This window comes from Symphalangus syndactylus, chromosome 2 (genome assembly GCF_028878055.3).
Source record: "Symphalangus syndactylus isolate Jambi chromosome 2, NHGRI_mSymSyn1-v2.1_pri, whole genome shotgun sequence".
NCBI lineage: Eukaryota > Metazoa > Chordata > Mammalia > Primates > Hylobatidae > Symphalangus > Symphalangus syndactylus.
The window spans coordinates 117,370,256-117,825,786 of record NC_072424.2 but is presented as its reverse complement, the minus strand read 5'-3'; the positions used below and the strand labels follow the sequence as shown (position 1 = coordinate 117,825,786).

At 38.8% G+C, this 455,531-nt stretch overlaps 1 long non-coding RNA gene and 2 pseudogenes across 1 annotated transcript; 1 reads left to right on the top strand and 2 right to left on the bottom strand.

Moving 5' to 3' along the window:
- Nucleotides 1-32,945: 32,945 nt before the first annotated feature.
- On the bottom strand, nucleotides 32,946-287,847 carry LOC134735883 (uncharacterized). The gene is made up of 5 exons (XR_010119450.1): nucleotides 287,690-287,847; nucleotides 223,957-224,010; nucleotides 198,931-198,981; nucleotides 34,366-34,422; nucleotides 32,946-32,969 (listed from the first exon to the last, which is right to left on the bottom strand). It is a non-coding gene; the product is annotated as an uncharacterized lncRNA (long non-coding RNA).
- A 16,280-nt stretch (nucleotides 287,848-304,127) lies between these two features.
- Nucleotides 304,128-305,710, bottom strand: LOC129462370 (activating signal cointegrator 1-like; annotated as a pseudogene).
- A 58,517-nt stretch (nucleotides 305,711-364,227) lies between these two features.
- LOC129463448 (ATP synthase F(0) complex subunit B1, mitochondrial-like) lies at nucleotides 364,228-365,069 on the top strand (annotated as a pseudogene).
- The last annotated feature ends 90,462 nt before the right edge of the window (nucleotides 365,070-455,531 follow it).

Genomic DNA, 455,531 nt, shown 5'->3' with positions numbered 1-455,531 from the left:
AGTGGAGACCCTTTTGAAAGACCCTACCATAGCAGAGAAGAGCCAGTGCCCCCACCTGTTTACAGAGGGACAGTAAAGTGTTAACAAGCAATCAATGGGCTTGTTGCCCAATGTGCATAGAGACCAATGCCATGACACCAGCTTTCGAGAAAAGAAAAGCTTTACTATCAGTTAACTGGCAAGGAGACAGGAGAAGATGCTCAAATGTGTCTCCCTGAGCTGGGGTTTGAATCGACTTTTATAAGCATAAGGTAATGAAGTGCGATCTGATTGGATCTTACAATGAGGTGATGCTGGGAGGCATGATCTGACTGGATCCTGCCATGGAGTCATTTCACAACTCAGTCTCATTGGATGCTGTATCTTGCCATGGGGTGGCAGAATGGGGCTTCTTAATTCAGTCTCCCCTCCTTGGTCTGAGCACTTATGTTGCCCCTGTGGTTGCACACTTGGTTCATCTGGGCATGCTCAGGTTATGTGACCTTCAACCTGCGGGGTCCACGGCAACTGAAAAACAACTCACAACTTTGTTACATAAAAGTTGAACCAGATTGTTGTGATCTGGTTACAGAAGCAATCCTATTTAGAGTATAACAGCACTGCTTTAAGTAGTGGCCAAAACAAAAGTAACTAGAATGTGTCCTTGAATAGCTTGCCAAGTGATCACAGTGGCCCTAGGGAATAGTACAGCATCAGCCTAAAACAGTGACAAAGTGACAGCAATACCACTGGGAGCTGCTTACAAAGCAGACTAGACTGCAAGATATCAGAGAAACGAGGAAATTGTGATGGGTGGAGCTAGAGTCCTTGCAAACTGATGGTTGAGAAATAGCCAGATAGTAAAAGCCAGGTACGCATATCTACACCTCATTGTACCCGCAACCTAGAATATACTCTGGGAGTATTTGGAAAAAAGAGAAAGGAACCAATATGAGACATTGCAGAGACAGAATTGAAAAAAACTCAAAAAACAATAGAAGAACAATGATAAGAACTCCAAGATGACAGTGACGTCTTGAGTCAGAGTCTCTGATGGGAGATTGGGAAAATTGTTTTTAAAACATGTAATATTAAATATAAGGGTTTATTGATTCAATGTCATCTGGTTTTCTGATTAGTATACAATACAATCTGTCTCAAAACAAATCTCCTACTCTTCCATCTAAATGTATGTTTCCTTTGTGTTTCTCTGTATTCTCTTGGGCACTCAGATTCAGGACTTTACCATCATCCTGGACCAGTTCCTCCTCCATGTCACTCATATTCAGTATCTGAACTCCTTGATTCCACTTCAAAACTGTCTTATGTTTGTCCTCTTTTCTCCGTTCTTATTGTTCAGTTTACAGAACATGACATCAGGAGTGGCTTTAAAGTCAGTTATTTACTAATCATCCCCAAACTTAACTAAACACTCAAGCATTATTATCTCTGATTATCCAAAGCATATATTTTTTATGACCATTAGTGCTTTGTATTTATATTAATTTCTGTGGACTTTTCAGCTCCTCTATTAGACTATAAGTTTGTGGGAAGAATCTGTAATGAATCATTTTTAATGGGCTTGTACATGGTAGCCTAACATGAGTTAAATGAGGGCTGAAAAGATGAATAAATGACATTCTAATCATCTGTAAGGCTAAATATTAGGTAATGTGATAAAAAAGAATGTATACATTTTTAGGACATTATTTCTAATATTTGCACAGACTTTCATAAATTCTTCAAATAAACACTCATTGTCATCATTCTCCTACCTACAGATATCTAGGAGGGCTTATATGCATATACCCACACATACATATTATGCTAGGCTATGTTAACAAGACAGCATTTAATAGCATTAGACTTCATCAAAAGACTTGAGTGTTAATTCAGCTCTGTCAATTACTCGCCATATAATCTGGCTTAGTTATTTTACCTCTCTAAGCCTCCAGTTCTTCTTATGTAAGTGATTTAACTTCTAGAATTGTTTTGAGGCTAAAATGATTTGACGAGTAAGAAAGCATAGTCTGTTCCAAATAGATCTAATACTGCAAATGGAAATTTTTGTATATTATCCTTCTTCCTTTTATTTCTTCCTTTTATTGCCTTCTCCCTTCCTCTCACTCTCCCTCTGTCTCTCTATTTCTTCAAGCTACTGTTTAATGTACTAGAATAAACACAGGACTAGGAGCCAAAAGACTTGTGTTCTACAGTTTAATAGTTGAGTGACCTTGGGCAACGCACTTAGTGTTTACAAATCTGTTTCCTTTTCTATATAATTTTTTAAAAAATGGATGTGGAAATGCCACGAAAGCTATAAATCTTTATTAATCTATAAGGTTTTATTAGGTTTAAAAAAATAACATGAGGTCACTATTAGTGCCCCAGTTGTTTGTAATACCTTCTCTTGAGATCACGTTCTTGACCTTGGGTAAAACACAAACAGGATTTTTAACAGATTGCATTCCTTCAGGAAAATCTGAAACTGGGGTTTGGTTTACAATACAGAGACCTTCATATAAAGCAATTGAATTAATGGAGCATAGATTTGTGAGGCTAATGTACAATTCCTTCGAAGTAATTCTCATTTGCCTTTGAAATATTTTGGGTAACTATACCTAAACACTGATACATAAATACTGTGAGAAGTAACGAAAATTCACACCCTGAATAATGCAAGCACCCTGAGGCAGTATGACTAAGGAAAAACAAATGTTCCACATTATCCGTTTTATTCCATTGTTCAGAATCTTCCTCGTCCCTGAGTATTCTAGAGACAGGTGGACTTCCAAGACATATGGTAATAGAGCACCAGCCTGGTTGAGCCCTACTTTCATACTTTCTCAGAATTATAACAAATGCTTTCCTACTAGTTGCTGGAGCCATGAGAGAAAAAAAAAAATCAAGTGAAAATTAGAAAGAAAAAAAAAATCCAAAGTACTTTATTGTTTAGTGTACTTAATTTCATCAATAAAATCTGAAAATAGGAGCTGTCAGATATGCAAATATGCAAGAATTGGCCAGTATTTCACTTAGCTCTTCATAAAATTTTTGCATGTTCTGGCAAAGATTGTCAAATCATTCTAGCTGAAAGAAAACTAATTTCCACAAACTGCTATTTGCTATATTCTTCCAAAAGTCTGTCATTACCACCTGTACACAGTAGCTAATTATCTCCTGTCTGTTGTTTAAATAAATGTATTTTGTTTACATTCATCAGTACCACTAAGAGGTCTTTAAAAATAATTGATCACAAAAAACTTGAATTTGAAAAAAAACTTGTAGAAAGTAAGTATAATTTAAAGGAAGGATGGTAGCTTAAAGGACTGTGAGAGAAAAAGACGTAGGAGGAGAGGAAAGGAACAGATAAAGATACATTCATATATTACTTATATATTATTCATATCATATATGCAGCCATTTTGTAAAAGGTGAAAATAGGCTCACAGGGGAAAATAAAACATACTCTTTTGTTGTAAGTTGTGACTGTTAGGAGGTTTTTTTTTTTTTTTTTTGAGACGGAGTCTCGCTCTGTCTCCCAGGCTGGAGTGCAGTGGCGCAATCTCGGCTCACTGCAAGCTCCGCCTCCCGGGTTCACGCCATTCTCCTGTCTCAGCCTCCTGAGTAGCTGGGATTACAGGCGCCTGCCACCACGCCCGGCTAAGTTTTTGTATTTTTAGTACAGACGGGATTTCACCGTGTTAGCCAGGATGGTCTCGATCTCCTGACCTCGTGATCTGCCCTCCTCGGCCTCCCAAAGTGTTTTTGTTTGTTTTTTATTTTTTAGGTTTTTTTTTTTTTTTTGAGGCATAGTTTCACTCCTGTTGCCCAGGCTGCAGTGCAATGGCACTATCTCGGCTCACTGCAACCTCCACCTCCCAGCTCCAAGTGATTCTCCTGCCTTAGCCTCCCAAGTAGCTGGGATGACAGGCGCCGGCCATCACACCCGGCTAATTTTTGTATTTTAAGTAGAGATGGCGTTTCACCATGTTGGCCAGGCTGGTCTGGAACTCCTGACCTCAGGTGATCTGTCCGCCTCAGCCTCCCAAAGTGCTGGGATTACAGGCGTGAGCCACCACGCCCACCGTGGTTAGGAGTTCTTTGAGAATAATGCATGATACACTCATCACTTGAAGGAAGGTCCTAGATTTGCATTAAACTGTGACATGAGTGAGAAAGACAATTTTGTGTGAAGGCACTGAGATATTCTGGTTATTTTTTAACACAACCAAAATTAAGTACACTGAAATATATAACAAGTAAATGCTAACTCATAAAGTGAAAATCTTAACTGCTGTAGAAGTTTAAAGAAGATGGACATCTGTTAACATCTCAACATTATGAACTCGAGTACTCCATACAGACTTACTTTCTCACACTGTTTTTAAATGAGCTGCAGCAGTCAAGAGGAAAACATGGAAGAGAAAGAAATCAAGCTGGACATTGGAGGTAAACATGTTGTAAATAAGTGGTAACATTGGTATTGATCTAATTATACTGTTTTCCTTAGAAAGGAAAGAAGACTTAGACGAAATATTATGCCTTTAATTTGAAAGGCACGTACACAAATCTCAAAGCTGGGAACCACACTAAATCTTTTCATGTAGGAAAAAGGCAAGGATGTAGCAATAAAGAAGTTTGGTTAGATTAAGTCAATGGATGGGAATTAAACGTACAGCTTTTGGTAGACCCATAAGGCATTTCTCAAAAATACTATTCAAAATCATAGTCCTAGTAGCACAAGTTCTGGGCTACTATGGATGCCCAAAATCATGCAGAAAAAAATCATTGCTGGCAGCTCTCTGAAAATATCAACTTTCTATGATAACAAAATAATAATTTCCAACTTCGATCATCCTGTTCTGTGTGAGGATTTTTAAATGACTCTTCTACACAGGAAATCAATGTTAGTAGAAGTCTTTAGGATGATTTCTTTGGATTTCTGTCCACATTAATAATCTCATTCTCAAGCCCCTCTCCCTTCTCCTACCCAACTCTTAGATTCTTTATCCCCTTTAACATTTTGTGCATATATCTATCTTGGAAATTATATTTTTGTAAACTTTTTAATTGAAATGTAAGTATATAAATCTTAAATGCACAACCTGAAAAATTTTTATTAAGTGAATATCTCACTTAATAAAGTGTAACCAACACCTAAATGAAGCAATAGAATATTACCAGAATCAAAGAAATCTCCCTCATTCTGCCTTCCTAAGAAGTAACCACTATTCTGATGTTTATCACAAAGATGTAGGTCTGCTTTTAATCTTTATGTGAATGAAATCACACAATATGCATTTTGTGTGACTGACTTCATTTGTACAATATTATCCATTGAGATAAATCCATGTAGCATATTCCCATTGTATGACTATACCAAAAATTTTTCACTCACTCAACCGCTAAGTGGATATTGTTGCTAAGCCCGGTTTTCAGCTATTAGCAATAAAATAGCCATCAACATCATTGTACATATATTTTTGTGTATATATGGACACATTTATGTTAGAAATATATTGAGAAGTGAAAATGCTAAATTGTAGGATATAATTATAATTAACCTTGGTAAATAATTTCAAAGAGTTATCCAAAATAGTTGTACCAATTTAATCTCCAATCATGTATTAGAGTTTCAATTTCTCTATGTATTTGCTTATATTTGGTATTGTCAGGGCTTTTGTTTCTTTGTTAAATTTTAGTTGTTCCAGAGAGCAGGTATTGGATTCTCAGAATGGTTATTATTTGCATTTCTCTGATGACTGATGATGTTGAAGAGCTATTTATATGCTTCTTGGTCAACAGGGTGTCCTTTTATGTAAAACACTTCTTGAATTTTTTGGTGATTCTTAATTGAGTTGTCTGATTTTTTAATCTTTGTTATTTTAAATTTCTTAATATGTTCTGTATGCAAGTGCTTTATTGGAAATATCCATTGCAAATAGATTCTTTATGGTTTACCTTTTCATATTCCTAATGATTTGTTTGGATACACTTCTACTGCTCAATATTTCCTTTGTAATGTTTCAGGGGGGTCCTTTTTGTCCTCAATTGAAACTCATTGCCTCATCCTAAATTAAGAGGGTTTTAAAAAAATTTTTCTTCTAGGAGTTCTATTGATTTATGGTAAACAAATAGATCTACAACTGGTATGGAAGTAATTTTAGGGTATGAAATATTTCCCTATGTAGATATCTAGTTGATAACTACACCTCTTATTTAAAAGAACATCCTTTTTTGCATTGTATTGCCATGGAAAGTTTGTTATACATTAGGTAACTATGTGGAAGTCTTTTTCTTTGATCAATTCCACACCACACTGTACTGAGTATTTTAACTCTATAAAGCTTGATATCGAGTCATGTAAGCTCTCTAACTTTCATCTTACTCTTCCTCAAGACTAAGCTACTCTTCTTTTCCTCTTTGCATTTTATTGTGAATTTTATAATACATTTCTCAACTCCTCCAAAATTACCTGCTAAGGTTTTTATTGGAGCTGCAGTGAGTCCACAGATGCATTTGGAGAATATTGTTATCTTTACAATAGGAAGCCATCCAATTTCTGAATATAGAATATCCCTCCATTTATTAAGGCACTTTAGCTTTATAGATTTTAATGTAGAAATATTTCACTCCTTCAGTAAAATTTATTCCTAGATATTTGGTGTGTTTTAGAAGATATCATGAGCAATAAATTTTAAAATATCATTTTCAAATTGTTTACTGTTACCATATAAAAGCACGTTTTTTTTAGAGACGGAGGAGTCTCACTCTGTTGCCTAGGCTGGAGTGCAGTGGCACGATCTCGGCTCACTGCAACCTCTGCCTCCCAGTTTCAAGCAATTCTCCTGCCTCAGCCTCCTGAGTAGCTGTCACTACAGGCACACGCTGCCACGCCCAGCTAATTTTCTTTTAAATATTTTTAGTAGAGATGGGGTTTCACCGTGTTGCCCAGGCTGGTTTCGAACTCCTGAGCTCAGGCAATCTGCCCGCCTCGGCCTCCCAAATGGCTAGGATTACTGCACCCCGCCAAAAGCACCATTTTTAGTTACATTTTCAAAAATTAAAATCAACTTTATTAAGGTATTATTTATATAACATAAAGTGTATCAACTATATGTGTACAGTTTGAAAATGTTAACAAATATCTATATACATATAAACCTGACCACAATCAAGATTTTTCATTGCTTCAAGAAGTTCCCTACTGTACCTTTGCAACCAGTTCTGCTATTCTTTGCCCCAGATATTCACTGATCTGCTTTCTATCATAATAAATTATTTTTGTCTGTTCTTGAATTGTATGCAGATAAAATACACAGTATACTTTTTTGTGTCTGATTCCTTTCACTTATAAAAATGTTGTTGGATGTTTTATTGCTGGGTAATATTCCATTCAATGGAGTTACCAAGACTTGTTTATCTGCTCAAATGTGAATGGATATTTTGGCTGTTTCCATGTTTGAAAATTATGAATAAGGCTACTCTGAATCTGTGGACTTCCAGCTCCAGCTCTGACACACAAACAGACTGGATGTTGTCACTTACATTATTACAAAAAATAAGCTGAAAAAACTGAAAATAAATGACCTTTGATCACTGGAGAACTGAGATTGCAGGGCAAACAGGGATCACCTCAAAATCTGGGGCAATAGGTACATATAGAAATACACAGCTGAGATCTGTTTACCTGGAACATTTCCAGAGCCCAGAGCTTTATGTTTGCTTAGGGAAGGGAATTCCTCCCACTCCAGTTCTCATCAGTCTTCCTGGCTCACTTAAGGGGGTAAAAAACATAGTTAACAGGGGTGAGGGCTTCAAACAAATAGGCTGGGAATGCTATAGCCAGAAAAGTAAGCAGGTGATGTCAGGGGGAGAGGGTAGATATACCACTGGGGAAACATTTGTGAATATCACAGCACCAAGACACAAGCATTCTAAAAGACTGAGACTTAACCTTAAGGTAATCAGATGTTCCACCTTACCATCACACTAACAAGGCCTCAGTATGATAACAGCAGATTAAGGCTAGAAGAGTTGTAAGACACAAACTTTCTCTTATGGGGAGTACTTAGGACAGTCCAAAGTCAGCAGGAGACTAAAACAAGCATACTACGATAATTTGAAACTCTGGCAACAACAGCTATAGCAAACATTAAACACAGCCCAATGTCTCATACTTAACATAAATTAATACATTTCTTTTATTATTACCCAATATAAAATGTCTGGTTTTCAAAATAAATTGCAAGGTGCCCCAGAAGACAAGAAAAAAACATTCTGAAGAGACAAAACAAGCATCAGAACTAGACTCAAATGTGACACACAGATGGGAATTTAAAATAACTAGAATTAATATGTTAAGGGCTCCAGAAGATCTTGCAAGGCTAGATGAGTAATGAAAATTCAAAAAGAAATATAAGAATGAAAACACTAGAATAAAAATGAAGAATATGTTTGATAAGCTCATCAGTTGATTTGACATGGTTTAAGAAAGAATCAATGAGCTTGATGATAGGTCAAAATAACCTTCCCAAATTGCAACACAAAGAGAAAAAGAATGAAGGAAAACAAACATAAAAAATGCAAGAACTATGAGAATATATGAAAAAGTGAAACATTTTTAACTGGAATATATTTAAAAAAGAAAAAGCAGAATAAATATTTGAAGTAATATTGGCCAAGAATTTTCCAAAACTAATGACAGACATAAAACCACAAATTTAGGAAGCTGACAGAACAACAAGCAGGATAAGTAATAATAACAACGACAATAAAATCTCACACCTAGAGACATCATATTTAAAGCCAAAAAAAAAAATCATGAAGAACCCAGATGGTGAGTGAGGAACCTCACCTATATGGATACAAGAATTATAGTGAACTTCTTTACAAAAACCATCAATGCAAGAAGAGAGTAAAGTAAAATATTGTAAATGTTGAAAGAAAAATAACACCAACCTACAATTCTATATTCAGCAAAATTATCCTTCAAATGTAAAGGAAAAATAAAAATACTCTCAGATAAACAAAAATCTGAGAGAATTTGTTACCAGCAGACCTGCCCTGAAAGAAATTTAAAAGGAAATTCTTGAAACAAGAGGAAATTATACAGTTAGAAACTTGGATGTACATAAAGAAAGAAAAAACACTGGAAAAGGAATAAATAAAAGTAGACTAAAATATATTATTTACTTTTCTTATTTTAATTAATCTGAAAGATAACTGTTTAAATCAATAATGGTAACACTGCATTAGTGATTATAAAATGTGAACAAGTAAAACAAAAGATGACAATGCTGCAAGGGACAGGAGGCAGTAATTGGAAATACTCTTTTATAAGGTACTTGTTCTGCAGATGAAAAGGTATAGTGTTACTTGAAAATAAATTTACATTAGTTAAAGACGTATATTGTAAACTCCAGAGGAACCACTAATGTTTTTTGGAAAAAATTATAATTGTTCCACTGAAAGAGGAGACATAATGGAATCATTTTATATGTCAGTTAAAATCAGAGAAGATTAAAAAAAAAAAAACCTCTGGCCACAGATAGAGAATAGTTACAAACATCACTTATATAATAAAAATATATTGGCCAGGCGCAGCGACTCACACCTGTAATCCCAGCACTTTGGGAGGCCGAGGTGGACAGATCACGAGGGCAGGAGTTCAAGACAGGCCTGGCCAACATAGTGAAACACCATCTCTACTAAAAATACAAAAATTAGCCGGGCATGGTGGTGCATGCCTGTAGTCCCAGCTACTCGGAAGGCAGAGGCAGGAGAATCGCTTGAACCCGGGAGGTGGAAGTTGTAGTGAGCCCAGATCACACCACTGCACTCCAGCTTGGGCAACAGAGTGAGACTTCATCTCAAAAAGAAATAAATAAATATACATATATATATATATGTATACATATATATATATATATAATCACATTAAATGTGAATACTGTAAATATGCCAATTAAAACAAAGAGATTGTCAGAGAGGATTAAAAAAATCAAGACCTATGATATAGCTTGAATGTTTGTACCCTCCAAATCTCATGTTGAAATGTGCTTCACAATGTTAGAGGTGGGGCCCAGTGGGAAGTGACGGGATCATGGAGGCAGATCCCTCGTGAATGGCTTAATGCCATCGCTTTGGTGATGAGTGAGTTCTGGCTCTGAGTCCACATGAGATCTGGTTGTTTAAATGTCTTTGGCACCTCCTCCCCTCTCTCCTACTCCTGTTCTCACCTTGTGATGCACCTGAGGCCCTTACGAGTAGATGCCAGTGCCACATTCTTCCTGTACAGCCTGCAGAACTAGGAGCCAATTAAACCCCTTTCCTTTAAAAATTACTCAGCCTCAGGTGTTTCATTATAGCGACACAAGAACAGAGTGATACAACCCAGTTATATATTGTCTACAAGAAACCCATTTGAAATATAGTCAGATAGGTTAAAGGTAAAGAGATAGAAGGCATACCATCCTAACACTAATTGAAAGTAACCTTTTAGACAAAGTGTATTTCAAAACAAGAAAAATAATCAGGGATAAAGAGGGACATTACATAATGATAAAGGGGTTAATTCCCCCAAGAAAACACAGGAATACTAAATGTCTATGCAGCTAAAAATACAGCATCAAAATATGTGAGGAAAAAACGGATGGAACTGAAAGGAAAAATAGACAAGGCCACTATCATATTTGGAGACTTCAACAACCTTCTGTCAGTAATTGATAGATCAAGCAGGCAGAAAATCAGTAAGAATGTAGTTGACCTGAACACACCATCAATCAATTTGAATATTCCTTCCTACAGCAGCAGAATACACATTATTCTCAAGCTCACATGGAATATTCACAAAGATAAACCACATTTAGTCCAGAAAACACATATTAACACATTTAAAAGGATAGAAATAATACAAAGTATAGATTATCAGACAACCACGGAATTAAAGTAGAAATCAATAACAGAAAGATAGCTGGAAAATTCCCAAATATTGGACATTAAACAATACACTTTCAAATAACCCAGGGGTCAAAACAGAAGTCTCAAGAGGCATTAAAAATATTTTTAAATTAATGAAAACTTACCCAAATTTGTGGAATACAACTTAGAAAAGAAGAAAGCTCTAAGATCAATAACCTAAGCTTCCACCTTGGGAAACTAGAAAAAGGATAATTTGTTAGTCACTAAAGTAAGCATGAGAAAATGTATAATGATAATTAGAGGAGAAATCAATGAAATTGTAATCAGGAAAACAATAGAATAAATCAACACAACCAAAAGCTGCTTCCTCAAAAACATTAATAAAATTAATAAAACTTTACTTGGGCTAACGAAGAAAAAAATAGAGAGCACACAAATTACCAATATCTAAAATGAATAAAACTACTATAAACGTTTTTGTACAAGTTTTTATAAACACATATATTTTCATTTCTCTTGTGTATATAGCTTTGAACAGAACTGCTGGATTTTACTAACTGTTATGTTTAACTTATAAGAAACTGCCAGCCGGGCGCAGTGGCTCAAGCCTGTAATCCCAGCACTTTGGGAGGCCAAGGCGGGCGGATCACAAGGTCAGGAGATCGAGACCATCCTGGCTAACACGGTGAAACCCCGTCTCTACTAAAAACACAAAAAAATTAGCCGGGCGTGTTGGCGGGCGCCTGTATTCCCAGCTACTCGGGAGGCTGAGACAGGAGAATGGCGTGAACCCGGGAGATGGAGGTTGCGGTGAGCCGAGATCGCGCCACTGCACTCCAGCCTGGCGGACAGAGAAAGACTCTGTCTCAAAAAAAAAAAAAAAAAGAAACTGCCAAAAGTTTTCCAAAGTGTTTGTATCATTTTATACTCTCTGAAACAAAAGACAGTTTTAATCTTTGTCAGCACTTGGTATTGTTAGTCTTTTAAATTTTAGTCATTATAGTGAGTAAATAATGGTATTAGTTTGATTTTCATTTAAATTTCCGACATTAATATAGATGTTAAGTATCTTATGTGTATATCAATCATTTGTATATCTTCTGTTAGAAAGTGTCTAATTCTTGCTCATTGTTTTTTGGGTTGGGCAGAATTTAATTTGTCACACTCAGTTAGTTATATGTTACTTTACATAGCTTAGCTCTAAATACTTTATATAGTCATTGGTATTATTTTAAATAGTGCCCTATTTGCTCTTACATTTTTTTAATCTGCTTTTTTCACTTTTATTTTACATTTAGTGGTACCCATGCAGGTGTCATATAGGTAAATTGCATGTTGTGAGGGTTTGGTGTACAGATTATTTCATCAGCAACATAGTACCCAATAGGTGGTTTTTTGATCCTCACCCTCTTCCCACTCTCCACTAACAAGCAGGCCCTAGTATCTACTATCTATTGGTCCTTTCTTTGTATCCATATGTACTCAATGTTTAGCTCCCACTTATAGGTGAGAACATATGGCATTTGGTTTTCCATTCCTCTGTTAGTTTATTTAGGAGAATGACCTTCAGCTCCACCTGTGTTGCTGCAAAGGACATGATCTCATTCCTTTTTATGGCTGAGTAGTATTCCATGGTGTATGTGTACCACATTTTCTTTGTCCAGTCCACCAGTGATGGACATTTAGGTTGATTCTAGGTCTTTCTATTGTGAATATTGCTGCAATGAACATATCCATTTATTTGTCTTTATGGTAGAATGATTTACGTTCCTTTGGCTATATACCCAGTAATGGGATCATTGGATTGAATGGTAATTCTGTTTTTAAGTTCTTTGAGAAAGTGACAAACTGCTTTTCACAATGGTTGAACTAATTTACTTTCTCACCAGAAGTGAACTGTATAAGTGTTCCTTTTCTCTGCAACCTCACCAGCATCTGTTATTTTTTGACTTTTTAATAATAGCCATTTTGACTGGTGTGGGATGGTATCTCATTGTGGTTTTGATTTCCATTTCTGTAATGATTAGAGGTGTTGAGAATTTTTTCATATGCTTCTTGGCCATGTATATTTTCTTTTGAAAAGTGTACATTCATGTCCTTTGCCCACTTTTTAATGAGTTATTTGTTTTTGCTTATAAATTTGTTTAAATTCCTTATAGACTGTGGATATTAGACCTTTGTCAGATGTATATTTTGCAAATATTTTCTCCCATTCTGTAGGTTGTCTGTTTACTCTCGATAGTTTCTTTTGCTGTTCAGAAGCTCTTTAGTTTAATTAGGCCCCATCTGTCAACGTTTGCTCTTGTTAAGATTGCTTTTGTTGTCTTCATCACAAAATCTTGCCAGGTCCTATGTTCAAAGTGGTATTTCCTAGGTTATCTTCCAGGATTTTTGTAGTTTTCGGTTTTACATTTAAGTCTTTAAGCCATCTTGAGTTGATTTTTGCATATGGTGTATGGAAGGAGTATCATTTCAATTTTCTGCATATGGCTAGCCAGTTATCCCAGCAGCATTTATTGAATAGAGAGTCCTTTCCCCATTGCTTGTTTTTGTCAACTTTGTCAAAGATCAGATGGTTATAGGTATGTGTCTTTAATTCAGAGTTCTCTATTCTTTCCCATTAGTTTGTGTCTGTTTTGGTACCAATACTATGCTCTTTTGGTTACTGTAGCCTTGTAATATAGTTTGAAGTCAGGTTATGTGATGACTCCAGCTTTGTTCTTTTCCCTTAAGATTGCCTTGGTTTGGGCTCTTTTTTGGTTCCACATGATTATAAAGTAGTTTTTTTTTTCTAATTCTATGGAGAATATCATTGGTAGTTTGATAGGAATTGCACTGAATCTATAAATCTGTGAATCTATACATACTGCTTTCAGCAGTATGGCCATTTTAATGATATTGATTCTTCCTATCCATAAGCATGGAATGTTTTTGCATTTGTCTGTGTCATCTCTGATTTCTTTGAGCAGGTTTTTGTAATTCTTGCAGCGATCTTTCACTTTCCTGGTTACTTGTATTCCTAGGTATTTTATTCTTTTTGTGGCTATTGTGAATGGGATTGCATTCTTGATTTGGCTCTCAGCTTGGACATTCTTGATGCTTAGGAACGCATTCTTGATTTTTGTACATTGATTTTGTGTCCTGAAACATTGCTGAAGGTGCTTATGAATCTAGGAGAGCAGAGACAAGGGGGATTTCTAGGTATAGAATCATACAGTGTGCAAAAAGGATTAGCTTGACTTCCTCTCTTCCTATCTGGCTGCCTTTTCTTTCTTTCTCTTGAATGATTGCTCCAGCTAGGACATCCAGCACTATGTTGAATAGGAGTGGAGCAAGGGCATCCATGTCTGTACTTTTTTTTTTCTTGCCCCGTTGCACTGGCTAAGACTTCTAGCACATGGCTGAGCAAAAGCAGTGTCAATGTTCATCCTTCTCTTGTTAGAAAGAAAATATTCACTTTATTAGCATTAGGTATGATTTTAGTTGTAGGATTTTTATAATTCTAATTTGTTATATTCAACAAATTACTTTCTAGTCCTAGTTTGCTGATTGCTGAGAGGTTTTGTTTTGTTTGTTTTAAACAAGAGGGTTTTGGATTTCATCAAATACTTTGTTAATATCTACAGATGATCTAGAAGTATCTCCTTTATTCTTTTAATATAATTTAACTTTGAATTAAATTGAATTTCCATAATAAACTCCACCCTGGTGATAAAGTTTTATCCTTCTTATATATTGCTGACTTAACTTGCTAAAATTCTGTTAAGTATATTTGCATCTATATTCATGAGAGATATTGATCTCTATTTGTCCTTTCTTGTAATATGTATTCCTGGTTTTAGTAACAGAGCAATGCTGGTCTCACAAAATCATATGGGACATGTTGCCTCCTCTTTGATTTTCTGAAAAAGTTAGTGTATGATTAGTATAAAATATTTTGTGAAATAATTGATAGAATTCACTGCTGATGATCTTTGGACCTAGAGATTTTGTTACTGAACACTTTTTAGTTGCAAAAAATTTCGATATAGGGCTAGGTTTATTGGATTTTCTCTTTTTGTTTTGGATTATCTTGGATAATTTGTATTCTTCAAATAATTTTTTCATTTTGCTTCTTACTCTTATTTCTCAGTTGTCAAATGTATGGAGATAAATTTGTTGATAGCATTAGCCTATTCATGTACATAGGCTGTTTTTATAAATCCTCACTACAGGATTTATAGTGAGGTTCTGCTGTTTTATTCCTCTCACTGGTAACGTCTGTCTCCCCCTGAACTTTTTCTTCCTATAGCTACTAAGATTGAGATTAATCAATGTCATTGAGTTTATCAGAGAACTACAACTTTATTTTGTTAATTTTCTCTATTGTTTGTTTTCATTCTATTTCATTCATCTCTGCTCTTTGTTAATTCTTTCTTGCTACTTAGTTTGAATTTCCTTTGTTCATTTTCTAATTTATCTCAAGTGGAACCTTAGTTTTTTAAATTTTAAAATCCTTTTTTCCTTTCTAATATAAGGATTTAAAGCATAAATTTTCCTCTAAACCTTACTTTATCAATAGCTCATGAAATTTTATATATTTTGATTATCACTATTGATTAAAAATATCTTCTAACTTTTATTGCGATCCTTTTCTTTGTTCTATCAGTTATTTAGAAGTGTGTCATTTAATTCCAAATATTTGGAGTTTTCTAAGTGTTTTGTTATTGATTTTTGAAAATATTTTGTCACTTTCAAAAAATATTTTATATTATTTCAATTCTTCTAAGTTTTGGAGGACTTGTTCTATAGTCTACTATTTTGGTGAAGGTTCACTACGCAATTACAAAGGATGTATATTCTGTTGGTAGTGGTTCCCACAAATGTTAAAAAGGTCAAGTTGGTTCATAGTGTTGCTCATATTATTTCTATCCTTATTGATTTTCTGTTTATTTGTTCTATCTATACTGAAAGATGAAAGTAGAATCTCCTATTGTGATAATTGTCTATTTTTCTTCTATTTTATCAGGATATATCTTTCTAAATTTCATATACTTTGAAGCTCTTTTGAGGTGCATACACATATGGGATTGATGTATTTTATGATAAAATAGTCCACTTCATCTCTGGTAATTTTCTTGTCCAAAGTCCGTATTCTCTTATATTAAGATAGTCATTCTACTTTTCTTATAATTAGTGCAAAAATCATATATTTTTTACCAAATTTTAATCTATCTGAATCTTTATATTTAAAGAGTTGTTTCTATAGGCAGCATATAGTTGAGTCTTGCTTTTTATTCAGTCTGTCTATCTCTGCCTTTATCTTTTGTGCTTATCCTTTGCTTTTTTTTTTTTTTTTTTTTTTGGGACAGAGTCTCGCTCTGTGGCCCAGGCTGGAGTGCAGTGGTGTGGAAAATGCCAGCTCCGCCTCCCGGGTTCACGCCATTCTCCTGCCTCAGCCTCCCCAGTAGCTGGGACTACAGGCACCCGCTACCACACGCGGCTAATTTTTTTGTATTTTAGTAGAGACGGGGTTTCACCTTGTTCGCCAGGATGGTCTCGATCTCCTCACCTTGTGATCCGCCTGCCTTGGCTTCTGAAAGTGCTGGAATTACAGGCATGAGCCACCGCGCCCGGCCGTCTTTTGCATTTTGTATAAGTCACAGTATGGTGACTATTTTGTAAGGTTTTATCTATATATTCTATTTTTCTTCCTTCTTTTCTTGTGCCCTGCCGTTTGGATTGTATACTTTTTAATATTCCAGTTCATCTCCACTATTGATTGTTAGTTTACTTCTTTGAGTTTGTTGTTGTCATTGTTCTCATGATTCTTCTAAGATTTAAAGTATGCATCTTTTACTTCTCATCATTTACCTTCAAATAATATGTATCACTTCACTTACAATATAAGTATCCTCTTTATTTCTTTCCTCCCACTCTTTGTACTATTTTTAATACCATTCACTTGTACATATTTTACAAATCCCAAAATAGCTTGCTTTTATTTTCTGCTTTAAATAATTGATTATACTTTAACATTTTTAACATGAGAGGGAAATGTCTTTCATATTTTCCATTTATGACATTTTAAAATTAAATTTTCTGGCCCAAGTTTCCACCTGGCATTATTTTTATTCTTCCTGAAAAGCTAATGTTAACATTTTTTTGTAGCACAGGTTTATGGGAAATGAATTCTCTCAGTTCTTGCGTTCTATAACAATCTTTAAGTATCCTTAAATTTTGAAAAATATTTTCAAAATTCTGCATATAGATTTGTAGAGTTTTAAATGTCCTTCTATTGTCTCTTGCTCACATTGTTTCTGATAAGAATGGTTGGCTATTCTTATCTTTATTCCCCCTAAAGGTAATATGTCCCCTTCTCTTACTGTTTTCGAGATCTTCCCTTGATCACTATTTCTTTTGTTGTTATCACATTTATTATTATTCTGTGCATTATTCTGGACTTCCTATGTGCACAACCACGTAAAAATGACAGTTTTATGTCTTCCTTTACAGTCCTTGTTTATATTTTTCCTTGCCTTATTACACTGCATAGGATCTCCATTAGGATGTTGAATAACATGGTAACAGTTGACATCTTTGTCCGGTTTCTAATTTCTTGGGGAAAAATTGGATTGGGAGCCCACCCATCTAAACTTCATAATCAAAGAGAGTTAGTCATGTGGTAAAGACATGGTCAACTATTTATAAGAAGTGACCACGGACATCCTTCATCATTAAAAAAGTTCTATTATAATATTTTTCTAATAGACAGCAAGTAATGCAGACATCTCAATTTATCCATCACTTACAATTATTTGTATTACAATAGAAAATTCACAGAGTAATCATCTAGTCCAATATCCTCATAAAATGCTAGCATTTCTTGGCTGGGCATGGTGGCTCACGCCTGTAATCCCAGCACTTTGGGAGGCCGAGGCAGGCGGATCATGAGGTCAGGAGATCGAGACCATCCTGGCTAACATGGTGAAACCCTGTCTCTACTAAAAATACAAAAAAATCAGCCAGGCATGGTGGTGGGCACCTGTAGTCCCAGCTACTGGTGAGGCTGAGGCAGGAGAATGGAGTGAACCCCGGAGGTGGAGCTTGCAGTGAGCCGAGATAGTGCCACTGCACTCCAGCCTGGGCGACACAGTGAGACTCCGTCTCAAAAAAAAAAAAAAAAAAAAAAAAAAAAAAAAAAAAAAACTAGCATTTCTTCTCTAACATGACTCATCAGTTGACATGAAGTCTTTATTTGAGTACTTCCAGGGATGAGAAGATGCATTTTATTTTATTTTTCAATCTTTTTTGTTTAGGAATATCTTCATTAAATAACTCAAAATCTGTATGTGTCCTCTCTTATTCAAACATAGTGTTTCCTAGACAGTCCTTCAACCGCATATATTGCTTACAGTTAGGAGTGGGCACATGAAACAATCAGAGTAGAGGTAGGGGATAGGAGCAGTGATGTAAACAAAATAGAATTTTAGGACTCTCTCAAATAAATATCTTGACAGGTGGTCCAAAGCTGGTGTAATATTCCTCAGTGTAGGGAACTCACACTCCTTATTTCTTACCATCCAAATCAAGCATGGTCCAAATGGCAGTATCTACAATCTAGGTAGCTGGGCTAGGGAAAGACATAAGAAGAGACTAACACTCTAAACATGCTGTCTTATAAGGAAGCTCCCAGAGGTTGCCTTGTGACATTTCTGTTTAGATTCAACTGGCTAAAACGTATTCATCTGACCCATACCTCACTGCAAAGGAGCTTGAGAGATGTAGCAAGCATGTATCTTATAATACTTCCCATTGTTCTGTATTCCAATGATTCATTATTACACGGACTCATCTATTCTTTTCCTCCTACTTCTGTTTCTCCTCTTTCTGCCACAGCTGCCTAACCTCTCTCTGGTTAAAGAGAATATTCTGACCACTGAATACTTCTGTTGTCTTTTGCCCCGTGCCCTCTGCTGCCTACTCTTTCTGTAGCTCTCTGTCAACCTTTCTACCCACATCTTTGTAGACCTTAGACAGAAATCCTCTAAGAAAGTAGACTTTAATACCGTTACATAATTGGCCAGGCGCAGTGGCTCACACCTGTAATCCCAGCACTTTGGGAGGCCAAGGCAGGTGGATGACTGGAGGTCAGGAGTTCAAGACCAGCCTGGCCAACAGGTGAAATCCCATCTCTACTAAAAATACAAAAATTAGCTAGGTGTGGTGGTGCATGTCAGTAGTCCCAGCTAGTCGGGAGGCTGAGGCAGGAGGATCACTTGAACCCAGAAGGTGGAGGCTGCAGTGAGCCAAGATTGCACCACTGCGCTCCAGCCTGGGCAACAGAGAGAGAGACCGCATCTACTTAAAAAAAAAAAAAAAAAAAAAAAAAAAAAAATGCCCCTACTGGGCAGAGCTCCGGGATTAGTTCATAGCCCAGTATCCTGGCCAGCCTGGAGAGGGCTGCTTGCAGTTTGACATCCAAATTTTTTCAGGGCATAAAAATTGCCCTTATATTCCACATGTATTACAAAAGACATATTAAGAAGGACGTGTAGTATGGGTTTTGTTTAGTTTTTGAGACCACAGGCAATCTTCCTAATAGTTTTAGCACAGAAAATTGAAAAGAGAAAGACACTAATTTCAGCCTGTTAGAAATCACTAGCCAGATGTTGTAAAAAGAACCCCTAATGAAAGGACTCCCTGGAGAGTTTAAAAGTTTCTTTATATTCAACCTAATGCTCTTAAAAAGAATATCATGTTTCATTGACATAGAAGGCATTCGAGTTAAATTAAAAGGTTTGAAAAACACCCTTCTCTGAAATGAAGTCTAAGGGACTGGTTTTGAAGTTTACCTATTTTCCTAAGAGGGTTTTTACTTCCCTCTGCCATGAACTGAGTAATTTTTCCCAATTTGACTTGATGCCATTCAACCTTTTTAATTAGATCTATAGTTGGATGTTCGGTTCAGGTGAAGCTGAGTCAACAGTCACACTTTAAGTCTGTTAGGGCATTATGAAGCAAGCAGTTAAACTGGAAGTGAATTCAAAAGGCAAAATAAATATTATTTTTGTTCAGAAATAAGGGGGAGGAGTAAAACAAAGTAATTAAAGAATTTAATTGGTAGATTTCATAAAAATCAGTAGTCAGTTATTTTCTATGTACTGGATTCAAGAAATAATTTATGGATATAATCTGGAGAAAAACAAATTTATAAAAAAAGCAATTATTTTCAACTTGTTTTAAATAGACCTAACACAGTTACAACCTTATCTCTACAAGTAACTCAACATTTTCTTTTTTACATGTTTTTCTAAAACCAACTAATTTGCAGTTATAGTTTTCATCCTGAACTATTGCCTGCAAAAACGCACTTCCTGGTTATTCATAGCAAAATAATTCCTTTCCCCACCCCCTTCTGATTCTGATGTGATGAGGTAACTTTGAACAGTTGTGTGCATAACTCATTTTCCTCACTGCTGGAAAAACATGAGTTACTTGGGGAAGGGGGAAATTTTTTTTTTTTTTAAACTCAACACTCAGACTTGCTGCAGGTTCATTTGTTAATGGAAATAGAAGGGAAATTTTCATTTTTTTTTCTCCTTTACTTCAGCTCATTTAACAGAAAAGGGGATATTCACCTATAGCCATAGTAAACATCGCTTTAGAAGACTGCTTTATCTATATGGAAATTAAGGAGAAACAAATGATGGAGAAGCTATAAAGATTCAGAATATGATAAAGGCAGTGATGCTACCGAAAGTAGAGAACTTAAAGCCAAAATCAAAGAAACGGTAATTTGGTGAGAACTTGTAACAATGCATAAAGTATTGCTTGGGTGACTTTTACATATGGGCAGGCAGGTTCTGCCCACATGTTGAAAAAAAATCTTTACTGGTTTCCATATTGTTTTTCCTGGACCCTAAAGTGAGCCATGTATAAAATGACAGTAATTAGGATATTCAGTAGGAATTACCTGAGCTGACAACTCCCACAGGGAAGGTAGCAAATGCCAGGGCAAAAGCTAGGAAGTGACAGTGGCCTTTGCAAAGTAAATTGAAACCTTTGTGCCAGGCCTCTGCTGATCTCGCGGGGAGAAAAATCACTACAAAAACTCAGAAAACTCCTTTACACATTGAAGCCCACATTTGTCTCGGCAAACACTCATCTTCCTGTCTGTGAACCATTATCCCTCTCTGTCTGTCTTTCCTCACACTTTGTCCCCTTCGCATGCTTGCTAGTTTTACTTTGGCCTTTCTCTCCACTTCCCTGAGTGAATTTCTTCTCACCGTTTTATGGATCTCATCATCTTAGGTTTTTCATCGTCCCTCTGTCCTTTGTGCTCTATAAATGTTTCAATGCTTACAAGTCATATGAGGAAACGGAGAGTCCTTGGACCTATCAAGTAATCTAATTTGGTATCTCTCATCTCCTCTGCCCAAATGACTTGAGCTCTGTTCCCCTAAGATCAGCAGAATGTCTTCAAAGAATTAACTTGCCTCCCAAATCAGCAAGGGTGAGCCCAAACAGCTGTGTCTGAGGATTCCGCTTATGCAAGAATTCTGAAAAAATAAAGGCTGAAAGGGATTTTGTTTTAAATGTACGTCAAAAAAGACCAAGAGAAAATTAACTGTTGTTTTATCTTCTACTTTTTTAAAGCAGCAAAAAGCTATACATCCAAGGTCATTTCGTCTAAGGGTACAACTATTTCTCATCTGAACCTAGTAATTAACAACAACAACAACAACACATACACACACACAAGAAGCAGAATCTTTATAGGATGGTAAAATCCTATGTTATGGAAACAAAGCTATATTTATTCTCAATAAATTATAATACTTTGCAATTCCAAGTGTTCACATCTTGTTACATGCCCATAAACTTCCTACAAAATATTTCAACTTTAATCCTGTGTCATTGTATTAGCTTATTGTAACATTGTTATAATACACACAAAGTAGTCCTCCCTTATCTTGGGAGAATATGTTCCCAGAGCTCCAGTGGATGCTGGAGACTACAGAGAATACGCTGTCAATTAGAACATGTTTTCTGTTCTAACTGACATGTCTTCCATGCATGCCTTCCATGCACAAATTTAATTTTAATTCTTTTAATTCTTAACTAAGCATTTGGCACACCCCTTTTCCGGACCTTTCCAGTTTGAGGTGGGATAGCGAAACTAGTACAAATATTTTTCTTTTATTCTTCTTCATAATTTCACAGATAGAAGATATGTTCTCACTATAGATCTTAGCAACCTTGGCATGCCAGTTTTTTTTTTCCTAACTAGGTCAAAAAACTTTTGTCTTTTCACTTAAAAGAAGCACTTCTCTTTGGCATGTCTCAATGGCCAGTATCATTACTCTTTCACTTTGGGGCCATTATTAAAATAAAGGTGACAAACACAAGCACTGGGATGTTGCAACAGTCTGATAACCCAAATGACTACTAAGTGATGGTATCTATAGCTTCCTAGGCTTATCCTGTCCTATGAAGACTCTGCTGGTTGTGTGTGTGTGTGTGTGTGTGTGTGTGTGTGTGTGTGTGTGTTGTTGTTGTTGTTGTTGATTACTGGTTTAGACAAAGGGAAGATTCAATTCCCAGGAGGAAGCAAGGAGAATAGCAAGAGATTTCATCCCATGTCTCAGAATGACACACAATTTAAGACTTAGGCAATATTTTTGTAACTTTCCATGTAATATTTTCAGACTGCAGTTGACCGTGAGTAACTGAAACCATGGAAAGCAAAACTGCAGATAAGAGGGCACTACTCTATAAATGTATGTAAATTATTGCTCACTTCCTTTTTAAGAGGAATTTCCACAGCCTTGTACCCCTAATAGAACCTTCTATCTCTGTATAGTTTACTCTGCGCAGGAACAACACAGTAATTATAGCTCGAGATGCTGAAATAAAAATATGTTGGCCAAAATATCACCAAGCCTCTTTTTTATTTTTTCTTAACAAAACATTGTCACCACTTCTGCCAAGGAATTTGTTAAGAAAAAATGATGAAACGGGGTGGAAAGTGAGCATTCAGTGCTTCAGACCAGGGCACAGGCTCAGGGTAGACAACTTTCATTCACACTTGCAGCGTAAACATTCTCTAGCAGCCTGGTGATCAGCCTGGTGATCAGGCTTATGCATGTTCAGGGTGGGAACTAAATGTAAACAAAGATTACCAGAATCTGAGAAAATCAAAATCAGAGTCTTGACAATATCAGAATAATCCCTTCTATTAAAACCACGGTTCCCAGTTGTGTTTCCAAAATCACTAGCATGCCACAGATGTAATTAAATGTTTTCTGGGTGGTGGGTTTGGGGGATGGTGAGGATTCATGGTCAAAAGCCTTTGGAAACAGTGGGTTAAACAGATAGATCTCTTTACTATAGAACTTTTGTGTGTCGTTAATATGTAAACTCATTTTGAATCACCAAAAGGGTGATAAAATGCAATTTTTTCCAAACTAATTGGGTTATAAAACTCTTTGATGACAGAAAATATATTAACATTGCCCAAAACACAAGTGTCTCAAAAGACAGTTTGGAAAATGCTACATCTGAAGTTTAGTAGTCATTGATATTAATGTCTTTATTGAATGCTATAGCTATTCATCAAAATGATGAATTAATAGAAGGGTAGCTACATATATAAAACCAAATTTAGCTATCACTTTCCTAAAAGTGTAATCAAAAAGCAAACAACAAATGTACTGTTGTGCATCTGCACTCTGCAAAATAATATGAGCATCATTCAAAGTTCCTATCAACTTTAGAAACATATATTGTAATTTAAGAGAAAATTTTGTCTTCACTTTCCATGTGCTTGTTTTCATAGAAGAAATCTAGTATAAATAATTAATTCACTAATTGTAAAGCATTCGCATCTTAATCGTTCCATCTCTCTCTTGTAATGCTTACAAAATATTTTAGAGATTTGTCTCAGTTCCGTTTTATTAAAAGATGAATGAATGAGTAGAGGAGCCCTAAATGGAAAGATTGTTTTGTGTCCAAATGTTTATTAAAAGGTCACTCAATAAAAATTGCCTACACCATTTTTAAACTGGAGATGGAAAAATCATCTATGAGTAACAAGAAGCTTCTTTCCAATTATAGATTGCTAGGATCTTTCCTTTCTGCATTTTTCCTACTTTATTGGCTTCCAATCTGAAAACTCAGGATCTCTTTCAGATGTAGAGCTCCTTTATAAGCGATGAAATTGCTGAAGCAGCTTATTCTTACACAATAAAGCCTACATATAACATGTGTCATTCTATAACCCTCATGCTAATCCAAAATAAATAGAAATCATACATGAACTGAAATCTGACCTGCTCCTTGAAGCATAGCTCAATGGGAAAGCTGGGTTTTAAGACATTTACATTTAAAAGAAAGAAAATAATTCCTTTACCTTGAAGCTCATAGATAATTTTAGAAGTTTGGGAGACAGCTAAATTTTATCCAAAGTAAATTTTTTAATATCTTGATAGACGTATTAAAAATACTTTAAATTCAATAATCATGTGCTAATATCTGCAACTTTCTTTAAGGCTAAATAAATGGAGAAGCCATCTTGTTTTCCACATCACTGGCTCTAGCATGCTATAGAAGATCACCATGACAACAGGAGCTGGTTTGCCTGGTGTGAAGACAACAGTGTAGGCCTCATTTCCTAGATACATGTTCTACTAAAGTTGATTCACCAATTAAAAGACTTTTTTCTGTCCTTGGGGGCTTCAGAGATGCAAATAGTGTTGGAAAAGCTGGCTGGTCAGCTGCTACACCTAGTAACTCCTCTTGATTATCTAAAAATAAAATGACTCGTTTAATTTTTTTAAAAACTAGGTATTTCTGATTCACACTGAGCTGGGAGTTAATACTCAAATTGAGAAGACTTGCTTGAAATTGTGAACTACTGTCCTTGTTATAACTTGTGATTACTCTTTAAATCCTTTAAAAAAGATTATTCTGAATGTGATTTTAAGCATCCTATTACCACGTTATGAGATACACAGTAATTGCATTGTTAACTCTTCATGTCATTCATTATGTGAATAAGAAACATAGAATGTCATGATGAAAATTAATGTAGATTTTTTAAAAATATATAAAAAATGTGTGATGACACAAAAGAAAAATTTAAATGTTACTCTGAATATATTCCTACAGAATATGATTTAAAGCAAGAAAATATAAAGCAAGTATTTGTTAAAGACCTAGATTCACAAAGAATTTCCTTCACATTCAGGAGCTCAAATTACAAATGTCATTAATGAGATTTTATTTAAAATAAAGAATTGTGTGTCTAGTTTAGGGACAAATGAAGAAACTAAAAACTTTAACACAAGTATTTTAGAATAAATATACCAATTTTAAAACTATAGATTGGTATTATTTGTTGTATACAATGATAAATAATGTTTGACACCTACCTTTGTAATGTACACTACTCTATGAATTTCTCTTTTTTGTATCAACTTAATAAATCCATACTTCAGTTTTGACATTTTACTGTCCTTAATTAAAAATGCAATGCTAAAAATATCCAAATTATGTTACTCAATATATTTATGATTTTTTATTAAGAGAAGATAGAAGAAATACAACAAAATTAATTTTTAAGTAAAATTACACATGTCTATTAATAGGCATATGATAAAGACAAATGTTATTAAACAGTGCTATTTAGGAATTATGTGCACAAATTAACAATACACACTAGCCAATTTTCTGTAATGTGTGTTTGTATATTTAACTGTTTCTTTGTATAGCTAATTAAATGTTTGTTGCACAGTCTCATGGGATGCTCATTTGCATATACCTTTTTATAATGGCTAAACACATTCTCACTAAGTATTGCCTGATGAATAGATATTTCACAAATGCCTGCCATGGACACAACAACAAACTATGGACACGTGTCATTATTACTGTAGTTCATCAGCACAACACTCCATGGCTGTCTCTGAATAATTAGACTAATTTAAAAATCACTCATTAGCTTATGAGTGGTAGCCAGTGTAGCATTGCATTTTAATTTTAAAAGTTTAATTAAAATAAAATTGTGTCCAGTTTTTTGCCTACTTAAATTTATATAGATATTTTAATGTGAATTTACATGAAAGTTTGATTTTAGGAGAAAATTTCATATCAAATATCAGAAAATAAACTGTCAAATTCAGATATAAGCTGAAACAAAAATAACAGACGGCAGGGCGCGGTGGCTCACGCCTGTAATCCCAGCACTTTGGAAGGCCCAGGTGGGCGGATCACGAGGTCAGGAGATCAAGATCATCCTGGCTAACACGATGAAACCCTGTCTCTACTAAAAATACAAAAAATTAGCAGGGCATGGTGACGGGCGCCTGTAGTCCCAGCTACCAGGGAGGCTGAGGCAGGAGAATGGCGTGAACCCGGGAGGCGGAGCTTGCAGTGAGCTGAGATCGTGCCACTGCGCTCCAGCCTGGGCGACAGAGTGAGACCTCGTCTCAAAAAAAAAAACAACAACAGACAAAGATATGAACACTGAACCTTCTTCACACAGTTACATTGCAAATTATATGAGATTATCTATGTAAATGAAATGCCTGCCGATGGTAGGTTTACAGTAAGTATTCATTTCCTTCTAGCTTTTTCTCCACAATGAAAGAACTTAGAATGACCTTAAAAAAACAGTATTTAACTTATAAAATTAATTATTGTAAGAGAGTCACAACGCATACCAGCATATATAGGAGTAAAGATTGTTTAGTTTGGGTGTGATCTTAGTTTTGCAGTCATATCTCACTATAAAAGCAGAAGTCACTATTTCTTATAAGTAATTGGTGGGCTGATTAATAAGATTCAATTAAATTTTTGGCAATCTAAATATTGTTTTGCTGTTTCTTTTACATATTTCTAACTTCTTTGAATATCAGCCCTCACGGATGTTCTCAACGTCTCTCAATTTAGCATCACCTGTAAATTTAATTAAGTACTTTCTTCACCTTTTATTGTAGATAATTAAAACGCACGGGCCAGGCATAGTGGCTCACACCTATAATCCCAGCACTTTTGGGAGGCCAAAGGTGGGCAGATCACGATGTCAAGAGATCGAGACCATCCTGGCCAACATGGCGAAACCCCATCTCTACTAAAAATACAAAAATTAGCTGGGCGTGGTGGCACGAGCCTGTAGTTCCAGCTACTGGGGAGGCTGAGGCAGGAGAATGGAGTGAACCCTGGAGGTGGAGCTTGCAGTGAGCCGAGATCATGCCACTGCACTCCAGCCTGGTGACAGAGCGAGACTGTCTCAAGAAAAAAAAAAAGGTGACAAACTCCTCCGACCCTACACTGTCTTGTCATGCAAAGTATTTTACCTCACAAAACACCAAAATCATGAATGATGTTTAAAAAAATGCAGGAATTATGTAGACATTCCAGTTTTGTCAATGGAAAAAAAACCCCAAGTGTTTCTTGCTAGGGGATCACTAAAATTTGTAACAGTTACGGTGCCATAATTTTGATATATAAATAAGTTTTATTGAATCAACTGGACAAATGACTATAGACAACTAAATCAACAGTTTTCTATATGTGTGTGTAAAATTATGTTATATATGCATATATGAATCCAGTTGTATTTCAGTGCCAAATGTCAGTGCAGATTTCCTCAGTGGCCAAATGACTCTGGGGAATAAAATCAAGGAAAGAAATTAAAAAGGACTTTTTTTTTCTGTGTTTTTGTTTCCATTTTTACAATAAACATTACTTACTTGTGTATTTTTTAAAATTCAAGTTCATTTATAGATAACACAGAATTCACCTGCATGCTGTGCTTTCACCATGCCAATGAACGTCTGCCAAATGTGGCTCTTAGAATTGAGTCACTGAATGGGAGGCCAAGGCGGGCAGATCACAAGGTCAGGAGATCAAGACCATCCTGGCTAACAGGGTGAAAGCCCGTCTCTACTAAAAAATAGAAAAAAATAGCCTGGGGTGGTGGTGGGCGCCTGTAGTCCCAGCTGCTCGGGAGGCTGAGGCAGGAGAATGGTGTGAACCCGGGAGGCAGAGCTTGTAGTGAGCCTAGATCACACCACTGCACTCCAGCCTGGGCAACAGAGCGAGACTCCGTCTCAAAACAAAAACAAAAACAAAAAAAAGAATTAAGGCACTGAAGAAAGGAGGCAACTTTTACAAATTCAGGCAAATTATCATCTTAAAACATTAATTTATCTCACATATTAACAAATATACCTTGATAATGTATTTTATGCAAGACACTGCTGGGCAATGCATAGGATGCAGAGTTCGTTCATCAGGAGGCAGTGTGGCTTACAGGGTAAGATGAAATGCTATGGCTATGAGAGTTACTAGCTCTACAGCCTTAAGTAAATTAATTGACCTCTCTGAGCATCCGTTTCCTCAAGTGACAAATGGTTATGATAACGGGCCTATCTTATAGAATTGTTGTGAGGATTACAAGGTATTCTTTTGTAATTTTTGTAAAGCACTTAGAACAGATCCTGGCACTTAGAGCGCTCTAAATGTAGTATTTTATTTTAATTAATGAATTCAGTATGAAGTGATTGAGAGATGGTTCCAGCTGTCTTAAATCATTTTGGAACAAGGAGAGATAGAAGCAAGCCAATCAACAAATAAAATAATATAAACAAATAAATAAACCAGAGCTGCTGAATGAATTGTAATAAATGGTCTCTTGATATAGTTTACGTTCTAATTAAATACAGAAACAAACTACATATGTTTAATAATACAACATGTTGCATTACAATGATTCCCTGAATAAAACCATGAAGAAACAGAGGCAAGTGACCTATTCTACCTATGAAGGCAGAGAAAGTCCTAGAAAGGATATGACATTCTTGCTGAAGTCTAAAATAAGAGTATAAGACACAGGCCTTAAAAATCATGTTCAGCTAGGTCTCTTATGCACACTTTTGCTTATGTTTGTAGGTTCAAGTCCAAACTGACTAGCCTTGGAATAAAATATTCTATACAGTCTGGCCACAAATTATTTTTCCAGTTTTATCTGTTTTATTCCATCTTAACAGCCATTAGAATTTTTGTTGTTGTTGTTGTTGTTTGTTGTTTGTTTTGTGAGACAGCTTCACTCTTGTCTCCCAGGCTGGATTGCAATGGCATGATCTCGGCTCACTGCAAACTCTGCCTCCTGAGTTCAAGAGATTCTCCTGCCTCAGCCTCCTGAGTAGCTGAGATTACAGGCACGCACCAGCTTTCCCACATTCCCGAATCCAATGGTGCTAGAGATAGATGTGTTACAGAATTCAGAATTTTTCAGATTTTAGATGGTAACTTGGTATACAACTTAGATGATTTATCAGAAGTCTGGGGCAGCACCATATCAAATACATCAATATAGCTGGAATAAAACATAAAGTTACTAATTTCATGTCAGTTCAGTTGAGGTTTTCTGAGATAAGATGAGATCAATATTAACACCAAATGAGTTAAGAAAAAAATGTTTAGTTTTTGAAACTCTTTAGATTTGAGAGTGTGAATAAGAGATTGTTGATCTCTGTCAAACAATATCCCATGCTCTCTTCTTCTGTAAAACCTATTTCCTTTGTTACTAATGCCCCTTCCCCTCACAATTTATTCCTCAAGGCCCACTAAGACATCATCATCTTGATAAAGATAATCTATGACAACCATGATACTCTTCTGTATCTCATTAATAATTTGGGGATCTCTCTCTTATTTTGTTTTGATAACAGTGTATGTTAATTATTTGTTAAAATGCATGTCACTACCTCTTAACTGTAAGCTTTTAAGGTCAGGAATTGTATCTTACTCTTCTTAATATCCCCTGTTTATCATATAGTATCTGCTGTATGGTAGCTACTCAATATTGGTGGTAGAATAGAAAATCAACTTGTATACTTATACAAGTATGTGTAGGAAAGTTTAAACTTTCCCGCTGGAGGTTAGGTAATTGAGTCGCTGAAATAAACAGACAATAAACAGATTAACAGGAGAAAAGGCAAACAAGTTTATTAATGTGCACATGTACATGGCAGTCACACAAAATATGACGCTCAAGAAAGCCTAATGGTTGAATTATGAATACCTTCTTCATAGGGGAGCAAAAAGTGGAGAATGTAGGCAATTTTAAAGAAAGAATAAATACTTTTTAGAGAAAAATGAATGGGTCTGAGCAACACCGAGTAGTATCCTGGGACAAAGTTCCTCCGGGCTCGGGGGAGGTGGTGACAAGTTATGGGAAGATGAGGGGCAGAGCTGCACTGCAAACAAAGGTTGTCTTAGGATGCAGATAAAGTCTTTAAGGTTAAAAAAATTATTTTTCAGAGCAGCCTCCAGAAGAATAGGCCATAGCCTGTCTGGGTATGGTGATAACTTTTTAATCTCCTCTCTAGTAATTAATCTTCCCTGGTTGTTTGATGAGATTCCTAGGTAGGGAGTTTAAGACGACTGCATTCCTTTTGAAAGAACTTCCCTCAGTCAGATAAGGGAACTTCATAAAGAACACCTCCCTGCACTAGGGAAGGAAAGTCAGAGAGAGACCTTGGTGCTGAGGCTTATTTCTGAGGCCTTTCAATCTCCTTTGTTCAAAGCACTCAACATGCCAACATGTCATATTCTGAGGTATTGTTTTCTGAGCCCCAACATATGCAAAACTCTACCAACACGCTTTGAGTGGTAGAAATTATATAAGTGGTTGAGACCTTTAGTCTCAACCACTTATAGAAGAACAATTAGAAAAAGTTCACTTCCGTGAAATAGATTGAGGATAGGATTTAGGAGACGGTAATTGAAGAAGTATGTTTATGAAAGGTAATCCAAGCTTAAAGAGCATACTGAGGAAGTAATTCAGAGGAGCCAGATGGAATTCATGTCAGGGGGACAAACAGGAGATAAGGCCACAGAGGAAGGATGCTGCCAAATCGAAGAGAACCTGGACCTCTGTGGTAACAGAGTCTATTCTCCTTCTACAGCACATCAGACACCAGTATTTTTAGGCTTCTGTATTAGACAAGGGAAAATCTAGTAGAGTGAAATTGAGCAATAAATCTTTCCATGCTGATATGTTATGTTTTGGTAGGAAAACAATTTATACTGACTAATAAGCAAAACAATTTTTAGGTGGATGGTTGATGAAGGAAATCATTGCTCATTCCTGCACACCGAACCGTGAAGTTGATTTGACTATGAGGCAGTAAAATCAATGAACAAAAGGTTAATAGTTTTCTAAAGAAAAAAAGAGATAATTGATGGATGAGTTTTTAAGATGCTTTTAGTTATTTATTCCAACACCAGGAGGAAACAATATACTTGCCAACTTGTTAAAAAAAAATGAGGAAGGTGGTATAGAACTTACAAATATAAGGAGAGAGGAAATATGCAATTTTGGAAAATTTTAATTGGTGACCCTGGTTACGAAATATTTTTTAAAGAAAAATACTCAGTGTTTTGTGGGAGTACACTAATTATCAAAACTGATGTTATGTATTTTATCAGTTTTTTCCAAAATATATTGTCTCTAATGTTAATTATTTCCTGCTACCAGATTAAATGTTAGTAAAAATTTATATTTTAAGAATGACAGACTGAGAGTAGATCTGGATATTTCTGTAGTGTAATTTTGATGAGTCCATCATAGACGTCTCTCTCATTCCAGCATCAGCTTTCAGCCTACCATGAAGACCAAATATCAACCATGAGAGATTACTCCATTGAGTCTTGCAACGTGTTCACCTACATCTATGTAGATGTGTTTTCCTACTCAAATGCAACCTTCTCCTAAAAGTAGTCCTTTAAATCTTTATCAGCTGTTATTGTTCGTACCCACTTACTCATCACTAGCTGTAAAGTTCAAGGTAGTGAGAGAGGATGTTGGCTAGATTAAACAAAAGGTAGGAAGAGAGGTGTGTTGTGAGGAGGGATGGGAGACAGGCAGACTTCACTGTTGAAACTTCACTGTGTTTAATGACATTGCACACAAGTGAAAGTGCATTCCTCAAATGCCAGCCCCTCCTCCCTTGTAGGACCTCATTTCACAGCAGAGTTGACCCTCAGTTAATCATAAAATGGTATAAATAAGGAGCCTGAATCTCCCAATCATGTCTGTTAATTTAAGTATTACCCTGCCCAACCCTCTTGGCTCTTTTGAGTCGCCCCCTTTTAGAAACTATTTCAGATTCTTAGGCAACACTTTAAGAGATTGTATTGTGAAGCCACTAAGCAAAAATTATATGCCACATTTACAAAAAGAAAAAATATTTTCAACTAAAATGGTAACAAACATCTATAAGCAAATGTTTGCATTAAATTAGTGGAGGTGATTTCCTTTTGTAAGTAAAAGCACACAGCATTAAAAGTAGTAACACTGAGAAGTTAAAGATCCATTAAACTTTTAGCCCTATCCATGTTAACATGAACTTTATTGTAATTTAATTACATATATTTAGTTCCTATTTAGTTCCTATTATGATAACTGTCCCAAATCCTTTTTGAAACAAAGAGAAATGAAAATAAATAAATCTTGCTTTAACTGAAGGCACACTTAGAAAAATGAGACCCAATACAGAGTAACAGGCTGGTAGACCCTTTCAGTCACTTTCTTAGATAGCTAGTAAAAAGCCTTGAATTTGTAAGCAGAATTTGTGCAGTTTTGAGAGGAAATGTGTTCTCATGGCCTTTCATCTCACAAACTCAGTTTTTGTTATATTTTCTTCTGTATATATCTAGCACAATGTTATGCTCACCATGGAGTCTGAATAATTTGATGAAGATTATATGGTGAAAAGCAATAAAATAGACTTCGTGAATCTTAGAGAAATGTATGTCTCTCTCTTTCCCCAGCCTCGTATACAAACACAACTACAAACACATATACTTCTGTTAAGTCATTTGTACCCTAACCCTAATCCCAAAAAGGATAAGCGGTGACATATTTTTAAAATGCATAGATATAGCAACTGTTACAACAAAATAATTAATAAAAATAAATTCTAAAAGGAAAAACCAGTGAATGAACATACACAGGAAATCCTACCTGAGGAACGTTGCTGTGATTGGGCCAAGTTCTAGTTCATCATTTCCTAACAGCAGAAGCAGAGACAACATGATGGATTACAGAGCTATCATTTTCTATGAACAGAAAGCACACCAGTTCATCAACAAAGATAAACTTTCCTATCCCTGAGTTCAAAGAAGAATTTGTCAAAATGATCTTTATATAAGGGACAGGGAGCTCCATAATGTCCCCCATAGCAATTTTACAAGCAATATAGATACGTTCCACATGGCTATTCCTCATATTGCTCTGACACTGAAGCCAAGCACATTAAAAATTGTAGTTCTATAAAGGCAACGTGGGAAGTAAAGTTGGAAAATGAAGAGAGAAAGGAGAGGTTGGAAGAAAGAAAAGACACAGATCTGCATGTTTCTGCAACATGGCCTAATACAAGTTTATGCTTAAACAATATCTAAACTGAATAGACAATATTTTCAGAATATATTGTGGGAGTATCAGGGTCTCCTCTGAGCTTCTAATGAAAGTTAATTCGTAGATAATTCAGATATACTAGGTCGTTAATCATGCCACCAGACACACAGATAACAAAGTTGGTATATTATTATAATTGAATAAATTATCATGTTTGCCATATTGAATAGTCAAATCATATACACATGAAGTGGTCTGTAGACATGAGACAAAAGTGGTCTGTTTTATTTTGTTTTGTGTTTCTCGAGAAAAATAGCTTTGTATTTTGAATAAGTGCAAGGCAGAAGTGTCAAATTCTGCCCCATACAGTGGTGTACACTGATATGTGTGTAACTTAAACACTTCCTTGACTGATGTGTTTAACTGGCTTCATGGAGATCTTTAAAGCATTAAAATCGTATTCCAAAGCTCTATAATTTGCCAAGAAGAAAGACAAGTGTTAGCTGTGCAACCTGTAAAGGCGAGTTGGTTACCTATCACTTATCAAACTGTTAGCTTGAAATTTGAAACTATCCTTTAGAATATTAAATGAAGCTGGACATTGCAAGAGCTTTGTGGTTATCGTTGGGTTTGAATCTCAGCTCTGACAAATATTAAAGAAGTGAGCTTAGAAAAGTGCTTCAATCTTTGTTAGCTTCAGTTTCCTCATCTGTAAAATGGTGATAATAATACTTCCCTTGGAGGTTGTCTGGAGGTTGGGAGGTCATATGGTGAATGTACTGTGCCTGAAACTTTGTGTGCAAAATAGTCAATCAATCAACCAATAAGCCATAGCTATTAAGCATTTCAACTATTATAATCCAATCTTCAGAACTGGGTCCTCCTTTCTTTACAAGGAAGCAGACTCCAGTTCATTCCACAAACTGTTTGCTAAAGGGTTTGTGGTCTCTTAATACCAAAAACTATATGAAAATAAATGCATGCGCAAATAAGAGGAAAAACTAGGTAGCTTTGTTTGTTTTTATAAGTAGCTTAGGTTGCAAACATACCTCTTGCTTTGGCTAATATGTGAACCATATAAATCATGGGTTTTATTCTGTCCAAACCTGTAGAGGACCAAAAAAAATTTTTTTAGTAAGTTCAGATGAAGAGATTTCATGAAAACTATCTACAGCAATTTATGAAAGAAAAACTTAATATTTCCATGATAATTTTTGTGGAGTTAAATTTTTACATAAATGAAAACTTGGCAAATCAACTGATACAGGAGCTTCGGCAATGCGTGAAATCTATTGATTTCTCTATGGCACTGAATTAACAATAACTTCTTTTAATAGGCCACCATTTGACACAATTAGCTCACTTTTTGCCAGTGATAGAGCTTCAAAATGTAAAGAAAATCAAAGAAAGCTGAGGGCATCCTAGGAGAATCACACTTTGCAATGAACCGATAATGAAATTTTGCTGGTTTTGAGTGTGTGCATGTGTGTGTTTTAATATGGATAAAAAATGCATTTATCTCTCTCTCTCTCTCTGGTAATTGTATGAGTGGGAAGAGCTATAATTCTGCAAATCAACTATTAATTTTCTTTTGTTTATTATCTGCAAGAATGGGACTGTATTGACTCTCATATCTGTTTATCTCCTCTCATGTAAAGGTTGTGTTGTGTCACAGAAATAATTTGGGTTTCTGAATTAGACCAACTTGTATTTTAACTCTGTTTTCTCCTATCAATTAGTTGAGAATCTTGAGACACACATGCACACATAGAAACATCTTCAAACCTTGGTTTCTTCATATGTAAATAGGGTTGATAACAACTATCTCCTACTTTAAAGTCAAATTTTCTTTTTTAGTGGAAGCAAAAGAACTTTTTCTTCCCCTGTACATGAAAGTACCATTATACAGGGACTGACTAGAGTATGAATGAAAGCTCAAGCGAGTTTTAATGGCAACTTTTTCCTCCAACACTGAGGAGATAAGGAAAGGGAAAGAATTTCAGTTAGCCAGGGATGTTAAGGGGTGTACATCTCTACCACTTCAGGCATGAGACACATCAATGGCAGAGGAGGACTGGGGTGTTATCTTGACAGCCACTTACCCTTAGAAACCCCGTTCCCTTCTAGCAAGCCAGAAGAAAAACAGAACTATCAGGGATCCTCAGAGGGACATGGGACATGAACAGGCTGCCGGGCAAAATGTGTGTGCTGTGGTCCAGTATGTCCCAGAGAAAGGCTGTAAGTAAGCCCCAGCCAGCACTATAGGTCCAATGGGACTGAGTGCAGTCTGACTCCTCTGAGGCAAAGAGAGATAGGGGGGTGGGGGTGGGGCAGCCTCATCACATCTAGAGTGAGGGAGTGCTCAAGGGTGGGGTTTTTCAAGAGGTGCCAGCAAGACAGGGCAACCCCACCCAAAGAGATCTTTTAAAATGATAGATAAAATCCAATCCCACATTTACAGTGAATCTGAAATTAAACTGTGGCGGCATAGTCAATTGCCTCAGGTAATTCTATACCTAAAGCATACAGCTTTCAAATTCCTAAGGGGCTGATTGTGTGTCCAGATAAAAATCTCATTACAAAATGGCTTCTCCTTGGAAGAGTTTAGACCCCAGGAAGAGGGATTTGTCCCAGGGACCCCTTCCCAAGATGGGGGTGCAAATGAAACACTGTATGAAATATGTCTGGCCCATAGGAGGCACTCAATGCCTGCTAGTGCCTTAATGTAGTTCTATTCATTTCTCCATTCTTCCAGAAAATATAGATTTATTGAATGTCTCCTATGAGGCAAGTATTGGCCTTGGTCCTAGAACTAAGCAATGACTAAGAAAGGCAAATCCACATGCTCATGGAATAAAAAGAGCAGCTTTGACCTGTGCTTTAAATGAGTTCTTCCAGACATGGTCTTGGCAGTGCAGCTTGTTAGAAAGAGCACTTTACTAGGAGTTAAAAAGATTGGAATTCAACTTCTACCATTAATTAGTTATGATTTTGGAAAAGCCATTTAATGCCCTTGGATGTCAGTTTCTTTGGAAAAGAAAAAAAAACGAACTTTGGATGCATAAGCTCTAAAGCCTCTTTTGTCTGAGCATAGGTAACTACATGGTTATCAAACATGTGTCCTTGGGCTTGTTCGTGCCATGCCAAGTTCACTAGCCTTTTTGAAAGTGCTGTTTTTCTTGCCTGACCCTATTACCACTCTCTCTCTATGCCTAGCTGACTAATAAAGGCAGTGGAGTTCTTTCAGCCCACTTTTAGTCATGATCCTGTGGCAAAACAGTTTGCAGATCAAAGTGACTAGCAAGACTTAGAGTGCAACCATTGACAAACAGGTCTCGGTTACCCTCTCCAGCAGTGGACACTGCTCAGAAGCTGTCTACACCATGATTTAACACTGTGACCTTGTTTTGAAACAGTTCTTTTTGACACCAGATGTCCAACAATGGCTATGTTCGCAGACCTTGCACAGTACCTGCAATATTCATGGATGTCATTTTGCTCCAAAATGTGCTATATCAACAGCCTGTCTCAACACCATCTCCTATCTCAGGTTTCCTGAGAAATGGAAGGCACTGGGGTGAAATGAGGAGACTCCACTGGATTGATGGGTGAGCCTCAGCCTTATCTAGATTCCCCCATGTTTCAGGGTAGTTTTGTGCACTTTGGTGATGCTGAGAACAGATTGATGCCAATAAGCCATTTGAGATAAGAACTAATTGGAAACAGAAGGTTGAAGAATGATTATGTTGGGAATGAGCAAAGGGGACAGACAAGTAATTATTCAGGCAGAATTTCTTTACACAAAACGCAGATGGAAGAGGGAACAAAATTCCAAAGTCCGTGGCAGAAGTACGCAGCTGCACATTTCTTTTTTGCGGAAAAGCAAACAGAGTGATTCACTGGGTTGGTAATGGGCTTCGGGGATCCCTAGGGATTCACAATGTGCTGGCAGCCCACAGCATGTAAAATAACTCAGTGGCCTCTGTCTACTTCACCTCCTCAACTGGCTCTAACTGTGAAGCACATGGACGAGATGGAAGGGAAGGACTGAGGAGAAGTGGCCTCCTGTTTACACATGAATCACGGTGGTGGTGTGTTGCAAAGAAGGCAGAAACAGCAACGCATACATATTCCACATTTGTAATGAGCCATAGATCAGACTGGACTGCACATTTCCATTCATAAATATGAGCTCATAACAAATAGAAATCAGGAGAAAGTAGAATCTTACACAATATTCCTCAAAATTATTATAGAGTCATCAGGCTGCAGTTAAATCGAGCTCTGTGATTTCAAAACTATGATTTGATTTGAAAGGCAAAGACAATAATAATTAGTAATCAGGGTAGAAAACTGAGCATCCACCCCCACCCGCAAAGAAAAATCCATCAGCAGCAGCTTTACTCAGCGAGGCTAATTTAAAAGCTGTCTAACACTGTAATGCGTACAAAAATACAAAATAAAGACAGAAAACCTTCCCTAGTTTTGGTCTCAGACTTAAACTATATCTTCCTTTGGCTATCTGTGTGTGTATGTATATAAATATATATATATAGTCAACAGTGACTTAAGGACAAACACATTCAAAAAACATTCAAGGACATCCCTCCTAAGGCATGATATAGTCAAAAGGAAACTGGACTCCCCGCTAGATGGGAACATGAAGGACATTGCAGGCTTCACAGTGATGAGAGGAGTTATTAACATGTAGGAAATTATAGAGAAAAAGAAAAAAGTAAAGAGATATAAGACCTTGGCCAGGCGCAGTGACTCATGCCTGTAATCCCAGCACTTTGGGAGGCCGAGGCGGGTGGATCACTTGAGGTCAGGAGTTCGAGACCAGTCTGGTCAACAAACATGGGGAAACCTCGTCTCTACTATAAATACAAAAATTAGCTGGGTGAGGTGGCGCATGCCTGTAATCCCAGCTACTCGGGAGGCTGAGGCAGGAGAATCACTTGAATCCGGGAGATGAAGATTGCACTGAGCCGAGGTTTGCATCACTGCACTCCTGCCTGGGCAACAGAGCGAGACTCTGTCTCAAAAAAAAAAAAAAAAAAAAAAGAGATATAAGACCTCATATGAGGTAAGAGCCATAATTTGGAAATACAGATAAGAAAAAAGATAGGTACAGTTATTCAAAAAAGAAAAAGAGGCCAGGCGCGATGGCTTATGCCTGTAATACCAGCACTTTGGAAGGCCAAGACAGGTGGATCATGAGGTCAGGAGTTTAAGACCAGCCTGGCTAAGATGGTGAAATCCTGTCTCTACTAAAAATAAAAAATAAAAAAAAATAGCCAGGCATAGTGGTGGGTGCCTGTAATCCCAGCTACTCAGGAGGCTGAGGCAGAGAATTGCTTGAACCCAGGAGGCAGAGGTTGCCGTGAGGCGAGATTGTGCCATGCACTCCAGCCTGGGTGGCAGAGTGAGCCTAGGAAGGAAGGAAGGAAGGAAGGAAGGAAGGAAGGAAGGAAGGAAGGAAGGAGGGAGGGAGGGAGAGAGAGAGAGAGAGAGAGAGAGAGAGAGAGAGAGAAAGAAAGAAAGAAAGAAAGAAAGAAAGAAAGAAAGAAAGAAAGAAAGAAAGAAAGAAAGAAAAAGAAGGGAGGGAGGGAGGAAGGAAGGAAAGAAGGAAGGAAGGAAAGAAAGAAAGAGAAAAGAAGAAAGCAAGAAAAAGAGAGAGAGAAAGAAAGAGAGGGAGGGAGGAAGGGAGGAGGGAGATGGCAGTAATATATTTCAGAAGAAAAACAATAGCAGATTTCACAGTAATAGATTTTTGGTGAGATGAGGTATGGACTTTTACAATGCTTGATTGGTTTAGGGTTTTTAAAAATTGATGTCAAAGTACATCCAGTTGCAACCTCTTCCCTGCCCCAACTCCCTTTTTCCTCTTCCCTCAAGCGTCTAAACTCCTTTCTGCTGTAGGCCGACACAAAGAGTTATTCTGTTGGTCTGGCTCTTCTTGACTTTTCCCTCCAGCTGAATCACACTCAGTCTTCTGGCTTCATGGGTTTTTTTGCACATGATGCAATGAAATCTGTAGTTATATATTTATTTCTGTGTTGGCTTAATGTCAGTCTTCCCTGCTACACAGTAAGCTGCCTTAAGCCGAGACTTGTCTGTCTCGTTCACCACTGTTCAATCTGGTCCTCAGCCAAGAGACTGGCACAGAGTAAGTGCTCAATAAAAGCTTGTTTCTGAATTGATAAACATCACCCCAAAACCTCTCACAGACCTTTGTTAGTAGGAAAATGGTTAGAGGCAATAAAGCTAGATCAAGAGACTGATGTATGCAAACAAAATATTTAAATTTGAAAAAGTAATTTAAGCAGCATTTTGCTACTTACATCTGGCTAAAAGTGATAATAATAATAATAATATATAATTCACCCTAAACTGAAGTTATGTTTTTCTTCTGTGCTCTGTGCTGGCCAGAGATGCCTCCTGAATCATGAGATTAATATGGTTCTTCAGGAAATGACTTAGATGAACTGAAGCTATTACCACAGGCAGCGAATTGCCTTGGTTCACCAAATTTGCCTCTGTTTTGAGGGGCTTCGTCCAGAAAGACTTCTTAATTTACTCTAACTTTCTTGTATGGTGATGAGTAAGTACACTCAAGCACTCAATACAGGTGTGCGATAGGTAGATTTTTGCACAACAGTGAATGTGAAGGCAAGCTTGATGCAAAACTTCCTGTCCCTTCCTACCCAAAGAGGCCTCTAACTTCCAGGAGGAAAGGTCAAAAATGCTTTATCTTCAGCTTCGTTAATCCCAGTTTTAGTGTAGCTTGGGAGACTGCTAGTTAGGGAGATAGCAGTGGCTGCAGGCTGGGTTGCTAGAAAAGATGGTAGCCCAGTCTTGGTATTCAGGTGGAAAACTTAGAAAACCTGAATAGTACCTGTATCCAAACTGGATTGTGTTTTAATGGCTGATGGCTGTATTTTTCCCATGTTAGAAAGATACTAATGAATGCACCTGATTTTTAAGTTCCTAGGTGTCTGCTAGTTGTTCAGAATCCCCAAGGATAGAAACTTATTTCCCTATGGGAGTAGGACCTTAACCTCACTCAGTCACATTGTAGGAGCCAGGATAGCTGTGGAGTTTTCTTAAGAATTCAAGCTTCCAAAAACATCCATGTAGTCAAAGCTTAAGAAAAAGCAAATAAAAAGAATACAATTTATTTTTTATATTCATTAATGAATGTGGTTTGTGCTTGGAGATGATCACTCATATGATGTCTCAATTTTTGTTCTGTTTTGGTTTGGTTTTGCCAATTATTTTGTTATTTATATTTCAAAAAAATAAAATAAAAATCATTTTTATTTTTTAGTTTGAAAAAACATATATAGTTTAATTATGTATACAATCGTAACAAAAATGATATCTAAGACTTGTATAACAATTAACCATGTGTCAGGCACTATTCTAAAAATCTTATTTACATTAATTCACTTAATCCTCATGACACCCTTGTGATGTAGTTACCATTATAATTTCTATTTGTGGAAATGGAGACTTGAGACAGAGAATGTTGAATGACTTGCCCAAAGTAATACAGCTATTAAGTGATGAAAGTTGTATTAGTCAAGGTTCTCCAGAGAAACAGAACCAGAGAAAGGAAGATTTGTTTTAAGGAACTGGCTCACATGATTGTGGCAGCTGGAAAGTCCAAAATCTGCAGAGTGGGCTGGTGGGGTAAAGAGCTAGAAAAGAGTTGATATTGCAGTTCAAGTCCAAAGACAGTTTTCAGACAGAATTCCCTCTTCCTCGAGGGAGGGCAATGCTAGTCTTGTAAGACCTTCAACTGATTAGATGAGGCCCACCCACGCTACAGAGGGTAATCTGCTTTATTCAAAGTCCACAAATTTAGTCTATGGCCATATCACCCTGAATGCACCAGATCTCATATCAAAGTACACAGATTTAAATCTAACATATCCTCACATCAATGTGTAAACTGGTGTTTGATCAAAACTGGGTACCTTAGTATAGCCAAATTGACTCATAAAATTAGCCATCACAGAGCCAGGATACAAACTCAGTCTACTCTGACATCCAAATGCTTAGTGAATACATTATCCAGGCCTTTAGACGATAAGGATTAACTGAACCGTTTAATCTTAATTTTAGTGGCTGCATGAATTCACCCTTAATGTTTATTTTCCATATGTATGGTGTGTGTGTGTGTGTGTGTGTGTGTGTGTGTGTGTCTGTGTGTGTATAAAATACAGGGTCATTTTGCTTCAATAATTTCCACAGGTATCATGATAACTGCTAAATATGAAGGTGGCAAAAGATAAACTGCAGGAGCTATAATTTAAAAATAACATAGTGTTCATTATCAGTTTTCAAATGAGCTTCAGATGGCAGGGAAAGAGCTAAGCACTTCAAAGCATTCATACACTACTGTACTCCATGACAGCAGAGTCACTAAAGTACTGGTTATGTTTTCAGAGACCAACAGTGAAGAGAAGAGACAATCCCAGGGTTTCAGCTGTGATTCTACCATGAGTCAGAAAGTGGTCTCTCTGTGGAGCCCACCATGAGCCTTCAGAATGCCCATGCCTTCTCCATGGCAGCCTCTCCACCATCTTCCCTTCCAAGCTAATAGCCCATGCTTCATGCTTATTCCTTAGAGTAAGTTCCTGCCTCCAGAACACCTGGGTTAAATAAAAAATGTGTTGACCTGTGGCTAACACATTAGGTCATGGATATACACTCATACAGGCAAAACTGAGTTTATTATTTATAAGCCACCACAGCGGAGACCCAAGTCCTGTCTAAAAGGAACACAGATTCATTCTGCTTTACGTTTCACATCCATAAAAGAAGGATAGATATTACAATTATGAATGTTGACACATTATAGAATATTGGGAGAAGCAATTTCAGAAGCTCACTCCCTAGAGAATAGCTTTTTCTCTAAAGTGGAGCCTGGCTTTGCAGGAGATGCCCACTAGAGAATTGGGGTCAATATTTGCCAAGATTTTTTTGTTTTTGAGCTGAGGATAACAGAAGATATTTGCTGAGAATTTTTGTCCATCATTAAAATAGATACCCTGAAGCCTGGCAGGGAATCTGGTTCTACTCTTCCTCTGACCTACCCACTTTTTGGAATAAACCAGAGTAGAGGTGGTATATCAGCAGATCCCAGAGAAAAGTAAGACCCTACAGGTCAGTTCCGTCAGGGCAGCACCTCCTCACCGAATGATGGCTACATGATTCTTCAGACACGGACATCAGTTAATGTAATATACTCTAGTTACAGACTCTAAATTGAGGAATCAAAATTTTATGTATAACTAGAGGCATGATAATTGATGGTTTGGAACACCAAGAAGCAATGTTTACATTTCAAACACAGAGCGCTTGATTTTCCTGGCAGGAACATGAAAAAGACAAAAAGGATCTACACAGTTACACAGGAGGAAACATGTTTCAACCGTGAACATTTCACTGGAAATGACGAAAAGAGCTTCTGGGAAAACCTGGAGGACAGGGAATTGAGTGAACAAAACAGGGATTCACACACAGAGATGGTGTTAAAGAGGGTGGGACCAGGCTCTTTAAGACAAAAAGAGAGAGCACCACATTTCACAATGTTTCCCTGTGCCTGGTCCCCCGCCCCCGCCACCCCTGCCTTCTGATAATAAGGAGGAGAGAGTTTGATTGACTGCTATGTCCCCCACAAAACAATGCCATGATAACACAATTCTGTAGGGCTAGACACCAGAAGAAATGCAGATAAAGTCAAAGAGGATATTATGAAAAGGATGTGATAAATATATTGGGTCATGAGAGAACATTAGAGAGGAAGAGGTGAATTGTGAAGCTGGTCAGTGAAAAGGGGAAAAAAATAAACAAAAAGCATTTGCCAAGGGGCTGTGTAAACAGGGAGAAGCAGAAGTGAAATGCTCTCCCAAATTCTAAGTAAGATGCTGGAATAAAAAGAGTCACTGGCTCTCTGAACAGAAAAACTGGTAGGAGAGAGATGCTTTGGGAAGAAGTATCAACAATAAACTGTTTTATGAAGCACCCTCATGTCCGGGGCATATTGACCTCATTTGGTGTGCAGGTGGCCGCATCTGAGAAGCCGAGAAGTGTCAGGAGAAAGGCAGAAAAATGCAACAGGGCAGAGCCAGGAAGGGGGACGCTGGCGGGGTCATTAACATGCACAGCAGGTGACAGCTGAGCCCCAGTGAGTTAATAGAATCCCCCAGGTAAAAATAGCAGATGAAGAAGACCAAATGGGAAAGTAAAAAGGTGGGACAGGCACTGAAAGAAATGCTAAAGCTATAAAATAAGAATTGGATTATACAGTGAGTTAGAAAGAGGAAGTATTAAATTTAGTAGAAAGAGGAAGAATAAGCCTGCAAAATAAAATAGGAAACTGATGAGGAAAAGAGACCCAACACAAAATATAACACTTAACTGACTTCACAAAACTTCTACAAACTGGAGACAATTCAATTATCCCAGTCAACTGAGTGCCAAAAATGTTTATAGGATCAAATGAGAAGGTTGTCTCCCTCCCCTGGGCTCTAGCATTTTTACAAAGCAAACGGTACCTAGTTTTTCTACCCCTGAGCTGATAGGACATACTCTTCTAAGTCACAAGAGGAGTAAGAACACAGTTCAAGCCTCACATAGTTTGGAAAGCCAAGTCACACAACTTTCTAATCTACAATGGTCAGCATTTCTATGATCATTTGAGAGTTCTATCTACAAGTCAAAATGACAGAGCACTGAAATACTGAAGCCATGGGGGATGCCAGAGCTACTTTAAACCAATGTTCCTCTGGCTCACACCTATAATCTTGGCACTTTGGGAGGCCAAGGCGGGCAGATCACTTGAGGTCAGGAGTTCAAGATCAGCCTGGCCTATATTGCAAAACCCCATCTCTCTTCTAAAAGTACAAAAAAAACTGGTGGTGGTGCGTGCCTGTAGTCCCAGCTACACTGGAGGCTGAGCCATGAGAATCTCTTGAATCCGGGAGGGGGAGGTTGCAGTGAGCCAAGATGGCGCCACTGCACTCCAGCCTGGGCAGCAAAGCAAGACTCAGTCTCAATAAATAAATAATAAATAAACATAATGTTCCCCAATAAAATAGTAGTTGAAGCAGAGTTGGCTTCCTTGACTTTCAGTTTACATTCTCTTTTTCTTCTTTTCATTCTTGTTCTCATCTTAAGAGCTATAAGAATATCCCTGAACATGTTCCTGCCTTCCACCTTATTAGTATCTTGAAAAGACACATTGCCAGTTACCATACTGTTTGTTTAAATACTTCTGAGCCAAATGACCCATCTCTGAAGATTAAGAGACCTTCTTTTCAAAATTATAAAACACCTTTCTCTTAGTTTTGTGACTTTTCAACATACTAGCATATTCTCTGTCTTCCTAGGTTCTAAAAATGAATGGTTTGAAAAACTGTCATTCATAAGTCAGAAGCAGGTTCGAGGTGGAAGCATTTCTCCCTCTATCCTGTCCACTCCAATATTTTAAAAGTCCATTATTCTTCATGTTTGTGGAAAGGCAGAGAGCCACATTTCAATTTCCCCTGAATGCAATCTCTCATGACTAAAGATTTTCCAATAGTTTGTGGACGTGACAGCATGCAAGAATTTAGCTTTTGTGAGGTGCGTGAATGCATGTTGGGGTGTATGTTTGTGTGTGTGTGTTTGTGTCTGTGTGTGTGTCCCCTTCCAAAAATGAAGGTGTTCTTTTCACCTCTTTGGGGCTGAGGCAGAGAATGAAAGCCTCTACAGTTTACATTCGCTTTGTCAGCCCTGTAAGCAACCATCTGTTTCAGCTGTGGAGTGCGATCTGTCAGTTTTGTTTTAGGTTGTGATGCAGTGGCAGGAGCCTGCTCATTGTTGTCTTCTTAGAGAACCGCAAAGTAATTAACCATTCCAGTACTGGCTACAAAAGACATGGCCACTCTCAATGTTGGGCCAGATTTTTGCTTTCTCCAGTGCTGGAAATACTACAAAAAATTGAATAGCTATTCATTGTGTTTCATTGTTCCCTAAAGAGGCAACATGCTCTTTGTTATAAAGGCAACCTGGATTTTCCTACATACCATTTCATTTCAATGTCTGTGTGCCAAAGATGAAACAAAGTCTGGATGATGTAGACAAACAATCAAAACATGACAGTGACAAACACCCTGAGAGACCTCATTCACTAACACATGAACAGTGAAATATCTTTCACAGACGATGGAAGGTGTGAGCTGGGGGCTGGGAAGAAATAGGAAAGAAGAGGGGGCAGGGCTTGTTTGAATATGATTGGGGACGAAATACTCTCCTGATTGAGCTTAACTTCATGGAGGAGGGGCACAGTCCTAATAAATAAAAGACCTGTGGAAAGAGATAAGGGCCAACACGTTTTATATTTCATTTTGTTTTCCTCATTGCTTCTCTGTGTTTTTCTTTCTTTTTTTCTCTCCAATCTTGAATATGATCTTTTATCTCTTCTCATCATAAAATGAAATTAACAATCAAATTTTGAATTAACAAGATATTGAAAAATACCTCTAAAATGGATACGTAGAATAGGCTTTAAAAACTTTGGGAAATAGTTACCCTATAACGAGAAAAGTAAGGGAACAATGAATAATTTATTGTTTTGTCTCTCACATCAAGATTTCTAAGGAGTATGTAATATAAATGTATGAATTTAATAGAGCTAGTCAAGCATCAATTCTATCTCTATTTCCAACTGAATTAAGAAGTTTGATGAAACAGGTTGGCTATCATATCAGATAAGAAAATATTGCCAGTGATGTGGAGTATATATTCCACATCTGTAGCTATTCTAACCATGTATACAATAGCAGGATTTGAGTAATTAGGTTCTCATATTCTGAATATATCCTCTAAAAGTCATTTAACCACTTTCCCTGACAGCTTGCTAAATTTCTTGATTTTTCTAATTAACATTTATTATGCTTTAAATAATAATTTATAAAGATGTTTTCCTTTGCAATTAAAACTACTCCTTATTAATTAATGAGAGTAATTAATTCATGTCCTGTTCTTAATGTTCCTTTCATATCTTTAGTCAGATCTCTAGTCTTCCATTCTTCTTTTCTCAATATGGTACATGGAATATTTATTAATTTTACTTTTCCCTGTAGATGTTTAGTTATACAGTTTCGGGTCTGCTATGTTGATGGCTCCTCTTTTTAAAACTGTATACATAAGCAGTATCAAGGCATAACCAGTACCACGTGAGACAACATATGTTTCCATCCAACTTTTTAGAAATGAGGGTCTCAAAGTTAGGAAGGATATTGTTTTTCAAGTTTATGCACATCATTTTCCTAACACATATTTTATCTATGATTCTCCTTATGACTTCAAAACTTTCAAAGTATTTAGTATTTAATTATAATTAGAATCATGCAAATATTTTTGGTGCCTTGTTTAAATTTGTTTTTAAAGATTTGTTTTGCTCCTTGCAGAAAGAATATTCTGGATCTGTCCTCGGGATCTATATAGATCTATGTAGCCATGTCTGGTAGCCATAGCATTATGAGCACCTTTTTTTTTTTGAGACGGAGTCTCGCTCTGTTGCCCAGGCTGGAGTTCAGTGGCGCGATCTCGGCTCACTGCAAGCTCCGCCTCCTGGGTTCACGCCATTCTCCTGCCTCAGCCTCTCCGAGTAGCTGGGACTATAGGCGCCCGCCACCACGCCCGGATAATTTTTTGTATTTTTAGTAGAGACGGGGTTTCACCGTGGTCTCGATCTCCTGACCTCGTGATCCGCCCGCCTCGGCCTCCCAAAGTGCTGGGATTACAAGCGTGAACCACCACGCCCGGCCTCATTATGAGCATCTTAACTCAACAAATATCTTTATCCTGCTGTCTCCATCTAAAATAATACAGATGACCCTTATCAAGGCACAGTCTTCTAGAGAACACCGAAAGCCCAGCCAAAGAGCAAGCTCTTGGCAAAATTACAGAGTAAGTGATATTTTAAGTTGTACATCTCTGACCATCTCATTAGAATTCATATCCTAGAAGTCAGGCTCAATATTTTGTTTAAGTCTGCAATTCTTCAATCTTCCCTTTATCCTCAGCCTCAGTACTTCTAGTCTAATATAAGGCCTCTGTCTACAGAGCAGACATCTAGGAAGTGTCTAAGACACTTGCCTATACCACATACCTTATCTCTCACTCTTTCATTCTCTCTCTCTCTGTTTCTATCTCTTTATCTCTCCAAAATTCTCAAACAGAATCCCCATGCAGCCAATCAGACATATTCTCCTCAAGGATTTGGCATGCTCTTGCCTAGGGGTGATGGAGTGATCATCCACCCCATCAATAATCAGTAAGTATATTCTAAACATTAATATATATACAAATAGATTTTATTCATTAAAAAAAATTTTTTGGAGACAAAGTCTCACTTTGTTCCCCAAGATTGAAGTGGAGTGGCATGACTGACTCACTGCCGTTTCTACCTCCTGGGCTCAAGCAATCCTCACACCTCAGCCTCCCAAGTAGCTGAGACTTCAGGTCCACACCACCATGCCTGGCTAAATTTTGTATTTTTTGTAGAGACAGGGCCTTACTATGTTGCCCAGGCTGGACTTGAATTCCTTGGCTCAAGAGATCCTCCTGCCTTGACCTCCCAAACTGCTGGGATTACAGGCATGAGTATGCCCAGTCAATGATATTTTAGAATAATGGAATAAAGAAGAAATAAATATTCTTGAAATAATTTACATTTTGTTTGTTGATGGTACAAAAGATTTTGCTTTCAGAAAGTTCATTATCAATGATAATGCTTTAATGTTTACAGGAATACTAATTCAAATAGTAATTTCAATTTGTTTTAATTCTTGATTTTGAAGTTTGTCATGACTGAAAAAGATCTCTCTCAAAGATAATGATTATATGGAAGAAGTCTATTATTGTCTGTACTTATAAAAATCACAATACTAATTTTTTCAACCCTAATTTTTTAATACTAAATTCAACCTTGATTATTAATACTAATTTTTCATTTTTAAATTATGAAAAGAACTTTGTCAAAATGTGGCTACTAAATTTTCATATTCCCTGATGTCATTCAGTTGTCCTTGGGAATAAATTGGAGATTCAATTTTGTACTTACAGCCGATAGCACAATTGAAGTTCCTCAGTTAGGATATACAAAAACAGGTTTGATAATCCTTTTTCCAAAGCTTTTAAGTGTTCACATGTGAGAATTATAAATAGATGACATATTTGCATTGTTTTTAGCAATAAAATCACCCCAATTTTTCTTAACATTCATTTATAAAAACCTTTCTCCATAGCATAAATATATTTCAAAAGTCATTTCTTTCTCACTCCTTATTAAAAATGACATGTTTACAAATATATATGCCAGGTCACTTACCACTGAAAGCAATTTTCTGAGTTTGGAAGATAAAGAGCTTCTATTAGGGACAAAGTCTGAGGTGTGCCATTTTATTGTTTCCTTGTACCTGCCTTCTTAGTATTTTCTCAGCCAGAATTTCCTTAACGGGACTCTTATAAACACATTTAACTGTTTTGCGCATTACCTAAACTGGATAATGAATTAATCAAATTAATATGACTCTTTTCCCAAGAGAAGAACATATATTTCACAAGAAAAGACATAAAAATGGCAAATAAGCACATGAAAAGATGCTTAATGTCATTAGGCATTAAGAAAATGCAAATAAAACCACAATATAGTACACATACTTATTAGAATGACTAAAGCTAAAAATATTGACAATGCCAAATGCTGACATGGGTGTGGAGCAACTAGAAATGCTCGTGTATTGTTAGTGGAAATGCAAAATGGTACAATCACTCTGGAAAACATTTTGATGGTTTTTTATAAAGTTAAGCATATACTGAATGGCCTAGATAAATTAAAACTATGTTTATGCATATTTAAATAGCTCTATGTATAACTGCCTACACTGGAAACAACTCAAATGGACTTCAATAGGTCAACAGATAGATAAACTATAGTATAGTCACACAATGAAATACTATTCAGCAATGAATAGGAACATACTATTGATACATACAACAACATGAGTGAATTGCAAAAGAATTATGCTGACTGAAAGAAGCCAGTCTCCAAAGGTCACATATTTTATAATTCCATTTGTATTGCTTCCTTGAAAAGACAAATCTATCAAGTGGTTGCCAGAGATTATGAGTGGAGGGAGAGGAGACTATGAAGAGATAGCAAAAGGGAGTTTTTTATAGTGATGGAACTGTTTTGTATCCTAATATGGTGGTGGTTGTATGAAACACATGTATACATGAGTTATAATTTATGAAACTGTAAACCAAAAGAGAAAAAATCAAATTTACTGTATGATAATTTTAAAAATAGAATTAAAAGTAAAAAGCCAATGAAGCTACAGTCAACCCATCAGCATAATCACCATTTGACATAGGGACTAACTGAGAGTATAACACTTGATAGCAAAGCTAAATTTACTTATTTTAGGTGAGAGAGTAAATAGAAATAGAAACTTTATTATGTTTTCCTGTAACTCAGTGGATTTTCTAAAACACACTTGACTTTGCAGACTGCTGTCCTAGACCCCTGCTACTCAAAGTACGGTCCACGGACCAGTAGTATTTTTGCATTCCTTGGGGACATCTTAGAAATCTGGGTTTTAAAAGGCCTGCCAGATAATTGTGATGCATGCTAAATTTGGAGAAACACTGCCCTTGAGTACTTGTTAGGTCAGATTCCTGAGCCCCATCCCCAGAGATTCTAATTCGGTAGATCTGCTGTGAGAATCAAGGATTTTCATTTCTTGCAAGTCCCCAGTTAATGTTGATGCCACTGATCTGTGTACCACACCATGGGAATTCCTGCTCTAGCCCACTCGCTCAGCTACAGCAGCCGCTAGCCACATGTGGCTTTTAAATTTTGATTTATTACAATAAAATAAAAATTAAAACTTCAGTGTCTCATTTTCATTAGCCACATTTCAAATGCTCTAAGTCACGCTATTTGTTATGTGGCCCTTTAAGACACAGTTTCCTGACCGTGGATCTAGGGAAGCACTGCTCAGTAGACTTCAATGAAGTTGTTCCATGTCTGTGCTAATACAGTAGCCAATAGCGACAGGTGGCTATTTAAATTTAAATTTTAATTACAATGAGACAAGATGAAAATTTAATTCCTCATTCATAGTAGTCATATTTCAAGTACTTAATATCCACATGTGGCTAGTGGGTACCATATTAGCATAGATAAAAAATATTTCCATCATCATATCTATTTTTTTTTTTTTTTTTTGAGATGGAGTCTTGCTCTGTCACCCAGGCTGGAGTGCAGTAGCAGGATCTCGGCTCACTGCAAGCTCTGCCTCCCAGGTTCATGTCCTGCCTCAGCCTCCCGAGTAGCTGGGACTACAGGCGCCTGCCACCATGCCCGGCTAATTTTTTGTATTTTTTGGTAGAGACAGGGTTTCACCATGTTAACCAGGATGGTCTCGATCTCCTGACCTTGTGATCCAGCCGCCTCGGCCTTCCTATCATATCTATTTATGGGACAGTCCTTCTCTAAACTAGAGGCCAAGGAAGCTTTTCTTAAAATTTTCCTTAACAGTAAATAGTAAATCATTGAAGCTTCCAGACCCCATGACCTCTGTCACAAATGCTCAACTCTGCCTTTGTAGCTGGAAAACAGCCATACCTAGTAAGTAAGCAAATGAACATGACTGTTTTCTGATAAAAATGTACTTACAAAAAACGAGCAGCTAGCCTGAGGGCCACAAATTGTTGAACCCTTCTCTAGACCATTTCCATAACAGGTCTTCAAAGGCTCTGGGACCCTGCTTTCATACCTCAAAATTAACACTTCATATTTCAATATAGAAACTGAACTGGAAGAGTCTTCTAACAGCTCTTCTGGCTACTTTAACACTGATTATGTCAAGACAATGTCCAAATGTCATTGTAAAAATATTAAGTAAAGTAATACTCTTGGTAGTGGCTTTATTTTATGTCAAGTGAAAGGAAATGGTAATTTTGTGGCAAACCTAAAATAAAAATATTTTAGACTGAAACATTTTGGGAATGTGTTGCCTTTTGGCTTAGAATAGATTAATATCCACTAATATCCACTATGGGAAAATTTTTTTCGTTGTTTCAGTTACAGCAGTAAGTGAAACACACAAGGTGTATCTCCACATACTCTTCCATTATAACTTCATGAGTAGGTAGTTCTTTTAGCATGTGTGACAAACAGATAGATGAAAATCATTATTTTCTCATTCTTTACATCAGAAATCTATGTTCAAGAAGAAATAGTTAGCTATGTACCTAGTGTTTTAGGAAAAAAATTTACTAGTGTCTCCTTTCAACATAAGAAACTTTTCTTCAATATAATTTGGATTAGTAAATCTCTAAATACACATAATCTACTAGGCACTGGGAAGAAAAATATACAGTGTTGCCTTTACCAAGTGTTTAAATTAGTGGCAAAACTTAAAGGTTTCTAGAATCTTGAAGAAGAGATGTCTCAGTTATTTTTCCTCACTTGATCTTCTAACACAAGCTTGTCCAACCCATAGCCACATGCATCCCAGGATGGCTTTGAATGTGGCCCAACACAAATTCATAAACTTTCTTAAAACATGAGATTTGTTTGCAATTTTCTTTTAGCTCATCATCTATCGTTAGTGTTAGTGTATTTTATGTGTGGCCTAAGACAATTCTTCTTCCAGTGTGGCCCAGGAAAGCCAAAAGATTGGACACCCCTGTTCTAACAGGTCTAACTTCCTTAGAAGTCTCCAGGTTTCCAGGGGAGCACCTGAGAGAAAGAGGGGGCAGCCTGATCTGAGAGCTCCCTGCATGAGTGTGGGAGAGGGGAAGAGTTGATCTGAGCACTCATAAGGATCAAGCTCATTAGACAGAACTATTTTTCAATCATTTTATTTCTTCTTTTGGCTGCAATAATTTTCATTTTTATTTAGATCTTCATTAAAGTTTCAGAAGTTAAAAAAATTTCTGACTCAAACCATCCAAGGCCAATGAATGTCTGCTTTTATCCAGTACATGTCATTTCCAGGTAAATTAGGTTATGGTACTGTAATGATTTGAATGAGTCCCCCCAAAATTTCGAAACTCAATCCCGGATGCAACGCTGCTGAGAGATGGGACCATTAAGAGGTGAGTAGGTCATGAGGGCTCTGCCTCATGAATTGATTAATGCTATTGTGGGAGTAGGTTAGGGATCTTGATACTGGGTTCCTGATAAAAGGATGAATTTGGTCCCTTTCCTCATTTGATCTTGGTCTTGTTCTCTTGAGCTCTTCTGCCACTGGATGACACAGTAAGGAGGCCTTTACCAGATCCCAACACTTTCGTCTGGATTTCTCAACCCCCAGAACTGTGAGGAATCAATTTCTTTGCTTTAAAAATTACCCAGTCTGTGGTATTCTCTTACAGCAATACAGAATTGTTGGGACAGAGATGGGCACCCTGATCTAGAAGACAAGTATACTCTACTAGGAAAACAGATACTTAGTTCTGCTGCTTTTTGGAAAGGTTACTAAAATGCCTATACTGGTTAATTAGTTAGTTAGTTAGTTAGCTTGTTTAAGTGGACTTTTTTGTTGTTGGGAGTGGGGGCTCCTGTTTGCTCTCATTTAGAGTTGTGCTCAAATCTGTGAATCTTGCTATAGTCCAAACCCCCAAACCACTGGATCCTGGCAAAAGAACAGGTATCAAGAGAAAACGTTGAGACTACAAGTTAACAAATGAAAGGTGAGCAGTAAAGAATGGGACAGTCACCTATCATTGTACTAGAGTCAGGGTAGAAATCAAGATTGTGAGGTTTTACCTTTTCAGGGAAAAAAATATTCAAAATGAAAATATTACAGGGAAAAACTATACTTTGATAAATAATAGCTTTTCTGTTATTTTGATAAATATTTTACATTTTTCTATATATTAAATATTGTTAATCTATAGGAAAAGATTTTATTCAATTTTGAATCAATTCAGTGATTAGAAAAATGCTATATTAAGTGTGAAGTTCTGAGACAACTGTGTATCTTAAAGAAGATATGAAAGAGTTATAATACTTACAGTAATAGTAATTCTTACCAATGCATCAAGCACATAACAGATAGCTGGCAAGTGTTTATGAGATGAATATTGAATTAATTCTTAGTTTAAGAAGTGAAAATGAAAAAAATATGTGAGTCATTCTAGTTCATAGGTTTACAGAAGACAAATTATCACACTTAAACAGCATAGAGTTGATTAACCCACTGGACAAGAAAAATAAGGTGAATGTATCTAGCCAAGAGGAATAGATATTTTAATAAGAAGTTCATTAGAGTTTACAGACCAGTCACATCACCACTCTTCCGTACACTTCTTTAGAATCATGTTGTTTTCCAAATATTTTTTTCAATCTTTCTGCCAAAGGTTTTATGTCAGCTTTTGATTGGAAGCTGGTGAATCACACCTCCTACAGTCATATCCTGATTTATCTTGATCTTTATGTAAATAAATGAGGAAAGAGGAGGCATGCTTACCATGAAATCTTCCAGTAGAGTTTGAAAATGCTTGTTCTCATTGAGCAATGAATGACTTTGAAGATTAACAAAGCCAAGCACGTAAATGACATCAACACGAGAAACAAACATGAATTCAAAGAATCATGGGATTCTATCAAATTGCTGGTTTGTAGCTAAACTTACATAATTTAGGTAAGAGGAACAATATATACATGAAATATAAGACCAAAGAAGTTTACTTAGTTATTAATAAACCTAATATAGAAACATTACTCTAGAAACATTCGATGGAAACATATTTAAAATGATAAATTCATAGAAAGTGTTATTTATAGTCTGAAGTTGTTGAATAAATAAGCCTATTCTTGTTCTACTATGGATTTTCCTGGGAAATATATAAAAGGTAACAGATCCTGGCCAGGCGCGGGGGCTCAAGCCTGTAATCCCAGCACTTTGGGAGGCCGAGGCGGGCGGATCACGAGGTCAGGAGATCGAGAACATCCTGGCTAACACGGTGAAACCCCGTCTCTACTAAAAATACAAAAAATTAGCCAGGCGTGGTGGCGGGTGTCTGTAGTTCCAGCTACTTGGGAGGCTGAGGCAGGAGAATGGCATGAACCCGGGAGGTGGAGCTTGCAGTGAGCCGAGATCACACCACTGCACTCCAGCCTGGGTGACAGAGAAAGACTCTGTCTAAAAAAAAAAAAAAAGGAACAGATCCTTAGTTAGTGAATAAATTATTTGGAAATGCCATGTAAGATGGTTCTTTCAAAGAAATCCTCAACAATGTACATGAGACCTGAACAAAATTAAGTAAAGATGGATTTTAATTTAAGGCATAAACCAGCCAAATTTGGTAAAAACTTGAACCCAATTTTGTAGACATAGTCATAATGGCTACAAAAATAAACTATGCTTGGAATCAAATTTTAAAATTTTAACAACTAAAAATTATAGGCAAAACTATCAACATTTATGATATGTTCCATTATACCTTATGTGGCAGAAAATAGAATGATAAAAATAAACATTTCTTTGATTTAAACAACAAAAGTCCTGTTCAGTTGGCCCAATCCAAAGTCTCCTTCTTGTTAAAGTAGATTGCTGAACAAAACTTTCTCAGCAGGTTTGGAGATTTATGTTGGTTTTAAGTGACAGGATGTAAACAGATTATTAAAAGCAGAACTATTTAATAATGAGTAGAGAATCAATATGAGAGTATTTAACACAGTTTTTTTTTTTTTTACTATTTTCACTCTTTCCAGTTCTCCACAATAATATATTAACATGGACCTTTGTAAATATCTTTTAAAGTATAACACTGCTGTATTACTGTCTACATATTACTGTAGATTTGTTAAATATTACAAATATTGATACGTTTTCTCAGATGTCTAGTAATTGATTTCATTGAAAACTGTTGCAGTACATTTTGGTTCAATTGGTGTTTCTCTTTACCTACATTTACTCCCTCTATTTCACTGTTTTCTTATGGGAGAAATAGTATTTTTTTGCAACCTAGGAAAATGCAAATCCGTGTTTGGAAATTTTTAAGCAAAAGCTCACAGTCGGTAGTGAGCAGTCTATGTGTTATCAACAACCTAAGGGCACTTCATTGAAGTTTTCAGTCACAATATTTAGAGGCAATTTATCTTCTTTTAAAAATTTTTGGGGTATTTTAAAGTTGTATATTTAGATCCTTCTTAATAAAGCACATATTCCTATGATACTGAAATTATTAGAAAAATAGCTATTACTAAGTGTGTGCTATTTGAGAATTGAATTACAAAATTAATCCCATGAGATGTAGAATTAAAGAGCAACAACTATCTGTAACAAGTTGTAATTCCACTACGGGACTTGAAAATATTTTTTAAATATTGAAAATAAATCCAAAGTATATTTTTAAAACAAATAAACAACAGAAAATCGTAAAGGCCAGATTACAGAATTAAGTCATAAATGAAATCTTCACTTGATATAGTGATAAACATGTTTATTTAGAAATGTTTTTCTATCTTTTATTTTTGTTTCTTCTACTAGACTTTTGTGTCTACTACATTTTCATCTATTGATGCTTACTTGAGCCCTTTGTTGTATTTCTTACTCAAAAGATGATTACCTTCTTAAGAACTAAATGTCATTGAAAGCAAATTTATTCTGAGATCATATAACCAACCTGTCTTAGTCTGTTTAGTGTTGCTATAAAGGAATAACTGAGGCTGGGTAATTGATAAAGAAAAAAGGTTTATTTGGCTTACAATTCTGCTGTCTGAAAGACTGGGCATTTGGTGAAAGCTTCAGGCTGCTTCCACTCATGGCAGAAAGCAAAGAACAGTTGATATGTGCAGAAATCATATGGAAAGAGAAGAAGCGAGAGAGAGAACTAGGGAGTTGCCAGGCTCCCTTTTAAACAATCAGTCCTCATGGGAAGCAATAGAGTGAGAACTCACTCATTAGCTTGAGGATGACACCAAGCCATTCATGAGGGTTCAGTCCTCGTGACAAAAACACCTCCCATTACTCCCCACCTCCAATATCAGGATCAAATTTCAACATGACGTTTTGGGGAACAAATATTCAAACTACAGCACAACCACTACCCAATCTCCAGTGGTTGTGTGTGTATATACCCAGAAGATACATCACAATAGAGAGAAAGAAAAGATTCCAGTTCATCTGCCACTAATACATTTGTGATCTTGGTCAGCTTCTTAACATCTGAGTCTCAGTTTACTCATCTTTCAAAGGAGTTTGATACTCTAACTTTGCTTCCAAGTTCTGATATTCTGTGATCTTATCATGGTTGTTTAGCTTGCCGAAGTATTGATATTAGTGGTAGGCCAATACCAATGTTGAGAAATAACCTCACACAAAGTATCACAAACTTAATTATGGCTATGAAGATCATCTACCAATGGTAGGAATAACTGGAGATGTTTGCATGAAATAGAGCTTTGGTAAAATGAAATAAAAAATGTAATGAGCTGTGTAGTACGCCAGCACTGTCCATGCTGTTTAAGGCACACAATGCAATCTGATTCAAAGTTAATATAATTAACACTGTCATCAGTAACTGACGTTCTTAATTTCTTAAAAAGAAGACCATAACAATTTCTTTATGTTACATCAGAATCTAGAAGAGTTCTTTATACAGTAGGTGCTATGTAAGTATTTTTAATCAATTGGCAGAGGGCATCTAAATAGGCTGACAAATTTGCACAGATATTAAGCAACTGACAGGACAAACATAAGCAGTGATATGGTTGGGCTGTGTCCCCATCCAAATCTCATCTTGTATTGTAGCTCCCATAATCACCACTGTGTCATGGGAGGGACCTGTTGGGGGGTAATTGAATCACGGGGGCAGTTTCTTCCATGCTGTTCTCATGATAATGAGTGTTCTTACAAGATCTGATGGTTTTATTAGAAACTGTTCCCCCATTTGCTCAGCACTTCTTGCTGCCACCATGTGAAGAAAGATGTGTTTGCTTCCCCGTCCACCATGAGTATAAGTTTCCTGAGGCCTCCCCAGCCATGCTGAACTGTGAGTCAATTAAACCTCTTTCCTTTATAAATTACCCAGTCTCAGGTATGTCTTTATTAGCGGCATGTGAATGGACTAATATAGGCAGAAACCCACAAAACCCAACAGGCAACATCTGAGTCTTTAACATAAAATGTGTTGTACTTGCAAAGCGGTAGAAGCCATTGTGCAAAAATTAGCTTCTAGGTCAAAACCTAATGCTTAAGACATAGTCAGGAACAGAAGTTTGAGACATGAAAGACAGCAATAGTGTTGTACGTCTCTATTATTGTTGCAGAAGATGACTCTAAGTACCATTTGATAAACCTGTTAAAAACTATCAGGTCTCCCATGACATGTTATATTCTCATAAAACAACACAAATGCTAAATTAAGTTCGAATTTGAATTAGCAAAGAATAAGAAAATCAATTTAAGTGTTCCCAATGCACCCTCAACCCTTGCACCCTTGCTTTGCATCTGTGTATTTCATTAGTATATTTTGTTACATGATCATGTAATATTTATGCAGTAACATAATATGCTCTGTACATCTACGATTAGAGAAAAAGTGCAGTTCTTTTCCATTATTTTGTGCCGTTTATCTGCTGAACACTATGTAACATTACCCAGGGTTTGGTGATTATGTAATGAGGGCTCCTATTGTAATACACGCTGCACAGTTGGAGGATTGCTGTGGGAAACTTAACTCTGCAAATCCTGAGTTTGGGAACAATTAAAGCCTTGGTTTTAATGTTACAGTCACCTCATTTTTCCCAAAATATTTTTGCTTTTTTCTTCTTAAAACCTGTAAGTACTGCAGTAGAAGAAATGTAACAAGAATTATAGGAAAAAGTTCCACAGAAGATGAAATAACAACTGCCATCTGGTGCACAACAGATGTGTGTTCCACAAAGTTTTTTTTTCTTTCTTTTGAGTTCTCCTATCCAAGTCCTGGCCAGACCCAAGCACTGTGTCGAGCTTATGAGATCTGACAATTTTACAGCCCCAGGCTGGATGACTGCAGACTAGTGTTTTTCCCAGAATTCACTGAGGCCCCAGGGAATAAACTAACAGGTTCAAGAATGATACTGAAATGTTATTCTTCCCCCAAAAGCTGTGAAGAACTGCCACTAATTTCCTTCATAAGAAATAAAGTCCAAAAAAATTTCAATAGAGGGTCATTACAGATTTTGTGCCTTAGAAGAGAGATATTCAAGATTTGGTATCATCAGCAGATGCTCTCCCAGTCCCAGAGAAAGGAATCACCTGGAGGGCACATTGTATCTTTTATCCAAGTAAAGTTGGCCCAAACTGTTTACCCATTAACATTTGCACAAGTGCAACTTTACTGAAACTGATAAAACTACCTGCTCCCTAGCAGCCTTCACAGTTCCTGAAATTTCTAGGGCTGGTGATTTCTATTAGAAAGTACTGAAACACGTGAAAAGCAAGTAGAAGTTTATAGTGCCATTACCTTTGTGATTTTATAAATTGAGATGTAATTTTTTTAAGATTCAATTCCAAAATTAAAATTCAAATAAAGTCGTTTTTAATGACTTCATGGAAATTATACTTTCTTTATACATTTTGGTTTACTCCCACAGCTCAAGTGTTGCTTAAATCAGCTCTCAGATTTTGCCATGGTGCTCGTTCATGGGTCAGATAAGCCTGTTCTTAATGCATTGTGATCATAATGTGCTTGACATGCCTTAAGACTTACAACAGTCCAATTTTTTTTCTGTGAATGTGACCTCTGTCTCTCTGGTTTCCACCTACCTGGCACCAGTGAGCTCAAAGAACTATAGGTGACAATAATAGTAGTCTGTAGCTCTAGATAAAACAAATGTAATGGCTGAAATTCCCGGTTTACTAACATACCCTACGTTTTCCACTTCTTTGGATATGACCCTAGTCCTAGTTTCAACTGGTGGTCATTATTTCTTTTCTCTTTAAAGCCACTATTTTTAGAAACTCGCTTCCTTAGTGCCTCAATCATGGTGAAGTTCTAGATGCTGCATTGAGGAGATTCCAGATATTCTCATGCATTGTGAGTGATTTGTCTCCTTTCTTGATTTACCTTCTGCCTTGCTATTGTTTCTAATGATGTGGGTTCATGATACAGTGAGCGAGTTTAACATTTGCCACTTTGTCATTGAAGCCACATTCATTATGTCATCACCATCAACTCAATTCATCTTTTCTCCCCTGACAGCCTACAGTAATGGATCCCAGCCTGCATACTTAGTAGTTGGAAGAAACCTACAGCATTAATTCAAGATAACTTGCTATTTGGTCAGGTAGCTAATGTGTTCATAAAACACAAATGTCCATTAAAATCATCACTTATGGAAAATAGTCCATTATAATTACGTATGTATGTCAATCAATAAACACGTTTTTAAAGGCTAATTTAATAGGAAATCAGTAGGACAAGGCCTATTATTGGCCACTCAAATAGAGTGGCTTTGAGGTCTAAGTCCTTGCAACAGCCCTAGTTTCACAACACTTTTATTATACTAATCTAGCAGTCGGACTCTGAAAACCTGAAACAAGTTCCGTGGGGGGATGGAGAGGAAAGGGGAATGAAAACTGAAAGCAATATAATTTTCTGTACCTATTTGAAACAATACTGAGAGCAAAGCAAATTTAACTCAGACACTTGCTCCAGAAACTACTTGTTTCTTACAGATAAGACTGAACCAACTAAACAGGTTACTTATCAAGACTAATAGCTTGTTTATAATGAATAGTTTCAAGACTCTGGCTTCTCTGAGCCCATTTGTCTAAATCCATTCTCTAATAAATTCTCTTCAATCCCAACCAGTACTCTATCTTGCAAGATCTGACTTAAAAAGTCCCAGCCCAGGCCCTAAAAGCCTATTTGATATCTTACCTTGAAGTTCACCTTCTGAGACACTACTAAGATTTGTCATGGTGGTATTCTTTCTTTTTCATAAACAGGTATTTCCAATGAACTTTTAAGGAGTCAACAGTTGACAAACCAAAAGATCCTACCAAGACCCAGTCAAGATCCCTCCTTTACTGGGTACATGAAGATCTGGAGAAATACATTCCCCTGAGATTTCTTGATCCTCTAAATTGGGATCGAGGGAGTGTCTCTGACCTCAAGATTGAGGTATGACTTGAATTGGGTCTGAGCTCCAATTTTGTTTTGTCAATTCATAAACATTATTTTCCCAGGGAGGGGCAAAGAAGCATTTTAGGCATTTTTTTAAATAAAGAAACATTTTAGGAATTATTAACGTTTTAAAGAAGTATTTTAAATATTAGATAAAGATTTAGGTATCACATATTATATAAAGAAGACTTTTAGGAATTATTAAGTAGAAAATTGCCTATTTTTCTAACAACATGTCTTAGTGTGTTCTCACATTGCTATAAAGAGCTTCCCTGAGACTGGGTAATTGATAAAGGAAAGAGGTTTAATTGACTCACAGTTCTGCATGGCTGGAAAGGCCTCAGGAAACTTACAATCATGGCAGAAAGGGAAGCAGGCACCTCTTCACGGGTGGCAGGAGAAAGAGTACAAGCAGGGGAAATGCCAGACATTTATAAAACCATCAGATCTCATGAGAACTCACTATCATGAAAACAGCATGGAAGAAACTTCCCCCATAATCCAATGACTTCCCTCTCTCTACACAGAGGGATTACAATTCAAGATGAGATTTGGTTGGGGACACAAAGCCTATCCATGTCACAACATTTTGGATCATCTCTGTCTTTCTGTTACAAGTCTTTAAGAGGAAGCCTATAGAGAGAGGAGGAGCATAGGCTGAGTGCGTCCATCCCAAGTACTGAAGAATTTAAAAGATCATATCACAGTGGCATTATTTGGACATAATCTGCATTGGGTCAGTTTTCTAAAACCTTATACATATGCTCTGAGTGGATGTATTAATAGTTTATGTATACCTTAATAAAATTGATTTAAAGTAAGCATTTAAGGACTTTCCTGTGGCTTGTTTTTGTGTCCCTAGAATTGCTTTATTTAGTTTCGTCTGGCCTGAGTTGGAGGGTTCTTTGGGCCCTGTATTAGTCTGTTTTCATGCTGCTGATAAAGACATACCAGAGACCGGGGAATTTACAAAAGAAAGAGGTTTATCGGACTTACACTTCCACATGGCTGGGGAGGCCTCACAGTCATGATGGAAGGCAAGGAGAAGCAAGTCACATCTTATGGGATGGAAGCAGGCAAAGTGAGCTTGTGCAGGGGGACTTCTGTTTTTGTTTTTGTTTTTGTTTTTTTTGAGACAGAGTCTCGCTCTGTCGCCCAGGCTGGAGTGCAGTGGCGCCGAGGCTCACTGCAAGCTCCGCCTCCCGGGTTCACGCCATTCTCCTGCCTCAGCCTCTCCGAGTAGCTAGGACTACAGGCACCCGCCACCATGCCCAGCTAATTTTTTGTATTTTTAGTAGAGACGGGGTTTCACCACGTTAGCCAGGATGGTCTCAATCTCCTGACCTCGTGATCCACCCACCTCGGCTTCCCAAAGTGCTGGGATTACAGGCGTGAGCCACCGCGCCCGGCCAGGACTCCCGTTTTTAAAACCATCAGGTCTGTCTCATAAGACCCATTCAATATCAATCATTAATTGATCAAAAAAATAATCTTTTTGTCACTATGTACATACTCTAGGAATATGTAGCCCAGGTAAACAATAAAGAATTTTCCAAAATAAAAAAGACCCACCCCTATGATTCAATCATCTCCCACCATGTCCCTCCCACAGCATGTGGGAATTATTGGAGCTACAAGATGAGATTTGGGTGAGGACACACAGCCAAACCATATTACGCCCCCAGCTGTTATCAAGTCATCTTTGACCGGGGTCTAGAGACACAAAGTAGAACTATCTTTTTTGACTTTTACCATCTACACAGGATCTTTTTTCTTGCATTAACTCATGTGCATATCTCTCTAAAATAATTACACCAAGGAAGATCTAAAATTTCAGTGGTTACTTTGGGAAACTTTTACCATAAACAATAATGTTTATTTGAAAGAGGCATTAAAATAAAAAGAAACCCTTATAGAAAGATTGTCTAACTGACTCCTCTGTCTCAAAGTGAGGTCTCTTTCTTTGACAGAATAAACTCTTCCTCTTTCATGACCATGTGTCAAAGGTAGATGAACAATTAAAAAGCATACAACTTGATGAAATTGTAAAAAGCCAAGTGAAATTCTTCACTACTTGGGATGGACTTACTTGGCCTATGCACCTCCTCTCTGTCCAAATCAGCTATAATGATTTTCAATCCCTTTCTCTCTCTGTTGTGTGTGTATATGTGAATGGGTGCACACACGTGTATGCATGCCAAAATGAGTTTTCATGAATCTAAGCTATCTCCTCTCTTTGCAGAGGATAAGACAATTTGCCATCTGCATTAATAATTTAATACCTGTCTGAAACCTGCCGCCTCTCACTTTTTTCTCCCTTCCTCTTCTACTGTTTTGTTTTGTCTCCTGGGTAATTTTAGAAATTAATACAAAATAATCTTTTTGTCACTACATACATACTCTAGGAATATGTAGCCCAGGTAAACAATAAAGAATTTTCCAAAACAAAAACAAATTGTTCTAATGTCATATGTTTTTTCCTTGCCAAAACCGTAAATCAGAAGAAAAAATTTACTTATGAGTTTGGATAATGGTAAAAATTAAAGCTAGGCATATAAACCTTTTGACATGAATATATAAATCTTAATATATTTTTCTGATATACAAATACAAAGGTAAATTTATATTTTTAATGTTCATGCAGTATAGATTATTATTTACACAAATTAGAGTGATTAAGCTTAACAACAATTTCAGTCATCTCCCTAGTATTGTTAGTATAAAAAATAATGTGAGTACAATGGTTTCATTGTACCATTCAATGTCCGTTAAGACATGATATGGGTTTAGTTTCTCATATTTTAAACTTTAAATTTTTCCTTCATTAATTCTATGAGTCTATTAAATTATTATTATTTCTCTCAATAATTTAGGTTACAAACATATATTGAAAAGTGACTAAATAATACCAAATAATAGGTATCTTGTTAATATTGTATATTCTCATAATGCTATTAATATGCCATAAAATTTAGCATATCAATTTAACTCATAATTTCCAAATCTGTACTCAACTTTAAGAATTTAGCCTTATATTAAACTGAATTAACTAATAAATTGTTTTTGGATAGAGAGACATGTTCTAAACAGGAAAAAAAAGCTGCTCAAAGAAATCAGAGATGACACAAACACATGGAAAAACATTGCTTGCGCATAGATAGAAAGAATCAATGTAATTAAATGGTCACTGCCGAAAGTAATTTATAGATTCAGTGTTATTCCTATCAAGCTACCAATGACATTCTTCACGGAAGTAGCAAAAGCTATTTTAAAATTCATATGAAACAAAAAAAAGAGCCCAAATAGCCAAGGCAATACTAAGCAAAAAGAACAAACCTGGAGCCATCACGTTAACCTGACTTCAGGGTGACAATAACCAAAACAGTGTGGTACTAGTACAAAAACAGATACATAGACCAATGAAACAGAATAGAGAGCTCAGAAATAAGGCTGCATACTTATAATCATTTGATCTTTGACAAAGCAGATAAAAACAAGCAATGGGAAAAGACTCCCTAGTCAATAAACGGTACTGGGATAACTGGCTAGCCATATGCAGAAGATTGAAGCTGGACCCCTTCCTTACACCATGTACAAAAATCAACTCAAGATGGATTAAAGGCTTAAATGTAAAACCCACAATGATAAAAACCTTAGGCAATATCATTCTGGACATAGGAGCAAGCAAAGATTTCATGATGAAGATGCCATCATGATTGCTGTTGAAGATTTCAAAATTTGTCTTGAAAAGCAACATAAACAAGAGCAAAAATTGACAAATAGGACCTAATTAAACTAACGAGCTTCTACACAGCAAAATAAACTATCAACAAAGTACACAGACAACCTACAAAATGAGAGAACATTTTTGCAAACTATGCATCTGACAAAGGTCTAATTTCTGGCATCTACAAGGAACTTAAACAAATTTACAAGAAAAAACACCCCATTAAAAAGTAGGCAGAGGACATGAATAGTTTTAGAAAGAAAACCTGCATGCGTCCAACAAGCATATGAACAAAAGCTCAATATCACTGATCATTAGAGAAATGCAAATCAAAACCATAATCAGATACCATCTCACACCAGTCAGAATGGCTATTAAAAATTTTAAAAATAACAGATGCTGGTGAGGTTGCAGAGAAAAGGGTACACTTACACACTGTCGGTGGGAGTGTAAATTAGTTCAACTATTGTGCATAGCAATGTGAGCGTTCCTTAAAGAGCTAAAAACAGAACTAATTCAACCCAGTAATCCCATTACTGGGTATGTACCCAGAGGAATATAAATCATTCTACCATAAAGACACATGCACGCACATGAATGCTCATTGCAGCACTATTCACAATAGCAAAGACATGGATGTCAACTTAAAAGTCCATCAATGACAGATTAGATAAAGAAAATGTGGTACATATACACCATGGAATACTACTCAGCCATAAAAAGAACACAATCATATCTTCTATTGGAACACAGATGGAGCTGGAGGCCATTATCCTTAACAAACTAACACAGGAACAGAAACTTAAATACTGCATGTACTGATTTAAAGTGGGAGTTGATGATGAGAAATCATGGACACAAAGGGGAACAACAGACATTGGGGCCTACTTGAGGGTGGAGGGTGGGAGGAGAGAGAGGATCGGAAAAAGTAACCATTTGGTACTAGCTTAATACCTGGATGATGAGATAATCTGTACAACAAACTCCCATGACATGAGTTTACCTATATAGCAAACCTACACATGTACCTCTGAACCTAAAATAAAAGCTTTTTTTTTTTAAATTCACACATTAAAAAAAAATTTAATAGATAATCATCAAATAAAGGTTAACAAATTTGAATGTTTTTGAAAAGAAGATCAATGGTAAAAACATTGGTCATTAAACTTTCTTTAAATAACTCTTTTTTCTTACTTTTATATATGGAATTGGTTTATATTAAACAAGATATGCAAATCCCTTTATATTATATTTTACATACGCTTATCTTGTCATCTTAAAATGTGCTAATACTGTATAAAATAAGTGCTCATGAAAAAATAGCTAGATAATTTTTTATGTACTACCTTCTAGTTTTTTCAATTATCCACAAAACCAAAAGTGAGCTCCTTTAGTTACAGGTTACAGTTAATATAAATGATTACAGAGAAAGAGGAACATGCATGCAAGATAATAAATATGGTTTGAAAGTTCATTAAGGGAATTTTTTTCAGTTTATTAAAACGGTAATGTAAAAATAATACATACATACTGATAATGTATAAGCGATTAAGTTAACTACATTGAAAAGATAAGATTAAAAGCTTCAACTTTATCTTCTCTTTGCATAGATATATATGTCTTAGCAATACATAAAAATATATAAATACCTATATATTACACACACAAAAATATATTAACATTAATTCAAAGGCTTATACATAATTTTAAATGACAAATTTAACAGCATATTGTCAATGAAAAATATTCATGAGAAGAAAATGTATTTATCTGACAAAGGCATATCAGGTACTGTGAACAACTAACACAAAAGTAAAAGTCTAAGGTGTGGGTTCTTAGAGCCATCTTTCTCAATTAAAAAGGCAACCATCATCATTCATGATGAAACATCGTTAGGAATCTTCCAAAAGCGTATGACATTTGGGAAAAGAAAGCTTCCACTCAAAAATTTTGGATAAAGATTACTGTAAATAGCTTCTAGGCCAGACCCACCAACAAGACCCATGGCTGGTCACACTCTAATCTGCATGTCTTATTTTTAATTTTCTCAGCAATTTTCTTTCCTTTTAGCTGTTTTAAGGTTCTGGATTTTTACCTGCCACTTTCTATTTCTAAACTTTAATTTGATATTTAACTTTGACATTGGTGATTTCCCTATACTGCTGTAAGTCTAATAAATGGAGCTTTGCTTACTGGATGAGTTTATTTAGTGGTTATGTGGGGAGTTGGAAGTTGACAGGGCCAAGTCAGAAAACTACAATACCATGTTAACTTCCCTGCCTCTACAGGGAAATATTTAGAGGTTGAAGAAACATTTATTATTATTATTATTTTTTTTTTTAAGAACCACCTTCATCCGATCAGCCAGGAAATCTGTGTGAGGACCTATTGGCTTCCCATGCAAACTGAACCACTGTCAGTCATCCTTGACATGCCAGTGTTCCAGAGGGGATCTAAAATTAGGTTCCCAAAAGTGTAAAAGAAAATTGAAGGGAAGATTGATTTGAAATAATATTATCATATAACATCTCATATATTACATCCCATTTATGTATACTTAAATGTGTATATAATATTTTAAAACTTTATTTTTTATTTTTATCAGGTGCCAAAACTGAGAGTGATACTGCATATGATAAACTTTCTCTATTAAATCTAAAATATATGCAGCTAACACATATGGGATCAACCCAACTCCTCACAAAGAACCTGACTGTACTAAAATATGTATCAATATTTTTAGTACCTGTAAGAAAGGGCATGCTTGGCTTATCTACTTAGATATTAAAGCACTGTTAGTGGAATTTCAATGTCAAAAAGCCTCACTGGTTTATCAATTTTTACTGAGAATTTTTAGAATTATTATTATGAATCAGCTGGATATTTCATGCACATGCTATTGTACTGTATACATTCCCTCACATATGTTGGGTTCCATCATGACTAGTTCTAATAATGTTGATTATTACTCAACTAATCCAAAATTTAATTCCTCCAAGATATAAAATGGGCCTAGTTTATTCATGTTAAATAAGTCTCAAATGAATATCCTAAACTAGCATATAATTTGGAGATTAAGAAAATACACATGGTTTAAGTCCGGGGTGAACTATTAAATGTTCATAACCACTCAAAGCCATCTAATTCTAATTCAACACAGCAAATTAAGTCAAACTCAGAGATTGGAGTCAGAAGCATGTATCCCTTCTGATTTTTTCATATGAAGCCCACAAATTTCAACATTTTATTATTTTAATACAAAATTAAACAAAAACTTAGCTAAGAAAGCAATATTTGCATTAAAGAGCCCTAATCACAAAAGAATTTTTTTTTTTTTTTTTTTTTGAGACGGAGTCTCGCTCTGTCGCCCAGGCTGGAGTGCAGTGGCGCAATCTCGGCTCACTGCAAGCTCCGCCTCCCGGGTTCACGCCATTCTCCTGCCTCAGCCTCTCCGAGTAGCTGGGACTACAGGCGCCCGCCACCACGCCCAGCTAATTTTTTGTATTTTTAGTAGAGACGGGGTTTCACCGTGGTCTCGATCTCCTGACCTCGTGATCCACCTGCCTTGGCCTCCCAAAGTGCTGGGATTACAAGCGTGAGCCACCGCGCCCGGCCACAAAAGAATATTTTAACAAATAAAATTCTAAGTGTTTCCAACTTGAAACTCTCAAACACACTGTCCCATGTTGGCTATTTCATCCATGGAAAACATTTTTCTTTTTTTATTTTTTGAGATGGAGTCTCACTCTGTCGCCCAGGCTGGAGTGCAGTGGCGCGATCTTGGCTCACTGCAAGCCCTGCCTCCTGGGTTCACGCCATTCTCCTGCCTCAGCCTCCTGAGTGGCTGGGACTACAGGCACTCGCCACCACGCCTGGCTAATTTTTTTGTATTTTTAGTAGAGACGGGGTGTCAGCATGTTAGCCAGGATGGTCTCGATCTCCTGACCTCATGATCTGCCAGCCTCGGCCTCCCAGAGTGCTGGGATTATAGGTGTGAGCCACCACGCCCAGCCCATGCGAAAACATTTTAACTCAACATCTTGACTCAATGCAATTTGGGTTTATCCCATTGGCTTTTAATAAGTTATTTTCCTCCAATATGCCAATATAAGTCATCTCATTTCACATTCAAGTTAATCAATTTTTTAGCAAAGCTCACATTCAAGCTATAAAGGCTGTAAATTAAAAACAAAGCTTTCAGGTAAGGTCAGTCTGGGACAATCAAATCCATGGGTTCATTGATGTAGGACAAAAAGTAATGATGGAAAAGCAAATGCACAATGTATTTTAAACACTAGAGGGAGTGAAAAAGAAATGTGAGGGATGGAGTGTTTTGGGTTTGTAAAATCTACAAGCAGAACTTTCTTAGAACGCCAGTGAAAATTCAACAATTAAATCTGCCAATAAATGACCAAGCTTGTCATACAACATGAGTGATAGTGTTTCTCAGATTACTTAGCATTGGATATTCAAGCTATATAGGAACCTTGTACACTGTATTGCCTTGCTGTGTGACTTTGTACAAATCACTCAACCTCTCTGGGTCTCATCTCTCATGTATTAATTGAAAAGAATGCAGAAAATATAAGTAGTTGTAAAATTACTTGTAGATTTTAAAATAAATTACTAATGATAGAGGCAGGAGGCAGATAAATGCTAGGCAGACAGGGGCTGGTCCCTGGCAAAACTCCACCTTTGAGCTAAAAAGCCTGAAACCAATAGCCCTAAGTGACAACTTCTATCCCTGTTTGCCTGCTCTCTCCCAACTGATTCTTTCTGAATAATGTCTTTTTATCAATCAAATGTTGCCTTTTCCAAAACTACCTACAGCCTGCCCCACCCCCACCCCCATCCTGTGCCTATAAAGACCCCAGGCTCAGTTGGTAGAGAGAGAGAAGCAGCCTGACTGGAGAGAGGTAACTTGACTTTAGAAGGATGGCTGGACTTCAGAGGAGAGACAGATTAACTTTGGAGAAACAATGAATTCAAGGAAGAGCTGGCCAGAGACGGCCAGACTTTGGGGAAGATTACCTGCCCATCCCATCCCCTCACCATTCCCCTCCCCAGTGAGAACCATTTCCATCAGTTAATAAAATTCTCCGCCTTCACCATCTTTCAAGTGTCCAGGAGACCTCATTCTTCTTGGATGGTGGACAAGAGCTCGGGACCTACGGAGTGAGGGTACCCAAAAAAAGGCTGTCATACTGGCCCTTTGCCCTTGCTGGTGGAAGGCATCTACCCCATGCAATGAGGCAAAGGGCCCACTGAACTGATAACATACCACTGTTCATGGACGGTGGAACTAAGAGAGCATTGTAACATGCCCTCTGGAGCTTCAGGGGTCACAGTCACCTGCATCGGGTTGCTGCCGCTGGGCCCGCACAAAGCCTGCTCCTGCCAGCACCCGAAGCAGCCAGCTGGATCCCATACTTGCTTGCTCACATGCTCCCTCCTCAAGGAGTTGAGAGCAGCAGGCCAAGTACACAGGACAGCCCTGTTGCAAGTCCAATGAAGGGGTCAAGAAAAATCCTGCATCACTAATATTAATTAAAGTGGGAGAAGCTTTTAGAGCAAAGATGTGCTATAAAAGAAATTGCATAATTAACAGAATAGTTCTGAGAGTAAGAAAGAACTGGAATTAAATCCTAAAACTATCTAGATTCAAGTTTTACTTACTAAGTCTCTAACCTTGCAATACTTAAAACTTTTCTTGACCTCTTTCCTTAGCCTGAAGAATGAGCTGATCGCTGCCTCAAGAATTTTGTGAGAAATAAATATGGCAATGGCTTAAATTTAAGACAAGGCTTGCAAACAGTAGTCATTTAATACTTGGCAAATATTATGTTTGTTTTTATTTAGGTATGTTAGCCAGGAGATAGTCCCAAAAATTCTAAAGGTCACTCAAGGTTTTATATTTCTACCCTTCAATGATATTAATATAGTCACATTAATCTAAAGTGGATTCCTTCTGGCCTTTCCTTGATCAGAAATTGTCAAAAAAATTTTTTTGTACCACTCCGGAATGACTGCCACCTGACTTAGAGAAATTGAAAAATGTCAGAGATTGTAAAATACTGTAGGTTATTAATTGCATTACAGAGATGCTCCAATTTTAAAAACGTCTATCTTAGGATAAATGAAATAAGTATTCTTAACCATTCTTGATCCTTTGTGTCTGGGAATTTGGTCCCAATTCCTCTTTCCAGGCCTTTCTTCCACTAGCTCATTAACTTTCCTGCCTCCACATACTTTCCCACTCTTCAAATGCTCTCCTTAAAAGTCCTTCTCCTGAAGTCTTACTCCATCTTTCTCTCTTCAGAACATCGGTAATCCTTTATTGGTTGCTATGATGCGATGTGGTAGTTAACATTTCCTGCCTTGCATAATGTTTATGTTTCCTTTTATTTCATCTCCCATATTAGCATGCACACTTTGAAAGCACAGAAAGTTCTTAGTCATTTTTGTATCCCTCACAGAGCTTTGTATAGGACAGAAACTTTATATCATTTGATCAAATCAATGAAACTGTAGCAGAATTATTTACATTTCAGTGAATAAGTTATTTCCAAGAATTTCAAAGATAGCCCATTACATATAGCAAAACATTTAACCTAATTAACTCTCATTTTAGGTAACGTGAGCACAGAGCTGTTCATTCAATGAAGTAAAATGAAAACTAGAAATATTCTCCATACCACTGCTCTGTTCAAGTACTCTAATGCACCCTTTTGTTATATTTTATTGAATGCATTATCCTTAAACATGAAAAACAAGAGGGTATTTAATGATTGTTATCTTTGCATGAGGGTTCTGAACTATATTAACCAATAATTCTATGAAGACACCTGTGTAATACCATGATACCATGCAGAATGTTGTTCAAGAAATGTGAAGGGTCTGAGATTCTACTTTATTTGCAAGTCAACCTATTGGTCTGCCACAGTTTCATTAATGCTGGCAAGAGACATAAGACTCATGAATGAAAAACAACAGAAAGTTTATTACTCATAGCAACAGTAGTAGCCAGAGAAATGTTCTTTTTTTTTTTTCTTTTGAGATGGGGTCTTGCTCTGTCACCCAGCCTGGAGTGCAGTGGCACAATCTCAGCTCATTGCAAGCTCCACCTCCCAGGTTCACCCCATTCTACTGCCTCAGACTCCTGAGCAGCTGGGACTACAGGTGCCTGCCACCACGGCCGGCTAATTTTTTTTTGTATTTTTAGTAGAGACGGGGTTTCACCGTGTTAGCCAGGATGGTCTCCATCTCCTGACCTCATGATCCACCCGCCTCGGCCTCCCAAAATGCTGGGATTACAGGCATGAGCCACTACACCCGGACCCAGAAATGTCATTTTTTTTACTCATTCTCCAAGCCTTAGTTCCCATGGGGTGATACAAAGAGCATCAAGTGACACCTGAACACACCATGAGAAAAATCCTGAACTTGGAGAACTGAATGTTTTATACTGGACAGTAAGCATACTTGCTCATTGTTCTGGGGGAGAAATACTTCCTCATGCAAGGCTGTAAACAAATCTGCCCTTTATTCCAACAGGAGATACTGTCTCTAATTTCCAAAGCTATTTGCTGTACAAATATCCTTGAAAATATATTCTGGAAGAAAGCCACTTTTCTCATAAGATGGGCAGAAACATGAGAGACCTACTGATACTTCTCTTCAATAAATGCCATTCATTGACTCCCATCACAGCAGAGTGAAAAGCTCCAAAGTTTACTGGTCTGTTATGTACTGAGTACAATCAGTTCTACGATAATGCATATGTATTCCTTAAAAGTGCCATCCTATGTGAAATTGTGTAATAAAAGCCAGAGGTTCTGGAAAAAATGGTGTTAGGATACAATACTCAAAGAGTTTGTCAATGACAAATTAAACATAATATAGGAACCTAATAAAAACAGTAGCATCACTTTACATATATTAAACAATTAACTAATACGTACATACCTCAATAAATATAGCACTTGATTTTGAAAAAAAACTTGACATTTGCTTGTGAAAATGAATGTCAGGAGTTTTAGTTTTGAGTTATTGTGAAGTAGTAAAGGAAGGTTGTCTAGAATCAGATGAAAGCTGTAACAATAGATGTGGATGGATACAACTCATAATCCATGTGGTAAACTGATACAGATGGTAGATGATTGAGATGTGTGTGTAAATGTTGGGTTTTTCTTGTGACTCAACTGAGCTGGGTCCAGTTGTTTATACTTACCTAGTATTTCTCATGGATGAAGTCATAGATGAGGAACTACACATGGATGAAATCATACATAACACAACACTGTGTTATGCTGCACTTAATTACTAATATGTCAATCTTATTGACAAGCATTATAGCAGAACTACCTTTATATGATGATCTAGTCACAAGTAACACAATGTTCTCATTCATTCATTAAAGCTTGCTTCCTGCAGACCACTATTAGCAAACATTCCCTTTAGCTTAATTTGAATTAAGCTGTGCACTTGAAAGTACATTCTTTTCATTGATTTGTGTTACCAAAATAAAACGTAACTGTAAAAATCTAGAACAAGCTAGTAATTCCTTCATTTTATTATGCTGCAATCCAGTCTCTCCTCAGAGTTAACTGTGTGGCAGTTTGGTGTTACCTTCCCAGATATTTGTTTTACTTTTACACACAGGTATAGAGGTCTTTTTTGTTGTTTGCTTGTTTGTTTTTTCCTTTTCTTTTACATCTATGAGATTTTTTTGTTTTCTTGAGATGGAGTTTTGCTCTTGTTGCCCAGGCTGGAGTGCAATGGCACCATCTCGGCTCACCGCAACCTCCACTTCCCAGGTTTAAGTGATTCTCCTGTCTCAGCCTCCCAAGTAGCTGGGATTACAGGCATGTGCCACCACACCCAGCTAATTTTGTATTTTTAGTAGAGACAGGGTTTCTCCAAGTTGGTCAGGCTGGTCTTGAACTCCCGACCTCAGGTGATCTGCCTGCCTCGGCCTCCCAAAGTGCTGGGATTACATCACTGCACCCAGCCTGAGATCATTCAATGCATATTTTTCATTCTGAATTCAATATATGATATAGAACATTTCTACGTTAGGACATCATTCTCATTAACTGCTATATAGTATTCCATATTGTAAATGTAACATCACTTTCATTGGTTACTTTTTCTTTATAAATAATCTTGAAAGAGGAAAAAAAGATACTGAAAAGTTATTGATGCTCATATCTGAGTTTTCCATAGAATAAATTTTTGGAAAAGGCATTCACAGATGAAAAAGTATACGATTTTACATTTTAATAGATATTGTCAAGTTGATTAAAAATAAAGCACTAACAAAATTATACCATTACTCTGTTCTCCATGTTTTTGCCAACACTGGATATTATCCATCTTTTATAATTTTTGTCAATATGATGAGGATTTTATTTTCAATCTCCATTTAATACAGTTTATCAGTAAGAATGACTTTTTTCATATGTTTGTTACCTATTGCACTTCATCTCTGAATTATTTATTTATAGCCTTTGCCTCCTTTTGTCATTGGATTTTTGTAAATTTTTCTAAAATATTCATTTGTGAGAGTTCTTTATATATTATGGTTAATGATCTGCTCTCTCTTAAATGTGGTGCAAATAATTCTTTCCAAACTGTTTATATGTTAACAATGACATGGTTAACTGCAAAAAAGAGAAAAGAACAGGGGGAAAAAAAGAAAACTGTATTCCCAGAAAATAATCCGGTTTTTGAAAGTTTTTCTAATTTAGAGAAGAGTCTCCTGAATTAATCAGGTGTTCATAAGTACAAAAATAAAGCAAGTAAGAAGTAAGAAAGCGTTAGGCATTTAAAAAAATAAAAAGATAGAACAAAAGAGAAAGAGAAACTGCAAGCCAATAAGGTATAAAATGTCAATGAGGATTGAGAAAGACACATCAGCCTTATGGTGCTTTTCTTCTAGATGAATCCTGTTAAGAGCATTATGACTAAAGTAAAGCTCTTTTATCCAAAGAAAAAAGGCTTCTAATAAAGACTAACACAAATCTATAAATAACACTAAGATTATTTTTACATATGTAAAGAAAATGTAAAGGGGGGATGCTATTATTAGGTTTAATTATAATATCAACTAAATGGAGAGGCTGCGTTTGATGGGTACAGTAATATCACATAACGAGTTTCTTATGAAAATTTCTAGTATCTCAGAATTAATGCCAACCCAAGGTCATATTCTATTTCCTAGGTGCCCAAAACAAAGCTCCAAAAGGGGGTGATGGAATAAAAGCACTAAAGGTCTCTGAATTCATAATAAGAAAAGAGGTCAAGATAAAACAAATAATACACAGGCTTTGTCTGAAAAGTATTCACAGAAAAGATAAAAAGGAACTATTTTCCACTTTACTTCATAACTTCAAAATACTCAAATATAGTTATAACTGTTGACAGCAGTTCTTTATACAAGTAAATAATATAATGTGAGAGGCATTAATTTTTTTTTCAGATATGATTACCTGCGTTTGCAAGGTCAGTGTAAAAAAAGAGGCCAAGTTGTGACAATTCAATGATATCTGCCTTCTCAGATTAAGTGGAAAGAAATACACAACTCACAAGGGGCTGAAATATGCAGGGGTGTGATTATAAGACTGCTGTCTCTTGAGAACCTGGTAGAAATAAGATATATATCTCTGGAGGCCATTCCCGAGATGAGAGAAATTTAGTGAATACAAACAAATAGACACGTTGCCCACATTTCTCAGCTCTAAACATTATGTTGAGCATAGCTGGGTTCCATTATTGCCGTTAGGCTGTAGGGCAGTGATCTGACCGTCTTTGTTCTCCCTAGTAAGAACTGATGCATTTCAAGTCAGTAATCAGCATTGTCTGTGCATTTGCTCAGCTAATCTTCTGGCAATGCGTGATGAACAATCTGCCTATTGACTGTCTCAGCAGTTGCTAGCCCCTCCACCCTCACCCCATGTTGATCCTCATCTAGTTTCTGCTGGCTGCTCTTTTTTCCTATAAAAGAAAGGTATAAAAAGCTGTCCCTTCTCTTCCCCTCCCCCAAGATACAATTCTCACTCTCCTAGCTAGTTCTCTAGTCCCCCCCTTGCAGTGATTCCTTCTGGAATTTGAAAAATGCTGCCTACTACTTAGCAAGTACTTGGATAATTACTAAATTTCAAGCTACCTTGAGCTCCCTCCCAAATGAGAGAAGCATTTCTGCCATCTTTCACATCTGTGTGTTTGTGTGTTGTGTATGTGCACGCATGTGCCAACTAATTTATAACAATTTTTAGGGACATTTTGGTAACATCTGTCATCACTCCATTCAGAAAATATTGTGATTAACACTTTCTATTGGGAGTTAGAACAGGCAGTCAGAAATATATTGACCTCTGTATTACTGTGATAAATAAGTTGATTTGCCAGTGAATCCCTCCACAACACACCCTGGAGAAGAGAATATGAAAAATCTCTGGGTTTCCTATTTTAAAACTTTTCATTGTTTATCCTCTTGCAGGAATAAAACAAAAGAATTAATTTGCTGAGACTCAGTATGAATTTACATTTAACAGAAGGTGTAGAAGAAGCTGTAATGTGAAATGTACATAATTATAACTTTTAAACCTACTAGTACAACAGAAAATATTATTGCCCAACATTACAAAATTTGACTTCACCTGTTCATGTTAAGTGGCTCACAATCAGCTTCAACCAAACATGTATTCATTTGCCAAAGTAAGAAAGGAAATCAGATAATTACCTGTGTCTCTACTTAGCATCACATTCTGGTCTCAACTACAGATAACTACATATAATGAATACAGAATGTGTTCTGTACAGGCAGAACACATACCACAAAAGAGTATTTGCACTCCTTGAGTCCTTAGCTTCCCTCCCCCCATTTTCCTTTTCTTCCAAAAGGAAACAAACACAACTATCACTGTTGTAACTGAAATGTTTCAAAGATCAATATACTTCCCCTGTTAATAGCAGGATCTCAGGAGAAGAGTCATTGCTTAACCCAGGAATTCTGGGCATAGTCAATGCTCATACATAAGCTTAAAATCTTTGGAGACTGATTCTAGATCATGTGTGCTTCTGCCCTGTGGGGATTCAGAAAGACTAAAAATTGTCCCTGAATTTAGAAAATGTTGCAGGACGCTTTCCCTAGACAGATTATATACTGTGTTACTCCAAATTTTTTGCTTAGTCCAGGAACTTAAAACTCCTCTTGGGGCATGTAATAGAATCACATAAATTTTAAGGAATCGATGAAAGAAGCAACTCAAAGTTAACAGATTGTTAATAGAGTTACTATATCCACTATGTTCCCAAAGCTGTTTGCCCATCTCTTTGTAACAGCACTTACTCACATTGTATCGTCATTTTTCTATAGCTGTCTACCTTCTGATGGACTTTGATCCCTTAAAGGGATCAAAGGGCAGCCTGAAGGTAGTTTATATTCCTCTTACTTCAAATAATTTGTGCAACAATGATAATTATAAATAAACATAAATATAAATAAATAAAAGTTGCCTTTGCATCTCGAGGGAATACTACAACGCCTACCAAGTAGTAGACAGTCAGCTTCATTTAATTACAATAACTTTGTAAATAAGCATAAATGAAGAAATGAGACCTGGATCTTCTGATTAAAACTAGTTTTAACTTAAACCTTCCCTTAACCATAGTTTTCTTTCAAGCCACTCTCTGTTTTCCTTCTTCTGCCGAACATCTTCCAAGGAATACCTACATTTACTGTCTCTAAGCAGAAGTAACCAAGACAACTGAAAGTCTTAACAATTCATATGGTTCTAGGATGGAAAGCAGAAGATTGAAAATTAGTCACTCAGTTTTTTTTTCAATAATTTCATCATGAACTATTGATATTTTACCTAAAAGGGCAAACAAAATTGGAAAACCTAAAAGCCATCTACAGAAGACTCAAGTTCCCAGAAGTCCTGATTGAGATATTTACTACATTTCTTATTTTATTCTAGTTGTCTAATAAATTCCAGTAAGAGCATCTCTTCCTAACGATGGGTTTCAAAATGTTCTGCACTCTCTGGATAAAATGCTTTGGAGTACTCACTATCAATTCATCTTAGTTCATGGCATGTATGGCATTTTTAAAAGGTTTTGCTTGCTGAATTTTTATAAAACTTCCAAAATAAATTTGATTCCCAGTTATGTTCTGTTACTTGTCTAAAAGAAAACACTTTGCTCCAGGAAATAGAAGTAATCTAGAGCACAGTTGCTCAGGATGCACACTGACTCAACGCACTCCCTAGCATTCCAGGAAGTCCCTCTACCTGGTAGATGAGTTTTGAGTTTCAAATGAAGGGACCTGGGCAACTCTAACTTATGATCTCATTTAATGAGGTTTTTTATTTGTTTGTTGGGTTTTTTTTTGCTGGACATTTATTTTGAAATTATTGTTACTAGACTCAACGCCATCTTGTAAGGACTGATCAAGTTTTCGGTGTAGAAGAGAATTTAACGGAAGATTCCATATCAAAGGCCTGGCATCAGAAAAGACTGTGAGTGAGTGCTATGGACTGAATTGTGTCCCCCCAAAATTCATATGTTGATGCCCTAACTTCCACTGTCATATTTGTGAGGTAATTCAGGTTACTACCTTCCAATGTCATGATATTTATGAGGTAATTAGGTTTAGGTGAGGTCATAGAAGGGGAGATTCATGATAAGATTATTGCTTTTATGAGCATCAGAGAGCTTCCCTTCTATCTCTTTCTGCCATGTGAGGACACAGGGAGAAGGTAGCCATCTGCAAGTCAGGAAGAAAGCCATCATTGGGAAAACAAATCAGCCCTGCACCTTGACCCTGGACTTACCAGCCTCCAGAACTGTGAGAAATAAATTCTTGTTGTTTAAGCCACCCAGTCCATGGTATTTTGTTACAGAACCCCAAATTGACTAAAACAGTGCAGAAACAGGAAAAGTGTTGCAATGATACAAAAGCTTCAGACCTCCTGCCTTTTAGTTTTTGCCACCTATGCTCCACAAGAGCATCAATGTGCCAGCCTTTAAATTATTTTTAGCATTGAGCTGGAAATCTTTGAGAATAGAGTCAAATTCCCTAAGAGAAAATAGAACAAGAGCCCACTTGTGCACATATAAAATTCTGTCAGGACCTAAAGGAAGGATCCCCATAAACTGAACTTTCAACACATGTTCTTTTAAATATCAAAACTCCACTTTTAGTGTTTTATAAATGGTTAGGAAGTTCTTAAGTTACTTCCTGTTATTATCACAAACAATTCTGCTAATGCATGAATGGAGAACTAAAACATAAACATAATTCCCCAAATGAGGGGGAGAGGTAGTGGTGAAGAAGGGACACCCACATTAAAAAGACACCAATCCCTATGACCTCCAAAACACACAAAACATTAGACTACAGAGGAAAACACAGATATGACTATAAAATATTAAAATTATAATTTGAAAAATGTAAGACATACATTTTTATTTAGGACAGAAAAAAAGTGAAAACTAAATAGAGGACAGATTTACATTGGAAATAATTTTATAAACTTCTACAGCAGCAAAAAAGCAACTTATGAGCTAAGTTAAATTCTTACATATGGGTTCAAAGGCATTATAGATATAAACCATTGGAGAAATAGATAGCAAAAAATAATTAAAGAATGCCTAAAACTAGAGAATGGAAACATGACAATTCAGAAATTATTTTTGTACTAAAAGTTTTCAATGTATTAAATGTTCGTTTATTTATTATTTTAATAAAGAGAGGTGGTGGTGTAAGTCTAACAGTGAAGAGATGAACTCTAGAATCAGTCTACTAAAGTTCAAATCCCAGCTCTGATCTCCCCTAGCTGTGTGATCTTTGACTGGTGACTTAACTTCTCTGTACCATTTCCTCATCTGTGTAATGAAGTCTATCATAATACGCCAGCCAGAGGATAATTTGAGTTAACACCTATAACGCACTGTATCTGGCCCGCTGTGAATGTTTCATAAACTTTGGCTATGCTTAGCCTTGTATAACCATCTCAGTGGCCTCTTCAGTGGTATATAGTTCTCAGCTCAGGCCGGTGCTAGGCTTGATTGACTCAGAAGGGGCAGATACAGTAGAAAACTGAGGAACCATGCTCTCATTTATGTGTATCTCTCGAATAATGTTACACTTTATGGTATGGCCCAGTGTCCTTCAAATCAGATTTACGTCATAGGAATAAGGCCAAAGAACAATCCCATTTTCTTTATTTTTCAAAGAATAAACTCACAGAATTATATTTCACCAGTTTCAAATACAATTCTTTGAATTTTAAGATTTCTCTTCTTTTTTTAAGAGGGTATTTTATTGAATAAAACCAGGCCCATTTGTTCCCTGATTGCATTTCTGAAGCTGCTCTGCCAAGACAACATCATCAATCAATGAGAGAATGTGTCAGCAGGGGGCTTCTCTTCTTTTTCTGAGGGTCTATGATGTTTGTTTTTCAACAGAAACTGAGCTCTAAGTAAACACAAATTTTTATTTCAGGGTAAATGTTTTTGAGTTCTACAGCACCTTTGTTTTCTGAGAATGTCAATTTTATTTTGGCTCCCAAGTTGATAGAAAAAGAAATAAATCATTTAAAGTACCACATTTATTTCTTGCAACAAAATGGTCCAAGAAAATAGCCAAAATGTTCAATAAAACAAGGCATTTGCTAAATAAATAAAAACTCCACAGGCTAAATAGTAAATACATGTATGCATGAATGCCCACATGAGAAAAGGAGAATAAACAAATTCTGCCAGCCTTAAATAAAAAGTGCTATGGCATTATATATCTCTGTAAAGTTTATAAAACAAAAACAGAAACAGATTCAGTCTCTGTTTCCCCAAAACCTTGGTTCAAGTTTGTGTTCCGCCTTCTGAAAAAAAGGAACTTGAAATTAAACATGAAACATGGTTGTACTCAAATTCTTCAAAACATACTTGTTAGTGAAGTTCCAAAGTGTTGACATCAGTAGGATATTCACAAACATGTGGGAAACAACTCATGCACTTTTAGTTACTGATAGAGTATTTGTTTGCTGTTTTACATGTTAATTTAACAATGTCTTCTGAGAATCAGAGACATTCATGTCTCATATGGGCTATATCCTTTATATCAAAAACTGTCATTCATACATCCCTCCAAGTCTCTATAAAATTGTCTGCAAGTTGAAGTTTTAATGAACACAGTTTAAAGGGCCACAAAATCAAGTGGAAGGTTGGCAACCATCTGTTGAATTTGTGTTCCATAGATAGACAATCCCCACCATTTAGAAACTGGAGTGGATTGTTTTGCCCTGAATGGTGTGAATTTCCTCTCCAGGCAGTCCAAAAGCACAGATAATGACCACGTTGTACTGGAGAGGCCTGGCCTGCTAGCTTTGAGACCAGAAATAAAATCATACATTGTATTCCTTTTTGAGGAGGTCAACTTGCTTTATGCACACTATCTAATCAATTCTCAAAGCATTCCATTGAAATGAGCGAGAGGCAGCTACAATATTCACTTTACAGATGAATAACCTGAGGCTCCAAAAGGTTAAGCAGTTTTCCAAGGTCACATTAGGCCAATTCCACATAACTGCAATTACCTGAGCAGTGCAGGCAAAAAGCAACAGACACAGAGCACAGAAGGCTTTTGCTTAAACAGAGGTACAGTACCTGCATCACTAAAGAAAAACAAGGACTGGGTCAGATTTATCCAAATAATCTGGCCTATATGCCCAGATGATTGACAATTTTCTATGCTACTTGTAACTGGAAACAGCTAGGCAGAGAGAGAACAGGAATGAGGTCACAGATCTGCTATTTATAGGATATCAGCCACCACACTCAGCTGCCTTTCAGTTAAGGTGAATATTGAATGTAATTTTCTTTCTCCAGCTCCATACAGAGGAGCTACTTTCAGAAAAGAAAATTATAGAATTTAATAATATTTCTTGTGACATGGTGATTTGCTTTGTGACAGTCTGCACAACTTTTACCACATATTCATCTGGGCTTATTGACCATAAATAAAAATGCAGTCACATTCTTTCTCTTACTCCATGGATTTTTTTTAAAAATAAAGCAATAAAGATTTCATGGGCTTTTTCTTTCCCTCCCACCTACAAGCTATTCATTGAATTTGCAAAGTTATAACAAAACAGAACACCAATGTGGACAATGAAAGCACAACATAGCCATTTATGAGGTAAAGAATCTAAAGCCACCTGATTTGCCTGTTTGGCTGCAAGAGTTAATTCCTATGAAAAATACACTTCCTCCCATTTCCTTTGGCTGAGGCTTGTGAAGGCTTCAGACAGTGAGCGGGGGAGGGCCGGAAGCCTCTGGTCTTTTGATGTAGATTGATGCATGACACTAGCCCCTGCGCTAAATATCAAGTTTTCTTTCTCTTCAGCATTTCTCCTAAATGGTGAAAAGGGATTCCTTTAGCCCAAATGCGCAGAGTAGTCCTAGTTGCAGATAAAAATGGCTTGTGTTTTCTGTGACTCACCAACCATAACCAAAACTAAAACAGCAAGCTGACACAGAGAGGTTCAAGTGACGTTCGAGATTATAAAAGGCAAAGAAACAAGAGAGGAACCTGCCCATGGAGCGTCTCCAATCTTTTAATTCAGAAGGGACTGAGGAAGATGAGGGGCTGAGAACCCTCTACCTTTCCTCTAGGGAAAAGACTCTTTACCAACCACCCAGGAGCTCTGGGCTTCCCAGGCAGCCTGGTGCTGCTGCAGCTGAGGCTGATCTGGTCCCAGGGCCCTGTAGCTGGTGCCTATATTGACCAGATCAGGGATCTTTACCCTGGTGTGTGAGTAGCAATCCCCTAAAATAATCTCATACAGCATGCAGATGCCCAGGCGCTACCCAAACTGGCATTGATTTGGTCAGTTTGAAGTGGGTCTCTGATGAAATGAAGGAATCTGCATTTTAACCAGAACCTCAAATAGACCTAGGACCATACTTGGAGGCTGAAAAATTTATTGATAATGCCACCTGGAGGGCATTTCCAGAACTGCTTACACACCCAGCATGCCAGAGCACCACCTGAAACCTTGCATTTGATGGATTTACAGATTTTTTTACAGATAGTTACATATAAAGGCCTAAGAACAAATCTAAAAGATATCATTTAAAGACTTCTTTTTACTGGCAAAATGAGACAGAGGTTACATTTGCTTAAGCAGTCAGGGCTGCAGCTGTCAATTTGAAATTGACAATTGGTTTTATAGGGCAAGATTTGGCAAAAAAGATCAGAGACATTTTAACCCTACTATCCACTTTTTTTTTTAAACACATAAAAGCTACTTGTGGAGAAGCATGGTGTGTGCATGTGTGTGTTTCTTCCACTGACCGGTGTCTTCGTGCCTTGCCCCTCCCCCTCCACACCATATGCCAGTCTTTCTTCCTGTGCCCTCACTATTCCCTTTGTCTCATTTGACAGCCCTCTTTGTCCTCCTTTTGCCATCATTCAGCTTATTGCCAATACAAGAAAGCTCACAAAGAGGATTGCTCATTGGTGAGGGTGTTGACCACTTTATGAAGAAGAGAACAAGAATTATTAAAACCACAACTCAATGTTTGTTAACATTTGAAATATACAGAGTACATTCATATTGTGCCATTTGACTTTCAGAAAACAAACAAACAAAAAACCAAGGTAAATATAATTATGCCCAATGAAGGCTTGACATTGAGAGAGTGTTAGGGACTTGTTCAAGACCACATTTGAGTAAAGAGTAGAGTCCGAGCTTGGACCCACAAAAGTTACACTGCTCTTTATAGCTGTACCATTTAGGAGAAGGAGGACTCTTAGAACTACTCAGGTTTTTGACATGATTGAAGCATTTCTGTTTGAAACTCAGGTTTCAAAAAATTGATTACATAAAACTACTGGACTGTAAACAGGATTCAATTTATCCTGAAGTAATTTGTCCAATGGTGTAAAGAAAAGCACTTTTTGCATTTTCCTAGAAAGGGGGCAGGAAGTAAAAAAAAACAGCATAGACCCATCATCCTGTAAACGTGTCTAAGGCATAAATGCTTTTGTCTCAGTTATTTAGCCACTTCTGGGTAAATGCTTTTGTCCCAGTTATTTAGCCACTTCTGGGATTACTGGTGGTCTTCCAAGTCAATCCAGTGAATCTCTGTAAATTTTAAGGTTGGGCACTAATCTGCAAAAGAAAAATACTCAACCACCCATTCTGTTTTAGTTGGAAAATCTCAGAATTAACTGAAATATACAACAGAATTAAATGATGTTTTAACCCCTTTGTTAAATCAGTCAATGTGGTTAAAGCAACAGTTGAGAAGCTATTACGTGTGGGCAAGCACAGCAGACAAGTCACGTAAAGAATCGCTTGAAAAAGCCAATTTAAGGTAGTCAACTCTCAAGTGCAGTGCTGTCCTCCAGGTGTTGTAAAACATCCTGAACATCATTTGAAGCAAATATTCAAACTATTCAAAATAGTTTGTAATTGGTTTGAAGGGGGTGTTTTAAAAAATAGCTTTGTTATTTACAAACTATTTTGAAGTAACTTTGGAGAAGTCAAAAAGAACTTAGTGTAATTTTAATTTGTGTCCTTTATCACCAGATCAGGGAAAACTGAGTTTGCTAGGGCTATGATTCCCAGTAGTCCAAGGAAGGGACAGTGTGACCCTAAAAGCAAGTTGCAGAAACCTTCATTCAAAGATAGAGCTTTAGAGTCAGATTTCTATCTTACATTTCTCCAAAGAGAAACTGACATCTCACATACCTCACGTGGCTGTTTGTGTTTGGTTTGGTTTTCTGGTTCAAAGTATGCTCTACCCTTCTCTGAGACCAATGCTTAGGACGGAGACAATCATCTCATTTGATTGCTATGGGCAGCGAGGACTCTGAAAACTTGGCAGTACATGGACATTTCCTGTTTTATGGAGATCAAGAGAAGCAGTGGCTGCAAATCTGAGAGAAAAATTTGACCTAAAAGAGAGATTTAATGACAAAGTGGCAATACAGAAACTAAATGAATTTTACTTGGACTTTATATGCAAAGGATGCTAAGTAAGTATTCAAGTGGACTTAGAAAGAAATTAGGCTGTGTGACTTAGCCTGCCCCAGTGTTCTCCCAAGCCCACCTGCATCTTCTGGAAGGTGATAATACTCAAAGGCATGCTACCTAGATTTTTTTCTAACATACAATTGCATGATTGTATGTTAGAATTTGTTAGAAATGTCCAGATTTATCTGTTCTTATCTAATTGCACTTAATGGTCTACGAAAATGCCCATTCTTAGATTCTCTGGCACCCTACCTCAACCTGCCTCCTTCATAGGATACTCTTTCTTTGAAGACTCAGTAATACTGGTTTACAGGAATTGGGTAAGAAGTCACAGATAATGGCCAGGTGCGGTGGCGCACGCCTGCAATCCCAGCACTTTGGGAGGCTGAGGCGGGCAGATAACAAGGTCAAGAGATCGAGACCATCCTGGCCAACATGGTGAAACCCCATCTCTACTAAAAAATACAAAAATTAGCTGGGCGTGGTGGCACGTACCTGTAATCCCAGCTACTTAGGAGGCTGAAGCAGGAGAATCGCTTGAACCCGGGAGGCAGAGGTTGCAGTGAGCCAAGATCACACCACTGCACTCCAGCCTGGCAACAGAGCGAGACTCTGTCTCAAAAAAAAAAAAAAAGAAAAAAGAAAAGAAGTCAGAGATAGTGAAATCACCACAGAGGTTCAAAATTTTCAAAATTGTCTTTGCTCTTCATCCTGTCATTTCTTCAACACAGTCACTCTCCCAGTGTTCCTTCACTTTCCAAGTGCCCAAGACTTGATTGATCCAACATCCCTGCTTCAGAGAATATAATCTGCTTTGACAAAATGAATTCCCACTAGGTAATTTACGACTTAATATATTCCTTCAGGCAAGAATTTGCAGAAAGATTAGACCAACTAATGATGGAGTATAGGGCATTTGCCTGTGGGCTGTTGGAGATTTAGAAGAATTTTCTTGGAGCCTCTCAAATACTGCTAAGTAGATGGCCAGCATCATCATTGTCTAATAAGCCTTTGATACAGGCAGGAGTCAGAGAAATTCTAGACAGACAGGCATGGGTCCCCAGTGAAACACCACCTTCGAGCCAAAGTAGCCTGAAACCCACAGCCCAAAGTGAGAACTTCTATTCCTGTTTGCCCACTCTCCCAGTTGGTTCTTTCTGAATGCCTTTTTAGCAATCAAATGTTGCCTCTTCCAAAACTACCTGCAGTCTATCCCAACCCTCCATCCTATGCCTATGAAGATCCCAGGCTCAGTAGCTAGGAGAGAGAGAGATGGCTTGACTTCAGAAGGAAGACGGCCAGACTTTGGGGAAGAAGAGACAGCTTGACTTCAGGGAAGAGACAGCCAGACTTAAGGGAGAACTATCTGCCTTTCTCATCCCATCTCCAGCTCCCCTCTCTACTGAGAGCCATTCCCACCGCTCAATAAAAATCTTTACCTTCACCTTCCTTCAAGTGTCCACATGACCTCAGTCTTCTTGAACACCAGATAAGTGCTTGGGACCCACTCAATGCAGGTACCCAGAAAGGCTGTCACACTGGCCCTTTGCCCTTGCCAGTGGAGGGCAGGTGTTCCACAGGATGAGGCAGGGTCCAACTGAGTTGTTAACACACAGCCATCCATCAGACTGCATAACTAAGGGAGCACTGTACCACCACCTCCAGGGTTTCAGGGTTGTGGCACCCACACCTGGGCCTTGCATGGAGCTTGCTCCCACCAGTAGCTGGAGCAGCCAGCCAGGTCCCACACTAGCTCGCTCATACCTGGTCTGACTGTGGGCCCCGCATGGTGCTTGCTCCTCCTGGTGCCCAGTCCTACACTTGCTCGCTCATGTCCTACCTTCTGCCGGGGTTGAGCATGGTAAGCATTCACCCCTGACATGAGTCTGACGAAGGGACTGAGAAAATTCCTGCATCACCTTGACCAGGAATGTAGGTAGAATTCTGCTTGTGTAGCTCTATGATGCAAAATTAAGCTAGTAAAGAATGTCATCCCCTGCCCTTTTGGCTACAGAGGAAAATAACTTACCACGGGAATTGTTTTAGAGAAAAATAAAAATTATGTTTAACTAATGAAATATTCAAATAAATATAGAAGGTAGACATGACGATTAAGGTAATTCAGCTCCTTTGCCTAAATGGTTTCCATAATTTGAACAAAAGAGGATGAAATGCTTGAAAGTCAAAATCAAGTATCTTTAAATTGATCCAATAAATGTTTAACACTTCATTTCATCTTGTGGACACAACAAGGGAACATTTAGTAGACTGTGATTTGAGACAGTTGTTGAAAATTCCCTCCAGGTGGTCATGCTATATAAATGCCACATATACTTTTAGAGAATATTTAATGTACTGTATCTAGGTTTTAATTGTTCTTCTCTGGCAATTCCTTAGGGACCACACTTAACAAAAGGGAGCAAGAAGGCAGATAATGGCAATGAAAAATGTTTGTAGTTTACTGTGGAGGACCAAGTGAGTTTATACAGATGTGTATAAATACTTGCATATAACATACACAGAGATATGAGGGTGACCTAGTTTTTTTTGTTTGTTTTGTTTGTTTGTTTGTTTGTTTTTGAGAAGGAGTTGTTGCCCAGGCTGGAGTGCAATGGTGCGATCTCGGCTCACTGCAACTCCGCCTCCCGGGTTCATGCAATTCTCCTGCCTCAGCCTGCCAAGTAGCTGGGATTACAGGCATGCACCACCATGCCCAGCTAATTTTGTATTTTTAGTAGAGATGGGGTTTCTCCATGTTGAGGCTGGTCTCAAACTCCTGACCTCAGGTGATCCTCCCACCTCGGCCTCCCAAAGTGCTGGGATTACAGGCATGAGCCACTGCACCCGGCCGAGGGTGACCTAGTTATGACATCTGAGATCACCATGCTCACTGTGGAATCCCAGATTGATCAGATTAAGCTGGCCAACTTGGTGAGTGCTCCTTTTCGTATGAGATTCCTTAGAAATTCTGTGTTTGGTCAAAGAAGAGTTCTTAGGCCATAGAATGCATTGACTTACACACACAGGTAGCAAAAGGATAGGAATGCTTGGTGACATTCAAAAATGCTGCTTTGCTTTATGTATTTACAGATTGCAATGTTTTATTTTTAAACTTCAAAGCTACCCAAAGTACCCAAGATAAACCCAAAAGCATCTGAAATGGAAATGGCAAAAATGCCCACTTCTTTAAATTATCTTTGTGAATATATTTTATTGTTTACTATCACATTATGACACTGCTTTTCCTACTGAATACAAGAGGAAAAGAAAAAATGAATTTACCACTAAATGATCCAATTTGATAATATTTCCACACTGCACTTATGACAGATTTCACAAGAGTATTGCTGTATCCAGCTCATCAATATTTAAACATTCTAAATAAATCAATGAGAAGAATAAATAATGCTAAAATACTGCTTAAGAGAACATATTGCCATACCAAAAATTATTGCAAAGCGTAGAAAGAGGAGTTAAAAAAAAGACAAGGCTGAAATTAAAATATTGTCCACTTACTAAATAGTTGTCCTAAATGAACATGTATAAAGTGTTTATAAATTTAAAATTTTCCATTGATAATCAGCAAGTTTATATACTGTATTAGTCAGTTCTTGCACTGCTATAAAGAAATGCCTAAGACTGGGTAATTCATAAAGAAAAAAAGGTTTAATTGGCTTGTGATTCTGCAGACTGTGCAGGAAGCATGGTGGCATCTGCTCAGCTTCTGAGGAGGCCTCAGGAAACTTACAATCATGTGGAAGGCAAAGTGTAAGCAGCACCTCACATGGCTGGAGCAGGAGGTGCTACACACTTTTAAACAACCAGATCTTGTGATAACTCTATCACGGTAGCAGCACTAGGGGCATAATCTAAACCATTCATGAGAAACCGCCCACATGATCCAATCACCTCCCATCAGACCCCACCTTCAACAATGGGTATTAGAATTAGACATGAGATTTGGGCAGGGACACAGATCCAAACCATATCATACACAATGCAAATTTGATAGTTTTCTTTCATGGTTTGATTTTTTAATGGATATATTCTGTCTGTATTAGGAGATTCTTAGCACACTAACAAACTGTTAAACAAATTTCAATAATAAAATTAGTAGAAAACTAATGCAAGAGTGACTGTACTGGAAACTCTGAAATTCACTCATTGATAAAACGAATGTATACCAAAGATAAAAGATGAATGATATACACCAGGAAGCTTTGTTTGGAAAGCTAGAAAGCTAAAGCCAGATTTAATTGAAGCTCCCTAAAAATGCTAAAGCAAAAATATTAAGAATGGAATAAAATGGTTTAATGTTAATAGGTGGCTATCAAAAACCACTCAAATACAGCTCTCAAATATGCTAGAAGTTTAATGCTGGGAAGAATAGGAAGAAGATGAAAACTAACCAGGTTACATCCTGAGGGGGGACAATCATCATTGCTAAAATGATGGGATGCTCTGAGACACACCAGCTATTGAGATATCAAGTCCAAGGAGGTCAGTGGTTTTATGGAAGACAAAATGTGAGCTCTTTGATTTCAAGAAGTATGCCTTACTTATCTGTATAACCCCAGTAGCTGACGTAATTTCACATTCAATAAATACAGAAGAAAGAAGGAAGAAAGGAATGGAAAGAGGGAGAAAGGAAGAGGACCAGGTTATGAGACACAATATGTACATTTTATTATTTTAAATGATCTAAAATATCTAGACTCAAGAAAATCATGTTATAGCTTAAAGAGAGTTGTCCTAAGTCCCAGAAAAGGGAAATTACATCCTGAGATTTATACATAAGTAACATTGAAGTTGAATCTCCAGTCATTTTCTAGAACAACCTGTTAAACAGAGACAAGGTAGACTCTTAGAAAATAGCATAGTAAACACTAGGAACCTACACAATTCCCTAAAAAAAAACTTAGCCTCTGTTTTATTTTTAATTGTATCACTGGATTGTAAATTAATAGGGATGCTTCCAATACAGCTCATCTTCAAAAGGTACTTGGCCTCATGACACCTTTGCTTGTTTCTACAATTATGTAGACTATGCATTCCTTGGGCACTTATATCACAAAAATGATTATTAATAGGATTTTGTCAACAAGAAAGGCTTCTAATATTGTGTTTGCAGAATTATTTCACAACCCGGTCCTAATGTGTTTTAAATGGATAAGTTGGCTAAACCTGGAACGTATGTCCTAAAGCTAGGAGAAATAAGAATGGCTAAAGATGCAAAATTATCTTAATAAATTAAAATGATACTCAATAAAAAGATAAAAATGCAAAAGGATAAATGTTAAACTTTGCTTGTAGGATAACTAATAAATTCCATGGGGATATTGCTTGCATAAAAAAAACTTAGTAATTTTAGTTAACCAGAGCGTAAGGATGAGCTAACTTATTCACAGTTGTCCAAGCAGTTCATGAATAGAGTTCAGGGGGTACACAAATTTGAAACGGGAAAAAGCATTATTTTCACTAACTTTTGGCAGAAATTTAACATTTATTTTCATTATGAATGTAGGCAAAACACAACAGTAGTGTTGGCAGTACCTGTAACTATGTCAACAACAGTAGACACAGATATTTCCAATCACATTATAATTTCTGTGAAAATCTCAAAACGGTCATTATGCTTCACTACTTCAAAATTAAGATAATTATTGAGCCCACCACAAGATCTTGCTACTCATACATTCATAAAGACATATATGGCTGGGGGTGGTCGCTCACGCCTGTAATCCCAGCACTTTGGGAGGCCAAGGCAGGCAGATCACAAGGTGAGGAGATCGAGACCATCCTGGCCAACACAGTGAGACCCCGTCTCTACTAAAAATACAAAAATTAGCTGGACGTAATGGCTCATGCCTATAATCCCAGCTACTTGGGAGGCTGGGGCAGAAGAATCACTTGAACCCGTGAGGCAGAGATTGCAGTGAGCTGGGATTGCATCACTGCACTCCAGTCTGGCAACAGTAAGAGACTCCGTCACAAAAAAAAAAAAGAAAAAATATATATATACACACACACATACACATATATAGTACTAAATAATGAATTATATTTTGCTAGCTGTATTTTAATATAATTTATTGGGAAGTAAGTGCCATAGTAATGTTTCATGGAAAATCTGCTAGTCCAGTTCACACCTGCCCAGATCATGCTTGAACTTCCATTCATGTTTTATTGAAAATATTAACAATTGGAATAAATTAGGGGTGTATGGGGGAGAAGCAATGCCCAGCAAGATTCAAGCCTAGGAATTATATTATGAGAAACATAATTCTTCTAGAAGCAAATATTAATTAGCACAAGACACTGGAGAGAAACTATGACGTGATGAAAAAGATGATGTGCTTCAATTTAGACAGAACTAAAAGCATATCCCACCTCCACTGCTTATCGTCCTGTTATCTTAGGTGGCTATTTACCTCTCCGATTCTCAGTTTTGATGTCTATATTTTGAAGATAATACATACAGCAGTGCACAGTTGGAATAAGGAACAGAAAAAAATGTATTAAAGACTAACAACGGGGGGGTGGGGGGGGGTGGAGCCAAGATGGCCGAATAGGAACAGCTCCGGTCTACAGCTCCCAGCCTGAGCGACACAGAAGACGGGTGATTTCTGCATTTCTGTTTGAGGTACCGGTTTCATCTCACTAGGGAGTGCCAAACAGTGGGTGCAGGACAGTCGGTGATGCGCACTGTGCGCGAGCTGAAGCAGGGTGAGGCATTGCCTCACTCGGGAAGCGCAAGGGGTCAGGGAGTTCCCTTTCCTAGTCAAAGAGAGGGGTAACAGACGGCACCTGGAAAATCGGGTCAGTCCACCCTAATACTGTGCTTTTCCAACGGGCCTGGAAAACGGCACACTAGGAGATTGTGTCCCGCACCTGGCTTGGAGGGTCCTATGCCCACGGAGTCTCACTGATTGCTAGCACAGCAGTCTGAGATCAAACTGCAAGGCAGCAGAGAGGCTGGGGGAGGGGCGCCCACCATTGCCCAGGCTTGCTTAGGTAAACAAAACAGCCAGGAAGCTCCAACTGGGTGGAGCCCACCACAGCTCAAGGAGGCCTGCCTGCCTCTGTAGGCTCCATCTCTGGGGGCAGGGCACAGACAAACAAAAATTCAGCAGGAACCTCTGCAGACTTAAATGTCCCTGTCTGACTGACAGCTTTGAAGAGAGTAGTGGTTCTCCCAGCACGCAGCTGGAGATCTGAGAACGGACAGACTGCCTCCTAAAGTGGGTCCCTCACCCCCGAGCAGCCTAACTGGGGGGCACCCCCCCAGTAGGGACAGACTGACACCTCACTCAGCCGGGTACTCCTCTGAGACAAAATTTCCAGAGGAACTATCAGACAGCTGAATTTGTGGTCTCACGAAAATCCGCTGTTCTGCAGCCACCGCTGCTGACACCCAGCCAAACAGGGTCTGGAGTGGACCTCTAGTAAACTCCAACAGACCTGCAGCTGAGGGTCCTGTCTGGTAGAAGGAAAACTAACAAACAGAAAGGACATCCACACCAAAAACCCATCTGTACATCACCATCATCAAAGACCAAAAGTAGATAAAACCACAAAGATGGGGAAAAAACAGAGCAGAAAAACTGGAAACTCTAAAAAGCAGAGCACCTCTCCTCCTCCAAAGGAACGCAGTTCCTCACCAGCAACGGAACAAAGCTGGACGGAGGATGACTTTGACGAGTTGAGAGAAGAAGGCTTCAGACGATCAAACTACTCCGAGCTACGGGAGAAAATTCAAAACAATAGCAAAGAAGTTAAAAACTTTGAAAAAAAATTAGACGAATGGATAACTAGAATAACCAATGGAGAGAAGGGCTTAAAGGAGCTGATGGAGCTGAAAGCCAAGTTTCGAGAACTACGCGAAGATTACAGAAGCCTCGGAAGCAGATGCGATCAACTGGAAGAAAGGGTATCGCTGATGGAAGATGAAATGAAGCGAGAAGGGAAGTTTAGAGAAAAAAGAATAAAAAGAAATGAACAAAGCCTCCAAGAAATTTGGGACTATGTGGAAAGACCAAACCTACGTCTGATTGGTGTACCTGAAAATGACGGGGAGAATGGAACCAAGTTGGAAAACACTCTGCAAGATATTATCCAGGAGAACTTCCCCAATCTAGCAAGGCAGGCCAACATTCAGATTCAGCAAATACAGAGAATGCCACACAGATACTCCTCGAGAAGATCAACTCCAAGACACATAATTGTCAGATTCACCAAAGTTGAAATGAAGGAAAAAATGTTAAGGGCGGCCAGAGAGAAAGGTCGGGTTACCCACAAAGGGAAGCCCATCAGACTAACAGCTGATCTCTCAGCAGAAACTCTACAAGCCAGAAGAGAGTAGGGGCCGATATTCAACATTCTTAAAGAAAAGAATTTTCAACCCAGAATTTCATATCCAGCCAAACTAAGCTTCATAAGTGAAGGAGAAATAAAATACTTTACAGACAAGCAAATGCTGAGTGATTTTGTCACCACCAGGCCTGCCCTAAAAGAGCTCCTGAAGGAAGCACTAAACATGGAAAGGAACAACTGGTACCAGCCCCTGCAAAAACATGCCAAATTGTAAAGACCATCGAGGCTAGGAAGAAACTGCATCAACTAACGAGCAAAAAAAACAACTAACATCATAATGACAGGATCAGATTCACACATAACAATATTAACTTTAAATGTAAATGGGCTAAATGCTCCAATTAAAAGACACAGACTGGCAAATTGGATAAGGAGTCAGGACCCATCAGTGTGCTGTATTCAGGAAACCCATCTCACGTGCAGAGACACACATAGACTCAAAATAAAGGGATGGAGGAAGATCTATCAAGCAAATGGAAAATAAAAAAAGGCAGGGGTTGCAATCCTAGTCTCTGATAAAATAGACTTTAAACCAACAAAGATCAAAAGAGACAAAGAAGGCCATTACATAATGGTAAAGGGATCAATTCAACAAGAAGAGCTAACTATCCTAAATATATATGCACCCAACACAGGAGCACCCAGATTCATAAAGCAAGTCCTGAGTGACCTACAAAGGGACTTAAACTCCCACACAATAATAATGGGAGATTTTAACACCCCACTGTCAACATTAGACAGATCAACCAGACAGAAAGTTAACAAGGATATCCAGGAATTGAACTCAGCTCTGCACAAAGTGGACCTAATAGACATCTACAGAACTCTCCACCCCAAATCAACAGAATATACACTTTTTTCAGCACCACACCACACCTACTCCAAAATTGACCACATAGTTGGAAGTAAAGCTCTCCTCAGCAAATGTAAAAGAACAGAAATTATAACAAACTGTCTCTCAGACCACAGTGCAATCAAACTAGAACTCAGGATTAAGAAACTCACTCAAAACCGTTCAACTACATGGAAACTGAACAACCTGCTCCTGAATGACTATTGGGTACATAATGAAATGAAGGCAGAAATAAAGATGTCCTTTGAAACCAACGAGAACAAAGACACAACATACCAGAATCTCTGGGACACATTCAAAGCAGTGTGTAGAGGGAAATTTATAGCACTAAATGCCCACAAGAGAAAGCAGGAAAGATCCAAAATTGACACCCTAACATCACAATTAAAAGAACTAGAAAAGCAAGAGAAAACACATTCAAAAGCCAGCAGAAGGCTAGAAATAACTAAAATCAGAGCAGAACTGAAGGAAAAAGAGACACAAAAAACCCTTCAAAAAATTAATGAATCCAGGAGCTGGTTTTTTGAAAAGATCAACAAAATTGATAGACCGCTAGCAAGACTAATAAAGAAGAAACGAGAGAAGAATCAAATAGATGCAATAAAAAATGAAAAAGGGGATATCACCACCGATCCCACAGAAATACAATCTATCATCAGAGAATACCACAAACACCTCTATGCAAATAAACTAGAAAATCTAGAAGAAATGGATAAATTCCTCAACAAATACACCCTCCCAAGACTAAACCAGGAAGAAGTTGAATCTCTGAATAGACCAATAACAGGTTCTGAAATTGTGGCAATAATCAATAGCTTACCAACCAAAAAGAGTCCAGGACCTGATGGATTCACAGCCAAATTCTACCAGAGGTACAAGGAGAAACTGGTACCATTCCTTCTGAAACTATTGCAATCGATAGAAAAAGAAGGAATCCTCCCTAACTCATTTTATGAGGCCAGCATCGTCCTGATACCAAAGCCTGGCAGAGACATAACCAAAAAAGAGCATTTCAGACCAATATCCTTGATGAACATTGATGCAAAAATCCTCAATAAAATACTGGCAAACCGAATCCAGCAGCACATCAAAAAGCTTATACACCATGATCAAGTGGGCTTCATCCCTGGGATGCAAGGCTGGTTCAACATATGCAAATCAATAAATGTAATTCAGCATATAAACAGAACCAAAGACAAAAACCACATGATTATCTCAATAGATGCAGAAAAGGCCTTTGACAAAATTCAACAACACTTCATGCTAAAAACCCTCAATAAATTAGGTATTGATGGGACGTACCTCAAAATAATAAGAGCTATCTATGACAAACCCACAGCCAATATCATACTGAATGAGCAAAAACTGGAAGTATTCCCTTTGAAAACTGGCACAAGACAGGGATGCCCTCTCTCACCACTCCTATTCAACATAGTGCTGGAAGTTCGGGCCAGAGCAATCAGGCAGAAGAAGGAAATAAAGGGTATTCAATTAAGAAAAGAGGAAGTCAAATTGTCCCTGTTTGCAGATGACATGATTGTATATCTAGAAAACCCCATCATCTCAGCCCAAAATCTCCTTAAGCTGATTAGCAACTTCAGCAAAGTCTCAGGATACAAAATCAATGTACAAAAATCACAAGCATTCTTGTACACCAATCACAGACAAACAGAGAGCCAAATCATGAGTGAACTCCCATTCACGATTGCTTCAAAAAGAATAAAATACCTAGGAATCCAACTTACAAGGGATGTGAAGGACCTCTTCAAGGAGAACTACAAACCACTGCTCAATGAAATAAAAGAGGATACAAACAAATGGAAGAACATTCCATGCTCATGGGTTGGAAGAATCAATATCGTGAAAATGGCCATACTGCCCAAGGTAATTTATAGATTCAATGCCATCCCCATCAAGCTACCAATGACTTTCTTCACAGAATTGGAAAAAACTACTTTAAAGTTCATATGGAACCAAAAAAGAGCCCGCATCGCCAAGTCAATCCTAAGCCAAAAGAACAAAGCTGGAGGCATCACGCTACCTGACTTCAAACTCTACTACAAGGCTACAGTAACCAAAACAGCATGGTACTGGTACCACAACAGAGACATAGATCAATGGAACAGAACAGAGCCCTCAGAAATGATGCCGCATATCTACAACTATCTGATCTTTGACAAACCTGACAAAAACAAGAAATGGGGAAAGGATTCCCTATTTAATAAATGGTGCTGGGAAAACTGGCTAGCCATATGTAGAAAGCTGAAACTGGATCCCTTCCTTACACCTTATACAAAAATTAATTCAAGATGGATTAAAGACTTAAATGTTAGACCTAAAACCATTAAAATCCTACAAGAAAACCTAGGCAATACCATTCAGGACATAGGCATGGGCAAGGACTTCACGTCTAAAACACCAAAAGCAATGGCAACAAAAGCCAAAATTGACAAATGGGATCTAATTAAACTAAAGAGCTTCTGCACAGCAAAAGAAACCACCACCAGAGTGACAAGGCAACCTACAGAATGGGAGAAAATTTTTGCAACCTACTCATCTGACAAAGGGCTAATATCCAGAATCTACAATGAACTCCAACAAATTTACAAGAAAAAAACAACCCCATCAAAAAGTGGGCAAAGGACATGAACAAACACTTCTCAAAAGAAGACATTTATGCAGCCAAAAAACACATGAAAAAATGCTCATCATCACTGGCCATCAGAGAAATGCAAATCAAAACCACAGTGAGATACCATCTCACACCAGTTAGAATGGCCATCATTAAAAAGTCAGGAAACAACAGGTGCTGGAGAGGATGTGGAGAAATAGGAACACTTTTACACTGTTGGCGGGACTGTAAACTAGTTCAACCATTGTGGAAGTCAGTGTGGCAATTCCTCAGGGATCTAGAACTAGAAATACCATTTGACCCAGCCATCCCATTACTGGGTATATACCCAAAGGATTATAAATCATGCTGCTATAAAGACACATGCACACGTATGTTTATTGTGGCACTATTCACAATAGCAAAGAGTTGGAACCAACCCAAATGTCTAACAACGATAGACTGGATTAAGAAAATGTGGCATATATACACTATGGAATACTATGCAGCCATAAAAAATGATGAGTTCATGTCCTTTGTAGGGACATGGATGAAACTGGAAACCATCATTCTCAGTAAACTATCGCCAGGACAAAAAACCAAACATCGCATGTTCTCACTCATAGGTGGGAATTGAACAGTGAGAACTCATGGACACAGGAAGGGGAACATCACACTCTGGGGACTGTTGTGGGGTGGGGGAGGGGGGGAGGGACAGCATTGGGAGATGTGCCTGATGCTAAATGACTAGTTAATGGGTGCAGCAAAACAACATGGCACATGGATACATATGTGACAGACCTGCACATTGTGCACATGTACCCTAAAACCTAAAGTATAATAATAATAAAAAAAAAAGAAAAAAAAAAAAAGACTAACAATGCGTGGTACGTAATAGAATCTCAAAAGTTGTGTTGTGGTTGGCATGGTCTTATCAAGAAAACCAAGTCTTCACATTTATATGCCCAGGTCTGCCTCATCAGTGGTGGAAGATTTGGGTAGACCCCTCTACCTTCAGGACTGTTATATGAAAATTGAACAGCTCTGCTTTATTTTGCTCTAGGGGACAGAAACAGGACAAATGGTGCATGACAGCTTTTAGTTAACTGTCATAAAGAACTGCCTAGCAATCAAATTGTTCAATGATGGACTTTGATGCTCCATAAAATAATGAGACTCTTGCCTGTGTGTGTGTTTAAGGAAACAGTAGATTTCCCTGTACTCTGGATGGGGTGGGGAAAGAGCTTGCCAACATGGGAGGCTGCCTATGGGGCTCACAGGTTTCCGCCAACTGCAAGGCTCCAAGAGTCCCTATAGCCTCATCAGTAAGGCTGAACAGAAAGAATATATCAAGTTGTCAGATTCAACAAGTGTTGTTTTTCCTCTACTGCTGAGGACCATAGTCATCATTTAAACGATGAGATCACTAATTTGAGAATAGAATTTCCAGCCTCTGGTAAAATGGACATAATATTGGACAGGCAACATTTAAATTTCAAATAGGTAAAATGACAATCATAGCTACAGGATTCTACCATGAACTAAAGTTCAATTTTGTAATAATTAATGACTACATAAAATGACAGTAATGATAACAAAAAGGTACATGAGTATGCTATCATCAAATAAATGTTTAAATAGGCAACTGCTTTTTCTGGAAAATTATGATCCTAAAGTTTGTTCCAAACAATACCAGCAAGGCCTTTTTAGGAAAAAGTTCGTCTCCAAAAACAGTCTAGTAGCAGGTTGAGAATTTGAACAGCAGCAAAGGAATCATAAATATTTTCTTGCCAGATGTACTTCCCAGATGTAAGGACACTCAATGTTTCAGCAAGCAAGGAAAGGCAGAGAGAACCAGGACAGCTGGGAAACAATACACGACTTAACCATTTGTTTTCATCACTACTTAAATACACAAAATATTTATCATTGATTATATAGTTAACAAAAATAACATTTTTCTTTTTCCTTCTTTTTTCCCTCAGTGTTCTCCTCTCTCTCTCTCTCTTTACCTCCCCACCATCCCCCTCTGGTCATTTCCTCTCCCTTAAGGGGCCCCTTGAATTGCTTACAAACTCTGAAGTTTCCTCATGTTTCCACACTTTGAAGTGTCCCCTTCCCCCACTCTATCTCCATTCTGCAAAATCTATTCTTCAAAAAGAGAAATAACTTTTTCCAAAGAAAAGTACATCCTCATAGAACTACAGTTGATCAAGTCATTCACATTACTAAATAAGCTAACCACAGTTTTTTTTTAATGAGCAAATTCTCATACTATTTAGAGCTATTTGGATGCACACAAATATTTACTGTTATATTATAGTTATCTACATGTAGAAAAAAAAACTATAAGAAAGAGAGTTCAGGCTGGGCACAGTGGCTCATGCCTGTAATTCCAGTACTTTGAAAGGCTGAGGCGGGTGGATCACTTTGAGCTCAGGAGTTCAAGACCAGCCTGGGCAACTCAGAGAAACCCTGGCTCTACAAAAAATACAAAAATTAGCTGGGCATTGGTGGCTCGCACTTGTAGTCCCAGCTACACTGGAGGCCGAGGCTGGAAAATTGTTTGAGCCCAGGACGGGGAGGTTGCACTGGGCCGAGATAAGGTCACCGCACTCCAGCCTGGGCAACAGAGTGAGAACCTGTCTCAAAAAAACAGAGAGAAAGAGAGAGAGAGAGAAGGAAGGAAGGGAGGGAGGGAGGGAGGGAGGGAGGGAGGAAGGAAGGAAGGAAGGAAGGAAGGAAGGAAGGAAGGAAGGAAGGAAGGAAGGAAAGAAAGAGAAGGAGTTCAGTAAACATATCAGTATCTAAAGATTTTTCAAATAAAGTGTTTATACATTACATTCTGGCATACTACATAGATTCATGTTATATATTTGACTTAGGCAATAATTATTTTAATCCTTTTTATAAAGATACCACAATGTATATTAAGTTGTAACTCTGATATCTGAATCTGCATGATTAAATGTTGTGATGTCACTGCAAATGTTCCAGGAGGAAATGTCACTCTCAATACAACACTACCTTGGCATGTCCACTTAGCACACTGAAAGTACCTCTGAGAGTGAATCTTCTATTCAGAAGTACAGTCCCAGGACCTTGACCCATCCACACATTCATAGTGTAGTTTTTCCACAGAATGGTGTATAAACTCCATCCCAATTTATTCAAATGCTATGAGAAATATAACTGCTAAAGGGACCAGCTCATTCTCTTTGTAGAAGGGAATCAGAAAGAGTTCAAAAGATGAAGAGAATGTCTAATGGGACAGCCTGAGGTGGCTTATCAAGGTTGGGTTTATAATTGAGGCTGGACAGGCCAGTTTCCCAGACCAGATACTCACTCTCCTGGAGAGGGCTGGAATGGACACCACTATGAACAGCCTTCTTCTGTTTCTTCATAACTGACCACTATTCTGCTCATTATATTCTTCTTTAAATATCATTTAAAATAGTCAAAATTGATGACTTTTAAAATAGTCAAAATTGATGCTCTGGCTATATTTTTGTTTGTGTGTTTGTTTTTTGAGATGGAGTCTCGCTCTGTCGCCCAGGCTGGAGTGCAGTGGCGCGATCTCAGCTCACTGCAAGCTCCACCTCCTGGGTTCATGCCATTCTCCTGCCTCAGCCTCCTGAGTAGCTGGGACTACAGGAGACCACCACCACGCCTGGCCAATTTTTTGTATTTTTAGTAGAGACGGGGTTTCACCGTGTTAGCCAGGATGGTCTTGATCTCTTGACCTCGTGATCCGCCCGCCTCGGCCTCCCAAAGTGCTGGGATTACAGGTGTGAGCCACCGCGCCCGGCCTGCTCTGGCTATAATTTTATACTTTTAACATGATTTTTTACTTCTTTGCTCTAATCTACTAATCTGTTGATGTCAGTGTTTTACTCTAAGGTGATGGGGTAAGGAGATTTCTATTATAAATACAAATATAAGAAATGTTTCTACCTGTTGATAACCTGAAATGTAACCATGGAAATTTTTGTATAAACATACCAAAACTGATGCATTTAGAAGCTACTGCCTGTAGCTTCTAGTGCCAGACACACTATTGGTCCCACCATATGCCACTTGTATGAGCATTGGTCAAATTTTTCAATCTCTTATAGCCTCAATTTGATCATATATAAAGTGATAATAGCATCTCCCTCCCAAGTCATGTATGAAGACTTAATTGGTTGCATGACATGAAGAGTATGATACACTAAGGAGCTGTGTGGGACATTCCTCACTTGATTTATTTTCACTCATTATTTACTTATCTCCAAAAAAATGAACCTTTGCATCATTTCCCACTGTGTCTCTAACAAGTCAAATGACTTTATGTGAGACTGCTCATTTGCATGCCCACATCTCTTCCCTCCAATAACCTATGGTGATATCTCTCTGACAAGCATCAGCAAAGTCACCTTCAGGATTAACGTCTCCTCGTACATGCATTATCCCCTTACAGCATTCAGCGTTGCTTTCTCAATCTGTGCTATGTCAATTTGCACTTGAAGACACATTGCTCAGTTTCATTACTCCTTATGTGCCTCATTGCCTTAATATTTTAACTTCTTGAGGGTAAAGATTTTGCTTTCTTCTTCTTTTAAACTGGCCTGCTCAATCACCTAAACCCTCACCCCTACCCCTAGTTAATGTAACAGTGGCATTAATTTCATGTGGACTGTCGGGCTAATGAGAAATTATTTTAGCACTACAGAAGTGGGAAGTCTACAGAGAAGCTGTTAGGTATATCAAAGCAACAGAATAAAGAGAGAAACCAAAGAAGGTCAGAAAATTACTTACCCTTCTTTTCTTCTAAACGGTAAATGATTTATTTGCTTCAGTCTCTTAAGGGATACAGGTACCTTCCCTGTGGCTGCTTTCTACAAATTGTGGCAGCAAAGAAAGTCAGAAATGCAAGTCGCAAAGCAGAGATAACAGAAACACTGGAAGAAATAAGCTACAATAAATCAATAGGTACTTAGAGTTACAAAGAAATTAAGGAGTAAATGCAAACATTTTTCTCAAGTGTGTCCTAAGTCACCATCTAAAACGTCTGTTATAAAAAACTATGTTAAAAAATAGAGGTCCACAGTGGTACATATAATTGAATACAGGTAGACTGTAAATATAAATAGTTAAACATGTCCACAACTTCTGAGTAAGTTCTCTGTTAACAAAGTAAAAACAGATAATTTCAGAATGGATAAAAGGTAAGGTTCTGCACCAATTAAAACCAGAATAAAAAAGAAGAAACATGAAGCTAAATAGGTAGTTATTGTTTCTGTTTTTTTGTCCCATAAAAACCCCTGAAGAACTTTTTCCCTCCTACCATTTCCCAAAGGAGAGACATTTATTCCAGGAATGTGCTTTTAGCAGGATGGAGAACTGCATTTTTGTTACAAGTGAATGACACCTAGGAATGAGTGTTTAAATTGCGGAGCGATTTGGAGGTGAATTAGTAAATAGGATATAAATCAGAGCAAAATCAAGTCATAACAGACAAATGGGAAAACAAATCCCATCCTGATGTGTGTTAGTCAGATTTTTACTAAATAATAAAAATGTGAAAATAGCTTTGGAATTTAAATCTCATTTAAATGCAGGCCCATGAAGACTTTATAATTCTAAATGAATGTAACAACTTTAATACTGCATAACCTATATAAGATTTTGATTAGCATGACTTGATGAATGGGAATTTTCTCTTTAAAAATACTGCCGAATGTTTACAAAAAAATAGCTACTTCAGTTAGACATTGAAATTGTTTTTAAAATGTTTTATTATGATTTTTAAAAACCTTCTTGGGAATTACTTATTTAATTTTACAATACTTTCTAAAAAGCACCCTAGCAAACATTTCTTATTAACATTAAAGTGGATTTATGTTGATGTTTTTAAACTTTCACAGGACTTCAGGACATCCTGAGATAATTTTTGATACTTGGGAGTCACAAAACATAGATAGTAAATCTTTTATCTGAAAGAAGACCGCAATATAGGCATACCATGGAGATATTGCAGGTTCAATTACAGACCACTACAATAAAGTGAAAATCACAATAAAGGGAGTTACACAAATTTTTAGTTTCCCAGTGCATATAAAAGTTATGGTTACAGGCCAGGCACGGTGGCTCATGCCTGTAATCCCAGCACTTTGGGAGGCCGAGGTGGGTGGGTCACGAGGTCAGGAGATCCATACCATCCTGGCTAACTTGGTGAAACTCTGTCTCTACTAAAAAATACAAAAAAATTAGCCAGGTGTGGAGGCAGGCACCTGTAGTCCCAGCTACTCTGGAGGCTGAGGCAGGAGAATGACTTGAACCCGGGAGGTGGAGGTTGCAGTGAGCCAAGATCGCACCACCGCACTCCAGCCTGGGCGACAGAGCGAGACTCCTTCTCAAAAATAAATAAATAAATAACTAAAATAAATACCTGAGACCAAGTAATTTATTGACAAAAGAGGTTTAATTGGCTCATGGTTCTGCAGGCTGTTCAGGAAGTGTAATGCTGGCATCTGCTTAGCTTCTGAAGAAGCCTCAGGGAGATTTTACTCTAGCAGAAGGTGAAGCAGGAGTAGACACATCACGTTGCTTGCGTGGGAGCAAGAGAAAGAATAGCGGGGAGGTGTCACACACTTTTAAACAACTAGATCTCGTGAGAACTCCCTCGCTATTGTGAGGACAGCACCGAGCCATGAGGTATCCACCTCCATGACCCAAACACTTCCCACCAAGCCCCACATCCAACATTGGGAGATTACATTTCAACATGAGATTTAGAGGGACAATATCCAACCCATATCACCACCTTCATCAATTATCTTAGCCAGATCTTCTGGGTAACTTGTAGCTTTTACATCACCACTTGTGACTTATGGAGATACCATTAAACTTCATGAACCAAACTCAACTAGTTTCAAACTTCTCTCTGCAGCTTCCTCATCTCTCTTAACCTTCACAGAATTAAAGAGAGTTTGGGCCTTGTTCTGGATTAGGCTTTCGTTTAAGGGAATGTTGTGGCTGGTTTAGTCTTCTACCTAGACGTCTAAACCTTTCTCCATATCAGCAATAAGGCTGTTTCTCTTTCTTATTATTCATGTATTTATTGGAGCAGCAGTTTCAATTTCTCGAAGATTTTTTCTCTTACATTCACTGCTTGGCTAACTCTTTGGTACAAGAGGCCTAGCTTTTGGCCTATCTCAGCTTTCAACGTGCCTTCCTCATGAAGCTTAATCATTTCTAGCTTCTGATTTCAAGTGAGAGACCTGTGACTCTTCCTTTCACCCGACCACACAGAGGCCATTGTAGTGTTATTAACTGGCCTAATTTCAATATTGTTGTGTCTCAGCAAATACAGAAGCGTAAGCAGAGGGAGAGAAACGGGAATAACCAGTCAATGGAGCAGTCAGAACACACATTTACTGATGAAGTTCACCATCTTATATGGGCACAGTTTGTGGTGCCCCAAAACAATTACAATAGAAACATCAAAGATCACCATAATAGATATATCCATAATGAAAGCGTTTGAAATATTTAGAGAATTACCAAAATGTGACACAGATACACAAACTGAGCACAAGTTTTTGAATGATACCAATAGACTTGTTCAACTCAAGGTTACCAAAAACCATCAACTTGTAAAAAAAAAAAAAGCCACATCTGCAAAGCATAATAAAATGAAGTATGTTCACACTCATCAATTATGAGAAACTTAAAGTACAATGAATAAAGAAAAATCTGCAGCATGAAAAAGTAAGTACGTGTAACATATTTATCTAGAGGAAGTCTTTGGACTTGAAAAATGCATATGACTAAGTGTTCATAGCTCTTCAAAAAACAAACTCCAGTCAAAACTTAAAGAAGAACAGATGGATAGAAAAGAATGGCAGCAGGCTATGTGAGTTTTGGAAAGAGGTTTGTAGGGATAAAGTGGCTCAGAGAGATCATTGCCTTGGGGTTACTCCAAGATTAATGTGTAGGCACATTTGCGATAAATGGGGAAATTTTGATCAGAAGTTATTGGAAAAGGCAATCTATGCCAAAGTGAGTGTGTGTGTGTGATTTACATGTTTAAATAACAGGAGACATCTATTTTGAATCCAGTTGAATTATAATCCTTTTCTCTAGAAAGTAGATACAAGATATAAAATATGAATGGAGCTAGTTTTGTTTGTTTGTTTGTTTAGTTTTGTTTTTTTGAGACAGGGTCTCACTCTGTGACCCAGGCTGGAGTGCAGTGGTGTGACCACGGCTCACTGCAGTCTCAACCTCCAAGGCTCAGGTGATCCTCCTACCTCAGCCTCCGGAGTAGCTGGGACTACAGGTGTCCACCACCACGCCCAGCTGGTATTTTTGCATTTTTTGTAGTAATGGGGTCTCACCATGTTGCCCAGGCTGGTCTCAAACTCCTAGGCTCAACTGATCCTCCCAACTTGGCCTCCCAAAATGCTGACATTACAGGAATGAGCCACTGCACCTGGCCATGGATGAAACTAGTTGAGATCAGTCAAGGGAATGAAAAACAATAGATCTATGCTCTTATTTGGCATAGAATAAGAAAAGAAAATTAACAGAAGCCAAAGAATTGAGAAATAAAAAAGAAAGCAAGTTATATAAAAGGCAAGCACATTATAATCACTAGGATTATTGTATTATGGCTGTTAAATCATTTCCAGAACTCTTCATGCTGAGTGTAGGGAGAGGGGCAGGACGGGGAGGAAGAGGTAGAAAAGGAGTGGGAGGAAACAGACAGAGAGGGAAACAGAGAAGAGGAGAAAACTAATGGGAAAGATTGGTTTATTTAAAATACCACTTTCACGATTTCTTTTCCTTGCACAAGAACTCATATATCTTAGTTAAAAACCTATTTGTGTAGTACTGATTTTCAGCCTGCTTTAGTGATAGAAGCCATTTTTTAATGTACCCAGGATAACCAACTTCATCAACATGTGGTGGAAATCTAATCACCTTTGAAAAACAGTTTTGAGTAATTTCTTGGACTACCACATCCTTTGTAATAGAAAGTCCAATCTCTCTCTCCCCAAATACACATTTGCTATTAATATCAGGCCTTATTCAGTCCAAATAGGTTTTCTCTTTCTTTCCTTTTCTTTTCTTTTTTCTTTTTTTTTTTTTTGAGATGGGGTCTCACTGTGTCACCCAGGCTGGAGTGCAGTGTCGTAATCTCGGCTCACTGCAACCTCTGCCTCCTGGGTTCAAGAGATTCTCCTGCCTCAGTCTCCCCAGTAGCTGGGATTACAGGCCCGTGCCACCACACCTGGCTAATTTTTGTATTTTTAGTAGAGACAGGGTTTCACCATGTTGGCCAGGCTGATCTTGAACTCCTAGCCTCAGATGATCCACCCGCCTCGGCCTCCCAAAGTGCTGAGATTACAGGCATGAGCCACTGCGACCAGCCAGGCTTTTTTTTTTTTTTTTTTTTTGAGACGGAGTCTCGCTCTGTCCCCCAGGCTGGAGTGCAGTGGCGCGATCTCAGCTCACTGCAAGCTCCACCTCTTGAATTCACGCCATTCTCCAGCCTCAGCCTCCTAAGTAGCTGGGACTACAGGCGCCTGCCACCACACCCGGCTAACTTTTTTTTGTATTTTTAGTAGAGACAGGGTTTCACCGTGTTAGCCAGGATGGTCTCGATCTCCTGACCTTGTGATCCGCCTGCCTTGGCCTCCCAAAGTGCTGGGATTACAGGCGTGAGCCACCGTACCCGGCCCATCCCCCCCGCCCCCCCCAAATTTCCAGTGCAGAGAGGAATTGGAAGACACTAGACTGATACTGCTGATGCTTTTTGATACTACAATGGGCAGAAATACAAAACCGACTTTGCACAGACTCATGAACCTGTGATTCCCACAGTGATTATAAACCCTGCATGGGCCATACTAATCTATTCTGCCTTGCCACCAAATATGTCAGCCATCTTGATTTATACTCACATGTTCTACTGTAGCTACTCAAAGGACCATACCATTCCAAAATGGATGCTTACTAAGGTTCCAACCTTTCTTTGATTTATCTAGCTCTGTAAAAACTAGTACCTAGTCCTTTCTTTCCTTTGATGGTATCTGTTTTTGGAGAATCCTGGTATCCTGTTCTACTTTTGGACCTTAGTAGATGACATCATGATCCACTCAGAAAAGTTTTCTGGATTTCATGTGAGTATGTGTAGTCAATTGCATGTTAAATAACCATAGATGAAGATCATGTTTAGACATGGTTTCTAACCTGAAGATTCCAATCCTTAACTTGCTGGCATTGGCACCAATAGCTGGCATTTACCCGGAGACCCCTTGAAACATGAGTAGAAGTCAACATCTTCACTGGGATTTTTGTCGGTTGTCTGGATCCCAGGTTTTGGTAGAGAAATCTTAAAGGAAAGTAATTCAGCATGGTGTGTATGAGGGTAGTTTTGTTTTGTCAATCCTACTAGCCTTGAAATTACAGGCCTGTATGTCATACTTAGATTGTAGGCTGAAGGCAAACCGAGCGTCTCTGAATCCCTGCTTCCCATCTGTGATTTCTGATGGTTTTTTCTTAGTCTGAGTTTAGCTTTTTTGATGTAAAGAACAAAAGACAATTAAAATACACTGTTTCCTATCATTCATCCAACTATACATTACGAAACATGTGGTCTTCAAGATGTAGCAGGCAATAACTTGACTAAATGTTTTGCAACCACATAACATGGTCAACAGTTTTTCACCTCTTAATATCTTCCTCTCCACTCACTTCACTTAGCCGAAGTCATATTTTAGGTTCTGTTTTGCAGCAACCCAGTCATAGTCCTAAATTCATTATGACTTGGTTCAACTGCATGTAATGAAAATTCCACAAATAACAATGGCTTAAACAAGATAGTTTATTTTTCTTGCACATAAAAGGTGTCCACAAGGAGAGTATCCAAGGCAACTATGGCAGCTTTATGGTTCAATGAAGTACACAGTCCCTTGTCTGTAAGTATCATTCTGCACATGGCTTACATTCTCCAGACCACCATATTCTGGTCCAAGATGGCTGCTGGAGCTACAGACATAATACTCTTACTCTAAATAACAAGGACAAAAAGACAGCAAGGAAAAACCCTCATATTTTTAAGGAGACTTTTCAGAAAAATTATATCCAACACTTTTACTTAATTGTCTTTGGGCATAACCAAGTCATACGGCCACACTTAAACACAATGGAGTCTGGGAAATGTCATTGTTTAGCCGAGTAGCACTGTGTCAACCTAAAAACGTCAGGATTTTTTTACTAAGGAGAAAGGGAGAAATCAATGTGATACGATGTTTCTCATAGATGTTTAAGAGTTCTTACAGAAGAATTAAGTGTATTTTGTGTGTCTATATTTGGGATCAAGCACGTTTATCTATCAACGTACTAATAAGTGATTTCTTTCTGTTTGTCTTATGTTTTTCAATTATATACAATAGAGAAACATAAAAATTCAGACTGTTCTCGGAGATTAAGTGAAATATATATACACATGAGAGGTGACAGCGTACTGGCAGTCCTCACAGCCCTCGCTTCCTCTCGGCGCCTCCTCTGCCTGGGCTCCCACTTTGGCGGCACTTGAGGAGCCCACTGCTGCACTGTGGGAACCCTTTTCTGGGCTGGCCAAGGCGGGTGCCAGCTCCCTCAGCTTGCAGGGAGGTGTGGAGAGAGAGGCGCGAGTGGGAACCGGGGCTGCGCGCCACGCTTGCGGGCCAGCTGGAGTTCCAGGTGGGAGTGGGCTTGGCGGGCCCCTCACTCGGAGCAGCCGGCCGGCCCTGCCGGCCCCAGGGAATGAGGGGCTTAGCACCCAGGCCAGCGGCTGCGGAGGGTGTACTGACTTCCCCAGCAGTGCCAGCCCACCGGCGCTGTGCTCGATTTCTCACCGGGCCTTAGCTGCCTTCCCATGGGGCAGGGCTCGGGACCTGCAGCCCGCCATGCCTGAGCCTCCCACCCCCTCCATGGGCTCCTGTGCAGCCCGAGCCTCCTGGAGGAGCGCCACCCCCTGCTCCATGGTGCCCAGTCCCATAGGGAGTGCGAGCGCAGGGCGCGGGACTGGCAGGCAGCTCCACCTGCAGCCCCGGTGCAGGATCCACTGGGTGAAGCCAGCTGGGCTCCCGAGTCTGGTGGAGATGTGGAGAACCTTTATGTCTAGCTCAGGGATTATAAATACACCAATCAGCACCCTGTGTCTAGCTCAGGGTCTGTGAATGCACCAATCAACACTCTGTATCTAGCTACTCTGGTGGGGCCTTGGAGAACCGTTGTGTCTAGCTCAAGGATTGTAAATACACCAATCGGCATTCTGTATCTAGCTCAAGGTTTGTAAACACACCAATCAGCACCCTGTGTCTAGCTCGAGGTTTGTGAGTGCACCAATCGACACTCTGTATCTAGCTGCTCTGGTGGGGCCTTGGAAAACCTTTATGTCTAGCTCAAGGATTGTAAATACACCAATCGGCACTCTGTATCTAGCTCAAGGTTTGTAAACACACCAATCAGCACCCTGTGTCTAGCTCAGGGTTTGTGAGTGCACCAATCGACACTCTGTATCTAGCTGCTCTGGTGGGGCCTTGGAGAACCTTTGTGTCGATACTCTGTATCTAACTGATCTGATGGGGACGTGGAGAACCTTTATGTCTAGCTCAGGGATTGTAAACACACCAATCAGCACCCTGTCAAAACAGACCACTCGGCTCTACCAATCAGCAGGATGTGGGTGGGGCCAGATAAGAGAATAAAAGCAGGCTGCCCCGGCCAGCAGTGGCAACCCGCTCGGGTCCCCTTCCACACTGTGGAAGCTTTCTTCTTTCACTCTTTGCAATAAATCTTGCTACGGCTCACTCTTTGGGTCCGCACTGCCTTTATGAGCTGTAACACTCACCGCGAAGGTCTGCAGCTTCACTCCTGAAGCCAGCAAGACCACGAGCCCACCGGGAGGAACAAACAACTCCAGACGCACCGCCTTAAGAGCTGTAACACTCACTGCGAAGGTCTGCAGCTTCACTCCTGAGCCAGCGAGACCACGAACCCACCAGAAGAAAGAAACTTCGAACACATCTGAACATCAGAAGGAACAAACTCTGGACACGCCACCTTTAAGAACTGTAACACTCACCGCAAGGGTCCGCAGCTTCATTCTTGAAGTCAGTGAGACCAAGAACCCACCAATTCTGGACACACACACACATATACACACACATACACACAAACACGCATATAATTGACATGGAGCATAATAAATCCTTACCTATGATTTAAAGATTTTAAAAAATCTATCACTACAAGGAATTTGTTGCCATAATTTGTTGTATAAAATAATATTGTTTAAACAATATTTGCCACATTTATAACTAATAGCAAAGGATTATTCCAAAACATAGTCCTGAGATGAATTTTTGGTCAAAATTTAAACTGAAGCAAATTTGTAAGTTTGCAAAGAAATCAAGTTACTTTCCCCACACCCATAAACTTCTTGAATTCAGTTAGCACTAGACATAGCATATTACAAGAAAGGCTGTTTGTTTTGCTGTTTACAGCCCAAAAAGTACTGGATATCTCCCAGGAAATTCCAATTTTAGGAGGATTCCAACAAGCATGAAGAACTGAGTGGTTCAGATTTAAGCACAGATTGGAATCATAACGTGGACATTATTCCAAGTCCAACGTGTCTGATCTTTGAGATTCAGCTTTCATTCATGCAGGTTCCAACAGTGAGACATTTATAAATAAAACCTGGAGATAAAACAGGATTCCATATGTCAATATATAATCTTCATTACTGGCATAATAAAAATTAAAATGTACCACTTTCACATAGGCAAAAAGTGATAAATTTTAATTTTTGTTACTTTTTTCTAAGATAGATGGCAGTTACATATAGCTTTTTTTTTTAATTTATGCTGTCCCGTAATATGCAAAGATGCTATAAAAATGCTTAAAAACTTGAGTGAAACCAATGTTGTAAAATTACATATGTCCACCAAATATGCACTTTCATTCATGAAATTAGTTGTTCTTATGTATGTTTAAAATAGGCTTTTAGTAATCATTCATTTGTTATTTAACAAATTTTTCATTGTAATGTACAATAAATGCATTTATTTACTAAAGGTATTTATGACTCTCAAAGCAAGTAATGCACATTGAACCATATGTTAGTGGATTATATCTGTGATATAAAGTTTAGTGTTCATCTAAAATACATTGAACCATATATTAGCGGATTATTTCTGCGACATAAAGTTCAGTGTTCATCTAAAATAGATCTTTCTCTTTTTACTCTATGCCCTTAGTCCTCCTAATTTCTTTATCTAGTAAAATATCCTGCACATGGAAGATATTTAATAAATGAGGTTAAGTAATAGGTAGGTCAACAGTAATATTAGAATTACCTTTCTACAAAGAGATGCATTAAGAAGCAATGTAGGTCAGTCCGGCAGAGCCTGACTAACAGGTTCTGACACAGGCAAACAGTGCACTTTGGCTAATCCTCCAGATTGCTTATTACCAACACTTGCGATTTTAACTTATTGGAGTCAATATCAGAAATAAAGATGAGAAAATGATTCAATCCATATTGCTACACTTCAATCACTGAGTTGAGAGACAAGACGTTTTAAGATTTCCAGAAGTTACAAAACCTGTCTCTACCCAATAATTGGAACAACCTGTTAACAAGTAAAAGTTATCACCGACCCAGTTTTGTTATCCATTGATGGTGTGTGTGGGAAGGGAGATTTACTGGATTTATCGATTTTATTTGACAATTTATATGCATAATTCTAAAAAATCTTTTCTAGCATAAGAAAAATGAACTTGGGACCACTGAGAGTGAGTTCATTAATTTTCCAGTACATAATGTTTTTATCTTTTTCAATAATTTTTTAATTTTTTCCAACCTAGCAGGATATATTTTCCTCATCTTCAGTATTTAATAGGTATATTTCCAATTTCACTAGTACACTAACAAACAGAAGAAAAGAAAGAAAAAATCATAGGTATGTCAGATAAATATATATATTACATTTTATTATTTAATGTAAAAACATAAATAATTAGCCTGAAAGTAGCAAATATAGAAATGAGGAGAGCAAACTGTCATCCTAGCTTTGTCCTTACTTTCTGGGTGACCTTGAATAAGCCTCTTACTTTCCTGAGCAATAACTTTCTTGTCTGTAACACAATGATCATGCTCATTTCCTCTTTCATGGCATTGTCATAACAATCACATAACACAATTTATATCAAATACTTTTAAAGCATAAAGAATTATACAGTAAAATGTTAGCCTTGTTAAAAACCAATTCAAAATATGAAATGCAATCGTCTTTAAAAAGATAAATTAGAACCTTGGGACGTCATTATTGGCATTTCAAAATGATTATTTGCTTTTTAAACAAATTTACTGCAAGATTAGTATTTTCATTTAAGGGAGAGGATAAAAGAGAAGAAAGAGAAATTTAGAAAATTCTCTGAATCTCTGGGAATAAACGATTACTCAATTTCTTGGTTTCTGGCATAAAATGTTTAGTAGAAGACTTTCTTTGAGTTATTCAAATTATATTAGGAACTAAAGTCTGAATTTACTACCAATATGAATTTCACACCACTGTATTCAACCAAGAGGCATTTGAGTACCCTCTCACTGTGATTATTGTATTTCAAGCATTAGATAGTTCTAGGGGTCAAACTTTGCACTATCGTCTGTGTGAATGGTGACTCTAGAGTTCAGTTCTACTCAGCCTGCACAGCCATACGAGGCAGCTCTGAGCAAGGAAACTTGAGTCTGTTTCTATTACATTGGAACTGAGTCAATGATCCCAATAATGTAAGGATACATTACCAAGCTTCCCACAATATATGTGAAACTACAAATTCCAAATTCCAAATCTAAAAGAACAGAGTATTTTCTATCTTAAGGCTTTCTAACACACTTTTAAACAGAAGCCGCTCATTTAATTATGATAGGACTTGTCAGGAACATAATTACTACATAAAGCAAAGATTTCAAATGTTTCTTTCACTAATCTTCATATGTCTAATAACTGGGTATTTTCTAAATCATAACCTTAATTTTTGAATGCATTTCACATTCCCATCATTCTAAGCCCTCTGTAATATTAAAAATATGTTTTTATCAGCCATCTACTTTCAATCTTTTAAAATGTTGGTAGCTCTGGGGCAGATGGAAATAGGCATGATTACGTGTTGTAAAGATGTCTTGGGTTTATGTTCTAAGATCACAGACTACTCTGACTCACCTGTTTTAGTTACTTTCTTTTAGCTGTTTATCTCCTTTGGGATAATTTGCTGCTGGCTAGAATGAAAAGACAAACATTCCCTTCGAACAGTATGCCATCCAAACCAAATTCAGAATTTAGATTTTCCTACTGGCTTGTGTAATTTTTGTTTGTATGGGATAGAATCCGGTTCCATCTTTTATTCTCCTTCAGAATATCATTAACAAAGAAAACTTTGAACGTTAGCTGGTGGGATACACTGACACTGTTTACACAGCACTGTTTCCTACTCAGGCCTGCACACAAACATTCGCACACATTTTCATGTATGCACACTCCTGGGGAGGTCAATGAATATTACAATTCTTCTGGAAATAATCCTTAAGAATGAATGAGCAAAAGACACAGTTTTCAACCCTATTTTCTCTTCTCTTTCTCTCTTTTTCTTCCCTCTGTTCTTTCTCTCTCTCTCCCTCTCTCTCTCTCTCTCTTTCTCTTTCCTTCTTTTTATTTTTTTCTTCCTGGAGAAGTTTCTGAAGTTCAACAGTGATTTCTTTAATTAAGAGGAAAAAAAAAACCACACATACACACACTAGAGAACAAGAAGGAATAGTAAACAGTTCCCTCCACTGCTAGAGGGGTTAGTTACAAAATAAACATTTCACAAACTGGACCACATCTCCTATAATGAGACAGCTCTGGCTAGTGAGACTGCAACTAAAGTCCCCCCATTAAGGGCATTCACTCGAAAAATTAAGCGACCCACTTGTGTTGACTGAAAACATCCTTGCAGAGGGTTTTCGCAATCACCTACAGCATTTTTTGACAATCTGCCTTGTGCTTAACACTGCGTTTCCTGAAGGCTCTCTCTGCTGTGTTTTGTTTTAATGGTTCAGCCTCATCACTGGTGATTCAAAGTCTAAGCTCTTTCTGTTAAGCCTCTGTATAAAATAAAACTCCTTAAGTCAGAGAAAAGGAGAGGTGAGAAGGGCATTCAGTTTGATTTTTTAGGAGGACATACAGAGGCAGGAAATTAGTATTACATTTTTTTCCTTCTACAAACCAAAACACACTGACCAAAGAAGATTGTTCACATTTGCAAAATTTGCTTTGAGCTCCTCGAAGGAAAGATGTTATATAAAATCTAAAAATAAGCCATGAAAAAAATGCCTTAGAATAAAAAAAAAGAGCATTCTAGCAATAACCTCAGAAATGTCAGCATCAGTCCAAGAAATGCAGCAGGAAGTCACACTAGGATATTATTTACAATCCAGTGGCATGTCACATATCAAAATATATCATTATCTATCAAAATTAGGTCACTGTCTCTAAAGTACTAAATACATACAAACTATTAATGAACATGACATTATATTCCTGTTTGAGCAATGAGATGGAAGTAAAGAATTAACCTGGACAAAGTCATTGGAAAAACAACTGAATTTTAGCTCAGTATTGTCAAGCAAGAAAAACTCAACAGGGGTCATACTTCATAACATTACAGATGAAATGAGACTAAAAGTCTAAACCACCCATTTATTTGTCTTTCAAGCTACAATTAAGAGCTATTAATTTATGAAGGTGTTTGTTCACTTGTCAACCGACACAGCACTGCATACTGAAACCTGTAATTCACTTCCAAGTCTCTTCTATCATCTAGAGTTATTTCTTTGACCCACTCACAAAAGGCATTTTTCTAACATATTAAATAATTGATTTCTGCTCTCTATTGTATCCATTGTATTCAGAATTAAAGAAAAATACAGACAAATACATTTGTTTCTACAAAAGGTAAAAACATGTACATGTAAGAATAAATTGTTAGCTAAACACTTCAGGGAGTACCTTGGAAAGCTGGAGACATAGATCACCTTAATTTACTCCAGGCATGGCTGGGTCTTCACTGTTACTCGTTGACGTTTACTCACCTTTGCTTCTTTCAGCTTTAATAGCTCCTTTCTTCATCTCAACTATTCAAACCCAATCCAGATTTCACAATCCTGCATGAATAGCATTTTTTGTTCAGACTCTTCTTTGAAAAATGCTAGCTTTAAATTGTCCCCCTTCTCTGAATCCTTCTTGTAGCTAGGTTTCATATAACCCTATTAAAGACTTGGTTGTTTTGCTTTAATGTATGTTAGCTTTGTCATTCATTAATTCATTCCACAAATATTTATGGGATGCCTACTATGTGCCAGGTATAACTCTAGCTGCTGGGCATACAGCAGTAAACACAACAGACAAAAATCTGTGCTCTAATTTGTGTTTACATTTTATTGGAATTTGTAGCCAATATACACTATAAATAAGCTATAGCGTCAGGTAGTGATAATGCTAAGAAGAAAAGCTAAAGCACAGAAGGGTGATTAGAAATCTCATAATGGAGACATATGTGTGGAGAGGTGCATATGTGTGAATAGAGTTCTTATTTGTCTCATTTTGCTGAAAGTTTCCTTATAAAACTGGCATAAGAAAAAGCTTTTGCAAACCACTGCTATATGGTTCTTAACACAGTAATGGACATAATACAAGTATCAATAAATACTCAGTAATTAATTCTTTTAGCTCTCTGCTACTGCCTTGGCCTATAATTATAAATAAGCTATTTTTACATTTGACTGTTATTCTCTGATGAGGAAAGCAAAGGATCTTAACTCTGCTTAAAAAACAATGAAGTGTTTTGGATTCTGAAGTCTTGCATTCTGAATTCACCTTTATTATTCATTAACTGCTTGACCTTGGTCAAATCCATTTTTCTCAGCATCTCTTTTGTCATTTGTAAAACAGTAATAACTATATTTGCTTCGCAGAATAAGGACCAATGAGGTCAGGCATATGACAGTATTTGTAAGCTATTCCATGTTACACAAGTAGTCGTTATTTATATTATCAATGAGAAGTTGGGAGAAAAAAAATTTCCCTAATGTCCAGTTAGGAGACATGCATGTAAAAGGAATGTGGGGCTGTGGAGAGCTGAGTTAGGACACTAGCGCTTTAGGAATACACTCATCACATTTTACAAGGCAATATTTTAAAACGTGCCCAAGGGCTTCAACCAATAAAAAACTAAAGTTGCCATTTGCTAGAAGAAATAAACCTCCAGAAGCTATATAGTATCTGTTCCTTGTAGTTTATTCTTAAATGGAGAAAAGCAATTACACACACACAGAAATACCTAGTCAATCAGCCCTGAAGTAGTTACCAGGAACTTGAGACGAGCTACATACTTTTGTTTCAACAACTAACTGAACACGTGCTTCACTCAGGTCTGCTCCTAGATACTTTTATGGCTTATACTTAACTCTGCTGGGTAAAGGTCTTGCTGCTTCCCTGACCTTGGACCTTGATGCCATTGTGAAACTGCTGCATCCAATTCCAACTTCATTCTCAAGTCAGCCTTAACCACACTTACTGTTCTACCCAGCATTTGAGAAAGAGTGTGTCCCCGGAAGCTGTGGGAAAAGATCCAGAATGCCTGTGACCATTAACGAGTTGTTAATGGTCTTAACAACTTATATTCTCTTGTATTCAGAACCAAAGCTCTTTGTTTTATGTTTAATGAAGAATATAAAAATGCAAAAATGGCCACAGGACATCAAAAAGTATACTTGAATCCCTCATCCATTTCTGAAAAAGAAAAAGAAAAAAACAATGTTGAATTGTTTGGATTCCATTCAGAGGCATACAGAGAAATAAGAAGTTGAAACTAAGTTTTCGGATTAAAGAGTCTTTAAAGCGCACAATAAAAAAAATCTTTGCAATAAGGTCCAAAGGAAGGATGTATGTCTTTTCTCACGGCATTAGGAAAACAGGCTCTCACTAGAGCACAATCCACACAGACCAGCTGTGGAGTCAGAGGGACATTGCCATCACAAATCCTTTTGGTATTCTCAGTGATAACTACTCTGAATTAGATTTTTTTTTCCATGGCGGTCTCTTTTCAAGCCAAAATCCTTCTTCAGTGGACCACTGGAATGGTGAGTGTTCAGTGAACCGCACAATTGCCACAGAGATAAGTATTCCAGATGTTGGGAATCAGAGGTTAAACTAGGTTTTGTTTGCATTACTAACAGACACCTTTCTACTTAAATCAGAAAGACTCATGGGCCTACAGGAAGTGACACACAACCTCAGAGGTGTTTACTGTCCATAGTCTGTAACAGCATCTCACTCCATGCACAGTTGTAACTGCAGAGACGTTCTTGGACATGTGTTCCCAGCCCTAAGTAATCGCCATAAACTTAACCATAAATCTAACTACAGCTAAACGTGAGAGTTTCTGTTTTGTTATTATATATCTTAATCCTCCGTGTGGAACATCACTCATTCCACAAGAAAAAGGAGAAGAAAGGCTCTGAACAATAAAATCAGCAACGTGTCTCCCCAAATCATGAAACAGTTAAGAATGAGCCCCACTGAAAATACAACCAGAATGTGAAACAAAGCCCCTCTCAAGCCCATCATAAAACTGTGGTCTGGTCAAGCTGCCTTTGTTTAGTAGTCAGGTCTTTGCTAGTGAAAAGGTTGTAAATGCATAGGAATGTTTTATCCTTGGGTGTGACTGTTAGTAGCTTGCAAACAAGGAAGGAGAGGAGATGATAAAAATATATATTAACCTTTTTTGATATCACTATCTAAAAGTGTGTTTTTCTCTCTCTCTCTGTAAAACCATGTAGATAGATACCAAGCCCATAATCAATTTTTCTTATCCAGTGTTTGAATATGAAATCATTGTAGTAGCAGAAACTTATAATACTCAACCACCTTGACTTATATAAAAACTGATTAAGTCAGAAGAACATAGAAACAAAATTATTGACCAAAGCTGATAAAATTAAAATAATTGATTTTATTTTTAAGTCTAGCCTTGGTGTATATGGACATAGGCTGAATCAAATTAAGACAGAAAAGGAATTCCAGATCAACGTGGAGGAATGAACATGTATCATTTACCACGTTTTTCTTCCAAAATTGGCAGTAAAAATATTTTAAAAGAAGAAAAAAAGCACGTTTAAGAGATTAATGAAAAAGGGAGAGAACAGGATTTTTTTTTTTTAATCAGAAAATCAAGAGGCAGAAGAATAGTAGTAAATGACACAATAGAAACCCCAGTCTATTTTAAGAAAACCTTAAAATTGAGCCAAATAACACTAGGATTCTGGGGACCCTTGAAACATAAATCATCAAGTACTTATGGAAGTAGAGTATACAGCTAAAAGTCCATAGGTATTAGCTAAAATTCTGTTTAAGAAACAAATAGAGACCTACACCCCAGGTGCTCAGAGATAGCCCCTTCCCCATCCTTGATAGACTAAAATTTTAGTTTCTAACAATACAGAATAACAAAAACCCTGGATGCAAGAAAACCAGGCCCAGATAAGAGCTGTGATTCACTTCTTAAAAAAGGAAGGTTACGTGAAAGTCTATATTCTGAATATTATTCCAGTCTGCTTGTTTGGCAAAGTTCTAGAAAGAATGCTATCAGGCTTATGCCTGCAAGAAGAAGACGGGAGAATTACTAGGGGAGAAAAGCTCTATAAATTCTACCATTTGGGGACCTCCCCCAGTGAAGTTTCCCAACCCTGTAATTCTACTGGGAATTCTAGCATTTAACAAGCTCCACCCATAAATGCACAGTGTCCAGTTAGCTTCTTAGTGTGTCGTTAACAAATATGTACAGCAAGGTAAATATTTAAAGATATTTTATGAAGGACAGAGACAAAAATAAAGATAATTTAAAACCTTGGAAGACATAAAGGAAGAGAAAAATAGATTTATAAAATCTATTACCATATTTATAATTTAAAATTATATTAATGCAATAAAACAATGCTGTTAAAAAATCTGAGAACAAAAAGAGCTATTCAAAAATTTAAAATATAATATAAAAAATAAAAATTCTGTAGAGGATTAGAAGATAAATTTGATGAGGCACCATAAAATAGAAAAGAAAGAGAAAGATGGAGGACAGGAAATAAATTAATAATAATAATAGAGAATCAGCCAAAGAGGTCCAATATCTGAATAATAGGAGTTTTTGAAGAGAAATTGGAGTGAAAAATTACCTAAGAAATTATTCAAGTAGATTTTTCAAGAATGAAAGGCATGGATTTATAGATGAAAAGATCCCAACAATGACCCAGCACAATGAATAAAATAAAGAACTACATCAAGACAAGCTATGAAATTTTGGATCACCAGGGATACAGTAACAATTCTAAGAAGGTCTATATTTTTAAAAATTGTTCAATTTTACATGAACAACAAAAACCAATTTGGCAGAAAAAGAATCAGAAAATAGAGTAGCATCAGTTTTCTCAAATGTACTCTTGGAAGGTAAAAATGTCTTTAAAATTTTGAATAAAAACTCTTTTCAATCTAGAATTCTATACCCAGCAAACTATCAAACATGTATAAAAAGATGTTTTGAGATATGCAAAGTCTCAAAAAATGTAATTCCTATGTATCTTTTCTTAGTGAACTAATAGAAAAGGTATAGCAATCATATGTGTGTGTGAGCCAAGATAAGGAGCATTTGGGATTCAGAAAACAAGAGACCAACCAAAAAAGACCAGGAGCGTTCTCTTCAAAAGGATGAAGGGACATTACGGAATGATAATTGAGGTGTAGATAGCAAGAAACTGGTCCAGGTTGAAGCAACAGGATGGAAGATTCCAGAAGGATGCCTCCTGGGGGATGGGGGAGTGGAGTGGGGAGGTGGATGAAAGCTCACCTGATGCTTTGAATGCACTTTGGCAAAGAATTTTGGAAGAAATCAGTGGTAGGTACACCGATTTCTTATTAATTTCAGGTTAACAAAAAGCTGTATGAACAAGAAATGTAGTCATAGTACACTGTATAGTTAACCTATGGATGGTGGTTAACATAGCCATGACAATGTAAGTACTGAATATTAGTTTAACCTAACTGTTGATTGTATTGGGTGAATGGGGAAAACAGTGGAAGGAAGATGGTACTAAGGAAGTGTAAGAGAAATCACACCTGCATTATCCAGAATGGCGAATTAAGATCTAAAATGGAAAAATCAAGAAATAGTGTCACAAGCATACCATTTAGAAATACAGAGGTAACTAGAAGAAACTGTTGAGATCGTAGAAGGTGGCAGTTTTGAAGAAGTAGAAACAATGTAGACAAGAGTGAGACAAGGAGCTTGTTTTTGTTTAGCATTATAGGACCAGTTGATATGGAAAATTATGTGTGTACAGCTGATAAAAATAACTTTCAGGCCAGGCACAGTGTCTCACGCCTGTAATCCCAGCACTTTGGGAGGCTGAAGCGGGCAAATCACAAAGGCAAGAGATCGAGACCATCCTGGCCAACAAGGTGAAACTCCATCTTCTAAAACTACAAAAATTAGCTGGGCATGGTGGTGCATGCCTGTAGTCCCAGCTACTTGGGAGGCTGAGGAAGGAGAATTGCTTGAACCCAGGAGGCGGAGGTTGCAGTGAGCCAAGATCGCGCCACTACACTGCAGCTTGGTGACAAAGCAAGGCTCCGTCACAAAACAAAACAAACAACAACAACAACAAAATAACTTTTAACTTTAATTTTAAAAAGAGAATAGCTAGAGAACTAGTGCTATGAAACGGTTTGGTACATCAAGCTACTAACCAACTGGGGAGATTTATACAACAAAGTGTTGCTCAGTTGAATTTTTACAGAGAAGTAGTTTACCAACAAGAAATAATTAAGACAGACATTCCTGGCAGACAGTACAGCCCAATCAAATATATAGAGGCAGGACAGGGAGGACACACTCAACCTGAAAAAGTAATATGAAAGGGTCAGAGCAGGGGGGCACACAGGGTGATAGTGGTCTGAGTTGAAGTAGGTGAGGAATGTGTCCAAATGGACATTGGAATCGAAATTCAGTTCAGGAGTTTGAACTTTTTCCCATAGACAGTCGGGAGCTCTCTGCAGATTTAAGCCAGAGAAATAGCATAACAGATTTCCATTTGGAAAAGTATATATGACAGTTTTATGGAGAGTCAATACAGAGGCCTGAGACAGAAGGCAAAGAGTCGATGCAGGGGACTATTATGAAAGTCTAAGCAGAAACAAACAAGTGACTAAACCAAGGTATAGTAAAAGGGATGTAGAAGCAGAAGGATGTGGTAACTACAATGTAGGAAACTGGTGCTAAGAAGAGAGATGCAGAAAATCTTCCCAATTACCCGGAGACACATACCATTATCCCTGTTTAAGGGAAAACCATGCTGACTTGTCAAGTAACTTGAGGAGAGAACACAACTAGTAAATGATAAAATCAGAATTAAACCTAGGTCCCCATGAATGCAAATCTTGTTTTTTAGCTGGATCACACGGAGACAAACCTTTACTTCATACATAAAATGGGAATGATAATAGGATGTAACTCATGTGATCACTGGGAGGAGAAAATGAGAATGCACATAAATTTGTTTTTTAACCTAAAAAAACCGTTACATAATATTGGTAGTTAAAATAACTTTGCCTTAAGTCCAGCTGTTTCCAAACTTCTGTATTCATCATTTCTATTCACTTCTGTACACTTATACTAAGACGTGACAAATATTTGATTTTTATATGTACTATAATTTCATGCAGTTGTACATCTGTGATGTAATCCTGTCTTTTTGAAAAATTGCCCATTTGTTCCAACTGAATCTAAGTTCCCTGAAAACCAGGTGGGAACTTTAGACTCTTCACACAGAATCTACCTAATGCTTTCTATCTGCTTAAATATATACTGACCCTTTGAATTAAAATCCTTTTCTAATCTCTCCAAATTTCTATGCAGTATTAAAATACACCTTTGTTTCCCCACCCATAGGGAGGAGAGACTGAAACACAAAGACGAGAGTTATTTTTTGGTAATAATCATTTGCACTTGTGGGTTGGGTTAATAACAGTCAAGAGTGCAAAATCTGTCGGAAACAAAAACACAAAGGTCTTATCTTTGATATGCTCAGAGGTCTCCAAGTTTTTTATTATTTCTGTTTCAGTGTGACACACATTGTCTGAGGGGAGGAGAGGGAGGGGCTCTGCTGGCAGCTCCATTATCTATGCCTCGTTGTTAGCCTGGGGAGAAGATATCATTTACTCTGCCACCTTTGTGTCTCCTGGAAAATCAGATAACCTACTTAATGATTTCTAACCAGTTGAGCAATCTGGACCCTACATAGATGCTGTAACTCCTTGGCACTGATGTCTCAGGCTAAACTGTTTAGTCCCTGAGACTCTATACTATTTCACAAAAATACTGAAGAAAACAGCCTGGTGAAATAAGGTTTGCTATTTTGTATGGGGGTTGCTATGTTTGTGTTTCTAGGACTTCGTCAGTCTCTCTCTATTTAGGATCATTTGCCTTAATTTTCCTCCATGATTGCACTAGGTTTATTGCTCCAGTAAATTTCTGCAGGGGAAGGGAGGGCGGGGAGGTACCTGAATACCCAAGGGATTGCCAGCCTGCCTGATATCACCTGACTGCTCAGACCTTCTATCACAACAAGCGCATTCCTGAGGATTCAGTTGCATTGGTGGTGCTAATCCCAGGCTAGAGACATAAGAGGAAACTAAAAGTGAATGTGTATTTTCTGTAACTGCAAAGGTAAGGAGCAAAGACAGAAGTGGGAAGAGGGCAGAGCCACAGCTCAACCAGAAACATTCTTAGGGGAAATAAATGAAAAGCCATACTGTGCTTACACCTCTGCAGGAAACAGTCAAATCCAAGGACATGTCATCAAGCTAAACAGTCATATTATTACAAATAAAATTTCATTCTTCACTGGTTTTTTATTGTTATCCTGACTATATTATTATGCTTAATTATTCATTATCATTTTTCTCCATTATTGCTGTTATTGATGATACTGTGTTTTTAAAAACCCTGTAATAAAGCCACTTCCCTTAATCAGTCACTGTTTATTTTCTGTACTTCTGTCTCCATGGTGCAAGGGACATAACTGCTTTTCATTTTCAGCAGGCAGCAAGGGTGGAGAGAGAGGGAAGGTACTGGAAAAGGAAGGCTCTCCCCAAGTGCCTTGCACAGGGTACATGGCAAAGCTACTCTCACAGGCATTACACTTTCATCTGACTTTCTCAGCACATTTAAAGTGTGGCATGTGTTCCAGGAAGAGGAACTTAACCTGCAGGGGAAGTTAACCCAGCCAGTTACAAGTCTTAGAAAGCCTGTGCCCAATAGTGAGCCACAAAGCCTAAAAGATAAAGTTATTAAATATATATCACTGCCTTCGAAAAATTTCTGGCCTTCGATTCCTATCTAAACTTAGTTAGCTTGCTATCCCAGGAAAAAATTTATCTTATAATAACTACCTGGGCAATCTACTGAAAATGTAAAAACTAGAACAATCATGTGATTCAAAGTACTTATCCTACGGATGGAAATACTGAGGCTGACGAGAGGTCAAATGACCTCTTGCAAGGTCACACAGCAAATTAGGTGTAGACCCAGGAAAAGAAACCAAGGCTGCAGGATCCCAGTCAGGTTCTCTCTCTTCCTTAAACCACAGTCTTCCTCAATATGATTCCCCAGAACTGACAGTGATGAAAAATAACTTACAAGATGACTTATAAATGGTCGGTAAAGCCTATGCTTGCCAATGACCCAAAAAAAAAAAAAAAAAAAAAAAAAAAAAACACCACTTTAGTTGAATTGGCTTTTCTCCCCCCAAAAAATCTGATCATCAAATAGAATGTCTGTATATGGTTATAATTTACTGCCAGAAAATTGCATTTAACCTCATATTAGCTGTGGTAGCTCAGAAATTTATATAATTCTGATTCACATTCTACCATATACTGAAAACTGACTATGTGTAAGATATTGCATTAGATGCTGTGGGGACAAACAAAGCTCCCCCTTTGGAGTTCAAAATCAATGAGGCTGGGATTCAGCAGCTAACCTCTCTGCAAAGACTTTAGGTGGAAAGTTGGACATAGGAACCCTTGTAAACCTGTGAGCTTTGGAGCCTTGGGGGCCCACACAGTGATTGTGAAGAGTCTTTAAATCCATATATATATTTACTTGCTCCTTCAGTGAATGTCACAAATGTTGCTAACATTAAAAGTGGTCCTTATGTTGGAAGTTTTAGGAAGCAGTTAACTAGAAAAGCTTTTTTTTCCTTCATCTTTTAAGTTACAGGGTATATGTGCAGGAAGTGCATGTTTGTTACATCAGTAAACAAACAAAAAAAATGTGCCATGGTGGTTTGCTGCACAGATCAATCCATCACCTAGGTAATAAGCCCAGCATCCATTAGCTTTTCTTCTTGATGCTCTCCCTCCCTCAGTCCCCAACAGGCCCCAGTGTGTGTTGTTCCCTGCAATGTGTCCATCATCTTGATGGACGCCCTTATCATCCAGTTCCCACTTATAAGTGAGAACATTTGGTGTTTGATTTTCCTGTTTCTGCATTTGTTTGCTGAGAATAACAGCTTCCAGCTCCATCCATGTCCCTGCAAAGGACATGATCTCGTTCCTTTTTATGTTGCATAGTATTCCATGGTGTATATGTACCATATTTTCTTTATTCAGTCTATCATTGATGGGCATTTGGGTTGATTCCACATCTTTTCTATTGTGAATAGTGCTGTAATGAACATAACCACGCATGTATCTTTATAATAGAATGATTTATATTCCTTTGGGTATATACCCAGTAATAAGATTGCTGGGTCAAATGGTATTTCTGTCCCTAGATCTTTGAGGAATCTCCACATTGTCTTTCACAATCACTGAACTAATTGAACACTCCCACCAACAGTGTAAAAGTGTTCCTTTTTCTCCACAGCCTCGCCAGCATCTGTTGTTTCTGGACTTGTTAATAATTGCCATTTAGACTGGTGTGAGATGGTATCTCATTATCGTTTTGATTTACATTTCTCTAATGATCAGTGATGTTGAGCTTTTTTTTCATGTTTTTTGGCGACATATATGTCTTCTTTTGAGAAGTATCTGTTCATGTCCTTTTCTCACTTTTTAATGAAGTTGTTTTTCTCTTGTAAATTTGTTTAAATTTTTTGTAGTCCTTGGATATTAGACCCTTGTCAGATGGATAGATTGCAAAAATTTTCTCCCATTCTGTAGGTTGCCTGTTCACTCTGAAGGATAGTTTCCTTTTCTATGCAGAAGATCTTTAGTTTAATTAGATCCCATTTGTCAATTTTTGCTTTTGTTGCATTTTTTTTGGCATTTTCATCATGAAATCTTTGCCTGTGCCTATATACTGAATGGTATTGCTTAGATTTTCTTCTAGGGTTTTTATACTTTGGGGTTTTACATTTAAGTCTTTAAACCATGTTGAATTACTTTTTGCACATCATGCAAGGAAGGGGTCCAGTTTCAATTTTCTGCATATGGCTAGCCAGTTCTCTGAGAACTATTAAATAGAGAATCCTTTCCCCATTGCTCGTTTTTGTCAGGTTGTTGAAGATCAGATGGTTGTAGGTGTGTGGTCTTATTTCTGAGTTCTCTATTTTGTTCCATTGGTCTATGTGTCTGTTCTTGTACCCCAGTACCACGATGTTTTGTTACTGTAGCCTGGTAGTATAGTTTGAAGTCAGGCAGCATGATGTCTCTAGCTTTGTTCTTTTTGCTTAGGGTTGTCTTGGCTATTCGGGCTTAACGAAGAGTTTTGCTGTTGTTTATCTTTTTCTCTTTTGCTTTTTGATCTGGAAGATTAAGGATGGTACTACTTTATCACTTAATGGTTGTTTTCTTATTAACATAAAAGGCTATCAAATGTCCATCCTAGTAATGACTCTTTTAAGTTCTCACCACATGCTATTGGCTCCCAGTCTTTATTTAAGAAAAAAAGGAGGCCGGGCGCGGTGGCTCAAGCCTGTAATCCCAGCACTTTGGGAGGCCGAGGCGGGCGGATCACGAGGTCAGGAGATCGAGACCATCCTGGCTAACACGGTGAAACCCCGTCTCTACTAAAAATACAAAAAATTAGCCGGGCGAGGTGGCGGGCGCCTGTAGTCCCAGCTACGGGGGAGGCTGAGGCAGGAGAATGGCGTGAACCCCGGGGGGCGGAGCCTGCAGTGAGCTGAGATCGCACTACTGCACTCCAGCCTGGGTGAAAGAGTGAGACTCCGTCTCAAAAAAAAAAAAAAAAAAAAAAGGAGGCCGGGTGTGGTGGCTCACACCTGTAATCCCAGCACTTTGGGAGGCAGAGGCAGGAGGATAACAAGGTCAGGAGTTTGAGACCAGCCTGGCCAATATGGTGACACCTCATCTCTACTAAAAATACAAACATTAGCCAGGCATGGTGGTGCACACCTATAATCCCAGCTACTCAGGAGGCTGAGGCAGAAGAATCACTTGAACCTGGTAGGCGGAGGTTGCAGTGAGCCAACATCACGCCACTGCACTCCAGCCTGGGCGACAGAGCGAGAGACTGCATCTCAAAAAAAAGAAAAAAAGGATGCTATATTCTCATAGTTACAGGTTTTTCTGAGAACAATGAGTAGAGCATTATATTGGAATATAGCATTCCTGTGGGGAGAAAAGGTTCGTAGGAACTAAAATCATGCAGATTTTTAAGTGTCCAATCCAATCTGTCATGTGAGAGGTTATATCATTTATCCATTCTACAAATATGTAACAAGGGCACACTATCAAAAGAAAGATCTGGGAAAGAAGGAGACAGACTGGGTTGAAATTTTATCTTGGATAACTGGAAGGATAGGGAAGACAATAACAGAAATATTAAATTGAAAAAGTAAAGAAAATTAGCTGCCAAAAAATTTTGAAGAGGAAATGAGAAGGCTTAGGAAGAACCTTGAAGTACTGACATATTTAATAGTTTGATAGAGAAGAAGGAGCCTGCAAGGGCAACACAGATGGAAGAGAGAGATATGTATGAGGAAAATAGAGGAATTGTGGAATATAAGGAAAGAGAATAATTCAAAAGGCAAGAAGATACCAACATTGTCCAATGCTGCTGAGAGACCCAGTGAGATGAAAGGCACAGAAATATTCATTGAGGTTGCAGGTATCAAAATGTACTTACATGAGGGGATAAATAATCACTCTTTAAGAGGGAAGCTAATGCAATTAGAAATATAAAGAAATAAAGTGGAAATATATAAAGAAAAAAGATACGGTTTTATTGGGAAAGTAAATCATTGATCAATTTTATAAAGGGTAGGTATGAGCTTGTAATTTCTATACTACACAGCCTTTAGTAGAAATGAGAAAATGAAGATAAAGAAACTCAACAAAAAACAACTTGAGTGACCAGGATCGTGTTATTCAGTCATATTTTGTGTGTTCGAAAAGAGGGGGTACAACATTTCAAATTAGATAAAAAAGGTGACCCTGGAGAATCCACATAGAGAGAATCTTGCTTTCTCCATGGTTAAGGGATTATCCATTATGGATCAGATGCCTTTTTGGGTATTTTATACATGACTCCATTCAATGCTTATAATGATAGCTAACACATACTACTATGGGGTAAGCATGTTTCTATGGGCATTATGTGTAACACCTTACTGATAACTTCCATAATGTTGGTAATACTATTCACCTTTTTAAAATGAGAATAATGAAAGCATTCAGTATGATTAAGTAGTTTGCTGAGAGTCACAAACTAATAAACAGCACATCTGGATTCAAATCCCTGAGTTCAAAGTCCATGTTACTTTCATTGCATTTATCACTTGGCTCAAAAGAGGAAGAGAAGCGAAACAGAACAAGGAAGTGAAATCAGAGATACATGTCAAAATGTTTAAATTTAATTAACAAACCAGCTGCATTTTGGCTCAGATATGCCCATACGCTGCCTTGCAAATGCCTTTGTACTAATATTGGCTAAGAGGCAGTAGGTTCTGCTGAAGGCAATATGTAAGGAAAATGAAAGAGAAAGGCTGTGCCAATACAACCATGACCATAAGTGAGAAAAGCCTCCTTCAATTTGCTGAAGTGGTGGAGATTATTCAAAGCACTGGAAACACTGGTTCTTACTTTTTTTCTCATGTCTTTCTCCCAGTTCACTGAAACATGTCTGCTTAACTTTCACCCTTAGAAACACTCACTGAATATAAGCTTTTTGAATAAGGAAGAACAGTTGTATGGTCAAAAGACAACGTTAGGGTCTACCTTTTCCCAGTTATAATTCATTCACATGTATGTTTTTCTGTTCTGCAGCTAATTTCTACAATGGGCACCTCGCAGACTCATGGGGAAAATTCAATAAAACAATGTATATACATAGACTTTATGGGATTTAAAGTGCTATACAAATGGCATGCATCATTATTCTCTGAACATTCAGGTTCCAAAAGACCGCCCCATACACCTCAATTCCCTCTAACTTTCTTCTCAGCCTTCTCCATCCCATGTCCACTTCTCACTGTGTCCCAGAAAGGACAGACCGTATGCTCACCAGTGATCCTTGTTGATTGCCAAAGGTTAAGTGGCAAAGCATTGTGGCGATACATTATAGATGTTAAAACCCAGGGAATCCAAAAGACCTAGGATTCTATAATACTGCACTATCACATTCAGTCTAAGACGCACATATCTCTGCATTCTAACAGCTCTGAAATATGGATGCATCTTGTAATTAACATGATAAGAAAGCATAACGTCCTGTCGATCAAATCTAGCTGACCACCTGCATTTGTATGGCTCTAAGCTAAGACTGGTTTGTAATTTTTTAGTTACAAAAAAAGAAAAATAGTTTTATAACATGTAAAAAGGTTACATAAAATTCAAATTTCCATGTCCACAATTAAAGCTTTATTGGAACACAGCCATAGGCATTTGTTTACATATTGCCTACGGTTGCTTTCTTGCTGTGATGGCAGGATTCAGCCATTATAATAGAGACCTTGTGGACCTTAAAGCCTAAAATATTTACTATCATCATTTACAGATAAGGCTTGCCGATTCTTATCATACTTTAATTGACATCACTTTATGTTTTTTAGTGGTTGTTATTAGAGTTCTCCAGAGAAACAGAAGCAATATGATAGATAGATAGGTAGATAGATAGATAGATAGATAGATAGATAGATAGATAGATGATAGATGGTAGGTGGATGGGTAGATAGGTAGATGTTAGAGATATCTCCATCCATCTGCATCTATATCTATATCTATATCTATATCTATATCTATATCCATATCTATATCTATATCTATGGTTCCTGCAATTATAGAAGTTGAGAAGTCCCAGGATCTGCCATCTGCAAACTGGGGACTCAGCAAAGCCAGAGGTATAATTGGGTGCAAGTCTGAAGGCCAGAGAACCAGGGCAGGCAATGGTGTAAATCTCAGCCTGAGGACAAAAGACCCATGGCCCAATTCAAGCAGTCAGGCTTCTCTGGTACCTTTTTGAAAAAATTGCATTATACAAGTGGTTGGAAAATAGTCTTCACAAACTCCTAGAACAAAATTCCAGGTTAGCAGCTGGGAATCAAATGTACATGGGGCACATCTCTCAGATTTTTTAGAGCCTAAATGGTGATAGCGGGGCGCTGAGAGAAAAGAAATAAATCTGGCATGAGAAACTTATTTATGCAGTGGGTCCTGGAGTTTGGGAAAGAGTATAAATTACAAGATTAGTACATCTACTTAACACATACCAATGCAAGCTAGTTTCCCCTAGTTTACCAAAAGACCTAAAAATATGCTATTAATAAAAGAATTTTCTCATTAAATGAGGACTTAAGCCACCTTGCTTTTGGACACCACTCTTTGAGGATAGCTTCGGGGGCAGAAAGTATTTGCCTTTATTGATTGCAAAAATAGGAAAGCAGTCATGACCTCATGATGGACAGCTCAGAGGCTGGGCAGGACTCCTCATGGTTTAGCTCCTTATGTTTGGTTTCATTTTCTCAACTTTCTCTCCTCAAGCACTTCTTGAGGAGTCTTGGCATCCAAGTATTTCTCCCCTCTGGCTCAGATTAGGAAAATCTCATGGAAAGCCTCTGATTGCCTGGTTTAGGTCACGTTCTCACTTCCTGGGCCAATCTGCAAGTTAGTAGATGAGGTTCTACGTGACTGACTCTGCAGAGGTGCATACTTACTCTTCAACCAGTCACTGTCGCTAACCAGGCAGGTTGGGCAGAGGAAATCCCATCTGGCTCTCATGCTTGTGAAATGGAAAGCAGCTGAGGAAGAAAGAATGAAGCTCCTAAAAAGGGAAGGAAGCACAGACGTAGCCGTGGGGGAGCTCTGAGTCAGCTAGCCGCCCTGGTTCCTGTGTCCTGCCCTAGGTCTGATGTCAAGGCCAGCCAGCGTTCATGTCCACAACATGATATTTCAAGAATTTATGAAACAACTTCATCAGTGACATCATGGTAAAAATGGTAACTGTGAAATACCTACTATGAGAGAAAAAACGTAATCACCGACCATTAAAAAAGTATTTTTCACTAATGTAAATTTACAAATCACAGAAAAAAGATTTAATAGAAAACATAATTTGTTATTATTTGATTGTTGCTTATGACTCAGATTCTTTGATGTCCACCATGTTCTTTCATAGTCTGCAATTTCTGTTCATGAGACTTAAGGACTCTGCCTTGAATAAAGAGCAGATCACTTTAGTATGTGACACAAAGAAAAATGAAATGTCTTACGATCAGGCAGAGAAAGCTCAGGAGTGCCCCAGCTCTGTATATGTGAAGAAGACTTGATTTTTGGCATATCTGGCACAGTTTAAAGGAGTCTCTTTGGAGTTTGAGGTTCTAGCTGTATTAGTCTGTTCTCATACTGCTGCTAAAGACATTCCAGAGACTGGGTAATTTATAAAGAAAAAGACGTTTAATGGACTCACAGTTCCTCATGGCTGAGGAGGCCTCACAATCATAGAAGAAGGTGGAGGGCACATCTTATATGGCGGCAGACAAGAAAGAATGAGAACCAAGTAAAAGGGGAAACTCCTTATAAAATCATCAGATCTCATGAGACTTATTCACTACCATGAGAACAGTATGGGGAAAACTGCCCCCATGATTCAATAATCTCCCACCAAGTCCCTCTCACAACACATGGGAATTATGGGAGCTACAACTCAAGATGAGATATGGGTATGGACACAGCCAAACCATATCACTGGCCAAAGAGCAACTTATCCCTATATTCCCTTCCTCCTTGTGCACTTAACTCAAAAAGGATGTTGTCCCAATGTATCTACGTTTTAAATAAGACTCATTTCTTCTTAACATATTTTCCTCTAATCCTCTTTATTTTTAGTTTCAATGCCTTAATTTTTTTCCTACTTAGTGATTAATTCCCACTAATCCTTAGTTTTATCTATTTTTATATTGAAACTTTTATCTGATGGGTTTAAGTATTTTATCTTATTCTTTAATCATCTATAGTTTTATAATTTTAATGATCCACTTTTTATCTTTTAAATCTCATTTGTTTAATATTACTTTCAAACTCAACATTTTGTTCTACTGGAATTTTAATTCTCTTATACATATTTTTACTTTATTCTTGTTTCTTTTATTCTAAATTTTTATTTTAAATTTTTTCTCTAAACCTCTACTGCCTTGACTTTTCTTTTTCCTTTCCTCTCTTTTTAAGTTTTAAAAATTATGATTGACAAAAGGAGTGTGAAAGTGGTGAAAATGAGAATGATGATGGAACTGATAATAATAGTAGCAGAGGAGAGAGGTAGAAGTCCTTCTTCCTCTTAGGGCCTCTGTGTTTGCCCCCAGATGAATTCCTAACTTCCTTCCCCTCCACAAAACCCCTCACCTCACCTTAGGAAATTTGGGAAAATCTTTAATCAACACCCCCAAGATGACTATTTTCTCTACACACGAAGAACAACTGATTTATTGAAATGTTTTCACTTCTTGAAATCTCATACTATGTTGGTTTTGGCAGTTTGTAGGCTTGGCAGACAGGAGAGAATGGCCAGGGAGGCACCTTTCCTGAGGGGCATCCACTAGGCAATAATGCTGGCCTAAGCTCCTTACAGTTGACCAGCACGGAGACTTCCTATCACTAGACCCAAAAAGACATGCAGCGGATAATCCACAGCTGGGTTTCTGACTCTACTTGAACAACAGCCTGCCCTTAGAAATAGTAGTGTTTACCTCATAGACTTTCATAAGGATTCAATGAGTTGATGTTTATAAAACCCTTAGAACTATGCATGGCATACAGTAACTGCTATATGCTAATTCAATTTAAAATTTCTAAGTTGATTCCTCACATTTATTGGTGTCACGGAAGAATCCTCTTGTGGTTCAGTACACCCTCGTCCCATTTCCTCACTGGTAGAGCAAAGAAAAAGCTAATGAAAGTGAGATATATTCAAAAGAGGTTTGTTGTTGTTATTTATTTTACTTTTGTTATGGAATCATCTGGCATCTCTGGAAAACCTTCATAGATGCCAGAAACCATATTGTTCATATCAGAAAGTTGTCTGTTTTCCATCTTCTCTTGAGCGTAAGAAAGTAATAGAGATTGGTTTCTTTCAGGATCTTTCCATCTTCTTAAGGGACAGATAATTGGGGAAAGTTAGAAAGAACTAATGACCCATTGTATCTATTGCATAGGGATGGTAACCTGTAAGATGGAGCTGATTATATTCCTACTTCAAGAAATTTTCCCTCATCAGAGCTCCATGCTTGCAATGCTCCATGTAGAAGAATCTCCCTCCTTATGATGGCCCTTGTCACATTATTAATGCATGTCCTCCTGCTCAGCCTTTAGGAATTGATACCTCTACCTTTTTCTGCATTAAAGACTGGACCTTCGGGTCTTCTTCAACCATTGCCCAACACTCTCAGGCAACAAATAATCCTTCCTTGGTTGACTCACCAATAAACTCCACCTCAACACATTTTCCCATTTCCAGAAAGGCCTATCTTGTATACATGAATTGTCAGGTCTAGGTGAGCCTTCTCCAATTAGGACAGTGGTTTTTAACTGATGATAATTTACCTAGGAATCTTGACAATTATATTTCCTTAGATTTACTAAATTTGCCTGGAATTTTTCCTTCAAAAGCAAACTGAGCTTAAAAAAATCTTTTTTATTTCAATAAATTTAAGGGTACAAATGGTTTTTGGTTACATGGATGAATCATATAGTGGTACAGTCTGGGCTTTTAGAGTACCCATGACCCAAATAGTGTACATTGTGCCCAACAGGCAATTTTTCATCTCTCGCCCTCCTTCCCACTCTCCCACCTTCTGAGTCTCCAATGTCCAATGTCCATTATACTACTCTGCATGCCCTTACATACCCATATCTTAGTTTTCACTTGTAAGTAAGAACATGTAGTATTTGGTTTTTCATTCCTTAGTTACTTCACTTAGGATAACAGTCTCTAGTTCCATCCAAGTTGCTGCAAAAGACAGTATTTTGTTCTTTTTTATGGATAAGTAGTATTCCATAGTGTATATATATATATATATATATACATACACACACATACATGTGTATATATACACACACATACGTATGTATATATATACACATATGTATATATATACACATATATATACATATGTATATATATACACATATATATACATATATGTGTATATGTATATATACACATGTACATGTATATCTATATACACACACAAACACATATATGTGTGTGTATATACACACACACACACACACACACACATTTTCTTTATCCATTCATTGGTTGGGCACTTCGGTTGATTCCGTATCTTTGTAATTGTAATTGTGCTAAAAGCAAACTGTTTTGTTATTTTTGTTTTGATTTTCTCATCTCGGATCTCATAGATTTCTGTATTGTGGAAAACTATTTCTTTGACAGAGGATTAAATTTTAAAATATCTATCAAGTGATATCTACAGTTTTTAGACCATTTATTTTTCTGGTGTTTTTTTAAATATAATACTTACGTTTATTTTGGTACATACATTTCCTAATCAGGGCTCACTCTGTGTGGACATTGGGTTGCTGTTTGACATTCATTTATCCCACTGATCTATGACAAATTTACTCATTCTTGGATGTAAACACCAAAATTTCCGGTGGCTCACATGGTGAACTACCAGGGTCATTGGAAAGTAGATGGATTGCTTATTCATGGACCACCTTTTAAAGCCATTATATTTATGAAAATTTTTTTAAACTGCTAAAATTATTCATGAAGTGAATACTGATGGTGCTGAGTGGTAACACATGGAATGAAACACATGAAATGAAACCAGAGAGTATTTGACCCATATAGATAGCCTTGGTGTGAGGTTCATAGATAATACTCACAGAGAGTCTCTGTGGGCTGATCATCATCTCTCAGATCCCTGTTCTGAACACGGTAAAATGTAATCATTTCCCTACTGTAGTCCCTGGAAGGGCTCTTATGCAGTGTGCCTGCCATCCTGACTGGACTGGGGGAAGCAGTGAGACTCAAACATGAAAACTTTACAGATGAGCAGTTGATCTCCCAGTAATATTTAAAATTATGCATGGGTACCATAAGAGATTTCTTCTCCTGTTAATGAATATCTAACAACTTAAACTGTTTATATCCTACTAACAGAGATGATAAAAATATTTTTTCCCTTCTGACATATTCATAAGGAAGCAACTGTCTTAGATTAGGAAAATATTTCAGGCCGGGCACGGTGGCTCACACCTGTAATCCCAGCACTTTGGGAGGCCGAGGCAGGTGAATCACTTGAGGTCAGGAGTTCGAGACCAGCCTGGCCAACATGGCAAAACCCCATCTCTACAAAAAATAGAAAAATTAGCCAGGAATGGTGGCACATGCCTGTAATCCCAGTTACTCAGGAGCCTGAGGCAGAAGAATCGTTTGAACCGGGGAGGCGGAGGTTGCAGTGAGCTGAGATTGCGCCACTGCATTCCACTCTGAGCGACAGAGCAAGACCTTGTCTCAAAAAAAAAAAAAAAAAAAAAAAACAAAGAAAGAAAATATTTTAACACAGATAACCCTAGGGTATCACTTAGGGAACTTGAAAACCTGGGCTCAAGAGTCAATGCATCACATTAAGAGAAAATTGAGAGGACTTTATTTTTATTCCTGAAAAGTGACGGAACAGAAGAGAGAGAAAAAATTGGGGGAGACTAGAGCTGTCACAGAGGAGGCAGCCAGGGAAAACCTCTGGGGATATATGGTAGCTTGGTGCAAATATCTGCTATAATTTCATGTCCATGAGAGCAGGGATGTTTGTCAGTTTTTTTCACTGATAACTCCCAAGCACCATGAGCTGTGCCTGGCACAATGTAAGGATTTAATGTTTTTTATAGAAAAGAGTGAATGAATGAATGAATGAATGAATGAATGAATACACGAGTAGAAATTTTTAGTGTTCAATTTGAAATAGCTTGATCTTGGAATGTAAACTCCTCTCAAAAAAACATTGGCCGACTTGACTATTTTCAAAGTTCTTTGTGAGTTGGTGAATGTTCTGAGAAAACTGAGGCTGAATTTTACATCTGGTAAAATCATGCCAAACAGACAGCACAGGTGGGAGAACATGATGATCCTTCACCCCACCTAATCCAGTGAAGGCAGATAAAGCCCCAGTACATGTGCAGGGATAATTACGATATTTTTGGACTTCCATGAGGGCATAGAATAGGGCTTCAAGCTGATTTTCTCTAAATACTACATGACCTGAAGTTTCCACCTAATGTCCAGGTTTTGTCCATTCATGTACCACCACATGTGAGACTTTGCCTGCATGTACTAGATCAGGACTGTAAGGAACAACAGAATAACACACACACACACACACACACACACACACACACCAATTTAAAAAACCCTCTGATAATATTAGTATAGTACTAAAGGAAAGGTTTAGAAGTTGATTACCCCCCAAGAAAGCATTGCATTTAAGCTATACCAATCCAATGAGAATATACTGGGTCTTTTAAAAATCTTATTACAAAAGAGGCTGGGGGCTGAAGAATGAGATTGGAAGTGACGGATGAGGTGGGAGTAGCAGAGGGGAGCACCATCTCACATCTGGTTGCAGCTCTAAAGCTGTGGCTCAGGCTGACCCTTTGCTCACCTGTGTTGATGCTGCCACACACGTAGGCAGCACTATGCCGCGGGCACTATGTTTGCCCATAGGCTGCTGTCCACGCTGTTGCAAAATACTCCTGTTCCCATAAACTCTGCACAGATCATGCATCACTGCCTTATTTGTGGCACTAATTCACCCATGACCTCCAACCCCTTTCAGGATTTAGAGCACCAAGTCCCTCTGCTGCCACTGCCCATTGTTCCTGTTAGTTTTTCTCATTGTCTCTGATGTTTACCCCTCCAGATGGTGGGGAAATGTACTGTTCTTGGGTTTGCACTTTAGCAGAGGTACCACTAGATTGAGGGGCTCTTGAGCCCTAATAATACTGTTTTGATCTTCCACTCAGCAAACTGGATTGAAGTCTAATTTTACAAAGTTTTGATGTTTTCTCTAGCCCTTTCTTTCCCATAACATGCAAAACTTTCTTCCCAAGGCACACGGTTAAGGGAAACTGAGGCTATTTGTTTCCCTTTATACACAATTTATTTGTGAAGAGAGTATTTTCCAAACATCATTCACAGAAAACACAAACTGTACTTCATCCCAGGTTTCATCTCATTTTTATATCCTTACTTTCCTTGGGTCTTTTTCCCTAAAAACTTATTTTCCATTTATGTTATCTAGCTGTATTGAATATATTTGTACATGTTCTTATTTCTAGAACAAGATGAAGTAAAATTAAGCAAGCATACTACGTACAGGTATACACTCATGCCAAATGTGGCAAGACTTTTCATCGAGTCACTAGGGAGCTTGAGAGCAAGATGGTTGCTCCCATTGTACCACAGGTTCATCACACGATCTTGGCTGACTCTCTTCCCCCTCTGTTTTCATTTACTTTGGCATAAAGGAGTATCATAGCAGTTAACCTATCTCTGGGGTGTGTTCAGGTTTAATGAATAAATGTGTATAATGTCTTCGGAGCACCTCACATGAGATGTGCTGTAACTGCACATTATTAGAGCTGCTATTACAGCACCACCTCGGGACCCTTAGCCTTTAAGCTAGCTCGAGATGGGAGGTCTCTGAAATAATAACAGCCATTCTCCCAGTGTGCCTTTCTCCTGAAACCTCAGAGATCTTAAAGACATTACCTTATTAATGTAAAACTCAGCACGAGATGGATGGGAATGACTCCTGAGTATTTCCTGTTTCCAGGTGGGAGACATCAGGCAACACTTTTGCACTAACACACATTTCACCTGAAATGTGAGCACTTAACCGACGTTCATGTAAGAGAGAACCCCTAATTCATGGTTTCTCTGCAGAGACCTGGCGCTGGGTGATGCTGCTGCGTAGAGTGGCTCCAGTCTAGTATTACTTACGCCTCTCAAGACAGTAATAAAGGAATCAAGCCACATTCATATATTAATAATCATAATGGTGATCATATGTTTTTATCTAGCCATAATTTGGCAGAAGTTTGCTTAAGAAAGCATCCAATTTTTTTGATAGTAATATCAATGGAATGCACCAGAAGCCTCTATTTGTAGTTATTTGGGTTATTGATTACTTTTAAATGGCTGACACATTGGCTCTTATTTCAAATTATGACACACTTTTCATAGATAAGAAATCATTGGCTGAGAATCAGAGTGTATTTGCCTAGAACCTCATTATTTTGAAGGATGAAGAGGCCATTGGCTAAAACAATTACAGTATCAGCCTGCTTAAAAGTAATTCAACTACATTTCTTAAAACTATTCTATAAATCAGACAGCCCTTTCTTACAATTATTCTTAATTAGGAGGCAATAATTTTATGACATTCAGTCTCAGTATTATACTGTCCTTGATGCCTAGTATGATATGCCCTGATGAGTTAAACCTTTCTAATAACGCTCTTCGGGCTCTTTAGTAACAAAGTCTTTTTGAATTGAGCTCCAAATGGACCTGGTTATACTGAAGTCTTCAAGAGTATAATTACTATTACTCATGGTGCTTTCAATGTTGAACGTTTTTTACCTTAAATTTTCTCCAACATTTTTATAAGTGATTTTTAAAGTTAACTCCATAATTCCACTATGTAATACTGGCATTACATACCGAGATGATGGAGATTTCAGTGAGTTGTCTGCTCACACAAATATGTATTGGAAATAGAATGAGCCCCTGGGCTCTCTGTCACTTGGTTAAACCTCGGGCATTTGGCTGACATCATTCTTTGGCATTTGCCTCTCTGCTCTCACTCTTTTACCAACGGTAATGGAAATATGGTTTTCAGCCTCAAATTATCCACATGTGAGGAAAGTAACTCCTTATAACATTCTGCCTTTCCTATTCAAGCCCCACCGAACTCCACATGGCTCCAGCACCTCTATTCTTCAGCTAGTGGGAAAAGAGCCCAGACAAGCTCAATGTCAGACATTTAACTTAGTCTTAGGCCATTGCAGTCACCGATTCCTCATGCTTCATGTAAAGGCAGAAAAAAGACATCAATTTACCCAGGCTAGTTTATAATGATGTATGTTTTGAAAGCATTCCTCCTAGACACCTGCAGCACACAGCCTAGGCTTTGAAGCATGAGATTTGATTTCTCCATTTCAGCATGCAGGCATACAAATATTGTTATTGATCATAAAATTATCCCATCCTTTAAAAATACAGCTACACTATTTGATTAAAGTACTTTCCACTGCCATAAATTTCAGACTGACTCCCCTTCAGTGCAGAAATTCCTTTCCACTTGGTTTTTTAGAGTGTCTGCAATTAATTTCCTTGAGCAATTCTTTAGTCCCATGTCAGTGGATGGTTTAAAAAGGAGGAACTGGCAGGTTCATTTTACTGTCAGCTTAGCAGAATACTAAAGTGTCACCTCTAGTAAAATACAAAGTTTTGCTGCTTTCTAACTTTCTGGAGAAAAGTACATCATCCTCTCTACTGGACAAGAGACCTGAATTGGAGAAAAGCCTGTGGTGACACAGTCTCGGTCTCATCACTCACTCACTCATGTGCAGACATTATTCAGCTCTTCCTGAGTCCTTGTATTCTCTTCTCCCAAGGCAAAGAATCAATTCACCCAACTGGGCTACCAACTGTCCGCATTTAGCAAAAGGGCACCATCACTGTTTGGTGGGAGCCAATCCTAGTATTTGTGTTACAAATCAATTCAAGTTCTGATTCAGAGCTTTCTTAAAAGCCAAAGAAAAGTATTGGGGCCGGTGTATTATAGAATGAATTTTGAGTTTTCCCAGGAATTAAACTTGATTTACCACTAACCAAAACAGAACACTGCAAGCTATTTTTAACAACAGTTCTTTTATTGAAACAATTAGAACAATTTCCTAGTAATTTGAGTCCAAAGATAGGACTTTCCTGGGAATATTTTGAAAATTAGTTTTTAGCATCAATTATTAAGGATAAATTTATATATTTTCCTCTTCGCTACTTTAGATTTGGCCTTAGGAAATCCTTTGGAAGTTGCCCTAAAAAAAAAATCTCTTGGAGCCAGCAATCAATCACAATTTCAGAGTGCTTGATTACCAAAAAGACCAAGAAAGAAAAATCTTTCATCACTCTTCATGTTAGCGTGTGTCAACACTGACAGCAATTTCTACCTATGTTGTGGGTTGGTTGAAAAGATAGATTTGGTAGCAATATTTTTTTCCATGTTTTGAACACAAAAAAAATGGCCTTTGATTTCTGGCCATAGACCTTATTTGATGGACTTGATATTGCTTTCAGTGAAAAAGGAGTAGTTAGTAATAATCATTGTAATTTTAAACCCTAGTGTTTTTATTTATCCCACAGATCAATACCTCTATAGGAGCACTGCTTTCCATCAAAGACACTACGGAGAAACTCTGTTCATCAGCTTAACCATATCCATTTCTCAGCACCAATGATTAAATAATTTCAGCCTGTATGAATTTGTTTGGGGTGTCCTTAAAGTAGGCTAATTCTGTTCCAGTTGAATGTCCTTGATTATATGGTACTCAGAAGGAGATTACAAACACTAGAAACGATTCAAATGCCTTTGTGTTAATTAAATTGCCAGAAATTTTATCATGAGGTTGTAATGATTCCAAGGCCCTGGCAGGACATGGCTCCTTTAAAAGGAGCAACACGCTGGACCCACAGCCTCCCTTTGCTGACTTAGCAGGGCTGCAATCAGCCTGCATGCTAGAGCCCCTGGGAACTGGGCAAAGCAGCCCTTTAGTACTAAGTGGATGTACAGAGGTTTTGCAGGAAGATTTTAAAAATGCGTGCTGAATGTCAAATCTCAAACCTACTCAAATAGGACAAGGTTTTAGAAAACCTTTTTATTTCAAAGTCCAACACTGCTATTAGAACTTGGAAATGCAACTTTTCTCTTCACCTTCACAGCCTGCTAGAACTCATTTCATGAACAATATTTTAGGAATTGTCTATTGATTCTTATCATTGTACTTTCTTTTCCACTCTTTGGAACTTGATAGGAAATGTCCCATGCATTCTTCTCTCCAGTGTGAACTTTGAAAAACCTCTGGGAGAGTATTTTCCCCTGGCTTGGCTTTGAATGTGGGAACATTATGATACAATGTGATAATGAACAATGTGAAACTGTTGGTGCAGTGATAGCAGCCAGGTCCATTGAAAACTGCATGTTCTGAAAGAGGCTGGATGGGTTGCTATGAAATGGGTCTCCCTGGAGGTTTTATTCTTGGTGAACTGTCTCTTCCAATAAGTTATCCAAAGTAAGAAACTTGGATTTTTCTCAATTACAAGCAGCCCTCTTGCTTAGACTGTACATTTTACACTGGAAATTTGAAGCCAGGTAAAACTTTCATATTTCTTTTGGAATCTGACACTACCCAGTTTACCAAGAGATTTGCCAAGATTTGACGAACCTTTCTATGAACCTCGGGAAATTTCACGCTAGTGCTGAAACCGGAAACGAGGCACATTTCACCAGGTGTCAGATTTCCTTCTGACCAGCTAGCCGGGCTCTTCCCCCAGGTTGTATTAATTATTTCCTGCCTCAAGATGCGAGAGAAAGATTAACTGGCCTCACACACTACCAAATAAAATATTTCCATGGAAAAAGGATTCCTACCAAATATGTATCTGAAGAAGATGACTTCACAATATCACATCATTTTTATCTGGACTCATTATTTAACCAGTGGCTTTGTTACAACACGGATAGTGTTCTGTGAAAACGGAAGCACAAATGGGGATTAAAAGTATATTATGACGGTCTAATAATGATAATAACAAGACCCGCAGTAATAGCTTCAGAAGGAAAAGAAGGAAGGAGTGAAGAACTTTTGAAGATGTTCTTAGTAAATTTACCAGTGAATTCAGTGACCCAATAGAGTTCTTGATGTGGAAGAGGAATGCAAAAACAAGCATGCAACTTACAAAATTTTAAAATATTAGTACACCTAGGCAAGCCATTTTGTAATTCTTTCCTTCTTTTCAAATGAATGAGGTTTTTACGTGATATTTATTTCTTAGATGTTTGTGGAAACCAGGCTTCCTCAGCCTCGGCATTACTGGCATTTTGGGCTGGATGACTCTTTGTTGTGGAGGCTCTGTCCTGAGCATTGAAGGGTGTTTAGCAGCATTGCTGCCCTCTATTCACTAGATACCAGAAGCACCGCCCCCGCCACAAGTCATGGCAGTCAATACCCATCTCCAGACATTGCCAAATGTCCCCTGTGAGGCAAAATTGTCCCGGTTAGAACCATTTGTTTAAATCTTGTGTGCCCTATGTCTCCAAATGTTCCAAGTTCTGCAATTTATGTGTCAGTTTTGTTTGTCGTTTGTTTGTTGTCCCATGCATTCAGAGTACTTTATATATATCAAGACTATAATTGCTCAACGTTTCCAAGGAATATCTAGAAACAATGATAGAATCTATGAGTTTGAAGAGACCTTAGGAAAAAGAGGATCATAACAACAGTAGCAGCAGTAGCAACAAACTAAATTCTGAAGTTCAAACCTATCAATGAGGAAACAAAAAATGCCCTAAAAAGAAAGTACAAATATCAACAATCTCTTGAAATTTCTGAAGAGCCAGCATGTGAAAATGATCGCTAGCTTTTTCAGCAAACTACTATGGTTGTGTTGTCCAGTACAATAGTCACTAGCCTATTGTATTTTGTGATTATTTACATTGTATTATGTTGTGATTATTTATGTTGTATTGTGTGACTATTCACATTTAAATTTAAATTAAGTAAAATTAAATAAAATGAAAATTTCAGTTCCTCAAGTCACTAGTGCTGAAAGCCATATGCAGCTAGTGACTGCCCTATCACATGGTGCAGATAATGAATATTTCCATCATGGGGAAAAAGTTCCGGCCAATGCTACTGAGAGTGCAGATGCAACAGGTGGAAATTCCAGTAAGATAAGTTTCAATTTAACATATATTTTAAAGAAACATGTAAAAATTAGAGCTTTGCAACAGTTATTCTCTTCAATAAGGTTTGAGTAGATACCAAGAAAGAATTCTTGCTGAGTAGACTGGTGCAATGGATGAACCGAATCCTCTAGCCCAGACTCAAAAGGGCCTGGTACAAGTTTTTATAATGTTTTAATGTAATAAAATTTTCATAATTTCTAAATACAACCCAATGAAATTGAAAGAAACATTCATATTTTAAAATTGGGACATTTCAAATATTACATATCTTCTCGATTAAGACAATATTTACAAAATGAAGACTGCTTATTTAAAATTTTCCCCTGTGCTAAGACCTGTTCACACCTTATCTGCCTTCCAAAAGAAAGTATATATTATTATGCCAATATTCTCAAGTGAATTCCAGCCACTTATAAAATATGAACCTTGGTTGTATGCCATTTCAGTTCATACAATATCCAAACTCAAGATTTAGTTCTGTATTATGGGAAATGAAAAACAAGGACTCAGGATGCTCAGGGCATGAAAAGGTCATCAGAGTGAAAGTCAAATGCTACGCCAGCTTGAGAGGGAGGATACTGCTCTTATATGTAGCAAAACAACTTCCAGTTAAAGAAAGAAGTCCTCTGGAAGGCATTTGAAATTTAGGTGATAATTGAGGCTAAATTATCCTCTAAAAATACTCCCAAAAACAAAACAAAAATGCTACATATACAGTTGACCCTTGAAAAACATGCATTTGAACTACCTGGGTCCACTTCCACATGGATTTTTTTTTAATAAATATATTGGGAAAAATTTTGGAGATTTGTGTCAATTTGAAAAAACTTGTAGGTGAACCATGTGCATATCCTAGAAATAGCCGAGAAATTAAGAAAAAGTATGTCAGGAATGCATAAAATATATGCAGATACTAGTGTATTTTATCATTCACTGCCATAAAATATACACAAATCTGTTATAAAAAGTTAAAATTTATCAAAACACACACACAGACAATACATGGCATCATTCAAAGTTGAGAGAAATATAAACAAACATAAAGATGCAAAATTAAATCATAACTGCATAAAATTAGTTGTAGTACATACTGCACTACTGTAATAATTTCATAGCCATCCCTGTTGCTATTGCAGTGAGCTCATGTATCTGTTTAAAACATCATGTGATGCTAATGATCCCCACGTGAGCAGTTCCAATTCCATATTGCAGTAAAAAGTGATCTCTTGAAGTTCTCGCATATTTTCCATCATATTTAGTACAATAGCGTAAACTTTGAATAACACCATGTGATCCATAGGAAGCGCCAACAGCGAGGCTGGAAGTGCCCATAAGAAGCAGACTAAAAGTCATGATGTTGCAAAAAAGAGCTGAATTGGTTAACACGTATGGACTGTAGATTGAGGTCTGCAGCTGCAGTTACTGCCATCTTAGATGATTCATCTTGTAAACAGACAACGTAAACTTACAGTATGGAATACAGTACTGTAAATATATTTTCTCTTCCTCATGATTTCTTAATAACATTTTCTTTCTCTAGCTTATTTTATTGAAGGAATACAGTATAGAATAATCATACAAAATACGTGTTAATCAACTGTGTTATCAGTAAGGCATTCTGGTCAGTTAAGTTTTGTGAGTTAAAAGTTTTATGTGGGTTTTCGACTGCATGAGAGCTTGGCACTTCTAACTCCCAAGTTGTTCAAGAATCAATTGTACTACTCTCTTTATTTATGATCTTTTTTCCCCAAAATACAAAGTCCATTCATAAAGCATGCACACATGCACGTGCACAGTTTATAAATCTAATTCACTGAATTCCAGAGAACCAACTGGTACTTATTGAGGACTTTATTTTGTTTTTATGATTTTTATTTATTTTATCTTGTACTATTGGTAAGGCAAAAAGAAGACACAATTCCTGTCCTCTAGGAAGTTTAGTGGTTTAGGTGTATTTTAGTCACACACAAATACAATGAGAGAATATTTGTAGGTAATACAAACACACAGGGCAATTAGAGGTGACGCAGTAAAGAGATTGCTACAACTACAGCAGTCCATGGAGGCTTCGTGGAGGGCATGAGAGGAGTAGGGCTTAGATGCATGTCTGAAGAAGTGAAAACCAAACTCTGGATGAAAGGCAGAATGTGCAAAAGCAAAGCAATATCCCAATGCAAGCAAAGAGGAGATCTGCAAATCTGGGCTAGGATAGGGAAATGATGGTTGAAAAATGGAGCAGGGTCCAATAGTGTGTGGCCTTAAAAGCTAGGTAGAGGATCATACACCTGATGTGTTAGGAAACCGGATGTCTTTACACTCTTGTTTAATTAAGTGGTACAATGAAATAGAACCTAGGAATGTCACTGGGCATAGACCATAGAATTAACTTGAGGATGGGTGGAAGAGAGTGACTGCTAAAGGGTGCCTAGTCATAAGGCTATTACAGGGAATCGAGTCATGAGAAAATGAGTGCTGGGATTTATTTGTGGATGATGGCAAAGGCTGAGGAGGATCATTCTAGTAATGAAGAATATTAAATATTGGTATGGATTAGAGTCAGGAGCTTGACATATCTACTGGCTAAATTCACATATAGGCTTCTTTAAAAAGAAGATAGTAGGCTGCCCGTTTCTCAAAGAATCTTTCAGCCCCATGGTGCTCTGATCCTTAGCAAAGGAGAATCAGAGAGGAATTAGGTTCTTTCTTTTCTCCGTCTTTATTCTGCCATTCCTTGCTGAGCTGCTGGCATGCTGGAGCAGATCACATACTTTCTCTGTGCCTCAGTTTTAGCATCTATAAAATATAAATTGGTTTGTTACCCATCTCACAGCAATGCTGCTGAGCTTGTGAAATATTGGACCCTAGGAAATATTAGACATTGGGAGAAAAAAAAAAACTTGTCATAAATAGGAGACAGAGACCACCTAGAATTAGTACAGACTTTTACCTTTGAGAGCTGTGTATTTCTTATCCCGCAGGTACCCAGAATTCATCATGGACAAATATATTCATGCACACAAACTCAACAGTAGAGAATATTAAAGTCCACATACCTTCTAGCGTTCCAGGATTGCAATGAGTTATAAATGTGAACTTTAAAAAATATATGGTCAAGATAATTTTTCTATGCATTTACTACTCTAGAAAGGAATATGTGAAATGAATGTTAAGACAAAATGACAGATATTCATGAGCAGTTGTTAGAAAGTGAGAAGAAGTAAATCATTTCTTTATAACCAACACCACTAAAAACCAATTACCATCTCCTGGCCATCAAGCACAACACTCCCAACCTAGGAGAGGACTACTGTATTACTGTATGGCACTAAGAGGCCACACAGGAAATATTACACTCATGGTTGGAAGATACTGATGTCAAATAAAATTTCTCAGAGGACATCTAGTTCAACCCTTTCACTTTACGTGGGGAAGAATCTGATGCACTCGATGATTAAGTGGCAAGTCCAAGGTCCCAGGGTAATTAGTGTGAGGGGCAGAAGTGGAATCCTCAGTCCAGGGACACACTGCTCACTTTTTGTGGGTCAGAATTGGCCTGGGTGCCATATTGAGCAATCATGGACGTGCCATTCCTGAAAGTGATATGATTTCTTCCTCTGAGGTTCCAACCTTGCCAGAAGACCAAAACTGAACAATGGTAGCAAAGGGATGGAAAAGTAAGAGTAAGGCAAAGATACGGAACATTCAGATTAAAGGTCTCCTCGGAGGAGGTCTGGTTATCTCTACTGCTTGTCCTCATTACAAATATCTAGTCCTAGCGGCCTGCAGGAAGGAAAAGGAGGAGTTACATCATAATTTGTATTAGAGATAAAATATCTGCTAGAGCAAAACATAAAGAAACTTAAGGGGGAAATTTCTCTTTTTGATGTATTAGAAAATATGAAGGGTTGCTATTGAGAAGTCAGAAATAGGGACCAAAAAAATGAAACGAAGGGAGCAAACTTAATATCAAGACTTTGGAGAGTAGAATGTTGTGACAAAGAGGAGAAGAGAAACTGTATCATTGGATTCACATGTTGGGCATGAGAAGGAACCTTCCAAATAAGGTGAATCAAGATCTTCTGAAAAAAATAAATTGTTGGCTTCACAGAATACTAAGAAAGCTTCACAAGTTTTGGATACCCTTGAAGTGAGATAAGGGGCGTCCGTATTCTAACAGAGATAGTAACTCTCGGGAAAGGATGTATGAGCTTCTCACGTGTTGACTTGGCACGACAGTAGTGTAGCAGCACAGCAGTATGCAGTGTCTGAAGGAGAATTTGCTTATGTTTCTTAACCAACCAACTCTGCCACTTTTGCGTATTCACTTGAACCAATAATTAGAGAGATAAACAATAAAGCAAAAAAAAAAAAAAAAAAATTGAAAGAGAAACACAGAATCTCTACCTGGGGATTCTGATTCCCTGAGAAGGATTAAGAACATCCAGACACATGTACTATCTGAAAATTTTCTTTGAATTTATTCTCGTGGCATAGTAAGAAAAAGTATTTAGAGGTTGTTGAATAACCACTCTTTTTTTCAGAGGCATATCACGTAGTATATAAAATATAGTCAAAGGGTGCTTGGGGGAGTGTTATTGATATGCTTATTTATAGATTTGACAACATGATCAAAAAAGTATTAACTTGAAATTTGAAAAAGAGAGATAATTACTCAGATAAATTGATAAAGATGGAAATTATCAAAAGCAGCAGATAACACATATGAAAAGTATTAATTCAAGAGAAAAGTGACAGGGAATAACATTAAGCAATATTAAGCCTTGAATTCTTCTATTCTAACTTACAGAAAATGCTACGGTAAAGCAGGCTTCAAATTTTTATACAAGAGACCACCTAAGCCTTGTGTACTAATAAAATTTTAAACATAGCAATGAACATTGTGTTTACCAAATCAGACTTATCAGAAGTGGTAAGAGTATGGTACAGTAGAACGAGACACGCAGTTGTACAAAATTTCATTAGCTACCAAGGTAAACTGGAGAAAAGGCCATCTAGGTGAAAATTTGAAAGAGAGAGAGGGAAAGAAAGAATATAACAGTGTGAGGATGCTTTTGGTGTGGAATGACTACTTGTCCTTGGCTGTCTTAAATCTCATCTTAAATTTTTTTCCAAGTGTAATCGCTAATAGTGTATATTTCAGTCTCAAAAGTGTCCTGGTTTGAATAAAAAGCATGTGGTGTTCCTAGCTAATGGTAAATATAGACTGTAAATTTAGATTACATTTGTAAATGCATAGTATGCTGATTTTTTTAAAAAGTGCTGTGTTCAAACCTAGTTTTTATACATTTTTAAAAAGACTAACAAACTAGGGTAACCCATGCTAGTAAGAAGCTGTGAATTATGTCAGAAGAAAATCCACTTAAGAACTGAAACAAGAAAAGACTTCAGTCTAGCATGATATTATCTTTATTCTTTTAATAAGAGTTTCAAGAAATAATGATAATTCAGCTTCACCTTAAACATTGTAGTAGGGAGATCTTTGATTAATGGATACAATTTACGGAAAGGCAGATTTCAATGAATTGTAAACAAGTTCTTTCTAGTAGTTAGAGCTGTTGTTAAAAGGGATGAACTACTTTGACAACTTATGACAGCTCAATTGGAGGCTGGATTTCTGCCAGTCATGGATGATACAGAAGGAAATCTCATTTTCCTGGAAGTCTGGACTAAAGTACTCTCAAGATTTTATGTATCCACAACTTAACTCTTCAGCAAATGAATAGTGTGCCTGTTCTCTGAGATTTCTGTATCACAGCAAAGGCACATGGCCAATATCCACTTAGAGATATAGACTCATAAATAAATAATATTTATTGTTTATAAATTTGTAAGCAAATAATATTTATTAAGTACCCACTTTATACCAGAGTCTTGCACATATAGCACTATATTTAATCTTCATAATAAGCATGGGAAAGTCACTGTTAACCCTTCCTAACAGATAACGAAGATAAGGTTCCAAAGGCTTTTGATGTCACCAAAGTTACTCAGTTAAAAGTTGGGAGAACTGGAATTCCAATAAATATACTGTGAAATCAGTCTATTCAAGTCAACTTTCATTTTGTGCTCCTAACACCCTAGCAGTGTACCCTCCTGGGGGAAGTGCTAAAATGCTGTGTTGTTTCATTTTTCTGTATTTCCCTTAAAATTTCTACAGCTTAGCTGTGTGCTGCAGAAAATTAAATATCAAGTGATATCAGAGGAATGTGCTCTAGAGTGTCTTCCTCTCCCACTCTGTGTGTGTGACCTCTTTTGGTGATCCAACACCTTTCTCACTCCTACAACTAAAATTAAAACAGTGGAAAGTGTTTGCCTTAAAGTACACGTTCTCTTAATGAAACACAAGTGGGTTTAAAGGTCAATAGATTAACAAGGGAACACAGTGTTTCTTATCTGGTGGGCCGAGTGATGGTACTAGCACTGGCATTTGGGGAATAAGAAAAAAAGAAGTTTTGGGGTTATATGACAGAGAACAGGAATATTGTGTGAGATGAGAGAAAAATGAGGGGGTGGATGAATGAAGCAAGGGAAGTGTTTTAAAGTCACATTCAGGGCCGGGCGCGGTGGCTCACGCCTGTAATCCCAGCACTTTGGGAGACCGAGACGGGCTGATCACGAGGTCAGGAGATCGAGACCACCCTGGCTAACAGGGTGAAACCCCGCCTCTACTAAAAATACAAAAAATTAGCCGGGCGTGCTGGCGGGCGCCTATAGTACTAGCTACTCGGGAGGCTGAGGCAGGAGAACGGCCTGAACCTGGGAGGCAGAGCTTACAGTGAGCCAAGGTCATGCCACTGCACTCCAGCCTGGGCAACAGGGAGAGACTCCATCTCAAAAAAAAAAAAAAAAAAGAAAAGTCACATTCAGGCTAGTCGTAATCCACAGAACATCAATGCTATGATTAAGAAATCATTTGCCCTAGAATCACTGCAAAATAATAAATAATATCAAACTTCATAGGTATGCAGCATTTTTGCTTTATGGAACATGTTCACTTGTATTATCTTATTGGATTGTCATGATATTTATGGAAAATATACATAATTGTCTCCCATTTTACCAAAGAGGAAACTGGGCTCCAGGGACATGAATGACTCACCAATGTCCGTAAATCAGGAGCAGTCCAGTAATGTTTTTCCACTACATTCCTTTTATTCTACAAATACAGTATCTGCTCCTTTGAAGAGCACTTCTTCTGCCTGATATGAAATTGCATATAAAAATAAGAGTTTTCATTCTTTACAGAAATTCTAAGCCCAAACTTGTTTATAAAAGGACTTGGGTGTCATCTCTGTTTTTATACTGTACATAATTTTTAAGTTGATGTTTCTTTTTTCTGTGTATGATTATTCACAATGAATCATTCCATTTGGCGATTGCAGATTAAAATCTTAAGGACTCTATACTGAAAAAAAAATCGAAAGGAAGTAGAAGATTACCTTTCACTCAGGCTCGTGACCCACTCATTCCAAGGTGATCTATCTCTGGGCTGCCAAGCCAATCTTGGCCAGCTTTTATTTTTGCTATTGAACCAGGTCATCTGAAGTATTCCACACCAGGGATCAAAGAAAGTCACACTTTTTTTTGTCAAGATGAGCTTTATGGAGCAAACCGGCCATTGAACTGCTTTTACGACCAAGAAATCATTTGTCTGCCAGGCAATGTGATTTGCTGAGTTGAGCCATATGATTTCCAGTAATATTTTCTTTTCAAGATTTTCTTTTAGTCTTGAAACATCTTGTAAATATCAACACAGGTAGCAATATACACAGCAATATAGCACTATATTTAATCTTCATAATAAGCATGGGAAAGTCACTGTTAACCCTTCCTAACAGATAAGGAAGACGAGGTTCCAAAGGCTTTTGATGTCACCAAAGTTACTCAGTTAAAATCTGGGAGAACTGGGATTCTAATAAATATACTGTGAAATCAGTCTATTCAAATCGACTTTCATATTGTGCTCCTAACACCCTAGCAGTGTACCCTCCTTTGAGAAGTGCTGATAGTTATTTATACCTGTTCCTTTACAAAGGAAAAAAAAAATGGAGTCATTGGCCTACACATTGACTGAGACACAACACAAAGGACTTTGAGATAGTTCAGTTACCTTTCAAAATGAGATGAATGGAGTCAAATTAGAAGGTTTTCTGGTGTATTTTGATTTTTCTGAGTTTATTCTGTCATGTGTTGAGCCTTCTCGAGTTCTTCATATGGAATCATTTGAGAATCAGTGGGGCTTACCAAGCCGGGTTACATTGTTAGAACTGGAGAATTGGAAGAATTAATTTACTTTAGGAGAGATTTCAAGGTACACTGAAGATGAGGATAAGAGATGTAGCTTTATCTCGGCATAATCTTATAATGGCCTTTCCACATGCATGAATGTATTACAAGCAAACGCAAAAACACTCCTTTCCTTATATTGTATTGATTCGGAGATGACGGAGGGAACTGCAAATTGCCCACCAAAATATATACTTTCCTTCTTCCATAAAATTAGCCCATGGCTACATTGCTACACTGTTCTGCGGCCTCCCATGCAGTTAGATATGGCCATGAGATCCATTTCCCACAAATGGATGGCAGGGAAAGTGATGTCTGCCATTTCTAGATCTGAATTTTAAAAATATGTTGTGACTTCTCTACCCTCTCTTCCTCCTACCTGCTGGCTGGTACTCAGGATGTGATGGCACCTTTATTTGACCGTGCAAGCATGGAAAATGCCCAGATGATTGCACATCTGCCTCTACAGCTTAAACTGGTCACATTTTACTGGAAAGCACAATAGACTTCTATCTTCTTTACAACACTGAGTTTGGGGCCATTCTGTTATAGCAATGTGACCTTTACCCTAATTAAAACAGAGGCTGACTAAAAAGTCCATGAGCCAATGACTAATATCTCCATAAAGGAAAATATAACAGCTTACATAAAGTCCAAGATTCAGAGCAGCAGTAGTATTTCCAACTTACTATCAGGATTCAAACAGAACTCAGTCCTCAAAGCTAATACAGTGTATATAAAGAGGCACCCTGATTCTTTGCAGATTTTGCATTTCTTGTCTTTCCCTAGAACTGCATCCACTTTGAAACATACAGCTCATGGTTTGTAGAATCCTCCATTCCTGGGTGTGTCTTGGTCATCTGTTCTAAGACTATATGCTATACTTTGCCAGATGCTAGAAACAGCACAGTGACCCAGCCTTCAATGGAGACATTAACTAAATTGAAGGTGATGGCATAGAACATCATTTTATAATAAGGTTTCTTTAAATGAGTATGTGCCAGGTATTTTTTAGCTGAAGCAGAGGAAAGTCCTAGAGTTATGAAAGTGCTGAAGTCCTGTTACTTACATGTAAAACCTGACAAAATCACTTCTTGTGCCCTAAATTGCATGAGGCAAGTTAATTCAACAGTTTTCAGTCATCCACTCAGTGTTGGGCACTGTACTGGGTGTATATATAGGGATATGAAGATAAATAAAACACAGACTCTGTCTTGAAGAATTTATATATATATATATTACAACTTAGCCAGAGAAGAGCCACATGTCAATCACCACTTCCCAATTCTGGCATCAAAACCTGATCCTTGTTGCCCTACTCTACTTTCTTGTTCTCCATAGCACTTTTTATCTTTTGACATATTATATAATTTACTTATCATATTTATTGTTTTGTCTTCTCACCACCACCACTAGAATTTAACCTCCAGAAGGGAACACCTTTTGTTTTGTTCACTGTGCTATCTCAAGGAGCTAAAACAGTGTCAGACATGCAGTAGCCCTCCAATAACTATTTGTGAAATAAATGTCACCCAAAAGGGTGACAGATTCAAGCACTAGTGTCACATGACACAGACATAGGATGGATTGGGAGGAAAATTACAAACACAGAATAGAGTGCAAGCAGTCATATGAACTCTCTAATCCTGCAGCTTAGATCTGAGCCATCAACGGTCTTCATGTTTCACAGCTGACATTCCAATAGAGAGGGTTCCTCACTCTGCAATGCATTTATGTAGCAATGGAAGCTTCCTGGTTGAAGAATAAACCATGTTAGAAGGGGGTACCTGCTGAGCCTATGACTGATGTCCTGTTTTTTGGTAAATCTAACACAAACCTGCTGAGTTACCAAAAATGAGGAGGATATGAGCCTTCAGAGCGATTCTAATCTTCTTCTCATTAATGATTTACAAATAAATGATAAATCAAGAAAGAATTTAGTTTCCACAATCTACTAATACTTGAGCAATAGTTTTTAGTCTACTATAGGACCTGTTTGAGGGAAACAGAGAAAGAGTTAAGAAACATTAACTATATCCTGTTTCCTGACCCCATACTGAAAGCTACCATTTCTACCATCAAGGACTATCTGGCTATTTTTTGTGGGAAAAGACCCACTTCACTGCCAGGATACTGAGTGCCCCAAATTTAATGTTTGCATGAGAGAACTAGCAAAATGCTAATGGCGATGCTTCTTTTTTTATTTCATTCTAGAAATTTCAGTGATCTGCCAATATAACAAGAAAGGTAGGAGGGACTGTATTTGAAGATGTTAACAATATTAGATCAAAGAAAAATGGTGACCTGTGGAAAAATAACATCAAAAGGAATGAATTTCATTTTGATTTCCAGAAATCAAGGAATAAAATATATACTGAAGTCGATCAATGATTTTCAGTGAGTTTAGCACCAGTATTGGGTATATAGATAAAAAATAGTTTTCATCCTTTTTACTAATACCAAATCTTAATTTTATCTTTGCTCCCTTTTTCTTGGTTTCCCATTTCAATCTCCACTGTTACATTTTCCATTGTGACTACAGCAAGGAGGGCAAAGTGGCTGTATTACAAAAAGTTCTGGAGGTAGACATTTCACTTACAAGGGTAGAAAGGTATAATTTGCATGAGTAAGGAAGTTCTTAGGTTGTTTGGGTTTTTTTACCCAAAAAACAATTGAATCAACCTATTTGGGTGCAAAAAATAAACCCCCTCCCAAGCACATGATCTGGAAGAAGATTGTAAAATAATAAGATAATCAGGTTGGAAATTTAAGATCCTGTTGTCAGCACAGGAGAGAAAATAAGGGACACATGAACAATAAGAAGATGTGAGAAGATTGTGGAAAGAGATGAGTACCACCAGTATAATGAAAGTGATAGCCAATAAGAAATATGACCACTGAGAGTGTCCTCATGATGCGAGATGCTCAATGCATTGCTACAACACTAATTTTTGACATCAAATTTGAAATTAATGTATGCTTTATTGATTAAATAAACTCACTGATGTGGTTTGGCTGTGTCCCCACCCAAATCTCACCTTGAATTGTAGTTCCCATAATGCCCACGTGGGAGGGACCCGGTGGGAGGTAATTGCATCATGGGGGTGGTTACCCCCATGCTGCTGTTCTCATGATAGTGCTGAGTTCCTACGAGATCTGATGGTTTTATACGGGGCTTTTCCCCTTTTTTCCTGGCGCTTCTTGCTGTCTCCATGTGCAGAAAGACATGTTTGCTTCCCCTTCAACCACGATTGTAAGTTTCCAGAGGCCTCCCCAGCTATGCTGAACTGTGAGTCAATTAAACCTTGTTTCTTTATCAATTACCCAGTCTTAGGTATGCCTTTATTAGCAGTGTGAGAATGGACTAATATACTCACTAACCATAAATGTTTAGTAAAACAAATACTTTACAACAATAACTTTGTATTAGTGTTGAAATTATTTTCTTCTCTGTGTTATAGTAACTTTCTACTCTCTTCAAACTTTCAGAAAGGACTCTTCTAAATCCTACATCTTGAGTTAGTTGTATGTAACAGTCATGAAAGAAGAGGAGGGGTGAGTGAAGAAAGCAGCTGCTGAGAGGGATTAGCAATGTATGAAGCAGACTATGGGTTGGTCTGACCAGAAGAATATAGAAATTACTGAGCTTTCCCACAGAGATATGATCCATATTGGATATGAAAGTAAGGGGTAACCCCCGAGGATCAGAGAACATACGGATTTTCTGAGTTACAGCTGGGCCTCTCATCTGGAATTGCTATGAGCACTGGTGCATACTCACCAATATTCTGAACCAGTCAATACCTAAGCTCTGAGCCAGAAGTATATCCTTACCATGGGTGCAAAACAGTCACTGAATGAGCCATGGAGTTCTGTCACACAGCAATTTGGGGATGGTGGCAGCAACTCCCTTACCAGATCAATATTGGGATATAGTTTCGGGAATCTTTCCTGTTAGCTTATATCTTGTAATTCCAGTCTTGCCCATGATTCCATGAACAATATTTCTTGTATAACCAGGTGGAGTGAATTTTGCTCTTTACAGTTAGAAATCTTAACAAATATAACATCCTAACCCTGAACTTTTTGCATGAGATAAATCTCTTTTTGGTCATCAGGCATGATGGAGGCAGAAGCCCAGGTCATTGCATTTCTATTATAGGCAGAAACTGTGGAAACTGAGATTCACATATAACATTTTTTAAACTATGCACCAGGCTGAGACGGGGAGATCACTGGAGGTCAGGAGTTGAGACCAGCCTGGTCAACATGGCAAAGCCCTGTCTCTACCAAAAATACAAAAAAATTAGCTGGGTGTGGTGGCACATACCTCTAATCTCAGCTACTCGGGAGGCTGAAGAATGAGAATAGTTTGAACCTGGGAGGTGGAGGTGCCGTGAGCCAAGATCACACCACTGCACTCCAGCCTGGATGACAAAGAGAGACTCTGGCAAAAACAAAAAACAAACAAACAAAAAACACTCTGCAACAGAGGGAAGCCTTCCCAATATGCTAATATTAGAAGAAGTCCTGTCCCAGGCTTATTTTCCTCCACCAAGTTCACCATATTTACACAGTTCATTTTAAAAAACACTATAAAATATGACCTTCTCTAAGCCATTTCAACTACATATGCTACTTCCTACATTTTCTCACCCTTCTGCTTTTATTATAACATTTCTACAATTTCATGGTGTAAAATTGTTATATTTGGTTCCATAAGCATAATTCCCACAGTTGTTGTGCATTAGTTTAATGTTTAAATGTATTCGCTCCTCACCATGACCCCATTTATCTTCACTTCTAAATTCCTATTTTGTTTGGCTGAAGTCTGTCCTCTGGTAGTTTTTACAAGAATGTTTATGGAAACAATATTTCTTGATTTCTTGTATGTTCAAAAATATTTTTCCTTGTTTTTTGTTATCGCACAGTGGTATAGCTGGACATAAAATATGATGATGTTCCTTTCTATTAAAACTTTGTAGACATTGCTCCACAGTCGCTAGCATTGGATGCAGTTCTAAAGAAGTCTGAATCCAAACTTACTGTTTTTCTTCCTTAAACATCAGGTTATTTTTTTCTTTTCTTGCCTGATGGTTCACAGGAGTGTTCCGATATGATTATGTCCAATAAATGTTCTCAGGAAAGATCTGAAGTTGATCAATTAATGTCAGTTTTTTCTCTGACATGTTCTGCTCTCAATTGTTAGAACATCTTTCATTATTCTAAGAAAGATTTCTTTGAATTTACTGGTGGAAATTTTATCTTTTTAATGTGCATTAGTTTTACATCTATTGAGGCTTTATAATTTTTCACATTTTCCTACTAATCCTTTGAAACTTTCTTTTTTTCCTACTTAATTTTGCTCATTTTTGTCAAACGTCTGCTGTCTTAATTGTGTTCTTAGCTGCTTCCAAAAATACTATTTTTAAGGTGATTTTATTTTTCTCTTCAATTTTTGTTTTAGTGGTGGTGAAATTGGATATGATTTTTACATTTACTGAATAAATAACACATGAATAATGTTCAAAATTTAGGCAGCAAAAGGTCTATACCCTTAAGCCCCAATTCTAGTGCCTTTCCCTATAAACAACAAATGCTCTTCTATATCTTCCTCCATGTATAAGCAGCAAAAATATTATTTTTCTTTTTTACACAAATGGTGGCACACCCTATATATACTGTTCTGCATTTTGATTTTGTTTTATATTTAAATGTATCTTGAAGATCTTTCCATATTAATATATAAAGAGCTTAATTTCTTCTTTCTTTGTCACTTCTTTTCTTTCACACTTGTTGATATTCTTTTGTATTATTCAACCTCTTATAGACAAATATTCAAGTTATTTTTATTCCTTTGTCATTATAAACTATATTGTACTAAATAACTTTACAGGTATGTTATTTCACACATGTGATATGTTTATTGGATGAATTCTTAAAGGTGTAATTGCTGAACTAAAAGGTATTTGCATTAGTAATTTGCATAAATATTGCCAGGTTATGATCAGTAAGAGCTGTTCTAATTCACACTCCCACCAGTAGCATACCAGTTTTCTCACGCCCATGCTAACACTATGTATTATGAAACTTTTACTCTTTGCCAACTAGATAGGTAAAAGATATTATTTATTGTTGTGTGTATTTGCATTTCTCATGTTATGTGTGAGTCAGGCACATAGTTGCACATTTAAGATTTGTATTTTCTTTTCCTTTCATTCTTATTTATATCCCTAATCCATTTTTATTGAGTTATTGGTCTTTTACTTTCTGTATATATTATGGAAATTATACATAACAAAATTTTTTGAAAGTTTCTTGCTCATCTTTTAATGTGGTTAATAAAATTTTAAGTAGATTTTTATCCTGAATAATCTATCTTTTTATGATTATTGCAATTTATATCTTACTTAAAATTCTTGTCACTCTAATATTATTTATTTCCATGTGACTGTTTTTTTCAAATGCAATCTGTTCAGTAATGCATCTTTTCTCCAATGATTTGAGATGCTACTCAAGTGCACTGAACTGTTTCTGGACTTTTATTTCTGTTCCATTGAGTTATCCATCCATTTGTTTGCCATTACCACACTGGTTTGATTTATGTCACTGTATGATATGTAATTCTTCTTATTTAGAATTTTCTCTGCTTGTTTATTTTTTATATGAAATCAAAATTCAAGTTGTTTAGATCCCTCAAAATCATCTTAGCATCTCATTGCTATTATACAATAGCAATTAAAGTTAACACATTAACTTTAATAAAATTGTAACTTATGTTATATTGAATCTTTCAACCCAAAAATATTATGAAGTTTTCTTTGTTCAAGTCCTTGTGTCACTCAGGAGTGCCTTAAGTTTTCTTTTATAGAGATAGTGCTTATTTCTCAAATATATTCTTAGGTATAGAAATCTCTGTCCAATCATTAGAAGACCACTAAGGCAACCCAACACAGACTCTAGTAGCCACAGCCAACATAGAATACAGACTTTATGGAATTAGTTCATGAAAGTCATTCAGGAAACAAACAGCACCAACAACAAACCCTGAGGAGTGAGCAGAATCTTATTTTCATAATTAAACATAATATTATTTTAAATGTCCAGTTTTTAACAAAAATTTTAGTACACAGAGACATTGGCAAGTATGGTTTATAAACAGGAGAAGAAAAATATACCCAATAGAAACTATTCCTAAAGAAATTCAGATATTATATTTACTAGATTAAGATTTAAATTCAAGTATTTTAAATAAATTTGAAGAACTAAAATAAACCAGGTTTAAAGAACTAAAAGAAAAATATCAGAAGTATGTCTCATCAAATAAAGAATATTCATAAAGTGATAGAAATTTTTTTTAATGAACAAATAGAAAATCTGGAGCTCAAAAGTAGAGTAAATAAAATAAAAATTTACTACAGGGCCACAACAGTGGATTTTAGCTGGTAGAAGAAAGAATCAGCAAACTTGAAGATAGTTCAGTTGAAATTACCTTGCCTGAGAAACAGAAAAAGAATAAAGAAAAATGAATGGAGCCACAGAGATCTGCGGGACACCATCGGGCATACTAACATAATTGGAGTCTCAGAATGAGCAAAGATGAAGAAAGGGGTAGAAAGAATATTTAAAGAAATAATGGCAGAAAGATTCCCAAATTTAATAAAAAAGTAATTTTCACATCAGATAAATTCTTCATGAATTCAAGATAGGATAAATTCTATGAAATTTACACCTGAACACATCATAATCAAACTATTGAAAGACAAAGGTAGTGAATCTCAAAAGCAATAACAGAGAAATAATTCATCGCCTATAAGGGATTCCCAATAAGATATCAACTGATTTCTCATGTGAAACTATGGAGACCAGCAGGCTGTAGGATGACATATTCAAAGTGCTGAAAGAAAAAGACTGCCCACAAAGAATTCTACATCTGACAAAGGTATAATTTTAAAAACAAGGAGAAATTAAAATATTCTCAGATAAATAAAAACTGTTGCTAGCAAAACTTCCCGGTAGCATACTAGACAGTAAATTATATCTACATAAAGAAACGAGAGCCGGGCATGGTGGCTCATGCCTGTAATCCCAGTACTTTAGGAGGCCGAGATGTGCAGATCACGAGGTCAGGAGATCGAGACCATCCTGGCTAACATGGGGAAACCTCATCTCTACTAAAAATACAAAAGATTAGCTGGGCGTGGTGGCAGGCGCCTGTAGTCCCAGCTACTTGGGAGGCTGAGGCAGGAGAATGGCCTGAACCCAGGAGAGGCAGAGCTTGCAGTGAGCCAAGATAGCTCCACTGCACTCCAGCCCAGGCGACAGAGCAACATTCCATCTCAAAAAAAAAAAAAAGGAACAAGGGAAACCACACAGGTAAATATATAAAAGACAGTATGGGCTGGGAGTAGTGGCTCATGCTTATAATCCCAGCACTTTGGGAGGCCAAGGTGGCAGAATTGCTTGAAACTATGAGTTTGAGACCAGCTTGGGCAACAAAATGAGACTTTGTCTTTACAAAAAAGTACATAAGTAAATAAATAAGCCAGACATGGTAATGTGTGCCTGTAGTCTTAGCTACTTGGGAGGCCAAGGCAGGAGGATCACTTGAGGCCAGGAGTTTGAGGCTACAGTGAGCTATGATCTTTTTTTTTTTTTCTTTTTTTTTTTTTTTTTTTTATTATACTTTAGGGTTTTAGGGTACATGTGCACAATGTGCAGATTTGTTACATATGTATCCATGTGCCATGTTGATTTCCTGCACCCATTAACTCGTCATTTAGCATTAGGTGTATCTCCTAATGCTGTCCCTCCCCCCTCCCCCCACCCCACAACAGTCCCCGGAGTGTGATGTTCCCCTTCCTGTGTCCATGAGTTCTCATTGTTCAATTCCCACCTATGAGTGAGAACATGCGGTGTTTGGTTTTTTGTCCTTGCGATAGTTTACTGAGAATGATGTTTTCCAGTTTCATCCATGTCCCTACAAAGGACACGAACTCATCATTTTTTATGGCTGCATAGTATTCCATGGTGTATGATCTTGCCACTGTATTCCAGCCTGAATGACAGCGCAAGACCAGATCTCTAAAAAACTTTAAAAAATCAAAGACCGTATAAGTGTATTTTGTATGTATAACTCTTTTTTTTCTTATCTGACTTAAAAGACAACTTTTAAGAATAAAGAATAATTATAAATCTGTGTTGATGGATATACAATGTAATTATTTCACAATAATAGCAAAAAGGAGAAGGGAGGTAGGGATAAGGCTTTATATAAGCAGACGTATTGTATGCTATTAGACAAATAGAATTGTAATATATTAGATGTTAATTGTAATCTCTAGGACAACCTGTAAAAACAAGTCAAAATATGTAATAACAGAAATAACAAGGGAATTAAAATGGTACACTAGAAAGCATCTGTTTAAAACAAAAGAGATAGTAATGAAGGAAATGAGAAAGAAGACATATACAGTAAACAAAAAGTAAAATGGCATATATAAATTATTTTAGTAATTACATTAAATTTAAATGGATTAACTGCTCCAATAAAAAGGCAAAGATTCACAGAATGGATTAAAAATATGGGCCAACTCTACGCAGTATGCAGTAGACAAACTATTCTTTTTTTTTTTCTTTTCAACTTTTATTTTAGATTGAAGCAGTACATGTGCAGGTTTGTTCCATGGGTAAATTGTGTGTTGTGGGGGTTTAGTGTACAGATAATGTTGTCACCCGGGTAAACAGCATAATACCTGATAGGTAGCTTTTTGATCCTTACCCTTCTCCCACGCTTCACCTTTAAGTAGGCCCTGGTGCGTGTTAATCCCTTACTTGTGTCCATGTGTACTCAATGTTTAGTTCCCACTTATAAGTAAGAACATGAAGTATTTGGTTTTTTGTTCTGCAACAATTTGCTCTCTAGCTCCATCCATGTTGCTCCAAAGGACATGACCTTGTTCTTTTTCATGTCTGTGTACTATTCCAAAAACAGTATATTTTCTTTATCCAGTCCATCATTAATGGGTCCCTAGGTTGATTCCATGTCTTTGCTATTGTGACTAGTGCTGTAATAAACATATGTGTACATATATCTTTATGGCAGAATAATTTTTATTCCTTTGGGTATATACCTAATAATGGGACTGCTGAGTCAAATGGTAGTTCTATTTTAAGTTCTTTGAGAAATCTCCAGAATGCTTTCCATAGAGGCTGAACTAATTTACATTCCCATCAGCAGCATATAAGCATTCTGTTTTCTCTGCAACCTCACTAGTATCTGTTATTTTTTACTTTAGTAGTAGCCATTCTATTTAGTGTGAGATGGTATATCATTGTAGTTTTCATTCGCATTTCCTTAATGATTAGTGATATTGAGCATTTTTTCACATGCTTGTTGGCTACATGTATGTCTTCTTTTGGGAAGTGAAGAGCCAAACTTCAGATTCAACAACACAAGTTAATTGAAAGTAAAATGATGGAAACAGATAGAACATGCAAACTGTAACCACAAAACATCCAGAATGGTTATATACAAATCAGGCAAAATAAACTTTAAAACAAAAATTGTGGCAACAGACAAGGAAGGACATTTCATAATGATAAAAGGGTCAATACATCAAGAAATGACAATCGTAAACATATATTCACTTATTAACTGAGATCCAAAATAGATAAAGTAAAAATTGAAGTTGAAGGAAGAAGTAGAAAATTCAACAATAATGGCTGTAGCCTTCAGTAGCTTACTTTATTTATTTTATTTTATTTTATTTTTATTTTTTGAGATGGAGTCTTGCCCCTGTCACCAAGGCTGGGGTGCAATGGCATGATCTTGGCTCACTGCCTCCACCTCCTGGGTTCAAGCGATTGTCCTGCCTCAGCCCCCTGAGTAGCTGGGATTACAGGTGCCCACCACCCACGCCTGGCTAATTTTTGTATTTTTAGTAGAGACGGGGTTTCACCATGTTGGCCAGGCTGGTCTTGAACTCCTGACCTCGTGATCCTCCTGCCTAGGCCTCCCAAAATGCTGGGATTATGGGCGTGAGCCACCGCACCTGGCCCAGTAGCTTACTTTAAATAATGAATAGGACAACTAGACAGAAGATCAACAAGTAAGACTTGAACAACTAGACATAACTGGCATCAATAGAACACTCTACCCCAAAGCAGCAAAATACATATTCTTTTCAGGTATACATGAAACATTTTCCAGAATAAACCATGTTAGGCCATAAAATACATCTTAATGAATTGAAAAGAATTGAAATCATGCAAAGTGTGATCCTTAATCAAAATGTAGTAAAATTATGGATTAATAACAATACATTTTGGGAAATTTACATATGTGGAAATTAAATAACACACTCCTAAATAGCCAATGGCTCAAGGAAAAAAATCAAAGAGAAATTATAAAATACTTTGAGATGAATGAAAATAAAGACATAACAAACCAAACTGTATGGGATATAGCTAAACCAATTTTTAGAGGTATATTTGGAAAACAAACTAAATTCAAAGAAAGCAAAAGAAAAAATAAATATCAGAGGAGAACTAAATTAAATAGAGAATTTTAAAAATGAGAGAGAAAATTGATTTAAAAAGTTTGTTCTTTGAAAAGATCAATGAAAAAAATTGAAAACTTTTAGATAATTTTACCTACCAATTACAAAGATCAGGAATGAAAGAGGGGATATTACTACTGACTTTACCAAATTAACAAGCATTTAAAGTAATACTCTGAACAACTGTATACAAAACTTTTAGATAACATAGATGAAATAGACAAATTCTTAGAAAGATACAAACTACTGAAACTGAATCAAGTATAAATTAAAAATCTGAATAGAACTATAACAAGTAAAGAGATTGAATTGAATCAGTAATCAGAAACTCACACATGCACACAAAAACTCCTAGGACCAGATGGCTCCACCGGTGAATTTTACCAAATGTTTAAGGAAGAATTAACACTAATTCTTCACACATACAAAAGAATCCCTTCCAAAAAATACAAGAGAAGGGAATATTTCCCAGCTCATTTTATGAAACCAATATTATCCTGATACCAAAACCAGACAAACATGCTGCAAAAAATTAAAGACCAACATATCTTATTAATATAGACACAAAATCCTCAAAAAATACTAACGAGGTGAGTCCAAGAACATATAAAAGGATTAGACATCATGATCAAATATAATTTAACTCAAGAATGCAAAATTGTTTCAAAATACAAAAATTAGTCAATGTAATACACCATACTAACAGAAAAAGACAAAAAAACACATAGTTGATAAGATGACAATAATGCCCAATAGTAATTCAACACAATCAAAACTCCAGATGCCTTTTCCTTAGAAGTGGAAAAGCTCATTTTAAAATATATATGGAACTGCTGAATAACCAAAACAATCTTGAGAGAAGAACTAAGTTTGAGAATTCACATTTTCTGATTTCAAGACTCACTACAATGAAACAGTAATCAAGACAGTGTGGCACTGGCATATGAGACCATGGAATAGAATTGAGAGTCAAGAAACACACGTACACGCATACACAGGCATGCACCCCTTTACGTTGATGGTCAACTGATTTTTAACAAGGGCGATGAAATAACTGAATGGGGAAAACAACTGTCTTTTCAGCAAATAATGCTGAAAATAATGAATTTCCACAGGCAAAATAATAAAGTTGGACCCCTACCTTACACCATACACAGATATTAACTCCAAATTGATCAACAACTTAAATGTGTATAACTAAAACTATGTAGCTGAAAGTATACAGCCCTTAGAAAAAAAATGTAATCATAAATCTTTGTGATCTTGGATCAGGCAATGGTTACTTAGATATGACACCAAAGCACAAGCAACGAAAGAAAAATTTGATAAATTGCACTTCATGAAAGTTACAAACTTTTGTACCTTAGAAGGTACAATCAAGAAAGTAAAAAGATAACCCACAAAACAGGAGAAAATATTTGTAAATCATATATCTAGTAACTGAATACTATCTAAAATGTATGAAGAATTTGCACCCAACAATAAAAAGACTACGCAATTTTTTTAAATGGGCAAAGAACATGAACAGACAATTCTTCAAAGAATATATACAAATGTCCAATAAACAAATGAAAAGAAGGGAAAACAAATCAAAACTACAATATCATATGGGAGGGGGGATGTAAAGTAGCATTCCTGCTTTGGAAAACAGTTTTGCAGTTCCTCAGAAAGTTAAACATAGAGTTACAATGAGACTCAGAAATTCTGCTCTTAGGTGTATACACAATGTATACATGAATTAAAAATATGTGCATGTAAAAACTTGTATGCAAATGGTCATAACAGCATTATTCATAATAGCAAAATTGCAGAAATAACCTAAATGTCTACTGACTGATGAATGGGTAAACAAAATATGACATATCCATACACCAGAAGATCATTTGGCTATAAAAACAAATGAAGTTCTGATACTTGCTACAACATAGATGAACTCTGAAAATATGCCAAGTGAAATAATCCAGACACAAAAAGTCACATATTATATAATTTTATTTATATAGAATGTTCAGAATGGGTAAATCCATAGAGATAGAAAGTAGATTAATGATTGGGGGGAATGGGGAGTGACTGCTAATGGGTATGTGTTTCTTTTAGGTGACACGAATATTCTAGAATTAAATAGTGGACTGGTAGTATCTCTTTGAATATACTAAAAGTACCTGAATTGTACACTTTTAAAAGGTGAGTTTTATGGTATATGTATCATATCACAACAGGGGAAAAAAAAACTAGTGTGCTATCTATTAGAATTGTGTATTCTGTGTATTCTGTCATCTATGCCAAAAAGCCTTCAGCAGCTGCCATCTTGTTGATGGCAGTGGTGGCCCAACTGGAGCGGCCACTGCAAAGATGCCAGCTGCAACAGGAGAGGTGGCTAGGGCTACATGCTCCATGGAGCTCACAGGAGCCAGGAACAGGTGGGAGCCTTGCCCCCTTCCAAGTTGGTGGGGCAGGAGCCCTGCCCTCCCAGGCACAGCTGCAGTCACTCAGCTGTGGCTGCTGACCCGGGCATTCCTGTACTCTTGAGGGCCCAGGAAACCCCCCTGGGCCCCATCCCCACAGGCTTGGGAGTGCCTGCTCCCACTGCCTGGCCTCTCCCTATTCCCAGCATCCACTCCAATTTCAGAGCAAAATTGGAAGCTGAGCTTCAGCACTACCACAACCCAGCCAGTTGTGCATGCTCTGAGGGTGGCACTGACATGCCAACCCCTGCCACCTTGGCCACCTCCAGACTTTGGGCACCAATGAGCACAGGAAGGAAGCTGAGAGGGGGCTGAGGATGGCTTGGCACAGGCCTGCAGGCACCCCTTGTCACAAATAGCCTGGATGCCATAGACAACATGTTGATGGTGGCAGGAGGCAGGCTCCTGTGTGGAAAGGGGAGGGTGTCCAGTTAAACCCCACCTTCAAGCCTGGGAAGGCCTGAAGCACAGGAGCCTGGCTGTCAGTTCAGTAGAGTCCGTGCAAGAGTGAGAACTTAACAGTGCTTTTTCCAGGCCTGCCCATGGATGCCCACGGACCAATCAGCATGTACTTCCTTCCTTCTGAAGCCCACAAAAACTCCAGACTCAGCCAGACTCAGGATGATCTGCCTGTGGGTAGGAGATACCCACTTCAGGTCTCCTCTCTGCTGGGGGCTGCACAGTCATTGGGATGACATGCCTGCAGATAGGAGCTACCCACTCTGGGTCTTCTCTCCACTGAGAGCTGCACTCAATGGGATGACCTGCCTGTGGGAAGAGCTACCCACTTTGGGTTTCCTGAAAACTGTACTCTTGCTCAATAAAGCACCTCTTCGCCTTGCTCACCCTCCAGTTGTCCGCATACCTCATTCTTCCTGGATGCAGGACAAGAACTCGGGACTTGCCAAATGGTGGAGCTGAACAAGCTATAACACAAACAGGGCTGAAACATGCCCCTCCTTGCTCACCAAGTTGCAGGTGATGAGAAAGAGAGAAGAGCTGTGGCCCTTCTGGAGGCCCAGACCAAGAGGCTCCCTGAGCCAGGGCTGTGACACCCTCTTTGGGGCTCTGCAGTTTCTGGTGTCTCCAAGCTTCTGGGCACTAGCACATTCCCCTCATCCAGATGCAGGTGCCAGCAACGGAAGCTGCTTGCAGTGCATCTGATCTAGCCACAGGATCTCATAGAGCCAGCACCTGGAGCTGCCCACACAACTGCAGCAGCTGGCATGCCTGGCTGTGCACAGTGGCCAGACCCTGCACTCACTAGTTCACGCATCCTTTGCCACTCCATGTCTGGCTTGCCCTTGGCAAGCATGGGATCTGGGCCAGTAGCGTGAGCTGAGCACAGCCTACCAGGCCAAGTGGGCGGAACTAGCCCAGTGGGCTCGAGCAAAACTCGGGCGAAGGTGCCACCAGCCACAGACGTTTCCAGCTGGAAAAGTGACACCTGAAGAATCCTGCAACATTGTGACATCATTTTCTCTTCTTCTACATTAGTCCACATTTTATTACACTTAGCTGTCCCTCCTCATATGTTTTAGTTTGGAATTTTAGGTACTCCTTAATTGTGTTGAATATAGAACTTCCATTTGTGTTTCTCGCTTACTTTGTCATTTTCCAGTTGAATTTTGAGAAAAAGTGGAAAATAATTGATTTTTTTCCTCATGTCCTAACAAATGGCTAGACTTTGTTTTTCAAACATTCTAGAGCAGAAGTTCTCAAATTTTTATATCTCAGGACCTTTGTGCTCTTAAAAATTATTGAGGACCCCAATGTGTGTTATTAATATATGCTATGTCCATCATAGTGGAAATTAAAACTGAGAGTGTAAAAAATATTTGTATTACTGGCCAGGCTTGGTGGCTCACGCCTATAACACCAGCACTTGGGGAGGTCTAGGTGGGCCGATCACCTGAGGTCAGGAGTTTGAGACCAGCCTGGCCAACATGGTAAAACCCCATCTCTACAAAAAAAAAAATAAAAAATAAAATAAAAAATTAGCTGGGCTTGGTGGCTCACACTTGTAATCCTAGCTACTCAGGAGGCTGAGGCACAAGAATCGCTTGAACCAAGGAGGTGGAGGTTGCAGTGGGCCAAGATCGTGCCACTGCACTCCAGCCTGGGTGAAAGAGCAAGACTCCATGTTAAAAAAAGAAAATGTGTATATATGAAAAGTGACATTGTTTTATATTTCTACAAATATCGTAAATGTCTTGCATCATAGAAGATAGCTGGATTATCATATCTGATTCTGCGTATAGTCTGTTGTGATATCAAACATCTTGTCAAGTCATTGGAAAATTCTACCAATCATTTTTGAGAAGATGAGTGAAAGGGTAAAAAACATCCTAATAGTATTATGAAAATAGGTCATGAACCTCCAAAATGGTCTCAAGGGTCCTCAGGAGTCTTGAGACCACACTTTGGGAACTGCTGCTATAAGCTATATTTGTTACATAATACACTTGTTTTCAAGCCCATAAAATTCCATTCTCCAAATTCAATAAGTCTGTGTCTCCTTCTGATTCTCCATCTTATGTTTTCCCTGTCTCTGAGGGTACATCATAAAAGCAGGATAAATAATCTACCAAGAGTAAAATTCTCATTGCATAATCAATTCTGCTAGCAGAAGACATTTTGTCACCTGTGCAACTCCCATGTCAGAAACAATCTTGGCATAACAAGGACTTGAGTTATCTTAAGGAGTCTCCTGAAAGAAAGAGGCATTCTTTCACATTGCTTGGCTCAGGCATTCCCCACTCATCAGCTTCTGAGACAATATGCCAGACTGTCTGACATGCCTCCCTTACACAGCCTCCACAAAATGTTTGGAAATGAAGAACTCTAAAAGAAAATAACATCACCGCCACTTGATCTGCAGTCTGTATGTGGTTATTAAGTATCTTACACTGTTCTGGTCTCTTTCCACCTCACCATGAATATGACCACTACCTCATCATAGCTGCTGGAAAAAAAAGAATTTCCCTCTTTTTGAATCATAGCTCCTCATCTGTTCCAACTTGCACTTCACTCCCAGACCTTCCTTGCCTTCAAATCCTGCCTTGGCTCTTGACTAAAGTTTATCTTCCTACATAGCATCGATTTCAAATAATCAACATCTACAGCTTTTCTCAAATACATCTCCTGTTCTTATGTTTTGAGTCTACCCCGCCACTATTTGCAGCTCCCTGTCCTGAAACTTCCACTCTGCCCAAGTATATGGAGAAGAAAAATTTTTGAAAAAGCTTTTTCCAAACATGTCTTGCCTCCAGGCTCGTTTTTCTTTTTTCATTGCTCCTCCTCCCGGGTAAAATACATTTGATCCAAAATATTTTAGGCTTTCATATCTTGAAGACATCCTCTCAGAAAGCTTTTATGGTAGAGGAAGAGAGACTAGCATGAGCTGCTACCCTGCTATCATCACTAGCTGTGAGAATACAGGCTCATGGCTGGTGGTGCTGTCTCTCAGCACCTAGGACAGCATCTTGCATATGGAAGGTCCTCCACTGTATGTCTGTTGAATGGTTAAGTGAATGACTGATTGCCTTCCAGCACCAAAATTAGCCTTCCAATAAAATAATATAGCTTTCTGACTTTTCTCTCTACCTTCCCCTACATTAGTCCTATGTGTTCTGTCTTCTTTGCCAGTTATCACTAAAAGCAATCTGATAATCATCAATATAGAATACAGATTTCTGTGGAGGAAATATGGTAATTTTATGGAGTTTCATGGAGATAACACCTTCACTTTATGAAAACAAAGTCTAATGATGAGGATAGCAGTCGCTGCAAATGGCAAAGGTAATTCTGGACAGGGAAATTATTTCTTGTACCTCATAAATCATGGTGGAGAAAAAATACCTCATCCACCTCTAGATAAAACTGTCACAGCTTAATCCTGTGCCTGAGGAAATCTGATAGTTTACTTTTCAGTTCCATTTTCTCCTAACTCTTTTATGGGATTCAGGTCAAAGTTTCTTCTGTGACATTTCTCTTTAAACAATATCTCTCCCCATTTTAATTTTCTTATCAGAACATCCAGGCCAGACCAAGAGCCAGGTACTGATATTTACGATGCTAAGCTCAGTGCACATTAATAATGTATTTTTATAATTCAGAGATTTTTTATCTTGTCATGGAATATTTTAGGTGTTGTACAACTCAAAGTCTACTGGATTCTCTTTTGGTCTGTTTATTTACAGGAGGGAAATAAATAATGACAACTTAAATTTATATTTAGCACACATGGGCACACACAGGCTTGATTTTGATAACTGTTATGTTTACATTTGGAAGTAATGAAATGTAGTAGAAATAGTAAGGGGACCTTGAGTCAGAGACCTGAGCTTCATCTTGGGTTTATGTTACCAGCTCTGTAAACTTAGGCAATTTATTCAGCACCCCTGATACTCAATCTCCTCATTTGTAATATGAATGTAGTAATAGTAATACTATCTCACAGTAATAACGAGAGGTTTGAAGGAGACTTTAAAAATGTAGGCCGGGCGCGGTGGCTCACGCTTGTAATCCCAGCACTTTGGGAGGCTGAGGCGGGCGGATCACGAGGTCAGGAGATCGAGACCACGGTGAAACCCCGTCTCTACTAAAAATACAAAAAAAAAAAATTAGCCGGGCGTGGCGGCGGGCGCCTGTAGTCCCAGCTACTCGGAGAGGCTGAGGCATGAGAATGGCGTGAACCCGGAAGGCGGAGCTTGCAGTGAGCCGAGATTGCGCCACTGCAGTCCAGCCTGGGCGACAGAGCGAGACTCCATCTCAAAAAAAAAAAAATGTAAATACGCCATGTAAGCCCTGAAACTCCTTGTGAGTGCGTGCCGCAGCACATTCATTCTTGACTTTGTTTCTGCTGTACCATGAGAGAGGGAGGAGCCTTATATACGTAAGGAACTCCCATGTTCAGGTTTCAGGATTAGGCAGAACTACATCAGAATCCTTGCTAAGGTTTCATTTCCTCTAAAGCACGCAGAAAATAAAAACACTTAATTCATGTGTTTTAATGAAATAACGCATATAAACCATAGGGATTGTCACATAATAATAACCAATAGATATTTTGCTATGAATTTTTTTCCAAGCACACTACCTACAACTGCACCCATTCTCTCCTACTCACACACACAAAAAATCACCGGAAGAAATGTAGGAATAATAATTCTTTGATATACCACTGAATCCATCCTGATTTATTCTTTAATTGGGTCAGTCCAAAACTTGGCAATTTATTCTTTAAAAAGTATTACTTTCAGTACATCTTTTGATCAACTATTATACACCAGAGTGTCTGCCTGTGAGCCGTCAGTGGTCTCTACACTGTATGTCATCGACTGATTAAAAAGCTGTAGGATTATTATATGCCCCAAGTTTTATCTGTAGACTAAATAAATAAAAGTAAAACTCTGATTAAGTGTGATTTTACCACATTTTAATATTTAAAGTGGTTTAACATTAAAATATGAAAATGCTGGGTTGCAATAACCTTTCAAAAATTTTCCAAATGACTGAAACCATACCAATTAATTTATGTTATCAAAATCCTAACACAGCTGTAGGCAGAGGGAATCTTTAATCAGTATGGCTTGATGATGGTTTGATGGTACGAATGTGAGGTGAGAACAAAAATAGGAATATGAAAATTAGAGAAGATGAAATCTGACCGAGATATCTTTTCTGGTACACATTATGCTTCTCTAAAATTTTGAATTCTTGATTGAAACAGCTTCCACCTAAAGTCCTCCTGGTTAGAATTGTGATTATGTGGTCAAGGTGATTCTAGTGGATCAGTGGGCAGATGCTTAGTTGAATACTCACTTCCATGATAGGACATTATGATACACATGAGAGAATCAGAAGCCAATCTGAAGATAACATAAAACATTTCAAACAGGTGATAACAACATCTACGCAAACATGTTTGCTTGAATGCAGTGAAAAGTAAAAGGAGGAAAATCAAGCAGCGTGTTATAGGAGAATTTTTCTATGTGCCAAATAACTGTTCTGGTTAAATTATTTTCTTTCTTTTTCCAATCAATTATCTGTGTATCAATGAATGAGAGTCAAAACAAATTCTCTCTTCTCTTTCTTTCCATATATCTATGTATCCATATGAATGTATATGTATATATACATACATTGTGTGTGTGTGTGTGCGCGTGCACGTGTGTGTCTTTATGAGAGGCACACTGGGAATTTGAAATTTGCTGGAGTTTATGGGACTGGACAACTGATAAAATCATCCCAAGAGAAGTCAGAGAACAATGAGTGGGAAACAAAAAGAACAGAGGGGCAAAGCTGAGTCAAAAACTTGACTAAGTTATATAAACTAACTCTTAGTTACAGTGAATTTCTGATGCTTTACTCAGCTGTTACTTTCAAAAGTCAAAAATTTTGAATGGGGGCCAGAATTGGATCCTATTCTGAATCAACAAAACCAAGCTCTTTCCATCTCCATCAAAAAATTTTCATTTTGCCAAATAAGAACATATTGGAAATGTCACCAAAATGTAACGTTTTCCTTCCATCAGCCCACTTGACACAGGGATTATCTCACTTATGGCTCACAACAACTTTTAAAGTAGGGATTAATATTATCCCTATCTTAGACATAAAGAAGCCAAAGAACAAAGTGCCTACAATCACACACCTCATAAGCTTTGGAGCTGAGATTTGAACCTAGACAAGTTTGTGAACACACTTTAGCTCTTAATCACTATATCTATACATCTTCCAAGAAGAAAGAGCTGAACAATAGGCTCCTTGGGAGTATATATACGTATTCAAATCAGTACTATAGCCTAAGAAAGGCTTGAAATTCATTTTAAAATTTTATTCATAGTATTATACCAACTACATATATAAATATATATATAATCACATTACTTTCTTATTACAAGGAAATAAAAGTTCCCTTTTCTTCTATTTTCTTTCCTCTCTTTTTCAGGTTGATCTATTTACCTCCATAACAAATAAAGAGCCTAATTAAAAAGGTAAGAGTGAAAAGCAACATAGGATAAAGGGAAAAGTGAGGTTAACTCAAGGATAGAAGCTGGAAGATCAGGGCTTGGCCTCTGGTCTGCTGTACCTGCTGTTAGGTAGCAGCATGAATGTGACTGGTTAAGTATAATGACTGGGAATATATGGAAAATCATACCAAATCAATGACTAATATTCTAAATCATCATGTGATTGAATGTAGATTTCAGTAGTGAAAAAAGAGTCAGTCCAAATCTTAGAGAAAAATCAATACAGTCCTGTGCCACACAATAATGTTTCAGTCAGTGATGCACCGCATATATGATAGTAGTTTCACAAGATTATAATGCCATATTTTTACTGTGTATTTTCTATGTTTAGATATACAAATATCTATTATTGTGTCACAATTGCCTACAGTACTCAGTACAGTAACATGTTGTATGAGTCTGTAGCTTAGGAGCACTAGGCTATACTATATAGCCTAGGTGTATAGGAGGCTATATCATCTAGGTTTGTGTAAGTACATGCTAGATGTTTGCACAATGATAAAATCGCCTAGTGATTTATTTCTCAGAATGTATACCTGATATTAAGTGAAGCATGACTGTATAAGAATATTTCCATAATAAGTGGAAATTAAACTAAAATTTACAGTAATGGGAGAGATTAAGAGAAACAGAGAAAAATGGGTATTGAAACTCAAAGTAGTAAGGATACTATGAGAAAAGCTATGGAACCTAAATTAGTATGATATGTTCACAAGACAGAGAAACTATGCACTATAATATTGTGAGAATTGTGTTGGCTAGGAGTGGAATAGCGGTTATGAAAAGTTGGTCAGAGTTAGATTATTAATGTCAAATATTTCAATATAAGTATTTTGCACTTTCTTTTGTAAGCATATGGAGGCAATGACTGATATTTAATGCAAATTGAATTGGTGTAGGGAGAAACTAGAGTGGGGCTCCAGTTACAAAATACTTGCATAGTAAAGATATGAGACAGGAAAGATCTTGAATACAGTCGTGGCAATGTATATTGGGACGGCAAGGCAGATGTAAAATTTTAAAAGCATTTGCAGGACTTCTTAATGGATTAGATATGGACAAGGAAGAAATGTAAGGATTCAAAAATAACTTCAAAGCTAAAAGCCAAGTATCTGGTAAAATATAATAGTGCCATTGGCAGAAACAAGAAAGAAGAAAAGAGAATTGTATTGTGTCATAGTCCATGTTGTGTAGCTATAAAGAAATACCTGAATCTGGGTTATTTATAAAGAAAAGAGATTTATTTGGCTCACAGTTCTTCAGGCTGTACAAGAAGCATAATATCAGCATCTGTTTTGGTGAGAACCTTAGGAAGTTTGCAATCATGACAGAAGGTGAAGGGGGAGCAAGCATGTCACATGGTAAGAGAGGGAGGAAGAGCCAGGAGAGGGATGCCATGCTCTCTTAAACCACTAGCACTCTTGGCACGGTGCGGTGGCTCACACCTGTAATCCCAGCACTTTGAGACTCCATCTCAAAAAAAAAAAAAAAACAAAAACTAGCTCTCTCATGAACTAATTGAGTTAAAACCCACTCATTGCCATGGGGACAGCACCAAGCCATTAATTAAGGATCTACTTCCATGACCCAGACACCTTCCACTAGGCCCCATCTTCAACAATGTGGATCAAATTTCAACATGAGATTTGGAAGGAACAAATGTCCAAACTACATCTAGTTGAGAAGCATATCAAGTACTAGAAATATCAACATTGACATGAAAGAAATAAATTTATCTGGAATGGCAATATGCCTAATTTAGAGGTCATGGATTGAGATTCATCTTTGGGAAACAGCTTCATAAATGTAAATATTATATTTGTATGACTTGATGAGTCCTTCAAAGATAGTCATGAATTGTTTGTGACCATGACAGATTCACAGGGACCAGGTTTACCCTTCTATCTTCAATAAGCAAAAATTTTGAAATATTCCAGCACACATATCAAGACTATAATCACTCAGGAAAAGAAACAAGTTAAGTGAATTTTACATTTTACATCACTACCTATAGTTCAAAGAAGCCAAAATCATTGAAATTTATTGGGAAGAAAATCAGAGAGGAGGGACACAGATAAAGTGTCCCAAAGACCTGCAGAAGATCCCTTCAGAGAACTGTAAAGTGATACTCAACTAGGGAATGCTTCAAGTCTGAGTACTGATCCGCATATAAATGAGCAGAAACTACCCAAGTCTGAAGAAAAAACTATGGGAAAACAGCAACATTTAGGGCTCCCACAAAACTGGGCATATTTTGTATTTCCGCCATCCAAAGTAGAAAGTCACAAAGCACTGGGTAGAGTTCTTGGAAGGAGATTATCTTAGTAGTGGGACCATATCGACTTTAGATTAATGGCTATTCTAGATCGCACCTCACTCTTTCAAGAATCTTAAAAGGAAGGCTAAAGTTAGTTGATCCCAAGCAAATGTTCACCAGGATAAGTTCAAAACAAACAAAAAAAAATCATGCAACATCCATCAACATAATAATCACAAGGTTTGATAATCAATCAAAAATTATCAGACCTGAAAAAAAGGTAGGAAATGTAACCATAATCAGGAGGCAAAAAGTAAAAAAAAAAATCAACAAAAATATACATAGATGTGACATAGATAATAAAATTGATAGATCAGGAAGGGCCTGGTGTGGTGGCTCACGCCTGTAATCCCAGCACTTTGGGAGGCCGAGGTGGGCGGATCACAAGGTCAGGAGATAGATACCATCCTGGCTAACATGGTGAAACCCCGTCTCTACTGAAAATACAAAAAATTAGCAGAGCGTGGTGGCGGGCGCCTGTAGTCCCAGCTACTCAGGAGGCTGAGGCAGGAAAATGGCGTGAACCCGGGAGGCGGAGCTTGCAGTGAGCCGAGATTGCACCACTGCACTCCAGCCTGGGTGACAGAGTGAGACTCCGTCTCAAAAAAAAAAAAAATAGATCAGGAAGAACTGGGAAGTTAAAACACACACATGCACATATATATGTATATCCATCCATGTATGTTATTCCATATATTAAAGAAAGAGGAGGAAAGCATGAAAGTGATCAGGTGCAAAATGGAGATTTTTTAAAATAAAGCTAAAACTTCGACAGGTGAAAAAATACATTTCAAATTGTTAAGACACAAAATAGGATTAACCATAAATACTGTAAAAGAAATGTTTAGTAATTTGAAAGACGTAGCAATAGAAAGTATCTAAAATAAATAAAAAATTAAAAAGCCATTAAAAAGAGCTTTAATAATACGATCTTATGTTGGGAAAAGCCTAAAGATTCCATCTAAAAACTATTAGAACCGATAAATTTAATAAAGTTTCTGGATACAAAATCAAAATAAAAAATTATTAGCATTTCTATATGCCAACAGTGAACAATCTGAAAACGGTATCAAGAAAGTAATCCCATATACAATAGTTACAAATAAAAGTAAATACCTAGGAATTAACCAAAGAAATTAAGGATCTCTATAATGAAAACCATAAAACACTGATGAAAGAAATTGAAGATTATACCAAAAAAATGGAAAAATGTTCTATGTTCATGGATTGGAAGGATTAATATTGTTAAAATGTCCATACTACCCAAGGCTGAGCTGCCCAAAACCATGGGAACCCACCTCTTGCATCAGCATGACCTGGATATGAGACATGGAGTCAAAGGAGATCATTTTGGAGCTTGAAGATTTGACTGCCAGGTTGGATTGTGGACGTTCATGGGACCTGTAACCCCTTTGTTTTGGCCAATTTCACACATTTGAAATGACTATATTTACCCAATGCCTGTACCCCTACTGCATCTAGGAAGTAACTGACTTGCATTTGATTTTACAGGCTCAGAAGCAGAAAGGAATTGCCTTGTCTCAGATGGGACTCTGGAATGTAGACTTTTGAGTTAATGCTGAAATGAGTTAAGACTTTGAGGGCCTGTTGGGAAGGCATGATTGGTTTTGAAATATGAGGACATGAGATTTGGAGGAGCCAGGGGTGGAATGATATGATTTGGCTGTGTCCCCACCCAAATCTCACCTTGAATTCCCATATGTTGTGGGAGGGACCCAGTGGGAGGTAACTGAATCACGGGGCAGGTCTTTCCCATGCTGTTTGGTGATAGTGAATAAGTCTCACAAAACCTGATGGTTTTATAAGAAGGAGTTTCCCTGCACAAGCTTTCTATCTGCCACCATCCACATAAGATGAGATTTGCTCCTCCTTGCCTTCCGCCATGATTTTGAGGCCTCCCCAGCCATATGGAACTGTAAGTCCATTAAACTTCTTTTTTTGTAAGTTGCCCAGTCCCAGGTACGTGAAAATGGACTAATACAGGAACCCTTATACACTGTTGATGGGTATGTAAATTTGTACAGCCACTATGGGAAACAGTTTGGAGGTTCCTTAGAAAACTAAAAGTTGAGCTACCATATAATCCAGCAATTCCACTGCTAGATATGTACCCAAAAGAAAATAAATCAGTATATCAAAGAGATATCTGCACTCCCATGTTTGTTGCAGCACTGTTCACAGTAGCCAAGATTTGGAAGCAATCTAAGTGTCCATCAACAGATGAATGGATACAGAAAATGTGGCAGATATACAGGAGTACTGTTCAGCCATAAAAATCAGTGAGATCCAATTACTTGCAACAACATGGATGGAACTGGAGTTCACTATGTTAAGGGAAATAAGCCAGGCACAGAAAGACAAATATTGTATGTTCTCATTTATTTGTGAGATCTAAAAATCGAAACAATTGAACTTATGGACATAGAGAGTAGAAGGATGGTTACCAGAGGCTGGGAAAGGTTAGGTTAGGTGCCGTGTGGGGAGGTGGGGATGGTTCATGGATAGCAAAAAAATAGGAAGAATGAATAAAACTCACTCTTCGATAACATAACAGGGTGACTATAGTCAATAATAATTTAATTGTACATTTAAAATAACTAAAACAGTGTAATTGGATTGTTTGTAACACAAAGGATAAATGCTTGAAGGGATTCTTCATGATCTGATTATTAGGCCTTGCATGCCTGTAACAAAACATCTTATGGACCCCATAAATATATATATATATATATATATATATCTACAATGTATCAAAAAAAATTAAAAAATTTTTTTAAAGTGCTTTAGTAACTTAGGGACAATATCAAGCAGATGAACATACATATAAATAGTGTACTAGAAACAGAGGTGGAGTCTTGGAAAACTATTTTAAGAACTAATGACCAAAATTTTTTCAAAGTTGATAACTATAAATTATACAAATCCAAGAATCAACAAACACCAAGAAGAAATATGAAAATTACTATGCCAAAGAACTTAATAATCAAATTGCCAAAATAAAGAAAAAGTGATGAAGGGAACATAAGAGCAGCCAGAGAAGAAGAGACACATTATGTACAGAGGAACAAATGTAATAATGACAACAGACTTCTCACAAAAACAACACTGCAAAGGGCACAATGGAGTGATAATATTAAAATACTTAAAGGGGAAAAATAAGCTAGCAATATAGAATCCCATATCTAGCAAGTACATTATCCTAAAGTAATAACAAAAGTTTTTTGGCCAGTCGCAGTGGCTCACACCTGTAATTCCAGCACTTTGGGAGTCCAAGGCAGGCCGATCACTTGAGGTCAGGAGTTCAAGACCAGCCTGGCCAACATGGTAAAACCCCATAATCCCAGCACTTTGGGAGGCCTAGGTGGGTGGATCACCTGAGGTCATGAGTTCGAGACCAGCCTGGCCAATACGACAAAACCCCGTCTCTACTAAAAATACAAAAATTAGCCGGGCCTAGTGGCACGCACCTGTAATCCCAGCTACTCAAGAGGCTGAGGCAAGAGAATCGCTTGAATCCCAGAGGTGGAGGTTGCAGTGAGCCGAGATCATGCCACTGTACTCCACTCCAGCCTGGGTGACAAAGCGAGACTCTGTCTCAAAAAAATAAAAAGACTTTTTTTCTATACAAACAAAAATGGACATAATTAATTTCCAGAAGTACAGTAAAGATATATGTTTTAGTTATTCAGGCAGAAATATATCTAATGAGCCAAATCTGGATATTTACAAAATTCATAAAAATAATCAATCCAATAGAAGACAGCAAATGTAGAAAAAAGGACAAATGGTAAAATGGATTAAATCCAATTATCTTTATAAATGCATTAAATAATATGGTCCAAATATGCCAATTGAAAGGCAAATGTGTCAGATTGAATTTAAAGAGCAAGACTCAACCATATGCTGTTTATAAAAGCCTACTTTAGTATACATATATAAGTTAAAATTAAATGCAGGGGAAAAGGTATACTATACAATACAAACACTAATCAAAAGAAAATTGAATGGCTAAATTAGTATCAAACAAAAATTTCAGAACAAAGGAATCACTAGGAATAAAGAGAAATAATTTGTAATAATGAAGGGAACTGGATAATTTTGAACAGAGTTTCTAAACACAAAAAAAGAAGTAAATTTAAGGAAAAATAGGTAAATTCACAAATATCATTATGAGATCAACATTTTGCTCCCAATAATCAATAGAAGTAAACAAAAACTCAGTAATAATTGAAGAGACTAAAAAAGCATTATAGAACTACTTAGCTTACAGGGTATTTATACACATGCCACCAAACAGGAGAATACGTATGTGCAAATGGAAAATTCACAATATATATTTGGGTCCATGAGGCAATTATCAATACATTTAACATAATTGAAGTTATATAAATTACATTCTCTGACTACAATGGAATTACAAAAGTCAATAATAGAAATATAACTGGAAGAAATCTACAAATATGTGGTAATATAAAAATAAATGCTTCTAAATACCTCATGAGCCAATAAAAATATCATAAGATAAATGTGAATATATCTTGACCTCAATGCAAATTAAAAATACATGCAACATTTTGTGGGATGTAAAGCAACAGCATTCATTCTCAGCAGAGGGAAATTTATAGCATTAGAAGCTTATACTAGAAGAGATGAGATTTCTCAAATCAGCAAGTTTAGCTTCTATCATAAGAAACCAGAAAAAGAAAAATAAGTTTTTACAAAAGAAAGCAGAAGAAAGGAAATGAATAAAAATAAAAGAAAAAATTTAAAATATAGGAAAATGATAGAAAAAGTAAACAAAACCAAAGAAATAAAAAACTGGTTCTTTGAAATATCAATAAAATTAATAGCCCTTGAGCAATGCAAATCAGGGAAAAAAAATGACACAAACTACCATTATTGTAAAAGAAGGAAAAGATATTACTACAGATCCCACAAACATGGAAATGGTATTAAAAGAATAATATGAACAATATCAAACCAATCAATTTGATGAAAGTTCTTAAAAGACACAAACTACCAAAGCTCACTTGAGAAAATAATCAATAACTTGCGTAGCCCTATGTCTTTTAAAGAAATTGAATTGTTAGTTCATAACATTTCAGAAAGTAAAACATTGGACCCAGTTGATTTAACTGTGGAATTGTAGAAAACATTTAGAGAAGAATTAATACCAATTCTGTGCAAACTTCCAGAAAACAAAAGAAGACAGTTTCATTTGGTGAGGCCAGTATTATTCTGTCACCAATACAGTAATATGTTCAAAAACAGAAAACATCAGACTACTCTCCCTAATGAACATAGATGAAAAATCTTTAACAATATTTTATTAAATGTAATCCAAGGGCATATCTAAAGAATAAAACTATATAATCATCTCAATAGATGCAGAAAAAGCATTTGATAAAATTCAACATCCATTTATGATTTACAAACTATCTGTAAATTACTACTCAAGTTAATAAATGGCATCTACGAAAAACCTTCAGTTAAATCATACTCAACAGCAAAAAGATGAATGTTTTCTTCCTATTACCAGGAACAGGTCAAAAGTATTTGGTCTCACCACATCTGTTCAACATTCACTACTAGAAGTCTTAACCAATGAGACAAAGTCAGAAAATGAAATAAACAACCTACAAATTGGAAAGAAAGATGCAAGATTATCTTTATTCACAAAGGACCCGATTGTTTCTACAGAAAAACCCTCAAAATTTTATTTTTAAAAATCCCCTAGAACTGATAAGTAAATTTATTAAGGCTGTGTGATACAAAATCAACACACACAAATCACTTGTAATCCTATGTACTGACAACCAGCAATTAAAAAATGAAATTTTAAAAATTACTATTTACTACTATAGTACCCATCACTATGAATATTTAGAAATTTTATTTACCAAAATACATGCAAACATGTATGCTGAAACTTGTCATTGCTAAAGGAAAATTTTCAAGGCCTAAATAAATGCAGAGATATAATATACTCATGGATTGGAAAACTTGAGATTGTTTAGATGTCAGTTCTCTTCAAACTGTTCAGTAGAATCAATGCAGAATATTTTGTAGAAAATGGCAAGTCAATTCCAAAATTTATATAAAAGAATGAAATTGGAATACTCACACTACCTAACTTCAAGTCTTACTATAAGGCTACAGGAAGTAAGAGACTGTGGTGTTGACTAATGCTAGACACATAGACCAGTGGGACTAAATAAAGTCTGGAAGTAGATAAATATCTATAGGGTCAATAGATTTTTCACAAAAGTGCCGAGGTAACTCAATGTGAGAAAGAAGAATCTTTATGATAGTTGGCTATCCATACATGAACAGACATAAACACACACACAACAATTTCACTATTTAACCCATATCATTTAAAAAACCAACTCAAAAGGGATAATAAGCCTAAATATAAGAGCTAAAATGATAAAACTCCTAGAAAATATATAAGAAAAATCTTTGTGACCTTGTGGTAGACAAAAATTTCATGTAAGATACAAAAAGCATGAAGCATAAAAAGAAACAAATTGATAAATAGGATTTCATCAACATAAAAATATTTATTCCTTCAAAGATACCACTAAGGTACACACCAAGGGGATTTCAGCCATCATGGCCATCAAGACACAGCCAGGAGAAACATCTGCCACCAAGAGACCAGGACATTGGGATGACTGGAATGCTCCAAGCAGATCTTCAAAAGGAAGGCACTGAGAGTAGACAGAGGGAGGATGCAGATGCTAGACTGAAAAGGGAGGAAGCTGGGAACCCTGCATAGGGCTACCAAGCACCAGGACTCATTCTCAACCCCTATATAGTGACTCCTGGGAAGGGGTGAATTGAACAGGTGAGGTGTGTCCTGCTTTCACTGTGGACCTCCAGAATCCTGGAAGCAGGAGACCCTACAACCCCCATGGACACTTGAGCTGGCAGGGTGAGATCCTTAAAGCAGAAGTAGGGGCAGGACTCCAGCCTGTGCAGAGCCCAGAGTTATTGACGCAGGAATGTCTGCAGTGGAGCACAGTCAAGGATGCCTATCTCCCAAGGCTCACCATGCTCTTCTAGGAGACTTTAGCCTTGGCGTTACTGTTGGACTTGGGCAGAGCAAGGTGATCTTGCCTGTGAGATGAGGGCAGCCTCTAATCTGAGCACACCCCTCTCTGTTGGCCTCTTCTAGGGTCCCAGCGTGGCCATCCCAACTTGCAGTACAGCCTCAGATGCTGAACCAGGGTGCTTTCCTAGGAGCCCTCATCATAGCTCCTTCACCAGTAGACCATGCCTGACCATTGGAGAGGTACAGCAGAGTGGCCCCTGCCATGCACACAAACCTACCTGCACCCTCTCCCAAATGCAACTTCTCCTGCACCATTTTGCTGGTACACACTCGCCCATGGCCAATCCCCAGTGCTTTCCAAGTGTGTGCGTGCAGGGGGATTTTACCTACCCTCTCCTGCTGGTACACATGTGCATACACACCCCACAGTGCCACTGTCGCCAGCATGAGCACCCCCCACCACCCCCTCCCACTGACATGGAGGCACCCAGCTGAGTCTCCCATTGCCAGTGTAAATGTGTGCATATATACCAGCAACCCTGCTCCCCCATGCCATTATGGCCACTAGTGCAAACACACTCATGGATGCCAGCAACTCTGCCTGCCCCATGCTGACACCACCACTGCTGCCATCATGCACATGAACACTGTCAGCCCTGCCCCCTCCTGTAGCTACCACTGCTGATGTGAACACATGCACTGAAGCCAGCAGCCTCACATCTGCCAAAGCTCCACCCTACCATGCTGCCACCACCACCAGCATGAGTACATGCAGGAATGCCACAACCTCACTCCCACCGATACTCCACCTGAGCAGGTGCAGGTGAATTCTGCTGTGCTGCCACATCTGCTGATACATGAAAACAATTATGGATCCCACTCCCACTGCCCTGATGAAGCACTTTGGTTGGCACCACCCATCAGAGCGTTGTGGCAAGCTGAGAGTGAATACATTGGCCCCTCCAGCACAGCAGGTTCCTAATCTCGAGGGACCAGAGAACAAAGCTGAAAGTACTAGCCTCCTACCCAAGTTAGAATATGCAGCCCAAGAATGTTGGCCTGAGCCTTGGCCCCCCAAAGTCTTCCAGAAACAAATCTTGTTGACTGAACCCACATTATAACACAATCAGACCCCCAAGGGCATTAAAGAAGATAAAAGAAAAAAAAAACCATAGAAAGCATAGAAACTTCAAAGATTGCAGGAAAAATAGCCCACACAGATGAGAGAGAATCAGCAGAACTCTGGCAACTCAAAAAGTCAGCGTGTCTTTTCACCTCCAAATGACCACACTAGCTCTGCAGTAATGGTTCTTAACTAGCCTGAAATGGCTGAAATGACAGATATAGAATTCAGAATATGGATAGAAACAAAGATCATCGAGGTTCAGAAGAAAGTCAAAACCCAATCAAAGGAATCTAAGAAATATAATGAAATGGTACAGAAAATGGAAGATGAAATGGCCACTTTAAGAAAAACCCAAACTGATCTTACAGAGCTGAAAAACTCACTTCAAGAATTTCAGAATGCAATTACAAGTACTAACAGCCAAACTGACCAAGCTAACGAAAGAATTTTAGAGTTTGAAGACTAGTTCTCTGAAATAAGTCAGACAAAAATTTTTAAAAAAAGAATAAGGAAGAATGAGCAAGGCCTCCAAGAAATATGGGATTCTACCAAATCTACAACTCGCTGGTGTCCCTAAAAGAGATGACGAGAAAGCAAGCAACTTGGAAAACATATCTGAGGATGTTGTCCATGAAAGTTTCCCCTCCCTCACTAGAGGGGTCAACATTCAAATTCAGGAAAAGCAGAGAACCCCTGAAAGATACTATACAAGATGACCATCCTCAAGATATATAGTCATCAGGTTCTCCAAGGTCAAAATGAAAGAAAAACTGTTAAACGCAGCTAGAGAGAAGGGGCAGGTCACCTATAAAGAGATTCACATCAGGCTAATGGCAGAACTTTCAGCAGAAACCCTACAAGCCAGAAGAGATTGGGGGGCTGTATTCAGCATTCTTAAAGAAAAAACTGACAGTCAAGATTTCCATTTCCCACCAAACTAAGCTTCATAAGTGAAGGAGAAATAACCTCCTTTTCAGACAAGCAAATGCTCAGGGAATTTGTCACCACCAGACCTGCCTTACAAGAGGTACTTAAAGCAGTGCTAAACATGGAAAGGAAAGATTGTTACTGGCCACAAAAACACACTTAAGTACACAGACCACTGACACTACAAAGAAACCACACAATCAAGTCTGCATAATAATCAGGTAACAACACAATGACAGCACCAAATCTGCACATATCAATATTAACCTTGAATATAAATGGTCTCCATGCCTCAGTTAAAAGGCACAGAGTGGCAAGTTGAATAAAGAAGCAAAACCAATCGTATGCTGTCTTCAAGGAACCCATCTCACATGCAATGACACCCATAAGCTGAAAGTAAAGGGATGGAAAAAAAAAAATCTACCAAGCAAACAGAAGACAGAGTTTGCTATTCTAACTTCAAGAAAAATGGACTTTAAACCAACAATAATCAAATAGAATGAAGAAGGACACTACATAATGGTAAAGGATTCAATTCAACAAGAAGACCTAACTATGCTAAATATATATGCATCCAAGACAAGAGCACCTAGATTGATAAAACAAATTCTTAGAGATCTACAAAGAGTCTTAGATAATCACAAAATAATAGTATAAGACTTCAACAACCCACTGACAGTATTAAACACATCAATGAGGCAGAAAACTAACAAAGATATTCAGGATCTGAACTCAACACTTGATCTAATGGACTTGATAGACATCTACAGAATTCTCCACCCCAAAACAAAAGAATATACATTCTTCTTATCTGCACATGGTACATACTATAAAATCAGCCACACAATTGGCCATGGAACAATCCTCAGCAAATTCAAAAACCTGGATTTATATCAACTATTAATACATTCCTGAACCCTAGTACAATAAAAATAGAAATCAGTTTCTCAGTGAAAATCACAAACCATACAATTCAATGAAAATTTAAAAACCTGCCCATTAGCTTCAAAGAATTTCTTGATTTCTTCCTTAATTTTGTGTATGACCTTTTGGGTAAACAACAAAAACAAAAATTAACAAGCTAATATCACACCTAGAGGACACAAAAAACAAGAGCAAACCTAACCCAAAGCTAGCAGAAGAAAAGAAATAACTAAAAACAGATCGGAACTAAAAGAAATTGAGATATAAAAAAAAAAAAAAATAGGTGGCCAAGATGATCCACTAGAAGCAGCTAGTGTGCACAGCTCTCACAGAGAGGAATGGAAGGGCAAATAAATACAGCACCTTCAACTGAAACATCCAGATACACGCATTGGGACTAATCAAGGAAACAACTTTACCCTGGAAGAACAAAGAAAAGCAAGGCAGGACAATGGCCCACCCAGGAGCAACACAGAGCCAGGGGAACCTCCGCTGCCCAGGGAAGTGGTTAGTGAATGTGCAACACCAGGAACCCATACTTCTCCCACAGATCATTGCAACCCTTGGGTCAGGAGATCCCCTCATAAACTCACTCCACAAGGGCCTTCAGTCTAACACACAGAGCTATGTGAAGCCTTGGTAGCATTGCTATACACCAAGAATACCCAAGCTAAGAGCCAAATCAAGAATGCAATCTCTTCACAATAGCCACAAAAAGAATAAAATACCGAGGAATCCAGCTAACCAGGGAAGTGAAACATCTCTACAACAAGAATTACAAAACACTGCTCAAAGAAATCATAGATGACACAAACAAATGAAAAAACATTCCTTGTCCATGGATAGGAAGAATCAGTATCATTAAAATGCCCATATTGCCCAAAGCAATCTACAGATTCAATGCTATTTTTACCAAACTACCAATGACATTATTAAGAGAACTAGAAAAAAAACTATTTTAAAATTCATATGGAACAAAAACAACAAAAAAGGCCCAAATAGCCAAGGCAAACTTAAGCAAAAGGAACGAAACTGGAGGCATAACATTACCCAACTTCAAAGTACACTACAGGGCTACAGTAACCAAAACAGCATGATGCTGTACAAAAACAGGCACATAGACCAATGAAACAGAATAGAGATCCCAGAAATAAGGACACATATCTAAGACCATCTCATCTTTGACAAAGTTGACAAAAATAAGCAATGGGGAAAAGCTCCCTATTCAATAAATGGTGCTGAGATAACTGGCTAGCCTGTTGCAGAAGATTGAAACTGGACCCCTTTCTTATACTATATACAAAAATCAACTCAAGATGGATAATGACTTAAATGTAAAACCTAAAACTATAAAAATCCTGGAAGATAACCTAGGAGATACTATTCCGTACTTAGGCCTAGGCAAAGATTTTGTGACAAAAATGCCAAAAGCAATTGCAGCAAAAACAAAATTTGACAAAAAAAACTTAATTAAACTTAACAGCTTCTGCAAAGCAAAAGGAACTATTGCCAGAGTAAACAGACAATCTACAGAATGGGAGAAAATATTTGAAAACTATGCATCCCACAAAGATCTAATGTCCAGCATCTATAAGGAACTAAAACAGATGTACAAGCAAAAAAACAAAAACTCCATTAAAAACTGAGCAAAGGACATGAACATACACTTTTCGAAAGAAGACATACATGTGGCCAACAAGGATATGACAAAATACTCAACATCACTAATAATCCGAGAACTGAAAATCAAAACCACGATCAGATTCCATCTCACACAAGTTGGAATGGCTCTTATTAAAAAGTCAAAAAGTAATAGATTTTGGCAAGGTTGCAAAGAAAAAGGATGACTTATACACTGCTAGTGTGAATTGCAAATTAGTTCAGCCATTGTGGAATGCAATTTGTTGATTTTTCAAAGAACTTAAAACAGAATTACCATTCAACCCAGCAATCTCATTATTAGGTATATCCAAAGAAATATAAATAATTCTGTCATAAAAACATATACATGCATATGTCCAACACAGCACTATTCACAATAGCAAAGACATAGAGTCAACCTAGATGCCCATCAGTGGTAGACTGGATAAAGAAAATGTGGTACAAGGCTGGGCGCGGTGGCTCACGCCTGTAATCCCAGCACTTTGGGAGGCCAAGGCGGGTGGATCACGAGGTCAGGAGATCGAGAACATCCTGGCTAACACAGTGAAACCCCATCTCTACTAAAAATGCCAAAAACAAAAATTAGCCAGGTGTGGTGATGGGCGCCTGTAGTCCCAGCTACTCAGGAGGCTGAGGCAGAAGAATGGCATGAACCCGGGAGGTGGAGCTTGCCATGAGCCGAGATCATGCCACTGCACTCCAGCCTGGGTGACAGAGCAAGACTCCATCTCAAAAAAAAAAAAAAAAAAAAAAAAGAAAATGTGATACAAATACACCATGGAATACTACACAACCATGAAAAAGAATAAGATTATGTCCTTCGCAGCAACACAGATTGGAGGCCATTATCCTGGGCAAACTAACACAGGAACAGAAAACCAAATATCTCGTGTTCTCACTTATAAGTGGGAGCTAAACCTTGCATATACATGGACACAAAAAGGGAACAACAGACAGTGGGACCTACTTGAGCATAGAGGGTGGGAGAAGGGTGAAAATCAAAAAATTACCTATCAGGTATTATGCTGATTAACTGGGTGACAAAATTGTACACCAAACCCCCATGATATGCAATTTACCTATAAAACAAACCTGCTCACGTACCCCAGAACCTAAGTTAAAAATTAAAAAAAAAAAAAAGATATCATTAAGAATAGAAATGGACAAGTCACCACCTGGGAGAAAATATTTTCAAAACATGTACCTTACAAATGACATATCAAGCATATATTTAAAAATTATACAACTAAATAAGAAAAGAACAATCTACTTAGAAAATAGACAAAAGTTTGAACAGACACATCTCAAAAAATTATATAAATTGAAAATATGTGTATGAACTGATGCTCAACATCAGTAGCCATCAGAAAAATGCAGATTAAAGCTATCATGAAATACCACTAAGAACCCACAAGAATGACTAAAGTAGACTAACAAGTTGGTAAGGATGCAGAATAACTAAAGCTCAGATATTGCTGGTGTGAATGCAAAATGGTACACCCACTTTGGAAAATATTTTAGTCATTTCTTATGATATAAAGTATATGCTTATTATATATACCAACAGTACCTCTCCTGGGTACTGTTACCCAACAGAAATGAAAATATATTTCTTAGTTGTTTAGAATATCTTTATTTATTGTAGGCCAAACTACAAATACTCCAGTGTCCATCAGCAAGTGAATGGATAAACAAATTTGGTACCTCATACAATGGAATACTATTCATAAACAAATTACCACTCAGAAACATATTACTGCTGTATTCATGATGTGCATAAATATCTAAAACATTATGCTAAATTTAAAAAGCTAAACCTAAAACACTAAATGCTGTATGATTCCACTTATATGAAATTCTAGAACAGGCCAAACTCTAGACACAGATAAATGATAAGAGTTTATAAGGGGTTAGGTTTGCGGGGAGGAGATTGAGTGGAAAGAGGCAGAGGAAACAAAGGTGTTGGGAGTATTCTACATCATAACTGTGGTTGGTGAGGGTTAAATGTCTGCATGCATTGAAGTATGCTTTGTACACTTAAAAATGATAAATTGTAGGCTGGGCACGGCGGCTCACGCCTGTAATCCCAGCACTTTGGGAGGCCCAGGCGGGCGGATCACGAGGTCAGGAGATCGAGACCATCCTGGCTAACGTGGTGAAACCCCGTCTCTACTTAAAAAATACAAAAAAAAATTAGCCGGGCGTGGTGGCTGGCACCTGTAGTCCCAGCTACTCAGGAGGCTGAGGCAGGAGAATGGCGTGAACCCAGGAGGCGGAGCTTGCAGTGAGCTGAGATCGCACCACTGCACTCCAGCCTGGGCGATGGAGCGAGACTCTATCTCAAAAAAAAAAACATGGTAAATTGTATTGTATATACATCATGCCTCAATGAAACTGAAAGATAAAGAGAGTAATAGATGTCCAAGGAGCATGACTTGAAGAAGGTCTACAGTTAAAATTACCTAGGAGAAAGGGGACAAGAACTCACCAAAGGAAACAGATGGATCAGAAATGCAGGAATGAACAGAGGAATGCCACTTGGGCTAAAGATAAGCTAATACAGAATAGTAGCTTTCAAGAGGTACTTCACCACCACCCACTAAGAGGTATTTTAGAAATTTTTGGTTGACAGCAATACTGGAAGATGTTTTTACATTTCGTGTTGGGGGAGTAAGAAAGGATGCTAGACATCTTGCAGTATATCAGAGAGTCCTACATGTAGAAGAATTGTTTTGCATCAAAACAAACTTTTGAATGACTCACGGACATTCATACATGTAGAAATATCTGTTTAAAATGACTTTAGTCTAGGACCTAACTTATTCATAAAAATCCAAATATATTTACATGATATTAAATATACCAAATTTTCCAGAAATGCAACTATTATATAGTTCTTTAGTTTGCTTGGTTTGAATCCTTACCAAACATTGTTTAAAAGTCCAAAAATTGACATTTCTTATAATAGTGCTGTTCATAGTATTTGAATCATGTTTGTATCAATCTGCATTTGTATCATATTAATGATGATTCTATGCATTGATGCATATTATTTTATCATAAATTAATCTATTTGTATATAGTTAAAGCATTATGCTGAGTTATTAAAATTGTGTGAGTAGGACAATTATTCACCAATGCATTTTATTTCAACATGATAGGGCAGCATTCTAAGAATTAGTTTTAAAGTGGGGTGAGGGTTTGGTAGGATTAAGAATAATTATTCTAGAAGACGGGATTGTTAAAAGAGTTAAATTTTTAAGACATAGAGAAGAATAAGGACTTAGTAGATTTCCCCAAGTTTTGCTGATTTGAAGTTGGTCAAAGTTTTAAGGAATGAGCAGGTATTGAGAGATGGAGAAATAGGGTATTTAAAATATGCACTTCAAAGTGTGGACAGTAAAAGAGGAAATAAACAGAATTGTTAGAATATGCACCAGAATCAGATGAAGGATTATCAAGTTTTGTGAACCTATGCGTCCTTGAATTGAAGGCAAAGGGAAGTATTCATGTAGAGTGGAGAACTAGAGATTTTTTAAAAAGCCAGAGAAAGTGCCAGATAAAAATGAGAACACGTCTTTCCTGAGCTAAAAGGAATGGAAAAAGCTCTTCAGGTTGAAGATTTATCTCTGTGGTGATCATCAGGGCAGGCTGTCCATGTATATGTTGACAGAGGAGGTGACCTACTCTGTGAGATCATGTGCTTTGAGTACCATTGCCCCCCAAATATCTCAGTCATTTACAGTGGTGTCTGATGCCCCACAATCATAAATGTGTCTTGGTATATGGATTCTTTCTCCTATTAAAAAAAATTAAAAGCTCTTGTATTGAGAAAAATAACATACTGAGTCTTTTTAAAGATTTTTACAATCCTGTGTTTATCAGGTCTTCACTGAGTTCAGATTTTGAATAAGGATTGTAGCAGTGGTATACAGACCTAGAGCTTCAGAAATAGAGTGGGGGAAATCTTGAAGGCAAAAAAGGACACAAGCTCCAAAGCCAATCCTCAGTGATCCCACCATTTAGTGTAAAAAAGCCAGAGAGGGGCAGCTCTTCTGGCAAAGTCTAAATTATTGCCCTGCCTCTTATTAACTGTGTGACTCTGGGCAAGTTACTTAGCTCTCTGGGCAGGGTACCGAGGGAGTGCTGAGATGAGAGTTGGAAGTTGTTATTAAGGTGAAGATGAGGTATCACATGCCAGATGTTCTCATTAAGATATGAGATCATTTACCAGTTGCATTGAGGGCTTGAAAACAGAGAATGCCTGGAATGGCTCCTGGAAGTCTCAGAAAGAGATGACTAGCACAGTCAGCAAGCAGATGTGACCACTCAGGTGTAATTGAAGTCCTTGATGGTGTAGATGGCCAGGGCTACATGGCTCTCCCTCTTCCTTGAAGTGTTCCCCATAAAGCAAAAAGAAACACAGGTAATAGAGGTGTGATAGGCGCGGAAAACACAGTAAAAATTTGGTAGATCTTAGGAATCAATGGTGAAGGTCCGTGTGAAGGCGAGAAAGGCAGTGGGAACTGTCAGAAAGACACTGGACTGGGCCTCAAAGACAAATTGTAGTCTCATGTCTACAACTAATAATCTATTTGACCTTAGACAAGCCACCAGTAGAAATAACATTTTGCTCCTGATTTGATAAGGACCTGGAAGTTTCACTGAGGACAGATGGAGAATTCCCTTAGTAAGGAGGGGAGAGATGCCAGGTTGATTGCTCCTTCAGAGTCTCCCTTTCAGCCTTTTGCCAAGACAGCTGCAGATGTAGTTTAAGAGTTGTATTATAGTTTGGGGCTGGGCTTGGTGGTTCACGCCTGTAATCCCAGCACTTTGGGAAGTCGATGGGGGGCAGATTGCTTGAGCTCAGGAATTCAAGATCAACCTGGGCAATATGGTGAGACCCCATCTCTACAAAAAAATACAAAAATTAGCCTAGAGTGGTGGTGCATACCTCTAGTTCCAGCTATTTTTGGGGGCTAAGGCAGGAGGATCACCTGAGCCCAGGAGGTTGAGGCCACCATGAGCCAAGATCATGCCACTGCACTCCAGCTTGGATTACAGAGTGCAACCCTCTCTCTCTCTCTCTCTCAAAAAAACAAAAACAAAAAACAAAAAAACAAAACAAAACAGTAATAGGTTGTAAGTTTAAATTCCTGTTCTGCCTCTTATTAACTGCATGACTCTGGGGAAGTTACTTACCTCTCTGGGCTTCAGTTTCTTTACCTATTAAATGGAAATGATACAAATATAAATACACCATGCTCCATGACGTAGGAAATGTAAGATTCCAAAAATGGAAATGATACAAATATAAATACACCATGCTCCATGACGTAGGGCATGCAAGTACTGAGTACTGCAAACACTCTCTATTCTATTTTTTTTTTTTAGTTTCAGCTAAAAGTTCACTTCTTCTGATTTCTACAGCACTTTTCATCTTCCCATACTTAGTCATTTAACAAAATGGCCCACAGCCTTTGTTCCTGAAAGGGTGTGTATATGGTTATGTCTATCTTTCTGTCTGTCTATCTTATCTCTTTAAGAAGATTGCCAGCTTTTGGACAGTAGAAGAATATATATTAGATTCCTTGTATATCCCTTTCAGCTTCTAGAATGCACTTACCATAGCACTTGACAAATATGTATTAGATAAATGAGGTTTACAGTCCCAGATACAAAACTTCCCTATGCTCTGTATCAATTACACAGCTTAGGAAGACGCAGTTGTGGAATAATTTATCTAGGGTTTGGGTGTTTTTGTTTGTTTCCAGTTGGTCTGTGACTATACATAGATTCAATCATAATGAAGCTGACAAAGAAGAGATGACATTTTGGAAAAAGAAAAGGAATTTTGGATATTACAGCTCAACATTTGTCACCTCCCTGGCTGATAACAGTGCACGTTCTTTCCCTTTGGCTAAATTTGGATCCAACGCCAGCTAAGTGCACTAGGCAAGCCAGAACTGCATTGTACCTCTATTTTGTGACATATGAGCTCCCTGCTTTAATCTCCCCTCTACTGTATAAAAGAGGATCTGAGGCTGTTAGACTTCAATCCGGTGATTCATGCAGCTGGCACACAATAGATTCCATCTCTCTTCTCACTGCTGCACAATATCAAGCTAAACAAAATGTCTTAGAAAGCTTTGGTACATGTAGTTAGCCTGTCACAGATCCCTCCCCCCACCCCCAATGCCACCCCCACCCCCCACACACTCCTTTTTTTCTTCTACTAAGCAAAAGAGTCCGAATGCCCAGCACCTGCCTTTTTACTGACATTTCCACAAAGGTAAAGGAATGAACCTTTTGTCAATTCCTACCAAACGATCTGTTTTGAAACAATGAGATGAAAAGCCTGGGCCCCTCTCCTTGCTACTGGATTACAGTGCAGAGGATTAAAATAAAGGACATTTGATTTTATTGATTTAATGAGGGATGGAGGCTTTTGCCGGAGCATCCCTCGTGGCAAAGGAACAAGTCTTGTTGGCAGGTACCTCCACTGAGGCACTTCTTCTCCATTTGTTTGGTTTTTCAGTGGTGCTTGTTTATGGGTTTGCCTGTTAGAATGACCCACAGTGTTCCTTGCCATGCTGCATGAAGCAGTCAAATGCCTGCAGTGATTTCAGTGTGTGTCTCCAGACAGGGAGAAAGCAGGAGAGATGCGATGGGAGGATACACAGTTCTGCAGGATAAAGAGCTGCTGGAAGAGGTGACAGGGAAAGCATTTCTTTGAAAAAAGAAGGAGAGCCAAAGAAATCAGACTGGAAAAGAAATAGTACTTCTACCTGCAAAAGAGATCATCTGCAGAGCCTATTATTTCTCAGCTGCATCTACTTCAGCTAGGTTTCTAAAACCCCCTTTCTGTCCACACCATTCTGTTCCCATGTCCATCCTTGCCCCCTCCCCTTCCATTATCCAAGTTTGAATATTGAGAAAACTAAGGGGGTTCAGACACCATGTTTGCTGTGGATGGGGCTGGGCACAGCTAGATAATCTTTTTGCTTTTGTACTCTTCTTTGGGGTTTCTTGTGATATTATTATTGACATTTTCATATGGTAATTTTTGCATTATATGTTTCTTCTTTTATATTTGTCCTATTTTTTTCCATACAGCCTGACTTCATTGTCTACTGAGCCGTGTGAAAGGGACATTGCCAGTCACCTGCTGACCAAATCTAAGCAGTGATCTACTTTTAATACTGAAATGTACTGCATATTTCTTAATAGACATGTGTACAGTCAGGATTCCTGTTAATATGAGCATATGTCCCTATACACTGTGTACATTTATTGAAATGTATTTATGCAGTCCACCCATAGATTAAACACCCCCAATTCCCTCTGGTGATATTGTCTCTCTGATTGCTAGCTTAAAGAGAAACAGTTCCTAAGAGCATATGGTTTCCAAAACACAGCCCTTCCCCCTCCCTTTCAGTGTACACAAAATGAGCGGCCACCCCTCCCCCACAGCGTCTCTGCTCTCTGCTGCAAGAGCCTGAAACCAGGGGGCAAGATCATTAGTTCCCAATTACCTTAAACCATGCAAGATAACCTCTCTCAAGAGCTGTTGGTAAAATATGCACACAGTTGCACTGTCTAGACAGTTATGAAATATAGGTGTAGGGCTCGGCCACTGCAGAACACCAATGCATCTCAAATGAAGTGCTTTTATTAAAGGAGTATAATCACCAGGATAACTAATTACATCAATGCCACATAGTTAATTAAACCCATTATAGTTACTATTCCCATGGAGAGGAGGTCAAATGAAGCCACCATCTTTTTGATTCTACTATGCTAACAAAAGAAGAAATTAAGTAAAACACAACACAGACCTCTTCATTTTGTGCCTGTTTTTTAACATTTAATAACTACCTAGGGTGTCATCCAAGATCTTCAAGTATAATCCATAGCCAAAGACTGCTGGGCTGTTCAAAAGACCACCTTGCAACTTACCTGAACTTCCATTAAATGATCACCAACTGTTTGCTTGATTGGTGCAAGAAGTAATGACAAGTAAAATTGAAAGGCAGAATGAGCAGCCACTGTGTTTTTATTAATATCTTACAGAGAAACATGATGGAAGGTAGTGCTTATGTTTCAGTCTACTCTGGCTTCGTGGCTAATAAGGGGGAGGTAGCCCCGTGTACCCCTCTAGGCCCTACCAGGGACTATGAGAGTGACCCACCAAGGTTAGGTATTAAAGCTCATTAACCAGCCGAAGACACACAGATTGCATATCCTGCAGTTTCAGCAACAACAAAATCTTGCTCTGACACCGAAGTATAAAGGATAATTCAGATATAAACATGGAAAAGGAGAGAATTCAAGAACTCTATTGCATAATGACATTGTTTCCAGAGGAAGAATGTGGACACACAGACACACACACACACACACACATCTCTCAAATACTAATCTTTAGAAAATAAACCAAGAAATTTTGATCCTCCTTGTCTGAAAATTCACCAGGTCATTATATCACTGTCACACCTTCTTCTCAAAGCAGTTCATTGTACAGAGAGAGGATTTGCATTCACTTCTCCTGATTAACAAAGAAAACTTTGTATAAAAGGGCTATGCACTGAGACGTGCAAATGTGGCCAGTCTGACCCCCTGCAGGAGAAGGCAGACAAGCAGTAGGGAGAAGAGGTAGATGAGGAATGAGAAAGAATGCTTTGATCCCAGTACAGCACACACAATGTAGCAGGCGGCACACTCCCAGCAAGCTCTGACCCTAAGCAGGCTGAAGTTTGGCATGGAGTCAAAGAGTGGAAAGCAATATAATGAGTATAGTTTCGTGCAATTGTGAACAACAGAAGGCTGCAAAATCACTGTTCTTGCTGGGTTTGTTGTGACGGTGGTTGTTGTGATTGTTGCTCATGTTATTATTGTTATTGTCATTATTTTCCAACTCAGGAAATTATAATATTGCTTCAATTGCAAGATAAGCCCAATTATTTTAATATAGACTGTAAGCAAAAGGCAGCACAAAAAAAAAATCATACAGGCCCCATGAAAAACAAAGGGTCAGGTGTTAAATCCTTTATTTGTCTAGTGGTTTAAGCTGACATATGAAGCATTTAGTTTAGATGTAAAGAGATCTTTTCTTTACCATCCATAACCCTCACCTCCACCCCAAAAGCTGCTTCTCAGACTTCTTTGTTCTTCTCATGGAGCCACCATGCTACCAGTCACCCAGACAGAAACACCAGGGGGAGGTGTCATTTTTTTTAACTTTGTCTCCTTTTCCCCTTTTGTCAAATCAGTGGCCAAGTCCAGGAAATTCCTCGCCATCATCCACTTCCTTCCAAACCCTTTTCCATTACCACCCGCCTCTGATCTCCTTTCTCTGTCCTTCCTGCTTCCAGTTATCCTCCCCTTTCAATCCCTGTTACTCAACCCACCCAAGACATCTTTCTTTCTAAAGTATTGTCCCCATCTGGTTGCTCTTTGCCTCAAAAAAATGCATTGATTCCCCAGAATTGCCCTATAGAGTAATTTGCAAATTCCTCACTCTGGCGTTGAGGTTGTCTCCACTCTGCCTCTGCTATGTGTGCAGGTTTACCTCGCAGGGCTTCCCTAGCTGGGACCTGAGCTCCCATTCTGATCATGTCGCACACTCCAGTGACTCCAGACCTCTGCTTCTTACATACACTTCACTGCCAGTCCTTCCCTCCCTCACCCAGTCCTTCTTGAACTCCTACACATCCTTTGATGTTCACCTTTTATATATATATTTTTAGAGACAAGGTCTTGCTCCGTCACCCAGGCTGAAGTGCAGTGGCACGATCATAGCTCACTGCAACCCTGAACTCCTGGCCTCAAGTGATCCTCCCACCTCAGCCTCTCAAGATGCTGGGACTACAGGCATGAGCCATGGTGCCCTGCTCAATGTCATCTTAATGCCTTCTACCAGGAAGCCTTTTCTGATGTGCCTAAGCTACAGATGCCTTTATCACTTTGATTTCCCAGAACATGCTTTTTTACATGTACTTTATGACCGGTATCATAATATGCCTATAATAATCAAAAGTATTGATCATATTATTTCTTCAGATTTTAAACTATAAAAATTCAAAAATTGTATCTTACTGATCTTTGTATGAGGCTAATTAAATATCCATCTACTGGGATCAAATTAAAAGGTCATTTTACAAAATTATGGAGTCTTAAATATCGGGTAATTATCCATCTACTTGCATAGTTCGAGTGAAAGAAATGAACATTCTCAGACACTTCTGTCTCCATTGTTGTGTGATCTAAAGAAAGTGAGCTTCATTCTTACAGTTGATTTATAAGAGAAGTAGTGTGGACAAACCAACCCTATAAATTATCCAAAAAGTATTCTGACCCAATAAAGTGTGTTATAATTAGAAAATATTTGTTGATAAGTTATGTTATTATAAATTTTGTGATTTATACCTTGATGCCCAAGCAGGCACAAATACCTACCTTATAACTATAGAATGGTTAATGTTACTCACCTGCCCTGATCTGTGCCTTTGCAATGTTCATGGTGGACTAGATTTGACAACCTAAAATTATTTTACTTAACTTTTACAGACCAAGGCAATTAACTGGGTATACAGTAATCCCCCCTGAACCCTTATCTGCATTTTGCTTTTCATGGTTTTCAGTTACCTAAAGTACAAGAAGATATTCTGAGAGAGAGACCACATTCACATAACTTTTATTAGAATATATTGTTATAATTGTTGTGTTTTATTATTACTTATTGTTGTTAATCTCTTACTGTGCCTAATTTATAAATTATCATCATAGGTATATATGTATAAGAAAAAACATGCCTGGCACGGTGGCTCACGCCTGTAATCCCAGCACTTTGGGAGGCCAAGGCAGGTGGATCACCTGAGGTCAGGAGTTCAAGACTAGCCTGGCCAACATGGTGAAACCCCATCTCTACTAAAAATACAAAAAAATTAGCCAGGTGTGGTGGCATGCACCTGTAATCCCAGCTGCTTGGGAGGCTAAGGCAGGAGAATTGCTTGAACCCAAAAGGCAGAGGTTGCAGTGAGCTGAGATCCTGCTACTGCACTCTAGCCTCTAGCCTGGGCAACAGAGCAAAGCCCTGTCTCAAAAAAAAAAAAAAAAAAAAAGAAAGAAAGAAAAAACAGACTGTATACTATCCAAATACTCAGGTATACACTGAGGGTGCTAGGAAGTATCTCATGAGGCTAAGGATGGGACTAATGTATTAATTATGTGAAGGGCTGAATAGTAGAGGAAAGATAGAAAGATGTATTAGGACTCAAAAGATCTGAGTTCTAGTCCTGGTTCTACATACTCACAGGTTGGATGAATTACTTAATATCTAAATTAATAGCTAAAGGACTCCCCCATGAACACACACACGCACAAAGTCATACTGCTAGACTTTCTGAATTTTAAAGAGAAAATAGAAGAATAGCCTTAAATGTATTAAAGTAACCAAATTGAAACTGATTTAAGTATGATTATTCACAACTTTAAATTGTATAAAATTGTAATTATTTGGGAGAAGAATATTAATTTTCTACTCATTTGATGTTATAATGCAGTATGATCAATTCAAATAAAGTAGACAAAATAAAATTAGAAAGAAAGAACCACAATACAAACTTGGAATAATACAAAACAAAACAAAACAAAACACACAACATAAAATGTTATAAAACTCAGAACAATAACCAAGTCACCACTGTCACTTGAATAAAACTACAGAGGCACATGGAGTAATGACAAAATAAACCAGGGCTACCATTCTGGGTGATACATAATTATAGTAATGCAAATGCAAGCAATTCTGAGCCAACATGAAAAATCATTATTTCTCAACATTTTTGTGCCTGTGGAAAGTTTTTGTTTTAGTGCTTAAGAAAAGCAGTTTTGGGGCTGAAGTTTATTTCAGTTTATTTTATTCTTTAAAAACAGACTTTTATTCCCATTGAATAAACAGTGTATAAACTACTAAAATACAATAAACTCCAAGTCAAGAAGCTTAGAGGTTTGACTCTGTCTCAGGTTGAAATGAGCCCTGGCTAGTTCATGGTTTACCAGTAAACTCTTCTCCATGGATACAGAGCGTGAACTGCTATAACATCATCTTCATCCAAAAAGACTAACCAGAAAGAAAAAAATATATAGAATTTATGTTCTGTGTTGAAGGAACAAGGAAAAAAAAGAAAAGAAGGTAGAAGAAAGGGAAGGAGAGGGAGAAGGAAGGAGAGAGGGGAGAGAAAAAGAGAAAGGAAGGAAAGAGAGAGAGAAGAGAAGAAGAAAAGATAGACAAAAAAAAAATTTTTTTGAAATGGAGTCTAGCCCTGTCGCCCAGGCTGGAGTGCAGTGGTGCCGTCTCTGCTCACTACAAGCTCCGCCTCCCGGGTTCATGCCATTCTCCTGCCTCAGCCTCCTGAATAGCTGGGACTACAGGCTCCCACCACCACACCCAGCTGATTTTTTGTATTTTTAGTACAGACGGGGTTTCACCGTGTTAGCCAGGATGGTCTCGATCTCCTGACCTCATGATCTGCCTGCCTCAGTCTCCCAAAGTGCTGGGATTACAGGCATGAGCCACGGCACCCGGCCGACAAAAGAAAATTTTTGGAAGAAAGACGAGGAGTTAACAAGCCTGGAGAACATAAGTGATTTCTCTAATTTCTTTCAGGATCTTGACAAACTTTTTCTCTTCCATGCCTGAGTTCTCGGCATCTTACTTTTATTATAGCTTCACTAGGGACATGATTGTACAAGGATGAGGTATGATCATGAATAAAAAGAAGTTGGAACCCTAAGCTCAATAGTAATGAAAGGTTTCCTGTAAATGTCCGAACAAATGTACCAGGTCTATGCAGGAATACACCAATGATGTTTCAACATACTTAAGGCATCAATACTACAGACACATACCCGTTTCCCTGCCTAAGATGTTCCACTGGTTTTCCATTTTTTACAAGACACATGATCCATAAGGCTGTCCAAAAACCACTTAACTCTACAAAATCTTCTACAACAGCACACACAATATTCTAATGAAATACCAAAAGTCATACAGTTTCCTGTGTGTGTTCACCAGAGAATGGAGGAGAAAAGACCATTTCAAGTAAAGGATGCACTGTTGACTGAGAGGTGTCAGAGGGTGTGACCTGTCCTCTGCGAAGTCTCCCCTGACCTCCTGAAGAGTGAACACTCTCTCCACCAGAAAACCTCTGACCCATTGCTTTCTTATCTTCCGGCGCTTATGTAACAATCTTAGATCTCTCATTTATGTAGGTGCCTTCTCTACTAAACTGGAATCATTTCTGAAATAAGAAACTCTAACAATGTGTCTGATACATGTTCATAATAATAGTTAATACATGCATCAGGAATTCAGAAGAATTCTGCTATTGTGAAGATTGTACTGAGCTACAAAAATAATTCCTTCCATTTGTAAAACATTCATTGCTTAAGAGGCACATTCACAAATCTTATATTTTACCATTAGGTCTGTCAAGATATTTTTACCTTCAACTTCAGGTTAAGAAAAGTGTTAATAGACTAGATTAACTAATGTGATTGACTAATTAGATTAACTAGTTGAGAGTTTCATAAAAGTTAATTAACTTCTCTAGGCCTCAGCTTTTCTACTTATAAAACAAAAATATTTCATGTGAGTCTCTCTGAAGTCCCTCTAGCTGTATAGCAAGCAGCCAAATGGAAAAGTATAAGCAGCCAAAATTGCATTGTTGTATTAATAAAATGAAATAAGGATCAGATAAACTCACAGAATGAGAACTGTCATCATCTGTAGGAGTTGTTGGCTCTTTCTGCAAATCCTATGGATGACAACAAGAAAGAAAAACTATTAGAGAGTTTAGAGAGGAAAGCTGAACCACGAAGAAGGACCAAGTAGTTGCAAAGAATACCAAAAATAAAAAATAAAATAAAATTGAGAATGAATAAGCTTAATTTATACTACCTAGGAATCTCTCTTTTATTTTATTTTATTTTATTTTTTTCTGGAGACAGTTTCATCCTGTCACCCAGGCTGGAGTGTAGTAGCATGATCTCAGCTCACTGCAACCTCTGCCTCCCGGGTTCAAGCAATTCTCTTGCCTCAGCCTCCCAAGTAGCTGAGATTACAGGCATGCACCATCACGCCCAGCTAATTTTTGTATTTTTAGTAGAGACGAGGTTTTGCTGTGTTGGCCAGGCTGCTTTTGAACTCCTGACATCAAGTGATCCATCCACCTCTGCCTCCCAAAGTGCTGGGATTACAGGCGTGAGCCACTGCACCCAGCCTAGGAATCTTTTTTCACAAAAAACACACAGGACACTTTTTTTTTTTAATTATACTTTAAGTTCTATGGTACATGTGCACAACGTGCAGGTTTGTTACATATGTATACATGTGCCATGTTGGTGTGCTGCACCCATTAACTCATCATTTACATTAGGTATATCTCCCAATGCTATCCCTCCCCCCTCCCCCCACCCCACGACAGGCCCTGGTGTGTGATGTTCCCCTTCCTGTGTCCATGAGTTCTCATTGTTCACTTCCCACCTATGAGTGAGAATATGTGGTGTTTGGTTTTTTGTCCTTGTGATAGTTTGATGAGAATGATGGTTTCCAGCTTCATCCATGTCCCTACAAAGGACATGAACTCATCATTTTTTATGGCTGCATAGTATTCCATGGTGTACATGTGCCACATTTTCTTAATCCAGTCTATCATTGGTGGACATTTGGGTTGGTTCCAAGTCTTTGCTCTTGTGAATAGTGCTGCAATAAACATATGTGTGCAAGCGTCTTTATAGCAGCATGATTTATAATCCTTCGGGTATACATTCAGTAATGGGATGGCTGGGTCAAATGGTATTTCTAGTTCTAGATCCCTGAGGAATTGCCACACTGTCTTCCACAATAGTTGAACTAGTTTACAGTCCCACCAACAGTGTAAAAGTGTTTCTGTTTCTCCACATCCTCTCCAGCACCTGTTGTTTCCTGACTTTTTAATGATTGCCATTCTAACTGGTGTGAGATGGTATCTCATTGTGGTTTTGATTTGCATTTCTCTGATGGCCAGTGATGATGAGCATTTTTTCATGTGTCTGTTGGCTGCATAAATGTCTTCTTTTGAGAAGTGTCTGTTCATATCCTTTGCCCACTTTTTGATGGGGTTGTTTGTTTTTTTCTTGTAAATTTGTTTGAGTTCTTTGTAGATTCTGGATATTAGCCCTTTGTCAGATGAGTAGATTGCAAAAATTTTCTCCCATTCTGTAGGTTGCCTGTTCACTCTGATGGTAGTTTCTTTTGCTGTGCAGAAGCTCTTTAGTTTAATTAGATCCCATTTGTCAATTTTGGCTTTTGTTGCCATTGCTTTTGGTGTTTTAGACATGAAGTCCTTGCCCATGCCTATGTACACAGTACACTTTTTTATTCAAGCACATGAAATTAAAAAAAAATCTATCATGCAATAAGCCACAAAAAAAGCTTCAATACTGCCCCTAAAATCAGTATGATATAGACTTTTAGCTCTGATCACAACACAATAAAATCAGAAATCAAAACTAAGGGCTTCCTTTAGAAATTCCATGATCCGTGTTGCTGGAAACAATAAAACATATTATTAAAAAATGAGTCAAATTTTGGAAGTAAATTAGTACTAATGAAATTTTTAATTTTAGAGACATTTATCAGAAACTGAGATTTACATAAATAAAGTGACTGATTACTCAAAGCACCAATAAAACAGTAACCAAGTAAACCAAAGAAACAAGAAGCAAATAATAAAAGATAATAGAGGGATTTCCAGTTAAAAATGGGGGATTAGATGTGTGCCTTTGAATTCACCCCCCACAGAAACCCCATAAAACAATGGTAAAAAGATCTTTTGAAGCATAAACTTATAAGGACAAAGAGAACAGAGATTGGGAGAATAACAATAAAACTTTAGAAGATGAAAAAAAAGAATGAGTATTAAATGACTTCGTGAACTAAGAAAGTAAATCCTAAACTGGCAGCAGAAATCTGGGAAACTATTCTAACTCTTTAGCAAAACCTTCCCAAGGTCCAGATACTTTTAGCGCCATATGGCTCTGAAAGTGGGGATAAGGTGAAACCAAACAAAACCAAAGAGGAGTGGTTAAAACTGTTTATGAAATCTATCTCCAGATACCCTCCTCCAGTCTGTGTCACTTCTACTCCACACAACACAAGAACTGGAAGCTTATTCTCCAGACATAGGAAAACAGAGCCTCTCTGACCTGGGGGACATCAAGCCTAGTGGAAAAAAGAAATGCATACTCAGGATAGGGGGATTAAGTGAAAGTTTACATACGGAACTTTGAGATCCCTCAGTTACCAGAGTGCTAATAGCCAGCCTCATGCTATCTAGGCTGGAGATCAGAAGATCATTATCTGGCAATACTGATAAACCAGAGAGGGGAGGCCTGAAGATAACGGCATTACAGGCTCTGAGCAGCCTAGCCAGTAAAGGCCATAGGGGAGCCCACACATGGCGAGTCCCAACCATGAACACAGAACTTCTAATTCACTTTTCAGACCTCCACTCTAAAATATGACCAGGTACTGGGAATGGAAAATATACGAAGCAAGCTGGAGGAAAAGAGATAAAACTATGATTAATATTTTTGGAGAGATGAAAGAAAATATTACATCCATGAATCAAAAACAAGATGCTGTTACAAAGGAACAATCAGAAAACATGATAAAGACCTTGGATATTAAACTTACAATAGTTAACAATAAAAACGCAATGGAAGTTCTTAAATGTACTGTTGAGAAAATGGAAATGACAAAGAGCAAACAGACAAAGGGATGGAGAATAGGAGAGAAAGTATTTTGAAATTAGAAGATTAATTGCTAAAAATCAGCTAAATTTATTTCAACAACTGCAAAGACCCATAAATACCTAAAACAATATTGGCAGGGAAAGCAAAATCATTGCACCTCGTGATAAGAAAAGCGTACAGAACCCGGGAACAGCACCATGTTTGTAGGAACTAGCTATTTGATATAGGTGGCACCACTAATTTAGTCAGAAAAGGAAATATACAAATATTGTATATTTTTCAATTTTTGAATATTATAATTAATAAGAAATGGGAATTGAGAATGAAATTGCTGATATTTGACTGTTTTGACCTACATAATGTCTGTTTCATGAAGTTCAAATTAATGCATGAAACGATTAATGTTTGCAGATGAAAAAAGGAGAATAGATGCAGAAATGGATTAAGGTATATGATTAAACAAAAGAAAAGTCTTTTGTGGATGTACAATAAGCTCTGAACTGGGAAGAAGGATAATTCAGTTCTATGCACCAATAGGTGACAATGATGCAAGGTTTGCAGACAGGCTTACAAAGTCATAACAGATGGAAAAATTACCACGATGGAGCTCAAAGTTGTTATGTTAAGAAAATCAGCAAAAATCTAAAAGAAAGAAGACAGGCGAGATAAGATATGAGAAAGCTGTCTTGGAAGAGAAAGAAATATTTAAAAGATGAATACTTACAGCTATGAGAAAGTGTAAAATTAGGTTCAGAGAACAAAATAAATCAAAGCATAAGACTTTGAGGACACAATGAAAGTTAAAACCATTTTTAATAATTCTTTGGGATATTCCCAAAACAGAAGAAAAAGACAGACTGCCATCCTTTCCTCAGAGAAATAGTGCTAACAGTGAAAGTAAGGCACATGTCCAACACTTTTTTACACCTCCTACCACCACTGCCATTATACTCATCATCGTGTCAGACACATACTAAGTTCACAAAATGTGGTTAATGGAACCTAGTGGGAGGGGTGATCTTAAATGATTTAATTTTTCCCCTTGAAAGGGATTTTCCTTTGGATTGCACAGTTTCTTAAACTCCAGATTTAGAAAAGACACAGGCTTCACATATTTTTCTGGATAAGGGTCATTATTCTTGCCCTCTTCAATAGACACTAGCAACAGTGAGAATAAAGCCCATAAATTATATATATTAGACTTGACCATGACGTGATACATCTTCTACTTATAATTTAGGTGATCTTATATAATGTGCTAGACAGTAATGTTATCATTATTTACAGAACCTTGAATGCAGCAGTAATCATCAATCTAAATGCTTGTGCATTATTTTAAGGGAGAAGCACAGTGATCTATTAATATTTCAGGTTAATGCACATTGAGTGGGATGGAGGGTTTAAACCAGGAGATAGAAATAGAGATTTCTCTGCAGCTTCAACAGCTATCTCCTGAGCACTTTTCTACTCCCCACCCTTCCTTGGACCACTCTTTGGTGATCCAGTAAGCTAACTTCCTTAAATATCCATTCACAGTTAATCCTTTGAAATTTTCATGAATGAAGTAAAAGGTGTAGTAAATTATTGAAGACATTAATTATGCAAGCAGCATAAAATGTTTGCACATCATCTCGCAAATAAAGACTAAATAGTTGTTCTTGACATTATCCGCACCTAAACTTAACTTCTTTTTGTGTTTCAATAGGTTTTAATATTTAACTTGCTCAAATTATGACTTGTTGATATAAATAAGAAATTTGTTTACTCTCCCTAACTGAAAGAGGAAGCCCAAATACTCAATTATGTTCTATAGTAGGAATCTATGAATCATAGCATAATAATTGAGGCAAGTGTCTTCCATCAATCTCAGAGTTGCTGACCATTTGCAGCACGAGACCGAAATGAAAAAACTAGGTCTCTAGCAGCTCTCTGAGTCATCTTAGTGGGTAAACAGGGTTATCTTGATTGAACTCACAGAGTATCTGACCTACCCAAATGTTAACGTGTTGAAAACCACTCTCCAGCCATGACAGAAAATGCAGGTGCTTCATAAAACCTGTTGACTGAATCAAATGAGTCTACCGATTGATACTATTTACACCTATTTTGCTCTCCTTAACCGCATAGACTCTTCCATGCCCTTCCTAATCTTTCAGATAAATAATGATGCCCCAAAATAATGTGAATTCTCTGAATATCTGCCATAAACATATTACCTAAAATACAAATGAATTTATGGTTTCTTATTACTTGGGGATTTTCCTGTGCCATTTCTTCTTACATTTGTACAGGTTTTCTTTTCCGTATACAAATGAAATGATTAGGTTCCAGATCTACATCTCTGCAAATTACAAAATGGTTTTCTAGCTGCTTTCAGAGCAAGAAAAACAAGTTAGGGAACAAGGATTTAATAAGTAGAAAAAAATTAAATATATTTTTTAAAGGTTTTCAATTAAGCTGTCATTAATGAATGTTTAAGATACAATTTATGAGGTGAATACACACACACACACACACACACACACACACACACACAAATGCAGGATTTGCTAATTACTAGTTTTATGATCCTTATCCTTGGCTGTATACTTAATCTCTCTAAACCTTAGTTTCCTGGTTTATAAAATAAAGATAATAACAATTATTTTATGAGGTTGTAGTGAAGTTTAAACAGAAGAATGGACATAAAGGTAATTTTTCATTTTAAAGTCCTATATAAATGAAATTAGTGTTTGTATGCACTACCTACTCTGGGCCAAAGGCTAATCTTTGAGTTTGGAGAGAATATAAGAGGAATCTAAGGTATATTCTCTTTGCACAACAAACTTAATATCCATTTGGGGAAGAGGAAATAATTAGAAAAAGAGTTGAGATTGCAGAAAACTAAGTTGTGTGACCCAGGTTATGTGTGCAGTAACAATTCTAAGAAGGAAGAGTTTAAAATGGGCTGGAAATTATGACCATTTTCTTTCCAAATGGAACAGGCTGAGCTTTGCCTGAACAAAGAAGCAAAGATATCTAACAGCTGCTTGCCACTCTCTGTTGCTTAAAATATCGGAGGAGTATGAGGTTTAGGCAGCTCTGAGTCATCTTCCTCCTAACTTGGTATTTATTCAGGACATAGCTCTAACCCTGATGACAACAGCATTCCTGACCTATGAGCTGCTCAAAATGCTAAGATGGTCCTGAAGGTGAAATAGACACCTCCTCCCCGTGCGGTCAGCTGCCATTCCCACTTGTGCTTCTGCAGCCTCCTCATTTTGTCACAGTGTTTGTTCTAAATGAAAGAGGTCTGGACAGCTGAAGAAGAGGAACTGAAGCCAAATGAGAAATATCCTAGATTCTCTTCTTATGACAATGCTCAAGACTCACAGCTGAGGCAATTGTAGAAAGAACTGGAGCTTGGGCTTAGACCATGTGACTTTGGTAACTTGTATATCATGAATGAAGCCCAATAAATTCAATTCAGTTGTTCAAACTCTATGCAGGCCTATTTTGATCAAAGTCCTGTAACTGTTAAGATATGCAAAACTTATTAAGGGAGAATAATGAAAGATATGGAGGGATAAGACAATTTAACATATATTTTATGTGTTCTCATCTCATCCAGTGGTATCTGTAAATGGGCTCTGTAATCAATATTTTTGCAGATGAGGAGGATAAGGCCCAGATGGGTTGGATAACTTGTCCAAGGTCACACAATTTATAAGCTGTGGAGGGAAAATCCAGTCCCAAAAAATCCTGGCTCTAAAGCCTGTGCTCTTTACACTTACATTGTCAGAGGGAGAAATATGAACACACAGAGAAGCATTTTTTTAAGAGGAGCGCTCAGGGAACAGAATATTTTCACAATTCTAGATGATGGTTTTTTCGCAATAGGTGAATTGCGGAGGAGTAGGCTGGAAGGAGGTTGAGGCCATATGATGGAGAACTATGCTAAAGATCACCACTTCGGACTCAATTATGTAAACACTGAGGAGTCACCAGTGGCTGACCAAGTATGAGGGAGTTCTGGGTATGGACAATGACGGGGTATCCTATCTATAAAAAATTTTAAAGCTATAATAAAACCCAGTCATTCTGATTCTAATCATCACTTCCTGCCGACATTTCTAAACAATGAAGTGATAAAATACTCCTCCTCAAAAAAAAAAAAAAAAATCATTTCTGGTCTTAGTTTTAAACAATTGCTGCCATTAGCATTGAGTTTTAATAATACATTGCATGGTTTGAATTAGCACATTTTTATTATTTGTCCTTTATTAAATATTGTGTTCAACATAGAAGTTAACTCAGCAAATTCCCAGTTAAACAATTGTTCCCCAAACGTACCCCACTCAGCTACAATCATTCAGGATAAATTGGGAAACCTTGGCAATTGCCTTGGGCAGACATAACTGCGATTCTAAGTCAAAGAAACAACTTGAGTTACTATGGGATCACTTGGAGTTTCTTATTTTCGTTTAAATGCAAAATGCAAGTATAACATTTTTTATCTGATAGGTGCAAATTTTAGTTCATACATAAAACATCCCGAATTTGCACAATCTTTAGAATCAAAATCACTTCTTTTCATTTGTTGTTTTAAAACAGAAGATTTAAAAATTATATTGATTACTAATTACTACATGAAAATAATTTCATCACAAAGTGGGGGGTGTTATAAAAATGATCCAGCCAAGGTGTCAAAAATGCTAGGAATGCCACTGGAAGTCACTGAATGTTTTTGATGGCAGGAGTCACGAAAGAATGGTTAAGGTGAATCATAAAAGGCATCATCATTATACCAATCTGTGTTACGTATATGTCTAGTTACCAATATGTTTTCCTAGAGAAGGAAAAAACATGGAGTATAAGTTGTCAAAAGCAATAAAAAGTATTAAGTGGTGGAGAGTATTCTGACATGGGTCCTTTAGGCTGCTGCATTTTCATGGTAGAATATCAATCCTATCCCCAGCTGGTCTATCCTTGAAAGCAGACAGTTCTCATTTTAAACTGCCAGCAGAGAACACTACCACTTCAGGGAGTCAGTAGGGAATGATGCAACTTGGAAATTTTTGTCACCCAATATGTTGGGAAATGTCAATTGAGAAAATCATTATTTAGGTTTTTTTGTTAAGGACACATGGTTGTCATAACCTGTATTGTTATTTACAATATTCAGTGCACTTCTCTATGGGAGGATTGCACATCCCTTTCTATAGAAGACTGGCTTGGCCTGATGACTGATTTGCTTCAGTCAGCAGACGTGATGACTGTTCTAGGCCAAAGTTTTAAGAGCTACTGTGTGGTGTGCTGTGTCCTTTCCCCAAGTCTCTGTGATCATGAAAGCATGAAGCCTCTTTTCACCCCGGGTTCCTTAATAACTACAATGAGCAGAGCCCTTTTCTAACCCATTATGAACATGTTGCCTGAATAAAAATTAAATATTGTAGTTTTAAGCAACTGACATTTTCTGGCACAAAGTAGCCTTACCTAATTGATAGAGTAGTCCTTCCATTTGGGCAGATACTCTCAAATCTGTTCCCAAATTTAGACGGACTACAGGAAATTATTTCATAGAACCCCTGTATAAATATCAGTAGAATTGCTTTTACTGAACTACATTTGATGTGAAGATTGTTCATACTGAAAGACACTGTAAACACACCTCATGAAACTCAAGCTGGTCCACGCTTAAGAATGTTGTCATGAATGAGAGGCATTATGCAGTCATAACTTGATGAACATTCTCAAGACGTCTTTGCCTGTATTTTGCATTAAGAATCGTTACAGTTCTCCTGAACAGTGTGAACTATTTCTGTCACTTAAACGCTATCTATTGTGTACCTGATCACGTACCTAATCTATTTCAGGTTAGTTGCCAGGAAGCTTAGGCCCAAATTTTTGGCAAGTGTGCAAGTGTTCGCAGGATCTGTTTTCAATTTAGTCTTAATTTTAACTCTATTTTATGAATCTGGTTTCGTGTTCCTTTTTTAACAATTTTTAATTGACATGTTGTATTTAATCTCATTAATCTTTTCAAATCCTTTAAAAAACAAGGTGTGGATATAAATAAATATTATAGAGAATATCATTGCCATGTGACTGACTCTTTCTAAACATGTAAATGTCCTCAATCTACATCATGTCACCAAAATTGCTCCTAATAAATATCACAATTTAGAAGATGCTCCCTTAAACCTGAGCCCTGAATAGCTCATGGCCACGTCAAACTGAAGAGGTTTTTATTTGAGAAAAAAAGTTCTGCCAGCTGCATTTGCTTTAGTAGTTTTTGTTTGCTTGTTTGTTTCCAGAAAACCTTCAGGGTTCTAATTTTTTTAGCTAATTAATATAATTCTTATACTTAATTGAGTTCTCCTTCCTACTGAGTAAAACTAGGCACTGTTAAATCCCATAAAGGAATGGAAGACATATTCCTAAGCTTTTGAAACTTTTCATAGGCTAGCTGGGGAGTTCAGTAACTAAAGCAACAAACAAAAAAAACTCAGAATACAGAAAATTTTTCTGGGCCAACTATGGACCCAGGGGCTGGGGAAACTTGGAATAAAGGGGTGGAATAAAGGGATGGTTAGTGTAAGAATAGGATTAATTGGAGGAGGCTTTCTGGAGGAGGTAAAAGTTGAGCCATGTCTATTCATCACTATTCCCTCGAAGCTTCCCTTATCACTTTCCTCCCCCTCCTCCCTTAAACATTAAAAAAAAATCTAGCAATTAAAATGCCTGGCTCAGGGAGACTAAGAGCTCAGCCTTATCCCATACCAAGGAGCTATCTGAAGTTGGGCCTCAGGACCCCTAAGGCTTCATGCTGGCTTAGGTGCAGATCTGCCATTTGTTGACAGACTCTTTCCCAGCACCGAGTATGTTGGGGTCACTGGGAAAGAGGAAACTTATGAATAAATTTGAAAAGGGGTCTGAAAATTTAGATGAATGCCAAAGGAGTCCTTTGTGAATAAAATTAAGCAGTCATTGCCATAGAGGACAAATGTTTTAACTGAGTCTGGTCCACACAGCCTCCTAAGGTTTCCTCCAGGAGGCAGAGGCATGCGTCTGTACTAAATGGCTTAATTTTCTTAATCAACTATTTCATTGTGGGTTTTAAATTTTATTCCCATGCCTATTTTTTTTCCATTTTGCCATAATACAGCTCTAAGTACCGTGGCAAACATTTGACAGTTTGCTCAGCAGGTGCTGGGCTCTGCAGAGCTTGCGTAGCTCTACCTTTTATTAATTGGGTTTCAAAATGTGTTCTTGTGTGAACAGAAGCTAAGATGGGACTATTGTACCTGTCAACAGGAAGCTGGGCGAAATAAAATATTTGGAATGTGTTTTAAAATAACTCATTGTGTGCTTGATCGGTAGAGAGTTTAAAAGAGAAATATTCTTTAATGTTGAAATAAATCATCATACAATCAAAATTGCAATAAAATTAAAGAAATGATGGGGTTTGTTCAACATTCTTCAGTATTTGATTACAATGAGAACATTCTCTTTGTGCCCAATAGATTATGCAATGATGAGATATTTCTTAAAAAGCATTTTAATAAAAAATCTAGAGGCCTGGGGATGTAGTAACTACTTGGAAAACCAACAAATAGGCCTCTCTAAATACGTCTGGATGTTTCCAATTTAATTTTTTATCTCCATTTAAAAGTTTTTTTTTCTTATCAAGAAAAGCTCTAGATCCAAAATTTCACATTCCAGCTTTAAAAAGCTCTGCCTAGCCTTGACCATCTGAGGAATATATTTTTCTTTTGGTAAAGCAGAAGGATCTTTGTGATTCTCTTCCTTTTTTAATATGTGTGCTTCAAATGAAATGAACTTTAATGATTTACATTCTAACACTCTCATTTCGGGCAGAGGATCAGAGGGAGGTGAAGAGCGAGCAGTAAAAGTTGACGAAAAGCTCAGAAATGTGTCAGGCCCTCTCTTGTCATTATCATTGTCATTTCCATCATTAGCTCTACTCAGCTATAAAATGGTGAATGGTGTCTGTCTTCTCCTGAGGGGACTGGGTAGGCAGTTCCCCTAAAAAGGGTTGTGTTCTGAAGTTTAAGTATGGTGAAAACAGAGATGAAGCCATAACAATCTTAAGGTGAAAGGCTGAAGAGATAAAGAAATCTTTATGTTTGTTTCCAATTAATAACATAAGGTATTATTATTGTAAAAGTCTTGAAGAGTTGTGAAAATGAGGACGATGTAAAAAACAAAAAGCCCTTGAAATTCTACTCCAAGAAATGACCACTAATCGGTCTATTCCCTCATGAACTTTCTTACATGCATCCTACATACACACACACACCCCTACACAAACACACACATATACTTTTTTAAAAAATAAAGATGTAGTTATATCAAGCTGTGTGTTTCAGCTTGCTTTTGCATAATTGTCATTATAAACAAGGACAAGATTTGTGTTTGATGGATAAAACTGCCACATCCTTTTAATGTCTGCCCAATATTTCCCCAAAGGGATGGAAAATAACTTTTTAACCCAATTCTTATTGACAAACTTTCATGATATTTCTAATATATCACTATTACAATAACTTGGGTGAATATTTCTGGAGAATAAATTTCTAAAAACAGAACTATGGAGGGAGAAGTTTAAAACTTTGCTACATAGTTCCAAGTTACTGCCCAAAAAGTTGTAACAATTTATATCCCTGTCAGCAATATATGAGAAAATACCCTATTCCACATATGTTTAAGCTTTGCTAATCTGAAAGATAAAAATGTATCTCATTATTATTTAAATTTACATTTTTAGCTGCACTGAGGTAATTTATACATTTACTTGGAATTTTTCCAATACTAAGTCATCTCACCGAGGAATACAGCGCAGCTTTGTATTTATTAAGTCCTCCTTCATGATTGTCAGGAAAGTTATTTTATTTTTCTGGTAGACGTCTTTCAAATAGCTTATTAAATTTTGATGTATTATATACTTTCATTACTGATGAACTGGGATTGTTAAAAATTATATTACCAAGTAATTTTGCAAATATAAACCTATTGGCATTTAAATTTATTTTATATCTAGCCACTTTCCTGAATTCTATTAGTTTTAGTACTAAAAGTTTCAGTTACTTTTTTGTTTTATTCTTAGGTAGACTATCATAATACTGCAGGTAATAAATTTTGCCTTTATTTTCCAATAAATATCATGTAATCATAATGGTCATCCTCATCTAATTTTGGAATTCAGTGAGAAACTGTCTAGTTTTTCACTGCTTATGATAGTGTTTTATTTTATCATCTGTTTTGGGCCTTAGACCACTTTGAGAATCTAAACAAATCTTTCTTTCTCTGAAAGCACATGTGCTGCACAAACAAGCAAAATTTTCATATATTTTTAGTTGATTCATACACCCCTTGAGACCGATGAACACATTCACACAAAAACACATCACGGAACAGACTCAACTGACATAACTAAAGTTGCTTCAACAGGACTAGCCAAAAAGAACATTTCCAAGTAGGTGAAGGGTGTCAACTTAATGCAGCAAGCATTTGTCCAGTTCTCTTTCATTAGGGGTTCTAGTTACCCAACAGAAGGGTTAGTTTTCCAGTGCAATTAAAAACAGACATTCTGCAAGGCAATGGCTGTAAACTCTCCTTGAATTACTCTCAGTCTATCCAGAAAGAGAGGCAGATAAGTAAACAGAACAACATGAAAGTGATATTAAAGATGTGTGTGTTCTGGATGAGAGCATACCTGGATACTGCCTTTCATCAACTGCAAGATGTTTAACAGAGAATGTGTCTTTTGGAGTGAGACTAAAAAAATGATATTGAAGACACAAAGACGTTCAAAAAAAGCAAAGGTAGTTTGGGCTGATATATTTTTAGAATGATAGGTAGTCCCTTGAGCTTGGAACACAGAAAAAGTGCAAAGATTTTCAGTGCACTGTTGGAAATGACTTTGTTTTTATGGTATCCTCAGCCAAAATAACACAGTGTTACAAATCTTGCAAAATAAAGATTCCTCAGAAACCTCACACAAATTGCATAACTCTTCAACTATTTTGTTTCAGGGTAGGAACCTCATAGGGTGTGGCAGAGGGGTTTGTGGCAGACATCAGTACTTTTTAAAGGCTCCTCAAAAACGAATCTCATGAACAGCCACCATTGAGAATCACCAGAACCAACAGTATCCCTCATTAAATCCTCAATGTACCCCTCACTACGTAGTTCCCTCGTTCTGCCACTTGTTTCCAAATAGGCTTTGAGTCTCCCTTTTTCTAGTAAACAGTCAATAGCCGCATTCTGCTGTAGAAATGACCACCATTACACCAGATTTTCTTATAATTATGAATGCCCATGAGTTTTCACAATTAAGATGCTGAAAGCATATGTGAAAAAGAAAAACATCTTCAATGGAAATATAATTTCCCGTGATTATTTTTCCCCTCCTTTATCTCCCCAGTGTAAAATTACTGAGCTCTCTTTGTGCCTTGTCCATTCGTCATTTGTTACTTCACCCTAATTTATGAATTCATGTGATGGGCAACATATTTATATAGTATGATTACGATGGCACTGATACAGGAATTTTGATGCTCAAAGCATATTAAGAAAAGAAAAAAGTAACAATAATGCTGAGGAATTCCTAAAATAATTCCTTAGGGCTTTAGAAAATGCTTATGTGTAAAATATTTCCTAAAGTATTCCATCTTATAACTGCTAAGATACTCTACTGTGAATGCAAAGCACATCTATTTGATTATTTTCTTCTCCTCGTGTCCTTAGTTGTATCTGTATCCTTTAAATCAGTGTTGTTTTAGTAAACTCTTTGTTAGTATTTGCCAAATTATCCTTGGATTCAGCTACCTTCCATTGTGTTATTATTGTAGTCATATCCTCAAAGTGTATTTGTAATACATTTTTCACAGATGATCCTAAAACAAGCTGTAATTAAGTATATAACTATAGCATATATAGTAGAAGGATTATTTTTTAAAAAATGCCAAGTAGCTTGTAAGGCCTCTGGAGAATTCTGAAATACACAAAACAAAAGCCATCATAAACTTGCTCTTTTTTTTTTTTCAAGACTGACTCCTTTGAGTTCTACTGTCTCCTGATTCCTCATTCACGAAATGTCACACAGTAGATGATCACTGGATTCATGATACTTGTGATGGCAGAGTCGATCCTTTTTTTTTTTGGATTGTGTTTTGCTCTTGTTGCCCAGGCTGGAGTGCAATGGCACGATCTTGGCTCACCGCAACCTCTGCCTCCCGGGTTCAAGTGATTCTCCTGTCTCAGCCTCCCGAGTAGCTGGGATTACAGGCATGTGCCAACACGCCTGGCTAATCTTTTGTATTTTTAGTAGAGACGGGGTTTCTCCAGGTTGGTTAGGCTGTCTCGAGCTCTTGACATCAGGTGATCTGCCCACCTCGGCCTCCCAAAGTGCTGGGATTACAGGCGTGAGCCACTGCACCCAGCCTGAGTCAAACTTGTATGTGTTGACTTTATCAGGCTATATTTCTCTTAGTACATTAATAATTTCATTGAATAAGTTCCAGTTAAGTGATAGTGCTTTAAGGGCAATATGTTTCCCCAAACCCAAATGTCATATTTATACTTTAAAGTAATTTAAAACAATTAAATATTATAGTCAGTCAGAAACAATTTTTCTAATCTCAGTTGATATCATGCCTACAAATAGCATAAATTTATTTCCATGCAAAAGCTCTTCAATCCTATACTAAAAACTAAAACCTGAGCTCTATTTTTGGCTTAGCATTAATTTCCTGCTGTAAGTCTTTCAGTGTCCACATTTATGAAACCAGCAAACTAGAGAAAAATAAACGGTTGTGTCCTTGAAGCCTAAGGACCTCAGGAATTAACGAGTTAATAATTTACACACTGCACATGTTCCTTAGGGGGAAATTGCCTTCATAACACACCACAAGTATAAAGTTAAAATAACTAAGGATGATAGAAGCAGAGAACTCCATTTATTTTGTGATGTGTATGGTATTTTGATTCTACAAATTCTGCCTTAACATATGGTAGCATTTAGCCAATACTCCTAATAATATTTATAAGTAGATTGAGAATTAGCTCACAAATACAACTCAGGAAGTTTATTCTGGTGATTTGTTTTTCACGTTCTGTGAAATGAATTGCATTAGAGGTCAGAGTAAGGGCCTTTAAGGGGCACTTCTTTAATATTTACAGTGAAGTTGATCTAGTTGAACATTGTAATGAGATACACACAACTGGCATCTCTTCTGGGAGTCAAATGCTGTCACTTTCTGCCCCGTTAGCCAAATTGTTGCATAATACGCAAAGATGGAAAAGGTCAGAGCAAATGGTCTCTGTGTTTACTGTTTTTCATTTTTAGCCACGGAAAAGAGGTAAACAAACTACTGTATGTGAGGACAAAGCAGGAATCGGAACCTAACTCCATAGCTGGCCAAATCTGTTCTCAGAGATCATTGCAACACGAATGCAATTCCTACCAAGTATACTTAATTTGATCCTGCAAACCCTTAACCATTTTAGTGATTTAAAAAGAAGAGAAGAAAGAAAAATAACTGTTATCAGTCAAGCTGAAGGCAGTCAGCTCTCAAGGTTGATATCAACTCCCCAAATATATCACCAAATACCTTCATATCTCAATTTTCTCTTCCACAACTCACCCCTCATATCCCAGCCACATCAGCCATCAACACACACACACACACACACACACACACACACACAGAGAGAGAGAGAGAGTGAGAGAGAGAAGCAGATGGAACCACACAACTATCCCAACAATATTGGAGCAAATTAACAACTTAGAAAAGATGTAGAAAAGGTTAAAGAGGAACCATTTGGGCTGAATAATTTTTTTAAAAGAAATACAAATTCACATATACTTTTCTAGGACACTTTCCTAAGTCTTTGCAAAACTTCTATTTAAAAAAAGAATGAAAGTACTTCATATTAAGGGTTTTTAAAAGTTAGTAATCATTTGAACATGTTTTTAATTACAAAATGCAATTAAAGTTTATTTGTGACCTACTAAAGAAGCTTCCTGCATCAGAAAAAGAGAATGAAAATGCTTGTTAAGGAGTCTATGCCTTAGACATCAGAGCATTCTAGGATTTTAAGACGGAGAATTCTCTTACAAAGGAAAGACTGTTTATATTAGGTGTGACTATGTCAGAAAAACATTAAACTTTTCATTTGCTCCCGAAGGGGAAACATTTTAATTCAAGTGACTAAATTTTTTTTTTTCACTCAGCAAGAGAGTCTTCAATCCTCCCACACTTGTGAAGATTTTGAGATTTTTACTTCTCTCTCTATGGCAATAAGTTGTCTATTACTAATTTTCACCTAGCTTATTTTTTTTCTCTGCTGGTGAAGTTTGGCTTAACTCCCCTTTTTAGAATGTGTAAACAAATACATTGATGATTATCTAACCTATTTTAACTAAAAATAGCTAAGTTCATATTAAAATAAAACATATACGCCACAATACTTATGTGTCAATTCTTTGAGCATTCATTTTCCTGACAACTATACATTTTCTTTACACTATAAGCACCTGAGGATGTATGCTAGGATGTGCATTTTGCATGCCTAAAAGCACCTGTATTATTATGAGTGTGTTCATTCTACATTCCGCAGAGAATCAAAGCACCTAGAACATTAGTGGTGGAGTTATCAGATATCAAAGAATTTCCCCATGAAAAGAGTCTGGTGTCATCTGAAAGCAAATAATTTGTGTCCTTCCACTACATAAGCAAATAAGGTCTCTGGGCAAGAGAAACAGTTTTCCTGACATCCAGACGGTAAAGCTCATTCACTTCATAAAGCATGTTTCTCCTGTTTTCACAAAATTTTAAGAATGCTAGCTATGTGCTTCCCAGACCATAGCAGATTAGAAACTGCAAAAGGAAAAGAGATAGAACTGAGTAATAGAGTAGGCACCCCAAGAATGGCAAGGATTAATAGCTAACAGAAAAACTACTAAAAGCAGACAAATAAAATATAGTAATTTGAGATAACATAAAGATTTATTGAAAAGGTGAACTGCTTCAAACTTTTAATGGGCCATAAGTGCGTTGGTACATTTATATTTATAGTTATACCTGAGTCATAAAAATAGTTATGTTTAATATACCGTTTAAGGTGTTTAAGAAAGCAGAGAAATTTCAAGTATAATTATGTTTCCAATAAAAATAATTCAATTTTTTAAAGGTTTGAAGTTCAAAAATACAACTTTCAGATATTTAGGAAGTTTAGTTTTGCAGCACACCTTCTTTTCTTGCAATCATAGAATTAAACGAGGTATTGGCTTAATATAACTTTAAAGTTTGACTATTTTTGTTGAAGTAAAAAATTACCAAGAGTTCAAGTGAAAGACTAGGAGAAGTTTTATCTGGAAGAGACTAAGCCTGTTGTCACATTGAAAATGTTTTCCTGGTCACCAGATAAATGCAGTGAATAAGAACAGATTTTGTCAATTGTCCTGATTTCACTGTATTTTACTAAATTAACAATGTTCACACAGAGAGGATAACAGCTGAGTGAACCCCTAAGTTATGGGGGTTCTCAGATGAGAGGATGCCTTGCTACCACATTTATTCCCTCGTTTGTCGAGATCTTGCATTTTTCTAGTCTCAGGAGATTCTTAGTTTTAAAAGCCTATGACACTTTTTAGACAATTCACTCATACATAAATGCATGCATGCCCATATAGAAGTGTAAACCATTTCTGGTCTCATATTTTTGCAAGGGGCAGAGAAGGAGGAGATTGAGTTGGATAGTAGTGACCAAGTTAGCTATATTAGGAAGCATGCAAAACTGGTTAAATATGAGTTTTCTTAACCACAGCAATCTGAAAAAAAATTTAGCTAGCTCATGAACCCAATCCATAGTCAACCTTCACTAGCTGTTTAATTTGGCCGTGTTTCTCTCAGATGAGACACCTGGGCTGCTGATCACCATTATCCCATTATCTCACCATTATCCCATATTGCGTATGTTTAATCCCGTCATATTTCGTGGCAGAGTGGCAAACTAATATCACAAAATACCAGTAACACATTAACATGTAATGTCTATTGCTCAAATGAGGGGAATATTCAATGCAGGTTGGATCGCACTGGCCAAGCTGATGACTTAGATCTGATCCAGATGTCTGAAGTCATTTATAGCCAATTCTCTAGTCTGGCCAATTAGTCTTAACATTGAAGCAATTGACTTACCTGATGACAGTCTGAATCAACAGATAATTTATGACCTGAACTTCTGTAATTATTTTAATAGCTTTTTCATATCCTTTTTATTCTATTTATCGTAATGGGAACATTTAAAATGAGAACCTTCACTAAAGGAAAGAGATGTGAAGTTTTTAAAGAAATATTTTATTAAAGGAATCAGAGACTTGCCCTTTGAAGAAAGTCTATATTGAAAAATGCCCACATTCTTCCTTTTAGCGCATTAGTTTGGAAATATTTTGGACTCATTTTCACCATTTTGAAGTATTACTGTCTCCTAAATTACAACTTGTTTATTGCCTGTACTAAGAAAACCTTCGAACATCTCAAAGATTAATTTCCTCTTCATTATCTTACTATTACTAACAATGGGAACTGAAAGAGAAGTCGCTCCTATAATCCTGAATTTTTCCTCACTAATAGGCCAAGGATTCTTGACTTCGAGAGGCCAGTTCGCAGCCAAAATGGTGCCAGCCCGTGGGCACTCTGCGTTCATTCACCCCCTACTAAAGGAGGGTCTCTCAGAATCACCAACATTGATGACAGGCAAATGTCATGATCACACAGTGGTGGCCTAAGAAAAAACATGGGATAAGGCAAGTTTTTGTGAAGAAAATGGAATAAATAAGTTGTTTTAGTTCACTTAGCTCACTAAAGAAACTCTGACTCAATATTAAACTGCTATACTTTCAACATACCGTTGAGAATACCAAAGAAAATATTGCCTGGGGAGATACATGCTCAAACCTTCTCATCTGCAGCTGCTATCAATTATTCTGCCCCAATGTGACCAGAAATCTCAGTTTTCAATAGAGAAATATGAGTTGTAAAAGAATCCTTATTGGCCACCCCTACATTCCCCTCCCCACCCCCACCTCTTGATTCTGTTTTGCTTTTCAAACCTTTGAGTGTCCACGTACTTTGTATCCTAGCCCACTGGGAAGTTAGAAAAGCAAACTTAGTTAGTTTTAGGGCACAGGAGAGGTTTTGTGGCTTTCTGAGATTCTCCGTTGGATTACAAAAGCTCATAAAAGGGTACCTTCACCCTAAATGTTATATAAACAGAGTTCTGACGGTGTGTGTGATTTACACTCTTACTGAAGATCTTGAATCTTCCTTTTCTCCATGCCGGAAGATAAGTGAAGGACAAAAAAGCTATTTAGAAGAGTTAACCTGATCATTTTTTAAAAGATGTGTGCAAATCATTGAGGCTGGGATCCCGTTTGTCAACCAAATTGTCAGGAAATAATTTATTACTGACAAGAACAAAGTGTGCAGCTGGATACCCCAAACAACGGCATGCTAAATGAGCCAGAGACTTGTTATAAATATCTTCCCCAGGACTGCATTTCCTATAGTCTAAAATTATTCTAGAAGCAGCATGGTATAATGGAAAAAAGAATAGTCCTGGGCCTCGGGATGTTGGGTTTTCTTTTAGCTGTTCTAATAACTAGCTTTGTTATCAAGTTATTCCACCTCCTGCTTTTTGTAAAACAAAATAAAATTATGAATGTATATACTCGATGATCTCTGAATTTCCTTCAAGCTCTAAAATTCTATATTGACAACGTTGATATCTTACACGGGGAATGTTGCCACTCAAATGCTACACAAATTAATCTATGCTCACACAAAAGATAGGAAAACAGAATTTTTTTAAAAAAGGAAATAAAGGGCTGTTGTAAAATAGCCTTTTTGATTTCTGCATGAATTATATAATCAAGAAATTATTCTTTTGGTGCAGTTAGTACGGTAAATTCAAGAAGTGAAAAGAAGTTAATAACAAGAAGAGACAAAGTAATTAGGAATTAAGACTTCACTTTGGCCAGATGCAGTGGCTCACATCTGTAATCCCAGCACTTTGGGAAGCCGAGGCAGGCAGATCACCTGAGGTCAAGAGTTCGAGACCAGCCTGAGCAACATGGAGAAACCCATCTCTACTAAAAATACAAAAATTAGCTGGGCATGGTGGCACATGCCTGTAATCCCAGCTACCTGGGAGGCTGAGGCAGGAGAATCACTTGAACCCAGGAAGCAGAGGTTGTGGTGAGCCAAGATCGTGCCATTGTACTCCAACCTGGGCAATAAGAGCGAAACTCCATCTAAAAAAAAAAAAGACTTCACTTTACAAAACAGATTCTTAAAAATGAAATGGTAATAAACTAAATCTGTCTTCTTTAAATCTCCCAGCCTTTTGCTTTTGTTATATTCCCCCTTGTTTTACAGGTTTCTGCGTCTCTGTCTTCTCTTCTAGAACATAAGCTGCTGTATGGCAGAGGACCTACTTTATTCATGTTCAGACCTTCACAGTGCTTTGCCCAGAAAGGCATTCAATAAATATGTATTAAACTAAATTATATTTTTAATATATTGGATGAATGTGGTAAATACTTAGCTAAAGTAATCAATCCAACACAATTTAGCTTTTTGTAAATTCGAATTTAAGATAAATCCCTAAATTCCCTTCCCTTACAAATGACATGGAGGATTATGGTTTCATGTATAATCTGTGAAAAATCTAACCAATAAGAGAAGAGTGTTCTTATCTTGTAAGAAAGAAAACTATCAAATTGAAAGTATGTAGTTTTACTCTGATCTATTAGAATTTCTCTATCAGTCTTTCTTTTTTTTTTCAGTCTTTCATTTATTTAATCATTCATCATACATTTAATGGGTATCAGATATGCCAAACCTTTGTTTATACCACTATAAATAAAATATAGTTCCTTCTCTCAAGAGTAGAGTGTTTTCACAGTCTACAGAGAAAGAGCATCAATTACAGTACAGTGGAATAATTGTGGTGATACTGATATGCATTCAATACATTGTAGCATGTAAGAAGGACACCTGAATGAATGTTGAGGATCACTGGAAGCTTCTCAGAAGAGGAGCTGGCTAAGCTGAATAGCACAGGCCAAATTTAGGTCAGTCAGGGCAAGGGCCTAAAACCTGTAGAAAAAGCCAGTGGAATTTTACATTTATTTAAGAAACTTTATATATCACTTATAATATGCCAGGCATTCTTCTACTTAAAAATAGTAACTCCTCGAATACAACAATCACAAGAGGGAACGATTACTATTCCCATTTTACAGATTAGGAACCCAAAGCACAGAGAGGGTAAGTAACTTCAAAGATCAAATAGCTAACAGGTGGGCAGTACCAGGATTTGAACCCAGACATTCTCAGGTAAGAGTTTATGCTCTTAGCATTCCTGATTACATGCTGCTGCTCTAAGGCCAGCTAGAGAGCCTGGCTCCTCTCCCCTCACCTCTTCCCCATTTATTCCCTATCTCAGCATTCTACGTGTTTGATTTTGCAACACTTTGCTTATCTGTGTCCTTGCATGCTATCTCATGCTGTCTGTCTTCCTTATTACATTCCAAGCATTGCACGAGCAAGGACTCTGCGAACTCATTGAAGGGTTTTAAGCAGGAGAGTCATGCGGTCATATTTGTACTCTAGAAAGAGCACTCTGAAGTAGAGGAAAAGGATGTCATTTTCAGTATAATATCTATGATTTATCTGATGTTAAACTGGAGGTTTCAGCCCCAGCACATGCCAGAGTGTGTAGATAGACCAAGAAGCAAAAATGTTTCAAAGTGAGTGACTGAGGTCTTCTAGATGACACTTAAATGCCTCAACCACATCAAAGGTATAAAAGGGCCTATCATTGGAGATTAGAAGATAATTTTTGGAAAGGAGAGGATTTATTTGAAGAGGCCTTTGCTCTGAGTCACAACCACCCTATCTCTGCTCCAAGGGAGTGGGAGACACCCCTAATCTCCAGCCCATAAACTCAAGGAAGAATTTTCTGGAGAGAGCAATAGCAGGTGCTGGCCCCTCAACTCATGCCCGTGAATAACAACTTCAATAGGACTACTCCAAGAACTTAATGTTTGTCCTCTGCAGGTTTGTGTCTGAGTATCACCTGAAAACCTAGAAGGCACAAGATAGGCTGATTAACTTTTCTGACAGAACGCAAACAAAAAGGGCTATGCTGAGAAGGGGTAGCAGGTTTGGAGTCCCTGGAATCCAGAATTTGTGAGTGTAGAGCAAGGACCTGGATGATGAGGCTGTGCATAAGACGCTCACGCAGAGCTGAGCCAGCCAAGGCTGCCCTAGGTCCTTCTAAGAGGAGTGCCCAGGGAATCACTCACACCTTGACAGAAGCCGAAGGTTTTGCTGGCTGTACAGGGACTAAGGGATCAGCCTAAGCAGGAAAGCGCACTGATCTGGGGGCAGACAGGAGGAGGGGGTCTTCCAAGAATCCATGAAAGCACCCATGGTAGAATGAGCTTGCTTCACCTACCTGCCAAGTCCAGAGAGAGAGTGATGCCAATCACCAGGTGAGTGTCAGGCAAGTGAGAACTTCCCCACCACCCTTACAGATTCAAATGTGACAATGTCTTGAGACTTAAAGTAAAGGTAGTCTTCTTTATGATCTGAATGTGACCAGAGAATTTCATGGAGGCTGCCAATCGTTACAAAGGGAAGAATCCCAACTGAATCCATTTAAAGGGACAGTGAGGGACAAAAATAAAGATGCTTTATGATTACATTAGTTAATCATACTAGACATACACCCAAGGTATCCTGCCCCAACCCTGTCAAAAGCCAAAGCACGACCTATAAGAGCTTCAGAAGCTCCAGTCACCCCTCAAATTGCCCAGGAAATCCCAGGTGCCACTCTAAGGTATTCGTAAAGCATTTTAAGTCTGCAGGTTGCCTGCAGCAAATTGCCCCATTCACCCCTCGGCCTTGAAGCCTCAGTGTTCTCTCCTAGTCTCAGCCTGAGGGCCTGACACAGCCGCCTTCTCCAAGAGGTTACTACTGAGGGCTGAGGACACTCACGCCACTCTCTGGCCCATGCACAAGGACTAGGATTTAAGCCACACAGTGCTGGACCTGCAAAGCCACGCCAGGCCTGCTTGCATCTTCAGCCTCACCTCTTGCCACATTGTTTCCAACTTTGTTCCCGCAATACAACTACTAATATTACTCACAGTTGCTTCAACAATGGAGAATTTTAGCTCCTTTACACTTGAAACTCCTGTACCCTTGGCCATTTGCATTGCTGCTCCTACATCTAGAACCCTCCCTCTCTGCTCCAACTTGCCTTTTATCTGGAAGTGAGTGCGCAATTATGAGCATGACTCCTGCAAAACAGGCTGGCTCCAAATCAGACTATTAAGTATTTTTCTGACCTTGGGTAAGCGACTTAGTCTTTGTAACCTCAACTTCCTTATCTGTACAATGAGGATAGTAATATTATCCATTAGGTTGTGGTGAGGATTCAATGACATGAACAAAAAATATTTAGCCTATGGCCTGGCATGTTAAAGTACTCAACAAACATTTCTTGAACAAATTAAATAAGTGAGCAAGTTGGCCCTGGTCTATCCGGTTTCCTCATATTGGAAAGCTATTCCCACTACCATCTGCCTGGAAGATTCCTACTGACCTGCAAAACCTGGACCAAGTGACTAGGTTCATTACCGAAAATGCATAAACTCATCATATTGACATCTTGATTTCCAAGATGCATTAAGTGAGAAAACTGCAAATTGGCACCTTCGTGAAAGAAAATTATCACATTAACTTTTGTGTAGAAAGAAGGGGAAATAACATGTAATAAGTATGTGTGTGCATTTCTGCTAAGTGGAAACACTGAAAGAATAAACCAGAAACTGCTAATAGCGATGTTTGAATTCATCCTTCATAAAGGATAAGGTCCTCTTTAACCATGCATATAAGTGATATAGAGGTTTATACACTGGAATCATTTATTGTTTAAGACTGTAATTCAATGTGAACCAAACCACTAGGTGACTCAGTTAAATTTATTTAAAAATACACTTTTCAAGAAAGAGAGGAGGAGAAAGACAGGGAAAACAGAATTTGCTTTGTGCCAAGCACCAAGTTAAACACTTCATATCCATGAATTATTATGATCTTCACAGTCCTGCAAGGCAGTTACCATTTTGCAAGTGAGAAAACTGGAGGTCAAGGGCCAAGCAGCTAGTAAGTGTAGAAGTGGAATTCAAACTCCCCTAGGAGTTGCAAGCCCTTCATTCTTTCAGTCACAGAGTGTGGCCTCTGTATATTGCCAAGTTTGGTACTTGACACAGAACGGATATGCCCGACTTCTACTTCATCATTATATTTATTGATAAAAACATTCAACAGTTCCACCCCAGTACATAGTCTTGTTGCAAACCAGTAGAGACCTCCTGACACTGGACACAAATTGTTTTATGGTGGTTCTTGGATATAGGTCTTCAGCCAGTTATTAATTCACATAAACTCACCATATTTTATTTCCATGTATTTCTATATGTATAACCCAATACTCCATTAAATTCTGCACTGAAGACTATAAAAATGCAATGAATTTATTTTGGCATGAATTGTTTTAATAAGTCAATGCTGATTTCTAATTATCACTACTTTCTATGTTCAATACTCACAGTCATGAAAATAAGCTGATAAGCTTAATATAATTTTCTAGAAAGTTTTTAGGAAATTGTATTAAGGTCACTAGCTTCTTTTTTTCTTCCTGCAGTCTACTTAAAAAAAAAAAAAACTGGAGCAATATTAACTTATATCTATTTTTCTAGGGTAAGGGGGAGACATTCCCCATTTTCCATAGCTTTCCATATTTTGGAGAACAAAACAGATTTTGCAAACCAAATATACAAAGTTCCTATGTTATAAAAATGAAATTTTCTGTTTAGATACTACACGAATTAAAGAAAGTGAATGTTTTCCTACCATCACAGTACCAATCTTGGGCTTCAATTCCATCATACTGGTGACGTGAAGATCCTGGATAGAGAAGATATATAAATACAATCAATAATTATACATTCTCTGTGATATATTTTTAAGGTAACACTATCTGTGCCAGGACCAGGTCTCCATTACTGTACTTTCTCTGAATATTGCTTTTAAAATCATTTTTGTGTTAATCAGTATTTTTCACAAGACTCAGATCATTTCTAGCTTTATACTTGTTAAGAGCTTTGAGGTATTTTTGTTGTCATTGTTATTGGTCTGTGATAATGTGTCCCTCCTCCTGTCTTATTTATACACCCTTTTGAACTCTGGCATCAGGGATAAGTGAAGTCATACAAGTGAAAATATCTCTGGAAGCCAATGTTATTAGAGCCTTAAATTTAAGTGACATGGTCCGATTGGTAGAAGAACTTAGGGTTTGAAAATATTATAAAATATCGTAATATTAGCACATCCTTCTCTGCTTCCCTTCCTCCTGTTTTTCATTCCCTGTAATTCATGAATGATGACATTAAGAATTAATCTTCTAAACAGAGCCTATCAACAGAAATATTACAGTTGGAAGAGGGTATCTCTGTTTCTATAACCTAGACACTCACTCATCAGAGGTTTGCAGACAGGGTCACTTTTATAATTGTCAGTTGAAAAGTCGGCATGCCTTTTTCAGAGGTGGACTAATTCGTTTTGAAAATCAGATTTGGGAAGAGTCAAACTATAGGGCAGAAGCGAATCATTTGCAGGGCTGGGAAGCTTATTTGCTCCCCTGGGACCACTTTTATTTGCTTGTCCTACATCTTCTTGAGTGTCATATGGGATTCAGTTCATCTTTCTTCTCTTGTGAAGAATCTATGTTGAAATTTCAGTATAAAGGGAGATCAGTAGGAATTCAGTTGCTTTAAACCCAGAAAGCCATTGATTTGCTTATTTAATCTTGTTCAGATCAGTGTTTTTTTGAAAACAAAACTAATAGTAAAAGGAGTTTCAAGAGGATATTTTTCCTAGACCAGATTTAAATGAAAAAAAAACTTTTTTATTATTCTTAAGAGACAATCCTCTTTGCTATACTGCATCCAAGAAGCCACAATTTCTTCCTCAGCTAAGACATCATCATATCTGCTTTGACTTGTCTTACAGCGAAGCAAGTATTTGCAAAAGGATTAAGAGTATTCAAGACACTGTAAGAAGCATGAGCAGCTCTCCCATCACAGGCATTAACTTTGACACCCGGTTCCCTGGACTGTGCTATTATAAGTGGTGCCTTTTTCAAAGCCCTGTTCCATATCCATGCACAGGTGGAGAGGGAGTTAGTCTACTGTCGTTTCCATTTCCTGCTCCCTGTGAAGCCTCTCCTTCTATCCTTTAGTCTCAGATTAAAATAGAAGACTCCCAAGTAGTAAAAAGCTCATTAGCAGAGAAAATTTATATTTCCAAGACAGAATCTATTTATTTCATGAGAGAAGAAATTGATGGTAGTTAATGTCTAATGGAGGAAGTTGTCCTTTAGACTGGGCTACACCAAGGCTACTATAGGAATGAATCATACATTGGACTCCTACTTTTTTATATCTGCATACCTTTACAATGTGCTGCCTTTTCCTGACTAAGCAGATTGCTCAATGTTAACAATGTGAAGGAATGAAAACAGAAATCTATCCAAGGACAACAAGTGCCTTGTAGCAAGTTTGTATTACCAATGCCCAACAATGGGTACTGCATGGCTAGCACACAATATACTTGTGAAATTAATTCCTTTTTTGATTTATTTAGTTTCTACAGAAAAGAAACAAGGGGGCATTGACAAGGCCTCTTGAAAAGTAAAGCACCAAGAAAATAAGATTAACTTCTGCCACTTAAACTCAAAAATAAGCAAAATAGTTCAAAACAAACAAACTTGAATTCCCCAATGGCTCACAGCCTTGCAAATCTAGTGCTAGCTCTCTCACACATTATATAATTTTAAAGAATTTATATAACTTCCTTGAGACTTTCTTTTTCCATGTGTAAAATTAAGAGGTTAATCTAAAATATCTTTAAGCTCCTTCTCAATTCAAGCATACCATGTATCCAAAGCAGCTCCCATAAATGTCTTGACAAGTATTGTCCAACAGTAATTTTTCCGGGGAGTCTCTCCTTTGAAGAGAATACATATAGGAGGCCAACAATTTCAGGGTGTCATACATTTCAGGGTACTATACTTCCCACCTCATGGGCTCAATAATCTTTTCTACTATTCCATTTATATGCCTGCCTTCCCCTTCTTAGCATTTGGTTCTTTTTATGAATCAATTGAAGAGTTCAGAGGGGTAAAGTGACCTGTCCAAAGTCATACAAAGTACCTAGGGATGAGGTCTAGATTTTTGTTTTGTTTTCTTTCCCAAGTTTCTCTTTGTGTTAAATGTGACCTTATTAAATGGTGTCATATTTATCACCATGACAAGACTTTTTGGGTTCCTGCTGGGCACACAGTAAGTTACCAGACCCCATGGGAATTTATGTGGCTCACAAAAGGCATGACTCCCACACATGAGCTTTCAATCTAAAATAATCCCATCTGTTTGACCTTTTGAATACAGTATGTAAACATCTCTTTGTCCTTCACTAAGTAAATAATACCACTATCGTTCAATTTAAATAGTCTTTACAGATGAAGAAACAGAGTTTCAAAAGAAGTTAATTAATTTGTCCAAAACCATATGTCTAGAAATTACTAAGACTAGCACTAGAATGCAAGGTCTTCTTTCTTCTCGTTCAATTTATTTTGACCTAAACCATTTTACTTCTGAGCTGCATGGTACAGGAAAAAAAAAATCAAAATCCTGTACAACTCAAAACCTTTTCTCTTATACATTAAAAATAGACTTACCAAGTCTGAGATAATAACAGAGCCATTTTAAATCTAGCACAGTGAGTATCGCAATCTCTCCTGGATGAAACAAACAGTAGACTTCAATCATTAACTGAGCATCTTCTATGGTTAGGCAAAGAAAAAGCTAGGATCCCTGAGGATCACAAGACAGGGTAAGCCATGAGCCCTGCCCTCCATTTGAAGAGACAATGCAAATGGACTCTTAAAAAGACAACTTGTAGTGTAAGATAGTAAGTGGATAGAAAGTGACAATTCTCCAGATTCACTAACGCTCATATTTATTATGTTCTATATTTAAGTTACTGAGAGTAACAATGACCGCTAAACTTCTTTTAACAGTGTTAAGTAATCCCTAAGAGAAAACTGAAGAAAGAACCAAACCGAGGCGGGCGGATCACTTGAGGTCAGGAGCTTGAGACTAGCCTGGCCAACGTGGAGAAACCCTGTCTCTACTAAAAATAAAAAAATTAGCTGGGTGTAGTGGTGGACGCATCCCAGCTAGTCAGGAGGCTGAGGTAGGGGAATTGCTTGAGCCCAGCAGGTGGAGGTTGCAGTGAGCCAAGATCACACCACTGCACTCCAGCCTGGGCAACAGAACGAGCCTCCATCTCCAAAAAAAAAAAAAAAAAAAAGAAAAAAATTATTGACAAAGGAGCATTATATAGTGTTCCATGGGTCTGTGCATGCACATGTGCATTTGCTCCCTCTTCTCACTATCACTGCTGTTAATTAAATTACGTATCCTGTCAAGGATGCCAATATAGTAGCAGAATTGCCCAAACAGCACCTCATTATAGATGAGAAGGACCTTATTGGATTCTGCTGTGGTTTGAATGTGTCTTCCAAATTTTATACATTGGAAACTTAAGCCTGAAATTTACTATGCTGATTGGAGGTGGAGACTCTGGGACGTATTTAGGACCAGATGAGATCATCAGAGTGGGCCCCCCATGATGGGACTGGTGGCTTTATAAGAAGAAGAGAGACCTGAACTGACACACACGCTTTTGTTCTCTAGCCATGTGATGCCTTGATACAGCAAGAAGACCCTCACTAAATGTGGCCACCTGACCTTGGACTTCCTAGGCTCCAGAATCATCAGCTAAATAAACCTCTATTCTTTATAAATTACCCAGTCTGTGGTGTTCAGTTATAGCAACAGAAAATGGACTATGACAGATACTTAGTCCACACTTCTGCCTTTTCCTTCATACAGAATTATTTCCCTAACATCCCTCATATAGGTGCTGAGCCTCTGTTTGCATATTTCTATTGGAAGGAGGTTATTGTTTCTTGAGCTACCACATTCCACTTGAGAAGCTAACCCTAACTATTAAAACATTTTTCCTTATGTATCAGAATTCTAACTTTTAGGACATGTACTATGACAACCCTAGGATTCAGATGTGTCTCTCAAGCCAGTGGAAGTAGTAGAGTCCGGCTAACCCATGGAAGAGAGATTCAGGAAACAAAGGTTTGACTCGAAGACAATAAGATGGTGTCAGAGGGTGTGGGCCAATTTGAATACACCACATTGTCAGTTTTTCATATATTCCTCTAGCCCCCAGGCACTCAGTACTGAGTCCTTTGACACAACATGTACACTGAAGAGAAGAAACAATAACGCAAATCTCTACATAAGATGTTAGGATCACAGGTTAATCCTAATCTACTGTATACAGCTTATATTGGGGTTTAGACACAAATCGACTACAGGCAGAATATCAGGGCTAGAATTCTACTTTGAGCAGAGAGCAGGAGAAGCCTACAGCTGCATTTGGAAAGAAGGAAGTATGTAATGAAGTGGCTCTAGGTTTTTGATCAGTCAGTGGCCTCAAACAATGATATTGTCACAGTGAATCAGAACTAGAGAGGAGACACATGCTGGACAGAACCCAGAGAGCAGCTGAGAAGCCTCTTCCAAACATGAAACTTTGTCCAGAGGATTCTCAAAGCTATCTGAAATGAATCTGAGAAGAAGAGACATTCTCAAGAGTAAGAGGGAGCTGAAGTAGGAAAATGTTTCACCACCACATTCCAGCCAGGGCAACAGAGTGAGACCTTGTCTCTAAGAAAAAAAAAGAAAGGAAGAAGAAGGAAGAAGGAAGAAGGAAGAAGGAAGGAAGGAAGGAAGGAAGGAAGGAAGGAAGGAAGGAAGGAAGGAAGGAAGGGAGGGAAAAGAGAAAAGAAAAGAGAAAAGAAAAGAAAGAGAAAAGAAAAGCCTTTGGTTTAATATTTATGTCCATCCACTGATCTGGGTGCTGTCTTTTGAAGAAAGCAGTCTTTGTGGGCTGCTGATTCTTCCCTAGAGTAGCTCCTCAGAGGCTGGAAAGCACGTATTAAGGACGCCACTGAATCTTCATCTTGACCTCAGGTAGCCTAGTGTCCAATTTCCTCCCCATCCTATTCTTCATCCTCTGGGAAGTCTAGTTTCTCAATGTTTCCAACACTGTAGATGTTCTTTGGCTTCTAGTAAAAATAATTCCTATACCATGGTGCTCTCCTGAGATTTCAGGACTCCTACATACTGAAACAGCCCTCATTTTCCCAAGATTTGACAAGGAACATCATCTCATCATCACCCTGAAGAGCCCCTGAAGGGCATGGGGCAAGGTACCCAAAAGTCCAATATGCCATGTGAATTAATGCTCTGGAGCCCAGCTTACTGCCATCCTAATGTAAATGTTATAATAATATTAAACTGTAGGTACAATTGATGCTTACTTTATAGTAATTCAGGGTCTTGCTCGTTTGAATAAAATTCATTATTTAAAATTTTCTACTAGAAGTGATTTCTTTGTTGATATCTCCCCTAATTGTTCAAACCGTATAACACATTTTCCTAGGGAGCATTTAAATAATTACAATACTCCTCTTGGTTTAAAGTTAGCATCTAGGTTTCTGATAGACAGTGTTATAAATATTCTTTTTTGCATAATGAAAAATGTCTACATCTATGTTATTCAGAGATATTTATAGACAGATATATTTAGTCTAAGTCATGTTCTACCCATTATAGTAAGGAACCCAAGTTCTAGATCTTGCATATCTGAATTCTACTACCATTTGTTCAGGGCTCCAGAAGACTATGGTCTATGTTTAGAATAAAGGGCATATGCAAGTAGAGTACATTTTATCCACTAAATTTATCTAAGTTATCATAACTTAAAATATTAGCATCATTTACACTGAAAAGCAATATAAAGTTTGGAAAGTATACGCTCAGTGTCACTGTCTTTGTAGTGCAGGAGGGAGCAGGTAAATTGACATAACCTGGAAAATTTGTCAAGTCATTCACTCAGTGGAGGGAAAAACCCATGAGAGGATCCTCTTGGTTCCTCACTGCAGTAATACATAAACCTCCTTGCAAAAGAAGACAAGAAAAGGAGGCCTATTTCTATCCATTCAGGACTACATGCAATTCCAAAATACAAAAAAGGAAATTCATGCTTACTGATCTAAGTTCTTTTCTACCACTCACAAACGATCTGAAGAGCTGAACTTTTTAGAATTGTTATTTACTTATGTCATAGATAACCTAATAATGAATAAAGACTAAGAGTCATACAATCTTACCCAAAAGAAACGTGTTTTAGGCAAGACATTAAATTTTCTGACCCTTGTTCAACTACAAGTCAACTGGGAGATGATTGTAAAAAAAAAAAAAAGGAAAAATGTTTCTTAATAACTTTGTATATTTGGGTATGGAGAAGATATAATTATTAGTTTATTGCTTTGCTGATTAAAAAATTATAAAATAAAACCAAGTAATTTAATCATATGAAAGTGTATATTTAAGCCATTTGATTTCTTTTCTCGGTATTTTTTTATTTCTGATGAACAAGGCTACCCCTAAAGCATTAATCATGTTACCCTTTATTTAATAAGTACACTGAACCATGTGACATCTATTGATGTCCTTTTTTAGTTTTTAAATATGCACTGTTAATTGGCTTTTTGCATTATAATTATTCATAACATCTTTAAGAGCAAATGCCATTTCTCACACTACTTTCTATCTTTCCAGAACACCTAAAATACTGTCTTCAAAAATTACTCAGTTGCTTGGCTGGGCGCAGTAGCTCACGTCTCTGATCCCAGCACTTTGGGAGGCCAACGTGGGTGAATCACTTGAGGCCAGGAGTTCAAGATCAGCCTGGACAACATGATGAAACCCCATCTCTACTAAAAAAAAAAAAAAAAAAAATAGCTGGATATGGTGGCACACGCCTGTAATCCCAACTACTTGGGAGGCTGAGGCATGAGAATCCTTTGAACTTGGGAGGCGGAGGTTGCAGTAAACCAAGATGATGCCACTGCACTCCAGCCTGGGCAATACAGCAAGATTCTGCCTCAAAAAAAAAAACCATTCATTCACTTATTCATTGAACAGTCTATGTGTTCACCATGTGCCAGGAGCTGGGGATGTAGTTCTTGCCCTCAGAAAGCTTGAAATAACTGACCTCTGAAACAGACAGAAGGGGCCCTAGCCCAGATCACCTGAAACAGGGGATAGGGGACACAGATGAATGTCAAGGAAGTCTATGTAAAGGAGGTGATGCTGGTTTCTTTTCTGGAAAAACAAATGAGTAGGAATTCTCAAGGGAAGGCAGGTGGGCAACTGTTGCACAGGGGGCTTTATACATAGTAAGCACTTGATAAATAATTATCTACTTGTTCTGGAATCAGCAGTACTGACTTGAAATCAGTGACCTTTCAACCCTAAGAATCTATGGGTCTCTGACTTTTTTAAGTCATTAAAGGCCTATTTATTAAGTCAATGCTTCAGGCTTTCTCGTCACCAAAGACCATGTTTCTTCACTAACAGAACAGAAAACAGGACTGCTTTTTAAGAAAAGGAAGAAACACCCTCAGGCTTGATGTCCATATGTCCATTCTAAAAGTAATATACAGTAATTTCGGCATTTTTGAAAAATGAAGAAAAAGGAAAGGAAAAAAATCACACATCCCACTACTAATAGTCATTGTTAATAAAAATTGGTGCATTGCTTTCCCGTCTTTTTTTATTTTGCAAAGTTTTTGATTTATTATTTTTACATAGTTGCAATGGTATTAATTAACAGTGCATATTTTAAAAGTTAAACCCACAATACTAGATGTCACACAGCACAATGTGCTGAATTGTTAATTAAATGGTAGCACATTATTACTTTAGGAATTGCTTCTTTCATGGGAAACCAAAAGTAAGCTTTTATATTAACATTATGACAAAGCATTATTATAAGTATCAGTTTTATTGGCCCCATATACCATGGAGATTTCATAAGACGTACAAAATGTAATCAATCATTCTGTTGTTAGAAATTTAGGTTATTTCCAGGATTTCAAGGTTCTAAGTAATTCTGCAATGAGCATGTTTATATACAATGACTTTTCCTCCTATATTTTGTATCCATTTTAGGATCAAGTCTTAGAATTGGAATGAATGGATCAAACGGTAGAATGTTTTAAAGGCTTGTAATACATATTGCCAAATTGCTTTTCAGAAAGAATATCAATTTTCACTTCCACCACCCATGATAGTTTTTTGACTGTTAACAGCAGTAAATATTGTCACTTAAATCTTTGTTGATTTGATAGTTTAAGAAAATTGTCCAAATTTGCATTTATTTGATTATTAGAGAAGTTAAATGTTTTTCCCCTTTGTTATTTGTTTGTATTTATTTGAGGGCCTAAAGTTGAATTTACATTAGGTCAAAATCAATAGCTTAGGCCACCTCCATATACACCAGAATGAAGGCTCCTGAGTTTCTGCAATTGACACATCACCACTCCACACGAAAACTAAAATTATCTCTTTGACCACAAATTTGCAATAAGAATACTTCCCAGAGGTTACACTATGTTTCAGGAGAACTCTGGGCCAGGTGTCCCAGGCCTTGAGCACATTTTCACTAGAACGTGTCATGGTCTTCTGCACTTCCACATCCATAAGAGGCATCTCTCTGTGCTGTTTTTTTAACAGATGTGTTTTCTGATCGACTCCAGGCTCCATGAAAGCCAGAACTTGAAAGTTCACTGTGGTAGCCTCATTGCACACTGCAGAGCTCGAGAGACAGCACCTCCTTCCTCTATTTGTCAGACTTGGTGTGATGCAAAAGAAGAGACATTCTGGAGTACATCAGAGGAGCATCTTCCGAGAGAAAAGGGTTCTGAATCCTGCCTCCCCCACGGCCATACCCTAGAACAGCTTCTATTACATTTCCACTGCTTGGGAGCACTTTTGTCCTTCCTCGAAGAGGTATTAAAGCACTGAATGCTTGTCTCTATTTATCTGTAAACACAATTTGACCCTCATAATCATTAGGCACAAAGCAGTAATCTCTGTGCTACTGCTCCAGGCATAGGATAATTAGCAAAGAGAAATTCCTTCCTCCATATGCCCTGTGATTTCATCTAACTTCTGGGTTTTGTCTAACTGTTAAGCATCTTAGTTTGTATCCTAAATTCATCAAAATTCATATATAATACATTATTTTGATCTCAGATTTTATGTAGAATATACTACTTGGGGAAAGTGCATTTGATGCAGCAAAAGAGTCTATTCCAGTTTTTTGGGTTTTTTGTTTTGTTTTGTTTTGTTTTTTGGAGACAGAGTCTTTTTCTGTTGCCCAGGCTGGAGTGCAGTGCCGCAATTTCGGCTCACTGCAACCTCCGCCTCCTGGGTTCAAGCATTTCTCCTGCCTCAGCCTCTCAAGTAGCTGGGATTACAGGCACCCACCACCACGCTCGGCTAATTTTTATATTTTTAGTAGACAAGGTTTCACCATTTTTGTTGGCCAGGCTGGTCTCGAACCCCTGACCTCAAGAGATCCGCCTGCCTCAGCCTCCCAAAGTGTTGGGATTACAGGCGTGAGCCACCGTGCCCAGCCTATTCCAGTTTTGATAAATACTGCCTCACTCTGTGTTTCTGGTGGACCTCTCTTGAAATTACCTCTCGGGAAGATCTAGCGTAGTGAACTATTCATATGTCTCAATGATTCAACTAATATTTATTCAGATTTTGAGCATGCCTTTTACTGTGTTAAGTTGCTCTTACATGCTATTCTATTCCATTTTTGCAAAAACCATACTAGGTAAATATAATTTTCCCATTTATTTTAAATGTGATTTAATGACTTACACAACTTCATCCAGGCCAGAATGTAAACCTAGATCTCTTCATCTTCAGTCCAGTGCTTTTTTTGTAAGTAGGCATGACCTGTCCCATGTATCTTTGCACAGTGATACCCCTTCACTGTTTGTCATAGCATGCTGTGTATGCTATGGAATATTCATCACAGCATTCATTACACTGAAATTGTTGAATTGCTTGCTTTTCTCTCCCCATAGGCTATAAGTCTATTGAGGGCGGGAATCATGTTCTATTTGATATTATATCCCCAGAGCCCAGCAGATTGCCTAAAATTAGTGGGTATTCAATAATATTGTTAATTGCTGCATGATTAAATCAGTAAGCCAATTGATAAATTGATAGAGATGGCAATGTTTGGGTTATATGCTGCTGTGTTTTGCACATGAGAAAGTCTAAGAACAACTTACAGTTCACTTTTTGTTAATCTAAATAAAATACATTTTAAGTTGAGTGCTTATTTATTAAATTGTATCTCCAAACTCTGTTATCCTACTTGGACTTTGCTAGTTCCATTCACCAACAAGTTGTAGAAAATTGCTACAAGTACCCTATTTTTGTTTTACTTTTTGTTTTTTATTGCTGTATGTGAACTATCACCAAAAACAACTCATTTATCTCTATAGAATAGAATACAAGCAACAGAATTTTTCATCTTTCCTCCATCTTGCTTTCCCTGTTCTCTCAAATATAAATTGGAAAAGAATTCTAAAACCTCACTGACACTTCAAATACTCAACCAAATTTGACTCAATAATCTCTTATCCAAGTGAATTTCCAGCACCTACTAAAATGCCTTCAGCGACAGGAAACTCTCTTCCTCCTGATGGACTTTGTTCGAAATTTAGACTTCTCTAAATAGGAACTGGAAATGAATGGAATGTGCTAATTGGTAGAAGTGTGAATTGGTACAAACTTAAAATATAAATCATGAAGCTTTAAAGTGTGCATACATTTCTAGCAGGTAATCCTAACAATCTGTCTAAGTGACCAGAGATATACGCCATGATCTGTTTAAGGATATTCTTCGTAGTGTCATTTATAATAACAAAAAAGAAAGAAAACTGAAAATCATCTGATCACCCAACTATACAAAATTTTTACTAAATGGTGGTTCAAATGTATAACAGGGTACAGTGAAATCATTAAAAATGATGCTGTATATACTAGTTAATGAAATGAAGAAACAGTCATTGGTAAGTGAAAAAGTCGAGTTACAGAACAGTATGAAAATATCTACATAACAGAAAATAATCTGCTTCCTTTTATAAAATGTATATTTGCATGCACAGAAAAAAAAGTCTGGAAAAATAAAGAAAAATGTTGATAGTCATTTCCTTTTTAAAATTTTGAGCAGTGGATTATGAGTAGTATATTTTCTTTATACTTTACTCTTTTCTTGCAGATTTTCTAAAAGAAACATTTGTTACTTCTATAATCAGAAGAAAAGCAAGTTTAGTGTAGGTCTTTTCTTGAACTGAAATTTCTTTATTTTTTAAATAACTTCAGCATATTGGTACATGACAATATATAAAAGAAAATCCTTCCTACACAGGAAATTACTTTAAACATTTGAAGCAACTGCATGCCTCTCTCCCTGCCCAACGCCTTCTCTTATCGGTTGAACATCTATGGTTTCTCCCACTCCAGCTCTCCTACAATACCTTCTCTGCACAACAGCTAGAGTGATCTTATACAACAGATCCATCATTTCCCTACTCAGAACCTTCCAAGGGGTTCTCCTCATGCTCAGAGCAAAACCTATGCCCACTAGGCTGCCTGTCTGATCCTATTTCCTGCCACTGTTAATTGCTCACTCCACTTTGGCCTCGAAATCATCTTGCTCCCATGTTCCCACCTCAGGACCTTTTCACTTGCTAGTCCTTCTACCTGGAATTTCCCTCCCTCAGATAATCCGTGTCTTGACTCCTCCCTGCATTCGGGTCCACTCAAATGTCACCTCCTTGGAATAGGCTTCCCTGAACACTATCTCAAAACTAGCACCCCTGTGCCTCTCAATCTCCCCACCCTGCCTTATTTTTCCTCCTAGCACTAATTACTACAAGATTGTTTCTGTTTTATTTGTCTTACTTCTTATGGTCTGTCATCCCAACTAGAATGTGAGTTCCATAAATGCCAGGGTTTCTCTGTTTGTTTTTTCACTGCGATAATCCTCATTGCCTAAAGAAGACAGAGATTAAGGGTTCCATGCATAGGTTTAAATTAAGGAAGGACGTTGTTTTAAGTTTTTTCTCCCAGCTGCTGGAAGTCCAAGCTTCCCATCCTGAAATCAAGGTCATGCCCAGGAAAGACCACCATGCTCCAGGTGTGTTCTGGCCATGAGGAGCAGCGTTCCCTTCCTGCATCCCTCTCCCCCTCCTCATCCCTCATGCAGTTCTCTAATATGCCTCTATGTTCAAATGACATCTCTAGCAGCCACACTGCACTTCTCACTCACACTGAGCATCTAATGAGCACACTGCTGAGAATCAGGTATGTGCCAAAGCTTCCAATTAATATTTATTTGCTCTATCTACAAATGAAGAGACCTGAACTTACATATACTATATTAAGGGAAAACTTCAACACAGAGAGTTTTCCTTCTAGAAAAGTATTTGAAACAATTTTTTTCTGAGGTCAAAAATGCTTAAAATGAAAGAATGAGAAAGAGAGAATTGAATGACACCTGAAGCTTGTGGAAGCTTCAAGTCCTGGCCCCACTGACAGATTTAACAATGAACAACTTGTTTGTTCACCGTCTTGGCAAAAACACACAGCTGGGGAAGGCATGACTCAGAGAACAAGGAACAGGACATGCAACAGTTATTCAGGCAGATCCACCCAGGCAGGCAGATGAGCACCCAAGTCTCTAGAACTTTGTGGAACAAACAGGTAGATGGACATGAGGCCACTTATAAACAAACAGGTAGATGGACATGAGTCCACGATATAAAACAAAACATGCACTAATTATACGACAAGCTAAAATAAGTTTGAGTCCATGAGTGAATTGTAATAGAAGGGAAAAACCTCAGTGATAGTATCGTGGCTCTGTCTTTCATAAGATCTTAAATGTCATATGTAACAAACCTGCACATTGTGCACATATACCCTAAAACTTAAAGTATAATAATAATAATAATAAAAAGAAAACTGAATCAGATACCAACATAATATGAACATGAAAATGTATTCATTTCACAATTATCTGTGAGACTACACCATTAAAAATGGAGTTGTTAAGACTATTACTAATGGAATTATTTGTTAAGAAGTTAATTTTGATCAAAATGCAACTGCCTTTTTCTCAAAATCTATTATGTCATTCAAAGTCATGGTGCTGACTTGGCTCTAATAAAGTCTACCAAAAAAGACCAGCCAGGCTTGGGAAGGAAAGTAGTATTGAGACATGGATAAAGGGGAGACTTTTATTTTTATCCCATTAACTTAATTTTTAAAATTGTGTTAAAATACACACAACATAAAATTTACCATCATAACCATTTTAAATGTACAGCTTAGTAGTGTGCAACACACTCACACTATTGTTCAATCTCCAAAACTTTTATCTTGAAAACCTGAAATCCATTAAATAATAACTTCTCCACTAGCTCTTGTGTGGCTAGAATTCTTAACAATTAGAATATAGCGCTAGGCCGGGCTTACACCTATGATCCCAGCATTTTCGGAGGCCAAGGCGGGTAGATCACCTGAGATCAAGAGATCGAGACCAGCCTGGCCAACATAGTGAAACCCCATCTCTACTAATAATACAAAAAACTAGCTGCGCATGGTGGTGGGCACCTGTAATCCCAGCTACTCGGGAGGCTGAGGCAGGAAAATTGCTTGAACCCAGGAGGCAGAGGTTGCAGTGAGCTGAGATCGTGCCATTGCACTCCAGCCTGGGCAACAAGAGCGAAACTCCATCTAAAAAAAAAAAATATATATATATATATATACACACACATATATATACACATATATATATACACATATATATACGCATATATATATACACATATATATATATACACATATATATGTATATGGTGCTAAAATTAAAAAGTACAAAAGGAAAATCTTGAATTCATATGTGAAAGAAGATAATGTTTAATTCATACATGCATGGAAAATTCAACCCTTGAAATAATAACATGATCTTTTTTTTTTTTTTTTTTGAGACAGAGTCTGGCTCTGTAGCCCAGGCTGGAGTGAGGTGGCGCTATCTCAGCTCACTGTAAGCTCCGCCTCCTGGGTTCACACCATTCCCCTGCCTCAGCCTCCAGAGTAGCTGGGACTACAGGTGCCCACCACCACACCTGGCTAATTTTTTTGTATTTTTAGTAGAGACGGGGTTTCACCATATTAGCCAGGATGGTCTCGATCTCCTGACCTCGTGATCCCACCCACCTTGGCCTCCCAAAGTGCTGAGATTACAGGCATGAGCCACCACACCCGGCCATAATAACATGATCTTAATAAGAATGATCAAAATCTAGAAAGAAGACAAACCAATTTTTTTGAAAGTTTGTTCCACAAATGTGTCTATCTACTAGAAGTTATTTGGATAATTAACAAATATTTAAAGTACAGATTCATAGGGTAAATACTAAGTTGTTTCATTCTTCAAAATGCAATGCCAAATTCATCTCCCTGTTACTCACTGACAATTTCCACTGACTACAATTACTCATAAATATTTGAATAAAAACCTATTACTAGTGGTAACTTGAAGAACCATGGTCAAAGCCTCCTCTCAGCCGTGCACACATAGCCACTGAAAGGACATTTTTATATCAGAGGACACTGTTGACTAATCCTTCCAAGGAACTTGGCTTGGGAGTCTACAGTTCACCAATAAACCTGGATTCAAATACCTACCTATGGGTTTTCCCTTAATATCCAGTTTCCCTGAAATTTCCCCAACACTGAATCGTCACTTTCTTATTGTATCATCTCTGCCAAAGTCTGTATTCACAGTGATACCACCTTGTTGAAGTGGAGGAGGAAGTAGTACATCTAAATATATCCCTAGACTTCAGCCATTTTCTTACCTATTCCCATGTCATTTTGGTAAGAAATCCATGGCTAGGTCCATGTTACTGATGAAAATACACTTTTCACTTCCCCCTTGTCCTGTCACTTGAAAAGAGCACTTGGATAAAAAATACTTTGGTGTTTCCTCTGTGATGGACTGGGAGAAGGAGTGGTGAACCAATTCAAATCCATTAACAGTTGCCTAAGCTTGTACACCTAAGGAAGAATCATACACAACATCCCAAACTAATTAACAATGTCTCTCTACCAAAATTAAATAATACAATTTTTCTTAAACAGAAAGTAAAAATCTGCATGTTCTCTCTTGCAAGTGGGAGCCAAACACTGGGTATGCATAAACAAACGTTGTGGAATGACAGACACTAGAGATTCCAACAGGAGGGAGGACGGGATGGAGGAAGGGATGAAATGCTACCTATTGGGTACAACATATACTGTTTGGGTGATGGGTACAAAAATAAAAGTAAAACTTATAGACCGTGCTGCCACTCAAAAAAAAATTCTTAAACTTCCTGTGAACTCAGTTAATCCCAAGAACTCTTAATTTGCAATTAGTAAATATAAAAATAGCACTTCATATTTACATAGGGCTTTAGACTTTTCACAGTGCTTTCCTGAACATTATCTTGTTTTGATCTTCAGAACTATTCAGGTGGTAAATATTGTTATTTCCATGTTACAGATGAAGAAATGAAGATGCAGACTATTTGAGTAAATTGTGCCTAGATTACACATCAAGCAGCACGTGTGAAGGCAGGATTTTAAGCCCAGCTCTTCCAGTAACAATTTCAAGCCCTTATCACAATACTAGTCTTTCTTTGCAGGTTCATGCATTAAATGTTCGTTTTTGGCAAATTCTAACACCATTTATAACCAGTAGGAAAAAAAACATACAGACTTTTTTTCCTTAGGCTAAATCACCCCATTCATATGCAGACATCAGATTTATAAAATGATTGGTGCAGACTAAAGGCACGAAATCTATTATCCCATTCATACTTCTCCTTTTGTTCCCATTTATATAGGTTGTCCACACATCTGATTTATGCAGATGTTATGATTCTCTAATCTCTGTATATTTTAAATTAGTTTAAAATGTCAAGGAGTTTTGATATTTTAGGTTTTACACTTCATGTATTTTTCCTTGTGTGTTATGGTTTCTGCCAAGCACCAAATTTAGCAGCGTCTCGGAGCTTTTTCTAGCCTGTCCCAAACAAGAAGCACTAGAAATTACTGAAGACAAGTTGGCCTTGTGAAATTTCCAAACTAGTTTCTAAACCAACGAAATTGAGTGAGATAAATTTAGAACACTTGGGAGCTTTGAAAGTCTATTTGGATAAATTTCAGTTACTGCCAATGTGAAAGCGTGTCCTAGAAACGGGAAGGGTGATCAAAGTCTTACCTCTGAGTAACATTCAGCCATCATAAAACGCTAAAGGGCAAATTTCGCTTTGTTGGGAAAGGATAACACATTCTTTACTCAGAGACCAAAACACTTTCAGATGGGTTGGTAAGAAGATTTTTGCTTTTATTGTCATTGTTACAGTTTTTATTATTTTGTTGGGTTTTTGAAAAAAAAAAAACAATTTATATTTCCCTGGGGTTTTTATCTAGACTCACAATCAGATCAATTTTTTAAATTATTCTTCTTATGGTAAGTAACTGTTTTGTGGCTTACAGGTGGAATAAAAAATTTACTGCACAGAATCATTAATGGTAGTGAATTCATTCCAAGGTGATCGATAAAGCACTATATCTGTGGCCCATTAATCAAAGGTAGGAAATCTTTTCAATGAAGAAAAGTGTTTACTGTATGCCAGAAATGCCACGTTTATTTCTGGAAAGCAAAATGTCCATATGATAAGAATCTATGCCATTTGGCCAAACATGAATTCTAGAAATTTCTTGTAATACATTAGTCCTAAATTCAGGCAATGACATATATTCCCAAGATGTTTACAATGACATTATTTATAAGAGTGACAAATTGCACACAACCAAATTTGCCAATGAAAGGAAATATTTAAGTAAATTATGCTATATTCACACAATGAAATGTTATGTAGCAATTAAGTAGCATTATGAAGGCTCTAAAAGTTCTAAGGATATACTTTGGAACAGAAAGACTTGAGTTTGAATTCTGATTCTAATATTTTATTCAACTTTATAAAATCAATTTCACCTTTTTAATTTGTAATGATACTTAGAAAGATACAGTAATTTAGAAATAATATACACAAAAGATGGTACAAAGTCTGGTACACTGCAGTCAAGTGTAATTACTATAAAATATTAAGAGGGAAAGATGAAAATGCAAAACCATTTACATATTACAATCTACCTATGTAAAAATACATATGAATACTGGATAAAGACCGGAAGGGGCCAGGCATGGTGGCTCACGCCTATAATCCCAGCACTTTGGGAGGCCGAGGTGGGTGGATCATGGGGTCAGGAGATGGAGACCTTCCTGGCCAACATGGTGAAACCCCATCTCTATTAAAAATACAAAAAAATTAGCTGGGTGTGGTGGCACGCGCCTGTAGTCCCAGCTACTCAGGAGGCAGAAGAATCGTTTGAACTCAGGAGGCAGAGAGGTTGCAGTGAGCCGAGGTCACACCACTGCACTCTAGCCTGGGTGACAGAGCAGAACTTCATCTCCCAAAAAAAAAAAAAAAAAAAAAAAAAAAAAAAAAAAAAAAACACTGGAAGGAAATATTAAAAAATCAAAACAACAAAAGAGATTGTCTCCTGAAAGAAAATCTATATATTATACAACTGTATGTGTAAGCTTTTCTGTATTTTTCCAGATATTTTCTAGGTAATATTAATTTCTTTATAATAAGAATAAAGAGATACTATTGCCATTTAAAGAAATACGTCTATTCAGGGGAAGAGAGCATGAGTGATACGGTCATCTAGGAGAGGGAAAATAAATATACTAGGGAAAGGTACCCTAGATTGTCTGGCAGAACTGAAGAATCACTTGAAGTTATTAGCCTTGAATTTAAAATGAGATGATTGGGTGCTTTCCTCATGCCTGTAGAGAAAGCTGCCTGTAGAGCTGACAAGAGAGTTGGATGATAACTGGGCAGGTTTAAGGGAGAGAGAAGTGAGAAAATTGATGGTGAAAGGTGAAAAGTAAGAATATAAAGGAGTAATGGACAGTGAAAAGAGGTGGACTACAGGCCCTAGTAAGTCCTTAGTAGTATTGCTGAAGTAAGAATATTAGAGAAAGTGAGAAGGAAGACAGGGGCTAGCAGTTGGAGAGTAGGTTGCTTGAAATGATGATTATGGAACGGTTAGAGGTATTAGTATGACAAGGTCTATGGTATTAACATGAAAGTGAGTTATTGAGATTGGAAGGTGGACAAGTAACTGACAGGCCAGAAGTTGAAGCATCATCTATGTGGCATTAAGATCACAAGGAATGATGATGGGTGTAGTGCTAGAGAGAATATAGGAATGAGATAAAACCCTCAAGGAAAATGTGAGTGCGAACAGGGGTTCTGCAGATGAATGCAACAAAGAAGGGCAGCAGATAATACATTGAACAACTTGAGATTCAAATGAGTGATTTGGGGAGAAATCATTATTTGGAAGTTGAAGTGAGGATTAAGAAGAACATCTCTCCCACTACAGAGTGGTGCAAGGGTGAAGAAAAGAGCTACCCCACAGAAAGTTGCAGAGGAATTATGATCCTGGCTTTCAAGTCCTAACTCAATTTAATATCTCAAGCTGACTTAGAGACTGATAACGAACTGAGCTAAAATGGCACCCTCTTGTCTGTGTTGAAAAAGAGGAAAGAAATTGCAAAAAAAGGTGTTTGAAAACCACTCCAAAATTATGATTGAATATCCTAGTGTGCTGATAAGCCACAGTATATCACAAATGGAAATGTAAAGGCTCGAAAGTTAGCAATCATTTATTAAACAAGTCAGAGGCTATAAGAAATATCGTTTTAGGAAAGAACTCAGGGAAGGAAATGGGGAAAACATTAATGTCTCCATTAATAATGAAATCATAGCAGTGGAAGCCAGATTAATGGTACAGGGCTGGTAGAATCCAAGTTCCCAAGAAGTCAAGACAATACTCTGGAATGAAGACGATGCTTTGGTTGTAGTGTTTCTTCTATTTTTCCTAATCCCAATCATTCCTTTCTATGCCAAAGAGAAGGAGCTATGTGATGTTCTAGAGCTGGGCGATATAATAGAATTTTCCACCATGATGAAAATGTTCTGTATATGTACCATCTAGCACGGTATCCACTAGCTACACATGAATATTGAGCCCCTGAAATTTGGCTAATATGACTAAGGAAATGAATTTTAAATTGTATTTAATTTAAATTAACTGAATTTTAAATAGTGCTATGGTTTGAATGTCTCCTCCAAAACTCATATTGAAATTTAATTGCCAAGGTAAAGATACTGGGAGGTGGAACCTTTAAGAGGTGATTAAGTAACAAGGACACTGCCCTCATGAATGGATTAACGCTGTCATTATGGGAGTGCATTAGTTCTCGCAGGAGTGGGCTTCTGATAAAAAGTTCAGTTTGATCTGATTTTTCTGTCTGCCCCACAAGCACACTCTCTGACCGTATCATGCCCTTCCGCCATGTTATGATGCAGCAAGAAGGCCCTTCTTGGACTTCTTGGCCTGCAGAACTGTAAGAAATAAATTTCCTTTTCTTTCTTTCTTTTTTTTTTTTTTTTGACAGAGTCTCATTCTGTCGCCCAGGCTGGAGTGAAGTGGCGCGATCTCGGCTCACTGCAAGCTCTGGCTCCCGAGTTCACACCGTTCTCCTGCCTCAGCCTCCTGAGTAGCTGGGACTACAGGCACCCGCCACCATGCCTGGCTTATTTTTTTGTATTTTTAATATAGACGGGTTTTCACCGTGTTAGCCAGGATGGTCTCGATCTCCTGACTTCGTGATCCGCCAGCCTCGGACTCCCAAAGTGCTGGGATTATAGGCGTGAGCCACTGTACCCGGCCATCTTTACAAATGACCCAGTCTGTGGTATTCAGTTATAGCACCAGAAAACAGACTAAGACGAATTGCTGCAAATTCTCTACCATATTGGACAGCACAGTTCTAGGGCTTTTTAGCAAGACAGGATAGGAAGCAAGTTGAAAGGTGAGGAGAAGTCACAAAATTCTAGGCAAATAAAGGTAGGCCTTCCAAACTTGCCTTCTAATTCAGGCTTATGTGTTGGCCTTATTAGTTCTGGAGCTCCAGGCCTCCAGAGTACTCAGCTACCAGGAAACTGTTTTTATTCCTGCTCACCCTCCTACAAGAGCCCTGTCAATATATGCTTACTAAATAGACATTTTTGCATCTCAATCTGGTTAACCCAACAAAGCTATTATATGAGCTTATTTTAAATTACGTTACTGCAAAACAAGAAGAAGTCCAAAATGAGGCAAACAGTTAAACGATTTCATAGAAAGATTATTTATATTACAAACTAACAAATTAGTCATAGGAATTATTAGAAAAACACTATAATTTGACCAGTGGTGGTGGAAAGTCATTTTTAATGATGGAAATGGGAAAAAAATACAGGTTGTTTTAATAAGAGTTTATTTGATTTTCCTTTTGCATAAATGGATTTTATGTACTGAAAAAGTAGCTAATTTTGATAGATATGCCTGGAATTGGTTTTCCAACTGATGGCTATTGAAGCCAGCTTTCTCATTCTAATTTCTTTTCTGAAACTTCCAATTGAAGATAACATCAATATTTATGTGAACTGGGAAAAAGAAACGAGGCACAAGGTACATAAAACTGATTAATGTAAACTGGAGAGGAAAACCCTAAAATCAAACCTAATGATCTATCAAACAACAGCCAATCGTCTTCTTAACAATGTGAATGCTATCAATTTAAAGTAACAACTTAAATCACATAAGACACCAGAAGATAGCAAATACGTTATGCTTAAGAAATACAGTATAAAAAGCTTATTAAAATCAAAGAGCAAGAGAATGATAGTGAACTCTTAGAACAAAACTGCAGAATGAAAACATCATTCTCCAATTAACTCAATACCTTAGAGAGTATATTGTGTGCCTGTGTGCCATATTTAAATTAGCTTTACTTGTAAAATCACTATATGCCACAATTCAAAATGCAGCTGAGAAATTACTCTTTTTGCAGTACAGATGATAACCTAATTCCAACTATTTTTATCTACTTTGTAATTCAAGTGATGCATGCTATATATTATTTCCCTAAGAGTCAAAATTATATTTAGAATTAAAATTGGTTTTATGTAGTTCAAGTTATTGCACCCGAAAGCAATGAGTCATGCACCAGAAGTACACAGATTTGAGAGGCAAATATGGAACCATTAACTGCTCAGCAAGAGCTTGCTCAGCCCCTTAGCTCAAAGAATAAGCTTTAAAAATACTGTACAGTTAATGTGGGTTGGAACAACAAGGTCACCTCTACTCCTTTTCAAAAGTGCCATGGGCTCTTAGTCTTCTATCTTAAGGCCATGCGACAGAATCAAGGTTGAAGAAAGCTTCAAACAGCTTGCTGTTATGTTCTTCATATGTAAAGGTAATGCTACTAACCCACCTTGCAGGCAGTTATTGTTTCTTAGAGTGAAGGCAGATATTCAATGGTCCTTGCCTACATTTTCACCCTATTACCTCATAACCATAATGAAGAGGGAGGGAGAGAGAAAGAGGATATCTGGTTCAGGCAGATTTGCAGATTTTTTCACCCATAACCCTTGTCTCATTACATTGCTTTAACTAGCTGCACCAACCACCCAGACATCAAACAGCCCTGCAGTGATAGTGTGCCTTTCACATGGCTCACTTTTCACTATCCACACTTACACTGCTAGAATGGAAGAGATGGTACAGGATTCGCATTCACCAGGCATTTACACTGGGCCATGCATTGTGCTCATTTCTTTTTATAGATCTCTCATTTAATCCCTACAAAAGTCCTGTGAGAAATAGCCACTTTACAAATGTAAAAATAGAAGTCTAAGCAACTAAAAATTTTTTCCAAGGTCACACAACTGTTAGGAAAAGGAGCCAGCATTTGAATGCATGTAAGGGCAGAATGCATGACAGGCAACCTACAAAATGGGAGAAAATTTTCGCAACCTACTCATCTGACAAAGGGCTAATATCCAGAATCTACAATTAACTCAAACAAATTTACAAGAAAAAAACAAACAACCCCATCAAAAAGTGGGTGAAGGACGTGAACAGACATTTCTCAAAAGAAGACATTTATGCAGCCAAAAAACACATGAAAAAATGCTCATCATCACTGGCCATCAGAGAAATGCAAATCAAAACCACAATGAGATACCATCTCACACCAGTTAGAATGGCCATCATTAAAAAGTCAGGAAACAACAGGTCCTGGAGAGGATGTGGAGAAATAGGAACACTTTTACACTGTCGGGGGGACTGTAAACTAGTTCAACCATTGTGGAAGTCAGTGTGGTGATTCCTCAGGGATCTCGAGCTAGAAATACCATTTGACCCAGCCATCCCATTACTGGGTATATACCCAAAGGACTACAAATCATGCTGCTATAAAGACACATGCACACATATGTTTATTGCGGCACTATTCACAACAGCAAAGACTTGGAACCAAACCAAATGTCCAACAACGATAGACTGGATTAAGAAAATGTGGCACATATACACCATGGAATACTATGCAGCCATAAAAAATGATGAGTTCATGTCCTTTGTAGGGACATGGATGAAACTGGAAACCATCATTCTCAGTAAACTATCGCAAGGACAAAAAACCAAACACCACATGTTCTCACTCATAGGTGGGAATTGAACAATGAGAACACATGAACACAGGAAGGGGAACATCACACTCCAGGGGCTGTTGTGGGGTGGGGGGAGGGGGGAGGGGGGAGGGATAGCATTAGGAGATATACCTAATGCTAAATGACGAGTTAATGGGTGCAGCACTCCAACATGGCACATGGATACATATGTAACAAACCTGCACATTGTGCACATGTACCCTAAAACTTAAAGTACGATAATAAAAAAAAATACAAAAAAAGAGCATATGAGACATGAAAAGGTCTGACACGTCTGTAATCGGAATTCTAGAAGGAGAATACAAAGAGAATGGGGCAAAAGCAGTATTTGAGAAAATATTTGCCAGAATAACATAATATTTCAACTCATAGATCCATGAAGCCCCAAGTGGGACATAGGCAAAGAATATCCAAAATTAGGCATGTAATATTCAAACTACTAAACACTGAGGACAAAGAAGATCTTAAAAGGAGTCAAAGAAAAACATACATTATGTGAAATGAGCAATAATAAAACTGACAATTGACTTTTAAACAGAAATTAAGTGAACTAGGGCAAAAAAAGAATTAACAACTTTAAAATGCTGAAAGACAATAAGTACCAACCTAGAATTCTATATCAGCAAAAATGAAGGCCATATTTTCAGGAAAAAAATCAGAAATTCATCGCCAGCAGACCCATATGAAAAGAACATTTTCCTGGCAGAGAAAAATAATCTCAATAAGAAGTAGAAAATGCAGACAGAAATGAAGACCAATGAAAAAAGTACATAAGCCTTGTGTACTTTCTAAGATAACCACTAAAGTGATTATTTAAGAAGCATAACTAAAATAAGAATAACTAATGAATAGAGAGGGAAGTATAATCAGAAAATTTTTGCTTAGTACAAAAAAATAAGAAAAGTGGGAAAAAATACAAATGGGACAGATGAATTAGAAATAAAAAGATGATCCCTTTAAACCCAAATATATCAAACTATAGAAAGTGTAAGCAAATGTAAAACTGCAATTGAAATGCAAAGATTATCTGAAGAGATTTTCTTTAAAAACTCAATGGTACACTACTTACAAAAGACATACTCCAAGTATAAGCATACAAAATTTTGAATATAAAAAGATGAAAAAAATATACCATGAACACATTGACCAAAATAAAATTGACATTACTATTACTAGTCAAAGCATACTTTAAGGAAAAAAATTGCTAAAGAGAGACATGTTATTAAAATAAAATTTTAAATCCACCAAAAAGATATAATTCCAATTGCATTTAGATTCAAAATATATAAAGCAAATATTAATAGTATCAGAAACAAAAATAGAAAAATCCACAAAATATTTGGACAATTCACAATATCTCTTTTAGTACATAGTAGAACAAGATAAATACACAGAGGAAGAAAAAAGAGATACAGAAACTTTGAATAACAAACTTTGCCTAATTTACCTATATAAAATTATATTCCCAACAATTCTAGAATATACTTTTCTTTTCCCAACAATTCTAGAATACATTTGCCAAAGTGTCCAGCCCAAATCCTGGGAAATTTAAAAATTCTCCAAACATTTTAGAGGATACAAATTATACACAGTAGAGTATATTTACTGACTGGAGTAAAATTAAACTAGGAATCAGTAATAAAGGAAGAATTAAAACATTTTATGATGTTTTAAAATTCATCAATACTTCTCTAAAATAATGTAAAACAATTAAAAAGGAAATTAGAAAATACTTTGAATTGAATAATAATAATAATAAAAGGAATATATCAAAACCTGTGAGATGCAGCTAAAGTAGTTCTTGGAGACTTACAACAATAAATGCATGTCTTGGAAAAGAAGAAAGGCAAGCAATCCATGATGCAAGTGTTCATTTGAAGAAGTAGAAAAAGAACAGCAAATTTAATCTAAAGAAAGTATGAGTAGGCTGGGTGCGGTGGCTCACGCCTGTAATCCCAGCACTTTGGGAGGCCGAGGCGGGCGGATCACAAGGTCAGGAGATCGAGACCATCCTGGCTAACACAGTGAAATCCCGTCTCTACTAAAAATACAAAAAATTAGCCAGGCGTGGTGGCAGGCGCCTGTAGTCCCAGCTACTCAGGAGGCTGAGGCAGGAGAATGGTGTGAACCTGGGAGGTGGAGCTTGCAGTGAGCCAAGATCGCGCCACTGCACTCCAGCCTGGGCAATGGAGTGAGACTCCATCTCAAAAAAAAAAAAAAAAAAAAAGAAAGTATGAGTAAAGAAATGATAAGGATAAAAGTACAAATTAATAAAATATAAAACAATGTATAATTATAATAAAGAAAATCAATAATACCCAAGTTATTTCATCAAAAAGATAAACTTCAGCAGGACTGAACCAAAAAGAAAAAATGAGATACTGAATACTAAATTTCAGGAATAAAAAGAAAAACACCATTACATACCTCAAAGACGTTAAAAATATTATGGACAACTTAATGTCTATACATTTGAATAATTAGGTAAAACCTTTAAATCCTTTAAAATAAACAATTTATCAAATCTGACACATAAAAGGAAGAGAAAAATCTGAGTAGTTTATTAAATAACATAAATCCATAATTTAAAATCTTCGAAGAAAATTCAAAATGCAGATATCTTTACCATTGAATTATTTCCAACATTTAAGAAAAAAATCTTACTCAAACTCATGAAGCAAACAGAAAAAAGGAGAATATTTCTCAACTACTTTTATTAGTCCTGCATAACCTGAACATCACCTGGCAAGGACATTAAAAAAGGAAAAATTGTAGGCCACTTTCTCTCATGAATATGGACAAAATACAGGCAAACAAATCCAGCTATATATAAAAAGAATTATAAGTCACTACAAGGTTTTTATGCCAGAATGCAATTTTTTTTAGGTATTTGAAAATCAACCAATATTGATTGAATAGAGAAAAAAATGTGACCAGTTCAATTCTATTGATAAAATTCAACATGTTCAAGACAGAAATATAGCAAATCAGGAATAGAATATAATATCTCTTAACCTGATAAAGTATATTTCCAAAATTCCTAATGCAAAAGAAAATGTACTTAGCTAAATATTGAACTGTATGATTTGGGCATAAGAATAAGAAAAACAATGCTGCCAAATTTTGTAAATTATGTAACTGTGGTTCCTAGCTACACAATAAAGTGAGAAAAATGAATAAAATTTATATAGATTGAAAAGAAAGATTAAAAAATTATCACTATTCATGGCAATATAATTGTGTATTTAGAAAATTCAAAAGAATCTACAGTAAACTATTAAAATTACTATGTGATTTTAACCAGGCTGCCGGCAGTTATATATATAACATATATATATACACCATTTTCACCCTATGGAACAGCAAGGAAAAACAGAAAACCTAATTGTCTTACTCTATGACTTAGAAATTTTTTTCCTCCCTACATACACAAGAAATAAATACATTATGAGTGCCAAAAGATATACACAAGGGTGTTCATAGCTGCATTCTTCATAGTAGCCAAAAACTAGAAATAACCCAAATGTTAGTCAATATTGGAATGTACAAATAATAGAATACTACACCACAATGAAAATGAAAGAAATACTCTTGTATGCAACAGCATAGATGAATCTCATAAGTATAATATTGAACAAAAAAAAAGGCAGGCACAAACGACTACCTACTATCTCATTCTATGTATATAAAATTCAAAAATAGGCCAAAAAAATGTAGTTGTGGAAGTCAGAAGAGTAGATATTCTTGATAAAGTATGACTGGTAGAATGACAAGGAAGTTTCTGGGGATACAGAAGCTTCTTTTTCTTGATTTATGTAGTGTTTGCATAAATATATTCACTGTAAGAATGTTTTGAGCTGTTCACGTATGATTTATCATGTGGTGAGTAAATATGCTTCGCTAAAAAGCATACTTTTATAAAACTACTTACATATCAACATATATGTGCATACCTACATACACAAATAAAGCTTATGGGGTTATACTGAAATAATTTAACTGTTATTCACATTAGTAGTTGATTAACTGTAGTCATCCATGGCTGTTGTAAGAATGATAATATCTTCACAAGAAGGGGCTTTTCTATTCAACTCCACTACCTGTCCTTATCTAAGAACTTTATGTATTTCATTTGTTCCTTACCCCCAACCTCTGAAGTAAATACCACTGTTTTCCCCACATCAGAGATGAGTAAGAGTAAATAGAAGTATGGAGAATTTAAGTAATTCGCCAAGATCGCAGTCACAAAATAGTACAACTAGGATTCAAGTGGCAATAAAAAAATATCATTCAGTCAACTTTTATGAGGCAAGTCCCTGTCTTTTGCAAAGAATTTCTTGCTGAAGAAGCGTCTCTAGATCAATAATACTCCATAATGCCCAGTAATTGAAGGGTTATGGTTGTTGACCTTTAGATAAGTTAAAAGCAACAAGTATTTACTGGGTTTATATTAAGCACCAAGGTTTATACCAGATCCTGAGGGCTCAAGACTAAATAAGATACCATCTTTATCTTCAAACAGCTCACAGATCCAGTAGAGAAAGCATATATATATTATATATATATAAAATATATGTTTAATATATATGTTTATATATATATATATATATAAACAGATAAATCAAAGTTCAAAATCAATATGGCAGTTTTAAAACATTGCTGTCCTTTTTTTGAAACTCCTTCCATTGAGAGGGGGGGTATATGCCTTATACCTTGAATCTAGGTGGGCTTGAGACCACCTCAGCAGTTTAAGCAAAGTCAAGTCAAGTCATAAAAGGCAAAGCAGCTTCTATCTAGTTCTTTTGGCATGCTTACTTTCTGGAGTGCTCCCTCTCAGAACCCAGCTCCCATGCTGAGAAGTCCAAGCCACATGTAGGTGCTCTTGTTGACCACCTCTGCTGAACTCGGTCTTTAACTCATCCCAGCCCAAGAATCAAGGATGTGAGTAAGAAAACTATAACACAAGAGATCCTACAGCCCATCTATTCCAGTCCTCAGCCATTCAAGTACCCCGACGACATCTGAGTCTCCCTCCTTCCCCAGACATCATAGGGCAGAGCCAAGTCATTCCTGCAGTGTCATGTACAAATTCCAGAACTTCAGAATCCATGGGCATAATAAACAGTTGTTTTCTATTTCCTCCAAGTAGTTTGTTTATGTCCCTGAGGGTGGTTGGTTACGCAACAATAGATAACTGGAAAAGTCGGTTTCTCAATGTTTATTCCTCATACACCTGTGTCACAAGTACCTGGGGTGCCTGTGAAAACAATGGATTTCTGGATCCCTCCTCATTGCTTTTGAATCAAAATTTCTGGGAATGCATTCCAAGAATTTGAATATCATCCAACATCTGGGCAATTCTTACATTCAGTAAGTTTGAGTATCTCTGCCCTAAGCCAAGCACATGGTTAGCCACAGTGACAGTGGCTCACATATTTATTGATCTTTGAGATTATCAGGAATTTTCAAACATCAGTGTGCCTAAAAAGAAAACAACACATGATTCACATCTTAAATACGAAAAGCTAAATCTGTAGGGAGTCTACAGACCTGTAGACAATTTGTATCATAATATATTACAGGGTCGTGAAAGAGGTATGCACAGGGAGCCAAATAAAGAGTGATTATGTTTGTCCCATTGGGTCAGGAAAATCCTCAGAAAGCGTGTGACATGATATTGAGTCCTAAAGGAGGTGTTTATTTGTTCTTCAAGAGACAAAGACCCAGAAAATACAAGATGCAGACATGGTAGAAGCAAGTGTGAAACAGCCTGATGTTACACAGTATACATGCCCCCAGGAGAAGATATTAGAAAAGTGAGGTCATGGAGAGAGTTTGCACTTGTGCCTGAAGGCAATAAGAAATCTCGGAAGGTTGAAAATTAGGGAAACTGTGGTCAAATCTGCATTTCTCAAAACCTTTCTTTGCAGTGACTGTGTGAAGGAAAGAATTAGGCAAAACAATAAGAACACTATTATAATAGCTCAGGCAAGAAAAAACTAAACTAGGAGTGGAAGCTTATTAAGAAATAGTGAAATGATACATGTCAAAGAAGAAACTCCACAAGATTTGGTCTCTAATTGAATGAGGAAGGCCGAGCCAAAATCTATGATGATTTCTAGGTTTCTGCCATAAATTAAAAAAAAAAAAGGAGGTATCAATCCCCTTCTTCCAGGGGCCATAAGCCCAAAATAAAGAAACCAGGTAAATGTACTCAACATTTATTCTACAGAAATAATTTAAAATTAGGAAAAGAAGTACATTTCTGAATTTGGATGGCTCTATTTAACCATTCATCCAACTGATGCATTCTTGTTGTGCAAAGGAGGATGGTCCTTGAGCTGTTTTTAAAATTGCACAAGAAAGATATGATGAAATACATATTGTCCTTGATGGGGCTGTCCACTCAGATAACTAAAGACAGGATATGTGTGATAACAAAATCTTAAATCTGTGAAAATAATTGCTTCTGACATCGCCAACTAGGCAGCAGGCTGCCCAAACAGTGCTGTTCAGTCACAAATTCTAAGCCTAATGAAGTGAGAAGAACACTGTAGATACAAATTAAAATCTACTTACCAAGAACAATCAGTATTTTTTTTTGTAGACTTTCATGTTTTACCTAAAGAAGAAAATATCTGTCGGGAATAATCACCCTTTTATGTTTTAAGTCAACACAATAGATCTGTTATTAACCGCAAGAAATGGCCATCCAGTAATTCTAATCTGTTATTGAAACCTTTGGCTCCTATAGGACTATTTTTAGATCCTTTTAATTATTACTGTTAAGCAGGTGAAACACAGTTGTGAGAGAAAAAGATTCTGCTTAAAATAATGGCTGTTTATCCTATTGTGTTTATTTTTTTACCTTTTTCTCCAGCACATTCAACATTTTTGAAAGCTCAATTTTCCTGTCAACCACAGGACAACTGATATTGTATATTTCAGAAGAGTTGAAACTCTAGAATGGGGATTTCATGTAACTGAATTGTAATGAAGTATGATGTAAATAACTAAAGATTGTGAGAAGTCCCATGAATTCCCTTTCCAATGACCATATGTTTTGTTTCTGGTGTGAATTGTTTGTGAGTAACCTTGTTAACTCAGAAAAAAAACAGACAAAAAACCTCTAATAATATGTGACTCAACCCAAAATATGGCTCACATTCTTTTATAACACCTCTGAGTGAAATAGAAGTTGAAATGCATCTTCTGTAATATAGAACCTTCAACAAGAAAACAAGGCATTATTAAACATATTATAGCAATAAGTCATCTATCATTCAATGACCAATTATTCTTTGGCAGCTCTAATTTAGATGTCTGCAGCTCAGGTAAGTCTCTCTGGCTGTGAGAAATCAGATGGAAAGTCTTACAAACAATTCTACTTGCGTTAAAGCAAGTAAGGAAGGTCCTGTATAACTATTTTCCAAAATGTGAATGCAACACTATATGTGCAATACGTGTCTCAAATATAAATTTGATCATTGTATTGCAAGTGAGAAAGATAGCAAGATACAAGAAGAAAAACATGGGATTGGGACCAGATGGCTTGGATATGAATCACTGCTTCACTACTTCCTGGGTTCTAAGTTGCTCTGAGAAAGTCAATTACCCTCTCTGATATCAGTTGTGTCATTCTTAAAATGAAAAAATAATGCCTACCTAAATACTATGTATGAAAATTAAATGAAATGATGACATAAATGCATCTGGTACTAAACTGGCTCTTCAAAAATGTTAGTATCAATATGAGAGCCTGGGCTGGGCATAGTGGCTCACGCCTGTAATCCCAGCACTTTGGGAGGCCAAGGCAGGTGGGTCACTTGAGGTCAGGAGTTCGAAGCCAGCCTGGCCAACATGGTGAAACCCCATCTTCACTAAAAAAAAAAAAAAAATTAGCTGGGCATGGTGGCCGGTGCCTATAATCCAGCTACTAGGGAGGCTGAGGAGGGAGAATCTCTTGAACCCAGGAGCGGAAATCACACCATTTAAGCCGAGATCACACCATTGCACTCCAAACTGGGCAACAAGAGCAAAACTCCGTCTCAAAAAAAAAAGAGAGACCCTGATGGGTTGCTGGAACAGAAAAAGTACATGAGGTAAAATTTAAGGAAATTTGAATAATATATGGACTTTAGTTAATAATAACATATCAGTATGGACTCATTGATTTTGACAAGCATACTATATTAACGTAAGATGCTAATCATACAGTAAATAACTAGGTGCAGGGCTTATGGGAATCCTCTACACTATCTTCGCAAACTTTCTGTAAATCTAAGCCTTTTCTAAAATTTTCTTAAATTACATTAAAAGTTTAAAAAAAGCTAATACCTGTCCCTTCTCTTTTTCTTTTCAGTGTTAACCCCCAAAGGTTAGATTTTCTTCAAAGTGACTAGTAGTGTTACCAGTTCAAGTCTACATTTAGTTCAATTCTACAGAGAAAATGTGTCACATATTGCTCTCCATGCAGGCTGAATGGTGTGGTGTCTGCCATTTCTCCTAATATGTTAAGAAACTTAGGAAATTAAAAATATGAACCAGTCATAAGCATCTATTAATATTTGATGAAGGATTTTTTTTTGTCCTTCCAAAAAGCCTAAAATTGGACTTGGAATCTCATACAGTCTTTCTGGTTAGAGTGATGACAAAAAAGAAACATCTGCATTGTGGCAGCCACAGGGCTGCTGTAGATCTTGGCCCTGGAGGTGTCCTCTCTTCAACCCCCTTCCTTGCTTCTACTCCACCCTGCAGATACTGCTATCAAAGTGTTGATTGTGTGGGTGCATAGCTCAATTTCACTCAGGATCTTATTGATAACTATGAAGCTGCAAAGACAGAGGTAGGCTAGAAGTGCATATTGTCCCTTAAGCAAATTATCAAGATACATGAAGTGCTCACATTAACTGGAAAGTCAAAAATAATGAATGTTGGTTTAAGAACTCTATGCCTGTGTGCATTCAAGTACTTTTTTTTTACTAAGTCAAAAGTCCTTACGATGCAGAGAATCAAATTTTTAAGAAATCCTACCAGACACAGAGACTTTAAAAAAATCTTCCAGTGTTATTTACATTCTATGACTTTCCAACAAACATAAAAAAGGAAGGTCTTAGTCTGATCATCACCAAAGAAGAAGTGTTCTGTGTAACTGGCTTGAAAGTGGAATAATTTCAAAAGAAATAACAGGAACTAACAAATATTTATTGACTGCTTGCTATGTCCTTGGCATTCTTCTTGGCATAAGAATGTAAAGCAAGAGAAGCTATAATTTCTGTTTTCAATAAATGTGCAGTCCATTTAGATAGGTAGAATAAACAGGGCAAATAAAACCATAGAAGAATTATTGAGTTCTTCCTACTTCTATGAAGCGCATGGTATGCATTTTCCCCTTTAGCATAACATGCAACATCCAACAGTCTGGAAAGGTATTATTCTACCCATTTTGCACATTAGGAAACTGAGGCTCACAGATGTGAAGATAATGACTCCAAGTCTAACAGCTAGTAAATTATAGACCTAGATTCAAACCCAAGACTGTGATACCAAACCCCAGGTGCTTATTAAGCACTGCACTATGGTACTCCAGTTTTTAAAGTCAAATTCAAGCACTCCTTTGCAAACATTTAATAGTTCCCCCGAAGCCAAAATAAAAATATAGGCATTTTCTGTGGCACATCTGTGGCACATCTGATGTCCAGAGTAATGAATGGGTGTGGCCAAACAGTATTTATGACATGACTTTTAGAACAACATTTCAAGGTCAAATGTTACCCAACTGTGCAGGACCATATTCAATTCTTGGATTATAAAAGTGCAGACCCTGTTTCTCAAGGTCTGTGGGATAAAGTTCAAATTAGGTTGTTTAACAGAGTTCAGTGCTTAATAAGCACCTGGGGTTTGGCATCACAGTCTTGGGTTTGAATCTAGGTCTATAATTTACTAGTTGTTAGACTTGGAGTCATTATCTTCATATCTGTGAGCCTCAGTTTCCTAATGTGCAAAATGGGTAGTATAATACCTTTTACTGTTGGATGTTGCATGTTATGTTAAAGGGGAAAATGAATACCATGCCCTTTGTATAAGAAGTAGGAAAAACTCAATAATTCTTCTATGGTTTTATTTGCCCTGTTTATTCTACCTGTCCAAATGGTCTGCAAATTTATTGAAAATAGAAATCATAGGAGAAAAACAGGAACTAACTACAGCCTTGTTAGCCAACCCTTTGAAAGTGACCTGGTAATGAACGTCAGTTCTGCAGCATATGTGCTATAGCAGTCTTCTAGCGACCGACCCAGTGAGCTGGTAACAAGAGCCCAGCATACTTGAAACTGCTGTGGCATTCAAGCTCCTCAACTATTCTGCACATTCCTGAAGCGTTACCATGATAAAGTGTTCACTGATGCACAGATAACAGCAAAGCCAGCAAGGGGGAAACATGACTTTTAGAACGACGTTTCAAGGTCAAATGTTACCCAACTGTGCAGGACCATATTCAATTCTTGGATTATAAAAGTGCAGACCCAGTTTCTCAAGGTCTCTGGGATAAAGTTCAAATTAGGTTGTTTAACAGAGGGCTCTTATCAGTTTTATGAACAGCTTTCTCCAGAATTTAGCTAGCTCACTTGATAGCATAAGGCAAGAGGAATTTTCCAGCAACAGACCCAGGCACCAAACAGTGACAAGAGCTGTGCTCTGTTCTGACACAGATTTAACATTTATCCCAGGAAGCTCTTCTCCAAGGAGTTTGGAGTACACAATTTTCTCTAAGACTCATTCAAACCCATTGGAAAATCCCCCTGAAGTGCCTCACCAAACTTCATCCTCTCTGACCCTTAATATAAAATAAAGAGGGCACTGGTTGGTACTCCCTAAAGGAAGTATGCCCAGACTAATGAATGGGTGTGGCCAAACAGTATTTATGAAGACTTTATACATGTTCTTCAACAACTGAACTTCTGCTGGACTGGAGCCAATCTGGACATGTTACCAATTTTGGCATCTTCTTGCCAGGAGTCTGCACTCTGATAGTGCAATGGGTTAACAAATTGAGACATTAATTTAGGTTTTGTTTATCCCTGCATTTTTTTTGTTCCTACCTACCACCACCCCATTCCAAAAAAAAAAAAAAAAGGCAGCCAGGTGCTCTGTGCTGCTGGTCTCAGAGGAGATTTTTGTTACAGACATTTCCTGAAAACATCCCTGTCCTCTTCCTGTACCTGTCTCCTTCCTGACTTTTGCACAGAAAGCCTGGATTCCTTGTGGGGATTAAGCTATGGTTCATGGAGAGGCAAGAAAATAGGTGGATGCTTTGGGAAGGAAAGGTAGGAAGCCACAGTGGGAAGCTTGATGTTTTCCTAGGAAGAGAATAGAATGGAAGGTCCCATTGGTGGTGAGGGTACATGTCTCACTTTCTTGCAGTACTTTGGAAGGTAGCAAAAATTTCAAAAAGATACGGCTGTGCGGTGAATCCAGAAAGCTAGATCCTAGGAACTAGAGCTCCCAGCTCGGGCAAACACCATTCATAGCCTACTTGGTATTGGGACAACGGAGCCATCCACATTTGAGGACCTGTTGGGCATGGACCATGAGGATATCAACAGCAACCCAACTTTTCAGGCAGCATTTTAGGTTTTCTTGATGACCCTAGAGTACTCAAAATGACTGAGACAGAATCTACTAATCAATTGGCAGGAGATTTAATTTGATTTAGAAACACATGACTGTTCTCCCATACCTGAGTTCCTTCCAACTCTAAAAATAATTTGAGCTTCAATATTCTTATGGTTCTATTCTGTGACTCTTCCCCCATACTACCTCTGCCTTCCTGAATGCCCCTGTAACTCCTCTCCCCCCCCCACCCCCACCTACACACAGTCACACACAGCTATACCTATACCATTCTTGCTTGTGGTTGATAGAGGGATTTTTAATTTCCAATAAGAGAATAGTCACTCGTAACTTTGATATAAAAACCATAAAGATTTATCTTCACTTAAATATGCAACTAGAAATGCCAAATAATTTGCCAATTCATTACCTTTTGAAGAGTATCCTGGAAAATTTGAGCTAAAATTAAGTGAAACTTTTGCCAAAAGGAACATTTGAATTTTGCTTTATTGAGCTATTACACTAATATATTCTCTTCTTTAAAGTTTCTGTAGTGATATGTTGGATTCAAAGTAATCTTCCAATTGTTTTATCATTAGCTTGAAGCAAAGGAAAATGCAAAGCATGACAAGGCATAAAATTGGCCTTAGCAATATCTAAGCTTGGTTCAGCCATGACCATTATGCTCAATGCTCTTACAGTGTGAGCAAAACAGCCATAAAATCGGTTTATTGTTTTTAATTTTACGACCCATGATTTATTTTGTTTAACTTTAGTGACAGCCTGCGATCCCAGTAAGTGTCTTCAGTTAGGAAATGCAAGCAGGAAATCAAGGCCCAGAAGTCATTAGTTGTAGCATGGACTCATCTCATTTATCTTCTTGTTTAACTACCAGAGTGTGATCTATGTGATTCCTATTACACAAATTAACAATGGCAATTTTTGAAATAAGAATCGTTTAAAGAATGAAACAGATCTTACGTTGTTAGCTTAAACCTTCTGGGCACTCTAACTATAGACCCTGGACAGCTAGAACCTATGTTCTATATTTTAAATTCAAGCCCTCCCCAAAGCACAATTTTCAAATAAAGAGGTAAGATACAATTCCTACAAGTTTTGTAGTCAGGAAGACCTGATCTTTAATAGCTGTACATCCTTGAATCACTCCATTCAACACATTAAACAACAACTTCCTCATCCAAAAAATGGGAATAATAATAGCTGTATCATCGTGTTATTATGAAGAATAAATGAGACAATGCATGCAAACTATTTAGCAAAGTATCAGATATAAAACCCCTCAGTAAGTGAATGAATGAATCCCTTGGTAATGTCAAATTAATGGGATCTTTTATAAAAAAAAAAAAAGACACATTCCTATCTTGCATTTCAATGCTGGTATTTCTTGGCATTGTTTAAGATTGTGACTCAAACTTTTCCAGTATATTATTTTGAATTGGTTCTAAGTAAATAAAGAAGAAGTGTATAGGCATCATTTATTAATCTTTATACCCCATATTACTTCTCTACCAGTGTAAAACAAATCACTACAATGCTTAATGGCTTAAAACAACAATATTAATCTGATCAGTTTTTATGGTTCCTCTCGGTCAGGAGTTCAAAAATGGCTCATTTGGGTGGTTATGTATCAAGCTTTCTCACAAGCTTGGAGTCAGAGGTCATCTGGGGCCGCAGTCACCCAAAGGAAATCGAGAAATTACTTTCAGTGTGGTCTACATGATTGTCAAGTTGGTGCTGGGAAGTCTTCTTCATGTGGGCCTCTCCACAGGGATGCTTGAGTGCCTTTACATAGCACCAGCTGGCTTTCCTCAGAGCTGCAGTGCCTTTTATGACCAACCTCATAAGACACACATCATCATTTCATTAAATTACGTGGTCACAATTCATTGGCCACACAGGCTAATACTGATTCAGTGTAGAAGGGGACTGAATACCTGAAGATGCAGATTGTTAGGGGCCCCCTTGCAGACTAACTGCCATAGCCCATTTTCTAATACCCAATGATAAACATGCACACACACACACACACACACACACACACCACTTACCCCAGCCCATGGCCACCAAAATTCTAACCCCATTACAGCATTAACTCATGCTCAAATTCCAGGATATTGATGTTTAGATGAGGTCCAGGTACAGATAAGGATCGTCAGGTGTGTAGTTCTTCAAATAAATCTCAAGTATGCTTCCTCTTAATCTAAAAACTTATGAAATAAAGAGACACATTATCTGCCCCAAACACACCAAATATGAAATGGTGGGACAGGCATAGGATAACCACTATAGACACTCTCGTTTAAACAGGGTGAAACAGGAAACACACAGAAGTCATTGATCCATAGCAGTTCTGAAATAATAGATGGGCACATGTTGCCAACTTCTTGATTAGGGCTCAGCCCTACTTCTCCCTGAAAATGATCTCCCATGATTGCTGGCTTCTCCCTCTGTGCTCTCTATTTTTGTTACAGCATCACTCCAACTTACGGGTACCAAATTCTATATTAGTTATCTATTGCTGCATAACAAATCACCCAAAACTTAGAGGCTTAAAACAATAATTATTTATCAACTCTCATGGTTTCTGTAAGTCATGAATTCCAGAGTAGCTTGATTAGGTAGCCCCTACTCAGGGGTATCCATAAGGTTGTAATCAGGTGTTGGCTAGGGTTATAGGAACCTGAAAGCTTGACCAGGGCTAGAGGGTCTATTTCTAAGGTAGCTCAAACATATGGCTGGCAAGTACATTCTTCTCCATGAGGGCCCCTACACAAGACTATTTTAAAATATGGTGCTGGCTCTTCCCAGACTGAGTAATCTAAGAAAGCAAGGTGGAAGTTGCAGTGTAATTTGTAAGTTTGTCTTGGAAGTTACTGTCTTATTGCATTTTATATTGCTATAACAGAATACCCAAGGCCAAGTAATTTATAAAGAATATGAGTTCACTTGTTTCACAGTTCTGCAGGCTCTATAAGAAGCATGGCACCAGCATCTGCTTAGCTTCCAGTGAGGTCTTTTGTGCTATGTCAAAATATGGTGGAGGAGGTCAAAGGGGAAGGGGGCATGTGTGAAGAGGGGATCAAATCTTGCTTTGTAACAATCTGCTCTCTCAGGAACTAATCCATTCCTGTTAAGAACTAATGCAGTCTCACGAGATCAAGAACTTACTACCTTGAGAACAGCACCAAGCCATTGATAAGGAATCCACCCCTTGATTCAAACACCTCTCACCAGGCCCCACCCCCCAACACTGCCACATTGGAAATTAAATTTCAACATGAGTTTTGATGAGGACAAAAAAACTATAGTAGTTACACATTACTATTTCCACTATGTATAATTTGTCACACAAGCCAGCCCTCATTCACTTGAAAGGAACTACAGAAGGATATAAACACTGATGATCACTGGAAGCTGACTACCACTACACCTTCCCCAACGAGAAAATTTAGTAAGCCTTTTCCCTAAGTCGAATATAACTATACATTTACATCTTACAAACAGGTGTATTATTAACAAATAAAATTTCTACGTACAACCCCCTAAGAACTTTATGCCAGGAAAGGAATTTTTGCCCCTCAACACATTAAGGCATGGAATAAGGGTAAGCTACAAGCTCTATGTCCCAGGGAAGGCTAGTCACCCAGCCAAAAGTCACAAAGCTGACATCAACTTGGAAATTCATCAAGGGTCTGACCATCAGCCCTTAAGGTAAAGAAACTAAATTTGTCAGCCCATAAAGAAATGATTCACATTTCAAGGATGGACTTAGTTAATAAAGCTCACACAGAATAATGTATAGAAAACCACATTGCCAATTCATTTATTTAAAATGTGGCCCAAAATGTTAATGGAATGGTTATCTGTGTGTGCTGAGTATGGTCCACCCATAAATATATCACATTGGGAGTAAAAGTATTCCTTGAAGAAATAGTATCATTTGTTGAGCATGGAATCACATAAAGCAAGAGGATTTAGTTAGGCTGACTGTCATTAAGCTCTGAGAGCTATATACTTTCATCTCTGCTTATGGGGCTAAACCTGCAAGAAACTCAATCGTAAGTCAGGTGGCCCTGAACAGTGCATGGATGAAGAGTACTGCTGCTTATCCCTGTTCCTCAACCTTTTCAGTGTCAGTTTCCATGGCTGACTGCCATTACATTCTTTCTTTATATCCGTTACCTTTTGTCATATTCCAGGCAAATATAGATATTCAGTCACTTGGAGACAAGGGAAATCACAGGATTTTGTTTTGTTTCGTTTTTCCCCACATCCCAGCATACCTGAAAAGAATGACACATTACCACCAATAACTTGGGTAAATGATAGTAGTGAATCTAGGTAGGGGTGTGACGGGGTGGTTAAAAAACAAGATGATTCCATTATGGTAGTGGTTAGGAAAAAGCTCACCACTGCCACTATTTTAAGAATTACACCCTAAGATAAATTTGCATATTTCTAATAGGATTCATTAAATGTGTTTACATTTTAATTCTCAGAGTCATTTTCCTATGTTCAAGGTTTAATGGTCCGGGTATATCATTTTTGCCTCCAAATCCTGCCTACACACCCAACCCTTGGCTTGAGCTTAGAAATAGACACATATTTTCTTCCATTGGACTGGATTATGTAATGGTTGGGTGTGCTACTTTAGAGGCAGAAATCAGTGAATTGGCCCTGTCTCAGAAGCTTCTGCTTCTCCATTTCACTGGCTGACTTATATATAACCACTCTCACCCAGGGGTCTTCTGTGAGCTTGTTCCTCTCATCTATAACTCACCTACTTTGTGGTCTTAGGAACTACTTTATTTTGTGGCTGCCTTTTCTGCTAAAATGCAGACAGCCACAATCTTCCCTCCAGTTTCTAATCAGAATTTGAAGCCATCTAATTCTGTGTGTTTTCTGGAATTCCCATTCATCACACTTGGCATCTCTTCTTGCTCCCCAGTTGAAAGTCAAGCATAAGCTTTCCTTGGCCTTATACATTTATGAGAGTTCTGGTATCTCTCAAACATTCAATGTAATTTGCATTAACATTGTGAAATTGCAGTAAATTTGCCTTAACACTTTCCTCTCCCTCTTTCTCTTTTTAAAAAATTTTAAATGTGTGATCTTTAAAATAAATGTGTATATCACTCAGTCACCAGTTGGTCTCTCCACCTTTCTAACTACATTGATATTTTTTCCTCCAAAATAACACTCTCCTATTTTGAAAAGCAATAAAAATAACAGTTTACAATTACAGCTGATCTTTGAATAACGTGGGTTTGAACTGCATAGATACACTTATATCTAGATTTTCTCCCACCTCTGCCATCCCTGAGACAGCAAGGCCAACCCCTCCTCATGCTCCTCCTTGTCAGCCTTCTCAATGTAATGACAAGAGGGAAGACCTTTATGATGATCCACTTCCACTTAATGAACCTAACTATGTATTCTATTCCTTATGATTTCTTTAACAATATGTTTTCTCCCACTTCCTTTATTGTAAGAATAGAGTATATAGTACATACAACATACAAAATATGTGCTAATTAACTCTTTATGCTTTTGGTAGGCTTCTAGTCAACAGTAGGCCATTAATAAGTTACAGGGAATGCAATAGTTTTATGTGGACTTTCAACTGCACAAGGTGAAGGTTCAATGCCTAATTGTATATAAAGATCAAGGCCACCAAAATTTTTTATGGAAATTATATAAGTTGATCTAGCATCCAATAATAGGGAATTCAGAATTTTAAACTACTACGCTTTATTTCATTAGGAAATGTCCATCATGGCTACTTAATTATGTATTTTTTTTTTAGTCTTCCAAAATTTAAGGCATATTTCAAGGTAGCTCTACAGAAATACTAAATTCTCTTCTTGCTGCCAGTACAAAGTGAGGTGCTTAGCTCAAGAAACTGCTCAGGAAGTACATATGCATATCATCAAGTAGCATAATAAGAGCATTCACCAGGGGATGTGATATGGTTTGGCTGTGTCCCCACCCAAATCTCATCATAAGTTGTAGTTCCCAAATCTCATCTTAAGTTGTAGTTCCTATAATCCCCACGTGTCCTGGGAGGGACCCAGTGGGAAGTAATTAAATATGGGGGTGGTTACCCCCATGCTGTTCTCGTGATAGTGAGTTCTCACGAGATCTGATGGTTTTATAAGGGGCTTTTCCCCCTTTTTCTCAGCACTTCTCCTGCCATCATGTGAAGAAGGATGTGTTTGTTTCCCCTTCTGCCATGGTTGTAAGTTCCCGGAGGCCTCTCCAGCCATGCAGAACTGTGAGTCAATTAAACCTCTCTCCTTTATAAATTGCCCAGTCTTGGGCAGTCCTTTATGGCAGTGTGAGACTGAACTAATACAGGATGTTAATATCATTTTGAGTAAATGTGTAGAGTTCCCACTGAATCTTTGTTCAGTTACCATCCACACAATTGTAACATTCTCTCAGGCAGAAATCAGCTGTGTGTTCACCCTTCCCTGCTCCCTAAGCTGCTAATATGGGCTCAGTACCATCTAATGTGGCAGTACACCAGCAGTATCACAACCAGCAAGGTCAATGCTAGTTGTTCAAAAACAGATTTGATATCAAGACCTGCTGTACACTGACTCAGTGGAAATTTCCCAAGGACTGGAAAAATACTCCACAGTACCACCAGTTGTCAAGAATAGTGGTGTCTTTCATGCTAAATGACATATAAAAAGTCCATAAAGCAATAAAATGTTAAAATTCAGCCAGCCCATTTCACAGACCTCACAGTCCACTATGATGAGAGAGTCTTGTCTTGGCAATCTGAGGCTGATATTTCATGACGGGCTTTGTATAAATGCTGGATTTGATTTATTCTCAGCCACATTCAAATGTCCAGTTTGCACAAATTCCAAATTACAAAAATGTTCAGGCTGCATTTATTACTACAAGATCTCAGCTTGTGACTTTCCCTTCAATATCATCACCAAATCTCTTTTGTTTTTTTCATGGGATTTCCAGGGGGGATCAGGGATTCCTGAGTGCTCAGGATAATTGTACTGCTGTTTGCCTCTGAGAAAGCACGACCAGCCCTTGATGGTAGCTGCCCAGAGCACTCTGGGGAAAGAGTTGTGTCCTTGGTGATGGTGGGCAGGGAAGCCGTGTGTGTGTGTGTGTGTGTGTGTGTGTGTGTGTGTCGACGGGGGGGGTGGGTATGTGTCTGTGATGTGTGTGTATGTGTGCATCTGTGTGTGTTGGCGGTGGGTGTATGTGGCTTCTTGTTCCCAAGCCCCCCTAGCTGTCTCACATCTACTCCTTGAGCCAGTGACCTGGATGGAGCTGCCACTGCCCATTTCTCTTCCCATGCTCCAGACCAGCCCCTCATGTCCAGATGGGGAGGAATGAAATGCCATTTCTCTAACCCTCTGTATTTTCTTTCCCTTGCCTCCCTCTCAGGTGGCCCTGCATTCTTCCCCATCATCAAATTGCCTGCTACTTACTCCTTTAGCCCAAGAATAAAAGCACCCAAACATATCAATAAATATAATCAATAGGACTCAGAAAGGGAGTAACCCAACACCAGATGTGTAAGTCTAGGTTCTAGCCCAGCTAGGACCTTGTGTGACACCAATCTCTCCATTAACAAGCTAATTTAATTCTTCAGTAAACAATCTTAAGCTCTTAACATGTGTTCAACAATGAACTAGAAACTGGGGAGGCAATCATAAATAAGATAAATGAGAGGTGTTTGTGGGGACTTCAGTTTAAAGGGAGATACACACAAGGAACAGGCAAGTACAATGTCATGCTATGTGCACCTGGCTGGAGGAGAGAGGGTTCTAATGGAAGCAATGGGAGAGAAAACTCTAACAGGGGCTTCAGCAAAGGCTTCACTGAGAAGGGGGTTTCTAGGTAGAAATCTGATCAGCCCATAAATGTAGGAGAGAGATTCAGAGAGCAGGCCCGGCATGTGTGTTAAGGACCTGGAACACTACAAAGCCTAAAGAAATTATAGTAAACCCAGAGAATACAGTGTAAGGGGAGAGTGCAACAAATTAAACCTAGAAACGAAAAAAGGAACTAGGTTGTTTTTTCTCAAAACATTGTTCAAAGACCACCTAAAACACAATGACCCGCTGTAATCTTTTTGTTGTTGTTGTTAAAACAAAACAAAACAAAAGATGTTTTTTAGCTACTATCCAGATTCATTCCTTTTGAACCATGGGCACGGGAATCTTCCTTTTTAACAAATTATCTAGCTGGTCCTTACCAGAGTACAGTTTGAGAACCACTGGACTAAATTAAATAAGGCCAGATGAGCCACTTTCAAGAGGTTGGGCTTAATCCAGAAATGAATGAGAAGCCATGTTGTGCAATGCAGTGGCATGATTAAGATGTGTGTTTTTGATAGCTCACTATTATGGCAACCCAGAAAATCGGCAAGTTGAGCAATAGAGAGATCTTTCCGTTTTTAGCTGAGAACATTAGATTGATGTCCAAGATTTCTGCATAAATATAAGGATTATTAAAGTATGTACCAACTGAAAACCTAACCAGATACATTCTCAATTTATGTCAGCCTGCTTCAGGGTGACCAACTGTCCCATTTGCCCAGAGCTGAAGGATTTCCTAGGATATGGAACTTCAGTGCTAAAAGTAAAAAAGTCCCAGGCCAACTGAGATGAGCTGGTCATGCTATAATTGCCAAAATAATCAGTCATGTTACATACAGTTCTCAATATAGCACTTTTTTAAAATTATGAGATTAAAAGAATTTTTTGAAAGTAAAAAAGAATTAAAATGAACAGAATTAAAGCAACCCTTTGTAGTTTAAAAAAATAATCCCAAGCACACTGTTACTTGATGCAAATTTAAAACAAAAACAAAAATTCTGGCAGTGCCTTTTAATTTGTAAGAACAGAGGCTCTCAAGCATGGTGTTGCAATCAGTAGAGGGGCGTGTTGCAAGGAAATTGTTTTTTACTAGTCATAATTAAAGGACTGAGTTTGTAAATGATTTACTCTTAAAAATACAGAAAATCAAGGTTAGCTCACTTGCATTCCATTATACTTTCTTTAGCAGGAGAGAAAGTGGTGGAGTTATGGAAAACTTGTCTAGAATAACCAAAAGCCCAAGTTGGCTCAGAGATTTGCACTGGACAGAAAGATAGCCATAATTTCTATATGGAGAAAAACAGATTGAGAAATACTTGAATGGTAACTTTACAAGTTATTGCACCATTTCCACATTCTAAAAGGGAGAGAAAGAAGAGGAGAGAGAGAAAAATTTAAAATACTTTAAATGCCCCATTGTTATACAGGACAGTTTTTTGCCAATGCTAGCACTACAGATGTTGGGTGGTACCAGGATACAGCAATTTAAATTTCAATACTTTGGTACTTATCTTACTAAGTAATGCAAATATATAAAGCAATATATAAAGCTATTACATCAAACCTATGATTTCATGAATACTGTTGCTTAAGATAAGGTTAAGTGTAAAAAAAGTCAATTTTTAAAATATCTAGTAAGTAATTGTGTAGGTGGTAGACAGCAAAAATGTGTGAAAGTGGTATGGGAATGGCTCAAAAATGGGAAATATTATACTTGTCTAAGTGGAAACAGAACAAAATCTTATGTCTTTAACTTTTCAAGGTGAAGAGCAACAAAACTTTCACATTTCAAAGTTGAGTCCCTCAACGTGTTGGACACATAGAATGTCCAGCTCTATTTCACACCTCATATAGTTCTACCACTTTAAGTTTTTATCTGAGTTGGATATTTCCAAAGCAACTGTTCAATTATAAGAAGAAAAGAGCAAAACATAAGAAAGCAAGATAATTAAACAACAGAAAATTTTAATTGTGATTTTAGCATCAATCAAATCACAAGAAATCTGATTTTTCAGCAACCGTGTGTCACGGTCATAACATAATAGCAGCTCAAATTTTCAACTTGGTTACATCAATGGATATCACCCATCTAGGTATGACAAGAAACAAAACCTTTTAAGTCAAGACAAAAAAAAAAATGCCAAGATAGAAAATCATTAAGCAATTAAAGTGCTTTAACTATTATATATGCAGCTCATCTCTGTTATGGGTATTAAAACACAGAATATGTTTGGGTAATAAAATGCATGGATTTGTTAACAACTATGATTTAAAATCATTCCTGATATTTCTCCAAATATCTTGCAAGTTTCTCCAAAACTCTATTGCAAAACTCCATAAAGGAAAAAATAAGCTTTAAAATTTCAGCTGTCAGGTTACATTTTCTCTCCTTTACAATCTAATTATTTATCATGAGACTACATCTTCAGTTGAACTCTCTGCTTTATGATTTTATGGTTGAATAAATACAATTCTCCTGGATTTGAGCAAAATATACCAACTGGACTTCTATGCTCAGAAACTTATTTTCTTAAGTTAACAGATTTTTTTTTTCCTGGAGAAGGTACCATTTCTTAAATAAAATAAAATAAAACAAGGCATTACAATCTAGCCCTCAGTTTGTTCTGTAACTGCTTCTGCATGCTGTTATCAGTTTCAGAAATCATCTTTTCTTGGTTTATAGGAAGTTAGCAGTTGAACGACAATTCTGAATTCCTTACTAGTCAATTTACTTCTAATAAAGTAAAAACCTTCTTATTGGTGCATACGGATTCTAATTTTTCAATGCAATTCTCAACTTTCAGTGTTCCTATGGGGTTACAATGCTTTGATGTCAGATAATCACAGAGAGAGCTCTAAAGTGTCCTTGGGTGTCAGATTTTACACAGACATCTGTACCATAAATAATTAGACCTCTGAAAAATCTTCTTATTTCCAGTAACTAAAATAGTCTGTCTTCTTCTAGAAAAGCATAGCATGGCATAGTAATAGCACTGTAAAGTGCTGAAAAGCAGATACTATGGTTTGAATTCCATCTCTTGCATTTACTCACTGTTGACCTTGGGCTATTTACTTAACCTCTCATTTTCCTCATCTGTAAAATAAGGATTATAATAGTACCTGCCTCATAAGGTTGTTATGAGGATTAAAGAGTCAATGCATATAAAGTGCTTTGAAAAGTATCTATCACAGTTTACTCAGTAAATTAGCTTTTATCATAATCACTAGCCCATCACTCACCACCCGTGTACAAGCTCCCACAGATATATCTGGAATCACTATTTTCAAAGCTCCATTTCCTTAAAAACTGGAGAATGCTACCAGGAGGTTTTCATTTAAGGCGATCCATGGGCACCAACAGTATGATGACTGGCCCAGATGACTCTGGACTCTTTCCTAACTTTGACTTTAAATTAACACAGGGGGTGTTACAGGAAAGTGAAAGGGTTTTCTCTGGTTTTAACGTCCTAAACCTAACCACTCTTAGACTCACATCGCCCATATTGATTTCTTAAATGGGATTAGTTATCTTTAAGGGGAAGAGGGAGAGGTACTCAGAAGGTCTCAGAAACCAGGAGGAAGATTACAAAAACCAAGACTGCCTTCATTTCTCACGAACAAGCCACATTAGCCAAGCTCTTGGAGACGTATACATGAAAACCCAAAGGGACTGAAAGCCTTGAAATATTAGCGAACTTATTAATGTAACCACAACATCAATAAGCTGAGGATGATGTCTTAAAAGACCTCATTTCAATTTATGTAGCTATGGATTGCACACTTCTTGGTGAGTCATTATTTTTTAGTAAATGGGGATAAAAATAGCTAATTTTGAAGATAACTATGCAAGAGCAAACAACCTACATCAGTTCCTATTTTTATACTGAATTTAGAGAAGACATATGGAAGTGTATTTAAATAAAATAATATTTAAAAATACAATTTCAGATGGTATTACTAGACTTTTATTAAAGTATCATCAGTTCTAAGAATATATTTAGCAGTTTGTGCTATGATGTGAATTGTTCCCACAAATATCTACTTCTCTATTTTGTATTTATTTCCACTCAAAGATTGCCATACTCCTCAGAACCTTACAATTATAATAATAAGGATCTCCAAATGTTTTTATCATAGACAGGGTCCAAGATGGGTCTACTCTATACTGCATTCTAAGGACAGCAGAACATCTAACAAGTTCTCATGACTTTTTGTCCCTTTTGTGGAGAGTACAGTAAAGAAAGAAAATACTCTGCACACTAATGACCTTTGAAATGACGACTGTTGCTCCAACAGACTTTTCCTACCATGTGAAAAGTTTAAATAAAGAAAAAAAATGTTCTCATACATTCCACATTGACACAACAATAGAAATAAAAATAATTCTATCCTGTCAGGGCATCTCAGTCCCCAGCCTTTGATTCAGTTTAAACCTAGTCTTGATGCCAAGAGATTTCAGGCTTTGGTGGAAGGGAAGAGAATCAGAGCCCATCACTGGTTCTGGGCAATCTTGGATGAGGCCCAAAGTATTCAGCTGGATCAAGGATTGGAATATAGGATCATGCAGCCAATGTTCTTGTTTAAAAGCAACTTTTCAAAATTTAATTCTATAAATTCCCTTCTTATATTTCAGAAAAATTCCAGATCATGAAGCATTAGTACTAGCTAGCTATAAGCTGACATTCCCAACACAACAATGTGTCACCTACAGTTTCCTCCAGAAAATGAAGACATTAAAGTTGCAATGATATTTGTCAGTTATCCACAGAAAGCACACCAAAACTGTGCTTTGTCCTCAATTAGCTAAATAATTCAAAGTAAAGGCTCACTTTCACCTGAAGTAGTGGGGATAATTACAGTCTAAAATAGGTTTGGCTTCAATTATCTAGATAATCTACTTGTGTGTTTATTTAGCCCAAAATTAGAAGCTTAAAAATGAATCAACTTTCAAGCAAAAGCTAAATGACTTTGAAAACTCACTTACAGGAGAATTTGACTTTAAAATGACTTCTTTGGGTGGGCTACTTATAAATGTACTTCATAAACATCGTTCTTATTTATTTTAGATTTGCACTTTGAAACTTTAAAATATTAATAAATTCAAAAGCACCTTTATAACCTGTATACCACTAATCCACTTCCTTGACCTAGGATTAGGAATTGAATAATTTTTTACACACACACACACACACTCTCTCTCTCTCTCTCTATGCCGCAGTGTTGCTACCCACATTACTTTCATTCTCAGAGAAGTACTAAGAAAAATCTGTGATGAGGACTGTGAGACTATTTTGTCTGTTCATGAAAATCACCTGGGAAGCTAACACTTGGCCCACAGTGAACACCAATTAAATCAAAGTCTCTACAACTGAGACCAAGGCATCCTGTTTATAAAGGATGTTTATAAACTCCCCAAGTGAATCCAATATACAGCCACAGTTTGAGACTCACTCTTTTAGGAGTTGGATAATTTTTCTCCAAAATAGCCTGGAAAAGACAGATCAGAACTGTCCCATTTTTCTCCTCATCCTCACTCCTAGTTTTTCCCCGTTGGTTGGTTTATCCCATAGTGTGTGCTTAACTGAATTCAATTACTCTGGGTGTAGAAATGTCAGGTCCCATATCATTTCAATCTTTTTCATTTATTCAATTAATAAATATTTTCTAAATGTCTACTATATAAGTCTAGGCTCTATAAGAATTTTCTAAAACATAAGCCTTTCCCTGAGGGATCTCATAATGTAATAGGGAAGATGGTCAGAAACAAATTTAATGACAGTATTGGGTGACAATGCTGAAACTGGGGTACACAGGTAGCATAAAGAACTATTTTCATTGTAAGCATCATGGCATCTTTACAGAAAAATTGCATTTGAGCTGATCAGGAATGAGAAGCCGGTGCCTTAAGCTAGCAGAGGGGAGAGTGGACTGGTATTCCAGGCAGAAAGGAAATCTTTGCAAAGCCATGGAAGCATGACCAAGTCAGGTGAGTCCCAGGAGCCCTGACTAGCTTTGTGTGGCTGGAGGCCAGTGAGGTGTGTGTGTCTCTGTGTCTGTGTGTGTGTGTTGAGGGGGAAGGTGGGGATCGTGGCATAGGAGGCTGGAGAAGAAAGCAGAAGAGGACTCCATGTATCTAAGATGAATTGGGCCTGGAATTAGCCCATAAGGTTACCATGTAAATTTATTGCATGTTTTACAAACTCTTAAGACCATTAAGAAGTTGGATTATTGTTGACTGTCTATCATTCTGATGAATATTTTGGAATATTTTTCATTTTTAAACTAATTGTTATGTGTATGCTAAATTATGCCATTAGCATGAAGAGCAAAGATGTGATACCCGACAGTTAGAAATCAGGTAATTCTTCTGAATTTAAATGTTCAAAAATCACCTCCTTTTGGAGTCTGGTCATTGGGTGAACTGACTGCAGTCTCAGATCAAAAGTTAGTATCTTAAATCACATAGCATACACTGAGAAGACACAGATAATATTCTCAACATAAAGGATGGGTATGCATGGGTGGCTAAACTATTTAAAGTTCCCTGTATGTGCTACATGAAGCTCAACTTACTGATTTTGCTTTTTTTTTTTTTTTTTTTTTTGAGACGGAGTCTTGCTCTGTCACCTAGGCTGGAGTGCAATGGTGTGGTCTCGGCTCACTGCAAACTCTGCCTCCCAGGTTCAAGCGATTCTCCTGCCTCAGCATCCCAAATAGTTGGGATTATAGGCATGCACCACCACGCCTGACTAATTTTTGTATTTTTAGTAAAGACAGGGTTTCACCATGTTGGCCAGGCTGGTCTCGAACTTCTGACCTCGCGATCTGCCTGCTTCGGCCTCCCAAAGCACTGGGATTACAGGCGTGAGCCACCACGCCTGGCCACTCATGATCTTATTTCAGTCTAGACTAACCTTCTCCATCTTCTCATGTAAAAATGCCACTCTGGCCGGGCGCGGTGGCTCACGCTTGTAATCCCAGCACTTTGGGAGGCCGAGGCGGGCGGATCACGAGGTCAGGAGATCCAGACCACGGTGAAACCCCGTCTCTACTAAAAATACAAAAAATTAGCCAGGCGTGGTGGCAGGCGCCTGTAGTCCCAGCTACTCGGAGAGGCTGAGGCAGGAGAATGGCATGAACCCGGAAGGTGGAGCTTGCAGTGAGCCGAGATTGCGCCACTGCACTCTAGCCTGGGCGACAGAGCGAGACTCCGTCTCAAAAAAAAAAAGAAAAAAATGCCACTCTGCTCAAATGTCTGTTCCTCCAGCAAATTTCCTCATTCCTGGTTCATCACACATCCTGATAATCAGCCAGTATCCATTTATCTGTGTCTCTTTCTGTCTCTTACAGGAGTAATGGATGCATGTGTTTTATTCTTCATTTAAGGAAGGATCTGTTTCTACTTTTTAAAAACAGCCTTTATTAAGAGCTCAGTGTCATTCATAAATATCATCTTATTTCATCCTAACAATGGTAGGTACTATAACTTAGAGGCTATTATCCAAATTTCCACATAAGGAAATTAGCTCAAAAGGTTAAATGACTTCCTCAAGATTATACAACTAGCAAGTTGTATCCTAAACATCAAAGTCAGATTTTGAAACAAACTCTCAACCCAACTACCATCATTTCTCATTTCTATCACTAAGAGAAAGACTCCACCACCAAGTTTATAGAGAATAGGTACACAATAAGTATGTGTTTAATAAATAGCTTCTATCTTGCTTTTGCTATATTTCTGTGACTACATGTTTACATTTGAGTAAACACACTCATACACTGTGTAGATGTATATATACAGTGCACAATTTTCAATGTATGTGTTCCAAATGTTTAATTGTAAGTCAATTGTTTGAGATGCAAAACACATTTTCTACAATGTCACATAAAGAGGGTATTACATATACCACTGAAGGCCGACTAAACACAAAGTGTCACAAAACAGGTAGCCACCAAATATGCAATGTTTTATTTGAGCATATATTCCTAGTATGGTTTTCTGCTGAGCCAGGAGCCCATACTTTCCATTGTCTGACTACCCCAGCTTATGAGGATGTGAGGATAAGAACTTTCCCAGGTGTGTAAATGCTCCAGATATATTACAGGCCATAACTGCATGTTGACAGGGACCATAAATACATGTGGTACATGATGAGTATGATACATGACACCTGTCATGTAAGCTCTAAGAAGACAGAGATTCTTGTTTTGTTCATTTATGTATCCCAAATCTCTAGAACAGTGCCTGAGACTTAGTAAGCGTCACTTAGTAGGTACTTAATAATAAATATTTTTAAATAATAAAAATGAACACTTTATGGACCTTGTTAGCAGCTTCTTCCCTCTTTACATTACCAGAAAAAAAAGGCAGTACCTAAAACACTAGATGTGGTAATTTCCAAATGAAGTCTTAAAAATCTGAGTGCAGTGGCATGTACCTGTAGTCCCAGCTACTTGGGAGGCTGAGACAGGAGGATCACTTGAGCCCAGGAATTCAAAGCCAGCCTAGGCAACAAAGTGAGACCTAAGAGTATTCAGACCCACTCACAGGCAGGCATAATCTTGACTCCACTGTTTAAGGAAGAATGAGTAAATGACAAAATTCTAAGAGATCTATTAAAGTGGCTTCAAGAATGGAACATTGGACCCAGATAACAAAAGGCTTTAAAAATGACATGATTTGGTCTAGTTGAGAGCTGACCTAGAACATGTATTGAATCTGTGAGTCATTTTTACACAGAGGTGGCTGACCATGTGAGCCTTGTCTCCACTGGGAACAGAACAGAGTTCTAGACTGAAGTTACCAGATGGGAATGGAAAAGACGGATTTAAGTTAAATAGAAGAATATATTTTGAGGTAGAGCGTATGGCCTTACGAGATTTACGTTAGCAAGGTAAATTGTGAAATTTGAAGAATAGCAGAAATGCTCTTTTTGAATTGCTTAAACATCACACACACTAAAAACGGGCTGGAGGCAGTGATTTTTCAGGTCATTCACTAGCCCATAAAGCTAGGAATAAGGCCAAGTTGCAATGAAATCTCAGCTTTGTTCTTGTTTCTCTGGAATCACTGTTAAATAAGTGAAAACTTGCATATATGTGGTGTCTTATCAATGTAAAGATCTGAAATAATTTATCAAAGGAAAAAACAGTATTTCACTTGAGTTTCTGGAGCAACAGGAAGTGAAAATACATAAAAAACAACTGCCTGATTGAAAAGCCATTCCCCTAAACTCTAGTAAATCCTAAGTACTACATATGATGAGAATGTTCTTGCAGTTCTCCAAAACGGTGTATTATTTACCTACTAAAGAAAAATTAACTGAACATGAAAATAGATTCCCAATTAAAGAACTCCAACTTACTCATGGTTTTGTATCTCATTGTTTGTTACTCTATGGCTGTAAAACAATTAGTATAAAATACAGCAATGCAAACAGATCCCTAACACACTTTTCTACCCAGGGCTTATGCAATAGGGTTTGGCAGTTGGGGAAAATCACAGTGAACAAAACTCTTCTCTCCAGTGCTTTTGAATGACAGTAAATTTAGGGAAATCAGCATAATAAAAAAAGAACACTGGATTAGAATCAAAGGTCTTGAGTTTGAGAACACACAAGCAGTGTCACCTTGAGGAAATCACAGCTTCTCTACACCTCATTTTTATTTTTAATTATACTTTAAGTTCTAGGGTACATGTGCACAACGTGCAGGTTTATTACATATGTATACATGTGCCATGTTGGTGTGCTGCACCCATTAACTCGTTATTTACATTAGGTATTTCTCCTAATGCTATCCCTCCCCCCCTCCCCCACCCCAAGACAGGCTCCAGTGTGTGATGTTCCCCACCCTGTGTCCAGGTGTTCTCATTGTTCAGTTCCCACCTATGAGTGAGAACGTGGGTACATCTCATTTTTTTAAATATGCAAAATGAAGATAATACTAACTCTATTAAAAAGTTATTGCAAGCCCGGCCCTGCGTCTCACGCCTGTAATCCCAGCACTTTGGGAGGCCGAGGCGGGTGGATCACGAGGTCAGGAGATCAAGGCCATCCTGGCTAACATGGTGAAATCCTGTCTCCACTAAAAATACAAAAAAAAAAATTAGCCGGGCGTGGTGGCGGGCACCTGTAGTCCCAGCTATTTGGGAGGCTGAGGCAGGAGAATGATGTGAACCCGAGAGGCAGAGCTTGCAGTGAGCCGAGATGGCGCCACTGCACTCCAGCCTGGGTGACAGAGTGAGACTCCATCTCAAAAAAAAAAAAAAAAGTTGGCTGGGCGCAGTGACTCACGCCTGTAATCCCAGCACTTTGGGAGGCCAAGGCGGGCGGATCACAAGGTCAGGAGATCAAGACCATCCTGGCTAACACAGTGAAACCCCGTCTCTACTAAAAATACAAAAAAAGTTAGCCGGGCGAGGTGACGGGCGCCTGTAGTCCCAGCTACTCAGGAGGCTGAGGCAGGAGAATGGCGTGAACCCCAGGGGCGGAGCCTGCAATGAGCCGAGATCGCGCCACTGCACTCCAGCCTGGGCGACAGCGAGACTCCGTCTCAAAAAAAAAAGAAAAAAAAAGTTATTGCAGTGGTGCACGCCTGTAATCCCAGCACTTTGGGAGGCCGAGGCCAGCGGATCACAAGGTCAAGAGATGGAGATCATCCTGGCCAACATGGTGAAACCCTGTCTCTACCAAAAATACAAAAATAAGCTGGGCATGGTGACGGGCGCCTGTAATCCCAGCTACTTGGAAGCCTGAGGCAGGAGAATCGCTTGAACCCGGGAAGCGGAGGTTGCAGTGAGCTGAGATCGTGCCACTACACTCCAGTCTGGGCAGCAGAGCGAGACTCGATCTCAAACAAAAAAAAAAAGTTACTGCAATAACTTTTAAATTCATGTGTGCATACACCTAGCAGAGAGGGTACTCAATGTTGTTTGAGTATTGTCATCAACTCATTTTTTTTGCTTTGTCTTCAAAATCACAACCTCCTCTAATAACAAAAGCAGAGAAGAGTGATAAGCAATCTTCAGGGACTTTGTAGAAGTTTATAGTGATCGGGTTGGGGAAAGAATCAATTTAATGACCAAATATATATACCCAAGTTCATGGGTCCCAGGTTTCATGTCTGTATCCAGTGCCTTGTGAGCCACTGACCATCCATCTAATCCAAGGTAATTTGGGGCCCAGGGCACATTACCTTGCTGATTCTACCCCTAGAAACAGCCCTAAGCCGATTACAACCAAGGTAGCCTCCAATTCTCCAGCCTTCTGGTGTAACACTTTAATATCCAAGAAAAGTGACCCGAACCCCATTCCTGGTGCTGCATAAATCTCGGTGTCCTCTTTAACATGTCAGGATTTCTAAGGCATGGGATGAAGGCTGCACTCATGTTGTCCATCACTGCCCATTAAAATTTCTGCTCTCAACTCAATTGCCTGTTCACTGCTTCTCATCTCTTCTTGACAAAGCTGCTGTTTCCTCTCTGGCCTGATTCTCCCTGGCATGGGCACTTTACTGAAAGTTGGGGGAATAATGGGAATAATTACAGCACAGAGCTGAAACATCTGCATGGCTTTAAATCCAGATGTTTCTTTTCCCTGAAACTTGTCTCCCCTCAGTGAACAGAAATTTCTCACCAACTATATAAATTTACATTCTAGACTGCAGCCAGGTTTTTGGGACCCCTTCTTTCCAACTCTTCTTAGACTTTCTTCTTCTCTTCTCTTTTCCAGAGCTACCAGCAGAGAAGTTCTAAATTCCTGTTGTATTAGAGAACTTTGAGTCTCTTTTTCATGCTCCCCATCTACACTGACACTAGGACCTTTAGCCCACTATTCATAGTACAATTAAGGTATTTTTTGCAGTGGGGGGAAATTGTTCTCCCTAAGAAGAACAGTTTAAACAGAAGAAAGCTTTGCAAAAAACAAACAAACAAAAAAACAGACACAGAAACATACATACACACACACACATACATACATACACTTCTTCCTACTTCATAGAATTTTGGATAATATACAGTCGTATTATCAGATATAGATAGAAGGCACTACACTAGGAGCCTCTGCCAAGGGAAAACATCCCTGGCAAGAAGATGGAACAGAAAGATTGTAGACAAATGTTTTCTTTAGCTTTGGTTTTTTGCAGAGGGAGAACTGTCTTCAAGGTTTTCCATTACCTCCAATACATGTCAACATTTGACATTATAAAGAGCTCACAGTCTAAGCCCAACCTAGGCAGTAGTGATAAAATGGAGAGCTAGAGATCTCCGAAAAAGGAAGGAGCCAAAAAGTATCCTCCAGAGAGTGAGGTCCTGCTTTGCCAGGCAGCTTCTGAATAATCCAGATAAGTCTATGCCCACCCAAACTCGATTTGTTTTAAACTCCCCATGTCAGAAAGCCAACATGAAGAAGGCAAAAATAAGGAAAGCTATAGAAAACTTCGGCTATTTCTTATGCTATCTGGAGTTCCAACATGGGAAAAAGAGAATATTCTACTGAAGCATAGGAGTTGCTATAGTTGCCTTCATGAAATATACCTAAATCTGGACAGGCATTTGCTGAAAAAATCTGATCACTCTTTCAGTCCTGGAAACCCAGCCACTTCTTTTCACTTCCACTGTTACCTTTCTAGTCAGTTGCTATGAACTTTCTCCTGGAGTTTTGCAATCATCTTTTATCTAATCTAACCACTTCCAAACTGGCGCCCCTCCCATTTGTTTTCCAAACTGTAGCCTGTGTCATCTTTCTAAATTTTAACTATGATAATATAATGTCAGCCCCACCACCACCTCCCTGCTAACAACTAAAACAGCTTGCTTAAAAACTTCAGTGACAGCTGGATGCAGAGGCTCACGCCTGTAATCACAGCACTTTGGGAGGCCGAGGCGGGTGGATCACGAGGTCAGATCGAGACCAACCTGGCCAACATGGTAAACCCCGTCTCTACTAAAAATACAAAAATTAGCCAGGTGTCATGGTGCACACCTACCTACTACGCAGCCACCCGCGAGGCTGAGGCAGAAGAACCGCTTGAACCCAGGAGGCAGAGGTTGCAGTGAGCCGAGGTCACTTATTGACTCTTACTCTTTCTTAAGATGACAATAAAGATATCACTTTCTCAGGGTAACCTTCTCTCTATCCTCTTTGAAGGATGCTTCTAACATCACAGTGGCAACTCCACTTTCATATAGGTATTTATTTCATAAATTTCTGACCTTCTATTAGACTGTAAACTTTATGAAGATGAAGACAATGTCTGACTTTTTTTTACCATTATATTCCCTTATTAAATGAATAAGTGAATGAAAGAATCCACTTATTAATCAACAGACAGGTTTTATGTACCTGAAAAATTAAGAAATATCTCAATTGTTTAATCACTTTTCAAATAGCCGTAATTAATGGAGCTCTTTATCACGAATAGAGGAGTGCTTTGAGTATAAATATTTGTTATGATTTGGTTTGTTACTATTATCATCATTATCATAACTGGTTTATTGTCAGTATAATTGCCTTTGTAGCTCAGTACTTTATAACTATTTTACATTCTTTAATTATTTAGATTTTATATTTCCATTATTTATAAAATGTTTTAGTGAAAACCAAATCCCATTGAAAAGAGAGCATACGAAGACTCCAGAAGTACCATACTGTGGCTAAAGGATAATATTAAAACTAAGGGTTACCTATAGATTTATAGTAGTATTTCCAGAAGGTACAGGCCATTTGAAAAACTAAAGCCTTGAGAAAGATCAAAGCAACATTTATAGCCACTTAAGGAATAACATTTTCTAATGATAAACTCATCATATTAGACTTGGATGGGACCCTAGAGGTCATTTACCCACATTTCTTATTTTGCACATAATAAAGCTAAAACTGGCCTTCCATGAGGTCTTAGAGCCAAGGCAAGCCCTGGATCTATTTTTATGCAGCTCCTCTAAAACTATCATATTTCAAATTAACTGCAAACCTATCAAAATTGAGGGTCCTAGCTATTCATAGCCCACTGTCATGGAGCCAGTTGGGATGTAAATAACCTTCCAGGTTTTAGGACTTGAATTCTATATAGATGGACACTCATCTTTGCCATTTAATGCCTATCTATATTTAGAAACTAGCTCTGTTATGTAATTCTACACATGAAGAAAAAGATACTTCAAGGTCATTTATATAAGTCACTTTCTCAAAGAAGCCTTCTACCTCAAATTAGAAATGTTCTGCCACTATGAAAAGGGTGAATTTCACTGTGACCCCAAGGTCAGTTTCTGTATCTGCTGTTTTCATCCACATCCAGATGCAGAACTCAATACCTATTTGATCTCAACCAAAAGAAGGTATTCACTCTAATGTTAAAAAACAACGCAGCCTTTATTGAAAATATGTAGGGGAGGAACAAGGTGCATTAATTCTCAATAATTTCTGCAAACAACTCAAACACCTTATCAGAAATTTCTATTCTTTTAAGTCCCTGCTCAGGCAAGCTGCTCCAGAGGTTTTGATTTTTTTTTTTTCTCTCTTTGCCCTCTAAGGAATACAACCTAATTCCTCCACCTCCCCTTTCCACATTTCCCCTTTCTTCAAGAACATCTTGCCAGGCGCGGTGGCTCATGCCTGTAATCCCAACACTTTGGGAGGCCAAGGCAGGCAGATCACTTGAGGTCAGGAGTTGGACACCAGCCTGGCCAAACTGGCGAAACCCCATCTCTACTAAAAAACACAAAAATTAGCCGGGCATGGTGGCTTGCTCCTGTAATCCCAGCTACTTGGGAGGCTGAGGCAGGAGAATCGCTTGAACCCAGGAGGCGGAGGTTGCAGTGAAATCGCTCCATTGCACTCCAGCCTGGGCAACAAGAGTGAGACTCCATCTCAAAAATAATAATAATAAAAAATAAAATAAACAAATAAAAAGCCATTTAGGTATTTTGTTGCTTGAGTGTACGTTTGTTTGTTTGTTGTTGTTCTTTTGCCAAACACATACCTAATTACCCCTTGGAGGAATACTGGCAATTGAAATATTCCCCATAGCAGTAAAAAGAAACTTTCCTATAGTGATCTGAGCTGATTCCTCCCAGGGCATGTTATTATCATAAGGAGGTTTCCTATGGTATTTTTCTTTTTAATGAATATTGTAAAAATTAAAAATTCTTTAGAGTGAGAATAAAGCATAACAAAATATCTCCAATTCTTTCCAGTCCTTCAAATTCCTAGGAATTAGTGCCCATTGGGGGAAAAAATTCAATGAGCCTCATAATTGAAATATGAAAAAAGCTATAGCTTTTCCTTCAGAAACCTCATTCTTAGAAAATGATCATAAAAGTTCAAAGTGGAGGCCAGGCAAGGTGGCTCACGCCTGTAATCCTAGCACTTTGGGAGGCCGAGGTGAGCGGATCACCTAGGTCAGGAGTTCAAGACCAGCCCGGCCAACATGACGAAACTCCATCTCTACTACAAATACAAAAATCAGCCAGGCATAGTAGCTCATGCCTGTAATCTCAGCTACTCGGGACACTTAGGCAGGAGAATTGCTTGAACCTAGGGGGTGGAGGTTGCAGTGAGCCAAGATTTTGCCATTACACTTCAGCCTGGACAACAAAGCAAGACCCCTGCTCAAAAAAAAAAAAAAAAAAAAGTTCAAAGTGGAAATACTTGTGCCTGGAATACAGAGGCAAATTTGTTTCTGATTTCTTGTTTTGTTTTGTTTTGTTTGAAAAGGAGGCTCACACTGTTACCCAGGCTGGAGTGCAATGGCACGATCCCGGCTCACCAAAATCTCCACCTCCCAGGTTCACGCGATTCTCCTCCCTCAGCCTCCCAAGTAGGTGGGATTACAGGTGCACACCACTACACCCAGCTAATTTTTTGTATTTTTAGTAGAGACAGGGTTTCACTATGTTGGCCAGACTGATCTGGAACTCCTGACCTCATGCCCGCCTCAGCCTCCCAAAGTGCTGGGATGACAGGCATGAGCCACTGCGTCTGGCCTATTTCTGATTTCTTTAAGATATTTTTCCCTTAATGAAATTATTAGACTGGGCACGGTGGCTCATGCCTGTCATCGCAACACTTTGGGAGACCAAGGAGACTCCTGAGGTCAGGAGTTCGAGACCAGTCTGGCCAACATAGTGAAACCCCGTCTCTACTAAAAATACAAAAAATTAGCCGGGTATGGTGGCATGCGCCTGTAATCCCAGCTACTCGGGAGGCTGAGGTAGGGGAATTGCGTGAACCCAAGAGGCAGTGAACAGAGGTTGTGGTGAGCCGAGATCGGGCCACTGCACTCCAGCCCTGGCAACAGTGCGAGACTCTGTCTCAAAAAAAAGAGAAATGATTAACCAATTATTTTATACTCTTCTTTGCAAGTGGCACAGACACCAGCTGCCTTCATCCCGTAACTTGATGACTATCAGATCCCCAAACCCTAGTGACACCACTATCAGGCCATCCAGAAAGTTCGTGATAAACCTCGGAGGGAAAAAATATTTTCAAGCAAATGGTCTGCTGGCAATCACTGCGATTAAAGAACCTTGTCTCATAAGTGTTCATGCGACGAGAATAACAAGAAAAATAGATGATATCTACAAAAAGATAAATTGTTTTTCATGCCTCTTCTGAAGAACTTTTGAATTGTAAACATTTTTGTTAAAAACAAAGATACCTCTGGAACTCCTTTCATGAGATGTAAACAGTGCCATCAATATTACTATTTTCAAAAGTAGAGGGTAGGTCTCATGGAGTTAAAAAAACTGGAAAAAAAATAAGTTAGATGAAAAAAATTCATAAGTCCCATTTTGTGCCACTCTTTTTCAAAATGTTTTCCAATATAATATTTGATTAGACAAGAAAATAAATATTAATAATTTATGAAGATAAAAATAAGACCTGGCCAGGCACAGTGGCTCACGCCTGTAATCCCAGCACTTTGGGAGGCCGAGGCGGGCGGATCACAAGATCAGGAGATCAAGACCATCCTGGCTAACACAGTGAAACCCCGTGTCTACTAAAAATACAAAAACAAAATTAGCCAGGTGTGGTGGCGGATGCCTGTAGTCCCAGCTACTCAGGAGGCTGAGGCAGGAGAATGGCGTGAACCCAGGAGGCGGAGCTTGCATTGAGCCAAGATCGTGCCACTGCACTCCAGCTTGGGCAACAGAGCGAGACTCCATCTCAAAAAAGAAAAAAAAAGACCTGTTTACACTTTACCTTCTTGTAGTTTAGAATTTGATATTGGAATGTTTATATGTATGTCCAAATATTTTAGAAAACTTTAAGATTATCAAGATTTTAAAATATAAACTTTTTGTGTGCTTCTGTTGATTTTACTTCTATTATGATACTTAGATATAAATGAATCAATTTTTCTTATTTTTCTATGTAGAAAGGTAATTTTAAAACTTATTTTGAGACCAACCTGGGCCACATAGCAAGGCCCCGTAACTATGATTTTTTAAACTTCTGTTTACTTATTTCTTCAAAATGTATAAGATTAAAAAGTGTGATTTTAAACGTTGAAAAATTTGAAATTCCAAATAAATTAAGTAAACATATCTTATTTCTTTATTCAAATAAATTAAGTAAATATATTTTATTTATAACTCTCCAAAATAATAACGTTTTGCATTAAAAACATTTGTTTCAGTGTTTTCTTATAGCATGACATTATTTCACAGTACCAAAAAACCTGAATGGGCCAAATTTGTTAATCAAGCAGAATAGCTAATTTGAAATAAGTCCTAAAGGCTTCAATATTCTATCCTCTGTAGCAACATAGAGTCATTCCTATTTAATTAGGTAAGCCAATGTATTTGCAAAACAATTAAGAATGCAATTTAATTTGGGGTTTGGTAAACATCTAGGGATTTATTCATTATGACCTCCACATTGAGTTTACTTTGTAAAGCGGTATAAAACTAATCACTTAGAACTATAAAATGTAAGACCTTTTTTAAAAAAAGTAGATGTGTCTGGTCTTATGCATTATATGTACCTTCCATGTTGATGATGACTCTGTTTTACTGTCTTTCAAAACTCCGGTTTGAGTGAATTAGCTAAATTACAGCAGCAATGGCCAGGAGTAACTGACAAGCCCCGAGTGGCCATGCGGAGGGAGGTGGAGGAGATGCCAGGCAACCCTCGCACACAGCTGTCAGCACGTCCCAGCCATCACTAATCTATAAGCCACCTGCTGACTCAGTGCTGGGATTTTCCTCAGGAGAAACAATCATCATGTGATTTGAATCAAACTATTTAAAATATGTATTGTTTTAAACCAGGGAGAGAGCGGGAAACCAACCCACCACAAACAATCCACTGCACTAGACTCATTTTGAGACAAGATGTTTATGTAAACTCCCAGGTCAAGATGCTAACTCATAGTGAATTAACCTGCGATGTCACCTAGCCCCTCATATTGATTAGTCATTATTTTTACCCAACGAAATGAGAATATGGGTCCAGAGGCCATGCACTTTCATACCCTGAGAAAAGTCAAGTGTCCTCTTATTCTCAAATGCTTCCCGGACTACTATTAGCGTCAGGGCATTGCGAAAAAGAGATGTTTTCAAATGACAACTGAAATGGACATTTCAAATTGGCTCATGTCTCTGAACCAGATAACAGAGTTAGAACAACAATCCGTGAAGGTGCATTTTGAATTTAAGTGCCAGATAGCTTGATAATGCTATTAGATAGATAAATACCACAAGTACAGACTGTAATATACCATCCTGAATGAATGGATATATTTTATCTCTTTGTTTTTTCTATTGAGTTTAAGACTCATGAGGTAGGTGAAAACAAGCCTTTCAGTAATAAAGACTAATATGTTTAGAGAAGAAAGTGTTCCAGTACCTTATTAACACATTGCCCTATACCCCTAGATGATCAGTTTGTATTTTGAAGTGCTTGGTGTCACTCTTAAAGTTTTGCAACTCAACTTTAGAAATATCACCTGTTTTGCATACTGATCATATATATTAACCTAGTATACTTGCAAGGAAACTTAACGCTATCAAAAAAAAGAGGGTTTAAATGTTTTGCTTTACTTTCAAACATGGTTTGGTTAGGCTATAGCAAACATAATCTAGGATATAGACTGTGTCCAATAGTACCATACCATTATACCTTCATGTAGCACCATTATCAGATCTATGAGCAATCCCTCATCGTCTACAGTCATACACATAGAGCTGGCACCTACAGGGCTATGGGCTTTATATTTCTACATACACACACTGGAATGTGAATATTGCCTGTATTTGTGTGTACAGAAATTCCTTGTTCACCCAAATTGTCTTTGTGAAACAGGCTTGCCTATTTAAAATACAGTCAAGAGTCCAAACATATGCCACTAGACAGCAAGTTACATAAGTTTAGGGACTTTGCCTTACTGTCCATTGCTGTATTTCTTTAACCCAGAATAGTGTCTGGTATGTGATAGGAAATTGCTAAATATTTGTTTTATGAATGACTGTTACATTGCATATGCACAAAAGGTCATGCAATTTTCTCATAGGAGAGTTCCCCAGGCCCAAATCTGGAGACTGCTTGTCTTATGCAAGATTCTAACAAGTTTAGTTATCTTGTTTCCTAGGCCACCAAAAATAAAAAGCAGCAAATTGCAGAGACATGGGGGAGTACTGCTAGAAGCAGGCATACTCAACATAATGAAAAATGCAAGCTAACATTCTATAAACTGGAAAAGAGAAAAAAACTATAGAATTTAGCTATAGGTCCTCAAAGAAAACACAAAAACATTTGTTTATATAACATTTGATTACCTCAATTGTTCCAGTATACATATAATGTCTATATATCTCCAAACAAAACTTGTTTACTTTTGACATGCTTCTCAATGTTCTATAAATGGAATCATACAGTACAAAGTCTTCTGAGACTGGTTTTTATTATTCAAAATTATCTGAGATTAATTTGTTTTGATATGTCTAGTTTGTTCATTTTTCTACTTATAGACCATCATTTATCCATTCAAATACAGATACACATTTAGATTATTTGCAAATCTTTGCTATTCCAACCAATGTTTCAATGAACATTCCTAAATATACATGCTGCATATATGTGGTACAAGCATCTATGTTGGGATGCACCTACATATGAATGTATCTATATATGGTGCAATAGATTCTCTAAGGTTTCTTTTTTTTTTTTTTTTGAGACTGAGTCTCGCTTTGTCGCCCAGGCTAGAGTACAGTGGCGCAATCTCGGCTCACCACAAGCTCCGCCTCCCGGGTTCATGCCATTCTCCTGGCTCAGCCTCCCGAGTAGCTGGGACTACAGGTGCCCGCCACCACGCCCGGCTAATTTTTTGTATTTTTTTTTGGTAGAGACGGGGTTTCACCGTGTTAGCCAGGATGGTCTCGATCTCCTGACCTCGTGATCTGCCCACCTCGGCCTCCCAAAGTGCTGGGATTTCAGGCGTGAGCCACCGTGCCCGGCCAATTATCTAAGGTTTCTACTTGGAAGTGGAATGGCCAGGCCAGGCGAGGTGGCTCAAGCCTGTAATCCCAGCACTTTGGAAGGCCGAGGCAGGCAGATCACGAGGTCAGGAGATCGAGACCATCCTGGCTAACACGGTGAAACCCCGTCTCTACCAAAAAAAAATACAAAAAATTAGCCGGGCGTGGTAGCGGGCACCTGTAGTCCCAGCTACTCGGGAGGCTGAGCCAGGAGAATGGCGTGAACCCGGGAGGCGGAGTTTACAGTGAGCTGAGATCGCGCCACTGCACTCCAGCCTGGGTGACAGAGCCAGACTCTGTCTCAAAAAAAAAAAAAAGCGGAATGGCTGGACTATAGAAAGTGTACATCTTCAGCTTTACTAGGTATTACCAGGTTAATTCTCTAAATGGTTGTACAACTTTTTACACTCATACCAGTAGCAGAATTCAGACAATTCCACATTCTTATCAAAATTTTTTAATTATCCAATTTTTAATTTTATCAATTTTGTGGGTATGGCATAGCAACTCATTGTGGTTTTTTTAATTTTCCAGGTTGTTAATGAGATTGGACGTCTCTGTATACATATTAGCCATTTTCTTTTCTCTTTGTGACGTGCCTCTTGACGTTATTTTGAGTACTTTTATATTGAGTAGTTAAGCTCACTTTTATTGATTTATAGGAGGTCTTTAATCTATTGTATATTAATCCTTGGTTATTAATATTGTTTTTCTAAACTGTGGCCTTGTCACATTTTATGATAACATTTCTAAACAGAAGGTTTAGTTTTTCTAAAATACAATTTATCATATGCATACCTTCATGGTGTGCAACCTTTGTGTCCTGTTTAAGAAACCATTACTTACTTAAGGCCGGGCGCGGTGGCTCATGCCTGTAATCCCATCACTTCGGGAGGCGGAGGCAGGCGGATCACGAGGTCAGGAGATCCAGACCATCCTGGCTAACACAGTGAAGCCCCGTCTCTACTAAAAATACAAAAAAATTAGCCGGGCGTGGTGGCGGGCGCCTGTAGTCCCAGCTACTCCGGAGACTGACGCAGGAGAATGGCGTGAACCCAGGAGGCGGAGCTTGCAGTGAGCCGAGATGGCGTCACTGAACTCCAGCCTGAGCGACAGAGCGAGACAATGTCTCAAAAAAAAGAGAAAGAAATCATTACTTACTTAGGTCATTAGATAATTTTTTTCTTCTAAATATTTTAGAGTTTTGCCTTTTACATTTAAGACGTTAGCCCATCTACAATTGATTTTTATATATTGTGTTAAAGAGACTTCACAAGGTTTTTTAAAAATAAACTTTTATTTTAGAATAGTTTTAAATTTATAGGGAGGCAACAAAGATAGTACAGAGGGTTCTCATATAACCCGTACCTGGTTCCTCTATTTTTTTTTTTTTTTTTTTTGAGACGGAGTCTCGCTCTGTCCCCCAGGCTGGAGTACAGTGGCGCGATCTCGGCTCACAGCAAGCTCCGCCTCCCGGGTTCACGCCATTCTCCCACCTCAGCCTCCGGAGTAGCTGGGACTACAGGCGCCCGCCAACGCGCCCGGCTAATTTTTTGTATTTTTAGTAGAGACGGGGTTTCACCGTGTTAGCCAGGATGGTCTCGATCTCCTGACCTCGTGATCCGCCCGCCTCAGCCTCCCAAAGTGCTGGATTACAGGCTTGAGCCACCGCGCCCGGCCAGTTCCTCTATTTTTAAAATCTTCAGTTAGTATGGTACTTTAGCCACAATAAAAGAACCAATGTTGATATTTATTAACTAAAGTCAACATATTGTTCAGATTTATTTAGTTTTTATCTAATATCCTTTTTCTGTTTCACAATTACATGCGGGATGCCACATTACATTTAGCCTCATGTCTCCTTAGGCTTCTCTAGATTATAACAGGTTTTCAGACTTTCCTTGCTATTGATTGTCTTCACAGTTTTCAGGGGTGATGGTAAGGTATTTTGTAGAATATCCCTTGATTTGAATTGGTATAATGTTTTAGTCCTGATTAGTCCAAAGTTGTGGGATTTGGAAAAGGAAGCCACAGAGGTGAAGTGCCATTCTCATTACATCATACCATGACTACATCCTATCAACATGACTTACCACTGTTGATAATTTTGATCACCTGGCTGAGGAAGTGCTTGTCAGTTTTCTCCACTATGAACTTACTCTTTTTCTTCTTTCCATACTGTCTTCATTGGAAGAAAGTCACTATGTGCAGCCCACACTTAAATGGTGGAAATTATGCTCTACCTCCTTGATAGAGGAGTGGCTACATAAATTATTTAAAATTCTCCTGCATGGAAGAAGAATCTATCCTCTCCCATTAATGTATTTATTCAATATTTATTTGTATCAGTATGGATTCATGGACATTTTTATTTTATATTTTGGGTCAACTATTTCTTCATTTTGCTCAAATTATTGTATGTTTGACCATTGGGAGTTCTTTCAGTTAGCTGTGGTTTGGTATCTGTCATTAATTTCTGAAAGTTCTCTGCCATTTTTACTTCAGATATTTCTTTTGTTTCATTCTTGCTTTGTTCTCTTTCATATATTACAATTGTACTTATGCTGCACCTTTTGATAGTGTCCCACAGTTCCTGAAGGTTCTATTTTTTCTGTTTTGTTTTGTTTTTCCCTTATTTCCTCTCCTTGCATTTCAGTCTGAGAAGTTTCTATTAACCTATCTTCAAGCTTATTTATTTGCTCCTTGGCCATATATTGCATTTCCCTTTAATTCTTTCTTATAATTTCCATCTCTCTGCTTATGTTATCTATCTGTTATTGCAGGGTGTGGGAGAAGAGGAAAGTTCTATAAGTTTCTCATAAAGACTCAGTCTTTTAGTGGGCTTGTGACCCAGTGCTGTGGCCTTCACAAGTGTTTCTGTCCCTCCTCCAGTGCTATAGCTTCCCTCACATCAACCTCTTTCTTCTCTGGATGCAATGTTCCCAATCCATGTCCTTGAAGCAACGCCCCTTGTTCACCAGATCAGATGTTGTTGTTGTTTTAAGATTTGTTTTTTGTATTTTTTTTTTTTTTTTTTTTTTTTGTATTTTTAGTAGAGACGGGGTTTCACCGTGGTCTCGATCTCCTGACCTCGTGATCCGCCCGCCTCGGCCTCCCAAAGTGCTGGGATTACAAGCGTGAGCCACTGCGCCCGGCCTGTTTTTTATCTTAGATCAAGGGTGTCCAATCTTTTGGCTTCCCTGGGCCACATTGGAAGAATAATTATTTTGAGCCACACTTAAAATATACTAACACTAACGATAACTGATGAGCTAAAAAAAAAAAATCACAAAAATATCTCATAATGTTTTAAGAAAGTTTATAAATTGGTGTTGGGCTGCATTCAAAGGTGTCCTGTGCCGTATGTGGCCCACAGGTCACAAGTTGGACAAGCAGGGATAGGTGTGGGGAAAACTTCTTTATCTGGGATAAGATTTCAAAATTGTGCTCTAGAAAATTCCTCTCACCTGGAGAGTAGGCCTTTGGTATGAAGAATGCTCTGGGTGTGTTTTAGAATAGACACTCTTTCCCTCTTTCTGCCAGTGCCATAAAAGGATCTTTCTTGGATCATCACTGTGAGAACTGTATGCACATTGTCATACAACAGATCTCTAGAACTTTTTTATCTTTCACAAGTAAAATTCTTTATCTGTTAAACAGTTCCCCCTTTCTCCCTACCAACAGCCCCTGGCAACCACCACTTTACTTTCTGTTTCTACCAATTTAACTATTTTAGATACTTCATTTAAGTGGAATTATGCACTATTTATCCTTTTATGACTGGCGTATATCACTTACCATAATGTCCTGAAGGTTCATTCATGTTGTAGCATATGACAGGACTTTTTAAAGGCTGAATAATATCCCATTGCATGTATGTAACACATTCACTTTATCCATTCATCTGTCATTGATGTCATTAGGTTGCTTTCACCTCTTGGATATTGAGAATAATGGTGCAATGTACATGGGTGTGCAAATATCACTTCAAGACCCTGTTTTCAATTCTTTTGGCTATAGATTTAGAAGTGAGATTGTTTGATCATATGATAGGATGATTTTTAATTTTTCGAGGAACCTCCATATTGTTTCCCATTGCAGCTCTACTATTTTACATTTTCACTAACAGTGCACAAGGATTCCAGTTTCTTCATATCCTCTGTAACACTTGTCATTAACCATTTGTTTGATAGTAACCTTGTAACAGGTGTGAAGTGATATCTCACTGTGGTTTTGAGTTGCATTTCTCCGACGATTAATAATGTTAAGCATCTTTTCATCTGCTTGTTGGACATCTTTTTCAAATTTTTTAATTATTGTTTTTAAATGTTTATGGGTACAGAGTAGGTGTATAAATCTATGGGATACATGAGATGTTTTGATACAGGCATGCAATGTGAAATAAGCACATCATGGAGAATAGGGTATCCATTCCTTCCAGCATTTATCTTTTGAGTTACAAACAATCCAATTACGTTCTTTATTTTTAAGTATACAATTAAATTATTATTGACCATAGTCACCCTATTGTGCTATTAAATAGTAGGTCTTATGCATTCTTTCCATATTTTTTGTACACATTAACTATCTTCGCCTCCCCCTAACCCCCCAACTGTCCTTGCCAACCTCTGGTAACTATCCTTCTATGCTTTATGTCCATGAATCCAGTTGATTTTATTTTTAGACCCACAAATAAGCGGGAACGTGTGATGTTTGTCTTTCTGTTGCCTAGCTTATTTCACTTAACATGATGGTCTCCAGTTCAAACCATGTTGTTGCAAATGACTGGATCTCATTCTTTTTTATGGCTGATTAGTACTCCATTGTGCTTATGTATCATATTTTCTTTATCCATTCATCTGTCGATGGACACTTAGGTTGCTTCCAAACCTTAGTTATTGTAAACATTGTTGCAACAAACATAGTAATACAGATATCTGTTCCATATACTGATTTCCTTCCTTTGGGTATTTACCCAGCAGTGGGATTGCTGGATCACAGAATAGCTCAATTTTGAGTTTTTTGAGAAACCTCCGAACTGTTCTCCATAGTGATTATACTAATTTACATTCCCACCAACAGTGTACAATGTTCCCTTTCTTTCTTTTTTTTTTTTGAAGTGTTCCCTTTTCTCCACCTCCTCTGCAGCATTTATCATTGCCTGTCTTTTGAATATAAGCCATTTTAACTGGAGTGAGATGATATCTCATTGTAGTTTTGATTTGCATTTCTCTGATGATCAGTGTTGTTGAGCACCCTTTCATGTGCCTGTTTGCCATTTGTATGTGTTCTTTTGACCAATGTCTATACAGATCTTTTGCCCATTTTTAATTGAATCATTAGATTTGTTTTCCTATAGAGTTGTTTTGAGCTCCTTACATATTCTGGTTATTAATCCCTTGTGGGTAGGGTAGTTTGCAAATATCTTCTCCCATTCTGTGGGTTCTCTCTTCACTTTGTTGACTCTATACTTTGCTGTACAGAAGCTTTTTAATGTGATGTGATCCCATTTGTCCGTTTTTGCTTCAGTTGCCTGTGCTTACGGGGTATTGCTCAAGAAATCTTTGCCCAGACCAATATCCAGGAGATTTTCTCCAATGTTTTCTTGTAGTAGTTTCACAGTTTTAGGCCTTAGATTTAAGTCTTTAATCCATTTTGATTTGATTTTTTATACATAGCAAGAGATACGGGTCTAGTTTCATTCTTTTGCATCTGGACATCTAGTTTTCCCAAAACCATTTATTGAAGAGACTTTCTTTTCCCCAGTGTATGTTCTTCATACCTTGGCAAAAATGAGTTCACTGTAGTTACATGGATTTGTTTCTGGGTTCCCTATTCTGTCTATCTACTTGTCTGTTTTTATGCCAGTATCATGCTGTTCTGATTATTATAGCCCTATAATAATATAATTTGAAGTCAGGTAATGTGATGCCTCCAGTTTTGTTCTTTTTGCTTTGGCTATTCTGGGTCTTTTGTGGTTCCATATATATTTTAGGATTTTTTTCTATTTCTGTGAAGAATATCATTTGTATTTTGATAGGGATTGCATTAAATCTGTAGATTATTAATACTTTGGACAGGATGGACATTTTAACAATATTGACTTTTCCAATCCATGAACACGGAATATCTTTCCATTTTGTGGTGTCCTCTTCAATTTCCTTTATCAGTGTTTTATAGTTTACAATACAGAGATCTTTCACTTCTTTGGTTAAGTTAATTTCTAGGTAGTGCCTTTTTGATTTATTTTTCATATTGTTCACTTTTGACATATGAAAATGCTACTGACTTTTGCATGTTAATTGTGTATCCTTTAACTTTACTGAATTTGTTTATCAGTTCTAATAGTTTTTTTGTGGAGTCTTTAGGTTTTTCCAAATGTAAGTTCGTATCATCAACAAACAAGGATGGTTTGACTTATTTCTTTTCAATTTGGATGCCCTTAGTCTTTCTCGTCTGATTGCTCTAGCTAGGACTTCAAGTACTGTGTTGAATAACAGAAGAGACAGTGGGCATCCTTGTCATGTTCCAGATCTTAGAGGAAAGGCTTCCAGCTTTTCCCCATTAGGTATAATACTATCTATGGGTCTATCATACATGGCTTCTATTATGTTGAGGTATGTTCCCTTCCTTCTATAACCAGTTATTTTGTGGGTTTTTTGTTTTGTTTTGTTTTCGAGACAGAGTCTCACTCTGTTGCCCAGGCTGGAGTAGAGTGGCGTGATCTGGGTTCACTGCAAGCTCTGCCTCCCGGGTTCATGCCATTCTCCTTCCTCAGCCTCCCAAGTAGCTGGGACTACAGGAGCCCGCCACCATGCCCAGTTAATTTTTTGTATTTTTAGTAGAGACGGGGTTTCGCCATGTTAGCCAGGATGGTCTCGATCTCCTGACCTCATGATCCACCCCCCTCAGCCTCCCAAAGTGCTGGGATTACAGGCCTGAGCCACCACGCCCGGCCTGTTGTGGGTTTTTTTTTTTTTTTAATCACGAAGGATGTTGAATTTTATCAAATGCTTTTTCAGTATCAATTGAAATGATCATATAGTTTTTATCCTTCATTCTGTTGATGTGATCTATCATTCGATTGATATGCGTATGTTGAACCACGCTTGCATCCCAGGGATAAATCCCACCTGTTCATAATGAATGATCTTTCTAATGTATTGTTAAATCTAGTTTGCTAGTATTTTGTCAAGAATTTTTGCATCAATATTCATCAGAGATACTGACCTGTAGTTTTCTTTTTTTGATGTGTTTTTGTCTGGTTTTGGTATCAGGGTAATACTGGTCTTGTAGAATGAGTTTGGATATTTTCTCTTCTCCTCTATTTTTTGGCATAGTTAGAATAGGATTGGTATTAGTTCTTTTTAAAGTGTTTGGTAGAATTTAGTAGTGAAGCCATAGGTTCTGGACTTTTCTTTACTAGAAGACTTTTTATTATGGCATCATTCTCCTTACTTGTTATTGGTCTGTTCAGGTTTTGAATTTCTTCCTGGTTCAATCTTAGGAGGTTGTATGTGTCTACGAATTTGTCCATTTCTTCTAGATTTTCCAATTTATTGGTGTATAGTTTCTCATAATAGCCATTAATGATCCTTCGAATTTCTGCAATATCAGTTATAATGCCTCTTTTTTCATCTCTGATTTTTAGTTATTTGGGTCTTCTCTTTTTTTTCTTTTCATGAGCTAAAGGCTTGTCAATTTTGTTTAACTTTCCAAAAAACCAACTTTTTGTTTCATTGATCTTTTCTATTTTTTTTCAATTTCATTTATTTTTCCTTGCTCTTTACTATTTTTTTCTACTACTAATTTGGGGTTTTGTTTGCTCTTGCTTTTCTAGTTAAGATGCATTATAAGACTGTTTATTTGAAGTTTTTCCTCTTTTTTGATGTAGGCATTTATAGCTATAAACTTCCCTTTTAGTGCTGCTTTTGTTGTATCCCATAGGTTTTGGTATATTTTATTTCCATTACCATTTGTTTCAAGAAATTTTTCAATTTTATTATTAAATTCTTCATTGATCTACTGGTCATCCAGGAGCATATTGTTTAATTTCCATGTATTCTTACAGTTTCTAAAATTCCTCTTGTTACTAATTTCTAGTTTTATTCCACTGTGGTCAGAGAAGACGCTTGATATTATTTCAATTTTTCAATGTTTTAAGACTTGTTTTGTGACCTAACATATGGTCTATCCTTGAGTATAATCCATGTGCTGAGGAAAAGAATGTGTATTCTGCAGCTCTTGGATGAAATGTTCTATAAATATCTACTAGGTCCATTTGGTCCATAGTGCAGATTAAGTCCAATTTTTCTTTGTTGATTTTCTGTCTGGAAGATCTGTTTTTGGACATCTTATAAACATCAGCTATAAGCTGATTTGGAGAAATCTTTATTCAAGTCCTTTGCCTATTTTAAAATTGGATTGCTTGGTTTTTGTTGTTGAGTTGTAGGAATTCTTTGTATTTTCTGAATATTGACTCCTTACCAGATATATGGTTAGCAAATATTTTTTTCTCATTCCATATGTTGTCTTTTCACTCTCTTGGTTTCTTCCTTTCTTGTGCAGACTTTTTCAGTTTGATACAGTCTTATTTATCTATTCTTGCTTACATTGTCGGTGGGTCTTATATACAAGAAATCAACGCAAAATCCAAAATCATGAAGTTTTTGCCTACGTTTTCTTCTAGGAGTTTTATAGTTTTATGTCTTAAATGTAGGTCTTGTATCTATTTTGAGTTAATTTTTGTATGTTGTAAGGAAAACGTCCAACTTTATGCTTTGCATGTGGATATTTGTTTTCCTAACACCATTTGTAGAAGAGACTAACTTTTTCCCATTGTGTAAACTTGATCCCCTATTGAAGATTATTTGATCATATATCCAAGGGCTTATTTATGAACTCTCTATTCTGTTCCATTGGTCCATATATCTGCCTTTATGCCAATACCATACATTTTATTACTGTAGCTTTGTAATATATTTTGAAATCAAGAAGTGTGAGACCTGTAGCTTTGTTTTTCTTTGTAAACTTGTTTTGGCTACTTAAAGTTCTTTAAAATTCCATATGAATTTTAGAATTTTTTTCTACTTCTGCAAAAAAAAAAAAAAAAAGGTCGCTGGCATTTCGATAGGAATTGCACAGAATCTGTAGATTACTTTTGGTAGTATAAACATTTTAGCAATATTAATTATTTCAATTAATGAAAACAAAATATATTTTTCATTTTTTTATGTCTTTTCAAATTTCTTTCAGCAATGTTTTGTAGTTTTCCGTGTATACATCTTTCACTTCTTTGGTTAAGTTCAATTATAAGTATTTTATTCTTTTTGATGCTATCATAAATGAGATTGTTTTCCTCAATTCCTTTACTGATTATTCATTGTTAGTGTACAAAAACACACCTGATTTCTGCATGCTGATTTCATATCCTGCTACTTTGCTGAACTGTTTATTACTTTTTTTTCTTTTCTTTTTTTTTTTTTTGAGATGGAGTCTTGCTCTTTTGCCCAGACTGGAGTGCAGTGGTGCGATCTCGGCTCACTGCAGGCTCCGCCTCCCAGGTTCACGCCATTCTCCTGCCTCAGCCTCCCAAGTAGCTGGGACTACAGGCGCCCATCACCCACCATGCCCAGTTAATTTTTTTTTGCATTTTTAGTAGAGACGGGGTTTCACCATGTTAGCCAGGATAGTCTCGATCTCCTGACCTTGTGATCCGCCCGCCTCAGCCTCCCAAAGTGCTGGGATTACAGGCGTGAGCCACTGTGCCCGACCTTGTTTATTACTTTTAGCAGTTATTTTATGGAATCTTTAGGGTTTCTGTTTATAAGATCACGTTATCTGTGAACAGCGATAGTTTTACTTTTTCCTTTACAATTTGTACGCCTTTATTATTTTTTCTTAATCAATTGATCTGGCTAAGACTTCCAGTAATATGTTGAATAAAAGTTGTGAGAGTGGGCACTTTTGGCTTGTTTCTGAGCTTAGAAGGAAAGGTTTCAATTATTCACCATTAAGTATGTAGGCTTTTCCTATATGGCCTTTATTACGTTGAGGTAATTTCCTTCTGTTCTCAGTTTGTTAAGTGTTTTTATCACGAAAGTGTGTTGGATTTTGTCAAATAATTTTTCTACATCAACTGAAATAATCTTATGGTTTTTGTCTTTTATTCTGTTAATGTGGTATATCATATTGATTCATTTTCATATGTTGAATTATCCTTGCATTAATTCAAGATAAATCCCACTTAATCATGATGTATAATCCTTTTAATGTGTTGTTACATTTGGTTTGCTAAGCTTTTGTTGAGGTTTTTGCACCTATATCCATCATGGATATTGGTCTATGGTTTCCTTATCTGAAAGTATTTCTGTCTGATTTTGGTATCAGGGTAATGCTGGGCTCACAAAATAAGTTTGGAAGTGTTTACTCCCACGCTTTCATTTTTTGGAAGTTTGAGGAGTGGTATTAATTATCCTTTAATTGTTTGGTAAACTTTTCCAGTGAAGCTATCTGGTCCTAGGCTTTTGTTTACTGGAAGGTTTTCGTTACTAATTTAATCATCTTGTTAGTTATAGTTCTATTCATATTTTTTATCTCTTCATGATTCAGTCTTGATAGGTTGCATGTTTCTAGAAATGTATTTATTTATTTTCGTTTATCCAATGTGTTGGCATACCTAAACAGGCTTTTAAAACCAAATGCTCCTGCTAGTGGCAATATATGAGACTATTTGTACCATGACCTCATCAACATTTTATATTTTTTATATTTTATATATTTATTTTTATTTTGATATTTTTTATTTTTTAGTTTTAATTGATGAAAAAAGTAGTCCTTTTGTGATACTACCTTGAGCAAATGTGAACTGTTTTTTCTTAATATTTGCTTCAAATGTCCTAAATGAAAATCATCACTTTGTATAGAAGTGAGAGAATGTGATAATGGTGCTGTACACATACCAGGAAATGGCTTTTGAATAGTGCTCTAAAAACATTTTATTTGGGTATCAAATTTTCCTAAGGTACCCTCACCAAGTGCACTTTCCCAAGAACGCTTTTCCAAGTAGAAGTGAAGCAGAAAAAGCTGTTTTCTGGCAGTTAAAAGGCGAATTATGACATAACAGATAACACAAATCAAATAAATTTTACTTGCTCTTAAATTATAGACACACATAAATTTATACATATTAAACTCCTTGTCTTTAACTGCAATGCACTTTTGTTAGAATTCTTTCGTCTGAGTAAAGAGACCTAACTAGGCAATAATATCAGGGATGGAGTCACTGTGGATCATGCACAAAGTAGATAAACCATAGATGATCTTTAAAAAACTATGTTTATACGCTTAAATAAATATTCATATGCAGAAAGAGAAGAAGGAAAGTAGAAGGCACATCTTTAAAAGCACATATTTATAAACAAAATATATCTTCAGGTCTAGGGGAAACTTCCAACTATGGTAGCGTGAGGTCAGAGAAATCTTCTCTTCATAAAGCAAGTATAAAACAGGACAAAATTCTTTGGGAGGCCAAGGCAGGCGGATCACGAGGTCAAGAGATTGAGACCATCCTGGCCAACATGGTGAAACCCTGTCTCTACTAAAAATCGAAAAATTAGCTGGGTGTAGTGGTGCGTGCCTGTAGTCCCAGCTACTCGGGAAGCTGAGGTAGGAGAATCATTTGAACCAGCGAGGCAGTTTGCAGTGAGCCAAGATCGTGCCACTGCACTCTAGCCTGGTGACAGAGTGACACTCTGTCTCTAAAAAAAAAAAAAAAAGGACAAAATTGTCATAAATAACCATATCCAGTATCTGTGAAGTGACCAAAAAGCAGACTACAAATTGAGAAGCATTTATTCTAGAAAATTTCTAGAGCTCCTGGTTAAAACAACTGGTGCTTGTGAAGTTCTTGCCTGAGAATATTTCCATCCATGTTCTTCTCCCTGACTCATTTGGTGATCAAAGCAGGTTGAGCAGAAAATCAGCATCTCTGCTACCAGAGGGAAGAGGCTTGCTTTGGGAAGGTGGAAAAAAAAAAAAAAAAAAAAGAGTCATGGCTTTAGCAAATATTATAAAGAAAAACAAGAAAAGCCCACAGTTTTACTAGTTTGAGATAATGGTCCTATTTGGGGCAAGAAGTGCACAGACAATTATTTATATGGGGAGATCCTGGAAAAGAGATCACCACTTAAAGGCTACGGAAGTGTTCTAACTCCTCATGTTTGGCTGGAAAACTACAGGTATGCACAGGGGAAACCTGAGAGACCCTAGTTAGAAGTTAAACCGAAAAATGACTTGAGAACAAGCTGATTTTGAATACAATCCCCAAACCACATGCATATTGATTGCTAGAAGGTAAAATCCTCATGGACTGGGGGTGTTTGAGTACAACCTTTACCCAAATCATTGGCTGACCCCTAAGTTTACAGATACAGAGATGACCCCTAGTCTAGTAATTTAGGATAAAAAAATGTATATTTTTAAAAAGCAAAAATAAGAATAAAAAGCTAACTAGAGATATCAGCAGCTCCCCATTTGGGGAGACATTTTGTATTTTAAGTCCAGACAAGGTACAAAAAGAAAAAAGGGAAAAAGCAGAAAAATCAGAACTCAGAGTTGGTATATCTTCTATTACAGTCTATGAAATGTCCAATTTTCAACCAAAAATTACTGGACAATCAAAAAATATGTGACCCATACACAGGGGAAAAAAGTGGTCAACAGAGACTAACTCTGAGAGGCACAAAATTTGAGTTTAATTCATGTTCAATGAATTAAGATAAAATATCACAACAATGACTCAACCAAAAGGGAATCTCAGTAGAAAAATGTGTACTATTTTAAAAAGAGGAATTTTAGAAATTCTAGAATTGATAATGAAATAACCAAAATGAAAAATGCCAAAGATAGGCTCAATAGCAGATTGAAGATGACAGAAAAAGAATCAATAAGCTTGAAGATCAATTAATAGATATTTATTCTAAAGAATAGAGAGAAAAATGAATAGCGCCTCAGAGACTGGTTGGTAATGTTGAGCATAACAGCATTCATTTAATGAAATTATTAAAAGGATAGGAGAAAAAGAAAAAGGCTGAGAGCCCTGCCAGTTTATTAAAGAAATTGACAAGTTGATCCTAAGAATATGGAGATCCAAAGGACCTAGACTAACCAAATCAATTTTTAAAAATAACAAAGTTGGAAGACTTACACTAACTGATTTTAAAACTTTCCATAAAGCTACAATATTCAAGATAGTGTGGTATTGGTCTATGAATAGATATACCAATCAATGAATCTAAATAGACAATCAAAACTAAACTCTTACTTCTATGACTAATTGATTTTCAACAAAGATACCAAGATAATTCAATGAATAAAGTGTAGTCTTTCCAACAAATGGTGTTGAAACAGTTGGATGTTTATATGTTTTAAAAATGTAAATGTAAACCTTAGACAAAAGTTAACTAAAAATGTAAGAGCTGACTCTATAATCTTTGTGATCTTTTGTTAGGCAAAGACTTCTTAGACATGATACCAAAAGCATGATCCATAAAAGAAAAATATCATAAACAGTGACATCAACAACTAAAACTCATTTTTCAAAAGACACCATTAAAAAAATAAAAAGACAAGCCACAGATATATTATTTGATTATTTGCAAATTATATATCTTATAAAAGAGTTGTATATATATAGGAAGCATAAAGAACTCTTCCAACTCAATAATACGAAGAGAAAAAATAGTTTAAGGTTTAAGTGTATTTTAACAAGGGAGACATTCAAGTGACTAATTAGCTCATGAAAAAATGCCCAACATCATTAGTCATTAGAGAAATGCAAATTAAAACCACAATGAAATACACTGCACATCTACTGAAATGGCTATAATCCAACAGACCAAGCATCAATACCAAGCATTGATGAGGATGTGGAAAAACAGAAACCTTCATAGATTGTTGATGGGAATGTAAATGGCATAGATGCTTCAGAAAACAGTTTGATAGTTTCTTAAATAGTTAATCACACTTACCATATGCTATGATTTAAGTGTGTTGCCTAGAATTCATGTGTTGGAAATTTGGTCCCCAGTATGGTAGTGCTGGGAGGTGGGGTCTTTAACAGGTGATTAGGTCATTAAGAAGGATTAATACGGCCAGGCATAGTGGCTCATGCCTGTAAACCCAGCACTTAGGGAGGCTGAGGCCGGTGGATCATGAGGTCAGGAGATTGAGACCATCCTGGTCAATATGGTGAAACCCTGTCTCTACTAAAAATACAAAAATTAGCCCGGCGTGGTGGTGCATGCCAATAATCCCAGCTACTCGGGAGGCTGAGGCAGGAGAATCACTTGAACCAAGAAGTCAGAGGTTGCAGTGAGCCAAGATTGTGCCACTGCACTCCAGCCTGGCAACAGAGTGAGACTCTCAAAAAAAAAAAAAAAAAAAGAAGGATTAATACTACTGTTACAGGACTAGGTTAATTCTCAAGGGACTGAGTGAATTTGAGGGACAGGATTAGTAACCACAAGAGCAGGTTATTATAAAGTGTTTTTTCCCATTTACATGTGCCCACTTATCCTTCCTCTTCTCCATCATGTTTGGATGCAGCACAAGGCCCTCATCTAAACCTGACCAGATGTGTCCGCCCAATTTTGGATTTCCCGGCTTCATAAACATTAGCCAAAATAAATCTCTTGTTTTTTTGAGAAATCACCCAGTCTCAGATATCTGTTATAGCAACTGAAAATAAACTGACACCATATAATCTAGCAATTTTACTCCTAGATACCTATCCAAGAGAATAGAAGGCATATGTCCATACAAATACTTATCTGTGAACATTCATAGTGGCACTATTAATAATAGACAAACACTGGAAATAATATAAATGTTCATCATTTGGTGAACAGATAAAACATGGTATATCTATACAATGAAATACTATACAGCAATAAAAATGAATAAACTTTTGATATATCTACAATATGAATAAACTTAAAAAACATTACACCAAGTGAAAGAAGCCATGTACAAAAAATATATAGTGTAAGATTTATCTTATATAAAATTTTTGAAAAAGATAAAACTATAGAGACAGAAAGCAGATATTGGTTGCCTAAAGCTTAATTTTGGAGTGGTGATTGACTAAAAAAGGCACCAAAATATTAATAATTTTTTGATGATAGAAGTACTTTAAAACTGAATTGTTGGCTGGGTGCAGTAGCTCACACCTATGATCCCAGCACTTTAGGAGGCCGAGGCCAGTGGATCACCTGAGGTCAGGAGTTTGAGACCAGCCTGGCAAACATCGTGAAACTCCACCTCAACTAAAAATACAAAAATTAGCCAGGTGAGGTGACACACACCTGTAATCCCAGCTGCCTGAGAGGCTGAGGCAGGACAATCACTTGAACCTGCCTGGGAGGCAGAGGTTACAGTGAACTGAGATCACGCCACTGCACTCCAGCCTGGGCAACAGAGTGAGACTCTGACTTAAAAAAAAAAAAAGAAAGAAAGAAACTGAATTTTTGTTATGGTTGTACAGTTTATAAAATTCCTAGAAATCACTAAGCCATACTTATAGTGAGTAAACCTGTACAGTGAGTAAATGATTAGTATTAAATTGTGTACTTCTATAAAGTTATGTATATACAGTTGGCTTTTGAATAACATGGATTTGAACTGCACTGATGCACTTATACAAAAGTTTCCTATAAGTTACACTGAGTGTGACTGCTCCTCCTGCCTCCCTTCCCACCTCCTCCACCTCTTCTGCCTCTGCCATCCCTGAGACAGCAAGACCAACCCCTCCTCTTCCTCCTCTTCCTAAGACCATTCTACATGAAGACAATGAGAATAAAGACCTTTATGATAATCCAGTTCTACTTAATGAACAGCAAATACATTTTCTCTTCCTCATGATTTTCTTGATAACATTTTCTTTTCTCTAGCTTACTTGATTGTAAGAATACAATATATAATACATGTAACATACAAATATTTGTTAATGGACTGTTTATGTTATGAGTAAGGATTCCAATCAATAGTAAGCTATTAGTAGTAAGTTCTGGGGAAATCAAAAGTTATACCCATATTTTTGACTGCACAGGAGCTTGGTGTCTCTAACCCCTACATTGTTCAAGGGTCAAGTGTGTGTGTGTTCATCATTTGTTAATGAGCTTTTTGTTTTCACATTATCTCAAGGTAAATTTTAGAAATTCTACACCCTGCACTTCTAATTCTGTGTCTCAAGCCCCTTCAAAGACTCACGACAATAGTTATCACTATAGTCTTTCATTTCTCTACTGCCTGATCCACTTCATCCACTTTAAAGTTGAGGCATCTCCTTTGCATAAGAAAAAGGGGATTCCCCTACTACCTGAACTCCAATTTGAGTATTAATATTTTTTCATGTATTTCTGATATGTGTAGGATGGTATCATCCTAGCACAGATTTAATAAGGTCTTTAAGAAGTATTACCTAATTTAATCTATAAACAATAATGAGTTTAGTGAGTAACAGAGGTTATATTAAAATTTGGATCTATCTGACTATATACCTCTTGCTCTCAACTAGTGTCTTATACACCACATTCCTCTTCCTCTTTTCATGTTTTGCCATGATCCCACTTGTATTTTCCCATGTCAAAAGAAAGATGAGAGAGAAAATTTTTTGTCTAGAAATCCACAAGGTTGCAGCCTCAGTAACCTGCAAATAATAGGAAATACCCTGAACTTTTTTTTAAATGGTTTTTTATAAATAATGTATTCAGGCCGGGCGCGGTGGCTCATACCTGTAATCCCAGCACTTTGGGAGGCCGAGGCGGGCAGATTACAAGGTCAGGAGATCAAGACCATCCTGGCTACCACAGTGAAAACCCATCTCTACTAAAAATACAGATGATTAGCCGGGCATGGTGGCGGGCGCCTGTAGTCCCAGGTACTCGGGAGGCTGAGGCAGGAGAATGGCATGGACCTGGGAGGTGGAGGTTGCAGTGAGCCGAGATCGTGCCACTGCACTCCAGCCTGGGTGACAGTGCGAGACTCCATCTCAAAAAATAAAATAAATAAATAAATAATGTATTCAAAGATTTTGAGCCACTACATAAGTAAGAATCCTACTCCTTAAGAAAAATATACAGATTTTGATAACAGTTTAAATTCTGAAAGATTCAAGCCCGATGCCAAGCCTTTAGATTTCTACTGCTTCAATTCCAAAAAACTAGTGGATGGCAATTTTAGTGTACCAAACTCCACTGTGCTGTATGGTTTCTTTTCTCCTGAGTCAGAAAGCTTTATTCTGCTTCATTTACCCCTTCTTTGCTCCTTAATGGATCTTGGAATCCAGTTTCCAGATTTTTTTATTTCCTTTAATAGGAAACTTCACAACCATTTCCTGAGGACTTTTGCAGATGAAAACAAGTGGAGAACGTGATTCTTGACTGATGTCTGGAAACTGCTCCTTAAATTGCCTGTGAAACAAGCAATTAGGTCCAGACAGCCCAAAAGACAACCTGATGGATAGTCACTGGGGAATTCCACATCTTTCCTATGAAGATGATATGTAGCCTGGAGTTCTGAGACTTTTTGAAGGCAGAGGGAGGTTTTGGCTATGACTGCTATCCAAAGTTGTCCTCTGTGGGAGATGTACCAGGATCTGTACTCCATCATTTTCTAATCCCTCTAACAAGCTGAGAAATCCAGGGCTGATGTATAGAGAGACATGAACCACTGTCCAACCTCCCTGAAAGTCTTGATCCTGGATTCACAAGAGATACTGAAATGAGTTGAATTCTAGTCCCAATCCTGCTGAATGGAAAGCTTTCTTCTGTGAGGCTGCACCTGTGTGGTCAACCCACTGGGGAGGGGACTCGTATGTGCTGAGATTTACCAGAACTTCCAAAGGCTCTTCAGGAGATATATCAAATGTGATCAGTGTCTAGTTCGAGGTTTCCTTAGCAATGGCCTGTATTGTCTCATCTAGTCTGCTGTGATATTCTGCTAATGGATTTTCTTCTTCCAGGATCTTCCTGCTGTAAAGTCAATGGTGACCCTCTTAGAGAGTCGAGAGGCATGTCGAAGTTCTCTCAGCTCTTCTTCTCACTTCTCATTTGGTTTCCCACTCAAGTTTGGACAACCACTGGTTAGAATCACTGGCAAAAAATCTGATCATCAATAACTTGGGTCCTTTGAAAACTAGCTCTATGCAACTCTAACAGCCTGTCTTTGTGCTTGATATCCTTCTCCAGACCAGACATAATTTGAAATTCTCGATGACATAGAAAGTCCTTGGCAGAGTTGTCCACCTTTCCAAAATTCTCCATCAATGGCATGAGCTTCTTTAGCAGTTTCTGGCTCTCATTTGTGTTATGCTGTAAAATATCCTGTTCTTCATGAGTACATACCATTGTGACACAGAATAAGCAAGGACTGGAGCCCTCTTGTTCACAAACAACAGGCCCACCGATCAGACAGCTATTGATGAGCTTGTGTTTCTGGCCCAGGCAAACACAAGGGTGGCAACTGGGGAGCAGACTGCAGGCCTGTGGGTCCCTCTCTTTTGTGTAAATTGACAAATTTTGTCTTCTTCTTAAAGGAGTTGCTGTTCTCTCATGCCTTGGGCAAATCAAAAGATGTTTTACCTCTGCAGTTGTGTCAGGTGTAGCAAATACAGGAACTTCTTGTCTATCTCTCCCTTTCCTCCTACCCAGCTTTAGCTGGTCCCTTGGTTTCTGCCTATGTAAAGTTTCATATTTTTGGAAGCACTGTGCATGATCTCCTTGCTGACATCCAGGTCAACAGTTTTCCCCCCTGCTGGATGCACCATTACACCGGTGTCTCCTTGGACACTGCCCCAGCCACTGCCATCTTTCCCGGACAGAACCAGCTGGGCTTAACGCTTGTTTTTTTATATAATTGAGTACAAATATAGAGTTGTTTTGCTCCAGAGGCCAAATTTTAACCTGGGTGAGTTAATGATTCAAGTTAATTTCCAAACACCACAAACTAAGTACAACCTCAGTGAGAATTTAAAAAGACTAGGATAATATCTTACTAATTTACATATTTACCGTATTTTGTTATGTACAAAGGAATTTCTCAGGAAAAATTTTTAATGTTTTATAAGAGTCTTGTGAAGTGGATATCATTAGCCTTGTTTTACAGATGTCAGAAAGGAATACATGGAAGTAAATGGTAGATTTGTCTCCCAATTTCAAATTCACTCTTCTTAAAATTAAATTGTTAAATTCATTTAATGTTTACCTTTGAAAAGTTGGGTAAATAATAGTGGCTCCTTCTCTACTGGAGTATGAAGAAGGTTGAAATATCCCTCATCTGCAATTCAGCTCTAGGTTTTGACAGCAGAGAAGCTGTTTATACTGGAACATCTGGCAAAACCTGTTTGTTGTCTCATATCCACAGTCGTGTGACCAATAGAGACCCAGTAGTATCTAGTCACTCCAAGTAGACCGTGTTGATCAAATGTTATTATCATGATGTAGCTAACATGGAAATACAGCACAGTTACAAGCCCAAGAGGCTTTTTGGGAATGCCATTTATTTCCAAAAAAATATTAAAGGCAAAATTTACCATGTACTGTAATTTCTTATTAAAAACAAATACAGACATGTGTCAGTTAATGATAGGGATGCATTCTAAAAAATGCATCACTAGGCAATTTCATCACTGTGCAAACTTCAGAGTGTACTTACACAAACCTAGATGGTATAGCCTACTACACAAGTAAGTATATGGTATAGCCTATTGCCTACTACACAAGTAAGTATATGGTATAGCCTATAGCTCCAAGGCTGCAAACCTATAAGGCATGTCACGGTACTGAATACTGAATCCTGTAGGCAACTGTAACATAATGGAAATACTTGTTTATCTAAACATATGTAAACATAAAATGGTACAGTAAAAATACAGTAGTATAATCTTATGAGACCACTGTCATATATTCAGACTTAGTGACCAAAATGTCATTATGCAGTGCATGCACTGCACAAGTCAACTCTTTCCATTGAGAAGAATACTTAGAAAATGTAATAATCTCCACTTGCTATTGGATTAATTGTTTGTTTATTCTAATGCTCTGGTCTTCTTTAGACACTGCCTATTAATATTTGAGTATTGCATAAGTATGTACAATTTTATATCCTTTCTCCAATTGTATGGCCAGTTGGTGCCTTATACAGACCTGTAAAATCCATTATTTCATTTCATCCTTTCAATAGGAATGGCTATGACAGAATGCAGTCACTGAGGTAGACATTCCTCTTAGATTAGGAAACTCAGGGTCAGGATATTAGTTATTTGCTCAAATGCTTATATTTCTCAGAAGAGGCATAGATTAGTGAAGTCTTCACTTGACAGTTATAATTAAGGAATGATGTATTACTTAAGCTAGCAAATGATTATTCTATAAAATAAAAATCAAAGCAGGACATTGAATAATGAAGCTGAAAACCAGTTTGCCTTGCCATAGACATTATTTTAATTACTTGTTTTACTTATTTATTATTATTAATAGCTCTGTTATTGGAGAGATTGAAATGTGCCAAATATTTTACTATACATTTTACATCTATTATCTCACATGAGTTTATCCTTCCTATGAAAGAGTATGAAGATGTGGTTATCCACATTTTAAATATGAGTTACCTAAGATTTAGCAGGGAGCTTGTTCAAAATCACATGACCAATAAGATAATAAAATCAGGATTTCAAGTGTTTCAGATTCTGAAGAAATTACTTCTAGCCAGTAAGCAATAATATATCAAACACCAGAGTTCAAAACACCACACACCTATGTGCACCGTCCACATACTTTTGTGCACATGTATGCACACACATCTAAACAATATATAAATGTCAATTGTTTGGTATGTGAAATGCCTTTTTTTCCTTGATGTTTTATTCCCCAAACAGGCATAGCTGCTTTAGAATTATAACGGCTTCACTCTAGGAGACCCATGATACAAGGGACTGTGAAGACTCTAAAGGAGTTATTTCATTCCATAGGGACCATATTATGCATGTTATGAATGTTTAAGATAGAGTGCACAGTCTGTCATGTCAACTCTCATCTACTTCAATGACAGATTATTTTTCTTCCAGCACTAGTGGTTTGAATATATCAGCTACCAAAAAAGAGGACATTTTTCTTGGAGTTTAAACACACAAAAAAATCATGACAGAACCACACAACAGAATTCAAGTAGCATTAAAACTCTGACTTAAACCCACAAAAGCAAAGAAATGCAACATTTAGCCAAACAATTCAATAAGCATCAAAGTCCTTAATTCACCCTGGATAGACAGTAGTAGTTACATACAGCACACACAAACTTACATTTGTGGAGTACTATTATGTGCAGGATACTATGCTAAACGTTATACTTGAATTATCTCATTTACTCTTCACCATAAGCTTGTGAGGTAACGATGATTACTACTTTTTTCAGTATGAGAAAACTGAAGCTCAGGAAGGTAACATTAACTTGTTCAAGGGCACTCAGCTAGAAACAGACAGAGCTGGGGTTCCAACGTAGGCTTCAGAAACTAAGCTCATAACTTCCATGTCTATGTACACATATAATGTATTTGCATTAAAGCAGAGAAACCAAATTTTAGCACTAGGAAAATTCAAATTTGCATGAGGCAAACATCAAAATGTCCAGAAGTCAATTTGTATGACAAAATATTCAACAGGTGATATTCATTCATGAAACATATTCAGGCTTCTAAAAAATCTTTGCTAGACTCTCGCTTCACTAGATGATGACTTCAAATAACATTTGTCTATTTTTGCTTAAGGCTCTTGCTGAGATTAAAACAGTAGGGGGTGGGGGTGGAATGTTTTAAAAGGTTAAAGGAAGTATATTTTCTAGTATACCTTAACCTTTTTTGAAATGGAAAGCCATATTTGATCCATTTGTGTCCTAGATTTATGTTGGCAAACAGCTCTCATCACTTGAGCCAACTCTAACCAACCCATGCACCTTGAAATGAATCCTGAGATCATGCCCAGAGAGCAGTGATTGATTAGCATTGTCTGTCATGGCAGGGGCGTGGCAGCATGCATGACCTGTATTTGACAGCCCTGCCCTAGACAAACAAATCCACCCCTCCTGAAATATACTCCAGAGAAGTCTGTGTCTACAGGCAGGCAAAGTAGAAGGGAGGGAGGGAGGAAAGAGGGAAGAAAAGGAGCGAGGAAGGGAAAGGCAGGAGGGAAGGGAGGGAGAAAGGAAGGAAGGGAGAGAGGCAGAAAGGAAGAAAGGAGGAAAGAAGGTAGGTAGAAAGAAGGAAGGAGGGAGGGAGGAAGGGGAGAGGGAAAGAAGGAAGACTTAGGATAACTATCTTGATAATTGTTTAAAGGGTAAAGGAGTAAATTTTGACCTGAAATGTCCAGACTGATTAACTCCATGGATGACACTGACTTGGTAATGGTTGAACTTTGCACATATTTTGTTTTTGTATCACCTATCCATCAAATGTCTCCTTACTATCCCACATAATCAACACACCCACCCTTGCCACCGTAACTTGTCTCAACTATTTCCCTGTCTATATTTCCCTTCTCCTTTCCCTCTCTGTTGCTATAGTTCCTTAGTTCACATCATGCCTTCTTGACAAATCCTGCCACAGGTGGCCTAGGGCAAGATCTTAAAGGTTGTCTCTCAAGTGACCCCAGAAGGGCTTCATTGTGGTGATTTTACCACAATCCCCGGGGAGTCCTTAAAGCTCTACAGATGAGGACACCGAAGGTCACCTAGCTGATTAGTGACAAAACTGGCGATTTAAACTCAACTTTTGCACATTTCAGATGTGCCTGACTATCACCTCCTAACCTGCCCAATATAATCCTTTTCTAGTAACTGGAATACGGGCTTTTCTCTAACCCATCCCTTTACTGTCTCTTTCTCTGTATTCACTGGCCTTTACATGTGAACAGACTGTCTCTCCAGTGAGCCTGGGAAAGCTCCGTGGGCTGAATTCTCGGAGGAGCAGTGTGAGTTGGGGAAGAAAAGCAAGATTAGCCATCAGACGATCAGGCCTCCAGTTCTGGCTCTGCCACATTCTAGCCAGGTAACCCCAGTTAAGTCATCTCTCTGAAACTGAGTTTCCTCATCCATAAAGTGGGGTGAATAATTACCTCTTCTATTGCCCAGGGTTGTACTAAGGACCAGTAAGGTGTTGTGTTTGCAAGCAGTTGGTAATTTATTAAATACTATATGCCTGGAGGCACTGTTACGTTCCCTTTATGCCCTGCTCAGCCTTAGTTTCACAGAAGGGGCAGATCTGGCCTCCTGGACTTTTGTACTTCAGCCTCACAAATGCTATTCCCTGAACAGATGTTACCCCTGAACAGACTGGGCTTTCCCTCAGGATCCCATTCCCACATCCTCACATCACAAAACTCTGCACAATATAAATATGACCACTGATATAATATTGGTGAGGCATTTATTTTGTTTTCTAGCCTTTGTCAATGTTGACATTCGTAAAGAAGAAGGATTGTTTTAATACTGACTTAATACTGTGTGGCATATGATGAAACAGCACTGCTGCCGTTTACAACTTTATTCTGAAGAAAATGTAGTCCCGTACCTGCCAACATCTGAAAGCTATAAATAGTGAGAAAAATCGAGAAGCCTAAAAACTCCATTGAAATGTATTGAATTTGGAGAGTTTCTTGGATGGCCAGAGTGGAAAAATATTTTGCTAAAAATTAGGGAGTGTTGCTCCGACTGGCATACAGGCAGACGGTTTAGTTAGTATTTACTCAGCCTGTGGCAAGGGAACACTCGGCTGTTTATTTCAGTGGAGGGGATGTTGGTAGACGCTGTTTGTCTAGTCAGAAATGCCCTTTGAGACAGCAAGGCTACCTGTGACCAATTTTCAACTAAATTTATCTTTGGACTTTGTGTAAGTAATCCAGCCTTCACCAAATCCATTTGGTCTTCTGTATCACCATGTCACGGAATCCTTACCAAAAGTCTCCCAGCTTTGGCCCACAATGATGGCTTCTGATTATTCAGCCAAAGCTGAATTTGAGACTGAAATGTGAGCTCTGGATAAGTGGACTGAGTTTTGTTTAATGTAGGAAATAGCTATCACTTATTAAATAAAATAGACTGATATTTAACCGGTCATTTTCAAACCTCTTTGCCCCTTGCTCCATGGAAGAATAAATAACACATACTATTATTGACCATTGATCGTTGTAACTAGCTTCATTTCATGAAAGCAATTTATGTTTTACTTTATTTCTTACTTGAAAGTGCAGCTAAGGTTTTTAATAACTACTTTCATTGCCATTCTGACACTGACATGGTGAACGCTCGAGAAATGTATTATTTTTCACTCTCAAGCACTGAAAGTGTTTGTTCTTTTGACAAAACACAATAGTTTAAAGGACAGAATGGCTGTAATAAAGGGCAAAAATGTGTTTCCCAAATTGTGATTAAATAGCAATTACTCTTTATTAATCAATTTTATTTATTTTCCTTGGCATTCATTTTCATGTGTAATCCCACAGTGTTTTGGGGGCATTATTATCAAACTGCTCAGATTGAAAGATAGCTCTTTTGAACCTGGCAAAATACTCAGGCAAAGACTATATCTCCATGACAGTTCACAAATATTTGACTAGGGTAAAAATCAGGCATAAGAATTTGTGAAGCAGGGCTATGATTTGTTTTTGGTTTTGGTTTTGGTTTTTTTTTTTTTTTTTTACCCATTGTTTTGCTTGTATTCCCCTGTTTATCTCCACATCCTTGTTTCTGCATAATTAACCATTTAATTTTCTCTAAAACCCCGTGAACAGTCATTATTACCCCATTTTATAGATGATAGAATTCTAGCCAGGGGAAATAAGATCCTAGCGCAGGAAGTTGCATGGCCAGGATTTACCCCCACACCCTCCAATGAGTCTGACTCCCATGCCTGGGCTCTTTCTGCTGGGACTCAGAGTCTCACAAGGGCAGGAATCTGCAGCCCAAGCTCCCTGTCAAGTTGACAAATGTGTTAAATTCAAAGATAAAAGCCTCCATGTTAGGCTGTCAAGGGGTCAGTTCGCCTGAGCCTTAACATCCTCCTTAGCTCTATTCCCATGCAGAGGCTCTTCTTGAGCTCGTTGCTGCAGCAACAGAATTCAAATGTAGCGGGGAGCCACAACTACAAAGATTTTGACAGTGGGGCTGAAGCACATGTAGAATGGGCCCTGCTTCTGCAAGTCCCAGGGAGGTCAGTGTAACTTACATGTGGTGGCACCACATCAGAGTATCAAGGCATCCTAATGAAGAGCTATACTGTCTGGTGGAGAATGTGCAGAGAAACTACTCCTTGGGATTAATCCATGTGGAAGAATTGGCAATTCCACACAGAAAGAAGGTATATACTGCAAATAAAAGAAATGTGGGGAACCCAGGATGAGAACAGCACTAAATCAGATGCTTTTATTTTCAATTTGTTGTCAATTTGTCTCCTATTACTTTTCTACTGAAAGCCTCATACTATAAGTTTCAGTATTAAAAAAGAATAATCTTTAAACACTTAAGATTGTTTTTTCTAGACACTCATCATTGGAAATTTTAAAATTATAACCCAATATGTCTTCAGCTACATCAAAATCAATAATTAATAATAATAATAAATAATGGCTCTGCTATCCAAGAGTCAGCCATTTATTTCTTTGCCTTAAATATCAACACCAAGAACCAAATCAAAGCCAAAGATATTACCAGATGCCATTGTTGTCTAAGTCATGGAAACAGAAAGAAAGCAATGTGGAAATCTACAAAGCAAAGAGAAAAAGAAAGTGAAAAAGTGGGTACAGAATCACAGATTGGAAAGTAGCAGAACATCATAGAACATTTTGGGCTTGGAGGCCAAGTACATCTAAGCTCAAATCTCAGCTAAGAAACTTGCAAGATCTTGAGTATTCAGCAATTTATTTCACCCGTCTAAGCATCAATTTCTTCACTAATAAAAATAATATCCATCTCATAGAGATAGTATAAGTAATAAAGGAGAAAGAGTGGCAGGTTCGATAATGATGTCTACTAGCCTAGAAGAAAATATAAAATATCGTCTTGTCCAACTCTCCACCCAGTATAGAAATCCTCTTTTTAGCATCTCTGTTCGAGAAAGGCCGCCTGCTGAAGATGGACTGTACAATCTAACAAAATGGCCATTCTCTCCATAGCTATACTTATAACAAATTTATTCTTAAAATTAAGCCAAAGTTTACTTCACCCTAACTTCAAAATAAGCCTCTTAAAAGGTAGGACCAAGACGTGTCATGATGCACCATTGGGAACTACTTCCCACCTGTTCTGGAGGTCATCCTTGTCTCAGACATAGCTACTTGGTCCTTGGTCCTTGGTCCTCATCTCAGATATGGCTGCTCTGAGACTCACAATCACCTCAGTCCCCGAGTCTTTCCTAACAGGAAAAGTTCAGAGGTCATCCTTCTCCCATCCTGTAAAAGTGTGCAGTTGATTTGTATCAGTTTTTTTCGACCTACAAAAGTCATAAGGAGTCAAAGCAGCAGCACAGTTCGAAAAACATAAGGAAAAAAAAGGCTGAAATATTATTTCTACTGTTAACATGTTAGTATCCTTCTGCTATTTTTCTTCCATGCATGAATATATATTTTTCAGCAAAATGGTATCATGCTACATACATCATTTTGTAGCCTTGTTACTATGTTCAGATAATTAGAAGACAGAGATACTAGGCTCAGAGACTCATCACCTTTCAGGATACTGTGACAACAGACTGGTAGAGAAGTGAATAAATTAGACACCCCCTGTATAATCAAATCAAATTATAATTCAATGATCTAGTCTTCTACCTATGAATCTTCATTACTGTTTGTAATCTTAAGAGTGCTTTTTAAACTTGTAAAACATTGGGAGTTTTTCAGGTTTATCTAATTAAATAGTAATTAATGTCAAAGAGGCATAATCTCATATTCATCTATAATGTCTAAATGTCTGTCATATTCTCTGCTAAAATACAGAGACGCTAAGACCCTGTGTTATACCTAGAAATACTTGTCTAATAGCTTCATCCATGAAAGAGGATTGGGTTAGTTTTGTAATCTCGGGGATTATCAGTGCATCTTTGTTGTTTATTCACGATAAGACAAGGCAATGTGGATAAGCAGGCCTAAGAACATGACCCAACGACCAGATGTGACAGGCCCTGGGAGAGTCTGGCTCCCAGGAGAGGTTCAGCAGGGAAAGTGGGGTGTGGTGTCCAAGGCCTGCAGCAATTCTAATGTCTGCTCAAACGTAATGACTGGGCACTTCTGGGAAAAGGACTTTGTTAGAATCATCTCTCTGTTCCTATGGTATTCCATGGAGACTGGCATATCATAATAACCGTTCATGTTATTGTGTTCCTGTTCTATTCCCCACTCCGCTCTACGCACCTTACCTGTGTAATCCCATTCAATGCTCACAAAATCCCAATGAAACAGGAGTTGCCAATCACATTGTAAAGATAAGGGACTAAAACCCATGGAAGCAGTTAGTTCATAGCCATGTAGCCCAGGAAGTACGGAGCAAGCATTCACTGATTCGTTTTATTTATTGAGTACCTACTATATACCAGAAACTGTCTAAGGGCTGAGGATAGAGACCCTGCTCTCATGGAACTTACATTCTGGGAGGTCAAGGCAAGGGAAATAAACAAAGTCACCAAATAAATGCACAAGGTAATTCTAGAGGATATTAAGTGTCACAAAGACAAAACAGCACCATAAACTAACAGCCAGGAACTAACTGGTACTGGGAGAAGAGGACTGATTTAGACAGGGTAGTCAGGAAGTTTTCCCCCAAGAAGAAACTTTAGCTGAAAATTTCATGAATAGAACAATCCAGGAATGTGATGATCTGAGGGAAAAGAGTATAAAGGCTGGGAGGCAAGAACAGACCTGACATGTTTAAAAAACAGAAAGAAGGCATATATATATATATATACACACATATATATGTTAAAAAAATAAAAAGGTAAAGAGTGGTGCACAGTGATGACAGAGGTAGGCAGCGGCCAGATTATCTAGATCCTTACAGGTCATGGTAAAGAGTTGGGATTTTATTCTAAACATGGTGAAAACTTTGTGGAAGATTTTAAACAAGAGAGAAATATGATGTGATTTGTAACTTTTAGAGATAAAAAGCACAGTCTTACTCTAAAGCCTAGGCTCTTAATCCTGGGATAATGATGTGTTTTGAAGAGTTGGTGTCCAATTAATATGGAATAAAGGAATAATAATGACATAGTTCAAGAAGCAGAAATGAGCCCAATGTGTGAGAAGGGAACTGGAATTCATAGTAAGTGTAGGTCATAAGGACAGTCTGCATTGGAGGGGTGGATTGCTCAGAGGTTCCTGGTCCCAGCCGTCTATCAAGGATCCAGACCCTAAGAGGAGTCATCTGACCAAAGCAAGCCAGCAGCCAGCTCTTGGATGAACAAATGCACTGGGAAGATTATCAGAACAGGAACAAGAGGGAGGTGGATAAGGAAGAAGCCCAGGATTTGTGTGTACTGACAGAAGAAGAAAGGAAAGAAAGCCTCAGGATGAGGAACTTGGAAAATAGAAAATACAGTTTGGGGACTGACAGGCAAACTCTGTGATCAGCACTGCCTTTTCTTCTGATCCAGTTAGCTCCCGGGAAATACTGTGTAGAACTTGCAGACATTCACATTCTGTTTGGTGTAGGTAGTGCTGCATCTCTGGGTGAAATAAAAGTGGAGGGGGAATTTCTCACACTGGGAAAACAAGAAAAGACAAGACAAAGGAAGTTGAGAAGGAAAAAAGCTCCAAGTTTAGCATGATTTTTTCTTATTAACCTCTGGTTCTTATTAATCATCTCCTTTATTTTCTCGAGGCACATATCATGCTTATTTAATTGACTGTTATAAAATTTTGCAGGATTATTGAAGTCACAACCATAGGTAAATCGAGTGGTGTAAACTTAATGTAATTTTCATAAAACTAATAAACTTATTCTCCCTTTTCTACCTTTTCTGCTGTTTTCTCTACCTCTTTCTCTGTCTCTCTCATTCCTTCATTTTCTCTCTCTCGCCTTGCTACCTCCTTTCCTCTTTGTATGTTTGTATGTACATAAGTAAAATAAAATAACAAAAAGAAGTTTGCAGGGAATCAATATGAGCTGGTATTTTCTGTGATTTTATCTTTTATATTTATTTGAATATGAGAGCAACATTTACCTTTCTCTAGGCTTGAAGCACATTTTAAATTATCCAGAAATTCTTTTTGAAAAATCACTGAAAAGAATGTCTCCTTCATGGCTCAGTGGTCTTTTCTGTAAGTTCTTTCATTATTTGGGTATAACTCACTTGGATCTGAAGACATGAAACCACTTAAATCAACCAGATAGTGGGTTCCCTCACTATCTCTCATGGACTTGTGTTTCAGTTTCTTCTTAATGATGTTTCTTTCATGCTATTTCATTTGAAGAGCCTTGCTGGAGAATGTAAAAGGAAAATAGGAGCTGAGGAGTTCTGCTTTCTGTGTGTCATCTGTTAACATTGCACCATCTGCCCTGGGCAACTGGCCTATTCGTTCCTCGTTTTTCTGGGTAGTAAACAGATTTACTCAAAGGAAAAAGAAAGGGGAGAACAAAGGGTGTGCTACATCAGAGGTGGGGGATGGGAGTGGAATGACACCCATTGGTGCAAGATCACAGGCTGCTTACCACATGCCGCTGTTAGGCCCCAAATCCACTTGCTTGCTCCCATATCTGTTAAGGCCTCTCTGCACAGCTCCCACCAAAGATTTTTAAGAGAAAATAGGGGTACACACAATAATAATGGGAGATTTCAACACCCCACTGTCAGCATTAGACAGATCAACGAGACAGAAAGTTAAAAAGGATATCCAGGAATTGAACTCAGCTCTACATAAAGTGGACCTAATAGACATCTACAGAACTCTCCACCCCAAATCAACAGAATATACATTTTTTTCAGCACCACACCACACCTATTCCAAAATTGACCACATAGTTGGAAGTAAAGCTCTTCTCAGCAAATCTAAAAGAACAGAGATTATAACAAACTGTCTCTCAGACCACAGTGCAATCAAACTAGAACTCAGGATTAAGAAACTCACTCAAAACCGCTCAACTACATGGAAACTGAACAACCTGCTCCTGAATGACTATTGGGTACATAATGAAATGAAAGCAGAAATAAAGATGTTCTTTGAAACCAACGAGAACAAAGACACAACATACCAGAATCTCTGGGACACGTTCAAAGCAGTGTGTAGAGGGAAATTTATAGCACTAAATGCCCACAAGAGAAAGCAGGAAAGATCCAAAATTGACACCCTAACATCACAATTAAAAGAACTAGAAAAGCAAGAGCAAACACATTCAAAAGCTAGCAGAAGGCTAGAAATAACTAAAATTAGAGCAGAACTGAAGGAAATAGAGACACAAAAAACCCTTCAAAAAATTAATGAATCCAGGAGATGGTTTTTTGAAAAGATCAACAAAATTGATGGACCACTAGCAAGACTAATAAAGAAGAAAAGAGAGAAGAATCAAATAGATGAAATAAAAAACGAAAAAGGGGATATCACCACCGATCCCACAGAAATACAATCTACCATCAGAGAATACTACAAACACCTCTATGCAAATAAACTAGAAAATCTAGAAGAAATGGATAAATTCCTCGACAAATACACCCTCCCAAGACTAAACCAGGAAGAAGTTGAATCTCTGAATAGACCAATAACAGGTTCTGAAATTGTGGCAATAATCAATAGCTTACCAACCAAAAAGAGTCCAGGACCTGATGGATTCACAGCTGAATTCTACCAGAGGTACAAGGAAGAACTGGTACCATTCCTTCTGAAACTATTCCAATCGATAGAAAAAGAGGGAATCCTCCCTAACACATTTTACGAAGCCAGCATCGTCCTGATACCAAAACCTGGCAGAGACATAACCAAAAAAGAGAATTTCAGACCAATATCCTTGATGAACATTGATGCAAAAATCCTCAATAAAATACTGGCAAACCGAATCCAGCAGCACATCAAAAAGCTTATCCACCATGATCAAGTGGGCTTCATCCCTAGGATGCAAGGCTGGTTCAACATACGCAAATCAATAAATGTAATTCAGCATATAAACAGAACCAAAGACAAAAACCACATGATTATCTCAATAGATGCAGAAAAGGCCTTTGACAAAATTCAACAACCCTTCATGCTAAAAACTCTCAATAAATTAGGTATTGATGGGACGTATCTCAAAATAGTAAGAGCTATCTACAACAAACCCACAGCCAATATCATACTGAATGGGCAAAAACTGGAAGCATTCCCTCTGAAAACTGGCACAAGACAGGGATGCCCTCTCTCACCGCTCCTATTCAACATAGTGCTGGAAGTTCTGGCCAGAGCAATCAGGCAGGAGAAGAAAATGAAGGGTATTCAATTAGGAAAAGAGAAAGTCAAATTGTCCCTGTTTGCAGATGACATGATTGTATATCTAGAAAACCCCATTGTCTCAGCCCAAAATCTCCTTAAGCTGATTAGCAACTTCAGCAAAGTCTCAGGATACAAAATTAATGTACAAAAATCGCAAGCATTCTTGTACACCAATAACAGACAAACAGAGAGCCAAATCATGAGTGAACTCCCATTCACAATTGCTTCAAAGAGAATAAAATACCTAGGAATCCAACTTACAAGGGATGTGAAGGACCTCTTCAAGGAGAACTACAAACCACTGCTCAATGAAATAAAAGAGGATACAAACAAATGGAAGAACATTCCATGCTCATGGGTTGGAAGAATCAATATCGTGAAAATGGCCATACTGCCCAAGGTAATTTATAGATTCAATGCCATCCCCATCAAGCTACCAATGACTTTCTTCACAGAATTGGAAAAAACTACTTTAAAGTTCATATGGAACCAAAAAAGAGCCCGCATCGCCAAGTCAATCCTAAGCCAAAAGAACAAAGCTGGAGGCATCACGCTACCTGACTTTAAACTATACTACAAGGCTACAGTAACCAAAACAGCATGGTACTGGTACCACAACAGAGACATAGATCAATGGAACAGAACAGAGCCCTCAGAAATGATGCCGCATAGCTACAACTATCTGATCTTTGACAAACCTGACAAAAACAAGAAATGGGGAAAGGATTCTCTATTTAATAAATGGTGCTGGGAAAACTGGCTAGCCATATGTAGAAAGCTGCAACTGGATCCCTTCCTTACACCTTATACAAAAATTAATTCAAGATGGATTAAAGACTTATATGTTAGACCTAAAACCATTAAAATCCTACAAGAAAACCTAGGCAATACCATTCAGGACATAGGCGTGGGCAAGGACTTCATGTCTAAAACACCAAAAGCAATGGCAACAAAAGCCAATATCGACAAATGGGATCTCATTAAACTAAAGAGCTTCTGCACAGCAAAAGAAACTATCATCAGAGTGAACAGGCAACCTACACAATGGGAGAAAATTTTTGCAACCTACTCATCTGACAAAGGGCTAATATCCAGAATCTACAATGAACTCAAACAAATTTACAAGAAAAAAACAAACAACCCCATCAAAAAGTGGGCAGAGGACATGAACAGACACTTCTCAAAAGAAGACATTTATGCAGCCAAAAAACACATGAAGAAATGCTCCTCATCACTGGCCATCAGAGAAATGCAAATCAAAACCACAGTGAGATACCATCTCACACCAGTTAGAATGGCCATCATTAAAAAATCAGGAAACAACAGGTGCTGGAGAGGATGTGGAGAAATAGGAACACTTTTACACTGTTGGTGGGACTGTAAACTAGTTCAACCATTGTGGAAGTCAGTGTGGCGATTCCTCAGGGATCTAGAACTAGAAATACCATTTGACCCAGCCATCCCATTACTGGGTATATACCCAAAGGACTATAAATCATGCTGCTATAAAGACACATGCACACGTATGTTTATTGCGGCACTATTCACAACAGCAAAGACTTGGAACCAACCCAAATGTCCAACAACGATAGACTGGATTAAGAAAATGTGGCACATATACACCATGGAATACTATGCAGCCATAAAAAATGATGAGTTCGTGTCCTTTGTAGGGACATGGATGAAACTGGAAAACATCATTCTCAGTAAACTATCGCAAGGACAAAAAACCAAACACCGCATGTTCTCACTCATAGGTGGGAATTGAACAATGAGAACTCATGGACACAGGAAGGGGAACATCACGCTCTGGGGACTGTTGTGGGGTGGCGGGAGGGGGGAGGGACAGCATTAGGAGATACACCTAATGCTAAATGACGAGTTAATGGGTGCAGGAAATCAACATGGCACATGGATACATATGTAACAAACCTGCACATTGTGCACATGTACCCTAAAACCCTGAAGTATAATAAAAAAAAAAAAAAAAAGAAAGAAAATCAGCAGATGTATTTTTAATCTCCCTACCTACAACAGGTAAATCCAAACTGCCTCAGAATATACAGTTGTACTTTTCGTTCTAGCTGAAACCATAAAAAATTATTCTAAAGGTAAAGATAAAATTGTATTCTTTAGATAAAGTTAAAAGCAAATATGAATGTGCATTAAAACTACTTTTTGATTATTTGTCACCCTTTGTTATTATTCACATACCTATGACTAGATACATATATAAAAATTTAATAAAATTACTTGATAAAGAACACACACAAAAAAAAAAAGAGAAAATAGGGGTAATATTGGAGAGCAGTTGGCTTTATGTGTGACTGCCATAACCGCCATAGAGAGAGATCAGTCTTCATCATCTTTAGCTTTCGAAACCTGACTCATGCAACTCTTCTATGCAACCTTCTATACCCCCCACTTGTGTAGATCTCCTTCCCCAAACTCACAGCCAATTCTTCTCTTCTCTGTGCTGCACCTGTATGTTGCACAGATGCCACTATTAGCCTCATCACACTGCAACAGTTTTTTTATGTCTGTCTCTTAATCGACGGATTAGTGTATGAATTTGCTAAAACTGCTATACCAAATTGCCATAAATTGGGTGGCTTAAACAACAGAAATGTATAATCTCACAGTTCTGGAAGCAACAAGTCCAGATCAAGGTGTCAGCAGGGTTGTTTTTTTCTGAGAACTGGGAGGGAGAATCTGTCCCATGTGTCTCTCCTCACTTCTGGTGGTTTGCTGGCAATCTGACATTCTTGGCTTCTATAGGCATCACCCCGATCTCTGCCTTCATCTTCACGTGGCATTTTCTGCATATCTGATTCTTTGTGTGGCATTCTTTTTGTAAGAATGCCAGTGGGATTAGGGGCTCACCCAACTCCAGTATGACTTCATCTTGAATTATAACTGCAATGACCTGATTTCCAAATAAAGTCATATCCCAAGATACTAGAGGTGAGGACTTCAACCTATAAATTTTGAGGGAACACAATTCAACCCATAACAATCAGGTTCCATGTTTAATTCATGTCATACTTGACATCTACTACACTGCCAAGTCTTCGCCTGAAATCCAAGGCCCTCAAAAATATACATTTAATTGGCTTAAATATCTCTTCCACTTTCAGTATAGATGCAGGCCAAATTGAGTGTATGAGTTGCATTTTTCTTTCTCAGAGATAGCACCATTAGGAAACCAGAAAAGCTCTGAAAACAGAAAAGTCTCTGATCTCAAGAGACTTATTCTATTTTATGGTTTCTTGATGGTGCTATCTCTTAGAAAACGAGTGTGGCAAATACTACAATTGCGTGAGCCCAGGGTATAGTGGGAAGCCAGAGGCCATAAAGATTGAGCGGGATCTTCAAAGGTAAGATTGGTCCCCTGCTATGTGCCAGATAATGGGCTGGATGTACATTTAGTCTACTAAATGTGACAACATACATCCAGCCCATTATCTGGCGCATAGTAGGGGACCAACCTTTTGTTTTGACTCCCTTGGCCTAACTCTTGAAGAATGAGGCCCATGAAACTTAAATCACATTCATTCTGCAGATCCCTGCAAAGACAGATTTCCTGCTCCTCCTTCAGTTCACTTTATCCTCTAATAGAATTCAAGAATGATGCAATGTAGATGTGAACAGGGCACAAGGCTCTCTTAAAGAGGCTCACAGTCGGCCGGGCGCGGTGGCTCACGCCTGTAATCCCAGCACTTTGGGAGGCCGAGACGGGCGGATCACTAGGTCAGGAGATCGAGGCCATCTTGGCTAACACGGTGAAACCCCGTTTCTACTAAAAATACAAAAAATTAGCTGGGCGTGTTGGCGGGCACCTGTAGTCCCAGCTACTCGGGAGGCTGAGGCAGGAGAATGGCGTGAACCCAGGAGGCGGAGCTTGCAGTGAGCCGAGATGGCGCCACTGCACTCCAACCTGGGGGACACAGCAAGGCTCCGTCTCAAAAAAAAAAAAAAAGGCTCACAGTCTGGTGGGAAAATGAGTGTGGCAGATATTATAATGGCATGAGCCCAGGGTACAGTGGAAAGCCAGAGGCCATAAAGATTGAGCTAGATATTCAAAGGTAAGGAACGGAGAGCCAGGTGAGGAGGTAGGCAAAGATTTTCCCGACAGTAGGCATAGAATTACAGAATTCCAGAGGTCAGAGAGAAGCAAGCCATACCAGTGTCTTAATCCATTTGGGCAACTATAACAAAAATATCATAGACTGGGTGGCTTAAATGACAAATATTTGCTTCTCAAAGTTCTAGAGGCTAGGAAGTTCAAGATCAAGGTGTTGACAAATTCAGTGTCTGTTGAGGGCCCTCTTCCTGTTTCATAGAAGGCCCAGGATTTTATTGCCACATCTCCACATGGCTGAAGGGGTGAGAGAGCTCTCTGGAGTGTCTTTTATAAGGGCACTAATCTCCTTCATGGGGATTCACCCTCATGACTTAATCACTCTCAAAGGCTCTGTCTCCTAATACATCACCATGGGGTTGGTATTAGGATTTGTGGGTGTGATCATAAATATTCAGTCTATAACACCCACTGTGCTGTATGAGTACAGCCCTAAGAGTTTGGAGTCAGATCAAGAGTATCAGGCAAGTTGCGCTGAGGACCTTGGACTTTAGGCAAAAACTGAAGAGTTTTGAGCACTGGACTAGCACTGCCAGATTTGTGATTTGGAAAGATCACAGATGGCCAGGTGCTGTGACTCACATCTGTAATCCCAGCACTTTGGAAGGCTGAGGTGGGTGGATCATGAGGTCAAGAGATCGAGATCATCCTGGCCAACATGGTGAAACCCCGTTTCTACTAAAAATACAAAAATTAGCTGGGCGTGGTGGCACGCGCCTATAGTCCCAGCTACTCGAGAGGCTGAGGCAGGAGAATTGCTGGAACCTGTGAGGTGGAGGCTGCAGTGTGCTGAGACCGCACCATTGCACTCCAGCCTGGCTCAAAAAAAAAAAAGGAAAAGAAAAAGAAAAAGAAAGATCACAGACTACAACAATAATTTATGGATCAAAGGATATCAGTTAGGAACATATCGTGTAACTCAGAAAAGAAAGAATCACAGGGACTTGTGCTGAAGATACACAGTAGGGACAGAGAGAATCAAGACAGGCTGTGGACACTCTCTAAGCTCCACTGAGATCCCCTGTCATCCTTGGTAACATCTTCTGTGCGCCATCCTCCAGCTGCACTTCTGCTTTCATGCCCACATCCACCTCACACCTGCAACTTTCCTTTGGCTAACACTTCTTGGCATTGGAGTGCCTTGCCCACAGGCATAAAAAAGCCCAAAGTGCCTAAAAGTTCACTTTCTACACACCACCCCCACCACCACTAACCCCTCAAATCCCACAGCCTTTAGACAGGGATTGTAAAATATAAAATATTAAAGCCCAGTTGCTTTGATCATGCTTGGGACAAATCCCAAGGCCCCAGTTACATTCCAGTATTTTCCATGGGCTCAGACTGAAGCTACTCTCTGGGACACGCTGTCTGAAACTGCACCCTTCCCTGTCTTGCTTCCCTCACTCCTTTCCCAGGTTCTCCTGGAAGCACGTCCTTCATAAATCATTTACACATGAAGCCTTCCCCTGAGATGTCCTTCAGATGAACCTGTACTAAGACAGGAGATTGAGAGCTATTGAAAAAACTAGAGGTGTCCACAGCTTAGTAAGTGACTGGATGTGGGAAGCTATATTATTAACTAAAAGAAAAAATATTCAGTGAAACTCAAAGTATGTTTACAAACAAGTGTGCGAGAACTAAAAGGACAAATACTACTCAAGTAGAAAGTTAATTTCGTAAGTCCAATTTTTACTCTTCCTTTGACTCTGAGGGAAGAAAGTTTTTGCAACATTCAATTGCTCCAGCTTTGTTACTCTAAATTTAGGACACCAATAGGGTGCTGTGGAAATCCATCTTTCTTTAGAAGAATTTTAATATAATAGCCTTTGTATCAAGTAGCTAAGAATGGATTGGAATCCCAGCCAGATCCCCCGGCTGCTTCCTCACTGCCTGCCTCTTGCGATCCCACCGCCCCCCCCTTCCTTGTGTTCCCTGGGTCTTCTGCAAATGTCTCAGATTCTTCACACCCCAGGAATGGGCCTGCACAATGTTCTGCACTGACTGTTTTCATTCTGGTCACCCCCCTCCCCTGACTGTCCTGAGCAATGTTCTTTCTGTCCTTTTTGTCTTTTTTAAATATGTGAGTGAACAAATGTGGGACACGTGGTAACATTCTAGGAAGCCTGAGCTCGCGAGGTAGGACTCTAAAGCACCGAGAAGGATGTCTGTTGTTACTGGTGGATTAAGCCTCAGATTCTGTAAACATATCTTAAGCATACATAGTTTACGATTGCAATCAAATAAAACTTACTGCAAAGGTAATGTGATACAAATGTAATGACAAGTATAATAAGTATTAGTTTGCTATGTGTTAATCTAAGCAAGTCACATAAATGCCGTTCAATACTTTTTACATAGGCAGCGTAAATATGTCATTTTTATGCTCCTTTTAGAGAGACTGTAATCAGTATTCAGGCAAATCAACAATTCCCCAATCACACACAATTTAAACAACAAAGTTCCTAAATTTGACTCCTCAGTAATTATCATCCACCTACATTTGAGGGCCTATTTTATGCCGAGCACTGTGCTAGGTGCTGTAGACACAGGGAAAATGACAACATCATCTCCGTCACCAAGCAATCTGGGTTCTCACTCCCAGCCCCTGCACCTGGGACTAAACATTTCTGGGTTCCACTCCTACTCTCCCAGTTCTTTCATCGCCAGACTTTGCCCTTCATCAGAACATTCCCTTGGACAGTAGCTCATTCCCTTGCACAGTAGCTCTGTCCCCCAACTCCAGCCTCAGGCCTCAAGGCTATAGAAACTGTGGCTCATATCCCCACAGCTTATCTGCTAGGTAAGGCAGGGTGCCAGCAGAACTGTTACTGCAGTGATCTTGGGATAGAGCACATACAAAAAAAGAAACAAGGCACAGTGAAAGGGCTTCAGACAATTAGGGGTGGAAAGTACACAGGAGATGGGGCAGGGCTATGAGAATAGCGAAGAGCAGGCACAGGACAGAGAGGGGCAGCTTGTCCTCTCTTAACATGGCTTTGGCAAGTCCTTCTGGGACCAGGAGCCATCCTCACTAGGAAGGGATTAGGAGGGTTCTTCCTTCTGAGCAGAACTGAAAAGAATCCAGCAGTGAGGGCAGAGATGATAAAACAAATAATAGTGTGTACTAGGAGCTTGCTAAGCCCCAAATCCATTATTTTGTTTAATCTTCAGAAGCACTCTGAAGATTTGCTACTGCTATTTAGCAGATGAGAAACCCAAGATTTAAAAACATGACCAAAATCAAGAAACAAGTAAGTGGCAAAACAAGGGTTAATTCAAACTTCAAACCCAAAGTTCCTTTTTTTTTTGAGACGGAGTTTTGCTCTTGTTGCCCAGGCTAGAGTGCAATGGCACCATCTCAGCTCACTACAACTTCCACCTCCCGAGTTCAAGTGATTCTCCTGCCTCAGCCTCCCGAGTAGCCTAGATTACAGGCATGCACCACCATGCCCGGCTAATTCTTGTATTTTTAGTAGAAACGGGGTTTCTCCATGTTGGTCAGGCTGGTCTCGAACTCCCGACCTCATGTGATCCGCCCAACTTGGCCTCCCAAAGTGCTGGAATTACAGGTGTAAGCCACTGCACCTGGCCCAAGCCCAAAGTTCTTAACTGCTTCATTCTACTGTCTCGGTGAAAGACACCCAGATCTTGCTGGCTATCTTGCTTAAACTTACACCAAACCATAGTATGACTTCAGACACAAAGATATGACACCCTTCCTTATCACTTGCTTTCAGGTTCTTATAATACAATTAAAGAAAGAATATTTTATATAAAAGAAGTTAAGGAGAAGTAAAGCTTCAATGTGAATGAGATTTGCTCTAAATATAAATGCTGAGAGGAAAGGTCATTGAAAACAGGAGGGATGAAAAGAAGTCAGAAAGCAGATCAGCAACGCCAAAGACATGTAAGTTTCTGAGCTGATCCTTTTACCAAGGCCGGTGTTATTTATATGCAGCCAAACGCAGGCAATCACAGGTTGGATCCACGGGTTCTTCATGCTTCATCTGGGCTCCTCAGCCTCAAGCCCTGGTGCAGAGCCCCTGCCGAGGAACTTGGCTTTAGACATTGGGGTAGGCATTAGGCATAGAGAGGGTTTCCCAAAGAAGAGAAGAAAATCCGCCTTTTTCCTTTTTACCATGTTAAGACTTGCTCTAAGGAGAGGCTCTAAAGAAACAAATGAGGCTGAGATCTGAATTTCCAAATAATTAGTCCCAAATTCTTTACCTATGGTGCTAAGAAATAGAGATGGTGACGTGGATTTCACTTACCTCCATCCCTTTAGGTTAGAAAGGTTCGAAAGATTGCCCTCAGTTAAGTCACTAACCTGTTTCATGGATAGCAGATGGACACTAATTCGAAAATTCAACTAAAAGTTTTGGCTCAGTTCTTGTGCCTCCCTTACAAGGTCTTCAATCCCTCATCCTGGTGAATTTATCAGGATCCAGCACATTGCTGGGAATCTAGCCAGCTCAGATGTATGAATTGTCAGCACATCTCTTTTAGGAACAACTCACATTTACCAAGCTTATGGGATAGACACATAAACCTGATGCCGATTTATTATGTGTGATGGGCAATGATCATCACTGGGACTGAAGGACTTCAGGTTCATAGGTACATTTCTCATGGCGGGAGAAATGTGTGCCAAATCACATTGCAAAGTTTGCTTGGTGGCCTGGAAAGCAGAACAAAGAGACTTCAAGAAGCCAATAATTGCATGAGGTTGAGATGACCAGATGCAAACATTCCACAGCAGAGTGGTATGTTGGTGGACCCTTCCAGGATGCACAGTCCTTGGATGTGTAGACAGGCACTGGCAAGGTTGCATCCAAAACTCTTTTTTTCTACTTTCATGGTTGACCAGTGCTTTTAGTTGTATTTTTTGCCCCGATATATGATAATACATTTTATTCATTTCAATCAAATCTTGTAAACCTAGGAGCCACTTTATCTTACTTAGATAACTTCCTTTCTCAGTTTTTATCTATCATTTGTTTACCTTAAAAGTAAATTTTCTGATAATCTTATTTTGCTCTTAGAGAAACCCTTTCCACCCTTGTAGAAAAACCCTCATGTAGGCCGGGCGCAGTGGCTCACGCTTGTAATCCCAGCACTTTGGGAGGCCGAGGCGGGCAGATCACGAGGTCAGGAGATCGAGACCACGGTGAAACCCCGTCTCTACTAAAAAAAAAAATACAAAAAAAATTAGCTGGGCGTGGTGGCGGGCGCCTGTAGTCCCAGCTACTCGGAGAGGCTGAGGCAGGAGAATGGTGTGAACCCGGGAGGCGGAGCTTGCAGTGAGCCGAGATTGCGCCACTGCACTCCAGCCTGGGTGACAGAGCGAGACTCTGTCTCAAAAAAAAAAAAAAAAAAAGAAAAAAGAAAAACCCTCATGTAAACCCTTATACATTAGCAACACTATGCATTTTAATATCATTGGTGAACAGAAAGAATATGAAAGGCAGAATATTAAGACCAAATAACTTTCCCTGGGAAACAAAGAATTCAATACTGGTAGAATATATCTATACTTTATTGCTCATTCATTTACTCATTTGTCATTCCACAGGCATCTATTAAGAACTTAATATTAGCTACACATGTTCTAGACACAGGGAAATAGAAATGAACAAGACAGACAAAGTCTCTGCTTCCATGGACCTTAAATTCAAGTGAGAGGCAGGGAGACAGTCCGCAAACAAAACAAAATAAAATAAAATAGGAGGAAGTGGCAAGTTCTCTGATAAAAATAAAACATGTTATGGAGTGATTGGGTAGGGTGGTCAGAAGAGTCCTCTCTGAGGGAATGATGTATAAACTGAGCCCTACATAGCAAGGTGGAAATAGCTATATGTGAGTCATGGAAAACAGCATTCCACACAAAGGATACATCTGGTGCAAGTCATACATCTATCTATTATGCTAAACATCTCCCACTTGTGAGAATTTCACAAAGATTTCTATAGGCAGAAATTGCATTATAGATATTCTCTAGAACATTGAGAAGTTAGAGCCTGAATTTTAGACGCCTGTTGAGTGTGGATATCTGGATATCGTTTCCATCCCTGGAAACTATAAATGTTGAGACAAAGCAATTTTAGCAATTTTCCCATATTATTCACCAATCATTATATATGATAGATGATTAAGATGATAAAAGAGAAGTGCATATTCTTTGGCTGTTTTCCTGTTGTTAAACTCCTCCCTCCTCCACCAATAGCCTTAAAAGCTTGGCATGAAGCCACATCAGTTCCAATGCATCTACCAAAGTGTCGATATTGACCATTGATTCTCTCACATATACATTTAATTTTCTGAACAAGGAGAGACTTGCTTGATTGGATTTTTGTTCTTTCATTAACTCTTGGTCCTCACAACAGTACCAAAAAGAAGCAAAAGCTATCAAGTTTTGGTGCCATGCTTCAATAGATATTCCTTATCCAGATTCTAGCCTCCGGATTTTAATAACTGGGGTCACGCCGAGTTCTCATTTCTCACATAAAATTGCAGGAGACAAGGAAGAAAAACAAATACTAGGAAAACATAATAGATACATTTTTAGTGCTCTGAGTTTTTTATGTCAATAATATCTAGTATTGAACTAAAAGCAGCCCTTGTGAGAGGAAAGGGAGTGAGTATTTTGTCATGGTCAGTCCACATAGTAACAATGTCTTAGCCTGTGGTTTGTGGGTTTCCTTTGGTGTATTCTGTGTCTCTAGATACTTTGCTGTTGTTTCCTAATTTAAAACTCAACATCTTAAAATGCTCTATGTTTTCCTACTAAGTGTAAGAAAATACTTCAAATGTTCTAGTTTAATACCAATTTCTTATTTTAAAAAATTCAAACTCATAGTTTAGATGCTTACTTCACAAACATCCAACATCTTCATCAATCATAGTCACTTTTTTAGGACATTGTTACTGTCATATTAACGTGTGATGCAATTCACCAGGCGCAAACCTCTCCAAGTATCTACAAGAGCGATATTCTGATGGGAATTAGCCACTGCCATTAGAATGATTGAACCATTCTAAGATTCTATGTTACCAGATAAATAGGCCATAAACCTCCAAGTTCTTCTGTACATTCACCTTTTTTTTTTTTTTTTTTTGAGACAGAGTTTCATTCTTGTTGCCCAAGCTTGAGTGCAGTGGTGCTATCTCGGCCCACTGCAACCTCTGCCTCCTGGGTTCAAGTGATTCCCCTGCCTCAGCCTCCCGAGTAGCTGGAATTACAGGCCCGCACCACCACGCCCAGCTAATTTTTTGTATTTTTAATAGAAACAGGGTTTCACCGCGTTAGTCAGGCTGGTGTCAAACTCCTGACCTCAGGTGATCCACCCGCCTCTGCCTCCCAAAGTGCTGGGATTACAGGCATGAGCCACCACGCCCTGTCACTCATCCTTTACTTCTTCATAACAAGATGTAATTTTGTTTACTCTTCATTACAGCTTCAACCATAGTGAACTGAAATTTTGCTGGGCCTACACTTGTATTTGCATCAGTTATATAAGTCATCCTTCCCTACTTATGTGCCTCTCTGACTCCTTCTTGAACAGCTAAAGTGTGATAAGCAGCGGCTTATCACAGCGGCAGAGTAGATTTTTCTAAATCTACTCTGGAGTACTTAAAACTGGACTTTATATAAGAAGTAACAATGTCTTCATCATTCTTTCTGAGAACTTCACAGGAAATTTAAAAATCCTCTTGCGTAACATTGAAATAATCAGACTGTCACTTCAGTCGGGTAATTCAATTTTGTATTTAGCAGTTAAATAAAAATATTTAAACGTAAAATTTACAAACACACACGCTTGGTCAAACAGACTTTATCTGAATCTTCAATAATTAAGTTGCTTTATAAAATATCCAGATTTTCAGCCTAGGAAAAGATACAAGCATTTCAAGACTAGAGAATTGTGAGAGCAATACAAATATTTCTAAATAAATGTTAAAAGTGAATATCCAAATTAGAAAATTAGAAATTCAAGCATCAATTTAAAGTATCTATCTAAATTGACAGGGCCTCACTCTGTAGCCCAGGCTGGAGTGCAGTGCCACAACTGTAGCCCACAACTGTAGCCCGAGTAACTAGGACTATAGATGCACACCACCACGCTCAGCCAATTTTAGAAGTTTTTTTTGTAGAAATGGAGTCTTGCCATGTTGACCAAGCTGGTCTAAAACTCTTGGCCTCAAGCAGTCTTCCTATCTTGGCCTCCCAAAGTGCTGGGAATACAGGTATGAGCCACCACACCCAGGCATCTCCATTTTAGAAATTTTAAAACTAGGGTATTGCATTAGCTTTCCTGTGCTTCAACTGATTTACTAAGACCTTGGAGAAGTCTGTTTTCTTCAGAGGCAACTTATTTCCATTTGTGAAACAGGAATGGGAAATAGCTGTAAACAGATCTGTCCATAAAGCTCTGAAATTACTTCAAATGAAGGAGTCACATAATCAGAAAACCCCCCTAGTGGTGTTGTTTTTATTAGGTGACCCCAGAGAAGCACTTTTAATGACTACAATTCAATCTCCTGTTAGACACTGGAAGATACTGTCAGCACAAACGAGTATTGAACTCCAGTCTGGGCAGGCCTATCTCATTCGTTGCCAGGTTATCAGAGCATTTCTCAGGAAAGTGCATTGACTCTTTCAAGGGAAGTGATATACTGAATGGGAACTTAGTAACCCATGTGAGTAAGTATACACTTTCAGGCACCTCAGCAAATAAGAAAAACACTGGGCCACTAAAGGCAACTTGTGTCTGATCCTGTACTCTTGCCTTTGACATGCTACCTGCTGTGGTTCCTGAGTAGGCTTCTCACCAAAACTCTTCTGGCTTCTACCCTGAGAGTGGCTCAAAATGCTTAAATGTGTGAAGGCACTTTATCTACCCCAGCCCTACCTTTATCTACCCAGCCCCTCCTTCTGGAGTTCATTTTCCCCTGCACAGAAAGTGGACAATCAAACTATCCAATTTGCGGAACAAACAGGTTTTCTTATTTGACAAATAAAGCTCATTCTGATTCATACGTCCAATACATTATTGTGTTCTCAGTATATGTGGATTTGCCACAGGTTAACAAACACTGACTGAGCATCTCCCATATGCTAAGCATTTACCATCATAGATTAAGGTTGTCTCCCTGTGATGCCTCCATGTAACACTTCATACGTTTCAAGTAGAATTTAGATTTTTCTGCCTTATCCACTGAGTGTCGTGGTAAACAGAATTCTAATATAACCCAGAGACCCTCACTGTCATATGATCCTTTCTTCTTCAGGATGGAAAGAACCTATAAATACTGTGGGATGTCAGTCCCATGATTAGGTCACATTTTTTGTCATAGTAAACCTAACCTGGCATAATCAGTGAGATCTTAAAATGGACAGAGTTCTTCCTAGTAAAAGGGATGCAAAGTTTCAGAGGAATTCTCCATTGCTGGCTCTGAAAACGGAAGAAGAACATGGCAAAGAACTGAGTGGCTTCTAGGAGCTGAGAACAGCCCCAACAGTCAGCAAGAAATAGGGAATTCAGTCCTACATTGCAGGGAACTGAGTGAGCTTGGAAGAGGACCCCAAATCCCCAGATAAGAATCCAGCTCAGGCGAAGCACAGTGGCTCACACTCTGATATGGTTTAGCTGTGTCCCCATCCAAATCTCATTTTGAATTGTAGCTCCAATAATTCCCATGTGTCATGGGAGGAACCCAGTGGGAAATAATTGAATCATGGGAACAGGTCTTCCCTATGCTCTTCCCATGATAGTGAGTAAGTCTCACAAGATCTGATGGTTTTATAAAGCCCTTACACAGGCTATCTTGCCTGCCACCATGTAAAACATCCCTCTGCACACAGAAAAACCACCTTCATAAGATCCTAAAATCAAGTGAGCACTCATAGTAGCTGATTTTAACTCCATATGACTGAAAAAAACACTGGAAGAGTGAAGGAAAGTCAGTCTTGAATTACCAATGCTACCCCTCCCCCATCCCACAGCAGTGACTGCATGGCACAAAGAGAGAATCTGTGCAGTTAAGAACGGGAGAGTATAGCAGCTGTGAAACATTGTATTGAATTAAGGCCTGCCCTGTCACAGCAGAAAGCAGATCTGGGCTCAACTCAACCGATGCTCGCCCACCTAGGATGTATATAAATCAGCCCTAGACAAAGTGGAATTGTTCATCCTAGAAGTCAGAACTTGAGTTCTGGCAAGTCTTGCCACCACAGGCTAAAGTGTCCTGGGGCTCTAAATAAACTGGAAAGGCCGTCGAGGCCACAAGGACTACAACTCCTAGGCAAGTCCTAGTGTTAAACTGAACTCACAGACAGTGGACTTGGGGGGCACATGACCTACTGAGACATCATCTGGGCTAGCTAAGGGAGTGCTTGAGCCATCTCTCTCCCAACCCCAGGCAGTGTAGCTCACAGCAATGGAAGCGACCCCTTCCTTCTGCTTAAGGAGAGGAGAGTGAAGAGTAAGGAGGGCCTTGTCTTGCGTTTTGGATACCACCTCAGCCACAGCAGCATAGGACACCCTTCTGAGCCATGAGGCCCTCCTTCCAGGCCCTAGCTCCCAGACATTTCTAGACACACTCTGGGCCAGAAGGAAATCCACTACCTTGAAGGGAAGGACCCGGTCCTGGTAGGACAGATCACCTACTGACTAAAAAGCCCTTGGGCCCTGAATAACCAGCAGTGACTCCCAGGTAGTATGCTGTGGGCCTTGGTGAGACTCTGAAACTTGCTGGCTTCGTGTGACACTCAGCACATTCCCAGCTGTGGGAGCTACAGGAAGAGTCTCCTGCTTGAGAAACGTGGAGGGAAAAGTAAGGTGACTTTGTTTTGCACCTTAGGTACCAACTTAGCAATAGAAGGTTAGAGCAACTTGCAGGCTCTTGGAGTCCCCACTTCCAGGCCTTGGCTCTTGGACAGCATTTCTGGACCTGCCCTGAGCCAGAGAGGAGCCCACTGCCCGAAAGGGTGATTCCCAGACCAGGCAGCATTCACCAGAAGCTGACTGAAGAATCCTTGGGCCTAAAGGGAATATTGCCAGTAGTCTGGCAGTACTCCCTGTGGGCCTGTGGTGATTATGACCACAGGGTGAGGCTCCTCTACCTGTGGAAAGGGGAGAAAAAAGTGAGGACTGCATCTTGTGGTTTGAGTGCCAGCACAGTTGCAGAACAAAAAGAACACCAGGTAGACTTCTGTGATTTTTAACTCCAGGCCCTCGTACCTGAGCAGCACCTCCGGACCCACCTGGGCTCTGGGAGAACTTGCCTCCCCGAAGGGAAGGAAACAGGCCTGGCTGGATTTGCCAGCTGTTGACTGTAGAGCCCCAGGGCCTTGAGTGAACATAGGTGGTAGGCACATAGTGGTTACAGCAGGCCTGGAGCAAGACCCAGTGCTATGCTAGCTTCAGATCTGACCCAGTGCAGTCCCAGTGCTGGTGGCCACAGGGTTGCTTGTGTCACCCCATCCCTATCTCCATACAGCTCAGAAGAGAGACAGAGAGAGAGAGAGAGACTCCATTTGTTTGGAGGAAGTAAGGGAAGAGAACAAGAGTCTTTGTCTAATAATCCAGAGATTTCTTCCAGATCTTATTCAAGACCATCAAGATGGTACCTCTATGAATCTGCCAGAACCACAACATTGCTGAATTTAAGATGTCCCCTAATGCAGATATGGCTTTGATCACAACACCCAAGTCCTTTTGAATACCTGGAAAGCCTTCCAAGGAAGGACAGGTACAAACAAGCCTAGACTGCAAAGACTACAATAAATACCCCACTCTTCAATGACCAGACAAAGATGAACATCTACAAGTATCAAGACAATCCACGATAACATGGCCTCACCAAATGAACTAAATAAGGCACCAGGGACCAATCCTGGAAAAAGAGAGATATGTGACCTTAAAGACAGATAATTCAAAATAGTTATTTTGAGGAAATTCAAAGAAATTCAAGATAACACAGAGAAAGAGCTCAGAATTCTAGGAGATAAATTTAACATATAAAACAATTAAAAAGAAGCAAGCAAAAACTGTGAAGTTCAAAAATGCAACTGACATATGAAGAATGCAGCAGTCTCTTAACAGCATAGTTGATCAAGCAGAATAAAGAATTAGTGAGCTTGAAGACAGGCTATTTAAAAATACAGTCAGAGGAGACAAAAGAAAAAAATAATAAACAAACAATGGAGCACGCCTACAGGATCTAGAAAATATCCTCAAAAGGGCAAATTTAAAAGTTATTGGCTTTAGGCAGGGTGCAGTGACTCATGTCTGTAATCCCAGCTACTTGGAGGCTGAGGCAGGAGAATCTTGAACCCGGGAGGTGGAGGCTGCAATGAGTCAAAACTGTGCCACTGCACTCCAGCCTGTGCAACAGAGAGACTCTTTCTCAAAAAAAAAAGAAAAACAAAAAGAGTAGTTGGCCTTAAAGAGAAGGTAGAAAAAGAGATGGGGTAAAATGTTTATTCGTAGAGAAAATAACAAAGAATGTCCCAAACCTAGAGAAAGGTATCAATATCCAAGCATGAGAAGGTTATAGAACACCAAGCAGATTTAACCCAAAGAAGACTACCTTAGGTATTTAATAATCAAACTTCCAAAGGTCAAGGATAAAGAAAGGATCGTAAAAGGAGCAAGAGAAAACAAACAAATAAGCTTATAAAAAGGAGCTCCAATATATCTGGCAGCAGACTTCTCAGAGGAAGCCTTACAGGCTAGGAGAGAGTGGCATGACATATTTATTTATTTATTTGAGACGGAGTCTCGCTCTGTCACCCAGGTGGGAGTGCAGTGGCGCGATCTTGGCTCACTCCAAGCTCTGCCTCCCGGGTTCACTCCATTCTCCTGCCTCAGCCTCCCAAGTAGCTGGGACTACCGGCGCCTGCCACCACGCCTGGCTAATTTTTTGTATTTTTAGTAGAGATGGGGCTTCACCGTGCTAGCCAGGATGGTCTCGATCTCCTGACCCCGTGATCCGCCCACCTCAGCCTCCCAAAGTGCTGGGATTACAGGCGTGAGCCACTGCACCCAGCGACATGACATATTTAAAATGCTGAAGGAAAAAAATTTTTACCCTAGAATAGTATATCCAGCAAAAATATCTTTCAAACTTGAAGGAGAAATGAAGACTTTCCCAGACAAACAAAAGCTTAAGGATTTCATAAACACCAGACCTGTCTTACAAGAAATGCTAAAGAGTTATTCCATTTGAAAGAAAGACAGTAATGATCAGTAACAAATCATCTGAAAGTGCAACACTCACTGGTAATAGTAAGTGCACAAACACAGAGTACTATAACACTGTAACTGTGGGGTGTAAACTACTCTTATCTTGAATAGAAAGATTAAACAATGGGCCAATCAGAAATAATAACTTTTCAAGACATAGCCAGTACTATAAAATATAAAAGAAACAAGAAAAAGTTAAAAAGTGGAGGGGATGAAGTTAAGGCGTAGAGTTTTGTGTGTTAGTTTTCCTTTGCCTGTTTATTTATGCAAGCAGTATTAAGTTGCTATCAGCTTAAAATAATGGGTTATAAAATAGTATTTGCAAGCCTCATGATAACCTCGAATCAAAAAAACATACTACAGATACACAGAAAATAAAAAGCAAGACATTAAATCATACCACCAGAGAAAATCACCATCACTGAAAGAAAGATGGAAGGAAGGAAGGGAGGGAGGGACGAAGGACCAAAAAACACCCAGAAAACAAATTAAAAATGGCAGGAGTAAGTCCTTACTTATCAATAATAAGACTGAATGTAAATGGACGAAACTCTCCAATCAAAAGACATGGAGTAGCTGAATGAATTAAAAAAATTTTAAAAGACCCAATAATCCATTGCCCACAAGAAACACACTTCCTCTATAAGGAAACACATGCACTGAAAATAAAGGCATGAAAAAAAGATATCCCATGGCAATGGAATCCAAAAAAGAGCAGAAGTAGCTATATTTATATTAGACAAAATAGATTGCAAGACAAAAACTGTAAAAGGTGACGAAGGTCATTACATAATCACAAAGGAGTCAATTCAGCAAGAGGATATAACAAAAATTTTAAAGATATATGCAACCAAAACTGGAGCTCCCAGATAAATAAAGCAAATACTATTAGAGATATATAGAGAGATATGCCCCAATACAATAATGGCTGACAATTTCAGCACCCCACTATCAGCATTGGACAGATCATCCAGACAGAAAAATCAATAAACATTGCACTTAATCTGCACTATAGACCAAATGGACCTAATAGATATTTACAGAACATTTCATCCAGTGGTTGCAGAATATACACTCTTTTCCTCAGCACATGATCTTTGTCCAGGACAGACCACATGTTAGGTCACAAATAAGTCTTCAAATGTTCAAAAAATTTGAAATATCAGGACCTTCTCTGACCAAAATGGATTAAAACTAGAAATAGATAAAAAGAGAAATTTTGGAAACTGTATAAACACACAGAAACTAAACAATACACTCCTGAATGACCAGTGAGTCAATGAAGAAATTAAGATTGAAACTGAAAAATCTCTTGAAATAAGTGATAACGGAAATGCAACACACCAAAACCTATGTGATACCACAAATGCAGTACAAAGAGGGAGGTTTATAGCTATACGTGCATACATCAAAAAAGAAGAAAAACTTCAGCTAAACAACCTAGTGATGCATCTTAAACAACTAGAAAAGCAAGAGCAAATCAAACCCAAAATTAATAGAAGAAAAGAAATAATAAAGATTAAAGCAGAAATAAATGAAGTTGGAATGAAATAAACAACAAAAAAGATCAATGAAACAAAAAGTTGGTTTTTTGAAAAGATAAATAAAATTGGCAAGCCTTTATCCTATGAAAGAGAGAAGACCCAAATAAATAAAATCAGAGATGCAAAAGGAGACATTACAATTGATACTGCAGAAATTCAAAGGATCTTTAGTAGTTATCATGAACAACTATATGCCAATAAATTGGAAAATCTAGAAGAAATGGATAAATTTCTAGACACATACAACCTACCAAGATTGAACCATAAAGAAATCCAAAACCTTAACAGACCATTCACAAGTCACAAGATTGAAGCCATAATAAAAATTCCCTAAGCAAGGAAAAGCCAGGACCCAGTGGATTCATTGCTCTATTCTATCAAACATTTAAAGAACTAAAGCCAATCGTATTCAAAATATTATGAAAAATAGAGGAGGAGGGAATACTTCCAAACTTAATCTGTGAAGCTAGTATTACCCTGATAACAAAACCAAAGACACATAAAAAAACAGCACTTTGGGAGGCCGAGGCGGGCAAATCACAAGGTCAGGAGATCGAGACCACGATGAAACCCCGTCTCTACTAAAAATACAAAAAATTAGCCGGGCATGGTGGCGGGCACCTGTAGTCCCAGCTGCTCAGAGAGGCTGAGGCAGGAGAATGGCGTGAACCCGGGAGGCGGAGCTTGCAGTGAGCCGAGATTGCGCCACTGCACCCCAGCCTGGGCGACAGAGCGAGACTCCGTCTCGGAAAAAAATAAATAAATAAATAAAATAAAATTACAAGTCAATATCTCTTACGAACATTAATGCAGAAATCCACAACAAAATACTAGCAAACTGAATTCAACAACATATTAAAGTGATCATTCATTATGATCGAGTGGGATTTATCCCTGGAATACAAAGATGGTTATACATATGCAAATCAATCAATGTGATACATTACATCAACAGAATGGACAAAAAAAATAAGATCATTTCAATTGATGCTGAAAAAAATTGACAATATTTAACATCCCTCATGATAAAAACTCCCAAAAAAACTGGGTATAGAAGGCATATACCTCCACATAACAAAAAGCCATTTACGACAGACCCATAGCTAGTATCATACTAAATGGGAAAAAACTGAAAGTCTTTCCTCTAAGATCTGGAACATGACAAGGATGCCCACTTTCATCATTGTTATTCAACATAGTACTGGAAATCCTAGCCAAAGCAATCAGACACAAGAAATAAATAAAGGGCATCCAAACTGGAAAGGAAAAATTCAAATTATCCTTGTTTGCAGATGATATAATCTTATGCTTGGGAAAAACCAAAAGATTCTACCAAAAAACTATTAGAACTCATAAACAAATACAGTAAAATTGCAGGATACAAAATCAACATACAAAAATCAGTAGCATTTCTAATATGCCAAGAGAAAATAAACTTAAAAAGAAATCAAGAAAGGAATCCCATTTACAATAGGTACAAATAAAATAAGATAAAATGCCAAAGAAGTGAAAGATCTCTACAGTGAAAGCTATAAAACATTGATGCAAGAAAAGAAGAAGACACACAAAAAAAGGAAAGATATTCTATGTTCATGGATTGGAAGAATCAATATTGCTTAAATGTCCATACTGCACAAAGTAATTTATCAGTTTAATGCAATCCCTGTCAAAATACCAATGACATTCTTCAATAAATAGAAAAAACAGTCCTAATATTTATACATAACCACAAAAGATCCAAAATAGCCAAAGCTATCCTAAGCAAAAAGAACAAAACTGGAGGAATCGCATTACCTAACTTCAAATTATACTACAGAGCTATAGTAACCAAAACAGTACAGTGCTTGCATAAAAACAGACACACAGATTAGTGGAGCAGAATAGAGAACCTAGAGATATATTCATACATCTACAGTGAACTCTCTTTTTTTTTTTTGAGACGGAGTTTTGCTCCTGTTGCCTGAGCTGGAGTGCACTGGCGCGATCTTGGCTCACTGTAACCTCTGTCTCCCGGGTTCAAGCGATTCTCCTGCTTCAGCCTCCCAAGTAGCTGGGATTACAGGCACCCACCACCATGCCCGGCTAATTTTTGTATTTTCAGTAGAGATGGAGTTTCACCATGTTGGCCAGGCTGGTCTCAAGCTCCTGACCTCGTGATCCACCAGCCTCAGCCTCCCAAAGTGCTGGGATTACAGGTGTGAGCCACCATGCCCGGCCCAGTGAACTCATATTTGACGAAGGTACCAAGAACACACATTGGGAAAGGACAGTCTTCAATAAATGATGCTGGAAATTAGATATCTATATGCAGAAGAATGAAACTAGTTCCCTACCTCTCTCCATATACAAAAATCAAATCAGAGTGGATTAAAGACTTAAATCTAAGACCTAAAACTATGAAACTACTACAAGAAAATATTGGGGAAAACATCTAAGACATTAGATTTGGCAAAGATTTCTTGAGCAATACTCCATAAGCACAAGCAACCAAAGCAAAAATGGATAAATGGGATCACATCACATTAAAAACCTTCTGCACAGCAAGGTATACAATCAACAAAGTGAAGAGACAAGCCCCAGAATGGGAGAAAATATTTTAAAATCACCCATCTGACAAGGAATTAATAACCAGATATATAAAGAGCTCAAACAACTGTGTAGGAAAAAAATCTAATGATCCAATTAAAAATGGGCAAAAGATCTGAATAGTCATTGCTCAAAAGAACACATATAAATGGTAAACAAGTATATGAAAAGGGGGTCGACATCATTGATCATCAGAGAAATGCAAATCAAAACTACAATGAGATATCTCACCCGAGTTAAAATGGCTTTTATCAAAAACACAGGCAATAATGAATGCTGGCTACGTTGTGGAGAAAAGGGAAACCTCATATACATGGGAGTGTAAAATAGTACAACCACAATAGAGAACAACTCAGAGGCTCCTCAAAAAACTAAAAATAGAGCTATCTTATGTCCAGCAATCCCACTCCTCAGTATATACCCAAAAGAAAAGAAATCAGTGTATTGAAGAGATAGATGCACTCCCATGTTTTTGCAACACTGTTCACATTAGTCAAGATTTGGAAACAACCTCAGTGTCCATAAACAGATGAATGGATAAATGACATGTGGTACATATTCACAATACAACACTACTCCAGCTGTAAAACAATGAGATCCTGTCATTTGCAACAACACAGATGGAACTGGAAGTCATTGTGTTAAGTGAAGTAAGCCAAACGCAGAAAGACAGACTTCACATTTTCTCACTTATTTGTGTGGGCTAAAAATTTAAATAATTTAATTCATGGAGATAGAAAGTAGGAGGTTGCTTGCTAGAGGCTGGGGAGGGTGGGGAGGAACTGGGGAGAGTTCATGGGTACAAAAATATAGTTATATAAAATGAATAAGACGTAGTATTTCCTAGCACAACAGGGTGACTATAGTCAAAAATAATTTAATTGTAATTTTTTAATAACTGAAAGAGTGTAATTGGATTGTTTGTAACATGAAGAATAAATGCTTGAGGGGATGGATATACCATTCACCCTCATTTGGTTATTACTCATTGCATGCCTGTATCAAAATATCTTATGTAACGCATAAATACATACACCTCCTGTGCACCACCAAAAATTAAAAATAAAAATAATAAAGAAAAAAGAACTCAGCTCAACTAATACTTGAATTTGAGACCTTGAGCAGAGAACAAGGTTGAACTATGCCCAAACCTCTGAATTACAGAACTATAAGCTAATACATTTGTGTTGTTTTAAACCACTAAAGTTGTGGTAATTTGTAACAACAATAGAAAAGTAATATTAGTGCTTTATCCGAGTACTTGATGGTAAGCTATCTGAAAACCAAAGTTGTGTCTACTTCTGTATAATCTTTAGGTAACTTTGGAAATGAATGTTCCAGGTTGACCTCTCCAGTGAAAATACTTCCTGTGTTTCCTGAATTTCCCGTTATACATAAAATATATTAAATGAGTCCTGCTACTCATTACTTTTAGGACTGTGCTTTTTCTGGTTTCAGAGAGAGACACAGGTCAACATTTTCTAGAATAAAAGAGAAGAGGTCATTAGTGCTCCCAAGTACCACATAAAAAAGAGGTAAAGGGAAAGGAATTGGAAGGTTTTGTGACACTTTTATTTCTTCCCAATGATTGTTTTATTTGTTCATTCTGCCAGTTGTGACATTATATAGGAAGAACATCTAACAGAATTTCCAAAGGCTTCAGAGTTAATTGGATGTAAGAGTCAGCCAAGTGGAAGTCAGCCAGCATCAAAAAGGGGAAGAGCATTGCAAACTAAAGGAATATTTTGTGAACTATCTAGGGAAAGAAGAGAGCAGGCTTTTTGTCCAGTGTTTCTGCATCACTCAAGCAACTCTAGTATAGGAGGAGAGGGGGCAAGTCCTGGGACATGAGAAATGAATAGGATCCAGGAGACTTTGAGTTTTCCTCTGGTTCTAAAATTATCTTTTACTGTGGGGAGCCCAGAGGGCTGTCATCCAAAGACCAATGGGGTATGTATTCTGTTACCAGATAAGAGCTAATAAGCTTGAGTTCCTTATGAATGGGTGGTTAGTGCAGAAGATTTCTTGGGCTTTTGATGGTTTGAGGAAAATGCCTAGTTGGGTCCAAACAGCATTGAGCAAAACCACCAAAAACCATTCCCAAACGAAGCCCTTTCATGACTGCCTTCTGATCTTGGCACAATTTACAGGGAATAAATGGATTTGGGTTCCCAAGATCTTCCCAAAGTACAAGAGTAGGAATAAGTTCCAAGGTTCCCCAACCCTAGAAGAACAGGAACATGGAATAGAAGAGCCTTCTTTGTGTCCACTTCAATTACCCATTCATCCTATTGGATGAGGATATCAGGAGACTGTCTATAGATAGAAGGCAAGTTAAAGTATGCTCACTCCTCCATATAAATTCTTCTATTAGCCTGTCATGAATTTACCCAGCTGTGTGTAGTGGTCTCGGCATTTCCATTTTTCCCAAGGAAAATCTACAGTTTCACCAAAGAATAATTCTTATTTCTATGTTTACAGCAAGAGATAGCAATAATTCCTTCTTACAACAACTTCATTATTTTTGAGGGTAATTTAACTGCTCTTATCCCTCACAGAATAAAGCTGGCTTTTTCTGGGGGTTCGATTTCTAAATCACGTTTTGTTCCTTGCCATGGTTATTGTGGAACAGGGCTGGGAAGGATGGAGTTAAGGTGATTCGGGCAAAAACAAGGCAGAGGGTGGAAGAAAAAGAGGCTTTCTCTCCAGAGAGGTCTTTGACATGGAAATATGCCTCCTGAAGAGAATGGAAGGGGAGGAATCTTGCTGGTACAGGAGTTGAGGAAGGTGAGACCAAAAAACAAATGCCACATACCTCCTGAAAAACAAACAGTAAGGATGAAAGAATCAACTGTTGTGCTCATCAGCACCTCCTCAAAGGAGAGAGGAGGTGACAGGGCATGTGCTCTGCACCAAGTCCTTCAGAAAAGAGATTTGAGGCTACACTCTCAAATGACAGTCTCTCGCACACAATTAGCACAGTGTCAAGCTTAGGTAAGTTGGATGTCTTACTTTTCACATTCAGCATGTGAATAAAGGGGGCCCTGAGAGGGGAAAAATAGACTTCTGTTATTTTATCAATGGTTAATCAGTGAAATTCTAGAGAGAGTTTCCCACACTTCATTCCACCCCAGTTAGGATTTTCTTGCTTTGCCCAGCACCTTGTCTCTCTCGTTCAAATTACACTGTGCCCTGCTGTTTCTTTCCTTCTTCAGAAGGCGCCCAAATGTCAGTTGATGAACAAACACAGTCACCAGCCTGAGGTTTCCTCATCATCTCTTGTGTAACTGTTAACTGCTACTTTTGTTGTCAGTTTTAAAGTCAGCTTTATAAAGAGAAAGTTATCAGGGCAAGTGCACAGGTCAGTGGTCATAGAAAGGCAAGGAGAGGGAGAGCTTGGAACCTGACCCAACACGGTGGCACTATTGATTGAAAGGGCGTAGGATAGAACAGGATACATACTGAGGACAGATTCTTCCAGCACCCCCACCCTCCACCCAACACTTTCAGGAAAGGGGATATTTCGCCAAGTGTTGGGAGTTCAGCCCGTCTTTCTCTTCTTGCCAACGGGATGTTGGCAGGAAGCTGGGGGAGGAGTGGTTTCTGCAGGAAGCTGATTGACACATGGAAATGTGGGGAGGAAGCCTCCTCAACCTCTTCTTTTCTGCACTGGTTCCCTCACCCACACGCCAGGATCCTTGCTAGGAAAGGAGGAGGCTGCTACTCCATGCTTTCTGTGCAAAAAAAGAAGAGGCTACAATAGAAAGAAAAAGGGAACAGGTACTGCATTATTTCCCAGAGATCTCTGTGGAAGCTGCGTCACTTACCTGCTGTCATGGGTTGATATACTTCTTATTATGAAAATTAAAAATGACTTTCATTGATAGAAAAATGATAAATGCACACACACCCACACACCCACACCCACACACACACACACACACACGGAGCAAACCTCACATTCTCTTCCCATCAGAGATGGCCCTGATTAGACTTGGGTGAGCCTCCCTGTAAGCACATGTGTGATGTTTATGGTTAATTTGGTTTGGCTCACAAGGAAAACTCATACTGTACATGATGTTTACTATATACTTTTTGTACTTAACAGCATTTCTTGAACAAATTTTCATGCCAGGAAATATTCATCAATATTTATTTTTAAAAGACTGCATGTGAGTTCATCTCTTTTTTTTTTTTTTTGAGACAGAGTTTCGCTCTGTCGCCCAGGCTGGAGTGCAGTGGCGCAATCTCGGCTCACTGCAAGCTCCGCCTCCCGGGTTCACGCCATTCTCCTGCCTCAGCCTCTCCGGGTAGCTGGGACTACAGGCGCCCGCCACCACGCCCGGCTAATTTTTTGTATTTTTAGTAGAGACGGGGTTTCACCGTGGTCTCAATCTCCTGACCTCGTGATCCGCCCGCCTCGGCCTCCCAAAGTGCTGGGATTACAAGCGTGAGCCACTGCGCCCGGCCTGAGTTCATCTCTTTTTGATGCTGGATAAGTTCTCCTCAGCAGGGTTGAGGCAATGGCATCAAAGGCATGTCTTAAACACCATCATTGCTTTTGCTTCTGCTGTTGACTTACCAGAGTCAAAGGTCTATAAACGGTGAGAACTAAGGCAGGTCCCTGCTCTTTCAGCCAGCCTAGTGTCTACTGCTGAAGAGAGGGCCCTGAAGCAGGAAGGTCCAGGGTGCACCAAGAAAGAGGTAGCAAGCTATGAGCCACAAGAACACCCACACTCTGTTCTTCCCTTAACTGTGCTTTGGCTATTCACAGGTGGTCTTTGCCATTCCATTGACACTTACCTATGGTTTCTTTCCTAGGTCCTAGATTATTACTAAAGCCCAAAGTACATCAAGATAAATATTCTACAGTTAGCTGTTGACTACCGATGTCTGTTATCATAACCTTCACATTTTCAGTGTGGTCTAGACAATAGAAAAATCCACATCAAACTCAGACTGCACAGGAAACAGCAAAGGAGAATTGCTTACCGCCCTTTGTTTTCCTCCTTGCCTTGACCCTAATAATGAGAGCTGCCTCTTTGTTTTCTCTTGTTCAGCCTCATTTTGCCTCATACCTTTCTCCCAAGGTCTCCAGGGAGGGAACTTAAAGGAACACACAGGGCAACTAACTGGAGGAGGCCCTCCCAGTCCCCTGGCTGCTTCTGGGTGGCTCTTGGAGGGGAGCTCCCTCTGTTCTGCAGTGATGGTTTAAGTAGTGAGGGTAGAGCAGAGGGAGGAAAGAAAATCCAGGCAGGGACTGGTGGAAATATGATTCTAAATCTCAATTAATATGGCTTTTCCTGCCTCCCAAGGGTTAGGAAGGTTATATCTGCAAAATATATTTAAGTTATATTGCACAGCTATAGCTGCAAAAAATATTTAAGTTACCATAGGTTAGGTGCTATGTAAGAAAGTAAAAACAAACAAACAAGAAGTATACATATTTATTAGATAGATACATAGATAGATGACAGATATTATAGATAAAACTCAAGTTACAACTAAGTCTGACTACATAGCTCAAATAGCCTTCTTAAATTTTCAAGCTCCTTTTTAAAACTAATATATATTGGGGCAACCTAATATATATCATCGCAACGTCTGAGATACGTTCCAGCAGAAATCATAAGAAATAAACAAAATGTAGTAAGTACTATGGTAACAACTTGATTTCTTGCTTTGCTTACTAAATGCAGAATTATGTTTAATAGGCAAATAGCTGAAAATAACTCCATAATAAATAATGACATAATTATATAGTAGAACAACTTTCAAACCCACTCCTTATTGTCTCTTGTTATCACTGCCTTACTAATATATTCTGGAGTGCTTACTCTTTGTTAGATGCAGATCTAATTTCTTTATACCTGTTAACTAATTTAATCCTTACAATTCTGTGAAATAACTCCCATTCCAATCCTTGATTTACAGAGGAGGAAGCTGAACCATGGAAAAATTAAGTAACTGCTCCCAAGATTATGGCTCATCCATGGCAAGTCGAGGTGTCTGTTAATGCACGAGGTCATCTGGCTTCTGTGGCTTCACTCGTAACCCCTGTGCTTAACCCTAAGATTTGGCTCTTTCTTTTCTCTCCTCTTTTCTGATTGGTCTCCCAGGCTGCTAACTTCCCACTCCATCATTATTCAGCTGCCAATGCAATTATTTACATGCATAATAATTCACGTTATCACCCCTATTGAAGTCCATCAATGATCACCTTTTGCCTACAGAACAAAGTCCAACCTGCTTAATGTGGATCCCAGCGTGTCACATACTCTCATCTGAAATGTCCATTCAACTCCATTGTTCTTCCATTACTTTCTTTACAAATGTCTTCTGCATTTTCTTATCTCTATGCTTTTACAAAACATTCCCTTCCTCAATCTTTCTCACTATTGAGAACCAAGATGAAATTCCAGGCTTCATGAAGCCTCTCTTAATCTCATAACAAGAAATCATTTCTCACTCCTCTGAGCTCCCCCTGTACTTTGTGCTTCTCTTCTGACCCTTGCTCTTTATTTGGCCACCTCCAGTATGGCTTTTTATGTGCTTCTCTAGATTATAGCTCCTAAAAATCAAAGACCATGTCTTGTGCAACTTTAAACTCAGTAATTCCCTACTCTCCTTGGTGTGCAGTAGTTGTTCAATAGGTGTTCTTTGAATTGCATCGAAAATCTTTTCTATTCTGTATTTGGATGAGAGTATCATGTGTTTGCAAATTGTGTCTCTGTCAGCCCACAGAGAAGGGTGGGAGGAGCTTGCTGTGGGCATGTGGAACGGAATATTCCCAAAGGTGCATGAGACCATGACTCAAAATATAAGGCCACCGGGTTATCACTCGTGGTCTCCTATTTCTGCTATATGAGCAAGGCGGGAGCCTACACTGCAGCAAGCACAGCTTTTTTCTCTAGCTCCTATTTACTATTCCTTCCAATGGCCCCATCGTGACTAGGCCTAACTGACTACAACAGAAATGTCTCCCCATTCCATACAGTGCACATTGGTTGCTGGAGAAAAAGCAGGTTAGTTCATGGCCTATTAGTCCCTCTTCTCCTTCTCCCTGTACAAAATCCTCTTTGCTCCCACAATGGTACTGTCTGCAAAGGTGGCAAGCAAAACATGATTAGAAGGAAATGAATACTCAGGTAAACATTAAAATTAAAAGAAAAGACAAAGAAAAAAGAGACATAAAGCATTAAAAATATTGGGCTAGGAAATGAAGAAACAAGAATTATACAAAGTGGTTTTTAAGAAGCAAAAATAAAGGGCCGGGGGCAGTGGCTCACGCCTGTAATCTCAGCACTTTGGGAGGCCGAGGTGGGTGGATCATCTGAGGTTGGGAGTTCGAGACTAGCCTGACCAACATGGAGAAACCCCGTCTCTACTAAAAATACAAAATTAGCCGGGCTTGGTGGCACATGTCTGTAATCCCATCTACTCAGGAGGCTGAGACAGGAGAATTGCTTGAACCCAGGATGCGGAGGTTGTGGTGAGCTGAGATCATGCCATTGTACTCCAGCCTGGGCAACAAGAGCAAACTCCATCTCAAAAATAAATAAATAAATAAACAAGAATGCGACATAGCTCAGGGAAAAAAAGAAGCCCATTTATTTTTCTTAGAGCAGTACTTCCAGCCTTTGCTGTGATCAATAGCACTACATCCATCTTTACTCCCTAAATCTGGCCTTCTCAGATACAGCTGTAATAAAAACTGATATCCGTCTCCCAAAGAGGTAAAATTCTTGCCTCCAAATGACAAAGCAACCTCAGTCAAGACCATGATCTAACGTTTAGATAAGTCCCTACTTTATATTGCTTATTCATGGTCAACTTTGCATGGACATTATCCAGACTAAGGAAAAGAACGGCACTGCTTGCATTAGGATGATAGACCTGGGTCTTACCCTTTTTTCACTCTCTCTCCACCAGTGTAACACATCCTGCCAACCATCACAAATCGTTACTTCAAATATACACATATATGTTAGTTCAGTTGAATAACACTAAGATAATTATCACAGATAAAATGTACGAAATTCTAACTACAGCCTTCATATGTATTCAGTCGCCTTGTCACAAGGTCAAAATGCCAAAAACCCTTCTAGCAATTCTTTTTCATCACTTCAGTATTAGCTCAGGGAGTTTCTGGGTCCTCGTTCCAGATCCTGCAAACTAGTACATTCCATTTGGAGGCTTTTATCTCACTTTTTTTCTTCCTGATTTCAACCACCGTATGTTCCCTCTAGATCATCAACTTGATTAATCTTCCCTGAGCCCTGTTCCTAACAAATTGGTTTTCTCTGTACTCCTTCCTCTACCCTTTGATTCTAGGTACTTCTTAAAATATGTTCTCCTATGATGAATTAGCAAGTTGTAGTTGAAATCTAACCAAATGGGCTGGGTGCAGTGGCTCACACCTGTAATCACAGTGAGAGGTGACAGCATGCTGGCATTTCTCACAGACCTCGCTCGCTCTTGGCGCCTCCTCTTTCTGGGCTCCCACTTTGGCGGCACTTGAGGAGCCCTTCAGCCCGCAGCTGCACCGTGGCCGCTTTCTGGGCTGGCCAAGGCCAGAGCCGGCTCCCTCAGCTTGCAGGGAGGTGTGGAGGGAGAGACGCAGGCGGGAACCGGGGTTGCGCGCGGTGCTTGCGGGCCAGCAGCACCACTTCTGGATGGGCGTGGGCCCAGCGGGCCTGCACTCCGAGCAGCCGGTGGGCCCTGCCGTCCCAGGCAGTAAAGGGTTAGCACCTGGGCCAGCAGCTGCTGTGCTCAATTTCTCGCTGGGCCTTAGCTGCCTTCCCGCCGGGCAGGGCTCGGGATCTGCAGCCCGCCATGCCTGAGCCTCCCGGCTTCCCCGTGGGCTCCTGTGCGCCCCAGCCTCCCCGACAAGCGCCGCCCCCACTCCACGGCGCCCAGTCCCATCCACCACCCAAGGGCTGAGGAATGCAGGCGCAGGGCACGGGACTGGCAAGCAGCTCCACCTGCGCCCAGGTGTGGGATCCACTGGGTGAAGCCAGCTGGGCTCCTGGGTCTGTTGGGGACTTGGAGAACCTTTATGTCTAGCTAAGGGATTGTAAATACACCAATTGGCACTCTGTATCTAGCTCAAGGTTTGTAAACACACCAATCAGCACCCTGTGTCTAGCTCAGAGTTTGTGAATGCACCAATTGACACTCTGTATCTAGCTACTCTGGTGGGGCCTTGGAGAACCTTTGTGTCTAGCTCAGGGATTGTAAATGCACCAGTCAGCACCCTGTCAAAACAGACCACTGGGCTCTCTGTAAAATGGACCGATCAGCAGGATGTGGGTGGGGCCAGATAAGAGAATAAAAGCAGGCTGCCAGAGCCAGCAGTGGCAACACAGGTCCCCTTCCACACTGTGGAAGCTTTGTTCTTTCGTTCTTTGCAATAAATCTTGCTGCTCCTCACTCTTTGGGTCCACACTGCCTTTATGAGCTGTAACACTCACCACGAAGGTCTGCAGCTTCACTCCTGAAGCCGGTAACATCAAGAACCCAGTGGGAGGAACGAACAACTCCAGACCCGCTGCCTTAAGAGCTGTAACACTCACCGCGAAGGTCTGCAGCTTCACTCCTGAGCCAGCGAGATCACGAACCCACCAGAAGGAAGAAACTCCGAACACATCCGAACATCAGAAGGAACAAACTCCAGACGCGCCACCTTAAGAGCTGTAACACTCACCGCAAGGGTCTGCAGCTTCATTCTTGAAGTCAGTGAGACCAAGAACCCACCAATTGCAGACACAACAGCACTTTGGGAGGCCCAGGCGGGCGGATCATGAGGTCAGGAGATCCAGACCATCCTGTCTAACACAGTGAAACCCCATCTCTATTAAAAATACAAAATAATTAGCCAGGCGTGGGGGCGGGCACCTGTAGTCCCAGCTACTCCAGAGGCTGAGGCAGGAGAAGGGCGTGAACCCGGGAGGCAGAGCTTGCAGTGAGCCAAGATGGCACCACTGCACTCCAGCCTGGGTGACAGAGCAAGACGCTGTCTCAAAAACAAAAGAAAAAAAAAGAAAAAGAAATCTAACCAAATGAAATTCAGTTTTAAAAAATTAAAAATCTGGCCGAGTGCGGTGGCTCACACTTATAATCCCAGCACTTTGGGAGGCCGAGGCGGGTAGATCACTTGAGGTCAGGAATTGGAGACCAGCCTGGCCAACATGGTGAAACCCCATCTCTACTAAAAATACCAAAATTAGCTGAGCATGGTGGCACATGCCTGTAATCCCAGCTGCTCCAGAAGCTAGAGGCAGGAGAATGTCTTGAACCTGGAAGGCGGAGATTGCACAATCATGCCACTGCACTCCAGCCTGAGCAACAGAGTGAGACTCCATCTCAAAAAAAAAACAACAATAACAACAAATATATATATATATATAAAATCTTGTAACTAGAAAGAAAAAATATAAACAATTGTACAAATACAAGATAAGGAAAATACCCTGTAGTTATACAAGTAAGGAATATTTCAGTGTTCTACTTGTTTGCATGTACATTGACAGGATACAATATAATGAGACTGAATTTTAAAACGTGTTCTTATGCTCTACACATGAGAAGATCAAGAATAGATTATAGACTGGGCGCGGTGGCTCACGCCTGTAATCCCAGCACTTTGGGAGGCCAAGGCGGGCGGATCATGAGGTCAGAAGATCTAGACCATCCTGGCTAACATGGTGAAACCCCGTCTCTAATAAAAATACAAAAAATTAGCCAGGCGTGGTGGCAGGTGCCTGTAGTCCCAGGTACTCGGGACGCTGAGGCAGGAGAATGGCGTGAACCCTTGAGGTGGAGCTTGCAGTGAGCTGAAATCGCCCCACTGCACTCCAGCCTGGGCAACAGAGTGAGACTCGTCTCAAAAAAAAAAAAAAAAAAAAAAAGAATAAATTATAGTGAAGAATGTTCTGCTTTCCTCTATATTTCTCAGAATTTACCCAGAATTCTGATAGGTGTAGGAAACACATTTGAAAGACAAACTAGAAAATTTCCAGAGCAGAGCAGTAATGAATAAGAAAAAAGCTGATAAACTTCTGTCCTAAGATGATAAGGAATAGAATTACCATCCCTACCTAAAATCAAACAAACAAAAACCTAAATAAAATATATGAAACAACAACTTTCTTTTTTTTTTTTTTTTGAGACGGAGTCTCGCTCTGTCGCCCAGGCTGGAGTGCAGTGGAACAATCTCGGCTCACTGCAAGCTCCGCCTCCTGGGTTCACGCCATTCTCCTGCCTCAGCCTCCCGAGTACCTGGGACTACAGGCGCCCGCCACCACGCCCGGCTAGTTTTTTGTATTTTTAGTAGAGACGCGGTTTCACTGTGGTCTCAATCTCCTGACCTTGTGATCCGCCCGCCTCGGCCTCCCAAAGTGCTGGGATTACAAGTCTGAGCCACTGCACCCGGCAGAAACAACAACTTTCAAGACATGAGACATCAGGCAAGAAAGACGTAATTCTTGCTAGATAGAAGACATGGCGGATTCTCTGATTACTCTGGGTTACTGTCTTGTGGGAGATATTAGGTTGTGATTCAGGGAGGATAAAGCCAGCTGGAACGTGTGGATTCCCTGAGTTGAGGTAACAGAACTGAGAATCCAGTGAGACCAAGGCAGACAGAGTTCACAGAACAAACTACTGGAGGGGAAAGTAATGAACAGAGAAGGCACTATGGAGGTCTCCAGAGGATCTTCAAATACTCAGCAGAGTCTGATCAGAGTATACATGTGATGAGACTGCTTAATGTTGGAAAAAGAACCACCTAAAAGGATTAGAGAAAACAGAACCTAGTGCTCACACTGGGCTGGGAATAGTGCCTGTTCCCACAAGCCAGACTACAAAACCTTATAATTCACTGGGCATGGGTAAATTCAGAGGGTCTTGACTCAGTAGTAAGGAATAATTAGCCCAAGAGAAAACACTGTGCTAGTTATGACTAACATCTTAAAAGAAAGTCTAGAAAAATGCTGTCTGTTTTTAAGTTACTTAGCTGCATCCCAGAAGAAAGCACCAGAATATTTTTAGGAACACAAAAATATCTAGCACCCAACAAGTAAAATTCACAATGTCAAATACTAGCAAAGATTATCAAAGATTAACAGGCATAAAACAAAGGAAAATAGGAAAAAAAATGAGAGAAAGGATTAATTGAAACAGGCCCAGAACTGATAGAGAAATTGGAAATAACAAAAGAGAACATTAAGACAGTCATTATAACTGCATTTAATAGACTTTTAAAAATTATGTGGAGGCCTAATCAAATTTTGAGAGGGGAACATTATAATGTCTTTGATAAAAATACAATAGATGAGATTAATGACGAGTTACATATTGTAAAAAGAAAAGATTGGCAAACTTGTAGAAATAGCAATAGGCACTGTAAGAGAAGGCACAGAGGCTGGGCACAGTGGCTCATGTCTTAATCCTAGCACTTTGGGAGGCCGAGGCGGGTGGATCACCTGAGGTCAGAGGTTCGAGACCAGCCTGACCAACATAGTGAAACCCCATCTCTACTAAAAATACAAAATTAGCCGGGCTTGGTGGCACGTGCCTGTAATCTCAGCTACTCGGGAGGCTGAGGTGAGAGAATTGCATGAACCCAGGAAGCGGAGGTTGCAGTGAGTCAAGATCATGCCATTGCACTCCAGCCTGAGCAACAAGAGCAAAACTCTATCTCAAAAAAAAAACGGCCAGGAGCAGTGGCTCACGCCTGTAATCCCAGCACTTTGGGAGGCTGAGGCTGGCAGATCACAAGGTCAGGAGATAAAACCATCCTGGCTAACACGGTGAAATCCCATCTCTACTAAAAATACAAAAAATTGGCCAGGTGTGGTGGTGGGTGCCTGTAGTCCCAGCTACTTAGGAGGCTGAGGCAGGAGAATGGTGTGAACCTGGGAGGTGGAGCTTGCAGAGATCGTGCCACTGCACTCCAGCCTGGGTGACAGAGCAAGACTCCGTCTCAAAAAAAAAAAAAAAAAAAGAAGGCACAGAGAGAACAAATTTTGAAAAACAAAAGGAGCATCGGTGAGTGTGCAGCAATTTCAGGTAACTTAGCTTACATGTAATTGAAGTCCTCGAGTCAGAGAGTAAAAAAAAAAAATTGAAGAAATTAAAACCGAAAATATTTCAAACTTGATAAGAGCAATAAACACACAGATTCAAGAAGGTTGGGGCCGGGCACAGTGGCTCACACCTGTAATCCCAGCACTTTGGGAGGCCAAGGCAGGCAGATCACGATGTTGGGAGATGGAGACCGTCCTAGCTAACACGGTGAAACCCCATCTCTACTAAAAATACAAAAAATTAGTTGGGTGTGGTGGCAGGTGCCTGTGAGAGGTCTTTCTCATGCTGTTTTTTTTTTTTTTGAGATGGAGTCTCGCTCTGTCGCCCAGGCTGGAGTGCAGTGGCGCAATCTCGGCTCACTGCAAGCTCCACCTCCCGGGTTCACGCCCTTCTCCTGCCTCAGCCTCTCCAAGTAGCTGGGACTACAGGCGCCCGCCACCACGCCCGGCTAATTTTTTTGTATTTTTAGTAGAGAGGGGGTTTCACTGTGGTCTCGATCTCCTGACCTCATGATCTGCCCACCTCAGCCTCCCAAAGTGCTGGGATTACAAGCGTGAGCCACCGCACCCGGCCTCATGCTGTTTTTTTGATAGTGAATAAGTCTCATGAGATCTGATGGTTTTATAAAGAGGAGTTCCCCTCTACAAGTTCTCTGTCTCTTTGCCTGCCGCTATCCATGTAAGACATGACTTGCTCCTCCTTACCTTCCACCATGATTGTGAGGCCTCCCCAGCTATGTAGAACTGTAAGTTCATTAAACCTCTTTTTCTTCCCAGTCTCAGGTATGTCTTTATCAGCAGCATGAAAATGGACTAATACAGTAAATTGATACCAGTAGAGTGAGACATTGCTGAAAAGATACCTGAAAATGTGGAAGTGATTTTGGAACTGGGTTAACAGGCAGAGGTTGGAACAGTTTGGAGGGCACAGAAGAAAACAGGAAAATGTGGGAAAGTTTGCAGCTTCCTAGAGACTTGTTGAATGGCTTTGCCCAAAATGCTGATAGCAATATGGACAATAAAGTCCAGGCTAAGGTGGTCTCAGATGGAAATGAGAAATTCATTGGGAGCTGGAGCAAAGATGACTCTTACTATATTTTAGCAAAGAGATTGGTGGCATTTTGCCCCTGGCCTAAAGATTTGTGGAACTTTGAACTGGAGAGAGATGATTTAGGGTATCTGGCAGAAGAAATTTTTTTTTTTTTTTGAGACAGAGTCTCGCTCTGTCGCCCAGCCTAGAGTGCAGTGGTGCAATCTCGGCTCAGTGCAAGCTAATCTTTTTTGTATTTTTAGTAGAGGCGGGGTTTCACCATGTTAGCCAGGATGGTCTCGATCTCCTGACCTCGTGATCCACCCACCTCGGCCTCCCAAAATGCTGGGATTACAGGTGTGAGCCACCACGCCCAGCCTGGCAGAAGAAATTTCTAAGCAGCAAAGCATTCAAGAGGTGATTTGGGTGCTGTTAAAGGCATTCAGTTTTGGCCGGGTGCGGTGGCTCACACCTGTAATCCCAGCACTTTGGGAAGCTGAGGCGGGAGGATCACAAGGTCAGGAAATCGAGACCATCCCGGCTAACATGGTGAAACCCCATCTCTACTAAAAATACAAAAAGAAATTACCCGGACGTCGTGGTGGGTGCCTGTAGTCCCAGCTACTCAGGAGGCTGAGGCAGGAGAATGGCGTGAACCCAGGAGGCGGAGCTTGCAGTGAGTCAAGATCGTGCCACTGCGCTCCAGCCTGGGCAATAGCGCAAGACTCTGTCTCAAAAAAAAAAAAAAAAAAAAAGGCATTCAGTTTTATATGGGAAGAAGAGCATAAGTTTGGAAATTTCACAGCTTGACAATGAGATAGAAAAGAAAATCCCGTTTTCTGAGGAGAAATTCAAGTCAGCTGCAGAAACTTGCTTAAGTAACAAGAAGCCAAATGTTAATCCCCAAGACAATAGGGAAAATGTCTCCAGGGCATGTCAGAGGTCTTTATGACAGCCCCTCCCATCACAGGCCCAGAGGCCTAGGAGGAAAAATGGTTTCGTGGGCCACGTTCAGGGTCCCCATGCTGTGTGCAGTCTAGGGACTTGATGCCCTGCATCCCAGCCACTCCAGCCATGACTAAAAGAGGTAAAGATACAGCTCAGTCCATGGCTTCAGAGGGTGCAAGTCCCAACCCTTGGCAGCTTCCATGTGGTGTTGATCCCATGGGTGCACAGATGTCAAGAGCTGAGATTTGGGAACCTCCACCTAGATTTCAGAGGATGTATGGAAACACATGGATGTCCAGGAAGAAGTTTGTTGCAGGGGAGGGGTAATCATAGAGAACCTCTGCTAGGCCTGTGCAGAAGGGAAATGTGGGGTCAGAGACCCCACTGTCCTCCAAACTCCAGAATGGTAGATCTGCCTACAGCTTGCACCCTGTGCCTGGAAAAGCTGAAGACACTTAATGCCAGCCCATGAATGCAGCTGTAAGGGAGCCTGTACCTTGTAAAGCCAGAGAGGTGAACCTGCCCAAGACCATGGGATTCCACCTTTTGTGTCAGCATGACCTGGATGTGAGACATGGAGTCAAAAGATATCATTTTGGAGCTTTAATATTTGACTTCCCTGCTGAATTTCAGACTTACATGGGACTTGTAGCTCCTCTGTTTTGGCCAATTTCTCCCATTTGGAATGGCTATATTTACCCAAATGCCAGTACCCCCATTGTATCTAGGAAATAACTAACTTGCTTTTGATTTTATAGACTGATAGGCAGAAGGGACTTGCCTTGTCTCAGATGAGACTTTGAACTGTGGACTTTTGAGCAAATGCTGAAATGAGTTAAGACTTTGGGGAACAGTTGAGAAGGCATGATTAGTTTTGAAATGTAAGGACATGAGATTTGGGAGCGGCCAGGGGTGGAATGATATGGTTTGGCTATGTCCCCACTGAAATCTCATCTTGTATTGTTACCCCCACAATTCCCACAGGTCATGGGAGGGACCCAGCGGAAGTAATTGAATCATGGAGGCAGGTCTTTCCCATGCTTTTCTCATGATAATGAATAAGTCTCATGAGATCTGATGGTTTTATAAAGAGAAGTTCCCCTCCACAGGCTCTCTAACTCTTTGCCTGCCGCCATCCATTTAAGATGTCACTTGCTCCTCCTTGCCTTCCACCATGATTGTGAGGCCTCCCTGCCATGTGGAACTGTAAGTCCACTAGACCTCTTTTTCTTCCCAGTCTCGGGTATGTTTTTATCAGCAGCATGAAAATGAACTAATACAGAAGGTAAAAGTCATAATATGCTAACACTAATCAAAAAGAAAAGTGAAGTGGCTATATTAATATCAGACAAAGTAGGTATTAACCCAAACAATATTTCTAGAAATAAAAATGTTCATCTTATAATGATATAGAGGTCAATTCATCCAGAGGATATAATAATGCTAAACATTTATGCATCTATTAACAGAGCTTTAAAATACAGGAACAAATAGGGGATGAAAATGGCAGATAAAAGGCAGGACTAGCTTGTAGCTCCTGCTCAGATGGACAGAACAGCATGTGGAGAGTCACATCATGAACTTCTGCTCCAAGAACTACTGCAGGAACATACCAGGAAAGCTAAGAGAATCCACAGACCTTTTGAAGGAACTGGATCACCACTGCAGGCTCCTTGAGACACTGAAAAACTGTGAGTCAGCTTGCTTCCTCAACGGGGAGCCTCATGTTGTGCAGCAAGTTCTCAGCCCTGGTCACCAGCTGCCTGGAAATAGACTCAGTGCTTTTGGGGGAGCACCATGGGAGTGAGACTGGCCTTTAGGACTGTGGACTGAATGGGAGTCAGGTGAGGCCTGTGACTGCTAGCTTTCCTCCACTTCCTTGGCGACCTGTATGACTCAGCAGAGGCAGCCATAATCCCCCCGGGAATATAACTCCATTGGACTGGGAATCACACCCCCATTCTCCGCAGCAGCCACAGCAAGCCCTGCCCAAGGAAAGGCTGAGCTCAAACACGGACATCCCTGCCCCCACGTGGTGGTCTTTCTCCACCTGCCCTGGTAGCTGAAGACAAAGGTCATAATCTCGGGACCTCTATGGCTCTGCTCACCACCTAAGAAACTTGAACACTTAACTTTAACCAGGTATCCTAGTGCAAGTTTGCATCCTCCCAGTAGGATGGCACCTGATGCACTCTTGAAAGCACCACCTCCTTGCTGGAGGCCAACCAACACAAAACCAGTACACTAAACAAAAACACAACCAACAACCTTCACAGATTCCACTTCAGTCTCCTGCTACCTCCACTGGAGCAGGTGCTGGTATCCTTGGCTGCAAGATCTGAAGACAGATCCCATCGCAGGACTCTTTGCAAACACTCACCAGTACCAGCCCAGAGCCTGGTAGCTCCACTGGATGGCTAGATACAGAAAAGCAAAAAAAAATCACTACATTTTGGCTCTCAGGAAGTCCCATTCATAGGGGGAGAGAGCATCACATCAAGAGAGCACCCCATGGGACAAAAGAATCTGAAGAGCAACCCTTGAATCCCAGATCTCCCCTTTGACATAGTCTATCCAATTGAGAAGGAACCAGAAAAACAATTCTGGTAATATAACAAAACCAGGTTATTTACCACCCCCAGAAGTTCATACCAGCTCACCAGCAAGGGATCCAAACCAAGACAAAATCTCTTAATTGCCAGAAAAAGAATTCAGAAGATCAATTATTAAGCTAATGAAGGAAATATCAAAGAAAGGTGAAGTCCAACTTAAAGAAATCAAAAACATGATACAAGATATGAAAGAAAAATTCTTCAGTGAAATAGATAGCATAAATTAAAAACAATACAACTTCTGGAAATCAAGGACACACTTAGAGAAATACAAAATTCACTGGAAAGTCTCAGTAATAGAATCAGACAAGCTGAAGAAAGAACTTCAGAGCTCAAAGACAAGGCTTTTGAATTAGCTCAACCCATCAAAGACAACGAAAAAAGAATTTTAAAAATGAACAAAGCCTCCAAGAAGTTTGGGACTATGTTAAATGTCCAAACCTAAGAATAATTGGCATTTCTGAGGAAGGAGAGAAATCTAAAATTTGGAAAACATATTTGAGGGAATAATTGAGGAAAACTTTCCTGGCCCTGCTAGAGATCCTGACATCCAAATACAAGAAGCTCAAAAAACACCGTGGAAATTCATCACAAAAAGATCACTGTGTAGGCACATAGTCATCAGGTTATCTAAAGTCAAGACAAAGGAAAGGATCTTAAGAGCTGTGAGGCAAAAGCATCAGGTAAACTATCAGATTAACAGCAGATTCCTCAGCAGAAACCATACAACCTGGAAGGGCTTGGGGGTCTTCTTAAAAAGAAGCCTCCTTAAACAAAATAATTATCAGCCAAGAATTTTGTACCCAGCAAAACTAAGTTTCATAAATGAAGAAAAGGTACAGTCTTTTCCAGACAAACAAATGCTGAGAGAATTCACCACTACCAAACCAGCACTACAAGAAACTGCTAAAAGGAGCTCTAAATCTTGAAACAAATCCTTGAAATAAACCAAAATAGAACCTCCTTAAAGCATAAATCTCACAGGACCTATATAACAATAACACAATGAAAAAAAAACAGGGTGTTCAGGCAACAAATAACATGATGAATAGAATAGTACCTCACATCTCAACACTGACATTGAATGTAAATGACCTAAATGCGCCACTTAAAAGATACAGAATGGCAGAATGGATAAGAATTCACCAACCAAGTTTCTGCTATCTTCAGGAGACTCACCTAACACATAAGGTCTCACATAAACTTAAGGTAAAGGGGTGGGAAAATTTTTCCCATGCAAATGGACACCAAAAGTGAGCAGGAGTAGCTATACTTATATCAGACAGAACAAACTTTAAAGCAATGGCAGTCAAAAAAGACAAGGAGGAAGTAACACTAGTCCAACAGGAAAATATCACAATTCTAAATATATATTCACCTAACACTGGGGCTCCCAAATTTATAAAACAATTACTACTAGACCTAAGAAATGTGACAGATGACAACACAGTAATAGTGGGGGACTTGAATACTCCACTGACAGCAGGAGACAAGTCATCAAGACAGAAAGTCAACAATGAAACAATAGACTTAAACTATACCCTAAAACAAGTGAACTTAATAGATATTTACAGAACATTCTACCCAACAACTGCAGAATATACATTCTATTCATTAGCACATGGAATATTCTCTAAGATAGACCATATGATAGGTCACAAAACAAGTCTCAGTAAATTTCAGAAAATCAAAACTGTATCATGTACTTTCAGATCATAGTGGAAAAAAAACTGGAAATCAACTCCAAAAGGAACCCTCAAAACCATGCAAATACGTGGAAATTAATAACCTGGTCCTCAATGATTGTTGGGTCAATAATGAAATCAAGATGGAAATTAAAAAATTCTTTGAACTGAACAATAATAGTGACACAACCCATCAAAACCTCTGGGATACAGCCAAAGCGGTGCTAAGAGGAAAGTTCACAGCATTAAGCGTCTACATCAAAAAGTCTGAAATAGTACAAATAGACAATCTAAGGTCGCACCTCACAGAACTGGAGAAACAAGAACAATCAAAACCCAAACTTAGCAGAAGAAAAGACATATTGAAGATCAGAGCAAAACTAAATGAAATTGAAACAAACAAACAAACAAACAATACAAAAGATAAGCGAAACAAAAAGCTGGTTCTTTGAAAGGATAAATAAAATTGATAGACCATTAGCAAGATTAACCAAGAAAAGAAGAGAGAAGATCTAAATAAGGTCAATTAGAAAGGGAATGGAAGATATTACAACTGATACCACAGAAATACAAAAGATTACTCAAGGCTACTATGAACACCTTTATGCACATAAACTAGAAAACACAGAGGAGATGGATAAATTCCTGTAAATATACAACCCTCCTAGATATAGAATCTCTGAACAGACTAATAACAAGCAGTAAGATTAAAATAGTAATAAAAAAATTGCCAACAACAAAAAAAGTACAGTACCAGACAGATTCACAGCTGAATTCTATTAGACATTCAAAGAATTGCTATGAATCCTATTGACACTATTCCAAAAGATAGAGAAAAAGAGCATCCTCCCTACATCATCCTATGAAGCCAGTATCACCCTAATATCAAAACCAGGAAAGGACATAACAACAATAACAAAAAAAACACTACAGACCAATATGCCTGATGAACATAGATACAAAATCTTCAACAAAATAGTAGGTAACCAAATCCAACAGCATATCAAAAAGATAGTCCACCATGATCAAGTGGGTTTTATACCAGGGATGCAGGGATGGTTTAACATATAGAAGTCAGTAAATGTGATAAACCACATAAACAGAATTAAAAACAAAAATCACATGATTATCTCAATAGATGCAGAAAAAGCATTTGACAAAATCCAGCAACCTTTATGATCAAAACCCTCAGCAAAATTGGCATAGAAGGGACATATCTTAAGGTAATAAAAGTCACCTACAACAAACCCAGAGCCATCATTACACTGAAGGGGGAAACCTTGAAAGCATTCCTCCTGAGAAATGGAACAAGACAAGGATGTCCACTTTCACCACTTCTACTCAGTACTGGAAGCCCTAGCCAGAGCAATCAGACAAGAGAAAGAAATAAAGGACATCCAAATCAGTAAAGAGGAAGTCAAACTGTTGCTGTTTGCTGATGATACGATCATATACCTAGAAAACCCTAAAGACAGGAGGCTGAGGCAGGAGAATCGCTTGAACCGAGGAGACGGAGATTGCAGTGTGCCGAGATCACACCACTGCACTCCAGCCTGGCAACAGAGCAAGATTCCATCTCAAAAAAGACAGACAGACAGACAAGAAGAAAGAAAGAAGGAAGGAAGGAAGGAAGGAAGGAAGGAAGGAAGGAGAGAGAGAGAGAGAGAGAGGCCAGGCGCAGTGGCTCACACCTGTAATCCCAGCACTTTGGGAGGCCGAGGCGGGTGGATCATGAGGTCAGGAGATCGAGACCATCCTGGCTAACACAGTGAAACCCCGTCTCTACTAAAAATACAAAAAATTAGCTGGGTGAGGTAGCGGGCGCCTGTAGTCCCAGCTACGCGGGAGGCTGAGGCAGGAGAATGGCGTGAACCCCGGGGGGCAGAGCCTGCAGTGAGCGGAGATCGCGCCACTGCACTCCAGCCTGGGCGACAGCGAGACTGTCTTAAAAAAGAAAGAAAGAAAGAAAGAAAGAAAGAAAGAAAGAAAGAAAGAAAGAAAGAAAGAAAGAAAGAAAGAAAGAAGGAAGGAAGGAAGGAAGGAAGGAAGGAAGGAAGGAAGGAAGGAAGGAAGGAAGGAAGGAAGGAAAGAAAGAAAGAAAGAAAGAAAGAAAGAAAGAAAGAAAGAAAGAAAGAAAGAAAGAAAAGGAAAGGAAGGAAGGAAGAGAGAAAAGGGATAGGGAGAGGGAGGGGAGGGGAGAGGAGGGGAGGGGAAGGGAGGGGAGGGGAGGGGAGGACAGGAGAGGAGAGGAAAGGAAAGGAAAGGAAAGGAAAGGAAAGGAAAGGAAAGGAAACTCTAAACACTCACCCAAAAAACTCCTAGAACTGGTAAGTGAATTCAGCAAAGTTCCAGAATACAAAATTAATGTACAAATCGGTAGCTCTACTATACACCAACAGCAGCCAAGCTGAGAATCAAATCAAGAACTCAATCCCTTTCACAATAGCTGCAAAAAATAAAATAGAATACTTAGGAAACTACCTAACCAAGGAGGTGAAAGACCTCTACAAGGAAAACTACAAAACACTGCTAAAAGAAATCATAGACAACACAAACAAATGGGAACACATCCCATGCTCTTGGACGGGTAGAATCAATATTGTGAAAATGACCATACTGCCAAAAACAGTCTACAAATTCAATACAATTCCCATCAAAATACCATTATCATTCTTCACAGAAATAGAAAAAAAAAATCCTAAAATTCATATGTAACCAAAAAAGAGCCCACATAGCCAAAGCAAGACTAAACAAACAAACAAAAAAAAATCTGGAGGCATCACATTACCTGACTTCAAACTACTATAAGGCCATAGTCACCAAAACAGTGTGGTACTGTTATAAAAATAGGCACATAGACCAGTGGAACAGAATAAAGAACCCAGAAATAAATATTTACAGCTAACTGAGCTTCGACAAGGCAAACAAAAACATAAAGTGAGGAAAGGTCACCTTATTCAACAAATGGTGCTGGGATAATTGGCTAGCCATATGTAGAAGAATGAAACTGGATCCTCATCTCCTACCTTTTACAAAAATCAACTCAGGATGGATCAAACACTTAAATCTAGGGCCTGAAACCATAAAGATTCTAGAAGATAATATCGGAAAACCCTCCTAGACATTGGCTTAGGTAAAGACTTCATGACCAACAATCCAAAAGGAAATGCAACAAAAACAAAGATAAATAGGTGGGACTTAATTAAACTAAAAAGCTTCCACACAGCAAAAGAAATAATCAGCAGAGTTAACAGACAACCCACAGAGTGGGAGAAGATCTTTACAATCTATACATCTGACAAAAGACTAATATCCAGAATCTACAAAGAACTCAAAGAAATCAGCAAGAAAGGCCGGGCGCGGTGGCTCACGCCTGTAATCCCAGCACTTTGGGAGGCTGAGGTGGGCAGATCACAAGGTCAGGAGATCGAGACCATCCTGGTTAACACGGTGAAACCCCGTCTCTACTAAAAATACAAAAAATTAGCCGGGGGCGGTGGCGGGCGCCTGTAGTCCCAGCTACTCGGGAGGCTGAGGCAGGAGAGTGGCGTGAACCCAGGAGGCGGAGTTTGCAGTGAGCCGAGATCGCACCACTGCACTCCAGCCTGGGCGACAGAGCAAGACTCCATCTCAAAAAAAAAAAAAGAAAGAAATCTGCAAGAAAAAAATAGACAATCCCATCAAAAAGTGAGCTAAGGACATAAACAGATGATTCTCAAAAGAAGATATACAAATGGTCAACAAGTATTAATATATGGAAAAATCCTCATCATCACTAATTATCAGGGAAATGCAAATCAAAACCACAATGCAATATCACCTCACTCCCTTAAGAATGGCCATAATCAAAAAATCAAAAAATAATAGATGTTGGCATGGATGTGGTGAAAAGGAAACAGTTTTACACTGTTGGTGGGAATATAAACTAGTACAACCACTGTGGAAAACAGTGTGGAGATTCCTTAAAGAACTAAAAGTAGATCTACCATTTGATCCCACTACTATATATCTACCCAGAGGAAAAGAAGTTATTATACGAAAAAGATACTTGCTCACGCATGTTTATAGCAGCACAATTTGCAATTGCAAAAAATATGGAACCAGCCCAAATGCCCATCAATGGGTATTTAAAGAAAATGTGACATATATAGAGATAGAGATAGAGATATACCACGGAATACTACTCAGCCATAAAAAGGAACGAAATAATGGCATTCACAGCAACCTGGATGGAATTGGAAACTATTATTCTAAGTGAAGTAATTCGGGAATGGAAAACCAAACATCGTATGTTCTCACTCACATGAGGGAGCTAAGCTATGAGGACCCAAAGGCATAAGAATGATACATTGGACTTCAGGGACTTGGGGGAAATAATGAGGAGTGGCAAGGGATAAAAGACTACACATTGGGTACAGTGTACACTGCTTGGGTGATGGGTGCACCAAAATTTCAGAAATCATCACTAAAGAATTTATTCATGTAACCAAACACCACCTGTTCCCTCAAAACCTATTAAAAAATGAAAAATAAAATATAAATAAATAAAACATAGGAACCCAAACCTAACACAACTGTAAAAAGAAATGCACAAATCCACAACTATGGTTGGAGATTAAAATTCACCTCTCTCAATATTTGATAGAACAAGTAGACAGAAAATTATCTAAAACATGGAATACTTGAATAATACTATCAACTAAGTTGACCTGATTGACATTTATAGAACAATCCACCCAGCAACAGTAGAATACACATTCTTCTCATGTGCATGTGAAATATTCATGTGTGTGTGAAACATAGACCATATTCTGGGACATAAAACCAGTCTAAATAAATTTAAAAGAATTTAGGTCGTACAAAGTCTATTCTGTAACTACAGAGGAATAAAATTTTTTAAATGAATAACATAGAAATCTCTAGAAACCAAACAACACACATCTATATAACCCAAATATTAAAGAATTCAAAAGGCAAATTGGCTCTGGTTGGAGTCACAGAGATGCTAAGACCACTGCCTGGGCCTTCGCTGACCATGCTCTCCCAGGTGGCACATTCTGCCGCCGCCATGGTGGCCCCCTCTCTGAAGAATACAGCCTTCATAGGTCCAGGGATATTGCAGGCAACAAAGACCTTTCACACAGGGCAGCCACGCCTTGCCCTTCTACCACCCCTTCCTGAATATGGAGGAAAAGTTCATTTGGGGCTGATCCCTGAGGAATTCTTCCAGTTTCTTTATCCTAAAACCCGTGTAACAGGACCCTATGTGCTCAGAATTGGGCTTATCTTGTATGGTTTATCCAAAGAAATATATATGATTACCCCAGAGACCGTCTCTACCACATCAATAGTATGGTTACTTGTCTAAATAATTTTAAAATATGGTGCCTCTATTGGAGATTTTGCTGAAAAATTCAATGAGCAAAAAATCGCCCAACTAGCAGAGGTGAAGCAGGCTTCTATCAGACAAATCCAGGATGCAACTGATTTGGAGAAGTCACAGCAGGCACTCATCCAGAAGCACCATAACCTTTTTGATGTGCAGAAAAACAACATTGCTATGGCTTTGGAGGTTACTGGGAACAACTGCATAGACTATATAAGGAAGTAAAGAATCACCTGGACTATCATATAACTGGGCAGAACATGATGCTTTGAAAGAAACGAGAACACATGATAAATTGGGTGGAGAAGCACGTGGTGCAGAGCATCTCTGCACAGCAGGAAAAGGAGACAATTGCCAAGTGCATTGCCGACCTAAAGCTGCTGGCAAAGAAGGCTCAAGCACAGCCAGTTATGTAAATGTATCTATCCCAATTGAGACAACTAGAAACAGTTGATTGACTAAATGGAAACTAGTCTATGTGACAAAATCTTTCTGTGTTGTCGTATTTCTGTATTCTGTATTTTTAGGAGAGGTAAACTATAACTTCGGTAGAAGTTTCCTCTTCTAAAAATGAAAAGTTTGTTTCATATAGTGGGAGAACTAAATCTATTGGCCAGTCAGATGGTTCTCATCCTTCTTACTCTGCATTTCAGTTGTTCCATGATCACTTTTGAGTAAGCAGTTTGCCTTTATTAAAACTTGCTGCCTGGGCCGGGCGCGGTGGCTCACGCTTGTAATCCCAGCACTTTGGGAGGCCGAGGCGGGCGGATCACGAGGTCAGGAGATCGAGACCACAGTGAAACCCCGTCTCTACTAAAAATACAAAAAATTAGCCGGGCGTGGTGGCGGGCACCTGTAGTCCCAGCTACTCAGAGAGGCTGAGGCAGGAGAATGGCGTGAACCCAGGAGGCGGAGCTTGCAGTGAGCCGAGATTGTGCCACTGCACTCCAGCCTGGGCGATAGAGCAAGACTCCGTCTTGAAACAAACAAACAAAAAAAAAACAAAAAAAAAACCAACAAAAAAACTTGCTGCCTAACTCAAGATTACCAAGTTATAGTTAAAACTTGTAATTAATTATACCATCTTGCGGCCGGGCGCGGTGGCTCACGCTTGTAATCCCAGCACTTTGGGAGGCCGAGGCGGGCGGATCACGAGGTCAGGAGATCGAGACCACGGTGAAACTCTGTCTCTAGTAAAAATACAAAAAAAATTAGCCGGGCGTGGTGGCGGGCGCCTGTAGTCCCAGCTACTCGGGAGGCTGAAGCAGGAGAATGGCGTGAACCCGGGAGGCGGAGCTTGCAGTGAGCCGAGATCACGCCACTGCACTCCAGCCTGGGCGACAGCGAGACTCCGTCTCAAAAAAAAAAAAAAAAAAAATTATACCATCTTGCAATATAGTGATAACTGACTGAAAAAATGGCAAATTGAATTGGAAAGCATTTTAAACAGAATGAAAATGAGAAGGCAACATACCTAAATTTGTAGAATACAACAAAAATCATTTTATTTTATTTATTTATTTATTTTTTTTTTAATTTTTTTTTTTTTTTTTGAGACGGAATCTCGCTCTGTCGCCCAGGCTGGAGTGCAGTGGCGCAATCTCGGCTCACTGCAAGTTCCGCCTCCCGGGTTCACGCCATTCTCCTGCCTCAACCTCTCCGAGTAGCTGGGACTACAGGCACCCGCCACCACGCCCGGCTAATTTTTTTGTATTTTTAGTAGAGACAGGGTTTCATGGTGGTCTCGATCTCCTGACCTCGTGATCCGCCCGCCTCAGCCTCCCAAAGTGCTGGGGTTACAAGCGTGAGCCACCGCGCCCGGCCCAAAAATCATTTTAAATGGGGAGACTTACAGCACTACATGACCATATTAGAAAATAAGGTCTCAAATCAATGAACTCAGCTTCAACTATAAGAAAACAGAACAGGGCTTGGCAAACTACAGCCCTTGGGTCAAACCAAGATCACTACTCATTTTTATAGATAAAATTTTATTGGCACAGTCTTGCACATTCTTTTACATCCTAGAGTGGCATACATACTTCAATGGCTGAGCTGAGTAGTTGTACAAAGACTGTATGGCTCACAAAGCTAAAATATTGCCATGTCATCCTTTGCATAAGAAGTTTACTCACCCCTGAACTGGAAAAAGAAGTGCAAATTAAACCCAAAGACTATGGAAGAAAATAAATAAGGCTTACAACAGAGTTCAGTGCAATTTAGAAAATACAGAATGAATACAGAAAAGCCTTGGTTCGTTGAGAAAAATATATAAAAGTGATACTAATCAGAAAAACACAAATTACCAATATGAGAAATGATAGAGGAGACCTCCCTACAGAAACTACATATAATAAAAGAAAAATATGGGCCAGGTGCAGTGGCTCATGCCTGTAATCCCAGCACTTTGGGAGGCCAAGGCAGGCGGATCACGAGGTCAAGACCTTGATCAAGAGATCGAGACCATCCTGACCAACATGGTGAAACTCTACTAAAAATACAAAAATTAGCTGGGCATGGTGGTGTACACCTGTAGTCCCAGCTACTTGGGAGGTTGAGGCAGGAGAATTGCTTGAACCTGGGAGGCAGAAGTTGCAGTGAGCCAAGATTACGCCACTGCACTCCAGCCTGGGCGACAGAGTGAGACTTCGTCTCAAAAAAAAAAAAACCCAAATAAATAAATAATAAATGGAAAATATGAAAATAATATGAACTTCCTGCTAATAAATTCAACAACTTAGATGAAATAAACAAATTTCTCCAAAGATACAAATGACCAAAACTCACTGAACTAAGTAATCTGAACAATGCTATACTTACTAAAGAAAATTGGCCGGGCCCGGTGCCTCACACCTGTAATCCCAGCACTTTGGGAGGCTGAGGCGGGCGGAGCATGATGTCAGGAGATCGAGACCATCCTGGCTAACACAGTGAAACCCCGTCTCTACTAAAAATACAAAAAGAATTAGCCGGGCGAGGTGGCTGGCACCTGTAGTCCCAGCTACTCGGGAGGCTGAGGCAGGAGAATGGCGTGAACCCCGGGGGGCGGAGCCTGCAGTGAGCCGAGATCGCACCACTGCACTCCAGCCTGGGCGATAGCCAGACTCTGTCTCAAAAAAAAAAAAAAAAAAAAGAAAATCAATGTGTAACTAAAAAACCTTCTCACAAAGAAAATCCCATGCCAACATGTCTTTCCAAAATTTAAGGAAGAAATAATATGCATTGTTACATGAACTTTTCCAAAAAAATTGAAGAGTTTGAATTCTCCTTTCCAAAAAAATTGAAGAGTTTGAATTCTCCCCATCTCAACTTCCAGGCAAAGACATTAACACAAGAAAATCCTATGCCAATATCCCTCATGAATAAAAATGCAGTTTTTTTAATTTAGCAAATCAAATCTGACAATATATAAAAATGATAATACATCATGAAAGAGTGGGATCTATCTCATGAAAACAGTGTTGGTAAACATTTTTGGCTTAACATTTGAAAATCAATCAACTTAATTTATCTTATTAATACACTAAAAAATAAAATCCATATGATCATCTCAGTAGAAGCATAAAAAGCATTTGACAAAATCCAACATAAATTTCTGATAAAAACTCTCAGCAAAATAGGAATAGAAGAAAACTTTTATCAACCTCATGAAAGACATGATGACAAACTACAGCTAACATGGTACTTAATAATGAAAGATTGGATATTTTCCTCTTAAGACCAGAAAAAATGCAAAGATACCTGAACTTATGTCTAGTTAACATTGTAGTGAAGGTTCCAGCTAGTGAAATAAGGAGAGAAAAGGGAATAAAAGGTATCCAGATTTGAATAGAAGAAGTAAAACTCTATTGTGAAACAACATTGTGCAAAAATATCCCAGGAAACCTACAAAAAACCTTGCTAGACCTAATAGTGAATTTATCAAGTGTCTTTAGTTTGTTCAGCATGCTGTAACAAAATACTGTAAACTGAGTAGCTTATAAACAATAGAAATTTATTTCTCACAGATCTGGATGTTGGGAAGTCCAAGATCAAGGAACCAACAGATTCTTACAGAAATACATGCAACCAAGCTAAATCCATGATCTATGTTGTCCAGTGTGAGATTGGTACAGTAATCAGGGGACAGTCTAGCTAACAAAAAGTAACATAAGAATAGTTCAATTTCCTCCCTTGAGTTTTCTGAATTCCATGAATTGTATAGTCTCCAGCAAGGCTTCTCAAAATTTCCATTTTCCTTCCAATACTTTTGTCATACTATGTTGGTTTTGGGCCACATTTTACAGAAATGTCTTCCCCAGCCCATCTGCTTATTATCTTTTTTCTTGTCATTCCTGATTCTGCATCATAAAAGACTAACCAAATAGTCTGGCAACAGCAGATCTGTCCGTGGGAGTCAAAGAAAGGGGTAAGTCTGAGTGGGCAACACTAGAATTCTTTGACCAATTAAGGGATGAGGAAAACCTGGGAACATTCATGCATTGAAAGAAAGAACACTGATGTGCTTAAAAGCACAGGCTCTAGAGCTAGAATTCTAGGATCCTGTGTCAGGCTCCGTTATTTACCAGCTGTGTGACATTGATAAGTTTATCTAACCTTTCCAAGCTTCATTTGTCTTATCTGTAAAATAGAGATAATAATCATAACTTCCTAAGATGACTCTCTGAGCATTAAACGATTTAATACATGTGAGGTACTTAGAATTACACCTGGCACATAGGAGGCTCTCTAAGCTAGTACTTAATTGCTATTCATATGTCTATTAATAACTTCGACCCTTTCAAACATAGGTACTTTTTGAGACCCAAAATGGAATGGGCAGTCTCAAGAGATAGTGATCTCCCTATTTCTAGAAGTGATCAAACTGATACCAGAGGAATGCTCCATCGAGAAAGTACACATCACATTCATTAATTTGATACTGACTGGACCAGGACTGCATAGAGTCCCTCTCATATATAAGAGTCTATATTTCTATGCATCTTTTCTGTCTTGGTTATTTTCTTCCTGTTTCCACCATTCATCCACCCCAGATCAGAGAATCTTGAATTCTCTTGATCCTAGGCATTTTTTTCTTTCACTTGAAGGTGTTTTGTAGAAAAGCTTTCTTTCAGATAACAAAACTGACAATTCACAAAATAGGGAAATAAAAATATGTTAACCTCACAGGAAATCAAATATTTGATAATACAAAGAATGTCCCTGCCTTGTGTACACACAAGACTGTAAGCACTGAGAATTTTGTAAAAAATATATAGTGTTTTTAGTCAACTGACACCCACACAAAACAAGTCTTTCTGCAAGATGGATAAAACAGAAAAACTAATTTGAAGTTAATATTTTCTAAGTAGAGAATTTACCGGTATTCCACTATAAAATATGTTTCTCTGTTTTCTTCTTTTTCTACTTCTTTTGCATTCAGGGAAATTCTAATAAACAGTTCAGCTTTTTATCCTGGTGTTCAAAGGAAAATGTATTTTCTAATCAAAGGAAAATCAATGACAATTATCAGAGTTTGTTCCCACATATAACCTTATCTCCTTTACTCTACCTCCCCAAATGGTGGGGTATTCTTTCAGTTAAAGGCCACCACCACCTTCTTTGAGAACTTGCCCCCCTCTTCCTATACCTTTAACCTTCCTCTCCTTTCTGACTCTCCCACTTCAACCTGTAAATATTCCCACGTGCTTCACATTCACTACAAACCCTCCTTTGACCTTGGATCCACCTCCTGCTACCAACCAGTCTATCACTTCTGCATCTCTACTCATACAGAATATCTCTCTCCTCTTCCCTTTCACTCTGCAGACGTTTACGCCTCCTTTTAGAATCATTCCATAGTTATAACACCATCCATCTCCCACCCCCCAATAAGAGTAGTAAATATCCCTCATTGTCTCACAGAATTACCCCAAATACCCTACTGGTATTATCAGTTTACCTCAACAGCCTTGAGAGTAGGCCTAGGAGGCTTGGCCCACAGAAAAGAAAGAGATATACATTGATTCCTTAGGGAATAAATGAATGCACCAGTTCTAGACAAATGCATATGAAAAAGAACTAATGTGATTATATGTTATAACCTTGATAGGTACATTTTGTTCTTGGAACTTAAAATTTTTCAGATGAATAAGGCCAATAGTCAGTAATCTCTTTGGCCCTGAATTCTGTGTAGGCAAAAATGTGTAAACTCCCACATGGAAATACTAGCCATAGTCTTGGTGCCCTCCAATCAGTAATACAATTGAGAACACATATTTTTCCCTGGGCCATTTGGTCTAATCTCTCTATGAACTACATAACTTCTCTTGACTTTTTCCTTCTAGAGTCTATACTCTAGATATTCCATACACAGACCAGCACACTGCCGTGGGCATCCCTGGACTGTCACTTAGTCTTTGTATCTATGCCTACTTTTTTACCCACTGTCATAAAACTTGAGACACGGAACAATCTGGAGAAGTAAGCTCGATTTATCCAAGATCACAGATTTTGGTGATTTTTTAGTTGGGGATGTTTTGAAAGTTTAAAATTTTTTATTTTGTATATCTTATTTATTTGTTTGTTTATTTATTTATTTAGAGTGCAGTGGCGCCATCTCGGCTCACTGCAACCTCTGCCTCCTGAGTTCAAGCCATTCCCCTGCCTTAGCCTCTTGAGTAGCTGGGAATACAAGTGCACACCACCATCCGGCTAATTTTTTTTTATTTTAGTAGAGACAGGGTTTCACTATGTTGGCCAGGATGGTTTCGATCTCTGGATCTCATGATCCACCAGCCTCAGCCTCCCAAATTGCTGGGATTACAGGCGTGAGCCACCGTGCCCAGCCTGTATATCTTATTTTTTTAAGCCACGCTTCATTGAGACTTACTGTGGGATAGGACTATAACATGAGCTTGGCTTACATTTTCTTATTCAGACTTTACCACAATTCTATCAAGTTCACACTATGATTATAAATTTCACCCCCATTTTGCAATTGAGAAAACTGAGGTATAGGGAAATTAAGAAAGTTAATCTAAACCATATAGCTGGTAAGGTCTTGAGTCAGAACAGCTGTTTCCAAAGCAGACACTGTTAACCAATACTCTGCAATGTCTCATGGAAAATCCGAGAATAGATATTCAGAGGAAAAACTGATGATAGATACTCAAGCGTGTATTTAAAAAGAGAATGAGGCCTGGGAATATATTTCCTTATTATTTATAGAGTGTGTAAGTTTTTAAAAATGTAGAATAATAACATAAGGAACAGAAGAAAAAAAAATACCCTAAAGATTTCTAAAAGAACATTTTGACCTAAAGAGGCTCTTCTAAGCAAGTAGTTTACTCCTGGGCTATTAGTCATGGATTTAGATTTTCTTTTGAGCTATTGATTAGTAAGTGAAATGCAATTTACAGATTTTGTTAATCATTGTTCTCTTGGTGAGCAAATTTTTCAATCTGTTTTAAAAACAGTCAAGTAATAGAACTAAAAAACTCCAAGCCAAGTTGGATGGGAGAGAAGAGTACTCAAACATTTGCACTGACATCATTGTTTACCTAGTAGAGACCCTCCTAACGTTCTAGGAAGAATAACTCCTTCAGGAAGGGTTTCTGTTCTCAGAAAAAACATTCCACAAACCTTTATAATTAAGAAGGAAATGCAAGGCCCAAGAGACTTTTCCTTATCAGCAAAGTCATCCTAAATGTATATGAATTTATTCTCTAAAATAATCAAGAAAGAGGATATTTTAAATATAAATAAATGAAGGATTTTTTGTTTTCCTATTACATGAATCCATCTCCATCCTGTCTTTGAGTTAATCATCATCAAATTGCACTAAATCAGAGATGGCAGGGGCTGCGCCTGGCTGGATACCAGTGTTTCTCAGTGTTTGGTTATACTGGAAATGTCTTTGGAATGAGCTTAATCTGAAAGATTTTTGACCAGTAATTCTCTTAGAGTTCTAAACAGCAGAGGTTTTTTTGGTGGGGAGAGTAGGGTGGGGAGATGAAGGGATCTCTGTGTGTAATACATATTTTCTTCTTAAGTCAAAAATAAGATGGTATCAACAATTTCTCTCCAATTTTCTCTGTCTCTCTCATGCACGCACACACACACACACACACACACACGCTCCCTCCTCCCATCACAACACTTCTGCTGTTGGGAAGTCTAAGAGAATTGGGAAAAGGAGGATGGAGTGGTGAGGGGAGGGAGACATTTACTTTCTGTACTGTTTGCTTTTTTAACCATGTTTATGTGATTCTTTTGGGGTAAAATAATAACTTTTTTGAACCCTGAACAAAATGAAAAAGCAAAAAGACACACAGCTACACAGTCAGCTGTTGTAATAAAGAAGGTAGAAGGGAAATACAAGCAAAATATTCCAGGTTGGCAGTGTCATCTGTATTATTCTTTGGCTGAAAGGCGAAGTTTCTCCTGAGGGTTTAGGTTGTTTGCCCAACTAAGGGGTGGGGTGAAGGATAAGGAAGCCAGATTTGCGTCTGTAGCTGATTGGCAGTTTCTGCGAGGAATTATCCACTCCAATAAGTTTTGTTATTTCGGCAGTTTCTTTCTCAGAGTTGATGGTACTCTTTACTCTTGGGTGGGGGGTGGTGTGGGGAATGGGATGTTGTTTCTGGTGACTGCTGGGAGAAGAGAGTAGGGGGCAGCTTTTGAGAGACTGAAAAGGTTCTGGGAGAATGGAATGTTGTTGTTCCTTCATTTTTGAAACCACTCTTCTTTTCGATCATGTTTATACTTTAAAATTTCACACTGTGGTCAAACTAGGCAAGGTACAATTTAACGTGTCCCCTATAAACACTGGACAACTGCACTTGCCTGCATGCACAAAGGCACACAATTTTTATATACATATTTGGGGGGAAAAATCACATTTTAATTAACAACCAGAACGTGAAAAGGCAAATATTTTAAATGCCACCTATTTTTTTTTTTGCTTTTCCTACAGTTTTTCTATTTAATGGAGATAACATATAAACCCAAGTGCTGTCTTTCTCTCCTTCTCAACTATAATTTAGAATCACACTGAAGAAGAAAGTTGTAAATAAGACAAAGTTAAAATTTATATTTCACATCAAGCATTCAACTGTAATGTAAAAAAAGCAAACTTTAAGTTTACTGAAAAGGAATATTCCAGCAATTACCAAAAGATTCCACAGCTGTTAAACTAGAGAAACTATTTTTTCTTTCTTGGATTCCAACTCATCATCTCTCACAATTACCTCATAACTAATCAAAGCTTTTATGAAAACGTTAGTAGCCAAAAGAGCCACTTTGATTGCCTTCATTCCATTGGCACACTATTTACAGGCGTGTTTATTGCCACTAATAACTTTCTTTTTTAATTTTAAAATTTGTTCACTTGAAATCTGCTTTAAAAACAACAATAAAATATATTCTAAAATATTCACATAGTATTTAGATAGAAAATCAATTTTCTAGGACATTTCTTTACAACATGTAAGGAAAATGTACTCAGGGAAAGGGATGCAGTTCTTGATCTTGAAGATGGCAGCATCAAGCTTTCTTCGAGCATCTTCTTTGAGGACGCACTGCTTGAAAGAGCTATTATAAGAATATATGGACCAGGCGCAGTGGCTCATGCCTGTAATCCCAGCACTTTGGGCGGCTGAGGCAGGCGGGTCACTAGGTGAAGGGATCGAGACCATCCTGGCCAACATGGTGAAACCCCATCTCTACTAAAAATACAAAAATTAGCTGGGCATGGTGGTGCGTGCCTGTAGTCCCAGATACTGCAGAGGCTGAGGCAGGAGAATTGCTTGAACCTGGGAGGTGGAGGTTGCAGTGAGCTGAGATTGTGCCACTGTACTCTAGCCTGGTGACAGAGTGAGACTCCATCTCAAAAAAAAAAAAAAGAATATATGTATGTGACTTATAGACACCTATGATAAATAGCCATGCCTAAATTAGACTGTGTCCGTCCATGCTTTCATACATTCACCAAGTATTTGACCAAGTATTTGACCAAGACTTTATGCTAGGTTTTGCTAATACAACCATGTATCGAACATAAATACTACTCTTAATTTGCACGCAATCTAATAAGAACTTTAAAGATAGTGTTTCCTGGCTAGGCGCAGTGGTTCACGTCTGTAATCCCAGCACTTTGGGAGGCCAAGAGGGGTGGATCATTTGAGGTCAGGAGTTTGAGACCTGCCTGGCCAACATGGTGAAACCCCACCTCTACTAAAAATTCAAAAATTAGCTAGGCGTTATGGCGGGCGCCTGTTGTCCCAGCTACTGGGGCAGGAGAATCACTTGAACTTGGGAGGTAGATGCTGCAGTGAGCCAAGATCACACCACTCTACTCCAGCCTGGACAACAGAGCGAGACTCTGTCTCAAAAAAAAAACAACAAACAAAAGAAAACAGAATAGTATTTCTTGCCACTAGATCCTAGGCCTTTGCATCAGTCAGCTGTTAGCACAATGCTGCATAACAACAACAAAACCTTGACATTTTAGTGGTTTGCAAAAGTAAGCATTTATCTCTTGCTCAATATCTGTGGATCAGATTCAGCTTATGTAGGCTTGAGTCAGCTGGACTTGGCTCCAAACTTTGAATTGGATCCAAATGTGCTAATTCCTTTATAAACCAGTGGCTATCCAAGGCATGTTCTTTATGAAGCCAAAGGAAAGAGCACAAAAGGGAAAGTTCCACTGCACAATTCAAACATCTGCTCCTGTCACCTCTGCTAACATCTCACTGGCCAAAACAAATCACATGGCCAAGGCCAGCACCAATGCAACAGGGAAGTATACTCCATAGGAAATAACAGCCGTAATAAAGACAGAAGAGAGTGAATACTTGCTGGACAAAATCCAATCTCCCAAAAATCCTCTTCTCTTTTCGTATCATTATTTCTCTAAGAGATCTCATCAAATCCAGAGATTTCCTTCCTATCTATGTATGGATAATTTGCTAATTTATATCTCCAGCTGAGAACTCTCTTCTTAGTTCCAGTTTTAAAACCAAGAAACTACTTGATAATTGTACTGGGATATCTCAAAGATACTCCAAACTTAATATGTCTTAAATAAAACTCATGCTCACCCCCACCATCTATCATAGACCAAAGTGGTATTCTCCTAGTATTCTCCATGTCAGTGAGTACCACAATGCCTATGCAAACCAGAAATCTAAGAATCTATACTATTCCCCCTCCTTCAACCTTCAAATCCAATTGATCGCCAAGACCTATTTTACCTTCAGCTTTTCTCGTCATCTTTATCAGCATCCTACTCTACCCTACCAGCATCTCACACCTGATATCACTTAATATCTATTAACCAGTGTACCCACTTTCATACTGGTCCTATTTAATTGGTTTTCCATTTAGAGTATCATTTTTTGAAAAGTAAATCTAATCATGTCACCATTCCTGCTTAACTCTCTTTAATGGTTTGGTGGTTTTTAAATATGCCCCAAATTATTTGATATTACTTCTTTTAAAAGTGGAGCCTAATTCTCCTCTCTTTAATAAAATGTGGAAAGGAATTAGCTACTTTTTTTTTTTTTGAGATGAAGTCTCGCTCTTGTTGCCCAGGCTGGAGTGCAATGGCATGATCTTGGCTCACTGCAACCTCTGCCTCCCAGGTTCAAGTGATTCTCCTGCCTCAGCCTCCCAAGTAGCTGGGATTACAGACATGCGCCACCACGCCTGGCTAATTTTCGTATTTTTAGTAGAGATGGGGTTTCCACCATGTTGACCAGGCTGGTCTCAAACTCCTGACTTCAGGCGATCTGCCCGCCTCAGCCTCCCAAAGTACTGGGATTACAGGTGTGAGCCACCACGCCGGGCCCTAGTTACTTATTTTTAACAAATAGATGTGATGGAAGTGCAATGTGACTTCTGAGGCTTTTTAAAAATATAGCTTTGCCGCTGTCTCTCTCTTTCTCCCTCTATCTGTCTCTGTCTCTCTCTCGCTTTCTCTGTCTCTCTCTCTCTTTCTCTCTCTCATTACTTACTCTCGGAGAAGACAGTTATCATGGCATGGAAATTCAAGCAGCTTTATGGAGAAGGAGCTCAAGCTTCTCACCAACAGTCAAAACTAATTTTCCAATGATGTGAGCCACCTTATAAGCAGACCCTTCACCCTAGTCAAGACTTCAGATGACTTCAGCCCTGTAAGATATCTTGTCAGCAACTTTCTGAGAGACCTAAAGCCAGAGCTGCTTGGCTAAGCTGCTCCTGGATTCCTGACCCACAGAAACTGAGATACTAAATGTTTATAATTGTTTTAATCCACTAAGTTTGAGGATAAATTGTTATGCAATAGTGGATAACTTCCCATTCCTCTTAGGAGAAAGAGCAAAATGCTTAACCCCCTTCTCCAGCCACATCCCATAACCTTTCCCACCTACCCTCTACCTCCCAGACATGCAGATCTTCCTTCCGTCCTTTGGCCTTCCGTCCTTTGGACACACGATGTTCCTTTCTCCCACAGAGCTTTTGCTCATTATCTTCTGATTTTGCAATAAAGGTATTTCTTTCTATCTTCACCACATTATACCCCATATTGCCACTAAATCTCCGCAACCTTCTCACTTTTCCTGAGATATTTTTCCAGATATTAGTGAACTGGTTAAACTCATATATCATAACCTTTCTCTGCATCATGTAACTCCCCCATTCCATTTACATTAATCATGTGAGAATTTGATTTCCATTTCTTCCTCTGTAGACTTCCTGAGAGTTCACTTTGCCCACCATCGAATCCCTAGTACCTGTAATAACGACTGGCTTGGAGTTGGCAGCCAACAAAATTTTGTCGAACAGATGAATAAACTGAAGGAACATGAGATGTACACAGGAACCAAAGTCATATAAGGCAAAACTTGCCATGTTTGGAGTGAGCAGAGCTGGAAGGCCGTACAAATAGGTATCAAGACAGATTGATACCATTTATGTCCACAATTTCTGTTGCCTCTGTCCTTTCACCTCTCCTTCAAAAGCAGCCTTCCTCTTTCTCCCTGCTTCCCCTTAAAAGTTTCCAAATCCCTTATCTCCATTTTCCTTGCTTGTCAGTATTCACTGGCAACAAAGGGTCAAATAAAGTCGTTCACACTGAGGTGCTTATTGTGGGCAGAAAGTCCAACTGTGCAGGGAAGCCCTGGAGGGAAATAGAGGTAGAGGAAATGAGCTGGTTAAGTGGGACAAAAACCCAGGACAGAAGAGAGGCCAGGGTGAGAGTGGACTAGGCTGGAGTCAAATGGAAATGAGGGGGTGGGAGGTAAAGTATAAGGAAGAGGGCAGTGGAGCTAGTTCAGAACCCTGCCCAGCAGCTCTCCTAATCCAAGGAAACGAGAAACAGACGCAGTTTCCAAGCCATAGGGTGCGATCCCGATCCGGAGTGTCTGTTGCAACGCTAGACTGTGAGAATGCCTGTCTGAGGTGACTGAGATAAGGAATAGGAGGCAGGGTCTGGCACTGAAAAAAAGAAACCTGCAGGAACAGGGCAGGATAAAAGGCCTCCAAATAGTAAGTTTTAGTGGAGACTAGGCACACCTCTGGATGCCAGAAAATTAGAGGAAACAGAGAAACTCCAGATGAAGGAAGAGGGGCCCTTTTATCTAGGGCTCAATAATCTGTAGATTCACTATCTCCATGGGCTTCCTCCCCCTCTACGAGCGTGGAAGGCTGTTCTCAGCACTGCATGGCCAGGGGAAGCTCTGGGGCTCTTGTCCCGATGTCCTCACTATGGTTCCACTGGGACAGCTATAGATGGTCAAGTATTTACCATCAGTTAGCGGGCTGAGGCATGGGACTGGCTCAGAGGTATATACATGTAAATGACTAAGAAACGTTTTGTTTTGTTTTGTTGAGACAGAGTCTCACTCTGTCGCCCAGGCTGGAGTGCAATGGTGCGATCACAGCTCACTGCAACCTCCGCCTCCTTGGTTCAAGTGATACTCCACTTCAGCCTCCCGAGTAGCTGGGATTACAGGTGCCTGCCACTACACCCGGTTAATTTTTGTATTTTTAGTAGAGATGGGGTCTCACCTTGTTGGTCAGACTAGTCTAGATCTCCCAACCTCAGGTGATCCGCCTGCCTCAACCTCCCAAAGTGCTGGGATTACAGGCATGAGCCACCACGCCTGGCCAGAAACTTCAGTTTATTGGTTGTTTTTTCACTTGAAAAATATATTTTTAAGTTAAATTAATAAATAACTGATTATGGACTTCTGAACAAAGTAGCCAAGAAGAGTATTGCAGCATGCATTAGAAACACACGTGAGTTCTTAAACACTTGCTGACACTCCTAGGGAAGCAGCTCCCTTTCTTATACAGCAGCTCCAAGTGTGGTTCTGCACCAAGTCACTGAGCACTTCTTCCCAACCTGAGCCAGCTAACGAGGGCCAACATCGAACAATATTCAGTGCAAAGTTTAAGACAGATGGCAAGTATATTCAAAGAATCAAATTTTTGAGATATGCACAGTGAATTCATTCCCTGCCTTTTATTTACTAAGCTATAAAGCTTCTCAATGGCTTTAGTATACTTTATTTGTTTTTTTTTTGTTTTTTTTTTTTGAGACGGAGTCTCGCTCTCTCACCCAGGCTGGAGTGCAGTGGCGCATCTCGGCTTACTGCAAGCTCCGCCTCCCGGGTTCACGCCATTCTCCTGCCTCAGCCTCTCCGAGTAGCTGGGACTACAGGCGCCCGCCACCATGCCCGGCTAATTTTTTTGTATTTTTAGTAGAGACGGGGTTTCACCGTGGTCTCGATCTCCTGACCTCGTGATCCGCCCGCCTCGGCCTCCCAAAGTGCTGGGATTACAAGCGTGAGCCACCTCGCCCGGCTACTTTATTTGTTTAGCAGAAATATCAGTGGCATCTCAGTGACTAAAAGAAGTGGACCAAATGGATCTTCCAATCTTAGGGTTTTTAGCTTCCAGTCTTAGTGACTGAAAAAGATCAACAAACTGTGCCCTCAACCGATTGTTATTGATTGGACTGTGCAAAGATAAAAATGAAAAATTCTGAATTATTAGTTGGTTTTATAACAGCGTATCCTGTGGTGTGACCAGACATAGTCCTTTCCACCTACAGAGTAAAGGGAATATTGCCTAGTCTAGCACCTCCTCTAATCTTATCACCCAGGCCTACAGATTCTAGAATAAGCCATACTCCACCCCTACCACCACCACCACCTCTGGCCTAACTACTCAGCTACATCCTCTGGACATGTTCTGTTGGAACTCAAGGGCCTTCTAAAGAACTGCTATAAGACCATCAGGCTTGCCTTCTAAATTCCCCTCTGGGGCTCTATTAAAGTACTGTGTGACAGAGAGGGTACTTCCCCAGCCATAAATAAGTGTTGAGTGCAACCACACTTTCTCATTCTTAATGTTGGAAAAGTAGGAGGGCAGTTGCAATCGTCACCCTATATGTGGCTGATGACACCTAGAGTCACTAAGAATAAAATTATAAAATTAAATTCATTTTCTATAATTTTTTTTGAAGTGATGTGTTAAAACACCAACAGTCTTACCTTGGGAGAATGTAAACTCCTTAAGGATGCCTTTGCAAGCTTTTTCAACAAGTCATGGTCAACTGCAATGAATCAACGCGACCATCAATATCTACGAAATCTGTCACTTACCAGGTGTAACTAAGTATAAAAGTTTCAAAATATCTGTTTTTTAAGTAAATTATGTCAAATTTGGGTTATCCCATACAATGTCACTCTCATTTACTTGCATCCTTAGATGTTTCCTCAAAAGAGAAGGGTATGTCATTACAGCTAGTGGGAGGGCAACCCATCAATCAACAGCTGCCAAATATCTTCCTCTCTTCCTTCATCCTCTCCAGGAAATCTTCCTCCTCTGAGAAATATGTGTTCAAACACCTTATTTGGGTCTTTCCATGATGATATATACCTTGTGACACTGTCATCAATCACGTGCATCTCAAAAGAAAAAAAAATAAAGTGATCTCAGACGTTAAGTCTTCTGTGAATTTTAAAGAGTATCTGAAAAGAGCCAGGTGCAGGGGCTCACACCTGTAATCTCAGCACTTTGGAAGGCCGAGGTGGGCAGATCACCTGAGGTCAGGAGTTCAAGATCAGCCTGACCAACATGGTGAAACCCCATCTCTATTAAAAATACAGAATTAGCCGTGGTGGTGGCACATGCCTGTAATCCCAGCTGCTTGGGAGGCTGAGGCAGGAGAATTACTTGAACCCAGGAGGCAGAGGTTGCAGTGAGCCAAGATTGTGCCATTGCACTCCAGCCTGGGCAACAAGAGCAAAAACTCCGTCTCAAAAAAAAAAAAGTATCTGAAAAGAACGATCTGTCTTCAGCTGAGCTCCTAGAGGATCCTGAACTAATGCAGTATCACAGCAATCGTTTCCCTCATGCTTTCATGGCCTGTCCCCTGCAGTGGTCATTTTACTTGATTATAACAATTTATCACATCTATCTCTTTATTAGGATACCAGCCTTGAGTCTATGGCTGTGTCTTTTTATCTTTGTGTTCAGGGTCCAGCACATTGCCTGGCACATAGTAAGAATGTGGCCTATACGTGTTGAAACTGAATGAAATGGTTAGATGAATGGATGGACAGAGGGACAGATGGATAACTCGATGGATGCTATGTAGAATAAATAGAGTGGATTAATGTCACCTAAACCACAAATGCTGCCCCCTGTTATTGAACTTTAGAAGTTCTGACAATGTTTTGAGAACCAAGGTTATGTTTTGACAAAACTAATTTAGTGTTTCGCAAAGCATAATTTTAGAGCCCAAATGACCACATTTGACAGGATTTTGTTAAGCAGGGCTGCATTTTATTTAGGCCAGACCCTCATGACTGACAAGTTATATACTTTTTGTTTGTTTGAAGGTCTTTGCAGAAATGTATGACTGCACCAGCTATGGGTTCTTTCTGGTTTCTGCTGCCCTGTAACCTCTAACAGAACGACGCTGCTTCCAGGAGGTGCAATGTCTTCATGGATTTCCCAGAATCTTTTAAATGTCATAAGAAGCCAATAGATTTCTAAGGAGCACCTGAATTCCTTGAAAATGGCTTTGAACAATATGAGTTTCTTTTTTTTTTTTTTTTTTTGAGACGGGATCTCACTCTGTCGCCCAGGCTGGAGTGCAGTGGCACGATCTCGGCTCACTTCAAGCTCCGCCTCCCAGCTTCATGCCAGTCTCCTGCCTCAGCCTCCCGAGTAACTGGGACTACAGGCGCCCGCCACCACACCCAGCTAATTTTTTGTATTTTTAGTAGAGACGAGGTTTCACCGTGTTAGCCAGGATGGTCTTGATCTCCTGACCTTGTGATCCACCCGCCTCGGCCTCCCAAAGTGCTGGGATTACAGGAGTGAGCCAACGTGCCCGGCCATGAGTTTCTTAATTTAATATTTGTTTCTTTAAGCGATCAGGCTGGCAGCAATGTCATGGAGATATCCATGTGCTTCACTGAGAGGAAAATAGTTGTGCTTCTTTGAGGAAGGGGCTTAATTCATAAGGTAGTTCACTAAACTCAATGCAGATCCTCAAACCATATGATTTTGTAAATTTGTCTAAGAATCAAATCATTTGTTCCAATTTAGTGTTTCTGACTTTCTGAGAATAGTATTTCCAAGAACACCCAGGAGAATGCAAAGTGAATAATCCCATCTCTGTCTCTCCTTTTTTAAATTAAAAAAAATTAGATAATAAAAGACAAATTAAAATATTTGAATTTTATGATTTAACTTAATCTTACAAATTGATTCATTTGTGGCAAATTATGACTTGAAACATTTAAAAAAATCAACCCCAACTTTAAAGAAGATGGTGCCAGGAAATGGAAGGCAGAATTTAGCTTACTCTTTGGCTTTAGCATCTTTTTCCTGTGCTATCTTTATAAAGGCTGTAAGTAGCAGCTTAGAAGTGCTGGAGAGGTTTTTCATTTTTTCTTTCTTTTTTTAAAAGAAGGATTTGGCCAGAAACTTCGTGATTTGCATATAGTAGGATCTTGACATATCCTGTGCTTTATCTTGTTCACATTGTAAAATGTTGCATGTGAACTCTAGGATTTAAGACACATCAGCAGTTGCTGAACACTGCATTGAAAATGTATTCATTCCAAAGTGAATTATCATTGTTGGTGACGTTCTCTTTTCTAAACCTTAAAAAGCTGAAAAATGGTAATACAAACCACATGCTTGCTTCATTCCACCACCATTCTTGGCAGGGCGAGAGCTGCCTGGCAACCTTGCCGTCAGCTGGGCCTGTGGTAATCAGGGCAGTATTGCCCTGTAGTTAAATCTAATGCTTTCTTTCTGAGAACCCATCAGTGGATGTTTTTTCTTCTTATCAGACTTCTTAGTAATGTTTGAAAAGGGCTTCTGTGGATGAGGAGAATATGTCCTCATAGAGGAAGCTGCTGAAATAGTGAAAAAAAAAAAAAAAAAAAAAAAAAAAAAACAGACAATGAAGTATTCTAATGACTCTGCAGAGAAAAAGCCTGCAAGAACTGCCTGCCTGTTGCTTTGGACTTCGGCCCTACAGAGGCGTGGGACCCAGCCTGACTCAGCTGGCTGGGCTCCATTTCTTTCAGAGGCCTTGGGGAACCTCGTTCCCTATGGAACCTCCAACAGCAAGGATCCAGTGTATGGAGTTCAGGGACCAAGTTCTGAAGACTTAAAACACAAGCACGGCCTTATGGGTTTGGCCCTTGAACATTGACAATATTTTAATTCCAACATACTTAGGAGAAAAATATGTATTTGGAGCAACACCAGTGATGAAAACATCCCTTTAAGTAAGCCTAATTATAACTGAGATGACACAAATTTGTTATGATAACTGAGCCTGTAAAAACTGAAACTTCCAGGAAAGAAGGATCACTGGAGCAGCCATAGCCACAGGGACAGTCTCTAATGCGACGCAAAAGTCAATAGGAAATTGGACTTCACCAGGCAGAATTCTACTTTATAGCCAAATTGCATAAACAAGGACATTATTCAACTCTTCCTATTCCCTGCTAATTAAACAAAATGATGACATATAAAGTGCCTAGTAGAGTTGCTTCATATGACTGGCACTTAATACATATATGAGTTTGTTCCTCCATGGTCAAGCAGATTTGCTTTGAGATCCCTCTTCCAAAGGCCCTCTTAGCCAGCCCTTAAAAACACAGCTCTGTGGGGCCTCTTTCTTCCTTCAAGCACCTTCCATTGCTTCATCCTCTTTCCTGAGACCTATAATCACTAAGAAAAAGAATCTCAAAAGGAGTTGATGAATCCAGCCAGTAGCTCCAGCTACTTAATTTGAGTAAGCCCTAAGAAAGTTAAGATCTTTCTGTGATCCTTAACCTCAGGGTCCTAGAACCCAAGACCTTAGATGAACTTTATTCTAAAACGGAGAATATTATTCCCCAAAAGGAGTAAGTAAATTATTCATAGTTATATAACCAAAGGACGGCCTCATTCTAATCTTATGATTTAGAGAGCAGTGGCCCTCTATGTAAGTTAGTTAGTTAGTTTTACTTTCCATAATGGTTAGAGGTGCTTTGTGAATGGACAAGAAATTATATACATGCCTGGAACTAACTGGATGCACACATTGGAGGTTGTACCATAATGAAAACATACAAATATTTTTCATTTCCATTATAATGGGTAGAAAAGAATTTGGTCTGTACTTGATGTTCTCATTCCAGCCCTTCCTCTCACAGACCCTGAAATACTTAGAAGTTCAGCTACTTAGCAAACTCGCAGGATGGTCACATTGTCTTCCCCCACCGCACTTCCCTTCAACTAACCAGTAGGAAGAGTAAACCCTGTCTCAATACTAGTTGTAATAATTCCCTGTGTTTAAGTTTATAGATTTAACTTTCAGGGACATCATTTGCCACTCAAATAATAAATAAAATTGCTTGTATTTGCATATGTTCAAGAGTTTTATACTTGTTTTCTTGCTTGTCACTTCTGTGAAACATGCTGAGATAAATATAGATATTATTGACTTTATTCTAATGATAAGGGGACTGAGATAGAAATGTAAAAATGTCTCAAGGAAATACATTTCAAGTAGACTGTCACCAGGTGATGGAAGGCAGCTGGATGATATGTTCCTTTTTAACTGAGATTCCTACGTGGCTATAAATGGGCCAAGGTTAATGCATTTTAAAATCTATATCCCATTATTTCAGTTACAGTGAATTTTGAACAATCTTTAAAGAGCATAAATTTGAATTTATCATAAGTACCTTTCTCAGAAATCTGTATTTATTTATCACAATTTAATCTAAACTTGGTCTTCCATCTAAAGATTTAAGCTGTTTTTGTTGTTGTTGTTGTTTTGTTTTTGTTTTTGCTCTTGTTGCCCAAGCTGGAGCGCAATGGCACAATCTCAGCTCACTGCAACCTCTGCCTCCCAGGTTCAAGTGATTCTCCTGCCTCAGTCTCCCAAGTAGCTGTGATTAGCGCCACCATGCCTGGCTAGTTTTTTTTTTTTTTTTTTATTTTTTTTATTTTTAGTAGAAACGGGGTTTCACCATGTTAGCCAGGCTGGTCTCAAACTCCTGACTTCAGGTGATCCACTTGCCTCGGCCTCCCAAAATGCTGGGATTACAGGCGTGAGCCACCACGCCCAGCCTAGGCTGCTTTTTAAATCCACACTGTATCCACTGCCTTGAAGCTAGATTCCTCCTAAGCTTATCTCCAGGTGCACCTCTCTTATCTGCATGTGGTCTCTTTTCTTTTATTAGCTTTCTAGACACAGTTAAATATACAGCTTTAATTTCCTTTCTAGCTCCTGTTCATGAGCTGCAAGGGCTCTGTTCCGTCTTGAACTGTGTCTCCCAAGAAGGATGGAGCAGATTGATCACTGCCATTTAGGGCATCCCTCTATTCTGAGAGCCCCGCCCCATTACCAACTCTTCCTCATCCAAGAATGTTTTCTTGGCATTGTTCTTTTTGGAATATGAGGGAAAGTTTTCCCTCCTTTTCTTAATTCCTTCCTTGATTAGCAGCTGCAAGTTAGGTATGATGACTTTTAACCACAAAACATCTCAGAAGCCTGTTGCTAGCAGTAACACAACATACAATTTTTAAACAACTCTGTCTGATACAAGCTGTTCCAGCCAAAGAGTTCCTCTGAACTGATTTCTAAAATAGGTGATATTCTTCCAGAACAAAACATTTTATCAGAGATATTTTTCAATGGTGATTTAAATCATCGCATGACCCATTTATCCTTAAAAGCTCAACTTCTTTCCTGTGGTGCAGTCAATTAAATAATGATTTCTAGCACAACCATACTGTAAGGGTCTCCTGCTACATCCAAGAAGCTCAACGAACTTGTGTATTTGATATTGGAAATCATCACAGGATCCTTTTTAGGGAAAAGGCTATAGGTGGGCGTTATCTGTGTAGTTTTGGAGAGAAGCCAATAGATAAACATTCTTTTTCATGGATTTTAACTTTTATGTTAAGACTTGTAAATTTATCTTTCTAGAAGATTGTGTGTTTACCTTACATTTTCCCTATGTTAAAATCGCATTTGTCTGAAACTCAGTTACTTCTTCCTTTAGTTCCAAACCATGTAAGTAGTTAATTATTTTCCCAAGCTCCACCTATTTACCTTCTTTATATCTTACCAGGCCCATCTCTTCTGGCCTGCTAGAACTGAACTATACAATTATGTGACCACATGTAGCTATTTAAATTTAAATTGACTGGGCGAGGTGGCTCATGCCTGTAATACCAACAGTTTAGGAGGCTGAGGCCAGTAGATCGCTTCAGCTCAGGAGTTCAAGACCAGCCTGGGTGACAGGGTGAAATCTCATCTCTACAAAAAATACAAAATTTAGCCCAGCATGGTGGCACAGGTCTGTTGTCCTAGCTCCTTGGGAGGCGGAGGTGGGAGCATGGGAGGCTAAGGTGGGAGGATTGCTTAAGCCCGGGAGATGGAGTTTGCAGTAAGCTGAGATCATGCCATGGCACTCCAGCCTGGGTGACAGAGTGAGACTCTGACTCAAGAAAAAAAATTTTTTAATTACAAATAAATTTGAATTAACTAAAATTAAACTAGGCCATGCGTGGTGGCTCAGGCCTGTAATCCCAGCACTCTGGGAGGCCGAGGCGGGTGGATTACAAAGTCAGTAGTTCGAGACCAGCCTGGCCAACATGGTGAAACCCCATCTCTACTAAAAATACAAAATTTAGCTGGGCATGGTGGCGGGTGCCTGTAATCCCAGCTACTGGGGCGGCTGAGCCAGGAGAATGGCTTGAACCCATGAGGTGGGGGTTGTAGTGAGCCAAGATCTTGCCACCGCACTCCAGCCTGGGTGACAGAGAAAGACTCCGTCACAAAAAAAAAAAATTAAAATTTCATATTTTCAGTTCACTGATCACATTTTCAGCATTCGTAGCCATATGTAGCTCATGACTAGTATACTGGACAGTGCACACATAGGACATTACCATCATTGCACTGCTGTTGACTGTATGACCCATACATTTCCCATATCTGTCTTTCCTATGGTATCATAGGGCCTTGAGTGTTAGCAAGAACACTACAATATATGTTGAATAAATAATCTATCCAGAAAGATGTCTCACTATGCACAAGATGCGAAGACAGAGAATGGGACTTTAAAAAGAATCCCTCATTGGAAGCAAAGAACAAAAAGGTGAGAGTCTAGCTAAAGTAAAATGTGGGTAAGAATAATGGACATAACACAAACACAAGCTTGTGCCTGTTCAGTAACTACAGCGAGATTAACGGTTCACAACGAGTTAGATTTCCATTCCGCGCTGGAGTTTACAAAATTTTTACATCTGGCTATTTTATCAAAACTAGTAATTCAAATCACTGATCTAACCAGCTCCTAGCCAGAAGTGAAAGAAAAAAAATATATCATTGGGACTAAAGAGTTCTCCATTAATTTCTTTATTAATTCAACATTTGCTTGAGTTCAATATGCAAAAGATGAAAGAAAAGAAAGTGCGAGAGATATTATTAAGTCACCCACCACACAAACACGTATTTATATAAATAAAGGCAGTAGATAATAAAAAAAAATGCATTTGGCTTAGAAGTTTGTTAAAATAATGATTCTTATAGAAACAAAACGCATCCTATGATATGAGGCTCAAGGGCAGCCTTCCAAGGCCAATGTCAATCACCCCATAGGTGAGTTAGAACCTTAAGACTGTGTGTACCCCTGATTCTATGGGCAAATACGTTAAAAATTCTAATTCAGGGTGCCTGGATCCTCTCACAAGAATGCCTCACCTATGTATCCCTGACTGCCTTAACTCTGAATTAGTAATGGGGGTTTTGTGGCCTTGGGCCAAAAAAGCAAGAAGCCCAAGGGGGTAGAAACTGAGATCAGGGGAAGCAGGGAGCCAAGGTAAAAAGGTGGCAGGAGCTCTGGATGAGCAAAGGGTGAGGAGCAGATATAGGGCATCTAGGAGATGCAGAGGTTAAGGGACAATGGTGGGGAAAAGGGCAGTAATGGGAGAATTCCACTTGAATTCTGCCTGTCCAACTGCTGCCCAGCACTGTGATAAACCCTTAGGCAACTTCTCCGTCTCTCAAGATAAAGAGAAGAGTCCTACTTTGACCTCAAGGCTCATGTGTCTGGCCCTCTCCTGCCTCAGCTGTCACCAAGCTGCCGTTGGCCTCTTCTCTGCTCCCCCGACCATCTTTCTGTCATTCCCTTGCCCCATCCCAACTCAGGACTCCAAATCTGCTACTTAACCTGGAATTTTCTTCATTTCCTTCTTGAGTGATTTTGTTTCCCTTCAACCTTCACCGTTCAGCATTTATCACTTCCTCAGGAAAATCCGCCTTGAACCCTGGATTAAGTTCAATCTCTCTTATTATCTGTACTCATAGCATGTGCTTTTACCTCATTGCACTTATCAGAGCTGCAATTTTACATCTATTGATGTAATTGTTTGATTAAAGGCTATTTATCCCTCTAACTCTAGACTGTAAACTCCAGGAGGCCTGTTCCAGGTCTATTTCTGCTCACCAGTGTGTTCTTAATGCCCTGTCTAGTGCATGGCACATAATAGATATTCACTAAATAGATGTGGAGTGAATGAATACATGAATGAAATATGATGGGGGGGTGGTTCTCTCAGGCTCTATATAAGGTATTTTAGGGGTTAATCCTCCCTGAGCATGGGAGACATGATGTTTATGTGTACATCCAGCCATTCACAAATAAGAAATGACCACAAGTGAGGAAGTCCCTGTATTCATTTGAAAGCTAAAATGTTTATGCAACTCAGTGTGTTTTTCCATCCTTTCTCTCCAGCTATCCTCCTTTCCTTTCATATGAGATTTATTCTAAGAGCCTTGGACTGAATTTTTGAGTGTAATTGAGAAGACAGGAGGTTCTGTCCTCCAATAGAACACATACTTCCTCTCCTTAAAACAGAAAAATACTTTAGAAAGCTAAACTGTTCACAGAACTCTCGATTTAGAATTGTCAGGGAGAAAAAAGAATCAAATCAGAAAGTAGCCTCTTTGCCTCACTTTCACGGTTCCAATTAAATAACAGTAGATCAGGAAAATAAATGTGCCTAATTATAAAGTTTGTAGGACCTTGAGGGGTTTCATGACAGGGAGCACTTGTCTTCTTAAATGGGATTTACTCTAATGGAGTTAGCCTCCTAAGAATATACTTGTATTTGTGCTTTGTGCTTCTTACCCTAAGGGGTTAACACAGAATGTGGCAACTTGTTCAGTACCCACTTCCTTGTGTCCTGCTAAAGTAAAAAAGAATTGCCTATAAGGGCAGAAAATGTCATCATTTTTGCACTTGCCCTGACCCTAGCATCTAAAAATACAAAATGCTGGAGTTTCCATAGCAGGTGACTTTTTAAAAAATGTAAAGAGGGCTAATTGTTTAAGGTCTAAATGTAGTCCATAGAAGAGAACAGAAATAGAGAGGTGTCTCTCTAAATGACCTAGCTTGTATAAAACCAGGCATACAATTCATTTAAAGGACTTTTTGTCTTGGCATTTTTCCTCTAGATTTAAAGAGAAGCATTTCTTTTTCAGCACAATGGATAATAGTGTCATCTTGGCTACCTTCTGTCTATAAGTGGGGTTAATTTTAGCCTGATCCTCATGTTGAGCACATGGAAGAGTTTATATTACTCATCAACCTTTGCTAGAAGCCTAAGATAGCCTTTAAGTCTCGGAGAAAGTAGCTCCTGTTTGAAGAGATTCTCCTGCCACTTGCTGAAGTCAGAGAGGGTAGCTGTGAACCTAGAAAAGGCTGCACCTGTTATTGTATATACCATTGCTGCTAACTTTGGCCTTTCCTTTCAGTTTAAATTTTTTTCCCCTTTGATATATACTCTATTTCTTAGTTTAAATACACATTTCAAAACACTTCCTTTGGGTAATTGAAGTGAAATTGATCATTCTTCAAATGTAAGTTTTTAATTGACTTCCTCCTTCCTGACTAGGAAATTAACTTTCAGTCCTCCCTTATTTGATCTGTTAAACAGGCTATGTAACACCTTCCAGACAGCAAGATTTAATGAGATCCTAAATGCCGAAGACTTCACCTGATAGAGGCTCAACATTCCCACCTAACTTTTAAAGATACAACAGGCCGAGGCGGGCGGATCACGAGGTCAGGAGATCGAGACCATCCTGGCTAAGACGGTGAAACCCCGTTTTTTCTAAAAATACAAAAAATTAGCCGGGCGTGGTGGCGGGCGCCTGTAGCCCCAGCTACTCGGAGAGGCTGAGGCAGGAGAATGGCGTGAACCCGGGAGGCGGAGCTTGCAGTGAGCCGAGATCGCGCCACTGCACTCCAGCCTGGGTGACAGAGCGAGACTCTGTCTCAAAAAAAAAAAAAAAAAAAAAAAAAAAGATACAACAATCAAACTTACAACTGAATTCTAGCTGCAAAACATATTGACATCATTGTCCATAATATATTGAAACAGTCAGCTATTGTCTTGCTCCTCTCCGCCAGTTGCAAAGCACTCTTTAAAAATCGATTGCCTTCTCCCTGTGCAGAATTGCCAGAAGTGGATATCTGATGCCTGAACTGTAAGCATATTTGTTCATTTTCAGTCTCATTTCTGTTGTTTATAATGATTTCAATGAAAATTGAAATCTAATGTTTGAACTGAAAGGGATCAATAATATCTGAGAACAACTATGCTCAAAGAATTCACAGCCCTTTCCTTACAAGAGGTTGTTGTTTTTCATGCTGGTTGTTTGCCAAACTGCCACCTGGACAACCAGGTTGGTGACCAAACAGGTGATAATGCTCTCACAGTTTCACAGAAAACGCACCCAGAACTAACATTGCCACACTGCAGTTCCTTGACTTTAAGTGCTTTATAGATTTTTCTGTTGTTCACGTGGTTATAGTCCAACACTGTGAAAAACAAGCTCTAGAATCCCAGATCTCAGTCTACAAAGGTAGGTTTTACTTCTCAGAAGGAAACAGATCTCCAAATCCCAGAATGTAGTACAGTTGTGACCTTCAGGGAATTCTACTGCCTACAACAGCTTATTTTCCTAGGAAGGAAACTTCTAGATTTTCTTTGGCGATATTCCTCACCATGGGGAAAATTTTCTGACTCTGACCCCCTAAATGCTTCCATAAAGTAGTCTCAATCAATGACATAAATATATTTGGTGACACTGTACACACATACCCAGTGTGCACATATACTATGACCTCCACCAAAGATAGAATTTTTCATGGAAATAAGATTTTTCTTAGAGATTGATTTTCCTGGAATGAATTTAATTAATTAGCATTCTCTTCCTCCAGTGTTTGCTTCATTTGCTTTTCTTTCTCTTGCCAGCATTCTGTCCTATTACCTGTGTTAAAGACACCGAGATTTACACCCCTGACTTTTTTCTACGTATTTTATCATAATTTCATTGTTGTTTTCATTTTCCATATCATATATTCCATTTGGTTTTTAAATAGATATTTTAATATCTTGGAAATAAAGGGTCAGCTGGGCAATAGAAACAGGAGGAAATAGAGCCTTGTCATGCTTGTAAAAAGAAAAGATGAAGCCAGATGAAAATTGCAAGATCTGTTACTTTATTACATCCGTATATTTCCCCTGACCAAGTGTAATACTTTAAACTTTTTTCCTCCCTGGTTCTGATAGAACTGACACATTGCAGGTGCCACAGTTTAGATTTAACAATGAAAAAAAAAGTCCATCTCTTTTCTAGTTCAGCAGGAAAGACATCACAAAAGATAGAGTTATCATGAGCTAATTACAGTCCTTGAAAATTACCTTTGTGCTTAGCAAATATGCATTTTTTTTCTTTGCTGGTGATGAAGAAGTTGGCAGTTTAAATAAAAAACACTATTTAAAGTAACAGAGTACAGTTACATAACCTTTTCACATAAATCACACAATAACTCTTTGTGCTTTGAAAAAAAAAAAGAACCGCAGTGCTTGTTAAGAAGATTTATTTATATAATAATCTATGCAAAGGATTTTTTTTCTCTTTTTATAAAAGTGGGATGTTCTTTTTTTTAAACCTCTGGAAGTTGCAGAATAGAGGGCAGGAATACCCTCCAGTCACCATTTTTAGTAGCATACACTCCAGCTACTAAAGACTTCAATTCAAGTAGTGTTTTGGCATTACCACACACCTTTATTTCTAAACACACAGATAGAAAACTTCATAAAGAAACAGTCTCTGCTTATAAGTAAACAAAACCATAGGGTCAAATTCCATTCAGTATAAAGATTCTTTTGCATCCACAAATTGCATCATGGCCTGGGATCATTTTTCTCTGTTTTGTAGGAATACTATTCCTTCAAGTATGTTTGGTCAGTCATGGGGGTGGAGAAATTCATGGGACCATTGAAGCCCTGTAGTTTCTCTACTGATGCTCTATGGAATTCTTTAATCAAATCTTTTTTCCCCCTCCCTGTCCATCCCTCTTTTGTTCCTTTTAACCTTATTCCCTGATTTAAATCTAGAAGCAGTAGTCTTCGCTATTTACAACACTGTACTCACCCTTTAAAAACATCCCCCATATAAAATGTCCTGACACCAAATTGATCTTATCACTGGCCAGTCCACTCTGAAGGGTTTCAGAATTGAAGAGCCAAGAAAATACCTAAGTTGCTAAATGCTAAGCTTGGCTCAAGCTTACCCACTTAATCCTCAGTCCACAAGATCACTCTGGGAAAAGTGATCTTTTCACGGAGATAAACCTAGTAGAAGCATTTCATTGGTCACATATATCTATTCTGATCCTTGCTGAACAGTGGGGGTTCTCAAGACAGGGCAACCCACAAGGGCTTTCTTGTGTGTCCTTATCTTTCACTGAGATGCTGACCTAACTTTTAAAAGCTATCTCTATGGAAAATTCTGGGCTCCTCTCCAAAACCAATCAGTAGGAGGTGGCTCTCTTAATCAGTGGCTGTGTTCCGTCTTTATATAAACAGGTTAAGCCAGCTGCCAGGGCCTCTGTGACCAGTTCCAGCTCACATTACCTTCAGCTGGAAAGATGGGCCTGTACCAAAGCTACATTATGAAAGCCGAGAACTCTACCTCTCCCAAGTCATAGCAAAAGACCTGACTGCTGTATGTGGTGATTAGAGTCACCAGTAATCTTACTCTTGTTCCTGAAAAAAAAGTGAATAAAATGTGGCACACCCTCATTGCCAGAATGGGTAAGATTTTACTTTTACTAACCTGGCAATTAGCAGTAGCAACTCCAAAAGGAAAGAAGATTTTTTAAATTCTGACTGATACATAATGTCGAGCTACTCATTTTCCTAACACAGTGGAAAAATAATAGAAGTAGAGATAACTTCTTGGTTAGAGGTGGAATAGAGTGCTTGCTGTGGTGAGATTTGATTAAGTAGAGAGACATCCTCCCACCAGCTAATCCCCAAAGGGCTATCATTGCCCAGGATGGAGCTCAGAGTATCAGTTTGAAGAATCAACAGGCATGACTAATACTGAAAAGACACTGCTGACAAAAATCTGTTACATTCTTCAAATACCCATTCCTCTCCTTTGACCCTAAGAATGTTCCTCAGAATGATGTTAGTCCAAAGTAGCAGCAAACCACATGGAATACAACCTAAATAAATGGAACCATAAAACAGGCTTCTGGCCAGGCGCAGTGGCTCACGCCTGTAATCCCAGCACTTTGGGAGGCCAAGGCGGGCGGACCACGAGGTCAGGAGATAGGGACCATCCTGGCTAACACGGTGAAACCCCGTCTCTACTAAAAATATTTTAAAAATTAGCCAGGCGTGGTGGTGGGCGCCTGTAGTCCCAGCTACTCAGGAGGCTGAGGCAGGAGAATGGCATGAACCCAGGAGGCGGAGCTTGCAGTGAGCCAAGATTGAGCCACTGCACTCCAGTCTGGGTGACAGAGCGAGACTCCGTCTCAAAAAAAAAAAAAAAAAACAGGCTTATACATGTTGACCAAAAATAATCCAGGCAGAAGAGGTGACACCATCATGACCCCCCCTAAATTTTGAAACTTGCTTGTGGTGCAACCAATAAAGCAGGATCATTAAAGAAACAAAGCAAACAAATGAAAGCCTTCCCATACAATGTGTTTTTGTTAGGTATTAATGAAGAATATTCTGTTCTACATTAATCATTACAATGGTAATAATTAGGAATTCTGGAACTCACTTCCAAAAGAAATCCTTTCCCAGATAAAGTATTTTAACATGATATCACATTGATTTAAAATCACTGAATTAAGGCCACTGGTTTATACGTTAAGTCATATTTGAATGGCTTGAATAAATTTTCTCTTTTTTGCTATCAGAATTGAATGCAAAGTGGGGAGGGTTCTTATGCTGATTTTATTTTTAAGCGCGTGCAATAGCCACTGCAATTCCAGTAGGATTCTTCTGTTTTTTATTTTTGACAGCATAACCCTACACCCATGGGAGCTGAGCTTTACAGGTGTTAAAGAGGATTTGTTTTAAGAAAATGATTATGATAGGATTTAATGTAATTGAAAGTCAAGGTACAGTAGCCATACAGTGTATCAGAGAGAGTGTCAAAACTTGCAGCGAGGGTGGAGTGTCTTTTGTTAAGTAAACAACAAAAGTAGAGAGAGAAGAAGATATTCTATACACAACAGGATCTACAAGCTTGGCCAACCTGATAAGCCTGTCCCACCACAGTGGATATCAAACCCACAAGTGCTAGAGTGCTTCCCTGGCAAGAGGGGCCAGGAATAGCTGCAACATTCCTACCACACAAGAATGTTTTGAAAACAAGTTATATAATAACCTGAATTCTTGTCTAGAACTTGCTAAGCAACAACCATAGGCCCTCTCAGGTTCCAGGGGAGAAAGGCTCATCCCTCAGCCGTCACCCTGGCCCTTCCAGTTCCATGACCTAGAGCCACTCAGTCCTTTCACATCTTCGCTAAGTTTGTCAATATGGTGGCTATGAACACATATGCATTGCACGCACATATGCACAGACACACACGAAGCAAGAATTATGTGGCTCCCCAAGTTTTTCACCCCAGTTCTTAAAAATGTCATTCTGTCTAAAAATTTTAGGTGTATCAAACATGTGAATACTTTCCCATTAAGATATGGCTATAAGGCCGGGCGCAGTGGCTCACGCTTGTAATCCCAGCACTTTGGGAGGCCGAGGCGGGTGGATCACGAAGTCAGGAGATCGAGACCACGGTGAAACCCCGTCTCTACTAAAAATACAAAAAAATTAGCCGGGCATGGTGGCGGGCGCCTGTAGTCCCAGCTACTCGGAGAGGCTGAGGCAGGAGAATGGTGTGAACCCGGGAGGCGGAGCTTGCAGTGAGCTGAGATTGAGCCACTGCACTCCAGCCTGGGTGAAAAAGCGAGACTCCGTCTCAAAAAAAAAAAAAAAGATATGGCTATAAGGATTGCAAGCAACATGACTTACTTCAGGCTCATAAAATAATTATAAGCCCTCAGGATTAGAATTTGGTGGTAGCAAGCAAAAGGGCAAGAATAACTGAAGGCCTTTTTCCCTGTAATTATAGTGCTTTCTTTTACTTCTGACTTTCTTTCCTACCATCCCAGGGTGCCATTAGCTCATTTTGATCATAATTAATATTACTACCTATATTTTGGTTGGTTTTTCACTGCTTATGGTCCATGAGATGGGCAGAAGCAGAATCTGAAGTCTAAGGCCATATTTATCTTAGACAAACAACTGGAGAACATTTTTTCCCATCATTAATTCCAGTTCTTTAGTGCTGTGGAATCCCATAATAGCCTTTGCAACAGAGACACATGAGTGTAGACAAGACCAGGAACTTACTATTGTTGCTATCTGCATCAATATTATTTATGTATATACCGCATTTCTCAAGCATGAAAGTGATTTACGAAATGACACAGGATGTCAAATAATGTGCATGGACTTGTGAGTAATGTCTTTTGAGGTGCTGCTCTTTCTGCACACAAAGTTCATTTTCACCTGCATTCCCAATATCTGTTACAGATTTAAGCATCACTATATTTTTTTTTAACATCAGGTTTTCTTCTTGTTCTAAATCATGCTGCCTCAAAATCATGAATTTCAGATTTATATCACATATCGCACATAAGGAATTTTTCTCCTCCTTTCTCCTTTATTTGTGTGCTAGCCAGTTCTCTCCCTAGACATACAAGATAAAGGACTATAGGGAAAAAAAATTTTATTTTATTTATTTATTTTTTGAGATGGAGTCTTACTTTGTTGCCCAGGCTGGAGTGCAGTGATATAATCTCGGCTCACTGCAACCTCTGCCTCCGGGTTCAAGTGATTCTTCTGCCTCAGCCTCCCGAGTAGCTGGGACTACAGGCGTGCACCGTCACACCAGACTAATGTTTGTATTTTTAGTAGAGTTGCGGTTTTACTATATTGGCCAGGCTGGTCTCGAACTCCTGACCTTGTGATCTGCCTGCCTCAGCCTCCCGAAGTGCTAGGATTACAGGCGTCAGCCACTGCACCCGGCCAAAAAAATATTTTAAAGTGGAGATAAATTCAAACATCACCAGTCAGCCAGCACTGAACAGCAAACATATACACATACATATTTGACCCTTGAACAACATGAATTTGAACTGTGTGGGTCCACTTAGATGTGGATTTTTCAATAAAAGTTACATTGAGTGTCCCGCCTCCCCTTCCACCTCTTCTGCCTCTGCCAGCCCTGAGACAACAAAATCAACCTCAGTACTTCCTCCTCCTCAGCCTACTCAATGTGAAGACAATGAGGATGAAGGCCTTTATGATGAGCCACTTCCACTTACTAAATAGTAAATACATTGTCTCTTCCTTATGATTTTCTTAATAACATTTTCTTTTCCCTAGTTTATTTTAATAATACAGTATATAATACAAATAACATATAAAATATGTGTTAATGGACTCTGTATGTGGTCAGTATGGCTTCTGGTCAACAGTAGGCTATTAGTAGTTAAGATGTGGGGCAGTCAGAAATTATACATGGATTTTTTGCTGTAGGAGAGATCACCACCCCTATGCCCCAAAATGCTCAAGGGTCAACTGCGTATATATTTTGAAATTATAGTTGGCATTTTGAATATGTTTTTATGCTTATATCTGAATATATGGTTTTGACGATTAGAAATTAATATTTTACCCTAAGTCATGATGTCATTCTAAGAGCATTGTATTCAAAGAGTCAATAAAGCCACTCTATTTAGGACGCTTCACCTCCCAGACTGATAACAGAATACCACATTAAAGTAAAGTTGTTGTTACTTCTATGAAGCAGGTAATCAACTAATTACATGTTTTAATTAAACTATCTCTCTCTTGTAGAATTTTCATTTGTTAGTCGGGCTTGGTGGCTCATGCCTGTAATCCCAGCACTTTGGGAGGCCGAGGCAGGCGGATCACGAGGTCAGGAGATCGAGACCATCCTGGCCAACATGGTGAAACCCCGTCTCTACTAAAATGCAAAAAATTAGCAGGGCATGGTGGTGCGCATCTGTAGTCCCAGCTACTCGGGAGGCTGAGGTAGGGGAATCGCTTGAACCTGGGAGGCGGAGGTTGCAGTGAGTCAAGATCATGCCACTGCACTCCAGCCTGGGCAACAGAGCGAGACTCTGTCTCAAAAAAAAAAAAAAAAAAAAAAAGAATTTTCATTTGTTCTGCTGGGTTAAAGTGAACTGCATAGTGACAGTGTCAGTAAGTACTAAATGTTGAGGTATGCCACTAGCAAAACCAATGTGTATGACCCAACATAAAAATTCAAATATTCACTGTACTTTCTCTGTAGACTTTCTTGTTGTTTGTCCCATCTCTTCATATCTGAATGCATTTCTTTCATTCCATACCTGTTGAGTCGTATAGGATACTCTATATTAAACACAAATATGACTTTGACTTCAGAGTCCTTAGTAAAGAAGTTCCGTCATAAGCCACTTGTTCCTTTGATCGCAGCTCTACCTGTGTTCTTGTATGCTCCCTGACCTTTAACCCCGTTAATTTTGCTTCATCCCTTTTGTGCATTCTCACTGCCAAGAATTCCTACCTGCCAGTTCTTCTATCATGGGTAACTCACCAGTCAGCACTGCCAAATATCCTTCTCTTTCTTCACCTTCTCCAGGAAAGCTCCCTCTTCTGGGAAATGTGTATGGTCAAATCCAAAATCAACTAGAGTGTGTTCATTGTTTTGCATCTTAGAATGATCACTGTCTGGAATTATAATTTGGATTTTAGTCTCCAAATTTAAAAATGAGCATGCTAATAATGGTATGTTTGTGAAGACCTAGTGTCACAAATATTCAAGATATTCTCATCTTGGTCTCAAGTAGAATTGCTATTCTCCACCTCACCCCAACCCCTGTGAACTTAGTCATCATCACGTAACCCGCATTAGCCAATGAAATGTGATTCTGAGACAATGTGCAGTTTACAGTATCCTCTTTTCTCTCCTTCAGGGATATTGAAACTGTGAGTCTAGATGGAGTTCCCAGCAGCCTGGTCCTTTGCTGACTGTGATGAGCAGAGCCCCTGCCAACCTGCAATCACCTGTGCAGTGAATCTTTGGGGTTGTTTGTTGCCACAGTATACCTGTATTCCTGACTAATTAACTTAGAGATACTAATTTTCCCTTTCACTGCAGGGCCCATCTTTGTGATAAAATTTCGGTTGTATTCCAAAGCTTTTCACACTTAAGTTCTCACTGATTTTTACCTTTGGTTTTGTTGTTGTTGTTGTGGTTATTGTTAACATTCCTATATCTCAGATAAAAAGCCTAAGATGCAAAGAAGGAGAATGATTTCATCAGCTTTTCCGAGCAATCACTTCTAAAGGAAAAATAAGAACAGACCTGATGTCTAGCCAGTGCTCTCTCTTCTGAACCAGAAATTAAAAAGAAATGCAGGTTACAATTCCAATTAGAGGAAAAGTCATAGAGGTGCAGACTATTAAAGCTGGAAGAGTTTCAGAGCTCATCTGGTCCAGGCACCTTATTTTAGAACAAGACTCTGAGGCCCAGTGGGTTTAAATGAGTGTACTGGTTAAGACCACACACCAAGTTAGGGGTTAAAGAAGACAAAAATTCAGATCCCTTATACCATGTTTTTCAACTTGGTAATATATGGATCCTGAATGAAAGGAAATCTCCTGAAGAGTCTAAGACTATGTAGGCATATTCCTACACATCAGGTTAAGAAATTTAATCTTTAATCGTTGATGATATCTTTCACATATGAGTTAGTGCTCTACAAAATTTTTCCTTTATAACTAGTAAAATGACCATTAAAAATATATTATTGGGCCAGGCACGGTGGCTCACGCCTGAAATCCAAACACTGGGAGGCCGAGGCGAGTGGATCATCTGAGGTCAGGAATTCGAGACCAGCCAGGCCAACATGGTGAAACCCTGTCTCTACTAAAAATACAAAAATTAGCTAGGCGTGGTAGTACTTGCCTGTAATCCCAGCTACTCAGGAGGCTGAGACAAGAGAATCGTTGGAACCCCAGAGGCAGAGGTTGCAGTGAGCCGAGATCATGCCATTGCACTCCAGCCTGGGTGACAGAGTGAAGATGGAAAAATATATATATAAAATATATATACACACACATATATATACACATATATGTATATATTATTTAAACAAAAGCAAAAAAGAAATTAGACTTCTGGAACTTGCAGTCCCTGAGAATTTTTGGAATTCTCCAATTGAGAAATACTGTACGAGGCTCACTCTGCAGTGTGATCTTGGATTTCTCATCTTTGTCTCTATTGCAGGCAGCCCAGTGGCTGGAACAGAGTGGGTGTTAATGTAAATTTGTGGAATTGATGCTTCTCCATGTGGCACCCTGTTCAGTTTTCTTTCCAGGATAACGTGCTGACATTACTAAGAAATTGATGAGACTCTGTCAGCAAGTCAGCTGGATGACAGAGGTGATGAGCTGGTGCTGCACCAGCTTAATTGATTTCTTTACACACACTCTTATGAGACAGTTTTAAAAAGGAGAGAAGAAAAGCTCTAGCATATTTCTAACAAGTTAGAGTAAAAGTTCATTATCTTCAATGACTATGAACACCATCCCCCAAAATCTACAATCTCCACCTCCCAAACCTGCTGTCTGCACTATCTCTGGACATTAAGTCATTATCCAAATATCACATTCTCATCCTTCAGTGCAGTTAATTGCTACACAAGATGATGCTGCCTGTCCCAAGATGAGGAAAGGGGTGCTAGGTGCCAGACGCTGTATACAGACTGGCTCAGTCAAAGGCTCTATGTCTCCAGTTACAGAGAAAGAAACAGAGGACACAAAGTTAGATGTAATTTTCCCGGGCCCCATAGCTAGAATATGATAAAGAAGAGCTTTGCACCCAAGTCTGTCTAAGAGCAGAAACAGAATGACAGAATCACCCTTCACTAAAACTGGTTGCCTCCAACTGCAAAGCAGCCTCATTTTATGGCCCCTCAGTTTGCAGCCTTTTGGGGGAACTGTCACGTGACCACTATCCCTACTTCAAGAGAAAGATTTAGTCACTAACATCATCACTAACACTTCACTTTTATTTCTACCAGGGCAGTGGGGAAAGGAGAACACAGAAAGGCGTGACTGTCTCTACTGTTAAAGTGTCAGAAAGCCAAAGACTCATTCTCCTGGCTCCAATCATGTAATTCTTGTGTGGGTGAAGTTAAACTCAGTAGTTAGCCTAATGAGAATGCAGATTTTGCTGTTCTGGGACTATTTAAAGGTTGCTTTCTGGTTTCTGTGGTAAAGTACCTTGAAGTCCTACTTTCAAGTATAAGTGGGTGGGAGTTGAATTGGCACACAAAAAAACAAGAGATCTTATCAGTCTTCCTATCTGCCTCTGCCTGGTAGAAGAGAAGCTCAGAGGCTTACACTAAACTGTCTTTGGAGACTCAGGTTCCAAAACTTCATATAATTCATCCTGCAATGTCCCCATGAGAACTTCCAACACTACAAAAAATGGACAACTTGAACCAGAAGGAGGGTGGTGGGAGCAGGTTCCTCTCTGCTCAGTATTCTAACATCCCTGCTTCTCCTACTGCATCTATCTTTCTGTTTCTCAACACAGATCCGAAGGAAGGTGGGTGCATGGAGGGAGACTAGTAAGGAGTTGCAAGGTTTAAACACCACATCAACCAAAGAAACTTTAATGTTAAAAATAGGCTGGGTGGCCGGGCGCGGTGGCTCACGCTTGTAATCCCAGCACTTTGGGAGGCCGAGGCGGGCGGATCACGAGGTCAGGAGATCGAGACCACGGTGAAACCCCGTCTCTACTAAAAATACAAAAAAATTAGCCGGGCGTGGTGGCAGGCGCCTGTAGTCCCAGCTACTCGGAGAGGCTGAGGCAGGAGAATGGCGTGAACCCGGGAGGCGGAGCTTGCAGTGAGCTGAGATTGCGCCACTGCACTCCAGCCTGGGCGACAGAGCGAGACTCCGTCTCAAAAAAAAAAAAAAAAAAAAAAAAATAGGCTGGGTGCAGTGGCTCACGCCTGTAATCCCAACACTTTGGGAGGCCAGGACAGGCGGATCACTTGAGGCCAGGAGTTCGAGACCAGCCTGGCCAGCGTGGTGGCTACTCCTGAGCTTAGTGGCTCACTCCTGTAATCCCAGATACTTGGGAGGCTGAGGCAGGACAATCGCTTGAACTTGGGAGATGGAGGTTGCAGTGAGCTGAGATCATGCCACTGCACTCCAGCCTGGGCAACAAAGTGCGACCCTGTCTCAAATAATAATAATAATAATAATAACAAGTATTCCAAACAACTGAAAGTCTAGATTTTTAAAAAATAAAGAATGTAGAAAAAGCAAGCCATTTTTCTCCTGCTGTAGAGGTAAGATGAAATAATAATATGGGCTCAATACCATTCTTGCAGACCTGGTATTTCCACTTGTTCTACTCTTTGATCTTCCTACAGTGAGGAAGCACTTCAGAGGCCTGCCCTTCTCTCAAGCAATCTTATTTTCCCAGCACTTCCTTCTGATGGATTTCTGCACAACAAATTTATCAGGACATTTTATCATAGGCTGCCTTTTATGTGGTGAGATGGAGAGACCCTTAAAGAAAAGAGAATGTTCAGGAAGTAAATAAGTTTAGGCTGGAAGCAAACAAAAAGCAAAGGACTAGGAAGAAATTCAGGAGGCCTGGGTCTGGAGCAGCCCACCAACAGCCAATCAAGGAGGCCATGAAGCCAGTAGGGAGAGTAGCATCAACAAAAACAACATGGTGTCCTAACCATGTGCCAGGCTTCATATTAACCTACCTTCTTTTTATTTATTATTTTATTTTATTTATTTATTTATTTATTTTGAGATGAAGTCTAATTCTGTTGCCCAAGCTGGAGTGCAGTGGCACATCTTGGCTCACTGCAACCTCCACATCCTAGTTCTAGCAATTCTCCTGCCTCGGCCTCCTGAGTAGCTGGGACTACAGGTACACGCCACCATGCCTGGCTAATTTTTGTATTTTTAGTAGACACGGGGTTTCACTATGTTGGCCAGGCTGGTCTTGAACTCCTGACCTTGTGATCCACCCACCTCGGCCTCCCAAAGTGTTGGGATTACAGGCATGAGCCATGGCGCCTGGCCCAACCTAACTTCTTTAAACCCATTATCACATTTAATCTGCATGATAACCTATGAGTTGGTGCTATTATTACACCTATTTCAAATATCAGAGGCTTAAAAACATTACACGCTTGCTTGGGCTCAAACAGCAAGTAGGTGACAAGGAGGAGGAATTTAAACCTTAGTCTGTCTGGACATTACTTACATGCTCAATCAAGAACCTATACTACTAGTGTAACAGAAAATTCATTAGACGCTCAGTTTCATGGACTAACTTAAGGAGTAGTAAAATCCTTTGAAACTCTAAATATTATGTATCGTTTTGTTTTTCAAGAGAAATGGTCTGTATCCCTTACTGGATTCTCTGATGGGTTTGGGGGTCCAAAATACAGCCTGGGTTGTTCAGAGTTTGGCTGTGTGATTTTGTACTGGCTTAGCAGCTCTGAATTGTCATTGCAGGCTTCCAAGGCCTCTTCTGTCTTTAAAATGCAATGGTTCTGTTATCCTAAATGTCATAAAGAACATTAAAAAGTATGAACAACTTTCCTATTACCCCTCATGACCCCTCCCCTCCCCACCCTGTACCCCCCCAGCTTTACATTCCCACCACCTACTACATCACCTGCTTTTATCACTCCCACGATCGGACAAAATAGATCCAATTGCCATGTGCATTCCTCAGAGCCTTTCCAAAGCCTGGTTATATGATGCATGGAGTATGAGTCAGGCTCAGGGGAAAGGGGGCCTCTTTTTAAAGTTTATATGTAACCGTGAGAGCATTCAAGCATGTGCTGGCATGCCAGCCCTCTGTTTAAAAAAATATAAAAGCTGTTAGCAATAATGTTTTCCTGTTAAATAGTAGTTTAGGGACATCACAGCCCTTCGAAGTGGGGAAAGGCGTGTCTACTTAGAGGGCAGTGGAGGGCATTGTAACCCCCAACCATTTCTCCACCTTCCATTTCTGCTACCAAAAGGTTCTCCAACCTCATTCCTCTCTGAAGTCGAAAGCTCCAGTTTGAATTCCTTACTTGGAAGGTCACGCATTTTCTCATAGCCAAAAAGCCTGTTTGCTTTTGTCTTCCCACTTGCTTTCAAATGAAAATATCAGACCACAGACCATTTTGCTTCCCTGATTCAAAAATTAGTTACATCATGTCCAGAAGTGAAGGTTGTTGAAAGTTATTAATGTATTTGTTGGGAACACTGCATTCCGATAGCTTTTACATGAATGCTCAGATGCTTCTTCTCAGCCTGACCCCATCAGCAGTTCTGCATGGTGTAGGGTAAAAACCATGGTCACATATTGTCCACTTCAGTCCCTCACTGTGCTCATTCAAAAGCACACTGTCAAGTACATTTTTATTATCGGAAAGTGTATCTATTTATTTCCCATTGTTTGTCGACATCTCCCAGAAGCTTTTGGAATAGGACTTCTTAATCTGCCAATTCTGACCCTTTCTGTCTCTCAACTATTATTTCTACTGCCTTGTGATTCTAATAGACCTTGAAATTAGCACTGTGTTTCTGTTTGTGGTGCGCAGCACACTCACAGGTGGTAGCAAGCCAAGTACATCAGCTGCACGACAGTCATATGTGGCCTGGGTACCTGTCCTTGCCACTCCTGGGCAGGGGTCCAGCCCCAGGCCTGGCAATCACATGCATCAGCAAGCTGCTGCTCTGGAAAGAAGAAATACAGGCTCAGTTGTTTGGGACAGGGCTCTGCAAATGTGAGGGAGGGAAAGAGTCAAAGCTTGCAGGTAAGTTTTTAGACATAGAGATCAGAGGCATTATTTTTCACCAAAGCCGTCAGTCCAGATACATAATTCCTCTGTAGTTAATTGGTATGAATCGGTGGTTACCCAGAATGCTCTGTGCTTCCACCAAGAACACTCCCAAGCTTAGGGAGCAGGCTTGGCAACAAGGATTCAGGGAGAGGGTGACAGGTTGATGTATAGAAACACAGCATGACAGATTGAAAATTCTAAAACTTTGTCCTTCACCACAAATTGGGCACTTTAGGGAAGTGTATTTCCCAAGGGCATGAAGGACACCAGCATGAGATATTATATATTACATGTCACTAGGAGTCATTATAGTCAGAGGAACTGAACTGTGGTGACAATAGGGCAGGGTCTGACCTTGGGGGCAGATGAACTTGGTTTGAGCTCAGCCTCTGTCCTTTGAAGTTAACCTCTAGCACATGATTTAACTCCCACACACGGTCTGACACCTCTCACCTCATATATAGCTCTTGCACCCATTTTGCATAGTGGTCCAGGCACAACTTCCTTCTTCAGATCTTTCCAGAACTCCATGGGTCCATGTTATTATCAGTGCCTGACACATTCCCCCACCCATGTCCGTTTCCCTCATGGCATGTTTCTGTGTATACAGGCAATCACTTTGCTTCACTGGATTCCAAGCTTGATGAAAGAAGGAACTGTGCCCATTTTTGTGCACCACTGTATACTCAGTACCTAGCATCTTGCCTGACATCAGTCAGTATTTAAGAAATAGTGTTAAATAAAGAGATGCACTCTAAATCTGTTTTCTCTGTAAAATAGAGATAATAGGCCGGGAGCAGTGGCTCATGCCTGTAATCCCAGCACTTCAGGAGGCCGAGGCAGGTGGATCACCTGAGGTTGGGAGTTCGAGACCAGTCTGACCAACATGAAGAAACCCTGTCTCTACTAAAAATACAAAAATTAGCCGGGCATGGTGGTGCATGCCTGTAATCCCAGCTACTAGGGAGGCTGAGGCAGGAGAATTGCTTGAGCCTGGGAGGCGGAGGTTGTGGTGAGCCAAGATCGCACCATTGCACTCCAGCCTGGGCAACAAGAGCGAAATTCTGTCTTAAACAAATTAATTAATTAATTAAATAGAAATTATAGTAGTACCTACTTCAAGTGGCATTACAGAAATTAAATGATGTAGCACACGTAAAGTCATCAGAATAATGCCTGGAACGTAGCAAACACTCAATAAACAAACACAGCTGGCATCAGTATTTAGAACATTCATTCATAGCCTAGGGTCTTGCCCTCATATTGAGGTGTTATGTGAATCACCTGAACTTGTAAATTGTGTGTGTACACAATTTTTTGAGAAGAGGATCCCTGAGAGTTTTCAGACTCTCAAGTGGGGACAATTACTCCACCGTCTAAAGGAAATTAGAATCATTGCTATAGAGACTGATACCATTGGACTACAGAGAATAAGACAGCAGCCTATTTTACATAAGAGTCTAGGGACCACAAATTTTAATTCTTATGCAGCCTTAGTTTGCTTTAATGCTCAACTGAATCACTGAGCACTGAATTAGGAACTAGGGGACATGGTCTCTTGTCTGAGTCCTTTTCTTTGCTAGCTTTATAGTCTTGGTTTACTCACCCACCCTCTTACTTTATAAACTTTTTTGCCCTGGTTTGGGCAGAGATAATGCAAAGAAGAATAACGCTTTTAAAATCCTAAAGACATAAACACAGAGCTACATGAAAAGTATAGGGTCTGCAAGTCAGGAAATGTCTTGCTCAGGGCACCCTGTTTCCTAATATACAAAATAAGTGAGTTTAATTAGATGACATTTAAGATTTCTTCTACCTGCTCACTATAATCCAAAGATTTGAAAATAAATAGCCTCTGTTCCAAGGATTTGTTTTCTGTCTGAGTCTTCACTGTACTAATTTACACCCTTGCCCACACCAAGGACACTATTTTTACTGACCCATTTGCAAAACTGAAGTAGAGGTGGCATCTTAGTCCATCCGGGCTGCTATAACAAAACACTTTAAGCTGGGTAATTTATAAACAACAGAAATGTATATCTTGCTGCTCCGGATGCTGGGAAGTTCAAAACCAAGGCACCAGGAGATTCAGTGTCTAGTGAAGGCTCTCTGCTTTATAGAGGGTACCTTGTGGCTGTGCCCTCCCATGGTAAAAGTGGGGCAAGGAAGCTCACTGGAGCCTCTTTTATAAGAGCAGTAATCCCATTCATGAGGGTAGAAGCCTCTTGCATTGATCATTTCCCGAAGTCCCCACCTTTTAATACTATCACATTGGGTATTAGATTTCAACACATAAATTTGGGAGTTGAGGGAGGATAAACCAACATTCAGACCATGTGAGATGGGAATGTAAGAGACATTCTCTACTCTTTGCTGATTTTGATTCGGTATATTTAGCACTTTAATGGGCTTCTTGGACTTGAGCTAAGTTGGATAGCAAGAGGAACTTAAGACTTGGTGAAGCCAATTATTAAAAAGTCAAAAAAATAGCAGATGCTGGTGAGGTTGCAGAGAAAAAGGAATGCTTATATGCTGTTGCTGTGAGTGCAAACTAGCTCAACAGGAAAGCAGTGCGGCGATTCCTCAAAGACCTAAAAACAGAATTGCCATTCAGCCGAGCAATCCCATTACCGGGTATATACTCAAAAGAATATCAATCGTTCTATTATAAAGACGCATGCATGTGTTCATCGGAGCAGTATTCACAATAGCAAATACATGGAATCAACCTAAATGCCCATCAACAGTAGACTGGATATAGAAAACCTGGTACCTATACACCGCAGAATACTATGCAGCCATAAAAAAGTACAAGATCATATCTTTTGCAGGAACATGGATGGAGCTATAGGCCATTATCCATAGCAAACTAATGCAGGAACAGAAAACCAAATATTGCCCGTTCTTATTTATAAGTGGGACCTAAATGATGAAAACTCATGGAATCATAGAGAGGAGCAAAAGACACTGGGGCCTAACAAAGGGTGGAGAATGGAAGGAGAGAGAGGATCAGGAAAAACAACTAATGGGTACTAGGCTTAGTACCTGGGTGATAGAATAATCTGTAAAACGAGCCCCTGTGACATGAGTTTACTTATCTAACAAACTTGCACATGTATCCCTGAACTTAAAATAAAAGCTAAAAAGGAAAAAGCAGGGACCCAGTGAAGGCAAAAGCACCCAAATTCCAGCTCAGAATGACTTCCCCACTGAGCCCGGCAGAGCACCAATGGGAGATGAATCTAACTTCTCTGGATGTGTAAATTCTGTACCTTTCTTGCCCATCCCCTGGGAATCTTTGAGTTTTACACACTGAGGTATCAATTTCTTTGATTGGAGTGAAGATCCATCTCAGTAAATGTGAATTTAGGAAGAGCAGAAAGAGAAGAGCCAAGTGAAGGATGTTAACTTTCAACAATAGGATACTGCCACGCAGGAGAAGTCAAAGGCTTTAAATGGCAGGAGACTGAGAAAATGAATCTGCTGATTCATAGGAAGGTAAAGGACCTAGAAAGTAAAATGGAACCAGAGCTCTATAAGGTGGCCTAGGTTTCTGGAAACCCATCTCTGGACATCAGTCCTGGAGAACTCACATAGGCCAGTCATTTTGTTTTGTTTTGTTTTGTTTTGTTTTAAGATGGAGTCTCACTCTGTCACCCAAGCTGGAGTGCAGTGGCGTGATCTCCGCTCACTGCAACCTCCACCTCCCGGGTTCACACCATTCTCCTGACTCAGCCTCCCAAGTAGCTGGGACTACAGGCGCCTACCCCAACACCTGGCTAATTTTTTTGTATTTTTAGTAGAGACGGGTTTCACTGTTTTAGTCAGGATGGTCTCGATCTCCTGACCTTGTGATCCGCCTGCCTCGGCCTCCCAAAGTGCTGGGATTACAGGTGTGAGCCACCACACCCAGCCCACCCAGGCCAGTCTTAAAGGACTGAAAACTTAAGCTCACCATGGCTGACTGGGGTTTTCCAAATAGAATCCAGGCTAATGAATCTAGTTAACTTCCAGATAAGTAAGTCTCTGCAATGCTGTTCAGTGTCTCTTAGTCCAGGTCCTTTATCAATGGCCATTATTTGGGGACACATGGTAAACCTAATATCATCTCAGGTAATGGTGCACCCAAACTTCCCAACTAGGAAGTCAATTTTCAGCATTCCACTCTGATTTGACTCCTATATCATTTCTTTGCCGCTCTGTTTCCTCATTGAGGAAGATTGTATTCTGATACCTAAGTTGAGCCTGGAGTGCGGTGAAACTTTATTGCCTATAACTCACACGGTCTCACCGACCTGATTTCCATAAATAGATAAACTCATCAAGGAGAAACACAGGATCAAAATCTAAAAGCCATCTCAGGAAATTATTCATTTCAGATATTTGCCTCAGGTCAAATTAAAATTCCAGCCATCCCTAAAACTCATGTCTGTCTGTATTTTTTAATAGAGATTCAGATTAAATAAGCTTCCTTGATAACTTCTAATATATGATTAATTTTTCTGTCATTGAGTCCTTTTTTATGAATGTAGCAGAATAGATGAGAACTAGATAAATCTTCTAGATGGTAGTGAATGTCATTTCACAAATGACAACACTGAGGACTATAAAAAATATATGGCTTTCCTGAGGTAACATATATTCATGTATTCTTCCATGTATTCATTCACTCATTCATCATTCACTCAAAAAATCTATTTAATGAATGTCTGCTCTATTTAGTCACAGTTGTAGATACAGGGATAAACAAAATATTTGTTTACTAGGGCTGCTGTTAACAAAATACCACAAACCGGGTGGCTTAGACAACAGAAACTGGTTTTCTCACAGTTCTGGAAGCTGAAAATCTGAGCTCAAGGTTTCCTAGTGTTGGTTCCTTCTGAGGGCTGTGAGCAAGAATCTGTTCTATGCCTTTCTCCTAGATTCTGGTGGTTTGCTGGCAATCTTTCACATCTCTCAGCCTATAGGAAAGCATGGCCCCAATCTCTGCCTTCATCTTCACATGGAATTTCCCCTGTGTGCATGTCCACATTTCCCTTTATAAGAACACCAGTTCTATTGGACCAGGGGCTGAACCCTATTGCAGTATGGCCACATCATAGCCAATTACATCTGCAATGGTCATATTTCCAAATAAGGTCACGTTCTAAGGCAGCAGTCCCCGACCTTTTTGGCACCAAGGACCTGTTTCAAGGAAGACAATTTTTCCACGGACTTGGGGTGGGGGTGGGGTGGTTTCAAGATAATTCAGGAGCATTACATTTATTGTGCACTTTATTTCTATTATTATTACATTGTAATATATAACGAAATAATTATACAACTCAGCCAGGCGTGGTGGCTCACGTCTGTGATCCCAGCACTTTGGGAGGCTGAGGCGGGTGGATCAGGAGGTCAGGAGATCGAGACCATCCTGGCTAACACGGTGAAACCCCGTCTCTACTAAAAATATAAAAAAATTAGCTGGGGGTGGTGGCGGGTACCTGTAGTCCCAGCTACTCGGGAGGCTGAGGCAGGAGAATGGCGTGAACCCGGGAGGCAGAGCATGCAGTGAGCGGAGATCGCGCCACTGGACTCCAGCCTGGGCGACAGAATGAAACTCCGTCTTAAAAAAAAAAAAAAAAAAGCAGAAAAGAAATAATTATACAACTCACCATAATGTAGAATCAGTGGGAGCCCTGAGCTTGTTTTCCTGCAGGAAAACTAGACAGTCCCCTTTAGGGGTGATGGGAGACAGTGATAGATCAACAGGCATTAAATTATCATAAGGAACACACGGTCTAGATCCCTCTTAGGCATAGTAGGGTTCGCGCTCCTATGACTATCGAATGCCACCACTGATCTGACAGGAGGCGGAGCTCAGGCCATAATGTGAGTGATGGGGAGTGGCTGTAAATATAGATGAAACTTCCCTCATTCGCCCACCTGCTGCTCAGCAACTGCTGTGCATCCTGGTTCCTAACAGGCCACAGACTGGTACTGGTCCATGGCCTGGGGGTTGGGGACCCCTGTTCTAAGGTATTGAGGATTTTGACCTCAACATATGAATTTCAGGGGAACGCAATTCAAATCACAACATGCAGGAACAAAAGAAATTCCCTGCTGCCAAAAAACTTAAATTCAAATGTCAGGAGACACTGAATGTATGTGTGTATTTCTCTGTGTTTGAGAGGCAGTGAAAAATGCCCGGAAGTACTAGAGCAGTGACAGAGTTTAAGGGGTTGCTACTTAAGATCCTCTCTGAAGTGCCTTTTGAGCAGACCTGAATAAAGCCAGAGGCTGGACCTCGTGAAAATCCGAGTGGAAGCGTGGTCCAAGCGAAGAGCATAGTGAGTGCAGAAGCTCTAGACTAGAACCTCTCATTGCTGCCTCCCACTGCATGGGGAGTGAATATTCTGAGCATCTACTATTTGCCCAACATTCCAGTTTTCTCAGCAGCCTGGCATAACTTGCACCTGTCCTGTGTTCTCATTTAAAGTGACCAGGCTTTGTCTTACTGTCCACTTACCTATGTAGACTTGCAGTCAACTCCCTCTTTACATTGTTTGTGAATGTGGACAAGTCATTTAATGCTAAGTCACAATTTCCACCCCAGTCAAGTAGGATAACCACTGTGACTACCTCACAGGGCAAAAATAAATGAGACAAAGTGAAAAAAAAAGTTCCCCAAACCCAAAGTCCCCCCTCCGAGGCATGATGTGTGCCGGGAGATATTTCACTACCAGCCCTTGGTACTTTCCTCTCCCTTTTGAAGACTTATTTCAATATTTTTTGAGCATCTACTATACTCAGCCTGCTTAGAGCTAAGTGAAAATCAAAATGAGAGTGATCCTTGTCTTCTTGGAGTAAGGTTTTAAACTACTACATAATATTAGATTGGACAAGCCATGATAACTCATTATAATTTTACTTTTCACCTCACTTCTAAGAGAAAGAAAGACCAAATAGCCTCTGAGAGAATTTTTTCCATGATGGAGTATTAAAACGTCACAAGACTCATTCCATTGGCAGCTGCTCAACTGCTGGAATTGGCTTTTATCTCAAAGTAAAATCTGATACTTACACCTACTGGACGTAGATCAACACAGAACAAATATTTTTTCTCTTCCGTGTGATCATTCTTAAAATTTTGAAGAAAATTAGAATGTTTATTTATTTCCTTATTGCCTTTCACTCTCTATGTACCCCACGGTCCCTGCAATCTTTATTTGCCTCTGGGCACTCTCTACTTAGTCCAAGTTTTCCCTAACTGCTAGGCCCAGAGAATATGGATTACATGTAGGTTTTGAACATTTCCATGTTCAGTGGGAGTGTTGTTTATTGTGATGTAGATGTTATGCTTCCATTAATCCAGCCCAAGAGTAAGTCAGCATTGTTTGTAATCATAATGAAATGTTGGCTTCCATTAAACATTCAAATGAACATATTTTCACTTCAGCATTAGACTTTACATTCACCACCTTCGTATTTCATCTTACTGGTTTCGATCTTCCATCTGCATGTCTTGATACTTTTTCTAATCATGACTCCATATCTATTGCAATGTGACAGAAAAGAGAAGTCCTCAGATTATTCACTGTATGACTCTGACAAAGTCACTTGATTTTCCTGAACCTCAGTTCTGCTCACTGTAAAAATAAAAGAGAGTTGGGATCTAGCAATAAGTCTCTTTTGTATAGTTGTGAGAATCAAATATGACTATCTAGGCAAAAGTATTCTTTAATATGAGAAACACTATGCAAGTGTTAGTTAATAGTAGTGATAGGATTGGCTTTTCTTCCTGATTTTTGTCAACTGTAAAAGTGACAAGTGTGTTTTCTATGTCTTTAGCCAACTCATTAATTCAAATGCCAGGCAAATTAAGACCAAAATATTAATCAATGTGCTTTAGATTTGTTTACAACCTGCTGTGAATCTATCTAAAGGTATAGCGACCCTATTTGTATATTCAGTTTACCTTAACCTCAAAGATCTCATCAGCCTGGCTGTGTGTCAACACAATATGGTGTAGTAGTTACCATCAACTGCTTTGAGTCAGACAAATTTAGCCTCAATTCCGGCTCAGCCACTCACTGGCAAGTAATTCGTGTAAATTACTTGATCTTACTGATTCTCTGTTTCTTATCTTTAAAAAGGGAGATAAACAAAGTACTTACCTACTGGAACTATTGTGAGGGGTAAATAAAGCAGAGCCTAGCATAGAGTAAACGTTCAACAGTGGTTGCAATTTTTATGGTATTATGAAAATTAAGTCATCCTAGTCAATCCTCTGATCTTATGAAGTAGCTCTATTTCAAAAACAATAAAATAAATTAAGCTAGCATAACATGACATTCCCTGTGAACCTATGTTCACTCCCAGTAACCACCACATTCCTTTGTTAACAGTCATGAACCATTAGCTTAAAAATCCATTCTTGACTTTTTCTAGTTTCACCATATGAGAATAGCTGATCTGTTTGTGAATTATGGAATCTACTTCCCTTTTGTGAAAAATTCATTGACATCTCCCTTATTCATTCATCTTTTGGTCTCTGAAAGATCTCAGCAGTTACTGATATTAATCCTCAGTTCATATTCACTCATTCAAAATGAATATTCTGAGCATCTACTATTTGCCCAACATTCCAGTTTTCTCAGCAGCCTGGCATAACTTGCACCTGTCCTGTGTTCTCATTTAAAGTGACCAGGCTTTGTCTTACTGTCCACTTACCTATGTAGACTTGCAGTCAACTCCCTCTTTACATTGTTTGTGAATGTGGACAAGTCATTTAATGCTAAGTCACAATTTCCACCCCAGTAAAGTAGGATAACCACTGTGACTACCTCACAGGGCAAAAATAAATGAGACAAAGTGAAAAAAAAAGTCCCCCAAACCCAAAGCACCCCCCAAAATTAATTCAAGGTATTATTTGTTTTTTTCCTTCCAGCCAGCAGAGCACTTTCCTTGCTGCTGAACGTGAAAACAGAATATGAATTTACTAGTTCTGTTATCTGTTATTATTACACCATCTGCCCCAAGCAGTTTGGAATCACTTCCTTGTTCTTCTAGTTTCAAACACAGATGAAAATGACTTTTTGTGGTCTTTAACATTTTCAATAAACCCAAATTTTGTTATTTTTTGTTATTCATTTGTTATTTATACCCCTATGATATTCTGTATTAAAATACAAGTACAGTCAGATCCAGCCAAACCAAAAAAGGATGAAGAGATCAAGCATGAAAAGGAAGAGATAGAGCCTTGCTCTGACTGGATTATAAACCTGCCTGGGAGCAAGATGGCAGAATAGAAGCCTCCAGTGCTCATTGCCCGTCTTCCTCACTGCACAGCTATCCAAACAAAAAAGCACTTTCATTAGAACCAAAACTCAGGTAAGCAATCACAGTACTGGGTTTTAATATCATATTAAGGAAAGAGGCACTGAAGAGAGTAGGAAAGACAGTCCAGAACTGTTGACACCACCCCTCCTCCATCCCCTGGCAGTGGCTGCATGGCACAGAGATAAAATCTGTGTGCTTGGGGAAGGAAGAGCACAGTGATTGTGGGACTTTGCATTGGAACTCAGTGCTGGCTTGTTGCAGTGGAAAACAACACAGGGCAGAACTCAGCCCGTGACCATGGAGGGAGTGTTTATTTATTTTTTATTATTATTTTGAGACGGAGTCTCGCTCTGTCGCCCAGGCTGGAGTGCGGTGGCGCAATCTCGGCTCACTGCAAGCTCCGCCTCCCAGGTTCACGCCATTCTCCTGCCTCAGCCTCTCCAAGTAGCTAGGATTACAGGCGCCCACCACTACGCCCGGCTAATTTTTTGTATTTTTAGTAGAGACGGAGTTTCACCGTGGTCTCGATCTCCTGACCTCGTGATCTGCCTGCCTCGGCCTCCCAGAGTGCTGGGATTACAAGCGTGAGCCACCTCGCCCGGCCGGAGGGTGTGTTTAGACCAGCCCTAGCCACAGGCAAATCATTCATCATAGCAGTTGGAATCTGAGTTCCAGCAAGCCCCCGACTCACTGCAGGCTAAAGTGCTCTGGGGATCTAAATAAACTTGAAAGGTACATCTAGGCCACAAAGACAGCAATTCCTGGGCAAGTCCTGGTGCTCTTCTGGGCTCATAGCCAGTGGACTTAGGGGGCACATGACCTAGTGAGACACCAGCTGGGAGTGGGAAGGGAGTATTTGCACCACCTCTCCCCCAACCATAGGCAGTGCAGCTTGCAGCTCTGAAAGACACTCCTTCCCTCGGTTTGAAATAAGAGTAAAAGAGACTTTGTCTTGCAGCCAGTACCAGCTCAGCGACAGTACAATAGGATACCAGACAGGGTCTTGAGACCTTCATTCCAGGCACTAGCTCCTGGATGACATTTCTAAACACACGTTGAGCCAGAACCATTTCCAGCTGTGGTGGCTATAGGGAGATAATTCTGCTGGAGGGAAGGAGAAGGAAGAGTAAAACGAACTTCATCTTGCAGCTTAGGTACTAGCGTGGCCACAGTAGGACAGTGCACCAAGTGGGCTCCCGGAGTCCTCAATTCCAGGCCTTGGCTCCTGGAGGGCATTTCTGGACCTTCCCTGGGCCAGAAGGGAGCCCACTACACTAAAGGGAGAGACTCAGGACTGGCAGGATTCACAGGCTGACTGAAGAGGCCTTGAGCCTTGAGTGAACATCGGTGGTAGCCAGGGAATACTTGCCACAGGCTAGGAGTAGTGGTGGCCATGGAGAGAGACTCCTCTATTCAAAAAGTGGGGAGGGGGCCGGGCTCAGTGGCTCACGCCTGTAATCCCAGCACTTTCGGAGGCCGAGGCGGGTGGATCAGGAGGTCAGGAGATCAAGACCATCCTGGCTAACACGGTGAAACCCCGTCTCTACTAAAAATACAAAAAAATTAGCTGGGCATGGTGGCACGCGCCGGTAGTCCCAGCTACTCAGGAAGCTGAGGCAGGAGAATGGCGTGAACCCGGAAGGCGGAGCTTGCAGTGAGCAGAGATCATGCCACTGCACTCCAGCCTGGGCGAGAGAGTGAGACTCCGTCTCAAAATAAATAAATAAATAAATAAATAAATAAATAAATAAATAAATAATAAATGCAAAAAATTACCCAGGCATGGTGGCAGGAGCCTGTAGTACCAGCTACTTGGGAGGCTGAGGCAGGAGAATCTCTTGAACCCAGGAAGTGGAGCTTGCAGTGAGCTGAGATCCCGCCACTGCACTCAAGCCTGGGCAACAGAGCAAGACTCCATCTCAAAAAAAAAAAAAAAAAAAGGGTGGTGGGGGAGGGAAGAGTGGGAAGGACTTTGCTTTGCAGCTTGGGTGACAACTCAGCTGCTGTAAAACAGAGCACCAGGTAAATTCCTAAGGTTCCCAACTGCAGGCCCTGGCTCCTAGACAGCATCCCTGGTGATATGGTTTGGATTTGTGTTCCCACCAAAATCTCATGCCAAATTGGAATCCCCAATGTTGGAGGTGGGGCCTGACAGTAGATGATTGGATCATGAGAGCAAATTTCCCCTTTGGTTCTGTTCTCATGATAGTCAGTGAGTTATCACAAGATCTGGTTGTTTGAAAGCATCTCCCCGGCTCTCCTCCTGCTCTGGCCATGTAAGAGGTGCCTGCTTCCCCTTTACCTTCTGCCATGATTGTAAGTTTCCTGAGGCCTCTGCAGCCATGCTTCCTGTACAGCCTGAGGAACCATGAGCCAATTAAATCTCTTTTCTTTATAAATTACCCAGTGTCAGGTATTTTTTCATAGCAGTGCAAGAACAAATGAGTACACCTGGACCCACCCAGGGCTGGGGGAAACACACTGCCCTGAGGGAAGGATACAAGCCTGGCAGGATTTGCCACCTGCTGATTGTAGAGTCCTTGGGCCTTGAGTGAACATAGGCAGTACCCAGGTGTTGGTCACCTTGGGCCATGGGTGAGACTCAGTGCTGTACTAGCTTCGGGTCTGACCCAATGCAGTCTCAGTGGTGATGGCTACAGGGGTGCCTGTTTTATCCCTCCTCCAGCTATAGGCAACTCAGCTATATAGAGAGAGATTCTGTTTGTTTAGAGGAAAGTGAGGGAAGAAAACAAGAGTCTCTGCCTAGTAATCCAGGGAGTCCTTCCAGATCTTACCGAAGACCACCAATGTGGTACCTCTACAAGTTGGCAAAAGCCACAGCATCACTGGGCTTGGAGTGTCCCCTAATGCAGATATGGCTGCAGCAACCAAAGACATAGATCACAACACCTAAATCTATTCAAATACCTGGAAAGCCTTCCCCAGCATGATGGTTAAAAACAAGCCCAGACTGCAAAGACTACAATAAATACCTAACTCTTCAATGCCCAGACACTGACGAACATCTATAAGCATCAAGACCATCCAGGAAAACGTGACCTCACCAAATGAACTAAATAAGCTGCCAGAGACCAATCCCAAAGAGACAGATATGTGACCTTTCAACAGAGAATTCAAAATAGCTATTTTGAGTAACTCAACAAAATCCAAGATAACACCAAGAAGGAATTCAGAATTCTATCAGATAAATGTAACAAACGGATTGAAATAATTTAAAAGAATCAAACTGAAATTCTGGAGTTGAAAAATGCAACTGACATGAATGCATCAGTCCCTTAACAGCAAAATTGATCAAGCAGAAGAAAGAATTAGTAAGCTTGAAGACAGTTTATTTGAAAATACAGGCCGGGCGCAGTGGCTCAAGCCTGTAATCCCAGCACTTTGGGAGGCTGAGGCGGGTGGATCACGAGGTCAGGAGATCGAGACTCATCCTGGCTAACACGGTGAAACCCCGTCTCTACTAAAAATACAAAAAATTAGCCAGGTGAGGTGGTGGGCGCCTGTAGTCCCAGCTACTCGGGAGGCTGAGACAGGAGAATGGCGTAAACCTGGGAGGCGGAGCTTGCAGTGAGTCGAGATCGCACCACTGCACTCCAGCCTGGGCAAAAGAGCAAGACTCCATCTCAAAGAAAATAAGTCAGAGGAGACAAAAGCAAAAAGCAGAAAAAAAGAAGGAAGCACAAAAACGAGATCTAGAAAACAGCCTCAAAAAGACAAATCTAAGAGTTATTGGTCTTAAAGAGGAGGTAGAGAGACAGATTAGGAAAGAAAGAGATAATAACAAAGAATTTCCCAAATCTAGAGAAAGTTATCAAAGTTGCAGTACAAGAAGGTTATAGAACACCAAGCAGGTTTAACCAAAATAGGACTACATCAATGTATTTAATAATCAAACTCCCAAAGATCAAGGATAAAGAAAGGATCCTGAAAGCAGCAAGAGAAAAGAAACAATATACGAAGAAGCTCTAACACATCTAGCTGCAGACTTCTCAGTAGAAACCTTACAGGTCAGGAGAGAGTGTCACAATATATTTAACATGCTGAAGGAGAAAATCTTTTACCCTAGAATAGTATATCCAGTGAGAATATCCTTCAAACTTAAAGGGGAAATAAAGAATTTCCCAGACAAATAAAAGCTGAGGGATTTCATCAACATGGGATCTGTCCTACAAGAAATGCTAAAGGCAGTTCCTCAGTTTGAAAGAAAAGCATTTTAATGAGCAATAAGAAATCATCTAAAGGTGCAAAACTTATTGGTAATAGTAAGTACCAGAAAAAAAACAGAATATTATAACACTGTAATTGTGGAATGTGAACTACCATATCCTGAGTAGAAACACTAAAAGATGACCCTATCAAAAATGATAGCTACAATTTTTCAAGTATTCACAGTACAGGAAGATAGAAATAACAGGAAGTTAAAAATTGAGGAGACGAAGTTAAATTACAGCATTTTTATCACTTTTCTTGTTGCTTGTTTGTTAGTTTGTTTACAAAGTCAGTGTTAAGTTGTCAGGACTTTAAAATAATGGGTTATAAGATATTATTTGCAAGCCTCATCAAAATATCATACAATACATATCATACAATATCATAGCCTCCAATCAAAAACATACAACGGATGCAAAACATCAAAATATACTACCAGAGAAAATCACCTTCACTAAAAAGAAGATATTAAGGAAGGAAAGAAGAAAGAGGAAACCAAAAAACATCCAGAAAACAAATAACAAAATGACAGAAGATAAGTCCTTACTTAACAATAATAACATTGACTGTAAATGGGCTAAACTCTCCAATCAAAAGACACAGAGTGGCTGCATAGATTAAAAAAAAAAAAAAAAAAAAAGACCTAATGATGTGTTGCCTATCAGAAACACACTTCACCTAAAAGGACACATATAGGCCAGGTGTGGTGGCTCACTCCTGTAATCCCAGCACTTTGGGAGGCTGAGGCGGGAGGATCACGATGTCAGGAGACCGAGACCATCCTGGCTAACATGGTGACACCCCGTCTCTACGGAAAATGCAAAAATTTAGCCGGGTTTGGTGGTGGGCGCCTGTAGTGCCAGCTACTCAGGAGGCTGAGGCAGGAGAGTGGTGTGAACCCGGGAGGCAGAGCTTGCAGTGAGCTGAGATCAGGCCACTGCACTCCAGCTGGGCAACAGAGCAAGACTCCGTCTCAAACAAACAAACAAAAAAGTCACAGATAGACTGAAAATAAAAGGATGGAAAATGATATTTCATGCAAACAGAAACCAAAAAAGAACAGGAATAGCTATACTTACATTAGACAAAATAGATTTCAAGGCAAACACTATAAAAAGAGACACACACACAAAAAACTATATGATGATAAAGAGGCCGATTCAGCAAGAGGATATAACAATTGTAAATACATATGCACCCAACACTAGAGCATGCAGATATATTAAGCAAATATTATTAGAGCTAAAGAGAGAGATAGACCCCAGTGCAATAACAGCTGGAGACTGAAATTCAGCATATCACTTTCAGCATTAGACAGATCATCCAGACAGAAAATCAACAAAGAAACATTGTACTTAATCTGCACTATAGACCAAATGGATGTAATAGATATTCACATTTCATCCAATGGCTGTAGAATACACTTTCTTCTCCTCAGCACACGGATTATCCTATATATGGATAAACCATATATATGTTATGGATATAGACAGAGATAGATAGGTAGATAGATAGATAGATAGACCGACCATATATATGTTAGGCCACAAAAGCAGTCTTTAAAAATTCAAAAAAAAAAATTGAAACAATATCAAGTATCTTCTGTGATCACAATGGAACAAAACTGGAACTCAATAGCAACAGGAATTTTGGAAACTAAAACACATGGAAATTAAACAATATGCTCCAGAATGACCAGTGGGTCAATGAAGAAATTAAGGAGAAAATTTAAGTTTCCTGAAGCAAATGAAAATGGAAACCCAACATATCAAAGCCTATAGGATACAATGAAAGCACTAATAAGAGAAAAGTTTATAGCATTAAGGACCTCTATCAAAAAGTAGAAAAACTTTAAGTAAACAACCTAATGATGAATCTTTTTTTTTTTTTTTTGAGATGGATTCTTGCTCTGTTGCCCAGGCTGGAGTGCAGTGGCACAATCTAGGCTCACTGCAAGCTCCACCTCCCAGGTTCACTCCATTCTCCTGCCTCAACCTCCTGAGTAACTGGGACTACAGGTGCCCGCCACCACACCTGGCTAATTTTTTTTTTTTTTTTTTGTATTTTTAGTAGAGATGGGGTTTCACTGTGTTAGCCAGGATGGTCTTCATCTCCTGACCTCGTAATCCACCCACCTTGGCCCCCCAAAGTGCTGGGATTACAGGCGTGAGCCACCACACCCAGCCCTAATGATGCATCTTAAAGAACTAGAAAAGCAAGAGCAAACAAAACCCAAAATTAGTAGAAGAAAAGAAATAATAAAGATTAGAGCAGAAATAAATGAAACTGAAATGAAAAAAATACAAAACATCAATGAAATAAAGAGTGAGGTTTTGAAAAGATAAACAAAAATCAACAAACCTTTAGCCTAACTAATTAAGAAACAAATAGAAAAGACCCAAACAAATTAAATCAGAGATGAAAAAGGAGACATTACAACTAATGCTGCAGAAATTCAAAGGATCGTTAGAAGCTGCTATGAGTAACTACATGCCAATGAATTGGAAAACCTAGAAGAAATGGAAAATTCCTAGACACATACAATCTACCAAGACTGAACCAGGAAGAAATCCAAATCCTGAACAGACCAACAACAAGTAATGAGATTGAAGCCATAATAAAATGTCTCAGGAAAGAAAAGCCTATGACCTGATGGCTTCACTGTTGAATTTTTCCAGACATTTAAAGAAGAACTAATACCAATTCTACTCAAACTATTCCAAAAAATAAAAGAAGAAAAAATACAACCAAACTCATTCTATGAGGCTGTTTTTACTCTGATACCAAAACCAAACAAAGACACATCAAGAAAAGAAAACTACAGGTCAATATCCCTGATGAACATTGATACAAAAATCCTCAACAAAACACTTGATACAAAAATCCTCAACAAAACACTAGCAAACTGAACTCAACAACACATTAAAAAGATCATTCATTATGACCAGGTAGGATGTATCCCTGGAATGCAAGGATGGGTCAACATATGCAAATGAATCAGTATGATACATCATATCAACAGAATGAAGGACAAAAACCATATGATCATTTCAACTGATGCTGGAAGAAGCATTTGATAAAATTCACCATCCATTTATGACAAAAACCCACAGAAACCTGAGTACAGAAGAAACAAACTTCAACATAATAAAAGCCACATATGACAGACCCAATGCTAGTATCATACTAAATGGGGAAAAACTGAAAGTCTTTCCTCTAAGATCAGGAACATGACAAGGATGCCCATTTTCACCACTGTTATTCAATATAGTACTGGAAGTCCTGGCTAGTGCAATCAGAGAAGAGCGATAAAAGGCATCCAGTTTGGAAAGGAAGAATTCAAATTACCTTTCTTTGAAAGTGATATGATCTTATATTTGGAAAAACCTAAAGCAGGTGTCCAATATTTTGTCTTCCCTGGGCCACAGTGGAAGAAGAATTGTCTTGGGCCACACATAAAAAACACTAACAGTAGATGTGCTAAAACAAAAAAATTTCAAAAAAATCTCATAATGTTTTAATAAAATTTACAAATTTGTACTGGGCCATATTGAAAGCTGTCTTGAGTCACATGTGGCCCACTGGTGGCAAGTTGGACAAGCTTGAAGTAAAGATTCTACAAACACTTTTTAAAAGACATACATGTGGCCAACAATCATATGAAAAAAGCTCAACATCATTGATCATTAGAGAAATGCAAATCAAAATCACAGTGAGATACCATCTAATACCAGTTAGAATGGCTACTATTAAAAAGTCAAAAAATAACAGATGCTGGCAAAGTTGTGGAGAAAAAGAAACATTTATACACTGTTAGTGGGAGTGTAAATTAGTTAAGCCATTGTGAAAGACAGGTTGGCAATTCCTCAAAGACCTAAAGACAGAAATATCATTCCACCCAGCAATCTCATTACTGCATATATACTCAAAAGAATGTAAGTCATTCTATTATAAAGACACATGCATACATATGTTCATTGCAGCACTATTCACAATAGCAAATGGAATCAACTTAAAGGCCCATCAATAGTAGACTAGATAAAGAAAATGTGGTACATATACAACATAGAATACTATCAGTCATAAAAAAGAATGAGATCATGTCCTCTGCAGGAACATGGATGGAACTGGAGGCCATTATCCCTAGCAAACTAACACAGGAACAGAAAACCAAATACTGCATGTTCTCACTTATAAGTAAGAGCTAAATAATGACAACACATGTACACGTAGAGGGGAAGAACACACACTAGGGCCTTTCAGAGGGTACAGAGTGGGAGGAGGGAGAGGATCAGGAAAACTAATGGGTACTAGGCTTAATACCTGGATGATGAAAAAATTTGTACAAAAACCTCCACAACACAAGTTTACCTATGTAATAAGCCTGCACATATACCCCTGAACTTAAAATAAAAGTTAAAAGAAAAAAGACTCCACAAAAAAACTATTAGAACTGATAAACAAATCCAGTATTCAGGATACAAAATCAACATACTAAAATTAGTACCATTTCTATAGGCCAATAGTAAATAATCTGAAAAGGTAATCAAGAAAGTAATCTCATTTACAATAGCTACAAATAAAATAAAATACCAGCGGGGTGTGGTGGCTCACACCTGTAATCCCAGCACTTCAGGAGGCCGAGGTGGGCAGATCACTTGAGGTCAGGAGTTCAAAACCAGCCTGACCAATATGATGAAACCCCATCTCTACTAAAAATACAAAACTTAGCCAGGCATGGTGGCATGCGCCTGTAATCTCAGCTACTAGGGAGGGTGAGACAGGAGAATCGTTTGAACCCAGGAGGCGGAGGTTGTGGTGAGCCGAGATCCCACCATTGCACTACAGTGTGGGCAACAAGAGCGAAACTCCGTCTCAAAAAAAAAAAAACCTAGGAATTAACCAAAGAAATGAAAGATCTCTACAACGTAAAAGATTGATGAAAGAAATTGAAGAAGACATAGAAAAATGGAAAGATACTCCACGTTCATGGATTGGAAGAATCAATATGTTTAAATGTCCATACTATCCAAAGTACTCCACAGATATAATGCAATCCCTATCAGAATACCAATGACATTTTTCACAGAAATAGAAGAAAACAATCAAAAAATTCATATGGAATCACAAAAGACCTACAATAGACAAACCTATACTAAGAAAAATGAATGAGGCCAGGCACGGTGGCTCACGCTTGTAATCCCAGCACTCTGGGAGGCCAAGGCGGGCGAATCACGAGGTCAGGAGATCGAGACCACGGTGAAACCCCGTCTCTACTGAGAATACAAAAAATTAGCCGGGCGTGGTGGCGGGCGCCTGTAGTCCCAGCTACTTGGAGAGGCTGAGGCAGGAGAATGGCGTGACCCCAGGAGGCGGAGCTTGCAGTGAGCCGAGATTGCGTCACTGCACTCCAGCCTGGGAGACAGAGCGAGACTCCGTCTCAAAAAAAAAGAAAAATGAATGAAACTGGAGGAATCAAATTACCTGACTTCAAATTATACTACACATCTATAGTAACTAAAACAACATGGTACTGGCAAACAAGATCCCCAACAATGTCTTCTTCAGGAAGTAATTTCTGCCTGCCCAGAGCACTGGCTATGGGAGGTCAAGGCCTCAAAGATCTTGACGCTGAGCATAACCATACTCATTTTAGCCTGGATTAAAAAAAAAAAAATTTCCAAGGATCAATGAAACTTATTTTCTTTATCTCTGTAACACAAGGGATAAATGCTTGAGGTGATGAATACCCCATATACCCTGATGTGATTATTATGCATTGTATGCCTGTATCAAAATATTTCATGTGCCCCATAAATATATACACCTACCATGTACCTACAAAAATTAAAACTAAAACTAAAATTTTAAAAAATTTTCCCTGAGGAGGCTGAGCCTGAGCCCAGGAGTTCAAGACTAGCCTGGGCAACATGGCAAAACTGTCTCTATTTTTTATCAAAAAAAAAAAAAAAAATTCTGCCTGAGGACCAGAGGCCAGCCAGTGCATGGTATAGAAATGAATGTTGACCATTACTTCTGCTTGGGGCTTCTAAACCTAGGCTGAATACAAGCTGCGCAATTGAACATATACTTAGTTTCACTTTTTGGAAACAGAGCTTAAAATACATATACAAGGGGTAGCATAAGAGGAGTTACATTGCACTCCTTGGTAAACAACAGGAAGCACAAGAGATACACTTCCATTGTCCCACTAAATTCTAAGGGTCACACAGAGCTTTACTTCCTAAATGACATAAAACAATCTAATGAAAAGTGTGTTCAACCATAGTTTTTCAAAAGAGGAAAAGTGTTCTCCAAAAGGTCACTTTTACATATAATCCTTAATAAAAGATGGGCCGGGCATAGTGGCTCACGTCTGTAATCCCAGCACTTTGGGATGCCAAGGCGGGTGGATCACCTGAGGTTAGGAGTTCAAGACCAGCCTGGCCAACATTGTGAAACCCCATCTCTACTAAAAATACAAAAATTAGCTGGTGTTGGGCACCTGTAGTCCCAGCTACTCAAGAGGCTGAGACAGGAGAATTGCTTGAACCCAGGAGGCGGAGGTTGCAGTGAGCCAAGATTGCACCATTGCACTCCAGCCTGGGTGACAGAGTAAGACTCCGTCTCAAAAATAAGTAAATAAAACAAAATAAAAGATGATGGAGTGGTGTGAAACTGCAATTCTGCAAGGACACTTCTAGAGGAGGGAAGGTAATGTGGTACATGTATACATATTCTTAGTCATGTGGCTTGATACAAGTCTGAACATTTAAAAATCTAGAGTCGGCCGGGCGTGGTGGCTCACGCTTGTAATCCCAGCACTTTGGGAGGCCGAGGCGGGCGGATCACAAGGTCAGGAGATCAAGACCACGGTGAAACCCCGTCTCTACTAAAAATACAAAAAAATTAGCCGGGCGTGGTGGCAGGCGCCTGTAGTCCCAGCTACTCGTAGAGGCTGAGGCAGGAGAATGGTGTGAACCCGGGAGGTGGAGCTTGCAGTGAGCCGAGATTGCGCCACTGCACTCCAGCCTGGGTGACAGAGCGAGACTCCGTCTCAAAAAACAGAAACAAAAAAAAAAGATCTTTGAGATCTTTATCTTCCATAGCCAGTGCTCTGGGCAGACAGAAATTACTTCCTAAAGAGGACATTGTGGTCGGGCCCATTGGCTCATGCCTGTAATCCCACCACTTTGGGAGGCCGAGGTGGGCAGAGCACTTGAGGCCAAGAGTTCGAGACCAGCCTGGACAACAAGGCGAGACCCCATCACTACTAAAAACACAAAAATTAACTGGGCATGGCGGTGCACACCTGTAGTTCCAGCTACTCAGGAGGCTGAGGCAGGAGAATGGCTTGAACCCGGAAGGTGGAGGTTGCAGTGAGCCAAGATCGTGCCACTGCACTCCAGCTTGGGTTAGAGTGAGACCCTGTCTCAAAAAAGGAGATTGTTGGGGACCTTGACTTAGAGACTTTTCTGTATTAACAGCAAGAAAGCTTAGAAACACTCTCCTGGCCAGCCTCAGTGAGCACACAAGCCCTTACAAAGCACAATGAGTCTCACTCACTCCTGTTTTCACTTAATTTTCTGCGTCTTATTTTCCTGGTGTCCTACTTTCCTCACCCACTTATTTTTCACTTTATTTTATCTTGTGTGGTATTAATAGGTAATCCACCTTAAATCCTTTCTGGAACAAGGCAGTGCATAAGTAAACAAGTAGAAATGAACTGCCTGTTGAATAGAGTTATTTAGTATTGTCCATCTGAACACTAAAAGAAAAAAATCTACCAAAAACAACTATTTTGTTTTGGCATGGTAGCTTCTGAGGTTTTCTTTCAAGCAAAATTGCTCAACAGGTTCAGGGGCTTCTTGTTGCTCCTGCAGGCCCGTAATATTAGGACTGTACAGCTAGAGAGAGGAAGATGTTCATCTCTGCTCTGGCAGGAAAATGGGCGACCCAATCCAACTGCAGTTGCAACAGATGAGATACAGAGTATAAAGATTGCTGCATACATCCTCTCTTCAATCTCTCCTGAGGGACTGAGGGTGGAAGGGAATGGGGGTCTTAGGGATTGGCATTTGAATAGTGCGCTACAGTTTGCAAAGAAGTTTTTTGTTTTGTTTTGTTTTGTTTTGTTTTGAGACGGAGTCTTGCTCTGTTGCCCAGGCAGTGGCGTGATCTCGGCTCACCGCAACCTCCGCCTCCCGGATTCAAGTGATTCACCTGCCTCAGCCTCCCGAGTAGCTGGGACTAGAGGCGCCTGCCACCACGCCCAGCTTATTTTTATATTTTTAGTAGAGATGGGGTTTCACTATGTTGGCCAGGCTGGTCTCGAACTCCTGACCTTATGATCTGCCTGCCTCGGCCTCCCAAAGTGCTGGGATTACAGGCTTGAGCCACTGCACAGCCTGCAAAGAAGTTTATATACATGGCTTCTTAATCCTTACAATACCATGTTAATTTGGTTTATGACATTTATAATAGTTTACATTTGAGGGAACTGGCACTTCCGGAAGACAAGTAAAGTGAGTAGAGGAACCAGGATTGAAACCTAGTATACGAGGCCACAGCATACACGCTTTATTTCTCTGTGCTTTCCCTAGCCTTTCAACCTATTTCCAATCATCTGATCTGGCTATTATAAAGTCTAGAAGCCTGCCATATGATGGGTCATCATAAAAGGCTTTGGAGTGACACCCGAGGTTAAACATCAGATTTTTCATTTTCTAGAAGTTACTTTAGGTCACTGCATTAGTTTCCTAAGGCTGCTGTAACAAATTACCGCAAACTGAGGAACTTAGAACAACAGAAATTTATTCTCTCGCAGTTCTGGAGACCAGTCAAGTCTGAAATAAAAGTGTCGGCAGGGACACGCGCCCTCCAAAGGCTTTGGGGGGAAATCCCTTCCTTGCCTCTTCGGCTTCTGGTGGCTCTGGATACTCCTTGGCATGTGGCCGCATCATTCCAATCTCTGCTTCTATAGTCAGGTCGCCTCTTCCTTTTCACTATGTGTCTTCTCCTCGGTGTGTCTTTCTTATAAAAATATGCGTGATTGCATTTAGGACTTCTTTAGGATAAGCTCCTCTTCTCAAGATCTGTAACTTAATCCCATCTTTTGCCATATGTTAATAGTCACAGGTTCTAGGGACTGGAATATGGAGATATCTTTTGGGGGCCACCTTCAACCCAGTAAAGTCACTGAGCTTCAGTTATGCCCCATCTTCCATAAAAATTAGAATTTCATTACTTAAAATAATCTAAATAAACCAGGTGCAGTGACTCACACCTGTAATCCAAGGACTTGGGGAGATTGAGGTGGGAGGATCACTTGAGCTCAGGAGTTCAAGACCAGCCCGGGCAACACAGTGAGACCTTGTCTCTACAAAAAAGTCAAAAAAATTAGCCAGGTGTGGTGGTGTGCTCCTGTAGTCCCACCTACTCGGGAGGCTGAGGTGAGAGGATCCGCTTGAGCCTGGGGAGTCAAAGCTGCAGTGAGCTGAGATTGTGCCACTGCCCTCCAGCCTGGGTGACCGAGCAAGACCTTGTCTCCAAAACAAAAGATAATCTCAATAAAAGTGCCTACATATAACAGTGCTCAATAAAAAGGTTTTAACCCCTTTTTCTCATCAAGAGAGCTTCTAGTACAATCACACTGCTTTTAAAATGATTTTCCTCATTTGTTCCATTGGGATAATTCCCAAATATATATTCACATTCTCCCTCTCTTTCCTTTTCTCAAGCTGTATTCACGTTCAGGAAAGGCAGTAAAGTTTTCGAATTCTATTTTATTATGAACTAGGAAAGTGCCTCTCAAAGTATCTGTGGTAAGGGATCAGTTTTAGTTTCATAAAATAAAATAAAAACATTGTGGTGATAAAAATCGCTGTAAAAGTTTCCAATACTTACTTTCATCTTGATGCAGACCAATAAGAATTTGTGGAACTATTCTGTCCAAGAACTTCATTTCAAGGAGTACAAGCAGGAGCACATACATGACTTTCTATAGTCTAGGCTCCAAGATTTTGGTTACTCCCTCGTTATTACCCCTTAGAAGCTCCATATTGACATTCAGCTCTCTTGTATGCTCTCTCTTTTATAGAGATTTAAAATGTCAACATGAAAAGTTAGGCATTTACCAGATACTTTAATTTGAGCAAAATTAACTTTTTCAAAGATAATCAAATTCTCCCCTTACTGCAAAGGGTTACTCATACCAAGATGTAACACCAAAAACACAATATCCATTTCCTCCCTCCTCCACCGTGGTCTTGAGGTGTATATAGCAGTATAATTAATTTCTCATTTGCTTTATTTACTTTACCTTTGTCTCCATCTTGATACATATCTTAGTTATACATGGCACTAATCTCTTGTTTTTCCTATAGAATAAGTTTTTGAATAAAGTATGCCTTTCTCTTTTTTTTTTTTTTGTTTTTGGAGACTGAGTCTTGCTCTGTCGCCCAGGCTGGAGTGCAGTGGCATTACCTTGGCTCACTGCAACTTCTGCCTCCCAGGTTCAAGCAATTCTCCTGCCTCAGCCTCCCAAGTAGCTGAGATTACAGGTGCCTGCCACCACACCCAGCTAATTTTTGCATTTTGTAGTAGAGATGGGGTTTCGCCATGTTGGACAGGCTGGTCTCAAACTCCCCTCAGGTGATTTGCCCACCTTGGCCTCCCAAAGTGCTGGGATTACAGACGTGAGCCACCGCGCCTGGCCTCTCTTAATATTTTTTTAGGCTGAATTTTATCCCATTCAGTCTCAGTGCTCTCAATAACATTATATTTACTTTTTGCTTTAAAACTTTGAGCTCATTTTGTCACCTCCATTCTGTTGACGTAAGATAGCTTCCTAAAGACATAAAGATTATTCTAAGCGAACTTCTCTGTTATTTGTCTAATGAAGGAAAGAATGATAATTACCAGGGACCACCTTCACTGTACAAATTCTTTTTCTGTCATGCTCACTGTCCTTGTTACCTAGCTGGTAGTTGGTCTTGATTTTTCTCCCTCCCCTTTATCCATTCATCCTTGTTAAATATGCTCTCCACTTTGATCTGTTGCCCTTTCCATCTTCAGTAGTACATCTTTCTGATGTTGCTGTCATGATCCAGAAGACGAATTCATTCCTTTAGATGTCTTCTATGTAACCAGCTATTACCCTCCTTTCTCCTTTCCTTTCCAGTCACAACCACAAACTGGAAGCAAAAAACAAAATCCCAACCATCCCCCAGCCTTTTTCATTTTTCTACCTAATCCTAGAGATGAACTGCAAATCCTTATGACTGTAGCATTTGTTCCTCATGAACCATCAGAGTAGTGGGGACAGGGGAGTTTGATAAGTCTTGGCAGGCTCTCCATGCTATCCGGAGGCACATCCTCACATCTCCAAGAAGACAGCACTCAGACTGATGACCACACTAGGTTTGTAGACAGGCCCCTTCACCCAGCCAGCAGACAGCTACAAATCATTAGGAAATGTGTTTTTAGTTGATTGAGAAGATAGAGTTCCATCATTTAAATGCTTAGGAATCTCTTCGAATCTCTTGGAGGCTGGGATAATGCCTTCTCTTGAGTATGTCTGAAATCACTGTTCAAGAGAAGGGCCTCCATGACCCCTAGTTTCCTCTTGCTCATCCCCAGCTGTGTGACAAAGGGAACTTTTCTTCCTCCTTATACACCCTAGGTATTTAACTTGCTTTAAAAGAAAAAAAAAAAAAAGCTGTCCCCTCCTACTCTATATCCCATGATTTGTTTCTCTTCAAGGTAGGCTCTCCCCAGGGTAGACTGCAAAGTATAATATGATTCTCCCACCTCCCCCCTTTCTTTTCTAGCCCAGAATAAGCACACAGGTTCTTCCACTTTTTAAGATAGTATGGAAAAATAGATTGAGATAATGACAACAAACATGAAAAAGTTACCCCCCAAAAAATCAAGTAATTGAAGAGTTATCCTAGTTACGTTCTTTGGTATGTAATTACTGACTCCCTTTTTATCTAGGATACTCAGGGTGAAGTCTTACCAATTTTTAATATCTTCTACCAACTATGTTATAATATTTGTCCCTGGTGTGGGGCTTTCCAACTTGATCAATATGGCATTCCTATGGAAGCCTTATTTGGGGACAAAGATGATAAATAGCTAAAGATTTATTTTCTGCACTTCACGATATCCTACTCTGAATTTGCAGGTATGTCCTCACTCTTCTTGAGTCTAGCCCAGTCTTCTAATCCTGCAAGTTCTTCTTTGTGTCTGTTTTATTACCCCAGAGGGAAAAGGGCCTTACTAATTTGCTCCCTGAGGACTCTTCCCCAGTATGCCTGTTCTTCCCTGACCAGTAGTCCTGTCGTTCCCCATTCTGTGAAATCTGCCCCATGCAGTGCTGGCAGCAAACTCACCAACCAGGTGAGGTGAATTCTACTTATAGCCAATGCTTGTTTTGTCACCGTCTGTTCTGAGACACCATCTGGGTGCAGTTTCACTGATCTTATTTATCCCTGATGGTTCTCATCATTTTACTAGCAGCCAAGACCAGCTGCTTAATTTGCAGGCCAGTGCAAAATGAAAACGTAATAGCCCCTTATTCAAAGAGTGTTAAAATCTTCCAGACAGTGGCAGGGCTCTGTGGCTCACGCCTGTGATCCCAGCACTTTGGGAGGCCAAGGAGGGCGGATCACCCTGAAGTGTTAAAATCTTCCAGACAGTGGCCCTGGGCTCTGCGGCTCACGCCTGTAATCCTAGCACTTTGGGAGGCCAAGGAGGTTGGATCACCCTGAAGTCAGGAGCCTGGCCAACATGGCGAAACCCTGTCTCTACTAAAAATACAAAAATTAGTTGGGCTTGGTAGCGTGCCTATAATCCCAGCTACTCAGGAGGCTGAGGCAGGAGAATCACTCGAACCCAGGAGGTGGAGGTTGCAGTGAGCTGAGATCGTGCCACTGCACTCCAGCCTGGGTGACAGAGCAAGACTCCATCTGAAAAAAAAAAAAAAAAAAAAAACAATCCAGGCAGCAAGAGCACAGCATTAAACAAAGTATGGAAGTACGGAGTCTATGTGACTGCTCAAGTTTGCACTCCCACAAAGTCGGCCCTACAAGAAGCATATCTTTCTGGAATCCTGTTCTTCTAATAGTCTTCAACCTTGTGTGATCTTCTTTGCCTCAGGGTACTCTCTTTGGCAAACTTCACCATATTCATGTTGCAGATTGAGTGAATTCGCAGTAAGAAAGATTGACCTCTCTTTGACTAGTTAATCATCTAGCCCTATTCAGGTCAAGTTGTTGGTTCTGCTACCCCTTAAATTCTCAGAGATGACTCACGGTGTGTTTCATTCTCAGGAGGAAGATCCTTATAGAATTAACAATCTTTAATATGAAAGTAATTTTAGTCGTTCAACAATTAAGTTGTTGACAGCTGGAGAAGCATGTATCCCAGAATATGAGCCTGCATGTTTCACAATTATAGATGGAGTTGGAACCACTCCTATACAACCATGAACCTGTTCTGATCATGGGGTTGAGATCGTCTAACTCTCAAGGCCCTATGGAAAGATCACAAACTGAAGATCATAGGAAAGCTCAGGCTGATTCAAGATTATGTTACTATACCTGATACAACAGTGCCAGTACATTCTTCATCCTCCCTCACCTCAAATTCTTCACCATTGGCTGAAATTCTGGAATGCCCCTCGAAGTTGCCCATTACTCTTGGACAACACAATGAGGAGGAGGAAAAGACACTCTGCTCATCCTAGAAATTCCTGAAGAGACAGGTTATCCAAAGGCAATGGCCTTCCCCACCGCTCATTGACAGACCATCGGAAGGGATAATATTCTCTGTGAAATTTGCCTGTCTTCATAGGCAGTAACGGTGGTTATCAAATTAGCCTTTTCACCCTTTGGGGGCAATAGGTTATCATGGAAAAGAGTATGGATTTGGAGTAATATAGACCTTCCTAGGCTGCTAGTTGTTACATTTTTGACATTGGTTGGGTCACCTAACCCCTCTAGACCTTTCTTTCTTCATCTGTGAAATGGGGATAATGATACCCACCCTACAGGGCTGCAAGGAAAAGATACTGGGAGCCTGGCACATAGGTAGCTCTTAACAAATGCAGTTCTCTTCCCCATTAATTCCCTACTTGAATGCAGCATATAAAATTACAATGTTGTGCACCATTAACATTTTACTCCAACACAGAAAATGAGTAATTATTTAAATTCTTATTTAGATTCCAAATATTCTAGTTAAACTCCAGTGCAGCTAGCTCCAGAAGGTAAGTCCACCAGAGAGTGAGTTTGGGGCTCTTCCTGCTCAACACAAGTTTTTTTGTTTTTTGTTTGTTTGTTTGTTTATTTTGGAGATGGAGTCTCGCTCTGTCACCCAGGCTGGAGTGCAATGGCACAATCTCAGCTCACTGCAACCTCTGCTTCTCAGGTTCAAGTGACTCTCCTGCCTCAGCCTCCCGAGTAGCAGGGATTACAGGCGCGTGCCACCACACCCAGCTAGTTTTTGTATTTTTAGTAGAGACAGGGTTTTGCTATGTTGGCCAGGCTGGTCTCAAACTCCTGACCTCAATCGATCGGCCCATCTTGGCCTCCCAAAATGCTAGGATTATAGGTGTGAGCCATCACAACTGGCCTTCAACACAAGCTTTTGAAGTGACTTTTGTACATGAAGGAGAATGAAGCTCTCTTCCGTATGATATTAAGAATGTGGGTTTGTTATGATAAATACTTACTAGGGCCCTCCAAATCAAGTATTCTATTTATTCCTAGAATTATCAATAAATGAATTTATACTATTCGTTCAACCACGTGTATACTGCATTAAGAACAGCAGAGGAAAAAAGACAACATCCTATCAACCTATCGTGTGAACACCCAAATAATACTTAATGTTTTGGGATACACTTGTAACCTGTTCCTGGCAATGTGACTGCAAAAGTCCTTCCCAAAATGGTCTAATTTATCTGTGCAGTTCCGAGAATAAAAGGTTTTGGCTAGAATATAAGCTTTTAAGACTTCCTCAAAACAAAATCCTATAGCCCAAACCCAGCAAAATAAAATTCCTGAAGTAGTAAGAGTTTTCCTTAGATCACAGCAAACCAATCATGCATAGAAGAGCTGACATAGCCAAAGACTTGCTAAGGAAAGGAAGAGAGACAAGAGGGGGACTTAAGAAAGAAAAGAAAGGAAGGAAACTTACTTTCTCCTTTTTGGTATATTTAATTTTTATGAAAAATTTTCAAACTGCTCAACCCTAGGTGAAGATTCAATCAGATAATTAACTTTGAAAAGCTTTTCCAATCCTAGATAGTAATGGAGTTGGGCAAGATGGTGTTTGCTTGGGGACCCCACTGGGAAATAATAAATTATTGGTGATTAATGGCACTTTATATGCTGTTGGCCATTAACATTTTCTATTCTTGAGTCACAACGGAAGCTACAGCTTGAATTTTATTGTTCAGTTTGCTTTTTTCTTTCCTGGGTGAGCCAGCATTGGATTTAGGAGTTGAAAGTTTATAGAGTCAGCAGGACCCCAAGGGACAGAGCTAAGCCGAGCCATTGAGGATAATGCCCAAGATTATCTATCCTCCATGAAAATGCAGGATTCAGAAAGAAAAAGAAAGTGGAGCGATTATAAAGAATGACAGCCTGTAACTTCAACAAAATTTCTTGGCTAGCTTGATAAGTCTTCTTTTTTAAAAATAAACAAACAAAAAGTTTCCTGGTTGACAGTTGCTTAAACTCTTCCTTTTTCCACTTTTGGCACACTGTCAAAAGGACAAACCGGTGACTTCCCATAGGACTGCAAGAATGAATCTTCAGAAGCTGCAGCAGCTCTAGCTGTTAGAAACAGAAGGTGGAGAGTTAAGGAGCTTCGGGGGGTAGGAAGGAGATTTTTGCTCAGCAAATGATAGGTTTTGTTGGTGTTGACATTTTTTCTTTTTCCCTCTGTGTCCTTAAAGAAGTCCTCTAACTTGGGCCTTGGGCCTCACCTAAACAATATTTTTGTGATGTTTTCAAGCACATTTTCATTACACTTTAAAAAACCATACTTGTCATTTTTCCCAGCCTTCACAGTGACTGAAAATAGAGCAAAATATAAGATTTTTACGGTAATGGTTGATCATACTGAAATCTAATATGGTTATTGTTTATTCCGTACATGCTTTTCTTTAGCCTTAGTTTCTCCATCTGTAAAAGGGAGAGCACTTCTAGGTTCATGAAGGCATCAGGTACAAATTATGAGATTTACACAGACCAAGACCGAATATCTTTCAGGAATCTGAAACAAAAGCAAAAATAGTAAACAAACAAAAAATAACTCCAGGGAGTATTTGATTATAGTCCCTTGTTTCACCTACTGCAGCGGCTGCAATAAAGGAGATTCTGTATGTCCAGGCCCAGAAGTGGAGGTGTACCTTCTCCCCTTGAGTAGTTCTACTTAAAGCTTGGGTAGATTCCTCTCTATTTTTCTCTGTGTCCCAATTTCCTGTAAACGATAAAACTGTAAAACAAAGAGTAATAAGATCGGAATCTTCCTGCTGGGGACTCGATGAAGATGAATTAGGCACTGACAGTCAGGAAAAGATGGAAGGCTCTGCATGACAGAGGGCAAACTAATTCAAAATGAAAATCATCAATTTGACTGTGTTCACATGTTACTTAAAAATCAATGAAGAAACGAAGTGAAGGAACCCTGAAGCCATTTTAGCACCCCCGCTTTTGCACTCAACTCTAACTTAGCAGCCTTGAAATATCTTGGCTCTGAAAACCCAGTCAATCATCATTAATAATGATATTTTTATAGCACTTTAAAAATTGGAATTTCCAGAGCCACTTTGATAGATGCCTTGTCACTACCTTGCCATTTGCGTAATTTTTTATGGGCTGTTTTTACCCCCCTTCTTCCATTAAAAGAATGTTTTAACAGAAAAAAAAAGAGAAATTTATTTTGATTGAAAAATTCATAAGAGATGACACAGTTTGCCCTGTGCTATGAATTCCTTATCATAAGGAAAGTATTTAGTGATTTGTACAAGGACTTTCGACTTTAATGATTCTAGAACTTGAGTTTACTTAAGGAGTTAAAACAAATGCCTGCCTGTTGCCTTCAGTTGTGGAATAAGAGTTCACTGAGTTTGCACAAAGATGGAAAAGATTAGAAGCAAAGGCTGGGTTGTTTTCTCTAATATGCAAGCATCTCAAGCAACTTACCTCTTTGTTATCTCACTACAAACCACAGAAATTACTTGCTACCTCTAATGTGTCCTTCTCATAGAGCTCAGAAATAGTCCTTCCAAAGATTTCAATTCATTATGTTGTAAATAAAGTAGTTGAATTTTCCTTGGCTTCTGGCTGTATTTATCTGTCTATCGGTCTCTCTCTCTCTCTCTCTCATTCACAGGCACAAATACAGACACACACACACACAACAGAGTATTCCTGGCCTTTGAAAATGCAGATGAAATTTCTTATTTCTCTTGTAACTTCCACAAAACCACGCAAGCTTATGAGATTCCTTGGCAAACTCCAACTTTGAAAGAGAACTCTAACAATTCATGTTTAACCTCTGAGCCAAAGAAAGCCTGAATTTTTCAAAAGTTTGTATTTGTTTGGTTTTGTTCTTTTGTTTTTCTTTTTCTTGTAGCCTCTTTTCTTCTTCCCCTTCCAAAAGACTGCACAGTAATTTTTAGCACCATTGGGAGCCTAATACTGGTGGTGAAAAAGCAAGTTCCTGTCCTGGTGTTGAACCAAAAAGAAATAAATGTCTTAGATGTATCAAGTTTCTTTGTCAAGCAAACAAAAATAAAGGGATCTATTTTACTGGAATAGTTGCAGTGCTCATTAAAATTGATGACTTTGAAGATTCTGTGCCTCCTTCCTTTAACCAGGGCCATCAGCCAAGAATCTGCTGTGCTATTAAAGACATCATATTATTGGGGTGTCATAAAACAGGCCACTGCTGTTGCCTACACTCATCCTTCAGGTTTCAGAGTGACAGCAAGAGAGATTGGGGGTGACTAGAGGCCAATGGATCTAGCCATTTGGCCAACGGATGTCAATGGTATGGGACCTAAGATGCAGCCTGGTATTTTCTATCCATAAACATCAAGTTTGAAAAAGAAAGAAAGGAGCTGGATTAGCATGGGGTGGAGTTCAGTTTTTCTTAGAAATGTGCGACTCTGCAAAAGTGTGCCTTTATTTTTGGCACAAATTGCTATAGCAAATTACATAGCTTATCAGATGTGGTTTTTTGGGCTCAGTGGAGAAACCACTGCAGGGACTTGTCTTTGTTCTTTATTCCCAGTTGGGGATTTGGGATAAATCAGTGTCCTGTTATAATTCAAGAACAAGCTTGAATAATAAGTGCTAACAATATTTGTGATGCAATTAAACTCACATTACTCTAACTTAACAAAGTAGACCTTAGTCTTAAAGAGATTTCCATTCTCCCTAAGAGATGTGAGATATAACATTTATGCCGGGCGCAGTGGCTCACGCCTGTAATCCCAGCACTATGGGAGGCCGAGATGGGCGGATCACGAGGTCAGGAGATCGAGACCATCCTGGCTAACATGGTGAAACCCCATCTCTACTAAAAATACAAAAAATCAGCCGGGCATGGTGGCGGGCCCCTGTAGTCCCAGCTGCTCGGGAGGCTGAGGCAGGAGAATGGCGTGAACCTGGGAGGCAGAGCTTGCAGTGAGGCGAGATCACACCACTGCACTCCAGCCTGGGCAACAGAGCGAGACTCGTCTCAAAAAAAAAAAAAAGGAAAGAAAGAAAACATTTGACTATCCATGTCATAGATTAACAAAGGTAAACCTCGGGGGCATTGAAAGAGGGAGAATAAGGCAGGCAGCCAATTCCAGTGAATAAGGAGTTTCAGAGAGAACATTCTCATCACTTCTCACCAACTCTTTCCCTTATTTTTTGGCCAGATATGTGGATTCGCCCGCATCTGGCAGGGAAACCCAAACAGAATGTCACTTATGAGATATTGATTATTTCTATTTATCTCATTGCTGAAAATGGCTAAGGATAGATTAAAAACATAATTTTATAAACAGAAATTTCTCACTAGTTAAAAGTACCACAGAGCATTCATGTGTTCCTCAATTTGTTCATTCATTTATGCAATAGTAAAGCACTTTAGGGAATGCAAAAGAAGTAGAAAACAAGACTCAAGGAGGCAAATTTATTAAGAGTTGAATGCAAGGCAAAGGCTAAAACACCGCATCTCATCTAGGAGTACAGTTACACCACTCAGGAGACTGAAGACGGAGGAGAGAAGTCAATGTTGGGAGAAAGTGGGTGATGAGGGTAGATGAATCTTAACTGGAAACTTCAACAGCACAATGATTTCAAGTTGTTGTTGTTTTGCCTTGGACCGCTTTCCTCAAATGAAATCTTAAGGAAATCCAGTGCAGAGGGATCTAAGACATGAGCCTACCTCGCAACACTCTCTGCCTCCCCTATTCTTCCCCTGTCATCCCCCACTCTCCAAGTGTTGAGGGCTTGAAAATCACTGAAATATGGAAGGTGAGGGGTACAGAAGAGAAGAACCGCAGCACTCTGGGTGTAGGGAACAGCATGTGTAATGCTGAATAAGAGGTGGTGATAGATTTTCTTTCTTTTTTTTTTTTTTTTTTTTTTTTTTTTTGAGACGGAGTCTCGCTCTTTCACCCAGGCTGGAGTGCAGTGGCGCGATCTCGGCTCACTGCAGGCTCCGCCCCCCGGGGTTCACGCCATTCTCCTGCCTCAGCCTCCCACGTAGCTGGGACTACAGGCGCCTGCCACCTCGCCCGGCTAATTTTTTTTTTGTATTTTTTAGTAGAGACGGGGTTTCACCATGTTAGCCAGGATGGTCTCGATCTCCTGACCTCGTGATCCGCCCTCCTCGGCCTCCCAAAGTGCTGGGATTACAGGCGTGAGCCACCGCGCCCGGCCAAGGTGATAGATTTTCTATTAGCACAAGGAACACATCTAGGCACAGTAATATGCTGAAGTAAATTCGGTGGATTATTGGGGATCACTGGAGATTAAGTTGAGGAATGATGTGAAAGAAAAATAAACACTTAAGAATATTAACATGACAGCCGTGTGCTGATGGTCTACAATAGACAGAGTCCAGTGAGGATCTAATTAGAGTAATTCATGCTAATTGGAGGGCAGAAATAGAGGGCCCTCCAACAGAGCTGCAGCTATAAAAACGGGGGTGCAGCCAATAGGTTTTAGTGATTGAGGGGGTTGGGGATTTAAAGGAAATGCAATCTAAAAAGTTTTTCTTTTATTTCTTATTGATTGATTGATTGATTTTTTGAGACGGAGTTTTGCTCTTGTCACCCAGGCTGGAGTGCAGTGGCATGATCTCGGCTCACTGCATCCTCTGCCTCCTGGGTTCAAGTGATTCTTCTGCCTCAGCCTCCCAAGTAGCTGGGATTATAGGCACCTGCCACCATGCCCAGCTAATTTTTTGTATTTTTCGTAGAGACGGTGTTTCACCGTATTGGGCAGGCCGGTCTTGAACTCCTGACCTCAGGTGATCCACCCACCTCGGCCTCCCAAAGTGCTGGGATTACAGGCGTGAGCCACCGTGCCCAGCCTTTTTTTTTTTTTTTTTTTGATAAGGCTATGTGAGGTCTTTATATTGTACATTTGTAAGAATCTGTAGTTTTTCTCATGACCATTATCTCTATTATAAATATTTGTGTGATTGGCCGGGCGCGGTGGCTCAAGCCTGTAATCCCAGCACTTTGGGAGGCCGAGGCGGGCGGATCACGAGGTCAGGAGATCGAGACCATCCTGGCTAACACGGTGAAACCCCGTCTCTACTAAAAATACAAAAAATTAGCTGGGCGTGTTGGCGGGCGCCTGTAGTCCCAGCTACTCGGGAGGCTGAGGCAGGAGAATGGCATGAACCCGGGAGGCGGAGCTTGCAGTGAGCCGAGATCGCGCCACTGCACTCCAGCATGGGCGACAGAGAAAGACTCCGTCTCAAAAAAAAAAAAAATAAATAAATAAATAAATAAATAAATAAATAAATATTTGTGTGATCATTTTACTAATACCTTTCTACCCCTATGCTATAAAGTTCCATGACATCAGGGCTCTGCCTGTTTGGTCACCATCATATCACTAGAACTTAGCATAATAGGTTTATAATAGACACTCAAATATTCGTGAAATTTACAAACTCAATAAATGATGGTGTCATCGATATTGCAAAAGAAAAGTAGATGAGTTTGATTTTTATCAGTTTCTTAGATGAGGAAAATAGATCTAAGTGCAAATTCTCACCCTTGCATAAGATTTAGGGATGAAGACTAGTTGGAATGTCAGTGACGGGTGTAAAAACTAGGCTATCAACAGCAACTGAAGCCATGAGAATGAATTGGTTCACCCAAGAGGGTGAATTTAAAGACAGAGGAGCACAGTGAGCTGAGGATTCTCATGCAAAAGTCAAATGGAGAACCAGAACAGTCAAAAAAGTAAAGAATACTTCTCTGAGGGTAAATTTGGAATGGTTTGCCATACACCCACACTTTGAGACATTTATAAACTGTAACAGGAAGAAATCCTCTTTCAAAAAAGGTTTAAAACATTAGGGATTTTGGAAGTGGAAATAAAATGTACACTTAATCAAGAGGAGTACAACTGATGTTTAAGTTCCTATCAGAATTCCTCTTCATGTTTATAAAATATGGTTAATCACCTTACCCCAAATGCCAATAGTGCCCTGTTGGAAAACACTGACCATGACACAGAGATTTTTCTTTCCTTTTCTTTCTTCTCTTTCTTCTTGTTCTCTTCTATATCCCACTTTCCTTTAGTAGCAACACATAAAACAATCTCTTTCCTAGAATTATAGAAGCCACATGAAATTCCATAATCTTATTTGCTGATCTAATTTTTATAGCATTCCACCTAAATCCTCTTATTAATTATTTTTGTTGTTGCTGCTATTGTTGCAGTGATTTCTTTGTTTTTTGAGTTTTTGTTTTGTTTTGTTCTTTGGTTGGCAGAAAAGGGAGAGAGAAAAATGTTGAATGACACAAAGTATAATTCCTTTTTTGTCAAAGAAGGTGCCTGTATCCCCCACCCATTTTTCCCTAGTCCATGAGACAAATAGTTCTTTCTTTTTTTCTTAAAAAGAATCATAGATCCAAGGACATTATTATGACAAAGTTACAATGTGGATTTTCTTCTATGTGATAATTTTTGCTATTTATTCTTGTGCAAAATAATGTGTATTTTACTTAGAAAGTAAATAGTTGTGGATTTTGAATACTCACATGTTAAATGCTATAATTTATACATAAAATTTACATGTTTAAATTCTACAGCTATACTAATATTAACGGCAAGGGGTCTCAGAAAATAAAACTCTAGAAACAAAAAGACCCTGCAACCACCAACAGCATTTCTCCAGGAAAAGCTGCACAGGCACTTGATCTTAGGCTTCACATAGTGGTTTTATTCCAAAGGAAACACCAAATTACCAAAACTTGCAGTCATTCCAGGAACAATTCAGAGCAACAGTGATCTTCTGCTAAACCTAGAAGTTAAGCCTCAGAAGACTATGGCTTGGCTCAAAGTTACTTCTTAGCCATGGAAACGTTTTAGAGTTTCTTCGTTTATTCAGGCATGCAAGGCTCTAAGTGAGCATTTACAATGCATCCAGCAGAGAGGAAAAAGAACCAGTCACTGCTCCCAGGAGATCAAGCTGATGGGAGAGCCCCCACTAGCCACTCTCATCATCTTTTCTGCCTCAACTTCCCAAAGACTTGGCAGGTGTCTGACTGGAAGTGGTTGTTCTTTGTTTCTATCAGTTGTGTTTATGAACATATACAAACCTTAGATAGCTATGATTGAACCTCGTTTTCCAAGACTAACACCATTTTTTAGTACCCACATTTATATTTTCTCTCACTCTCATTCTAAATTACAGATGCAGTCAACTCACCTGCCAGAGTTTTGCTTGCCCCAACACTTAGCAAGAAGCCGAATGCATCCAAGGATCCCCACAATCCCAGAACATTCTAAAAATATTGCAGGATGAGAAAGAATTGTCAGCAACTGAGGGATGAAATTGTTCAACTTCCACCAAGCATCAGGCTGAGGTGGAATGAGTGGAGACACATGATCAATGAATAAGAAAATGAGCGAGAGGATCGAGAGGATTAAGAAACAATGATTGAACACATCACCACTGCTTTGCTGGAGCAAGATCAAATACAATAGGCAACCTGACAAGCAAACAGGAAATACTGTGGCGAGTCGCCTGCTCCCCCAAGGCTGAGTAGGCCTCTGTTGCATCAGGGGAAGCAGAGTCAAATCGTGATTTCAGCTTTTCCCAATGTTGCTTTGCACACACACCAACCTCACAACTACCCCACCCTTGTCAACAAATGGGGCATGTCACCCCATTTTCTATTTATATTATGCTGGTTTGTATGTTCTTTCTTAAAATATGTAGCTCTCCTCTTCTGTAAACATTTATTCTCGTGACCTGTGTGTTTTATCCTACGTCCATACTGAGAATGATCTTCTGGCCAGGTATCTTGCATGGTCTCAACTTGCTTCATAACCTTTCTTAATGCCTAGCAAACCAAAACCACTCAGTAGATGCTGCTGATCAACAAGTAACTGTTTACAGAAAGGAAGAGCGGGCCACACTGTGTATTGCGAGTTAATAATGTGTTCCCAGGCATTGCTCATTGCAGCTGCTCCCTTTAGAAGCAAGAATTCCTGAGCAATGACTGAGCAGACCCTATTGGTGTTCGAGCCAATGGCTGCGTCCCTGGAAGGGATGCCTGACCTTGCCTTGCAATCCGGTCAGTTCCCATTGGCTGGGCATTCTGGCTAGCCAGGATTTCTTCTCCTTCCTCAGCATGGCTTTGCTCTTCTTGCTCTACACCTGGAATTTTTTCCCTAATTTAAAACGTAGTCATTCTCCATGATATGCTGCCTGTGAAGCACTTCTGTGAGTTTTGCAGGTCTCAAGTGACTAATACTTTTCTCAGCACTTATAATTAGGAATGGTCTGTACTTAGCATCTTAATTTATTTACTTTCCATCTGTATTGTTCCTTGTTTTCTGTGTCCTTGTCTTCTTCACTTTCTTTTTTTTTTTTCTCTTTTTTTTTTTTTTTTTTTTAGAGACAGAGTCTTGCTCTGTCGCCTAGGCTGGAGTGCAGTGGTGCTATCTCAGCTCACTGCAAGCTCCGCCTCCTGGGTTCAAGCCATTCTCCTGCCTCAGCCTCTCAAGTAGCTGTGACTACAGGTGCCTGCCACCATGCCCGGGTAATTTTTATATTTTTACTAGAGATGGGGTTTCGCCATGTTGGCCATGTTGGTCTCGAACTCCTGACCTCAGTTAATCCACTTGCCTTGGCCTCCCAAAGTGCTGGGATTACAGGCGTAAGCCACCGTGCCTGGCGTTACTTCCTATCTAGATTCTAAGCACCTTGGGAGCTCACTGCCTTGCAGCATAGCATTATGTTTATATAGGACCAACAAATGATTGGTGGAATGGGTGGCTCCTCAGTGAACCAGAAACTGGGTAATATTCAAGTGCACCCACACTTGTGTGCGCTAGCCATGCACATGCACATAATATCATCATGTGCTAGTTACTTTGCATGTTATCTCATTTAATATTCGCAGAAACCCAATGGAGGTAGTTACCATTCCCATTTCAGTTTAATTAATGAGAAAAATTTAGAGAAGCTACCTATTTTGCCCAGAGTCACTGTGTTAGAGAGAGTGATAGCCTATATGCTTTATTGCTTTTTAACTCTGGTCCATATCTCCTGCCCCACAGATGTAATCATAACAATATAACAGCTAATGCTCTTTAAAAAAAAAAAAAGAAAGAAAATCTTGATAAAAGTATGACCTGCCTCTCCCATCCACCCTTCCAGTAGTCCCCCTCACCACCCCCCGAGCCTTTCCCTTTCTCCATTGCAGTATTGGATGTTCTGAACATATGGGCATTACCCAGTATGCTAGGTCTAAGCCAGGAAATGTCACTGCGAATAATAATAACAGGATCAACTTCTCAGTGGTGTTAGTGTGAATACGACAACACACTATATTTTCCAGCAAATGCGTCATCCTTCCACTCATTGACATGAGGACTTGTTCTTCCTGCCTAACTGAGTCAGTCACAATCCCAGCATTTGGACGGATGTGTTGTGAACCTCCCGTGAAGAAAAAATGTCAACATAAACAATACCCAATAGTGAGAACTATAAGGTTTTCAGGCTCTCGACGGGGATTAGATTGCTTGATTCTGAAGCTTCTGAGACATAGATACCACAAAGAGTGTGACAATTGCCAATTGACAGCTGAAAGACACCAAGGCTGAGGGAAGTTAAGTGATTTACGCAAGGTGAAGAAGTTAGTAAGTGGCAGAGACTTTACTAGAACCAGGTTTTTTTGTGTGTTTTTTTGAGACAGTCTTGCTCTGTTGCCCAGGCTGCAGTGCAGTGGCCCGATCTCTGCTCACTGCAACCTCTGCCTCCCAAGTTCAAACAATTCTCCTGTCTCAGCCTCCCAAGTAGCTGGGATTACAGGCATGCACCACCATGCCTGGGTAATATTTGTATTTTTAGTAGAGATGGGGTTTCACCATGTTGGCCAGGCTAGTCTCGAACTCCTGACCTCAAGTGATCCACCTGCCCCAGCCTCCCAAAGTGCTAGGATTACAAGCGTGAACTACCACGCCCGGCCTAGGGTTTTGTTGTTGTTGTTTTAATTTTTATTTATTTATTTATGAGACAGAGTCTCACTTTGTCACCCAGGCTGGAGTGCAGTGGCACAGTCTCAACTCACTGCAGCCTCAAACTCCCCAGGCTCAAGTGATCCTCCCACCTCAGCCTCCTAAGTAGCTAGGACTACAGGCATGTGCCACCACACCCAGCTAATTTTTTATTTTTTGTAAAGATGTTGTCTCACTATGTTGCCCAAGCTGGTCTCAAACTCCTGGGATCAAGTGATCCACCCACCTCGGCCTCCCAAAGTGAGGGATTACAGGCGTGAGCCACCATGGCTGGCCTTTCAAATTGTCATCTTTCCCCCACATGTCTGGAGAGGAAGAGTTGAATGAAACAAAACTATTCATATGACAGGGCCTGGACAAGGGTAAATGTGCACAAGAAGCTAAGAGCTCTCAGGAGTGTGGAGAGAAGCCCCCTTTAGCAAGAGAAGGAGGATCCTAACATAGCCCAGGGCAGGAGACAGGGAGGGAGGGCAGAAGAGTGGGCACCTGCAACTTGGAACTTGGCAGGAGAGACTGTTCTCCAATGTTCCTGTTCAGAAAGCAAATGTATTTGAAATGCTGAGGACTCCACATATATTCTGTTAATAATTTACCAACTGAAACCATTAAAGATGTTGACAAAAGCTTTTCCATTTACTATGGGTGTCTGTGGGTGATTTGAAACCACTCATTACCTTTATAAGCTCCTGGGTTAGTTCTGGGTGTCCCGGCTAATTGGCAACAGCAAGAGGCACCTTGGACCAGCAGTGGATAGAGTTTTGGTTTGAACATGCGACTACCCTAATTCCACATTCAGGCGTTTTGTCATGAATTCACTGAGGGACTGTTGGTCCAGGCCTCTGTAGGCAAATTATATTTGCCAATAGATGACATTTATAGTGTAACTGGATATCCCTGGATGAGAAGCTAAAAATGAAAAAGTAAATATGTTTTCCCAGAAGAAGCCCATCAAGATGTCACGAGAGTTGAACACGCAATGGAAGCAAGGAAGTAGAACATTCCTGTAATCAAATAATGTTATTCTTTCAGAGCCTTCGAAGTATACAGGGACCAGAGTTCCTGAAGTGAAAGGAACAAACTGCTGTTACTGCGCAGGATGAATGAATTCTCTCAAGCTATGATTTGTAAATAAGGCCCAAGCAGTACAGTACTTGCTATTTTAAAGTTCTGGATTCTTGTTCCATTTCTGCCACCTCCAGGCTCCTTGGATAAGTATCAGTTAGGATGCATTTTGGCTACAGATTACAGAAAAATGCAGCTAAAGTAGTTTAAACAATGAGAGCACTTATCATTTTTTATGGCATGAGGGCCAGAGTTATGAAAGTTCCAGGACAATTAGGTTGGCAGCTCCATGATCTGTGACCACCTTTCCAGTCCATCACACCTCATGGACAGGTCATCCTTACAGGCTAGCTTCCTCCATGGCCCTAAGACAGTTACTGGAATGTCCATGCCACACAGAGATACTGAGGTCCAGAGGTGTTCCCACACCACTAGGTGTGTCTCTTTGGAAAGTGAAGAAAACTTTCCAAAAAGCTTGGTCAGACCGTATTACACACCTAAGCATAAACCCAATCATTTAGCAAGGCAAATAGATAGTATCTCCATAATTGACTTACCTACTCAAGATGCACCCCCCCGCCCCCACCCCAAGGCTGAAGAGGGAGCCTAGCCCGCCTTCAGGCACATGGGCACTCAGAGGAGGGTAAGCAAAATTAGAGAAAAAGAGGAGAGATCAATTTTGCAAGCAGTGGGGTGATCTGCCACATCAAACAACCTACCACCTTCTTTATGGCTCAGTCCCCTTATGTCATTGAGTAAAAACTAGACTAGAGTTGCCCTCTAAGATTCCTCCTCCTACTAAAGGTCCACAATTCGAAGATGAAGATGACAATATTACCCCCCATTTAATGGGAGAAGCAACACTATTTAATGAAATAATAGAATTTTCCCAGAAAATAGAAGAGATTAGAAGGAATTAATATACAATATGTCAAATAAAAGACCTCACTCTTAAAGTCCAGAATGAGGTATGTCATCCATTAATCTCTACATTTCTGCAAGCTAAACAAGGCTATATCATCAGGAGAGGTAAACTGAGGCAGACAGAAGCATAATGAGTAGCCCACAGTCACATCACTATCCCACCTATCCCCTTGCAAGAGTTCAAAGAGTTCAAAGGAGGGGAGCTCTGATTTTGCCCAAATCATTAAGTTACAGGTGGCAAAAGTCATGCCTATAGCAGCAGCCTCCAGCTCTCCCACATAGGGTGCAGCAATGATCTGTTCAGGCTTGGGGAGAAAATACTGGAATTTCTTTTTTTTTTTTTTTTTTTTTTGAGACAGAGTCTCGCTGCGTTTCCCAGGCTGGAGTGCAGTGCCATGATCTCTGCTCACTGCAAGCTCCGCCTCCTGGGTTCACGCCATTCTCCTGCCTCAGCCTCCCAAGTAGCTGAGACTTCAAGTGCCCGCCACCACGCCCGGCTAATTTTTTTGTATTTCTAGTAGAGACAGGGTTTCACCATGTTGGCAAGGATGGTCTCAATCTCTTGACCTCGTGATCCACCTGCCTTGGCCTCCCAAAGTGCTGGGATTACAGGCATGAGTCACCACACCCAGCCTGGAATTTCTATTTGCTTTTATATCATCTTCTTTTAATTTATATATATATAATGTTTTATAATGTACATGATATGTTAGCACAGAAGTACATGCAGATAACTGATGGCTATATAGAAAGAGAAGATGTGGGCTGATAAATTTTTTACTTAGAAGATGCAGTTAAAAACTTTCCAGATAACTAGTATAGATCATACTAGCATTTTGATGGCTTCAACTATACCACAGAACTGAAAGGGAAAAAAATACGTGCAGAAACTGGAACAACTGCATTTGTGAATGCTCCACACTGATAAAGTAAGGTAGCACCGAATCTGGATTTAGAATACTGTATTTGCAGCCAAACAGAGATTATCAGCTTTTTATTTGTTGATCCTTTCAAAGGCTCTTACTTCTATTTACCAGGAGACCACTTCTATCATTGTTTTCCTCTCCTCACTCCCCTCCCTTTTTCAAAGAATCTCCTATTTTAAGAAGTGTTAGGCTTGGCCTATCTGGTGCAACATAAATGTAGCTTACTAGGGCAGTCAGGAAGTCAGAACAGCTTTGTGGGTTCCCACAGTTTGTTTGCTCATTCGATTAACAATCATGCATCTACTAAGTGCTAGACATGAGGCTGCAAAGATATTCCAAGACTCCTGGAGTCCAGTGTCAAGAAGGAGGACTCCCCAGTTGAGAGAGAGACTGAGAAAGTGGTACAAAGAAAGCTGTACCACTAGCTGGCTACAAAGAAAGAAGACAAAGAGCAGCCCACTGAGGGTGGTGCCAGGAAGTCAGAGCTGGATAGGAGTGGGTATCAGGAAACCTCTCTAGGAAGAAATGGCTCTTAACCCTTTACTGAGAGGAGCAGGCCAAGTGCCACTTTTCTTTCATCAGAAGAAAAATAAAATGGCAAGGCACTGCACTCTCACCTGAGCAAGCAGATGCAGCTTGGATAGAGAAGAGGAGTTTCTTTCTTCCTTTCAGTGTACCTTATCTCTGTCTCCTTCCAGCTTTGCATGGCTCTGAAGGTGTGGTCTGGGTGTGTATCTTACACTCAGCAGACTGCAGCTTTCCCGGGACACACGAGCTGCATTGCCCAGCCCAGTGAACCTAAGGACACCCAGAACACGCAGCTCCTACCAGTGCCCAAGTGCTTAAAGGCAAATGTGTCTTGGGGGCCTTTGCAGAAAAGAAAATTAAACAGCAATGATTTTGACAGATGTGAGGCTAGGAGAGTGAGTTGAGAAACAACTGAATTTCATTGTTTAATCCCATGTATACGTCACTTAAGGGGTTAAAAAAAGGCTGATTCAATGAGTTTAATCTCAAAATCTGCTGTAAGCAAATTGTAACCTAACCTTCAAATTCATTCCAATGAGCCCACATTTTTAAACTGTACACTGGAAGAAAGACTAAACTTTTTACTCAGAAAAGGTTGTTTTTCTTCCACCCTCTTCCCTTCTTCCACACTTCTTTCTTTCCAGGGCTTAGTTCAATAGTGGCTTAGAATCAGGCTTCCTGCTTTAATTCAAAGTGTTCCGGGTGGTGTAGAAAAAAATATCTATGTCATGATTCAGCATAAGGGCTCTTGAAGCCACTGTTTTTGCTACTTTCAGAAGAAACATGGCAGGATTGCCTAATTGTTCCTTCCTGAAACATGGAAGAGAGGCATGCAGGGACTCGGAGTCAGAAGGGCAAGATTAGAGTTCTGTCAGAAGCAGAGAAGATATTTTTTGTAAGAAAAACAAGGATTTTACCATCAAAATAGGAAATCCATCAAAGGACTATGTTGCTTAGTCCCTGTGAGTTAAAACAGTAGGGGAGGGGATAGAGTGGGCGAGAAGTTAATCTATATCCAGAATTCTTTAATTAGGTGGTTAAAAAACAAAGCAAAGCAAAACCAAGCAGAAAAATAAAAAATAAAAAACAGCCCTTACAGCCAACTCTCGCATGTTGTTCAAGTTGAGCAAGGAAACTGGAATTTGAACTTAAGGTGCAGGGATCAGCATAACATCCCAAAGTATGAGGGCAACAACCAGGAAGCATTCTAGAACCTTCCCTCACTGCTGGAGTAGTACACATTAACACCTTTATCTTTTCCAATATCGAGGTGAATTTTTTAAAATAAATGTAAAAAATTTTAAGATAAACTCAGGCATTTTTGTCTCAATTTACAAAGGTTTCACCCAAAATGCAGTCATTACAAAAGTCTAGATTCAGTCCCTCTGAATGGAAAGCGCTTACTCCTTTTTATTCACGCTACCCTTCATTCTCATACCAAGTATGCATCAAACCCTGCCTTTAAAAGACAAGGTTAAGGCTGGGCTGGGTGGCTCACGCCTGTAATCCCAGCACTTTGGGAGGCCAAGGTGGGTGAATCATAAGGTCAGGAGTTCGAGACCAGCCTCGCCAATATGGTGAAACCCTGTCTCTACTAAAAATACAAAAATTAGGCTGGGCGCAGTGGCTCACGCCTGTAATCCCAACCCTTTGGGAGGCCGAGGCGGGTGGATAACGAGGTTAGGAGATTGAGACCATCTTGGCTAACACGGTGAAAACCCGTTTCTATTAAATATACAAAAAATTAGCCGGGTGTGGTGACAGGCACCTGTAGTCCCAGCTACTCAGGAGGCTGAGGCAGGAGAATGGCGTGAACCCGGGAGGCCCAGGAGGCAGAGCTTGCAGTGAGCCGAGATTGTGCCATTGCACTGCAGCCTGGGCAACAGAGCGAGACTCCGTCTCAAAAAAAAAAAAAAAAAAAAATTACCCGGGCATGGTGGTGAGCACCTGTAGTCCCGGCTACTCGGGAGGCTGAGGCAGGAGAATCACTTGAACCCGGGAGAGGGAGGCTGCCGTGAGCCAAGATCACACCACTGCACTCCAGCTTGGGCAACAGAGCGAGACTCCAACTCAAAAAAAAAAAAAAAAGAGAAGGTTCAATGCAAGGAAACTGCAATTTCATTGATAATTTTAAAGAGTAAGAGGGGAAAAAGTCTATCTTGGGTAACACAGAAGTGATAGTCATGGAAAGGTAGCTGTCTGAAGGTTCATAACTTTAATGTAGACATTTCAGTTCCAATCATGTCTCTCTCTCAAAGTACATTTAATTTGTAGTTGAAATTCTCTGTAATTTATTTACCTGGTTGATTAAAAATCTTTCTTTTTTTAATCTAAAGCAGACATGGTGTTGACTGCATTTCTGAGTAGATTCCATCTCAAGAACCATCACTGAGAGACAAACAGAAGCAATAATTCAAAGGAGTCCACGTCCGAGGGGCTGAGGTTCCAGTTAGGTGCCATTTAAAGTACCTAAGTTTTAAAGATTAAACAAGACTATGTTGTTCTTCACTGACCTTTCATTCCTTTTTGTGACTGCAGCCAGAAAATCTGAGGCTGAGGTAAAAATAAGAGGAGGATGGGCTATGTTTTATGGTAAATGTGTTTCCAATTTTATACATTTTTCCAAAGCTATGTCTTTAAGGTGGATGTCAGTTTACAAAAATAACAAACTAATAGTCACAATCTCAGATTCTAATCAAATATTTGCCTTCCATTATAAATTCTTTTTGGCTGGTGCCCGCTTTTTAAAATTATTTCTCTGTTTATATCTTTGAAACTATAAATATAATGGAAGTGGAAATACATAATTTCAAAATTGTGGACAATTTCTTTCTTCCTGTTTCTCTGTTAGGTCAGTCTTCCACTTTCTCCCACTGTTGTCGCTGAAAAAGAGTCACTTACTTATAAGGTAAATGGCAAAAAAAAAAAAAAGATATTTTAAAATGCCAGTGCCCAGAAATGAGAAATATTGATGAAATTTAGAAAATAATTTCCTAAATTATAATTTTCTGGGCAACTGTCGTAGCTGAATTCACCAGGGTGTAGCTCTCCAGCTCTGACTGCTGACCTTGTTTTAGCAAAATGCACATCAGTGTCACACTCAGTCTTTGTGGCCAGGTCACCTGACATGTCTGATTTAAGCAAAATGGGCAGGGACTCTGAAGTTCTAGGCAATATGTGAGTCATAACAAACACATTCTACTTTGTCTTTTATTCAGCTCGTCATTTCCATTGCAGAAGATTTATTTGAGAATTGTTGTGCAGTTGTTGTTACTTACAGTATGTCTTGTTCCCTGGACTCAAGGATTCTCAATCTAGGAGATCAGAAATGGCAAAGAAACCCCTTCTTTCCTCACATTGTGGGAGTCAAAGGATCATCAAAAACAGATCAAGTAACCACAAACAAAATTCAAAAGAGAAATACAGGCGATAACTGTATCATTGTAAGCTATTAAGAAAAGGTAATCAAGAAATAATATGTAAGCTGCCACAAGACTATGCAGTTTGTGAAGATCCAGTGAAGTCACAGCAATTTCCCACCGTGCATATAAAGATATGAACATAAACTCAGAGCTGAGCCTGAGAACTGCAGCTCAGAGTAAAATAAAATTGAAACCCTCAACATCCTTCAGTCTAACGGAAGAGAAATGCTTTTTTGAGCACATCAGAAGGCACGTGGGGTCATCTTAATTATAATAACAGCCAACATTTTTTGACTGCCAGTTAGATGCCAGGCCCGATTGCCCAGGGAAGGACGATTATCTGCAGTTGGCGGGTGATAAAACTGCAGCCCGGAGGGATTAAGTAACTACTCAGTGAACTGTAGCGCTGGAATTCGAACCTGGGTCTGTCTGACTTCAAAGCAATGTTGGACGACCTCAGTATGTTTTCTGTTTGTTTTTTAGAAACACTTGGCTGGGTAAAGTGCATAACTACCCTCCCTGGCATCACTCTTGAATGGTGGATCCATTTCTATCTTCAAGAATTGTTTATAATTATTTCTAATAATTTGTTAAACACAGCAAAATGTATGATATGTTGTGCCCATACTAACTTTTGGGGTAGTAATGGCATGTGTTTATTACTAAATGAGTTCACCACTATTTCCCTTTTATATCCCGAATTTACTTTGCCAGATATTTCAAGAATAACATTTGTATCCACTTTAGCCATGCCAGTTATGATTTCATAGATATTCATCTCGGCCTGTTTTCAATCTTTATTCTTAAAGTAAGTCTTTCTCCCAAACTTTCTTTTTTTTTTTGGACAGAGTCTCGGTCTGTCACCCAGGCTGGAGTGCAGTGGCGCGATCTCGGCTCACTGCAAGCTCCGCCTCCCGGGTTCACGCCATTCTCCTGCCTCAGCCTCCCGAGTACCTGGGACTACAGGCTCCCGCCACCACGCCCGGCTGATTTTTTTGTATTTTTAGTAGAGACGGGGTTTCACCATGTTAGCCAGGATGGTCTCGATCTCCTGACCTCGTGATCCGCCCGCCTCAGCCTCCCAAAGTGCTGGGATTACAGGCGTGAGCCACCGCGCCTGGCCCCAAACTTCCATTTTCATCTGTTCTCTCAATTTTCCTCCCCTGTGGACAGCAACTGACTGCATGTTCTGCCATTTTCATTGCCAATCTCCTTCTACTGGTTCTTTCTAAACTTACTTTGACCAGAACTGCCCACAATAATGCAGGTGTAAATACATCCAAATTACAGACAAATAAGACAACATTTGGTTTGGTTTTTCAACACCTTATCTGGTGCTCAGCTTTTTTCTTTTTGTTCTTCCTGGAAGAGTTTCCCCTTTGAACAGTGCTCCAGATCTTCAGTTTCTTTCTCGGTTTCTATTCCCTTCATCGTCTGTGTATTTGATGAGGCTCCATAGGGAAGTGATAAGGCACACGAGCTGTCAGTCAGGCTCCCTAAGTGTAAATCTAGCTTCACCATGTACTATTTGTGTGTGATCTTGGGCAAGTTAACCTCTCACTATCTCAGCTTCAGGATTCATGAAACCAGGATAATAATAGCACCAATTGGGCAGATGCAGTGGCTCATGCCTATAATCCCAGCACTTTGGGAGGCTGAGGCAGGAGGATCGCTTGACCCCAGGAGTTTGAGACAAGACTGGGCAACATGGTGAAACCCCATCTCTATTAAAAAAAAAAAAAAAAAAAAAAATAGGCCAGGCACGGTGGCTCACACCTGTAATCCCAGCACTTTGGGAGGCTGAGGCAGGTGGATCATGAGGTCAGGAGATCGAGACCATGGTGAAACCCCGTCTCTATTAAAAATACAAAAAAATTGACCACGTGTGGTGGTGGGCGCCTGTAGTCCCAGCTACTCGGGAGGCTGAGGCAGGAGAATGGCATGAAGCTGGGAGGCGGAGCTTGCAGTGAGCAGAGATCGCGTCACTGCACTCCAGCCTGGGCAACAGAGCGAGACTCTGTCTCAAAAAAAAAAAAAAAAAAAAAGAAAAAAATATCAAAAATTAGCCAGGCCTGAGCATGGTAGCACGCCCTTGCGGTCCCAGCTAAGAGGGAGCATGAGGTGGGAAGATCACTTGAGCCTGGGAGGTGGAGGATGCAGTGAGCCAAGATCATGCCACTGCACTCCAGCCTGGGCGATAGAGGGAGATCCTGTCTGGAAAAATAATAATAATAATAATAATAGTACTGACTTCATATGGTCGTTATGATGCTAAGTAAAATAATAGATGCCAGGTGCTTTGAACAGCAGCCTGTACATGATAAGCTCTTGATAAATATTAGTTTTTGCTCTTACCTAAAACCTCTCAAATGTGCTAGTTGCCATTTTTAAACCCACTTACACAGATTCATTAACTTCCTGCATTTATCTCTTTTTTTGGCTTGTCTCTCAAGTCAAAAAAGTTTTGTGTCAATCACACATTTGAGAAGTTTGCTGTACATTTTATCCTAGACCAAAAATCATTTATAAGGAATTTGGTTAAAACAAAGGCTTGAACTTGTTCTCTTTATAGTTCCCCATAGAGAGATTACCTATTTACCATACCCTTCATTTCCTGTTTTTAAGTTGGTTCCCCAACTCTGACTAATCATTCTCTCCCCCAAATGAGAATTACTGGGATATTCCACTAAAAACTGAATTATCAAATACATTATGAAAATCTATATATACTCAACCCACGGTTTTCTCTGCATTTGCATGAAAATTTACATCATAATGAAAGCAAGTATTTAGGGCTTCTGGTTGCCTACTGGAAAAATCTTTTTTTCCTTTTTTCTATATATAAGCGTTCAGTAATCCTAGCTTTATAATAGTCTGCCTAAACACAGGATAGTTGAAGATTATAATTTCCTAGGTTCTATGCTAGAGTTCTTCTTAGTTCTGTGTATAAATTATAATTTGTTCGAGATTACAGATCTGGCCAAGCAGTTCCCCAATTCCTCTTTCAAAGCTCTGAGGAGTCCCTTTTGCCAACTCAGTCTTCTTCTTACCGGTCAGGTTAGAATGGTGACTTTAAGGCAGAGCAAGGAAATGAATTTGATACCATCTAGACAAGAAACAGAGAGAGGGAGGAAACAGATACCCTGGGAAAAACATTATCCAAAGAATTCCTTAGCTCTTTTTTAAGACTATATTTTAGGAGCATTTTTAGGTTCACAGCAAAATTGAGAAAAAAAAAATACAGAGATTTCCCATCTACCTCCTTCCCCCCACACACACTTAGCCTCCCCTCCTCATCCATTATCAACATTCCCCACCAGAGTGGTACTGATATCCTACGTTTATCCAACTGATAAACCTATGTTGACATACCATTATTATCAGTATCCATAGTATACACTAATGTTCAATTTTGGTGTTATACATTCAATGGGTTTGGACAAGTATATAATGACTTATATTCACCATTATTATACCATACAGAGTAGTTTCACTGCCCTAAAAGTCCTCTGTGGTCCACGTATTCATCCCTCCGCGCCCACCCGCCCCCTGTAACCCCTGGCAAGCAATGATTGTTTTACTGTCCCAATAGTTTTGCCTTTTCCAAGATGGCATATAGTCAGAATCACACATACAGATTGGCTTCTTCCACCTGGTAATGTGCATTTAAATATCCTGCATGTCTTTTCGTGGCTTAACAGCTTGTTTCTCTTTAGTGCTGAATAATATTACATTGCCTAGATGTACCACAGTTCATTTATTCACCTACTGAAGAACATCTTGTTGGCCTCCAAGTTTTGGAAATTATGAATAAAGCTACTATAAGCATCCCTGTACAGTTTTTTATGCAGGCATTCCTTAGTTCTTTTCAGCGACCAAGGTAGCAATGAATTAGAGGTGCTGTTTCCTAGTGGCCCTCATCACACTCCAAAATGTTCCTTACTCCATCATCCATTCAGCACCCTTTGGGGCTGGGTACTGTGCTAGGTGCTGGAGATGCAGGGAGGAAAAGAGAACGAGTCCTGACCTTCATAGAGCTAAGATTCCAGTGGAGAAATACAGACAAGGGAAAAGAAATGAAACAATTTTAAGGCAGTATTGGTGATTAAGTGCTATGAATAATTATCAGGTAAATGTAATAAGTAAAACTAAATACTTCTGGACAGGAAAATCTACCACAAGCCTTTGAGCTTGGAAATGTTGAAGAAGTAACTATCTCCAATGAACAATAAAATAACTTTTGGCCTGATAGGCTTTCTAGGTCACCAGCAAGAAATTGGACCAGATCAAAGCAAACAGCAACACTAAGTCTAAAATGATAAGTTAAAATTTTATTGGCTGATAAAATTTTAGCGACTGAGCATCATTTGCATATAGAGGTGTCTTAGTCAGCTTGGGCTGCCATAACAAAATACGATGGGCTGTGGCTTAAATAACAGTAATGCATTTCTTACAGTTCTGGAGGCCAGAAAGTCCAGGATCAAGGTGACTGCCGATTCAGTTCCCCATTGAGGAACTTCTTCCTGGCTTGTAGATGGCCACCTTCTCACTGTGTCCTTACATGGCAGAGACAGATTGAGCTCTGGTTTCTCTTCCTATTCTTATAAGGACACTAATCCCATCATGGGGGCCCCACCCTCATGATTTCATCTAAGTTTAATGATCTCCTAAAGGCCCCACTTCCAAATACCATCACGTTACAAATTGGAACTTCAACATATTAATTTGGAGGGAAGACGCAAACATTCAGTCCATACCAGCAGATGTGAACATCCTACCAGAACATGCTTGGAAATGCGCTGTCCTGTGCTCAGAGGCCAGAGCTTCCATGCTGCTGTCAGTGGTTTGCTCCAGTGGTGAAAGTGGTCTTTGCCTCTCTTCCAGG